Genomic DNA, 543,278 nt, shown 5'->3' on the forward strand with positions numbered 1-543,278 from the left:
GTAGAGCCATTGTGGAAAATGATTTGGCGCTCTCTTTAAAAAGTTAAAAAAAAAACTTGTCAGACACAAGTTTCACTCCTTGGAAACTACCCAAGAAAAATTAAAACATATATCCACACAAAGACATATATGTGAATGCTCACTGTGTGTTATTCATGTCGGCCCCACATGGAGGCATCCAGGTGTCATCGCCTGGTGAGTGCATAAACAAAAGGGCCACGTAAGGGACAGTATTCTGCGGCATGAATGCACAAGCCACTGCTCCGTGCAACATGGGGGCCCCTCGAAGATTATGCTCAGTGAGAAGCCAGATGCAAAGAATACATCTTGTGTGATTCTGTTCATATGGAATGTCAAAAAAGTGGTGATGGAAATATTCTAAAACTGGATTGTGGTGATGGTGGGGCACAACTCGGTAAACTTATGAAAAAACTATTGAATTTTAACTTACAATGGATGGATGCTATAGCATTTAATTATACCTCAATATGTTTAAAAGTTATTTTCTCTTGCAGATATTTCAAGTCCTTATCTCTCCTTCTCCATCCTTCTGAACGATGGACTGGATAAAAGCAAGTTCTTAAGGGCTCCTTTAAATAAGTAATAGATGGCTCTTGTTTTTACTTTTTATTAACCTTTAAAAAATTGACAAAACTTGCAGTTTTCATCTTTTAAATTAGGAAATACTTAAAATTTGTAGAAAATTCAGTCAGTGAACGTAGCAGACACTCATATACCCTCACCCTCAACTCAGCGGCGCGAGCATTTGTCACTTGAGACCTGGCCTCGGCGGCGAGTCGCTGCCGGCCGCCCGCCCCGTCGGGAGTTAGCTGAGAATGGGAAACGGGGCCCCGTCCTTGGGGAGCCCGGTGAGAACACGGAGGAAGGACTTCAGGCAACGCTGCGGACCCTGCGGGCAGCGAGGCTGCAGGCAGTCAGGACAAAAAAAGAAGCCGACCGTAAGAAAAGATTTTCCCCCAGAGCAACACCACCTCGGGGAGTTTCCTGCTGAAGACCTCCAGGTGCTGAAGGAAGAAGGAATAATTGCACTGAAGCCTCCCATTTTTGCAAACCCCGAAGGGAATAATGGATCTGGAAATGATCGCGGGACTGATAACATTACAAAGGAGAGGCGACCTGGCACAGGTGCACCTGCGGGAGCACACGCCTGGTCCAGGTGTCACCTCTGCCTCCTGATGTGACCTTGTCTCTCGTCGGGAGACTTGTGGTCTCCTCTGGGTGAAGGTGGGTCTGCTTACTTTTCCACCAAACTTTCAGGTTTCCTTTCTCGTCGTGCCCACTCTGTGGGAGGACTCTACCCCCGTTTGCTTTCGAAGTAAGGAGACGGGCAGGACTTGCTCCAGGCAATGAAATGTGGGCACAGGGCTTTGCCCGCCTCTTGGGCAGATGCTCGCAGGTGCCCCGGCCGACACGGGGTTCCTGGGCTCCCCAGAGCAGCGGCCCACCTGGTCACAGGCCGTGGGCACCCGGCGGGGAGCCAAGGTCCCCGAGCACCACGCGGGCCTGGCGGGGCCTGGCAGGGCCGAGCGCCACAGCCCCTGCAGGGACCTGTACCCTTTCCAGCACTTTGCTTGGCAGGCGTCGTTTCCAAGGCCCAGAATGCTCAAAATCCTGTCACTCTTTAATTCCCAACTGGAAATCTTTCCTTTATTTCATGTTAGAATTAAGTTTTCTGTGCTCTCTGTTCCTAATGCAATTTTACAAACAGTTCGTCTATATACTCACTGTGCCAGTTTGGATGTATTATGTCCTCCAAAACACCATTATATTTGATGCAGTCTTGTGGGGGCCGACACATTAGTGTTGAGTAGGTTGGAACTTTCTGATTGAGTGTTTCCATGGAGATGTGACTCAATCAAATGTGGGCAGGACCTTTGATTAGATAGTTTCCATGGAGGTGTTACCCCACCCTAAATTAAATATGTTTTATGCTGTTATGTGGCACCATATAACAGCAGCCATGAGTGACATTTTAGAGCTGCAGCTGAGACAGACATTTTGAAGATGGCCATTGGAAACTGACACTGACATTTTGGAGAAGCCATTTTGAAAGGCAACCTGGGAGCAGGCAGACAGCAGCCACATGCCTTCCCAACTAACAGAGTTTTTTTGGATGCCAATGGCCCTTCTCCAGTGAAGGTATCCTGTTGTTGATGCCTTACCTTGGACATTTTATGGCCTTCAGACTGTAACTTTGTAACCAAATAAACCCCCTTTATAAAAGCCAGTCCACTTCCAGTATTTTGCTTAACGGCAGCATTAGCAAACCAGAACACTCACCAACATTTGATATTGTCAGACTTTTTAATTTTAGGTATTCTAATAAGTGCCACATCGTATTGCATTGTGGTTTTAATTTGTACTTCCCAAAAGTCTAATGCTGTTGAACATCTTTCCATGTGCTTCTTTGTCATCTGTATGTCTTTTTTGGTCAAATGTCTAATCAATTATTTCCCCATTTATTTATTGGATAGATTCCAAATACAAGTCCTTTATCAGATGCATGTTTTGCAAATATTTTTTCTTGGTCTGTGGCTTGTCTATTAATTCCCCTAACGAAGATGACTTTTGAAGTGAAAAGGTTTTTAATTTTGATGAAGTCCAATTTGTCACTTGTTTCCTTTGGTAGAAAATGTTTTTGCTTAACCGAATGTCACAACCATTTTTCCCTATGTTTTCTTCTAGCAGATTTATAGTTTTAGGTTTTACATTTAAGCCTGGATCTTGTTCCTGATCTTTTCTCATTACTGATCTTAGAGGGAAAACAATCGGGTTCAGGAAGGTTGCCTTCTATTCCCAGTTTGCTAGGAGTTTTAAATCAGGAATATCTGTCAGATTTTGTCAAATGCTTTTTCCTGTGTCTGTTGAGATTATCATATGATTTTTCTTTTAATTTGTTAATATAGTGAATTATATTGAGGTTAAACCAAACTTGCCTTTCTTCAAAGAGTAAATATGCTTTGTCATGATGCATTTCCTTTTGATATATTGTTGGATTTAAATTGCTAAAATTTTGCTAGAAATTTGCGTCTATGTTCATGAAGATTTGTCCTGTAATTTATCTTTGCTTATAACGTCTTTGTCAGGTTTTGTGATCAAGTAAGAGTGGTTTTCTAGAATGAGCTTGAAGATATTCTCCCCTCTTCAGTTTTCTGGAAGGGTTCATGTAGAACTGGTGTTACTTTTTTAAGTGTTGGTAGAATTTACCAGTTAACCCATCTGGACATGGAATTTTTCTTTGGAAATTTTCTTAAACTACAGATTCAATTTATTTAACACTATAGGGCCATAAAGGTTATCCATTTCTTCTTAAAGAAACATTAATTTGTGTCTTTCAGGGAATTTTCCATTTCCTCCAAGTTGTCAAATTTATAGGTATTAAGTTGCTTATACTATTGCCTTATTTTCACTTTAATATTTATAGACTCTTCAGTGGGGTCACCTCTCTCTTTCCTGATGTAGATAAATCACATCTTCTCTCTTTTTTTCCTGATCAGTCTGGCTGATCATCTCAAAGAATCATTCCACTGATTTTTCTCTATTAGTTTTTCTGCTTTCTATTTCATTTATTTCTGCATTAATCTTTATTATTCTTTTTTTCCTGCTTCATTTGAGTTTAATTTGCTCTTTTCCTAATTTCTTATGGTGAAAATTGAGATCTTGATTTGAGAACTTTCTTCTTGAAAAATGTAGGCAGTTAGTGCCATGAAGTGTCCCCTAAGTGCTGCCTCACTGGAATCTCAAAAATACGCTACTCTGTGCTTTCATTTTCAGTCAGTTATAAATACTTTCTAAATTCCATTTTATTTCATCCTTGATCCTTGGGTTATTTAGAAGCATGTTATATAGCTTCCAGATATTGGGGGATTTTACAGAGATCCTTCTGCTATTCATTTCTAATTTGATTCTGTCATGATGTGAGAACATATGTTGTACTAACTGAATTGTTTTAAATTTCCTGGGGCCCATTGTACGGTCAGAGCATGGTCCGAGCACGTTCTGACTTGGTGAATGCTCCTGTGCGCTTGTAAAGAATCTGTGTTCTGTCTGGGGTGGTGTTTGGTAGACATTAATCAGGTCCAGTTGGTGGAGTGTTGTTCAAATCTACTGTATCCTTACTGATTTTTTATCTACCTTTTCTATCAATTATTCTGGGAAGGATATTGAAATGTTTTATTATATCTTTAGATTTTTTATTTCTTCTAACAGATTTGCATAATTCGTTTAAGTAGGTGGATAAATGTATAGGAATGTTAAGTTCTTCTGATGAACTGACCTCTCTATCATTATGAAATCATATTCTTTACCCCTGATAATATTCTTTTCTCTGCTCTGAAATCTACCCTGTCTGATGTCAATTTAGTCACTCTAGCTTTCCTTTTTTATGGTGTCACCATGTGTTCCATTTTGCTAACGCTGCGTTATGCAAAATACCAGAAATGGATTGGCTTTTATACAGAGGATTTATTAGGTCACAAATTTACAGTTCTAAGACCATAGAAGTGTCCAAACTAAGGCATCAACAAAAGGACACCGTCACTGAGGAAAGGCCGCTGGCATCTGGAACACCTCTGTCAGCTGGGAAGGCACGTGGCTGGCATCTGCTGGTCCTTTTCTCCCGGGTTCTGGTTTCAAAATGGCTTTCTCCAAAATGTCTCTGGGCTTCTGTCTCTCTTAGCTGCTCTCTATCAGCTCCTGTGCTTTCTTTCTTGTTCTCCCAGGGCATTTCTTTCTAATTGTCTGGGGGTCTTCTCTTACCTTCCCCGGGGCAAACTCTGGGCTTCATCTCTTAGCTTCTCCAAATGTCCTTCTGTCTGCATCTCTCAGCCTCTCCAAGCATCTGGGTCTGTGTTGGCTCTTAGCTTCTCCCTGGGGCAAACTCTGGATTACATATTTTAGCTTCTCTCCAGGATGTCTCTCTCAGCTTCTCTGAGCTCGTTCTCTCTATGAGTTCTCTTAAAATACTCCAGTGAACTAATCACTGGATGGGTGGGGTCAGACCTCCATGGAAATTATCTAATCCAAAGGTCTCATGCATAGTTGGGTGGGCCACATCTCCATGGAAACAACCTAATCAAAAGGTGCCACCCTAACCGAAAGACCAATAAGTCTGCCGCCACAAGATTGCATTAAGGAACATGGCTTTTGCGTGGGACATAATAGATTCAAACCAGCACACCATGGCATATAAATTTTTCATTGTTCTACTTTTAACCTTATTGAGTCATTATATTTAAAGTGCCTTTATTGTGGGCAGCGTGTAGTTAAGTATTGATTTTTCAGCCAATCTGGGACATGCCTTTTAATTGGATGGATTAGATCATTTACATTTAATGTGATTGTTGATAAGGCTGGGTTTGGTTCAATCATCTTGCTATTTGTTTTCTATTTGTCTCATCTGGTCTTTGTTCATTTTATCCACTTTTTCTGCCTTCTTTTGGAATTATCAAGTTTTTTATGATTCATTTAATCTAATTTGTTGATTTCTTAACTATAACTCTTTGTTTTGTTCTCTCAGTAGTTGCTTTAGGATCGTAGCATACAAGTTTAACTTATCAGAGTCTACCTTCATGTGATATATACAATTTCAAATATAGTATAAAAACTTTACAATAGCCCTTATGCTATTGTTGCCACATTTATACTTTTACATATGTTATGAACCCCAAAATAATGTTGTTATTTTTGTTTAAACAATAAATTATTTTAAAGGGATTTCAATAATAAGAAGAGATCTTATATACTTGTATGCTGCTAGCATTTCTGGTGGTCTTGTTTCCTTTCTGTAGCACCTGCTTCGATCTGGTATCATTTCTTGAGCCAAACTTGTGAAAGGCAGGTTTTATGGTAATGAATTCTTTCAGATTTTATATACCTGAAAATATCTTTGTTTCACCTTTATTTTTAAAAGATTAGTTCTGCCAAGTGTAGAATTCTAAGATGAAAGATTTTTTCTTTTCAGTACTTGTGCCAGTTTGAATGTATTATGTCTCCCAAAACGCCATTATCTTTGAGGTAATCTTGTGTGGGCAGCCGTATCAGGGTTGATTAGACTGTAATTCTTTGAGTGTTTCCATGGAGATGTGCCCCACCCAACTGTGGGTGATGACTCTGATTGGATAATTTCCATGGAGGTGTTACCCCACCCATTCAGGGTGGGTCTAAATTAAATCACTGGAGCCATATAAATGAGCTGACAAACAGAAGGAACTCAGTGCAGCTGAGAGTGACATTTTGTAGAGGAGCTACAGCCAAGAGAGACACTTTGAAGAAAGCTGTGCCAGTTTGAATGTATTATGTCCCCCAAACGCCATTATCTTTGATGCAAGCTTGTGGGGCAGACATTTTGGTGCTGATTAGATTGGAATTCTGTGAGTGTTTCTTTGGAATGTGCCCCACCCAGCTGTGGGTGATGACTCTGATTGGATAATTTCCATGGAGGTGTTGCTCCGCCCATTCAGGGTGGGTCTAAGTTGATCAGTGGAGCCATATAAATGAGCTGACGGACAGGGGGAACTCAGTGCAGCTGAGAGTGATGTTTTGAAGAGGAGCTACAGCCAAGAGGGACACTTTGAAGAAAGCACAGGAGCTGCAGATGAGAGACAGTTTGAAGACGGCCGTTGAAAGCAGACTCTTGCTCCGGAGAAGCTAAGAGAAGACAAATGCCCCAAGAGCAACTAAAAGTGACGTTTTTGAGGAACTGCGGCCTAGAGAGGAATGTCCTGGGAGAAAGCCATTTTGAACCCAGAACTTTGGAGCAGGTGCCAGCCACGTGCCTTCTCAGCTAACAGAGGTTTTCGGGACGCCATTGGCCATCCTCCAGTGAAGGTACCCGATTGCTGATGTGTTACCTTGGACACTTTATGGCCTTAAGACTGTAGCTGTGTAACCAAATAAACCCCCTTTTATAAAAGCCAATCCTTCTCTGGTGTTTTGCATTCCAGCAGCATTAGCAAACTAGAACAGTACTTTAAATAATTTTTCCATTTATTCTCACATACATTGTTTCTGACAAGAAATCTCATGCCATCCTTATCTTTTACACTTGGTATGTAACAATGTCTTTTTTTCTCTGGCAGCTTTTAAGATTTTCTTTTTCTCACTGATTTTAGACAATTTGTTTCTGCTGTGTCTTGGTGTGTTTTCTTCATGTTTCTTTTGTTTGGGTTTCATTAAACTTCTTGGATCTGTGAGTTCATAGTTTTCACATTTGGGAGTTTTGGGTCATCATTTCTTGCAATATCTTTTCTATCCCTCCCCTCCTGTGGGGATTCCAATTACATGACTATTAGACTCCTTGAAGATTCACAGATGTTCTGTTAATTTTTAAAAATTATTTTTTCTGTCTGATATTTTGGTTGGTTTCTATTCCTCTGCCTTCAAGCTCACTAATCTCTTCTGCAATAGCCAATCTGCTTTTAATCCCATCCAGTGTATTTTTTATCTCAGGCATTGTTTTTTTTTTTTTTTTTTCCTAAAATTTTTATTTAGACTTTTTACTATTTCCCATGCCTCTACTTAACTTTTTGAACATATGGAATACAGTGGTAATAACTTTTCTTCTAATTCTAACATATGTATCAGTTCTGGGTAGGTTCTGATTGACTAATTTTTCTCCTTATGATTAGTGTTTTCCTGCTTCTTTGCCTGCCTGGTGTTTTAGTTGAATAGTGTCCACCAGGAACCCCAGAATGTGACTTTTTGATTTCCAGCTTTAACACAAACAGAATAGAATAGATTGGCTTAACATCAGGAATTTATTGGCTCACAGTTTCAGATACTAGACAACTTGCTTCCTCCCAGAGTCAGGGTCTTCTGGCTGCCGGTGCAGTCTGGGGTGCTTGGCTTTTCCATCACGTGGCAGCGCTCGGGGCCATGTCCTCTCCTTTCCCTTCTGGGTTCTGTTGACTTCCAGCGTCTGGCCATTCCTTGTGGCTTCTTCTTCCATGTCCAGTATCCTTTGCTTATGCAGACTTCAGCCGTGTTGGATCAAGCCCCCAGCCCCATTCGGTTTGGGTGCCTTGAACTAATAACATCTTCAAAGCTCCTGTTTACAAATGGGCTCACACCCCTGGGACCAGGGTCGAGACCCAAACACGCCTTTTGTCAGGGTGGGATTCAATCCCCAACAGGGATCTTATTTGGAAATAGGTTGGATATAATTAGTTAAGATGAGGTTACACTAAATCCAACGACTCGTGTCCTTGTTAGAAGCCTGTGCCGACCACAGCAGGGTTAGAGTGGTGCATCGCCAAGCCAAGGAATGTAAGGTTGCCGGCGCCCACGAGAAGCTCGGAAGAGGCAAGGAAGGGTCTTCCCATTGAGACTCCAGAGAATGCGGCCCTGCTAACACCTCAACTTCAGACTTGCAGCCTGCAGAACTGTGTGACAATCCGTCTCAGCTGCCTTAAGCTACCCAACTTGTCATTTGTTATGGCAGCCAAGGAGACTAATACACCTGGGAACCCCTGATTGGCTACGAGACACTGACTTTACCTTATGAGGTGCTGGAGAATTTTGTCTTCCTATAAATATTCCTGATCTTTATCCCAGGACACGGCTCAGGTTCCTGGAACCATTGGGCCCTTTTGGGTCTTGCTTTTCAGAATTGCTAGTTGAGACCAGAGCCCTGTTTGGTCTCAGGTTAATCATTCCCCATATTCAATCAAGAGCCTTTCGAGACTCTACCTGACACTTGTGAATTACGAAGTCTTCTGGGGTCGCTGGTGGGAACAGGCACCCTTCTCAGTTCCTTCTTGTTTCTCGGGTACTGGCGGGTCCTCTTCTCACTCTCGAGTGATCCTTTCCTGGGCCTTGGGGAGTTTCTTCATGTGCTGTGGCTGGTCTGAAATGCTGAGGACACAGGGGACCTTCTGCAGATCTCAGGATTTCTCTCTCTGGGCAGCTCTCTCCTTTCCGTATTCTGTCCTGCAAACTGCAGCTGCCTCGTTCCTGGGCTCCCAGCTCTGTCTCAACTCGGGGCCCCGTCCACGTTCTGCTTGCACCCCCTCTTTGTACCATGGCCTGTAAGTTGGGGCAAACACGGGGCTCATGAATTTCTGTTTTCTTTGTCTCAGGGGCAATTGTCCTTCATTTCCTGATGCCCTGTGTCTTTCATGTATTTGGTCTCTTTAGGCAGGAGGGTAAATCTAGTCACTATTATTGCATCTGGGTTGGTTGCAGGTGTCCCTAATGCATATCTCGCAAACTTTTTATTGTGGAAAATTTCAAATTTGTGCAAAATTGGCAGAATGGCCGCAGGACCGCGCAAGCGTGCATCTCCGCACTTTAAACGTGCAGCTCGCAGCCAGCCCCGTTTCCTCTGTGCCTTCGCTCACTCCTCCCCCTCTCGTGATTCTGAGCAAATCCAGGCGTCGTGAGAACGTCTGTGCACCTTTCAGGGTGAGCTTCTGCAGCGGCCTGGTCAGCCCGTCAGAGCCCGCGCCTTCCGCCGACCCCCGCTGGGCGTCTCCCTGCTTGAGGGCTGTCCCCGGAGCCTGGGAGAGCCACGCTGCCTGCTCGTGGCGGGCGGAGCCGCTGGTGGCCTCGACGCCAGCCCAGGACGTTCCCCGGCCGGCGGGCAGCAGGTGCGCTGGTGGACCAGCCAGCCCCGTCCCCGGGCGGGCGGCTCTGAGTCCCGCTGGGTGCTGCGCTCCAGCTGACCCCGTGGGCGCTTCCTCGGCTGCGCTCCGTCCACGTCCCGTGTGCTGAGTCACCTGCTGGTTTCCCGCGCCTCCCAGATAAACTACCTCCACTAACATCCTTACCTCACGGCCTGCTTCTGGGGGAACCCAAATGACAGGAATCTCTAAAAGGTAAGCTCTTCAAAAATGACCAGATTACCAAAAGAACTCTCCGTATCCACCACCGAGGACCTTCCCATCTGCCTGGCGTCCCTGTCTCTGTTGGGCCATCTCTGCACAGCCATGGCAGGGGCTGGGTCTCGCCTTCCTTCTTAACCCTGTGTCCAGCCTTGCCTTAGGTGTAGACGATATCAACTGCTGCCTGGCTTGCTTAAGTAAAAGACTTTAGTTCTCATCTCCCTAGAAAACTAGGTTATAATCGAATGGTGAAAAAAAATCTAAATAACCAATAAAATGTTACTGCTCTTTCATGATCTAGAACCCCTGCTGAGCCCATTGCCAGCAATCTGTATATATGGGCAATACCAAACACTTGGTAAGGTACGTGACATTTGTTGAAAAAATTAATTCTTCAGTGATTCAAATTAGATGTGTATATGGCATAACTGATTGAAGTTAGAAACTGTAAATTTGGGATTACAAAGATCCTTAGGGTAGACCCTCTAGTTTACAGAAAATATCTTTATGGTGGCTGTGTGTGTACCTAAAAAAACATGTTCCTGAAGTTAATCCATTCCTGGGGGTGAGAACCATTGTAAGAAGGAAGTTTGCCTGAGTCTGCCTCATTCAGGGCGGGTCTTAATCCCATTGCTGGATAATAATCCTATTACTGGAGTCTCGTATAAATGGAGTGAATATAGAAAGAGAGAAAGAAAGACAGTCAGGGAAGCAAGAAGCTGAAAGCAACAGCACCCGGACGAGAAGGGAGAGCCCAGCAGATGCCGCCCCATGCCCGGCCGGTTGGCCGAGGAGCCAGGACTGCTGGCTGCCGGTCTTCACTGAGAAAGCATTGCCTTGATGACACCTGGATCTGGACATTTTCCTGACCTCAAAACTGTGAGTCAATAAATTCCCATCCTTTAAGCCCACCCATTTCATGGTGTTTGCTTTGAGCATCCAAGGAAACTGAAACAGTCTTCCACCTGCTAGTGTCGCCTACTGGTAAAGACTGGCTACTGTTTTAGAAATAACTACCCTGTTTCCTACTGCTCATTAATTTTGACAGTTATGTAACAAATGTTTTTTTGTGAAGCATTTAAGTAAACAATAAAAATTTGACACAATGGAAAAATGTATGGTATATAATTACAAGTTGCATGCAAAGAGGAAATATCAGAAATAGAATCTTCAAGTTTACATATGCATGAGGCTCAATTCAAAACTAAAATCAGAGTTGACATTTTAAAGCCAAAGGAAGCAACTGCAGGTATGTGGAAAGGGGTATTAAACAATCATTGCTTAAAATTTCTCGGATAATTCCAACAATTTAAGTAAAAATAATAAATGTTCAGCCTTTTATGCAAAATAGCACCTGTTCGTTTTTTGTTATACATCTGGAAATCTCTAATTACCAGTATTGAAATCCAGGGTCTCATGATATTCGGTGTTCTCAGCTCTTCTTCACTGCACCCAGCAGCCTCTGCACGGTGATTCCGTTTCCTCAGTTGCAGCCAACTGTACTCGAGGAAGCAGCTCTGGGATTGCTGATCTTCTGTTCTAGCCCAGTGGGCTGTTAACAAATATTTATCTGTCATTCCTTGGACAATCTTCATTTGTCCCAGGATCTAATTTTATAAATTAAAAATTATATTCTGGCCGTTTTTTTTTAATCCCATAAAACTAGGCAGAGATTGGGTAAAGCGCTCTGTTTATTCTGAAATGATTTCCGGGAGAGAAGGAGGAGCTCCGTGTAGTCTCCACCCGGATTCCCCATCGCACCTGGGTGCTGAGAGGGTTTGGCGAGGGACGGTGGTGTCCGTGAACGTGATGAAGCTCACTGAACCGTACACGAGAGTGGTTAAAACGGGAATTTTGTGTGTGCGTGTTACCGCAATAAAAAACAAACCGAATAAAAAGCCCGCGACTTCCTCTGGATGTTCTGACGACGGCTGGCTCCGGCGTTTCCGGGTGCGTACTCGCGGCCCCTCCTGGGCACGGAGAGGGTCTCTACTTCCGACACGGACCCCGGCCCCAGAACCGCGACGGGCGACCCGCGCCCCCCGCAGCCGGGCAGCGCCGCCGGCCCCGGGACCCGCACCCGTCGGCCGTCGCGGCGCCCCCAGCGCGGGCCCCACTCACGCTCCGGCACGTACGGAACGATTTGTTCCCGCGGCGCGAGAGGCAGCGGCAGGCGCAGAGCAGAACCGCGGGCTGCAGCCCATCCCGCACCCTGCACGGACAGGACCACCACCGCCCACCGCCCGCCGCTCCGGGCCCCGCGCGGCGGGTCTCCGCCGACCCCGCCTCCCAGGCCCAGGCCACGCCCCGACCCGACCCCAGGCCCCCCCCACGCCCCGCTCCACCTCCCAGGACCAGGCCCCGCCTCCACGCCCCGGCCGCCGAGCCCCGCCTCCCAGGCCCAGGCCACGCCCCCAGACCCAGGCGCCTCCCCCCCACGCCCCGCTCCACCTCCCAGGACAAGGCCCCGCCCCCTCGCCCTGCCCGCCGAGCCCCGCCTCCCAGGCCAAGTCCCCGCCCCCACGCCCCGCTCCACCTCCCAGGCCCAGGCCACGCCCCCACGCCCCGCCCCCACGCCCCGCTCCACCTCCCAGGACCAGGCCCCGGCCGCCGAGCCCCGCCTCCCAGACCCACGCTCCGCCCCCAGGCCCCGCCCCCAGGCCCCGGCCGCCGAGCCCCGCCTCCCAGACCCAGGCCCCGCCTTCCCAGGCCGGCTCCGCCTCCCAGGCCCCGCCCCCGCCCTCCCCTCCCAGGTGCGGGGCTCCGGACGGACCCGCGTCTCGCTGCGCCAGGTGCGCCTCGGCGTCAAGATGGCCGCCGTCCGCCGCCTCCGCGCCGGGGACCCGCGGCTGCGCGCCGTCCTGTGCCTCCTGTGCTGGGCCCCGGCGGCCGTGGGCGCCGTCCCCGAGCCCGGGCTCTGGGCAGTCACGGCCAGCGACGTGAGTGGGCGCGGCGGGGCGGGGTCCCGGGCCCCTCGGCACCCCCGGGCCTGCCCCGGCGCCCCCGCGGCCTGGTCTCTGCGGCGGGCTCCTGTCCCGAGCGCCGCGTTCCCGGGGCCGCCCCTTGGCTCTCGGGCCTCCTCCTGCGGGCCCCGGGCTGCGGGGGGCGTGGGGCCGGCGCCCCTCCACGCGGCGGGGGCCTGTGCTCGCGGGGGCTCACCGTGCCGGGCGGGGCGAGCGGGCGGGGAGCCGGGAGCTGAGTCACCGCTCGCGGGCGGGGCGGGGTGTTCGTCCCGCGCGCTGAGGTGATGTCCCAGGTCCTAAAGATGGGGTGTGCACGCTGACTTCCTCACCCAGCGGAAAGCCGTACCCCGGGCTACGGCACTACCCGCAGCACAGAACCGCGCGGACGACTCGCCCGGAGCCGGCCTGTCAGCATCTCCACGGCTCGGTGCGGCCACTGCCTCCGGGAAGTCCTCTGGGTCAGCCCAGCCATAAGGCTCCGTTGCTGAATTCCTCTGCAGGCGCAGAAGCAGAGCTCAGTGACCCACAGTTTCCATCTGCTTCTTAGCAAACGGGCCGAGCCGTAAACTAGGCCAAGTAAATAGTACAGGGAGTGAGGCAGCGTGTCGGACCCCTTTGCACGTCTGTACAAAAAGCCAGGGGTCCTGGGGAAGGATGACTTGGCTTCGGGTATGTGAGGAATCGTTTTTCTCTTGGGTCCGTCTAATTTACCCTTATTCGTAAGGCCCCTCTTTGCAAAGAGTGGGCTCAATTTCTCCCACTTCAAGTTGTCAGAACTTATTGGCAGAGCAGGAAGGACTTGGGGCTTTCCTTCACTTGAACTCCAAATCCACTAAAAATGGTTGTGTTGTTAGTGAGGTTGGGCAGACCGTTGGGGCCCCTCAGGTGTGCCCTCAGCAGCCTGGTGGTTGGGGTGGCCCAGACGAACCTTAGGCGCGGTCCCTTCTCGGGAAGGCCTCACGGCGCCAGGGGTAGTGGGTCCACAGGTCACCGCTTGCCAGCCACCTGGGGATGTCAGACACGGGTCACCGCGTGCCGGCTGCCTGGGGATGTCGGACACGAGGGGCCCCCTAACCCCACCTTCTGGAGCAGGCGTCTGGCTGGGTGTTACAAGGCGGGGGAGGAGACAGCCCTCCACGGAGTGCAGGAAGCTCCGGTGCTCCTGCTGGATGAGGTCCACCCTCCGTGCCAAGCCTGGCCTTGCGGAGGCCAGAAGTGGGCACCAGCAGTCCCATCGGTGGGCTGGGTCCAGAGGGTGGGCTCCTGCCATGAGACATGTAGGCACAGAACCATCAGTTCTGGATTTTTAAAGTGGAGCCAGAATCCACATTTTTAACTATATGAAATCCAGATTTTATGATGTCAACGAATTTGGAACTTAAAAAAAAAGTTTCCTTGTGGGCCAGAACCTCCAGGTTGGATTAGGCCCCCAGCAGGGGACCCTTGAGGGGTTTAGACAGAAATGTCAGCCACTTTGGCTGCTAAGGTCTGGGGGCCGCGGGGCCAGTTAGGGATCACAGGAGTCCCAGCAGTAAATGTCGAGCCAGCCATGGTGTCAGGGGCAAGACCAAGGCCCAGGTGGCGGGATGGCCCTGCCCTCACCTGGTGCCAGGCAGATGGTGTTGGGCAGCGAGGGAAAGCCTGCGCTGGGGCCGGTGGGGTGCGCTTGTGGGACCTGCCCGTGGACGTGTCCTCCGGGCAGTCGGGTTGTTGGACCTGGAGCTCAGGGGAGGGATCTGGGTTGGGTCTGCACTTCAAATTGTAGACCCAAATTCTTATCTCCCCTTCTAGGCCTGCCCACTTCTCTTATTGTTATTGAAATGGGGAGGGGCAGCGCAGGGGGGGTGACTGATCCTGTCCTCTGTTTTTTTTCAGTTCCCAGTCACATACCCCTTCTTATAGAATTTTTATTCTTGAAGTTATTTCCCTTGTGGCAGGGGCTGCAAGGGAGAGTGGGCGCTGGAGGCCACGTGGGGAGGGCCTGGGCTGGCAGGGGCCCCCGGGGGCCTGCTGGGGAAGGGGCTTTACAGGGGGAGGACTTCACTGGCTGAAGAAGGGGGAGAGGAAAGGGTTTGACGGTAATTTCCCAGGCGCCACCAGGGCCTGGGAGCAGGAAGGAGGCGCTTTGCAGGGCTGGAAAGGAAGTTGCTGGCGGGCGGGGCCGGGCTTGGCCGCTCAGGTCCCGCGGGAATTTTGATCTAAACTTTAAGTGCAGTGCTGAACGGAAACTCGGGGGAGTGGGGAAGTTGTTTTATCAAAAGTACATTCATGATGATCCCTGGAGAGGAGGTGGGCACGGCACAGGTGGTGGTGTCCCCCCCCCACCCCCCAGACCACGCACTGCTGCCTCCGTGGTGGGGGCTGCGGGGTTGCGGAGGCAGGACCACCCCTGGCCCACACCTGCAGGGCGCACGGAGCAGGCCGACGAGCCCCTCAGCAAGTGAGCCCCGGCTTGGGTCTGCGTTTTTAGAAAACCACCACTCTGCTTGTAGGGAGCACTGCAAGGATTAGAACTGCATTTTCTGGGTAAAGTTATACTTTTAAATAGTAGAGAAAAAAATTTTAACAAGGGCTTTCTACATTTGGTTTTCCTTTTAGAAATCAGGACCTTTGGTATTTAGGAAAACCATGTTTAACTCTACTGAGATCAAGTTTTCTGGTAAGTATAATAAGCTGATATAGTACTATCGTTATAAACTAGTATCATGTAGTATGACATTAAAAACCAATATGTTAACTTAATGTAAATTAATATATGTAATAAACTAAGCAAATGCTTTGTTTTTAAGTGCTTCTAACAGTTTCAGGTTTTCTTTGTTTCAGTCAAGGCTTGGTTTTTTGCAAGAATTGATTTTTATGATCATGTCTCAGAAAATATAATATGAATCAATGTTTTAGAATTATAATTAAAGTTTAATAAAGCAGACTTAAGCAAAGATTTTAAAAGCAGATAAATTCCTTTGAAGAATGTATGGAATGTCACAATTGCGATGTCATTTGTACCGATTGTTTTCTGACCGTGTGTATCCTGGCATGACGCAGGGATTGCTGGCCGTTCCTGCTCCGGTGGGGACTTCAGAGCCCCGAGGTGGCACCTCGTCAGGCAGGCCTGTCTCTTCAGCACAGGGCTGGTGGACCAGAATTACTGTATCACGATCTTGAGCCTTTTCAGCACTTCTCATAGGTTCATGTGGGGTCACGGGCACGGCTCTCTAACTCGTATCGTTTCCAGTAGAGCTGGGAAAGTGTGTTGCCAGGTTAAAGTCGGGGATAAAGGGCAGTTTTCCCTGGTGTAGAGCACGTTGGCCTCTCTGGGCTCCGAAGCCCCTTTCCCGCGCTCAGTGTCCTCTGGTTGTCTGTCTGGGAGATTCTGCGCCAGGTGGTCTCTCCTGAGGAAGGTGGAGCAGCCACCACCTGGAAGGTAGTGATGGTTTAGAACAACCCTGGGATACCATAGACCATCAGAGGGGTGAGGGCTTGGTTGGAGGAAATCAAAGGCCAACGTGGGCCAGGAAGAAGTTTCGGCAGCTGGCAACTTTAATGAATTCGTGTCTCAAAGTCTAGACAAATTGGATTTAAAAGGACCTCAGACTGGTGCAGACAAAAATGTTATGTGGGAAAAAAGAAATTGGGACCACTGAAGCCTGGAATTTGATTTTTAAAATTCAGAACCCAATGCTTAAGATCAGCTAAGAGTAGATTAGAATCAAAACAGTGATATCAGCATGTCTGAAGCAAGAAAGGAGCGGCAGAAGGGAGTTGGGGGCAAGAGCATGAGAAGACGAGCATCCAGTCGGGCCGAGCTGGCCATGTCCACTAGCACGGTGGCGGGGAACCTCGACCCGAGTTGGCAGCCGTGCTGGGCCGCGGGTGCGGGCAGCATGTGCTGAGGCTCCTGCTCTACTGCCATGTTTGCCGGGACATTCTCCCAGGGGGGCTGGAGGGGTAGCACGGCGGCCGCAGGCTGGCTTGTGCATCCGGACTGTGGAGAGGGCCCAGAGCCAGACCCTCGTGCCTCTGGCACTGAGGACTGTTCCAGATGTGCGATGGCTCAGGCACCTGGCTCCCCGTCGGGAATGCGGTCACAAGGAACCTCTGGAAGCTCCTGGGGTCGTCAGGGTGGGGATCCTTTAGAAGAACAGAAGTCGACACATCCTGTATGGTACACAAGGAAGAAAATAGTGCTTTCTGGAAACCAAGGAGCAATGAATCTGAGGTTGATCTGTGACCAAATCTGAAGGTTTGTTCTTGGTTAGATCTGGGTTTCACATCCAGGTCCTCACTGACCGACTGTGTGACCTTGAGTGGGTAACCCAGCCTCTCTGAGCCGCGCTTTCCACATCTGTAGAATAGTTGACGACTACAGAGCGGTGGTGAGAATAGAAGGAGAGTCGGCTTGTAGCTCAGCGCTTGCTGTGTTTTAAGTGCTCATCTGTTAAACGTGACCCGTTAAGTTGTCGAGGTAGCTTTTGTTGGATAGAATTGTTATTAGAGTGGCATATCAGGGATTTTAATTATAGCCATGCATTTGATAGGATTTCTTATGATAGAGAATAGGATGAAGGGATGTGGGTTGTGGGTTTAATAAATTCAGAGTGAGTACTCATCTTGGTTGAGGTATCCTTTGGCATGTCATAAAATCCTGCATGTATCCCTTTCATCTTAATCAAAATATTTACTTATGACTAGTTTGAAGAAAGAGGGACAAAAGTAATCAGGAGCCTGTAGCAGCTGGAGCTGGCAGTTAAGCTGGCAGGAATACCTCAGGGTGGCCCTGGAACGGGGCTGGTGGCATGGCCACACAGCCCAAGATCTCAGCCCTTAGCCCAGCTCTCTGCCTGGTACTATTTGGATATTCTTTTTTTTCCCAACTCTGTTGAGGTGAAATTTATATCTGTAAAATGTGCACGTGTTAAGAATCAAGATCATTCTGGAAGTCAGTTGCCCTTTGTCAGTCAAGCCTCCACCATCTCCTGACTCCAGCTAACCACCGGTCTGCTTTTTTTCACAATCAGTTTTTTTCTCAAGTTTCAAACAAATGAAGTCGTATAGTATGCACACTTTTGTGTCTGACTTGTTTTGCTCAGAATAAAGTTTTAGTTTATCTGAGTCATTGCTTCTGCTAGTGGTTTATTTCTTTTTGCTGAGTACAGTTATGCCACAATTTCTTTATTCATTTACCTGCTAATCAGCATGTTTAGATTCTTTCTATTTTGGGCTGTTAAGAATAAAGCTGCTACAAACATTGTCTTGCAAGTCTTTGTGTGGACGTAAGTTTTCATTTCTCTTGGGTTAATACCTAAGAGTGATGTTGCTGGGTTGTATGGTAAGTGTATGTTTAACTTTCTAAGAAACCACTAAGCTGTTTTATGGAGTCGTTATATCAATGTTAAGTCCCATCAGTAATGTTTGAGAGTTCCAGTTGCTCCAGATCCTTGGCAATTTGGAATTGTCTTGGTTTTGTCTTAATTTTGGCAATTCTATAGATGTGTAGTAGTAGCTTATTTTAGTTTTAATTTCTATTTTCCTGTTGACTGATTATGTTGCATGACTTTTCATGTTTGTCATCCGTATATATTTTTTTGTGAAGTGTCTGCTCAAATATTTTGTTCATTTTTATTATGTTTTTCTTCTCATTAATAAGTTGAAATAGCTCTGTATATTCTGGGTCTGAGTCCTTTGTTAGATTTATGTAATCCATATATTCTCTCCAATTCTGTTTGCTTGTTCATTTTTTTAATGTCTTTTGAAAGGCAGAAATTTTAAATTTTTATGAAGTTCAGTTTATCATTTTTTTCTTTTATTGTTTGTGCTTTTTGAATACTAAGAAATATTTACCTACCCCAGGGTTACAGAGATTTTTCTCCTTTATTTTCCTCTAGATCATAATCTATCAAGTTTTAGCCTTTATCATCTGAGATGAAGGTTGGGATTTATTTTTTTTCCATATGCAGTTGTTCCATATCATTGATGGAAAAGACGATCCCTTCCCCGATGAATTACTTTGACTCCTTTGTGAACATTTGATCTTGTCTCAGTTGGCTTTCCTGGGCTCTGTCGTCTGTTTCCTTGATCTGCATGTCTGTCCTTACCCCCGTACCCCAGGATCACTCTGTTATGAATACTGCAGCTTATGTTATGTTTTGAAATCAGATAGTATAAGCCCTCCAACTTTGTTCTTTTTTGAAACTGTTTGGCTATTCTAGGTCCTTTGTATTTTCATAAAAATTTTAGTAGCAGCTAGTCAATTTCTATGAAAAAAGCTGGCTTGGATTTTTAAAGAAATTTTTTAAAACTTTTTATTTTGAAATAATTTCAAATTTATAGGAAAATTGCAAAAATAACACAAAACCCACACATAGAACTCCAACACACCCCCTCCCAGATACCAGATCCAACAGTTTTAACATTCTGCCCCATATGCTGTGGCATTCCATCCATCCATCCATCCTTCCTTCCTTCCATCCATCCATCCATCCCTCCATCCATTCATCTGTCTGTCTACCTATCTGTCAGTTTCCTAAATTTGTGAGAGGTGGGTTGTATGCATCATGCTCCTTGAACACATAATATTTCACGTGCATTTCCTTAAGTACAGTTATTAAGTTCAAGAACGTTAACGTTGGCATAAAGCTTCCGGTGTGGCTTCCAGATCCCAATAATGTCCTTTTGGGCCTTTTCTCCCCCATTATTAGATCCAGTCCAGGATCATTGGATTTAACATAATCACACTTAATTGTCACTGTCTCTTTCATTGCTCTTTTTTTCTTTATTAAAAAATTATGGAAACATGTATACAACATAAACTTTCCCATCTCACCCGCTCCCAGACGTACCATCCAGTGGGACTGATCACATTTATAGTGTGCTGCCCTCACCATTGTCCGTTGTCAGGACTTTCCCATCACCCCAGACAGGAACCCAGCAGGTTGTCAGACTTTCCCAGGAGGCCTCTAGACTTGGAGCTCCCCGTCCTGCCCGGCAGATGGTGCTTGTCAGCCCACAGCTCCCCACTGGTCTAAAGAGGTGTGGTCCCTTTAATTTGCAGTGGATGCTGTCCTGGCCAGGGGCCGAGGGTGCAGAAGCCAAGCTTAAGCTGCTTCTGTCCACCCCACCCACACACACACAGGCCCTGGAGTCCCAGATTCTCTGAGGGAGGGCAGCCACTTGAGCTGGCGCCTGCCCCCATTTTCTTAGGGAAGATAAGTCCTTTAGGGAGTTACCTTCTCCACTTGAATTCCTCCTTTGTCTCTCTGACTGCTAACTCCACCCTTGCCTGGTTCAAGACAGAACTGAAAATGTCTGAGGCTTTCTGTAATGAGCGACTTAGGATGAGAGGAAAAAAGAAAGAAGTCCCCTTTCAGAGCCAGTCCGCAGCCCCCCAGTTACCAGTCAAGAACCAGAGTTGCTGCCCAGTTCTTTGTGCCCCTTTTCTTGGCACCCAGCCCTTTTTCAATATTCTGAACTCAGCTGATCCCAAAAGCCTCTGTTTTTATCTATTTATGTATTTTTTCTCCCCTCTGCCGGGAGAAACCTCTGGGTTCCTTTCCTGCTTGCTCTGGGTTTATCTGTACTTGTAGCTTGTATTCACTAGTCCAAATTTGTTAACCAAAACACAGCTGGAGCTTGGTTGAGCTACCTTCCTCCTAGTAGACTGCTTCTTTTGCCCACAGGGAAGTGTTCCAGCTCAGCCGGTGGGGGAGGGACACCAGCTCCACAGTTTGGGGAGCTTTCCTAACAGTTCTGTGCTGTGATCTCAGCCATTCCACCCGTTCCAGGCTGGTGTACGATGTGTGTCCAGTCAAGGATGTCCCCCAACAGTTGTTCCAGGCTATTTACTAGTTGTTCCTGGCTATATGCTAGTTGTTGCAGAGGACTAAATAGATTTCCCACCTCCCTATGCCACCATCTTTCCCCGCCTCCTTCATTCCTTTTTAAGGCTGAGAAATATGCCACTGCATGTACAGACCACATTTTTGTTTATCCTTTCATCTGCAAATGGGCATTTGGGTTGTTTACATCTTTTGGCTATTCTGAATAATACTGCTGTACAAATATCTTTTTGAGTCCCTGCTTTCAGTTTTTGGGGTATATACCTAGAAGTAGGATTGTCAGGTCATATGATAGTCCTATGTTTAACTTATTGAGGAACGGCCAAACTGTTTTCCACAGTGGCTGCACCATTTTACATTCCTGCCAACAGCGTACAAGCATTCCTATTTCTCCATTTCCTCTCCCAGACTTACGATGTTCTGTTGTTTGCTTTTGTTTTTTAAATAATATCCATTCTAGTGGGTGTCAGGTGGTATCTCATTGTGGTTTTGATTTGCATTTCCCTAACGGCTAATAATGTTGAGCATGTTTTCATGTGTTGTTGACCATTTATATATCTTCTTTGGAGAAATGTCAGGTCCTTTGCCGAGGTGATGGTTAAGTTCACCTGTCACCTTGGCTAGGTTATGGTGCCCAGTTGTCTGGTCAAGCAAGTGCTGGCCTGACAATTACTGTGAGGACGTTTCTTGGATAAATCTTTGGTAAGTCGATCGCCTCTATGGCTGATGACACCTGTAATCAACTGAGGAGACTGCCTTCAACAATGAGAGATGCATCATCCAATCAGGTGAAGGCCTTACAAGGAGAAGCGATGATGTCGGCAGTCGGGAGAATTTCCAGATCTACAGCCCGCTGCTCCTGGGGAGCTCATTGAAAACTTGCATCGGAGTTCCTGGCTTACAGCCTGCCCTACAGAATTTTTACTTGCCCGTCCCCACAGTTATGCAAGCCAATTCCTGTAGAAAAAAATCTCATAATATTTACATGTTTAAAATATTTATATATATAAATCTTCTGTTTCCCTAGAGAACCCTAATACAAATTTTGGTACTGGGAGTGGTTCTTGAGAAACAGAATCTTAAGGATGAGATTTCTGAGTTGGTTCTGGGGGTTTTGGAATTGGTTCTCTAACCTGATTGGATTCCAAGGCACCAGTGACTCTGTTTCAAATGATGAAGGTGGCACTAAGAGTCCATGGTGTGGATTGGCAATAGAGATATGCAAAATATCCCTGCTGGATACTGCTACTCATAATCCTAAAAGAGGCAAGGCTCTGGGTGAGAATGTTTTTGACATCTTCGCTGAGTTTTGTGGAATTACAAAGTATAATGATGATGGCTGGTTGTTCTTAAATATGCTGGATACACTTGTAAAAGAAAGGGATGAGCTCAAGGCTTCATATTTCCAGCTTAAGCACCACACAAAGGACATGGAAGTTTCTGTGTGTGCCCTGAAAGAAAATCTTATATTCTTTGTAGCTGCAGACTTGAGATTTCTGGATACCAGACCCAGAGGCTCATTTGTGTGAGTGGCTGAATTACAACATAAACTGAATTCCCATCCTTGCAGGGTATCTGCTGTTAAAGTGAGGGAGTTAATTGGTAAGGAACGGGATCCTGAAAATTGGAATGGGTACATTTGGGTTGATAATGATGGCAGTGGGGAAATTGGAACTCTGCATTCTTCTGAGTCTTTGCCACCGATACCTGTAATGGAAAAAGCCCCCCGACCTCCAGCCTGCTCGGAGGAAACAGCCCCACCACCTCTAGTCTGCCCAGAGGAGCCTACCATCCAACCTCCACCTAAAGAGATTAACCCTTCAGTGCCTGCTAAACCTGTAATCACCTCCCCTGAGAAAGCAGTCCTCACTCCTTTGGAGAGGTTAATCCTGTTTCACCGGAGGAAACTGCAGGGGGATGCCAGGAAGTTATTGGCTTGAGGGATACTTCTAATTCTTTTTATGACCTGCCCCCACCACCAGTCTTTGCTTCAAGAAATATATTCCGGTTTGCTAATGCTGCCTTTTTGCAAAACACCAGAAATGGATTGGCTTTTATAAAAGGGGGCTTATTTGGTTACACAGTTACAGTCTTAAGGCCGTAAAGCGTCCAAGGTAATGCATCAACAATCGGGTACCTTCACTGGAGGATGGCCAATGGCATCCACAAAACCTCTATTAGCTGGGAAGGCACGTAGCTGGCATCTGTTCCAGAGTTCTGATTTCAAAATGGCTTTCTCCCAGGACGTCCCTCTCTTAGCTCCTGTGCATTCTTCTAAGAGTCCCTCTTAGCTATAGCAAGCTCATTCCTTCTGTCCGAGCTTATATAGTGCTCTAGTAAACTAATCAAGGCCCATGCTGAATGGGCAGGGCCACACCTTCATGGAAATTATCTAATCAGAGTTATCACCTACATTTGGGTGGGTCACATCTCCATGGAAACACTCAAAGAATTACAATCTAATCAACACCAAACATCTGCCCACACAAGATTGCATCAAAGATAATGGCGTTTGGGGGGACATAATACATTCAAACTGGCACAATATATAACTAGACTAAAGTTCCAGTAGGCCCCAAAGGATGAGGTACAAAGAACTGCATGAGTTTTCCAATTTTTATAGACAGAATCAGGAATATGTGGGAATGGATATTAAGGGTATGGGAGAATGGTTGAAGGAATATATAGTTGGATCAGGCTGAATTTATTGATATAGGCCCACTAAGCAGAGATTCTGCATTCACTGTGGCTTGAGGGGTTAGAAAGGGTGCTAACAGTTTGGGTGGTTGGCTGAAACATGCATCAAAAGGTGGCCAACATTACCTGAGGTCGAAATGCCAGAACTGCTCTGGTATAATGTAGAGGAGGGGGTTCAAAGGCTTAGAGAGATTGGAACATTAGAGTGGATTTATCATGGAAGACCTGCTCACACACCCCGGGACTATCCAGAGGACACACCTTTCATCAGGACCGTGAGGAATAAATTTGTGAAACTAGCTCCATCATCCCTGAAGAGCTCTGTAGTTGCCTTTCTCTGAAGGTCAGGTATTACTGTGGGAACTGCTGTCACTGAGCTGGAATCCTTAACACAATGGGGATAATCAGATCCCAAGTGGGCAAAAGCCACGTGGCAGCAGTTAATCGTCAAAGACAAGGTGGGTGTGGCTACCATAATGGAAAACAGGCTCAAAGCAGCAGTCAAAATACTCTGATTCGCAGAGACTTACAGTGTTGGCTAGTAGATCATGGAGTACTTAGAAGTTAAATCTATGGGAAGTCAATTTCTTCTTTGATCTGTATAAGCAGAAGAATTCTAGGTAAACAAAAGTCTAATGTGAATCACAGAAACAGAGTGTCATGGTCCCTTAATCAATTCCCAGACTTGAGACAGTTTACAGACCCAGAGCTCCTTGAATAAGGGGAAGGACCCTGTTACACAACCAAAAATTTATACTGTTACTCTTCCTCCCAGCCTTCCCCAGGGGGACCTACGGCCTTCTACCAGGGTAACTGTGCATTGGGAAAAAGGAAATGATCAGGTATTTTGTAGATTATTAGACACTGGTTCAGAAGTGACATTAATTCCAGGAGACCCAAAACTTCACTGTGGTCCATGAGTCAGAGTTGGGGCTTATGGAGATCAGGTGATCAGTGGAGTTTTATCTCAGGTCCATGTCACAGTGGCCCAGTGGGTCTCCAGACCCATTCTGTGGTTATGTCCCCAGTTCTGGAATGCATACCTGGCATAGACATACTCAGCAACTGGCAGAATCCCCATGTTGGTTCCCTGACTTGTGGAGTGAGGGCTATTATGGTGGGAAAGGCCAAGTGGAAGCCACTAGAACTGCCCCTGTGGAGCAAAATAGTAAACCAGAAGCAATACTGGATTCCTAGAGGGATTGTAGAGATTACTGCCACTCTTTAGGATTTGAAGGATGCAGGGGGGTGATTCCCACCACATCCCCATTCAGCTCTCCCATTTGGCCTGTGCAGAAAACAGATGAGTCTTGGAGGATGGCTATCATAGATAGATTATCGTAAGCTTAACCAGGTGGTGACTCCAATTGCAGCTGCTGTTCCAGATGTGGTGTCATTACTTGAGCAAACCGACACATCCCATGGTAACTGGCATGCAGCTTTTGGTGTGGCAAACACTTTTTTCTCAATAGCTGTTAGTAAGGACCACCAGAAACAGTTTGCCTTCATCTGGCAAGGCCAGCAGTAAACATTCATTGTGCTTCCTCAGAGGTATATCAACTCTCCAGCCCTATGTCATAACATTGTCCACAGAGATCTTGATCTTTCTCCCTCCCACAAGGCATCATGCTAATCCATTATATTGATGATATATTGGGCCTAGTGAGAGGATGGGAGATAAATCCAACAAAAATACAGGGGCCTTCCTCCTCACTAAAATTTCTAGGTGTCCAGTGGTGTGGGGCATGTTGAGATATTCCTTCTAAGGTGAAGGATAAGCTGTCGCATCTGGCCCCTTCTACGACCAAAAAAGAGGCACAATGCTTAGTTGGCCTCTTCGGATTTTGGAGACAACATATTCCTCATTTAGGTGTGCTATTCCAGCCCATTTACCAAGTGACCAGAAAAGCTTCTAGTTTTGAGTTGGGGCCAGAACAAGATGGGGCTCTGCGACAGGTCCAGGCTACTGTGCAAGCTGCTCTGCCACTTGGACCATATGATCCAGCTGACCCAGTGGTGCTGGAAGTGTCAGTGGCAAATTGAGATGCTGTTTGGAGCCTTTGGCAGGCTCCTATAGGAGGATCACAATGCAGGCCCTTAGGATTTTGGAGCAAAGCCCTTCCATCCTCTGCAGATAAGTACTCTCCTTTTGAGAAATAGCTTTTGGCCTGCTACTGGGCCTTAATAGAGACTGAACACTTAACTATGGGCCACTAAGTTACAATGAGACCTGAGTTGCTGATCATGAACCAGGTGTTGTCTGACCCACCAAGTCCTAAAGTTGGGCATTCACAGCAGCACTCCATCATGAAATGGAAATGATACAAATGAGATAAAGTTCAAGTGGTTTCTGAAGGCACAAGTAAGTTATGTGAGGAAGTGGCCCAAATGCCCATGGCCCCCAGTCCTGTGACATTACCTTCTCTTTCCCAGCCCACAGCTATGGCATCTTGGGGAGTTCCTTACAGTCAGTTGACTGAGGAAGAGAAAACTAAGGCCTGGTTTACAGATGATTCTTCGTGATATGCAGCCACCACCCGAAAGTGGACAGCTGCAGCACTGCAGCCCCTTTCTGGGATGTCCCTGAAGGACAGTGGTGAGGGGAAATCCTCCTAGTGGGCAGAACTTTCAGCAGTGCACCTGGTTGTTCATTTTGCTTGGAAGGAGAACTGGCCAGAGGTGCGTTTGTATACTGATTCCTGGGCTGTTGCTAATGGTTTGGCTGGATGGTCAGGGACTTGGAAGGAACATGGTTGGAAAATTGGTGACAAGTCTGGGGAAGGTGTGTGGATAGACCTTTCTGAGTGGGCAAAAAACATGCAGATATCAATGTCCCATGTGAATGTTCACCAAAGGGTGACTGCAGCAGAGGAAAGTTTTAATAATCAAGTGGATAAGATGACCCCTTCTTTGGATACTGTTCAGCCTCTTTCCCCAGCTACTGTTGTCATTGCCCAGTGGGCTCATGAACAAAGTGGTCATGGCGGTAGGGATGGAGGTTACGCATGGGCTCAGCAACATGGACTTCCACTCACCAAGGCTGACCTGGCCACAGCCACTGCTGAGTGTCCAGTCTGCCAGCAGCAGAGATCCACACTCAGTCCCCGATATGGCACCATTCCCTGAGGTGACCAGCCTGCTACCTGGTGGCAGGTTGATTGCATTGGACCACTTCCATCATGGAAGGGGCAGCGATTTGTTCTTACTGGAATAGGCATGTAGTCTGGATATGGGTTTGCCTTCCCTGCACGAAGTGCTTCTGCCAAAACTACCATCTGTGGACTTACAGAATGCCTTATGCACCATCGTGGTATTCCACACAGCATTGCTTCTGACCAAGGAACCCACTTCACAGCAAATGAAGTGAGGGGATGGGCACATGCTCATGGAATTCTCTGGTCTTACCATGTTCCCCATCATCCAGAGGCAGCTGGGTTGATAGAACAGTGGAATGGCCTGTTGAAGATTCAGTTACAGCGCCAACTAGATGGCAATACCTTGCAGGGCTGGGGCGGTGTTCTCCAGGAGGCTGTGTGTGCTCTGAATCAGCGTCCACTCTGTGGTGCTGTTTCTCCCATAGCCAGGATTCATGGGTCCAGGAATCAAGGGGTGGAGATGGGAGTGGCACCACTCACATCACCCCTAGTGATCCATTAGGAAAATTTTTGCTTGTCCTGCAACCTTAAGCTCTGCTTCTCTACAGATTGTAGTTCCAAAAGGAGGAGTGCTCCCACCAGGAGATGCAGCAGTGATTCCTTTGAACTGGAAGTTAAGACTGCCACCTGCCCACTTTGGGCTTCTCATGCCTCTGAATCAACAGGCAAGGAAGGAGATTACTGTTCTGGCTGGAGTGATTAATCCTGACTAACAAGGGGAAATAGCACTGCAGCTACAATGGAGATGATGAAGAGTTTTCCTGGAATAAGGAGATCCCCTAGGGCGTCTCTTAGTATTACCATGCCCCGTGATTCAAGTCAATGGAAAACTGCAACAACCCAATCCAGGCAGGACTACCAATGACCAGGAAACCAGGAATGAAGATTTGGGTCACGCCACCAGGCAAAGAACCATGGCCAGCTGAAGTGCTTGCTGAGGGTAAAGGGAACACGGAATTGAGTAGTAGAAGAAAATAATGGTAAATATGAACTATGATCACGTGAACAGTTTCAGAAACGAGGAGTGTGATGATATGAATATTTCTTCCTTGTTTTGTTATGAGTATGTTGGTATTAGTACATAAAGCAAATATCTTTGTTTTCTTCCCTATCTTATCCTCTTATCATATGACATAAATTGTATTAGCTTCATGTCATTGTATTTAAGTTATAGGGTATCAAGTTTAAGAGTAAATATTACCCAATGACTTGCACCCTATTCTGGGGAGATTAGTGCGTTTTCAGCTGGACGCAGGACGGTTGGGTGTTGTTAGGTCAAAATATGTCTGTGACTGTTTTTATTTAGAGATTAAGAATGGTTTAAGGAGATGTGTATGACTGCCAAGTTGACAAGGGGTGGGCTATGATGCTTAAGTTCATGTGTTAGCTTGGCCAGGTTGTGCTGTCCAGTTGTTTGGTCAAGCAAGCACTGACCTGTTTGTTTCTGTAAGGATATTCCATGTACGCAAATCGCCAGTAAGCCAATTACATCCATGGCTGATGACATCTACAATCAACTGAGGAAATTGCCTTCAACAGTGAGAGAAGCCTCATCCAATCAGTTGAAGACTTTAAAAGGAGAAGTGATGATGTTAGCAGTCAGAAGAGAGAATTTCCATCACTGCTTCAGCCAGCCAGCTTTTCCTGCAGAGTTCATCAAAAAGCTTCACCCTGTTTCCCAGCTTGCAGCCTGCCCTATGGAATTTGGACTTGCCCATCCCCATAGTCATGCAAGCCAATTCCCATTAAAAAAAACAAAAAAAAGAAAACAAAAAAAAACACCACATTACACACACACACACACACACACAGACATCCCCTGTCAGTTCTGTTTTTACCTCAAGGACCTGACTCATACAGCCCATTTTAAAATTGGGTTGTATATCTTTTTGTTTTTGGATTGTTATGATTGGGATGATTGAATTTATAGATCAAGCTGGGGAGAATTGTTACCCTGATGTTAGCTGTAGATAATTCATAAGTGCCCTTGAATTTCTTACCATTTCTAGTTTGCTGAGAGTGTTTATCATGAATGGGTAGTGAGTTTTTTTTTTCAAATGATTTTTCTGTATATATTGTGATGATCACATAGTTTATTTCTTTTATTCTGTTAATATGGTAAATTACATTGATTTCTTAAATTTAAACCTACCTTGCATTACTTGGATAAACCCCATTTGGTAATGATGTATTATTCTTTTTACATATTGCTGAATTTTATTCTCTTAATATTTTTGCTAAGAATCATTGTGTCTATGTTCATGAGGAATATTGGTAGTTTTCTTATAATATCTTAGTCTGGTTGTGGTATCATGGTAATTCTGATCTCATAAAAAAGTAGGGAAGTATTTCCTGTTCTGTTTTCTGAATGTATTTGTGTAGGTTTGGTGTTTCTTCCTTAAAAGTTTGAAAAAATTCACAGATGAAGCCAACTGGATCTGGAATTTTCTTTGAGAGATGTTTTTTAATTAGACATTCAGTTTCTTTAATTGATGTAGGGCTATTTAGGTGTTCTGTTTTTTCTTGAGTCACTTTTTTTAATAGGTGTGTTTCAAGGAATTAGTCAATGATATCTAAGTTGTCTAATTTCTTGGCATTAAGTTCACAATATTTCCTTGTCCTTTCACTGTTTCTGATTTGTTGTGATGTCCCCTCTTTAATTTCTGATATTGATAATTTGTGTCTTCTCTTTTTTTCTGGATCATCTTTTCTTGATCAGATTATCATCTTTTATAATCTTTGGTTTCATTGATTTCCCCCTATTGTTTTACTGCTCTCTGTTTGATTTATTTCCACTTGTATCATCATTTTCTTTCCCCTACCTACTTTGTTTTAATTTTCTTTTTCTGTCTTCTTAAAATTTCAGATTAGATCATTGATTTTAAATCTTTTCTCCCCTAATTTTAATGTATCTAAAGCTATGATTTCCCTCTGAGAACTGCATTAGCCACATCTCATGAAGCTTAATACATTGTGTTTTCATTTTCGTTTGGTTCAATGTGATTTCTTCTTTGACCCACTGGTTATTTAGAGGTATATTGTTTTATTCTCAAGTCTTGTGGGATTTTCCAGTAGTTTTTTAAATTTGTAGTTTAATTCCACTATGATCAGAGAACATGTTTTGTATAATTTCAGTTTTTTTTAATTTTTGGAAACTCTTTATGTCTATATTATATCCCCCTTGGTGAGCGTTCACCACCATGTTGGAGAGAATGTGTTTGGTAGTTGTTGGTGGAGTGTCTGTAGATTCCACTTAGGTCAAGGTTGATAGTGAGTGGCATTGCGGTCGCAGCTAGGTAGGGGCGGGCACCCACGAAACCCTCTGCTGTCAGGTTTGCTTTGTGGGTACCGGCGGAGGCTCTTCCCGGAGGCGAGGGCGAGGCGGGGGACTTGGCCGAGTCCCCGGCGGAGGCTTGCAAGGTGTGGAGGGCGGCGAGGGAGAAAAACGAGACACTCTCCTTACAGAGGGGTAGAACAAAAAGCCTTTATTCAGGGGTGAGCACAAGTTATATAGGCTGGCATAGAGGGTGGGGTTGGTGAAGGGGTGAAAGGGCCTTAAATGGTAATGCTGAGGGGAGAAAGGCTAGGATTGGTTCTGAGAGGACGCGGAAGCTGTTGCAGCGGGCGGGAGTTGCTCTGGCAACGGTGCATGCGCACTGGCGGTGGGGGAGTTGCTCTGGCAACGGGGAGTGTGCGGGCAAGATAAGGGGGGCGGTTTTCTCCGGCAAGCTTCCCCTAACGGTTGTATTTTGGGTGAGGAAATGGGGTCTGCCTCCGGCTCCACTTTCTCAGGCCCGGGGGGCTGTGGAGGGCGCTACCGCCCGTGCCCACCACCCTCCCCAGGGGCTGATCAGGTCCCCCAGCCCAGGCCCGCCAAGTTGAAGCACGTAATCAGTATCCCGCAGGCATGTCTTCATTATCTGTGCTTATTTTCTGCTTATTCTTTACCAGTTACTGAGAGAGCAGTGATAAAGTCTGATTTGCCCATTTTTCCTTTTAGTTTGTCAGTTTTTGCTTCCTATATTTTGAAGCTCTGTTTTTAGATGCATACAGATTTAGGATCGTTAGTTTCCTTGATGAGTTGACCTTTTATCATTATGTAGTACCCTAGGGTGATCTATCAGTGTTTTCATACTAAAGGTGGTCTTGTAGACAGCTTGTAGTTTTTTTTAATCCAGTATGACAAGCTCTAGCTTTGCTGTTTTCTGTTTCTTTTGTCTGTTTTTCTTGTTTTGTTTTCCAGTTTTTCTCAGAGGTAATTTTGTGTGTTTTTTAGGATTTCATTTATCAGTACTATTGACTAATTAACTATACTTCTTAGGTAAGTTTTTTTTTTTGATGGCTGAATTAGAGATTATAATAAGCACCATATAATTTCTCTTCAAATATTATTGTATCAGTTCACATGCAATATATGAACCTTATAACAGTGTACTTCTTTTCTTACTCCTATTCTCTGTACTATTGTTTTCATATATTTTACTTCTACATATGTTATAAATCTTAGAATGTTTTACCATTTTGTCTTTAACCTATCAAATAGCTTTTACAAAAATTTTAAATGAGAATAACAGGTCTTTTATTTACCCGTACACTTAACATTTCTGATGTTCTACATTCCTTGTGTAGATCCAAGTTTCTATGTATTGTCATTTTCTTTGTGTGTGAAAAACTTCCTTTAACAATTTCTTGTAGTGTGTGTGTGCTGAAGACAGATTCTTTCAGCTTTTGTTTCTCTCACAAAGCCTTTATTTTGCCTTCCAGTTTTACTAGATACTCTTACTGGGTTCAGAGTTTTAGGTTGACGGTGGTTTACCTCTCAGCACTTTAAAGCTGTCTTCTGGTGGCATAGCGTCTCTTTAAGAGAAGTCTCTGGGCATTCTTGTCTTTGATGCTCTGTACACAATGGTCCTTTTTCCCTCTGGCGGTTCTTAAGATTTCTTCTCTTAATTCACGGTTCTTGGTTTGGCTTTCCTTATGTTTACCCTCTTTGGGTTCATTGAGCTCCTGGAATTGTGTGTTTTTAGTTTGCAACATATTTGGAAAAGTTGGGCTGTTTTTTCCTCAAATAATTTTTCTGTTCCCACCTTCCTCACCTCTCTTTCTGGGACTCCAGTTACACATGTCACTTGATCCTGTCTCACAGGTCACTAAGGCGCTGTTAAGGTTTTTCAGTCTCTTTTCTTGCCGGGCTTCATTTTGTATATTTCTGTTGCTGTCTTCAAGTTCACTGATGTTTTCTTCTGCAAAATCTAATCTGCTATTAATTCCATCCACTGAAATTTTTATTTCAGATGTATTTTTTTAAAATGTCTTGAAGTTTGGTTTTTTTTTTTTTTTTAATCTTTCATCTCTTTCTTCAGTATTTTCATGTTTTCCTCTACATTTTTGAGCATATGGAACTCATTTATAGTCTCTGTTTTCACATTCTTGTCTACTAATTCCTTCATCTTTGTCATTTCTGGATTTGTTTTTTGTTTGCTTGTTTGTTTTAAACAGCAGATTATTTTTTCTATTGTGATTGTTCACATACCATACAATTATCCAAAGATCCAAAGTGTACAATCAGTTGCCCCTGGTACCATCATACAGCTGTGCATCCATCACCAGAATTAAATTTTTTTTTCAATTTTTAGAACATTTTCATTATTCCAGAAAAGAAATAAAGACAAAAAAAAGGAAACTCAAATCCTCCCATATCCCTAATCACTCCCTCTCCATTGTTGACTCATAGTATTGGTATAGTACATTTGTTACTGTTGATGAAAGAATGTTGAAATACTACTAACTGCAGTATATAGTTTGCATTAGGTACATTTTTTTCCCTATATGCTCCTCTATTATTAACTTCTAGTTATAATGTCATACATTTGTTCTGGCTCATGAAAGAGATTTCTAATATTTATACAATTAATCATGGACATTGCCTACCACAAGGTTTACTGTTTTATACATTCCCACCTTTTAACCTACAACTTTCCTTCTGGTGACATACGTGACTCTGAGCTTACCTTTTCCTCCCCATTCATGCACCATTCAGCACTGTTAGTTAATCTCACAACGTGCTACTGTCACCTCTGTTCATTTCCACACGTTTAAGTTCACCCTAGTTGAACATTCTGCTCATAATAAGCAACCACTCCCCATTCGTTAGCCTCGTTCTATATCCTGGTAACTTACATTTCATGTCTGTGAGTTTACATATTATAACTAGTTCATATCAGTGAGACCCTGCAATATTTGTCCTTATGTGTCTGACTGATTTCACTCAATATAGTGCCCTCAAGGTTTCTTTGTCAACCCATTTTTTTTTAGGATGGTTTTGTTCACACACCATACTTTCCATCCTAAGTAAATAATCGATGGTTCCCTGTATAGCCACATATTTATGTATTCACTACTCTCACCACTATCTATATAAGGACATCTCCATTTCTTCCACAAAGAAGAAGGAAGAGTCAAAGAAGGTAGAGGTACAAAAGAAAAAGAAAGAGAAAAAAACTACCGTGACAGCTAGGAAGCAATAAAAGGAAAGATAACATTAAACTAAAGTAGAATACTCAGACAACATTACCAATACCAAGAGTCCCATACCCCTCCCTTATGCCCCCCTCTTATATGCATTTATCCTTGGTCTGTTGCCTTTGTTACATTAAAGGAAGCATAATACAATGTTTCTGTTAATTGTAATTTCTAGTTTACATTTTATTTTTCCCTAGTACGTCCCTATTTTTAACACCTTGCAAGGTTGACATTCATTTGTTCTTCCTCATGAAAATACATATTTGTACATTTTATCACAATTGAACACTCTAGGTTTCACTGAGTTATACAGTCCCAGTCTTTATCTTTCCTCTTTCCATCTGGTGTCCCACATGGTCCTAACCTTCCTCTTTCAACCATAATCATAGTTATCTCAAAATTGTGTTCCAAACCTCTCACTCCTGTCTCTTCCTATCTGTCTGCAGCGCTTCCTTTAGTATTTCCTGTAGAGCAGGTGTCTTGTTCACAAACTCTGTCATTGTCTGTTTGTCAGAGAATATTTTGAACTCTCCCTCATATTTGAAGGACAGATTTGCTGGATATAGGACTCTTGGTTGGCTGTTTTTCTCTTTCAGTATCTTAACTATATCACACCACTTCCTTCTTGCCTCCATGGTTTCTGCTGAGAGATCCGCACATAGTCTTATTAAGCTTCCTTTGAATGTGATGGATCGCTTTTCTCTTGCTGCTTTCAGTATTCTCTCTTTGTCTTTGACGTTTGATAATCTGATTATTAAGTTTCTTGATGTAGGCCTATTCAGACCAATTCTGTTTGGGGTACGCTGTGCTTCTTGGATCTGTAATTTTATGTCTTGAGAGATGGGAGATTTTCATTGATTATTTCCTCTGTTATTGCTTCTTCCTCTTTTCCCTTCTCTTCTCCTTCTGGAACACCCATGACATGTACATTCCTGCATTTTGTTTTGTCCTTCAGTTCCCAGAGACGTCGCTCATATTTTCCATTCTTTTCTCTGTCTGTTCTTTGGTGTGTAGGCTTTCAGGTGTCTTGTTATCCAGTTCCTGAGTGTTTTCTTCTGTCTCTTGAGATCTGCTGTTGTATGTTTCCATTGTGTTTTTCGTCTCTTGTGTTGTGCCTTCCATTTCCAAAGATTCTGCCAGTTTTTTTGAACTTTCAATTTCAACCTTATGTATGCCCAGTGTTTTCTTTATAGCCTCTATCTCTTTTGCCATATGTTCCCTAAACTTTTTGAATTGATTTAGCATTAGTTGTTTCAATTCCTGTATCTCAGTTGAAGTGTAAGTTTGTTCCTTTTACTGGGCCATAACTTCGTTTTTAGTGTAAGCTGTAGTTTTTCTGTTGTCTAGGCATCTGGTTTCCTTGGTTAACCCGATCAGGTTTTCCCAGACCAGAACAGGCTCAGGTCCCAGAAGTAAGAAATATTCAGTATCCAGTTTCCCTGATGGTGTGTCTTAAAGGATTGACACACCCTATGCTTTTCTGCCCAGCAGGTGGTGCCTCTCAGCCTGTAGCTCCAGACTGGTGTAAGGAGGTGTGGCCCTTGGCTGTTTTCCCCCAGGCCCTGGGGTCTGGTTCTGAATGGAAGGCAGGTAGTAGAGCTTGGCACCACCTTCTTCCTCTTAGGGAAGATATGCCCCCTAGGGAGTTTTCATTTGCATATAAATAGGTTCTTTGTTCCTCTGACTCTGCTATCTCCACCTTTTTCTGGGTCAGAGCACTGCAAGCTGAAAATTGCTGAGGCTTTCTCTACTGCAGAGCACTGCGAGCTGAAAACAGTTGAGGCTTTCTCCACTGAGCTGCCCAGGTTGAGAGAGAGAAAAAAAGGGACAGAAAGCCCTCTTTCAGGGTCAGTCCATGGTCCCCAGTTTCACCCTCTGCCAGAGATAGCACCCGGTCCTCTAGGCTCCCCCTCTAAAGACAGAGAAGTCCCCTGGCTCTTCAAGGTCAGTTGTCACTAAAACCCTCTGTCTGCTTGTTGAGGATTTGCAGCTTGCACTGAGCAGTCCTCATTTGCCAATTACAACCCCAGTTGGAGCTGGCCTGAGGTATATTCGCTTGTTCATCAAGTGCTGCTCTCTATCTCAGCCAGGCTTTGCTGTTCGGGCTGCTGTGGGTGCAGGGGGCTCCCGGCTCAGGTCCGCAGTTTCTACTCACAGATTCCATGCTGCGATCTCAGGCATTTCTCCCAATCCAGGTTGGTGCACGATGTGTGGACAGTCATGCTTGTCCCCCAGCAGTCATTCCAGATCATTTGCTAGTTGTTCCTGGTTGTTTGTTAGTTGCTCCGGGGGGACTAACTTCCACTCCTCTCTATGCTGCTATCCAAACAGCAGATTTTTCTCTGGATTTGTTTTTATTGGCTCACTTATATCATGGTTAGGGTAAAATTTTCCTGCTAGTAATTTTTTTTGTTTGGAATGTACATGTTGTGAATTTTATGTCCGGTGTGCCAGCTAACGTTGTATTCCTTTAACAGCTTTGTTCTGGCAGATAATTAAATATCTCGTGAATCAATTTGATCCTTCCAAATTTTGTTTTTCAGTTCTTTTAGGTTGGATCTGGAGTGGCCTTTACTCTAGAGCTAACTTAGCACCACTTCTAAGGTTGGCCCCTCCGCCTCTTTCCGGAATGCTTGGTGTGTGTGGTGAGGCACTCCTCTCTGGCTGGTGGGAACTCAGGTGGCTCTTGCCCTGTGTGAGCTCTGGGAATTGTTGGGTTTCTCCCTGCGCCTGTGGACATTAGTATTCAGCCAGAGACCAGTGGGATCCCATGCATATTTCTCTTACTCTTTTTCACTGCGGCTCCCATCTCTTGGGTACTCTGCTCCCAAATTTCTGCTAGCCTCGGCATTGGGAATTGGTCTCTGGGCTCGGTTTGGGTTCTCTGTGTGGCTAACATCCTCTGCGAAAGCCCTGGTGATCTGTGCCATGTGTTCTTTCTGTGATGTTACAGCATGTTGTCTGCATGACCTGGAGGACAGGGTAGAGGTCACAGTGTGTCACTCCTGAGCTCGGCCGTAGAAGGCTGATCTCAGTCATGGAGTCTAATCATGTCGAAACATTCGCCATAAGGGTCAGATTCCTGAAGCCCCTCGTGAGTTGCCCCAGACTTTTGTTCGGCTTCCTTCTTCCTGCTTCCTCCTGCCTGTGCTGTAACCATCGCAGACCCTCGTTTCCAGTGACCTCCCTGGGCCTCTGTATTCACTGTGCCCCCCACTTTGCGGGGCTGACTCCTGCTCTTCCCTCAGTACAGGTGGCCGCCTCCGGAGCCTGCCCATACCCCGTTCTTCGTGCTCTCCTGGTCTGTTAGCCGCCCCGCCCACCTGTACTCAGCCCCCACCAGGACTCCACACCACCCCCAGGGCCCCTCTGTTCCCCTGGTACCGTTGTGGTCGACCGTCCGTCATTCCTAGCACCCAGCAGGCACGCGCTCAGGATTTCCTTAGTGAACAGAGTGGAGAGAGCATCTTAGAGTCAAGTGAATAGTGACTTGGCATTTAAGCCTGCTCCCTAGTTGATTTTAGCATTGGACTTAACATACGGTATCACAGCAACTTTTGATTGACCATAATAATTTAATTTAATGAATCTGTCTCATTTTGCAATGACTTTTTGGAGAGAATATGTAATATTTTACTCATATTATATTACAGTAGCCTACTTTAAATTGTATTCTTGAAACCTTAAGCTTACACCACAATATATGTATTATTAATATAAAGTGAGACTTTCTTTTTCTAAACAGTTAATTCTTTCCATTGTTCTGGGCCTGTGAAGTTTACCATAGAGTGGCATTTGAAGTATCATACCTGTCACAATGAACATGCTGAACTGGAAGTAAGTAAAACACAAATCTTAAATGTATGTAAAGCTATGAAGTAACAATTGTAAGTGTAAAGATTTATTTGCCTACCAGGTGAGGAAGTGAGAAATGAAGACTATAGTTTTAGAAATGTCACTGATTTATCTGGGGACTTAAAGCAGTAAGTCAATGTATATTCTTGGAAGAATGCCAGCCTTTTAGTTTCCTTGTATCTTATGAAAAATATTAGTAAATACTTAAATCAGACATGTAGGAGTCATGGATAAAGGCACTGTGTGTCACATACAAAACAAATTCAACTTAATTTTAAAAAGAAATTTAATTTTAAAAAGGTTCACTTCATTCATAAAATTAACAATAGAGAACAGAAATTGAGTTAGTACAAGTGCGTTTGGGGAGAATGGGGGACTTCTGAAGACGAAGGAGAAGGAAGGAGCCTCCTAGGGAGGAAAGCGAGTGGGGCGGGGTGAGGGAGAGGGGGAAACAGGCCGTGCAGACCCTCTCCTGCCCTGGCTTCTTCCTCTGGGGTGTGTGCCAGGCTGCCCCTCTCCCGTCTCCCTCATGCGGTGTGTGCCGGGCTGCTGGTGTCACTCTCTGCAAGTTCTTTCTTTTGATGATCTTTTGATGGTGCTGGGAATCATTTCATCTTCAGCCTCTCTCTTATCTGTTGATCTCCTGGCTTGAATAATAGACGGGTGTCCTTATTTTTATTTGTATTATCTTTCCACTTGGAGTGAAGGATGTGATTTTTTTGGAATACTCTTTTGTCATTTTATTTTATCCCTAAATGTTTTACTCCTTCACACTCAATACTTCAGTGTGTGTTAATTAAGAATACGGATATTCACTTAGATGACACAGTACAGTTACCAAATTCTGGAAATTTAACATTTGATATAATTGTCTAATTTACAGACCTTATTAAAATTTCACCAATTGTCCCAATATGTTCTTTATAGCAGGTTGTCTTATTTTTAATTGCCTTTAACCTGAAATGATTCTTCAGACTTTTTTTGGTGGGGGGAGGGGGTCTTTTTTGACATTGGTGTTTTTGAATCATCAGACCATTTTTTAGCAAACTGTCCCTCAGCTTGAGTATTTCTGATGTTCTGTTATGATTAGGTTCATATTACACATTTTTGGCAGAAGTTTTATCGCATTTTTGATGATGTCAGCTTTGTCCTGCTGGTTAAGAAGGGTTTGCCAGGTTTCTGTATGGTAAAGTTACTACTTTTCTCTTAGTTATTAGTAACAATTTTTGAGGAGATACTTTTGATACTCTATACCTATCCTGTGTTTTTCATCAAACCTTCACCCACTTGTTTTAACATCCTTTGATGATTCTTGCCCTGTGAATCAGCTCTCACTATGAAGATTGCTAACTGGTGATTTTCTAAGTCTCTGTTTTCCTATGTTTATTAGCATTTCACCATAAGGATGTGCTTTCACTTTTCCTCACCCTAACTTATCTGTTAGTCAATCAGTCAACATAAAAATGGACTTACTGAATTTTACTAGTTGTAACGGTTATAATCTGTTACTATTTTTATTTGTTTTTCTCAAATTATACATTTGGCTAGTGGGACACAAGATAACCTTTCCTTGATGCCAGAGAGCTGCTGTTGGGGCCGTGACTTATCCGTCGGGTCTAGGATGTCAGGAATCCTTGACAGAGGCTTATGTTGATAGATAAAGGAGTGTTTGCTCTCAGCCAGGTCAGACCCATTAGCTATACATTACTGCGGGGTTTATCTCAGTGTTTGGTTTATCTTTCTATGCAGGCAAATACTCCTTTCTTTCTCTTGAAATCTCTTGCACATGAAATAAAATAGAAATAGCCCCATTTCCTCATGATAGTATTGTAGCCACTTGTTTTACTGTAAGGTGATGTTTGTACTATGTGTTACTCTTTGGTATTTTGTTCTACTGCATATATTTAAGTTTTCCAAACTGAATGGTATTATTTAGATACTAAGTTATATTTATCTTCCTGGATAAGAAGTGTAGAAATGAATTATAATATACAGTTTTGCCTTGATGGTAGGATCTGTTACAAAAGCACAAACTCAGTGTTGATGAAGACTTTTGTGGTCATTATTTCAAGAACATTGAGTGTTGGACAACAAAGATTGAAAACCTAAATTGCAACAGTGACACACAAGTGTTTCCCTCATTGACTGTGAGTATGTGTCTTGCCATGTTAAAGTAGTTTATTTTATTCCCTATGAATACAAATATCAACTTAAATTCTATTTTTTCAGTATTTTGATAAAGAAAGGTGCTTACTTTGTTAATTTTTAGGTGAATTTAGTTCTATTTTGCATGTTGTAGTACACAACCAGTAAGATATTGGCACTATTGCCCCACTTCTTTGCACCCTTTTGCAGCAAAATCCTTGAAAAGATGGCGTTACGGTCTGCTGTCTCCACATCCTCTCCTTTCCCCTCTGAGGCCCACATCTCGTGTGCATGCCGGCGACCTCCAGATTTACCCCTCAGCGCAGGCGCCTTTTACCTGGCTGTCCGCTTGGCTCCTCGGTCCGGGTCTGGCAGGCGCGTGGCAGCAGAGCTCCTGGTCGCCTCAACCTGTTGCAGGCAGAGCCTTCCCCATTTGATGGACGGTAACTCCTGTCCCACAATGGCTCAGGCCAAACCCTTCGGGGTTTTCTTTGATTCCCTTCTTTTCCTAACCCCCAGTGCAGCAGGAAATCCTTCTGAGTCTGTCATGTGGGCCCACCTTGGTCTGGCCACTGGCGCCTCGGCTGTGGTTGTCTCCATGGCCTTCGGGCTGGTCTTGGCGTTGCTTCCCCTGCCCCTGCCAACCATGGCCAGCAGCCAAGCGGCTCCATTCACATGTGCTCAGATGATGTTTCTCTGCTCGGTCCTCGCCGTGGCTCTGTGTTCTCCTGGGCGGTCAGCCAAGTCCCTGCAGTGACCCTGCAGGGTCCTGCGTCCCCACTGACTTCCTCCCCAGTCTCTGCCTGACTCGGCCCGCTCCAGGCCCCCCATCCCTGCTGCTCCTCAGACACGGAGGGGAGTTCTCACGTGGACCCCTGAGGCCGCTCCCCGGCCGGGCCGCCCCTCCTCGTCCAGCCTTCACGTGGACCTTATGTCCAGGCATCCCCAGCCGCAGGCTCATCTGTCTGCTCCCCCTCCAGGGGCACACTCTTAGTTAGTACCATTTCTTACTGTGTTTTGACAGCCACAAGGCAAGCCGCCTCATTCTTTTTCAAAAAGTTGTTGATTGTTCTTATTTATTCTCCCAAATGAACATTAATGCTAGTATTTTTATTATATTGAAAGATCCTTTGGAATTCTGATAGGAATTGCATTGTATTTTATATCTCAACTTGGAGAGTTGACATCTTCAGACCTTCAAGTCTTTGCAGCCAGGAAAAAGATACGTCTCTCCTTCCATTACATTTTTTTTTTTGTCTTTCCATAATGTTTTATAGTTTTTTGTAAATGCCTTATATATATTTCTTACATTAACTTCAAGCTTCTTTCCTGTTGTATTCAATCAACAAATTCAACTATTTTAAAAATAATAAAGATTTAGCTGCAAGTACATTCTTTAGTCTTAAGACTATCAAAGTTTCAAAACACAACTAAATGATGGTGCATCCGTATAATTAAAATATGCTGGTAGTTAAAAATTACATAGACAACTTGTAAAGACATGAAGGGTGTTTAAATACTTGGTCAATGGAAAAATCGTTTTAAAATAGATTTTGCTTCCACTCATTTTTAATTATTGATGGGAAAAAGCATAGAAGATTATATTCTGAGATGTTGACAGCAGTCATCCCTGAGTAGTGAGGTTATTGGCTGTTTTATTTTTGTTCTTCTGTGAATTCTGAAATGAAATTATGTCTTCAGTAAAAACTTTAAAGGAGTTATTTTAAAAATATGTGTTGAAGTATACTAAATATACGGAAAAGCACTCACATCCTAAGTGTACAGCTCAGTGAATTTCAGACACTGGCGCATGCTGTGACCCCCCCCACCGCCCCCCGATGGAGAGGCAGGGGTCGGGGCCTCTGAGAAGCAGCGCTCCTTTCGACCCCTGACCCCCGCCCCCCAACCCCAGTTAGGGGTGAAATTTTTAAAAAGCAAGATTTTGTTTCTCCTGTTCGGGATCCAGTGAGATTTGTTCTCTCATATTCAGCTTTCAATCTGTATTTTTTTAAACATATTTTTAATTTATTGTTAAAGTTGTTTCTCCCAATAGAAATGCAGCAGTATAAAATGAAATTATTATTTTTTTTTCCCCAGGGTAAAGAACTAATGTCAAATATCAGAAATGTTTCAAACCAGGAAGGATCAATGGTAAGTCATTTTATTTGTTTTCAAATCAAATAAATACACCTACATAGAGGTAGGATTGAAAATAATCTGCTGATGGATAGTTGCTTGGAGGGTAATAAAAAATAGGGTTATTAGAAATGAAAAGAAAAAGAGAATGTCTTTATGAATTTCGTGTATATTTATTTCTCTCTTTATTTAAAAAAATCTCTTTAAAATTGTCATTTAAGATTAACTTCTGTGCATTTCTTTTTTCCAAAAAGTAAAATTCTACTTTCACAGATCCCACAGAGCATGCCTGTGGGCTGGTGTTGCTGTTCAGGATGTGAAGGAGCAGATAGAAGCAGTGCGTGTGGCACAGGGAGGGAAAGCGTGGACCCCGGGAGTCGCTGGGGGCTGGGAGATTGGGTGGGACACCAGGAGGGTCCGAGCGGCTTCGAGTGGGGCTGAAGGCAGGTTGAGCCAAGCTCGACACCTTCTCTCACGCGGTGACTGTGCTTCCAGCTCTCCTCACCCGTCCAGGTGCAGGCGGGGAAGGTCCAGCAGGGGGACCACGTGAGGTCCGGGGCAGTTAACTGGGCATCGGAGGCCTCACGGTAACACGGTGGGCGCCACCGGGGAGACGGCACCCAGGGGTGGGGTCGCTGAACCCAAACGCTCCACGCGAGCCCTTTCCAACACTGTTAGCCGGCTTCCTCCCCTGATTCAGTTTGTAACAACACACATTTAATTAAAGCTGGCTGCTTGATGATATCAGGATAAAATATGAGAAGGGAAATATTAGCACAAATACTTGGATAGTAAGTGAAATGCAGAATGGTAATGTTGGGGGGAGCCCTGTAGAAATGTAAAGGTAGCAAAGCCTTTTCCTTCCCACCCCCCTCTCCTGCCACAGCCTGCCACTCCTTTTCTGTTTTTCTGTTTGTTTTTAAAAAGTAACCTAATTCAACCCAATTTTTTTTTTATTATTAAATTCAGTTTTATTGAAATACATTCACACACCATACAATCATCCATGATATACAATCCACTGTCCACAGTATGATAACATAGTTATGCGTTCATCACCACAATCTTATCTCTGAACATTTTCCTTACATCAGAAAGAACCAGAACAAGAATAAAAAATAAAAGTGAAAAAAAACACCCAAATCATCCCCCCATCCCACCCCATTTGTCCTTTAGTTTTTATCCCCATTCCTCCACTCATCCATACACTAGATAAAGGGGGTGTGATCCACAAGGTCTTCACAATCACACTGTCACCCCTTGTAATCTACATTATTATGTAATTGTCTTCAGGAGTCCAGACTGCTGGGTTGGAGTTTGGTAGTTTCAGGTATTTACTTCTAGCTATTCCAATACATTAAAGCCTAAGAGGTGTTATCTATATAGTGCATAAGAATGTCCACCAGAGTCACCTCTCGACTCCATTTGGAATCTCTCAGCCACTGAAACTATTTTGTCTCATTTTGCATCTCCCTTTTGGTCAAGAAGATACTCTCAGTCCCACGATGCCGTGTCCACACTCATCCCTGGGAGTCATACTCTGCGTTGCCAGGGAGATTCAACCCAATTTTAAAACTTGTTTGTGGTGAACAATTGTTTAGCTATCCCTTACATGGTAATTTTAAAAAATAACATCAAGGTTTTGTTTCCTGTTTCAGAATGTTGTAGCCAGAACACAGAGGGCTGGGTTTCATGTCTTTATTGTTTCCATTAAAACAGAAGGGACAGCTGCCGGCTGGGACTTGAACGGTACAGTTCAACTGCATCCGTATTTGTTGTCTGCACTTACTGTAGTGTATGTTTTTGTCATTGGCCTGAATTTACATTCTTTCTTAAAAACACATCATGCAAAAATGAATCTCCGTTAATCGCACTTTTATTCAGGGCACGTAAAACCCTGCTTGTTTTAGCTGCAATATTTATTTTTAAAAAAACATTGAAAATGTTATTCTGTCATTTGAGGTAAATTTTTTAAATTTCATACTTTATAGTGGGTATAAAATTTTCTGTCCATTCAGATTTTAAATTATTTTTAACATGTAGAAATGGGTAGGCAATATAATTATATTTGGAGTAGATATACTCCATTTCTTGAAAATGGCCATCATCGGGTATAAAAGCTTTGTTCTTTTAGTGGTTTTATTTTAAAGGATTGTCTGCAGCCTGGGATTGAAGTTATGCATCTGGCCACTGTGGCTCCCCAGGAGGCTGGGTGCACTGGGTCCATGCAGCCGTGGCTCCTGGCACCTGTTTCAGTGAGCAGTTTCCAGGGAAATGACGGCTTTCCCGTTTTCTGGAACTGCCGTGGCCCCTGGCCTCCAGAGAGGGTGCCTGCTGGGCCGACCGCAGCCAGGCAGCCTGCCTCTCAAACCCTCTGTGCAGACACACTGGGGATGCGTCCAGGGGTTCACAGGCTGCTCTGATTCATCCTCGGGAGACACAGTGATGCAGCCAGGTGTGGCCTTGGAAGTGCCCGGTCCAGGGGGCGGCAGAAAGCCACGAGGCCAGGCAGCATCGCCGCAGGGGCACGCAGAGGCGGAAGAAGGGCTTCCCGTGGGAGACGGCTCCCTGCACCTGAGGGTGCTGGCAGTTCCAGACCGTGCAACCAGCAGGGGACAGCCATGGGGCCCTCCACCGCCTTCTGGGCTTGTTGCCGCTTCCCTTGGCACCAGCAGGCTCCTTGAGAACTGGAGAAACTCTGAGCCATGTGTCTGCCGTTGCGCTTGGTGCTCGTGCAGATGCGCAAGCTGAGTAATTTATCCACATTACATTAAGAAAGAAAAGTCCGTGGCATGTGAGGGAATCGGCAAGGGGGCTGGTCTCAGGCCACAGGACAGCCAGTGCTGCTTTACTTGGCACAGGTTTTGACAACAGCCTGTGGACAGGTGGAGAAGCTTGGTGAGGTTACACAGCAACTAGGGATTGTTCAAATCCCTGCGTGTGATAGAGGAACCTCCCACAGTTGTCAGTTTGGTTTGTGTTCTTGGAACTTTCTGGTAAATGAGCTTATATTTACAAACTTAGGAGGAGCCTGGCTGTTATTTAACTTGCTTATTTCTTCTTCCTGTCTGTCCCTCCCCTTCCCCAGTTTCCCTTTCTGCGATGGGGCCTCATGGATATATCTCTGCGTCAGATTGGCCTCTGATGATTGTGAGTATCACTTGTAGTGTTTTTCCTTTTGTAAAATGGCTTTTGTGTCCTAATTGGCAAATTCTTAACTTTTACAGTCTTGACAGAGGTAATCCCTATGTAGCTAATGCTGCGAAATACCCTTTATTCTTGGTTCTTGAGTCCCCGGAAAATAAAGGATTTGATACTTAAATGTAGGAACACCAACTTTTAAATGATCAAAGGATTGACTGACTAAATTGCTTCTCTTCCCACAGTTTTACATGGTGATGTGTGTTATTTATATTTTCTATGGCGTACTCTGGCTGGCATGGTCCGCCTGTTACTGGAAAGATATATTAAGAATCCAGTTCTGGATTGCAGCTGTCATTTTCTTGGGGATGCTTGAACAGGCGGTGTTTTATGCTGAGTACCAGAGCATCAACAGCACCGGACTGTCAAGTAAGTTGCGACTGTAGGTTCCAAGGGGCTTGGGTTGGGGGCAGACGTGTGGGAGACCCTTTGTGTGGTCAGGACAGCCACCTTGTGGTCGGAGCAGGAGGAGGCCGAGAAGAGAGGGCTGGAGGACGGCTGCGATCTGCACTGGTGTGTTCTGCTTTCCTTCGTGCTGGCTCTCCCTCACCTTCCTCCTGAAGGAGGGAGAACTTCCATTCCCACAGCTCAGCTGCCAGTGATTTTGTTAGAACAACAGAGTTCTGGCTGGGGCCTTCCGGCGCTGCCAACCCTTTTATCAGGTTTCTCCATTTTTCCCCATCCTCCTCTTGCTTCTCCTCCAAAAAGGAAAGAAAGGACATTTAGCCTCAGGGAGTTAAATCTGTGGTGTGGGATGGATGGGCACGCAGCCTTCCTGCAGCCTTCCTGCACCCTCCCAGCCCCTTTTTTTCTTTATTACAGAAGTTATGGGTTTACAGAACGATGATGTAAAATACAGGATTCCCGTATACCACCCTATTATTAACCCCTTGCATTGGTGTGCATCGTTGGTTACAATTGATGAAGGCACACTTTTATAATTATACCATTTCCTATAGCCCATGGTTTAACTTAGGGATCACTGCTTCTGTAGTGCAGTTCCATGGATTCTTTTTTTAATTCTTTTACCATATATACAATCTAATGCTTCCCCTTTTAATCACCTTCAGATATATATTTCAGTGCTGTTTATTGCATTCAGAATGTTGTGCTAAATTACTACCATCCATTACCAAAACATTTCCATCATTTGAAACAGGAACCCTGCATTTTTTTAATTCAATTTTATTGAGATATATTCACAGACCATACAGTCACCCATGGTGTATAATCAGTTGTTCACAGTATCATTATATAGTTGTACATTCATCACCAGAATCAATTTTTGAACATTTTCATAACCATTTTCCTAAAAGTTAAAGTAAAAAAAGAACACCCAAAACATCCCATACCCCCCATCCTCCCTATTATTCATTTACTTTTTGTCCTCATTTTTCTATTCATATCTGTCCATCCACTGTGTAAAGGGGGTGGGAGCCACAAAGTTTTCACAGTCACAGGGTCACACAATATTGGCTATATAGTTATATAATTGTCTTCAAGAATAAAGGCTACTGGGTTACAGTTCAACAGTTTCAGTTATTTCCTTCTAGCTATTCCAATACACTAAAAACTAAAAAGGGATATCTATATATTGCATAAAAATAAACCCCAGAGTGACCTCTCAACTCTATTTGAGACCTCTCAACCACTGAAACTTTATTTCAATTCATTTCTCTCTTCCCTTTTTGGTCCAAGAAGGATTTCTCAATCCCATGATGCCAAGGCCAAGCTTTTCCCCGAGTCATATCTGACATTGCCAGGGAGTCATGTCCTACATAGCAGGGAGGACAGTAGGTTTACCTTCAGAGTTGACTTAGAGAGACCACATCTGAGCAATAAAAGAGGTTCTCTAGGGGTGACTCTAAGGCACAATTGTAAGTAGGCTTAGCCTCTCCTTTGTAGCAACAAGTTTCATAACTGCAAGCCCCACAATTGAGGGCTGGGCCTTCTAAATTGGTAGACCCTACCCCCCCACCCCCCAGAGGAGGCAGGGCAAGATGGTGTAGAATTAGTTAGCCCTCTAAAGCAACTAGTAAATAACCAGGAACAACTAGTAAATGATCTGGAACAACTGTTGAGACATCTGTAACTAGGCACACATTGTAAATTGGTAGTCCCCAATGCTTGTGAGAATATCATTCATTCCCCAGATGGGGGAATTTAATATTTCCACATTTCCCCCAGTCCCTCAAGGGGGCTTTGAAAATACATGTTTATTCTCTGCCCAAATTACTCTGGGATATATCAGGGCTTCACACTTACCTGTACAAGCCAACCAGATCTCACATCCTATTCAAAGTTCCATGTAGTTATGGTGTTTGAATAAACTGAACATACAAGTTAAATTAGTGTGCTACAAAAACTATAGATTTTACACCTAATAAAATAAACATCTCTTTCTTTGGTCTCACACAGAATTTGAAGTTTTTAATCACTGTCACTGTTGTCCTTTACCCTTTAGGCTGATTTACCTTAGTCCTAACTAAGTCCATTTCATTAATATCTCTAATTGAAGTCTGATCTCTCTTTTCAGACTCTTTAACATTTGCTGTATTGGGTAATGCTGACATTCATAGCTGCCAGACTCTAGCTCTGAGTCTCACGTGTCACACAGATACCCAAGGTTCTAGGGACTGACGAGTTATACACAAAGGAATCAGCTTCGCAAAATTTGGAGATAGACATTGCTTTTTTGAAGGACAGTTTTGCCGGATATAGGATTCTTGGTTGGCAGTTTTTTCTCTTTCAGTATCTTAAATGTATCATACCACTTCCTTCTTGCCTCTATGATTTCTGCAGAGAAATCCGCACATAGTCTTATCAAGCTTCTCTTGTGTGTGATGGATTGCTTTTCTCTTTCTGCTTTCAGAATTTTCTGTTTGTCTTTGACATTGGGCAGTCTGATCAGTAAGTGTCTTGGAGTATGTCTGTTTGGATCTATTCTGTTTGGGGTACACTGCACTTCTTGGATCTGTAATTTTATGTCTTTCATAAGAGATGGGAAATTTTCAGTGATTATTTCCTCCATATTGTTTCTGCCCCCTTTCCCTTCTCTTCTCCTTCTGGGACACCCATGACACGTATATTCATACGCTTCTTGTTGTCATTCAATTCCCTGAGACACTGCTCATATTTTTCCATTCTTTTCCCTGTCTGTTGTGTGTGTGTGTGTGTGAGATTTCAGATGTCCCAGCCTCCAGTTCATGAATCTTTTCTTCTGCCTCTTCAAATCTGCTGTAGTATGTCTCCATTGTTTTTCTTCTCTTGTGTTGTGCCTTTCAGTCCCATAAGTTCTGCCAGTTGTTTTTTCAAACTTTCGAGTTCTTCCTTATGTTTTCCCAGTGTCTTCTTTATATCCTTCATCTCTTTTGCCGTATCGTCTCTCAATTTGTTTATTTAATTGATTTAGGAGATTTGTTTGATTAATAATTAGTTGTTTCAATCCCTGTATCTCAGTTGATGTGTAAGTTTGTTCCTTTGACTGGGCCATATCTTCGTTTTCCTAAGGTGACTCAAGATCTTTTGTTGTCTAGGCTTCTGGTTTCTTAATTGCCCCATCAGATTTTCCCAGACCAGATGGGCCCAGGTCTCAGGAGGCAACTGTATTCAGTATCAGGCTTCCTAAGGGTGAGTCCCAGCAGATTGTCAGACTTCCCCATGAGGCCTCTAGACTCCCTGCTTTTCCTATCCTGCCCAGAAGGTGGTGCTCATCAGCCCACAGCTCCCCACTGATGTAAAGAGGTGTGGTCCCTTTAATTCTAAGGGGACGCTGTCCTGGCCAGGGGCTGGCAGTGTGAGAGGCCAAGCTTAAGCTGTTTCTGTTTTTTTTTAACCCCCAGGCCCTGGGGTCTCAGTTCCCTGAGGGAGGGCCCCCACTTGAGCTGGGCCCCACCCACCTTTCCTTAGGGAAGATACACCCTTTGGGGAGTTATCTTCTACACTTGAATTCGTCCTTTGTCTCTCTGACTCTTTTAACTCTACTCTTGCCTGGGTCAGTGCTGACAATTAAAACTGCATGACATTTCCCCTAATGAGCTACTTAGAATCAGAGAAGAAAAAAAAAAAGGAAAAAGAGAGAAAGCCCTTTTCAGAGCCAGGCCTCAGCCCCCAGTTTTGCTGGTCAACCAGTGTTGGTACCAACAAAAATCAGTTGGCCATAAACACAGCCATTTTCCAGTATTCTGAGCTCAGCCGTCTTCAAAAGCCTCTGTTTTTGTGTGTGTGTTTTTTTAATTAATTAATTAATTAAATTGTTTATTTATTTATGTATTTTTTCTGTCAGCCCTGCCTCCTCTTTGCTGGAAGGAAGCTGTTTCCTTTCCTGCTTTGTCTGGATTATCTGTGCTTGTAGCTTGTATTCAGTAGTCCAAATTGTTAATTCAAACCACTGTTGGAGCTCTGTTGAGTTACTTTCCCTCGTTCCAGGTAACCTGCTTCTTTTTTCCGTGGGGAATGTTTCAGCCCAGCCTGCCGGGCCGGTGGAGGAGGGGCATCACTCTGTAGTTGAGGAGCTTTTTTTACAGTTCTATGCTGCAATCTCAGCTGCTCCACCCATTCCAGACTGGTGGACGATGTGTGTCCAGTCACAGATGTCCCCCAACAGTTATTCCAGACTATTTACTAGTTGTTCCTGGCTATTATCTAGTTGCTCTAGGGGACTAACTAAATTTCACACCTCTCTATGCCGCCATCTTGTGCCGCTTTCAATCCTGCACAGTTTAAGCCTTAATTTCCCATTCCCTATCCCCACCCTGGTAACCTCTATTCTAGATTCTGACTCTTAGGAATTTGCCTATTCTAATTATTTCAGATCAGTGAGATCATACAATATTTGTCCTTTTGTGTCTTGCTTCTTTCCCTCAACATGATGTCTTCAAGGTTCATCCATGTTGTCACATGCTTCAGGACTTCATTCCTTTTTACAGCTGAATAATATTCCATTGTTTGTATATAGCATGTTTTGTTTATCCAATCATCAGTTAGGGGGCAGTTGGGGTGCTTGCCATCGTTTGGCAATTGTGTACAGTGCTGCTATGAACATTGGTGTGCAAAGATCTGTTTGAGTCCCTGCTTTCAATTCTTTTGGGTATATTCTGAGTAGTGTCTTCCACAGTGGCTGTGCCAGTTTACACCACCACCAGGAATGAATGGGCGTTCCTATATCTCCACATCCTTTCCAGTGCTTATTTTCCATTCCTTTAGTAGCAGCCATTCTAATGGGTGTGAAATGGTATCTCATTGTGGTTTTGATTTGCATTTCCCTGATGGCTAATGATGTTGAACATCTTTTCATGTGCTTTCAAAGAGATAGCTATTCAAGTCTTTTGCCCATTTTTTAAAAGCAGTTTTTTTCTCATGTCATAGAGTCTGTCCAGTGTGTAAAGTCAGTGGTCCTCGGTATGTCACACAGTTTTGCTTTCATCACTACAATCAATTTCAGAACGTTTTCATTCTTTTTTGCCATTTTTTAATGAGGTAACTTATCTTTTTGTTGTTAAGTTGAAGGATTTTTTTATATTCTAGATATTAAACCTTTATCTGACATGTGGACTCCAAACATTTTCTTCCATTGTGTAGGTTGTGATTTTAGTTTCATGAAAAGTCCTTTGAGGTCCAAAAGTTTTTAATTTTGATGAGGTCCCAACTGTCTATTTTTTTTCTTCTTTTGCTTTTGCTTTGGGTGTAAAGTCTAAGAAACCAGTGCCTAACACAAGGTCCTGAAGATGTTTCCCTCCATTTTCTTCTAGGAGTTTGATAGTCGGGCTCTTATGTTTAGGTCTTTGATCCATTCTGAGTTGATTTTTGTATGAGGTCTGAGGTAGGGGAGGTTGTTCTCCCTTTTTTTTTTTTTTTAATTGCAAATGGAAATCAAGTTTCTCCAGCACCATTTGTTGAGAAGACTGTTCTTTCCCAATTGAGTGGTCTTTTCCCTCTCATCAAAAATCAGTTGGCCATAAATGTGAGGGTTGATATCTGTGCTCTCAGTTCAAGTCCATTGGTCTCTGTGTCTGTCCTTGTGCCAGTACCATTCTGTTTTGGTTACTTTGACTTGGTGATAAGTTTTCACATCAGTGTGAGTCCTCCAACTTCATTCTTCTTTTTCAAGATGGCTTTAGCTGTTTGGGGCTTTTATCCTTCCATTTGAATTTGATGACTGGCTTTTCCATTTCTGCAAAGAAGATTGTTGGAATTTTGATTGGATTGCATGGAATCTCTAAATTGCTTTGGGTGAGATTGACATCTTAACGATATTTAGTCTTCCAATCCATGAACACAGAATGTCTTTCCATTTATTTAGGTCTTTGATTTCTTTTAGCAGTGTTTTGTAGTTTTCTGTGTACAAGTCCTTCAGATCCTGGGTTAGATTTATTCCTAGCTGTTTGATTCCTTTCGTTGCTATTGTGAGTGGAATTCTTTTTGAGATTTCTTATTCCAACTGTTCATTGTTTGTGTGTAGAAGCCTGGCTGGTTTGGGGTGTTGCCCTTGTACCCTGTCGCTTTGCTGAACTCATGTATCAGCTCCAGGAGCTGTGCTGTGGATCTTCAGGATCTTCTCTATATGGGATCATGTCATTTACAAATAGGGAAAGTTTTACTTCTTTGTTTTCCAATTTGGATGCCTTTGATTTCTTTTTCTTGCCTGATTGCTCTGGCTAGAACTTCCAGTGCAAGGCTAAATAGCAGTGGTGACAGTGGGCGTCCTTGTCTTGTTCAAGGTGTTCAAAATCTGAGGCACCTACTCCTCAATTTTGTGGCTGTTGTAAGGCTGGCGGGAGTTAGAAATACTTGAGGGCACAGAAAATCATTTTAGATAGACCCTTCTCACCTGGAGATACATGATGGGATGCAAAGAGGTTTGACATCCTGAATAGAAAGGTGAAATTTCATGGCTAAGATCACGAACTTGGGGTTGAAGTACAAATTGCAAAAGTTTAGATGGGGAAGTTTCTAAAAGGACCTAATGGTTGAAGCTGAAGGAAAATAAGCCCAATATATTGCCTCCTTTTGCACAAACTCAGACGGCAGTAGGAGCAGTGGTGGGTTGAGAGCTGTGCTCTGCAGGTCAAGTTGTATTGGGAGGGCTGTATACACATTACTTCTAGAGGGATATGGAACGTCCGAACTGAGCCACTCATGTTGCCTCTACATTCTCTCTTGGAGAGCTCGTCCACTCTTTTCCTCCTCAAGCTGTATCTCCTTTCCAAATCTCTGTTCTGAACTGCAGCCCTCTCTTATCTGGTCACCCACTGAATGTTTTCCAAATGCCTTGCAGGCTTCTCGGGGTCTGCATGCCGGAAATGGACCTGGTCTTTCTGCCTCCCGCCGTTCACCTGCCTCCGGCCCACTGTCCCTCCAGGCTCTCCTCCCCGCGGGCCTGCTTCTGCTTCCTCTAGTGCCAGCTCTGTCTTCAAGGCCTCTGACTTCTCATGGACAAGGAGAAATGAGCGCTGACACCAGGACTAATTAGGCAGCTGCACAGCCGGCCACAGCCGTGTCCTCTTCCGAGTGTCCTTCTCTTCCCTCCGCCTACTCCGGCTGCTCCTGCCTGGCCTCTGGACGTCTCTGTTGCCTGCAAGCTGGTGCCACTCCCAGCCACTGCAGGTAGACCAGGCTTGTTACAGCACCAGGGGTCGGCAGACTCTTTCTGAAAGGAGCTAGATCATAAATGTTTTGGGCTTTGCGGCCATCTCTCTGTTGTGTCTATTCAGCTCTGCCGCTGGGGCACGAAAGCAGCCACAGACAACTTGGTAAACAAATGTTTCTAGAAAACTTGACCAAAACAGCTGTAGGACCAGATTTGGCCTGTGTGCCGCAGGGTGCCCATCCCCCAGCTCCTCTGTTTACCTCCAGTGCCTTCCCACTGCTCTTAGCTGCAAGGCCAAAAAGCCCTCGGTGACCGGCCCACCTCCATCACTCACCCCTCTTCTCTTACCCCCACCTCAAGTGCAGACATCCTGGGCTTCCTGCGACGTTTTGCTTTTCCCCTTTTCCTCTGAGGCTTTGAGTGTGCTGTTTCCTTTGCTTCTTCTCCACTCCCTGAATAGTTGAGTCCTCTGTAGCCCTCCAGTCCTCATCTATGTGTCACTTCCTCAAGGAACTTCTCTGACCCCAGCTGGGTTAGTCGGCACTTGTCCCACACCTCCAGGCACAGGGGAGGAGCACGGTGCACGCGTTTACAATGAGTGGTTGACAGAGGTGCCTGGGGCGAGAGGACTCAGGAGGTCTCTGTGGTTTCCAAGTGCCTAGAGCAGGAGGGGTGTCGTCCGTTCTGTGTGGCCTCGTGGGGAAGGACGCGGGGGAAGGTGAGGAAACAGAGTCCAGGTGGCCCGGTGGTCCTGCCCAGCCAGCAGTGACCCCTCAGGAGGTGGAGACCTCCCCCCCGGGGGAAACTTCGGGCACCGCCAGTCGGGTGACGTTTGGATCCGACGTGGCCAACTGGGCTGCAGGCTGTGGGCCTCCCAACAGGCCCAGGGTCAGCACTCTTGTCCCCCAGCGCAGGGTGTGCTGGTCCTCGCGGAGCTGGTGTCTGCGGTGAAGAGGACGCTGGCTCGCCTCCTGGTGATTGTCGTCAGCCTGGGCTACGGCATCGTGAAGTAAGTCAAACGGCCGCCCAGCAGCCTCCAGTCCGTGGGTCAGTCCGTTGGTCTGTCTGTGGCTCCGTCCTCTGAGCCGGGGCCTCTGTTCCTAAGCGTCACAGGTCATAGCACAAACCCCCTTTTCCTTAGAAAAGTCTGTGGGAATTTCCAGGTCCTGGCCATTTTACGATACCCTGAAATAAAAAGCATTTGAATTTGAATCCCAGTAACTTTTGATAGTTGGAGGAATGAAAAATCACCTCCAGGGATGTTGGAAAATCAGAAACGATTCTTGAAGTTGAAACCTTTTCCACTTCCTGGCCTGGGCAGTTAGGCCCTTAGGACCGTGTGAGTGTCGGGGAAGAGGCTGGGGCCGAGCACCCCGTCAGCAGAGCTCCAGTGAAAACCCGGGTGTCCGTGAGGACCTTGCTTCTGCTCGATCCTCGTCACCTCTTCGGTCCATTGTTCTTCCTTCTTCCCCAAAACCCCGAGTCCCAGAAGCTCAAGTCACCAGACCCCGTCGCCTGTCGCATCGCCTGTCAGCGGCAGCCTCTCCCGGCTCCCTGAGCGCTTGCGGTGCCCGCCGCCTCTGCCGCGGGTTCCCCGGGGTGTGGGAAGGTCCCTGCGCCCTCTGTCATCCAGTTTTCGGTTTCCACCTCCTGTCCTCCCTGTTTGCTTTCTCCGACGTTCTTGGACCCAGGGTGGCCTCCCAGGGCCTCACGTTCTTCCTTCCATGCAGAGTCTGTGGTCCGGCAGGATCCCAACCCCCTGTCAGCCTCCCAGGACAGAGTCCCGCTTTCCCCCTGCTTTGGGCTCACACCTGAGCACGGATTTTCCTGAGAAGCGCCTCCGGGCACCTCCCGGGCACACTTCCAGTTCTGACCTGCGCCCCAGGTGCTGCCGGCTCCGCCTGGACTCCTGTGCCGCTGGTTTTCACGCTCTCCCCTGCAGGAGACACTTCCACCTTCTCCCCTCCTCGTCTCCCACGCTCCACCCTCGTCCTCTTGGCTGCCCTTGGTACCCCCTTCACTGGGAGACAGAAGCCACCAGAGAGAGTTTTGGCACCTTCCTCATGCAGGCCTGGGCCGGCCTCCCATGTCTAGATGGGCACAGGGCAGGGACCCCCACTTCCGGGGTCTTGGGGCCACCTCTCGCCCATCCAAGTCGTGCCCCTGCAGCTGCTCCCATCTCCCCCCACATCATTGGTTTCTCTCCTGGGTCATTCTCAGCACGTGGTTACTTCCACCGTCTCCAAAAGGAGGCTTCTCCTCAACCCAGGTGCCCTCCTGCCTCGAGCACGTCTCCTGTCACCTTCTGCAGCAGGACTGCTCCCAAGCCCACTCTGTCCTCTCCCGGCACTCCGCGGGGACTGCTCGTCAAGGTCACCGTGACCTCTTCTGCCGGAGCACATGGCCCCTTGGCCCTCAGCCCAGTCCCCGTCAGCGGCTGCCCTGGCCCTGGCTGGCTGGGTTCCAGAGCTCACTTTGTGCTTACCCAGCTCAGGCCCAGAGACCTGATCCCCGTGTCCCCTCATTCTCCCACGTACCACTGGTCTCGGCTCCCGGCTTCTGCCTGGTTTCCAGCTCAGCTTTGTGCCCCTTCATGTTCTTGCTACGTGGCAGTGGCCAAAATGGTCTCCTGAGGCGTTTCAGACGTGGCGCCCAGCCGTCTCTCTGGCTGCACCTTCTGCCCTCCCTCTGAGCCCCCGCCCATCTGCGGACCATCTTGCCATCGCTGCTTCTCAAGCACAGCTGGCACCCCAGCGGGTCTGCCCACGGCCACCCCGAGCAGACATCCCCATCCTGACCCCAGCGTGGCAGTGTTCCTCGCACGTCCCTCTCCTTGAGATGCCACCAGACGCATTTGTTGGTGTTTGCCTCCGTGCCTCCCCAGAGCGTGACTCCGAGGATCAAGCCCGACTTGTGTCCCGCTGCACCCAAGGCCCCAGATCGCAGGCACGAAGTAAAAGGCGTCCTCACAGGGCTTTAGCAGGAAACCACCTCCCTCGGGCGGCCTTAGGCGTCTTCCATTGGCCTCGGTGCCGTGTGCAGCCGTGGGCAGGAGCCGCGGGAGGGGGACGGGGGCCGCTGTGCGGGCGCAGGCCCCCGGGTGCAGCTCCTCCGCGGCCGGCTTTCACGTGCAGTCCTCGCAGAGTGCAGGCAGCGAATCTGGTTAGCTGATTGTCATGAATCGGAGTTTAGATTAACGAAATTAGATACGAGCTATGTACTTTAGTTTTATTTTTAGTTAAATTTTGTTTTAAAGTGATTATCTTAGATATTTTTTCAAAATGTTTTTTTCGTCTGATTATTCTGAGAAGTGGTTTTCTGACTGTCCTAAAACATCTGTGTAAAAAATTGTGACTTGTGTCATGAAATATCAGTTCTGTTCTCAAATTAATTAATTGCAAAAATCACACTCTTTCTATTCTCCCAACTCATTCATATTTTGAAAGAAGCGGAGATGTCATTTTAACACTTCTCAATTGAAAGGCTAAGTCGGTTGTTCCTCCCACGTTTCGTCACTGAGAGGCAGGGGAGGAAGGGCCAAAAGAATGAGCTTCCCAGCGCCCTGCTCGTTCACAGCCCGGGCCAAAAATCCAGTGCACGTCTCCATCGAAACCCAGCACAGAACTGCTTTTAGTTCATGCCAGTGAAAGAATTGAATTATGATCCTTGCCAGTGACAGAATTGGCAGCCACCTTGCAGGTTCCGTCGATCTTTAGGAACGGTTCCTGGGCTTTGTTAATGGCTTTGCTTGAATTTCAGCTGCAAGGTCCTCTGGCTCCTGTGCAGCCTCGTGTGTGTTACGGGCGTCAGCACAGCTGCAGGTCCTGCACAGAGACCCACTCCCAGGCCTGCCTCTGCCCTGTCCCCAGAGCAGAGCTCCCCAGAGGCAGACACTGTGGGACGAGTCGTGCTCCAGGGTGGCCGTGCTCCAGGGTGGCCGTGCTCCAGGGTGGCCGTGCTTTGTGCACTCAGGCTTGCCATCTCCCCCTGCACCAGGCCTCATCCAGGAGCCTCGTGCACCGTGAGACAAGCCTGTGCTCTGGGGTGACCGTGCTCCAGGGTGGCCGTGCTCCAGGGTGGCCGTGCTCTGTGCACACAGGCTTCCCATCTACCCCTGCACCAGGCCTCATCCATGAGCCTTATGCACCGTGAGACAAGCCATGCTCCGGGGTGGCCATGCTCTGGGGTGGCCACGCTCTGGGGTGGCCCTGCTCAGGGTGGCCGCGCTCCAGGGTGGCCCTTCTCCAGGGTGGCCGTGCCCTGTGCACTTAGGCTTTCCTCTCCCCTGCACCAGGCCTGTCTAGGAGCCTTGTGCACCATGAGATGCAGCTGCGCTCCGGGGTGGCCGCGCTCCAGGGTGGCCATGCTCTGGGGTGGCCGTGCTCCAGGGTGACCTTGCCCCACGCACTCAGGCTTTCCTCTCCCCCGCACCAGGCCTCGTCTGGGAGCACTCGTGCACCGCGTGGTGGGACTGGGCGCACTTCACTTTGTCTTTGCAGCCGCCGCAGGCGTCATGAGAGTCACTGGGGTAAGGACGCCACCTTTCCACCTCCACCCCTGCTTATGGTTGCTGTGAAACAGGATTTTTCTTCTATTTCCAGAGATGAACTTTTAAAGATGGGAAGTATATGGAAAAGGGGACACTTTGGGCACTTTCCTATGAAATACGGCCCTTTTAAAAATGCTTCCTGAAAGGAAAAGGCTCGATAGAGCACTTCTGAAACTGGTTAGCTGGGTCGTGAGCTGCCCTGGAATAGCACCATCCCAGCAGTGCCCACGCTTATTCCTCAGAAAGTCACCATGCTCCTGTGCACGTTTACGTCTTCCCTACCCCTTGATTTAAAGCGTCACCTGAACAGGAAGCTTGCGCGTTCAAGCATACAGACATTGCATTTCGTCAGTCTTTTAAGTCTCGTTGGCTCTAAGTTTCTCATTATTTGGGGCCATAGCATACCCACTATGGGGAGACTTGGGAGGAGGGGTTTCCAGGGAAAAGGACGCTGTGATGCAGGCGGCCTCGCCTTTCTCTCCAGGCAGCCCTTCTGGGGGAGTCGGAATGCTTATGTCTGGTAAGACCCTTCAATTTTTAGGGTCTTTGATTTTTCTTAACAGTGATTGAGGACTGATGATGATGAAGTTTACTGCCCAGGCCACTGGGCAGCGAGGGGCAGTCTGTGCTGCCACACGTAGACCCCCGCCTGTGGTGTGTCCCTAGAGCAGGACGTTTCCCAGTGATGTGAGCAAGCCTCCTTCTGCGTCCTGCGCTCCCTGACACGTCACGCTCTGCATTAGACGCGCCTGCTCTTTTAATCTTTGCGTATGTTTATTTTCACCTTCACATGATAATGAAGATGTCTGCTTATATATATATATACTTCACAGGAAATTAATTTTTGCTAGAAAGGAAGTAGAAAAGATAGATATCCCACATGTAGATATAGCATATATCTTTGTAATTCTTTAAAGTTTTACCTAATCGGCCTCTTAGGTAGTAGCCATTTTAAATGTGGTTCTCTGAACTCTTGACTGGCCCCAGAGTAAGGTTGTTTTTCCCTTCTACACAGTCCCCTCCCTCATTTTACTTCTTATTTTACTTGCAGTAGGAAGAGCAGGAGCCCGTCCCATTACCCGGGAGCCATCCCAGCTGTGGGTTTGGAGCGGAGATCAAACTGGGTGACCTAAGTGGGGTTGGACATGGATGTTTGTCCTTTGACCTTCCGTAGTGCAGTGTACACACTGTCTTCCAGGGAGTGGATGACAAATTGACATTCGCTGCTGCCAGAACAGATAATGCCTCTGTATTTAAACACAATTCTGTAAAGAAATAAATCTCTTTTTTGTAGCTTTTGTAAACTGATGAGATAAGCTTAATGCTTTTTCTTCATCAGATGATAATTGTTATAATGAAACTTACTTTTTTTCCTATTTTTTTCTTTCAGGGTTCTAACCACCTAGCTGTTGTTCTGGGCGACATCATTTTGGCAGTTATTGACTCCATCATTGTGTGGTTCATATCCTTTACTTTGTCCTTTCAAAAAAGGCTGCTGTATCATAAAAATTAGATTATTTTTAATTTGTAATAAGAATAGAAAATAGTTTGTCATTTTTGATACTTCATTATGGAAGGCAAAAAAGTACAGTCCTCATAAACCCAGCCAGGAACCCCTTGTGTTTTCTGTTTGGCTCGGCAGATGCTCACAGGCTTGGCCCGGAGAAGAGGCCCCGTCCCTGCATGTCAGGCTCTCACAGTCTGACCGGTGACAAATGCCTGCATGGGAGCAGTTGTCAGAGAGAAATGCATTCCAGCCGGAAGCTCAGGAAGCACCTCCCAGAGATGGTGACATGTAAATTGAGGCTGGGGGAGACAGATGGGGGAAAGGGCATCGTGGAGGGCAAGGGGACCCACTGTGGGAGGCATGAAACCACAGGACAGGGCAAGAGCCAGGTGGGCTCCTGGGGTGACCAGGCTGCAGGAGAGCGTCGGGGGCGGAGCTTGGAGGGTGGGCTCAGGAGAGGAGAGAGGGGGATGTCCCAGACGCCGGCGGCGGGCAGGGATCGCAGCTGCGCGGGCGAGTAGCGCGTGAGTCGCCCTTCAGAAGAACTCGGGTGGCCCCAAGGGTGACTTGGAGGCATTTACAGTGGCCTGAGGAAGAGAGGGTGAGGGTCAGAAAAAGAAAGGCTGCTGGAGCGGCAGGCGGGGAAGGAGGGGCAGCTCCGAAGAGGTCTTGGCGTGTTCCGTTGCTTGGCTGGGGCAGTGCTGGCCTCCCAGGGTGGTGAGTGGGCCAAGGATGTCCTGCTGAGGTGCGAGCTGCCCAGCCTGTTAGCATGGAAGAGAGAGCTGGAAGTGCAAGCTTGGGTCTGGGGGATGTCTCAGAGCCGCAGGCGAAGATGGGGGCAGCCAGGGGAGGGCCCCAGTAAGGAGGGGTGACCACGCTGCTCGGATATGGGCTCGCAGGCTCTGGCCTCTGGGGCGCTGGAGAGTGGCTGGGGCAGTGGACCTGGGTTGAGGGCCCTGCTTCTGGGTTCTGAGACTCAGGCCAGGCCTGGGAATTTGCAACTTTTTCTCCTGCAGGCCAGGTAACGCACAGTGGAGGGAGGGAGAGGAATTTCGAGAAAGCCTGGTGAGGTGGTCAGAACTGAGCGCAGAGCTGTGCAACCCAGAGCAGCCGGCTCTGTCCAGAGAGCCTCTCCGAGCTCCATCCCGTGTCTGGTGGCTCAGGCGCCCCAGCCTTAGCCTCATGACTTCTCATTTTCCTTTTTCTCACCCATGCATCTTGCTGGGCCGGTTCTCCAAAGGAAGCCCCCTTGCCTGCTTTCCCAGGACCATGTAGCTGTTCTCTGAATTCCCTGTTCCAAACGTTAACAAAGGCAAGCCGCTGTGAGATCCTGTTCCCCTCCGAGCGAGGTCCGGAGCCCTCCTCGGGTCCAGGAGCAGAGATGACAGCCCGAGCCCGCCACGGAGCCCCAGCTCATGCCACGCCAGGAGTTCTGCGGTTTGTTCTTTGACGCTCATCTTTAGTTCAGACGATGGTGAGCTGTAAAGCAGCATCTCTGGTGAGTCAGTGTCATGATTGTACAGTACTGGCCAAGACAATGTTTCCTGTTTTTTATCTTCAATTTTTAGCAACTATTTAGCAGTAGTGCTAAATGTAGGAGAAGTAGAAGATTCTTATCTTGTTTTTTATTAATATGTTTAACATACTCTTTAAAATGTTTTTCCTTAACGTGTTTTACATTTTTGTAAGTTTGGCACAAACAATGAAGACTCTAAGGCTAAGAAAGAACACAGTAAAATTTTCCTTATACAGGCACTTTACAAACACTCTGATCTTTGCCGTACTGGGTAAGCTAATTACTTTTTCTTATTGTACTAAATTATTTTGGTGTTGCATGTTCCTCTGAAGGTGACTTTTTTGTGTTTCAGCTTCTGTAGTGTTTATGATATGGACAACTAAGACATTTAGAATTGCAAAATGCCAATCAGTAAGTATAATCTCCCTGCTGAAACATTTTTGTTTTTTATTTTGGGTACTTTTATTTTATTTTGTGTAATTTTGAAGAATTTAGTTTCTGTTTGTAAACAGAAGTAATTTTAGTAGAAGTTTTCTATTTTCTTTGAAATATTTTGCATAAATTACAAAAATTTTTTGCTTCCTTTAAATGAATCTGAAAAAGTTCCTTCTAAAATCTCATTTCCTATGTCCTTTTCACAACTTCTTTTTATATTTTTTTGAAAAAGAATTCTCTCTCTGTGTAATTTAAGGTAACAGGAAATCTTTTTCTTCTTTTTATTTCTGCAAACCATGAAATTAGATTCTTGCTGTTAAAAGAGAGTGGAAACCTTAAGTCTGATGTGTTTCTAGAGTGGAACGCCATGGACATTCGGGAGGTGTCTCGATGGGTTCTCTAGGGAAAAGGAGATGCGTTTCTTAGATGTGGGCCATGACAGGTCTCCTCCGGGCTTCTGGAGATTTGAAGCTAGTCTCTAGTTCTCTGTAAGCACTTACAAGGCCTCTGAAAGTTCTGCTGCCTTAGGGACAATTCAGTGGGAGAAGAGGCTGAACCTTCTGGAATTTCTTTTTTCTCCTCCCCCCAGCTGAGTATTTTTTCACTTGAAGTTACAAGTATGTCTTTGGATTTTTAGTTTTGTTTTCTAAAAACTTCTGTTAAACCTTAAAGTTTATGAAAGAGAATGTGTGTAAGGTAAAGAGCCCTTTAGAAGCATTTCAAACAATGAGAAAATCTCCTGTTCTTCTGCCTCCTGACTAGGTGAGGCCCTTAAGCTTTTTGTGCTGTAATGTGCTCCCGTGGAAAATAAGGAGGCAGGTTAAATGACCCTTTACACTCTAATTCTCGAATTCTTTTTATGATACTCTATCTTTTATGTTAGAATTTTAATCATCTGATTGGTTTTGAGGCTGAAGGAAGCATTAATTTTGATTATATAAAGATAGCATGAATTTTGAGTGAATTACTTAAGATTTCATAGTTTTTAGGTTCCTTGAAAAAATGTGTGCTTTGTTATTCGGAAGGCTTATTTATTGGTTGGAAAGATGTCATGAGTGCCTGTCATTGTATACTATTTGAGTAGAAAATCTGTATGTTTAGCAGAAAATTAACTTTCTGCATTTGAATTGCCTTTGCAGGATTGGATGGAACACTGGGTTGATGACGCCTTTTGGAGCTTCCTGTTTTCACTTATCCTTATTGTGATAATGTTTCTGTGGAGGCCATCAGCAAATAATCAGAGGTGCCTCCCCCGGGGGAAACCCAGGCGGGCACCTGTGACCCCCTCTCCTGGGTCAGCGACACACTGGAAGACACGGGGACACAGTCCCTGCTTTTAAGGCGGAGGCGAAAATAAGAGCAGGCAGTGAAGTTAGGGCTGTCCCAGCCGAGCCCAGGAGAGGAAAGGAGACAGACTGAGGTGGAGAGAACGTGATTTTCAGGGGTGATGGGAGAGGCGTGAGAGGCTCTGGGCTCAGTGAGGCTGCTGTTTGCTCACTGCTGCTTGTGTGGGGGGGAAATGCAGCTGGAAAGCAGAGGGGACCAGCTGGGGCAGGGCTGGAGTGCGCGTCCAGAGAGCTGGGCCTTAGACAGTGGCAGCGCGGGCCCTCCCCTCTTCCCAGAGGACAGCCCTGTTAGGTCTGCGGAGCACTTCCAGGAAGAAGTGGAGGTTACTTACCGATGTATGTGTTTCTCTCTTAAATCACACAAGAATGCATGCATTCGTACGCACACCCTGTCCTGCAGTGTTTAAATCGTTCCTCTCCATGTCACCGAGCTAAGTGGCTGTCCGGTATCCCACCGTCTGGCTGTAGCGTGATTTATGGGAGTCCTGGTTATGAGAAGCTCTGTTTCTAGTTCTCTGCTGGTGTGAACCGCCTCCCGCGTGCCGTCCGCGCCGTCGGTGAGCCGTGGCGAGTTAGCGCACGGCGAACGCGTCTCCACCTCGCAGATTGGCCAGAAGGCCTCCCGGAGAGGTGTGAACGTCCCACTCGGCAGCAGCGTTTGAGGCCTTCTCGCCTAGCAACTAGCAGCTCAACCCGCCTGTCATTTCTGCCAATCAGATTAGCAACCTCCCCTGTAGGGGAAGAGCTGAGACCAGTGGGCAGAGGGTGAACCTGACACGCAGGAAAAGTGCAGTGGAAGTTCCCTTCCCTCAACAGTGCATGTGACAGAATTGCTGTCCAGAAAGGTGCTGTGCGCTGTGCTTCCACCACGAGGGTGTGAGAGCGCCGGGTTCACGCGCGTCTGTGCAGCGCCGGGTTTAGGTCCAGGTGAACTGCATGTTGAACGGGGTGAAGCATACCAGTGAGCCTCTTGTCGTTCCTGTTGTAGATATGCCTTCATGCCCTTAATAGACGACCCCGATGATGAAATCGAAGAATTCATGGTCACATCCGAAAATTTAAGTGAGTGATACTTTTCTTTTAAAATTATCATTTCACACATTGTGACGTAATCTACGATGTACCTTAATCTATGATGCAAGGTCACGCACATTGTTTTCTTTTCCTGCAAATTGTTTTTAAAATGTTTTATCGTCATAAATCTCCTATGTGGACGATCACAAACAGAAAAGTCAGTTATGAAAAGTTCATGATTGTTAAAGTAGCTTAAGCTTCTGTGACTTACTGCTTTGAAGTCCAAGTGCTGAAGTAGGTTACTTTTTATCAAGGACAGTTTGTTGCGTGTGCTCAGCTCCTGGCCAGTGTCCGTCTCCTAATGGGATGGCTGCACATTTTGGAACTGCCTCTTCTTCCTCTTTAAAACTCTGCACATCTGTGTTTCCTGGTCAGGCCCAAAGCATTTCCAATTATGATTTAGTGCTCACTCATTCTTTCTATTATTTTCTAATTAACATTTTGTGGTATTATTATTTTTACCAAAACACTCTAATTCAACATTTGTCAAGGCCACAACAGAATATAAGTCAGTGAACATCTGAAGACAGATCAAAAGAAATTCTACGAACTGGAAAAGAGAGACAAAAGATTGGAAACAGAGTGAGCATAGCTTCAGTCACCTGGGGGACACTGTGAAACAATCCCACATGGGTATAATTGAACTCTAAAAGGAGGAGACAGAGAACAGGGCACAAAACATTTTTGAAAATACATTTTCCAAAAAATTTCCACAATTGATCAAGAATGGAAATCCACAGATGAAGGACACTCCGCAAACCCAAGCAAGATAAATTCAAAGAAAAGCACATCTAGGCATTGTAGCCAAACTGCTGAAAACCAAAGATAAAGAGTATCCTTAAAAACAGTCCAGGAGAGAAGATGCATTATATTCAGGAGACCAATGATAAAATTTAAAAAGCAGACTTTTCAGAAGAGGGAAGCTCAAGACATTTTTAACTGTTGAAACTTGTTAACTTAGAATTTTAAATTCAGCAAAAATTTATTTCATAATTGAAGATGAAACATCAACACTTTCGATTAATAAAAGCTGTGAGAATTGTTCACTATCAGACCTGGATAAATGCTGAAGGAAATTCTTCAGGCTGAAAAGATAATGATATCAGCCTGAAATTTGGCTCTGAAGGAAACAGAAGGAAGAAAGGAAGAAAAAAAGAGCTCTGAAAATGGCAAATCACAAATAAATATAAGAGGCTATTTTCCTTTCTTTCCTTTAATCTTTTAAAAGTTAATTAACCATTTACAGCAAAAATAATGAAAATGCAGAGTTTATAACATATACAGAAGTGGAACGCATGACCATAGCATTTTGATAACATTCATTGCCAGTGGACTGAATACTCTAATTAGCAGAGATATTCAGACTGTGTTAAAAAAGTAAACCCCAGCTGTGTGATGCCTGGAAGAGGTGCTTTGAAAATGATACCCAGGTTTAACGTAAAGGATGGAAAAAGATACACCTTGAAAACACGCAGCATGAGGAATTTAGGGGGCAACTTCTGGGGAAGATGGCGGAGTAGGGAGCTCCAGGACTTGGTCCCTCCCCAGAACAACCATTAAACCACAGGAGCCATCAGAAACAGCTGTTTTGAAATTCCAGAGGCCAGAAGAAGCCTGAACAGCATCCAGGGAAGAGCAGGAGGAAGAGGCTGGTAAATTACGGTAAAGAAATGTAAATTGCTCTCTGTCCGGCGGCTACTGGTGCCTGTGCCCCATTCTCGTGGCAGGCCACCTCGGGGTCCACCTTCTGGCTAGCAGCCGGTGACAGAAACAGACATGAAAGTCCTTTTCCCCAAGAATGGGTGTGCGAGGCTGATCACTGATAACAGCTTCTGATTGGTGAATTCAGATCGCTGGGGCTCCGGATCTGAGGACAGCTGTCGTTCCAGCCCTCCCTGCACAGGGGCGGAGGCCATAGAGATATAAAGGCGCTCCCTCAGGGCTGCAGGACCACTTAGCTGGGGCTGCATTCGATGGGCAGGCCAGGAAATGTCAGCGTTGGGGAGCCGTTTGAGAGTGTTTGGCGCCCTTCCTGACTCTCCAGGGTACCCTGGAGCTGGTCTGTACCCCCTTTGTGTGTCCCTGGCCCTGTTTTGGCTGGGACGACTGACTTGGGCAAGTCCTTTCCGGTGTGCTCCTCCTCCCAGAATCAGCCCTCCAGGCAAAGGCAGTGTGGGACAAGGAAAGGAGTGTTAAAAATATAGAGGCTGACAGTCTGGGACAAAGGCCTGCTGGCATCGGCTAGCCAGGCGAAGGAGGTTTGTCTCCTGGGAAACAGGACAACCCAACTCCTGTAATAGGGGACTCCAAAACAACTAACAAGCAAAAGCCCAGGACAATACAGAGGCCCAGAAAGACAGCAAACACCCTGCACACTTCATTCACCCTGGGCGGACCTTCCTGACAGGAGGGCTGCAGCTCAAGAGGATCTCTGACTTGTCACCAGTGGTTACACACTAAGAAACAGATATCCCAGGAAGTAAATCCCAGTATGCAACACAAGAGTACAAGACGAAAGGAACAGGAAATGATCGCTCATCCAAAGGAAGAGGACAAAAATACAGAAAACACCAATGACAGAGACAAGAACATGGACATATCAAACTAAGCCTTTAAAATATGATCTTTAAAATACACAAGGAAATGAAGGAAAGTACAGAAAAAGAACCAACAGCTATCAGGAAAAGTGAATGAGCAATATGAGAGTCAAGTAAAGAGAAGAAAATTTAAAGAGGAACCAAACAGAGCTGCTGGAGTTGAAGACCACAATAACTGAAAAGAAAATGCCCAGGAGGTTTTCAGGAGCAGATTGGAGCTGGTGGAAGAATCAGTGAATTTGAACACAAGACACTTGAAATGAGATAGTTTGAGGAGCAGAAAGAATAAAGAAATATTAAAAGCAAAAATAGCCTAAGACAGCTATGGGGCACCGTAATGTGCACCAGTATGTGCATTATGGGAGTCCTAGAAGCAGAAGAGAGAGAGAAAAGGGGAGAAGGAACAGTCAAAGAAATGACGACAGAGAACTTCCCAAACATAGCAAAAGACATTAATATGTACATCCAAGAAGCTCAGAGAGCACCAAACAGGATAAACATGAGAAAAATATACCCTACCAAATACTGATTACACTGTTAAATGCAGAGGACAAAGAGAGTTCTGAAAGCTTCAAGGAAAAGCAGCTTGTTGTGTGCAATGAAGTCCCATTAGATTGGGTGTCGACATCGCATCAGAAACCATGGAGGCAAGAAGGCAGTGGGTTGAAAGACTGAAAGTGCTGAAGGGAAACCAACTGCCAGCCAAGAATTTTATATCCACCAAGACTCTCTTTCAGAAATGAGGGAGAGATGAAGACATTCCAAGAAAGGCAGAAGCTGAGGGAGGTCATCACGAGACCAGCCCTACAAGCAGTGCTAAAGGGAGTTCTTCAGATGGAAGGGAAAGGACACTGGACAGTGGTTCAAAGCAGCAGGAAGAAATAAAGACCTGCGGTAAGGTCACCATTTGGGTAATTCAAATGCCAGTATTACTGTATTGTATGTAACTCCACTTCTTACTTCCTACAGCTGCTAAAATGCAAATGCTTAAAAAGTGATATTTTTGAGATGCGGTGTACAAAGAGAAGTGCTAACAAATAGAAAAAAAAAGTGGGGAGACAGAGGTGTGTAGGAAAAGTATATGTGCATGCTATCGAAGTTAAGTTGGTATCAAGCCAAATGTGATTGTTATATATTTAGGATGTTAAATTTTAACACCATGGTAACCAGAAGGAAAACAGACGAAAAATATATCCAGATAGAATTGAGAAGACAAATAAATATAAAAGTAGGCATTATATCAGGATATTTGTTTTTCCTGTTTCTTTGTTTTATTTTATTTGTAAATGTTTTTTTTTAATTATTTTTTAAAATTTTTTGGTAAAGGTAAATTAAAAAATAAGTAGGCATTAACAGCAGGAGGGGCAGAAAAGGTATAAGACTTAATTAGGCCAAGTGGCAAAATGGCAGAAGAAATTGCGGTATTATCAGTAGTGTTTTAAATGCAAATGGATTAAATTTTCCAGTCAAAAGGCAGAGACCTGCATCAGAATGGATAAAAAAGCATGACCCAACCATATGCTGTCTGCAAGGGACTCACCTTAAAGTAAAAGATTTAAGTAGCTTGAGGCTGAAAAGATAGAAGAATAAATACCATGCAAATAGTAACCAAAAGACAGCTGGGGTGGCTAAACTAATTAACAGATAAAATAGAATTTCAGTCAAAAACAGTTTCAAGGGACAAAGATGGTCATTATATAAAGGGGGCAATTCAATAAGAAGATTTAACAATTATAAATATATATGCACCAAGTAGCAGAGCCCCAGAATATATGAAGCAAATACTATAGACTTGAAGGGAGAAATTGACAGTTCTACATTAATAGCTTTACTTTAACACAGCACTCTCAATAATGGATAGAACATCTATTCAGAAGATCAAAAAGGAAATAAAAGACTTGAATGATATACTAAAACAACTAGACCTAAAAGACATATATAGAATATTGGACCAAATAACAACACATTCTTCACGAGTGCTCACAGATCATTCTCCAGAATAGACCATATGTTGGGTGACAAAACAAGTCTCAGTAAATTCAAAAATATTGAAATCATGCAGTGTATCTTCTCCAACCACAATGGAATGAACTTAGAAATCAATAACAGAGGAAGAAATGGAAAATTCTCAGATATGTGAAAATTAAACAACATTTTCTTTAACAACTAATGGATATATGTTGAAGTGAATGAAAATGAAAATACATCTTAACAAAACTTATGGGAAGCAGCAAAGGCAGTGCTGAGAGGGAAAGATATTGCTCTAAATGCTTACATTGAAAAAGAAGAAAGACTTCAGATCAGAGAGCTAACCTCAAAACCAGAAGAACTAGAAAAAGAAGAGCAAACTAAACCCAAAGTGAGCAGAAGGAAGGAAATAAATATTAAAGTAGAGAGAAATGAAATAGAATAATAATAACAACAAGAAGAAACAGTAGAAAGTATCAATAAAACCAAAAGTTGGTTCTTTGAAAACATGAATAAAATTGACAAACCTTTAGCTAGAATGACAAAGAAAAAAAAGAAAGGATGCAAATAACAAAAATCAGAAATGAAAAGGGGGACATTATTACCGACTCCACTGGAAAAAAAGAACTATGAACAGCTATATGTGAATAAATTAGATAACATAGATGAAATGGACAAATTCTTAGAAATACAGCCACTACCTACGTGGACTCAAGAAGAAATAGAAGATCTCAATAAACCAGTTACTAGTAAAGAGATGGAGTCAGTCATCAAAAACCTCCCAACAAAGAGAATATGGCTTCACAGGGGAAGCCATTCCAAGACCTAACTCCAGTTCTAGTCAAACTCTTCCAAATATTGAAAAGTTTGGAACACTCTCTAACTAGTTCTGTGAGGCCAGCATCACCCTTATACCAAAGCTAGATAAAGACATCAAAAGAAAGAAACTGCAGACCAGTATGTCTTACGAATATAAATGCAAAAATTCTCAACAAAAACTAGCAAACTGAGTCCAACAGCTTATTAAAAAAATTATATGCCATGATCAGGTGGAATTTATCCCTGGTATGTAAGGGTGGTTCAATATAGGAAAATCAATTAAATGTAATGCAACACATTAACACAATGAAGGAAAAAAAACCACTTGATCATTTCAATTGAGACAGGAAAGACATTTGACAAAGTACAGCACCCTTTCATGGTAAAAACACTTAGAACACTAGGAAGAGAAGAAGACTCCCTCAACATGATAAAGGGCATATATGAAAAGCCCACAGCTAGCATCCTACTCAATGGTTTAATGTGAAAGCCTTCCCTCCGAGATCAGGAACAAGACAAGGACGCCCACTGTCACCACTGTTATTCAGCCTTGCACTGGAAGTTCTTGCCAGATCAATTAGGCAAGAAAAAGAAATAAAGGGCATCTAAATTGGAAAGGAAGTAGTAAAACTTTCCCGGTTTGCAGATGATAGGATCCTGTATACTGAAAATCCTGACAAATCCACAGCAAAGCTCCTGGAGCTAATAAATGAATTCATCAGAGTCACAGGGTGCAAGATCAACACTCAAAATTCAGTAGTTTCCATACAAGCAATGGACAATCGGAAGAAGAAATCAAGAAAAAAATTCCATTCACAACAGCAACTAAAAGAATCAAGTATCTACGAATAAATCTAACCAAAGCTGTAAACAACTTATACACAGAAAACTACAAAACATTGCTAAAAAAACAAAGACCGAAATCTATGGAAGGACCATCTGTTTTCATGGATTAGAAGACTAAGTATCATTAAGATATCAGTCCTACCCAAAGCAATTTATAGATTCCATGCACTCCCAATAAAAATTCCAACAACCTTCTTTGCAGAAATGTAAAAGCCAATCATCAAATTTATATGGACAAGGGGTCCCAAATAGCCAAAGACATCTTGAAAAAAGAAAAAGGACATTGGAGGACTCACCCTTCCTGATCTTAAAATGTATTATGAAGCCACAGGAATCAAAACAGCATGGTGCTGGCAAAGGACAAACATAAACAATGGAATAGGCAATGGGAAATTAGGGTTTAAAATGTGCAGGGTTCCTGTTTCAAATGATGGAAGTGTTTTGGTAATGGATGGATGGTGGTGATGGTGGCAGAACACTGTAAACATAGTTAACAGCACTGAAACATATCTGAAAATGATTAAAAGGAGAAATGTTTGAGTGTATATATGGTAACAATAAAAATGTTAAAAGAATCCATGGAACTACACTACACAAACAGTGGAACCCCAAGTTAAGCCATGGTCTTTAATTAATAGTACAGTTATAAAAATTGGCTATCATTAATTATAACAAACATTCCACAACAATGCAAGGTGTTGGAGGTGGGGTGGTATTATTCCGTAAACCTACAACTTCGCTAATAAAGAAAAAGAGAGAAAGAAAAAAATGAAAAGGGATCCTGAGACCAAAAATGTTTGAGATCCTTGGCGTGAGGCATTGGGTCCTGAGTGACCACCCAGAGCAGAGCTGTATGGCCAAAGCATGAATGAGCAGCGGTGGTTGTATCAGAGCAATGAACATCCTCCCTGGCGAGGAAAAGAGACAGCTAGTGTGAGTGTGTTCGTTTTGGACAAAGCATCTAGACAAAGAGCATTACTGTGCTTTTTAGAAGACGGGGTCATTTCATAATGATAAAAGGGTTGATTTATCAAGAAGACTTAATAATCCTAATTGTGTATATAACTAATAGCAATTATGTCAAATTTTCTTTGTGTATTTTGAATCTCTAAAGAAAGATACAGACAGATAAATCATAGTTGGATATTTTCATAGCCCTTTTTTGGTAATGAATAAAACAAGTAGACAAATCAGTAGCGATGAACAAGAGTTGGGCAAAACTGTCATCCTAATTGATATGGTTAATATTTGTAGAGCACTATATTCAGCACATGCTCAATAAATTTTTTCAAGTCCTCATTGAACAAGATAACTATATGTGTGGACATTAAAAAGTCTCCATGTCAGATATGTAACAGTTACTTGTCCAAATTATTCTTTCAGTCAATTGAATTTTTGAATCTCTCTAACCAGATCTTTAATATTTTAAGAATACTACCCTTTATTATCTGTGAATATATAAACTAATATAAATACAGATGATATATTTTATTCTTTTGCCAAAGAAATTACTATGTATGGATGTTATACTTCCAAAGAAAGTTTTTCCATAGATATTAGCCTTTGTATGATTTAACTATATCATGTCATTAAAAAGCTGATGATGCTAAATTAAAATATTTTTCGATAAGAACATTTCTCCAAAGGATTACTACCCCACTTCCTTCACTTACATCCACAAAAGGGGGGAAAAAAAAATGTCTCTATGTATTTCTCAGAGGATTACAGTCACACAGAGTATGTTCTCTGGCCACAGTGCAGCTAAACTAGAAACCAGTAACAGTAAGATAGCTACACAGTAGCCACACATTTGGAAATTAAGCAACACATTTCTGAGTAACCCATTTTATTAGTTAGGGTTCTCTAGCGAAACAGAATCAACAAGAGATATTTATAAAAGTGTCTCACGACTGTGGGGATGCACGAGTCCAAATTCTGTAGGGCAGGCAGCAGACTGGCAAATCCAATGAAGACGTTCGATGAACTTCTCAGGCAATGAACTGGCAACTTCGATGAACTCCTCAGGAAACGCTTCACTGGTCAGCTGAAGAAGAAGTGAAGATCCTCTGTGTGTCTCGTTTAAAAGTCTTCAACTGATTGGATTAAATCCGGCTAATTGCTTTCTGTCGTTGTGGAAGACACGCCCTTTGTTAACGTAATCAGTCACAGCTGCATCCAGTTGGCTGATGATTTAATAAACCAGCCTTCTGGTTTATTAACCGGCCACAAATGTCCTTGCAGTACCTGTTAGGCCAGTGCTTGTTTGACCAGACACCTGGGCACCATCACCTGGCCCAGTTGACACATAAACCAACCATCACACCCATGAATTGAAGAAATCACAAGGGAAATTAGAAAATGTTTCAAAGTAAGTGATAAGAGCACAGCTTATTACAATTTGTGGGATGCAGCTAAAGTAGTCTTTAGGGGAAAATGTATAGCTTTAAATGCCTACCTCACAAAAGGGAGGTAGAGTGGGAAGGGGGCAAAACCAGTCAAGCTAGAAAAGGAAGGGCAAATTAATACATAGGTAGGAGCCTAAATCAATGAAAAAAATAAATAAGTCTAGAAGTAGTTTCTTTGAAACAAGTTTAATAAAAATGGGTAAACCTCTAGCTAGTGTAAGCAAGAGAAAAGATAAAATATTATGCTAAGGCAAAATTTCCAATATTGGTAATGAAGGTGGGCATCACTATAGATACTAAAAGGAAGATAATGAACAAGTTTATGCTAGTACATCAGACAACATGGATGAGATGGACAAATTCCTTAAAAATTATAGTTTAACTAAACTACCCTAATCTTAATTCTAACCCTCTACCACAAAATCTGAATAATCCTATATCTATTATAGAAATTGGATTCATAATTTTAAATCTTCCCATAGAGTACCAGACCCAAATGGCCTCACTAGTGAATTCTTTTAAATAGTTAAGGAAGTTATGTTAACAATCTTCCATGAACTCTCCAGATTGGGGGGAGTTGGCAGTACAGATGCCAAAACCTAACAAAGACGGTTACACGAAAAACTGAGAGACCAACACCAATCATGAGTGGAGATAAAAAAAATCATCAGAAAGTATTAGGACATCAAATCTAGCACAATATAAAAAGGATAATACATCAGGATCCAGTGAGCTTGATTCCAGGGTTCAGGGCTGTTGAAATGAGTCAAATTTATTTAATTCATCATATTAAAAGAAGGAAGAAGTACATACATATTTCAGTAGATGCAGAAGAAAGACTTCAAAAATTTTAAGACCTAGTCATGGTAAACACACTCAGGAAACTAATTATAGAATGCTATGAAAAAATTCTGCAGCTAAAATCCTAGTGAACTGTTGAAGGCTTTCCTCCCGTGGCTGGGATATGCGAGGACCCTGCTCGCGCTCCTGTGCAGTATAATGCGGACAGACTACCAGTGCAGAAAGGCAAAAGAGAAAAGAAAGGTAAACTGGAATTTAACAGAATTTAAAACTTTTGCTCATCAAAAGAAACTTTAAAAAATGAAAAGTCCAGCCATAGACTGGAATAAAATATCCCCATTCAAATAAATAGCTGACAGAGAACTTGTACCTAGAATGTAAATGGAATTTATATAAATCAGTAAAAGATGAAGGACCCAATTTACGAAAATGGAAGACTTGAATAGATACTCCACAAAGACGACGTAAGAATGGCTGTGTGAGCACATGTGAATGTGCTCAGTGTACCTGGACATCAGCGAAATGCACCTTGAACCCGTGGTGCATTGAACACACTTGAACCCTGCACACACCTGACAGCAGGACATGTTGGAGAGGATGTGAAACCGCCAGATCGCCAGTCCACTGCCCAAAGGCATGTAAGAGTAAGAGCCCCGTGGAAAGTGGTTTGACGGTTTCTTAAAAGGTCGAACGGACACCAACTGTACAACTCGGCCATTCCACTCCAAAGTATTTACCTGGAAGAAATGTAAACATATGTCCACAGAAAGACTTGTACTCTGAGGCCAACAACAGCTTCATTCTGAATAGTCCAAAGCTGGAAATTGACCACATGTTAACAGGTGTATGCATAAACAAATAGTGGTGTACCCATACCGGGTATCTATTCAGTAATAATGGATACTGAATGGATCCTACGGCATGAATAAATGTCAGAAACTTCAAACTAAAAAGAATGTAGAGTCCTATGTAAATGACATCGTGACTTTTTAAAAAAAAAATCAACGTATTCCTCTAAGAGATTAGACCTCAAATGTTGAGATTTCAGATACTCCATGGAAACATTTTTAGATTGAGGAACCTCATTTTGGTTCATTATATCAATTTACACTGTTGTTCTCAACATAATGTACCAATTGTCCTAGTTTGTGGAAAAGTACTATTTGCAAATTATTTTAATATTTACTGGGCCCAGATGATAATATCAGCACTTTTTTTTAGCATGTACTTGACATGCCCTGCCTTCTTTAAAGCTCACTGGAACTTTCTGAGGCAGGCACTGTGGGCCCCATTTTACAGTCGGGGACACTGAGTTGGCTGCTTTGCCAAGGTGACCCAGGCAGTCAGAATTCCAAGTGTGGTTCGGAGCCCACGCTCCTGGCCCGCTGCCCCACGGAAACGGGCCAGATACGGTGAGTCTGTTTCTTCCAGACCTTACGGACACCGTGAGCGCAGTCAGGAATGTTCAAGCATTGCCACCGTGTGTTTATCCTTGAGCATGCTGTGAATCCTACAGGCTCTTTAGCCCATAGACTTCAAAATTTATTGAAACCTTATCTGAGGAAATATGTATATATGTTTGTATATTGTGTTTATTTAAACTCTAAAACTAGTATTCAAACTAGCAACCTGAATTCCTGGTGGAATTGGAAACAGTTGCCAAAATCTGTTAACTTTTCCATGTCTCTTTCCCACGTTTCCAAATGGTGTTATTAAGCCAGAACCGGCCCACAGTTTCACCATTTGCTCTCCTTCGAAAGAGAATGTAGTATTTTTCCTTACTGAGTGATTAAATGTGAGGCTATAAAAGATTATTTTATAATTTATATATAATGTTTCTCATTACAGCTGAAGGAATAAAATTAAGAGTCTCAAAAACGATTTCCAATGGAACAGCTAAGCCTGCTACTTCTGATAATTTTGTAAGTATACTATATATTTAAAAGAAGCTAAGCATTTAATTCCTTAGAAATCTGTGGTGTGAGTGTTAAATTTTGGACTGTCGGGGAAACGTGTTTTACTGAGGTTTTTTTCATGACAGTTAGTGTTACCAAGTAGCCACACCAGGTAAATACCAACACTGCAGTGTCCTTCTTGTCCTCACTTCTCGGGCGCCGCAGCCACTGAGCCTCCCCTGGGAGCTGCCTGGAAATGCAGAGCCTCAGGCCCGACCTCCCAGGTGGGAACCTGCTTCCTAACGAGGCCCACGGGCGGTTCCTGCAAGCCTTAGAGATCGGAAGGTGGTGTTTATAGCCCAAGCTAATGTTGATTTTTAAACATTTTCAAGTGATTTTTAAAGCCGTTTTAGACATTTGTTATCTGTTGAGGGAAGGACTTTTTGCCTTACCTGTGCAGTTACCAAAATTAGCACAAGTTATGTGGGTTTTTTTTAACAATGGAGGCTTAAGTGGCTGGACTCTTGGCCAGAAGTTGGGGTGGGGGTGCCTTATCTGACTATTTCAGTCCAAGACCCCCCCAGAAAACCAGGGTTCCTGTTCATACTGGCTCAGGTGATCTGTGTCTCTCTGAGGAAACAAAATGTAATTACTGCTAGAGCCAGAGAATTCCACGTGACCAGGTAGATCCCAAAGAAAAATGTCGATTTGTTTTACAATATAAGCCAAATACTCAGTATAACTTTTATTTTTCCTTCTCAAGGTGAGATAATTAGAAGCAAGTTTCTGTTTAAAAAAAAAGTCTAGATTCCGCAGCTGACCTTCTGCGGAGGGATGAGCATAAATGCAAATGATACAAATAAATAGGGTTTTCCAAATTAGTTATTTGTACCATCATCTTGAGATAACATTTCTCTTGAAAAAATTGTTAACTCATGGTATAAAAACTTGAAAAAATCATAATGAGGGCTGGGAATCAAGAAATCAAGGCAAATTGTATTCTTGCTCTTTTCTATGTTATAATCAACTCGCATGTTTACTGTGGGTTCTCAGGGGAAAAAAATAGCACCTGTGTATCTAACTAAAACCAAGAAGAGCAAAAATGTGAAATCTAATTTTTGATCATTTGCGTAAGAAGATGTACGCTGTGTAAGTGCTAATGTCTTAGGGCATATGTAGAGACTAAAGGAATGTCACGCGTTTGAATTTAAATACTCGAATTTTACTTACATTCTGTTAAAAATTCTGCTTCTAGGTATTATTAAGCAAATGCTTATGTAGAAATATTTATTTCTGCAGGATGAAGATTTGAAGTGGGTGGAAGAAAATATCCCCTCTTCATTCACAGACGTGTAAGTATCCTCTGTTTGGGTTTGCGTCTTGGGTTTAGACTTTCGATGAAAAGGGTGAGTCTCAGTCTGCCACGTGCCTTTCAAACCTCAGTCTCAGAGGATGTGACAGGCGGACCTCATGGGGACTGCGGAGAAAGCAGCAGAGCCCTGGCTCGGGCTCCCTCGCTCCTCCTCGTCCCCGACCACCCCAGCTCTTTAGGGTCTGAGGGTACGAGGAACAGTTTACTCCGCTCTGACTTGCTGTCATGTAAAAGCCTGGGCATGTTTAAGGTATCTCTGAACACACACACACACACACACACACACACACACACACACACACACAGCCACAACAGCATTCATGGTAGGAAACTTCCGGAGGAAAAACGTGAGCAAGGGAAAATAGAGTGTGTAGGAAGCCCCTCTGGGAACTGTGTTCTGTTTGACACAGTATTCCAGGTAGGTGTTTCCACAGAAGAAAACAGTCAGAATATCCAAGTATGATGACATTTTCACAGTGTTCTCTCCTTTCTCTATCCCCACCCAATTCCTGTTTACACAGTTTCTGTCAAGAATGATACCCCTTTTGTCTGAGGAATTTCCTTCGCATTTATTTCCTTTACTACAGGTACGCTGGTAATGAATATCTCAGGGTTTGTTTGTCTGGAAAGGTCTTCAGTTCACCTTCCCTTTTGGATGAGATTTTTGCTGGGTATAGAATTATTGGTTGATAGTTTGTTTTCTTTCAACACTTCCAAGATTGTCACTTCATTGTCTTCTGACTTCGTTTTTGGAAGAAGTCTCCTTTAGTTCTTACCTCTGTTCCTCCATGTGTTGTGTGGTTTTGTTTGTTTTGTTTTCTTGCTGCCTTCAGATTTTTCCTTTATCATTGGTTTTCATCCTGATGCTGATTCTAGTGTGGGTGGGTGGGTGGGGAGTGGGAGAGGTTGGAATCCATCCTGCTTGGGATTTTTTCTGAGCTGCTTCAATTTGTGGTTTGATCTCTTTCATTATTTTTGGAAAATTCTTGGCCATTGTTGCTTCAGATATTTGTTCTCCCTCTTACTTTCTCTGTCTTCCTCTGGGATACCTGCTAAACGTGGCAGGCCTGTGGTCTTGTTCCACAGCTCTCAGCTGCGCTCTTCTTTTCGCCCACTGCACCCCACCCCTGCACCCCCATACCCCTGCACACACACATTCTTTTTTCTCTCCTATTTCAGTTTGAGTAATTTCTATTGACTGATCTTCAAGTTCACTTTTTCTCAGCTGCATCAAGTCTACTGATAGCCCATCAAAGGCATTCTTCAACTGTTTTTTAAAATTTCTAGCATTTTTTTTTTTAATTCTAGCATTTCCATTTGGTCCTCTGGTTTCCATCTCAGCTGAAATTTGTCATCTGTTCATGCATGTTATCCACTTTTTTGATGAGAGCCTTTAACATATTAATCATGGTTATTTTAAATTCTCTCTCTCTCATAGCTCTAACATTGGAGTATATGTGAGTCTGGTTCTCTTGTTTGCTTTCTGTCTTCACAGTGTCTACTTTCTTTTTTTTTCTTTAATTAATTAATTAATTTTTTTATTAGAGAAGTTGTGGATTTACCTGGAAATCATGCAGGAAGTGTGGAGTACTCATATATACCTGTGGGCACACACACACAGACACACACAGTTTTCCCTGTTACTAACACTTTGCATTAGTGTGCTACTTTTGTTCAGGTTGATGAAATATTGCTGTAATTGTAATATTAATATATTTCATAGTTTATAAGGTTCAAAGTGTTTTATAATTCTATGTTTTTTATAAAATTTTTTCTAGTAGCATATTTACGATCTAATATTTCCCATTTAACCACTTTCAAATATATAATTCAGTGGTATTAAGTAAATTCACAATGTGCTGCCATCACCACCATCCATTACCAAAACTTCTCTATCACCGCAACATAACTTCTGTACAAATTAAGCATTAATGTTCCATTCCCTGTACCACTCTGCCCCAGGTAACCTGTCTTCTAGTGTCCAACTCTATAAATTTGCTTATTCTAATTACTTCATATCCATGAGATCATGCAATGTTTGTTCTTTTTTGTCTGGCTTATTTCACTGAATGTCTTCAAGGTTCATCCACAAGTATCAGCACTTCATTCCTTTTTATGGCAGCATAATAGTCCATTGTGTATATATATACCACCGTTTGTTTATTCATTCCTTTGTTGATGGACTCGTGGGTTTCTTCATCTTCAGGCAGTTGTGAATAATGTGGCTGTGAACATCAGTGTGCACATACCTGTTCAGGACCCTGCTTTTGATTCTTTTGTGTATATACCTAGAAGTGGAATTTCTGGGTCTTACAATAATTCTGCATCTAACTTTCTGAGGAACCGCCAAACTGTTTTCCACCATTTTACATTCCCACCGTTGGTGAACGAGTGTTCCTATTTCTCCACTTCTTCTCAAACAATTATTTTCTATTTTTTTTTCAATAGTAGCCATTCTAGGGGATGTGAAATGGTTGAGCATATTTCCACGTGATGGTTGTCCATTTGTATATCTTCTTTGGAGAAATGTCTTTTCAGGTCTTTTGCCCATTTTAAATTGGATTGTTTTGTTGTTGAGTTGTAGGATTTCTTTATTCTGGATATTAAACTTTTATCAGATATATGGTTTCCAAATGTTTCCTCTCATTCTATAGGTTGTCATTTTATGTTGATGATGAAGTCCTTTATGCACAAAAGTTTTAAATTTTGATGAAGTTCCTTTTATATCTGTTTTTTCTTTTGTTGTTGGTGCTTTTGGTATAAAATCTAATACTTTATTATTGCCTGACACAAGGTCTGAAGATGCTTCCCTGTGTTTTCTTCTAAGAGTTTTATAGCCCTGGTTCTTACATTTAGGTTTTTGATCCATTTTGAATTAATTCTGTATGTGGTATGAGGTAGGGGTGCTCCTTCATTCTTTTGCAAATAGATACCCAGTTTTCCCAGCACCGTTTGTTGACAAGATGGTTCTTTCCCCGTTGAGGGGACTTGGGAACCTTGTCAGAAATAACTTGTCCAAAAATGTGAGGTTCTGTTTCTGAGCTCTCAATTTGATTCCATTGGTGTAAATGTCTGTACTTATGCCAGTACCATGCTAACTAACTTTGTGATTAGTTTTAAAATTGGGAAGTGTGAATGTTCCAACTTTATTATTCTTTTTCAGGATGGTTTTGCCTATTCAGGGCTCCTTACCCTTCCATATAAATTTGGTGATTGGCTTTTCCATTTCTGTAAAGAAGGCTGTTGGAATTTGATTTGTGTTGAAACTGTAAATCACTTTGAATAGAGTTGACATCTTAATGATGTTTAGCCTAATGATTCATGAACATGAAATGTCCTTCCATTTATTTAGGTCATCTTTGATTTCCTTTAGCAAAGTTTTATAGTTTTTTATGTATAAGTCCTTTACATCCTTAGTTAAATTTATTCCTAGATACTTGATTCTTTGGGTTGCTATTGTGAATGGAATTTTTTCTTTGTTCATTTCCTCTTCAGTTTGTTCATTACTAGGGTATAGAAACACTACTGATTTTTGCATGTTGATCTTGTACCCCACTGCTTTGCTGAATTATTTATTAGCTCTAGTGGCTTTGCTGTGTATTTTTCACATCCTCCTCTATACAAAGGATCATGCCATCTGCAAATAGGGATAGTTTTACTTCTCTCTTTCCAATTTGAGTGCCATTTATTTCTCTTTCTTGCCTAATTGCTCTGGCAAGAACGTCCATATAATATTGAATAACAGTGGTGACAGTGGGCATCCTTGTCTTGTTCCAGATCCTAGAGGGAAAGCTTTCAGTCTTTCACCATTGGGTATGATATTTGCTATGGCTTTTTCATCAGTGCTCTTAATCATATTGAGGAAGTTTCCTTCTATTTCTAGTTTTCTGAGTGTTTTTATCAAAAATGGGTGCTGGATTTTGTCAAACATCTCTACTGTGACAATTAAGATGATCATGTGTGTTTTTTTCCCCTCAATCTATTAATGTGGTACATTGCATTAATTGGTTTTCTTGTTTTTGAACCATCCTTGCAGACCTTGGATAAATCCCACTTGATTATGGTGTATAATTCTTTTAATGTGCTTTTAGATTAAGTTTGCTTTCATTTCTTTGAGGATTTTTGCATCTGTATTCATAACAAGTATTGGTCTATGATTTTCTTGTGGTGTCTTTATTTGGCTTTGGTGTTAGTGTTATGTTAACTTCATAGAACTAATCAGAGAATGTTCCCTCCTCTTCAATTTTTGGAAGAGTTTGAGCAGGAATGGTATTAATTCTTGGAATGTTTGGTAAAATTCACCTGTGAAACTAGCTGGTTCTGGGCTTTTCCCTGCTGGGAGGTTTTTGATGACTAATTCACTCTTTAGTTGTTATTGGTTTGTTGAGACTTCTATTTCTCTTGAGTCAGTTTATGAGTAGTTTGTGTGTTTCTAGGAATTTGTCCATTTCATCTGTGTTGTCTAATTTGTTGGCGTTCAGATATTCCGTGTCCTCATACAATCCTGTTTATTTCTGTGGGGTTGGTAGTAATGTCTCCCTTTACATTTCTGATTTTAGTTATTTGTGTCCTCTTTTTTTCTTTGTCAGTATAGCTAAAGGTTTGTCCATTTTATTGATCTTTTAAAAGAACCAATTTTGGTTTCTCTATTTTTTTATTCTGTATTTCATTTATTTAGACTCTAATCTTTGTTATTTCCTTGCTTCTGCTCGCTTTTTGTTTAATTTGCTCTTCTTTTTCAGGATCCTCAAGGTATGAGGTTAGATGTCTGATTGAGATTTTTTTTCTTTTTTATGTAAGCATTTAAAGCTATAAATTTCCTTCTTAGCACTGCCTTTGCTGCACCCACTAAGTTCTGATATGCTGTGTTCATTTTCATTCACCTCAAGATATTTCCTAATATTCCTTTTGATTTCTTCTTTGACCCACTGAGTATTTAAGAGTTTGTTGTCTAATTTCCATATATATGGGGATTTTTTCCAGTTTTCCTTTTGTTAATGATTTCTGACTTCAAAGATATTTGGTATGATTTCAACATTTGAAAATTTATTGAGACTTGACCTGTGTCATAATATGTGTTCTGTCCTGGAAAATGTCCCACGTGCCCTTGAGAAGAATGTGTTCTGTAGTTATTGTGTGTAGTGTTCTGTAATTGTTAGGTCTAGTTGGTTTATAATGTTCAAATTCTCTATTCCCTTATTGAGCTGTCTAGATGGTCCATCCATTATTGACAGTGGGGTATTGAAGTCTCCAACTATTATTGTAGAGCTATTTCTCCCTTCAATTTGCATATGCATTTATGATTATATCTTCTTACTGAATTGTCCCTTTTACGTGTATGTAATCTCTATTGTCTGAAATCAGTATGGCTGGCTACCCTGGCTCTCTTTTGGTTACTGTTTGCATGGAATATTTTTCCGTCCTTTACTTTCATCCTGTTTGGGTCTTTGGATCTAAAGTGCGTGTCTTGTAGGCAGTGTATGGTTGGATTGTGCTTTGTTTTGTTTTTAATCTGTTTCTGATTGTAAAGGTGAGCTCTCATGTCCCACTGAGGACAGTGACTCTTGGAGGCTGCTGCTTTGGGTCTTGCTTGTTCTGAGCCCTTTCCCTGGGGCGGTTGCCCTGAACGCGAGGTTGCCAACTGCTCCGTAGTTTGGCACTTCATGTTGCCCTTTGGGGGATGAGGTGTGATTTGTTCTCCCGTAGCGCAAGTCCTACTCCTCAACTCTCCACAGTTTTTAAGCCTTGTTTCCCTGCTCTCTACACCCACGAGCTTGTAATGGCAGTGGGAAAGCTGCTGGAGTTTGGCATTTATTTCTCTACTTCCAGGTAATTTCAGTTTTCTGTTCTCCTGGTAATGCCAAACACGGGGGTGTGTGTGGTTTTGTTTGCCATCTTTAGTGAATTCTTGGTTTCTATAGGTGAGGCCACGTGAAGAGATTCCGATTAGGCAGCCACCATCGCCTTCTGGGCTTGGGAACCTCCTAGGAGGCCTCTGGAAGGAGGTCAGTGTGCAGATTGCCCTCCACCGTGCCCACGTCCTGGCGGAGGGCAGCGTGGCTCCTGGTGCTTCTTACGTCTCCGACAGGCATCCTCACGCTATCTGTCACTGGAAATGGCTTTTGATTCTAAAAGTTCCCTTGGAATATAAAGGATTAGAATGTCTTATTTGACCTCTCATGAAACATTTATGTGAGATGAGTGGGGTTGTATAATACAGGATGGTTTCCAATATTTGGGGTTTTGCGGAACCCTTCCTTATTCACTTCTGAAAATTTTAACGTGAGAAATTCAGCATAAATCCACATTTAATGTACACTTTGCTTAGCAAGTTTAGTATGTAGACTTCATACACAGAGAATCTTTTTTATGCATGTGTGGAAATTGAACAAAAATTTTGCAAGTCCTGTGCTATGATGCGATGTTATTAGTATTCCGTGCAGTCTCTCCTCGTCTCTGGGAAGTCGGCGGGTGTGGCTCGCCTCCCCCTTTCACACACTGCAGGAGTATTAGCAAGTCTAGGAAGTCACTGGCCTCACTGAGGAGCCCATTTGGCCATCAGTGTCCATCCCTGCAGCGGATGCCAAGTGCCCCCCAGGCCGTGCCCTGGCCTCTGTGGTTCCAGCTCAAGCTCCCTGGAAGTGTCCTCTCCCCTAGGTTCTCCAGCTCCCCGCAATGGCCGTGTCCCCACAGTCTCCCAGTTCCCCTTCCTGCAGAGCACGCTGTGGGGGCAGCCTCTGGAGCTGCAGCCCTCGGTGACTGTGGCCCAGACTCGTCTTCCAGGCTCTTCTCAGCGCTCTGCCCACGTTGAGTGGCGTAGAGCTCCCTGCACGGTCCACACACTTGTCTTTGCTTTTTATCCAGTTTTCTTTCCTGGACCAAGGTTACGATGTGTGCGTCTTTCTCTCTCCAGTACCCTTCCCGGGTAGACGTCCAGTCAGTGCAGATCTAGATGCTTGATTACGTACACATCATCTTTCGGGACGTGTTTTTTCCTTTCTCTCACGTTCCCGCTGAAGCACATGATGTGGGTGGTTTCCAAATGAGATGGCAGGTTAATTCAGAGCTTGTGTAACTATTCAAAGAAAGCGTATCAGGGAATTAAGCATAAATACGTAGGTTGAGGTCAGACCTCATGCTGGAATCACTCCTTTGTGTGTGGTTTGGTCATTGATATTCCTCCAGCCTGTTGGGCTCCAGGGTTGCTCATCTTGCCTCATTTTTTTCCATTTTAAAGTTAGGATTTTTTTACTATTTCAATTCATTTTTAATTGAACATCTTTGAAGTAACACGTTCTAAAAAGTACACAAACCCTAAGAAAGTGTATGCCTCAGCAAACTTTCAAAATGATTACGCTTGTGTTATGCAACACCCAGATCAAAAAGTAGAATGCCCTAAAAATCCAATTTCTGTCCTAAATCCCGGCACCCCATACACGTAAAGTATTAGATGACTATAGATTAGTTGAGCCAGATTTAAAAATTTAATCCTTCAGTAATTTATTCATTTCTTCTCTGGCTTCCAGTGTAGTAATATGCCACAGTTTACACAATTGGTTATTTTCAGTTTTGGGGTATTAAAAACTGCTGCCATGGAAGTTCTTGCCTGTGTCTGTTGGTGAGCCTCGGTGTTCTCTTCTGTTGCCTGCTGTTCTAGTTTGCTAATGCTGGAATGCAAAACACCAGAGATGGATCGGCTTTTATAAAAGGGGGTTTATTTGGTCACGTAGTTACAGTCTTAAGGCCATAAAGTGTCCGAGGTAACACATCAGCAATCGGGTACCTTCACTGGAGGATGGCCAATGGTGTCCGGAAAACCTCTGTTAGCTGGGAAGGCACGTGGCTGGCTTCTGCGCCAAAGTTCTGGTTTCAAAATGACTTTCTCCCAGGACGTTCCTCTCTAGGCTGCAGTTCCTCAAAAATGTCACTCTTAATTGCACTTGGGATATTTGTCCTCTCTCAGCTTCTCCGAAGCAAGAGTCTGCTTTCAACGGCCATCTTCAAACTGTCTCTCATCTGCAGCTCCTGTGCTTTCTTCAAAGTGTCCCTCTTGGCTGTACTAGCTTGCTCCTTCTGTCTGATCTTATATAGTGCTCCAGTAATTTAATTCAGACCCACCCTGAATGGGCGGGCCAGCACCTCCATGGAAATTATCCAATCAGAGTCATCACCCACAGTTGGGTGGGGTGCATCTCCATGGAAACACTCAAAGAATTACAATCTAATTAACACTGATAGGTCTGCCCACACAAGATTACATCAAGGATAATGGTGTTTGGGGGACATAATACATTCAAACTGGCACAGCTGTGTTTATCCAGAAGTGAATGGCTGGGCAGTAGGGTGTGCCTGCATTCGGCTTAGTAGGTACACTGGACTTTTTTTTTTTTGAAATAAATTCAAAGTTATAGGAACAGTTGTAAAAACAATACAAACCCCATATACAGAACTCCAGCATACTCTGACCCCCCTCCCCTGATACCCCAATCCGCCAACTTAAACATCCTGTCACACTGCTATTTCTTTCCCTCCCTCCCTATCATCCATCATCTATTGCTCTGTCTTCTGAACATATGAGAGCTAGCTGCACAGATCCTTGAACATACACTGTAATTCACATATACAATTCCCATGAACAAGAACATTCTTTTATGCAGTCCCATTAAACGCAGCTAAGAAGTACAAGAGATTCAACACTGATACAAAGCTTACATTCTATATTTCTTTTATTTTTTTTTCCTAATGTCTCAACTGTGTCCCTTTGAGCCTCCTCTCCTCCATCCTCAGATCCCATCCAGGGTCATCCTTGGCATCCAATTATCATCTATTTAGACTGCCTTTTTTTTTTTTTTCCGTCAATTGTGGAAACATATATACAGCCTAAATCTTCCCATTCCACCCCCTCCCTAGCATTCCATTAGTGGGATTAATCACATTTAGAATGTTGTGATGCTATCTCCTTTCCACCATCCATTACTAGAAATTTCCCTTCACCTCAAACAGCAACCCTACACTCATTTTTTCAGTCCTCATTGCCCCTTCCCCCATTTCTCTTGACCCACACTCTACTTTTCATCTCTATGGTTATATTCTCTGATAATTACTTTGTGTTTACTGTGAGGCTTAAAATTAAACTCTTAAATCCTTATCAATCTTGTTTTTCTTTGATACCAACTTAACTTTAATAGGACACATAAACTATGTTCCTATACTCCTCCATTCCCCCACCTTTATATAGTTCTTGTCGAAAATTACATATTTTACTTTGAGTTCATTAGAGTTTGTGTATTTCATATCATGTAGGAAGTAAATAGTGGAGTTACAGTTCAAAAATTATTGACTTCTATTTGTATTCCATTGTGGTCAAAGATTGTGCTTTGAATATATTCAATTTTTTTTTTTTTTATTTATTGAGGCTTGTTTTATGTCCCAGCATATGGTCCATTCTGGAGAAAGATCCGTGATCACTAGAAAAAAATGAGTTTCCTGGTGATTTGGGATGTAAGGTTCTATATATGTCTGTTAAAATTCTCTATATCTCTTTCTCCTTTGTTTCTCTGTTGGTAGGGCTCCCTTCAGTATCTGAAGTAGGGCAGGTCTTTTATTGGCAAACTCTCTCAGCATTTGTTTGTGAAAAATTTAAGCTCTCCCTCAAATTTGAAGGAGAATTTTGCTGGATAAAGTATTCTTGGTTGGAAATTTTTCTCTCTCAGAATTTTAAATATGTCATGCTGCTGCCTTCTCGTCGCCATGGTGGCCACTGAGTAGACACAACTTAGTCTTATGTTGTTTCCTTTGTATGCGGTGAATTGCTTTTCTCTTGCTGCTTTCAGAACTTGCTCCTTCTCTTCAGTATTTGAGAGTCTGATCAGAGTATGTCTTGGAGTGGGTTTATTTGGATTTATTCTATTTGTAGTTCACTGGGCATTTAGGCTTTGTGTATTTATATTGTGTAGAAGGTTTGGGAAGTTTTCCCCAACAATTTCTTTGAATACTCTTTCTAGACCTTTACCCTTCTCGTCCCCTTCTGGGACACCAGTGAGTCTTAAGTTTGGATGTTTTATTTTATCTGTCGTATCCCTGAGATCCATTTCGATTTTTTCTATTTTTTTCTCCATTCTTTCTTTTGTTCTTTCATTTTCTGTTCTGTGGTCCTCTAGGACACTGAATTGTTGTTCAACTTCCTCTATTCTTGTATTATGAGCATCCAGAGTCTTTTTAATTTGGCTAACAGTTTCTTTTATTTCCATAAGATCTTCTATTTTTTTATTTACTCTAGCAATGTCGTCTTTATGCTCTTCTAGGGTCTTCTTTATGTCCCTTATATCCTGTGCCATGCTCTTCTTCATGTCCTTTATATCCTGTGCCGTGTTTCGTTCCTCAATTGTAGTTCTTTGATTAATTGTGCCAAGTACTGTGTCTCTTCTGATATTTTGATTTGGGTGTTTGAGATTGGGTTCTCCATATCGTCTGGTTTTATCATATGCATTAAGATTTTTTGTTGTTTTTGGCCTCTTGGCATTTGTTTTGCTTGATAGGGTTCTTTCAAGTTGTAAAAAAAATACCAATCTAATTTTTCAGAAATACAAGTTGGTGGCGTACACTTTCTTCAACTAAGCAGCAGATGGCGTCTGCTAGTCATTTCTCCTCAACTCTGTCTCTGCAGTGTGTGGGGAAATGATTCCTGTGGGGTTCAGTTGGTGAGCTCAGTTTGGGTTTGTTGTTGGTGCTGTCCGCCCTGAATGTGGGGCATGTGTCCAGGTAGCTAGGGAGTCAGGGCAGCTTTAGTATTCAAACCCCCCAGGTGTTCCTGGAGATTCAAGGCTGTTGCAAGAGTCTAGCCTTCATTTTAGTTCTGCCCCAGACCCTCTCTGTCGCTGACCCACAAACTACCGGCATTGACGTAGCGTCCCTGGGTTTTCCAAGTGGGCCCCTTTCTCAGCTGTGATCTTCCAGGACCTCTGCTGAGGGAAGGCTGTGCTACGTCATTAGTGCGCATCGTCCCTCAAGGGAAGCCCCGGGCCGCTGGGCCGTGCAGGGGCGCTCCCAGCCTGATGCAAAGATGGCTGAATGGGGCGTCTCAACTCCCCCCCTCTGCTCGCACATTTCCTCCTTCCCAGCTCTGGGACAACTGGCGCGTCTCTGGGCTGTGGGCACGGCCCTGGGCAGGAGTGTCTCCAGCCCTCCAGGGAGCCAGCTGCTAGCCACAGGGTTTCTTTCTCCTTCCAGCTTTCCTCTCTGCTCCCCTGGCCTTGAGGGAATCTGCAACAGGCTGTCCTCCACGCCAGACACCGAGAGGCCGGCTCAGCCCTCTCCTGCCGTGCTTCACTGCACGGTTCCCACCGTCGCAACTGCAGCTGCTCCTGGGCTCTTCCCTTTTTTTTTTAAAAAGAACCAGTCCATCTCCAAACGCCAACCCCCGGCTTCCCCACATGCTGTGCAGCCGCAGGTCTTTCACCCAACTTACTCACTCGTTTCAGAATGCAGACTCCCGGTTTCACCAAGTATACGGCCTCTGTGGTTCTAGCAGACCTTGTCCAGCTGATGCATCGCTGAAACCAGTATTCTGGGTCACCTTCTGGTTTTTATCTAGTATTTTTCACGGAGGTGTTTTTTTCCGTCTCACCTAGCCGCCATCTTAGGTTCTCTGGACCTACTTTTAATAACACTGTAACTGTTTCCTCATTTCATTTTAGAGCTCTTCCAGTGTTGGACGACTCAGATGAGGTAAAATATATTTTTGTTTATTTCCTCAGAGCTGTTACTTTCAGAAATAGAAATGTATTTCAGAAAGGAATTCTGAAAGTTAGTTTTTAAAATGACAAGTTGAGCAGATTGCAGACCCTGTGGATTGATTGGTGGGTGACGTTTAGAGGAGCGAGGTCCAAATTTAAGACGGGAGCAAGTTGAATGTGTGTTGGTGTGAAAGAAGTCAAGAATTATTTTATAAGATTTTGACTCTGATTTTTAAGGTTCTGTAAACATAGGTGGGTGCGTACAAGATTTCAAGTTGGCACTTTGTCTAAATTAATCTCTGATACTTGTAGATATCTTGCTGGCATATTGAATAGAATTCCCATTCACTAAACAGGACATTTGATTAGAGGATATGGATTTAGGAAAGTCTTTCAAAAAAACAGAAAAGTTGTCATGGGTCCGCTGGACACTGAAGGGAGCCCCAGTGGGAAGGAGTCTGAGGCGTGTGGATTAAAGTGGGGTGGGGGCTGGGGGGGCGTGACCACTGGGAATTGGGTGGTGGTTGTGGGCTGTGGAGGGCCCTGCAGCTCGGTGCACGGGGACGGAGGGAACGTGGTGTGGGCTAGTGTGTGGATTTGACAGCAGTGGGCTGGGAGGGCAGGGGAGGCTGCGGTTCCCATGTGTTCCAGGCTGTGTAGCTGCAGAAGGAGCACAGAATTACCTTTCAAGGGCTGTTTCAAGTATCCACGTGGTGCATCGAGTTACTTAAAGCGAAGCAGGGCCCTAGATGAGCTACTCCTCAGAAATCCACCCTGGCTGGTCCCTGCTTCTCCTGGGAGTCTGTACTCAGCACTTTCTGGCAGAAAGTGGAGATTTTCTGAACTTCTCAGCAGCTATTTGACTACATGTGATTAGAGAGTGTGGATTATACGGTTTTTATTTTCTGTACCTAATACTTAAGTGTATATCATGGAATAAATGCTTGGTTCCCCACAAAATTGTGGCCTTTGAAAGGCTGGAGAATTTTGTAAGGGTTCTGGAAGCCCCAGCCACATTTTGATGCACTTTTTTTTTTTTTTTTTTTAGGAAATCATGACCAGATCTGGAATGGCCGAAAAGATGTTCTCTTCTGAAAAGATCATGTGATTGGAGGCCCTTCCTGGAGACTGAGGAGAGCTTTATTTTGGTGCAGTGTAACAAGTTTGTTCTGTGGTATCTCGGCAGTGCGTGCTTTAAAAGGAGACTTTGGGTGGGGTGTGGTTTCGCACCCTTGCCGAGCTGCCTCCTGAATATCTGCTCAGTGCCCGTCACATTGCCTGGGTCTGGAAATACTCCAAGAAGAGTATTACAGTAACGACACGTGCACAGACACCCTTAGTGGACCAGGGGCAGGATGCAGTTTGGGGTTCTCTCTTTTTTCTCTGGAAAATACGACAATTCCATATTTTACAAAAAAAATTTAAGCACTCTGACACTTCTCCCTCTCATCTTTGAGACGGATGAAGTGGTTCTTGTGAGGTGCAGCAGATTGGGGGGGCCTGGATGCAGTAATCGTTGGCGTTATACTGAAGAGCTTTGGGGAGACGTAGAACCCAATCAGCTTTGTCATGTAAGCATGTTGGTCTGTTCAGGGCTTCTGCCCCTGCACAAAGCCCTCTGTAAACTTTGTAAACGTTATGGCGCACACGTCGTGGCGAGTCAGGGCCTCCCTGGCTCTGCACCGGGACCCCGGTGCGGAGGGGCTGGAGCTCTGCCTCGGGGTGTGTGCCCACGCTGCTGACCCCCCCAGGCCAGGCGGCCACTGCCCAGCCACTTCCCCCAACCCCCTGGACACCTCCTTCCCGGCCGGACAGGGAATCTTGTAGAAACTAGAACCTTGACTTGGACATAATCTTGACATACTCTGTTTCATAATAAAAAGTGTGTATTTAAGTGCACAGATCACTGTTAATCTCGTCATCAATTTCTTAAGTTTCAACCATGTTTTATTCCTTATTTTGTTATATATGTATATATGATATATGATTTGAAATTTTTTGTTTTAATAACTTTAGATGCAGAATGTTATAAACTTGAAAGAAAATCAAAGGTAGTGTGATGAAAATGTGAAGGTTTTGCTGCTTTCGAGACCAAAGATATGGGTCTGGTGGACATTTAGAATAGGAATTGACATTAGAATTGCGTGTCTTTGTTTGAAGGAGTCTAACCTGGTGAATTGAGAAGTGACTTCAGAGAAGTTTTATTGAGAAAGCATTAAAATCTTAATGAGCACAAACACTTTAAATACACACTTTAATTTTTTTTCACTGTGAAGCAGCAAAACATCCCTTTTTTCTTTCAAAAACCTGAATTTTTATTGTTCACTCATTCAGAGGAGTTAGTAAAGATTTATTTCTAGTAATGTCTCTTGAAAGACATTTTCAGCAGTGATCGTGTGGAAAGTAAACAGTGTTGGCGAACGGAGTGGAAAGGCTGGTTTCAAGGTGCAGTGGCTTTGGGGCGTCCATCCTGGGAGGGAACGTCTCATGTCCAGTCGTAGGTCCTGTTCCTTGTTTCAGTTCTGCCCGGTAGTGGCCTCCCCGCCGGCGAGGGCCCCGCGGCCGTGTCCGTCCTGGGTTTGGTGCACCTGTGCTCAGTGCAGCCGTCTGAGGGCTGGAGGTGACCGTGCAGCTCATGTGGCTCTCGTTCGATTTTGAAACGGCGGGAAGGTCTGTGTGTTCACTGGGGGGGGTTGGTGGCAAGTGTGGGAGCCGGCAAGACCTGGGTGATGTGGGGAAACCCTTCCCCTGCAGCCAGGAGAACTGGGCTCCCCTCCTTCCAGAAGCCAATTCCCTCCTAATAGCCACATCAGGAATCCTGGTTTTAGAGGTCATGCTGAGTCTGCCCCTTGGGGAATAATTGTGTCTTCTGCTGATATCTGCTGAGTGGTATGTGGGGGTCCCTGTGAGGGCTTCCTGGCCCCACGTATGAGCAGGTGAGGGCCTGCCCAAGCCACAGCTGGTTCCGAACGCCCTGGCCCAGCTCCAGGCCACCAAGGCCCTCGAGGCTCCGGATAGATGGACACTTAGGGTGCCGCCATGTCAGTCTTCCCAGTAATGGGGGGCCTGTGGGTAGGGGTACCTGTGACGGGCTCCTGGGCAAACTGCTTAAGAGTTCTTGTGAAACTTGCTTAAAAGGGAATTTTCATGATTTGAGTTAAATTAGTTTTTAAGTATCAGCTTTACAAGACAGTTCGTTTAGTTTATTTCAAAGATAAGGAAAAATAGGTGAATATGTGAACTTTTTTACCCTATGAGATGCTAGGATGTTTCCATACTTTTCCTGTAAAAAAAATATTTTTTTAAATCTTTCTTACCCTGTAGAGACCAACTTTCCCCCATGATACCACACAACATTTGCACTACTATGATGTCGAGACTGAAAGTATAAAAAATGTGCATTTAAGGTTGATTTTTATATCCTCTTTCCTAAGGGATGGAGTTTGTAGTACTGGTTCAACTTGCATGACTGGTTGCAAGTTGAAGATGGTGTGCTGGAGTTTTAGGTCCCTAGCACACACCATACAAGAAAACACCAGGCCTCACACCTGTGCAAAAGGAGCGTCACTGTGGTTATTAAAGTCCTGAACATATGTATGTGTACAAGTGATAAAAGTAGATTTTTGAAGGAGTGTACATCACTACATTAACTCATCTAGAACTAGAAAAGCATTCTTTTATTTGGGGGGAAAGTTTAGGAGTTTAAGAGGCTGTATTTTTCTATTTAAAAAGATTAAATTATAATTTGGTATAATTTGCTTTAAATGTAGAACATAACTATTTGAACGATTTTGTTTTAAAAAAAATGTATTTTGTACCTTAACATTTGTTCTGACTTTTAATAAAATGCTTTCTGAAATTTTGAATAAACAATTGTTGATAGTATTATTAGTGATTGTGTAAATCCACAGAAAATGTAACTCCAGCAGACGGCCGAAGGACATAAACAGAATTCTTAAAAGAGAAGGTACAACTAATTAACATATGTAGAAAGGTGTTCAACTTACTAGTGATCAAAGGAATACAAAATAAAAGATGGGAAGTTTTTAAAAATCAACATAAATTTATATATTCTTACATACTTATAAAAGTTCCTTTGATGTCCAAGTCTGATGAAAAACATACACTCAAATTACTTTTGGTAGAGATGGTGATACAATTCATACAGCCTTCGTGGAAAGAAGATGAGCAGGATGTTCGTCACCTTTGAGTAATGTCAATCCTAGTGATTTTTTTTAATGATCCAAAATAAAGAAGAGGGTTTTGCACAAAAATCTTTATTACTGCATGATTTAAAGTAGAGACACAATTAGGAGCATGTCAACGATAGAATAGTTAAGTGAATTGTTGGTTAAGCTAGTTGAACCAGCCAGTTCATGGACACTGTTCAGCCTTGCATCGATAGGGGGACTGTAACAGAGAGCAAGGAGCGCGGCCCGCCGGGGGCTGTGCCCTCCGCTCCATCCGACTCGGGGCTCCGGGCCGGGCCCTGGGCTCCCCCGAGTCCGCCCGGGAGGGGCTGGGGACGCGGGTGGTGGTTGAGCAGCGGACCCGGGAGGTTTAGAACCGCTTCCGCCTCTCCCTGCCTTCCTGGTTTCCTAAGGGAGACACGGAGACACGTGAGAGCGACAGCGCCCCAGCCGAGCCCCGGTGTTCGCTGGGGCTCCGGGCGCCCCGCGGCGGGAGGCGGGGTCCTGGGGGTCCCGGGGTCCCCTTCCACGCCCGGCCGCACCCGGAGCCCGGGATCGGGGCAGAGGTGTGGGCGCGGTCCCGGCCTTTCCTGCTGAGGGGGCGGCCGGTGTGCGGAGGAGCGCGGTCCCGGGCCCACCCCTGGGCGCAGCAGCAGGGCCGCCACCCCGGGCAGCCCGAGCCGAGGCGGGCGGGCGAGCGGCTCTCCGCGGCCTCGGAACTGGCAGGGCCCGCGGGGTCGGGGGGGACCCGCTGCTCAGAGGGGGGACCTGGGGGGGAAACCGCTGCTCAGAGAGTGGGGTCGGGGGGGGACCCGCTGCTCAGAGTGGGAGGACTGGGGGGACCCGCTGCTGGTGGGGGGGAACTGGGGGAGAGGACTCACTACCCAGAGGGCGGGGGCCTTGGGGGGGGACCCGCTGCTCAGAAGTCTGAATTCCTGCCGACGCGGGCTGCGTGGTGCTGAAGTCGGATGTAAACGGTTTTGACGTTTCCTTTAAATCATTTTGGGGAAGTAATTAGAGGCTGGACGGAAAAACTGTAAAGGCTGTGTCCAGCAGGTGGTGCCCAAGTGACGCGTCTGAAGAGCTTTAATGCAGAATTGTTAGTTTCTAATTCTTGCCTTTAAAAATTCTGTAAACTTACTAACTAAATGCCATTAAATCTGAGGATAAAAGAAAAAAAATTTAATTCACACAGAGAGTGCCACCATCCTAGCGAAACAAGCATCCTTTTGGTATATTTCGTATCCCCTCAGAATTAGACTGTTGAAGGTGGAAGGGGCCCTGTGATTGTTTACAGATGAGAAAGTAGGGGCCGAGGAAGCTTCAGCCTCGGGCCCTCCTGAAGACCAAGCAGATCCCGGGCTGCACCTGTCCCCAGGATGGCTTCTCCCAGCACTGGGTCCTCAAGGCCAGGGCAGGTGCCGTGGAGGGAGGGCTGCACATCTACATTTAACACAGTCAGATGCTCCAGGGACCCCTTGTTTACCCCATTTTCTATGACTTTGTCTTTCCTTGCAGCCTACAGATTCTTCTCTCTATGTAAATAGCCATAATTTTCATTCTCTATGTGCCAGTTTGAATGTATTGTGTCCCCCAAACGCCATTATCTTTGATGTAGTCTTGTGGGGCAGACGTTTTGGTGCTGATTAGATTTGCTTGGAATGTGCCCCACCCAGCTGTGGGTGATGACTCTGATGAGATGTTCCCATGGAGGGATGGCCCCACCCATTCAGGGTGGGCCTTGATCAGTGGAGCCACATAAATGAGCTGACTCAAAGAGAAGGGACTCAGTGCAGCTGTGAGTGACGTTTTGAAGAGGAGCTACAGCTAAGAGGGACACTTTGAAGAAAGCACAGGAGCTGCAGATGAGAGACAGTTTGAAGATGGCCGTTGAAAGCAGACTCTTGCTCTGGAGAAGCTGAGAGAGGGCAAATAGCCCAACTGCAACTAAGAGTGACATTTTTGAGGAACTACTGCCTAGAGAGGAACATTCTGGGAGAAAGTCATTTTGAAACCAGAACTTTGGAGCAGACGCCAGCCACGTGCCTTCCCAGCTAACAGAGGTTTTCCGGACACCACTGGCCATCCTCCAGTGAAGGTACCCGATTGCTGATGTGTTACCTTGGACACTTTATGGCCTTAAGACTGTAACTGTGTAACCAAATAAACCCCCTTTTATAAAAGCCAATCCATCTCTGGTGTTTTGCATTCCAGCAGCAATAGCAAACTAGAACACTCTACTTCTTAATTTGATAACTGGAGATTCCCATAAGACTTGGTGAGAGCTCCTATTTTATTTTCAGCACTGCTGAAAATAAAATATTCTATTCCATAAATGTTATCTTCCTTTTAAAAAATGGGGGGGGGGGTTGCAGCATTGAAGTGTCTACTTCCAAAGAATCATTTTAGACATTTATTTGAAGCAGAGAACTAACAAGTTGGCCTTTTCACTATGAAACTGCTTTCTAAAACTGGGTTTTAAGTTCTGATAATGGAGAATTCACTTCTATTGGACCAACCTCTCCTACAGATACAACTCTAAACAAAATGAAAAAAACTGCCTGAAGAAAGTGGACAGAGACGAAAGGCAGTGAGGCACTAGAGGACTCAACACGTTGGAGGAGGAAACCACACGTGTTGTGGCTATGCACCGAAAGCAGACCCCAGTTTGTGCCAAGTGGGGAAACTAATCCCCAGATAGAAGAGCTGCTGTCTTACTGGTTTGAAGAGCTAGACGCAGACACCAGGAGAAGCACTGCACTTGGAAAGTAAAAGAAACACTGAAGGAGAGAGCCAGAGTTAGGTGAGCACCAAATTCTGTATCTAAGTTTCCCAAATCACTGGGTCACCCTTAATCACTGCACATACGGGCCAGACTCCATGCAACCAAGCTAAAGCTAAAAAACAGAACTGAGATTTCTGTTAAAATCCACAGGAGACAAAGTTTGGGGCTTGAATCCAGCCAAGTAAACTGCCTGCTTCAAAATACTGAAGCAGCCACATCAGCAAAAATGGCAGAGTAAGAGCTCTGAAAGTTCGCCCCTCTATGAAAGCAGTGAAAAAACTAACAAATATTTCAGGATCAACTTTTTCAGAACTCTGGACTTTAGACATCAATCAAAGCCTTGCAGCAAATGGAGGGGCATTTACTAAAAAAAAAAACAGCTTAATCTTGGTAAGAACAGATGAGCTTTGGGGTGTTTTTAGCCATCCCAGGCTCCTGGACTTAGCAGTAGACTTGAGAAGCTGCAGTCCATCTCCTGACACTGGAGGGGGCTGGACAGAGCCGGTCGTTCAGAGCCTCATTCCCGAAGAGTCGTCACGATGTGACCCGTCTGCTGGTTTCTGGAAGACCCCACTGGGAACCCTCACCTTTACTTGACCTGGGTGGCAGCTTGCCCAGCACTGAAAGCTCTCCACAGGGAACGTCTGCAGACATTTACAGGCAACTGTTTTGCTTTGCTTTTTTAAGTTTTTAAATTTTATTACAGTAACATGTACAACTCAAAATTTCCCATTGTAGCCACTTTGAAGTGTACAATTCAGTGGTGTTAACTACGTTCACAAAATTGTGCTGCGCCACCAACATCCATCCCCCAACTTTTTCATCATCTCAAATGGGAACTCTGCACCTATTAAGCAAAAATTCCCTCTCCCCTCCTCCCCCCCACCCCTGATAACACATAATTTACTATTATCTGTATCTATGAAACTTGCTTCTACTAGGTATTTTATATAAGCAAGATCATACATTACTTGTCTCTGTGTCTGTCTTATTTCACTCAACAGGATGTCTTAAAGGTTTGTGCTGTTACAAGTATCAGAAAGAACTTCATTCCTTTTTACAGCTGAATAATATTTCATTGCATGTATATACCACATTTTGTTTTTCCATTAATCTGTTGCTGGACACTTGGGTTGCTTCCACCTTTTGGAAATTGTGAGTAATGCTGCTATAAACATTGGTGTACAGAAATCTGTTAAGACTCTGCTTTCAGTTCTTTGGGATATATACCAAGAAGTGGGATTGCCAGGTGTGATGGTTGGTTCATGTGTCAACCTGGCCAGGTGATGATACCCAGGTGTCTAGTCAAGCAAGCACTGGCCTAACTGTTACTGAAAGGACATTTATGGCTGGTTAATAAACCAGAAGGCTGATTTATTAAATCATCAGTCAATTGGATGCAGCTGTGACTGATTACGTTAACAAAGGGCGTGTCTTCCACAATGAGAGAAAGCAATTAGCTGGATTTAAGTCAATCAGTTGAAGACTTTTTATTATATATATAGAGAGAGAGCTTGTTCACATACCATACAACTATCAAAAGATCCAAAGTGTACCATCAGTTGCCCAAGATACCATCATACAGCTGAGCTGTGCATTCATCACCACAATAAATTTTTCAAGTTTTAGAACATTTTCATTACTCCAGAAAAGAAATAAAGACAAAAAAAGGAAACTCAAATCCTCCCATACCCCTAAGCAACCACCCTTCCATTATTGATTCATAGTTTTGGTATAGTACATTTGTTACTGTTGATGAAAGAATGTTAAAATACTACTAAATGTAGTATATAGTTTGCAATAGATATATATTTTTTCCTATATTCCTAACTACTAGTTATAGTATCATATATTTGTTCTAGTTCGTGAGAGAGATTTCTAATATTTGTACAGTTAATCACGGACATTGTCCACCACAAGATTCACTGTTTTATACATTCCCATCTTTTAACCTCCAACTTTCCTTCTGGTGACATACATGACTCTGAGCTTCCCCTTTCCACCTCATCCACACACCTTTCAGCACTGTTAGTTATTTTCACAACATGCTACCATCACCCCTGCCCATTTCCAAACACTTAAGTTCACCCTAGTTGAACATTCTGCTCATAATAAGCAACCACTCCCCATTCTTTAGCCTCATTCTATATCCTGGTAACTTATATTTCATGTCTATGAGTTTACATATTATAATCAGTTCATATCAGTGAGACCCTGCAATATTTGTCTTTAGGTGTCTCTTATTTCATTCAATATAGTGCCTCAAGTTTTCTTCATCAACTCATTTAAGATGGTTTTGTTCACACACCACACATTCCATCCTGAGTAAACGACTGTTCCCTGTATAGTCACGTATTTATGTACTCAGCACCATCGCCACTATCTATATAAGGACATCTCCATTTCTTCCACAAAGAAGGAGGAAGAGTCAAAAAAGGCAGAGACAAAAGAAAAAGAGAGAGAGAAAAAAAAGCAACAACAACATGACAGATAGAAAGTAACAAAAGGAAACATAGCATTAACCTCAAGTAGAATAAAGAGTGAGACAACATCACCAGTGCCAGGAGTCCCATAGCCTTCCCCTATTCCCTGTGCTCCCCCCATATGCATTTAGCTTTGTTATGTTAAAGGAAGCATAATACAATATTTCTGTTATAGTCTCTAGTTTGCATTGATTGTATCTGCTCCCCAATCCCACCCTATTTTTAACACCTTGCAATGTTGACATTCATTTGTTCTACCTCATGTAAAAACATGTTTGTACCTTTTATTGCAATCATTGAGCACCCTAGGTTTCCCTGAGTTACACAGTCCCAGTCTTTATCTTTCCTCTTTTCTTCTGATGTCCCACATGGTCCTAACCTTCCTCCTTCAACCATATCACAGTCATCTTTGTTCAGTGTACTTACACTGCTGTGCTACTATCTCCCAAAATTGTGTTCCAAACCTCTTACTCCTGTCTTTTCCTTTCTGTCTGCAGTGCTTCCTTAAGTGCTTCCTGTAGAGCAGGTATCTTGTTCACAGACTGTCATTGTTTGAGAATATTTTAAGCTCTCCCTCATATTTTGAAGGACAGTTTTGCCGGATATAGGATTCTTGGTTAGTGTTTTCTCTCTTTCAGTATCTTACTGAGTATACCCCACTTCCTTCTTGCCTCCATGGTTTCTAGTGAGAAATCAGCAGATAGTCTTATCAAGCTTCCTTTGTATGTGATGGATCACTTTTCTCTTGCTGCTTTCAGGATTCTCTCGTTATCTTTGACATTTGATAATCTGATTATTAAGTGTTTTGGTGTAGGCCTATTCAGATCTATTCTGTTTGGGGTATGCTGCACTTCTTGAATCCATAATTTTATGTCTTTCATAAGAGAAGGGAAATTTTCATTGATTATTTCCTCTGTTATTGTTTCTGCCCCTTTTCTCTTCTCTTCTCCTTCTGGGACACAAATGATACGTACATTCCTGATTTTCATTTTCTCAAGTTCCTGGAGACATTGCTCATATTTTTCCATTCTTTTCTCTTTCTGTTCTTTTGTGTGTAGGCTTTCAGGTACCTCGTTCTCCAGTTTCTGAGTGTTTTCTTCTGCCTCTTGAGATCTGCTGTTGTATGTTTCCATCATGTCTTTCATCTCTTGTGTTGTGCCTTTTATTTCCATAGATTCTGCCAGTGGTTTTTTGAACTTTCAATTTCTACCATATGCATGCCCAGTGTTTTCGTTATATGGTTCATCTTTTTTGCCATATCTTCCCTAAACTTTTGGAACTGACTTAGTATTAGTTGTTTAAATTCCTGTATCTCAGTTGAAGTGTAAGTTTGTTCCTTTGGGCCATAACTTCGTTTTTCTTAGTGTAGGTTGAAGTTTTTCTGTTGTCTAGGCATGGTTTCCTTGGTTACCCCAATCAGGTTTTCCCAGACCAAAACGGGCTCTGGTCCCAGAAGGAAGAACTATTCAGTATCCAGTTTCCCTGAGGGTGTGTCTTAGAAAATTGGTGCACCCTGTGAGGCCTCAGGTCACTGTGCTTTTCTGCCCAGCAGGTGGCACCTGTCAGCCTGTAGCTCCAGACTGGTGTAAGGAGGTGTGGCCCGTGGCTGTTTTCCCCCAGGCTCTGGAGTCTGGTTCTGAATGGAAGGCGGGTAGTAGAGCTGATCCCACCCCTTTTCTCTTAGGAAGATAACCCCCCTAAGGAGAGGTCATTAGCATTTGAATGGACTCTGCCTGTGCTATCTCCACCCTTGTCTGGGTCAGAGCACTGGGAACTGAAAATAGTTGAGGCTTTCTCCACTGAGCCAAAACAGGGACAGAAAGCCCCTTCAGGGCCAGGCTGCTGCCACCCTGCTCCAACATCAGTCTTCACCCAAAGCCTCTGCCTGCTTGTTGGGGATTCATATCGAGTAGTCAGTGCTTGTTAATTAAAACCCCAGTTGGAGCTCAGCTGAGCTGTATTTGCTTGCTCAGAGAGAGCTGCTCTCTAGCTCCATGACGCTTTGCAGCTCAGGCTGTGGGGGGAGGGGGCTCCCAGCTTGGATCCACAGTTTTTAGTTACAGATTTTATGCCATGATCTCTGGTATTCCTCCCAATTCAGGTTGGTCTATGATGAGTGGACGGTCACGTTTGTCCCCCTGCAGTTATTCCAGACTTACTAGTTGTTCCTGGTTGTTTATTAGTTGCTCCAGGGGGACCAACTAGCTTCCACTCCTCTCTATGCTGCCATCTTAGATCTCTCCTAGTTGAAGACTTTTAAGCGAGACAGATAGAGGACCTTCACTTCTTCTTTGGCTGGCCAGTGAAGCATTTCCTGAGGAGTTCATCAAAGTTGCCTTTTTGTTGCCTGAGGGTTCATTGAACACATTCATCAAAGTTGCCAGTTCACTGCCTGAGGAGTCATCAGACATCTTCATTGGAGTTGCCAGTCTGCTGTCTGCCCTACGGAATTTGGACTCGTGCATACCCACAGTTGCATGAGACACTTTTATAAATCTGATATTTATAAATATCTCTTGTTGATTCTGTTTCCCTAGAGAACCCTAACTAATACACCAGGTCATATGGTAATTTTATTTTGGACTTCTCTGAGGAACCGCCAAATTGATTTCCACAGTGGCTACACCATTTTACATTCTATGTAAATGTCTATTCGAGTCCTTTGCCCATCTTTTGATTGGGTTGTCTTTTTGTTGTTGAGTTGTAACAGTTCTTTTTATGTTCTAGATATTAAATCCTTGTCCAATATATGGTTAGCAATTGTTTCTCCTGGTCTTTATATAGATTATCACATCCTTGATAGTTTTTCCCTTGAAGCATAAAAGTTTTTAATGTTGGTGAAGTCCATTTTACCTATTTTTTCTTTTGTTGCTCATGCTTTAGTGTCATGTCTAAGAAGTCACCACCAAATCCAAGGTTATGAATGTGCGTCCCTGGGTTTTCTTCCAGGAGTTTTATAATTTTAGCTCTTATGTTTAGGTCCTCAGTCCATTGAGACTTAAATTTTTTATGGTATGAGGTAGGGGTCCAACTTAGGCAAGTATTTCAGTGTTGCAGCTGCCTGAGGCAATAGATGACAGCTGAGTCAACAACAGATGAGCAAAAAGGTTTGAAAAAAAGACTAAAGAATGAGATGACCATAGGGGCATTGAAAAAGCTCTGACATATTTCTGGAAATCTAAAGTGCCGTGTGTGCGCACAGGCTTCGGCACACGGTCAGCAAAGGCCTGAGAAGGCCGTACACTCTGACTGACCTTGAGGGGCTGCAGAACAGGAAGTGATGGCAAACACAGAGTTGTAAACTGCCCAGATGAGCGCTGGAGGCCAAGAGTTGAAGGGAATCTCCACCCCATCTCTTGTTGACCACTGGCTAACTGTGTAGCTACTTCAGTGGCACATACAACAAAGAATACAGACTTTACAGCATAAGTATGAGAATGATGTGTTACCAAGTAGAGGATATCAGTACGGTTTCTGATGAGAAGTCTCCTGTAATTTTGTCTTTCTTCCTCTATATATAATGTGTCTTTTTTTCCCTGTGGGAGCCTCCAAGATTTTCCTTTTCTGTTTTGATGTCAACAGTTTCAATATGACACATTAGTGTCATTTGTTGTTTGTTGAGTTATCCTGCCTCGTGTTCTCAGAGCTTGTTGGATTCATGATTTGGTGTCTGTTCTACCTCTACAGTGACAGTTCCAGGTCTTCTTTCTCCCATTTTTTTTTTTTTGGAAATCTTTAACATTTTATCAACAATTATAAATTAGCTTGTTTTAAACTTTTCTAAGACTTTGTAAAAGTACTTCTAAATTTTGCCCAATCACTTAGTTTAGCACACCGCATTAAAAATAAATGGGCAAAAAGACAAATAACCTAATTAAAAAATGGACAAAAGACTTAAATAGAAAGATTTAAATAGAAAGACTATAAAGAAGGTATACAAATGCCCAATAAGCACATGAAAAGCTGGTTAACATCATTAGCCATTAGAAAAATGCAACTCAAAACCACAACGACATACTACTTCACACCACCTACATTGGTTATTATTTAAAAAAAAGCAAAATAACAAGGAAGTGGAGAAATTGGAACTCTCATGCATTGCTTGTAGGAATATAAAATGATGCAGCCACTGTGGAAATGAGCTTGGCAGTTCCTCAACAAGTTAAACATAGAATTACCATATGCCCTGGAAATTCCACTCATAGATATCCAAGAGAAGTGAAAACAGTGACCCAAACAGATAACTTGCACACCACTGTCCATAGCAGCATTACTCTCAGTAGTCAAAAGGTGGAAACAGCCCAAGTGTCCATCAATAGATGGATGCAAAAACAGAATGTGATATATCCATACAACGGAATATGATTCAGCCATGAAAAGGAATGAAGTTCTGACGCCACAACATGGATGAACCTTGAAACATTATGCTGAGTGAAATAAGCCAGTCACAAAAGGACAAATACTGAATGATTCCACTTATATGAAAAATCTAAAATAAGCAAATTCATAGATACAGAAAGTAGGTTACAGGTTACCGTGGGCTGGGGGGAGAGAGAATGAGGAGTTATTGCCCAGTGGGTAAAGAGTTTCTATTTTGGGTGACGAAAAACTTTTGTGATGGAAGGTGGTGATGGTAGCATGAAATTGTAAAGGTAATTAATGCCACTCGGTTGCACACTTAAAAATGGTTAAAATGGCAAAGTTTATGGTATCTGTGTATGTTACCACAATAAAAGGGGCAATTTCTGGTGCAGACCTAAGATAGAACAGGCCTGTTAAAAGCTATTTCTCCCATTAAACAGGACAAAATACAAGGTGCATCTGCCTGTATCCACTGAAGAGTAAAGAAAGGCAGGTGGATTGGGGAGGGGAGTCAAAACTGGGAGATGAGGCCACTAAGGGGTGAGTGGCCTGAGTTTTCCCCTTTTCTGCAGCAGCCTGTGCTGAGGATGGGCTCCTCGTGGCGGCATGCTGGTGCTGCTGCCAGAACTCTCAGACAAAAGCCAAATTTCTGGCCAGGAGTCCCTGTGAGCCAGAGGATGCAGAGGTCTCCACTCATCTCCTCTCTTTCTTTCTCCTGGCGCTTGCCAGGGAAGGCTCCCAGGGGCCAGCAGCTAAAACTCCGGTTTCCAAGTGGAGCCCCTGGAAAGGGAGTTCCCGTGCTCCATTTTCTTCTCTTTTTTCCCTCTCTCTGCTTTGCCCGAGCATGGCCCCCATCCTGGGGGCTGGGCAGCAGCACAGGCAGGTAAAAATGAAGGAAGCCCCAGCTTCTGCCCGGGGCAACCACGACAGAGACCCCCATGAGTGGGGAGTTTGGAGAAATCAGAAGAGAGGAATTCCCCAGATCTGTGCACAAACTGCCTGGCAGCCTAGCCTCACCCTTGAGCTGTGTGCTCAGGGCCATTTCAGAGCAGCAGAGCTCCGGAAACGGAACTGATGTTGCAATCACTGTCCAGTGAGGGTGATAAAGAATTTGCCATCTAAGCTTAACCAGGCTAAATACCTTCTAGAAAATAGTCAGCAGTCTCCAGAGAATTTTAATAGGACTCAAAGTCAAAACAACATAATACTCGAGACATCTAGGATACAATATAAAATATATTGTATATAAATATAAAAGACATAGAAAGAATAAGGGAAATATGACTGTTTTTGAAGGGAGAAGGCAGATGCCTGTTCTGAGATGACCGTTCTGAGATGACCCAGATGTTGGAAGTATCAGTCAAAAATTTTAAGAACTTAAAAATACAGTATCTGCTATAAAATTTCACCAGACAGGTTCAATAATGGAATGGAGCTGATAGAGGAAACAGTGAGTGAACTTGCAGATAGATCATTAGAAATTATCCAATCATAAAAATAGAGAATAAAGACTGGGGAAAATTGAGCAGAGATTCAGTGACCTGTGGACAATGTTAAAAAATCAAACATTTGTGTCATTGGAATCCCAAAATGAGAGAAGAAAGAGATTAGTGTGTGTGGGGGGGAGGTATTTGAGGAAATTATGGCTGAAAATTTCCAAGTTTGTTGAAAAATATAAATTTATAGATTCAAAAAGCAGAGAAAACCTCAAACACATCAACATTGTAGGAAGCCACATCCAGAGATATCATAATCAAAATTATCAATCTGCTTAAAACCAAAGGTAGAGAAAAACATCTTGAAAGTAGGTAGAAAAATAACATATTAAGGAATGACGACACAGATGCCAGCAAATTTCTCCTCAGAAACCATGGTGGTCAGAAGACAGTGGAACAGCACGTGCCGGAAGGAAAGAACTGTCAACACAGAAAGAAACCTTTTAGGAATGAAGGTGACATGAAAAAAATATTCTTGATTAAGGAAAATTAAGAACCTCTGTCACCAGCAGACCTGCTGTAAAAGAGATTCAAAAAGAAGTTCTTCAGGCTGAAGAGAAATTATGCAAAGGGAACCTGAAAACTCAGGAATGAAGGAAGATAAGTAGAAATGGTAAATATTTGGATGGATGTAACTAATTTTCTTCTTGTAGCTTCTTTGAAGTATGCTGAGGATTGAAAGCAGACATTCCGACACTGACTTGCGGGGAGATGTAAACACACATCAGCCATAACATAAACGGGATGAAGATGCCCATGTGGTCGGCAGAACTTCACAGATGATTTGAAATTGTAAAATACTGTAACCCTGAAATGTTAGGTGTGCATAATATAATTCCTAAAGTAACTGCGCAGAAGTCTACAGAAAGAGACAATACTGGACTGTCCAAAGATGAACTGAAGTTGAATATAAGTTTTTTTACTGGGTCAGATAACTGGGGATGGGGGAGACACAAAACGAGGACCCGAGTTGCAGACGCGGGAGAAGGAAAACGGAAAGGCTGAGGCCGGGGCGCGCCCAATCATCGGCTGGTATGCAAATGCGCCGAGCGGGCGGCCAAGACCAGGGCGGGCGCGGCCCCGCGGGGAGGGGTTCCGCCCCGCCCAGCGCGCTCCGTGCGCGCGCGCCCGTGCCGTGACCGCGGGCCCGGGCGGGCGGCGGGGGCGCGCGCGGCAAGATGGCGGCGGGCGGCGCGCGCGCGCTCCTGGTGCTGCTGCTGCTCTCCGGCGCCGCGCCGCGGGCCTCGCAGGTCAGCGCAGTCTCGGGCCGGGCCGCGCGGGGCGCTCGGGAGGCCCAGGAGGGCCGGGTCGCGGGCGCGGGGCCCCCGGGGCAGAGGGGTCCCGGAACAGAGGGGTCCTGGGGTAGAGGGGGACCCCCGGGGCAGAGGGGTTTCCGGGTCAGAGGGTTTCCGGGGCAGAGGGGGCCCCGGGGCAGAGGGGTTTCCGGGGCAGAGGGGTCCTGGGGTAGAGGGTTTCCGGGGCAGAGGGGATCCCAGGGCACAGGGGGTCCCTGGGAAGAGGGAGACCCGGGCAGAGGGAGACCCGGGCAGAGGGGGTCCCGGGGCAGAGGGGGTTCCGGGATAGAGGGGGACCCCCAGGGCACAGAAGGCCCCAGGGCAAAGGGGGTCCCGGGTTAGAGGGTTCCCGGGGCAGAGGGGGACCCCAGGGCTGAGGCCTGAGGCTGCCGCAGCCGCCCCCTCCCTGTGTGAGTCCAGGGAGCCGGCACTGGGCTCCTTCCGCGCACAGGAACGGGCAGCTTGCTTTTTGCTTTTTCCCTTCTTGCTGTTTTTATGTGTTCAGCAAGTCCCCCTGGGTTTATTTACTTGGACAGAGTCCCTTTTCTTAAAAAATTGTGGAATATAACATACATAGAAGTGATAACTTTCCAAGTGCAATTTAACAAGTGGTTAGAGAGCAAATTTCAAAGAATGTTATGTTACAGTTCCACAGTTTCAGTTTTTTTCCTATTATGAAATATAACATATATGCAAAAAGGTAATAACTTTCAAAGTACAATTTAGCAAGTAGTTATATAGGAAATTTCCAAAAATGTTATGAGTTACAGTACCACAGTTTCAGTTATTTCCTTATTGTGAGATATAACTTACATACAAAAGGGTGATAACTTTCAAATTACAATTTAACAAGTGGCTATAGAGCAAATTTCAAAGAATGGTATGGGTTACAGTTCCACTTTCAGTTTCCTTCTAGCTAGTCTAATGCCCCAGCAACTAAGAAAAAGAAAATTATATAGAGTTTCAGTATTCATAATCCTTTGTTAAATTCCGTCTTGTCTGTTGCTTCCCCTTCCTCTCGTTTAATCACTTTCCCGATCTTCAGGGATGTCTAGGCAGTGACCACCCTAACCTGTTCATATTGAAAAGGGGTGTCAATATAATGGGAAAAGGGGACACATCTGGTTGATGTTCTTGAAGAGGCTATTGCCTCTGGGGTTTGGGCCTTAGCTGGCATAGGAGCTCTCTGGAGGATTTAAGTTTCTGAAGAATAAACTTAGTGAGTGAAACTTTTATAGAGTCTCAGATAGGGATCCAGGTATTCTTTAGGATTTTCGGGACTACTATTGACTTGGGCTTATCATACTGTGGCCATTTGGCATATCTAGCTGAAGCTTGCATAGGAGTAACCTCCAGGACAGCCTCTCAACTCTTTTTGAAATCTCAGCCCCTGAAACCTTACTTTGTTGCCTTTCTTTTTCTGCTTTTGATCAAAAAGGCATTCTCAACCCCTCGATGTCAGGGTCAGACTCATTCCCAGAATTCATGTCCCACATTGACAGGAAAGCATCTTGGGGGTCCTGTCCCACATTGGATGGAAAGTGATTAATTTATTTGCAGAGTTGGGCTTAGAGAAAGTCCACATTTGAGCCACAAAAAGGCTCTCTGGAGGTGCCTATTAGGCATAATTATAGGAGGGCTCAACCTCCCATTTACAGCCCTAAGCTTTTGCTTTAGGTGTAAGATCTAAGAAGCTACCCCTTATTACTAGGTCTTGAAGATATTTCCCTATATTTTCTTCTAAGAGTTTAAAGGTGTTGTCTCTTATATTGAGGTCTTTGATCCACTTTGAGTTATTTCTTTATAGGGTGTGAGGTAGGGGTCCTCTTTCATTTATTTGGTTATGGCTATCCAGTTCTCCCAGCTCCAGTTGTTGAAGAGACTGTTCTGACCCAGTTCAATGGCTTTGAGGGCCTTACCAAAAATTAGTCAACCGTAGATCTGGAGGTCTATTTCCAAACTCTCAATTTGATTCCATTGATCAATATGTCTGTTTCTGTGTCAGTACCGTGCTGTCTTGACAACTGTGGCTTTATAGTAGACTTCAAAGTCTGAAAGTGTAAGTCCTCCCTCTTTGTGCTTTTTAAGGATGTTTTTGGCTATTCGAGGCCCCTTTCCCTCCCAAATAAATTTGATAACTAGCTAGCTTTTCCATATCTGCAAAGTAGGTTGTTGGAATTTTGATTAGAATTGCATTGAATCTGTAGATCAGTTTGGGTAGAATTGACATCTTAACAACATTTAGCCTTCCTATCCATGAGCACAGAATATCCTTCCACCTATTTAGGTCCTTTTCTATTTCTTTTAGTAAGGTTTGGTAATTTTCTGTGTAGAGGTTTTTACATCCTTTGGTTAAGTTTATTCCTAGGTACTTGATTTTTATGTTGCTATTGTGAATGGAATTTTTTTTTTATTGCCTCTTCAGTTAGGTCATTACTAGTGTATAAGAACATTACTGACTTATGTGCATTAATCTTGTATCCCACCACTCTGCTGAATTTATTAGCTCAAGTAGCTTTTCATCAATTTCTCAGGATTTTCCAAATATAAGATCATATTATCTGCAAATAATGACAGTTTTACTTCTTCCTTCCCAATTTGGATGCCTTTTATTTCTTTGTCTTGCCGGATTGCCCTGGTTAGCACTTCCAGCACAATGTTGAATAACAGTGGTGACAGCGGGCATCTTTGTCTCATTCCCAATCTTAGGGGGAAGGCTTTCAGCTAGTCATTGTTGAGTACTATGCTCGCTGTAGGTTTTCCATATATGCCCTTTATCATATTGAGGAAGTTCCCTTCAATTCCTAACCTTTTGAAGTGTTTTTATCAAAAAAGGATGTTGAATTTTGTCAAATGCTTTTTCAGCATATATTGAGATGATCATTTCATTTTTCCCTTTTGATTTGTTAATATGTTGTATTACATTGATTGATTTTCTTATTTTAAGCCACCCTTGCATGCTAGGAATGAACCCCACTTGGTCGAGGTGTGTAATTCTTTTAATGTGTCTTTGGATTCGATTTGCAAGTATTTTGTTGAGAATTTCTACGTCTATATTCATTAGGGAGATTGGCCTGTAGTTTTCCTTTTTTGCAGTATCTTTATCTGGTTTTGGTATCAGAGTGATATTAGCTTCATAAAATGAGTTGGGTAGTGTTCCTTTTCCTCAATTTTTTTGGAAGAGTTTGAGCAGGAATGGTGTCAATTCTTTTTGGAAATTTTAGTAAAATTGTCCTGTGAAGCCATCTGGCCCTGGGCTTTTATTTGTAGGTAATTTTTGATGACTACTGGATCTCTTTGCTTGTGACTGATTTGTTGAAGTCTTCTGTTTCTTCTAGGGTGAGTCTAGGTTGTTCATGTGTTTCCAGGATATTGTCCATTTCCTCTAAATTGTCTAGCTTGTTGGCATACAGTTGTTCATCGTATCCTCTTATGATGTTTTTCATTTCTTCAGGATCCATAGAATTATCCCACTCTCATTTCTGATTCTGTTTATTTGGGTCTTCTCTCTTTTTTACTTTGTCAGTCTAGTTCAGGGTCTGTCTGTCTTTTTGATCTTCTCAAAGAACCAACTTTTGGTTTTATTTATTCTTTTTTTTTTTTTTTTTTTTTTTTGTTCTCCAGCTCATTTATTTCTGCTTTGATCTTTGTTATTTCTTTTCTTCTACTTGCTTTAGAGTTAGTTTGCTGATCATTGTCTAGCCTCTTCAGTTGTTCAGTTAGGTCTTTGGTTTTAGCTCTTTCTTGCTTTTTGATACATGCGTTTAGAGCTATAAATTTCCCCTTTAGCACTGCCTTCGCTGCCTCCCACAGGTTTTGATATGTTGTGTTCCCATTTTCATTCATCTCTAGGTCTTCACCTATTTCTCTTGCAAATTCTTCTTTGACCCACTGGTTGTTTAGGAGTCTGTTGTTTAACCTCCATATATTTGTGAAAGATCTGGTTCTTTGGTGGTTGCTGATTTCTAGTTGCATTCCGTTATGGTCAGAGAATGTGCGTTGAATAATTTCAATCTTTTTAAATGTATTAAAACTTGTTTTGTGCCCCAGCATATGATCTATTCTGGAGAACATTCCATGGGCACTAGAAAAGAATGTGTATCCTGTTACTTTGGGAAATAACAATCTATATACGTCTGTTGAGTCTAATTCACTTATCATATTGTTTAGGTTCTCTATTTCCTTACTGGTCCTCTGTCTAGTTGTTCTATCTGTAGAAGAGAGTGGTGTATCGAAATCTCCCACTATTATTGTAGACATGTCTATTGCTCCCTTCAGTTTAGCCAATGTTTGTCTCATGTACTTTGGAGCTCCTTGACTGGGTGCATAAACATGTATGATTCTTATTTCTTCTTGGTGAATTATCCCTTTCATTAATATATATAGTGTCCTTCTTTGTCTCTTATGACATCTTTGCATTTAAAGTCTTTTTTGTCTGATATTAGTATAGCTACCCCTGCTTTCTTTTGGTTGCAGATTGTGTAGAATATTTTTTTTTCCATCCTTTTACTTTCAGTCTCTTTGTGTCACAGGATCTAAGATGAGTCTCTTGTAAACAGCATATCGCTGGGCCGTACTTTTTAATCCATTCTACCAGTCTGTATCTTTTAATTGGAGAGTCTAATCCATTCTCATTCAAAGTTATTACTGTGAAGGGAGTTATTGAATCAGCCATCTTAATCTTTGGTTTCTAGATGTTAGATCTATTTATTTTCCTCTCTCTCTTTATTTCCTTTAAGTTACCCTTACTAATACTCTTCAGTTCTGTGCCCTTCTCCAGATCTCTATCTCTTTTTTTTTTTCTCAGCCAGTAGGGTTCCCTTTACTATTTCTTGGAAGGCAGGTTTCTCAGTGTTTGTCTGTCTGTGAAAATTTTAAACTCTCCCTCAATTTTGAAGGAGAGCTTTGCTGGATAAAGAATTCCTTGCTGGCAATTTTTCTCTTTCAGGCTCTTAAATGTGTCATACCACTGCCTTCTCACCTCCATGGTGCCCGCTGAGTAGTCAGTACTTAGTGTTATGTTGTTTCTCTTTTATGTAGTGAATCACTTCTCCCTTGCTGCTTTCAGAACTTTTTCCTTCTCTTCGACATTTGACGATCTGATCAGTATATGTCTCGGAGTGGGTTTATTTGAGTTTATTCTATTTGGAGTTTGTTGGGCATCTTTACTATGCATATTTATGTTGTTTATAGGGTTGGGAAGTTTTTCCCAACTATGTCTCACCTTTTACTCTTCTCTTCTCCTTCTGGGACACCAGTGATTCTTATATTCATGCACTTCATGTTGTCCATCATTTCCCTAAGAGCCATTTCAAAATTTTCAGTTTTTTTCACCATTTGTTCTTTTGTCCATTCACATTCGATTACCCTGTTTTCTAGTTCACCTATTCTTTCTTCTGCCTCTTCAAATCTGCTGTTTTGTGTCTCTAGTTTATTTTTAATTTGATCCACAGTGTCTTTTTTCCCCATAAGATCTGCTATTTTTTTTTTACTCTTTCAAGTTCTTATTTAAGCTCTTCTAGAGTCTTCCCTCCTTTGTCCCCTCTACTTTTCTAACTTTTCTCTCTTCTGTATTCACAGAGAGTTAAATCCTGAGTGGAAGTGAGCAGAGTGCCACCATTTCTGTGGTGCAGGAATAAGAGGGGAGCCTCATGCATTGGGGGTGTCTGGCAAGGGCTGACCACATGTGTGGGACTGAGCTCCCCAGTGGGCTGGGCACTGAGGGGAATCAGTCACTGAAGATAAAGCCACTGCTGTTAAAGGCAGATCTCAGTCTACAAGGACCACGGCAACTGGACAAAAGTTAGCCAGATAGCAGGTAGAAAAGTGTATGGTGAGATTGGATAGTAAGAAAAAGAGATTGCTCCGGGCTCATGCTTACTTCACTCCTTCATTCCTCAGTTTCTCATGCATTCATTTGTTCCTTTCTTAATTCAAATGAGCATCCAGAGTGTGCTCAGATCCTGGACTCAGTGACAAAGATGCAAAGTTTTCTAAGGCTTCCTTCCCGCCCTCCAGGACGCAGAGGGGCCATGGGAGAGGTGGTCTGGGAGTTCTCGGGGTGGGCACTGAGGCCAGAAAGGGGGCTGTGAGATGAGATGGGAGGGGCAGGAGATGGGCCAAGGCGGGCTCGCGCAGGCCTCCAAGGACACCTGTCCTGGCACATCGGGCTCAGGAGAAGGCACCTGGGTTTATGTCCTCACTTTGTCATCGCGGCCGAGAGGCTATCTTCCTTGGCTTCCTTGGCATCTGCAGCCTGGGGTGGTCGTGACCAACTAATGAGTTACTGGGGTGAGACGAGAGGGGGACCTGAGTGTAAATCCAGAAGGATGGTGAGCAGCCAGTGTGGATAAACCCAAGACACAGACCCCAGTGCTGGGGAGTTGAGGTGGGCTGTGCCTCCCCCAGCCCCTGAACCTGCAAAGGGGAGGCTCAGGCTGTAGGGCCCCAGGGGGTGCTCGGCTCCCCCCAGAAGCTTCTGCCTCCTCTCCTCTTGCCTGTGGGTGCCGGTGAGGGTCAGGGGATGGAGAGAAGCCGAGGGGGTTGCCACTTGCCTCTGACTTGGTCTGAAATGAAAACACGCAGGAGTTCAGCCTGACTCGGGCGTGGAGGGTGGCGTTGAGCCTTGGCCGGAAGGCAGTGTTGAGTGAGTGTGCAGTGTGCTTTAACAGATCCAGGGGCGTCAGTATGTCTGTGTTCGCATTAGCACAGTGCCGGCATGAGCCCAGCCCCGGGAGAGGGGACCCTCTGAGGTCCGTGGGGCCAAACCCTACTCCTGTGGTCTCGGAGGACCTCGAGGATGTCCCGACCCCGCAGCTTCTCCTAGGCACCCGGTTCCCTGAGAGTGGGCTCTGGGTCTTAATCTTCACCCACAGAGCAGCAGGTCCCGGATGCGGCTGGGGCTCAGCGGGCCCGTGTCCACTGGGCCCCCTTGATGGGCATGGGTTGTTCTCAGAGAAGGGAGGGTCGGCTGCTCTGCGGAGGCTCCAAGCTGACCTTCCAGCGTGAACGCTGTGGGGACAGGCTGCAGAAGAGATGGACGAGCTCTTCCCCGAGGTGTGAGGGGGACGGAGGCCTGTTCTGTGGGGTCCTTGTTCCTAGAGCCCAAGAACCAGCCCCCTTGGGCGGCCTCGGCCACCGCGAGTTCCAGGGCCACTGCAGGCCTGCCGAGGGGATGGTCAGAGGGGAGCTTGAGCAGAAGTGACCAGTCTCGAGCTTTCCTCCTCAGCTGTGTAGGAATGGCCCCGATGTCCTTTCTGGGTTCAATAAATTATTAACTCACAGAAATTGAGTTTACTGTTGGTGGCATCAGCCAGGAGTGGGGTCAGGCTATGGTGAAGCTTTTGCCAGGTGAGAGACCTCTTAAAAGCCCTAAAAACAAGGGGCCTGAGGGGTCAGCGGGACCTAAGGAGCAGCTTCTTGGCCTCGGGTGGCAGCATCTGGGCGACGGGCTCCCAGGTTTCCAGCCCCATCCAGATGTGACTTTTGCCCAGTGGGACCCTTGTGGGTTCCCACCCGGGGGGGGCCCGAGGGGAAGGGACAACCCGAGGTCAGCTGAAATGTGGGTGGACATGCCTGGCGGCCCGGCCTGATCCCAGCGGGGACCCCGGGGCCCTCACAGCCCCCTGGGGCAGCCGCACTGAGGCGTGTGCAAAGCGGAGACTGGCTTGTGCAAGGCCTGTCGCCCCAGGCCTCTGAGGAGCCCATCATGCCCTTCTCCCTGAAAAGGTTGTTTTGTGAGGGGCTGAGGGGCTGGCACCTGGGTTGGGGCCCTGCAGAGTGAGCCGGGCCAGGAACTAAGCACATGGGGGTGCCTGTCTCTCTCCCCAGGACTGCCTCAGTGAGCAGCAGCTCCTCGCGGCCATCGGCCAGCTGCAGCAGCTGCTCAAGGGCCAGGAGGCCCGCTTCACCGAGGGCATCCGTGGCCTAAGGAACCGACTGGCCGTGCTGCAGCGCTCCGTCAGCCAGGCGGCCCCCACGCTGCCAGGTGGGCGCCCGGGGGTGCCCAGGGGGTGCCCAGGTGGGTGGCCACGGGGGCCACATGACACCAAGTCCTCTGTTGGGGGTGGCACTGAGGACGCCTTCCATTTGAGGTGCCAGTGGGCACCCCCAGACCCACTGCCCTGAGGCTGGGGCTCTCACAGACACGGGGGCCTTTTCCTGGTGGTCCCATAAGGGCGTCCCCACAGTCAAGACCCCGAGATGGTGGCTGGTGTCCCCTGGCCTCTGCGTGGGTGATGGGGGCAGGGGAGCCCTGGGACCCAGTAAGGCACATTCACCTCGGGCTGCCACTGCCTGTGGCTTGGAGCTGGCTGGGGTGCGCTGGATTGCGGGCGCGAGCCCACAGAGTCTCCACTGCATGGCTGGACCCCGTGCCCTCGGCCCCCCTCATGCTTCTTCTTGGGGTCGTCTGCTGGGCTAGGCACCCCGGGCTCCCTGCGCAGAGGCTGATGGGTGACGGCCCTGCAGGTGGGGACGGCCCCTGGGGAGCTAGAAACCGGCCCCAGGTCAAACTGTGTTGCTTTTTAGGTCATTTGCTGCTGGGAGTCAGAAAGCATAACTTGCAGTCCTGGAAAACTGGTCCTCATTCTGGCTTCTGGGCCCGTTGGGGTCCTGAGGGAACCCAGTCTGCAGAGCTCTGCAAAGGCAGAGGAAGGGGGAAGCAGTGACTGGGGACCAGCCCCCCGGGGTGCCCCAGCTCACCCCGCACACGCTGTGTGGCCTGGACAGAGCCCTCAGCATCTCCCCCCCTCACCCAGCGGGGAGTGGACGCCCAGCAGAGGGGCTCACGAGGGGAGGTGAGGACGAGGAGACCAGCAGGGGCCTCTGCATCCTGCTCTCTGTCCTAACAGTCTCCTGCCCTGAGCTGAGCGCCCCTCCGGATGGCAGAAAGTTTGGAAGCAAGTACTTGGTGGATCACGAAGTCCACTTTACCTGCAACCCCGGCTTCCGGCTGGTGGGGCCCAGCAGCGTGGCATGTCTGCCCAACGGCACCTGGACAGGGGAGCCACCCCGCTGCACAGGTAGCGTCCCTCCCGCAACCCGTGGTCGGAGCCACTCGGACACCCCAACCGCCCCAGGCAGCTCCGTCCGCATGAGCTTGCTGAACCCTCGCAGCAGTTTATAGTCTTGCTTTACATGTGGGGAAACTGAGGCACAGGGAGTTTAGGAGCTGGGAGGGGCCGTGCTGGGACTCGACCCCAGAGCCTGCACCCGGCGCCTCGCTCTGCTCCGATGCTTGTGATGGGTCTTGTAGACTCTGGGGCAGGAAAGCTTTTCCGGGATGGGATGGATGTGAGCAAGGGGCAGCAGGGAAGCGCCTCTCGCGGCTGCTGTGTGTGTGAGGCTGTTGGCGTCGCGGGTGGTGCGGGGCCTCGGTGTCCTTGCCGTCTGCAGCGTGAACAAGCTTCAGGAGAGACCCCGGTGAGGTGCGGGAGAAGCATCATGTTCCAGATTCCTGCTGCCAAAGCAGATACCGCGCAACGGGTCGGCTTAAACAACGGGGATTCTTTGGCCCACGGTTCTGAGGCTACAAGTTCAAACAAGCGCCTGCGAGGAGATGTCCTCTCCCAGAAGACCATGGCGCTTGGGGCCGGCGGCCGGCGCTCCTGGGTCCGTGGCTTTTCCGCCACGTGGTGATGGACTTGGCAGCCTCCCCCGCCCCTCTGGGCTCCACGGACTTCGGCTTTTTCTCGAGTTTTCTCTCTCCGTCCCACTGTCCCTCTGTTAAAGCCCAGGCCGACTCCCTGGGCCTCCCTTCTCTGGGTGGATCTTGAAGACCCTGCTGATGGTGGGCCCACACCCCCAGGAAGGAAGGAGTAGTTTAAGAACCTGCTTTTCTGGGGATCGGAGCCCCCGGCCACCACACGGGCTCGGAAGACGATCAGTCCTTGATGTGGAGGAAAGTCAGACTTGGCACACGGGACATGTTCACTTTTCAAAGTTCTGGCTGCCATGGAGACCCGTCACTGCGGCGCCTGGTTCCAGCCAGACAGAGCGTTGGGAGAGGGGCACGCGGGGCCCAAGCAGGCACAGGGCGGGGAGCAGCACAGGGAGGGCTCCGGATGCGTAAAAACCCTGAAAATGTAGAGGCACAACGCAAACGTGCCTGATGGCACAATGTTCACTGTGGAGAGTGGGAGGCTACGAAAGAGTATAAACAAGCAAACACCCTGTGATCCAGACTCAGAAAAAACCTACTGAACTTTTAAATGCCCCTCCCTCTCTGTCTGCACACGTATGTGGTGAACCTTCTCCCAGGACTGCTGCTTCCAGAAGCAAGGAGCACCTCCTTTTCCAGCATTAAGGAAATCTCCAGGCGAAGAGAAACCCTACCTGGCTGTCAGGAGGGCGAGCAGGGGAGACCTCTGGCAGGGCGTGGAAGGAGTTTTCATTGTCCCCACTCCCACCCCGTGAACCTCCCTGAACCGTGTTCCTGCCCAGCAGGTGCCCGGGTGCTGGCAGGAAGCCAGGCGGTGCGTTGGGAAGTGGTGCCCTTGCTGGGATGGGCAAGGTGAGGGCACAGCATGTCCCGGGCACGCGGCCTGCTGAGCGGAGGGGGCTGTGCTTCGGCCCCGGTGGACCCTCCCACACATAGCAGCCAGGCACCCCCAGTTCAGAGCCGATGGGCTTGTGCAGTGGAAAGGGTGGCAAAGCAGGGTGGGGAGAGCCGGCAGTGCCCTTGCTTGCCCGGCTGCTCTGACAGATACCACTGGGGTGGCTCACGGTTTCAGAAGCCAACGTCCAAAACTTCAGCATCTGCTGCTGGCTTGCGGTGGTTCCCTGATGACCACGCTCTCCCGGGCTGCCCTCCCGGTCTCGGTTGGCTTCTGGCTTCTCTGTGTAAGGCCTCAGGTACCATGGACTGAGCCCCTGTTCAGTTGGCCGCACTTAGCTGAACGCGTTACCTTCCGGTTTACAGAGGATCACACCCCAGCAATGTGGGTTGAGATTAAAAACGCATCCCTGTCGGGCACGTTATTCAACCTTCCACACTCATCCTTTTCTTTTCAGAACCAGAGTTCACACGCTTGTGTTTGAAACTTTCCCCCAGACACCCACGAATGCTCCAGCCAGCCGTGTCAGGACGATGGGACATGTGTGGAAGGAGCCGACCAGCACAGCTGCATGTGCCCCCTGGGGAGGATCGGGAGCCACTGCCAGCTCCAGGGCCAGACCGGTACGTGGGCTCGGGGTGGGGGCCCTGCTCATGCCCCCCCACTCCGCCCGGGCTCTCTCCATCTCACCTCGCTCTACTCCGCTGGTCCCGAGGTGGTTGTTGGGACAGAGCATGGCTCTTTTGTGTAACCAGTTTTGATCCTTCCCACAGAAGGACACACAGGTGGCAGGTCTGGCTCCCAACCTGAAAACCACCCAGGTCAGGAGTCAGGCCCGAGACGTGCCCCTGGTGCCCGCAGCAGCCCCTCCGGCAAGACAAGGAGTTACGGAGACAGGCCAATGTATTTCTCTATTGTGAGAGTTGGGTAGCAAGACATATGGCTGGCGATGTGGTTTTCACTCACATCTCGAGGCCCCGGCATAACCCCGGCCACGAGGCCTGAGAGGCTACGTGTGGCCGGTTTGGCACATGGCAAGAAAACCCAGTGAGTGCGTCTGTGAAGCAGACAGGCATAAAAAGCGTCAGATCTGAAGGATGCCCTGTGGCTTTGCCAGGGAAGTTGGGGATGTCTGTTTCTACGTGGAATTCTAGGGGGTGGGGGGTGCTGGTGGTTAGTAACGGGGTGGGCAGGCCCCCACCGGCCAGTGCCTCCTGTGGTCTGGTGGGCTTCACCCCGGGCGTCTGCACAGGGCCCGCTGCTCCCTGGGGTTTGATTGGGCCTAGCTGGGCCCGCCTCGGGACTGCTGGGACCGGGGTCGCCACCTGTCCCCGGGGGCTGCTCTCTGTGGCAGCAGTGGCCCAAGGGGCCTTCTCGGCAGCCCCTGCCTCCGGCTACCAACAGGCACCAAGGAAGAAGAAAAGGCCCCACCCCGAGCGCTCAAAACCGCCCCGTCCGGGTTTTCCTGCTGGCAGGGGCAGGAGGGAGTGGGTGGGACGGGACGTCCAAGGCCAGCTCCTGTCCCTGTCCCTGACCTTAGGTGTGCACTCACCGCCCAAATGGCCCGGCCCGGGCGCCAGCAGCCCCCTCCTCACCTGTGCGCCCCTGTGTCCCCCCAAGCACATGAGCTCTCTTAAGTCCTGCGAAAACTTTCAAAACTGATTACACTCATTTTCTCCGTAGAAAAGTAATTTGTCCTCATTAATGATACGTGAACACTTCAGAAATGTACCCCAAAAAAGTACAGAAAAAGAACCAAAAGTGGTGGCCTCTGGTTCTGACCCCAGGGGCCTGCGCTGAGCTGGTCGGCCCTGCTCCAGCTCCCGGGCGCGCTCCTGGCGCCCCCCGCCCCGGGCCCCCGGCCGGCCCCGCACCCAGAGCGTGTCCTCCCGCAGCCGCCCCCGAGGCCCGCGACCCCGGCGACCCCGGCGACCCCGGCTTCAGGCGCGCGCCCCGCTGTGCGCAGGAGGAGCGGGCGCAGCGCTGCAGCTGCGAGGCTGGTTTCCAGCTGAGCGCGGCCGCCAGCGTCTGCCAGGGTAGGCGGGGGGCGGGGCGGGGCCTGGAGGGGCGGGGCCTCGATGGCGGGGCGGGGCCTGGAGGGGCGGGGGCCGGGCCGGAGGCGGGGACTGAGGGGCGGGCCGGGGCCTGCGGGCGGGCCGGGGGCTCAGGGCAGGCGGAGGGGAGCGGCCGCGCCCGGGTTCGACCCGAAGGCGGCTGCCGAGCCCCGACCCCTTCGCGGCTGGGGGCGGGGGTGGCCTCCCCCAGGCTCCGCAGACCCCGCGTCTCCCGCCGACCCTCCCGACGCACCCGGGTTCCCTCCAAATCGCTCACCCGGAGAGTTCACATCCGAGAGGCGGCCGCGGCCTCGTTTTCCAGCAGGAGACACGGGGCCCGCTCGGTGCAGCCCGGGGCACAGGGAGGAGCGCGAGGGCGGGCTGCGTCCCCACCCTCCCGGGCCCCGCGGACTGTCCCGTCCCCCGCGGCTCCCCCGTCCCCCGCGGCTCTCCCGTCCCCCGCGGGCTCTCCCTGACCCGTCGCGATTCCGCACCCCTCTCCTTCTGGGCCCTTGAAGATGGGGAGCGGCTTCCTTCCTTCCCGGTGTTGGGGGGCTGGGGGGGCCACTTGGCCGCAGCGGCAGCCGATCTTCTGTCCGCAGATGTGGACGAGTGCGCGCTCTCCGCGCGGGAGGGCGCCCGCCTCTGCGTGCACGCCTGCGTGAACATCCCCGGCTCCTACCGCTGCGCCTGCCCCGCCGGGTACCGGCCCTCGGCTGGCGGCGAGAGCTGCGAGGGTGAGTGGGAGGCGGCAGGCGGGAAGGCCCCCGCACCGGCCGCTTGGCCTGCCAGCACCTCGCAGCCAGGCAGAGGGGCTCGGGCTCAGGCGCGTCGGGTCTTTAGAAAGCTGCCCGCGAAGGCGCCTCTGAGGATCAGGCTGTGCGCAAAAATAGGAGACTGAGTTCTTGGACGTCCGGCAGAGCGTCCCCGCCGCCCTCTCCGAGCGCCTGTCCCGCAGGCAGCTCTGTCTGAGGCCAGAGCAGGGCAGCCCCTGCTCCGTGCCCTCGGCTGGGGACCACGCGGCTCCTCTGGCACAGGGCCCCTTCCCCGTGGCCCCCTGTGGGTGCCTCGGAGGGCAGACCTGCTCCTGAGTGTCCCTCCAGCCTCGGGAAGGAGGCGGCTGAGTGACAGCTGAGCACAAGCGAGGGCAGCACCCGGGGCCCGGAGTACAGCCATCCCCGAACCGCATCGGGCCGGAGGGTGCAGGGGGACACGTGCGCAGCCTCCGCCCCCCCAGCGGCCAGACCCAGCGGGAAACCGGAGGGCAAATCCCCACCGAAAGCCCAGAGTGAGAATACCATCCCAGGCCTCGGGCTCCGTGGGGTCTCCTGCTGCTCGTCCCAGGCCCCGGCCCTGGAACCCCAGTGCTGCAGCAGGAGACCCCACTCTTGCAGTCAGCAGGCTGGAAGCAGACCCCAGGCCTGTGTCACACTAGGGAGGTGACAGGCCCACGTCCCCACGGAGACGGGACTTGGAGAAGACCCGCTGGCTCCACAGATGCCTGAGAACCACTGGAGAAGGGGGAGGAGAGAGGGCAGAGCCCCCGCACGGCTCATCTGTGGGACACCACAGAAGCTGAGGGGGCGGGAGGAGGCCCAGATGTGCAGCCACCATCCCTCCACCTGTCCCTCCCTGTTGTTGCATGTGGGGTTGGGGAGAAGGTGTCACAGCCTCCACCCGGAGGGCCTCGTGGGTGCCTGTGAAGGGGCCAAGGAACAGCCCTGGGCTCGGGGTCTGGGCAGAAGGGCGTGGGGTGGCCTTAGGGGGAGACAGAGGGCCGTGGGCTGTGCTCTCTGGCACCCGGCACCTGTGGCACCCCGGGGAGGGCAGGTGAGCCCCACAGGGAGCGCCTCGGGGGCTCTGCTGTGTGGAGGCCGCCCACCCGCACATCCTGTGTTGCAGATGTTGATGAGTGTGTGAGCCCGCAGCAGGTGTGCCCCCCGGGAACCACGTGCATCAACACCGGCGGGGGCTTCCAGTGCGTGAACCCCGAGTGCCCGCAGGCGGGGAAGGCCAGCTACGTGAAGACATCCCCATTGTGAGTGGCCCCGTGCGGCTGGCCGGACCCTTCCTGGGGGTCTGGGGAGGAGGCGCAGCGTGTCGCGGGGAGGCGGGGGCCTCCCTGAGCTCCCACCCCGGGTGCTACCACCCAGCCCCTGGTGACGTCCCAGTGTCCCTGCGGATGCCAAGGGTGGCGGGATCGCAGCCCCCCAGGGAGGGCCCCTGAAGAGGAGAGCAGCCTGGGTGCAGCCTGGGGCAGGCAGCCCCTCGATTTGGGACGGGGGTTCTCGTGTTCACCCGGCTGGTAACTGGCAGGCTCTGGCAGGTGCGTGTGCTGCTCTCGGTGTGCCTCCGGAGGTGCCAGGGGTCTCCGCTGTTTTCCAAAGGTGGGAGACGGCCTCAGCCCCCACAGGGCACCACACTGTCTCCGGACAGGGAGCTCGCAGGAGCCCCCGGGGCTGTCCAAAACTGGAGGCTCGACCCCGCCGGCCACTTGACCTGCCTTCCGGGCTGCGTCCAGCGGGCAGTGGCGCCTGGCTGGCAGCTTAGTGAGCCCGAGGACGCCAGGACCTTCTCGGGGGCCCTCAGTGGAGGGGCAGAGGCCTGGCTGTCACAGCCTCGGGGTCCCGGGTGGACAGCAATTCTGATTCCACCCGCCTGGTTTTGATACCGTCACTGAGCATGCTGCGGTGCGTTTGTCTTTGATGTCTGAAAAGGCACAGACATATCAAAGGCATTTCCATGAAGTCCTGCTTCCAGATTCCTTAGCAGACAGGGTTTCTTGCTTTGGGAAGGAGCACTGGCTCTTGGGGAAGCACCATTCCCGGATGTTGCCCGTTGACTGCCGGGCCCCCAGTTACTAAGGGGCCTCGGCACAGGGAGGCCCCTGGTTTGAGGGTCAGCATCACCCCTGCTCTTTAATCTTCCTGGGCTCTGATTCTCTGTGAGAGCCACAGTGACAGCACGTGGACGCAGCCACACATGCTTACACGCTGGCAGTGAGTCTCCACGCACACCTGAAAGTGATGGGAGCCAGGCGGGCCCCTTCCCTGGCCACGCTCGCTGGTCCCTGCTCGCCGCCCCCGTGGTGAGGGGCTCCCTGGCTGGGGAAGGCCACGTCGGGGTGGGGGGGGGAAATCTCTGCAGGAGGGCGGGTGGGGCAGGCAGGGCCCCAGGCTCACTCGCCCCGTTTCGCCTCTGCCCTAGCCAGTGTGAGCGAAACCCCTGCCCGGTGGAGAGCAGACCCTGCCGCCAGATGCCCAAGACCGTCTCCTTCCACTACCTCTCCCTGCCCTCCAACCCGAGGCCGCCCCTCACGCTCTTCCGCATGGCCACCGCCTCCGCCCCAGGCCGGCCTGGGCCCAGCAGCCTACGGTTTGGGATCGTGGGTGGCGACAGCCGCGGCCGCTTCGTGATGCAGCGCTCGGGCCGGCAGACAGGCGAACTGGTCCTCATCCAGACGCTGGAGGGGCCGCAGACGCTGGAGGTGGACGTCGACATGTCGGAGTACCTGGGCGGCATCTTCCAGGCGAACCACCTGTCCAAGGTCACCGTCTTCGTGTCCCCCTATGACTTCTAAGGCTGCCCTGGCTCGTTTCTCGTCCCCACACCTGTGGTGCTGCCCGCTGTAGACATTTCTCCTCTCCTGGCCCTGCGCCTGCCCCTGCCCCACCTGCCAGCCTCTCGGGCACAGAGAGGCAGTGTGAGCCCCAGGCTGCTGCCTTCACCCCTTTGCTACCTTAAGGCCTTGGGATAGGCACTGACTTTTCCAAATGCTCCTTGGCACCACATCGCTGCGGAGGGTAAGCTCGGGGTCTGCCCTGTAAGGAGCCGCTCGGCTGAAGTCCTGGGGCAGATCAGGGTTCTCGCGCCACTGGGCCAGGCTGTGCCCCTGGGCCCGGGCGGTCCCTTCTGCGCGCCCCCCTGCGTGTCGTGTCGCCTGGGACCTGGGACCCCGGCCGGTTCTTCCCGGCGAGAGCACAGATCCTGCGCGAGTGGCTGCCCGTGTGAGCGGTCCCAGCGCAGGCCGGGCCTGTGTCGTAATCGACTAAATAAAGCCTGTCCCGCCCCGCCCTCTGGTCTCCCGCCTAGCGTGATGGCCAGTTCTCCCCGGAGGGGCCGTGGGCTCTCTTCTCGTCTGGGCGGAACACTCTGGAATAAATCGGCGGGGGAGGAGAGACGGAGGGCTGCCCCGCCGGTGGGACCCGGCCTGGCCAGGTGGGAGACCGGGTGGGAGACGGAAGGAAAAGCTCTGCCGGCCCTGGCCCGGGCGCCGCTTCTGCCGGAGGCCGAGCGCTCCAGGTGAGCGGAGGAAAGACGCCGGCGAGAGGGCCCGGGACCCCTCGCGCTGGAACTCAAAAGCTTGCTGAGCCCCGAGGAAGTTTCGTGTGGATCTACTGGACAGATTTCACCGCACACTTTACTTTAAATGTTTTCCTTGCGGGAGGCGGCCGGGGCAGCACGGGGCGCGCTCAGCACCCGGCCGCGCCCTCCTGGGCCGTGGGGAGACCCGACGCGGGGACCAGCCACAGCCGCCTTTCCGCGCGTGCCGACGGTCAGCCCCTGCCGGACTGGTCCCCGCGGGAGACCGGTGGGCCCAGGTTCCCGGGAGTCGGGCGTCACCCCGCGCCCTGCGCCTGCCCAGGGATGGCGTGGTCAGACGGGCGGGCTCTCACCCCAGCAGGCGACCCGGGCCCGGAACAGGGGCGACAGCTCAGCTGCTGCCTGGTGCCCGATGGCAGATAGGCCCCGTCCCCGGCGGCGGCTGCACCCCAGGCCTGCGCCAACAGCGGTCCCCGCACTTACCGACTCGCCGCTGAACCCCGGTCCCCGTCGGACCCCCTGGTGGGCTGTGGTGGGGCCCTTTCCCCTGCGTCCTATTTTCCTCCCCTCACCATCTCTCCTCACTGCCCCCCGTGGAAGCCAACCTCTGCGTCCTCTCACAGCCCCATCAGAGCAGCTAGTAGTTAACGGCTATTAATTTGTGCCCCATTTCCAGGTAATATAGTTTTATGGGGGGGGGGAGCTCTTAAAACTTTTTATAATGCAGGTTGCAAACATACAGAGAAGTAGAGAGACTAGGGTCAGCAGCCCCGGGTCCCTGTCGCCAGCTTGGGCAGCTAATGTGGCCGACACGGGCTCGTTTCCACTCGCACCCACCTCCTGGGGACTTTGGAGCAGACCCCAGACTCGGTGAGATCTGCTTTGGCAAGTCTGGAGGCGACGGGCACGTCCACCAGGGGCCTTGCTCTCAGGTCGTCTCTCTCGGGGGACGTTAGCCCCCGCGGATGGTTATCGCACAGATCCCTTCCTTGTTTAGCGTTGTAAATAAGGTTCTAATGCTATTTTTTCTTCTTCCTTTATTAGCTGGCATACGTCTATAAAAAGAAACTTCTTTTCATCAACTATTTGGTTACCTGCAGGTTTTGCTTCTGTGGAAAAGGCAGGATAAATTCTTTACTTTCTCCTCTTAGTTTTCAAAATGAGGTGGTTCTCTAGCATCTTTCAAAGCCGTCGAGTGAGCGCTGCTTGTTTCCCTGGGGACCGCAGGGACGCATGATTTACAGGTCTGTCGATGCTCACGTCACCCACCTTTGGCCCTTGGGAGCGGCTTCATGTTGGCGATTCCTTGAGACGTTATACCTTTCCTAGTTGCCGTCTGTGCAGCGTGTTCCGAGCTCATCTTGTTTGTTTCCTGCCCCAGCCCTGACCTCGCCGTTCTCCGCACGAGTCCTGGTTCCTCCCATGGGAACGGTAAGGCAAGCCCAGTAGCTGGTTTTAGGTGTGCTCGTTTGGAGTAGTTGGTCACTGTTTCTTGGTTTTAGTGGCTAGAGCTAGGAAAGATGTATTGTTAGTATTTTTTAAAAGATAAAACACTGCATGTGTTTATGTTATACTTACAATTTAATTTATGATCACAGGTTTTTTTTTTCCACATAACCTCAGTGATCTTACATTGTTCTCCTTTCATTCTGAAAACCTCAACCCTACCAAAATAATTACACATTTTAATCATCAGAATAACAATGCAATCTCTACTGCAAAGATGTGATTATTGAAAACAGTTAAGATTTTCTTTTGCAATTATTCTCAAGGTTTATGCCATTAGGAATGTACACTCAAATTTTTGTTTTAAAATCACTTGGAATAGTTCCACTTCTCTGTAGTTGTGCCCCAAACTGAATCGGGATTATGTTTACTTCCTTTTGCTTACATATTTAGAGATTGCTTTTTTATTTTAATTTTGTTTTATAACTATGTAGATTGATTATATGAATCCAAAGTCAAAGTTGCAAAACAAGGCATATTCAGAGATGACTGTCTTGTAACTCAGTCCTCTCCACCCTGTTCTCTCCTGATATCATAGGCAATCAAGTTTTTTTTCATTTTACCCTCCCTTTAAAAAAATATATAAAGAAAGGATCAATAAATGATAGTTACTATTTCACACTTTTTTTTTTTTGCTTAACAATATATTGGACATCGTTCCATAGAACTATACAGAACATTCTCTATTATAAAATTCTTCACTGAGGAGATAACATTGTTTTCTCAACCAGACACCTCTTGACTGACATTAGGGCTGCTTCCAGTCCTTTGCTCTTAAAAATATTGCAGCAATATGCATGTGTCTTTTCGTATTTTTGCCTTTGTAGCTCTGGGATAGACTGCTAGGTCAAAAGTAAATGCACATGTACTTTTGCTAGATAGTAACCAAATCTTCCTCGGTAAGGATTCAACTGCTTTCCATCCCCAACGGGAGGGCCTGTGAGCTTCTGTTCCCGAATCAAAGAAGACACTGATATTTCTGCCAACCCTCCAGTGGGGGTGCCCTGGGTCCCCTGTTGGCCTCCGCTGCCAGCCCCTCCTGGGAAGGGCAGCGGCTCCTCCAGCCCTCCTGGCGGCCCTTGGGCTTCTGCGTAGCAACAACAGCCTCCAGGAAGAGATGAGAGGCAGGTTAGCTGAACCACCGCTCCTGAGTCAGGTTTTCAGACAGCTTTTAAAATCATTTTATTTTTGCAGTGTGGCCCCTCCAACACCAGCAAAAAAAGAAAAAAGTAAAATAAACGTAAAACAGAATCTCACTGCGAGGTTCCATAAACTTGGCGAGTGTGTTGGGAGTGTGAGCCTGTGCTCTAAGGGGAGGTGTGAGACAGACCTGAGGGGGTCCTTTCCACCAGCTGCTGCTTCAGCTTTTACCAGGCTCTCACTGCAGGGACGGACAGACAGACCTTAGCTTGCGCACATGGAAGCCCACAGGGGTTGTGCTGCACAAATGTTGCTGGTGTTTCCAGGCCCCTGAGGGTGCTTGTGGCTGAGGATCCTGATGGCGGCAGGAGCTGACATCTTACCAGGGGAGACAATTAACACGTGCCGGCAAGAAAGGTGTGTGATGTCACAGGTAAGTGCCAGACCAGTAAAAGCAAGACGGCGTGCCGGGGCAGCATATACTAAACGCATGTTGAACACGGGTCTTTGCAACTTGCCTGCGGTAGACGCTGGACTGCGTGTGGGGACAGGAGCTGCCTGTCCCGCGTTCGCGGCCGCCCTGGAGCGTCCGGATGGGGAAGTGACTCGAGGCCAGGTCTGGGTTGACCATTTCGGGCTCCTGCACACCAGGCCGGACGTCCACCCACGGAGAGGATGAGTTCGCAACCTGAGGAGAGAGAAAACGGGGGCCACGTGCTCCGGTTGCCACTGCCGCATTAAACAGGCCCACACTAGGATGACACCTGTCGCTGCTTTGCTCGTGGGCTCGGGGTCCGGAATGGTTTCAGCTTGCCCAGGCCGGGGGCTCCCCCGGTGCCTCTCGCAGTGGCTTCGCAGCCCGGGGGCTGCCCAGCGTGAGCCGAGGGACGGCGGGGACCAGCTGCGCGGCTCCGAGGGCCCAGCCCGGGGCGCACGGTCCCGGCGGCCACGGAGAGGGGGGGAGGGGCGGGTCCTGGGGGAGGGGCGCGGGGCGCGGGGCGGGGCTGTGGCCGGGCCCTGGGGGCGGGGCGGGGGCGGGCGCCGCTCGGGGTCCGGGGTCCGCGCTCGCCTGGGGGCCGCGCTTCCTGTCGCCGTGCTTGGGCGCGCCCTGCGGGAGGACGCGGCGCCGTCGCTACTATTACAAAGTTAACCACCTTCAAACGCAGACGAAGCGCAGAGGCCCGCGGCCGGGACGCAGCCCCTCCACCGGCGCCCACCCCGAGGCGGCCCGGGTCGAGGCCCAGGGACAGGGCGGCGAGCGGTGAGTGCTGCGCTGGGCCGGGGCGGGGATTGGCCGTCAGGCCCCCCAAATGCCAGTTTAGCAATTTAAGACATTGATGTTTTTCCTTCGTCAAGCGGAGGGAAAGGGCTGAGCTCCCTCCGTTCCTCCTGCCGGAGCGCGTTTCGTCCGCGGAAGCCGGGTCCCGCCGCTGTTTCTCCCTTGCAGCCCCGAATCGGGATGTGAGGCCCAAAGGACGAGGGTCTGCGTTTGGCTCCTGCGTCTGGGCCTCCCCGGTGGGGGGCAGCCTCGGGGCTGGGACCCCATATGTCCCCGGCACTGCTGGAGGCACAGCCCACAGCCACACCAACCACAGGGGCTGCAAAAGTTTGGCCCAAAGCCAACTGTTTTATTTGGGGGAACTTATTAGAAATGCAAATTTTCAGCCCCCCGCAGACTGAGACCAAAACTCTGGGCTGGGGCCCAGGGAGCCGTGCTTGCCGAAGCCCTCCAGGTGATTGGGGCACCTGCCCACGCCTGGGAGGCCCTGCTAGGCACCTGGGCTGGTTTCTCACTCCGCCCTCCTGGATGGGAATCCGCGTGTCCCACCCCGTTCCCACAGCCGGCCCTGCCCGTGTCCCCTCACGGGTCGTGGCGCTGGGTTGAGCCGGGCAGGTGCCTCCCTGGAGGACAGGCCCCGGGGACACCGAGCGGCTCCAGCCTGTGGTCCCAGCCATGCCCCGTGTGGTTTGTGGCTGCTGCCAACGGTTCCAAGGTTGGGAAATAAGGAGGGAGCACAGCTTGCTCAGGGGGACTCGCAAGAGCCCGGGATGCCCACGTGTGCAAGCGCACGTCTGCGTGGCAGGGTGGCGTGTCTGGGACACGCACACACGCACAGGCGCACCTCTCTGGGGAATTCTTTAATGGCTCCAGCATCCCCACTTGGGTGGTTTCACAGACTGACTTCACCCCTTAAAAGCGCAAACATTTAAAAAAAATCTTTTTTTATTCTTTCACCAAGATGTCTACCAATTTTCATATGATTAGGAAAAAATACAAACAAAAAACAATTTTTTTTTTGTCAACTGTGAAATAAACAACTGCAAGACAACAAGGGCATTTATTTGGGGTATCTGAATTGCAGTTTGGGGAGCACAGATTCAGGCAGCAACCCAAAGCCTGTCTGTCTTGGCACTTCCAGGCAAGGGTTTTCAAATGAAAAGCAGCAGCTTAGGTGAGTTGTTTGTGGTTGGTGGACGTGTGGGGTGCTCTAACTGTCCTTCAGGTTGGTTAGTTACCTGGGTTCTCTATCTTGTGGTTGTGTTTGGTTCAGATGTCCTTGGGTTTCAGGAATATTGTCGCTTGAGGCTGCACAGACCTTCCCAGGTTGTGATCTCCGGCTGCAACCTGCCTACGAGTCACCTCCACAGTGACCTCCCCAATCCATTTTCAGTCTCTCAGCCACAGAAACGCCTTTGTTTCATTTCTTTGCACCTTTCCCCTTGTTGGTCAAGATCTTTCTCCAAAAGCATCACTGATCAACATTTGGTGTTAACCCCTCGGTGCCAGGGCAGCTCACCCTGGGGGTCAAGGCCCACATGGGGGGAGGTGGTTGATACCAAGCAAATGCAGAGTTCTCTGCCCAATGCACATGATAGCTAACCCAAGACACCGGAGTTTCAGAGAACAAGTTTACTGCTAGTCATGCAGCAGGAGATCAGATGGCCTATCAGCCCCCAAATCTGTCTCTGAGTGTTTGGGTTTGCTCAAGTTGCCGGAATGCAATATACCAGAAATGGGTTGACTTTTACAATAGAGATTTATTAGTTTACAAATTTACAGTTTTAAGGCCAGAAAAATGTCCCAATTAAGGCTCCAACAGGAGGATACCTTCTCTGAAGAGAGGCTGCCGGCACCCAGGGCTCCTCTGTCATGTGGAAAGGCGTGTGGCAGTGTCTATGGGTCCTCTGCTCCCGGGTCTCCTTGCTCTCAGCCTCTGTTCCCGTGGCCGCCTTTTGGAGGTTCTGTGGGTCCTCTCTGCATTCCTGGGGTTTTTCTCTCCAAGCTCTCTGGGTGTTTCCCGCTCTGAGGTCTGTTGCTCTGTTGGTACTTTCTGCCTCTTATCCTCGCATGGAGGACTCCAGTAAAGGATTAAGACCCACCTGCAACAGGGTGGGTCACATCTGAATTGAAATAACTTAATAAAAAAGTCCCACCAACAACAGGTCTGCACCCACAGAAACGGATTAAAAGAACATGGCCTTTTCTGGGGTGCATAACAGCTTCAAGCACTGCACTGAGTCTAAGGATTTCAGGGTTTTCATGGATTCAAGCAAGGGGAGGTGGCATTGATATCATTACAATATCAAGAATAAGCAAGGCTGGGATAAGAATCAAGTGACCATCACAACAGTGAGTGCACAGAAGGCTGCGGCCAGGCTAGCGTTACTGTCACGCTAGTAAGTACACACCAGGCTTGGGCCAGGTTGCAGTGACCATCACAATAGTGAGGACACACCGGGCTGGGACTAGTTAAGTTTCAGTAATTTCAGGTATTCTGTCTCTTCTACAATACAGAAAGAAAAGACATATATAGTGATTTATATTCGTAATCTTTTGTTAATTCTTAATTTCTTGGTTGCGATTAGGTATTGAGTCTATTTGCAGAGTTTGGCTTAGAGAGGGGCCACCTTTGAGCAACAAGAGTTCACTGGGGGCTTATGTAGCTGCTACAATTGGAAACTCATGGTTTGTGTTTGCAATATTTTAGTTTGAAAGGATTTCTTTTTCTCAGTCTTTTAAAAGAGTCACCAAATCATCTGGTTCCATTGTGGCCCAATTTAGTTTTTGTGTTTTAGAGTGGAACTTAGTTCTTCTGAAAGGCAGCTAACAAAAATAGAATCAAATAGGGAAGAAGTTTCATAAAACGGTCAAGACTAAGAATTGTTTAAAGGTTTTTTCCAAGCCTGTTATCATATATGGACTCATCAGGTTTCTGGGTACATTGCTGGATTTTTCTCCCATCAGTAATTTGGGGGGAAACTTCATATATGACCATATGAGGTTCCTTAGCTAGCTTAAATACTTCAGTTTTGTCGGTAGCTGTTCCTTTTGAAAAGTCTTTTAAGGGATTTTCCAATAAGCTTTGTCTATCCAGATTTTGGCATGACCTTCCCCAGCAGTCATGTGACTTAATTGGGAAAGGTCTGAGCATCCAGCCTCTTAAGTCTGAATGATAAGATTGAATTCTTTTGCAAAACCTATTGGGTCTTCTGTAGGATTTGGGAAACCTTATCACTATGGAAGGGGAGTTCCGCTAAGCTGGGACGTGCAGGAAGAGGACAGGAGGGGTTTAAGGAGGGTTAGAACAGTCAGCATCAGGAGTTCTAGATAATTTTTCAAGCTTGATAATGCACTTAGATAAGTCTGTTAATTTAGTATTTGTTTCTTGGAGGGGAGGGGGCAATTTTAGAATTAGTTACACCTTTGGAAGCTCCCAGTTACCAATTAAAACAAGCTTCTCAATCAGGCGCTGCGTTTTAGAGCCTCTATTTTCTGGTTGAGTGTACCAATACACCCATTTAGGCATATCAAAATATCCCCACTGAGACCACTAGAACTCAAGATTTTCTCTTATGTGCCAGATCCAGTGGGATATGAATTCATCTGAGGCCGGTCTGGATTTCTTGTACATGAAACCGGCTTCTGAGCTGGATGGTTGTGCACCCTTAGAGTTCCTGGATGATGGGAACCCATTCTTTTAGTGGGTTCTGATGGCAATTAGCCCTAAAGCCTAAGCCAGAGGGGAACTGTCTGGGTTTGGGACAAGTGTGACATTTCACAGTGGGCCTTTCACGGGATACTTGTCTTACTTGGAGGACAGCCTGCACTTTAGCTGCCCAACCCGTGACCAGGCGTCCCTAGGTGCACAGACATTGTCTCGAGGGTGGCAGGCGGCCCTGTGTCAGTCTGTCCCATCCATGACCGCCTGACCCTTTCACAGGAGTCTTGGTCTCAGGAAGCTGAGACTTCTCCTCAAAAGGAGGCAGGCGCTCTAGTAGCATTAAATGCCCGTCCCATGCCCACCAGAGCAATTACTTGATTGCTCACAGTCAGAGCAGAGGCCACATTGCTTGTTGGGGGGGTGTCCCTCCACCGGAAGAGCTCAGCACACAGCCCCATTCGAGGACCCACCGGACGAGGAGAGGCTCCTTGTCTCCAACAAGGGCAAACAAAGGGCCTGCCCCAGCCCAGACCAGGAGAACCCAGGTTCAGGTGCCTCTAACAGAGGACACCCAAAGACAGGCCGAACCACAGCCGCAAAAGGGAGGTTCGGGGCGAGAGGACTCACCGCAGGAACCCGGGTCCGCCGGGCACTCGACAGGGCACAGGGCGCTCTCCCCGCGGGCGCTGCTCGAATCCGGGCGGCTCTGGGGTCACGGCGGCGGCTTCACAACCCGTTCCTGACGCCAGGGAGTGTCGACCGAGAATAACACACTGAGCTGCGAAGCAGCAAAGGCGTTTATTTGGGGTCTGTGAACTGCAATTCGAGGAGCACAGACTCAGGTGGTTCCCCAGGTCGTGCTGTCTTGGCACTTCCAGGCCGGGGTTTCGAAAGGAAAGAAGAGGAGATGAGCTGCTTGTGGTCGGCGGGTTCTCGGGGTCCTCCGGGTGTCCTGAGGTTGGATGGTTGGCTGAGTTCTCCGTCTCGTGGTTTGCGTTTGGCGTCCCGATGTCCTTGGGTTTCAGGAACATTGTCACTTGGGGCTGCGCAAATTCTCAGTTTATGAGCTCTGGTGAAACCTGCCTAAGAGTCGCCTCCGGAATCACCTCCTGAAGTCCTTTTACATCGCTCAGCCTTAGGAACTCTGTTTTGTTTCTTTCCACACTCCCGTGTTCTGATAATTTTGATGATGTGAGGAGCACTGAGTGAGGGCCCTGGACGTGCCTGATCTTGCAGGGGATTCAGCCTTGGGTGAGACCGTGCGCGCGCGGCTGTGCTGCTTCCAGAACACCATCCAAGGCCAGAGCTGTGCCGGCCTCTGGGGCCTGCAGTCGCTGAGGAAGCGTGGGGAGGCCGTGGAGGAGGAGGGGCGGCCGCGCTGCTGCCCTGAGCCCCCTGCCCACTCCCAGGTGCTGACTGGGGGTCCTGGGGGTCCGCGGCACCCTGGGCGTCACCTGAGCAGATCCCAAGCACCGCGGCTGAGGAGCTGCCGACACACGGGCACTGGCAGAGCCCTTCTAACTGCTACCTCCCGGCCTCCCCATTTGTTCCGGGGTGCCCCTTCTGACACGCATCCCATTAAGAAAAGTTGGGGTCACTTTTCCCTCCGTTCCTTTTCCTGGTGCTGCTTGAGCTGTGGGGCCCGGGTCTGGCAGCAGAGGCTGCAGCTGCCCCCCGAGGAGCCCATGTCATCTGGGTCCTGGGAGAGCACGAGGACACACAGTCAGGCTCGGGGACAATCAGGAATTCCCAGGCACAGTCTCTCCCTCCTTGACGGAAACGGCCTCAGTGCGTCTGGCTGACGTGCAGCCTCTCTCTGGACTCCAGGTTTGCCCAAGTGAGCTCGGCTCAGCAGGAGGTTTGCATCGGTTGCAAAGGCCCGGCCTGCACAGGAGGCCCAGCCGGAAGCTCAGTGTGTGACCATGTGCCAGGCCTGCCGAGCAGCACATCCCGGCAGGCACGTTTGGATTACTTTCCATGGGATCAAAGCTTGTACCTGTTTAAGACTCCTGGCCACCTCTGTAGAATCCCTTCAAATGGTAGCTGAAAAGTGTGGAGCCAGAGCCGGAGCCCCCGGAGCTCAGGAAGTGGGAGCCCCGGGTGGCAGCCACACGCCCTGTATCTGGGAGCCACTGACGTCCCACCTCAGGGCGCAGCTGCCTTTTCCAGGAAAACGTGCCCGGGCACAGATGCAGACGAGGGTGTCTGAAATGGAAGGCCTGGAAGATGGGCCAGGTTTGGTGTTTGTAGCAGTCACAGATATGTAAGCGTGTGTGTGTGTGTCCCCGAGTGCAGGTGAAACAAAGGAAGAAGGTGTTGTGGTGTTAGACGGCGACTTGATTTAAAAATGAACCAGGGCTTCTTCTGGAATGGCAGGAAGGGCCTCGGAAAACCTCCAGAAAGGGAACAGGGCCACTGGCAAAAACAAAGTCAACTTTGTCAGACCCCTGGGAATCAGCTGCAGGCTGTTGGCAACCTGAGGAGATTTATTCAAGAGAAACGGGACTGGTGGTGCCATGACGAGCCTCGATGTGACTTGCCCTGACTCCTGCCCTCCCCACTGCGCATCGCCCGGTGGAGCAGCCCCTTGGCAGGCAGGCTGGGGGACCGGGAGCCCCCCGCCCCTGGAGGCCCCACCTGGCCTGCTTTGCCACGGGCTGCGTGGCCCGACAGTGGGGCTTTCTGCTGGTGCCGGCCTGAGGTCCGAAAGGACGGCGTGGGCAAGCAGGGCCACGGCCTCTCTGGGCCTGCAGGGGCTGGCAGTGCCCGGCCACCCGGACCCCGGTCTCCACCCTGATGCAGACCACCTCCTCGGCCTGCTTTCCCTGCCCGTGAAGACCCCAGGCCCTTCGGATGCAGGCCCCGCATTCAGCTCGGCCTCACCCTAACTCACAACGTCCCCTGGGCCCTGGCAGTGCCGTGCCCGCACCAGGTGCCAGGCGTTAGGGCTTGCATCTGCCTCCTCGGCAATTCATCCGCATCTGGGCTGTCCTGAGGGTTTGTGGCTTGGTGACTGTCCAAGGCTCCTGTTCTCCGGCTGTTCGGATCCCTCCCCTGATCTGTGCCCACCAGGAGGAGCGCGTTCTGAGCCGCCGGCTCCCTGTGCCATGCCCAGCCCTGCCTCGGGCAGGGGAGCGAGAGATGGGAGGGTGAGCTCCCGCGATGCCGTCTGTCCGGGTTGCTAGAGCTGCCCTTATGCAGAACACAGAAATGGACTGGCTTCTATAAAGGGGGTTATTGGGTTACAGAGTCACAGTTCTAAGCCCATAAAAGTGTCCCAACGAAGGCATCTCCAAGGGGAGGCCACCCTCACTGAAGGAAGGCCGATGGCGTCCGGGGCACTGTCAGCCGGGAAGGTGCGTGGCCGGCGTCTGCTCCGCGGTTCTGCTTCCGAAACGGCTTTGTCCCAGGACGCTCCTCTCCAGGCGTCTGGGGTGCTCTCCCGGTCACCCCCAGGCAACTCGGGGCAGCAAAAGGACTTCCAGCCGCCATCTCCAAAATGCCTCTCTCAGCCGCGGCGCGTCCTTGGTTCTTTCTCCCAGGTGGTTTGTCTCTGAGCACCTGGGGGCCCTGTCTTGGCACACCCGGGGCAAACGCTGGGCTTCGGCTCGTGGCTGAACGTCCTTCTGTCTGCGTCTCCAAGCACTTCTGAGAGCCAGGGCCGGGAGCGCTCTCAGGTAGTCCAGTGAGCTGATCAAGACCTGCCCTAAGTAGGTGGGGTCAAATCTCCATGGAAACATTCAATCAAAAGGTCACACCCTAATCAAAAAGATTAATCAATCTGCCCCCACAAGACTGCATTAAAGAATATGGCTTTTTCTGGGTGACATAATATATCCAAACCGGCACACCATCCAGTGTGGGGAACACCCCTGTTCCTCTCAGCCAAGCATCCCTTAATCAGGAATGAATTATTTACTTTCTTATCTAAATTCCAAACCTTTTAAAAAATTATTTTATTGGAGAAGTTGTGGATTTACAGAACAATCATGCATAAAATACAGGATTCCCTTACCCCGCCTCACCCTAACCCCTTGCACTGATGAGGAACATTTTTACAACTGATGAGAGCACTTTTTTTTGCAATTGTACTATTTTTTTAACAGTAGCTACATTTGCTACAATTGATGACATTATTAAACTGCTACTATTAATGCAGTCCATAGTTTATATTATGTGTATTTTTTCCCATATACCACCCTATTAGTGTCATATATTTGTTATAATTCATGAAAGAACATTCTTATACTTGTACTATGAACTATGGTCCACCATCTACAATAGGGCTCATTGTGTTACACAGTCCTATGCTTTATCTTTTAATTTTTATTCTAGTAACATATATGACCTAAGGTTTCCCTTTTAACCACATTCACCTATAGAATTCAGGACTGTTAATTACACTTACAATAATGTGCAACCCTCACCACCGTCCATTTCCACATCTTTACAATCCACCTAAATGGAAATTCTATATAAATTAAGCAACCATTCCCCATTCTCAAACCTCAGTCTATCTTTTGTAATCTATAGTCTACATTCTAACTCTATGAGTTTTCTTATTATAACTAGTTCATATCAGTGAGATCACACAGTATCTGTCCTTTTGTATCTGGCTTATTTCCCTCAACATAATGTCCTCAAGGTTCATCCATGTTGTCACGTGCTTCAGGACTTCATTCCTTCTTACAGTTGACTAATACTCCGTCGTATGTATACACCACATTTTGTTTATCCATTCATCAGTTGATGGACACTTGGGTTGTTTCCATCTCTTGGCAATTGTGAATAATGCTGCTGTAAACATCAGTGTGCAAATGCCTGTGCATGTCCCTGCTTTCAGCTCTTCTGGGTACATCCCGAGTAGCAGGATTGCCGGGTTGTAGGGCAGCTCTGTACTTAGCTTCCTGAGGAGCCACCAAACCATTCCCCACAGCGGCTGCACCATTTCACATCCCACCGGCAGTGAACAAGTGTTCCTATTTCTCCAACACTTGTAGTGTCCTGTTTGTTTAAAAGCAGCCATTCTAGTAGGTGTGAGATGATATCTCACTCTGGTTTTGATTTACATTTCCCTAAAAGCTAGTGAAGGTGAGCATCTTTTCATGTACTTCATAACCATCTGTGTTTCCTCTTTGGAAAAATGTCTATTCATGTCTTTTGCCCATTTTTAAATTGGGTTGTTTGTCTTTTTATTGTTGATCTGTAGTATTTCTTTATATATTCTGGATATCAACCTCCTATCAGATATGTGGTTTCCAAATATTTTCTCCTACTGAGTCGGCTGCCTTTTCACCCTTTTGACAAAGTCCTTTAAAGCACAGAAGTCTTTAGTTTTGAGGAGTTCCCATTTATCTACTTTTTCTTTTGTTGCTTGTGTTTTGGGTGTAAGGTCTAGGAAACTACCGCCTATCACTAGATCTTGAAGATGTTTCCCTATCTTTTCTTCTAGTAGTTTTATGGTACTGGTCTTATATTCAGGTTTTGATGCATTTTGAATTAATTTTTGTATAGGGTGTGAGGTAGGGGTCTTCTTTTATTCTTTTGGATATGGATATCCATTTCTCCCAACACCATTTATTGAAGAGACTGTTCTGTCCCAGTTGAGCAGACTTGGGGGCATTGTCAAAAATGCCACCAAGAATGCCAGCAATAATGTCCACCAGAGTGACCTCTCGACTCCATTTGAAATCTCTCAGCCATTGAAACTTTATTTCATTTCGTTTCACATCACCCTTTTGGTCAAGAAGATGTTCTCAATCCCATGCTGCCAGGTCCAGATTCATCCCCGGCAGTCATATCCTGCATTGCCAGAGAGATTTACACCCCTGGGAGTCAGATCCCACGTAGAGGGGAGGGCAGTGAGTTCACCTGCTGAGGTGGCTTAGCTAGACAGAGAGAGAGAGAGGCCACATCTTAGCAACAACGAGGCACTCGGGGAGACTCTTAGGCACAACTATAAGCAGGTTTAGCCTCTCCTTTGCAGTGACTAGCTTCATAAGGGCAAGTCCCATGATAGAGGGCTCGGCACATCAATCGTCAGTCCCCAGTGTTTGTGAGAACATCAGCATCAGTCCAGGTGAGGAAGCCCAACACCTCCACATTTTCCCCTGGCTCCTCGGGAATATTTTTATTCTCTGCCCAAATTACTTTGGGTTGTGTTGCCATTTCACTCTAAGCTATACAAACCTACCATATCTCATTTCCTATTCAAAGTTCCATGTAATTGTGGTGTTTGAACAAATTGACTGAAGAAGTTACATTGTTTAGAAAATATAGATCCTACATCTAATAAACATCTCTTCCCTTGGTCCACATGGAAGTTGAAGTTTTAACACACAGTCAGTTTCAACCTTTACCCTTTGGACCGCTTTGCCCTACTCTCTCTCTCTCTTTTTTTTTTTTTCCTTCATTTCATCATTTATTTTTATTTATTTTTATTTTTAATTTTTTTTTACATTTTATTTTGAAGTAAATTCAAAGTTACAGGAACAGTTGCAAAAACAATACAAACCCCGTACACAGAATTCCATCATACCCTGACCCCCCCGATACCCCAATCCACTAACTTTAACATGTCATCAGACCGCTATTTCTTTCCCTCCCTCCCTATCATCCATCATCTATTGCTCTGTCTTCTGAACATATGAAAGCTAGCTGCACACATCCTTGAACAAACACTATAATTCACATACACTTCCCATGAACAAGAACATTCTTTTATGCAAGTCCATTAAGCACAGCTAAGAAGTACAAGAGATTCAACACTGATACAAAGCTCACATTCTGTATTTCCTTTTCCTTATGTCTCAACTGTGTCCCTTTGAGCCTCCTCTTCTCCATCCTCAGATCCCATCCAGGGTCATCCTTGGCATTCAATTATCATCTATTTAGACTGTCTTTTTTTTTTTTTTTTTCTCAATTGTGGAAACATATATACAGCCTAAATCTTCCCATTCCACCCCCTCCCTAGCATTCCATTAGTGGGATTAATCACATTTAGAATGTTGTAATGCTATCACCTTCCCACCATCCATTACTAGAAATTTCCCTTCACCTCAAACAGCAACCCTACACTCATTTCTTAACTCCCCATTGCCCCTTCCCCATTTCTCTTAACCCAAACTCTACTTTTCATCTCTATGGTCATATTCTCTGATAATTTCTTTGTGTTTACTGTGGGGCTTAAAATTAAACTCTGAAATCCATAACAATCTTGCTTTTCTTTGATACCAACTTAATTTCAATAGGACACATAAACTATGTATCTCTACTCTTCCATTCCCCCACCTTTGTATAGTTCTTGTAAAAAATTACATATTTTACTTTGAGTTCAAAACCACTGATTTGTCATTAGAGTTTGTGTATTTCATATCATGTAGGAAGTAAATAGTGGAGTTACAATTCAAAAATTAATTGACTTCTATTTGTATTCCATTGTGGTCAGAGATTGTGCTTTGAATATGTTCAAATTTTTTGTTTGTTTGTTTGTTTTTTAATTTACTGAAGCTTGTTTTATGTCCCAGCATATGGTCCATTCTGGAGAAAGATCCATGATCACTAGAGAAAAATGAGTGTCCTGGTGATTTGGGATGTAAGGTTCTATATATGTCTGTTAAAATTCTCTATATCTCTCTTGCCTTTCTTTGTTTCTCTGTTGGTAGGGCTCCCTTTAGTATCTGAAGTAGGGCAGGTCTTTTATTGGCAAACTCTCTCAGCATTTGTTTGTCTGTGAAAAATTTAAGCTCTCCCTCAACTTTGAAGGAGAGTTTCGCTGGATAAAGTATTCTTGGTTGGAAATTTTTCTCTCTCAGAATTTTAAATATGTCATGGCACTGCCTTCTTGCCTCCATGGTGGCCGCTGAGTAGTCACAACTTAGCCTTATGTTGTTTCCTTTGTATGTGGTGAATTGCTTTTCTCTTGCTGCTTTCAGAACTTGCTCCTTCTCTTCAGTATTTGAGAGTCTGAGCAGAATATGTCTTGGAGTGGATTTATTTGGATTTATTCTATTTGGAGTTCGCTGGGCATTTATGCTTTGTGTATTTATATTGTGTAGAAGGTTTGGGAAGTTTTCCTCAACAATTTCTTTGAATATTCTTTCTAGACCTTTACCCTTCTCTTCCCCTTCTGGGACACCAATGAGTCTCAAATTGGGATGTTTTATTTTATCTATCGTATCCCTGAGATCCTTTTCAATTTTTTTGATTTTTTTTCTCCATTCTTTCTTTTGTTCTTTCATCTTCTGTCCTGTGGATCTCTAGGAGACTGAGTTGTTGTTCAGCTTCCTCTAATCTTGTATTACGAGTATCCAGAGTCTTTTTAATTTGGCCAACAATTTCTTTTATTTCCATAAGATCTATTTTTTTATTTAATCTTGCAATTTCTTCCTTATGCTCTTCTAGGGTCTTCTTTATGTCCCTTTTATCCTGTTTCATGGTCTTCTTCATGTCTTTTATATCCTGTGCCATGTTTTCATTCCTCAATTGTGATTGTTTGATTAATTGTGCCAAGTACTGTGTCTCTTCTGATATTCTGATTTGGGTGTTTGGGATCGGGTTCTCCATATCGTCTGGTTTTATCATAGGCTTTAAGATTTTCTGTTGTTTTGGCCTCTTGGCATTTGCTTTGCTTGATAGGATTCCTTCAAGTTGTAAAAAAAAAAAATAATAATCTAATTTTTCAGAAATACAAATTGGTGGCGTACACTTTCTCCAACTAACCAGCAGATGGTGTCTGGAAGTCACCTATACCCCTCAAGTTAGTTCTCCCCAACTCTGTCTCTGTGGTGTGTGGGGAAATGATTTTTGTGGGGTTCAGTTGGTGAACTCAGTTTGGGTGTGTTGTTGGAGCCATCCGCCCTGAACGTGGGGCGTGTGTTTGGGTGGTCAGGGAGGCAGGGCAGCTTTAATATTTAAACCTCCCAGGTGTTCCTGGAGATTCAAGGCCGCTGCAAGAGTCTAAGTCTTCATTTCAGTTTTGCCCCAGATTTTCTCTGTCACTGACCCACAAACCACCGGCATTGACGTAGCATCCCTGGGTTTTCCAAGTGGGCCCCTTTCTCAGCTGTGATCTTCCAGGACCTCTGCTGAGGGAAGGCTGTGCTACATCACTAGTGCGCGTCGTCCCTCAAGGGAAGCCCCGGGCCACTGGGCCATGCAGGGGAGCTCTCAGCCTGATGCAAAGATTAGCCTATAATTCTTGACTGGTGTAAGTTCTGAATGAAAGGCAGGTAGTAGAGCTGGGCCCCACCCCTTTCCTCTTAGAGAAGATAGATGCCTTAGGGGGAGGTTATTAGCATTTCAACAGTCTCTCTCTGCCTGTGCTATATCCTTGTCTGGGTCACAGAACTGGGAACTGAAAATGGCTGAGGCTTTCCCCACTGAGTCGAAAAAGGAACGGAGCTAGTCCAAGGCGGCCCTCTGGCTCTCCAAGGTCAGTCATCACCCAAAGCCTCTGTCTACTTGTTGGGGATTCATACCTCGTAGTGAGCAGTTCACACTCACTAATTAAAACCCCTGTTGGAGCTCAGCTGAGCTATATTTGCTTGCTGGGAGAAAGCTTCTCTCTGGCACCACGAGGCTTTGCAGCTTGGGCTGTGGGGAAGGGGTCTCCAGATTTGGATCTGCAGTTCTTACTTACAGGTTTTATGCTGTGATCTCAGGCATTCCTCCCAATTCAGGTTAGTGTATGATGAGTGGATGGTCACCTTTGTCCCCCTGCAGTTATGCCAGATTATTTACTAGTTGTTTCTGTTTTTTTTTTTCAGTTGTTCCAGGGGGACTACTTAGCTTCCACTTCTCTCTATGCTACCATCTTAGATCTGCCCTAGTCTTAATCAGATCTGCTTCATTCATATCTCTAATTTAAGTCTGGGCTCTTTTTCAGCTTTTTTTTTTTTTTTTAACAGTTGCTGTATGCGCTAATACTGACATTCATATCTGCTGAGCTCTAGCTCTGAGTTTCAAGTGTCACACAGATACCCAATGTTCCAGAGACCAATCAGGTTATACATTAGGATATCAACATCTGAGTTTGGAGACAGCCATTACAATTCAAGAGTAGATTTGACTGTTGTAGGAGCTTACAATCTAGGGACCATTACAACAATCATTTCCCTGTTAGGCTGTGCTCTAAGATTCAATTCTGAATTTACACATTGTAGTTAGTCCATAATGGTGAGGCATTATAGTGTTTGCCTTTGTTTCTGGCATACTTCACTCAAAATGCTGTATACAGGATCCATTTACCTCGTTGCACGTCTCACAGCTTCACTCCTCGTAGGTGCTCAGTATTCCATTGCATGCACACACCACAGTTCACCATTCTGTTTCTCTGTCTATGTACCGTTCGGCCACCTCCACCCACTGCAAATCATGAACACTGCCTCCATGAACACCAGTGTGCAAATGTCCATTCATGTCTCTGCTCTCAGATCTTCCAAGTACATACCCCTTAATGAGGGTGCAGGACCTTATGGCCCCCACATACTTAGCTTCTTGTGGAACCACCACACTGACCTCCAGAAAGGCCACACCATTCTGCCTCTTCATCAACAGTAAATAGTTACATCCCTCTCTCCATGTTTTCTCCAGTACTTTTACCCCTATTTTTATTTTTCCTACAATTTTATAGAGATATATTCACATACTACACAATTATCCACAATGTACAGTCAGTTGTTCACAGTATCATCATATAGTTGTACACTTATCACCATAATCAGCACCTGAACATACTGATTACTATGAAAAAGTTTTTTTTTTAGCGAGTAATAAAAAAGATAAAAAGAAAAATAAAATGTACAATACAATGTAATAGTATGGACAGAAAACAACACCACTACCAAGAATACCATATCCCTTCCATATATCCCCCTCTCATACACATTCAACTTTGGTATATTGCCTTTGTTACACTTAATGGAAGCATATTACGATGTTACTGTTGACCATAGACTCCAGTTTGCTTTGATTATGTTTTTTCCCAATACCATCCCTTTTTCAACACTCTGCATGGTTGACATTCATTTATTTGCCCACATGTAAAAACATTTTTATGTTTGTACATTTAGCAACAGTCATTGGCCACTCCAACTTTTGCCAGGTTATCCAGTCCCAGTCTTTATCATCTATCTTTGCCTCTGGTCTCATACATTCTCCTATCCCACCTCTTTCAGCTTTACTCACGGACATCTTTCTTCAGTGTACTTACAATATTGTGCTACCATCACACAGTATTTATGCTGTCTATTTCTGGATCTATACAATCAAGCCTGCTGAACATTCTGTAGTCCTTCAGCATCAAATGCCCGATCTCTACCCTCTTTCTATCTCCTGGTAGCCTGTGTTATCAGCTTTTAACTCTCAAAGTTTGCTCATTAATGTTAGTTCTTATTAGTGAGATCATACAGTATTTGTCCTTTTGTTTCTGGCTAACTTCACTCAACATAATGTCCTCAAGGTTCATCCAGGTTGTTATATGTTCCATGTCTTTGTTCTGTTTTACAACTGCATAATATTCCATCATGTGTATGTACCACAGTTTGTTTATCCACTCGTCTGTTGATGGACATTTGGGTTGCTTCCATCTCTTGGCAGTCATGAATAATGCTGAAATAAACATTGGTTTATAAATGTCCGTTTGTGTCTTAACTTTCAGTTCCTCTGAGTGTATACCTAGCAAAGGAATAGCTGGGTCATATGGCAGATCTATATTTAGCTTCCTGAGGAACCTCCACACTGCCTTCCAGAGTGGTTGCACCATTCTACATTCCCATCAACAATGAATAAGTGTGCCTCTTTCTCCACATCCTCTCCAGCACTTGCAATTTTTTGTTTTTTGGATGATGGCCATTCTGGTAGGTGTGAGTTGATATCTCATTGTGGTTTTGATTTGAATTTCTCTAATAGCCAGTGAAGTTCAGCATTTTCTCATATGTTTTTGAGCCATTTGTATTTCCTGTTCAGAAAAGTGTCTGTCCATGTCTTTTGCCCATTTTTTAATTGGGTTGTTTGTCTTTCTGTTCTTGAGTTGTAGGGTCGCTTTATATATTTGGGATATTAAACCCTTATCTTATTTGTGGTTTCCAAATATTGTCTCCCATTGTGTAGGCTGCCTTTTTACTTTTTTAACAAAGTCCTTTGATGTACAAAAGAGTTTGATTTTGAGGAGATCCCGTTTGTCTATTGTTCTTTGGTTGTTCATGCTTTGGGTGTAAGGTCTAAGAAGCCACCTCCTATCACAAGATCTTTAAGATATTGCCCTACATTTTCTTCTAAGAGTTTTAAGGTCTTAGCATTATTGCTTAGTCTTTGATCCATTTCAAGTTAATTTTTGTATAACATGTGAGATAGGGGTCCTCTTTCATTCTTTTGGAAATGGATATCCAGTTCTCCAAACACCATTTATTGAAGAAGCTGCTCTGTCCCAGTTGCTTTGGCTTGACTGCCTTATCAAAGATCAACTGTCCATAGATGTCTGAATACTCACTTCAATTCCATTGGTTGGTATTTCTGTCCTTATGCCAGTACCATGCTGTTTGGAGAACTGTAGCTTTGTAATATGCTTCAAAGTCAGGTAGTGTGAGACCTCCCACTTCGTTTCTCTTTCTCAAGATATTTTTGGCTATTTGGGGCACCTTGCCCTTCCAAATAAATTTGGTTATTGGTTTTTCTGTTTCTGCTAACAAGTTGTTTGGATTTTAATTAGTATTGCATTGAATCTATAAATCAGTTTAGGTAGAATTGACATCTTAGCTATATTTAGTCTTTCAATCCATGAACATGGTATGTTCTTCCATTTTTTTAGGTCCTGTTCAATTTCTTTTAGCAGTTTCTTGTAGTTTTCTTTGTATAGGTCTTTTGTGGCCTTTGCTAAGTTTATTCCTAAATACTTGATTCTTTTGGTTGCTATTGTAAATGGAATTTTTTTTTAAAATTTCTTCCTCTTGTTGCACATTACTTGTGTATAAGAACAGTACAGATTTTTGCATGTTGATCTTGTTGCCTGCCACTTTGCTGTATTCATTGCTTAGCTCTAATAGCTTTGCTGTAGATTTTTCTGGATTTTTTACATATACCATTTAATCTGCAAACAGTGAAAGTTTTACTTCTTCCTCTCCAGTTGAATGCCCTTTATTTCTTTTTCTTGCCTAATTGCTTTAGCACAATGTTGAATAACAATGGTGACAAGTGGGCATCCCTGTCTTGTTCTTGATCTTAGAGGGAAAGCTTTCAGTCTCTCCCCATTAAGTACTATGTTAGCTGTGGGTTTTTCATATATTGCCTTTATCATATTGAGAAAATTCCCTTCTATTCCTATCCTTTGAAGAGTTTCATCAAGAAAGGATATTGAATTTTGTCAAATGCCTTTTTTGCATCGATCAATTGATTGATGTGGTGTATTACATTAATTGATTTTCTTGTGTTGAACCAGCCTTGCATACCTGGAAAAAACCCCACTTGGTCATGGTGTATAATTCTTTTAATGTGCCACTGGATTCGATTTGCAAGTGTTTTGTTGAGAATTTTTGCATCTATATTCATTAAAGAGATTGCTCTATAATTTTCTTTTTTTGTAGTATCTTTGTCTGATTTTGGCATTGGGGGATGTCGGATTCACAGAATGAGTTGGGTAGCTCTCCCTCCTCTTCAATTTTTTTGAGTTTGAGCAGGATTGGTATTAATTCTTTCTTGAATGCTTGGTAGAATTCACACATGAAGCCATCTGTTTCTGGGCTTTTCTTTTTTGGGAGCTTTTTGATGACTGACTCAATCTCTTTACTTGTGATTGGTTTGTTTAGGTTGTCTGTTTCTTCTCAGGTCAATGTTGGTTGTTTATGCTTTTCTAGGAAGTTGTCCATTTCGTGAAGTTGTCCAGTTTATTATCATATAGTTGCTGATAGTATCTTCTCATTATCTCCTTTATTTCTGCAGGGTCATTAGTTGTGTTTCCTTTCCCATTTCTGATTGCATTTATTTGCATTCATTCTCTCTCTCTCTCTCTCTCTCTCTCTCTCTCTCTCTCTCTCTCTCGTTAGCCTAGCTAGGGGTCAATCAATTTGGTTGATTTTCTCAAAGAACCAGCTTCTAGTTTTGTTGATCTCTATTTCTTTTCCTGTTCTCAGTTTCATTTATTTCTGCTCTAATCTTTATTTCTTCCCTTCTGTTTGCTTTGGGGTTAGTTTGCTTTCTTTCTCTAGTTCCTCCAGGTGAACAGTTAATTCCTCAATTTTTGCTCTCTTCTCTGTTAATATAGGTGTTTAGGGCAATAAATTTCCCTCTCAGCACTGCCTTTGCTGCATTCCGTAAGTTTTGATATGCTGTGTTTTTGTTTTCATCCATCCCAAGATATTTACTGATTTCACTTGCAATTTCTTCTTTGACCCATTGATTGTTTAAGACCATGTTGTTTGATCTCCATATATTTGTGAAATTTCTAGTTCTCCAGCTGTTGTTGATTCCCAGCTTCATCCCATTTTGATCAGAAAAAGTGATTGCATAATTTCAATCTTTTAAAATTTATTAAAACCTGTTTTGTACCCCAGCATCTGATCTATCCTGGAGAATGCTCCATGAGCATGTGAGAAAAATGTATATCCTGCTGTTTTGGGTGAAATGTTCTATATATATCTGTTAGATCTATCTAATTTATCTTATCATTTAGGTTCTCCTTTTCTTTATTTATTCTCTGTTGAGATGGTCTATCTATTAAAGAGAATGGAGTGTTGAAGTCTCCCACTATTATTGTAGAGACAACTACTACATCCTTCAGTTTTGCCAGTGTTTGCCTCATGTACTTTAGGGCACCTTGATTAGGTGCCATAAACATTTACGATTGTTATGTCTTCTTGGTTAATTGCCCCTTTTGTTACTATATAACACATTCTTTGTCTCTTATAACATTTTTGCATTAAAAGTCTATTTTGTCTGATATTAGTATTGCTATTCCAGCTTTTTGTTGTTGTTCTTGTTACTTCTTGAGTGGAATATATTTTCTAGCCGTTCACTTTCAACCTATTTGCATATTTGGGTCTAAGATGAATCTCTTCTAAACACCATATAGATGGATAATATTCTTTTAATTGAAATTGTTCACATAGCACACAATTATCCAAAGATCCAAAGTATACAATAAATTGCCCATGGTACCATCATACAGCTGTGCATCCATCACCACAGTTAATTTTTTTTCACTTTTTAGAACATATTCACTACTTTAGAAAAGAAATAAAGACAAAAAAAAGGAAACTCAAATCCTCCCATACCACCCCTCCTCCATTATTGATTCATAGTTTTAGTATAGTACATTTGTTACTGTTGATGAAGGAATGTTAAAATACTTCTAACTGTAGTATATAGTTTATAATAGATATATATTTTTTCCTATATGCCCCTCTATTATTAACTTCTAGTTATAGTGTCACACATTTGTTCTAGTTCATGAGAGAGATTTCTAATATTTGTACAGTTAATCATGGACATTGTCCAATACAAGATTCACTGTTTTATACATTCCCATCTTTTAACCTCCAACTTTTCTTCTGGTGACATGCATGACTCTGAGCTTCCCCTTTCCATCACCTTCACACACCTTTCAGCACTGTTAGTTATTCTCACAATATTGTGCTACCATCACCTCTGTCCATTTCCAAATGTTTAAGTTCACCTTAGTTGAACATTCTGCTCATAATGAGGAACCGCTCCCCATTCTTTAGCCTCATTCTGTATCTGGTAACTTATATTTCATGTCTATGAGTTTACATATTATAATTAGTTCATATCAGTGAGACCCTGCAATATTTGTCTTTATGTGTCTGTCTTATTTCACTCAATATAGTGCCCTCAAGGTTTCTTCTTCAACCCATTTTTTTAAGTCTGTTTTGTTCACAAACCATACATTCTGTCCTAAGTAAACAATCATTGGTTCCCTGTATAGTCATGTATTTATGTATTCAGCATCATTGCCACTATCTATATAAGGACATCTCCACTTCTTCCACAAAGAAGGAGAAAGAGTCAAAGAAGGTAGAGGGACAAAAGAAAAAGATAAAAGAAAGAGAAAAAAAAACATGACAGCTAGATAGCAACAAAAGGAAAAATAGCATTAAAGTGAAGTAGAATAAAGAGTCAGACAACATCACCAATGCCAGGAGTCCCATACCCTTCCCCTGTGTTCCCCCCACCCCCGATATGCATTTCGCTTTGGTATATTGCCTTTGTTATGTTAAAGGAAGCATAATACAATATTTCTGTTATAGTCTCTAGTTTGCATTGATTGTATTTTTCCCCCAATCCCACCCTATTTTTAACACCTTGCAATGTTGACATTCATTTGTTCTACCTCATGTAAAAACATATTTGTACCTTTTATTACAATCATTGAGCACCCTAGGTTTCCCTGAGTTACACAGTCCCAGTCTTTATCTTTCCTCTTTTCTTCTGATGTCCCACATGGTCCTAACCTTCCTCCTTCAACCATATCACAGTCATCTTTGTTCAGTGTACTTACACTGCTGTGCTACTATCTCCCAAAATTGTGTTCCAAACCTCTTACTCCTGTCTTTTCCTTTCTGTCTGCAGTGCTTCCTTAAGTGCTTCCTGTAGAGCAGGTATCTTGTTCACAGACTGTCATTGTTTGAGAATATTTTAAGCTCTCCCTCATATTTTGAAGGACTGTTTTGCTGGATATAGGATTCTTGGTTAGTGTTTTCTCTCTTTCAGTATCTTACTGAGTATACCCCACTTCCTTCTTGCCTCCATGGTTTCTAGTGAGAAATCCGCACATAGTCTTATAAAGCTTCCTTTATATGTGATGGATCGCTTTTCTCTTGCTGCTTTCAGGATTCTCTCTTTATCCCTGACATTTGATAATGTGATTATTAAGTGTCTTGGCATAGGCCTATTCAGATCTATTCTGTTTGGGGTATGCTGCGCTTCTTCGATCCGTAATTTCATGTCTTTCATGAGATGGGAAATATTCATTGATTATTTCCTCTATTATTGCTTCTGCCCCTTTTCCTTTCTCTTCTCCTTCTGGGACAACAATGACATGTACGTTCCTGCATTTTCTTTTGTTCTTAAGTCCCCGAAGACATTGCTCATATTTTTCCATTCTTTTCTCTATCTGTTCTTTTGTGTATAGGCTTTCAGGTGCCTTGTTCTCCAGTCCTGAGTGTTTTCTTCTGCTTCTTGATATCTGCTGTTGTATATTTCCATTGTGTCTTTCATCTCTTGTGTTGTGCCTTTCATTTCCTTAGATTCTGTCTGTTTTTGTCTCTACCTTATCTACTCCCAATGTTTTCATTATAAACTTCATTTTCATTATAAACTTCATTTCTTTTGCCTTATCTTCTCTAAACTTTCTGAATTGATTTGGTATTAGTTCTTTCAGTTCCTGTATCTCAGTTGAAGTGTAAGTTTGTTCCTTTGACTGGGCCATAACTTTGTTTTTCTTAGTGTAGGTTGTAGTTTTCTGTTGTCTAGGCATCTGGTTTCCTTGGTTACCCCAATCAGGTTTTCCCAAACAAGAACAGGCTCAGGTCTCAGAAGGAAGCAATAGTATCTCATCCTCCTGAGGGTGTGTCTTAGAAAATTAGTACACCCTGTGAGGCCTCAAGTCACTGTACTTTTCTGACAGTGCCTGTCAGCCTGTACCTCCAGACTGTTGTAAGGAGGTGTGGCCAGTGGCTGTTTTTCCCCAGGCTCTGGGGTCTAATTCTGAATGGAAGGTGGGTAGTAGAGCTGGGCCCAACCGCTTTGCTCTTAGGGAAGATATATGCTCCCCCCAGGGAGAGATCATTAGCATTTGAATGGACTCTGCCTGTGCTATCTCCACCCTTGTCTGGGTCAGAGTGCTGGGAACTGAAAATGTCCGAGGCTTTCTCCACTGAGCCGAAACAGGGACAGAAACTCCCCCTTCAGGGCCAGTCTGCAGCCACCTTCCGGCCCTCCAAGGTCAGTTGTCACCAAAAGCCTGTCTGCTTGTTGGGGATTCATATCTTGTATTGAGCAGTCCCAGTTTTAAAATTAAAACCCTAGTTGAGGCTCAGCTGGGCAGTATTTGCTTACTTGGAGAGTGCTGCTCTCTAGCACCATGAGGCTTTGCAGTTTGGGCCATGGGGGGTGGGGGCTCCTGGCTTGGATCCACAGTTTTTACTTACAGATTTTATGCTGTGGTCTTGGGCAGTCTTCCCAATTCAGGTTGGTGTATGATGAGTGGATGGTCACATTTGTACCCCCACAGTTATTCTAGATTATTTACTAGCTGTTCCTGGTTGTTTATTGGTTGTTCCAGGGGGACATACTAGCTTCCACTCCTCTCTAAGCTGCTATCTTCTTCCATCTCTGATGGATAATATTTTTTCATCCATTCTGCAAATTTGTCTTTTGATTGGGGAGTTTAATGCACTAATATTCAATGTTATTACAGTACTTAATTCACCCATTTTATCCTTTGGCTTTCATTTGTTAGATGTATTTTTTTTTCTTTTTATCATTTTAGTTACTCTTACTAATAATCTTCATTTCTATACTCTCCACCACGCCTCTCTCCTGTGTTTTCTTTTCAGCTGGCAGAACTCCCTTTAGTATTTCTGTAGCATGGGTCTCTTATTAATGAACCCCTCAGTTTCTGTTTATCTGTGAATATTTTTTCTCTCCTTCATTTTGAAGAACAGCTTTGCTGGATAGAGGATTCTTGGCTGGTAATTTTTTCTCTTTCAGTATCTTAAGTATATCATACCTGTGCCTTCTCACTTCCATTGTGTCTGATGAGAAATCAGCAATGAGTCATATTTGGCTTCCCTTGTATGTGGTGAATCACTTTTCTCTTGTTGCCTCAGTATTTTCTCCTTCTCTTGGGCATTTTACAGTCTGATTAGTATGTGTCTTGGAATGGGTCTGTTCAGATTTATCCTGTTTGGAGTACATTGGGCTTCTTGGATTTGCATATTGATGCCTTTTATAAGGGTTGGGAATCTTTCAGGCATTATTTCCTCAGGTATTCTTCCTGGCCCTTTTCCCTTCTCTTCTCCTTCTGGAACACCTATGATGCGTGATTTTCTGGCTCATTTTTTTCAGTTATTTCCCTGAGACCCTCGTTCTGGTTTGCTAAAGCTGCTGGAATGCAATATGCCAGAAATGGATTGGCTTTTACAATGGGGGTTTATTAGTTCATAAATTTACAGTTCTAAGGCCATGAAAATGTCCCAATTAAGGCATCAATAGGATGATACCTTCTCTGAAAAAAGGCTGATGGCATCTGGGGTTCCTCTGTCACATGGGAAGGGCACATAGCTGGAGTCTGCTGGGCCTCTTCTGGGGTTAGTTTCTGGTTTCCATGACTTTCTCCATAATGTCTCTGTACTTCTGTCTTAGCTGTTCTTTCTCAGCTCCTGTGTGTTCTTGCTTGTTTCTCCCAGGGCATTTCTCTCTAAGTATCTGGGGGTCCTCTCTCAGCTTCTCTGGGGAAACTTTTGATTTTATCTCTTAGCCTCTCTCCTGGTTCTGGTTTCAATAGCTGTCTCCAAAATATTTCTGGGTGTTTTCTCTCGAGTTGTCTCTGAGCTCTTTACAAAATGTCTCTGCCTTTTATTCTCTCATAGAGGATGCCAGTAAACTTATTAAGACCTGCCTCGAAAAGGTGGGGTCACACCTCCATGGAAATAATCTAATCAAAAGGTCCCATCCACTATAGATCTGCCCCCACAAGATTGGATTAAAAGAACATGTCTTTCCTGGGGTACATAACAGATCCAAACCAGCACAACCCTCCTCAAATTTTTCCATTCATTTCTACATCTGTTCTTTTTTCTTTTCCAATTTGGTTGTTCTGTCTTCAAACTTGCTGATCCTTTATTCTGTCTCTTCAAATCTGCTGTTTTTTGCCTCTTAGCATATTTTTAATTTCACATACAGTGTCTTTCATTTCCATAAGGTGTTATTTTTCTATGTATTCTTCAAATTTTTCATGTTCACCTAGTGTCTTCTTAATATCCTTTATCTCTCTATCCACCTCGTTGAATTTGTTTAGACTTTTTTTTTAACATCTTTGATTACTTCTGTGTCTCTTCTGACTTTTGAATTTATTCCTTTGACTGGACCAACCTTCCGGTGTTTTAGTGTGCCTTGTAATTTTTTTGCTGGCATCTGGTCATCTGATTATCTTGATGGGTCTATTCTGAAGGTCAGTTTCTCTATTTCAGGATTTCGTTGTTGTTCAGATTTGTATCTTGTGCCTCATTACTATGCTGAATTCATAATTAGCTCTGGTAGCTTTGTTGTGGATTTTTCAGGATTTCCTTTTTAAAGGATCATGTCTTCTGTAAATAGGGATAGTTTTACTTTTCCTTTCTAATTTGGGGGTCTTTTATTTCTCTGTATACAAGTACTCTACATCCTTGGTTAGAGTTATTCCTAGATATTTTACTCTTTTAGTTGCTGTCCAGAACAGAATTCTTCTAGATTTCTTTTTCCAATTGTTCTTTGTACATAAAAAACACTACTGATTTTTGGGTGTTTATCTTGTACCCCACAACTTTGTGGAATTCATTTATTAACTTTAGGAGCTTTGTTGGAGAATTTTCAGCATTTTCTATATATAGGATCATATCATCTGCAAATAGGGATAGTTTTATTTCTTCCTTTCCAATTTGGATGGCTTTTATTTTTTTTTCTTGCCTAATTAGTCTGGCAAGAACTTCCACTACAATGTTGAAAACAATGATGACAGTGGACATCCTTCTCTTGTTCCTTTATGATGTTGAGGAAGTTTCCTTCTAGTCCTAGTGATATAAGTGTTCTTATCAAGAAGGGGTTCTGGATTTTGTCAAATGCCTTTACTGCATCAATTGAGATGATCATGTGTTAATGTGTTTCATGTTAATGTGTTTGTTTTGTTTACTATTTCATTTATCTCCACTTTAATCTTTGTTATATCCTTCCTTCTGCTCACTTTGGGTTTAGTTTGCTCTTCTCTTTCCAGTTCTTCCAGTTTTGAGGTTAAGTCTCTGATTTGAAGTCTTTCTTCTTTTTCAACGTAAGCATTTAGAGCTATATAATTTTTTTCTCAGCACTGCTTTTGCTGCCTCCCATCACTTTTAGTATGTTGTAATTTTATTTTCATTCATCTCAAGATATTTCCTAATTTTGCTTTTGATTTCTTCTAACCCATTGGTTAAGACTATGTTGTTTAATTTTCACATGCTTGTGAATTTTCCATTTCTCCCTCTGTTATTGATTTCTAGGTTCATTCCATTGTGATTGGAGGAGACAGATTGCATGATTTCAGTATTTTTCAATTTATTAAGACTTGTTTTGTCACCCAACATATGGTCTGTTCTGGAGAATGATCCATGTGCACTCGAGAAGAATGTGTATGCTGTTGTTACTCAGTCCAGTGTTCTGTATGTTTGGTCTGGTTGGTTTCATGTATCATTCATGCTCTCTATTTCCTACTGATCTTCTGACTAGATGTCCCGTCCATTAAGTGTGGTGTGATAAAGTCTTCCACTATCAATATTGAAGCTTCAATTTCTCCCTTCAGATCTATCAGTATTTGCTTCATATATTTTGGGGCTCTGCTATTAGGTGCTTATGTATTTACAATTGTTACATCTTTCTGTTGAATTGCCCCCTTTATACAATGACCATCTTTGTCACTCAAAACTTTTTTTATGTAAATTCTATTTTATCTGATATTTGTATAGCCACCCCTGGTCTGTTTTGGTTACTACTTGCATGGTGTGTATTTTTCCATTCTTTCACCCTCCACCTACTTGTATCTTTGGTGTTAAGGTAAGTCTCTTGCAGACAGCGTATAGTTGGGTTGTGCTCTTTTATCAGTTCTGACATTCTCTGCCTTTTGCCTGGAGAATTTAATCTATTTACACTTAAAAACACTACTGATAATATAGGACTTTGTTCTGCCATTTTGCTATGTAGTTATTGTAAGTCTTATACCTTTTTTGTCCCTCGCTTCCATAAATGCCCTCATTTACATTTATTTGCCATTTTGTACCATAATTAGAGCCTTCTCATTTCTATCTGGATATATTTTTTCATTGGTTTTTCTTGTGGTTACCATGGAGTTAATTTTAACATCTTCAATATATAAAAATCACAATTAGCTTGATACCAACTTAATTTCAGTAGCATGAACATACATTTTTCCTATACTCCTCTGTCCCTCCACCTTTTTTGTACTCACTACCATTTCTATCTTTGTACATGGTATCTCCAAAAACATAGATTCATCATTACTTTTTATATATTTGCATTTTAGCACCTGTAGGAAGTAAGAAGTGGAGTTATATACAATACAGTAATACTGGCATTTGTAATTACCCAAATAGTGACCTTACTGCAGGTCTTTATTTCTTCCTGCTGCTTTGAATCACTGTCCAGTGTCCTTCCCCTCAGTCTGAGAACTACCTTTAGCACTGCTTGTAGCACGGGTCTAATGGTGATGACCTCCCTCAGTTTTTGTTTATCTGGGAATGTCTTCATCTCTCCCTTGTTTTTGAAAGAGTCTTGGTGGATATAAAATTCTTGGCTGGCAGTTGTTTTCCTTCAGCATTTTCAGTATTTCAACCCACTGCCTTCTTGCCTCCATAGTTTCTGATGAGATATTGACACCCAAACTTATGGGGCTCCATTGCACACAAGCTGCTTTTCCTTAAGCTTTCAGAACTCTCCTTGTCCTCTGCATTTAATAGTGTAATCAGTATATGGCAGGCTATATTTTTTTCATGTTCATCCTGCTTGGTGTCCTCTGAGCTGCTTGGATGTGCATATTAATGCCTTTGCTAAATTTGGGAAGTTCTCTGTCATTATTTCTTTAGCTATTCCTTCTGCCCCTTCTCTCTTCTCCTTCTAGGACTCCATAATGTGCATATTAGCATGCTTCAAGGTATCCTACAGTTGTCTTAGGCTATTTTTGCTTTTTATATTTCTTTTTTTTTTTCTGTTCCTCAGCCTGACTCATTTCAAGTGTCCTGTCTTCAAGTTCACTGATTCTTCTGCCAGCTCCAGTCTGCTCCTGAAAGTCTCCTGGGCATTTTGCATTTCAGTTCTTGTGATCTTCAACTCCAGTAGTTCTTTTGGTTCCTTTTAAAAATTTCTCTCCTTACTTGACTTTCATAATGCTCACTGTTTTCTTAATATCCTTTGGTTCTTTCTCTGCACTTTTCTTCATCTCCTTGAGCAGTTTTAAGATCATTTTTTAAAGGCTTTGTTGAATATGCCCACATTTTCATCTTCTTCATTGATGTTTTCTGTATTTTTATCCTCTTCCTTTGGACGGGCCATCATTTCTTGTTTCGTTGTCCTTTTTTTGCACACTGTACATTTTAATATTTTAAAATGTTAACTCGGGGATTTACTCCCTGGGATGTTTGTTTCTTGGTTTTGTAACCAGCTGATAAGATTTTGTTGAACTTCAGCTTCCTATCAGGAGGCAAATGCAGTGTTCATGGTTTGCCCTGTCTTTCTGGGCCTGTGTCTTGTCCTGGGCTCTTGCTTGTTAGTTGATTCGAAGTCCCCAGTTAATAGGAGTTTGGTTGTCTTCCCTGTTTCCTAGCAGACAGACCTCCTTCTCCCAGGCATTTGATGCCAGCAGGCCTTTGTCCCGGACTCTTCACCTCTACAGTTTTTACACTCCTCTTGTTATCTCGTGCTGCTTTTGCCTGGAAGGCAGATTCTGGGAGGATGTTCCCCCACTGAGGACTTTCCCAAGTCAGTATTTCCCAGTCAAACAGAGCCCGGGACCCCTGAAAGGAGTGCTAACTATCCTCAAAGTGCCCTGGGGGAGGGGATCAGGAAGGGCTCCACAGTCTTCTCTGCTGACCTCCCAAAGTTGAGTGTTCTAGTTTGCTAATGCTGCCATAATGCAAAACACCAGAGATGGATTGGCTTTCATAAAGGGGGTTTATTTGGTTACACAGTTAAAGTCTTAAGGCCATAAAATGTCCAAAGTAATGCATCAACAATCGGGTACCTTCACTGGAGATGGCCAATGGTGTGTGGAAAACCTCTGTTAGCTGGGAAGGCACATGGCTGGTGTCTGCTCCAGAGTTCTGGGTTCAAAATGGCTTTCTCCCCGGACATTTCTCTCTAGCTTCAGCTTCTCTCCAAAATGTCACTCTCAGTTGCTCTTGGGATATTTGTCCTCTCTTAGCTTCTCTGGAGCAAAAGTCTGCTTTCAGAGGCCGTCTCCAAAATGTCTCTGTAACCTGCAGTTCCTCTCTCAGCTCCTGTGGGTTCTTCAAAGTGTCCCTCCTGGCTGTAGCAAGCTCGCTCCTGTCTGGGCTTATATCATGCTCTAGTAAACTAATCAAGGCCCAAGCTGAATGGGCGGGCCAACACCTCCATGGAAATCATTCAGCCAGAGTTATCACCACAGCTGGGTGGGTCGCATCTCCATGGAAGCACTCAAAGAATTACAATCCAATCAACACTAATACGTCCACCCACACAAGACTGCATCAAAAATAATGGCATTTGGGGGACATAATACATCCAAACCAGCATAGTCCACCCCCTGGACCCCAAAATGACATGATCTTTCCATATGCAAAATACATTCACCCCATCACAATATCACAGAAACTTGAATCATTTCAGTAAAAACTGTTAAGTACAAAATCCCATCAAAATCAATTACAGGTGTGGTCTGTCTGAAAGCAAACTTCCCCTCTAACTGTGAACCTGTGAAACTTAGAACAAGTTATGTACTTCCAGTATACAAGGAGGGACCGTCATAGGGTAAACATTCCCATTGCCATAAGGAGAAATTGAAAGGAAACAGGGTTTAAGCAACCAAAACAATTCCTAAAACCTGCAGGGCAAACTCCATTAGATTTCAAAGTCTGAGAGTCATTTACAGAATGATGTTTTATCCTAGGGGCTTGAGAGAGTGGGAGTCTAACCCTTCCTAAGGGCCTTTGTGGCAGCCCTTTCCTCTCCAAATGCCAGGGTGAGTGCTCCAACATACCACACACTGGGGAGACCACCTTCTCGGCCCCACCATCCTCAAACATCGGGGCAGCACCTGGATTCTCTTCCATCTCTGCGGCATGTGCTCAACCCCTTCAGAACAGTAGGGTGGCAGCCAGGCTCTCCCCAATTCCCTGGGAACGTGCTCCACCCTCTTTGGGGCCTGGGGTGGTAAAATTCTTCCTGGGCATCGAGGCAGAAGGCCCACCCTCAACCTCTGGAGCAAACTCACCCTTTCCACGTGTGTGGGCCACTCCACTCTCCCAGCCTGAGACCTCTGGACTCCAGACCTCAACCTCCATGGCTCTGTTTTTAAGAACATTTTTCCTTCAATTTGTTCCTTGTCTGTCTCTTCCAGTCTAGACTGGCAGCCTCTCAGTCTGTAAAGATCTTGCAAAAATTCTACTGGCTTCACATGAAGCACACAGGGGTCAGAGCCATCAGACAACAGGACTTTCCACAAATACTTTGTTTAACTCCTTCTCCAATCTTGGCTTGTACTGAAATGGCAGCTGGGTTCCATGTTTGGTTACATCCTCACATTGGGCTGTAGCTTCTGGGGTTCACCCACTGGAAGCCCAGAGTTTTTGAGGCCATCAATTTATGGGTTCTTTGAAACCAAGAGTTCATTTCTCAGTTTATCTCTGTCCTCTTGCATTTTATTATAAGCTGCAAGTAAAAGCCAGGCTGCTACTTCTACATTTTGCTTGGAGATCTCATTAGCTAAATATTCCAGGTCGTTGCTCTCAAATTCTGCCTTCCATCCAACAACAGGACTCAATTTTGCCAAATTCTCTGCCACTTTAAAACAAGGATCACCTTCCTTCCAGTTGGCAAAAACACATTTCATCATTTCTGCTCAAGGCCTCATCAGAAGTATCTTTATAGTCCGTATTTCCACAAACAATCTCTTCAAAGCAGTTCAGGCCTTTTCTATCAAGCTCCTCACAATTCTTCCAGAATCTTCCCCTTGTCCATTTAAAAAGCCGTTCCAACATGCCTGGTATTTGTAAACGCAGCAGCACCCCACTCTCAGTACCAAAGTCTGTTCTAGTTTGCTAATGCTGCCAGAATGCACAACACCAGAGATGGATTGGCTTTTATAAAGGGGGTTTATTTGGTTACACAGTTAGTCTTAAGGCCATAAAGTGTCCAAGGTAACACATGAACAATAGGGTACCTTCACTAGAGGATGGACAATGGCATCTGGAAAACCTTTGTTAGCTGGGAAGGCACATGGCTGGCATCTGCTCCAAGTTCTGGTTTCAAAATGGCTTTCTCCCTGGACGTTCCTCTCTAGGCTGCAGTTCCTCAAAAATGTCACTCTCAGTTGCTCTTGGGGTATTTCCTCTCTTAGCTTCTCCAGAACAAAAGTCTGCTTTCAAAGGCAGACTTTGACTTGGCTTCTACTGAAATGGCAGCTGGGTTCCATGTTTGGTTACAAAATGTCTCTGTAAACCGCAGTTCCTCTCTCAGCTCCTGTGCATTCTTCAGTGTCCCTCTTGGCTGTAGCAAGTTCACTTCTTCCATCTGAGCTTATATAGTGCTCTGGTAAACTAATCAAGGCCCATGCTGAATGGGTGGGGTCACATGTCCATGGAAATTATCCAACCAGAGTCATCACCCACAGCTGGGCAGGTCGCATCTCCACGGAAACACTCAAAGAATTACAATCCAGTCAACACTAATACGTCTGCCCACACAAGGCTGCATCAAAGATAATGGCATTTTGGGGGACATAATATATCCAAACCAGCACACTGAGCTTTCCTGGGCTGCCCAGCAAATGAAACCCCTCAGCTGCCTGTTGGCTGACTGAGGAAGTACCACATCCTGAAATCTCCACCACCTACACCCCTCTCCAGGGGGGATTAAAACAACGGTTACCACCACCACTGTCATGGTGGGGTTGAAGCAATGGCTGCCCTCAGAGCCGGCAACCGTGACCCAAATTTGCTAATCAGAAGCTGTGATCAGCGGTTGGCCACACCCACCCGTTCTTGAAAAGGATTTTTATGTCCCTTTGTTATCAACAGCCTGCTGCAAGAATGGGAGATAGATGCTGGTACATGCCACATGAAGAGAGCAATTTCCAGTTCTTTACCATTATTTATCAGCCTCTTCCTCCTGCTCTTCCCTGGATGCTGTACAGGCTTCTTGTGGCCTCTGGAATTTCAAAATAGTTGATTCAGACAGTTTGGGCCTGTTTAATAGCTGTTTTGGTGGAAGGACTGACTCCTGGAGCTCCCTACTCTACCATCTTCTTTTTACCATTTTCTTTTTATGTAGATTAAATTAACTTTTTACGTTCTCATAGTTCTATGAGTTTTAATATATATATGGATTTGTGTAACTATCACAAGGATACCCAAGTTCCATCACCCCCAAAACTTCCTTCTGCTGCTCTATAATTAGGTGCACACACACACACACACACACACACACCAACTAACCACTGGCAACCACTGATCTTTGTTGCTGTAGTTTTGTCTTTTCCAGAATATAGAAGGGGAATCAAAGAATAGGTAGCCGTGCAAGTCTGGCTTCTTTTGTTCAGCATAATACTTTTGAGACTCATCCAAGTTTGCATGTGTCAACAATTTGTTCCTTTTTATTGCTGAGTAGGCTTGTATCCATTCACCCACTGAAGAGCATGCAAGCAGTTCCCAGTTCTGATTATAAATAGGGCTGCTATCAACATCATGGACATTTTTTGTGTGTGTGGACATAACTTCAGTTCTTTTAGGAAAATACCTACAAGTGGGATTCCTGGGTAATGTGATAAGTGTACATTTGACCTTATAAAAAATTGCCAAACAGTTTTCCCAAGCCGTTGCCTCATTTCCTCCCCCATCCAGAGTGTGTGAGAATTCCAGATGCCTTCCATTATCACTGACACTTGCTTTTCTAATTGTTTTGGATTTTAGTCATGATAGGTATGTAGTGGACTCTCACAGTGGTTTTTGTTTTGACAGCTTTATTAAGATATAATTCACAAGCCATACAATTTGCCCATTTAGTGTACGATTCAGTGCTTTTTAGCATATTCACAGACATGTGCAACCATCACCACAGTCAATTTTTGACACTCTTGTCAAAAATCAGTTGACCATATATATATACATGAGTTTATTTATGGACTTAATTCTTTTTTTTTTAATCTTCATTTTATTGAGATATATTCACATACCACGCAGTCATACAAAACAAATCGTACATTCGATTGTTCACAGTACCATTACATAGTTGTACATTCATCACCTAAATCAATCCCTGACACCTTCATTAGCACACACACAAAAATAACAAGAATAATTAAAGTGAAAAAGAGCAATTGAAGTAAAAAAGAACACAGGGTACCTTTGTCTGTTTGTTTCCTTCCCCTATTTTTCTACTCATCCATCCATAAACTAGACAAAGTGGAGTGTGGTCCTTATGGCTTTCCCAATCCCACTGTCACCCCTCATAAGCTACATTTTTGTACAGTTGTCTTCGAGATTCATGGGTTCTGGGTTGTAGCTTGATAGTTTCAGGTATCCACCACCAGCTACCCCAATTCTTTAGAACCTAAAAAGGGTTGTAAAAAGTGTGCGTAAGAGTGCCCACCAGAGTGACCTCTTGGCTCCTTTTGGAATCTCTCTGCCACTGAAGCTTATTTCACTTCCTTTCACATCCCCCTTTTGGTCAAGAAGATGTTCTCCGTCCCATGATGCCAGGTCTACATTCCTCCCCGGGAGTCATATGGACTTAATTCTGTGTCTCTCTTTGGGCCAAGACCACGCTGTCTTGATTACCATTTGCTCGTAGTAAGTTTTAAAGCCAATAAATGAGTCCTTATACTTTGTTCTTATTTCTCGAGGTTGTTTTGGCTATTAGGTATTCCTTGCAAATCTATATGACTTTTAGAATCAGCTTGTTAATTTCTGCAAAGTCAGCTGTGATTGTGACAATGATTGCCATGAGTCTGCGCTGTTTGGGGAGGACTGCCGTCTTGACACTATTACGTCTTCCAGTCCATGAAGATGGATGTTTTTCCAATTATTTAGATCTTCTAATTTCTCTCAGCAATTAAAAAAAAATTTTCATTGTGTAAGTTTTGCACTTCATTTAAAAAAATCTATTCCTACTTATTGTATTCTTTTTTATGGTATTGGAAATGGAATTGTTTTCTTAATTTCATTTTGAGTTGCTCTATGCAAGTGAACAAAAATGAAATTTATTTTAGTGTATTTATCTTGTGTTCTCTAAGCTTGCTCAACTTTCTTTTTAGTTCTAATAGTTTTTTAGTGGATTCCTTAGGACCTTCTATACACAAGAACATTTCATATTCTGATAGAGATAGTTTTCCTTCTTCTTTTGCATCTTGCTCTGGCTAGAATCTGCAGTACAATATGGAATAGAAGCGGTGAGAATAGACATCCTTGTCTTGTTACTGTCTGTAAGTGGAAATCATTCGTCTTTCACCATTAAGCGTGATGTTAGTCGTGGGTTTTTCACAAATGGCCTTCATGAGTTTGGGAACGTTCTCTGTGACTCCTCATTGTAGTGATTCCAAATTGGACGATCTCAGAACTCCTGATCAAGATGTGGTCCCCAGATGGTGGTAACAGACAAGCTGCTTATTGGGGGTGATGCTTTGATGGGTTTCTGGTGGAGAGGAAGTCCTGGCAGGAGACCTTCCAGAGTCTGTGGTTAGAGAGAGTTACTAGCAAGGGATGCAGGGCCAGGGAACACTCCGGTGGAGGAGGAAAGTGGGAAGGGGAGGGGAGGCTTATGGGTCCAGGTGATGTTGCAGAGTCAGCACACAAGAGTTTTGGGGCCACAGAACCCCAAAAGCTCAGAGCAGCTTGGGGCCTTACTTGCAACTGCAGTTTCATCTTATCTGTGCTGAACAGACTTTGGGTACAGTTTTGCAGGGTATGCAAAGCTAGTCAGCTCCAGATAACTAAAAACTGCTTATTTGGGCTATTTTTAAAACAATCTGATGTGTAAGAATTTGAGTTTGGTGTTGGCGGGTTTTTCTAACAGACCCAGGCTGCTGTAAAAAGTAAACGACATGCGGGCCAATACACTGAGGCCTCTCCCTGCCCACAGGGTCAGCCGAAGCTAAGCAGGCACCCTGACCCTCCACCTGCACCCCCTCCCCCCAAAAAACGAAGTTTTTCAAATAGGAAGGATATGATAAAAAGAAAACTTTGAATCTGAGGAATGAAGAGGGAACAACAGAAAAGATAAAAATAATAAGTACATGTAACAGGCTATCCTTAAGTTTTCAGAATTATGTTTGGCCATTAAAGCAAAAATCATGTCTCACAAGGTTCTTCTTTTTTTTTTTTTTTTTTTAATGCCCAACTTTGCCATTTATTAGCTGAGAAGTCTTGAGAGAATTTCTTAACTACACTGAGCCCCAGTTTCCTCATCTAAGTAGACCTAGTAATAACTGCCATGCTTGGTTAATATGAGGATTGAAAAAAGACATATATTCTCATATAGCCCAGAACCCAGGACATGTAGGCACTCAATAAATGCCACCTGACAGGATAAAAGAAGGTCTCATAAGGTTCTTAATGTAGGTAGAGGAAATATTTAAAACACTTATTAAGGGGGAAGGGCAAAGGGACTTAAAGGGAGATAAAGATCCTATACATTACTAGAACTGGTAAAATGTCGACACTAGTAGACCATAATAAGTTGTGTATGCAAAGAGCAGCCTCTAAAAAACCTAAACAAAGAGATAACACTCAAAAAACATCATAGATAAATCAAAATGGAATTCTAAAAAATGCTTAACCCACAGAAGGCAAGAAAAGGGAAACAGGGAACAGAAAATAATAAAATGGAAAACGTAAGCCCTGCCCTACTAACAATTATATTAAATGTAAGTGGACTAAATGTCAACTACATACCAAATGTCCATATCTGTGTGGACCTATGTCTGAAATCTCTAGTCAGTACCACTGATGTGTGTGTCTGTTGCTTTACCAAAACCATGGTGTCTCGACTACTGTCGTTCATGGTAAGTCTGAAATACAGGCAGCACGAGTCTCCCCCGTCCCCAAATTGTCTTGGCTGTTCTATACCCTCTGCCCTTCCATATGTATTTTAAAATGAGCTTGTCTATATCCGTATAAAAAAAATCCTGTTGGAATTCTTACTGGAATTGTGTTGACCTGTAGATTGATTTAGGAAGAACTGACATCTCCTAATATTGAGATTGTGTTATTTCTTCTTTTAAGTGGTAGAATTTGCAGTGAAACCATATGGGCCTGGAGATTTCTTTTGTGGAAACTAAGAATTTGGTATCTTCCATAGTTAGAGAACTATTCAGGTTATTTCATCTTGCATGAGTCTTGGTGATTTTTGGTTTTAGAGGTATTTGTCTATTTCATCTTTGGTCTCAAATTTGTATGCATGGATGTTTGTACAATATGTAGCATGTGATTTAGACACACACACACCCACCTTGAGAACCTTTCTTATTACCTTAAAAACTCATATTTGACAACTCACGCTTGAATAGCTCTTTAAATTTTTCAGTGTTTTCATATCATCTCATTTGAATCTCAAATCAAAACTGTAATGTACATGTGACAGATATTATTTCTAGTCCCATTTTCCTAATGAAGAAACTGTTTCAAGAAAGTTAACTGTCAGATGTCACGCAGCTTGTAAATGATGGAGATGGGATTCAAACCCAAGTCTTCATCATTGAAACACTGTGTTCTTTCTGCTGGATCAGGCTGCCTTCCTTTCTCCCTGTATCTACACCAGCAGCTGCTTCCTTGGAGGTGCTGCGGTATGAAGAGTGCATTGGAACTTGAGTTAGGCAGACCTGGGTTCAAATCCCAGTTCTATCACTTATTTGCTGATTACCTTGGGAAAAGCTCCTCAACAATTTCACTTTTCTGATGTACAATGACAGCAGCATCATCTACCTCACAGATGTTTACAATTAGGAATAACAAAAAAAGACAAAAACCATACATTTCTAGAAGAAGAAAGAAATTAATGGACCCAGGAAAATAAGTGTCTTCGGAGCGGGACACACACAAACACACACACACACTAACCCAGAGTAGGGTGTCTGAACCTGACCATGTCAGAAAGTGTCTGCAGCTAAGTAAAATGTGGTATTGTATCAATTGTAAAATACACTCCAATTTCATAAATGTTATTAATGACACATAGTAACTAAAACTGGCAGGGCAAGGAGCTGGACTAAGTCAATAACACCATGCAAGGGAGGTGGCAGTGTGACCCGGGCTGCTGGACCTCTGATGGCTAGCAGGGGAGCCCACGGGAGGGGGCCCCAGCAGGGAGAGGGGGGTGTTTTGCCTGGAAGAGAGGCCCAGCGCAAATGTGAGAGCCAAAAGTGGGTGAAGAGGACATCTGCAGAGGAGGCATCGTCAGAACGTCCCGTACATGATGGGCCCACACCCACTGGGATGTGGACTAAGGAGACATCTGAACAGGGTGCGTAATTCTGGTCAGTAATCCACATGGGAGAGGGGTGTTGGCATGGACTGCGGGAGGGACAGGAGGGCACAGGAGGAGCCAGCACACATCAGCCCGAGCACTCACACAGGAGGTGGGTGGCAGGCGATGGAGATGGTGTGCTGGTTTGAATGTATTATGTCCCCCAAAACTCCATTATCTTTGATGTAATCTTGTGTGGGCAGAGGCATCAGTGTTGATTAGATTGTAATTCTTCGAGTGTTTCCGTGGAGATGTGCCCCACCCATGCAGGGTGGGTCTAAATCAAATCACTGGAGCCATATAAATAAGCTGACAAACAGAAGGAACTCAGTGCAGCTGAGAGTGACATTTTGAAGAGAAACTACAGCCAAGAGGGACACTTTGCAGAATGCACATGAGCTGAGAGAGGAGCTGCAGATGAGAGGCAGTTGAAGACAGCCTTTGAAAGCAGACTTTTGCTCAAATAAGTAAATATGTTAAGGATGCTGGGAGCCAGGATTCTCATTGTTGGAAAAGGAAGTTCAAATATGAAAAGGAAGAAAACTTGACTAGAATGAAGCGATGCTGGTGTGAAAGCGTGGTTTCATCCAGATGTAGATGTGTGTGCGTTCCCCAGCTCTGTCTTCAGAAGAGTGACTCCCGGGAGCAGTGAGCACATCTCGTACCTAGATCTTGGGCTCCCTGGAGATTTGGCAGAGTGGAGGGCTGGATGGAAACGCAAGACATGACCCTGGAGCATTCCTTTCAAGCTCATTCAGCTTGTTGGCAGAACTCAGTTTCTTACGGTTTTAAGACGGCAATAACCATTTCTTCTCCAGTCATCCTGTTCTCATTTGGGAGTTGCTCTCAGCACCCAGGGCTCCCCTCGAGTTCTAGACACGCAGCCCTTTCATAATCTGGCAGCTCACTTTAAGGCTGCCTGGAAAATCTCTATAGTGCCTCAAATCTTTGACCTCAGGAAGGGCCCATTCCTTTTTTTTTTTTTTTTTTAATCTTCATTTTATTGAGATATATTCACATACCACGCAGTCATACAAAACAAATCGTACTTTCGATTGTTTACAGTACCATTACATAGTGGTACATTCATCACCCAAATCAATCCCTGACACCTTCATTAGCACACACACAAAAATAACAAGAATAATAATTAGAGTGAAAAAGAGCAATTGAAGTAAAAAAGAACACTGGGTACCTTTGTCTGTTTGTTTGTTTGTTTCCTTCCCCTATTTTTCTACTCATCCATCCATAAACTAGACAAAGTGGAGTGTGGTCCTTATGGCTTTCCCAATCCCATTGTCACCCCTCATAAGCTACATTTTTATACAACTGTCTTCGAGATTCATGGGTTCTGGGTTGTAGTTTGATAGTTTCAGGTATCCACCACCAGCTACCCCAATTCTTTAGAACCTAAAACGGGTTGTCTAAAGTGTGCATAAGAGTGCCCACCAGAGTGACCTCTCAGCTCCTTTTGGAATCTCTCTGCCACTGAAGCTTATTTCATTTCCTTTCGCATCCCCCTTTTGGTCAAGAAGATGTTCTCCGTCCCACGATGCCGGGTCTACATTCCTCCCCGGGAGTCATATTCCACGTTGCCAGGGAGATTCACTCCCCTGGGTGTCTGATCCCACGTAGGGGGGAGGGCAGTGATTTCACCTTTCAAGTTGGCTTAGCCAGAGAGAGAGGGCCACATCTGAGCAACAAAGAGGCATTCGGGAGGAGGCTCTTAGGCACAACCATAGGGAGTCCTAGCCTCTCCTTTGCAGCAACCGTCTTCCCAAGGGTAAAACCTGTGGTAGAGGGCTCAACCCATCAAACCACCAGTCCCCTATGTCTGTGGTCATGTTAGCAACCATGGAGGTAGGGTAGGCGAATACCCCTGCATTCTCCACAGGCTCCTTAAGGGGGCACTACATCTTTTTTTTTTCCCTTGTTTTTCTTTTTTTTTTTTTAACTTTCCCTTCTTTTTTAAATCAACTGTATGAAAAAAAAAAGTTAAAAAGAAAACAAACATACAATAAAAGAACATTTCAAAGAGACCATAACAAGGGAGTAAGAAAAAGACAACTAACCTAAGATAACTGCTTAACTTCCAACATGTTCCTACTTTACCCCAAGAAAGTTACCTAATATAGCAACATTTCTGTGAACTTGTTCCTACTATATCCATCAGAAATTAACAGACCATAGTCATTCCTGGGCATCCCCAGAACGTTAAATAGCTTATCTGTTCTTCTTGGATTATTGTTCCCCTTTCCTTAATTGCTCTCTATTGCTAGTTCCCCTACATTCTACATTATAAACCGTTTGTTTTACACTTTTCAAAGTTCACATTAGTGGTAGCATATAATATTTCTATTTTTGTGCCTGGCTTATTTCACTCAGCATTATGTCTTCAAGGTTCATCCATGTTGTCATATGTTTCACGAGATCGTTCCTTCTTACTGCTGCGTAGTATTCCATCGTGTGTATATACCACATTTTATTTATCCACTCATCTGTTGAAGGACATTTGGGTTGTTTACATCTCTTGGCAATTGTGAATAATGCTGCTATGAACATTGGCGTGCAGATATCTGTTCGTGTCACTGCTTTCCGACCTTCCGGGTATATACCGAGAAGTGCAATCGCTGGATCGAATGGTAACTCTATATCTAGTTTTCTAAGGAACTGCCAGACTGACTTCCAGAGTAGCTGAACCATTATACAGTCCCACCAACAATGAATAAGAGTTCCAATTTCTCCACATCCCCTCCAGCATTTGTAGTTTCCTGTTTGTTTAATGGCAGCCATTCTAACCGGTGTTAGATGGTATCTCATTGTGGTCTTAATATCCATCTCTCTAATAGCTAGTGAAGCTGAACATTTTTTCATGTGTTTCTTGGCCATTTGTATTTCCTCTTCAGAGAAATGTCTTTTCATATCTTTTGCCCATTTTATAATTGGGCCGACTGTACTATTGTCATTGAGTTGTAGGATTTCTTTATATATGCAAGATATCAGTCTTTTGTCAGATACATGGTTTCCAAAAATTTTTTCCCATTGAGTTGGCTGCCTCTTTACCTTTCTGAGAAATTCCTTTGAGGTGCAGAAACTTCTAAGCTTGAGGAATTCCCATTTATCTATTATCTCTTTTGTTGCTTGTGCTTTGGGTGTAAAGTCTAGGAAATGGCCACCTAATACAAGGTCTTGAAGATGTTTTCCTACATTATCTTCTAGGAGTTTTATGGTACTTTCTTTTATATTGAGATCTTTGGTCCATTTTGAGTTAATTTTTGTGTAGGGGGTGAGGTAGGGGTCCTCTTTCATTCTTTTGGATATGGATATCCAACTCTCCCAGCCCCATTTGTTGAAAAGACCATTATGATTCAGTTCAGTGACTTTGGGGGCTTTATCAAAGATCAGTCGGCCATAGATCTGAGGGTCTATCTCTGAATTCTCAATTCGATTCCATTGATCTATATGTCTATCTTTGTGCCAGTACCATGCTCTTTTGGCAACTGTGGCTTTATAATAAGCTTCAAAGTCAGGGAGTGTAAGTCCTCCCACTTCGTTTTTCTTTTTTAGAGTGTCTTTAGCAATTCGAGGCATCTTCCCTTTCCAAATAAATTTGATAACTAGCTTTTCCAAGTCTGCAAAGTAGGTTGTTGGAATTTTGATTGGGATTGCATTGAATCTCTAGATGAGTTTGGGTAGAATTGACATCTTAATGACATTTATTCTTCCTATCCATGAACATGGAATATTTTTCCATCTTTTAAGGTCCGCTTCTATTTCTTTTAGTAGAGTTATGTAGTTTTCTTTGTATAGGTCTTTTACATCTTTGGTTAAGTTTATTCCTAGGTACTTGATTTTTTTAGTTGCTATTGAAAATGGTATCTTTTTCTTGAGTGTCTCTTCAGTTTGTTCATTTCTAGCATATAGAAACATTACTGACTTATGTGCATTAATCTTGTATCCCGCTACTTTGCTAAATTTGTTTATTAGCTCTAGTAGCTGTATCGTCGATTTCTCAGGGTTTTCCAGATATAAGATCATATCATCTGCAAACAATGACAGTTTTACTTCTTCTTTTCCAATTTGGATGCCTTTTATTTCTTTGTCTTGCCGGATTGCCCTGGCTAGCACTTCCAGCACAATGTTGAATAACAGTGGTGACAGCGGGCATCCTTGTTTTGTTCCTGATCTTAGAGGGAAGGCTTTCAGTCTCTCACCATTGAGTACTATGCTGGCTGTGGGTTTTTCATATATGCTCTTTATCATGTTGAGGAAGTTTCCTTCAATTCCTACCTTTTGAAGTGTTTTTATCAAAAAGGGATGTTGGATTTTGTCAAATGCTTTTTCAGCATCTATTGAGATGATCAATTGATTTTTCCCTTTTGACTTGTTAATGTGTTGTAATACATTGATTGATTTTCTTATGTTGAACCATCCTTGCATGCCTAGAATAAACCCCACTTGGTCATGGTGTATGATTTTTTTAATGTGTCTTTGGATTCGATTTGCAAGTATTTTGTTGAGGATTTCTGCATCTATATTCATTAGGAAGACTGGCCGGTAGTTTTCCTTTTTTGTAGCATCTTTGCCTGGTTTTGGTATTAGATTGATGTTAGCTTCATAAAATGAGTTAGGTAGTGTTCCATTTTCTTCAATGTTTTGAAAGAGTTTGAGTAAGATTGGTGTCAGTTCTTTCTGGAAAGTTTGGTAGAATTCCCCTGTGAAGCCATCTGGCCCTGGGCATTTATTTGTGGGAAGATTTTTGATGACTGATTGGATCTCTTGCTTGTGATGGGTTGGCTGAGGTCTTCTATTTCTTCTCTGGTCAGTCTAGGTTGTTCATATGTTTCCAGGAAATTGTCCATTTCCTCTACATTATCCAGTTTGTTGCCATACAGTTGTTCATAGTATCCTCTTATAATTTTTTTAATTTCTTCAGGATCTGCAGTTATGTCACCTTTTTCATTCATTATTTTGTTTATATGGGTCTTCTCTCTTTTTGATTTTGTCAGTCTAGCTAGGGGGTTGTCAATCTTGTTGATCTTCTCAAAGAACCAACTTTTGGTGATATTTATCCTCTCTATTCTTTTTTTGTTCTCTATGTCATTTATTTCTGCTTTAATCCTTGTTATTTCTTTTCTTGTACTTGGTTTAGGATTGGTTTGCTGTTCATTTTCTAGCTTCTTCAGTTGATCCATTAGTTCTTTGATTTTGGCTCTTTCTTCCTTTTTAATATATGCATTTAGTGCTATAAATTTCCCCCTTAGCACTGCTTTTGCTGCATCCCATAGGTTTTGGTATGTTGTGTTCTCATTTTCATTCGTCTCTATATATTTAGCAATTCCTCTTGCTATTTCTTCGTTAACCCACTAATTGTTTAGGAGTGTGTTGTTTAACCTCCAGGTATTTGTGAATTTTCTAAGTCTCTGATGGTTATTGACTTCTAATTGTATTCCATTGTGGTCAGAGAATGTGCTTTGAATAATTTCAATCTTTTTAAATTTATTGAGGCTTGTTTTATGTCCCAGCATATGATCTATTCTGGAGAAAGTTCCGTGAGCACTAGAAAAGTATGTGTATCCTGGTGATTTGGGATGTAATGTCCTGTAGATGTCTGTTAAATCTAATTCATTTATCAGATTGTTTAGGTTTTCAATTTCCTTATTGGTCTTCTGTCTGGTTGATCTATCTATAGGAGAGAGTGATGTGTTGAAGTCTCCCACAATTATTGTGTTAACATCAACTGCTTCCTTTAGTTTTGCCAGTGTTTCTCTCATGTATTTTGTGGCACCTTGATTGGGTGCATAGACATTTACGATTGTTATTTCTTCTTGCTGAATTGCCCCTTTTATTAGTATGTAGTGGCCTTCTTTGTCTCTCAAAACATCCCTGCATTTGAAGTCTATTTTATCTGAGATTAATATTGCTACACCTGCTTTCTTTTGGCTGTAGCTTGCATGAAATATTTTTTCCATCCTTTCACTTTCAGTTTCTTTGTGTCCCTGTGTCTAAGATGAGTCTCTTGTATGCAGCATATTGATGGTTCATTTTTTTTAATCCATTCTGCGAATCTATATCTTTTAATTGGGGAGTTTAATCCATTTACATTCAACGTTATAACCGTGAAGGCATTTCTTGAATCAGCCATCTTATCCTTTGGTTTATGTTTGTCATATTTTTCCCCTCTGTCTATTAATATCCTTTATTGTACCCATACCGAATCTCTTTAGTACTGAACCTTTCTTCAAGTCTCTCTGTCCTTTCTTTGTTTCTCTGTCTGTAGGGCTCCCTTTAGTATCTCCAGTAGGGCAGGTCTGTTGTTAGCAAATTCTCTCAGCATTTGTTTGTCTGTGAAAAATTTAAGCTCTCCCTCAAATTTGAAGGAGAGCTTTGCTGGATAAAGTATTCTTGGCTGGAAATTTTTATCACTCAGAATTTTAAATATATCGTGCCACTGCCTTCTCGCCTCCATGGTGGCTGCTGAGTAGTCACTACTTAGTCTTATGCTGTTTCCTTTGTATGTGGTGAATTGCTTTTCTCTTGCTGCTTTCAGAACTTGCTCCTTCTCTTCTGTGTTTGACAGTGTGATCAGTATATGTCTCGGAGTGGGTTTATTTGGATTTATTCTATTTGGAGTTCGCTGAGCATTTATGATTTGTGTATTTATGTTGTTTAGAAGATTTGGGAAGTTTTCCCCAACAATTTCTTTGAATACTCTTCCTAGACCTTTACCCTTTTCTTCCCCTTCTGGGACACCAATGAGTCTTATGTTCGGACGTTTCATATTATCTATCATATCCCTGAGGTCCATTTCGATTTTTTCAATTTTTTTTCCCCATTCTTTCTTTTATGCTTTCATTTTCCATTCTGTCATCTTCCAGGTCACTGATTCGTTGTTCAACTTCCTCTAGTCTTGTACTATGAGTGTCCAGAATCTTTTTAATTTGGTCAACAGTTTCTTTAATTTCCATAAGATCATCCATTTTTTTATTTAGTCTTGCAATGTCTTCTTTATGCTCTTCTAGGGTCTTCTTGATCTCCTTTGTATCCCGTACTATGGTCTCATTGTTCATCTTTAGTTCTTTGAGTAGCTGCTCTAGGTGCTATGTCTCTTCTGATCTTTTGATTTGGGTGCTTGGGCTTGGGTTATCCATATCGTCTGGTTTTTTTATATGCTTTATAATTTTCTGTTGTTTTTGGCTTCGTGGCATTTGCTGAACTTGATAGGGTTCTTTTAGGATTTGTAGACCAATTGAAGTCCTTATCTCTAATTTATCAGATCTACAGCTTCGTGGAGTACAGTTTCTCTAACTAACCAGCAGGTGGCGTCCACGAGCCACCTGTTCTCCACAAGCCAGTTCTCCCGTTTATCCTTTTTGGTGAGTGGGGGAGTGAGTCTTGTGGGGTCCAATTGGTGTACCAAGCTTGCATGTGTAGTTGGTGTTGCCTGCCCTGTATATGGGGTGTGTTTCTGGGCAGTCAGGGAGGGGGGGTGGCTCTAACAAGCAAATCTCCCTGGTGATCCTAGAGTTTTAAAGCTGCTGCAATAGTCTAATCCTTCAGTTCAGTCCTGCCACAGTTTGTCTCTGCCACTGACCCACAAGTCCTTGGTATTGGCGTTATGGCTCCTGAGACTTGCAAGTGGGCCCCTCTTCCAGGCCGTGCACCCTGGGTCCTCTGTTGAGGGATGACTGTGCTATGTCACAGGTGAGTGCTGTCCCCCCAGGGCAGTTCTGGGCTGCTGGGCTGTGTAGGGAGGCTCCCAGTCTGCTGAAATGATGGCTGAATGGGGCTTTGTTAATTCACACTGCTCTACCTTCCCAACTCTGGGACAATCAGCTGAGGTTGCAGGGAAGGCTAATGTCCACGCCCAGTTTTGTGGTGTGTGCCTGTTATTTGAAGCACTTCCGTCACACTGGGTTGTCTGGGGCAGCTCTGGGCTATGGGGCTGGCGATGGGCAGGAGTGTTTCCTGTCCACCAGGATGATGGCTGTGAGCGGACACCCCCCTTTTCTTGGGAAGTTGTGGTGTTTAGTGAATTTTCTCAGCCACTGGATTATTGCCTTTTGTCTCAGAGCTCCCTTAGTTCTGCTCTTGACTTGACCTGCCCAAATTGCAAGTCTTTGAAGCTTTCTGTATTGGGCTTCTTAGAGTAATTGTTTTAGAAAAACAAAAAAGGATTAAAAAAAAAAAAAAAAAAAAAAAAAGGGCCCTCCTCAGACATCTAATGGGTTATTGAAATGCTAAGAGACAAAGCAACCAGGGCCATTAAGGAAAGGTCCACAGGGCAGAGAGATCAGCTTTTCTTCGGGATTTGCATATGCGCCTCAGGGCCTGAGCTGGGGCTGAGCTCTGCCCTTCCCCTTTCTATGTTCACCAGAACTCCAAAAATCCTCCGCTTTTATTTTGGAGTTTTTCGTGTTGTTTTTTTTCTCTATGCCTGTCTCCTCTCTGCTGGGCTGGCTGCTCTCAGATTCTCTGGTGTCTGGTCTCAGTCTGTCTATGGTTGGAGTTTGGATCAGTAGAATGAGTTTCCGATAAGGGCTGCCACTGCAGTTCTCCCTTCTCCTTCCTGGAGCTGACAGCCCCTCCTCCCATGGGACTGAGCCTGGCAGGGAGGGGCGCGGGTCCCCTGGCCGCAAAAACTTACAGATTTCGCTGATCTCAGCAGTTCCACGTTTTCATGAGTGTTGTATGAAGTATGCCCAAAGTCAGATTGCTCTGTGGTGTCCAGTCCACACAGTTCCTGGCTTTCTACCTACTTTCCTGGAGGAGTAACTAAAACATACAGCTCACCAGTCTGCCATCTTGCCCCGCCTCCCCCATTCCCTTTTAAGGGCTCACCTGATCAGGTCAGACCCACCCAGGATAATCTCTTCCTTTTAATTATCCTTTTGAAAAGCAACTGATTTGAGACCTTAATTACATTAAAAGGTGGAATCCCTTCAGTTTACCACGTTATGTAAATCAACGCTGGGCGTGAAGGCCACGCGTGCACAGTAACGCCCCCGCTCAGTGGGGAGACAGGAAGCCAGGAGCCGCCACAGGGAGACAGGGAGCCACTCTTTAAAAACAAAAAACCCACCTTTATTATGCTTCCATGACTCAGTAATCCTTAGTAAATTTCGTAACAAATTCCACTTCACAGTAAACTTTTATTTTACTATGTGTGTGTATATAACTTCAGTTAAAAATTATATTCGATGAAATTTAACTACACTGACAGTAAGATCTACCATTTAGGCATCATTAAGCAAAAAACCTGCTAGTTAAATGTGATAGTCTACCAATTGTTAAATGCTTCTAATTTCATAGTTAAATGTGAAAATAAATGTGGACCTTAGTGACATACAGTAACTTAAAAGTCTACACTCTCATTTTTAAAATAACATGAATAAGTATTATCAATTTCTCAGAAATCAGTAGCACTTCACAGTTCTAGATGAGTTGGGCCTCTTTCTCCCCCTACCGAGACACACACCCAGTTCTCCGTTCCCCAGCCCTCCTGACGTCCTGTTTGTGTCGTTTTCTACCTTGCTGTCTCTCCCTCGTCCTGCTTTCTTACATGAGTTTCTGGGCTGTGCTCTCGGCAGAAGCAGAGCACAGTGAACAGTCTCAGCTGAAGAATTTGGTGACGGGAAGGAACACGAAATCGGGAGAGAGAGATGCAGGTTTAATCTCGGCTCACATTTATTAGCTGGCCTTTTGCTACAGGTAACAGAAAACTCAAGACAAGACAGCATAAGCAATAAACTTTTAAAATGTGTTTCACATGAAAGAAATCTGAAGTTTGAGCATCTATTCTCAAAGGCTGGTTCCTTGTGTCTTGGTTGTTATCAAGGACCCAGCTTCTTTCCAGCATTCTCCTGTCATCCTTGCCAGCTGAGCCAGCTCCTCCTGAGGTCCTAGGACAGCTGCAACATTTCCAGGTGTAATGTATAGACATGGCAACATCCAGCCTCTCCTCCGGCATCTTAAGACAAAAGGTAACTTTCCCAGAAGTGACCCCAGGGGGTGAGTCTTCAGCCTACACCAGTTACAGGCAGGAAGGGTGCACCTCCATTGTTTGTTGGAACCAGTGGTTTCCACATTACGCTGGCTGAGCTTTAGCATCACTCTGGGAACTACTGAAAACCTGATCTTAATATCAGAGAAAAGAAAAGAAAAATCAGAATCTCAAGGAGCAGGCCCAGGCACCAGCATTTTAAAGTAAAGCTGCCCACGTGATTCAAAAACGCAGACTGTGAGTCCCAAGTTTATCCTCCCACCCGCAATGAGCCAACCTAGGGCTGGGGTCAGAGTCCACCACCTGCACAGCACAGGTGACACCACTGAGGAAGGAGGGACCTTACCTACAACTGAGATGTTTGGGGGTGGCAAGCATGCGATTGTACACAACTAACAATGTGGCTATGGAGACCAAGGGCAGGCAACGCTTTTTGCAAACTGGGTTTCCTCACCAATAACTAGTGATAACTATTATTACGTCAGTGATCCCCACTGAGGACTGAAGCCCAGATTAAAGGGGCTCCATACACAGGGCCCTAGCACTTACCAGGTACTCAACCTAAAACATTCTGATCTCATCAAATCTCAAGTGTGTTTGTGACACTAACTGGCAGGGGCCCCATCCATGAAGACCCGTCATGCTGACTTAATTATTCCTGAAACTCATTTTTTTTTTCAAAATAAGTAACATTTTAATGCAGTATTTCTAAAAATCAAAATATACGTAAAAATCTATTTAGGAACAAATATAAAAAATGTAACTGAAGACCTGCCTGGTGCAGAGCCAAATTGGAATTTGAGGCCAGAAGAAAAGTGTGTGCCACCTATTCAGTTTTTTTTTTTTTTTTTACATACATCTGTATTACTTAAGATCATTTTGACCAGAATATTAAAGTTGTTGAAAAATAGTGAAACTCAATTACAAAGCTCACAGCATTAAGTATAAATATTTTATTTATGCTCAAATCGGTATTTATTATTATACTTTTACTTTCCTGGCTTTGAGGAAAGCTATCCCATGAATAATAGTTTCAAATTCAGTTTTGCTTATCTCATGTTCAACCGAATTGCCAACTTTGGCAGTTCTCCTGAACGGGGGCTGCCCTCAAATAAAACTGGCTTCAGGGCACGTTTTTCCTTTGCCTCAAGCTCTAACAGGCTCACCAGAAGCTCGCGCCTGACCTCCACCCAGGTTTCAAGTAAGGGCACCTTTGTTTTACCTGTGGTACATTTTCATATTTTGAGGTTCTTTCTAATTATTTTCTACTTCTAATATTTATTTTATTTCAGATACATAATAATACATAATTGTTGGAATAATCTAACTTGGAAACATCATCCTTCCATCCACGTTTTGACAGTTCCTGCAAACCCTTCACTTGCATTCTTGCCACTCACTGTCACCCCCAGTGTCTCCTGAGCTCCCCAAGGCAGTTTCCTCAAATGTGTTCTTGTCACTGCTTTCATTTAAGACAAGTTGTGGGCTCACAAAATAATCATGCATAAAATGAGCATTTCCATACACACCCCTCCCAATACCTTACACTGGTATGGAACATTTGTTACAATTGATAACTTTTAAAAAAATAATTGTAGTATTTATTTAACAGTAGTTATCTTTGTTATAATTGGTAAAAAAATTATTAACAATATATTATTATAAGGAATTAACTAAAATTGTGGAACTGTAACCTATGTTATTATAAGGAATTAACTGAATTGTGGAACTGTAACCTATAACATTCTTTGAAATTTGCTCTCTACTTGTTAAATCATACTTTGAAAGTTATCACTGTTCTGTATATGTCCAACTTCAGAATTAAAAATGTCTTTAAAAAACCATCATCCAGGAGATCTAAGATGGCGGCACAGAGAGGAGTGGAAGCTAGTTTGTCCTCCTGGAACAATAAGCAACCAGGAACAACTAGTAAATAATCTAGAATAACTGCACGGGGACAAACGTGACCATCCACTCACCATACACCAACCTGAATTGGAAGGAATGCTTGAGATTGTAGCATAAAATCTGTAAGCAGAAACTGCGGATCCAAGCTGGGAGCCCCCTCCCTGAATGGCCCAAGTCGCAAAGCTTCATGGAGCCAGAGAGCTCCTCTCTCTGAGTAAGCAAACATAGCTCAGCTGAGCTCCAACTGGGGTTTTAATTAACAAGTATGGACTATTCGATACGAATCCCCAACAAGCAGGCAGAGGCTTTGGGTGAAGACTGACGTTGGAGAACGTGAGAGTGGCAGTGGACTGGCCCTGAAGGGGGCTTTCTGTCCCTGTCTTGGCTCAGTGGAGAAAGCCTCAACCATTTTCAGTTCCCAGCGCTCTGACCCAGACAAGGGTGGAGACGGCAGAGTCAGAGGGACTATTCAAATGCAAATGGTATCTCCCTAGGGGGGGTGTATCTTCCCTAAGAGGAAAAGGGTGGGGATCAGCTCTACTACCCGCCTTCCATTCAGAACCAGACCCCAGAGCCTGGGGGAAAACAGCCACGGGCCACACCTTCTGACACCAGTCTGCAGCTACAGGCTGACAGGTGCCACCTGCTTGGCAGAAAAGCACAGTGACCTGAGGCCTCACAGGGTGTACTAATTTTCTAAGACACACCCTCAGGGAAACTGGATACTGAATAGTTCTTCCTTCTGGGACCAGAGCCCATTTTGGTCTGGGAAAACCTGATTGGGGTAACCAAGGAAACCATGCCTAGACAACAGAAAAACTACAACCTACACTAAGAAAAATGAAGTTATGGCCCAAAGGAACAAACTTACACTTCAACTGAGATACAGGAATTTAAACAACTAATACTAAGTCAATTCCAAAAGTTTAGGGAAGATATGGCAAAAAAGATGAACCATATAATGAAAACACTGGGCATACATACGGTAGAAATTCAAAGATCGAAAAACCACTGGCAGAATCTATGGAAATGCACAACACGAGATGAAAGAGACAATGGAAACATACAACAGCAGATCTCAAGAGGCAGAAGAAAACACTCAGGAACTGGAGAACAAGCCAACTGAAAGCCCACACACAAAACAACAGATAGAGAAAAGAATGGAAAAATACGAGCAACGTCTCCGGGAACTTAAGGACAAAACGAAAATCAGGAATGTACATATCATTCGTATCCCAGAAGGAGAAGAGAAGGGAAGAGGGGCAGAAACAATAATAGAGGAAATAATCAATGAAAATTTCCCATCTCTTATGAAAGACATAAAATTACAGATCCAAAAAGTTCACTTTACCCCAAATAGAATAGCTCTGAATAGGCCTAAGCCAAAACACTAAATATCATCTTATCAAACATCAAAGTTGAAGAGAGAATCCCGAAAGCAGTGAGAAAAGCGATCCATCACATACAAAGGAAGCTTGATAAAACTATGTGCTCATTTCTCAATAGAAACCATGGAAGCAAGAAGGAAGTGGGGGGATATATTTAAGACACTGAAAGAGAAAAACCACCAACCAAGAATCCTATATCCGACAAAACTGTCCTTCAAATATGAGGGAGAGCTTAAAATATTCTCAGATAAACAGACAATGACAGAGTTTGTGAACAAGATACCTGCTCTACAGGAAACACTAAAGAAAGCACTGTAGACAGAAAGGAAAAGACAGGAGTGAGAGCTATGGAACACAATTTTGGGAGACAGCAGAGCAATTGTAAGTACACTGAACAAAGACTGACTGTGAGCATGGTTGAAAGAGGAAGGGTAGGACCATGTGGGACACCAGAACAAAAGATGAAGGATAAAGACTGGGACTGTGTAACTCAGGGAAATCTAAGGTGCTCAACCATTGTAATAAAAGGTACAAATGTTTTTACATGAGGTAGAACAAATGAATGCCAACATTGCAAGATGTTAAAAATAGGGTGAGATTGAAGGGAAAGTATAATCAATGCAAACTGGAGACTATAAATGGAAACATTGTATTATGCTTCCTTTAATGTAACAAAGGCAATATACCAAAGCTAAATGCATTGGGGGGGGGGCAGGGAATAGGGGAAGGATATGGGACTCCTGGCATTGGTTGTCTGACTATTCTACTTTACTTTTGTTGCTTCCTAGCTGTCATGTTTTGTTTTTTCTCTCTCTCTCTCTCTTTCCTTTTCCTTTTGTCTCTCTGCCTTCCTCCTCTTTGGGGAAGAAATGGAGATGTCCTTATATAGATAGTGGCAATGGTGCTGAGTACATAAATACATGACCATGCAGGGAACAAATGATTATTTACTTAGGATGGAATGTATGGTGTGTGAACAAACCATCTTTAAAAATGGGTTGATTAAGAAACCTTGAGAGCACTATATTGAGTGAAATAAGACAGACACATAAAGACAAATATTGCATGATCTTCAGTGATATAAACTAATTATAATATGTAAACTCATAGACATGAAATGAAAGTTACCAGGATATAGAATGAGGCTAAAGAAGGGGGAGTGTTTGCTTATTATGAGCAGAATGTTCAACTAGGGTGAACTTAAACGTGTGGAAATGGACAGAGGTGATGGTAGCACATTGTGAGAATAACTAAGTGCTGAAAGGTGTGTGAAGGTGGTGGAAAGAGTATCCGCAGAGTCACGTTATGTCACCAGAAGGAAAGCTGGAGATTAAAAGATGGGAATGTATAAAACACTGAATCTTGTGTTGGACAATGTCCACGATTAACTGTACAAATATTTGAAATCTCTCTCATGTACTAGAACAAATGTTAACTAGAAGTTAATAATAGAGAGGCATATAGGAAAAAAATAAATACCTATTGCAAACTATATACTACAGTTAGCAGTATTTTAACATTCTTTCATCAACAGTAACAAATGTACTATACCAAAACTATCAATCAATAATGGAAGGGGGGGGTGGTTAGGAGTATGGGAGGATTTGAGTCTCCCTTCTTTGTCTTTATTTCTTTTCTGGAGTAATGAAAATGTTCTAAAATTGAAAAAAAAATTGTGGTGATGGATGCACAGCTGTATGATGGTATCATAGGCAACTGATTGTACACTTTGGATCTTTGGATAGTTGTATGGTATGTGGACAATCTCAATAAAATATGTGTATTATTAAAAAAAACCTATCACACATAATTTACATTAGCCATTTTACCCATATACCACCCTGCTGTTAACACCTGGTATTAGTGTCATACATTTGCTATAATTTATCAAAGAACATTCCTATACTTGTACTATAAATTATAGCCCACTGTCGAAGACAAGATTCACTGTATATGGTCCTATATTTTACCTTAATTTTTATTCAAGTAACGTACAGGGCCTAAAGGTTCCCCATTCAGCCACATGCACCTCTGTAGCTCAGCGTTGTTATTCTCTCAGTAATGTGCAACCATCACTACCACCCATTTCCACATCTTTACCATCAACCTAAGTAGAAATTCTGTGCAAATTAAGCATCCACTCCCCATTCTCGAACTCCTATCTATCTCTTGTAACCTAGATTCTAACTCTGAGTTTGCTTATTTTAATTAGTTCATATCAGTGAGACCATACAACATTTGTCCTTTTGTATCTGGCTCAATTCAGTCAATATAATGCCGTCAAGGTTCATCCATGTTGTCACATGCACCAGGACTCCATTCCTTCCTACAGTTGAATACTATTCCATCACGTGTATACATCACATTTTATTTGTTCATTGGTTGATGGACACTTGAGTTGCTTCCATCTTTTGGCAATTGTGAATAATACAGCATCAACACTGGTGAGCAAATATCTGTTTGAGTCCCTGCTTTCAATACTTCTGGGCGTATACTGAGTAAAGGGATTGCCAGGTCAGGTGGTAGTTCTATATTTAACTTCCTTGAATAACTTGACAAACTGTCACACGACCTTCCACAACAGATGCACCATTTTACATTCCCTCCAGCAATGAATGAGGGTTCCTGTTTCTCCACACCCTCTCCAACACTTGCAGTTTTCTGGGTTTTTTTAATAGTGCCATTCTAATTGGGGTGAGATGGTATCTCATTGCGGTCTTAATTTGCAACTCTCTAATAGCTAGAGAAGCTGAACATTTTTCACGTGTTTCTTGGCCATTTGTATTTCCTCTTCAGAGAACTGTCTTTTCATATCTTTTGCCCATTTTATAATTTGGCTGTCTGTACTATTGTCATTGAGTTGTAGGATTTCTTTATATATGCAAGATATCAGCCTTTTGTCAAATACATGGTTTCCAAAATATTTTTCCCATTGAGTTGGCTGCCTCTTTACCTTTTTGAGAAATTCCTTTGAGGTGCAGAAACTTCTAAGCTTGAGGAGTTCCCATTTATCTATTTTTTCTTTTGTTGCTTGTGTTTTGGGTGTAAGGTCTAGGAAGTGGCCGCCTCATACAAGGTCTTGAAGATGTTTTCCTACATTATCTTCTAGGAGTTTTATGGTACTTTCTTTTATATTGAGATCTTTGGTCCATTTTGAGTTAATTTTTGTGTAGGGGGTGAGGTAGGGGTCCTCTTTCATTCTTTTGGATATGGATATCCAACTCTCCCAGCCCCATTTGTTGAAAAGACCATTATGATTCAGTTCAGTGACTTTGGGGGCCTTATCAAAGATCAGTCGGCCATAGATCTGAGGGTCTATCTCTGAATTCTCAATTCGATTCCATTGATCAATATGTCTATCTTTGTGCCAGTACCATGCTATTTTGACAACTGTGGCTTTATAATAAGCTTCAAAGTCAGGGAGTGTAAGTCTTCCCACTTCATTTTTCTTTTTTAGGGTGTTTTTAGCAATTCGAGGCATCTTCCCTTTCCAAATAAATTTGATTACTAGCTTTTCCAAGTCTGCAAAGTAGGTTGTTGGAGATTTGATTGGGATTGCATTGAATCTGTAGATGAGTTTGGGTAGAACTGACATCTTCATGACATTTAGCCTTCCTATCCATGAACATGGAATATTTTTCCATCTTTTAAGGTCCCCTTCTACTTCTTTCAGTAGAGTTATGTCGTTTTCTTTGTATAGGTCTTTTACATCTTTGGTTAAGTTTATTCCTAGGTACTTGATTTTTTAGGTGCTATTGAAAATGGTATCTTTTTCTTGAGTGTCTCTACAGTTTGTTCATTTCTAGCAGATAAAAACATTACTGACTTACGTGCATTAATCTTATATCCCACTGCTTTCCTAATTTGTTTATTAGCTCTAGTAGCTGTATCATCGATTTCTCAGGGTTTTCCAGATGTAAGATCATATCATCTGCAAACAATGACAGTTTTACTTCTTCCTTTCCAATTTGGGTGCCTTTTATTTCTTTGTCTTGCCGGATTGCCCTGGCTAGCACTTCCAGCACAATGATGAATAACAGTGGTGACAGCGGGCATCCTTGTCTTGTTCCTGATCTTAGAGAAAAGGCTTTCAGTCTCTCACCATTGAGTACTGTGCTCACTGTGGGCTTTCATATAAGCTCTTTATCATATTGAGGAAGTGTCCTTCAATTCTTACCTTTTGAAGTGTTTTTATCAAAAAGGGATGTTGGATTTTGTCAAATGCTTTTTCAGCATCTATTGAGATGATCATTTGATTTTTCTCTTTTGATTTGTTAATGTGTTGTAATACAATGATTGATTTTCTTATGTTGAACCATCCTTGCCTGCCTGGAATGAACCCCACTTGGTCATGGTGTATGATTTTTTTAATGTGTCTTTGGATTCGATTTGCAAGTATTTTGTTGAGAATTTTTGCATCTATATTCGTTATATACCTTAGAGAGATTGGCCTGCAGTTTTCCTTTTTTGTAGCATCTTTGCCTGGTTTTCGTATTAGATTGATATTCGCTTCATAAAATGAGTTAGGTAGTGTTCCATTTTCTTCGATGTTTTGAAAGAGTTTAAGAAAGATTGGTGTCAGTTCTTTTTGGAAAGTTTGGTAGAATTCCCCTGTGAAGCCATCTAGCCCTGGGCATTTATTTGTGGGGAGCTTTTTGATGACTGATTGGATCTCTTTGCTTGTGATTGGTTGGTTTAGGTCTTCCATTTCTTCTCTAGTCAGTCTAGGTTGTTCATATGTTTCCAGGAAATTGGCCATTTCCTCTACATTATCCAGTTTGTTGGCATACAGTTGTTCATAGTATCCTCTTAGAATTTTTTAAATTTCTTCAGAATCCACAGTAATGTCACCTTTCTCATTCATTATTTTGTTTATATGGGTCTTCTCTCTTTTTGATTTTGTCAGTCTAGCTAGGGGCTTGTCAATCTTGTGATCTCAAAGAACCACCTTTTGGTGTTATTTATCCTCTCTATTGTTTTTTTTTTTTGTTCTCTATGTCATTTATTTCTGCTTTAATCCTTGTTGTATCTTTTCTTCTACTTGGTTTAGGATTGGTTTGTTGTTCATTTTATAGCTTCTTCAGTTGATCTATTACTTCTTTGATTTTGGTCTTTCTTCCTTTTTAATATACGCGTTTAGTGCTATAAATTTCCCCCTCAGTACCACTTTTGCTGCATCCCATAGGTTTTGATATGTTGTGTTCTCATTTTCATTCGTCTCTATATATTTAGCAATTTCTCTTGCTATTTCTTCTTTAACCCACTGATTGTTTAGGAGTGTGTTGTTTAACCTCCAGGTATTTGTGAATTTTCTAAGTCTCTGATGGTTATTGACTTCTAATTGTATTCCACTGTGGTCAGAGAATGTGCTTTGAATAATTTCAATTTTTTTAAAATTTACTGAGGCTTGTTTTATGTCCCAGCATATGATCTACTTTGGAGAAAGTTCTGTGAGCACTAGAGAAGAATGTGTATACTGGTGATTTGGGATGTAATGTTCTGTATATGTCTGTTAAATCTAATTCATTTATCAGGTTGTTTAGGTTTTCAATTTCCTTATTGGTCTTCTGTCTGGTTGATCTATCTATAGGAGAGAGTGATGTGTTGAAGTCTCCCACAATTATTGTGTTAACATCAACTGCTTCCTTTAGTTTTGCCAGTGTTTTTCTCATGTATTTTGTGGCACCTTGACTGGGTGCATAAACATTTATGATTGTTATTTCTTCTTGTTGAATTGCCCGTTTTATTAGTATGTAGTGGCCTTCTTTGTCTCTCATAACATCCTTGCATTTAAAGTCTATTTTATCTGAGATTAATATTGCTACTCCTCCTTTCTTTTGGCTGTAGCTTGCATGAAATATTTTTTTCCATCCTTTCACTTTCAATTTCTTTGTGTCCCTGTGTCTAAGATGAGTCTCTTGTATGCAACATATTGATGGTTCAGTTTTTTTGTTCCATTCTGCGAATCTACATCTTTTAATTGGGGAGTTTAATACATTTACATTCTGCATTATAACCGTGAAGGCATTTCTTGAATCAGCCATCTTATCCTTTGGTTTATGTTTGTCATACATATTTTTCCCCTTTCTCTATTAATATCCTTTAACATACCCATACTGAATCTCTTTAGTTCTGAACCTTTCTCCATGTCTCTCTCTCCTTTCTTTGTTTCTCGGTAGGACTCCCTTTAGTATCTGAAGTAGGGCAGTCTGTTGTTAGGAAATTCTCTCAGCATTTGTTTGTCTGTGAAAAATTAAGCTCTCCCTCAAATCTGAAGGAGAGCTTTGCTGGATAAAGAATTTTTGGTTGGCAATTTTTCTTAGAATTTTAAATATGTCAGGCCACTGTCTTCTCGCCTCCATGGTGGCTACTGAGTAGTCACTACTTAGTCTTATGCTGTTTCCTTTTTATGTGGTGAATTGCTTTTCTCTTGCTGCTTTCAGAACTTGCTCCTTCTCTTCCATATTTGACAGTGTGACAGAATATGTCTTGGGAGTGGGTTTATTTGGGTTTATTCTATTTGGAGTTCACTGGGTATTTATGATTTGTGTATTTATGTTTTTTAGAAGATTTGGGAAGATTTCCCCAACAATTTCCTTGAATACTCTTCCTAGACCTTTACCCTTCTCTTCCCCTTCTGGAACACCAATGAGTCTTATATTTGGACACTTCTCCACCTTCCCAACTCTGGGACAAACAGCTAAGGGTGCAGGGAAGGCTAATATCCACGCCTGATTTTGTGGTGTGTACGTGTGTTATTGGAAGCACTCCCATCACACTGGGTTGTCTGGGACAGCTCTGGGGCTGGCGATGGGCAGGAGTGTTCCCTGTCCACCAGGATGATGGCTGTGAGTGGACACCCCCCCTTTCTTGGGAAGTTGTGGTGTCTGGTGAATTTTCTCAGCCACTGGATTTACTGCCTTGTGTCTCAGAGCTCTCTTTGTTCTTCTCTTGTCTTGCCTTGCCCAAATTGTAAGTCTTTGAGGCTTTCTTTATTGGGCTTCTTAGAGTAATTGTTTTACAGAAGGAGAAGGAAGAAAACAAAAAAGGAAAGGCCCTCCTTGCAGATCTAATGGGTTATTGAAATGCTAAGAGACAAGGCAATTAGGGCCAGTAAGAATCAGTCCAGGGGGGCAGAGAAACTGGTTTTTCTTCTGGATTTGCATAAGAGCGTGACTCTGCCTGAGCTCTGCCCTTTCTATGTTTACCAGAACTCCAAAAAGCCTCTGCTTTTATTTTTGGGTTTTTCTTGCTGTTTTTGCTAACCCTATCACCTCTCCGCCGGGCTGGCTGCTCCAGGATTCCCCAGTGTCTGGTCTCAGTGTGTCTATGATTGGAGTTTGGATCAGTAGAATGAGTTTCAGATAAGACCCGCAACTGCAGTTCTCCCTCCTCGTTCCCAGCACTGATGGCCCCTCCTGCCACAGGACTGAGCCTAGCAGGGAGGGGCGCAGGTCCCCTGGCCATGAAAACTTAGATTTCGCTGAACTCAGCAGTTCCACTTGTTCATGAGTGTTGTATGAAGTATGTCCAAAGTCAAATTGCTCTGCGATGTCTAGTGCATGCAGTTCCTGGCTTTCTACCTACTGCCCGGAAGGAGTAACTAAAACGTACACCTCACCACTCCGCCATCTTGCCCCGGCTCCCAGAAGTTTACTTTTATCACTATTTTTCAAAGTGTTTTAATCAAGAAAGGATGCTAGATTTTGTAAAATGGTTTTCTGCATCAATCAAGATGATCATATGGTTTGTCCCCTTGAATTTGTAAATGTGATGTATTACATTAGTTTTATTTTCTTTTGTTGAACCTCCCTTGCATACCTGACTTAATAAAACCCATTTGATCGTGATATTTAATTCTTTTAATGTGCTGCTGGATTTGGTTTGCAAGTATTTCGTTGAGGATTTTTGCATCTGTATTCATTAGAAATTGATTTGTAATTTTCTTTTCTTGTATCTTTATCTGGCTTTGGTATTAGGGTGATGTTGGCCTCATAGAACGAATTAGGGAGTTGTACTGGTTTGAATCTGTTATGTACCCCAGCAAAGACCATGTTTTTTTAATCCATTCCTGTGGGTGCAGACCTGTTGTGGGTGGGATCTTTGGGTTAAGCTATTCCAATTGAGATGTGACGTAGCCCATTCAAGGTGGGACTTAATCCTTTACTGGATTCCTCTATAAAGAGGATAAAAGACAGTAAAAGCCTAGAGAGCTCAGAGAGAAATGCCCAGAGACATTTGGAGACAGCCATTGAAACCAGAACCAGGAGAGAAGGGCAAGCAGATGTTGCCAGGTGCCTTCCCATGTGACAGAGGAGCCCGGATGCCAGCAGCCTTTCCTCAGAGGAGGTATCTTTCTCTTAAGGCCTTAATCAGGACACTTTCATGGCCTTTTAGGTATAAACTTGTAACCTAATAAAACCCCATTGAAAGAGCCCACCCGTTTCTGGTATCCTGCATTCCAGCAGTTTAGCAAACTGAATCAGTATTGTTCCCTCTTCTTCAGTTTTTTGGAAGACTCTGAGCAAGATAAGTATTGATTCTTCTTGGAATGATTGGTAGAATTCTCTGAAGCCACCTGGTCCTGGACTTTACCTTGTTGGGAAGCTTTTGATAACAGATTCGATCTCTTTACTTGTAACTGGTTTGTTCAAGTCTTCAATTTGGTCTTGAGTCAGTGTAGGCTGTTCATGTGTTTCATCCATTTCACCTAAGTTGTCTAATTTGTTGACTTACAGTTCATAGTATCCTCTTATGATCTTTTAAATTTCTATGAGGTCATGTGTAATGACCCCCCCCTCATTTTTAAATTTATCTACACACATCTTTTCTTTTTGTTTTTGTCTGTCTAGCTAAGGGTTTGTTGATTTTATTGATCTTCTCAAAGAACCAACTTTTGGTTTTATTGACTCAATATATTGTTTTTTCTGTGTTCTGAACTACATTTACTTCTGCTCCAATCTTTCTTTTTTCTTCTGCTCACTTTGGGATTAATCTGATGTTCTTTCTTTACTTTCCCCAGCTGTTCAGTTAGGTCATTGATTTTAACTCTTTCTTCCTTTTTAAAGTAAGCAATTTAGGGTTATAAATCTCGGCTCAGCACTGCCTTTGCCATAGCTTTTGATACACTGTGGTCTCTCTTTTGTCCATCTCAAGATATTTACTGATTTCTCTTGCAATTTCTTCTTTGACCCACTGATTAAGAGCCTGTTGTTTAATCTCCATGCATTTCTGAATTTTCCAGTTCTCCCACATTACTGATTTCCAGCTTCATTCTATTATGATCAGAGAAAGTGCTTAGTATGATTTCAACCTTTTCAAATTTACTGAAACCTGTTTTGTGCCCTAGGCTGTGATCTATCGGGAGAATGAGCCATGAGCACTTAAGAAGACTGTACATCCTGTTGTTTTGGGGCGCATTATTTTGTATAGGTCTGTTAGGTCTAGCTCATGTATCATATTATTTAGGTTCTCCATTTCCTAATTGATCCTCTGTTTAGATGTTCTATCTATTAAAGAGAATGGTGTCTTGAAGTCTCCCAGTATTACTGTAGAGACGTCAGTTTTGCCAGTGTTCATCTCATGCACTTTGGGGCACCTTGCTTAGGTGCATATTTATGATTATTAAATCTTGGTGAACTGCCCATTCTATTAATATATGTTTATCATTGTCTCTCATAGCAGTTTTGCATTTAAAGTCTATTTTGTCTGATACTAGTATAGCTACCCAAACTTTTTTGTTGTTGTTGTTACTCCTTGAGTGGACTATCTTTTCCCATCCTTTCACTTTCATCCTATTTATATCTTTGGGTCTAAAATGAGTTCTTGTAAACAGCATATAAGTAGATCATACTGTTTAATCAATTCTGCCAATCTGCTGCTCTCCAGAAAAGTGTGCCAATTGTCTATCATTTTATATTTTTAATTCTTTAACTCTCTGATTGATTTAGGATGTTAAAAAGAGCACATGGGAACTAGTCAGAGCTTCAATCCTTTAAGGGTATCTTACACACATTTTTCTGCGAAGTCCTATCCATTAGTGAAAATTTCTTGATACTTAGGACACCTGATTTTATTACATCCACCCACCACATGCTCTAAAAAGCCTGAAGTAACAGGAAAGCCAGCTGCCTCATACATACCCTGGGTCTCAGGTGAGGGTGGGAAAACTCGCAGGATTAGTAACTGGATGATCTGCCTGGTTCCTTTGTTGAAGAGTCGCACAAGTGAGACTTTTGGTTGGGGAGTTTAATCCATTAACAATCAATGTTATTACTGTAAAGTCAATACTTATGCCACACACTTTATCCTTTGGCCTTTGTCAGGTCTATTTAGAAATCCCCTTAAAGGGTGTTTCTTGTAGCGCAGGACTCTTTCTTAACAAACTCTCCTTTATTTCTGTGGGATCAATAGTTATGTCCCTGTTCTCATTTCTGATTGTATTGATTTGCATCCTCCCCCACTCCCCCCTCCCTCCCCCTTTCCCTCTCCCAGGTAGGGTCCATTGATCTTCTCAAAGAACCAACTTCTGATTTTGTTGAGTCTCTCTACTGTTTTCCGGTTCTCAATTTCATTTATTTCTGCTCCAATCTTTGTTATTTCTTTCCTTCTGTTTGCTTTGGGTTTAGTTTGCTCTTCTTTCTCTAGTTCCTCCAGGTGAACAGTTACTCAGCTCTGCTTTTGCTGCATCCCATAAGTTTTGATAGGTTGTTTTTTTCATTTTCATTTATCTTGAGGTATTTACTAATTTCTCTTGTAATTTCTTCAAGAGTGTGTCGTTTAGCCTCCAAATACTTGTGAATTTTCTGACTTCTGCCTATTACTGATTTCCAAGTTCACTCCATTATGATCCAAGAAAGTGTTCTGTATAATATCAGTATTTTTTAATTTGCTGAGAATTGCTTTGTGACCCAAGATGTGGTCTATCCTAGAGAATGATCCATGAGCAGTTGAGAAAAAAGTCTAGTTCATTTATTGTACAATTCAACATCTCTGTTTCTTTATTGATCCTCTCCCTCATTTTTGCTTTGCTGGATAGAGAATTCTTGGCTGGCAATTTTTCTTTCAGTAGCTTAAATATATCATACCACTGCCTTCTCACATCCATGGTGTCTGATGAGAAATCTGCAATGAGTTATATTTGGCTTCCCTTGTATGTGGTGTACTGCTTTTCTCTGTTGTCTCAGAATTTTCTTTCTCTTCGGCATTTAACAGTCTGATTACTATGTGTCTTGGAATGGGTCTGTTCAGATTTATTCTGTTTGGAGTACACTGGGCTTCTTGGATTTGCATATTTATATGTTTTATAAGGGCTGGGAAATTTTCAGCCATTATTTCCTCTAATATTCTTTCTGGCTCTTTTCCCTTCTCTTCTCCTTCTGGGATACCCATGATGTGTATGTTTGTGCACTTTGTGTTGGAGCATTTCGTTTTAAGAAAAATGCCAGATTAACCATTTAATATTGATTTAGTATAATTTTTCCTTAGAGCTGATGAAACCAGAATTCACTTCTAGTCTGTTAGCTACTTGTATAAATTCTTGTCAGCTTGGCTGAATGAAATGTGTTGAACTGAGGACATGCAGTCTGAAGCCCTGGGTCATACAGACTGGCTGGTTACCTGGTGATGATTTTTGATTTGTGAATTCTGTTCTATTTCCTTTGCTTTTCAAATGCTGAAGTAACTCCATGCTCTCCAGAGCCCTGGCTCAGGGTATAAAGACAGCAGTGTTCATGTCATAACAAGCTTTGGGCCATCTGCTCCTGAATGAACTACTGTTTTTCAGGAATTTAAATTAGTAACTGTGGCAAATCAACTTTTATTGAATTAACTTAGAGGTAAGGCCAAATTTCATTATTTTTAAAAAATTACAAACTGTAGTTACAAAAAATCACATATTCATTGGAGGAAATTAGGATAAACTGAAAGAAACACACACAAAAAAGTCCATAGTCTCAATACTAGGGAATTTATCATTCAGAAAATTTTCCCATGTAAGTATGTGTACGTATATGTGTCCTGTTTTATAAATGTTCACTGTGAACATTCCTGACTGTATCCTTCACAGCAACCACAGAGTGTGACTAAAGTAGTTACATACCAGTCCTGCACTATTTCACATTTAGGGCCCATCACCCGGAAGGTTTTTTCCTGTAATAAACAGATGCCACTATAAACATCTTATATACACAATTTTCCTAAAAGGAAAATTGCTAAGCCAAAGGTAATGCATAGCTTTAGGATTTTTGAGACATATTCTAAAGCTGCTCTCCAGAAAAGTGTGCCAATTGTCTATCATTTTATATTTTTAATTCTTTAACTCTCTGATTGATTTAGGATGTTAAAAAGAGCACATGGGAACTAGTCAGAGCTTCAATCCTTTAAGGGTATCTTACACACATTTTTCTGCGAAGTCCTATCCATTAGTGAAAATTTCTTGATACTTAGGACACCTGATTTTATTACATCCACCCACCACATGCTCTAAAAAGCCTGAAGTAACAGGAAAGCCAGCTGCCTCATACATACCCTGGGTCTCAGGTGAGGGTGGGAAAACTCGCAGGATTAGTAACTGGATGATCTGCCTGGTTCCTTTGTTGAAGAGTCGCACAAGTGAGAAAGATCCTCGAGTGTTCCCACTCCCACCCAGAGTCTGCCTCTAGCACCTACCAGCCATGCGCTGCTGGAGACGGGGTTTCAAGTAACCTTACTCAGGCATGTGACAGATGCCCATCAGGGGGCTGGTGAAGGCTCTGATGAAGATTACAAGGACTAGGACTTCAGAGTAAGCTTAACGTGACTACTAATGCAAACAAAACTGCTGCCTGTTTATTAAAAGTAGGATGATGTACAACATCTGCAGGTTTAATGCCATATAAACAAAGCTGAAAAAGCCACTCCAGCTTTGTAGCCACTTGCGGGCTACCTGGATGCATTAAGGGATTATCTCCCAATAATAAACTTGGCTAATGCTGTATTTATGAATGGGCATCTTGTTTCTCCTACATGACAATGGACAAGGTTAGTCTGTCTCTCTGTTTGCACCTGCTTCTGTCCTCTGTAAAATGCACAAGATAAAAGTTATCCTCACAGGACTGAGAATTACATGAATAATGCAGAAAGTTACTAAAAAGCTTGGCATAGAATAGGTGTTCCATGAAAGTTAGCTTCAAAATTTCCTGAAGCAGGATACAGGAGCAGACTTCTAAATAAATGTGTGGGAAAATAAAGATTCTAAAACAGAATCAACATCAAAAGATGAATGTGCACTGCAAACTATTTTTTTAAAAGACCAATATAAATAGCAGCATTCCTGAAAGACTAAGACAAAACATTATATTCTTCACCACCGAACAGGACTATATTCTTAACCCCAGAATGCATACATTCCATCTCTGGAGGTCAGGACACCATTCATCTCGTACCTTGACTGTAACTCCCAATGGTGACAGCTATCAGATACTAGCCAGTGAACCGAGACAATGTGCAGGAAGTCAGGAAACCTGTTAAGAAGGGGTGATCCCATTTACCATCTCTGGGCCTGAAGTCTATGATTGGATCAAGTCAAAACATCAAAGATTATATCCTTGATCTATATTATCATAGCAACTGACCCAAAATCAGTTATACTGCCATGCTACTTTAAATCAATCCGAAAAAACTGGGACACGAAACCTGTCACACACAATTTTAGTAATTGGAATAATTAACAATGGTTTCATCCATTGCAACAAAGATACTGCACTAAAGCAAAGCATGGGAGGTATGTGGGAACTCTGGCACTCCGTACTTCCTGCATGATTTTTCTGTAAAACTAACTACTCTAAAAAAAAAAAAAAAGTTGACTGACCCCAGAAAAGATACAAGAAAAACCAAAATCATATAAAAAATGAAGACATGGTACCCAAGAAAGAACAGATTTGAATGAAAACTTAAGTGGTAATGGACAAAGAAGGAAACAAAAGAATGAAAATGAGATGAAGAAAGAAAAATTTGAACAAAAAAATCATTAGGAAAAACATGCAAATATAACATCATAAACTATGATATAAAATTAAAGAAGTAAAACCAATCATATCGGTCCTACTTCAATAGCTATGAGTGGGATTAACTCATTTATCAAAGGAAAAAGTTTTCCGGTGTGGCTCAAACAGCAACTATATGGTCCATACAAGAGACAAATCTAAAACAAACCTATCCAGAAAAGCTTAAAATAAAGTGATAGGCAAATGAAAACAAATTTCAAGTTGCAATGTAGAATCTGAAGCCATTATCAATGAACTTCTGTACTATTACATTAAAATCAATTTATAATGTACGTTGAATGGATGCATAATTTTGTAATATCATACATTGTTCATTTGGAAAATCATTTACTAATTTATGCAGATCTTCCAAAAGTTTCATCATTCAATCTTTTTAAAAAATCACATTCTTTAGTATCACTACCCATCTTGCCAGAAAAGTCTTTAAGTATCAGGAAACTTTCAAGTTCAGAGGTAGATTGAATTTTCTTCCCAAAGTTGTAACTTTCACTTAAAATTCTGAATTTTATCATTGATAACAAATATTTTCAGTTGTCTTCCCTGATTACGTCTGAAAAGGTGCCCACCAAACAGTCAAGTCTGAAAAAAAAGTTTCCCCTCAGTCATTCTTTCAAATAAAAATGGTATTCAGGGAAAAAAAAACAAAAACAAAAAAAGCAGCAACTTCAGTTCACAAGTCAAGTAACAGCACAAGTGCTTTGGATCACTTCAATACACAGAATACTTTATGCATTTTCCCATGTTGTCAGAGATAATTTGAGAAAATGTATACTCAGAACAGTGTAACATGAATAACTTTTACTGCTTCGTCAAGGACACTGTTAAGTAAAACGGGCCACTGGCAGATGTGCCACGTGAAGCAGAGCCAGCCCAGCCAAGGCCAGCCAATCTGCAGGTGCATGAAAGCCAATTCCTTGCTGTGGTGTGCTACACAGTCTTTAAGCTGTTCGTTAAGCACCAAAATAGTGGCAGTAGTTAACTGATACAATGTCCAATGGGGTAAAATGTAAAAAGCAAAACTCTAAATTACTTCATGGCCTCACATTTGGTAAATCTAAAAAGAAACACAAGAGGAGAATAAGAATACAAACTAGAGGGATGAGCCCATCAGACCCCCCTGAGGTCTTAGCTGGCACAGCTGGTTCACAGGCGTTGGTCTTACTAAGTTCACTTCCCAACTTACTTATACACCTAAGGGAGCTCTACCTTATAAGATTTTCATAGTTAAGGAGGAGAGAGTTGTACTTCTATTTGAGAAAATGGAAAAAGACCCACTGAGGTTGCAAACACCAACTGCTAGAGATATTTCAGAAAAAAAAAGGAGCATGCTAAGTTGTAATTTTACCTCTTGATGTCTTCTTATTTACATGATGACTTTTTTTCAGTATCCAAAACCTAATTTGAAAAAGAATCACATAATCATTTTTATGCATTAATGTCTTACTAAGGTATGATGTTTACTCCTACAATTTTTACTTCTACAAGGGGAACTATATATATTTCATACTAATAAATGACAAAACAGTTGGTGCAACTTCTAATACCAGAGTAACCCTTCACATTTACAACCTAACAGTGTCTGGAAATAAGCACCTTTGACTGTCTAATGTTTGCATATGCTTAAGGGAATGTCTGACACAAGATAGTAAGGTTTGGTTTTAAAAGAATCTTTTATTTTCACCTGTATTTCATTTTAACTTTGAAGAGAATACCTCCAATAATATGGGAAATGAAAGAATAAAAAGCAAACGACTACTTTTGAAGAAACTTTCGAAGAAACACTCTGAAACAACTATGTGAATACTTTTTGATGTAACTCTAAAAATATTTACCAGCCAGCAATCCTTAACTTTCCTCTAAGGGTTTTAGCCTAAGAAGCACTATTTCTCCTATTTGCTCTGCTTTCCGTGGTTTAGCTCAGCTATTGAGGTTGCTAAGTCTACTGAGGGTTTAAGATGAGTCAAATTACTTCCAGCTACAAGAAAAATACACAGCTGAAAATCTGCTGCCTGAGTGGAGGAAAATGCCTCACATCAGCCCTAGCTCATCCCACGAGCTGACGCAGGAGACTTCTCCCAGGCCAGCGTCATTACAGACCGGCAGTCTTGGTCAGACACACCCTTAAAACAAAGGGAAACAGGGGCCGCTAGGACCATACTCACTCTCTCCAGCAGTTCTTGTGTTTCAGCGGTCAGTGGGGCATGAGAAAACTTGCAGTATTCTCCCTGATAGCATTTTGTTCCTGTATGGTAAAACTTGCATGGATATTCATGTAACCCGAATGTTAAGGAAGAGAACTATTTTAATCCAAGTACGATAACTTACGTTGTTAATTTAATGACTATATTTTTCCTATAAAAAGCCCTTTCCTAGTGGTAGTAACGCTGAAGTTCTATGAGAAATAAGATGTTAATAGGGTTACACAAAAAATATAACTTGGATGACAACTGTGTAAATCAAGTTTACCGACCCTCCCAGGATGCCATCTTTACCTCCCTTCTTGAAACAGACCACTGCTCTGCTTCCCCGACTTAAGGTAGGGATAGCACTTCAAGTACCTTGGGAAATAATTTTCAAAGCATTCTTTTGGGGTAGGGGAATCAAAGTCAATTCCTTCTTTCTTTCAAATCGGAACCTGCCATACATTAAGCTGGTTTAAAATGGGATAAATTTATCCAACTTCAATATGATTATTTTTTAGGGAAAAAAAATCCTCGTGTTAGAATTTGAGACTCCCCATGTTGAATAACTCAAGGAAACAATTTTTGTAGTGACAAAGGTGCTATCACCCTAAAATGTTTATTTTCATGTTTATACAAGTCTGTACCATATGCACTGAATAGCCAAGGTTATTCTTCAGATTAAGAGAGAATTAATCTCTATACAGTACAGAATACACAGAAAACAAGGACCCCCAGACTATGCAATCCTTCCTCTTTTTATGAAGTCATTTATATGAATATGGATGAAATTAGGCCATGTCACAAGAGAAATTCTGACAAAGTCTTTCTGGGATTTAAACAAGTTACATGAACCTGCTATTTACTATCCTGGCTGAGCAGAGAGGATCTTCATTTGAGGGGTTTTCTAAAGGTAATTTTCTTCAGGAAAAAAAAATTAAGTACAATTAAACACTTTGATGCTGAATTGGGGTTGGATAATATAAATTTGCATATATAAAATGTTCATGTAAATGTCAATGAAGAGTAAAGTTACAGAATTGTGGGATAAAGGATATTATGCAAATACAGACAGTTTTCACCTCTGGTACAATATCCCTGTACATAAAACTTACACATTTCCTTTTTCTTCTCTATCTCTGCATCATGATCAAATTTACACTGGTCACCCTGGGCAAAAAGAACAAGGAAAAGTCATTATGTTTCATTATTTTACAGTTAAATCATTACATTTTAATTCCTACTAAACTTTAGATTAGCAAATGATTCTAGAAAGAAACAAAGTCTTAGAGGCAGTACAGTATGATTCTTAATCATATATTACTGCCTAAAATTTTATTAAGTCCTAAATGTTCTTAACACAAAGCATTAAAAATTTTTTTTGTCTACTTTCTAAAACGTAGAAGAATACTGTGGAAAGGGCTGCAGGAAGAGGTGAGTAGGACGCTCTAGGATTCATGTCTTCTGCAAGAACTGTGTGAAAAATAGCTTGGCCCTCTGCAGGGAAGAATGCGCTGTAAGTGGCCACAGGAGAGCAGGAGGCCCAGGCAAAGGGAGTGGAGACAGTGAAAGGAGTGTAAGAAATTAGAGTCAAACAGCCTGGGGCAAAGGCCTGAAAATCTGGAGGGAGAGGTCTGTCTCCCGGGACATAGAAGGAGCATTTAAATTCCAAAATAACTAACAAGCAAAAGCCCAGGACAAGACACAGGCCAAGGAAAACAGGGAAGACGCTGCACACCGCATTCGCCTGGGGCAGACCTTCCTGATAGGAGGGCTGAAACTCAGGAAAATCTGCCTATCACTAGGACATTACAAAATCGAGAAACAAACATCTCAGGGAATAAATTCCAGAGTTAACATTTTAAAATATTAAAATGATCGGTGTGGAAGAGTATAGGGCAAAGAAATAGGAAATAATAGCCTGTCCAAAGGAAGGGGATAAAACTCCAGAAAACACCTAGACTGTGGACATACCCAACAAAGCCCTTAATCACATGATCTTAAAAATGCTCAAGGAGATGAAGGAAAACACAGAGAAAGAACAGGATCTCAGGAAAGCAATGAACGAGCAATACGAAAATCTTAGTAAATGACAGAAATTTTAAAAAGGAACAACAGAAAACCACTGGAGTTGAAGACACAATAACTGAAATGAAAAATGTCCAGGAGGGTTTCAAGAGCAGATTGATGTTGGCAGAAGAGAGAATCAGCAAATTTGAACACAAGATGATTGAAATGAGTCAAGCTGAGGAGCAGGAAGAAAGAATTGTAAAAAGAAAATAACCTGTGACACCTCTGGGACACCATCAAACGCACTAATATATGAATAATGGGATCCCAGAAAAAGAAAAAGAGAAAGGGGAAGAAGGAATATTCAAAGAAGTAATGACAGAGAAGTTCCCAAACTTAGCGAAAGATGTGAATATGCACATCCAAGAAGCCCAGAGAATACTAAACGGAATAAACATGAATAAAAATATGTCCAGTCATGCTAAGGACAAGGAGAGAGTTCTGAAAGCTACAAGAAAAAAGCAACATGTTATGTATAGTTAGATGGAGTGCCAATTTCTCATCAGAAACCATGAAGGCAGGAAGGCAATGGGCTGAAATACTTACAGTGCTGAAGGAAAACTGCCAGCCAAGAATTTTATATGTGGCAAGACTCTCTTTCAACAATGAGGGAGAGATGAAGACACTCCCAGATAAACAAAGCTGGGGAGGTCATCACCACGAGACCTGTGCTACAAACAGTGCTAAAGGGAGTTCTTCAGACTGAGGGAAAGGACACTGGACAGTGGTTCAAAGCAGCAGGAAGAAATAAAGACCTGTGGTAAAGGTGACCACTGGGTAATTATAAATGCCTGTAATATTGTAGCGTATTGTTTGGTATGTAATTCCACCTTTTACTGAAAACAGGTGCTAAAATGCAAATGCATACAAAATAACAATAAAACCATGGTTTTGGACATACAGTGTACAAAGATATATGTGGTAAAAAGAACAAAAAATGGTGAGAGGACAGAGGTATATAGGAAAAAGTATATGGGTATGCCATTGAAGTCAAGTTGGAAACAAACCTAATATGGTTAGTATACATGTAGGATATTACATTTAACCCCACAGTAACCACAAGGAAAACAGATGAAAAATATATCCAGGTAGAAAAGAGAAGGCACTCAATATGGTACAATACACATAAAAAGAATCAAACATAAAAGTAGGCATTAAAGGAAAAACAGAAAAACTGAGGGAAAGAAACAGGTAAGACATACAAAGGCTAACTTGCAAAACGACAAATGAAAGTCCTGAATTATCAGTAGTGACTTTAAATTTAAATGTATTAAATTCTCCAGTCAAAGGCAGAGATTGGCAGAATGAATAAAAAAGCATGACCCAACTATATGATATCTGCAAGAGACTCATCTTCAATTCAAAGATACAAGTGATCGAAGTGAAAGGATAGAAAATAATATACCATGTACACAGCAACTGAAGGAGAGCTGGGGTAGCAATACTAACAGCAGATTAAAAATACCTAGAGTCAAAAACTGTTAAGAGGAACAATGATGGTCAATATATAGTGATAAAGGGGGCAATTCAAAAGAAGATTTAACAATGATAAACATATATATATATATATAATAGCAAAGCCTCAAAATGCATGCAGCAAATAATGAAAGATCTGAAGGGGGAAATTTATGGTTATACATTAATAGCAGGAGACTTTAGTACACTACATTCAGTAATGGATAGAACATCTAGTCACAAGGATCGATAAGGAAATACATGACTCTTAACAACACTCTAAACAAACTGGAACTAAAAATCATATAGAGAACACTTCACCCAACAATAGAACATACATTCTTCTTCAGTGCCCAAGGATCATTCTCCAGGATAGACCATATATTAGATCACAAAACAAGTCTAAATAAGTTTAAAAACACTGAAATCCTACAGTGTATCTTCCCTAACCACAACAGAATGAAACTGAAAATCATTAACAGGAGAAATGGAAAATTCACAAATACGTGGAAATTAAACAACATACTCTTAAACAACAAATAGGTTAAGAGGAAACCAGAAGTGAAATTAAGAAATATCTTGAGGCAAAAGAAAATGAAAATAGAACACACCAAAAGTTATGGGATGCAGCACAGGCAGTGCTGAGAGGCAAATTTATAGTTCTAAATACTCATATTAAGAAAGAAGAAAATTAGACTTCAACTCAGAGACCTAACTTCAAAAAATAAGGAAAAACTAGAAAAAGAGCAAACTAAACCCAAAGTGAGCAGAAGGAAGGAAATAACAAAGATTAAAGAGTTAAATGAAATAGAAAACAAAAAACAGACTCAACAAAACCAAAAATTAATTTTTTGGAAAAAAATCAGAAATTTTACCAAACATTCCAAGAAGAATTAACTACAATTCTGCTCAATCGCATCTAAAAAAAATTGAAGAGGAGGGAACACCCAGTAAATTCAGTCTATGAGGCTCAAATCACTCTCATACCAAAGCCAGATAAAGATACCACAAGAGAACTACAGACCTATATCTCTTAAGAATATAAATGCAAAAATCCTCAACAAAATACTAGCAAACCAAATCCAACAGCATATTAAAAGAATTACATGCCATGCTTAAGTAGTATTTATCCCTAGTATGCAAGGGTGGTTCAAGATAAGAAAATCAATTTTAACACATTAACTCAATGAAGGAAAAAAAAACACATGATCATCTCAATTGATGCAGGAAAGTCACTTGACAAAATCTAGCACCCCTTCTTGATAAAAATGCTTAGATTACTAGGAATAGAAGGAAAATTCTTCAAGAGCATAAAGGGCACATATAAAAAGCCCACAGGTAACATCCTACTTACTGGTGAAAGACAGAATGCTTTCCCCCTAAGCACCAGCAATAAGATAAAGATGCCCACTGTCACCACTGTCATTCAGCATTGTACTGGAAGTTCTTGCCAGAGCTATTAGGCAAGAAAAAGAAATAATTTGCAGATGATATGATACTGTATAAAGAAAATACAGAAAATCCTGAAAATTCCACAACAAAGTTCCTCAAGCTAAATAAACGAATTCAACAAAGTAGCAGGGTATAAGATTAACATCCAAGAATCAGTAGTGATTCTATACATAAACAATGAAGAATCAGAAGAAATCAAGAAAAAATTCAGTTTATAATAGGAACTAAAATCATCAAATACCTAGGAATAAATCTAACCAAAGATGTAAAGGATTTGTACACAGAAAACTAGAATACATTGCTAAAAGAAATGAAACCTAAATAAATGTAAGGATATTCCATGTTCATGGATAGGAAGGCTAATTATTCTTAAGATGAAAAGTCTACTCAAAGTGATTTAAAGATTGATCGCAATTCCAATCAAAATTCCAACAACTTTCTTTGCAGAAATGAAAAAACCAATCATCAAATTTTTACGAAAGGGTCCCCACATAGCCACAGGCATCTCGAAGAAGAATGATGTTGGAGGACTCACATTTCCCAATCTTATTACAAAGCCACAGTAACCAAAATAGCTTGGTACTGGCACAAGAACAGACATACAAACCAATATAATCAAACTGAGAGCTCAGAAATTAACCCTCACATTTATGGCCAACGGATTTTTGACAAGGGGCAAAGACCACTCAATTTGGAAAGAACAGTCTCCTCAACAAATGGTACTGGGGAAACTGGATCACCATTTGCAAATAAGGAGGACCCCTACCTGAAACCTTATCCAAAACGGATCAAAAACCTAAATGTAAGAGCTAGAACTATCAAACTCCTAGAAGAAAATTTAAAGAAGTATCTTCAGGGCCTTCTGTTAGGTAATGTTTTCTTAGACTTTACACCCAAATCACAAGAAAAAAAGGAAAAAGAGACAATTTAATTTTGACCTCATCAAAATTAAAAACGTTTGTGTCTCAAAGGACTTTATCAGGAAAGTAAAACGACATCCTACACAATGGGAGAAAACATTTGGAAACCACATATCTGATTAAGTTTTAAAATACAGAATATATAAAGAAATCCTTCAGCTTAACAAAAAGACAACCCAATTAAAAAATGGGTGAGAGACTTGTAAAGACATCTTTCCACAGACGATCTATAAATGGCCAGAAAGCACATAAGATGTTCAACATCATTAGCCATCAGGGAAATGCACATTGAAACCACAATGAGATATCATTTCACACCCATTAGAATGGCTGCTATTAAAGAAAAAAAAGGAAGTAAGTATTGGGGAAGATGTGAAGAAACAGGAACACTCATTCACTGCTGGTGGAAAGTAAAATGTTGCAGCCATGGTTGGAAGACAGTTTGGCAGTTCCTCAGAAAGTTAAGTACATAATAACCATATGACCCGGAATCCCATTACTAGGTATATACCCAAAAGAATTGAAAGTAGGAACTCAAACAGATATTTGCACACCAATTTCAAAGAGGCATTTTTCACAGTTGCTAAAAGATGGAAGCAACCTAAGTACCCATAAACTGATGAATGGATAAACAAAATGTGGTATACACACACAATGGAATATTATTCAACCATAAAAACGAAATGAGTTCTGATACTTGTGACAACATAGATGAACCTTGAAAACATCATGTTGAGTGAATCAAGCCAGACAGAAAGGGACAAATATATGATTTCATTGATTTGAAATAATTAGAATAAGCAAACTCAGAGAGTCAGAATCTAGAACAGAGGTTAGCAGAGGATGGTGTAGAATGGGAAATGAGAAATTATGACCTAAAGTGTACAGGTTCCTATTTGGAACGAAGGAAATGTTTTGGTAATGGATGGTGGTGACGGTAGCACAACATTGTGAATGCAATCAAGAGCAGTGAAATATATATTTGAATGTGGTTAAAAGGGGAAATGTTAGGTTGTATATATGATAACAGAATAAAAAAAAAAAAAATTCCATGGACCTGCACTACACAATGAACCTGAAGTTAAACCTGAACAACAGTTAACAATGTAATTATTAAAATATGATTCCATCAATTGAAACAAATGCACCAATGCAACAGGATGGGAATTCCGTATTTTATGCATGGCTGTTGCATAAACCCACAATTTCTCTAATACTTTAAAAATATATATATTGCATTAAAATGGTCCAAATAACTATTTCCAGAAGGAAGTAATTTTATAAACTTATTACTGTGATTTGACAGTGGCAAACGGAAAGAATTTGTTTTAGTATATTTTTGCTATATCTCACATTTTAGTACATTTTTACTTAAACTATTTACCTTAATACATTTCCTTTCAAGAAAATATTTACAAATTTGTTTTCCTTTGCGTTCTACTGTATGTTGGTTGATGAATCCCTGGCTCATTTTCACACCTTGCTCCTTAGGTTTATCATCCTTTAAAAACAAAAATACCAAATGTGAGAAATAAATATTTTATTCTGTTGTATAAAATCATTGTAAACCACCTTTAAAACATTAAAAAGTGACTCCTCTAAATTGGTCTTAGTATATAAGAGTTAAACTTTTGTACATCAGTTGAAAAATGTTCATTTCAACAGCATTCCACCATTCAACAATTGTTTGTGCAGTCTGAATATTTTATTATACTTTGCCCTTCGTTTTGCAAAAATGAATGAAAAATTTATAATCTAAGTGCTACCACTTGTGATAAAAAGCAAAGTTTGCAGGACTTTTGCAATGCAGATAAAGCTGAAAATCATAAATGACCCAAAAGCCATGAAATCTCTAGCTTCAATGCAATATTCATTGGGTATGAGCTGAGTCTACAGTTGACCACCTCAAAACGAACACACAAGACTAGAAATATAACCTCAAAGATGGTAATTAAGGTATAAATACAAAAGTATAATTGGAGTCTGTCATATATTTTAGCCTTCCAGAAATATAAACCACTTTCAATGAGTTAACTTATAGTCCAGCTGACCGCTTACATACCCATTTTTAAAATACAGCTTTAGGAATGCAGTATGTGCAAAGAAGGGAGCCAAATGAACAACCATTTATGTGATCTGCTTCTCAGAAATATCAAATTTTCACTTCCCGTCATCAAAATTATGTCTTTTAAATATGAGTTAGTGTAAATCTTCAGTTTCATTTGATTATGTTATTAAATTCCAACGTACATTTAGCCTTCAGAATCTGCTCCTCCTTTGGAACAGTTATCAGCTTTGGCTAAAGTTATTTGAGTCCGTGTAAACGAAATGAAAGGGAGCCCTGGCTGGGGGCGGGGCGTGTCACGAAACCATGTCCTGTCCCTGGCTCGGCCCTGTGTCCCTGTATAGCTACAACCCTAGGGCTTCAGGTGCCTTTCTGTAAAATCTGGAAGTGGGGCTAGTCTTTATATAGATTTGTTTCCATCTGTAATATTTGTTACTTCTAGGCCTTTGTCCAGTGTGACCAAGCCTAATGGGAACTTTGGAGGACCCTGAAGCAGCCAGCGGTCCACGGTGTCCTGTCCTGCTCTGATTACACCTGCTGACCTGGAAGGGGAGCGTACGCAAAGCAAAATCAAAATGCCAGGGGGGTGGGGAGGGGTCTGGTAAGGCCCACGCTTGGAAACTCACTCCCTATTTCCAGAGGAGACAGGAGCTAACAGACCAGGGTCTGCTACAGCAAGCTCCGTGAGCCTCTGTGGCCTCTGGAAGTCCTCATAGTTTTTCATCTACTCTGCTTCCCGTTTTCCCCAGTCACGGACAGTGTGATGCTCACAACGGGAGGGCTCAGGAGCACGCATCGGGCCTCCAGGGCAGCTGGCGGCCAGCAAGGGAGAGGAGGCAGCGGAGTGCCGCAGACAGACGGCCGCCGGGAGCCCGCCGAGGCTCGGAGGCGCTCTGCCAGCGAGTAACTTCAATTCTGGGGGACGCCCCCTCTGCCCCCAGCACTGCATGGCCTGCCACTGAGTCATGAGATAAAATCAAACCGTGTGTAGGTGGCCTCCCACAGGCATGTTCTTCTACCTGGTTCCCTAAGCCGGTTTTCCTTGGGAGAGCACTTGATCCTTTGTTTCCAGTGCCAGACCATTTTCGCTTCGTTTTCTTCTGTTTACCATTTTTGTGAGCAGCTTTATGATTTTTACTCTTTTGTTTACCAGCTAAAAAGAAGAAAGACAATTTTTCAAATGATATAAAAATACAACAGCAGTTTACTCTTAAGAATAATGTCCTATAATCCAGGAAGTTTTCCCAGCCCAATGAGTGAGCACTGGGAAGATGTTGACTTGTCTTTCTGGCAGCGCTGGGATTAAGAGACCAGAAGGAAATCTCATCAGACAATCTGGATTCCCAATTCATTCTTTTTTAAAATGTTTACGTTACTGTCAGGCAAAAAAATCACAAAAAATTAGTGGAGCCAATCTTGCTGCCATGGTTCCTTTCGAGTGTTTGGAGCAGGATTTCTAAGCTGAGGGACCCCAGCAGGAACTGCCGCAGCTCTGTAACGGTGTGCTTCCAACATTTAAGGTGACTTCATACTACCGACAGATTTTCCATTGAGAAACATTTTATATAGATTATGTTCAGCTACAGACCCATTAGTTGAATGGCAGAAATATGTTATGTGAGGGGAAAAAGTAGTAAAATGAGGGGATTAAGAATTTCATTTACAAATGTGATTTCAGTTGCCACTAGAATATACTCCTGAGTTATGGTCTCCTGACGTTAATGAGATCAACCCCCTCTAAAGGACAGTGAACGCATGGGCATTTGCTGACCTGCACCTCCCATTAGCAGTGGGCCTGGCCTCTGCGGCGCCTCCTGTAGGGTGGGCGTCTGTACACCCCATGGCCAGCTCTCAGGTGGGGTGCCATGCTGGGCAAGCACGCACTCGGGATCACGCTCCGTAAAAACGGTGACGTTATTAGGAGACACCGCGCAGGAAAGCCCCCTGGCCCACATGGACAACTCTGACAGCTTCTCCAGAAGGACTGTAAAGAATGCAGCGGTGGGACACTCACCCTGCTGTGTGTTTCTCACCCCCTCTTTCTTCACAGATCCTTCAGGAAGCGGTAAGGGCTGAGTAGTATTTGCCATTTCTTTAGCTTGTATATACTGCTTAAGTTCCTCAGCAAAAGTATCCTCTGATTCCCGACTGCAGAGATCATCATCGCTGTATATGTCATAGTCCCTACTTCTTGACTTTCTGTGGAGCAAACTCTTCCTTAATGTTGCAGAGTTTCTCGAGTGCCTAAACTAAATAAAAATTAAAATTTCAACTTATGAAAAACCAGCATGATTCAAAAGAAAGAGGGAAGGGAGAGCAGATGGTTGTAGAGAAGAAACAAGATTGGCCAAGAACTGATCACTGTTGAAGCTGAGGGTGCATATGGGGGTTCATACGCTATTTTCTCTACTCTTAAGTATCTGGGGAAAAAAAAAACATCAAAAATCAGCATGACATATTCATCCTTAAGGACAATTTTAGGGAAACTCTGAATTTGTACATTGTATGCACTTTACTGAAGTAAAAGTCTAACCTTCCAAGTTTTAATAATTTGATATATGGGGACTATAATTCTCACATTTTATTTCTCTTTGCATCTACTTTACTTTTAAATAGTTTAATTCAATGACTCATCGTTTCATAAAAGAGCGAGTAAAACAAATGGCCCAACTGAAAATCCACTTATACTTAAGATGCATCACAAACACCTCTCAGCAGTGGTGGCAGAGGAGGAGGTAGTGATGTGAGAGAAAAAGGACCCGCCCTGTCCCTTGTAATCAAGGTCACTTCAGTTTCAAATGCAGCTTCCTAACTGCTGTAGCTGCCCCAAGGTGACTGCTGGGAGCCAGGCGCCTGCAAGAGACCCCGGTAAGGGGCAGCCCTGGAGGAGGGCACACTGACCATGGCAGGTGCCTTACAGCCATTTCTGTATAAGCTTCCAAGCACTGGCCACTTGGGTGTGCCCATGCTGGGATGATGCATCAAGCTGGGTAACTACAACCTGCGTGCAGATTATGGTTCCACCAAAACACGTGTCTGTACGAGCTGGCTCACCACGGGGCATCAGAGGCACGAACGGCCGCTCGGCTGTGCCCAGTCCTGGTCTCGTCTCCACTTCTGCACAGTAACTGACCAAGGAAGCAATCATACACGACAACAGAAAGAGTCGCTGTTGCTGTAAAACATACTGCGCTCCAATTTAATGGTTCACCTCTGACAGGAACCTCAAAGCTAGGAGTTGTACTAACAGAGAATTGAAAATAAGCCTAAAAATGAACTTACTCCCTACTTGAAGAATCCAAAAAAGCTGAGGAAGATTTTAATCTGACAGTGGCTTCAATGTGCATCTTCATTACACCAGACAAGAACACAAACCAATCCAATCATCTTCACACCACTATTCCATGTCTCCAAGTCCTCAAGTCCTCTTCCCAACTAACACCATAGAGCAAACTTGCAAATGTCACTTCTGGACTGACACATCAGGGGTTGGCAAACTTAGGCCTGCCTCTTGTTTCTGCAAATCAAGACCCACTGGCACACCGTCACGCCCATTTTTTACCTGTCACCTCCAGGTGATTAGTTATGATGAGGACCACATGGTCCACAAGGAGAAAAACAGCATCTGGCCCTTTAAGAAAAAGTTTGCCAATCCCTGTGATAGATCATATTTACCTTGGTTTTAGCCCTTAATTTTATTTAGTGGCAATAGGGGGAATAAAAACAAGGCTCAACGTGCAGCAGCTCCCATGAAGTGTAGCTTAGTGGCATGTAAGAAGGAGATTCTGTTCCATGCATTACCGTGTTCCAAACAAGCGCCTGAGAGCCCTGCTGGACACAACACAGAGGCCCACGATGCTGAGCGAGGACGCGCGGTGTCTCGGCAAAACAAGGCACCGACCGCCTTGCTTTTACTGCGCAGCAGACAGCAAAGCCACTGGCTCAGTACTTTCCAGAGAGCACTGGAATCACAAGCTAGCTGTAAACCCACCATTCTGATGTCTGCCCTTTGTAGAATTTAGGAAGTGCAAACAAGATATTGCAACCTGTTGTCCCTTCTGTAGAGGAGTCTAAATAGTGTTTTTAAAATAAAAAACGTTCTTGCTTTTGATTCAGAGTGGTTTATTAAACTTGTGACAGAAATAAAAGTTCAGGAATGTAAAAATTAATAATTCCATAATGGTGTGGGGGCACAAAGTGCATCCATCAGTAACTAAGAGGATTCAATAAATTCTTGGCAAATTTTTGGCAAACAAAAAGGAAGTCATGCTCTGGAGCTTGGGCTTAGGTTGGAGTTTGACAAACGGGGCTATAAATGAGGACAGACATAGCTACAGTAATTTCTCTCTGCCCCACCCTTCACCGAACACAGCCAACCAGGAATTTGGCATGGGCAAAGAGTAAAACACGGGCAAATGAATAAAGCACCGACAAAAGCGGTGGCTTCTCATGCACGGACTCAGACCCGAAGTCCTCCTGGCTCTGGCCCTGGGGGTGACCCGCAAGCCACCTGTCCACCCACCCCACAGCAGCCTGCTGTCCAGAGGCCCCCACGGCCTGACGAGAATGCAGCAGAGTGCAGAGAATGCAGGGAACGTCAACATTTAGCATCACCAACACCTGAACTGACTCTTAGCATTTGCTTCCATTTTGAACACAGGCAACGAACTACAGTGTTATCAGCAAACCATTACTAATAAAAATCAGGTATCTTCAAGTGACATGATAGTTACAGATTTCAAAGTGATCTTTTTGTTCATTCCTACTTCAAAATAAGAATTAGACCCACCAACAGATCTTCTTTAGTTAAGTAATAAAAACAAATTACGGTTACCACATTTGTTTTGTAATTGATAACTGTACTTCAACAAAATCAGTTTCCGCTGTAATCTAACACATCCTATATACCGAAAACATCCTTTTGAGAAGGAGCCCAGGGGAGGCTGGAACTGCTGCAGGGAAACCGACCCATCCGCACAGCCCACCACACGCTGACCGCCCGCTCGGCCTTCCCGCTCAGACACAGCCCACCTGGCACCACAGAGGACACCCACCACCTCCCCAAGCCTTTCTCCAGGGGTCAAGAGAGCAGAAAGGACAGCTCGGGGCTGCACCCCATGGAAGCTCTGAGCAACCAGCAAGAACTGGCAGAAACCCCTCTCTCAGGGCTGCAGGGAAGAGGGCTGCAGAAACAGGACTAACAGTGAGTCAAGAACAAGGCATCTTCAGGAAGTAGGTCTGGGGGCACCCTGGCTGGCTCAGTGAGGACCCTGGCCCCGGTTCTGGAGGCAGCAGAGGACCCTCGTGCACACACCAGGGCATGTACGTGTGGGTGGCCCTTCTGTCTGATGGTGACCAGGGGAATCACCATCCCAGAAGGTCCCCTGCCTGTGGAAGGTCCAGTCCTGCTGCCTGGAGAGAGGGACTGCAGCCGTAGGACACAGCACAGTGCCCAGGACCACGAGGAAGATGTTTCCCAGAAAGAGGGGACATTCAGGATGGGGGAACTCCTAGGGATGTCCCCAAACAAGAACACGTGCAGAAAGGATCAGGGAGCCGCCTACGCTTCAGCCTGAAGCTGTTCTCCAAACTCAGTGCACCGATAAGCCCTCTGAGCACTTACAGGGCAATCTGCAAAGACAGGAAAGGTGTTTTCTTCCCCCCCCCCCCTTTTTTTTTTGTTAACTCCACGTATTCAAGGAAAGCTCTTGTCATGACACTAGCTGGATATAAGCTTAAGAAAGAGATGCCTCAGAATCTACACTCAATTATCAAAACATCCAAGGTATTAAAACCTACAAAGAAACAGAAAGCCATGGCCCAGCAGAGATTAAAGCATTACATACCATCAATGAGGAGGACCATTCCTGGGACATTCCAAAGGCTTTAAATGAAGGGATAAGGATGGAACTTAAAAGATGTGACAACAATCTAGAGCAGGGGTCAGCAAACTATGACCCAAGGACCAAACCCAGCCCGTGACCAATGTTTGTAACAGCTCATGGTAAAAGAAATTACACAGGGTTCCTGTGGCAGAGAGATTTACACTGGAGTCGGGAGGTCACTCTGGAGGGGACCCTTAGGCGGGTTTCAGCCAGAGATCACGGACACCACAGAGCGCAAAGCCTCAAACAAGGATGTTCCTCAAAACCCCAAGGACATCCCAACACCATAAACAAACACAAGAAAAAGAACTCAGTTAACTAACCTGAAAGACAACTAGAGTAACCCGAATACCCACCAACCAAAAACTGGTGTAATATTTTTCTTTAAAAACCTTTGCCTGGAAGCACCAATATGGGACACAATTTGGGGTGACTACCTGAATCTTTGCTCCCCAAACTGCAATTATAAGACCCCAAATAAATGCCTTTGTTGCCCTGCAGCCTACCTGGGTCCTCAGTGGACATCACAGGTGACAGAAGTGGGCTACGGGGCGCCTGGCAGCTGCCACTGGCTCAGCACCGGCTATGAGCAACAGCCCCTGGAGCTCAGCCGTCTCTCCATCGGCCCCAGGCTCTCATCAGGGCTCTCTCGGCTCTGAACCTCCCGACCGTCGGCCGCGGTTTAACCTTTCTTTGGGTGACTGATGGAAAAAGGCATTGTGAACTTCGGTTCTTTTGATCTGGGCTGGTAACATGTGTATTTGAATTTATGCTCTTCGGGTTTCGGCTTCTGGCCAATGTCCTTTTCAGTATGCCCTTTTTTGGTATACAAAGAAAATTTCCTTATCTGGTAGCACTCAAATAGGACTTTAAAAATTCCCAGTTTTATAATGAGCTCTTTTGAATGGAGGGGCACCTCTTGAACAATTATTCAATTATTAATTAATAATAATCAAATAATTGCTCTGGTGGGCATGGGACGGGCATTTAATGCTACTAGAGCGCCTGCCCCCTTTTGAGAAGAAGCCTCAGCTTCTGAAGACCAAGACTCCTGTGAAAGGGTCAGGCGGTCATGGATGGGACAGACTGACACAGGGCCGCCTGCCACCCTCGAGACAATGTCCGTGCACCTAGGGACACCTGGTCACAGGTCGGGCAGGTAAGACAAGTATCCTGTGAAAGGTCCACTGTGAAATGTCACACTGGTACCAAACCCAGACAGTTCCCCTCTGGCTTAGGCTTTAGGGCTACTCCCCATCAGAACCCACTAAAAGAATGGGTTCCCATCATCCAGGAACTCTTAAGGGTGCACAACCATCCAGCTCAGAAGCCGGTTTCATGTACAAGAAATCCAGACTGGCCTCAGGTGAATTCATATCCCACTGGATCTGGCACATAAGAGAAAATCTTGAATTCTAGTGGTCTCAATGGGGATATTTTGATATGCCTAAATGGGTATATTGGTACACTCAACCAGAAAATAGAGGCTCTAAAACGCAGCGCCTGATTGAGAAGCTTGTTTTAACTGGTAGCTGGGAGCTTCCAAAGGTATAACTAATTCTAAAATTGCCCCCTCCCCTCCAAGAAACAAATACTAAGTAAGTGCATTATCAAGCTTGAAAAATTATCTAGAACTCCTGATGCTGACTGTTCTAACCCTCCTTAAACCCCTCCTGTCCTCTTCCTGCACGTCCCAGCTTAGCGGAACTCCCCTTCCATAGTGATAAGGTTTCCCAAATCCTACAGAAAACCCAATAGGTTTTGCAAAAGAATTCAATCTTATCATTCAGACTTAAGAGGCTGGATGCTCAGACCTTTCCCAATTAAGTCACATGACTGCTGGGGAAGGTCATGCCAAAATCTGGATAGACAAAGCTTATTGGAAAATCCCTTAAAAGACTTTTCAAAAGGAAGAGCTACCGACAAAACTGAAGCATTTAAGCTAGCTAAGGAACCTCATACGGTCATATATGAAGTTTCCCCCCAAATTAGAGGAGCCAATATATAAATATCCTAACAGGTTCAAAAACAAACTTTTAAACAATTCTCAGGTCTTGCCTATATTAACCCCGAAACCTCTACACCATTAAATTCTACTTTAGAAAAAAGGCTTTCAGAAGAACTAAGCACCACTCTAAAATGTAAACAATTAACTGAACCACAGTAGAACTTAATAATTTAGTAAATCTGTAAGGTCAATTAAATCACACCTTTAAAAAGAATGAGAGAAAAGCCAATCCATTTTGGTATTTTGTGTAACGGCAGCATTAGCAAACTGGAACAGGGCTGAAGCTAATACTTCAGTAAGTAATTAAGTAATGTAACAAGGCTAAATACAGTTTTAATCAAATGTATGCTTATCAACATGATATATGGCCAAACTAATTATGGAACGAAATAAGAAAATTATATTAATAAGTTAGAGGTAAGTAATAGTAATCTCTTCTAATTTTTAGTTTTTATATGAGTAAAAAGTATGTTATATTGCTCTTACAGAAGTAATAGCTTAATTAATAGAAATATTTTCAGTAGAATTTTGCAGACATTCAAGGCTAAGTCTCTGGTAACACTGTGGACACCATCCTTTGATTTACTACCTGTGGTCCACGACACATCATGTACTACTCCTGGTTCAAGTGTAAAAGTAGAATACCATTTGATTGAATATATTCTAAATCAAGATGCTATAAATTTTCTATAACTGAAACAAGGGGGAGCTCTCTGATCTCATGTCCAGCTGTGTCTGGAGGAGTGGGGGCTCCCAGGCTTGGTAATGCATCAATTTATTTTTACATTGTAAACTTGTTCCTTTTACCTTAAGTGCTCCTTTAGTAAAAATGTGTTAAAGGTGAATTCCTGTCTTGAGTGCTCTTTACTTTTGAACTACTGTCTGTTCCTATACTCTTATTTGAGTGGGAGGTTACTTGATGAAGCTCAAACAGACTGAATCTCAACCTGATAAGGCTCAAGCCTTTTCTAATGGAGATCACAGGTTAGAGCTGTAAGAGATGAACCATGACACTGGTGTCCCAGAAGGAGAAGACTAAAAAGACTTGGAAGGTTATTTGAGGAGATAATTGGGGAAAACTTCCCAACCCTTATAAAAGACATAAATATGCACATCAAAGAAGCCATGATTTGCAATCAACAGGCATCATGGAGGTAAGAAGGCAGTGGTTTGACATATTTAGGATTCTGAAAGAGAAAAATTGCCAGCCAAGAATTCTTTATCCAGCAAAGCTGTCCTTCAACAGTGAGGGAGAGTTTAAAACTTTCACAGACAAACAAATGCTTAGAGAATTTGTTAACAAGAGACCTGCAGGAAATACTAAAGGGACCTCTACTGGGTGAGGAAAAAAAAAAAAAAGGAGAGAGAGGTCAGAGAAGGGCACAGAACTAAAGAGTACTAGTAAGGGTAACTTAAAGAATAAAAAGAGAGAAAGGGAAAAATAGATGACAAATAAAAACCAAAGGATAAGATGGATGGCTCAATACTGCCTTTACAGTAATAACTTTAAATGTGAAAGGATAAAACTCCCCAATTAAAAAATACAGACTGGCAGAATGGATTAAAAGTATGATCCATCGATATGCTGTTTACAATAGACTAATCTTAGAACCAAGGATACAAATAAATTGAATGTGAAAGGATGGAAAAGAAATATTCCAGGCAAGCTGTAACCGAAAGAAAGCAGGAGCAGCTATACTATGAGACAAAATAGACTTCAAATGCAAAGATGTCATAAGAGACAAGGAAGGACATTATATATTAATAAAAGGGACAAGTTACCAAGAAAGAAATAATAATCATAAATATTTAGGTACCCAATCAGGAGGTGCCAAAGTACATGAGGCAAGCTTTGGCAAAACTGAAGGGAGCAATAGACACGTCTACAGTAACAGTGGGAGATTTCAATACACCACTCTCTTCAATAGCTAGTACAACCAGAGAGAAAACCAATAAGGAAATAGGAAATCTAAAAAATCTGATAAACGAATTAGACCTAATAGACATATATAGATCATTGCATCCCAAATGACCAGGACATTAATTCTTCTCTAGTGCTCATAGAACGTTCTCCAGGATAGATCATATGCTGGGGCACAAAACAGGTCCAAATAAATTTTAAAAGATTAAAAGAATTCAAAATACTTTCTCTGACCATAATGGATTGAAGCTGGAAATCAAAAATCACCAAAAAACCAGAATGTTCACAAATATATGGAGGTTAAATAACACACTCTTAAACAATCAGTGGGTCAAAGAAATCACAGGAGAAATGGGTAAATGTCGGGAGACGAATGCAAACAAGAATACAACATATCAAAACCTATGGGATGTGGCAAAGGCGGTGCTGAGAGGGAAATTTATAGCTCTAAACACATATATTAAAGAGGAAGAAAGAGCTAAAACCTAAAATGTAACTGAACAACTGAAGAAGCTAGAAAAAGAACAGCAAACTAACCCTAATGCAAGTAGAAGAAAAGAAATAACAAAGATGAAAGCAAAAATAAATGAACTGAAGAACAAAATAACAAGAAAATCAATAAAAGTAAAAGTTGGGTCTTTGAGAAAATCAACAAAATTGACAAACCCTTACCGAAACTGACAAAGTCAAAAAGAGAGAAGACCCAAATAAACAATATCAGATATGAGAGGGGGGTCATTACCATGGATCCCAGGGAAATTAAATAAAAAGTCTAAGAGGATACTAAGAACAACTGTACACCAAAAATCTAGATAATTTAGAGTAAATGGGCAACTTCCTGCAAACACATCATCAACTTATAATGGATCAAGAAGAAACAGAAGACCTCAACAAACCAATCACAAGGCAAGAGATGCAGTCATCAAAAACTTTCCTACAAAGAAAAGTCCAGGAGCAGATGGCTTCACTGGGGAATTTTACAAAACATCCCAATAAAAACTAACACCATTCCTGCTGAAACGCTTCCAAAAGTTTGAAGAAAAAGGAACACTACCTAATTTTATGAAGCTAACATCACTCTAATACCAAAACCAAAGATACTACAAGAAAGGAAACTACAGGCCAATCTCCCTAATGAATATAGATGCAAAAGTTCTCAACAAAATACTTGCTAATCAAATCTAAAAGCACATTAAAAGAATTATACACCATGATGAAGTGGTGTTTATTCCAGGCAGGCTTATGGTTCAACATAAGAAAATCAATCAATGTAATATAACACATTAACAAATCAAAAGGGAAAAATCAAATGATCATCTGAATAAATGCTGAAAAGCATTAGACAAAATTCAGCAACCCTTTTAGATAAAAACACTTCAAAAGGTAGGAATTGAAGGAGACTTCCTCAATATGATAAAGGGCATATATGAAAAACCTACAGCCAGCATAGTACTCAACAATCAGAGACTGAAAGCCTTCCCCTTAAGATTGGGAATGAGACAAGGATGCCCACTGTCACCACTATTATTCAACACTGTGCTACAAGTTCTAACAGAGCAATTAGGGAAGAAAAAGAAATAAATGGCATCAAAATTGGAAAGGAAGAAGTAAAACTTACATTATTTGCCGACAACAGGATACTATATTTGGAAAATCCCAAGAAATCTACAACAAAGCTACACGAGCTAATAAATTCAGCAAAGTGGTGGGATACAAGATTAATGCACAAAAATCAGTAAAGGAGGCAATTAAGAAAAAAATTACATTCACAATAGCAACTAAAAGAATCAAGTATCTAGGAATAAACATAACCATGGATATAAAGGACCTGTACACAGATAACTACAAAACTTTGCTAAAAGAAACCAAAGAAGACCTAAAGAGGTGGAAAGATATTCTGTGTTCATGGATAGAAAGGCTAAATGTTGTTAAGATGTCATGTCTAACCAGATTGAACACAACTCCAATCAAAATTCCAACAACCTACTATACAGACTTGGAAAAGCTACTTATCAAATTTATTTGGAAGGGAAAGGGCCTCAAACAGCCAACAACATCCTAAAAAGGAAAAATAAAGTGGCATTACACTTCCTGACTTTAAAGCTTATTATAAAGCCACCGTGGACAAAACAGCATGGTACTGGCACAAAGTTAGACATACTGATCAATGGAATTGAATTGAGAGTTCATAAATTGACACCTAGATCTATAATCAATTGATTTTTGACAAGGCCCCCAAATCCACTGAACTGGGATAGAACAGTCTCTTCAACAAATGGGGATGGGAGAACTGAATATCCATATCCAAAGGAATGAAAGAGGACCCCTACCTCACACCCTATTCATAAATTAACTCAAAGTGGATAAAAGACCTAAATATTACAGCCAGTAACATAAAACTCATAGAAGAAAATATATGGAAACCTCTCCAAGACCTAGTAATAGGTTACTTCCCAGACCTTACACCCAAAGCACAAGCAATGAAAGAAAAAAATAGATAAATGGAAACATCACAAAATCAAATGCTCCTGTGCCTCAAAGGACTTTGTCAGAAAGGTGAAGAGGCAGCCAATTCAATGGGAGGAAATATTTGGGAACCATAAATCTGATAAAGGTTTGATATCAAATATATACAAAGAAATACTACAACTCAACACAAAAGGACAAACAACCCATTTATAAAATGGGCAAAAGATAAGAATAGACATTTTTCCCAAGAGGAAATACAAATGGCTAAAAAACACATGAAAAGTGGTGATTAATGGACAACTGTATGATGATACTGTGAACAACTGATTATACACTTTGGATGACTGTAGGGTATGTGAACATATCTCAATAAAATTGAATAAAAAGAAAAAAAAACACATGAAAAGATGTTCATCTTCATTAGCTATTAGGGAAATGCATATCAAAACCACACTGAGATATCTCACAACTATAAGAATGGCTGCTATTAAACCATCAGGAAATCACAAATGTTGGAAAGGACATGGGAAAAATGGAACTGTTATTCAGTGCTGGTGGGACTGTAAAATGGTATAGCCGCTGTGGAAGACAGTTTGGCAGGTTCTCAGAAAACTATTTATCAAGTTGCCCTATGACCTGACAATTCCACTACTCAGTATAAACCCAGAAGATCTGAAAGCAAGGACATGAACAGACATTTGCACACTGTTGTTTGTAACAGCATTATTCCCAATTGCCAAAAGACAGAAACAACCCAAGGGTCCATCAACAGAGGAGTGATTAAACAAATGTGGTATATACATATCATGTAATATATGGAAAATTATTCAGCAATAGGAAGGAATGAGGTCCTGAAACATGTGAAAACATGGATGAAACATGAAGACATAATGCCAAGTGAAATAAGCCAGACACAGAAGGATGGATATTGTATAATTTCTCTAATATGAACCACCTAGAAAATGTAAACTCAGAGTCTTAAAATGTAGAATATAGAGAACCTAGACATAGAAGCTAGAGAAGGGGAAGCAGTTACTAATATGCATAGATTTGTTAATGAGGTTCATCTTAAATGTTTGGGCATAGAGGTGATGGTAGTTCATTATTGGGATTATAAGTAATGACTATTGAAGGTGAATATGATTGAAAGGGGTTGTCTAAAGTCATATATCGCACCGATTAATACTACAAACACAAGTAAGTTCTTGCATGAACTACTTTAAATGTATGACGTTTGTACAAAGAGTCAATAATAGGGTGGTATATGAGAAATATTATTGTGTGCTATGGACTATATTTAACAGCAATACCTTACTAGTACCACACCACTACCAGGGGTAAATAATTGGGGGGAATAAGGGAAATGAGGTGTTTTGGGTTTTCTTTTATATGTGGCTTTGTATATCTATTATTTTTCTGTAATGGTGAAGCTAAGCCTACTTATAAACACACCCAAGAGACACCTCCACAGAACGTCTTTTGTTGCTCAGATACAGCCTCTCTCTCTAAGACAATTCTGCAGGTAAACTCACTGCCCTCCCCCCTACATGGGACATGACTTTCAGAGATGTATATCTTCCTGGTGATGTGATGAGCCTGGTCTTGGCACTGTGGGATTGACAATGCCTTCTTGATCAAAAGGGGGAAAAGAAATGTTAACAAAATAAGGTTTCAGTGGCTATGAGATTTCAAATAGAGTTGAGAGGTCATTCTGGAGGTTACTCTTATGCAAGCTTCAGCCAGATATCGTAAATTGCCACAGTATGCCAAGCTGCAATCAACAGTATTCCAGGAAACCCAGGGCTCTACCTAAGACTCTACAAAAGTTTTACTTATTATTTCCCAGAAACATAAACCCTCCAGATTGTTCCTATGCCAGATAAGCCCTGAACATCAACCAGTTGCATTCCCCTACCCCATAATGTCGACACCCTTTTTAACATGATACCCCTGAAGACCGAGAAAATTATCAAATGAGAGGGAGTAGACAGGATTTAACAAACGATTATGACTACTGAATCATTATAGATATTTCTTTTTAGTTTCTAGTGTATTAGAACAGTAAAAAGGAAATAACTGAAATTTTAGAACTGTAACCCACACTATACTTTGAAATATGCTACCTATTAAACTGTGTTTTGAAATTTATCACTTTTCTGCATATATATTTCACAATAAAAACTTTTTTTTAATGTAGCTATAATTCTAATCCTATTCCTGTTTCTATAATGAATTTTAAACCAAATAACTCTATTGGAAACATAAAAAATTACTCCTTGAGGCTCAACGAAGTACTCTTCCCCAGCAGACAGAAAACGGAAAAATGCCAGCTGCTTTTATGAGCCTGCAATTAAATTGTGGTTGGGCCTCAGCGGTAAACCAGTCCTCCCTAATTTCCACCATAAAACAGTTTGGGAAATTATTCATAAAATAACTCACTGGGATCCTGATAAAATGGTAAGCTGGGGAAAGCAGTATTTCTGGAAACCATCCACTGAAATACTATGAAAATGTATCACAATTGTTTAATTTGTCCCAAACATAATCCAGGAAAACCTTTCCATAGCTCTCAAGGACATTTTCCTTTATGTACTGGACCTTTTGAAATCTGAAGATTAGACTTTATTCAATTACCCCAGCCCAAGACTATAAATATGTTTTAATAATGATTTGTATGTATTGCCATTGGGCTGATGCCTTTCCTTATAGACAAGCTACTGCAGCTCCTGTTGAAAAGGTATCATTAGGAAAAAAATATCCAAATTGTGGAATTCCCTTGGAACAGTATAGTGACCCAGGAACCTACTATACAAGACAAATTTCTGAAAACAATAAAAACACATGACCTATTTTGCAGCATTTTCATTGCACCTATCACTCCTAATCCTAAAGCTTAATAGAACAAATGGTGTAATTAAAAACTCAGCTATATTCATGGACTCCCTCTATCATGGCCAAAAAATCTTATCTATGGTGTTATTAAATCTAAGATCTACTCATTTTACAAAATGTTAAGTTATCCCCATTTGAAATTATAACAGTGAACTATGACATTAAATTATGGAATATATGACCCCTGCATCATAAAAGGAAATATGTTAACCTACTATCAGGAACTAATCAAAACTTGAAGAAAAAAAAAAAAGAAACCTTAGTGAAACAATCTTTTTACACTGTTTTATCAGGAGACAAGGATATTCAGAACCACAATCTTCAGCCTAGCGACTTTATATATTGGAAAAGACATCTCCATAAAGCTGCATTCCAACCTTGCTGGACAGGACCCTATCAGGTACTTACAGTTCACCCATGTGCAGCTACATTAGAAGATGCTGATTCCTATTTGTCATTTAAAGAAAACTCCCAGCTCTGCTTGGAAATCCATTCCTACTGGAGACCTACAGCTCAAAATTACCAAGGACCAGGAGTGGATGGCTTCTGATGTAGACAGCTAACCCAAGACTCAAGACCAGGCCTGAATAATTAATACTTACTGGTGATCCTAGGCTTACATCACCCCGAAGTAGAAGACATCTGATATCAACAGCTAATACAAGAACCAGGATTAAATTTGATTTTCATCAGGTTGGAATGAACTCAAGGATGCAGCTATAATCTTCATTATTACCCTATTAGCTCTCATTTGCATTTTTATTCCTCCCTCACCCCTTCTTTGTACCCTATTCCATCTCTGTCCCTCTTGCTGAATGCTGCCCCCTTTTAAACTCCTCTTTGTTACCCTTACCCACTCTTCCTGCTCCCTTGCCATTCATCATCTTTTTTCTCAGCCACACTGAGGATGGTTGACCGAGGCCCTCTATCAAATTGTTGCATCTGCACTAATTTAGGCTCCCCAGAAATATCACAGGATAATATCTCTACTGAGGAATTTGCTAATGAGAACGCTGATTCCTTCTCTCTATGCTGCTCTCACAGACCACCTGAGGCTTTCTGTTCTGATAGTGAAGAACCAGTTATTACTTCTGATATAGAAGCATATTTAACAGAACTTTTAGCTAAAAACACTCAAGTACAATTTCCAAATGATAAAAAGTGGAAAGGGATTACTATAATAACTGGGACAGATGTTTCATACTCTTGAAGTCGCATATTAAAAGATTATACTGAAGGGGAAGCTAACCAGTTAAAAGAACTGTGAATATTTTCAAGAAAGCAGAAAGGCCCTCTCAACCTTCTTAGATACAGGTAACATAATCACCTGGTCCTCTGTGAAAACAGGATGGGCTGCAGCTGTTACTTTAATCATAAATTAAGGTTGAATACAGTCCTAATCAAATGTATGCTTATCAATATGATATAATGACTAAACTAATCAATAAAGTTAAAGATAAGTGTACCAGTTTGAAAGTATTATGTCCCCCAAAATGCCATTATCTTTAATGCAATCTCATTTGGGTAGGCGCATTAGTGTTGATTAGATTGTAATTCTTTGCTTGAGTGTTTCCATGGAGATACGACCCACCCAACTGTAGGTGATAACTCTGACTGGATAATTTCCATGGAGGTGTGGCCACACCCATTCAGCATGGGCCTTGATTAGTTCACTGGAGCTCTATAAAAGCTCAGACAGAGGAGCGAGCTTGCTACAGCCAAGAGGGACACTTTGAAGAATGCACAGGAGCTGAGAGAGGAGCTGCAGATGAGAGACAGTTTGAAGACAGCCACTGAAAGCAAACTTTTCCTCCAGAGAAGCTGAGAGGAAAAATTCCCCAAGAGCAACTAGGAGTGACATTTTTGAGGAACTGAAGGCTAGAGAAGAACACCCTGGGAGAAAGCCATTTTGAAATCAGAACTCTGGAGCAGATGCCAGCCATGTGCCTTCCCAGCTAACAGAGGTTTTCTGGACACCATCGGCCATCCTCCAGTGAAGGCACCCAGTTGTTGATGACTTACCTTGGACGCTTTATGTCCTTAAGACTGTAACTTTGTAACCAAATAAACCCCCTTTATAAAAGCTGATCCATTTCTGGTGTTTTGCAATCTGGCAACATTGGCAAACTGGAACAAGTAATCTCTTTTCTAATTTTTATAGAAGTAAAAGTATGTTACATTACTCTTAAGAAATCATAGCTTATTTAGTAAAAATACTATCAGTAGAGTTTTACAGGCATTCAAGGCTAAGTCTCTGATAACGTGATCTTGAACCACTCATGGAATGAGATGCTTCACTTTGTAAGACATTTGTGTTCATGAAGCATCATTTGATGTAAAAATAGAATGACTTAATTAAAGTTGTTATAAACCAAGTGCTATAAATTTTCTATAAGTGAGACAAAGGGGAGCTCTCTCTGATCTCAGTCAAGTCCAGCTGCATCTGGAGCAACAGGGGCTCCCAGACTTGGTGATGTAATATCAATTAATTTTTAAATTGTAAACTTGTTCCTTTTACCTTAAGTGCTCCTTTAGTAAAAATGTGTTAAAAGGTGAATTCTTGTCTTGAGTGCTCTTTACTTTTAAACTACTGTCTGTTCTCTATACTCCTAATTGAGTGGGAAGTTACTTGATGAAGCCCAAACCCATTGAATCACAACATGATTAGGCTCAGGCCTTTTCTAATGGAGATCAGAGGGGTGAGCTGTAAAGAGACGAGCCCATGACAGAAGGGCCCCAGTTACTGGCTACACCATAGGCACTTATTTAATTGGCTACATCTTGGATTCTGGGGAGACTAGATTTGCAATAAATTTCAAACCTTGCTAACCCCTTTTCTATTTTTAGCGACGATAGTCTCGCTTATTTGTTGTCTCATCCACAGAATAACAGCCTCTACCTCCCATGCCATGCCAATGCGTTAAGCACTGGGTATGTTTATGAAACTTATTTCTGTCATGACGAAACTAAGCTAATTATAATTAATGCCTAAGAGTTACCACCTGAAAACCTTGTTGCTCAGATATGGCCCCTCTAAGTCAAACTCTGCAAATAAACTCAGTACCCTCCCCTCCTGCTTATTTGAGAAGTCAATGCCACATCTGAAAATGACATAGAAAAATTAGCTTGTATGGATGTGCTTGTGTAACAATTACAGGCTTGCATAGTTTCAAACTTGAGAAAACACTAATTCAGTACAATCAGGAAAGGAAACTGATAAAATGTGGCAAAAATGTGTGGAGGCTTAGGTTGGACAAGTGTACAAAGTTTGTGAAAAGGTATGGTGTTTAAAGCCTATGGCTACATTTATTGCAATAGTCTTCAGTGGTACTCTGTGGAAATTATTTGAATCTATCGTGTAATTGAACCAGCAGTGTCAACGGTGAACTTGACTTGCTTGTGTACCGAACCATCATCATGTCCATGAAATTTTGTCAAAAATAGATGCTAAAACCTCTAACTTTTCCAACTACATAGAAGTTCGATGCCTTGGCAGTGGTAAAGTTCTACTGCAATTTTTTGAGTTCAGGGCTGAGACTGACAGTTTTCTGAGCCAGAAAAACTACCTTTATCCACTATTTTTGAAAAACAAATGGGTGGGAATTTAGTTACTCCTCTGGGGCAGCTGGTAGATAGCCAGGAACTGTGTGGAACAGCTACTTCAGGGATGTATGTGATCAGTCATATATTGTACAACAGTCTGGAATGGGTGGAATGGCTGAGATTGCAGTGAAACCTGTAAGTTTCCCTGGTCAGGGGGCTGGCACCCCTTCCCCCACAGGCATGGCGGACTGTCTTGGAGCTGGTTCCCCAAGGGAAAAAGAAACAATCTGTGCTGGGAGCAGAGAGGGGGGTTCAACCCAGCCCCAACTGCAGAACTGATTAAGAAACTTGGACTGCTGAATAAAAGCTCCAAGCACAGATAAGCTGAGAGCAGACAGGAAGGAATCCGGGAACAATCAACCTGGCAAAGAGGAAGCAGGGCTAGCAAGAACAGCAAGAAAAAAAGAGACTTTTGGAGTTGGGGGTGTTTAGAATACTGGAGAAGGGCTGGGCTCCAACAGAAAGGCACACACAGAAATGGGTACAAACTTCCATATGCAAACCTGGGAAGCTGGGGCCCTGCTCTGAAAAGCAGGTTTTTCTGGTTTTTTTTTTTCCTCCTCTCTTGCTCTCTGACTCTTCAGCTTTTTGCATTTCAACAGCCCAGGACTCAGAGTAACTATTCAGATGAAAGAGATAATAGTCTAATGGGCTTATCTGTAAATAGTCTATACCAGGACTGAGACAACTTGGGGGCTGTGGAAAGGCCTTTTTTCCTTCCTTCTTTTTTTTTAATAACTATTCTAAATAGCTCATTACAGAAAGGCTCAAATATTTGCAACTGGCCTCTGGGCCCAGGCAAGAGTAAGAACTAAGATAGCTGTGAGAGACAAAGCAATGAGTCTGGTGGGGGAGACAAGCCCCTGAAGGGCATAACTTCCCAAAGAAAAGGGAGGGTGTGGCCCAGCTCAGGTGGTGGCCCTCCTTCAGAGAACTGAGACTCCAGGGGCTGGAAAACAGAAACCAGCTTGAGTCAGCCACGGCCCAGACATGGACAGGGTCTGCACAGAATTAAAGGCACCTGTGGCACCTCTTTATTCTGGTGGGGAGCTGCGGGCTAATGGGTGCTACCTGCTGGAGAGGTTAGGAAAACACAGAGTCTAGGGGCTTCACAGGACAGTCTGGAAACTTGAGATTCTTATTCTCAGGGAAACTCCATACCCTCCTCCTGAGACCTGGGTCTTTCTGGATTGGGAAAATCTGATTGGGTTCAACCATATAAAGGTTACATAGAGGCATGGCAAGAACCAGAAAAACAAGAGGTGAAAAACTCTGAACAACTGAACAGAAGCTACAGTAGAGGTCCAGAACAAGTTGAACTGAACACCAAAGAACAGAGAAAAAGCCAACCAACAAGAAAACCCTAGGTAAAGAGTGAAAACAAGCTCCAGAATAAACTAAACAAGAAAATCAGATGCCAAGACAGCTGAAGATAACGGGCCATACTAGGCAACACAAAAATATGGACCAAAGGAACAAACTAACACTTCAAGTGAGATACAGGAATTGGAACAACTAATTAATAATCAAACAGCTCTCCTAAACCAATTAAAAAACCAAATCAATGAGCTGAGGAAAGATATGGCAAAAGAGATGAAGGATATAAAGAAGACATTGGGTGAACACAAGGATGAACTCGCAAGTATGAAAAACAAATGGCAGAATTTATGCGAATGAAAGGCACGATAGAAGAGATGAAAAACACAATGGAGAGTTACAACACAAGATTTGAAGAGGTAGAAGAAAACATAAGTGAACTAGAAGATAGAATATCTGAAAGCCTACACAAAAAAGAAGATAGGAGAAAGTATGGAAAAATATGAGCAGGTTCTTAGACAACTGAATGACAACATGAAGCTTACGAATATACACGTTATGGGTGTCCCAGAAGGAAAAGGGAAGGGAAAGGGGGCAGAAAGAATAATAGAAGAAATAATCACTGAAAATTTCCCAACTCTTATGAAAGACATAAAATTACAGACTGATGATGTGCAGAGTACCCCAAAGAGAACAGATCCCAATAGACCTACTCCAAGACACTTACTGATCGGACTGTCTAATTTCAAATACAAAAAGAGAATTCTGAAAGCAGCAAGAGAAAAGCAATCCATCACATACAAGAGAAGCTTCTTTTCTCAGCAGAAACCATGGAGGTGAGAAGGCAGTGGTATGACATATTAAGATACAGAAAGAGAAAAACTGCCAACCAAGAATTCTATATCCAGCAAAACTGTCTTTCAAAAATGAGGGAGAAATAAAAGTATTTTCAGACTGACAGACAATGAGAGAGTTTGTGAATAGGTAACCCGTGCTTCAAGAAATACTAAAGGGAGTGCTGCAGGCTGACAGGAAAAGACAGAAGAGAGAGGTATGGAGAAGAGTATAGAAACTAAGACTATCAGAAAAGAGTAAAAGGAGAGAGAGAGAGAAAAAAATAAGATATGACATAAAATCCAAAAATCAAAAAGGCAGAAGAAAATACTGCCCTTCCAGTAATAACACTAAATGTTAATGGATTAAACTCCCGAAATAAAAAGAATGGATTAAAAAACAAGACCCATCTATATGCTATCTACAAGAAACTCACTTTAGACACAAGGACAAAAATAGGCTCAAAGTGAAAGGTTGGAAAAAGATATATCAAAAACCAGAAAAAAGCAGGAATAGCTATACTAATATAAGACAAATTAGACTTAAAATGTAAAACAGTTAACAGAAACAAAGAAGGAGACTATATATTAATAAAAGGGACAATTCATCAAAACGTAACAATCAAACATTTATGCACAGAGTCAGAGTACCCCGAAATACATGAGGCAAACACTGTCAACAATGAGGAGAAGCAGATACTTCTACAGTAATAGTTGGAGACATCAATACACCACTCTCATCAATGGAAAGAACATCTAGACAGAGGATTAATAAGAAAACAGAGATGCTGAATTGTACGATAAATCATCTACACTTGACAGGCATTTATAGAACACTACACCGCACAACAGCAGGATACACATTTTTCTCTAGTGTTCATGGATCATTCTCTAGGATAGACCACATATTGGGTCAAAAAGCAAGTCTCAACAAATTTAAAAGAATTGGTATTACACAAAACACCTTCTCAGATCATAATGGAATGAAGCTGGAAATCAATAACGGCTGAAGGTTGGAAAATTCACAAATATATGGAGGCTAAATAACACACTCTTAGACACTATCAGTGGGTAAAGGAAGACATTACAAGAGAAATCACTAAAATCCCTGAGGCAAATGAAAATGAAAACACAACATATTAAAACTTATGGGATGCAGCAAAGGCAGTGCTGAGAGGGAAATTTATTGCACTAAATGCCCATATTAAAATAGAAGAAAGAGAAAAAAATTGAGGAATTAACGGCTCACCTGGAGGAACTAGAGAAAGAACAGCAAACTAATCCTAAAGCAAACAGAAGAAATAACAAAGGATAGAGCAGAAATTAATGACATTTAGAACAGGAAAACAATAGAGAGAATCTACAAAACCAGAAGTTGGATCAATAAAATCAATGGACCCTTAGCTAGGCTAACAACAACAACAACAAGAACAAAAAAGCACAGATACAAATAGACACAATTAGAAATGGGGAAAAGGATTAACTACTGACCCTGGAGAAAAAAAGAGATAGAGGATACTATGAGCAACTATATGCTAATAAATTAGCCAACTTAGATAAAATGGACAACTTCCTAGAAAAGCCTGACCAACCAACATTGACTCAAGAAGAAACAGACAACCTCAACAAATCAATCACAAGTAAAGAGATTGAGTCAGTCATCAAAAAGCTCCCAAAAAATAAAAGCCCAGGACCAGATGGCGTCACATGTGAATTCTACCAAACATTCAAGAAAGAATTAGTACCAGTCCTGCTCAAAAAGCTACCTAACTCATTCTATGAAGCCAACATCACCCTAATATCAAAGTCAGACAAAGATACTACAAAAAAGAAAACTATAGACCAATCTCTTTAATGAACCTAGATGCAAAAATCCTCAATAAAATACTTGCAAACCGAATCCAGAAGCACATTAAAAGAATTATATACCATGTTCAAGCAGGGTTTATTCAAAGTATACAAGGCTGGTTCAACATAAGAAAATCAATTAATGTAATAAACCACATCAGTAAATCAAAACGGAAAAACCACATGATCATCTCAATTCACGCAAAAAAGGCATTTGAGAAAACTCAACATCCTTTCTTGATGAAAATACTTCAAAGGATAGGAATAGAAGGGAATTTTCTTAACATGATAAAGGCAATATATGAAAACCCCACAACTAACATCATACTCAATGGGGAAAGACTGAAAGCTTTCCCTCTAAGATCAGGAACAAGACAGGGATGCCCACTCTCACCACTGTTATTCAACACTGTGCTTTATGTTCTAACTAGAGCAATCAGGGAAGAAAAGAAATAAAAGGCATCAAAATTGGAGAAGTAGTAAAACTTTCAGTTTGCAGATGATATGATCCTCTATGTAGAAAATCCAGAAAAATTTACAGCAAAGTTACTAGCTCTAATCAATGAATACAGCAAAGTGGCAGGCTACAAGATCAACACGCAAAAATCAGTTTTCTTATACACAAGTAATAACCAATAGGAAATCAAGAAAAAAATTCCATGTACAATAGCAACCAAAGAATCAAGTATTTAGGAATAAACTTAACCAAGGCCATAAAAGACCTTTACATAGAAAACTACAAGAAACTGCTGAAAGAAATAGAACAGGACCCAAAAAAATGGAAGAGCATACCGTGTTCATGGATTGGAAGACTAAATATAATTAAGATGTCAACTCTAACTAAACTGATTTATAGATTCAATACAATACCAATTAAAATACCAACAACCTGCTTTGCAGAAATAGAAAAACAAATAACCAAATTTATTTGGAAGGGCAAGGTGCCCCAAATAGCCAAAAATATCTTGAGAAAGAGGAATGAAGTGAGAGGTCTCACACTACCAGATTTTGAAGCATATTACAAAGCAAAAGTGGTCAAAACAGCATGGTACTGGCATAAAGATAGAAATACTGACCAATGGAATTGAATTGAGTGCTCAGAAATAGACCCTCTCATCTACAGACATCTCTTGATAAGGCAGTCAAGCCAAAGCAGCTGGGACAGAGCAGCCTCTTCAATAAATGGTGTCTGGAGAAATGGCTATCCATATCCAAAAGAATTAAAGAGGACTCGTGTCTCACACCTTATGCAAAAATTAACTCAAAATGCATCAAGGATCTAAACATTAGCACTAAGACCACAGACTTTTAGAAGAAAATGTAAGGAAATATCTTAAAGATCTAGTAATAGGAGGTGGTTTTCTGAACCAAAGCATGAGCAGTCAAAGAAGAAATAAGATAAATGGGATCGCCTCAAAATTAAACACTTTTGTAAATCAAAGGACTTTGTCAGAAAAGTAAAAAGGCAGCCTATGCAATGAGACACAATATTTGGAAACCACGTATCTGATAGGGTTTCATATCCAGAATATATAAAGAGATCCTACAGCTCAACAAGAGAAAGACAAACAACCCAATTAAAAAATGGGCAAAAGACATGGATAGACACTTTTCTGAACAGGAAATACAAATGGCTCAAAAACATATGAAATGATGCTCAATTTCACTGGCTATCAGGGAAGTGCAAATCAAAACCACAGTGAGATATCATCTCACACCTACCAGAACGGCCATTATCCAAAAAACAGAAAATTACAAGTGCTAGAGAGGATGTGGAGAAAGAGGCACACTTATTCACTGTTGGTGGGAATGTAGAATGGTGCAGCCTCTCTGGAAGGCAGTGTGGTGGTTCCTCAGGAAGCTAAGTATAGAACTGCCATATGATCCAACAATTCCATTATTAGGTATATATTCAGAGGAACTGAAACCTAAGATATGAACGAACATTTGTAAACTGATGTTTATAGTGGCATTATTCACTATTGCCAAGAGATGGAAATAGCCCAGATGTCCATCAATGGATGAGTGGATATACAAAATATGGTATATACACACCATGGAATATTACACAGCTGTAAGACAGAACAAAGTCACGAAACACATGATAACGTGGATGAACCTTGAGGACGTAATGTTGAGTGAAGTTAGCCAGAAACAAAAGGACAAATACTGTATGGTCTCACTAATATGAACTAACATTAATGAACAGGCTTTGAGGGTTAAAGCTAAGAACACAGGTTATCAGGAGATAGAAAGAGGGCAGAAATCAGGCACTTGATGCTGAAGGATTACAGAACTCTGAGTATCTGTGTGACACCTGAGACTCAGAGCTAGAGTTTGGAAGCTATGAATGTCAGTATCACCCCATATAGCAACTGTTGAAAGATCTGAAAAAGAATTCAGACTTCAATTAGAGATACGAATGAAGTGGATATGGTTAGGACTAAGGCAAATCAGGTCCAAGGGTAAAGAATGATACTGACTGGGTTTTAAAACTACAAGTTTTGTGCGAGACCAAGGGAAGAGATGTTTATTTGGTGCAGGATCTATACTTCCTGTAGCACACTAGATAATTTAACTTGTACAATCAGTTTGTTTGAACACCATAGGTACATGGAGCTGTAAATGGGAAGTGGGATTTGGTGAGTTTATACAGGCTGGGGTGAAATCCCGATATATCCCAGAGAGATATGGACAGAGAGTAAAAGTGTATTTGCCAGGCCCCCTGAGGAACTGGGGAGAAATGCTGAAACATTGAACTTCCCTTCCTGGGTTATTGCTGATTTTCCCACAAATATTGAGGACTGCCAATTTAGTGGGCTGAGCCCTCAATCTGGGTGCTTTCCCCTGTGAGGCTAGTTGCTGTAAGGGAGAGGCTAAGCCCACCTGTAATTGTTCCTAGGAGACCCCCAGAGTGCCTCTTTGTTGCTCAGATGTGGCCCCCTCTCTCTCCAAGCCCACTCAGCAAGTGAACTCACTACCTACCCTCCTTCATGGGACATGACACCCAGGGGTCTAAAGCCCCCTGACAATGTGGCAAACGACTCCTGGGGATAAGCCTGGACCCAGCATGGTGGGACTGAGGATCTTCTTGACCAAAAGAGGCAAGAGAGATGAAACAAAATAAGGTTCCAGTGGCTGAAAGATTTCAAATGGGAGTCGAAAGGTCACTCTAGAAGGTGTTCTTAGGTGGTATACAGATAATACTTTTTAGTTTTTAGTGTGTTGGAATGGCTAGAGAGAAATACCTGAAGCTGTCGAACTGCAACCCAGTGACCCTCATGTTTGAAGAAGACTGTATAACTATATAGCTTGCAAAGTGTGACTGTGTGATTGTGGAAACTTTGTGGCTTTCACTCCCTTTATCCAGTGTATGAACAAATGAATGGAAAAATGGGGACAAAAATTATATGAAGAATAGGGTGGAATGGAGGGGATGGAAAGCTTTAGGTGTTCTTTTTTGCTTTTATTTTTATTTTGGAGTAAGGAAAAGGTTCAAAAATTGATTCTGGTGATGAATGCACAAATGTATGATGGTGGTGTGAATAACTGTACACTGTGGATGACTGTAGGGTGTGTGGATATATCTCAATAAAACTGTATTTAAAAGAAGTAAATGAACAATGGGGGGGGAGCAGGGGAATGGGATGTTTGGGATGTTCTTTTTTATTTTAATTTTTATTTTATTATTTGGAGTAATGAAAATGTTCAAAGATTGATTGTGGTGATGAATGCACAACTATATGACAATACTGTGACCAACTGTACACTTTGAATGACTGTATGTTATGTGAATAAATCTTAATAAAATTGCATTTAAAAAACCTAGTTTAAGAAGTAAATACCTGAAACTACCAAACTCCAACCCAGTAGCCTTGACTCTTGAAGACAACTGTATTACAATGTAGATTACAAGGGGTGACAGTGTGATTGTGAAAATCTTGTGGATCGCACTCCCCTTATCCAGTGCATGGATGGATGAGTAGAAAAATGGGATGGGGACAAAAACTAAATGAAAAATAGGGTGGGATGGGGGGGATGATTTGCGTGTTCTTTTTTGTTTTTATTTTTTATTCTCATTCTGATTCTTCCTCGTATAAGGAAAATGTTCACAAATAGATTGGGGTGATGAATACACAACATAGATGGTACTGTGAACAGCTGATTGTACACCATGGATGACTGTATGCTATGTGAATATATCTCAATAAAACTAAATTAAAAAAAAAACAAAAAACAAACCCAGTTTATGGAACTTAGTAAAAGACAAAAGAAAAATGGCTCTGGAAATTAACTTTTGCTGCTTGATAATATTTCTTAATGAATTCAACTAAAAATTACAACACAAACCAATGCTTACCTTGTTACTACAAAGGAGAGGCTAAGCTGACTTATTGTACCTAAGCGTCACCCCCAGAGAACCTCTTTTCTTGCTCAGATGTGGCGTCTCTCTAATCCTACTTGCCAGGTAAACTCACTACCTTGCCGCCATGTGGGACATGACTCCCAGGGGTGTAAATCTCCCTGGCAAAGTGAGACACGACTCCTAGGGATGAGCCTGGACCCAGCATCATGAGATTGAGAAAGTCTCCTTGACCAAAAGGGGAAGAGAAATTAAACAAAATAAAGTTTCAGTGGCTGAGAGACTTAAAATGGAGTCAAGAGGTCATTCTGGAGGCCATTCTTATGCGCTGTATAGTTTTTAGTGCATTGGAATAGCTAGAAGGAAACATCTAAAACTGTTGAACTGCAGCCCAGTAGCTTTGCTTCTTGAAGACAACCATGTAACTATGTAGCTTACTCTGTGTGACTGTGATTGTGAAAACCTCGTGGCTCACACTCCCTTTATCCAGTATATGGACAGATGATTAGCAAAATGAGGACAAACATTAAATGAAAAACAGGATGTTTTAGGTGTTCTTTTTTTTACTTTTATTTTTCTATGTTTTGGAGTAACGAAAATGTTCACAACTATATGAATCCACAACTATATGATGGTGATGAATCTACAACTATATGATGGTACTGTGAACAACTGATTGCACACCTGTGGATGACTGTATGGTATGTGAATATCTCAATAAAACTGAATTTCAAAAAAAAACAATGCTTATGTGAGAAACTCATCCTATGATAAAGTCATTTCAAAGATGACTAACACTGCTGGAATTACAAATAACATCAAGCTGCTTTACGAAGTCAGTTCTGCTGTAACACAACATCTGCATTCCTAAAAAAAGTCACTATGCTATGCAAAATAAAACTCTAATAAAAACCAGAGGACTTATGGGGAAAATGGGTAAGAGTACAAAAACTTTGTCAGTAACATTAAAAAAAGGTAAGAGCTCAAAAACCTAATCCAAATGGTAACAGCACCATTTACACATTACATGTTACAATATTGCACTTTACTTTAGAAAAAGCTTCAAGTTTCCTTGTGTTAGTGGCCCTGAAGGGTTGCAGCTTGTGAGCTACTGTAAAGTGATGGAAGAAGGGTTATCTGAAATTGGGCAGAAGTCTGTAGCACCAGATGTGGACGGGTGTGACTTGAACCGAGACAGGTGGTAATGTTCAAGGTGTGGACTGTGTGATTTTTTGTGTAGTCCAACATCCACAGTTAAGATGGGTGCACTGTTCTGTGTTCACTTACTGTTTCTCGTGGACAAAATCTTACATAAGCAAATACAAAGTTTGTATTATGTCAAAACGTCTCCTACTTTTTCAAGTGCAATGAAACAAATTCATGTTTTCTAAACAAGCATTATAGCAGAACTGACTGTACACTTCCTAAGCTGCCCAAAGTTAAAACAAGAAGCAAGATCTATTACCACATAAATCTGCACAAATACATTGTCAAAGCTCAAACTACAGTTCCATCAGCGTTGTTCAGCTCTTGATGCCAGAGCAAGGGAAACTGCTATTTCAGAATCTACTTAACTGTGCAGTTGAAGAGCTGCCACCTGCCTTTAATTTGAAAGTAAGTATTCTGCAATGTAATGACATACGAAAAGACAAATCTCAAAAGAAGAATCTAACAGAATTCTAAAAATGCCTTCCAAGGAATGAATTTACTCAATTAAAATCACATGCTTGTGGACCAGTATCAGTATTTCATAGTACCTGTCTGAGGTGAGAAGACATTTCCAAAACGAAATACACAAAATCTCAACACAGATCAGCATTAACACATGAACTTGGGCAGTTAATTTTGATGAAACAGTAGCTCTGAACCCCAAAGAATCCATTCTTCTCGCAAGGAGACCTATATTTAAAAACCTCAATTATATGTTGAATTTCTTCAATAAAAAGAGTTGTACAAATCTGTTTTCTCTCATTACATAAGTATAGTTGATCCTCAGTATTCACAGATTCCATATTTATGAATTTGCTACTTGCTAAAATTTATTTGTAAACCCAAAACCAATGCTCCCAGCAATTTCACTGCCCTACGCAGACATGAAGAGTGGCAAAACAGAAGTTCCCAGCTGAGGCAGCATGAGGCTCTGCCTTCTTGTTTCAGTTCTCACACTGCAAACAAGCATCCTTTTTGTGGTATATATATATTCAGTGTCACTTTTTTTTCCCCGCATTTTTGTGGTTTTTGTTGGTGAATTCGCTGTTTAAAATGGCCCCTAAGCATAGTGGTGAGATGCTGTTGCGTGTTCCTAAATGCAAGAGGCTGTGACGTGCCTTAGGGAAAAGGTGTGTGTAACAAATGACCTTCATTCAGCATGAGTTATGGTGCAGCTGGCAATGGGTTCAATGCCGATGAATCAACTATATATTAAATCAGGTATCTTTAAACAGAAACACACATAAAACAAGAGCATGTAGTGACTGGTTGATTAACACGCTGTGAGCGGAGCCTTGCAGAATCTAACTGTATCCACCCTAGGAGCAATGGTTCAGCAATCACTAATCTGGTGTTTGACACCATAGGATAACACCACAAATAACAGGAAATCGACTGAGCCTACACAATCTGCTCCACGTTGCTTCTTGGCTTGCAAAGCCTACAGTGCTGATGAACCAGTCCTTTACAGAAAGTCTGCTAACCCCCGATCGAGATACTAAAACCAAAGAGGTAGAAAAACAGACCCAGAAGAAGATTCAAAGAAAACACAAAAAATTTAAAATTAATATGCAAAAATATTTAAAATGAGTATATTTTTTAAAATGTTAGAAAGCTATAATAAAACAGAGAACAAGAAAGAGCTTTTAAATAGTTAAATATGATTAATGTAATAAAGATAACTAGAAACATGAGATTTCTTGGAAATTCTAGAAGACATGCCTCATTTGAAGGATCTGAGGGAATGAGCTCAGTGAGCACTAAGCACAGAGAATGAAAAATGGTCGACAACCTCTTGAAGAACCAAATTCATCCAGAGAACAGGACATTCAATGGAGCAATACCTTCAAACTCGTGAGGCAGTTATTTCCAATCTAAAACTGTTTCAGCCAACTATCCACAACTTTGATGATAAATTCAAGATACCTTAATGTAAACAAGAACTTACCAAGTTTAACTCCCATGCATTCCTACATAAGGATGTATTCTAGTCAAATGAGAATCCTACAGTTGGAAAATGATACTTTAAGAAAAAGATATAGTTTACAATAGTCTCGAAAACATCAAACACCTAGCAAGGAATACAACAAAAGACATTTAAGAGATATAAAAAGAAAATTATAAAGCACAATTGAGAGAAATTAAAGGGGAACTAAAGATTAGACAACTCAGTATTCACCCCCCAAATGATCCATAGATCTAATGCATTCCCAGTGAAAATCCCACCAGGATTTTCAGTGGAACTTGACTAATTCTAAAATGTACATGGAAATGCAGACGGCTAAGAACAGCCTAGATATTTAAAGAAGAAAAACAAGGTGAGAGAACTTGCTTCCCTGACATGAAGCTGAGTGACTAACACAGTGAGTCCTGAGGTGGGAATGGATGAGCAGATCAATGTAGAAGAACAGAGCCCAGAAACAGACCCACGCGAACATGGACACTTGAGTCCTGACAAAGCTGACATACAGATCTGTAAGAAAAGACAGTCCTTTTCCCTTCAATGAATGGTGCTGGAACAACTCTGTGTATGCCTAACAACAAAGGAAAACAAAACCAGCCCCATACCTCACAGTACACAGAAAAATCAATTCCAAGTGAATTACAAACTTAGATGTACAAAGTGAAACAGTAAACATTTTAGAAGATAATGTAAACAAATACCTTCATTATCCCAGAATATTTAAGAAAACACCTAAAGCACTAACTATAAAGGAAAAGATTAGTAAATGTGACTATATTAAAATGATGAGCTTTTCATCAAAAACTTCCAGAATGGAAAGAAAGCCATAAAATAAGCGAACACTTGCAACATATAACCCGAAACAATGGGGGGAACCTCATAAACAGAACAAATAAAGAGAACTACAAATCAAGGAAAAAAACAAACAACCCAAGGTGGGGGAAGAAAAGGGCAGAGAGACCTGAACAGATAGAAGAAAGGAAATCCAAATGGCCAAATATTTCAAAAGAGCTCCATCTCATCAGCAATCAGGAAAATGCAAACTAAATTGTAACACAGTACCTCCGCACCCTAATTCCACAGCAGAAGTAAAATGCCACAATACCAAGGTGGACCATCTGCGGTGCAGCAGAACAGTCTCCATGCGCTGCCTGGGAGATAAATGCTGGCCCAAGCACTTTGGAGCAGCTCAGCGTTCAAAGATGCTCCCACTCCAGGGCCCAGCATCCCACCCCCAGGAAAACGCAGAGTACGTGAGCAGCAGGTACAAGAGACAAATGTGGCAACAGTGTCCATAATCCCCAAACAGGAAACAGAACAAATGTCTATCAGCAACAGAATTCTGTAGATTCAAATAATGAAATATTATGCAGCATCCCTAAGAATGATAGCTGGATAAGTAGAAAATACTCAAAACAATTCTTTAGCTGGAAAATGCTTAGTATAGTCTTCAAAAGCCAATAGAAAAAAAAAAAAAACTGCTTATCAAGATCACGTCATTCAAGCAGCCTTGAGTTATTCTGACCATGAAAAGCCCTTGTTAAAATAATTTGCTGTTGCTCTAATCTCAACAACAAAAAACTTGCTCTCTGCTCCCAGGAACTTTCCCAGCATTGCCCACAGCAGAAAACCACTATATGGTCTGATAAAGAACTGGCTTTTTGAAAAACAAGCCTGAATAAAGGAAGGACTTCAAGATAACAAGGAGATGCTGACAGAAGAGCTTTCTATTTGTCTTTTCCTTTCTGCTTTCTTCTGGCTTCTGGTCATTTCTTTGTCTGTTTGGGGTTATAAAAGCCCAAACAACTCTTCTCACTCAGAACTGGGCTTGAAAGTTTTTTTTCCCCCCAGTTCCTTGTTGATGCATCTTCAATAAACTCACCTCACCAAAGCAAAGAGACCTGTTTCTCTGTGTGATGTGGGGTCAGGCGGGCCTGGCTACCTAGGACCCTGTTTTCTAACGGTAACAAGGACAGACCTTTTTCTTGCCTGTTTTCAGGTTTGTAAAAATAAAACAGTATTGTAAGTATTCTTTCCATCTTGCTTCTTTCACTCAACTTTTTGTGTTAAGATTCATGAATAGTGTGTTTTTTGTTCATTTTCATAGCTGCATAATATTTCATTATTTGAATCTACAAAATTCTGTCACTGATGGACATCTGTTCTGTTTGGGGTTTTACATGGATTGGGAAGTTGAAGTTGGCAGGCAGGACTGGGGCCTATAGGACAAAAGCGGTGTAAAAAATCTGTTGGAAACTGAAGTTGCCATTTCTCGATATAAAGGTGACTGACCACACAACAACTCCTGGCACTTGTCCGAGACCACATGCACGCCCTAAAGGGCAAACAAAGTGGTACACGCAGGTACTGACTAGGTCTCCTGAGAAGAAGATGCTATACCTGCTGGATTTCCTGTCCCATATCACCCCATACAGTTAAGTAAAATAGTATCATACTGAAGCCCTTTTCAGTCGCATGAGTCTCACTGTCAATTTGAACCCACTCTCTGTAGATTTGTTAAAATTCACAGTTAAAAAACATTCAGAAAAAGAAACAGTAGGGAAGAGAGGAGCAGACATTGATTTCAAGCTATAAATCAGTAAGGTTCACTAAGTTAGCAAATCAAAACACTTAATGTTAATCTAATTCGAAAGGAAAGAAGTTTTTGAAATAGTTTAAAACTCATTTCAAAAACAGGGAAAACCAAAATAAAAGCAATTCCCTAAAAACAGTTAATGTTAAATGACACAAAGTTCTTTAATGATAATTTTTTTTTTTTTTTTTTAATTTGGCCAAGTTTCCTTTAGGTAAGTGGCTTGGGTCCAAATGTTAACTAAAACGACACAAACACAATCTCTAATTAATTTCTCATATCCATTCCTGTCTGCTTTTCTAATGTGTCAAATTAATCTTACCTTTTTGGGAATTTGCTCACATTCCACATTTACTTCCCATATTTTGTTCTCTTGTGTTTCTTCAACTTCTGTGTCATCTATTTCATCATCAATTCTGCAGCAAAAACATCAAATAACACAAGCATTTGTTCAACATGAAAAGGGCTCATACCACAACATTAAAATTCACTGCTTCAGTTTCTCTTCAATGTTCCCTCAAAGTCAAATTCAAATTCCACCACAAATACACCAGAGAAATAATATAAAAAACGAACAGTAAATGTCAATATATGTTTATAGGTAACCCGTAAAGATGAAATTTCATATTGTATAACTTTAATGTTCAAGTATTAGTGGCTATAAAAATCATCCATTCATCCTTCATTCCATTCATTCAACAAATACTCAGTATCTACCATAAACCAGCTTCTGTGCCTTAAATCATGAAAAAGATACACCCTGTCCCTGCCCTCTGGGAGCTTTCCATCTGCCTGAGAGAAAGAAATAAAGCAATTTCAAAATGGTGCAATAAGTACAGGTTCACATTTGATTTGGGGGCCAGAGTCTGAATAACACTAGGCCTGGCAGACATACATGGGACACTTCACCCAACAGCAGCAGAATGTACTGTTCTTCTCTGGTGCACAGGGGTCATTCCCCAGGACAGACCATGGATGAGGTCACAAAACAAGTCCTAATACATTTTTTTTTTCAGTGTGGGAAGGGTGATCTTGAGCCTGTGGGGAACAAGCTGGCTCCAGACTTCTCTAAGTCCATATAACTTTTCCTCCAATTCTCACTTGTCCAAGGGCAGGGAACCACAGACACATCTTTCTAGGAAGATTCAATACATTTAAAAATACTGAAATCACACAGTGTATCTTTTCTGACTGCAAAGGAATGAAACGAGAAATCAATTACAAAGGGAGAACTGGAAAATTCGCAAATACGTGGAAATTAAACAATACAGTCTTAAAGAACCAATGGGTCAAAGAAGAGATTACCAGAAGAAATTATGAAAAATCTTGAGGCAAATGAAAACTAAAACACAAAACTCAAACTTATGGGAGGCAGCAAGGGCACTGCTGAGAGGGAAATTTACAGATCTCAACTCAGTGACCTAACCTCACACCTGGAGGAACCAGAAAAAGAGCAAACTAAACCTAAAGTGAGCAGAAGAAGGAAATAAAGATTGACGCAGAGACAAATGAAATAAAGAACCAAAAAAAAAAGACAATCAATTAAATGAAAAGATCAATAAAACTGACAAACCTTTAGCTAGACTGACAAAGAAAAAGAGAAGATGCAAATAACTAAAATCAGAAATGAGGGGGAACATTACTACTGACCTACAGAAATAAAACAGAACATAAGAGGATACTATGAACGACTGCATGCCAACAAATTAAATAACCTAGATCAAATGAACAAATTCCCAGAAACCCACAAATTACCTAAAATGAATCCAGAAGGAATAGAAGACTTCAACAGACCAATAACAAGTAAAGAGATTCAGTCAGTTATCAAAAACCTCCCAACAGAGAAAAGCCCAGATGGCTTGTCAGATGAATTCTCCCAAACATTCCAGGAAAAATCAATACCAGTCTTGCTCCAACTCTAGAAAAACACTGAAGAAGACAGAATACTTCACAACTCATCCTACAAGGCCAGCGTCACCCTCATACCAACGCCAGATAAAGACACAAGAAAAAAAAATTACACACCAGTATCTTTTATGAATATAGATTTTTAAATCCACAACAAATACTAGCAAACCAAATCCAACAGCATATTAAAAGAATTAGACATCATGATCAAGTGGGATTTATCCCATGAATGCAAGGATAGTTCAACATAAGGAAATCAACTAATGTAATACACCACATTAATAGAATGAAGGGGAAAAAACCACGAGCATCTCAATTGAGCAGAAAAGGCATCTGACAAAATCCAGCACCCTTTCTTAATAAATACATTCAGAGAACTAGGAACTGAAGGAAATATCCTCAACTTGGTAAAGGGCATCTATGAAAAGCCTGAAAGCTTTCCCCCGAGATTAGAGCCAAAGCAAGGACATCGTAAGAGAAATGGAAATTGAAAACACCAGACAGTGCCTCACGCCCTGTAGAATGGCTATTTTAAAAAAAGAGGGGTGGGGTTTAATAAGGATACAGAGAAACAGGTTTCTTTGTACGCTGTTGGTGGGAATGCTAACTTGGTGCAGTCACTGTGGAAAACAGTTGGGCAGTTCCTCAAAAAGTTAAAACATCTTCTAGGATAGAAGATATGTTAGGTCACAAAATAAGTCTCAATAAGTCTAAAAATATTGAAATCATGAATTACTATATTACCCCTCAATTCCACTTCCAGGTATATACAGAAAAGAACTGAAAGATAGCTACATCAATGTTCATGGCAGCATTATTCACAACAGCCAAAAACATGGAAGCAATCCAAGTTCCATCAACAGGTAAATGTGGTCTATACACACAGTGGACTACCGTTCAGCCATAACAAGGAATGGCGTTCTGATACATGCTACTACACGGACGACTCTCGAAGCCATCATGTCGAGTCAAATAAGCCAGATATGAAATGACGGGAATTGCATGACTTCACTTCTGTGAAATAACTAAAATAGGCAAATGCATAGTTGAAAAGGTTGCCAGGGTGGGGGAGAGGGAATAGGGAGCCAGAGCATCATGGGTTACCGATGTTTGGGGCACCTGACTGTGGTGAGGACAGCATGGCACCGAGAGTGTGATTACTGCCACTGACCTGCACGCTTGAGTGGGGATAAGGTGGGAAATTTTATGTTGTATATGTTACCATAGTTTTTTAAAAGGAGGAGGAACTAAAAAGATGCAATACATTATGGTGGATTAGATATAATAATGGAGCAGAAAGTACCCAAAATGGCATTATGGAACAAGTGAAAGAATGAGAATTCAGACTGCATGCTTTCCATAAATATTAACGATCTTGTACTTGATAAAGGTACCTAAGACGGTTACATAAAGGAACAGCTTCGTTCTTAGGGAATGTATATGAAAGTATTCAATGGAAAAGAATCATGACATGGCAAATCAAACACGGCAAAATTTGAAAGTTGACAAATCTGGGTATCTGAGTTGAGGGTATATTGGAGTTCTCTGTATTATTTTTGTATTGTGTTTAACTTTCCTTTAAGTTTGAAATTATTAATGAAAAAAAAGACAAATGACAAACTGGAGAAAATATTCACAGACAAGAGGTTAATCTACCTAACATAACTCCCAAAATTTGAAAGAGAAAGACCAACAGTCAAAGAAAACAATGGGCAAACGATATGGACAATGAACAGACAGTTCACAGATGTTCACCATACTTCAAAACCATCAATCACTATCATTTTAGCAAAAATCCAAGTTTTACCACATTATCTGTTAGGGAGGCGGTGAGAAAACAGGCATATACTGCTGGTGAAAACCTCCTGTCATTATACTCGCACGTAAGGTGGGTAGCAAGAGCTTGACAGCAACCCGGCCGGACGATCTGAGATGGGGAGGCGAGCGGACGTGCTCTCCAGAAGCAGGACCGAGCACGACGGAAGGCAGACCCGGTTCCGACCCTTTAGCCCTTCAGACTCCACAAAAGGGAATGGCTATCCCGACGTAAACAGACTGACCCGCCTCTCCAAGGAGCCGGGCCCATTCCTCTCCCGACCTAAAGGCAGCCTCGACTCCCCGACGCCGAGGGCGGCTCCCCCACGTCTCGAGGGTCTGTGGCAGAGCAGGAGCCGGCGAGCCCGCACGCGGCCGGGAGATGCGCGCGGCCCGGGCAGCGCCCGAGTCCCAGGAGCCAGCGGCGGGGGGGCGGGGGCGGAGGGGGCACCGGGGACGCTGGGGGCGCGGGGAGAGGGAGGCGGGGGCGCAGCACACCCGGGCGGGAGGAGAGCGGACAGGGCGCTGGGGGCGCGGGGAGAGGGAGGCGGGGGCGCAGCACACCCGGGCGGGAGGAGAGCGGACAGGGCGCTGGGGGCGCGGGGAGAGGGAGGCGGGGGCGCAGCACACCCGGGCGGGAGGAGAGCGGACAGGGCGCAGGGCACCGGGGACGCTGGGGGCGCGGGGAGCGGGAGGGAGGGGGGAGCGGGGAGAGAGAGACGCGGGCGCAGCACACCGGGGCGAGCGGAGAGCGGACAGGGCGCAGGGCACCGGGGACGCTGGGGGCGCGGGGAGGGGCGAGGGGGGCGCGGAGCAAGGAGAGGCGGGAAGAGCAGGGCGCGGGCCGCGCGGGGGTCCCCGGGCCTCTCCCCGCCCGGAGACCTCCCCGCGGTCGCGCCCCACGCGCCGGGCCCACGCGGGAGCTCACGGCGAGACTGGGAGGAGGCTCGGGTCCCCGCGCTCAAAGGAAAAAAAGATGAAGGTCACCTTTCCTCAGGGTCCGTGGCCGGTTTTTTGCCGAGGGCCGGGTTGGGCGGTTTGGAGAAAAGATTCTCAAAATCCATCACCCAGACGAGGACCCCTAAGACGCCAGGAAACGCCGCCCCCGCCCACCCTGCGCACGCGCCACGCCACCGCTCTGCGCACGCGCTCTCCCGGCCCTGCCCCGCCGTGCGCACGCGCTGCCCCGCCTCAATTCTGCGCAGGCGCCGTGTGGTGCGGCTTTGCTGAGGCACTTCTCCGTGGTTCACTTCTCCAAGCGCTTGTTGTGCATCTTTTCAAATACTTAGTAGAATTGTTTTAACTTACTCCCTAGAATTTCTTTTCGTCACTTTATTGGAAATGGTTCAGTTGAAATCACAATGTTTCTAAGGAATGAGAGCAATAACTATAATTTATTTGGGCACTCAGTATATGCCAGGCTTCCGTTAAAAGAAAGAAAAGAAGATAAAGTTTCTACGGCTGAGAGATTTCAAATAGAGCTGGGAGGTCATTCTGGAGGTTCCTCTTAGGCGTTCTCAGCCAGATACCACAAACTGCCAGGGTCTGCAAAGCCTCACGCAACAGTGCTCCTGAGACTCGACGGACCTCGGGACCCCAGCGACAAACCAGGTGAAGGGCTCAGGTAGCTGCCCCACCTGGAGGACAGTTAGAGCACCCCGTATGCACCAACCACAACTTACCCAATCTTCTGCTTCTCCTTTGAGAACCCTCGACTGCAGGCGCCAAGACAGACAGGGTTTGGGTTGCTGCCTGAATCTGTGCTCCTCGAATTGCAATTCTGAGACCCCCAATAGTTTGTTACATCTCCATTAACACCATTTACATACATTAGCTCACTTAATTCTCACAACCCATAAAACATGTAATATTATTCTACACATTTTCAGATGGGGAAACAGGTGTAGACAGGCTACCTAACTGTAGTGTCTCTCCAATCTGAGATTAAAATAAATATGCAAGTAACCTAAAAGCGGAAAACACCATTAAAAAGTGCCAAGCGCTAAGAAGATTCGAAAGAGAAAGCACACGTGGTTGAGAAGGCTTCTTGAAAGGGGTGGATATGAGCTAGGTCTGGAGATACTCTCCATGGGAAGAGATGAAACTAAAGGTAAACGTGTATCCCGAGTGGAGAAACTTGTAACTGAGGCAGGTTAGACTTGGAAAAACGTCTTGCAGACCCTGAGGCACCTTTGGGTCCCGTGCAAGGAGTCGGGGTGTCTGGTGAGAACCTCCTGAAACCCCAAGAGTTACCAAGTAGGATGCACTGTTCAACCGCACAGCATGGACCAATCACAGTAACCTGTTCACAATCCTTGGTTTGAATGTGTAGTCAGCGTATCGCAATAGCTTACTTACAAACCTTGGCATGCATGTTTATTAACTAATCACAAAAATGTATAGAAACCAGTCGCAATAGCTTACTTACACTACTTAATTTGAATGATCACTCACCAATCACAATGTGCCAATGGACCAATGTCTAAAACCCTACCTCCCTGTTTGATTTTTTTAATTAAATTCTGTTTTATTGAGATATATTCACATACCATATAATCATCCATGGTGTACAATCAACTGTTCACAGTACCATCCTATAGTTGTGCATTCATCACCCCAATCTATTTTTGAACATTTTCCTTACATCAGAAAGAATCAGAATAAGAATTTTAAAAAAGTAAAAACACCCAAATCATCCCTATTTTTCATTCTGTTTTTGTTCGCATTTTTCTACTCGTCCATCCATACACTAGATAAAGGGAGTGCAATCCACAAGGTTTTCAGAATCACACTCCTGTTTGATTTTGATAAAAAGCCCTCATGCCCAATCACATGCCCTTCACCTCTCTCTAGAGCAGCTCTGCACTCGCCCCTTACAGTGTGTGCTTGCACTTTTCTCAATAAACTTTTCTCACTTGCTTATACCTCCTTGTCTCATCCTTGAATTCCTTCTTGCAGCGAGCCTCAGACAGAGCTCCAGTCACATCTTTCTCAGCAAAAGGGAGCTCTGCTGGCAGTATCAAGGTGGGAAAAACAGAGCACATGTGGGAAACAGGGACTTGTCCAGTTAGTCTTAATGTAAAACCAGTACACATGCGAGATTAGTAGAAAGTGATAAAATTGCAGAGAGGAAGCCTGGGGTCCCCATCAGAGCCAAAACAACAACAAAAAAAAACATGCCCTCTTAAGTTGCCTCTTGATCTTTTGAAATTTGAAATCCCCACCAAGGCAGTTGACCCTAGTTCATTAGCTTTGACCCCATAGAAAATAAGGCCCACCTGCCCTAAACCTGCCCCTGTAAGATGGGCAAACCCTGGTCCAATCAGTAGGAGTCAAGCTAGTTTCTTTCCATGTATATAAAAATCCATTGTCATCCCTATAGCCCCGAAGCTACTTTGTTCTGACTTCCTTTGCTACAGCAAAACTTTGGTGTCCAGAATAAAATGCCATAGTCTGCACAGTTGACTCTGATTTGTCTTTCACAAAAGGAAGATTCAAACTGTAGGTTGGGTCTGTGACAAGAACCTGACTTGTTTCAATAAGTGCAGGGACTGTGGTTCCTGGCAGGTGTCCCAGACCACCTCACCAAGAAGTGAGGGAAGTTCTGTGGAGCCAGATGTCTTTCCCAGGGCAGTTTTGCTTTCCCCTGTTATTTAAATCATATTCAGTCACTCTCCTGTTCTTAAGTCATTACTAAAAAATGGGAGGAAATTTTAATTGAATTAAGGAGATAAAAAATATATTGGTGCTCTCTCTTGGAAGGAAAGTACTCAATTAATAGAACTCAAATTATTACCATTCAAAATTTTTCATATACAATGTCCAGCATACAGCAAGTCAACGAGGCACAAAAGAAAATTAGATTGGTAAGTGAAAAACAACAAAAATGTCAAACAAGGAAAACTGATGTGCAAAGGCATTGGTATTGGCATTTTCAGACACTCTATAAAAGGACACGTGTTGTGGAAGGTAGATTTCAAAAACGACCCCTATTCTCCACCCTTCTCTGTATTCACATCTTTGCGGTATGGCTTTGCCTCCTCCCATCGAGAGATGTAGTCTCCTTCCCCTCTGCTTTCGTGGGACTCGACCCTCTGGCTTGCTTTGGCCAGCTGAAAGCATGAACTCTCCAGGTTTTGCCCCGAGGTACCTGCACAGCCCCCCGACCTGTCGCCGGAGGGTGGCAGCTGATCAGGCAGGAAGGAAAAGCCACCAAATGTTGCTGTTTCCTATACTGATGATATCACGCTCACTTCTGAGAGTATGACGTCTCTAGGAACGGTGGCCCCGCCATTACTGAGCCTTTTAACGAGCCCGGGTGGCCACCAGCAGTGCCGAGATCCAGGACCCCAGACAGTCTGTGAAGTCCTAGGGGGGATTTGGTCGAGTCAGACAGGTCGTTCGGACTGCAGTCACAGACAACGTACAGATGTGTCCGAACCCCTGCACCGTAAAGGAGCAGCGAGCCTGTGCCAACCCAGCTCGGCCCTGGGACCAGGAACACGCCAGGCCCGGAGCCAGACGTGAGTTAATAGGACTGACTTACAGGGGTGATTTGCTCCATGGTGGCGGCGGGATGGGAAAGATGGAAGTCAGTGCTCCGCAAAAGCAGGGGGTGCCGCGGGTGGTTTATAAGGGTTAGGACAAGGGGGGTATGAGAACAGAATTTCAGCTGGATCTTGTGACACGAGGGTGTGGAGACCATTATCAACAGTGATCAGGGGAGGGGAGTTTCGATGCTTTGTTCACAATACATGTTTTCCTCCCTGGGGAGGTCTGATGACTTTAATGTCTGTCCGGGTCAAGTAGGCGGCTGCGGGCAATCACTATGGAGAGAGGGGGCCTGGGCCCTGGGTCCCCACAAAGCCTTTATAGGCTTAATAAATTACTGGAGACCCTTTATACCCCACCTAGCTCAAATACTTTGACCTTTATGTAGATTAAGAAGGGGGCTCAGTGGCATTGGGACATGCGGCCAAGCAAGCATTCCAACGGGTGAAAATAGCTGTAAAACAGATCCAGTCTCCAGGTGCCTCAACAGCAGGGCAAGCTTGTGAACTGGGTGCTGCCAGCTACCCGGAGGGTTCGGGTGGGGACTGCAGCAAAAACAAATCGGGAAGCGAGTACCACTCGGGTTCTGGTCCCAGCTGCGAAAAGGAACGGAATGGCGAGGTAGTCCTGCTGAAACCCAGCTGTTAGCAGTATATCCTGCTCTCAGGCGAATCGCGCCTATAACGACTTTGCCTGTAAGTGGACGGGCCACCTGCGTTCAGCCTAGACGTGCTTGTGCACAGGCTGGCACACACAAAAGTGGCATGCTTATTTACAACACAATGGCGTTCTCTCCGTACGAGCCCACTATCTAAACGTACATAAGTTACTGGGGCGAGTTCCGCGGGTGGAGAATCCAAACTCCCCCGCACCACCCCTGCCAGCGACGGAGCACGTAGCACCAATAACGGAGGGTGCAGGAGCCGCCTGACGCCGCCCGGTGAACCGAGGGCTCCTGCGGAGGACACTGCTCCCCCGATGGCAGGAGCCGCTCAGATAGCCTGGTACGCCCCGTGGATGGACGAGGGAGCGCGTCAGAGCAGACAGGGCTGCGCTGCGAGCCGGCGGGACAGCTGCGTCCCTGAGCCTGTGCCGCTCTCCACCGGCACCGAGAGCTGCCGCGGCGTGGTCCGGCTGGACGGGACAGGAGGAACGGCCACAGCCGGTAAGGACCCACGGGGTGAAGCCCTGTGGGAAGGTATCTGGTTAGGGCGCAAAGCCCCGATGCCAGCATGACAGTCAGGCACGCTTCCAGGAAATCTGGAAGCCGACACATCAGCCGAAATTACAGGGACTGATGAAAGCCATGACCGAGCAGATTGGCTACACCGCAAGTCGGGACAAAGGGTCCATGATTCCTGATGTGGGGATGACGTAGAGGGTCCCACCTGCCTGTGCAGTGCAGCCCGTGCTTGCGGCCTGTGAGTCCTGCCGACGCGCGCCCCAGGGAGGCGCCGGGACCCCAGAAGCCGGCCCACGCGGCGGGGCACGCGGGCCTGGGGAGGCGCCCTCCTGCGCCCGGCGGGCGAGCGCGCACTGCCCGTGCAGCTGCTTCCGGACGGCAGCGCGGGGCCGGACAGACCTCCCCGGTGTGCGGGTGCCCGCGACACGCCGGGTCCAGGGCCGGGGCGGGAAGGAGAGATGGCCGCGGCCTGGCGGAGGGCGAGGGCGGGGTTCCCAACCGCAGCTGCGCGGCTTTCTCCCGAGCGCTCACTGCACGGTGGGCGCCTCGTTCGCAGGGACGGGGGCGGACAGACCCAGCCGTGAGCGTCCCGGGAGCCGACGTCCAGACGTCCACTCCGCCAGTGAGAACAGGAGGAGGCCAGCACAAGGCGTCCCCCCAGTTGTGGCAGGGCAGGGCTCGCGCTGAGATGGGCTTAGCTGTGCCCTGAGTCAGGGCAAGGACTGGCAGCCCCGGGGCCCCAGCTGACGGTCGGACTCCCCCGCGGGCGCCGGGCGGAGGTGCTCTCCGGACACAGCTCGGGGCAGCTCACTGACACCGTCCCTCCCCCGCCCAGGGCTCCGGAGCTCGAGTCAGATCGCCTCCCGGAACCTCCTGGTCAGGGGCCGCCTGCAGCCTGTGTGGGACCCAGCGGTGACGACCCCCGGTGCTAGTTCCCACCAAGCCCGCGCATTCCGCCCCCAGGTCACAGCAGGGGGAGATGAGCTCCGGATGAAGTGTGAGCTCTGCGCTCCGGGACGGTGGGCCGCGGCTCCTTCCCCAGTTGGAGGCCTTGGTCAGCTTTGTCTTTTAACCCTCACTGTGGGGGTCCGTCTCCCCCTGGATCTGACAAGCAGTCTCACGATGACCGGAACTTACAGTTAACTAACCTAACTATCCTTAATCGCACACAGCCACCCAAGAGCTAAAGCTGTGCCTACCAAGGGAAACAAGCTGAACACCAGGCGCTCCCCATTAGGGCCCGCGACACGAGACGGACTCGGAGGGGACACAGCTGAACAAGTGTCTGGGGGAGACAGCACCCCTAGGTTTGGCATGAGATGAAACTAAACATAGGGCCTCTCCTTCACACTCAGAATGGGTGCCCACACAGCATGCACAGGAACACACACAGGACACAGGTACAAATCTCTACTCGTGGTGCTTTCCCAGCCCCTGGTCAAGGTACATGGGCATGGGGAGACCATCCACAGCCATATTTACCCCATGGCTGGACAGGGTGATGCCACGAGGATATGCTCTCTTGCCGGGCCAAATACGAAAAACTTTGCCAGAAACACCCCATAACTTTCCAGCCCTGAAGTCCACTGGACACATGGTACAGCTTGGTGGGAATATCCTCTGGCGTGTCCCTCCCATCAGCGGGACCCCGAGATGCTCGTTACACGTAGATGCCCTTGCACATCATCCTGCTAAAGCTTTAAATGACAGTAAGCAAAGTATTCAATTATTAACAGAAGAAACCACCCAGATGCACAGAGTCGTCCTCCCAAATGGCGTGGCCTTGGGTATTCTCACAGCAGCACAGGCAGGAACTTGTGCCTTAAGGAAAATGACTTGATAGCAAAGCTTTTTCACTGATCTTTTGTCACATATGAGAAATGAAGTATTGGCTGTCACCAGTAAGGGGTCCGGGTGCTCTCACCTCTTGGCTGCATCAGTTACCAGGGGCTTGGGATCTGCTTTACAGACTTTCCTCTTGGCATCAGGAGGCCTAGGTATTACTATCTTGTATACTAATATGTTAGCATATTGTATGGTATATTAGTGTACGTGTCTTAGATAGCTGTTGTGGATTCCTCCAGATGTACCCCTCAATTGCCACTCAGGGATATTCACGGAAGGGGCGAGTGCAGAATGTAAGAGTGGGTTTTCTGAGGGGTGGAATGTAAGAAGCCATAAATTCCTTGAGGCAAACAAAACAAAACAAAACAAAAACCTTCCTGGTAAGTGCATCTTAAAGCTCTTCTGTACATTCCTAAGCATGACAGCTCTCTGTACTAAACTGCTTCGTATCAGTGACGTCAAAGAAACATGCTCATGATTTTGCAGATCCTAACTTGGCCCTGTGCCTTCCTTGTTTTTGCCCATAAAACTCCCGGCAACCCACTGGGCAGCGTGGAGGTGACTCTGAACGTCCTGCAGCTGCCAGGACCAGCTCCCAGTTGGTAAGTTCCCTAGTAACTATGTTGCTATATGGAGAGGCCGGCTTCATTTTTCAGTCTTAAGTGCCCATCAAACTTTGGCAGAACCTATTCTGTAGGTTCATGGCCAGACAGTATTTCATCCTTAATTTGATATAAATATATTTATGTACGTGTGTGTGTGTATAAATATATTACAATCCCCTTTCCCATACCCCAACCATATAACATGTGTTAATAGCAGTTAACTTTAAATCTCATTATTTAAGTTACAGGATATAAAATGAGTGAGAATTAAATATATATAAGTATGCAGAGAGAGAGACGGAGAGAGAGAGGAAGAAATTAAGAGAACAATTAAATGCAATATATGATCCTAGACTGGCTCTAATAATGGAGGAGAAAACGCCCAAAAAGACATTTGAAAAAATTGGAACATGGACTCTATGCTTCAAGTCAATGTTAAATTTCTTGAATTTGATAGCCGTAGTTGGGGAGGGGGGGGTACATAAGTTGAATGTCCTTACTTTCAAGAAATATACGTGAAAGTGTTAAATGTTAGAGAGGCATGTTGAATGAACCTACTCTCAAATGTTCAGAAAATAGATAGGTGGAGAGACTGATGATAGAAAGATGATAGGTAGGTAGGTGGGCAGGTAGGTAGACAGATGACAGCTAGAAATAGATGACAGATAGACAGAGATAGATAGACAGACAGATGGAATGACACAACAAATGTAGCAAAATGTTAATAGTATGCAATCTGGGTATCTAGGTGGGGGGTACTTGGAGTTCTATGTATTGTTTCTCTGTTATTGTTGCAACTGTCCTGTATATTTGAAATTATTTCAAGACGAAAAATGAAAATAAAGGTGAGGAGTGTGATGCACCTAGAAAAAGAATGAACATCACCCAAAGGTGATGTTCCTTTTGGGGGAAGCATTAGCATGTTTTTAGTGGATTGTGGGACAGTTACATTATGTTAGGCAGAGACATGGCTTTGCCGTGGTCTTTTGTCTTTTTTCTGGATATCAGTTATGGTTTAAAGTGCCATCTGTGGGCACCAGGTTGACAAGCATGTACTTGGTGGTTTGGAACATGTGACGACTTGGCTAGGCTGCACTGTTTCCCAGAACTCCCATCCTTCTGCACAAAATTTGGAAGGTGGGTGTGAAACAGTAGCCACATTGTTTTTATACCTGGGAAACTGGTGAACAGGCAGCAGACGGCTGTGACAATTCATGCACGTTGTGATTTATCTGCTGATTCATCTTGTTGGCATGGCCACAGCCAGGCCTGCAGTGACACTTTCTCCCAGATCCTCCTTGTTTTCCAGATTCTGGGCCAGGTATGTGTTTAGCTCCAGGATAAAGAACACGAGATTCTCCAGCGAAACAACTACAGCACCACATCATAGTGGAACTTCAGAAAAACAGAGAACAATTTCAAGGCAGTAACAAAAAATAAAATTAAAATAACTAACTTCAAAAGAGTGACAATTAGACATCCAGCTTCTTTAACAAAGTAACAAAGGAATCCAGAAGACAATCAAATGATATCTTCAACAAATTGAAAGAAAATGAAAGTTCCAAACTAGAATTCTATACTCTGACACAATATTATTTTTAAAAGGAGGTGAATTTAAAATCTTTTTAAGAAGCAAAAACAGAGAGGTCAGTATGAGCAAATTATTTAGGAAATTCTAAAGAATGAATCCAATAGGAGAAATTCCAAGATGGAAAGTTTGAGTTGCAAGAAAGAATGGAGTGTGAAGAAAGTAGTAACTGTAAGTGAATAAAACAATATTACTGGTACAAGATCAACACATCAAAATCAGTTGTGTTTCTGTACACCAAGAATGAAATATCTAAAAAGAAAATTAAGAAAACAATTCCATTTACTATAACCTCTAAAGAATAAAACACCCAGGAATAAATTTAACCAAGGAGTGAAATACTTGTTTACTAAAGACTGCAAAACACTGCTAAATGAAATTAAAGACCTAAATAAACATAAAGATATCCGATGTTCATGGATTTGAAGACTTAATATTGTTAAGATGTCAATACTACTTAAATAGATCTACAGATTCATTGCATTACTTATCAAAATTCCAGTAGCCTTTTTTTTTTTTTTCTTAAAGATGAAAAAGTCAATCCTAAAATTCATACAGAATGGCAAGGTGGCGGGGGGGGGGGGGCAAAAATCTTGAAAAAGATCAAAGTTGGAAAACTCACATTTCCTAATTTCAAAACTTATTACACAGTTATAGTAATTAAACCAGTGTGCTACAGGCATAAGGAGAGACATATAGACCAATGGAACAGAATTGAGAGCCCAGAAATAAAGTCACACGTGTATGGCCAGTTGATTTTTGACAAGGGCATCGAGTCCATTCAACAGTGAAAGAATAGCCTCTTCAACAACTGGTGCTGGATAAGCGGAAATCCACCTACAAAATATGAATTTGGATGCCTAGCTCTTACAAAAATTAATTCAAAATGGATCAAAGATCTAAATGTAAGAGCTAATGCTATAAAACTCTTAAAAAACATAGAGGAAAATCATGATTTTGTATCAGAGAGTGGATTCTTAGATTTTAAACCAAAAGCACAAGCAATAAAAGAAAAAAACAGATAAATGGGACTTCATCAAAATTTAAAAATCTTGTACATCAAAGGACTTTATCAAGAAAATGAAATGACAACCTACAGAATGGGAGAAAACATTTGGAAATCATATATCTGATAATAATATCCAGAATATATAAAGAACTCTTACAACTCAACAATAAAAAGCCCAATTTTAAAAATGGGGAAAGAAACTTGAATCTTGAATAGACATTTCTCCAAATAAAATACACAAATGGCCAAAATACACATGAAAAGATGCTGAGTGTCACTAGCAATCAGGGAAATACAAATCAAAACCACAATGAGATACCTCATCACACCCATTAGGTTGGCTATTGTTAAAAAATAAAATGACAACTAAGAAGTGCTGGGAAGGATGTGCCAAAATAAGAATGCTTGCACATTGTTGGTGGGAATGTAAAATGGTGCAGCCACTGTGGAAAACAATTTGGCAGTTCCTGAAAAGCCATACAACCTTGAAATCCCAATTCTAGGTATACACCCAAAAGAACTGGTATCAGGGACTCAAAGAGATACACCAGTGTTCATAGCAGCATTATTTACAGCAGCCAGTAGATGGCAGCACACAATGGAACATTATTCAGCTGTCAAAAGGAATGAAGCTCTGCTATAACATGGATGAACCTTGAAGACTCATGTTGAGTGAAAAAGCCAGACATAAAAGGACAAATATTGTATGATTTCTCTCACATGAAATAAACAGAATAGCAAATTCAAAGAGTCAGAAACCAGAATAAAGGTTACCAGGTCCTGGGTGGGGCTGGGGAAGGGAGAGTTAAAGTTTAATTGGCACAGAGTTTTGTTTGGTGTGATGGAAAGGTTCTGGCAGTGGACAATTGTGCTGGAGGCACAACTTTGCAAATGTCATGAACACCAGTGAACTGTGTATTTGCAAGTGGATAAAATTGGAAATTCTAGGTTGTATATAAGTTACCAGAAAAAAAAATCCCATAGAACTGTAAAACACAAAGAGTGAACCCTAATGTAAACAACGGGCTATACTTGAGTATAATCATAGTAATATTGTTTTACCTGTTAATGGTAGGGACAGCTGTGTGTGTGAGGCAGGTATATGGAAACTGGGTACTTTCTCATTGATTTTTCTGTAAACCTACAACTGCTCTAATTAAAAAAAAGAACTCTGAAGTGGCAATATTAATATCAAACAAAGTAGACTTCGGAGTAAAAAATTACCAGAGATAAAGACGAATATTATATAATAACTTAAAGTTAAATTTACTATTGAGGCAAAACAATCCTAAATAAATGTGCATAAAACATACAAAGCACATTTAACATTCACCAAGATTAACCAAATCATGGGCTACAACATAAACCTTAACAAATATAATAGAATTGAAATCATATAAAGCATGTTCTTTTAACCTAATGAATCAAACAAGAACTCAATAATAGAAAGAGAACAGAAAAATCTCCAAATACTTGGAAATTAAACAAGACACCTATAAATAATCTATGGGTCACAGAAGAATCATCAAAGGGAGTTAGAAAACATTTTTAACTGAATGAAAATGAATATGCAACATAAAATTTGTGTGACACTGCTAAAAAAGTGGTGGGAATTTTAGAGTCCTAAATGCTTATGTTAGAAAAAAATAAAGATCTCAAAGCAATAATCCAAGTTTCCTCCTTAAAAAATTAGAGAAAACAAGCAGAAAGAAGGAAATATTAAACATAGGAGCAGAGATCAATGAATGAGAAAACCACAAAAACAGTAACGGTAATCAGTCAAATGAACAGCCATCCTTGAGAACATAATGAAGTTGATCAATCTGTAGCATAAATGAAAATGAATAAGGAGAGAGAATGCAAATTAAAAATCAAAATGAAGGGATTTTACCACAGGCAATTCCAAGGACAATAAGGCAAAATTATGAAAATCTCTATGCATATAAATTCAACAATTTAGATGAAGTAGACAAAGTCCTCAAGAAACACTCTGAAAACTCACCAGAGTTGAAATAGATAATCTTACTAGAACACTAACTATTAAAGAAATTAAATTCATAGCTTAAAACCTTCCAAAAAAGAAATCTCAAGGCCCATGTCATTTTTCTGGTGAATTCTACCAAAAATTTAAGGAAGAAATAACATCAATTCTACATTATCTCTTACAGAAAATAGAGTAAGAGACACTTCCCAAATTATTTTATGAGGACAGCCTTGACCCAATACCAAAACTAGTCAAAGACAGTACAAAGAAAGAAAACTAAAGAACTTCAGGACATAGATGTAAACATTCTCAAAAAAAAATTAGCACATCACATCCAATAATATAAAAAGGATAATATACAATAATCAGGTGGGACTTACCCCTAAAATGCAAGTCTGGTCTTTGACAGAATGAAAGATTCAACAATGGAGGTGTCAGTTCTCTCCAAACTGATCCATAGTGTCAACTGACTGCTGGATTAATATTGCAACAAGGCTTTTTTTTTTTTTAATGGAACTCGATCATTCTAAATTAGCTATTCTTAGCTGCATATTAAAATTTAAGAGTAGACAGCTAAAAGTAGCCAGGATACTATTGAAGAAAAAGAACAGGAAAGGGAGACTTTCCCTAACAGGTATCAGAAATTTCAGAAGAGCTATAGCAATTAACACAGTGGTGCTGGGGCAGGGACAAGTAAACTAATCAATGGAACAGAACCAAACCCAGAGAAAGGGCCACACATCCATGGAGCTTGGCATATATAAGCAGGGCATGTCAGATTAGTGGGGAAAAGATGGGAGTGGAAAAACAAAAATAAAAAAATATTTCCATATGGGGAAAAAAAGCTCTTGGAACCATACCTCAAACCATATTAAAAATCCAATTTCAGTGCAATTAGGATTTAAATGTAAAAAAAAACAATTTAAAAATTCTTAGTAGAAAATATAGGTAGCTACCTTGAGGTAGGGAAAGATTTCTTAAACAAGACACTAAAAGCATTGGTTTTTCTAAATGTTGTATATATTAAAATAAAGTTTTGTTCATCAAAATGGAATGTGAAAAGAATGATAGAGACTGGGAGAAGATACTGAGATAACTATAACTGAAAGTAGATTGGTATGAAGAATATATAATGAACTCCTGTAAAACATAAGAAAACTTCAGACAATTCAGCAGAAAAGAAATGGGCAATTAATAGGCATTTCACAGAAAACAAAATACACACAGACAATAAACATTAATGATGTTCAACATCATTAATGTCAGGTAATGACAAAATAGTATCACAGTAAATGATTGGCAAATATCTGGCAATTATTAAGAAGTCTGACTATACCTAGTATTGGAGAGGATTTGTATTGCTGATGAGCATGTAAATGGGTGCAACTAATTCAGAAAGCAGTTTACATTATCTTCTAAAGTTAAAAACTCACATATCCAACAATTTTACTACTGATCTTGTTCCCATGAGAAACTCTTGCACACGTATAGTAGGATTTTCATAATGTTCAAAGATTACTGTTCTCAGTAACAAACACCTGGAAACAACCCACATGTTCACCAGTGAGAGAGAGGATGAAATAACCATAGGAAATTCGTATGGTGGAATATCACACACTAGTTAAAACAAGTGTTCTACAGCAACACACACCAGTATGCATTAAAGAACATGGCTTTTTCTGGGGGACATAACATATCCAAACTGGCACAGACACCTGAGGGGATCTCCTGTATTCCAGGAAAACTCTTCTTTGCCTCCATTTTATAGTTGCTGTGCTATTTCCCCTTGATAGTCAGGATTAATCACCCCAGCCAGTACAGTAATCCCCTTCCTCACCTGTTGATTCAGAGGCATGTGTTCTAGTTTGCTAATGCTGCCGGAATGCAAAACACCAAAAATGGATTGGCTTTTATAAAGGGGGTTTATTTGGTTACACAGTTACAGTCTTAAGGCCATAAAGTGTCCAAGGTAACACATCAGCAATCGGGTACTTTCACTGGAGGATGGCCAATGGTGTCCAGAAAACCTCTGTTAGCTGGGAAGGCATGTGGCTGGCGTCTGCTCCAAAGTTCTGGTTTCAAAATGGCTTTCTCCAAGGATGTTCCTCTCTAGGCTTCAGCTCCTCAAAAATGTCACTTTTAGTTGCTCTTGGGGTATTTGTCCTCTCTTAGCTTCTCCAAAGCAAGAGTCAGCTTTCAACAGCCATATTCAAACTGTCCCTCAGCTGCAGCTACTCTCAGCTTCTGTGTGTCTTCAGTGTGTTCCTCTTGGCTGTGGCTCCTCTTCAAAATGTCACTCTCAGCTGCACTGAATTCCTTCTGTTTGTCAGCTCATTTATATAGCTCCAGTGATTTAATTTAGACCCACCCTCAATGGGTGGGGTAACATCTCCATGGATATTATCCATTCAGAGTCATCACCCACAACTGGATGGGGCGCATCTCCACAAAAACACTCAAAAGTGTTTTTTACTAAATATACAAATATAAAAATGTTTTTGCATGTGGGAAAGCAAATTAATGTCAACCATGTAGAAATTTGAAAAAGGGATGGTATTCAGGAAAAAACATAATCAAAGCAAATTGGAGTCTATGGTCAACAGTAACATTGTAATATACCTCCATTAAATGTAACAAAGGCAATATGCCAATGCTAAATGTATATGAGAGGGGGATATAGGGGAGTAATATGGGATTCTTGGTAGTGGTGTTATTTGCTGTCCTTAGTAGTATATTGTATTGTATGACGTTATTTTTCTTTTTATCATTTTTTCTTATTGCTAAAAAAAAAAAAAACACTTTTTCTTGTAGTAATCAGTATGTTCAAGTGCTGATTGTGGTGATAAATGTACAACTTTATGATGATACCATGAACAACTGATTGTACACTGTGGATAAATGTATGGTATGTGAATATAACTCTATCAAATTGTAGGAAAATATATATATAGGAGTAAAAGTGTTGGAGAAAACATGGTGAGAGGGATGATGCCTCACCAATATGGACTAACTACAATGTGTAAACTCAGAATTGAATCTTAGAACATAGCCTAACGTGGACACAATAATTGTAATAGTCCCTAGATTGTAAGCTCTTACAGCAGTTAACTCTATCCCTGAATTGTAAGGCCTATCTCTAAACTTTGAGATGCTGATCCCCTAGCGTATAACCTGATTGGTCTCTGGAACAATGCATATCTCTGAGACACCTGAAACTCAGAGCTAGAGCTCGGCAGATATGAATGTCAGTATTAGTGCATACAGCCACTGTCAAAAAAAAAAAAAAAAAAAAAGCTGAAAAAGAGCCCAGACTTCAATTAGTGATATGAATGAAGCAGGTCTGGTTAAGACCAGGGCAAGCCAGGCCAAAGGGTAAAGGTTGAAACTGATTGTGTTTTAAAACTTCAACTTTCATATGAGACCAAGGGAATAGATATCTATTTGGTACAGGATCTAAATTTTCTAAATGGTACAACTCTACAGTCGATTTGTTCAAACACCACAATTGCATGGAACTTTGAATAGGAAGTGAGATACGGTAGGTTAGTATAGGCTGGAGTGAAATAGTGACACATCCTAGAGTAATTTGGGCAGATAATAAAAAATATATTTACAGCCTCCCCCTCCCCAGCCCCGAGGATCTGGGGGAAGGTGCGGATGTGTTGGACATCCTCACCTGGACTGGTGTTGATGTTGTCACAAACATTGGGACTGGTGGTTTGCTGTGCTGAGCCCTCGAGCATGGGACTTGCCCTTATGAAGCTCATTACCACAAAGGAGAATCTAAACTTGTATGTAATGGTGCCTAAGAGTCTCCCCCTGAGTACCTCTTTGTTGCTCAGATGTGGCCCTCTCTCTCTCTAACTGAGCCATCTCGACAGGTGAACTCGCTGCCCTCCCCCCTACATGGGATCTGACTCCCAGGGGTGTAAATCTCCTGGGCAACGCAGAGTATGACTCCCGGGGATGAATGTGGACCCGGCATCGTGGGACTGAGAGTATCTTCTTGACCAAAAGGGGGATGCAAAATGAGACGAAATAGTTTCAGTGGCTGAGAGATTCCAAATGGAGTCGAGAGGTCACTCTGGTGGACATTCTTATGCACTATATAGATAACACCTCTTAGGCTTTAATGTATTGGAATAGCTAGAAGTAAACACCTGAAACTACCAAACTCCAACCCAGCAGTCTGGACTCCTGAAGACAATTATATAATAATGTACATTACAAGGGGTGACAGTGTGATTGTGAAGACCTTGTGGATCACACCCCCTTTATCTAGTGTATGGATGAGTGGAGGAATGGGGATAAAAACTGAAGGACAAATGGGGTGGGATGGGGGGATGATTTGGGTGTTCTTTTTTCACTTTTATTTTTTATTCTTGTTCTGGTTCTTTCTGATGTAAGTAAAATGTTCAGAGATAGATTGTGGTGATGAACGCATAACTATGTTATCATACTGTAGACAGTGGATTGTGTATCATGGATGATTGTATGGTGTGTGAATGTATTTCAATAAAACTGAATTTAATAAAAAAAATAGAAAAAAAAACACTCAAAAGTATTACAATCTAATCAACACTGGTACATCTGCCACACAAGATTACATCAAAGATAATGGCATTTTGGGGGACATAACACATTTAAACTGTCACAGCATGAGAAGCTCAAAGTGGGCAGGTGGCAGTCTTAACTTCCAATTTAATGGAATCACTGTTGCGTCTCCTTGTGGGAGCACTCCTCCTTTTAGAATTATGACCTGTAGACCAGCAGAGCTTAAAGTTGCAGGACCAGAAGCAAAAATTTGCCTAATGGATCACCAGGAGTGATAGTGAGTGGTGCCACTCACATCTCCACCCCTTGATTCTTGGAACCATGAATCCTGGCTATGGGAGAAACAGCACCATAAACCAGACGCTGTTTCAGAGCATATACAGCCTCCTGGAGAACACTGCCCAACCCCTGCAAGGTATTGCCACCTAGTTGGTGCCGTAAATGAGTCTTCAACAGGCCATTTCACCGTTCAATCAACCCAGCTGCCTCTGGATGATGGGGAACATGGTAAGACCAGAGAATTCCATTAGCATGTACCCATTCCCTCACTTCATTTGCTGTGAAGTGGGTTCCTTGGTCAGAAGCAATGCTGTGTGGAATACCATGATGGTGCATAAGGCATTCTGTAAGTCCACAGATGGTAGTTTTGGCAGAAGCACTTCGTGCAGGGAAGGCAAACCCATATCCAGACTACGTGCCTATTCCAGTAAGAACAAATCGCTGCCCCTTCCATGATGGAAGTGGTCCAATGCAATCAACCTGCCACCAGGTAGCAGGCTGGTCACCTCAGGGAATGGTGCCATATCGGGGACTGAGTGTGGATCTCTGCTGCTGGCAGACTGGACACTCAGCAGTGGCTGTGGCCAGGTGGGCCTTGGTGAGTAGAATCCATGTTGCTGAGCCCATGCGTAACCTCCATCCCTACCACCATGACCACTTTGTTCATGAGCCCACTGGGCAATGACAAGAGTGGCTGGGGAAAGAGGTTGATTGGTATCCACCAAACAGGTCATCTTATCCATTTGATTATTAAAATTTTCTGCTCAGGTCACCCTCTGGTGAGCATTCACATGGGACACAAATGTCTTCATGTTTTTTCTCCACTCAGGTCTATCCACATACCTCTTCAGCCAAGACTTCTTCATCACCAATTTTCCAATCATGTTCCTACCAAGTCCCTGACCATCCAGCCAAACCATTAGCAACAGCCCAGGAATCAGTATACAAACGCACCTCTGGCCAGTTCTCCTTCCAAGCAAAGTGAACAACCAGGTGCACTGCTCAAAGTTCTGCCCACTGGGAGGATTTCCCCTCACCACTGTCCTTTAGGAACATCCCATACAGGGGCTGCAGTGCTGCAGCTGTCCACTTTAGGGTGGTGCCTGCATATCATGCAGAGCCATCTGTAAACCAGGCCTGAGTTTTCTCTTCCTTAGTCAACTGATTGTAAGGAACTCCCCAAGATGCCACAGCTGTGGGCTGGGAAGGAGAAGGTAAGGTGGAAGGAGTGGGGGCCATGGGCATTTGGGCCACTTCCTCATGTAACTTACTTGTCCCTTCAGGACCTGCTCGAGCTCTATCTCATATATACCATTTCCATTTTATGATGGAGTGCTGCCATGCACACCCAACTTTATGACTTGGTGGGTCAGACAACACCCAGCTCATGATAGGCAACTCAGATCTCATGGTGACTTGGTGGCCTATGGTTGAGCATTCTGTCTCTACTAAGGCCCAATAGCAGGTCAAAAACTGTTTCTCAAAAGAAGAGTAGCTACCTGCAGAGGATGTCAAGGCTTTGCTCCAAAATTCTAGGGGCCTGCATTGTGATCCTCCTATAGGAGCCTGCCAAAGGCTCCAAACAGCATCTCTATTTGCCACTGACACTTCCAGCACCATTGGGTCAGCTGGATCATATGGTCCAAATGGCAGAGCAGCTTGCACAGCAGCCTGGACTTGTCACAGAGCCTCATCTTGTTCCGGTCCCCACTCAAAACTAAAAGCTTTTCTGGTCATTTGATAAATGGGCTGGAGTAGCACACGCAAATGAGGAATATGTTGTCTCCAAAATCCAAAGAGGCCAACTAGGCATTATGCCTCTTTTTTGGCTGTAGGAGAGGCCAGATGCAACAGCTTATCCTTCACCTTAGAAGGGATATCTCAACATGCCCCACACTATGGGATACCTAGAAATTTTACTGAGGTGGAAGGCCCCTGTATTTTTGTTGGATTTATCTCCCATCCTCTCACTTGGTCCAATCAACATGATATCATCAATATAATAGACCAGTGTGATGTCTTGTGGGAGGGAAAAACAATCAAGGTCCCTGGGGACAAGTTTATGACATAGGGCTGGAGAGTTCATATACCCCTGAGGTAGGACAGTGAAGGGTTACTGCTGGCCTCCAGCTGAATGCAAACTGTTTCTGGTGGTCCTTACTAACAGCTATTGAGAAACAGTGTTTGCCAAATCGAGAGCTGCACACCAGTCACCATGGGATGTGTTGATTTGCTCAAGCAATGATACCACATCTGGAATAACAGCTGCAATTGGAGTCACCACCTGGTTAAGCTTATGATAATCCACTGTCATCCTTCAAGACTCATCTGTTTTCTGCACAGGCCAAATAAGAGAGCTGAATGAGGATGTGGTGGGAATCACCCCCCTGCATCCTTCAAATCCTAAAGAGTGGCACTAATTTCTGCAATCCCTCCAGGAATCCGGTGTTGCTTCTGGTTTACTATTTTGCTAGGGAGAGGCAGTTCCAGTGGCTTCCACTTGGCCTTTCCCACCATAACAGCCCTCACTCCACAAGTCAGGTAACCATTGTGGGGATTCTGCCAGTTGCTGAGTACGTCTACTCCAATTATGCATTCTGGAACTAGGGAAGTAACTGCAGAATGGGTCCGGGGACCCGTTGGACCCACTGTGAGACAGACCTGAGTTAAAATTCCATCCATCACCTGACCTCCATAAGCCCCTACTCTGATTGTGGACCAGAGTGACATTTTGGGTCTCCTGGAATTAATGTCACTTCTGAGCCAGTGTCTAATAATTCCTGAAATATCTGATTATTTCCTTTTCCCCAATGCACAGTTACCCTGGTAGAAGGCCGTAGGTCCCCCTGGGGAAGGCTGGGAGGAAGAGTAACAGTATAAATTTTTGGTTGTGTAACGGTCCTTCTCCTTATTCAAGGAGCTCTGGGTCTGTAAACTGTCTCAAGTCTGGGAATTGATTAAGGGACCATGACTGTCTGTTTCTGTGATTCACATTAGACTTTTGTTTACCTAGAATTCTTCTGCTTATACAGATCAAAGAAGAAATTGACTGCCCATAGATTTAACTTCTAAGTACTCCATGATCTACTAGCCAACACTATAAGTCTCTGCAAATCAGAGTATTTTGACTGCTGCTTTGAGCCTGTTTTCCATTATGGTAGCCACACCCACCTTGTCTTTGATGATTAAGTGCTGCCACGTGGCTTTTGCCCACTTGGGATCCGATTATCCCCATTGTGTTAAGGATTCCAGCTCAGTGACAGCAGTTCCCACAGTAATACCTGACCTTCAGAGAAAGGCAACTACAGAGCTCTTCAGGGATGATGGAGCTAGTCTCACAAATTTATTCATCACGGTCCTGATGAAAGGTGTGTCCTCTGGATAGTCCTGGGGTGTGTGAGCAGGTCTTCCATGATAAATCCACTCAAACATTCAATCTCTCTAAGCCTTTGAATCCCTCCTCTACATTACATCAGGGCAGTTCTGGCATTTTGATCTCAGGTAACGTCGGCCACCTTTTGATCCATGTTTCAGCCAGCCACCAAAACTCTTAGCGCCATTTCTAACCCCTCAAGCTATAACACTGAATGCAGAATCTCTGCTTAGTGGGCCCGTACCAATCAATTCAGCCTGATCCAACTTTATATTCCTTCCACCATTATCCCACACCCTTAATATCCATTCCCACATATATTCCCCTGATTTGTCTATATAAATTGGAAAAGTCATAGAGCTCTTTTGGAGTACAGTGTACTTCCTCATGGGTCACACTTTGTACCTCACCTTTCAGGGCCTGTTGGGACTTTAATCTAGTTACAGACCTGGAAGAAAAGAGGGGTATAGCTGTATCCACTGTATCTAAAAACAGCGAGCCAACATCGTTATACCTTTTAACTCCCCAAAACTCTATTAAGGTGTCAAAAACACTGTCACCCAGAGCCTTGTTTCTTATAAGTATATAAGCAGAATCAAATAGTGATATTTTGTATCTCTCTATTGCCAACTCAGCCATGGACTGTCAGTGCCATCTTGATTATTGGAAATAGTTATTATTGCCTTTGAATCTAATCAGGGAAGAAAACCAATTGCAAAAGCCATTTTTAAGATTCTGTTTCTCAAGAAGCACTCCTGGTATCAAGATGTATTAGTCAAGTTTCTCTAGGGAAACAGAACCAACAGGAAATACCTGTAAAATATGAGATTTTATAAAAGTGTCTCATGCAACTGTGGGGGTGCATGAGCCCAAATTCCTTAGGGCAGGCCGTGGGCTGGCAACTCCGATGAAGGTCTTCGATGAATTCCCCAGGAGAGGCTGCCTGGCCGAAGTAGAGATGAAAGTTCTCTCTTCTGCCCACTGAAGCTATCACCTTCCCCTCAGAAGCCTTCCATTGATTAGACTAAAGGGCTCTCACTGCAGAAGACACTGCCCTTGGCCGACTGTGGATGTCATCAGCCACAGATGCATCAACATACTGATGACTTAAGTCCATGAAATGTCCTCACAGCAACAGATAGGCCAGTGCTTGTGTGACCAGACAACCGGGTACCATCACCTGGCCAAGTTGACACATGAACCCAACCATCACACCCCCATTATACCTTTTAGAAATACAAAGAAATGAAATTAGATTATATGGAAAAAGCAAGGACATGAACGCAGCATTCAGAATTATGGTTACGTCAATTACGGGGGCAGCCTTTGGATAGAATTGGGGGCATTAGACAAAGCTTATTTTCAAGGGCCTACCTTTTCTTTTGGGTGATTGTGTTTGTGATTACTACGTTATTAAAAATAACGAACTAAATAAATAAATACCGTGGAACAGGAAACGATGGAAAAAATACCTGTGTGCCTGCCATCCAAATTAAAATATAAAGATGGCAACAGAATTAAATCTCTTTGTCCTTCCCCTATTGCCTCCCAGCTCTCACCCTCCCTCCCTCCAGAGGTAACCGCTAGGCTGGATTCATCATTTCCATGCATTTTTATATATTCAGTCTGTTTACTGTAAGCATATTTTAAATTTTATTTAAAACAAAGTGGCTTTTTAAAATTTTAAAAGCACTTGTGGGTGAAAAAAGCTAAATGAAAACAAAGTATCTATGGGATCTCACTTTTTATACAAGAAAGAAGGGAAAAAAGAAAAAAGTACATATATGTATAAAAAGAAAATATACACGATTCTGTTCTTTCGGCAAAAAAAGGAACATGGGATAAATCAGAAACTACCGAGACTGTCCACAGGGCTGGCGGGCATGGGGGGAAGGAATGGAGGACATTTCTCTGGGTCCACATTTCGTAGTTTTGACTTTTAGAGTCATGTTATGCTGCATATACTCAAAATAAAATCAATAAGGATGGGGGAAACAAAATATAATATAAACAGAAGCAAACAGATGCATTTCAAATAACTACCCTGAAGGGGGCTGGGTGGGCAACAACTAAGACAAATAAGGACACGTATTTCAACTCTAAACACTCACACCAAAGCCTTAAAAACTAAACAAGTATTAAAATCCAGTGACTGGGCTTTTTCCAGGTGTCATGAATTAGCAATTCTGAAGTGAGTAAAGGCAGGCTGAGCAAATAAGCATCACGAAGCTCAGGGGCGCCGAGCTCCCCCCAGCGGCAGGATGGGTTATGAGCACGGATACTGAGAAGGAGAGCACGAACCTCATGGTTTGGGCTAGAATTAGAGGTATTGGTATAAATTCAAGATCTTTAATAGACAGAAAGGTGGCAGATACAGAGAGAGAGCTGAATGTGTCTGCACATTCATGCACAGGTATGCATACGTACCTGCACAGGTGTATTTCTCGGCTCTCTCCGGAGACAGGACCTGGGAGCAGTGATGCCCAAGGCAAAGGGCGCCCCCAGCACCAGGTCCTGGTCTCCGAGCAGCATCTCCGCAGATACGACTGATGCCAGAGCAGGGACAAGATGAGCCGGGAACATCTTACTGCCCTGGGAAATCAGGAGGTGCTCAAAGAAAGACAGGGGCGTGTCAGGAACCAGCACAAAGAGGCTCCCAACTGGCCAAATTTGGGCAATCCGAATGTCAATACAGAGACAGTGATTAATCATAATCCATAGAATAAAATAAGAACCCATGAGTACAAACATATGTACAGACACAAAGAGGAGCAATGGATGCAAAGATGGAAATCCCTACATTTCCAAATAAGATATAAATGGAAGTGTAAGACAAAGACATTTTCTTTTCCAGATAAGACAGGAATTGACCCAGGTGGCACTTGTCTTTAGCTTTACACGTCCCCCTTGCTCTTTCCTGGAGCTTGGAAAGGAGGCCTGGTGAAGCGGCGCTTTAACAACCGTTAAGGAAAAGGATGGCAGAGCAGGAAGTGAGTCTGAGAGCAGCTGCAGCAGGCTTGGACTCCCACCTCTAGATTTCCAGTTATTAGAGAAAATTAAAACCTTTACTTAGTTAAGTCATATAGTTGGGTTTCTATTGCATGAAGTCAAGTTCCGTTTTAACTAAGTAAACATCCTTGATCCGAATCATCATTGTGATAAATGCAAGCTGCACAAAATCTAATACAAATTATTAGCCTCTAAACTCCCAAGTACTATATGCACAACCCTATACTCAGAGACTAGTACAGTAACTGACAGTAGTGCATGATCGACAAATGTCTGCTGAGTAAACAAATGAACAGATCAATGCTACTGATATTAAGGAGGGAGAGGCAAAAAAGTATGTAAAGTTCAGCACTCATCCCTCCCAGGGCTGCAGCTGTTTACACGTGATAACTTAAAGTGAAGGCTACCGTGTTTTACTGGTATCAGAAAAGGCTTTCACAACTGCTGAGATCTGCCTTGAGTTCACTGCCTTGGGGAGGAATCATAAAGAAAGCATTTGGAGGAAACCATTTTCTTAGAATTCTGATATAACATAATTATCTGTGCATTCTCCCTTTGGGACAGGTCCCTACAGGGGACTCGGTCCTGACCTTTTCTGTTCCAAGGTCATGAGGTGTGAGAACCACACACGGGGCCGCCCCAGTCTTTCCTGCAGATGGAGCCCGCCAATTGCATAAGTGCCTTAATTTTGTTTGGAGCCAACATTTGAAAACTACTTTTGTAACAGCAAAGGACCTGATGCTTGTATTGTTTGCTGAAACTTTCCAATGAATGCAGATAAAGCCAGGTATTAATTTGTAACCTCAAATGATACTGTGCATGATTTTTTTCCCAGATTACAACCAACTCTAGGCCCCTGTCCAGTAGGCAGGCAGAAAATTCAATTGCAAGTGGGGCTCCCTCCTCCGCCTGTAGCCCCACAATATTCAGGAAGTTTACAAGCTTCTAATCCTCCATCTAGCCTGATCACTGAGGTCCTCTTTGTCCATGCCTGGCTGGCCCGTTTGTTGTCCTGTGGCTCGCTGCTCCTGTGCCACACTGGGAACCCCAGGATGACAGGGCTTATTCTCACTGGTCTGGAACAAAATGAGAAAAACAGGACAATGAAATGAATTTTTCTTAAATCTAAACATATTCGATTTAAAGGAATTGGCTTTCTATAGGTATACCCTTTCTATTTTCTTGGTGTTAAAATGTCCCCTCCTTTAGGAAATAACTATGATACTAGATGATAAGGTTTTAAAAAGATCCTTATTTGACAAAAAAATTTTAGCATTTTTATATCAGTTACAATTTCTGTGTACATTGGTAGAGGGGGGAGAGTTGCTATTTCATTGTTAGGTAAAATCTCTTAGGTTAAAAACTCCTGATCTAGTTTAATCTCTGTGTGATGCATGTATTTCTTCTACACGAGGCAAAGACAAGGGGAGACATGTTGGGTTTTGCCATTGTTTTAGTCTCCTGGATTGCTCAAGAAAATACCATGCAATGTTTTGGTTTAAACAGTGGGAGTTTAAGCTCGTGGTTTTGAGGATAAGAGAAAGCCCAAGGCGTCACTCATCGAGGCGATGCTTTCTTCCTGAAGCCTGGCATTCTGGGACTTGCTGGCAGCGATCCTGGGTCCTCGGCTCTTCGTCTCATGGTGGCCTCTTCCAGCCTCCCTATTCTCTTCTGGGTTCTGTTGAATTTTAGCTTCTTGCTCCTATGGCTCTCTCTCTCTCCACTTATAAAGGACTCCAGTAAGAGGATTAAGAACTATCCTAAATGAGGTGGGCCACACCTTAACTGAAGTAACCTCATCAAAAGGTTACTTTTACAATGAGTTCATACACATAGGAATGGATTAGATTTAAGAATATAGTTTCCTGGGGTACATACAACTTCAAATTACCACACTCCTCCCTCTGGACCTTCAAAAGACATGTTCTTTCTACATGCAAAATGCATTCATTCCATCACAACATCAATTTTGGATAGGTAAAGCTGACAAAATGCAATACACCAGTAATAGCTTTTATGATGGGGATTTATTAACTTACAAGTTTATAACTCTGAGGCCAGGAAAAATGTCCAAATTAAGGTATCAACAAGATGATACCTTCTTCCTGAAGACTGGCTACTGGCGAGCTTGGGCTTCTGTCAGGTGACACCTGCGGGTCCTTCTCTTCCAGGTTTCAGCGGCTCCCTCTCTCAGCTTCTCTGGCTTTCAACTTCTCTGGGGCCTTTTTCTCTTTTTTATCCTCTTATAAAGAGCCCCAGTAAGAGGATTAAGACCCACCTGGAGCATGCCTTAACTGAAACAACCTAGTCTAAAGGTCCTATCCACAGTAAGTCTAGCCTGCAGGAAAGGATTAAAAGAACATGATCTTTTCTCGGGTGCATAGAGCTTCAAATCATCATAACATCCTCAAAGCCTTAAGTCATTTCAGAAACAATGTTAAGTTCAAAATTTCATCAAAATTTGTTATGGGTGTGGTCTGTCCTGGGGTACAGTTCCCCTCCATCTGTGGAACTGTGAATTCTAGAAAACAAGTTATCTGCTTCTGGTATATTACGGAGGGGCAAGTATAGGATAAACACTCCCACTCCAATAGGAGAAACTGGAAGGAAAAGTGGGGTTACAGGTCTCAAACAATTCCAAAACCCAACAGGACAAACTCCATTAGATTTCAAGGTCTGAGAGTCATCTATGGATCAATGTTTTGTCCTCTGGACCTGATGGAGTGGCCATCCTACCCCTTCCAAGCGCTTGCCCAGTGGCCATGCTCACTGCGGTGAAGGCCTCAGCCTCTCTGAGCATCGGGGTGGCAGCGCTTTCCCTGAACAATGGTGTGGAAAGCCCTTTCCATGCACAGGGGTGGACCCACTCCTTGGCTCGAGGAGGTATCTTCAGTCCAGCGCTTGGTTTCCATGGTTCTGCCCTTGAAGTGATTCTTCCTCAACTTCGTCCCATCTCTGTTCCTTTCTGCCCAGGTTGGCAGTGGTTCTGTTCAGACAAATTTCAGAAAAAACTTGTCGGCTTTGCGTGCAGTACACAGGGATCCAAACCATCAGATGGAAAGTCTTTCCACAGATCCTTCTTGCATAACTGCATTTCCAATCCATACTTCCCCTGAAATGGCCGACTGGTCCCACGTTCAGTTAACCCTCACGTGGAGCCCTGTTCCCTGGGGGCTCTCTGCTTTCCAGAAGCTCAGGGAGGTCCCTGACAGAGCTGTTTCTGGTCCTGGTCCCAGAGCACACTATCTGGATAGGCTGAGGATTTTCTAAACCCTCAATTTCTGGTTTATTTGTGCTCAAGGGTTCAGTTTTCAGATTATCCCTTTCTTCTTGCATTTCACTACAAGTTGCAAGGGAAACCAGGCTGCATCCTCCACACTTAGCTTAGTGTTCTGGTTTGCTAATGCTACCATTATGCAAAATACCAGAAATGGATTGGCTTTTATAAAGGGGGTTTATTAGATTATCAGAACTTTCAAGTTCTGTCTTCTATCTGGCATCAGAACTCAATTTCACAAAGTTTTCTGTCACTTTAAAATAAGGAACACCCTTTTTCTGGTTTCCAAGAACATATTAATCATTTTCCTTTTAAGGCCTCATTGGAAATACCATTAACGTCCATATTTCTACCAACAATTTCTCAAAACAACCTAGAGCTTTTCGATCAAGTGCCTCACAATTCTTCCAGGCTGTACTCATTACCCAATTCCAAAGCCGTTTCCATATTTTTAGGTACTTGCAATAGCAGCACCCCACTGTCTTGGGACAAGAATCTGTTTTAGTTTTCCTGGGCTACCCAAGCAAATACCAGGCAATGGGTTGGTTTAAATAGTGGGAATTTATTAGCTCATGGTTTTGAGAAAGTCCAAATCAAGGTGTCATCAAGGTGATGCTTGTTTCTCGAAGACTCGCCTTCTGGGGCTTCCTCCAGAGATCCTGGTCCTTAGCGTGTCACATGGCAAAGCACATGGTGGGTAAAAAGAAACAAAGCAAAATAGAGTTCCTAAAATGGAGTCAGGCAGTCACTCTGGAGGGGACTCTCATGCATATCGCAGTCAGAGATCTCCAACTGCCCAAATATACACAGCCACAGGCAACTGTCCCTCAAAACCCTAAGGACATCGGGACACCAGAAACAAAGCAGAGAGCTCAGTCAACTACGGAACCGAAGGACATAACGGAGTGCCCCGAACAGCCAGCAACAAACGTACACAAACGTTTACGTAACCTTATTCTTTTCGTTTAGAAACCCTTGCCTGGAAGCACCAAAATGGAGACAATTTGGGCTGCTACCTGAATCTGGGCTCCCCAAATTACACTTCCAAGATCCCAAATAAGCCTTTGTTGCCTTGCAACTCAGTGTGTTATTTCTGGGTCAACACATGTCATTGGACTTGGAATAGACAGTGATTTATAGTTGTGTTGGCTTTTCTGACATATCACTGGTCATATTTACAATAAGACAAAGTCCAGAGACTCTAATGTAACTCCAAATTCTAATATTGTTCCATCAGACAAAATAGATATGTTTTTGAAAGTTTCCTAGAAACACATTACGGTGAATTGCGGCAACTGCCCGCAGAATTATCTGTCAGCATACAGGTCCTGCCAATGGTCATGTTCAGCTTGGAAAAAAAAAAAAAAAAGTGACCATTTCTTTTCTCCTTTTCGAGGTACATACTGAAAGGGCCACTTGCCACTTACCACTTACCAACCCCCTTTCCTCTCTTACGGGTTCGAAAACGTTTCCGGTTCTTTTGTTTGAGCTCCCACCTCCTCATGTTTATTCAGAAGACACTTGCTCCGCTGCAAGAAAAGTCACCGTTTCCGGTCGGCCGCACCTGCTGAGCCGGTTCTGGCCAGGTGAAGCCCGTGGCGCAGGCGCAGTCGGAAGCCCGGGCCTGTCACCGCGGCCCCCCCCCGGCCACGCCCCTCAGCCCACCTGGCCCACCCGGGGAACCCCCAGCGCCCCCTCGCCCCGGAGACCCCCTGGCTGGCCCCCGCGCAGTACACCCCAACTTCCCGGGATGCTGCTGTCGGGCGTCGCTTCCCTCGGCTCACGGCCACTGCTTCTCAGCGCACGATGTTTACGCGTTAGCGAAACGCATTCATCACACAGAGCCAAGATAAAGGAGTGAGATATTCGGGAGGATTAACCGTTACACGAATCATTTAAATGAAACGCAAGGAGCTTTCCGTCAGAACGGAGTAACATTAAATAGGCAAAAAAAAAAAGATTAACTTGCCATTAAAAATTATTTCTAAAGTTCGCATTACTAAGTGTAAAACTTACACATTTTACATATGGCATTAATATTCTTACAAAATCCTTTTCATTGTTTACATATTTAACAGCTGTTTTAAATTTATTATCCACTAACTCGGGTATGCAAATTTAGCATTAAATATCAGAAAGCGTTGCAGGCCAAGCTACCATTTTCCTTCAGAAAGGACCCGAGCGCGAAGCATTATCAACCTCGAGGACATGCCCCGCTACGGAAGAGGCAAACGGCTTTCTGATTTTTAAAGGCTCCACGGGCCCCTCTCGGCAACCGGGCCGCGGTTCTCGGGCGCCGCGGGCTCGCGGTCGTCTTCGACCCCAGGGCCTGCGGCCTCGCGGGCCCGGGCCCGCCCCCGGCGACTGACGGCGGCCGCCTCCAATGGCCGCGCGCGCGGCGCCCGCCATCTTGCCGCGCCCCGAGCGCGGCGCCCGCCATCTTGTCGCGCCCGGAGCGCGGCGCCGCCATGTTGGCGCGGAGAAGGCGCCGGCCCCGGCCCCGGTCCCCGCGTCGCCGCGCCGCCCGCCCGCTCCCAAGCCTCAGCCTCCCGCGGCGGACCGAGACTCGAGCGGCGCGCCGGTGGCGCGGGCCGCGGCCCAGTGTGTGCAGTGAGAGCCCCGTCTCCCTGCGTGGTTGTTAATAGACTGGAAAGTCTGTGTCTTGTCGCTCACTAGTAACCGTGAGTCTTTACCACCTCGTCGCCTCGCGGCGGCGGCCGGGAGCAGGTGCCCGCAGGCGGCGCAGCGGCCTCCTCGCGTCCTGCCCGCCGGCCCCGCCCCGTTCTTGACCAAACATGACAGACTCTGAACACGCAGGGCACGACAGGTCGGGAACCCTTCTTGTCTGTCTTTCTGTCGGAAGAGAGGAGGGTCTGGGCGGCGGGGGCGGGCCGGGCGCCTCCTGCATGACTCGGACATGTCCCCGGCGCGGCCCGGGGTCGGGGTCGCCGCGCGCGAGCCCCCGCCCCCTCCGCGAGCCGCCGGCCCCGCCCCCCGGGGACCCCCCGGGAGCCCCCGGCCCACTGCGAGACCCCCGCCCGCCTCTGAGGCCCCCGCACCCCCGCTCCCCTCCCGGGAGCCCCCTGCCCCCTCTCTGGAGCCCCCTGCACACTGCGAGACCCCCGCCCCTCTCTCTGGAGCCCCCGGCCCACTGCGAGACCCCCGCCCGCCTCTGAGGCCCCCGCACCCCCGCTCCCCTCCCAGGAGCCCCCCGCCCCCTCTCTGGAGCCCCCTGCACACTGCGAGACCCCCGCCCGCCTCTGAGGCCCCCGCACCCCCGCTCCCCTCCCGGGAGCCCCCCGCCCCCTCTCTGGAGCCCCCTGCCCACTGCGAGACCCCCGCCCGCCTCTGAGGCCCCCGCACCCCCGCTCCCCTCCCGGGAGCCCCCCGCCCCCTCTCTGGAGCCCCCTGCCCACTGCGAGACCCCCGGCCCCCTGTGAGGCCCCTGCTCCTTTGAGGCCCCCGCTCCTCTTTCTGAAGCCCCCTGCCCACTGCGAGACCCCCGCCCGCCTCTGAGGCCCCCGCACCCCCGCTCCCCTCCCAGGAGCCCCCCGCCCCCTCTCTGGAGCCCCCTGCCCACTGCGAGACCCCCGCCCGCCTCTGAGGCCCCCGCACCCCCGCTCCCCTCCCGGAAGCCCCCCGCCCCGGCCCCGCTCTCTTGGGGGCGCCCTGGGCCACGGGTCCCCCCGGACTTCGTGAAGGGTCGCCCGGCCCTAAACCTTAGTCACCGGGGACTTGAGATCGGACCACTGCCCTAGGACATAGAAAGAAACACATTCGGTTTTTAGGAAATTTCCGAGCCACCCACCCCAAAGGGCCGTGACTACGGTCGGATCCCTTGGAATTTCAATGGCAAGTTTCAAGTTTTAAACACAGAATACTTAATGCTTTGCAGAACTTTGTGTAGCAAAATTTTCTCCTAAAGTAAAAACACTGTGATTATTTAACCCCCGATTTTCAAAATACTGTATATCATTTGAACATTTAACTGCGATTCTGAGTTTTCATTTTTTTGCCATGCCTTAAGAGGTACATTCTTGGTTCCGTGTAATGGCTTGGGAGTGTTTACTTATCTTAAACAGCGCAAATAGCACACTTAAGTTTGGATTCCACTTTAAATTTACATTCATGTATAGTTTAATCATTTTTCAAAAAGGGCTTTCAAGGATTAAAATTACGGAAACAAAATCAGTTGCACCTGATTCTAATTTAGAATATTAATTTCAAACCCTAGAACCTTGCATTACACCTTTGTAAATAGAAGTACTCAAAAGCATACATTATACTCGATTCCTGAAGTTTTCCACCTATGGAATAATGTGATCTACTTTTAGTAAAGCATTCCAAACACTTTTATTTTACCCAGGGGCAGAAATCACAAACATCACTGAAATTTGAAATATTTAAATATCTGGCAATCTTGAAAGGGATAAAAATGCTATTTCAACAGATGTTGGTACTGTAATAATAAAAGTAGATCCCCAGAAGGCTATTCAGTTAAATGTGTCGTAATTTTTAGAAAGCAAAATGCAGTCTTAAAATGAAAAACTATTTACATAAGCTTGCACTTGACAGATTTTTCTTTCTTTTTTTTTTTTTTTTTACATTATCTTGTTATTAAAATGAGAATATTCTTGCAATGGGTTAATGAATATCTTGAGAATGTTCCCATGCTGAATATCTGTGATCAAACCAATGACAAAATTTTGCTAATGTGGCCTAAAATTCATTCTTTATATGGAAGAAGGAAATCCGTTGTTGCCTGTTGGTTCTCAGAGCAGCTGAATTCTACACGAAGAATATTAAGAGCAGGTCACCAAATTCAGGAATCCAAATAATTTTAGAGTAAGAAACTTTGATGTGAGTCTTTAAAAAGAATCTGAGATTTTAAAATACTGAGTTAGAAGTTAGAAAAGCAAACATTTTTTAAAAGAATTATTTGTAAGATATATTAACAGCTTAGTACTAGGAACTTCAGAATGAGTAGTAGTGATCTGTTTTTGTTTTGTAGTAGGTCTAAGAAAATATTTTTGAGTGATTTCTGAAACAGAAAGATTAGCTCAGTTTTCACTTATCCAGTTGTGAAGTGGCAGTATTCTGAGGCAAAAAGAGGCGTTTTATCTTTTTCACAAGTATATTGTCAACTTGAATGAAAAACAGCAAATCAAAAAACCAAAGTGAATCGGGAGATAGGAGAATTGGTTCTAGTTCCAGCTTTCCTACTCCTTGGCTTTGTGAATTTGAGCAAGTCTGGTTTCTTAATAAGAGGGTTCTACAAAAGTTTTTCAAGTTCTCTGTGATAGGTGGTTCTCAATCTTTGAGAAGCTTTACAAAAATACTGATGCCGTTTCCGTTGGTTTGGCCACAGGGCAGGCTTCAGGAGTTACAGAAACTCCCCAGATGGTTGTAAATGTGCTAAATCATGGACCTTTTTACCAGGCCAGTGCTTCCAAGTCTGAGCTAACCATCAGAATCAGAACCACCTGGAGGAATAAAGACGGCTCCCCAAGTGATTCTTAAGAAATTTGGAAAAAATGGACTAATCTGTGGAATCCCCAAATACTCTGTGTTTCCATATTATAGTTATTTTATACTGTAATAAAAATTCCTGTGAATGAGGTGGAGGGGAGTATTTGAACTAGACATTGTCTTCTGACATTTTTGAAAATTATATAATATATACATGATGAGTGCTGGAAAAAATTGAATCTATGATTTGTATGTCTAATCTTTGATTTTATACAAATGAAAATATTACTATTATAATTTACTTGAGAATGAGATCCTAAATGGAAATGGAAATTCACAGAATGAGTAATTTTTTTTCCTTTGAGAAAAATATCGTTTTCTTTTATGTTTTATATGGTGAACTCATTTCGTACTAGATTTGATTGTCAAATGAATTAGCTTAAAAAAAAATACCCATAAGTTTCCTTCAAATATTTCCATGTCTGGAGCTAAAACATTGTTACTAATATAAAAATACCTATACATAAATATGTGGCTGTGTAGAGTGCTAGTAGAAGACTTCTATAAAAGTTGCTGGAAGTCTTTATGAATAAATAATGGAGATGGAGAGGAAGGAGGTGGGGGGAGTTATCAGGAGATATAATTCTTGTCTCTTTTCATTCTTTTCTTCCACTCCAGCTAGCTAGAGGTTGGCCAATTAAAACAATTCACAAACAAGTAAAGGCTAAATAGTATGAGCTTTGGACAAATTTACAGTAGAATAGGAAAGATAAATAAACACCCAGTAACTACTACAGAATCTCTGAAGTGTGCTAAAGGTTTACAGGGCTCACATGGGAAAAAAGATCTTTTCACGTGAAAAGCAGTAGAAGAGCTTATGCTTCTCAGTCTAATTGGTAGGGGTATGGATAATACTTTCCTTTGGGAAGAGGTTATTCTTTGCCAATTGTAAACAGTTGTCCCACGGTCTTTCCCTCCTCGGATAAAACAAGAACAACACTCCAACTAGTTAGGCTGGTGACCTCCCCAGCCCCTCCATACGACTGAGGCCAGGAGGCCGCTAGGGAGTCTGCCGGCAGAGGGTAGAGACGGGGTGGGACTTCCCATCTGGTTCCCTCGTGAATCCTACGAGGTGTGTGATCGAGGGAGTCTCACCAGGGTCAGGGACACGTCCCAGGTCCCACGGGCAGAGCCGACGCCTGTCGCAGCCTTATTTTCGCTCCTCACTAAGTCGGCACAGGGAAATTGCAGAACACGTTCTAGTCTTCAGTTCTTGGGATTGTCAGGAGGTGCATTTGCAGGGCCCTGCATTCCGAATCAGACCTCGGCCCCAACCCGGCCCTTCCCCTTAGGTAATGTCTCATTTGTGAAATAAGGTAGTTGAACTCGAGTATATAAAGTTTCCCTTCCCACTTTTAAAAGTCAGTAATTTTAATTTAAAAAATCGCAGATGCCTTTCTTCAGGTCAGAGTATACCTTATGCCCCACTCAATTTGTTTGTAAATTAGTGGAGTAAATGCCTTCCCTCGCTAGGTCGTTATTTTATTTCCAAATTCACTTACTTAGTTGAGGGTTGACACTGTCAAAGTGAAGTTTTCTTTAGTAAATGTGAAAAACTTGAGTCATACATCTTGATGTTGGAAGACACTTTGACTCTTAGGAAGGCATTTGCTTTTCCCAACCTCTCATAAACGTTCTTTCATTCATTATAAAATTTTATTCATTAAATTTCCATTCAAATGTTGTATAGTTTCCCTTCTGTGCCAAGTGTAGTATGGAGGGCTGGGGAGACATCGGAGTGCAGCATCACTGACCTAGCGCTCCAGGGACAGATTGGTAAATACAGTGTCACAGCACAAGTGCCCCAATGGAGGGGTGAGCTGGGTGCAGGATGGCACGGATGGGGGCTTCAGGAAGGCGTCACAGAATCGCCCAGTCCGGAGGGTGAATACAAGTTCGACCAAGCAGAGAGAGAAGTGAGTGGAAAATGTGGAGAAATGAAATGGCGCGGTAGGTTCAGGGTCGTTAAGTGTTAGTATGTGGACAGGTACAATGTATTTTGGGGAATGGGGAATAAGGCTTAACTGAATTTGGGGTCTGACCTTGAAGGCTATGGGGAGCCCATAAAAGAGTGTTAAGCAGGAGAATGACCACGTGTTTAAGGGAAGCAGTTACTGAAAAAGCCCTGAAATAAAAGGGCAGTCGGGAAGAGCATTCCAGAAAGACAGACGAGGAGGAGGTAAAAAAAAAACAAAACTTGGAGCCAGGAATGAGACTGACGTGATTAAGGAAAAACGAGAGCATTGTGGCTAGAGAAAAGAGTGGGCGGGAGGAGGGCAGTGAGAGATGAAGCTGGAGATAACCAGGTGCCGTGCGATGGGGGCGACTGGCGTGTGAAGAAGGGCAGGATCACTGGGCTCTTGCACAAGGTGGTGAAAGGAAGCTGCTGCGGTAATCTAAGTGAGAAGTGATGATGCCTTAGGCCAGGGGGATGAAGAGTGTTGAATGTTGGATATGGTTTGGAGGTAGAAACAATAGGATTTGTTGATGGGTGGATATGGAGCACAAGAGAAAAGAATGAGCCAGAGCTACTGTAAATGTCTATAAATGGAATGATCAGAAACATTGGCAATGAGGAAGCAGACAAAGGCAAACTTCATGAGCTGTTTTTTAGAGTTGCTAGAACTAGGGGTAAAGATGTTAGTTGAAATGAATGCGAGACCACCCAGCTGTGTGTATAGGAGACCATGAAGAAGAGGACAGAAGTTTGCTGGAAGCCAAGGGAGAAGAAAGTTTCATGGAAGGAAGGGTTACCGAGCAGATAAGGGAATAAGGGTTGAAAACAGGCCACAGGATATCTTAAAATTTGAATGAAAGGGAGCTGCAGGATTTGCAAACTAGTGGCCTTCAGGCCTGAAATCTGCTCAGACTCTTGTTTGCCCAACAGGAGCTTTGAAATATTTGTGTTTGAGTGCTTTTAGGCTTGATGTGCATCCTCCACTTGCACAGTCCCCATCACTCATACTTTCTTTGCAAACTCACCACCTGAGTTCTGCGCCCTTCATTAGGTGACCTGCCTGACCACTCCAGGCATCTCGAGTTTGTGACCCCTTGTTACTGGTGAAGTCAGGTTTCAACTGTCAGCCTGGCAGTTTGGCTACTACAAAACCCTGCAGGGGGTATCGAGCTTGAATTCACCAGGCCAAGCCTTCGGTTCAGGATGTTTGGAACAGTCTTCCATGCATCAGTGTCCGCTGAAGTGTGCAATGCAAACCGATCAGTGTCAAAGCTGATCAGACTCAGGAATGCCAAATTCATGCCTAAAAATAGTAATAGGACTAGGATCTATTTGGCACTTACAATATGTCAGGGATTGTGTTAAGTGCTTTACATGAATTTATTCCATTTAATCCTCACAGCAACCTTAGGAAGTAGGTCCTCTTATTAGTCCCCGTTTTCACAAATGAGACAGACACTAAGAGACTGGTAAATTTCCCAAGGTCACAGAGTAAATCAGTGGGAACTCAAGTAATTTGACTCCAGAGCCCACTTTTATTCAAGGCTATATATCCACATCACAAGAGAATATATATGCAACAGAATGACAGTTTGTTTACTTAAAATGCTTAGATGTTTGCATCAGGGAGTGTACTGTTTCCATGTAAAACGTTATATGGAAAACCAAATTATTAAACGTTGCTTAATGAATAAGAGGTTGGGATTAGAACAAAGGAGTTGATTACGAATGACTGAAGTTCAAAGAGCATCAGGCTCTACAAAGTAATATTCTCGTCTGTCTGGTAGATGCTTGCATCTGTCTTCCTCACAGAAGAGCCTCCCTCCTGGGCAGTGCTTCAGTGGATATTGCATATGTGTTTCCCCACCGCTCCTTTTGACTCTTCCATTGCCCACAAGTGTATCTGATAGCTGCTTCTTTTTTTGTTGCATGTTAATATCTTGAATTTAGTTAACAGCCGTCTTTTTTTCCTCCCTTTGTGCCTGCGTTTCTCTTCTCTATCCTGGTTCACCTTGTTTGGGTTTCATGGTTGAAGTTGCTGAGGGCCTTCTTATGTTTAGTATCTTTTTTGAGACGGTTGAGTTCTGGGCTGTTATTTGACTGCTAATGCCATGCACCAAATGAGACTATAGTCATTTCACCACTTTAGCAAGAACATTTTCAGCAGATAGTTATTACTCTTGGCAAAGAGCACATTTTCTCTGTTGTAAAATGATGTTATATTTGCTTTCTTTTGCTTAGCTTAGTTTTTTTTTTTAACTTTTTTAATGCATTTTTTTATTGTGAACTTTAACATATACATAACAGTGATAACTTTCAAAGTATGATTTAAGAAGTAGTTAGAGAGCAAATTTCAAAGAATGTCATGGGTCACAGTTCCACAACTTCAGCCATTTCCATTATTGTAAAATATACATAAAGGTGTGAACTCTCAATGTACAGCTCAACAAGCAGTTATATAGGTAATTTCAAAAATTGTCATGGGTCACAGTTCCACAGTTTCCGTTGTTTCCTCATTATGAAATACACAGAAAGGTGAAGACTTTTAGGAGCACAATTCAATGAGTAGCTATAGAGCAAATTTCAAAGAATGCTATAGGCCACAGTTCCACCATGTCACTTACCTCCCTCCAGCCATTCTAATACCCCAGCATCCAAATATATATATATTTATATATAGTTTCAGTATTCATAGACCCTTGTTAAATCTTATCTTGTTTGTTGCTACCCCTTCCTCTCCTTCTCTGTCTTCAGGGGTGTCTAGGCAGTGAGCACCCTAACTTGTTCTCGACAGTGTGAGGAAGGGGGCTGCATCTGATGTTCTTACAGAGGCTGTTGCCTCTGGGTTTTAGGACTTATCTGGCATAGGAACACTCTGGTGGATTTAAGTTCTGAGAGAGAAAACTTAGTGAATGAATCTCAGGTAGGGACTTAGGTATTTGGGGACTACTTTTGGAAAGGTCATGGCATACTGTGGCCATTTGGGATGTCAAGCTGGAGCTTGCATAAGACAAACCTCTGGGATAGACTCTTGACTCTATTTGGGATCTCTCAGCCACTGTAGCCTCAGCTTGTTACCTTTCTTTTTCCCCCTTTTGGTCAAATAGGCATTTTAATCCCTCACTGTCAGGGCCACACTCACTCCTGGGCATCATGTCCCACATCGCCAGGGAGATTCATTCCCCTGGGAGACATGTCCCTTGGAGGGGAGTTAACGATTTATTTTGAAATACTTTTTTTTAAACTTACAGAACACTTAAAAAAAAATACAGTCCCATGCAGAGAACACCAACATACCCTATCCCCCACCTCCCAGATATCCAGATCCAACAATTTTAACATTTTGCTACATTTTGCCATATGATTCTATCTATCCATCAGTTCATCTAACTATCTCTCTGTCAATCAATCTATTTTCTGAACCCTTGATTGTGGGTTGTATGCATCATGCAGCATCATGTATTGCATTTAATTGAAATGCTCTCCTTAGTTGCTTTTTTTTTTTTTTTTAATTGTGGGAACATATATAAAACACTTTTCCACTTCAGCCTCTCCCAAGCATATGATTCAGGGGGATTAATTACATTCATGATATTGTGATACCCTCACCACCTTCTGTTACTGAAACTTTTCCTTCTCCCCAAACAGAAACCCTACACCTATTATGTTTTAACTTTCCATTTCCCTTACTCCCTGCCCCTGGCAACCTGTGCTCTACTTTGTGTCTCGATGAGCTTGCATATTCTATATTTGGTTGTAGTTACCTTGAGATTTAAATTTAACATCATAAATCTATAGCAATCTTGTTTGCATTGATACCAATTTAACTTCGATAATATATACACAATATGTTCCTATACCCCACCTGCCCCCCCACCTTTATGTCATTCTTGTTGCAAATTACATGTTTATATGTTATGAATCTAAAACTACTGATTTATCTTTACATTTTATGCATTTGCCTTTTAGATCCTGTAGGAGGTAAAAAGTGGGGTTACAAATCAAAAATACAATAGTACTGGCATTTATATTTACCCATGTCTTTTCCCTTACCAGGAATCTTTAAAACTTCATGTTGCTTCAGTGTATCATCTATTGTCCCTTCCTTTCAACATGCAGAACTATCTTTAGCATTTCTTGTCGGGCTAGTCTAGTGGTGACAAAGTCCCTCAGCTTTTGTTTATCTGGGATGTTTTACTCTATCCCTCAGTTTTGAAAGACAGTTTTGCTGGATATAGAATTCTTGCTTGCCATTTTTTTTGTTTGTTTTCAGCACTTCAAATATGTCATCCCACTGTCTTCTTGCCTCCGTGGTTTCCCGTGAGAAGCCAGCATTTAATCTTATTGAGACTCCCTTATATGTGACATGTTGCTTCTCTCTTGCAGCTTTCAGAATAATCTTTATCTTCAGCATTCGACAATTGATTATAATGTGCCCCAGTGTGGATCTACTTGGATTTATCCCGTTCGGCATTCACTGGGCATCCTGGATGTATATATTTGTGTCTTTTGCTATATTGGGTAGGTTTTCAGCCATTATTTCTTTGCATATTCTCTCTGTCCCTTTCTCTCTTCTCCTTCTAGGGTGCCTATGGTGTGTATATTGGTACACTTGGCTGTGCACCTTGGGTTCCTCAGGCTCTGTTCACTTTTCATTCTTTCTTCTTTCTGCTCCTCACACTGGATGATTTCAGTGGCCTTATCTTAAAGTTCACTGGTTCTTTCTTCTGTCAGCTCCAATCTGCTTTTGAACCCTTTAAGGGAATTTCAAATTTCTGTTACTGTGGCCTTCAGCTCTATTTGGTTCCTTTTCATGATTTCCATCTCTCTATTGATATTTGTTTGTGTCCATCCTATCATATTCCTGATTTCCTTTGATCCTTTGTCCATGTTTTCCTTTAAGTCTTTGAGCATATTTAAGACCATTTAAAAAAAATCCTTGTGCAGTGTGTCCCAGGTCTGGCCCTCATTGATGGTTTCTAGTGCTTTAATCTTCTCCTTTGCCTGGGCCATCACTTCCCGTTTCTTTTTTATGTTTTGTAATCTTTTGTAGAAACCTGGATATTTTGATATTTTAATATGTTACTTCTGGAATATAGACTCTGAGGTATCTGTTCCTTAAACTTGTATCCTGCTAATGTCATGACAACACTTTCCTTGAATCCCATGAGCTTAAAAAAGAAAAAAAAAACAAAAAGGAAAAAAAGGAACTGCAGACACTTTGCCCAGTCTTTGCAGATTGACCTGTTATTAGTACTTCCCTTCAGAACTTATGCATACAGTGAGTTTCCATAACAGCTCAAGGCCTCCCTGATCCTTTCTGCACATTGCCTCTTGTCTTGTGTGTGGGCGTGTGACCCTGGGAACTCCCCTCTTTACAGTTAGGAATGTCCTGTCTTCTCTCTCACAGCATATTCTGTAGGAGAACTCGGCGAGTTGCCTTCCACAAACAGGGTAAGTTTTGGCTTGATGAGCCTGCAGCAAGTGTCCTGCTTCAGTGTCCTGGTTCAGTCTCTCAGGCTGCACCAGTGATACTGGGCCACACACACACACACATTCACAGGATGTGTGCAAGGATTACTGTGCTCCTTCCAGAACTGGACCAAGGACCACACAGGGTGCTGCGAGAGCCATCTGCCTTTGAGTGGCTTTCTTCTTGATTTGGTGCTCACCCTGTTACTGCAGTCCTTTAACTGGATTTCCGGAGCTTTGAGAAAGAGGGTTCTGCCACTTCTCGCTGGAGTTTCAAAGCTTCTGTGGGGGAACAGAGTACTGAAGCTTCTCTGCTGTCTTGAAGGGGGCAGGCCTTTGCTTTATTTTCAATGGGAGGTCATGGCTCGACATTAACACATCTGGTGAGCTGTTCTGATACTTAAGCTTTCATCAGTCATCCCCGTATTCTTGAATGGCAAGTAGATGACCAAAGCAAGATCCTAATTGTTTTTGAAGACAGTCTGAAGTTAATTATCATTAAAATTAGAACATAAAACCACATAAAAATCCATCACAATCTATTTATAAATTTAGTACAAAAATAAGAAACCTAGATTTGTAACTCTTTCAAATAATATTTTACATATATTGCAGTGTATAATTCACATATATTATTTCATTTGGCACACACAGAGCAGATAATGTCTTCATTTTACAGTTTAGGAGGCAGATGCAGAGGGTAGATTACTTGTGCAAGATGACTGAGCAGCTGAGTGAGACCACAACCTGCGTCTATGGCATTCTGTTTCAGTGCTCTTTCTGTTGCCTGATAACGGCGGCTAATCTGGTATCAGATGCTGCATTGTGACATTCGACCCTGACAGAGGGTCCTTTTTGGATATTACTGGATCACAGGCAGTTTCATCCTAGTTCATAATAAATACGTCTTATGACAAAGGGGTTTGCTAAATCTTGAAATATTAAAACTAAATTTACAAAGAATATTTTCATGTTATGTATTAAGAGAATGTGAAATCAATTAAATCTAGCTAACTTAGATCTGTGTTTTTTAGTTATAGAAAAATAGGAATTTTTCTACCGTGTACAAGTTTTGACCTGTTAGGAAATTCATTGAACATGCGTAGAGGAACCAGCACCTCTTCTGCCTGGATTAGTCTCTAACCGCTGGCAGTTGACAGAGCAGTGTTGCTGGAGCACTGGTTCTTGTTTGTGGGGTCGAGTTCTTTATAACTGCTATGCTTAGACCCTGAAGGAGATAGTGTATCAATTTCTACATCCTTGAAGTATATAAGGTTTTGTTTAAAAACTCTGTTTTATATATGCAAATGAAAATGGAAGTGTATAATTCATTGACATAAGAAATACCTACATATTTTGTTTGTATATATTTGCCCCAAATATACTTTTTTTTTTTTTTCAATGCCAAATGGCCAGGCATTTGAAATATTGTGAAATATTGTGAAAACCAGTATTTGGCCAAAGCCAATACTGTCATTATAGAGTAAACTTCTGGTATATGTGACTAAATCCTAAATGTTATCCCTGAAGTTATTACCACTTACTGTTAACATTTTTGGTCGTCTCGTTTTAAAAGTAGGGCATTTCAGTGCAGTAAGTAGTTTTTCAGCACTGCAGGCTAGACTGCCCCTGTGTTCAGTGTCATGCCCGTGACAGATCCTGACCAGGGGCCACTTTCACCTGAGGGTAGTGGAAAAGCAAGGTAGTTGGGGAGAACTTGTTTCCTCTCAACATTTTTTTTTTTTTAATAATTCAATTTTATTGAGACATAGTCACATACCATGCAGTCATACAAAGCGTACAATCAATTGCTCACAGTACTACCATGTAGCTGTGTCCATCACCAACATTAATTTTTGAACAATTTCATTATCACACACACAAAAGTAATAAGAATAAAAATTAAAGTAAAAAAGAACAATTAAAGTGAAAAAGAACACTGGATTTGTTTGTTTGTTTGTTTGTTTTGCCTCCGTTTTTTTACTCATCCATCCATACACTGGACAAAGGGGAGTGTGGTCCACATGGCTTTCCCAGTCACATTGTCACCCCTCATAAGCTACATTGTTGTACAATCGTCTTCAAGATTCAAGGGTTCTGGGTTGTAATTTGGTAGTTTCGGGTATTTACTGCTAGCTATTCCAAGTCATTAGCACCTAAAAAGGGTTATGTATATTGTGTGTAAGAGTGCCCACCGGAGTGACCTCTTGGCTCCTTTTGGAATCTCTCAGCCCCTGAAACCTATTACATTTCATTTCACATCCCCCTCCTCTCAACATTTTAAAATATTCTTTTAAAATATCTGGATCAAAGATGATTGAAAAGAAAGAAAAAAAAAAAAGATGATTGATTATGTTGCACATAACTTTGGAGATTTTTCTCCTCTTGAAATCTTGAGGTGGCAAAGCTAACACTCAGGTTTTAATTCATCCACAAAAGATGTGAAGATTTCCCGAGGACTTTTCCTTGGAAGATTCATGGAATTAAATAATTAAAAATTAAACGTGGTCCCTTAGGAGTTATTTTGTTTAATATTATAATTACAAGTATGCCAAACAATTGAGCAAAGTTACGATTACAATGCATAATCTCTGTTATTCAGCTTTGTATTTTTCATTTACATTTTTATAATCTTTTGTCAGCTCAAAAAAGGATATATTCTTCCTAAAGTTATTGGTTAACTCACTCTTAACATTATTACTCTACCTTTTTATTTGACTGTTTGAAGATTCTTAATTTCTTTTATACATTAGTAGTTTTTATAATCAATTGCAGCATTTTTCTCTTGAAATAAATGTACACTTGTACTTCATCTAATTGATAAATTTCAACATATAAAGCAAACAGATTTTTATATCAAGTTGTACCTAGAACACCTTCTTAACTTAGAAAATTGAATATTCAGATGCTAACAGTAAACCCACGTGACATGCTTTTTCATATATGACCTTGTTACACTGATCGTGCAATCCCTAATCATACCATGTTCTGGGGATACCAGAAATGACTTGAAGGAGGCCAGGACAGAATCAGAGAAGCCTACTTTGGCTCAATATTTAGGGCAAAGCCTAACTTTGTAACATATTTTTTTAAAAATTGATTTCCATCACACCCTCTCAAGCCCTGGAGCCCCAGTGCCTCACAGTGATGTTACTGTGGTGTCAGAGGCTGGGTTGAGGTACTGGATTCTCACAGACCAGGTGTCCTTTTTGGGTATTACTGGGTCATAGGCAGTTTCACCCTATTCACTGTAAATTCATCCAACAAGCATTTCTAGAGAACGGCTGTATAAATAATGTTATGGAAAGAAATGACATTTTCAACTTCTGTTTTGGTATCAAAAAAAATTATTCTCTGGCATTCATAGTCTCAGTTAATTTTATCTTCTGAGATTTGTTACTGTTGACTTTCTAGCTTCTCTAGTCCACATTGGAGAGCCTCAATCAAGAGGATAAATGGAAAGGGAAGGAAAGTAAATGCATTCTAGGTTATTTAGATATCCCAGATAGTAAATGAAATGTAGGAAAGAATAAATTTTTAATATAGTCTCAAAAATACCATGGCAAGCTAATTCACAGTTTTGGTTTATTCTCATAATAGTTTGCTTATGGCATAAAGGATATTTGGGGAATGGTATGGTTTTTTATCATGATGTGAAATATACATGTTTAAGGATATATTAAAAGATTCTTTTATTTCCTAGGTTAGTGTACAGCCATACCTATTCTATCTGGCATTGGATAGGGGCAGGAAATTAGGCATAACAGATATTTTATTACCAGAAACCAGTGTTATAGTAAACCTTTTTAAAGGAATTCTTATGTCTTCCTAGCCTACTAAGCAGACAATTGTGGATTTGTCCTTTTCTTGGTGACTTTGGGTCATCATGAGCACCCACGTCGCCATAATCTCTGGGAACGCTAGGTATTATTATACTCCTCTTTGGGTTTATTGTTGCATCAGGAGGCCCTGATGCAGACAGCTGCTAGGCATTACTGAAAGAAATACCTTCAGGAACAGATCCAAACTTGGTCTTCCCCAGGTCATTTCTGTTTTTCCTTCTGCCAGATAGTTTTTCACTGATATTTTCAAAAAGAAAAATCAGAGAAATTTCCCTTTCAAAAGTCCATGCTCCTTGGATCTATAACATTTCCCAATATTTTTCTGTGAAAGTGCCTGTGGTCTAGCATACTGCTTCTATTCACTACTTACTATTTCAAGTAAATCACCAGGGGAAAGGAAACTTTAGTTGGGGGCTACAGTGCTAGGTAATTACCTAAATTTATCTCACTTAATCCTTAAGCAACTCTGTGATGGTCGAGGCGTCTGATTAATCCCATTTTGTAGACGAGGAAATGGAGTGTTAGAGAGGGGTGAGGTCAGGTCGGTGGCGTATGCTCAGGAGGCAGAATTTGAACCCGGGTATTCCTGAATCGAGAGCTTTCGTTCTGCCTGCTCTGCAATGCTGCCGTTTTAAGCGATGTCCTTTAACAAGCCACCAGGTTAAAGCATTATGTGTTCCTTCCAAGGATTCTATTAGTGCAGTTGTTGTTCTTGTTTACTCTTCTACTTGATTTTCGGTTCAGGTGACTTTATCTGAATCCTGTGTCCTCGTTAAGTAAGGGGCAGTTTTTGTTGTTTGTTTGGTTCAGACTTAGGTGGAAATTGCTGTTCTGGCAGCCCCTCCCTCCTTGGTGGTCTACTCTCTCTTCTGGGTGTGGGCCCCTTGCTCCTCTTTGTTTTAATAGAATTGCAAACCTTATCATTGACAGCAGTTTCCATCTCTTCCAGCATTCCTGTTTTCTTTCTCTCTCTGATTTTAATGTGGAGGCTGTCTCCTAGACTGTGCAACGAAATAGGGGTCCCATTTCCCAGCTCTGCATGACTTGGTTAAGTCTTTTCACCTCTGTTTTTAAATTTTACCTATACAATTAAAAGGTTGGATTCATTTCCTTTGTGCACTTAAAAAAATAATGCTTAACAAAAAGAAAACCTTATAGCATCTCATCACTCCAAATCTCAAACCATCAGCCCACCTGCATTAGCCTCGTAGCCATGATTTCCTGACGAGCATCAAAACAACTCCTTAGGAACTCAAGTATCTCATATTTACTTTTGCATGTCAGAACAACAATTTTAGGGCCTTAAAAGTTTTTCTGTATCATCTCTTAAATTACCACTTGAATAGTATATTATTTTATTATGGAAAATTTATTGTGGAAAATTTCAAGCATACAGAAAAGTTTAAAGAATTTTACAGTTAACACCTCCATATCCACCAGTTGTTGAGGTTCTTAATTGTTACATTAGCTGACATTCTTAATTGATTTGACGATTTTCAATTTCCTCCAAAGACCAAACAGGTGTGCGGCAGCTGCTGGGACGTGGGCAGGAACCACGCCCGGGGTCACTGCCACTGTGGGCAGAGCTGGCCTAGCTGTGTCCCTCTTGCCAGCTGTAAGGTGGCGAAGGGCAAGCACTTCACAGGGTGTGTGTGGAGGTGAAACCAGCTGAGCCCTCGTGCCTGGGAGCCTGGTTTGTGCTCAGTAACTGTTAGCTGTTATCATCATCATCACCTGCTGTTATACTGCACATCCAACTTGGTGTGTTAATATACTTCAGAATTAGTTACTTTATATTAACACACTAGCTGGGAATTGACAATAGATTTAAAGAGTGAAACAGTTAGAAAATGTACACTAAAAGTTGCTCAGAATTACTTTTTGGAGCCAAATGTCCCTACTCCTCTAAAGTCCCCATGCATTTTAAAGAGTTTGTGTTAGGTAGTATTTAGCCTTATGAAGAGACCGACAGTTGGCTTACCTTCTTTCAGAAAAGGGACAGCTAAAATTTCATCATTTACATTTTCTACTTGGTCATATCTCGATTTGAATGAATGCAAGACAACTGAGGCAAACTGACACTATAGGAAATGACAAATGGTAATTCTCCTTTTAAAAATAGCCTTCAGTTTTATCTTCTCTAATGTTTTTGTTCTTTATTTTATTGGTTTCTGCCTTTATGTTTATTGTTTTCTTTCTGCTTGTTCCTTTGGGTTTGCTCATTTCCACATTCTTTAGTTGAATGCATAGCTCATTTGTTTTTAACCTTTCTTATTTCCTGAAAAATATGTTTAAATGCATAAACTTCCCTCTGAGGACCCCTTTGGTTAAGAAGGGCTTTTGGTTTATGACTTCATGGTACACTCGACACCAGATTTATACTGGGAAGTTCACCCAGATGTTACATCACTTGACTTTAGGTCTTGTGTTAAAGTGTTGCCGATATATTCATTACCTGCCTCAGGTAATTGTAATGCCTGTTTTGAAGATTTTGTAGGCTGGAATGACTGGGAACAAGTAATCTGATCTATGATTAATGCCTTAGTCATTCATGTCCCTTACTACTTTTTCTAAAATCTTGACCCTGTTCAAAAGCATGGTCTTAACAATAAGGTAACATTTTAAAGTTATAAATCATGGGTATGTCTCTAATATTCATTGGGGGAGGGTAGACGTCCAATTTTTGGTATTAGTCATTTTTAACTAATTTTTTTTCTGGCTCAAAATGGTTGAGAGAAGACATTCCCATCATTGACAGTGTGTCTGTTTTCAGGGGGAGCATCTGGGCCAGAACCCCCATGTGTTCCATTCTTCCTTTGGACTCTGCTGGATTAGTGCAGTGGCGTCCTGCTTTCCCTGCATCTCTTTTGTTTCCTCTTTAGATCTGTGTTTTGCTCTCAACCAAAGTTCTCTTTCAGAATGCAAGTCTGATCACATTACCTCCTTTCCTGGAGATCCTGCAGGACTTTCTCACTTCTCCTAGGATTAAGGCCAAACATGGCCTGAGCTTTGCATGATGTGGTTTGACTCACCACTCCAGCATAACATAGAGTCAGCGTCCTCTTTTCCTTTGTGATCTGGTGGAGTTGGTCTTGTCTCAGTTCCTGCACTGTGCCACGCGGTCTCCTTCCATCGAGATTTTCTCCGTCTGCCGGAAGACCTCCCTCCCCCTCTTCCTCAGGCTCCTCGGGGAGGCCTTCCCACACTTCCTGCTCTCGTAGCACTATTTGCCCCCTTCATTGGCTTAGTCGAGTTGTTATTTTTATTTATTCATGTGCTTCTTTGAATGATGCCTGTCTCCCCTCCCACTAGATTGAAAAGCTCGTGAAAGCAGTTACTTGCTGCCTTCGTTGTTGCTCGCCGTTGTGTCCCACCTAGAAGGCAGGGAATAAACATATGCTCAATGAGTAAATGCCTTTTTTTTTTTTTTTGTTGGGAGGGGGGACATAAAATTCTTCTACACTTAGAGTTTTTGAGAATTTCCACTCTAGATGTTACATATTTCATCCCTGGATTAAGTCAGAATATCAAGTGGTTGTGTAGTTGGACAACATTACTTTGTTCCCGCACATAATTATCTTTTCTCAGTTGAACTTGGGCACCATGCCCTTGGCTGAAATTGGGGTATGCTGTGAGCAATTAACTATTTTACTGGTTGTTTGGATTCAACTGAGGACAGAGTCCATTGTGTCAAGAAATGCCCATTGTATCAGGTAATCTCTACGAAGACTCAGAGGAGAATTTTTTCTCTGGTGTCACTCCCAGAAAAAAAAACAATGCTTCTCTTTAGCAGCCAGTCTGTTTTTGTCTTGGAAGCACTGTTGTCTTATACCTAATCCTTGTTTCCTTCTTTGCTTTGCACACTTGGAAGCTCAGAGCCAAACTTGAATCTCATATCTAAAAATTAGGGGTTTCTGGCATATCTCTGTGTAAACTCAATCTTAGCACCCTCTTAATCTTTAGAATTTTAACTGATTTATTTACATATTTTATGGGTTGTCCACAAAAAAAAACCTCTCTAAAGACCTGACAAAGAATAATACAAACTCCACCAGAGCTTTTTTTAAAAAGGCTAATTTTATCTGCTTGCTATGTAAGAAACAGTTTTATGTGTGTCTCCCCATGCTGAAATTGGAAGGGAGAGATGAGAGGAAAGTTAGTTTGTTACATGTCGGAAGGAATTCTAGGTATTAAGTTTTGATTGGCTTATTTTGTGTTTGGAAATTCTTTCTTCTCATTTTATTCTGCTTTTGTCACAAAAGCACAGGTATTGCTTTACCAAGGGACCTGAGCGGGTTGTGAAAAAGTCAGTTAGCTTCAGTGTCATCCTGTCAGGACTTCTGTACACACATGCTGGGAACTTGGCAGTTTGGTTTTCTTGTAGATAGAGAACAGCAGGTTGCATGTTCACTATTATATGAGTTATCTTGGTAGGAATTCTTACTGGAGGCCCTGGTATTTAGCCTGACCAAATATCAGAGTCACTTTATTTTCCTTCTGTTGCAAAATACATTTTTGTACCACCTGATGAAATTACAGCTGGAGACCATGAGACAAATAAGAATCCCCGTGGCTTATAAAGAAAGACTGGCAGGCACTCTGGAGTCACGACTAGAGACTCCCTCGCTGTGACCAGGAGCCCAGGTCTCCGCATCCTCCTGAGCCCGCTTCGGGCAGCTGACGGTCTTTTCTTTTAGCTGGAATGTGGATTGCCTAACCTTCTCTGTGGTAGCACTCTGTGTGCGGCAGGAAGTATTAGCGGTACTTCATATTTTTTCTTGGCTTGCCAACAGGAAATCTAGGGCTATGCTGTCATCCATGACCACTTCCATCGATGACTTTAGGTTTGTTTGTTGTACTTCTAGGGCTTTGCAGTATTATTTATATTCTCAGTCAGTGTAGAAACAAATTAACAGTTGAGCTCAGGGAGATCACTGTCCTTTCAGATACTTTCAGAGGAGATGGGGAGGAAATATCTAAAACTGTCTCTGACATTGTTACTACATTGTTACATAAATTTATTACCTGTATAGTCAAGTTAGGTTTTGATGAGGCAGACATGAGTGAGCATGCTGTTGATTCAGAAAGTAAAGATAAAGAAGGCCACATATAGTTTCAGAAATAAAAGAGGAATTACTTGTAACAAAAGTGAATAAGGAAGGAATTCTCAGTTGTCTATGGGGGACAGACACTTTACATAGAGTTAAACAAAATTTATAAAGGTTGTAATAGGTCTAAAGAGGATGTTAGGCTAATTAAAATTCATAAAATCACCCATATATGTGCCAGGTCCCATTCCTGAAGGGATTTGTCTTGGTTTGAGGCTTTGACAAATGCTAAGGTTGGCTTAAGAAATAAAACAAACCAAGTAAAAATTGCAATGGCCAAAGACAGTCAAGAGGGATAAACTGAGTTTCTGCAAACTGAATCTATTCCAGGAGGCATAAGAATGTATTGGATAAAGGATAAGGATGAAAGTACTTTGAGGGATATAGGCATCCATCAGATTTTCCAACTGGTAATTTGTAGAGGGAAGCTATTATGAAATAGGATAAGCCATCCAGGAGGTAAATGTCCAAGGCCCATTTGTTGGAGTGAACATTAGATCACAGAAACTCAAGCCAGGTAGCTCTTCCATGGCCCCAGTGTGATCAGACAGTGTTTTCCTTGAGAGGAAATAACTGGTTTGGGGGATGGAAGGTCTGAAGTTAAGTCGAGGCTTGGTCAGGAGGACCGTGCACAAGCTTTTGTAGGTTGAGGAAGAGATGAGAGGAGGCTTAGGCAAGGCCTTAGCCCAGCAGGTTGCCCGTCAGCATGCAGGCAGATTCAGCAGTAAGGGGCAGTTTGTGCTTACCGAGCAACAGAGGGGGATGAGCATGGCGTCCGCTCGCCGTGTGCCTTGTCCCCCACAGTGCTGAAGCCGAAGGGGCCCGATGACAGGCCACCGCCGTGGTGGGAGCATCTTGCTAGGTGGGTTCCGTTCTCAGCTCAGGGTTTTAGCCTGCAGCAGCCCCTCGCTCACAAGGCTGCCGTCTTTTCACATTCTGTAGACTCGCAGGGCCGCTGCCAAGGCCCCCGTCAGCCCGTGGCTGAGCCCTGCCTTCGTGCCCGACGTGGAGACGTGCACAGTGTCTGGGGCGCAGGTGTGGAGAAGGCCCCCTATGCTGTCACCCGCTGTAAGAGAGCAAGGACAGGGTGAATCAGAAGAAAAGCACAAAAGCTGAGTGCTAGAGGCAATAGCTTCAGCCGTCTAGGGTCATCTTGTCCCACTGGTCTTGGGATGAGTCGTGTGCTTCTGGGCTGTGACGCGGTCCCTTGGCACATTCTGAAAACTGCCTTTTTTGTGGTGATATCAGCTTATCCCAAGAAATGTGTACCTATGGGTAATGGTTTTATAATACCATCCCTCAGCTGTACTTAAATAGTCTTTTATTGAGGCTTTTGTGTTTCTTCTAGAAGATTCGATTTCTGATCTGTAGCTTGTAACAGGAGCCTTTAGGCAAGCGTAAAGAAAAAGCAGAAACTACCTGTGGAGGTGAGACTGAATGATTCAGGTTAATTTATATTAATAGCCAACAATGTCAATATATAGAATTCTCTATTGAGGTATAAAACATAAACAATTTATAAGGTTTTAGTGAATAATTACCCTGGGATAAGAACTCAATAGGGACAGTGAGGACACTGACCATTTTCACAGTCTTTATACCATAGTGTGTTAGGACTTTCTCCAGTTATCTCCAATCAAGATATTTAAATCTAAACGTAAAATATTTATTTTATAATAAAAAAACATAACAGCTTTATTGAGAGAAAAGTTACCCTTTTAAAGTATACAAGTTATTGGTTTTTAGTATATTCATAGAGTTGTGTAAGTATCAACACTATCTAGTTTTAGAATATTTTCATTACCCCAAAAAGAAACCCTGTGCCCACTGGCCGTCACCCTCATTCCTCCTTCTAATCTGCCTGGCAACCGCTAATCAACGTTCTATCTTTGGAATTGCCTAAGATAAAATCATTTAAAAATAAATGTATTTATTAACTGGACAGTTATTGAACCAGTCTTTAGTACATGAACATGAATATGCCTCTTATTCCAAAAAGCATATAATTATTATATTAATGACAAGTCACCCATATTTAATTAACCTAGGAACTTCTCTTTTTGAATTATCAAGTTTTAAAAAAATATCTTGTGTGTAGTAAACAAAAGAGTTTTCTGAACATTGTTGAGCTAATTCCAAATCTAGAGAATGCCAAATATTCTTATTCTATTATCCCTTCTGAGGTTGATTTTCTCATGACCACAGAGCTAGATTAATATCTGATATGTTAGTAGGTGCCCAGTCAAGAAAACTTTATTTTGGTGAGAGAGCTGGATCAGATCCAAGCTTTCCTCACCATTAAGTCTATTTTTCTTTCCATTATGCCACAAACACATTTCCAAAGCTGACATTTTTTTTTTTTTAACCATTTGGAAGCTATTCAAAGAACTGTGGATCATTATTCTTTCTTTATTTCCTCCTACTGTCCCTTCCATTTTTTTAATAACCAAATATAAATTCATACATTTAAGCGTGTTATTGTATGAATGCTGAAATGATTAATTGGCTAAGGGAGAAGAAATAAGTTTTAAAAACTTGCAGTGTTGTACGTCTAATAAATGTAAATGTCCCATATTACACATTTAAAGAATTTATGTAAAGTAGGACATAAATTTATATACAGCATTTTTAGCTTGAGTACTTTATGTATTTAGTCAAAATGCTAAATATGAATTTGCAACATCAAGATGTAAAATTTTGACAATTGGGGTGGGAAGTTGGCAGAGTAGGGAAAGACTCAGTCCTTCCACCAAAACAGCTATTAAACAGGCCTGAACTGTCTGAAACAACTATTTTGAAACCCCAAAGGCCAGAAGAACCCTGTACAGCATCCAGGGACGAGCAGGAGGAAGAGGCTGATCAGTTACAGTGAAGAATGGTGAATTGCCCTCTCTGTGCGGCGGCTACCAGCGCCCATCCCCCACTCTCGTGGCACCCCACTATTGGGTCCAGGCCCTGGCTAGCTTGCTGGTGACAGAAAGGACATAAAAATCCCATTCCCAAAATCAGAGGTGGTGTGCCTGATCACTGATCACAGCTTTTGATGAGCAAATTCAGATCGCTGGGGTCCTGGCTCTTGGGGAAGCCATTGTTTCAGCCTGTCTGGATGGAGACAGTGGCAGCCATTGTTTTTACCCACCCCGGTCAAGGGCTGCAGTGATGGCGATGTAAAGACGCTGCACTTCCTCAGGGCTGCAGGCAACAGTTAAAGGGCTGCACTTGCTGGGCAAGCCAAGAAAGCTCAGCTGTGGGGTGCTGTTGGGGAAGCTCTTGGCGGCCTTCCTGACCCCTCCGCAGGGCACTTTGGAGCTGGTCTGCACACCCCTTGTGGGCTCCTGGCCCTGCTTTGGCTGGGACGACTGACTTGGGAAAGTCCTCTCCGGTGTGCTCCTCCTCCCAGAATTTTCCCTCCAGGCAAAGGCAGCGTGGGACAGGGAAAGAAGTATAAGAAACTATAGGTCAGACAGTCTGGGACAAAGGCCTGCCAGCATCAGATAGCTGGGAGAAGGAGGTCTGTCTCCTGGGAAACAGAGGGGACAAAAGCCCAGGAAAGACAGCAAACACCCTGCACACTGCATTCACCCTGGGCGGACCTTCCTGATAGGAGGGCTGCAGCTCAAGAGGATCTTTGACTTATCACCAGCTGGTTACACAATCAGGAAAGAGACATCTCAGGGAATAAATCCCAGAGTTAACATTTGAAAATATTAAAATGTACAGTGTGCAACAGAGTTCAAGAGAAACAAAGAAACAGGATATGATGGCCCATCCAAAGGAAGATGATACAAGTACAGAAAACACCAGTGAAGAAGATGGGAATGTGGCCACACTGAACAAAGCCTTCAAAAAAAATGATCTTAAAAACATTCAAGGAGAGAAAGGCAAGTTCAGAGAAAGAACTAAAGGACATTAGGAAAACAATGAATGAGTAATGTGAGAGTCTTAGTAAAGAGATAGAAATTTTAAAAAAGAACCAAACAGAACTACTAGGGTTGTAGATCACAATAAAAGAAAAATGCCCAAGAGGGTTTCAAGAGAAGCTGGGAGCTGGCAGAAGAAAGAATCAGTGAACTCGAAGATGTTACTTGAACTGAGTCAGGCAAAGGAGCAAAAATTAAAAAGAATTATTAAAAACAAAAACAGCCTAAGACACCTTTGGGACACCATCAGATGCACCAATATACGTATTATGGGAGTCCCAGAAGAAAGAGAAAAAGGGGCAGAAGGAATAAACAAAGAAATAATGACAGAAAACTTCCCAAACTTAGCAGAAGATGTGAATATGCACATCCAAGAAGTCCAGAGAACACCAAACAGAATAAACTTGAAGAAAAGTACACCCTGTCATATATTGATCACACAATGGAATGCAAAGGACAAGGAGTTCTGAAAGTTGCAAGAGAAAATCAGCCTGTTAAGTACAAGGGAGTTCTAATTAGACTGAGTGCAGATTTATCATCAGAAATGGGTTGAAATACTTAAGGGACTTCCAAAAAAAAAAAAAACCAACAAAAACACTGTCATCCAAGAATTTTGTATCAGGTGAGACTATCTTTCAAAAATGAGGGAGAGATTAAGACATTCTCAGATAAACAAAAGCTGAGGGAGGTCGTCACCACGAGACCTGCCCGAGAAGCAGTGCTGAAGGGAGTACTTCAGGCTGAAGGGAAGGGACACTAGACAGTGGATCAAAGCAGCACAAAGAAAGACATCAAGACCTGCAGTAAAGAGAACCATTTGGGTCATTACAGTTGCCATTATCATCTTAGTGTATTGTTTGGTATGTAACTCCACTTCTTCCAACAGGTACTAAAATGTAAATGCATAAAAAGTAATGATAAATCTGTATTTTTTGACATACGATGTACAAAGATAAAGTGGTAACAAGTACCAAAAAAATGGAGGGGATAGAGGGGTATAGGAAAAGTATACATGTATGCTACTGAAGTTGAGTTGGTATCAAACCAGATATGATTATTTTATATATAGGGTGTTAAAATTTTAATCCCATAATAATCACAAGAAAAACAGGTGAGAAATATGTCCAGATAGAAGTGAGAAGGCACTCACTATGGTGCAGTGCAAAAAATCAAATAAATACAAAAGTAGGCAGTAACAGAAGTGAGGGACAAAAAAGATATAAGGCATATAAAGGCTAAATAGCAAATGACAGAAGAAAGTCCTATATTAGCAGGAGTGACTTTAAATGTGAATGGATTGCAGAGTTTGGCAGAATGGATAAAAAAGTATGACCCAGTTATATGCTGTTTGCAAGATGCTCATCTTAAATTAAAAGATACAAGTAGGTTAAAAGTGAAAGGATGGAGAAAAATATGCCATGCAAATAGGACGCAAAAGAGAGCTGGGGTAGTTACACTAATATCAGATAAAATAGACTGCAAAGTCAAAAACAGTTATAAGGGACAAAGATGTCATTATAAACTGATAAAGAGGACAATTCCATAAGAAGAATTTACAATAATATATATGTATGCACTAACAGCAGAACCCCAAACTACATGCAGCAAATGCTGACAGATTTTAAGGGAGAAAATGATGGTTCTACATTAATAGTAGGAGACTTTAATACAGCACTTTCAGTAATGGATAGAACATCTAGTCAGAAGATCAGTAAGGAAGTAAAAGACTTGAATAATACACTAAACCAATTATACCTAAAAGATACGTAGAGAACACCTTACCCAACATAAAGGGAATACACATTCTTTTTTTTTTAAATTCATTTTTATTGAAATACATTCACATACTTTGTAGTCAAACAAAACAAAGCATACATTTAATTGTTTACAATATCATTATATAGTTGTGCATTAATCACCAAAATTAATTTTTGACATTTTCATTACCACACACACAAAAATAATAAGAATAAAAATTAAAGTGAAAAAGAAAAATTGAAGTAAAAAAAGAACACTGGGTGCCTTTTTTTTCTTTTTTTTCTTCCCCTGTTTTTCTACTCATCCATCCATAAACTAGACAAAGGGGAGTGTGGTCCATATGGCTTTCTCAATCACATTGTCATCCCTCATAAGCTACATTTTTATATAATCGTCTTCAAGATTCATGGGTTCTGGGTTGCAGTTTGATAGTTTCAGGTATTTACTGCTAGCTATTCGAATTCATTAGAACCTAAAAAGGGTTGTCTATATTGTGCATAAGAGTGCCCACCAGAGTGACCTCTCGGCTCCTTTTGAAATCTCTCTGCCACTGAAGCTTATTTCATTTCCTTTCACATCCCCCTTTTGGTCAAGAAGATGTTCTTCATCCCATGATGGTGGGTCCAGATTCCTCCCCGGGAGTCATATTCAACATTGTCAGGGAGATTCACTCCCCTGGGTGTCAGATCCCACGTAGCGAGGAGGGCAGTGATTTCACCTGCCAAGTTGGCTTAGCTAGAGAGAGGGGGCCACATCTGAGCAACAAAGAGGCATTCGGGAGGAGGCTCTTAGGCACAATTATAGGGAGGCCTAGCCTCTCCTTTGCAGCAACCGTCTTCCCAAGGGTAAAACCTATGGTAGAGGGCTCAGCCCATCGAACCACCAGTCGCACATCAGCAACCATCGAGGTGGGGAAGCCCAACACCCCTGCATTCTCCACCAGCTCCTCAGGGGGGCTCTGCATATTTTTTTCATTTTTTTTTAATTAACTTTTTTTAAATCAACTATATCCAAAAAAAATTAAAAAAAAAACAACCCACGTACAATAAAAAAAAAATTTCAAACAAACCGTAACAAGGGAGTAAGAAAAAGACAACTAACCTGAGATAACTACTTTACTTCCAACATGTTCCTACTCTATCCCAAGAAAATAATCTAATATAGCAACATTTCTGTGAACTTGTTCCTACCATAGCCATCAGAAATTAACAGACCATAGTCATTCCTGGGCATTCCCAGAACGTTAAATTTACCCACAATAGCTTATCTGTTTTTATTGGGTTATCATTTCCCCTTCCTTAATTGCTCTCTATTGCTAGTTCCCTACATTCTACATTATAAACCATTTGTTTTACATTTTTCAATGTTCACATTAATTGTAGCATATAATATTTCTCTTTTTGTGCCTGGCTTATTTCACTCAGCATTATGTCTTCAAGGTTCATCCATGTTGTCATGTTTCACTACATCGTTCCTTCTTACAGCCACGTAGTATTCCATCGTGTATATATACCACATTTTATTTATCCACTCATCTGTTGAAGGACATTTGGGTTGATTCCATCTCTTGGCAATTGTGAATAAGGCTGCTATGAACATTGGCGTACAGATATCTGTTCGTGTCACTACTTTCAGATCTTCCGGGTATATACTGAGAAGTGAAATAGCTGGATCAAAGGGTAACTCTGTATCTAGTTTTCTAAGGAAGTGCCAGACTGACTTCCAGAGTGGCTGAACCATTATACAGTCCCACCAACAATGAATAAGAGTTCCAATTTCTCCACACCCTCTCCAGCATTTGTAGTTTCCTGTTTGTTTAATGGCAGCCATTCTAAATTGGTGTGAGATGGTATCTCATTGTGGTCTTAATTTGCATCTCTCTAATAGCTAGTGAGGCTGAACATTTTTTCATGTGTTTCTTGGCCATTTGTATTTCCTCTTCAGAGAACTGTATTTTCATATCTTTTGCCCATTTTATAATTGGGCTGTCTGTACTATTGCCATTGAGTTGTAGGATTTCTTTATATATGCAAGATATCAGTCTTTTGTCAGATACATGGTTTCCAAATATTTTTTCCCATTGATTTGGCTGCCTCTTCACCTTTTTGACAAATTCCTTGGAAGTACAGAAACTTGTAAGCTTGAGGAGTTCCCATTTATCTATTTTTTCTTCTGTTGCTTGTACTTTGGGTGTAAAGTCTAGGAAGTGGCAGCCTAATACAAGGTCTTGAAGATGTTTCCCTACATTATCTTCTAGGAGTTTTATGGTACTGTCTTTTATATTGAGATCTTTGATCGACTTCGAGTTAATTTTTGTGTAGGCTGTGAGGTAGGGGTCCTCTTTCATTCTTTTCGAAATGTATATCCAACTCTCCCAGCCTCATTTGCTAAAAAGACTGTTAGGTCCCAGTTCAGTGGCTTTGGGGGCCTTATCAAAGATCAGTTGGCTGTAGATCTGGGGGTCTATCTCTGAATTCTCAATTCGATTCCATTGATAAATATGTCTATCTTTGTGCCAGTACCATGCTGTTTTGACAGCTGTGGCTTTATAATAAGCTTCAAAGTCAGGGAGAGTAAGTCCTCCCACTTCATTTTTCTTTTTTAGGGTGTTTTTAGCAATTTGAGACATATTCCCTTTCCAAATAAATTTGATAACTAGCTTTTCCAAGTCTGCAAATTAGGTTGTTGGAGTTTTGATTGGGATTGCATTGAATCTGTAGATGAATTTGGGTAGAATTGACATCTTAATGACATTTAGCCTTCCTATCCATGAGCATGGAATATTTTTCCATCTTTTAAGGTCCCCTTCTATTTCTTTTAGTAGAGTTATGTAGTTTTCTCTGTATAGGTCCTTTACATCTTTGGTTAAGTTTATTCCTAGGTACTTGGTTTTTTTAGTTGCTATTGAAAATGGTATCTTTTTCTTGAGTGTCTCTTCAATTTGTTCATTTCTAGCGTATAGAAACATTACTGACTTACATTCATTAGTCTTCTATCCTGCTACTTTGCTATGTTTGTTTATTAGCTCTAGTAGCTGTATCATCAATTTCTCAGGGTTTTCTAGATATAAGCTCATATCATCTGCAAACAATGACAGTTTTACTTCTTGCTTTCCAATTTGGATGCTTTTTATTTCTTTGTCTTGCCGGATTGCCCTGGTTAGCACTTCCAGCACAATGTTGAGTAACAGTGGTGACAGCGGGCATCCTTGTCTTGTTCCTGATCTTAGAGGGAAGGCTTCTAATCTCTCACCATTGAGTACTATGCTGGCTGCGGGTTTTTCATATATGCTCTTTATCATATTGAGGAAGTTTCCTTCAATTCCTGCCTTTTGAAGTGTTTTTATCAAAGAGGAATGTTGGATTTTGTTGAATGCTTTTTCAGCATCTATTGAGATGATCATTTAATTTTTCTCTTTTGGTTTGTTAATGTGTTATAATACATTGATTGATTTTCTTATGTTGAACCATCCTTGCATGCCTGGAATGAACCCCACTTGGTCATGGTATATGATTTTCTTAATGTGTCTTTGGATTTGATTTGCAAGTATTTCGTTGAGAATTTTTGCATCTATATTCATTAGGGAGATAGGCCTGTAATTTTCCTTTTTTGTAACATCTTTGCCTGGTTTTGGTATTAGATTGATGTTAGCTTCATAAAATGAGTTAGGTAGTGTTCCGTTTTCTTCACTGTTTTGAAAGAGTTGGAGTAAGATTGGTGTCAGTTCTTTTTGGAAAGTTTGGTAGAATTCCCCTATGAAGCCGTCTGGCCCTGGGCATTTATTTGTGGGAAACTTTTTGATGCCTAATTGGATCTCCTTGCTTGTGGTTGGTTGGTTGAGGTCTTCTATTTCTTCTCTGGTCAGTCTAGGTTGTTCATATGTTTCCAGGAAATTGTCCATTTCCTCTACATTATCCAGTTTGTTGGCATACAGTTGTTCATAGTATCCTCTTATAATTTTTTTAATTTATTCAGGATCCTCAGTAATGTCACCTTTCTCATTCATTATTTTGTTTATATGCATCTTCTCTTTTTGATTTTGTCAGTCTAGCTAGGGGCTTGTCAATCTTGTTGATCTTAAAGAACCAACTTTTGGTGTTATTTATTCTCTCTATTGTTTTTTTGTTCTCTATGTCATTTATTCTGCTTTAATCCTTGTTATTTCTTTTCTTCTACTTGGTTTAGGATTGGTTTGCTGTTCATTTTCTAGCTTCTTCAGTTGATCCATTGGTTCTTTGATTTTAGCTCTTTCTTCCTTTTTAATGTATGCATTTAGTGCTATAATTTCCCCCTCAGTACTGCTTTTGCTGCATCCCATAGGTTTTGATATGTTGTGTTCTCATTTTCATTCGTCTCTATGTATTTAGCAATTTCTCTTGCTATTTCTTCTTTAACCCACTGACTCTTTATGAGCGTGTTGTTTAACCTCCAGGTATTTGTGAATTTTCTAAATCTCTGATGGTTATTGACTTCTAATTCTATTCCATTGTGGTCAGAGAATGTGTTTTGAATAATTTCAAATTTTTTAAATTTACTGAGGCTTGTTTTATGTCCCAGCATATGATCTATTCTGGATAAAGTTCCGTGAGCACTAGAGAAGAATGTGTATCCTGGTGATTTGGGATGTAGTGTTCTGTATATGTCTGTTAAATCCAATTCATTTATCAGATTGTTTAGGTTTTCAGTTTCCTTATTGGTCTTCTGTCTGGTTGATCTATCTATAAGAGAGAGTGATGTGTTGCAGTTTCCCACAATTGTGGAAACATCAATTGCTTCCTTTAGTTTTGCCAGTGTTTGTCTCATGTATTTTATGGTACCATGATTGGGTGCATAAATATTTATGATTCTTATTGTTTCTTGTTGAATTGCCTCTTTTATTAGTATTAGTGGCCTTTTTTGTCTCTCATAAAATCCTTGCATTTAAAGTCTATTTGATCTGAGATTAATATTGCTACTCCTGCTTTCTTTTGGCTGTAGCTTGTATGAAAGATTTTTTTCCATCCTTTCACTTTCAATTTCTTTGTGTCCCTGTGTCTAAGATGAGTCTCTTGTATGCAACATATTGATGGTTCATTTTTTCTAATCCATTCGGCCAATCTATATCTTTTGATTGGGGATTTTAATCTATTTACATTCAGTGTTATTACTGTGAAGGCATTTCTTGAAACAGCCATCTTATCCTTTGGCTTATGTTTATCAGATATATTTTTTCCCTCTCTCTCTTAATGTCCTTTGACGTACCCATACTGAATCTCTTTAGTACTAAACCTTTCTCCATATCTCTCTCTCCTTTCTTTGTTTCTCTGTCTGTAGGGCTCCCTTTAGTATCTGAAGTAGGGCAGGTCTCTGGTTAGCAAATTCTCTCAGCATTTGTTTGTCTGTGAAAAATTTAAGCTCTCCCTCAAATTTGAAGGAGAGCTTTGCTGGATAAAATATTCTTGGTTGGCAATTTTTCTCTCTCAGAGTTTTAAATACGTCATGCCACTGCCTTCTTGCCTCCATGGTGGCTGCTGAGTAATCACTATTAGTCTTATGCTGTTTCCTTTGGATGTGGTGAATTGCTTTTCTCTTGCTGCTTTCAGAACTTGCTCCTTCTCTTTAGTGTTTGAGAGTCTGATCAGAATATGTCTTGGAGTGGGTTTATTTGGATTTATTCTATTTGGAGTTTGCTGAGCATTTACAATTTATGTATGTATGGTGTTAATAGGATTTGGGAAGTTTTCCCCGACAATTTCTTTGAATCCTCTTCCTAGACCTTTACCCTTCTCTTCGCCTTTTGGGACACCAATGAGTCTTATATTTGGACATTTTATATTATCTATCATATCCCTGAGGTCCATTTTGAGTTTTTCGATTTTTTCCCCGTTCTTTCTTTTGTTCTTTCATTTTCCGTTCTGTCATCCTCCAGGTCACTGATTGCTCATCTTCCTCTAGTCTTGTTCTATGAGTATCCAGAATCTTTTTAATTTGGTCAACAGTTTCTTTTATTTCAATAAGATCATCTGTATTTTTATTTACTTTTGAAATTTCTTCTGTATGCTCTTCTAGGGTCTTCTTCATGTCCTTTATATCCTGTGCCATGCTCTTCTTCATGTCCTTTATATCCTGTGCCATGCTCTCATTGTTCATCCTTAGTTCTTTGATTAATTGCTCCAAGTATTGTGTCTCCTCTGATCTTTTGATTTTGGTGTTTGGATTTGGGTTATCCATATCGTCTGGTTTTTTCATATGCTTTAAAATTTTCTGTTGTTTTTGGCCTCTTGGCATTTGCTTAACTTGATAGGATTCTTTTAGGATATGCAGACTGATTCAAACCCTTATCTCTAATTTGTCAGATCTACAGCTTCGTGGAGTACACTTTCTCTAACTAATGAGCAGGTGGCATCCACAAGCCACCTATTCCCCTCAAGCCAGTTCTCCCCCACTGTTCTAGTTTGCTAATGCTGCAGAATGCAAAACACCAGAGATGGACTGGCTTTTATAAAAAGGGGGTTTATTTGGCTACACAGTTACAGTCTTAAGGCCATAAAGTGTCCAAGGTAACACATCAGTAATCAGGTACCTTCACTGGAGGATGGCAAATGGCGTCCGGAAAACCTCTGTTAGCTGGGAAGGCACGTGGCTGGCATCTGCTCCAAAGTTCTGGTTTCAAAATGGCTTTCTCCCAGGACATGCCTCTCTAGCAAGCTTGCTCTTCTTCAAAACGTCACTCACAGCTGCACTCCCTTTCCTCTCCTTGAGCCAGCTCATTTATATGGCTCCACTGATCAAGGCCCACCCCGAATGGGTGGGGCCACGCCTCCACAGAAATATCCCATCAGTTATCTTCCACAGTTGGGTGGGGCGCATCTCCATGCAAACAACCTAATTCAAACGTTCCAACTTAATCCCCACTATTATGTCTGCCCCACAAGATTGCACCAAAGAATATGGCTTTTTTCTGGGGGACATAATACATTCAAACCGGCACACCCACTTTGTCTTTGTGGTGAGTGGGGGTCTGAGTGTTGTGGGGTCCAGTTGGTGCACTAAGCTTGCATGTGTAGTTGGTGTTGCCCGTCCTGCATATGGGGCATGTGTCTGAGCGGTTAGGGAAGGGGGCGGCTTTAATCATCATATCTCCCAGGTGGTCCTGGAGATTGAAAGCTGCTGCAATAGTCTAATCCTTCAGTTGAGTCTTGCCACAGTTTGTCTCTGCTGCTGACCCACAAGTCCTTGGTATTGGCGTATGGTCCCTGGGACTTGTGAGTAGGTCCCTCTTCCAGGCCATGCACTCCCAGGTCCTCTGCTGAGGGACGACTGTGCTACGTCACAGGTGAGCGCCGTCCCCCCAGGGCAGTTCTGGGCTGCAGGGCTGCGTAGGGGCGTTCCCAGTCTGCTGAAAGGATGGCTGAATGGGGTGTGTTAATTTCCCCCTTTACACACAGCTCCGCCTTCCCAGCTCCAGGACAATTAGCTGAGGGTGTGGGAAAGGCTAATGTCCATGCCCGATATTGTGTTGTGTGTGTGTGTTGTTGGAAACACTTCCTGTCACACTGGGTTGTTTGGGCAGCTCTGGGCTGTGGTGCTGGCGTTGGGCAGGAGTGTTCCCAGCCCACTGGGAAGATGGCTGTAAGGGGACGACCCCCTTTTCTTGGGAAGTTGTGGTGTTTAGCGAATTTTCTCAGTCACTGGACTTATTGCCTTGTGTCTCAGAGCTCTTTTAGCTCTGATCTTGTCTGGGCCCAAATTGCAAGTCTTTTAGGCTTTCTGTAATGGGCTTCTTAGAGTAATTGTTTTAGAAAAAGATAAAAAAAAAAAAAAAAACAAAGGCCCTCCTTGCAGATCTAATGGGCTATTGAAATGCTAAGAGACAAGGAGATTAGGGCAATTAAGGAACAATCAAGAAAGCAGAGAAACTGGCTCTTCAGACAAGGAAACTCACCCTCTGGATTTGCATATGAGCCTGACTCTGTTTGAGCCCTGCCCTTCTCCGTTCTATGTTCACCAGAACTCCAAAAAGTCTCTGTTTTTATTTTTGGGTTTGTTTTTTTTTTTTGTTTTGTTTTGTTTTTGCTGTTTTTTCTAGCCCTATCTCCTCTCTGCCGGCTGGCTGCACCCAGATTCTCCGGTGTCTGGTCTCAGTCTATCTACATTTGGAGTTTGGATCAGCAGTCTCAAGTTTTCAATAAGAGCCGCAACTGCAGTTCTCCCTCCTCGTTCCCAGCACCAATGGCCCCTCCTCACACGGGACTGAGACTGGCAGGGAGGGGCACAGGTCCCCTGGCCGCAAGAACAACAGATTTCGTTGATCTCAGCTGCTCCACGCGTTTGTGAGTGTTGTATGAAGTATGCCTAAAGTCAAATTGCTCTTCAGTGTCTGGTCCACGCAGTTCCTGGTCCTACCTACTGCCCTGGAGGAGTAACTAAAACCTACACCTCACCACTCCGCCATCTTGCCCCGCCCCGTCCGCATTATTCTTGAGTGAACATAGATTATTCACCACATAGACATATGCTAGATCAAAAAACAAGTCTCAATAAATTCAAAAATGTTGAAATTGTATAATGTATCTTCTCCAGCACAATGGAATGAAGCTAGAAATCCGTAACAGAGGGAGAAATGGAAGATTCACAAATAGTTGGAAATTAAACAACATACATGTAAACAACCAGTGGGTTAAATAGGAATTCAGAAGCAAAATTAGGAAATATCTGGAGGTGAATGAAAATGAAAATAATGAAAACTTATCGGATGCAGCAAAAGTAGTGCTGAGAGGGAAATTTATAGCTCTAAATGCTTATGTTACAAAAGAAGAAAGATTTCAAATCAGAAATCTAGACTCAAAATGTGAAAAACTAGAGAAAGTGAGCAGAAGAAGGAAACAGCAAAGTTTAGAGTAGAGATAAATGAAACTGAAAATAACAACAACAACAAAAAAACAATAAAATCATCAAAACCAAAAGTGAGTTCTTAGAGAAGTTCGATAAAATTGACAAATCACTAACTAGACTGGCAAAGAAAAAAAGAGACAGGATACACAGAATGAAAATCAGAAATGAAAAGGGGGACATTACTACCAACCCACTAAATAAAAATGACTGCAAGAGGATACTATGAGAGAGAACCTAAGGTGGCGGCTAGGTGAGACAGGGCAGAAAAACACCTCTGTAAAAAATACTGGATAAAAGCCAGAGAGTGGCCCAGAACATCAGTTCCAGTGATGCACCAGCCAGACAAGGTCTGCTGTATCCACAGGGACCGTGCATTTGGTGAAACCAGGAGTCTGCATTCTGAAACGAGTGAGTGAGCTGGCTGAAAGTCCGGCGGCTGCACTGCGGTGTGGGGAACCATGGGTTGGCGTTTTGAGATGGACTGGTTCTTTTAAAAAAAAAAAAAAAAACCTGGGAGTGGCTGCAGATACGGCAGCAAGAACCGCATGGTGGGGCATGGCAGGAACAGGCTGTGCCAACACCTCGGTATCTGGCATAGAAGATAGCCCTTCCCACACCCGCTGCTGATTGCCCTGGAGCCAGGAGGGCAGAGGGGAGCCAAAAGGGGAAGCCATCTCCCTGGTGGGCTGGGGACGCTCCTGCCCGGGGACGGAGCCACAGCCCAGAGCCGCGCCAGGGGTCCCAGTGTGATGGGGAGTGTTTCCCACAGCACCGTGCACAAGCCACAATATTGGCCATGGACAGTGGCCTTTAGTGCACCCACAGCTAATTGTCCTGGAGCTGGGAAGGCAGAGCTGTGCAAAAAGGGGGAAATTAACACGCTCCATTCAACCATCTTTGTAGCAGGCTGGGAATGCCCCTGCACGGCCTGGCGGCCCAGGGCTTCCCTGGAGGGCCGGCGCACACTTGTGACGTGGCACAGCTTTCCCTCAGCAGAGGTCCTGGAAGAGCACAGCTGAGAAGGGGGACCCGCTCGGAAATCCCAGGGACCCTACACCAATACCAAGGACTTGTGGGTCAGCGCTAGAGACAATCAGTGGAAAGACTGAAATGAAGGCTTAGACTCTTGAAACAGCCTTAAATCTCTGGGAACACCTGGGAGGTTTAATTATTAAAGTTGCCCTGCCTCCCTAACTGCTCAGACACACGCCCCACATTCAGGGCAGGCAGCACCAACAGCACACCCAAGCTTGGTGCACCAGTTGAACCCCACAAGAACCAGACCTCCACACACCACAAAGACAAAGTTGGGGAGAACTGACTTGAGGGGAATAGGTGACTCATGGACGCCATCTGCTGGTTAGTTAAAGTGTACACCACCAAGCTGTAGATATGACAAATTAGAGATTGGTGTTTTTCATATTCTGAAAGAACCCTATCAAGTAAAGCAAATGCCAAGAGGCCAAAAACAACAGAGAATTTTAAAGTATATGATAAAACCAGATGATATGGGGAACCCAAACCCAAACACCCAAATCAAAAAATCAGAGGAGACACAGTACTTGGAGCAATTTATCAAACAACTAAAGAAAAACAACGAGAGCGTGGTACAGGATATAAAGGACATGAAGAAGACCCTGGAAGAGCATAAAGAAAAACTTGCAAGAGTAAATTAAAAAAAAGATGATCTTATGGAAATAAAAGAAACTGTTGACCAAATTAAAAAGATTCTGGATACTCATAGTACAATACTAGAGGAAGCTGAACAATGACTCAGCATCCTCGAGGACCATAGAATGGAAAATGAAAGAAGAAAAGAAAGAATGGGGAAAAAAATGAAAAAATTGAAATGGATCTCAGGGATATGATAGATAAAATAAAACATCCAAATTTAAGAGTCATTGGTGTCCCAGAAAGGGAAGAGAAGGGTAAAGGTCTAGAAAGAATATTCAAAGAAATTGTTGGGGAAAACTTCCCAAACCTTCTACACAATATAAATACACAAAGCATAAATGCCCAGCGAACTCCAAATAGAATAAATCCAAATAAACCCACTCTGAGACATATTCTGATCAGACTCTCAAATACTGAAGAGAAGGAGCAAGTTCTGAAAGCAGCAAGAGAAAAGCAATTCACCACATACAAAGGAAACAACATAAGACTAAGTTGTGACTACTCAGCAGCCACCATGGAGGCAAAAAGGCAGTGGCATGACATATTTAAAATTCTGTGAGAGAAAAGTTTCCAACCAAGAATATTTTATCCAGTAATACTCTCCTTCAAATTTGAGGGAGAGCTTAAATTTTTCACAGACAAATTGTGAGAGATTTTACTAATAAAAGACCTGCCCTACTTCAGATACTAAAGGGAGCCCTACCAACAAAGAAATAAAGAAAGGAGAGAGAGAGATTAAATTTCACAGACATGTATAGAACATTACATCCCAAATCACCAGGACACACATTCTTCTCTAGTGATCACAGATCTTTCTCAGAATAGACCATATGCTGGGACATAAAACAAGCCTCAATAAATTTAAAAAAATTGAATTTATTCAAAGCCATTCTCTGATCACAATGGAATACAATTAGAAGTCAATAACCATCAGAGATTTAGAAAATTCACAAACACCTGGAGGGTAAAAATGAGGGGGAGAGGAAAACATTCCCATATAATAAAAGCTGAGGGACTTCATCACCAGTAGATCAGTCCTGTAAGAAATGCTAAAAGGAATTGTGCAGGCTGCAAGGAAGGGACACTAAACAATTGACTGAAACCACATGAAGAAATAAAGATTTCCAGTAAAGATCACATGGTAAATATAAATACCAATACTACTGTATTTTTGATTTGTAACTCCACTATTTACTTCCCACAGGATCTAAAATACATAAAGTGTAATGTTAAACCAGTGGTTTTGGACTCAATATAAAATATGTAATTTTTGACAAGAACTACATAAAGGTGGGTGAATGGAGGAGTATAGGAACATAATTTATGTGTCCTATTGAAGTTAAGTTGGTATCAAAGAAAAACAAGATTGTTATAGATTTAAGATGTTAAATTTAAGCCCCACGGTAAACACAAAGAAAGTATCAGAGAATTTGACCATAGAGATGAAAAGTAGAGTATGAGTTACGAGAAGTGGGGGAAGGGGCAATGGGGAGTTAAGAAATGAGTGTAGGGTTGCTGTTGGGTTGAAGAGAAATTTCTAGTAATGGATGGTGGGAAGGTGATGGCATTGCAACATTCTAAATGTGATTAATCCCACTAATGGAATGCTAGGGAGGGGGTGGAATGGGAAGATTTAGGCTGTATATATGTTTCCACAATTGGAAAGAAAAAAAAAAAAAGACAGTCTAAATAGATAATGACAATTAAATGCCAAGGATGATCCTGGATAGGGTCTGAGGATGGAGGACAGGAGGCTCAAAGGGACACAGTTGGGACATAAGAAAAAAAAAATGAAATATAGAATGTAAGCTTTGTATCAATGTTGAATTTCTTGAACTTCTTAGGTGTGCTTAATGGAATTGCATAAAAGAATGTTCTTGTTCATGGGAAATGTATATGTGAATTATATTGTTTGTTCAAGGATGTGTGCAGCTTGCTCTCATATGTTCAGTAAACAGAGCAATAGATGATGGATGATAGATTGGGAGGGAGGGAGGGAGGGAAAGAAAGAAATAGTGGTGTGACAGGATATTAAAGTTAGTGGATCGGGGTATCGGGAGAGGGGGGTCAGGGTATGCTGGTGTTCTGTGTATGGGGTTTGTATTGTTTCTGCAACTGTTCCTGTAAGTTTGAATTTATTTCAAAATAAAATTTAAAAAAAAACACAAGAGGATACTCTGAACAACTGTGTGCCAATAAATTAGAACACCTAGAAGAAATGGACAAATTCTTAGAAACACACAAACTACCTACATTGACTTAAGACATAGAAGGTCTCAGCAAACCAATTATTAGTAGAGATTAATTGAGTTATCAAAAACCTGCCATGAAAGAAAAGCCCAGGACCAGATGGCTTCACAGTGGAATTCTACCAAACATTCCAAGAAGACCTAACTCCAGTTCTGCTCAAACTCTTCCAAAAAGTTGAAGAGGAGGAAAGACTCCCTTCTTCTTTCTGCGTGGCCAATCTCACCCTCATACCAAAGCCAAATAAAGATAATACAAGAAAAGAAAACTATGGACCAGTATCTCTTATCAATATGGATGCAAAAATTCCCAATTAAATACTAGAAACTGAATCTAACAGCATATTAAAAGAATTATACCCCGTGATCAAGTGGGATTTATCCCTGGTATGCAAAGGTGGTTCAACATAAGAAAATCAACTGATGTAATACACATTAACAAAATGAATGAAAAACACCACATGATCATCTCAATTGAGCAGAAAAGTCATTTGACAAAATCCAGCACCCTTTTTTGATAAAAACACTTTGATCATTAGAAATAGAAGGAAACTTCCTCATCATGATAAGGACATGCATGAAAAGCCCTCAGCTAACATTATACTCAACAGTGAAAGACTGGAAGCTTTCTTTCTAAGTCCAGGAACAAGACAAGGAAGCCCATTGTCACCACTGTTATTCAACCTTGTACTAGAAGAACAATTAGGCAAGAAACAGAAATAAAAGGCACCAAAACTGGAAAGGAATTAGTAAAACTTTCTCTATTTGCAAATGATATGATCCCTTATACAGAAAATCCACAGCAAAGCTCCTTGAGCTAAAAAGTGAATTCAGCAAAGTGGTGGGGTACAAGGTCAACACCCAAAAATCAGTAGTGTTTTTATATACAAACAATGAACAATGGGAATAAGAAATCAAGAAAAAAGTACATTCAAAACAGCAACTTAAAGGAATCAAATACCTAGGAATAAAACTAATGAAGGATGTAAAGGATTTGTACATAGACAATTACAATACATTGCTAAAAGAAGTCAAAGACAACTTAAATAAATGGAAGAACATTCCGTGTTCATGGATTGGAGGACTAAATATTGTGAAGATACCAATCCTACCCAAAGCAATTTATAGATTCCATGCAATTCCAGTTAAAATTCCAACAAGTTTCTTTGAAGAAATAGAAAAGCCAATCATCAAATTTATATGGATGGGTAAAAGGCCCCAAATAGCTGAAACCATCTTGAAAAAGTAGAATGAAGTTGGAGGACTTAATACTGACACTTTCCAATCTTAAAACTGATTACCAAGCATGGGAATAAAACAACATGGAACTGGCACAAGGACAGACATACAGACCAATGGAATCCAATTGAGAGCTCAGAAATCAACCCTCACATTTATAGCCAGCTGATTTCTGACAAGGGGGCAAAGATGACTCATTTGGGAAAGAATAGTCTCCTCAACAAATGCTTCTGGGGTAACTGGATCTCCATTTGCAAAAAAAAATGGGGGGGGGGCTAACTTACACCATATACAAAATCAATTCAAAGTGGATCAGAGACCTAAAGATAAGAATTAGAACTATTTAACTCCCAAAAGAAAACATAGGGAAACTTTTCAGGATCTTGTGTTAGGCAGTGGTTTCTTAGACTTTACACCCAAAGCACAAGCAACAAAAGAAAAATAGACAGTTGGGACCTCATCAAAATTAAAAACTTCTATTCCTCAAAGGACTTTATCATGAAAGTTACATCACAGCCTACACCATGGGAGAAAATATTTGGGAACCATACCTGATAAGGGTTTACTATCCAGAATATAGAAAGAAATCTTTCAACTTAAAAACAAAAAGACAAACCACCAGTTAAACAATGGGCAAAAGACTTGAATAGACATCTCTCCAGAGAAGATCTTCAAGTGGCCAGAAAGCACATGAAAACATACTCAACATTATTAGCCATCAGGTTTTGATGCAAATCAAAACCACCATGAGATAACTATTTCATGCCCATTAGAATGGCTGCTTTTAAAAGAAGAGAAAATAACAAGCGTTGGATAGGATGCGGAGAAATAGGAATGCCCATTCATTCCTGGTGGCAGTGCAAAGTGATGCAGCCATTGTGGAAGACACTAGCCAGAATATACCCAAAAGAATTGAAAGCAGAGACTTGAAAAGATATTTGCAGACCGATGTTCACAGCAGCATTGCGCACAATTACCAAACGATGGAAGCAACCCAAGTGTCTATCAGTGGATGGATAGATAAATAAAATATGGTATATACATACAATGGGATATTATTCAGCCATAAAAACAATGAAGTCTTGATACGTGCGACAACATGGATGAATCTTGAAGATACCAAGTTGAGTGAAATAAGCAAGACACAAAAGGACGAATAGTGTATGATCTCACTGATTTGAAACAATTAGAATAAGCAAACTCAGGAGACTCAGAATCTAGAATAGAGGTTAGCAGGGGTGTGGGATAGGGAATGTGATGTTAGGCTTACAGTGGACAGGCTTCTTGTTTCGAGTGGGAGAAATGTTCTGGTAATGCATGGAGGTGATGGCAGCACAACGTGAACGCAGTTAACAGACTGAAATGTATATCTGAATGCAATTAGAAGGGGAAATGTTGGATTGTATATATATATATGTATATATAGTTAAATATATATATATATATAGTTACAGAATTTAAAAAAGAATCCATGGAACTACACTCCACAAACAGTGAACCTTAAGTTAAACCATGGACTATAGTTAATAGTACAATTATAAAAATGTTTTTTCATCAACTGTAACAAATGTTCCACACCAATGCAAATTGTTGGTGGTGGGGTGGTGTATGAGAATCCTGTCTTTCATGCATGATGGCTCTCTAAACCCACAACTTCTCTAAAATAGAAAAAAAAAAACATATAACAATTTTTATGCTTTAAAGAGCATAAAAAGTTGGAGGAAAGAGGTGGTACAAGAGAAGATAAAAGCCCGTAAGTTTTGTTTTTTTTTTTAAATGTTATCATGGTATAAATATACACAGTAAAGTTCACAATTCTTAAGTGTACAGTGTGATTACTTTTATATCCATATATATGTGTATATAGTTTCACTATCAGGCATATCAATATACAGAATATTTCAGCACTACAGAGGATGCCTTAGTAGCTCCTTTTAGTTGCATACCCCTCACCTCTCGCCCCCAGAGATAATCACTATCCTGATTTCTGTACCATGGGTTAGTTTTGCCTGTTTTTGAAATGCACAGAAATGAAATCATACAGTATTTTCTTGTGTTTGGCTTCTTTTGCTATCATTATGTCTCTAAGACCATATTGTTATATGCAGCAGTGGCTACTTCTTATATATCTATATACACACACCACAACTAATCTGTCCCTTTACCTGTTGATGGAGATCTGGATTGTTTCCAAGTTTTTAGTCTTATGGCTAAAGCTGCTATGAACATTCTTATACTTGTCTTTTGGTGAATATCTGCACTAATTTCTCTTGGGCCATGAGATTTTATAGTTCTATAAAAGCTCAGAACTTTTCATTAAAGTGCTGTGGTGGTGTGAAGCTGTATGCACTTCAGAAAAACATATTCTTAAATGGAATCCATTCCTGTGGGTGTGGACCCATTGAAAGTAGGACTTTTGATGAGACTACTTCAGTTAAGGTGTGGCCCACTTCATTCAGGATGGGTCTTAATGCTATTACTGTAGTCCTTTATAAGTGGAATGAGTAGAGAGAGAGAGAGAGAGGCCCCAGAGCAAGAAGCTGAACTCAACAAAACCCAGACATATCATCACTGAGGATTTTTAGTAAGAGAGTGACATGATCAGTTTTGCATTTTAGAAATGAAACATTCCTATTAATTTTAAATTATCTAAAAAATGCACACACCATAGTTTGGTTGTCTTGTTTGCTATTGGTCATACAAAGACATTTGTCTTTCTGCACCACAGTGTGCCTACTATTTTTAGTATGTATTTTTTCAAACTGTAGTGTTACTGAAGGATGATTAAATGTTAAACTTATTTTATATATATCAGGTGGTTAATTTGCATTTATAATACTATTAATGAATATTTTTGCCTTCTATAACTATGTATGAAACTGGCATAATCAATAGAAAGTCAGTCTGTTTCTAGAATTCAGCCTCCATAATAGTAAAGATACTAGTATTTGTAAAGTGGAATTAGATTTATGGTTTTATTAAGAATATTTTTTACAGGTTCAGTTGAGGAATCTACTATTTTCCTTTTGTGGCTGGAGTTTTGTTAAATATCTACATATTGAAATTTGTTTACCTGTTTAAGTTTACTTTGTTGCTGAGAATTAACAATAGATTTGTTCTATTTTAAAGCTATTCATAACTGTCTATGGGCCATTAAGTTAAAAATCCCTTTCAGTAGTTAGAGTGTTTATGTCCTGAAGTATTTTAGTTTAACTTCCGTTTTGAAGGTACTTTTGTAGATGGTAACTATTGCAGTACTTTGGGATGACACTGGATGCATGCATTCATTCATTTTGTGAGAGTGATCTTTATCTAAATCACAGTTCAGCAAACTTTGGCTGCTGAGAATGGTTCTTATATTTTTAAAAGATTGTAAGAATAAAAAAAGAAGAAGAATTTGCAACACAAACCTAAGATATTTACTATCTTGCTCTTACAGAAAAAGTTTACCAATCCCTGACCTAAATGAATCTAACTTAAATTCTTGGTATGGGCTTTTTTCTTTTGAAAATGTTTTTTTTATAAGATTTATTTTAGAATTTACATTTGAAAATTAAAGTTGTCATTATCTTCTGCAGAGAAGATGGGGAATTAGAAGATGGTGAAATAGATGATGGAGGATATGAAGAAACACAAGAAAAGGAAACAAAAGAGGATGAAAAGCAGAAAAGTGAGAAAGCCTACCGAAAATCAAGAAAAAAACATAAGAAAGAAAGAGAGAAGAAAAAATCCAAAAGGAGAAAACGTGAGAAACACAAGGTTAGTTAGAATCTACATTTTATTCTTGGTAAATTTCTGTGAAATGTAAGATTCTGAAAACTAGAACGTATAAATCATTTCCTAGTTTCTTATAAAAATCTGTGAATTAGATTTTTATTAATATGATTAATAGATTTTCTGAACATAAAGATTAAATGAATTATTCTAAAATAAAGATTTAAAAATAATCCAGGTAACTTTTAATGCAGATTAAAATAATCTTTTTAGTTTAGGGAAGATCATTTGCAAGGACATTGAGAGGTCCAGGAGGGAAAGCTTTCTTCTCTGCAGATCCGATCAGCAGCAGTGTCGCTGTCCCTGGGTCTGTGCTTTTTTCACTCCTCTATACTACAGGGCCTTGCTGCGGAAGCCTCCCCACCAGAGGCGAGGCCCATACGGTGAGGGGCACAAAGCCTCTGCCCTTACTGGAGATTACATCCAAATGGGAAGGAGGGAGACAATAAATAAAAAACAAATGCATCACGGAAACAATAGGGTAGAGAAGGGGGACCTGTGCTGACAGATTAATCAGGGAGAGGTTAGCAGCAGGGTTGGGGTCATTTGAAGCTTCCTGAATTCCCCCTATGAAAACAGAGTAACTAGGATAGCAAAGCCAAAACCCACTGACAACATCTATAAAAAAACGAAGTAGCAAGTTATCCCTACAAGCCTCAAAAATACAAATGGATACGGCCAAACTGCAGAAAACAAGACCAGCGTCGAGTAAGCAGCTGTGCAGGAAGAAGCAGAGGGAAGGCCAAGGGGCTTCCAGAAAACAAGTTGCCAACAGATACTCATCCCAGAGGGAGGGGTCCCCACTCAAAATGGAAAGCGCATGGGCCAATCAGAGAAAAGCAGCAGAAACTGGGAGGGGCTTCACCAGCCCGGGTTCACAGGTGAGAACAAAGGGACCCAGGATAACGGGGATGTTGGGGCTCTCCGGGCCCATGCACAGCGAACCCTGACCAACCAGGGTCCCTCTTCCAGGGCAGAGTCCGGCAGTGAGGAGGTGGCTTCTGGGAATACAGTCCAAGTTGAGAGGGCAGACATACTAGGGGACAAGGAAAGCAGTGGTCAGGACAAAAAGCAGTGGTCAGGGTAAGGGAGAAGAGGAGCGTGTCTCAGAAAGTCCACTTCATGAAACTACAGGAGCAGTAATCCTAGAGACTGAAGCCAGCAGAGCTGTCCTGGCCCCCTCCCCTCTCACACGTGAGCAGCAGGATAGGATCATAGTCACATCCCATATAAATTATTATAATGGAGAGAGTAATATTCTTTCAGAAAAGAAGGAATGCTTACAAAACATGGGAAAAATTTAACCTAATATTTTAAAGTGATAAAAATTAAACATACGATACAAGCTGTGACCAAACAGCATATATAGAATTGGGAGTGGGGATCCTGTGATCACCCAGGCAAAAAGACCAGGTACCTTATTAAGAAAGGAAAATCAGATTTATATAAAAAATTTTTGACATCAAAACTTTATGCCATTGTGGTAAAAATTGACTGTTTTACAGAAATCCTTTTCACAGCAATTTTAAAGGGAAAAAAAATGTTATGCAAGGAGATAATGAAGTAACATATTTAAATAAGATACTCAAGGAAATAAACAATATGCCATGGATTTTATATCCATTTAAATACTGATCTTCAAATAAAAAGACCTCAGACAAACAGTACATATGAGAACTAAGGAAATATTGTTCCCATGAGCCTTCCTATAGAATATACTAGAAAACCAATTAGATAACCAAAGTGATTGGAATGAGTGAGTGAGAGAGAGGGAAAGATCTATGTACATACAGATGTGTTACTTGTAAAAGACTAAATGGTTAACGTAAAGGGGGCCTTGTGTTATGTACTGGAACATTACAACTGTAAAAAAATTTCAGGAAGAGAAAGAGTATATGGTAAGCAGAATAGGCTTGCTGATTGTCTTATAGTTATTAACTGAGAGTAAAAGGATATTCAAATTATCATGGAAATGACAGAGAGGAAGGAAAAGAGGTTACTACTTAAATTCACCATTGCTCCTGTCAGCAAACAAATAGTAGGTGAAAAAGGGAAGAGGACTAGATTATTGGATAAAGGTAGTATCATTGAAAAGGAAATTACTGAACCAAAAATACAAGCTTTCCTAAATATAAAAAGTACTCTCCAACAATTCAAAATACAACCCTAAGCTATGTTCAAGAGAAAGATTAAAAAAAAAAAGTGGATAAAGCTATACCAGCCAAATGCAAAGAAAGAAAAGTGAAAGTCACAGTGTTGATATCTGAAAAAGTCAAATTCAGCTCAAAAAGGCATTGAAAGCAACCAAGAAGGGCGTTTATAATGTTAACGGTTACAATTCACAATGAAGATGTCATTGATATTGTATACCCCCAAACACAGCAAGTTTCATAGAGCAGAAGCAACAGGTGCTAGAAGAAACAGGTAAGAGCACACTAATAATAGGAGAAATGTCTTATTCCAAAGAGCTCAGTCAAGTGAATAGAAAGGGAGTAAGGATATTGTGGAGATACTGTAAATATATATTAAACTCTGAATCCTGAGAATACAGAGTCCTCTCAAATATAGCTGGAATATGAACACTGACCATATCAGAGCCCACAAAGAAATACCCAATTAATTCAATACAATAGAAATAGAAGAAAGAACCATCTCAAACTACAATGCAATAAAATTAGACATTAATAACAAAGTCAGGAAACAAAAAGGCCTTTCTGTTGGAGCAGCCTGTTGAACATAGGGGAAATACAGGTTAAAACTGCAGAATATCATGAAGATGATGATGATAAAATCTTGACATACCAGTATGTATAGAATATAGCTAAAGTAATTGTCAGAGAAATATGTATAGTATTATAGTATTAAATATCCATAGCAACAAAAATGAAAAAAAGTGAATTACTCATCCAACTTGAAAAGATAGAAAAACAATAAAGCAAAACAAAAGAAAAAAAGGGAAAAGGGAATTAATAAAGTTACAAAGCAGAGCTAATGAGTTAGAATGGAAAACTGGTGGTAATTAAAAAAAAATCAATAGCATATACAAATCATTGGCCAACCTAGTCAAGAAAACAGGGAAAGCATAAATAAGATTAGAGATGGGGTGTGTGTGCAATAACTATTAAAACTATTAAAGGCTTAATTGTAGAATTCTATGAAAGTGAGTATGAAGACCAAGATGAAATGGGTAATTTTGTTGAAAATTGCTACTTAACAAAATCTGTTGCAAAGAATCAACGAGTCTGTTGGAGAAGGTAGTGTAAAACGTCCCCTACTAAGAAGCGCAGAGGCAGATGTTTCACAGAACTTTTCCAAGTCGAGTAATGGCTCACCAGCGGGGCCTCTCCTGCGGCTGGCTCCGGGCTAGCCTCCCGGGCACGGGGACACGACCAGGGCTCTTGGCCGCACCCTCGGGGCTCTGGGTTCTGCCCTGTGAGTCTCCTTTTCTCATGAAAGGCAGCACAGATTCGCAGCTAAGTGGTTTTCTCAGTCTGCTTCCTGCCACTAGAATTTTAGTGGGGGAGGGTTAGTGGCTTCTTTTCATTTTGTACTTTCCCTGCCCCTTGCTGTCCAGTATGGCCATGTTTCTACTGATAATGGTTTTCAAACCCTTTGTGGGCCTCCTGTGACTCACTGTGGGCCACCCCCAGGTAACAGCCACACACTGATTGCTTCAGTATAAGCCCTTTGGCTTGGCGGTGTCCCCACTGTTCCTTGGCGAGGCCTGGGAGGCACAGCTGTCATCTCCTGCAAGGCCGCCGTTTCTGGCTGAGGAGCGCCCTGCGGCAGCACCCGGGGTCTCTCCCTCAGTGGCATCCTCAGACCACCTTTCCCGACAGAGCGTTGAATGTGCATTGTTAGCCACTTGGAGAGGCTGAGAACTTTCCAAACCCTCAAGTCCTGGCTCCTTTTTGTCTAACAGTCCTTTTAATTCATCTCTCTCTGCTCACATTTTACCATGAGCAGCAAGAAGTCAGCGTGCCTGAGGCACTGTGAGCATTTCATTGGAGCCCTTAGCCGGCACCCACTTCCTCAGGCACAGTTTCTGTTTTCCACCACTGCAGGCACCGGGGTTGCTCATTTTTTTGCAACTTCATAACAAGGATTTCTCTTCTTCCAATTCTGTTATTAGTTCAAATTTCTAATAACAGTAATTCAAGACAATTTAGGCTTTCACGAAGGCTCTTCTTAAAGTCCTTCTGGTTCCCAAACTCCTCCCACATTTTAGATACTTTTTATAGCAGCACACCACTTCCAAATACCAAAATCTCTATTAGTTATCTATTGTGGTACAACAGATTATCCCAAACTTAGAAACTTAAAACAATAAAAATTTATTATCTCCCAGTTTCAGTGCGTCGGGAATCTGGGAGGTTCTGGCCCAGCGTCTCTCGGGAGGTCACTGTATAGCCATCTCCAGGCCCAACGGGACAGGACCCTCTCTCAGGCTCACGTCTGGGCTGCTGTGGGTCTCAGCTCCTCACCAGGTGGACCTGGCTATGGCCGCCTGGGGTCCCCGTGGTATGTCAGCCGGCTCCCCCCAGGCGAGTGGTCCAAGAGCAAGCGAGGGCCAGAGACTGCACCTGAGAGGGAAGCCACAGGTGACGTGACCTCACCTCTCACGCATTCTGGTTGCTAGGAGTCACTGAGTCCAGCTCACAGGGCAGACGGGTTAAAGAATTTGTGGACATAACTTTGAAAACACCACCCGAGAATAGATAGGAAAATCTGAAAGAGAAGAATATGTGGAGTGACCCTAACAGGTATGAAAGCAAAATAAAGCCTCTGTAATTAAAATGGTGTGAGGTTGGCACTTGGAAAAATAGACAGTGGAGCAGAACACAGACCCAGAAATAGACCCAGAGTGTGTGGGAGTTTCCATCACGACAGAGGGGCATCTTAGACAGAAGCTCTGCACTCACTAAGCAAGAACTACCCATTCCCCCTCCTCTCCGCCTCTGCTAACCTCTAATCTACTTTCTCTCTCTGATTTTGCTTCTTCTAGATGTTTCAAACAAGTTGAATCATACAATAGTTGTCCTTTTGTGACTGGCTTGTTTCACTCACATAATGTTTTCATGTTCAGCCGTGTCATCACATGTATCAGAACTTTTCCTCTTTATGGATACACCACATTTTGTTGCTCCTTTATCTGTTGGTGGTCACTTGGGTTGTTCACACCCTTTGGCTCTTGTGAATATTGTCGCTGTGAATGTGGGTGTGTAAGTGTCTGTTTGAGCCCGTTTTTAGTTCTTTGGGTGTGTACCTAGAAGTGGAATTGACAGTCATATGGTAATTATGCTTAACTTTTTGAGGAATGTTTGTTTTTTTAATTGGCCATGGAAGTACATTTATGTATTATTTGTTTGTGATTACCAAAGTAATATAAAGTTAATTATTTAAAAAATTCAATCATGAGAGAAATAAATAAAAAGAGAAGGCTCCCTGTCATTTCATCCCCCAGATAATAGTTGGTATGTAGTCTTCCAGAGATTTTTCTCATGTATGTACCAACATAGAAGATTATCATTTGTATGGTACAGGATTTGTTTTAGAAAGACTATTGAAATTTGATGTTTTGGAGGATGAGAGGCTGATCCAAGTTTGTGGCATTAAGAGTGGTGAGAAATAGATAAATCTAAGAAATGCCATAAAAGGATACTTGGAGAAGAGTGAAAGGGAGTAATCAAATATGATTCCCACATTTTTAGCCATGGAGAATGGTGCTGTTAGTAATAGCTGTCAGAAGGTAGGTAGAGCTAGTTTAGGAAAAAAGATAGTGAATTTAAATTCAGATCTAATGAAGTTGAGGCAAAAATGAAATATCTGGAGGGAGCTATACTGAATACATGGGAAGCCAAAGAGTTAAGAGTTTCCACTGGAAAAGTAGTCTAGGGTGTAGCTGTTAACAGCCCCTGAGAGCTGCAGCTTTAGGAGAGTGCTTTATCAAGAGAATATATGTTTAGGGCAAAGTAGTATACACAGAAGTAGGAGAAGCCTCTTCCTCTTTGTAAACATCCCAAATAGCATGCAGAATGCCTCTGAAAACCACTTGTTGAGTTTTTGTGATTGAGGGAGTCAGAAAAAAATTCCAAGAGGAGGAAATTTTTGAATTTGGTCTTAAAAATAATTAAGTCTTTTTTAATGATAAAAGCTACATATTCAAAGAAAATTAAACAATGTAGACATATTTAAAAAGAAAAAAATTATCAAAAATTAAACTAGCAACAGTAACCACAGTAGTATTTTACTGCATTTCCTTTATCTTTTTTTCTATGCTTCTTTCTATGCTTTAATATTAGAGATAATACTGTTTAATTGATTTTATATTTTCCATTTCTTACTTACTGTAACAAGAAAAATATTTGTATGTTGCTATAAAATCTTCCAAAATGTCATTGTAATTGATGCCATTACTGTACTTTAGTAAGTCATTCTCTTCCTGCTGGGAATGTAGAGGGGCTAAATCTTGGAGGACAGGAGGAATTGGCTAGTTAGCCACAGAGAAAGAATATTTCAGATTCCGAGAACACAAAAGCAAAAGAGGCGAAAAAGGATAGTGTGTTGGGGGAACTCACCTAAGTCCCTAAATTCTTTCTGTCACAATGTGAATATTTAAGGCATTCACAAAGTGGCTTTCCGGCTGGCTAATTACTCGTTGAGCTATGTGTCATTGCCCTCTTTACCCACCGTCAGGAAAGCTGATGCTACTTGTTAAGAGTTCTGTAGTAGACATACGAATTTAGACTTGAACTTTAGTACTTACCAATCAAGTATATTGAAGAAAATAATCCACCAATGTATTATAGGTAAAATAACAAAAAACAAAGAAACACTTTGAAGCAACAAACAATTTGAGTTTTTGTTTGTATTTTTAAAATAGAGGGAAAAAAGGAAACACAAATTCTCGAATAAATAAGTGTGCCATCTTTTAAAAAAAGTACCATTTCTTTTTAATTTTTAAATAACTTTTAATTACACTTGACTATTTCCTAGTATTTCTAATGTAGTTCAATTGTTAATTTCAGGTCAGTGGTTACTTCTTATCATTATATGTGAACCACAAAGTCCGTATGTTGTAGTCTTATTTATTTATTTTCGGAATAGCCTGAAGAGCCTTCTCCCTTAAACAGAACCTTCTCTTCTCTGAATGAAGTGTCTTCATTTGAGCTTCTTGAGCAATTCTTATCCCTTTAGTGAAAAGTTTCCTTAGAACTGAGCAAACTTGGCTTTTTAAAGGGATAATATTTTCTTCAAAGCCTGACCAACAATGATTAGGTACAGTTAAAGTGAAACATTTCAACAGCATATTTATAAAAAGATTTCTTCATATCACCTACCAAATCAACAAAAACAAAATTAATATCAACATCACCACAAAAACAAACCCCAGTGGAATTAAAAACAAAGTACAGGAAAACAGTTTGTCTTCCTGCACAAAAGACCATTTAAGAATGAGGTAGAGTAAAGCAATCTTCCCTTTAAAAGCATCAGAGTTCAACTGAGTTCAGGAAATTTTACTGACTTGGCACTATACCTAGATACTGGGATTACAAGCATGATAAAATTGCAGCGTCAGCAACTTCATTAGAGAACTCTTTAGAGAAGGTATACAACCTGGGAAGGTAATTATTCTGACCAGTTGTAGGAGATTGTTGATATTTCTTTGAAAACTGCTCTCCTACATGAAAAAGCTTACTCTTGATATTTGTCAATCATTATCAATTACTTGTGGTTTTCATTTCACTTTTGTTCTATTTTTGGGGGCTGGGTCTATTTCATACTTGTAATTTGGAGTGCTTTGGTAAATAGAATAAGAACTCTAAAGCCATTTTAGGTAAATATAAACTTAATTTTACATGCTCTATTCATGTTCTAGAACCCTTTTTGGTGATGAACCAATTTTTATTTTCTGTAAGATTAGCTTAAATCTAACATAATTTGTAGCATAGAGATGCATTATTTCTATTTGAAGTCCTGGGGCTTCATAAATACTGACGTAAAGTCCCTGAGCCCAGAAGATATGCTTTCTCCCCGAAAACCCTAGAGAAGTGGTGGCCTTTGGAGCAAGAATTTTCTAGTTAATATTTCAAGGTCTACTAGGATGATATAATCTGATGGTTAGAACCTCTGACTGAAACAAGCTTATCTAGTTATCAGTTAAAATTTCTTCCTTCTGTAAATGTTCCTTTTTTGTCTTTTCCCTCCTTTCAGCACAATTCGCCATCTAGTGACGGCGGTTCAGACTACAGTCTTGGTTCAGATGTTGACCGGACAGAAAGTTCCCGTAAAAAAAGAACTGGTTTCTACAGGGATTATGACATTCCGTTTCCTCAGGTATTGCCTTTTAAAGGGAAAAATCGAATTTTCAGTTTTATTTCTTTGCTTTTGGGTATTTTGAAAAAAATGTTTTATAAAATGTATGCCACAAATCTCAAATATTTGAAAATAAAGAGTATGTAAGAACACTGGTTATCTAGCATGGTTAGAAAATGAGGTATAAGTGAATTTTGACAATAGGCAGTTTTTACCTCTTTAAATGCAAAATTATTTGAAGCATTTTGAACAATTTTTAAAACAACATGACATCTTACAACTTTCTTAACAAGTTGCACTGTATAAACAAAGTATTTGTTGTGAATGTGAGTTATTACTACTGCTGGGAAAACAATGATGCGCTCGGAGCGCCGTGCAGGCCCGCGGCACCTCGAGGCTTATTGCCAGCCCCCTGTGCTCAGTTCCGTCTACCTCCTCCCAGCCTGCAGACTCAGCTGCTGCATTTGTTGGAGTTATTTCCAAATTCTGACTGTTGTTTCCTTTATAGCTAAGGTTGCTCCCCAAGTGACCATTGAATAAATGAGGTTTTATTAAAATGTCTTCTTTTAAAATTTGAAAAGGAATTACCCTCTAGTTAGTAATTTTGTCCAGTTAAGTGACTATTGGAACGTGTGTGTCTTCAGCATGTCTGAGGATTGTGGGGTCGGTGGTGCAGCTGCCTTTAGAACGTGTTAGACCAGCCCAGTTCAGCAGGCGTTGGTGTGGCACCTGAATTTCATCACCGGTGACTGGATTTCCTTTTAGAGCTCGTCAGCAGTCATTTGAATATAAGATGCTCAGGCTGAGCCTCGCTGTTTCAGATAAAAAGGCATTTGAGAAGATGAGGTAACGAGATTTATGAGCTCTGAGTGACTCCGACAGAGGAGGTCCAGAGTATGGACGCAGTGGCCGCATTACTGTAATAATACCCAGCCTTCTATAGGCTACTCCAGAGCTCAGGATTAATTTGTGTGTATAAACAATAGTGCAGTTTTAAGTCTCTCATATATTTTTAAAACATTATGCAGTTATTGATTGTCATCACATATTGACTATTATGTATCCCTCAAAATACAATGTTACTATTTTTGCTTTAAAAATCTGTTAAAGAAGTTAAGAAAGGAAAAAAAGACGGTGTGTTATATTTTGGGATTCTGTACCTACCCACGTTTTCATGCCTGTGCTCTTCCTTCCTTCCTGAGTTCCAGTCAGGTGTCGTTTGCTTTTTTCTTTTTTTTTAATTAACTTTATAAAAAAAAACAGATAATAAAAAAACATTTCAAACAAAACCAAAACAAAGGAATAAGAAAAAACAATCTAGAATAACTACATTACTTCCAACATGTTCCTGTTCTACCCCAAGAAAATATACAGACTATAACCCAGGAAAGGAATAAGAAAAACAGATAACCTAAGGTAACTGCATTTCTGTGGACTTTCCTACCATACCCACCAGAAATTAACAAGCATAGTCACTCCTGAGCATTCCCAGAACGTTAAATTTATCATTCCCCCTTCACTAATTGCTCTGTATCTCTAGGCCCCCTACATTCTACATTATAAACCATTTATTTTACATTTTTCAGTGTTCACATTAGTGGTAGCATATAATATTTCTCTTTTTGTGCCTGGCTTATTTCGCTCAGCATTATGTCAAGGTTCATCCATGTTGTCATATATTTCATGACATTGTTCCTTCTTACTGCCGCGCAGTATTCCATCGTGTGTATATACCACATTTTATTTACCCACTCATCTGTTGAAGGACATTTGGGTTGTTTCCATCTCTTGGCAATTGTGAATAATGCTGCTGTGAACATTGGCATGCAGATATCTGTTCGTGTCACTGCTTTCCGATCTTCCAGGTATATACCGAGAAGTGCAATCGCTGGATCTAAGGGTAGCTCTGTATCTAGTTTTCTAAGGAACCACCAGATTGTCTTCCAGAGTGGCTGAACCATTACACAGGCCCACCAACAATGAATACGAGTTCCAATTTCTCCACACCCTCTCCAGCATTTGTAGTTTCCTGTTTGTTTAATGGCAGCCATTCTAATTGGTGTGAGATGGTATCTCACTGTGGTCTTAATTTGCATCTCCCTAATAGCTAGTGAAGCTGAATATTTTTTCATGTGTTTCTTGGCCATTTGTATTTCCTCTTCAGAGAACTGTCTTTCATATCTTTTGCCCATTTTATAATTGGGCTGTCTGTACTATTGTCACTGAGTTGTAGAATTTCTTAATATATGCAAGATATCAGTCTTTTGTCAGATACATGGTTTCCAAATATTTTTTCCCATTGATTTGGCTGCCTCTTCACCTTTTTAACAAATTCCTTAGAGGTACAGAAACTCCTAATTTTGAGGAGTTCCCATTTATCTATTTTTTCTTTTGTTGTTTGTGCTTTGGGTATAAGGTCTAGGAAGTGATCACCTAATACAAGGTCTTGAAGATGTTTTCCTACATTATCTTGTAGGAGTTTTATGGTGCTGTCTCTTATGTTGAGGTCTTTAACCCATTTTGAGTTGATTTTTGTGTAGGGTGTGAGGTAGGGGTCCTCTTTCATTCTTTTGGATATGGATATCCAAGGTATCATTTGCTTTTAACCCAAAATACTTTATTTAGCATTTCTTGTAGTTTAGGTTTGCTATCAGTAAATGCTCTCAGCTTTTGCTCATTGGGAAATGTGTTAATCTCACACTGAGTTTTATAACTTTTTATTTTGTCATAATTTCAGATTTACAGAAAAGTTGCAAAGAATATATATCTGTGTATCTTTCACTCACTTCCCCAGTTGTTAACATTTTACCACATGTGCTTTACTTTATCTTTTCTCTCTCTTCTCTTCTCTTCTCTTCTGGATCAAATTTGTTGTTAAACCCATCTATTAAGTTCTTAAGTTCAGTACTTGTTTTTTTAAGTCTAGAAATTTATTTGATTCTCTTTCAAATCTGCTAAGTCATTTTTATAGTTTCCAGTTCTCTATTGAAATCCTAGTATTGTCTTTTACTTGAAAATAGTAAACACAGATGTTTTGAAATCTGTGCCACATAATTCCAGTCTCTGGAACCTGTATTTCTATTACTTGTTGTCTTTTCTGGGTTCTTTCATGTGGTCTGATCTCCTCATATGCCTGCCTAGTTGTGTTTTTTCCCATTGTAAAATATAGTTCATTTTGTAGAAATGATTTGAGGCCTCTTTTCCTCCAGAGAGGATTTTCACTTGTTCCTGCCAGATGCCTGGGGACCCTTACAAACTTTATTCCTCTTTCAGGATCTGAGACTTTTCTGAGCCACCCAGATGACTTAGGTTGGGCTGCAGACCCTGATTCATGCTTTGAGATCCCCTCAAAATTGGGGAGCAGGGTTCCACCCTTACCAGACTCTAAACTCCACCCTTTGTTTTCATAGATTAAAAAGAGAGTCAAAAACACTATTCAGCCTTCCAGCTGATTCTTCGTGGTGGGCCAATGGTCTCAAAGCAAAAGCAGTTCCAAACTCTGCTTACTTTGGGGATTTTCATCTACTCCATGGATGTAATCCTGCATGAGATTTTTAGCTTTCTGATATATGCAAGTGGATTTCTTAAGAATTTTTTTCATCTGTCTTTTCTACTTTTTACAGGGTGTTTCAGTTTGCTAAATCTGCCGGAATGCAGTATACCAGAAATGGGTTGGCTTTCTCCAATGGGAGTTTATCAGTTCACAGATTTACAGTTCTGAGGCCTGACAATGTCCCCATTAAGGCATCAACAGGATGATACCTTCTCTGAAGAAAGGCTGATGGCATCTGGGGCTCCTCTGTCACACGGGAAGGCACATGGCCGGAGTCTGCTGGTCCTTCTCTCCCAGGTTTAGCTTCTGGTTTCTGTGGTTTTCTCTAAAATGTCCCTGCCTTTTATCCTCTCAAAAAGGACTCCAGTGAAGGATTAAGACGCACCTTGAATGGGCAGGGTCACATCTCAATTGGAATAGCCTAACCGAAAGGTCCCACCCACAACAGGTCTGCCCCCACAAGAATGGATTAAAAGGAAATGGTCTTTTCTGGGGTACATAACATTCAAACCAGCACACAGGGGGACGATTGGTTTGAATTACCTAGTTTGCCATCATAAGAAGAGAATGTTCAATGCTATATCCTCCAAATTATTTTTAGAGTTGACTTACCAAGAATTAGAAAATACCCTAATTAAAACCTAAAAATCCCATTTTCTTGGATAGCAGATATGTGCTTTATAACTATACAATTACAGGTCAAAAATAGGATAGCGTTAACATCCAGCAGCTAGATTAAAGGACTTGATGTAACTTCCCTTGTCCTCACCATTGTCCGGGGTCTCCTGGCTCCTTATTTCGTATGTGCCAGTGATCGCTGTGGGCCTGCGTTTTGTTTTATGGAAACCAGTTGTGCCCCACACACAGTCTTGCAGTGTTAAATATATGCCTAATAATCAGCAAAACCACCAGAGAAACCATCTCTTTTGGTAGAATTTATAGTCAATTTCATTTCTTGTATGTTCTCTCAGTAAGGATTGGAAAAGTGCTTGCTAGACCTTGCTGGTGAGTTCTTTTGTTCACACAGTGATGAGTAAAGGCTGCGAGGAATCAGAGAACTGAATTAATGTGGAGAATTAAAATGTTTATGACAAGCATCTAATAAGCAGAGAAAAATTCCTGCTTATCCATTAACAAAGTATATCATGAAGCATTAATATAATCACATTTTAAATAAATCGAAGTGTGAGCACTATTTATTAATTTATCTTCACTTAACCTAAGTGATTATTTTTTGTTTTGCTTTTATTTTCCCTAGCGACTTGTAAAGAAATGTCAGAAACAATGCCTTTGGGCTACAATTGTAATTCCCTCCTGAATTTCGGAAGCGCCAGACTCAGAAGGGATTTTATAAACTTTGAAAAGTATTATTTAAAACAAGGCTAAAGCAGTATATTTAAATTGAAGATTGATGAGCTGATTGATTTTTTCATTACCTGTGCCGGTTTGAATGTATTGTGTCCCCCAAATGCCATTATCTTTGTGGTCTTGGGAGAAAGACGTTTTGGCTCTGGTTAGATTTGCTTGGAATGTGCCCCACCCAGCTGTGGGTGATGACTCTGATGAGATATTCCCATGGAGGCGTGGCGCCACCCATTTAGGGTGGGCCTTGATCGGTGGAGCCATATAAATGAGCTGACTCGGGGGGGGGGGGGAGGAAACGGAGTGCAGCTGTGAGTGACATTTTGAAGAGGAGCAAGCTTGCTAGAGAGGAACGTCCTGGGAGAAGCCATTTTGAAACTGGAACTTTGGAGCAGACGCCAGCCACATGCCTTCCCAGCTAACAGAGGTTTTCCAGAGGCTATTTGCCATCCTCCAGTGAAGGTACCTGATTACTGATGTGTTACCTTGGGCACTTTATGGCCTTAAGACTGTAACTGTGTAGCCAAATAAACCCCCTTTTTATAAAAGCCAATCCATCTCTGGTGTTTTGCATTCCACAGCATTAGCAAACTAGAACATTACCTAATATATTTTTCTCTATTTTATAATTAATGCAAAGTTCTTCATATTTTTCTGCATTTGTAAAAACAAATAGTCTTAGGTAGGTGTTCTGCCAGGGCTGTATTTTTACATTGCATTTAAAATGTGTGAAACTGAAGATGAGTCATAGTCTGGGCCTGTTTAGATCCTCGGGTTGTATTATATGCACTTTTTTTTTGCTTTGTTATATACTAAAAGCTGACAGAGAATATGATAGACCTAACAGAAATATTTCAGTGACTGGATAGATGTGAATAACATCATTAATAAAGCTCTAGTACTACAGTGTATTCTTCATTTCACATACTTTAGTAAAGAAGAAATAAAATTAGCAACGTATACTGTAATGAACGGTTCCTAATGAGCAGTTTGTTCACCAGAGGCTTTTCACTATGAGGGGAAGCTCTACTTTTTCTATTAGACATTAGACAGAAACATTTTATTTTTATATTAATTTCTACAAATACAGTTTTTTATTAAACATAATAGACTTAAACATGTCATTTGGGAATTTTCAAAGTTAGTAGAATATATATGTTTTTCTACTCCACCCAAAGCTATTCTGCTATCTTTTCCTTCCTTATCTTCAAAAAGACGTTTTCTTTTTTTTTTTTTAAAGAAGGAATTAATCCTTGCCCATTAATTATTTTCCCTTTTTTATTTTTAATAATAGCCATCCCAGTGGGTGTGAAGTGGTATCTCACTGTGGTTTTGCTATACATTTCCCTTATGACTAGTAGCCATTTTTATATCTTTGGAGAAATGTCTGTTAAACTCCTTTGCCCATTTTTAAATTGGATTGTTTGTGTTTTGTTGTTATTGTTGAATTATAGGATTTCTTTATATATTCTAGATATTAATCACTTTTTGAATGTATAATTTGCAAATTTTTTCTCCCATTCTATGGTTTATCTTTTCACTTTTTTGATGGTGTGCTTCTGTTTTTGTTTTTTTATTCGATTTCATTGAGATATATTTACATACCATACGGCCATCCAAAGTATACAATCAGTTGTTCACAGTACCATCATATAGTTGTGCATTCATCACCCCAATCTATTTTTTGAACATTTTCCTTGTACCAGAAAAAGTGAAAATAAGAATAAAAAATAAAAGTAAAGAACACCCAAAACATCCTCCCACCCTATTTTTCATTTAGTTTTTTTGTCACCATTTTTCTACTCATCCATCCATACACTGGATAAAGGGATTGTGAACCATAAGGCTTTCACAATCACACTGTCACCCCTTGTAAGCTACATTGCTGTACAATTGTCTTCAAGATTCAAGGCTACTGGGTTGCAGTTTGATAGTTTCAGATATTTACTTCTAGCTATTCCAGTGCATTAAAACCTAGAAAGGGTTATCTATATAGTGCATAAGAATGTCCACTAGAGTGACCTCTCCACTCCATTTGGAATCTCTCAGCCACTGAAACTTTATTTCGTTTCATTTCGCATCCCCCTTTTCATCAAGAAGATGTTCTCAATCCCATGATGTCAGGTCCACATTCATCCTCGGGAATCATATCCTGCATTGCCAGGGAGATTTACACCCCTGGGAGTCAGATCCTATGTAGGGGGGGAGGGCAGCGAGTTTACCTGCTGAGGGGGCCCAGCTAGAGAGAGAGAGAGAGAGAGAGAGAGGGCCACATCCGAGCACAAAGAGGCACTCGGGGGGAGACTCTTTGGCACAATTATAAGCAGGTTTAGCCTCTCCTTTGCAGTGACAAGCTTCATAAGGGCAAGTCCTGTGATGGAGGGCTCGGTGTATCAAACTGCTTCAGTGTTTGTGAGAACATCAACAACAATCCAGGTGAGGAAGCCCAACAGCTCTGCATTTTCCAATAGTGTGCTCTTAATACACAAAAGGTTTTTTTATTTTGATGAGGAACAGTTTATCTGTTTTTCCTTTTGTTGCCTGTGCTTGTGGTGCACACCTGAGGCTACTGCCAAATCCAAGGTTGTGAGAATTTTCTCCTTTGTTTCCTTCTGAAGGTTTTATCATTTTAGCTCTTAAATTCAGATCTTTGATCCACTGTGAGTTAATTTTTGTATATGGTATAGGGTAAGGGCCCAACTTATTCTTTTGCATATGGATATCTAGTTTTACTGGCACTTTTTTTTGAAAAGACTGTCTTGTCTCCAGTGAATGATCTTGATGTCCTTGTTGAAAATCAATTGACCATGTATGTGTGAGTTTATTTCTGGGCTCTCAATTCTATTCCACTGGTCTATATGTCTATCTGTGTACCAGTACCACACTATTTTCATTACCGTGGCTTTGTAATAAGTTGTGAAATTGGGAAGTGTGAGTCCTCCAGCTTTATTCTTCTTCAAGTTTCTTTTGTCTATTCAGGATCCCTTAAAATTCTCCTTCTGCAAAAAACACCACCAAGATTTTGATCGGGGTTGCCTTGTGTGGTGTACATTGCTTTGTGTAGTACAGTCACTGTAACAATACCAAGTCTTCTGATCCGTGAACATGAGATGTCTTTCCATTTATTACATCTTAATTTCTTTCAGCAATTTTTATAGTTTTCTTTTTTTTTTTTTTTAATGGAGAAAGCTTTGTTCTGTTTTATTCTGAAATGTGTCACACAAACTAAGTGGTATATAAATTGATGTGTACAGCTTAAATTTTTTTTTTTTTTTAGAATTTTATGATAATTGTATATTCACATGCAATTGTAAGAAATAATACAGAGAGGATCTTTGGGCCCTTTACTCAGTTTCCCCCAGTGGTAACATCTCCTTTCCTTCTCGATGTTTCAAGAATCTTTTATTATTATTTTTTTCTTTCTGATTAATGAACTTCCTGTAGCCATTCTTTTAGGGCAGGTCTGCTGGCAACAAATTCTCTGTTTTCCTTAATCTGAGAATGTCTTGATTTCCCTTCTTTCCTGAAGGACATTTTCTTTGGGTGCAGGATTCCAGGTTGATAGTTCTTTTCTTTCAGCACTTCAAAAATGTGCCACTTCCTTCTGGCCTCCATGGTTTCTTTTTTTTTTTTTTAATTAAATTCAGTTTTATTGAAATACATTCACACATCATACAATCATCCATGATATGCAATCCACTGTCCACAGTATGATAACATAGTTATGCATTCATCACCACAATCTATCTCTGAACATTTTCCTTACATCAGAAAGAACCAGAACAAGAATAAAAAATAAAAGTGAAAAAAGAACACCCAAATCATCCCCCCATCCCACCCCATTTGTCCTTTAGTTTTTATCCCCATTCCTCCACTCATCCATACACTAGATAAAGGGAGTGTGATCCACAAGGTCTTCACAATCACACTGTCACCCCTTGTAACCTACATTATTATGTAATTGTCTTCAGGAGTCCAGACTGCTGGGTTGGAGTTTGGTAGTTTCAGGTGTTTACTTCTAGCTATTCCAATACATTAAAGCCTAAGAGGTGTTATCTATATAGTGCATAAGAATGTCCACCAGAGTCACCTCTCGACTCCATTTGGAATCTCTCAGCCACTGAAACTATTTCATCTCATTTTGCATCCCCCTTTTGGTCAAGAAGATACTCTCAGTCCCACGATGCCGGGTCCACATTCATCCCCGGGAGTCATACTCTGCGTTGCCAGGGAGATTTACACCCCTGGGAGTCGGGTCCCATGTAGGGGGGAGGGCAGCGACTTCACCTGTCGAGATGGCTCAGAGAGAGGGCCACATCTGAGCAACAAAGAGGTACTCAGGGGGAGACTCTTAGGCACCATTACATACAACTTTAGACTCTCCTTTGTGGTAATGAGCTTCATAAGGGCAAGTCCCATGCTCGAGGGCTCAGCACATCAAACCGCCAGTCCCAATGTTTGTGACAACATCAACACCAGTCCAGGTGAGGATGTCCAGCACATCCGCACCTTCTCCCAGATCCTTGGGGCTGGGGAGGGGGAGGCTGTAAATATATTTTTTATTATCTGCCCAAATTACTCTAGGATGTGTCACTATTTCACTCCAGCCTATACTAACCTACCATATCTCACTTCCTATTCAAAGTTCCATGCAACTGTGGTGTTTGAACAAATCGACTGTAGAGTTGTACCGTTTAGAAAATTTAGATCCTGTACCAAATAGATATCTGTTCCCTTGGTCTCATATGAAAGTTGAAGTTTTAATATACAATCAGTTTCCACCTTTATCCTTTGGCCTGGCTTGCCCTGGTCTTAACCAGACCTGCTTCATTCATATCACTAATTGAAGTCTGGGCTCTTTTTCAGCTTTTTTTTTTTTTTTTTGACAGTGGCTGTATGCACTAATACTGACATTCATATCTGCCGAGCTCTAGCTCTGAGTTTCAGGTGTCTCAGAGATATGCATTGTTCCAGAGACCAATCAGGTTATACACTAGGGGATCAGCATCTCAAAGTTTAGAGATAGGCCTTACAATTCAGGGATAGAGTTAACTGCTGTAAGAGCTTACAATCTAGGGACTATTATAATTATTGTGTCCACGTTAGGCTATGTTCTAAGATTCAATTCTGAGTTTACACATTGTAGTTAGTCCATATTGGTGAGGCATCATCCCTCTCACCATGTTTTCTCCAGCACTTTTCCTCCTCTCTATATATTTTCCTACAATTTTATGGAGTTATATTCACATACCATACATTTATCCACAGTGTACAATCAGTTGTTCATGGTATCATCATAAAGTTGTACATTTATCACCACAATCAGCACTTGAACATACTGATTACTACAAGAAAAAGTGTTTTTTTTTTTAGCAATAAGAAAAAATGATAAAAAGAAAAATAACATGTCATACAATACAATATACTACTAAGGACAGCAAATAACACCACTACCAAGAATCCCATATTACTCCCCTATATCCCCCTCTCATATACATTTAGCATTGGCATATTGCCTTTGTTACATTTAATGGAGGTATATTACAATGTTACTGTTGACCATAGACTCCAGTTTGCTTTGATTATGTCTTTTCTTGAATACCATCCCTTTTTCAAATTTCTACATGGTTGACATTCATTTGCTTTCCTTGATAAGTATTTTGTACTTTTTGATGTTTTTGTAAATGGCATTGTTTCCTTAACTTCAGTTTGTTCATTGCTGATGTGAAGAAATACAACTGATTTTTGTGCACTGATATTGTATTCTGCAACTTCACTGAAATTGTGGATTAGCTCTAACAGTTTTTTGGTGGATTCATTTCTATGTATGAATCATGTCATCAGTGAACAGAGGTAATCTTAGGTCTCTCTTTCCAATTTGGATGCCTCTTGTTTCTTTCTCTTGCCTAACTGCTTTGGCTAGAACTTCCAGTACTGTGTGAAAGAGAAGTGGCAGCAGCAGGCATCTTTGTCTTGTTCTTGATCTCAGAGGTAGAAGTTTCAGTCTTTCACCACTGAATGTAGTGTTAGCTGTGGGTTTTCACATATAGCCTTTATCATACTAAGGAAATCCCCTTCTATTTCTAGTTTATTGACTGCTTTTATTATGAAAGGGTGTGCTGGTTTGGAGCTGTTGTGTGCCCCAGAGAAGGCCTTGTTCTTTAATCCATTCCTGTGGGTGCTGACCTGTTTGGGGGGGACTTTTGTTTAGGTTATTTCAATTGAGATGTGCCCCACCCCATTCAAAGTGGGTCTTGATCCTCTCGCTGGATCTCTGTGAGAGGATAAAGGACAGAAAAAGCCTTGAGGGCTTAGAAAGAGAAACACCCAGAGAAGTTTGGAGAGAGCTGAGAGAGAGAACCCCAGAGATGCTAAGAGAAGACCCACAGAAGCTCAGAGAGGAGGCCCCTGGAACTAGGAGCTGAAAGCAACAAAACCCAGGAGTGAAGGACCAGCAGACGCAGGCCATGTGCCTTCCCATGTGACAGAGGAGCCCCGGATGCCAGCAGCCTTTCTTCAGAGAAGATATCCCCCGTTGATGCCTTAATTTGGACATTTTCATGGCCTTAGAATGGTAAATTGTAAGTTAATAAATCACCATTGTAAAAGCCAACCCATTTCTGATATTGCATTCTGGCAGCTTTAGCAACTGAAACAGATTTTGGTACTGAGAAGTGGGATACTGCTGTGATTTGCAAATACCAAAAATTCTGGAACGACTTTATAAGTGGATAAGGGGAAGATTTTGGAAGAATTGTGAGATGCAAGTAGAAAAGGCCTAGATTGCTTTGAAGAGACTGCTGGTATAAATACTGACACTAAAGGTACTTCCAATGAGGCTTTAGACAGAAATGATGAACGTGTCATTGCGAACTGGAAGAAAGGCGATCTTTGTTTTAGAGTGGCAGAGAATTTGGCAAAATTGAGCCCTGGTGTCAGTGGAAGGCAGAATTTGAAGATGATGAGCTTGGATACTTAGTTGAAGAGATTTCTAAATTAAATGTGGAAATGCGGCCTGGCTTCTCCTTGCAGCTTATAGTAAAATGCGAGAGGAAGGGGACAAATTGACAACTGAATTCTTGGATACAAAGAAACCAAAAATTATCATTTGGAAAATTTTGAGCTTTCTGAAAACAAGTCCCCAGACAGTAGGGCCCCGTGTGAGGATTTATTCAAACATGGAACCAGCCAGCCATTTCAGTACAAGTCAGGACTGGAAATGCAGCTATACAGAGGATTTATGAAAAGTCCTGTTGTCTGACAGTTGGGACCCCTGTGTGCTGCATGTGAAATCAATGAGTTTTTTTTTTTTGCAAGATCCATATGAACAGAACCACTGCCAGCCTGGGCTAAAAGAGACAGAAAAAGGACAGATTGAAGGAAAAATGACTTCAAAGGCAGAACCATGGAAGCCAAGGTCTAGACCCAAGAAGCCTCAGACCAGGAGCTTAGACCTAGCCATGCACGTGGAAAGAGAGAGTTTGCCCCAGAGTTTGCCAAGGGTGGGCCTCACTCTGCGTTGCTCAGGAAGAGTGCTGCTGCCCCCAGGCTTCAGGAGCACATTCCCCAGGGATTGGGGAGAGCCTGGCCGCCACCCCGCTGTTCTGAGGGGGTCGATCCTATGCCACTGACCCCTGTTTTCCTTCCAATTTCTCCCTATGGAAATGGAAATGTTCAGTCTGTGACTTTCCCTCCTTTGTATATTGGAAGCAGATAACTTGTTCTAAGTTTCACAGGTTCACAGCCAGAGGGGAATTTTGCCTTAGGACAGATCATGCCTATACTGGTTTGAAGCTGTTATGTACCCCAGAAAATGCCATGTTCTTTTAATCCATTCCTGTGGGTGCAGAATCCATATTGTGGGTGGGCCCTCTAGGTTAGGTTATGTCAATTTAGATTGACCCATCCAATTCAAGGTGAGTCTTAATCCTTTATGGAAGTACTATATGAGAGGATAAAAGGCAGAAAAAGCTAAGAGAGCTCAGAGATAGTAACACCCAGAGAAGGCTGGAGAGAGCTGAGAGAGAAAAGCCCCATAGGAGCCAGGAGAAGGACCCACAGAAGCTCAGAGAGGAGGCCACTGGAACCAGAAACTAAAGTAACGAAACACAGGAGTGAAGGACCAGCAGACGCTGTCCATGTGCCTTCCCATGTGACAGAGGAGCCCCGGATGCCAGCAGCCTTTCTTCAGAGTCCAGGTATCATCCTGTTGATGCCTCGAGTTGGACATTTTCATGGCCCAAGAACCATAAATTGTAAGTTAATCCCCTTTGTAAAAGCCAACCCAGTTCTGGTATATTGCATTCCAGCAACTTTAGCAAATTGAAACAAAGGGTATTAGATTTTGTCAAATGCTTTTTCTCTATCTAATGAAATGATTGTGGTGTTTTTTCTTTCATTTTATTAATGTGGTGTATTACACCAATTGATTTTCCTGTATTGAACCATCCTTGCATTCTGCTGTTAAATCCCACTTTGTCAGGTGATAATCCTTTAATATGCTGCTGATTTCAGTTTGCTGGGTTTTGTTAAGGAATTTTCATTTATATTCATAAATATATTGGCCTGTAGTTTCCTTGCAATATCTTTGTCTGGTTTTGGTATTAAGGTAATTCTGGCATCATAGAATGAGATGGGGTGTTCCCTCATTTTCAAATTTTTGGAAGAGTTTGGAAAGGAAGAATGTTATTTTTCCTTTGAATGTCTGATAGAATTCACTAGTGAAGCCATCTGGTCCTGTAATTTTCTTTGATGGGAAGTTTTGTTTTGTTTTGTTTTGTTTTTAAATCTTCATTTTATTGAGATATATTCACATACCACACAGTCATACAAAACAAATCGTACTTTCGAATGTTCACAGTACCATTACATAGTTGTACATTCATCACCTAAATCAATCCCTGACACCTTCATTAGCACACACACAAAAATAACAAGAATAGTAATTAAAGTGAAAAAGAGCAATTAAAGTAAAAAAGAACACTGGGTGCCTTTGTTTGTTTGTTTCCTTCCCCTATTTTTCTACTCATTCATCCATAAACTAGACAAAGGGGAGTGTGGTCCTTATGGCTTTCCCAATCCCACTGTCACCTCTCATAAGCTACATTTTTATACAATTGTCTTCGAGATTCATGGGTTCTGGGTTGTAGTTTGATAGTTTCAGGTATCTACCATCAGCTACCCCAATTCTTTTTTTTTTTTTTTATCTTCATTTTATTGAGATATATTCACATGCCACACAGTCATACAAAACAAATCGTACATTTGATTGTTCACAGTACCATTACATAGTTGTACATTCATCACCTAAATCAATCCCTGACACCTTCATTAGCACACACACAAAAATAAGAATAATAATTAAAGTGAAAAAGAGCAATTGAAGTAAAAAAGAACACTGGGTACCTTTGTCTGTTTGTTTGTTTGTTTCCTTCCCCTATTTTTCTACTCATCCATCCATAAACTAGACAAAGTGGAGTGTGGTCCTTATGGCTTTCCCACTCCCATTGTCACCCCTCATAGGCTACATTTTTATACAATTGTCTTCGAGATTCATGGGTTCTGGGTTGTAGTTTGATAGTTTCAGGTATCCACCACCAGCTACCCCAATTCTTTAGAACCTAAAAAGGGTTGTCTAAAGTGTGCGTAAGAGTGCCCACCAGAGTGACCTCTCGGCTCCTTTTGGAATCTCTCTGCCACTGAAGCTTATTTCATTTCCTTCCACATCCCCCTTTTGGTCAAGAAGATGTTCTCCGTCCCACGATGCCAGGTCTACATTCCTCCCCGGGAGTCATATTCCACGTTGCCAGGGAGATTCACTCCCTTGGGTGTCTGATCCCACGTTGGGGGGAGGGCAGTGATTTCACCTTTCAAGTTGGCTTAGCTAGAGAGAGAGGGCCACATCTGAGCAACAAAGAGGCATTCGGGAGGAGGCTCTTAGGCACAACCATAGGGAGGCCTAGCCTCTCCTTTGCAGCAACCGTCTTCCCAAGGGTAAAACCTATGGTAGAGGGCTCAACCCATCAAACATTCTTTTGAATTCTATCAGACATTCCTTTGAATGTCTGATAGAATTCACTAGTGAAGCCATCTGGTCCTGTAATTTTCTTTGATGGGAAGTTTTGTTTTGTTTTGTTTTGTTTTAATTTTTATTTTGAAATAATTAATAGGACAGTTGCAAATACAATACAAACCCCATACAGAGAACACCAACACCCCCACCCCCAGATATCCGTATCTACAGTTTTACATTTTGCTACCTTTCCAGTACCTTTCTTTCTCTTTCCTTCCTTCCCTTCCTCCTTCCTTCCTTCCTTCCTTCCTCTCTCCCTCCCTTCCCCCTGCTTCTTTCACCAATATCTGTTATCTTTCTATCAGTTTTCTATCTAACCATTTATCATCTTCTGAACATTAGAGAGCAGGCTGCATAACACTTTCAGGTACATTTCCTACGAACAAGGATATTCACTTATGTCATTAACTTAACTGCAGTTAATTCAAGAAAATTAATATGGATATAAAGCTTAAATTCTATGTTCCAATTTTTCCTTATGCCCCCTTTGAGCTTTTCTCCTCCATTCTTAGATCCACACCAGTATCATATATTGCATTGATTGTCATTAACTCTTAATTAGCTCTTTTTTTAATTAACTGTATCAAAAAAATTTTTTTTAAATATATACAATAAAAAAACATTTCAAACAGACCATAACAAGGGAGTAAGAAAAAGACAGCTAACCTAAAATAACTGCTTTACTTCCAACATGTTCCTACTCTACCCCAAGAAAATAACCTAATATAGCAACATTTCTGTGTACTTGTTCGTACCATTCTGATGGGAAGTTTTTGATTACTGAATCAGTCTCCTTGCTTGTTATAGGTCTATTCAGATTTTCTATTTTTTCTCGAGCCAGTTCAGTAGTTTGTGTGTTTCTAGGAATTGGTCTGTTTCATTTAGGTTATCCAATTTTTTTGGTGTATAATTGTTCATAGTATTCTCTTATAATCCTTTTTATTTCTAAAGACTCTGTAGTAAAGTTCTCACATTCATTTCTGATTTTAGTAATTTGCATCTTCTTACTCTAGCTAAATGTTTGTCAATTTTGTCGATCTTTCCAAAGATACCCTTTGGTTTCATTGATTATTTCTACTGCTTTTCTAGTCTCTATTTCATTTATCTCTTCTTTATTCTTTATTATTTCCTTTCTTCTTTGGGTTTAGTTTGTTCTTTTTCTCTTTCCTTAAGGTATAGAGGTAGGTTATTAATTTGAGATCTTTCTTCTTTTTTAATATAGGCATTTCCAGCTATCAATTTCCCTCTTAGAACTACTTTCACTGCACCCCATAAGTTTTCTTATGTTGTGTTTTCAATGTCATTCACCTCAAGTTACTTTCTAATTTCTCTCGTGATTTTTCCTTTGTCCCACTGGTTGTTAAAACTGTTGTTTTGTTTCTGCATATATGTGAATTTTCCAGTTTTCTTTTTGCTATCGATTTATGGTTTCAGTTCATTGTGGTCAGAGAAAATACTTTGTATAAAGATTTTGGTATTTTTGAATCTATTAATCCTATTTTGTGGGTAACTTATGATCTATCCCGGAGAACAATCCATGTTCTTGAGATGAATGTGTATTCTGCTGTTGCTGGGTGGAGTGTTGTATATTTGCCTATTAGGTCTATAGTTTAGTTCGGTTCCTCTGTTTCCTTGTTGATACTCTGTCTGGTTGTTCCATCCATTATTGAAAGTGGGGGTATTAAAGTGTCCAGCTATTATTGTGGAGCTATTTCACCCTTCTATTCTGTCGATTTCAGCTTCACATATTTTGGTGCTCTGTTGTTAGATGTGTATATGTTTTATCAATATAGAATGTCTTTCACTGTCTCTTAAAAACTTCTTTTGACTTACATTCTATTTTGTCTGACAATAATGTAGCCACCCCAGCTGTCCTTTGTTACTATTTGTATGGAATATCTTTTTTTCATCCTTTTATTTGCAACATCTTTGTGCTTTTTTTTCCTATCTAAAATAATATCTAAAGTCTTGTAGACAGCATATAGATAGACCCTGTTTTTTTCATCCAAACTGCAAATCTCTGCCATTTAATAGGAGAGTTTAATCCATTTACATTTAAAGTAATAACTGATAAGGAAGGATTTAATTCTGTCATTGTAGCTATTTGTTTTTTGTGTATCTTATGTGTTTTTTGTTCCTCAGTTTTTCCCTTACTGCCTTTTTTGGTATTTAGATTTTTTGCAGTGTGCCATTTTAAACTTAGTTTTAAGTAGTGTTGTACATAAGTATTAATAAAGAGGCGGAAATACTATGTTTTCCTTTTCATTCTCCCAACTTCCCTGTGTTACTGTCAATTGCTGTACATAAATGAAAAGTCCTCTAATTGATTTTCCATTTTCACTTAGCATGGGCATATATCAGGAAGCTACATGTCATCACAGAAAGGTCAACATAACAAAAAATTTAAAAATAAGGAATATGATGACTACAGTACCTACAGTGATGACACCTTCGGTCACTACAGTCAAGAAATAGAGGAAGATTTTGCTAATCAGCTGAAACAGTACAGACGATCTAAAGAAATCTCGAATACTGCTTTAGGATCATCATTTTCTAAAGAACCAGGGAAAAAGCAGAGAATGAAAGGAGTTCAGCAAGGTAAGCTTGAAATCAGTAATCTGTTTTAGAATATGGGACACTTCTTAAAACAGGTAGCTGTGAGTAAAAACTCAGAAATTTCTTAGCTCCTTCTCAGGATCAGCTTATTTTTGTGGCACATGAATTTTTTCCCTTTAATTTGTAGACCTTGAGGCCAAAAGTCTACACATACTTCAATCTGCATGATATCTTGATATTCCAATTAGAAAGATATTATATTTCTAAAGTGTATCAAAATGTACTACAACTTCCCTGTTATGAAGCAACTTTCTTTTTCAGTTACTGCTACACTGTGAGCTCGTGTATGTTTTAGAGCTGTAAGGACAGAGTTCTGGGAATCCGTGGTTACTGGGTTCTCACCTGCGGTGGTCGCTGGCGGCGGAGGCGGGCCGGGGCTGCTGGGCCGAGGTGCCGCGGGGGAGGTCTCCTGGACGGGGCGGCGTGCGGGAACCTGAGACAGATCCCGGGACACGGACGGGGGCGGTCTGCGGTGGGCCAGCCTCAGCCTCGCCCCGTGCGCTGGCTCCGGCCTCCGAACCGCCTCCTGAGCCCCGGCCGGCGCAGCGGAGAGGGGGCGGCTTCACCGCCCTGCCCGTGCGGGGCCCTCGGGAAGCAAAGCGGACGCTCCTCCCTCAAGCAGCTGCATTTGCCGAAAACGCAGCGGATCGCCCTCAGATAAAACATTTTGTTATTCGCCAGCTATGCATTTCATTTTGAAGAATTACTGTTAAATAGACCCAGTTTTTAAAATTATCAGTGATAATTTTAAGTTTTATTCAAGCCACTATTTTTTGTTTCAGTCCAGCCTGAAAGTATAAAAAGTATAGGGCTTCTCTTACTTTTCTAGTATTTCTACTTCTCTGATATTTTGGGTAATATTGGTAAGAGTGGCGGTATGCCATTTTTGTAATTATTAATCTTTCTGTTCTAATACTTTAAAACCAGTTGGTTTAAGGAACCCTAATTTTGATTGTGTATATCTCTATTCTAAAATCTTTTGGATCAGATTTCCTTTTGTACCAAAAATAGTCCTTATAGTAAAGTCCTCTTTACATAGAATTCAATCAAGAAGAAAGAAAATAACCAGATCCCTTCCCCTAAAATACTGCATAGTAGTTTATTGTTATGATGATAGCAAAGTTTTCTAAGTGCATTTTGAATCATCAAAAAAAGGATGGTGTAGTCTGTATTGAATGGATTGTTTTCTTCTACTTTTGTAATTTCTAAGTATCTTGAATGATTTTTGAGTGTTTTCAACCACTCAAAGCATCCCATTTCCTAGACATACTATTTAAAAAGACATTTGGCTTCTTAAAAAGAAAAATCAGCGCTGATCACCGTTGCTGTGGAAATGTACATAGGAGTAGGAACATCGCTCTTTCAAGGCTGGAGATGACTTAATCTCATGAAATTTCTGGCTTCCATTCACCTGCCATTGTGAGGCACGTGGGCCCGGGAGAGACAGGCCGACATGCCAGCGAGTGACCGTGGTGAGGAGACTGGGGTCCTGTGGCTCAGGCCAGCCCTCATCACGGGCCGTCCCCGAGGCTGCTGCGGGCAGCGGGGCCACACGGAGGCCGCAGCCCAGGAGGGGGCAGCGAGCCTGATGTAATGGCCTCTAACAAGCTTTGAATAAAGGAATCAGGTAGCAGTCCCTTTGGTTGTTTCTATGGCTTCATTTTTTCTTGATTTCCTATGAAAATCCCTTTGAAAATGTGAATTTGGGCTTAGCTGAGCTAAGGGAAAAGGAGCTGACCTCTGGGTGTGCACTTGTGATTAGTGAGCCTGTTCCTGGGGCAGGCTGTGCTGGTGGCAGGGGTCATCCCCCTCGGAGAGTAGCCCCTGCCCACCTGGGTTTCCCTTCATGCCTTTCCTTGTTTGTACTTTTAAAGAATCAGGTGCCGCTTTTCGTTTTTGACATTCATTTTCCCCTCAGATTATGAAAATAGTATGTGATCAATGCAGAAAACTGGGAGAACACTCAGCAAAGATCAAAGATAAAACAAAAATAACTTGGAACCTTAGCACCAAAGATAATTACTATTAACATTTTCAGTGTATATTCCAGAATTTTTCCGACCATTATTTTTTAACAAAAAAGCTGTATGTAATGTTATAACTTGTTTTTCCCCTTAACTATGAATTTATCTCATGCTTATGTTAATGAATAGTTTTTTTAATAATTACATATTTTTATTTGACATACAGATTTCAATCTCACATCTGTTTGCATACAATTAATTTTTTTCTAATGAGTAACTTTAGAATTGCATGCTAGTGCCACTGATCCCCTTTCATTTTCTCTTTACAATCTGAGCCTCACCCTGTCCTTTCATAATCTAAGTTGTCAGCACCAAGAAGAAAACAGCTGCTAGCCCCTTTCCTTACAGCCACAGAGGGATTATATGTACATAAAACATGTTGGGCAGGTTCACATTTCTATGGCAACATTTGGTTTATTAAATATATATAATGAAAAGGGTCCCATTATAAAAGGAACTTGAATATATTCAGTGAGCCAGGTTGTTTAAGCAGGCTCTGTCAGTAACCAGGTGCACTATCTGCCTTACAACTGCAAAGTGCAGGAATTTACAGTTTGAGAGTGGGAAGGCACCTCAGATACCTCAGTCCCACCCCTTCCCTTCCACGTTACGGATGGGGAAAGGGGGTCAGGGAACAGAGCTGCATGGCAGGACTGACTGGGGCAAAAACACAGGCTCTCAGCTCTAGGCTCTTTATTACACTATGCTCCTTTATCCCCATAGACTGTCTAACTGTATTTGAATAAAATTGTGCTCTATGAGTCAATTTGTTTTTCAGCCTGAGGTGCCAGAAAAAATGAATTTTTATGCTTAAGTTTCTTCTGCACAACTTTTTCAGTATAGGTTTTAACTAAGATGGGGACAATTTTGATCTATAATTCTGCTAAATTTTTTCAAACTTATTTTGTGAGAGTTTACTCCTTCCTCTTTCCCCACAACTACTCCATGTAGTTATAACAGTACTAAGTCAGTCTACACATTTTTAAAGTAAAAAAATAGATTCTTATCAACAGCTTTTAAAGTTAAAGACATTGTACAGATTTACCTTTCTTTACATACTAATGTAATCCAGGAAAGCTTGGGTTAGTCAAGTTTTCTTAGTTTTAAGGGCATTAGAAGTTTTACTAGTTCAGTATTACTTTGGTAAAATGAGAAATCATCTTGTATTATGAATTGTTATCCTAACCTATTTTTTGTAATTTGGGTATCTTTTTATTTTATTTTAGTTTTTGAGGGGAGATGTCTTTTAGATACTTTTAAATACAAGTTTTTCAAAAACAAAAGACATGTATATATCTTGGAGATATTTGTGTATAATTACTCAAAGTTATCAATGGAAACTTGTTTGCTACAAATTAATCACTGATACCTGTAATGTCTTCCTTAAGAATATATATAATATTTAATCAGGAGGGATGTTATTAATTATCTTATTCTAAGAAGTACTTAAAAGAATAGAACTAGGAGACTGACTTCTCCAGCCATATGTATCCTTGTCCTTTGCTTTCTGTGTGTTGTTAGCATCCCTTAGAAACAAAGGCACAAGAAGCAGTCCCCAGGAAGTGAAATGCAAAGATTTACTTAGGTTTTCTTCATTGAATCTAGAGGGAAGAAATATGCTATACATTATAGACTATTTAAAAAATGCTGTACCTTGTAAACTGGTCAGTTGTCAGGTGTGCTGTTTCTCTGTGATATCTGATATGTTTTTAACATTTTTAGGTATTGAACAGAGGGTTAAAAGTTTTGTTGGTCGTGGACGTGGTTTGCCGAAGAAAATCAAGCGCAGAGACCGTGCGGGGAGAGCCCACAAAGGCCCTGATGGTTTTTCGGGAGTGGATGACTTTCAAGAGGTACTGAGATCCCATCCCATAGATGAGGAAGAGAAGAGCTTCCTCGCAGACAAAGTATTGCGGGTTTAATGCCACCTGCCTAGTCAATTCAGCATTTCCAGCTCAGATCAAATGCATATAAACTCCAGAAAAAGAATTTCATTTTAAATAGTCATGATGCTGGTACAGAGGAGTAAATTTAGGTGACCCCAAAATAAAATCAATATCTTTGAAGGCAAAAAACGTGCTCCCTAGTACTGTGCTGTGTTTTCTTCTCCTAGGCATCATCTTCCCCAGTTGCAAATGGCAGTAAAATCTAACTCAGTGTGTAGCAGGGCTGAGAAGGGAGTTGGTGGCCAATTAGCTTACTATTAGAGTTGAAGTTACTGAAAGCGAAGAAAAGTGGGTACAGATATTTGGAAAGATTAATGTAGATGCCTAGCCTATAGTAGATATTGAATAAGTGTACACCACATGGAGCTGAATTCTGAGCATGTACATGACAACCTTGCAGCAACTCGGGTTACAGCTGCCCAGTGCCTGTGTTCTGCCACCACTCCAGGGGGCTTTGATTGAGTTACGCACAGCAAGAGTGGGTTACAGAAGCTGCAGCCCTGAGTGAGAGCTAAAGGATGGCTCTACACTATAATTGAAAATGCTTGTTTTCCAATCTCTGCTTAAAGAGAATAGACATAGATTCTTCATGTGTGCTCCTTAGTACACTATTTAGGGAGATGTTTTGGGTGTGACCTAAATAAAGAGTTTCAGGATCTGGTAAGTTTGTGAAACCCAGCACATGCTGTTCTTCTCTTAAAGGCTCTCGCTTGACGTCGATGCATTAAGGGCTCTGAGCAGGTTAGGCAGGAAAAAACCTGCTCTATTCCCATTCAGCCCATGATTTTCCAGATTTACTTGGCCAGGAACTTTTTCCACACACCTCCTGAAATTCCCTGAGACCCCCACTGTTCCATAGAGCAACAGCTTTGGAAACATAGGCTTGGGGGTCCTGGACAACTGTCCCCTGCCTGTCCCTCTTCCCAGCCCCCAGGAGGGCCCCTGAATGCTTTGCTTTCCCCAGCCCAGACCAATGTGAGTGCTTTCTAATAAGCCTCCTCTTACTAGAAAAGCTTACCCAATACTTAATGCCTTCACCTGAAAAAAATTAGCTTCCAGTAAAGTGTAACTTTGAACAAGTTACTACCTGTTTCTGAGCCTGTTTGCTTTGTCCATAAAATGAGGATATTGTATTAAATTAATTCAAAGGGTACCTTAAAGCACTAACGTTTTCAATGTCTACAAATGTGTCTGCAACTAAAAGATTCTTTATCATGTACTAGAGAATCAAAATGAAATTCTCCCTTTTGCATTCATCAGATTCAGTATGTTTTTCCTTTCATTCATCAAGATTAAAATATATTTTTCATTAGGTCAGTTTACTGGCTGTCGTGAGAGGTATTTCTTCTGAGGTTCCAGGAACAACCAAGAGAGGGCAAGAGCCAGGGCAGCAGCTCATGCTGCACAGGGGAGCGACGGGCGTGCACGCGAGAGCGGCCCGCGTGGTCCACAGCCGTCCCGGCCTTTCAGGGACTGGATGGTCCTAAAAGGTGACTTCAGGGACACCCTCCTGTCCCTGCAGATTTTCTTGGAAACTCAAGAGTAGTCCAGAACAAACAAACATTTGCTGGATTTTAAAGACATACTCATTTTGTTGCACACAAAACTCTTAAATTTCTTTGTAGTAGCCGTTAAATTTCCTGTAAATATGTATCCTTTTCCTGGAAGATCCTTTCATTTCCTTTTCCTTATATGTTTAAACTATAGTATTCTCTTGGCCCGTTTTTCAATAGACTGCATCCTCTGAGGTAAATGAATTTTAAAATGACCGAGTGGCAGCTTGGCTCCCCTCCCTCCCCGGCTCTCTGTCTCGCTGGCCCAGTGTGGAGAGCACCGAGCTGCTGGCGCAGTGCCGGACCCTGTCCTGACTCTGCCGGTCCTGTCGCCCGCGGAGCCTGTCCCTGGCTTCCGTGTCCACCCAGGGAGGGCCACGCAGCTCTCCCAGCGCTTCCCCTGCAAGAGCTCTTAGGGCAGAGGGAGTGTGGTCCCTCCTTAGGCTCACACCTGAAGGTCCTCACCTTGTCCTGGAGCATCTGTGGACGCTGCTCTAGATTCTCCATCCTCCCTCAGTTGCTGCCAGATTCCCCACGGTTATGAGCACTGAGAAACTTTCTACTTGTGAAACATAGCACAACTTCATGCATTTTCTTTTCTTTTTCTGTGATTATCTGTTTTTTTGCTTTTTAATTTCAGAGTTACATCCCTGAAGGTGGCTCCTTTGCTTTGCGTAACTACCCTCTCTGGCTGCCGTTTTGTTACAGCCATGATTCCTCCACCAGTCCACAGCACAGAGGCCAGACTGAGCTGGCCACGAGCCTCCAGACATGCAATGGCTGTGAATCAAATTTACACAGATTTAAAACATTTCAGATGGTTGTATCAGAGTATATTATAAGTAATTGCATTGTGTTCTCCTGGGGCAAGTCTGGTACACTTATATTTTAAAGGAACCTCTAGGATTGTCTGTTTGCCTCATATTCTTGTACTATTTTTCTGAATTCTTATGGTAAAATATATTATTTCACCTGTGAGTGCTGAAGATCAGATTTAAAGTTTAACCATCTATTGCCTCAAGTACTTGTGAGGCAATTTCTTGATTTCAGTAAATTGTGCTTTATGCTGCATTCCTAGCAAATTAAGGGAAAGGAAAAACATAAAATCAGAAGAGTAAATGGATATAGCACTCCTACTGTATGCGGGTCACAGCACTTGCTAGGTGCTCGAGAAACAGTGTTGTTTTGTCGAGTCCACGCATGTAGCCCTCGCATGTCTAAGCATCCAACGCTGTCTTGACTGAATCTTCCATACTGAGGCGATCTAAGGAACACACAGGGCCATGAGACTTCCTACCATGGACTTCTTAGTTTTAAACTTAAAAGTTGAAGGTAATACATGCTCTCTGTGGTTGTTGTTCAATGAAAGTAAAAAATAACCTAAAAAAATATTTCTAATCCACCATCTCAGAGACAAGCACTGTTAAAATTTGAAGGTTTATTCCTCTAGTGTTTTTTTATTTGTACTTATTTATTATAAAACTGGCATCTGTTTTTCACTTAGTAAACTACTGTGAACATTTTCTTATGTCCGCAAATAGTCTTTCCACCACATATCTTTTTAATAAGCACATAAATTTCCAGCACTTCAACGTATCATGGTGTATTTGACCAGTCTCCTATTTGGGTATGTTTAGAGTGTTTCTCAGTTTTTTCTTGTGTGTTTGCTTAGCCATATAAGTACTTCTGTAGTAATTATTTTTGTGAATAAATCTTTGTGTGCCTCCCTGATAATTCCTTCAGAATAATCCTGAAAAGTACAAATTCTATGTCAAAAGATATGGTCATTTTAAAGTCTTTTGTAACATACCAACGATATATGAGAGGCAGGCATATTTTATTGCCCCTTTGTCAAAACAGAGTACTAGTGTTAATTTTTAAGATTTTAATCATTTCATTTTAAAACTGTGTCTTCATTAAAATAGAAAGAAATATTGTTCTTTACAACCACTAATAGCAATAAGCACATTTCTAGAAGCATATCTCTCTACAAATAAATAGGATCAGAATGTCCAAGCTCAATCATTTTTAATAGTCAATTTGTACTGCTTTCCAGATTTATGTGACTATACATTTTAATATCTATTAATATCTCATATATATAGCATTCAAATGAAATTTTTTTTCTTGCAGAATAATAAACCAGGGAAAAAATGGAAAGTTATGACTCAGGAATTTATTAATCAGCACACAGTGGAACACAAAGGAAAACAAATCTGTAAATACTTTCTGGAAGGGAGATGTATTAAGGTAAATTTATTAGAGGTCCATAAAATCAACTTCCAAAAGAGTCATTAAAATTTAAAGTCTTGTATGGGTCAGGGTGGGGGGTGGGGGATTTTCTTTCTCGTATAGTTGTAGTGAAACTGGTTCTTCAACATATATCTTGCATGGAAATACTGTATATTGGGGCTCATTTAATTATATTCTGGGACAACAGCATAATTTTTGAAACTGGATTTTATCTAAAGAATGCTTGATGCTGACTGTGTGGCAGGCCCTGTTTTTAGTGGATCACTAATATGAGAGGATTTAACCCTTGTAGTAACCCTTTGAGGCACTTAGTGTTATTGTTCCATTTTATGCCTGGCACCAAGAGTTAAGTATGGTTCCCACGTAGCTCAGTGAGAATGGTGAGGGCAGGGGCCCGGCGGCCTCCTCAGGGGCCGAGCTCCCAGCCACCCCCGGCGGCCTCCTTGCACACGCACCCTTAGCCATGGCCAATCCCTTGGGCAAGAATCCTGGGGGATTGGTAAATTATTATGAATCATTATTTAAAAATTGAAGGTGTGACCCTAATTCCACCATGAAATACCACGGAGAATATCCAACTCAATTGTTTACTTTTTTTTTTTTTCTGTCTTTTTGTTTCTGAATAGGGCGATCAGTGTAAATTTGATCATGATGCAGAGTTGGAGAAGAGAAAAGAGATCTGCAAATTTTATTTACAAGGTTATTGTAGCAAAGGAGAGAACTGCATTTATATGCATAATATCCTTTTAAAAATACGTTAAACAGAATGTTGAGGTTATTAAACATCATTGATGTTTTTTTAAAAAATCATATATACAATCTAGAAAGTCTAGTATGGTTTTAAGTTTAAAATATCACATTACATCCACCCAGCCTAGTTAACCTGTGTACTTCAGAAGGGTCAAACTGAGTTTTATTCTTTAGGGAAAATGAAATAACTTCCTTTTAGAAAAAAAAATCTAAGAAATAAAAGTACTTTACATATTTTAAAGTATTCCAAGAAACTGTGCTTCCTGAGGGAGCAGTTGGCAAAATATTTATTCTATGATTTAATTATTTTATTTAGGTTTATAAGTAATAAATGATCATTGTCAAAAATATAAAATCAAAGTATCATCAAAGCTTAAGACTCAAGGGTAAACACTGTCTACTCTTCCATACTTTTCTCCTTGGAGATCCGTACATTTTAATTGTACCCCTGCCCCCATCCCAAATTGGGATTTCACTATATATGGTATTCTGGTCCTTTTTAAAATAATTATATGTATATGTGTGTATATATATATATTGAATCTTACCATGTTATTTTTTTTCCCCAAATATCAAAACTGGTTGTTCACTACCATTTAGGAGTAATGGAGTCTTTCTTCACAGATTTGAAAATTTACCTTTATATACACTAGAAGTGTATGTATGTGTAGTTTTTTCTAGACCTCTGGTCTGGCTTCATGGGTCTGTCTGTCCTCACATCTGTGCTGTTTGGCTGTGATTCTTTCTAGTTCAGCAGCGCTCGGTGGTATTCAGTAGAGCAACTTTGCCATTCGTCTCTCTTTTTTAATATCTTGGCTATTTTCTCACAAATAAAAACAAAAATTTTTAAATAATTTTGTTAAGTTCACAAAAATAATGCAAAAAGAAGGAGGTGAATAATCCTTGTTGTCGATCTAAATGTAAAAGAGTGAAGCCATACAAATGGTAGAAGAATACAGGAATGAATTCCTTTATAACCCAGGGGAACAGAAAACTTCCCCAACCATGTCTTAAAATCCAGAAGCAGTAAGGAAAAAGACAGAATATTTGGCTGTATAAAAGTTTTAAAATTTGTATAACAAAAATATATGACTTAAGCAAAGTAAAAGACTAAAAAAAGGAGGAAAATTGTTTTCCACTTAATATCACTTACAAAACGATAATATTTTTTAGTATACGAGTTTCTAAAAATTGAGAAGAAAAATGGGGCAAGAGATATAGATATTTAACAGAGAAAGAAATGCATATGGCCCCTGTGCTGGTTTGAATGTATTATGTCCCCCAGAAAAGGCCATATTCTTTGATGCAAACTTGTGTGGGCAGAGGTATCAGTGTTGATTAGATTGTAATTCTTTTGAGTATTTCTGTGGAGATGTGCCCCACCCAGTTGTGCCTGATGACTCTAATTGGATAATTTCCATGGAGGTGTTACCCCACCCATTCAGGGTGGGTCTAAATTAAATCAGTGGAGCCATATAAATGAGCTGACAAACAGAAGGAACTCAGTGCAGCTGAGAGTGACATTTTGAAGAGGAGCCACAGCCAAGAGGGACACACTGAAGACACACAGAAGCTGAGAGAGGAGCTGCAGCTGAGGGACAGTTTGAAGATGGCTGTTCAAAGCAGACTCTTGCTCCAGAGAAGCTAAGAGAGGACAGACCCCCCAAGAGCAACTGAGAGTGACATTTTTGAGGAACTGCAGCCTAGAGAGGAACGTCCTGGGAGAAAGCCATTTTGAACCCAGAACTTTGTAGCAGACACCAGCCACGTGCCTTCCCAGCTAACAGAGGTTTTCTGGACACCATTGGCCATCCTCCAGTGAAGGTACCCGATTGTTGATGTATTACCTTGGACACTTTATGGCCTTAAGATTGTAACTGTGTAACCAAATAAACCCCCTTTTATAAAAGCCAATCCATTTCTGGTGTTTTGCATTCCAGCAGCATTAGCAAACTAGAACAGCCCCAAAACATGAAAAGTTGCTCCATCTTGTTCCCATAAGAGGGATGCAAATTAAGCTACACTGAGATACCATTTACAACTATCAGATTTGCAAAAATCCAAAATTTGTGACAGTGAAGTTTGTTGGCAAGGCTCTGAGAAAACAGACACATATACCTTGTTGGTGGGAATGCAAAAATAGTGTCCCCTTATGGAGGGAAATTTGGCAGGATTTAGCAAAGTTACAATGCGTGTACCTTTTGACCTAGCAGTTCCACTATTTTGCAAATTCTAATGAATTAATGGATCTGAGCAGTGATTACTGATGACTGCTAAAATCATTAGGTGAAAAGTCGATGAGGAACTTGCTGTGATGGATGGATCAGGCAGACACCACCTGGCAAGACAACAGGTAAGTCTTAACATCCCTACAAGAGAGACGAGACATTAAGTGACTATTGATAGGGTGCAGTAGGGAGTAAACACCTTCTGTGAAGTATTGTTGTCAGAAACGTGAATGTCAATCTGATCGAGCTCCCAGATCTAATGACCACTGTGTAGGAAATACAGGAGATACAGGACATCACAGTAATGACAAAGATACGTTAACCAAATTCTGGCCAAATTTGTCAAGAGGACAAATGATGTGGTATTTGTATCAAATAAATGATACATGGGAATTTCTAGAGATCAATAAAAGAAACTTGTGGCTCATGCTTAGATTCTGATTTGAGTAAAGCAATTATAAAAAGACATCTTTTGAAACAGTCTGAAAAATTTGTATATTGACTGGATAGTAGGTTAAATTAATGCATTAATTTTGTCAAGTTGATAGGTTATCATTGTAAGAAGAAATATTCCTTATCTGTTGAGAATAGATAACTGAAATATTTATGGATGAAATGTATTTCAAATATGCTTTAAAATACTCCTGTTTGGAGGGAGAGTCATGGAGGGCGTGTAGGGCAGTAATAGGGAACAGATCTCACACATTTGCTCACATGATGAAGACTGTTGGACCTGTGTGATCTGCGTGAGGGAGTGCTTGCTTTTTTTCTATTAGAGAAGTTGGGGGTTTACAGACAAATCATGCATGAATGCAGGATTCCCAACACCACCCCACCACCACCACCTAGCATTGGTGTGCAACATTTGTTAAATTGATGACAGCACGTTTCTATACTTGTACTGTTACTTAAAGTCCATGGTTTAACTTAGGGGCACTGTATGTGTGGTGTAGTTCCATGGATTCATTTTTAAAATTTTTATTCTGTTATCATATATACAATCTAACATCTCCCCTTTGAACCACATTCAAATATTTATTTCAGTGCTGTTAATTGCATTCACAATGTTGTGCTATCATTACCACCATCCATTACCAAAACTGTTCCATTATTCCAAACAGGAACCCTGCTCATTTTCAGCCCTAACTTCCCATCCCCTACCCCCACCCCATCCTCTGGTAACTTATATTCTAGATTCTGACTCTATGAATTTGCTTATTCTAATTCTTTCAAATCAGTGATATAATACAATATTTGTCCTTTTGTGTCTGGCTTATTTCACGTAGCATGTTGTCTTCATGGTTCATCCACATTGTCACATATATCAGGACTTCATTCCTTTTATGGCTGAATAATATTCCATTGTATGTATGTACCACATTTTATTTATCCATTCATTGGTTGATGGACACTTGGGTTGCTTCCATCTTTTGGCAATTGTGATTAATGCTGCTATGAACATCGGTGTGCAAATATCTATTCAAGTCCCTGCTTTCAGTTCTTTTGGGTATATGCTGAGTAGTGTCTTCCACAGTGGCTGAACCAGTTTACACCACCACCAGGAATGAATGGGTGTTCCTGTTTGTCCACATCCTTTCCAACGCTTATTTTCCATTTTTTAAATAGCAGCCATACTAATGGGTGTGAAATGGTATCACATTATGGCTTTGAGTTGCATCAAAACCTGATGACTAATGATGTTGAGCATCTTTTCATGTGCTTTCTGGCCATTTGTAGATCTTCTCTGGAGAGATGCCTATTCAAGTTGTTTACCCAGTTTTTAATTGGGTGGTTTGTTTTTTAAGTCAAAGGATTTCTTTCTATATTATGGCTATTAAACCTTTATCAGATATGTGGTTTCCAAATATTTTCTCCCATGGTATAGGTTGTCATTTTACTTTCATGATAAATTCCTTTGAGGAGAAGTTTTTAACTTTGGTGATGTCCCAATTGTCTATTTTTTCTTTTGTTTCTTTTGCCTTGGGTGTAAAATCTAAGAAATCACTGCCTAACACAAGATCCTGAAGATGTTTCCCTATATTTTCTATTAGGAGTTTGAGAGTTCTAGCTCTTATATTTTGGTCTTTGATCCACTTTGAGTTGATTTTTGTATATGGAATATGTTAGGAGTCCTACCCCTATTTTTTTTTTGAAAATGGAGATCCAGTTTTCTCAGTGCTATTGTTGAAGAGACTGTTCTTTCCCTATTGAGGGGTCTTGGCCGCCCTGTCAGAAATCAGTTGGCTATAAATGTGAGGGTTGATTTCTGAGCTCTCAGTTGGGTTCCATTGGTCTGTATGTCTGTCCTTGTGCCAGTACCGTGTTGTTTTATTACTGTGGCTTGGTAATAAGATTTAAGCTCAGAAATTGTGAATCCTCCAACTTTATTCTCCTTTTTGAAGATGGCTTTAGCTATTCATGGTCTTTTAACCTTCCATATAAATTTGATGATTGGTTTTTTCATTTCTGCAAAGAAGCTTGTTGGGCTTTTGATTGGGATTACATGGAATCTATAAATTGCTTTGTTGCTTTGGGTAGGATTGACATCTTAACAATATTTAGTCTTCCAATCCATGAACACGGAATGTACTTCCATTTATTTAGGCTTTCTTTGATTTCTTTTAGCAACATTTTGTAGTTTTCTGTGTACAAGCCCTTTACATCCTTGGTTAGATTTATTCATAGATATTTGATTCTTTTAATGGTTGTTCTGAATGGAATTTTTTCTTGATTTTGTCTTCCAACTGTTCATTGTTTGTTTATAGAAACACTACTGGTTTTTGGGTGTTGACCTTGTACCCTGCCACTTTGCTGAATTCATTTATTAGCTCCAGGAGCTTTGCTGTGGAATTTTCTGTATATAGGATCATATAATCTGCAAAAAGGGAAAGTTTTCCCTCTCTGTTTCCAGTTTGGATGCTTTTTATTTCTTTTTCTTGCCTAAGTGCTCTGGCAAGAACTTCCAGTACAAGGTTGAATAACAGTGGTGACAGTGGGCGTCCTTGACTTGTTCCTGATCTTTGAAGGAAAGATGCCATCTGCCACCACTGAGTATGATGCTAGCTGTGGGCTTTTCATATATGCCCTTTATCGTGTTGAGGAAGTTTCCTCCTATTCTTAGTGATCTAAGTGTTTTTGTCAGAAAAGGGTGCTGGATTTTGTTAAATGCCTTTTCTGCTCAATTGAGATGATCTTGTGGTATTTTTACTTCATTCTGTTAATAATTCTGTTAATGTGGTGAATTACATTAATTGATTTTCTTATGTTGAACCACCTTTGCATACCAGGGATAAATCCCACTTGATCGCGGGGTATAATTCTTTTAATGTGCTGTTGGATTCAGTTTCTAGTATTTAATTGGGGATTTTTGCATCCATATTGAGAAGAGATACTGGTCCATAGTTTTCTTTTCTTGTGTTACCTTTATTTGGCTTTGGTATGAGGGTGAGATTGGCCACGCAGAATGAAGAAGGGAGTGTTCCCTCCTCTTCAACTTTTTGGAAGAGTTTGAGCAGAACTGGAGTTAGGTCTTCTTGGAATGTTTGGGAGAATTCCACTGTGGAGCCATCTGGTCCTGGGCTTTTCTTTGCTGGGAGGTTTTTGAAAACTGAATCAGTCTCTACTAATAATTGGTTTGTTGAGATCTTCTGTGTCTTCTTGAGTCTGTGTTGGTAGTTTGTGTGTTTCTAAGAATTTGTCCATTTCTTCTAGGTGATCTGATTTATTGCTGTACAGTTGTCCATAGTATCTTCTTATACTCCTTTTTATTTCATTGGGGTTGCTAGTAATGTCCTCCTTTTCATTTCTTTGATTTTCATTCCTTGTATCCTCTCTCTTTTTATCTTTGACAGTGTCGCTCACAGTCTGTGAATTTTATTTATTTATTTTTTCAAAGAACCGACTTTTATCGATTCTATTGATTTTTGGTTTTCAATTTCATTTATCTCTGCTCTAATCTGTTATATCCTTCTTTCTGCTTGCTTTGGGTTGAATTTTCTCTTCTTTTTATAGATCTTCCAGTTTTGAAATTAGGGCTCTTATTTGAAGTCTTTCTTCTTTTTTAATATAAGCATTTGGAGCTATAAATTTCTTTCTCAGCACTGCCTTTTCTGCATTCCATAAGTTTTGATATGTTGTGTTTTCATTTTCACTCACATCAGGATATTTGCAGGTTTCGCTTTAGAGGTCCTCTTTAACACACTGGTTGTTTAAGAGTGTGGTGTTTCAGTTCCACGTTTGTGAATTTTGCATTTCTCCATTATTCCGAGCTTCATTCAGTTGTTGCTGGAGAATATTATATACATGTGTGATTTCAGTATTTTTTAATTTTTTGAGACTTGTTTTTTTTTGACCCAGCATATGGTCTATCCTGGAGAATGATCCCTGTGCACTGGAGAAGAATGTGTATTCTGTTGTTGTTGGGTGAGGTGTTCTATATCTGTTAGGATAGAGTGCATTTTACTGTTCTATTTAGTTTGTCATATGTTTGAAAATTTTCAAAGTAACTTTAAGAAATCCTAAATAATCTTACCCTTCAGAGATAACCACACTAGCAATAAAGACAGCATAAAATCTTGCAGACTTTGTTTCTATGCTAAGGCATATGTGTGGGAGTAGATGCATATGTGTGTGTGTGTATAGATATATATATCTATACACACAATTTTTTACATAAATGTGATCTATTTGTAGTAATTGTGAAGCTTGTATTTTTTTTTTTTTTTACTTAGCATTTTTATCTTTAATTCATATGGATTCAATTTTAATGTGTGATATACGGGAAAGACTTATTTTTTTCCAAATGGAAACTTTCTATTTCTACCTTATTTCTACCTTAATTCTACCTTATGTTCGCCCAGTGTTTTCTTTATAGCCTTCATCTCCCTGAACTCATTGATTTGGTTTTTTATTTGATTTAGCATATTTCTTTGAAAATCATTAATAGATTGTTTCAGTAAAATGAAACAATATCTCAACTGTATCTTGATTTAGGTGTAAGTTTGTTCCTTTGACTGGGCCATGTCTCTGCCCTTCCCAGTGTAGTTTGTAGTCCTTTGTTATCTGGGCATCTGGTTTCCTTGGTTACCCCAATCAGATTTTCCCAGACCAGACTGGGTTCAGATCTCTGGAGTGGGGCTATATTCAGAGTCAAGTCTTCCTGTAGATGTGTCTTAGAGATTGACAGACTTTCCTGTGAGGTCTCTAGCCGCTGTGGTTTTCCTAACCTGCTCAGCAGGTGGTGCCTGTCAGCCTGTTGCTCCCCACTGATGTAAGGGGGTGTGGCCCCTTTAGCTTCCGTTTTGGCTGTTTTCCCCCAGGCTCTGGGGTCTGGTTCTGAAGGAAAAGCTGAGCCCCACCTCCTTCCTCTTAGGGAAGATACACCCCCTAGGGAGTTACCATCTGCCTTTGAATAGCTTCTTTGTCTCTCTTGCTCTGTTATCTCCACTCCTGTCTGGGTCAGAGTGCTGCAAACTGAAAATGGCTGAGGCTCTCCCCTCTGAGCCCCGCAGGTTGAGAGAGAGAAAAAGGGAAAGAAAGCCCCCTTTCAGAGCCAGTCCATGGCCCCCCAGTTTCATTCATCTGCCAGAGATAGCACATGGTCCTTTGGGCTCCCCCTCCCAGGAAAGATGAGTCTTCTGGTTCTTTAAGGTCAGTTGTCACTAACAGCCTCTGTCTGCTTGTTGGGGGGTTGTAGCTTGTATTCAGCAGTCCACGTGTGTTCATGAAAACCCCAGTTGGAGCTGGGCTGAGCTGTATGCTTGCTCAGAGAGTGCTGCTCTGTAGCACCTTGAGGTTTTGCAGCTCAGCCTAACATTGGGGGAGGGGCTCCCGGCTCGGGTCCACAGTCTTCACTTACAGATTCCATGCTGTGATCTCAGGCATTCCTCCCAATCCAGGTTGGGGTACAATGTGTGGACAGTCACAGTTGTCGCCCAGCAGTTAATCCAAATTATTTACTACTTGTTGCTGGTAGTTTATTAGTTCTTTCAGGGGATTAACTAAATTCCACTCCTCTCTATGCCACCATCTTGCCCCCTCACCAAGAGTTGTTTTTAAAATCAAAAAGGGATTTTGAATTTTATCGGGTGCCTTTTGCATCTGCCAAGATGATCATATGATTTTTCTCCCTGACTTTATCAATATGATGTTTACAGTAATAAATTTCCTAAATTTATTTTTCCAGGAGAAATTCCTGGAAAAAAAATAACAAAAAACCACCATCTGAAAATGGCGTCTCTTTCACTGTTCTCCCAGAGTTAATATTTCCTTTCGAAGTTTGTCTCTTAGAAATCTTAAGATGGATCTATAGTTTTCAGTTTTTGGATATCTGACTTTAACGTTACACATCAAACCCCTTTATTTTTTTTCATAGATATAAGTAAGTTCTTGCTACAAAATTTATTTGTTCTATATAAGATTTTATTTCATTGTGGAAAGTAATAGGGTTCACATAATGAAAATGCTATTACATTTGCTTTAAACATTATAAATATTTTCCCTTTAAAAAGTAGTTTTCTAGTCTTAATAGAGTAAGTAAGATAGATTTTTAAAACTTTCAGAATGTTTTGTTGCATAGTTAAATATTTAGTCTTAGTAAAATAAAAAATAATTTTATTTAATATATACTATAAAATTCAATATAATATGTAATAAAATGATCTTGCTAATTCAGCACAACTTTTTTTTGTTCAAAGATATTATAGTGTGATTTTACTTGGTCTGTTCCTTAATATGTTTATTTACATGAATTTCCATGCAAGTTCTATCACACTGGAGCAAAATGTTACCAAGGAGACAACTGTAAATTTTCCCATGATCTTCTGACTAAGGAAACAAAGAAACTTTTGGACAAAGTGAGTAATATTTTTATACCTTGGTTATTTGTTAGATCTCTCTATAGGTTTATTTGACTTGAATAGCCGACTTTCAGATGTTAGTGCATAATAAATACTTGATATATCATTTTATAAAACTCTGCTGAGAGACCAAGGATTTGTTATTTTATGTTTTATCCTATTAATATAGTGTGTTGGAAAAATAGAAATATTGGAGTAGGAATTAGGAATCTTGTGTTCTTATCCCTGTTCTGCTACTTAAAAAGCTAATTTACTTTGGGCATATCCTCTTTGACTCTATTTGTCAAAATGAAGAGTTAGCTATCTATAGTCAACTTTAGTTTCATATTTTCTATTAACAACTAATTTACTGAAGCCTTCAAAGTTTTAAATGTGACAAGTGCTGGTTTTGAAATTCATCGTTTCCAATTATTTTTAGGTGTTAAATACTGATGAAGAGCCCACAAATGAAGATGAAAGAGAGCTAGAAGAACTTAAGAAGCGTGGCATAACGCCTCTTCCCAAACCACCCCCAGGGGTTGGACTTCTGCCAACCCCACCAGAGCCCTTTCCCTTTTCTGATCCTGAAGACGATTTTCAGACAGATCTCTCTGATGATTTTAAGAAAATTCCATCTCTTTTTGAAATAGTTGTAAAACCTACTGTGGATTTAGCACAAAAGATTGGGAAGAAGTAAGTTAGTTTTTCCAAAATGGCAGCAATTTTATTTTCCTAAAAATTCCCACTAAGAAACCAGCTTGCATTCCATGATCACATAATTAAGGTTAGAGCGAGTGGCCATCTGCACACACAGATTGCCACCCCATCCTCTGGCCCTGCCTGCTGCTGCCTGCCCCCAGGCTTTCCAGAAGCCTCCCCACACAGCAGTCCTGAAGGCACTGCCCGGTGCATGGAGCTGGTGTTCCCTCTGCCTGGTTAAGAGACCGTGTGTAGTTGGCCATTTCTTCCGAGTGGGTAGTATGTCTCCAGCACACTTGGTCCTTGCAGAGAAGCATTTCCTTAGGCTGCTGGAGGAAAGCCCCTGGAGGCAGGGCCCAGAGCTGCGTGTTCTGATGCCACCGCTCCAGCTCTGCTGCCCACGGCCAGGGTCTGTGCAGTTGGGCCCCAAGTCTTATTGTGGACTCATCCTTTCACCTGGACACTCGAGGAAGTGGTGGGGTCTCAGCAAATGAGGACCAAGACAGCAACAGTGAACATCAGAGCTCACGTGAGCTGTCAAAGCATTTTTGTCAGAGACAGGAAGAAGACAGGTTTGGCCACGGTGTCGCTAATACAACACATCAGAGCCTAGTCAATGCAATAAGAGAAAAATAAGAGGTATAACGATTAGAAGTGGATGGGCAGGCTCATTATTTGGGAAATTTTCCCTCAGTAACCCACAGAAATCTACTAACAAAAATATTACAAGTAGGAACTGAGTTAGCAAGATGTCCAGAGAGAAGAGCCATAGTATATTTAGTATTTTCAATAACTGAAAACCTTTTAGATTGCCAGCAATAACCAATTGGAAATTACAATTAAAAAAAAAAGGTCTGTGTATGCCTGGGAAAAGGACTAGAAGAATCATTTTTAAAGGCTGATCTCTCGGTGATAGAAATAGATGTGATTATTATTTATCTTTATTTTCTGCAGTTTTCAAAATGTAATAAGTAAGTTTTAGAATAGAATAAGCGGTAGTTAAGAAAACCATGGGCTAAAACGAAGGCAGGGTGCACTGTGTGGTCTTTCCACATGTAGATGATAATGTAACATTCTATTCTGAAATAGAAAGACATACTTAACTGGTATCTGTTTGGAAACATAACATTCTTTTTTATCTCTTTTCTTTGAACAGGCCACCAGCGTTTTATAACAGTGCCTCGCCCCCCGGACCCCAGTTTCAGGGGAGCAGCCCCCACCCTCAGCCCATCTATGGCTCTGGGTGCAGTCCAGGCCCTGGGCCTCACCCATCCCCGGGACTCAGCCCCGCAGTGTGTGCAGCTTCCCCGGGTCCCCCGAGGCTGCCGAGCCCACCTCTGCCCCCGGGTCCCCCTGCACCTGTCCCGGCAGGCCCACCTCTGGCTCCACCTAACCCAAGTGGGGCCTACCACCCCCCAGACTTTCAGGGACCCCTGGTGAATGCATCCAGAGAGAACCACTGCCCCCCAGGCGCCTCCCACCTGCCGAGCCCCGGGGAAATGCAGCTCAGCGGCTACGAGTCCCTGCAGGAGCCGGCTGAGTTCTATGAGTCTTACTATTCTCATCATGCCGTCCACAACTTCCCGCCCCCCGGTAACTCTGGAGGTAAGTTTACCTTTTGAAATATCTCATTTCTTATTTTTTTAAAAATTATCAATCCCTATTTTTCATTAAAGAAAGGTGTGGTAGGAATGTATGTTTTAAATAAAACTAAGTAAGATGTGATGAAATTGAAACCAAAAAATGTTTTAAATTAAATCAAAATTTTGAAACAATAGAACTTTAGAGAAGTTTTTAAAATAATTAAAAATACAATTGGTTTGATAATCAAATGTGGTTAATGTTGGAGCTTCGATTTCTGTTCACCCACGGCAGTATCGTCTGGTACAGTTTTGTGCCAAACGCTGTCGGTTTCTCTGTGTCACGTGTGCAGATGGGATGTGGCGTGGCGAGCTGGCCCAGCATCAGCCTCCCACCCTTCATGACTCGTGTGACCCTGGGGCTGGCTCTGATGGCAGCAGCGGGGCAGGCCACGGCCTTCGGCCTGCCCCTGCTCTCCTCCCGGCCGTGCGGAGGGCCCTTTTCGTGAGACTTACTCAGAAATACCAAGAAGATGAAGAATCAAGCAGCACCCAGCTTCACAGGGCACCAAGCAAGGAAGAAGGTTTGTCAGGTATCATGCTAGCATTTTACCTATTTGGATCACGCAGATCCCAGAATGATCTTGAATAGGTTAAAATCTGGTAAATGCGTTTCCCTGAACTGTCCCGTTTTATTTCCAGTGTGCCTCGTAGCCCTGTCGCCATGGGCTGGTTGTGGTTCCATTTCCACTGGCACACTAATAGTTAACTGTGCAAAGACTTGACTTGAAGCTGTGAATAGATATGGGCCGGCAGGCCTCCTGTCACAGGCGGTTTTTGCTTGCTTGCTTGTTTTTTTTTTTAATGGCTTTTTTTTTTTAATATTCATTTTGCTGAGATATATTCACATACCACGCAGTCATACAAAACAAATCGTACATTTGATTGTTCACAGTACCATTACATAGTTGTACATTCATCACCAAAATCAATCCCCGACACCCTCATTACCACACAACGAAAATAACCAGAATAATAATTAAAGTGAAAAAGAGCAACTAAAGTAAAAAAGAACACTGGGCGCCCTTGTCTGTCTGTTTGTTTGTTTGTTTCCTTCCCCTATTTTTCTACTCATCCATCCATAAACTAGACAAAGTGGAGTGTGGTCCACATGGCTTTCCCACTCACATTGTCACCCCTCATAAGCTACATTTTTTTACAATTGTCTTCAAGATTCATGGGTTCTGGGTTGTAGTTTGATAGTTTTAGATATCTACCACCAGCTACCCCAATTCTTTAGAACCTAAAAAGGGTTGTCTTAATTGTGCGTAAGAGTGCCCACCAGAGTGACCTCTCGGCTCCTTTTGGAATCTCTCTGCCGCTGAAGCTTATTTCATTTCCTTTCACATCCCCCTTTTGGTCAAGATGTTCTGCATCCCACGATGCCGGATCTACATTCCTCCCCGGGAGTCATATTCCACATTGCCAGGGAGATTCACTCCCCTGGGTGTCTGATCCCACGTGGTGGGGAGGGCAGTGATTTCACCTTTCAAGTTGGCTTAGCTAGAGAGACAGGGCCACATCTGAGCAACAAAGAGGCATTCGGGAGGAGGCTCTTAGGCACAATTATAGGGAGGCCTAGCCTCTCCTTTGTTTGCTTGTTTTTGAGGAAGAAAAGAAATAGAACAAGAACAGGACACCTTTCAGTTCAGAGATTTTGGCCTTCTAAGTGTCCAAGTTAAAAATGATTTAGTTATTAAAGAAATTTCTGTGAGCATAGACTGTGTACTTGAGGTTCTGTTCTATTATCATTAAGAAATATCTTTAATATAAAGATTATATGGAGAGAGTAAGTCTACCTTAGTATTTTTGATATTGATAAATGTGCAACAGCTAGTTATCTCAGTTAAGCATTTTCTTATTATGAATTACAAAATTGATATGTTTGGCCCCTCTTAGACATGAAGTTTAAGAATAACTACATAAAACTGGATAGCACTAGGTAGCTACAAACTATTAGTTAACATTTTTTGTTACATTTTAAAAGAAGGTAACATAAACTCTGTGTATCTAACATCATAGGAGAATGAGGGATTCCTAAGTGAATTTCCTATACAATTTAAATTTATTCTTTTGCGTGCTAAAGATTAATTAAGATTAATTTTTTTTTAAAAAAACAACCTTTTTAAGGTAGTCTTTGAAGTCTTATAGAGATTTATGTTTTCATAAACAAATAAAAATTTTTATAAATGATATAAAATTTATACTGTAATATATAGTTGATGTTCTTTGAGGGTTGTTTGCTTTGTATACAGAAATAATCTTGTATAGCTAGGTTTTTCTGTGTTTATTTTTATAAATTTTAATGCCTTTATGATTTTTATCTCTTTTGCTAAAAAGCTGCTCTCATTTCGTCTCTAATATCTGCTTTCCATTGGCTTAGCACCACTGTTCTACTCTCCTTCTGTTACTATATCCACTCTCATTTCAAAAACTATTTGACTGCTTATAAAACAAATTGATATGAAAGTGGAAAGAAAATAAGGGTAGACACATCAGATAATGTGGAGGAATGAAATTACTGCAGATACATTTAAATGACTGCAGCAGGCAAAAGTGAAGCACAAGTTCACTCTCAGCTTCCTGGAGATCAAAGAAAAGAGAAAAAAGAGGAAAATCTAGTGTCTAGAAGTAGTTTTTTCAGACACTGAGATCTGAGTAAAACTTCCTGCCATTGTGATATGTTCTTTGGAACTACAAACCCATCCTCAATACCAGTGCTTGGTTTGTAAACTCTGCTCTGTTCAAACTAAGCACCTATCACCAAAGTGATGGGAGAAGCACATTCATGAGCAATGAGATGAGATAAAAATTAGAATATCTGGGATAGTCTACGGATCCATGGTATTCCAGGATACATATATGTGTATGTGTGTGTGTATACATATATATACCTCCCTCAACAGTTTACTGTCCCTTCTACTCTACTTCAGAAGACTCCTGACAGCCAAATTTCTTAAAATTGTGTCTAACACACCAGGGCTAAATAGACTTTAGAAGCAGGGCCCACAACTTGAAAGGTGAAATCACTGCCCTCCCCCCTACGTGGGATCGGACACCCAGGGGAGTGAATCTCCCTGGCAACGTGGAATATGACTCCTGGGGAGGAATGTAGATCCGGCATCATGGGATGCAGAACATCTTCTTGACCAAAAGGGGGATGTGAAAGGAAATGAAATAAGCTTCAGTAGCAGAGAGATTCCAAAAGGAGCCGAGAGGTCACTCTGGTGGGCACTCTTACGCACAATTAAGACAACCCTTTTTAGGTTCTAAAGAATTGGGGTAGCTGGTGGTGGATACCTGAAACTATCAAACTACAACCCAGAACCCATGAATCTCGAAGACAATTGTATAAAAATGTAGCTTATGAGGGGTGACAATGGGATTGGGAAAACCATAAGGACCACACTCCACTTTGTCTAGTTTATGGATGGATGAGTAGAAAAATAGGGGAAGGAAACAAACAAACAAACAGACAAAGGTACCCAGTGTTCTTTTTTACTTCAATTGCTCTTTTTCACTTAATTATTATTCTTATTATTTTTGTGTGTGTGCTAATGAAGGTGTCAGGGATTGATTTAGGTGATGAATGTACAACTATGTAATGGTACCGTGAACAATCAAATGTACAATTTGTTTTGTATGACTGCGTGGTATGTGAATATATCTCAGTAAAATGAAGATTAAAAAAAAAAAAAAAAGAAGAAGAAGCAGGGCCCAAAGTATTCTCGTAAAGTTAAAGTATATAAATTTTAGGACATTAGTTTTATTATTTTTTTAATTTAACATTTGAATAGCTGATATGTTCACGTAGACCAAACACCCAGAAGTTTTAATAAAGTATAAATGGAAAGCCTGTACCCTGTCCCTCATTTACCCAGTTTCCATTCTCCCTTAACTATCATTATTAGTGTTCTGTTTTCTTTCCAGATATATTTTTTTTACTCTTCCTTGTTATCCTGATAAATCCAGAGTGATGAAGCTTAAGGATTGCTGGAACTAAAGAGATCCAGAACATTTTTGGATTCCTTTCCAAGAGTATTTCCCTTTCACCCCCAACCCACCATCCTACCACACATGCTTCCGTGTTCCCCTTGGTCATTCGGGATGAAGACCACCGGAAGAACGTTTCACGTGTCCGGTGTCACACCTCTTCCTTGTAGAGTACAGTCGCTGGATTGATCATTGTCCCACTGTATCTTATCTTGTTCCTGTGTTAAAACTCTGGAATTTCTATCGTGCACTAACTTGAAGTTTGACTATACATATTTAGTGTGTATGTTTTTTAGTATAGTCTTTTTTTTTTAATCTTAATTAAGGCCAAATATGAATGCTTCCCTCTTGACATTAAGTTCTCATCTGCTTTTAGATGATACTGTTAACTGGTATTCCAGTAGTGAAGAGGAAGAAGGAAGCAGTGTCAAGTCAATACTGAAAACATTACAAAAACAAACAGAAACTTTAAGGAATCAACAACAGCCTTCCGCAGAAGTCAACACTGACCCAAGGCTTGCTACGGAGAGAAGTAAAGTAAGCCAGGTGGTTGACCCCAGACTGAGGACCATCCCGAGGCCGGGCGTGAGGAAGCCTCCGGAATCTGTGCAGATGGGTCTTAGGCTCGCCTGGGACCCCAGGAAAGTAAGAGATGGCGGAAGTGGCCACATAGGCTCTTCTGTTGGTGGAGCAAAATTTGACTTGCGCCATTCAAGTGCTGGTGCTAATGCCAAACGTAAAAGAGGAGATGATGATGATGAAGATGCAGGCAGAGAGCTGAGAGGGAAAGCTTTCCCGATACCCCTGGATGCTGCGCCTGGCCTGGTGCTCCAGGACCCACGGTCACAGCTGAGCCAGTGCAGTCACATTAAGATGCACATCACCCTGAGCAGACCCAACTTCGCGAAGCATGTTGTGTGGGCTCCGGAAGACTTACTTCCAGTACCCCTCCCTAAACCTGACCCGGTGTCCTCCATCAGTTTGCCTCTGCCCCCCCTCATAGCTGACCAGCGGCTTGGCAGGTCTTGGAGTACGAAAGGTGACCCTCATTCCAACACGGTGCCCCTCGACGTGAAATCGGCAGCCAGAGCCAGAAACAGCACAGCAAACAGAGATGGCCGCCCGGAGCGATCTGGAGACGCTCATGGTTCAGGAAGTAAATTAGGAGATCCCAGGCTGCAAAAACATTTTGATCCTAGACTTCACAGACTGCCTAGTTCGGAGCCTCATCAGGTGGTTGCAGTGGACTCACGCACCTCCACAAGTGCCCCTCAGGTGGCCACACCAAACCCTGGCTCATCGCAGCCCTCAGCAGCCGTTCCTAGCAATTCTGGTTCCAGGGCTCTGCCCCCCTATGCCCCTAAACTGTCATCTTCAGCTGGCCTTCCCCTGGGAACCCCAAGTTCAGTGCTTAGTGGTATTAGCTTGTATGACCTGAGGGAGCCTGGCTCTTCAACTCCATCCGAGCTAGCAACAGTTTCTTTAGGAGAAAATGCAGAGAACCAGAAAAAAAGTGGAGGTTTCAAAAGTAGTGGCACGAACACATCTTCCCCCAGAGAAGCCGTCCTGCCACAGAAAACCGCTCCTGACGCTGGCGCTCCAGGCGACGGGCCCGCCGAGCCCCCGGCACCCGCCATGCACAGCCTCCCTGTGCAGGCGCTGGCCGGCCTGGTCAGGCCCCAGTACAGCGAGCGGCAGGCCAGGCCCCCGGGGAGCCCGAGCCCGGGCGACGGTCCTGGCGGAGAGCCGGATGGCACACGGCTGCGAGAGGTCTTCAAGGCCTTCGACCCCACTGCGTCCCCGTTCCGCTAGCGGTGGGCTGCAGGCAGGGGTGCGCTCCTGGGAAACACCTGCAGCCCTCTGCTGCTTCCTAACTGTTTACCTCTGTAGTTTATTTATTTTTAAATTATAAACATTTTTCAGCTGCTAGTGTCAGAACCACATGAAGTTATAGCCTCTAAAGCCTGTGGCATTTTATAGAATATTTTTATAACTTTCCGAGACTGTAGTGATTGACATAGAAACCTGTATATCATGTCAGCATCCGTAAAAGTACTTTTGTAAATAAACCATCATGAACTCAACACGTTGCCTGAATTATATAGATGCCAGTTGTCTTTCTTAATCAATGTTTAGATGAACGATGACCACTTTTATATGGTTGTGTAGTTTCAAGCTATATGATGCACATTACTTTTGAGAAACAGCATTTTGTCTAGCTTCTTCTCTATTTGATATGATACGATAACTGCCAACTAGAATGTAAAACAAAGTAATAAAAACATTTTTAGTCACAATTAGCAGAGCATTTCATGTTGAGGGCATCACTTTTATTAGTATTATTTGTGTAAAGGAAGTATTTGAATGTCACCTCTTCTCAAAGTATTTTATTTTATATGTATAATAGAAGATGGAGCTATATAGACTGTTTTGCTAAAGTTACAAATTCTCAAGTTGTCTAACAAATTTTTATTTAATTTTTCATATTAAATAGTTATGAGTTACTGCTATTGCATTGTGATGTTAACATATTCCAATGTGTTTTTATCTTTAGCATAGTTTATATTACTTTTTCAAATGATGTAGCTGCAATAATTGTAACCATCATGACTTTGGCAATTTTTAACAAAATTTTAAAAGATCTAGTGCATCTGTAGTGATTGTTACATTGATAATGTTTTAAATGTCCTTTAAATGTCCAGGTACCATATGTTTACTGAAATAGCAAGAAAACGTGAGACCGCAGTAGAGTTACCTGAATATGGCTACTAATGAAGAATCTCTTTCGGCTGTGGCCACACTGGCATTCCATAGCAGGGGATGACCTGGGGTTTTAAGTATTTAGTGTCCTCATCATTTGTAAATTCCTAAACTTTAGAAATTGTATTTTTATGAAAAATTACTTGTATTAATTCTTGTCTATTTATTGCAGTCTATAAATAATGGCAACTTTGTTTTATACATATATTGTTTGTAACAGAAGCTAAGTATTACACTGATACTCATATCTTGAACTAGAGGCATATGACAATATTTGCAAGTAACAACGCCAATAAGTAACTCAAAAAAGGAGCATATTATTATAAAAGGTAGGAAAAGTAGAGGAGAGTTAAGATTTTGCATTTAGCCCAGTCAGTCCTTCAATGAAAACAGCTACGCTTGAGAAGTGATTTTAAAAAATATCCAGGAAAATATTTCTGTGGGCACCTAACACTCAGAGAGCGTATGGCTTAAATAATCCACATCCTCTCTGTTCATTCTTCTCTTTCTGTTCCTTGTTTTTGCTCTGATTTCAGGCAGTTAAGGGGGTGCAGTTAAGCGAGCAAGAATGAGAAAAGCTTGTGCTGGAAGTGGAGGGACAGCTGTTCAAGGGAATGTAAATTCCTGCTTATACTTTGGTGACATTGTTGCCCAAAATAGCCATGGATGGCATTGGGGGGGAGGGGGTAAAAAAGATGAGTTTATAAGCCACATAGAAAGTGTTTCCTGATTTACTGTCCTAACATTCTGTTTTACAAATTTTCTACTTACAAATTGAATGAATTTTCTATTGTTAATAGAAGGCCAATAAAATGGATAAAACTGACAGAAAAAAATAGACCCATTTATATTTATACACACATACACTTTATATTCCATAAAATTGCTGAATTTTAATAATTGAATTTTTTAGCAAAGCTTTAATTCATTCTTAAATTTTATTTTATTGTGTTAAGTAATGGTATCCATATTTTAAATATCATACAAAAAAGATAATAATTTGGTTTATTAAAGGTAAAAATGGGATCCAAACTCTAAACAGATCTTTTTTTTGCTACCAAAAGAGATTTTAAACAATTAATTAAAAAGTAAGGTTCAAAAGTCATTGCAAATTATGTAATGTTCATTTGCTTAGTATTCTTGAGTCCCTATTATTATATCAGCTACCATCCTAGAGGTTATTTTACAAGAAAGTTTGGGCTTACTTTCAAATTTAAGAATATATTTTATAAGAAAATTGTTTATGTTTAAAATGATGGCTACTTATGATAAATACTTTTTTTATTGAGATAACTTAGCTCAGGGGGTATTCTGTCCCATCTGTCAGCATAGATTATTTTAATATTCTTCTTTTTTCCTTTCTCATGAAAATTTAATAAGTAGCCATTTTCCCCACTGAAGAAGTTCCTCTCTAAAGTGAGCTGGGGTCCGTAGAGCCATGGGATTGATTTACACCCATGCACGGAAAAGTAAGCATGTCTGTCTTTACCGGTCACACATTTAACACAGAAATAACTCGTGTCTTTAAAGAGTCTGGATAAACTCATCGATTTAGATGTAATTTAACTATTTCTAGTTTCTGACAGACGTTCTACACCTGCTCCCTGACGGCGACTAGTGGGATGTGGTCGGGTGTTGAGTTGGTACCAGGCGATCATGATTCAGGCTGCGCAGCTGCTTTCCTTATCTCCTTTCGATTTTGCTCCAGACTTCTCTATCTGTGGAGCTTTCCCAGTTGGGACCTCATCCCGATCCTTGAAAATGAATCAGATGCGGGAGTGTTTGGAAACCCATCTGGGAATTGGTCAGTTTCTGTGTGGACCAACGTTGGCCCCAGGCCCCGGCTCAGGCTGCGGCGGGAGCAGACTGATGGTGAAATGGTTCGCGAGGTCCGCGAGGTCTTCTGCTTGTCCTTTACCTGCTGTGGGGTTTTAACTGCAGTTTTCCTTACTAGTCCTGCTTATTTAAGAGTGGAAGAATACTCACTAGTAAAGAAATCCTGAAGGAGCTTTCATCTGAGCCACTTGCTGGATTAATTAGAAAGAGGGAAAGGGAGAGAGAACTTGTGAGGCCTCGTTTGAAATAAGGATTTTATATTCTTGTTGCAAGCAGATTTACAGGCAGCTTACCTCAGTGTCTTGTTCTTCATCTGTGAAATGGGGATAATCACGACTACTCACAGGTTTGATGCAAGGAGTTAATGGATTCTTATTGTAAAATATGTGTAAATATCAGACTACTTATGACTTTCATGAACATAATCATCACACTCCCATTGAGGTCCATTAGGTTGTACAAACTCCAGAATAACAGTGCGGTTTGTATGGCTCCCCAGTTCTGTGAAGATTCAGAGGATGTGCACTGAAGAGACTATTGCCTGAGAAGTTGTTTCAGAGAATACTAACTCAGCAAGTTAGCAATTTCCTTAAATATTTTCTGTGTCAGAAAGACACAGGCCTTTCCTTCTTTAGAGCTACATAGACTTACGGTGTCGGTTTAGGACCCCCCAGCCCCCACCATTGCATCCGGATTGGGTAGCGAGGGGGAGTGGGAACGCACGGTGCGCTCGCGCGGTCACGGCCGCGGGCTCCTGGCGACAACAGGTGTCTTTCCTCCTCCTCCTCACTGCTCAGGCCCGTGGCCACTTGGCTTAGTAAAGGTATCATTTCCTTTGGCTAATGGCAACGAAACACATTTATTGTTAGAAGTTGGAAGTTCCTAGGGACCAACATGTGGCTGTCAACATGTTTCCATTTGCGTGGCACAGAGCCCTCGGGTGGAGCTGTTTTCCCCGAGCTCACCCTTCTGCGCCCAAGGCTGCGCCTGGGAGGGGTGGGCTGCAGTCAGGCAGTCTGCTGATCAGCCCTTGCAACCTTCAATAATTGAGTTTTCTGTTAATTTCTAAAATGAAGAGTTTCAATTTCTTTCCGAAATGGTTTGGCAGTACTTTGTATTGGGTTCAAAATTAAGTCCAATAACTGTATAAACCATTAATAAACTATTATTAGTCCAAATATGGCTCAATTTAGGAACTGCAAGCCTTGACCGAGTGTGACCAAGCAGGGCCCGAGTGTCCACAGCTTGTCTCCCGGACGGGCGGTGGCTGTGCAGGTGCTTTCCCAGGGAGCTCGACGTCATGGGCAGAGCCAGGTTCTGCAGAGGCGGAAGTTTGGGGCCCGAGAAGCCATTTCTCGGCAGGATCCAGTCACCATGAGGCCAAGTTAAGCTGCCCTTCTTGGAAGGGGCACAGCCGAGAAAGGATGGGAGGTCCCCGCCCACACAGTGCAGCCATTTCTAATTTTAGTTAAGTGTGAAGCACGCTGTAACGGCCCCGTGCGCTTCTGGGGCAGAGCCCATGTGTGCATCATCCTCGCCCTCACGGCCACAAGCCTCCTTCTCGCCTGCGGGCCCCCCGTTACCTGCTGTGACCGGGTGGCAGGTGTGTGACTTACAGACCATGCCTCGGTCGGCAGAAACAGGGCCCCCACCTTCTCCTTGCTTCCCGCACCCGACAACGTGAAGGTGGGGTCATGGCCGCCTCGCTTAGGAGCTGAATGTCTCTGCGGTGACTTGTAACTGAGAACCCTCTGGGCTTGTAAGACGACTTCACTGACTCCGTGATGGGAATTTGAATAGCTCAATAATTTATTCCTACAGATCTATGGAGGATTCTTTCTGTAACCAGGACAAGAACTGCATAACCAGAGTCATATTTTTATTGAAAAATGTATTTATCTAAATCTCCCCCTTCCTTTTCTCAATACAGCAACCAAAATTATGAAGATAAGCCTATCCTAATGAATTACCAACAGCATTTAAAATTCTTTTTATCCTGATGCTCTGAACAGTAACTCGGCTTTTCAAACGACGACTGGACTCTAGTTTGGGTCTGTGTCCAGGCTTTGCACACCCGTCCCTGCCCTTGGGAACAGCGCAGTCAGGTGTGGCAGCTCGACCGCCCCGTGGGCACGAAGGACTGTTTGTTCAGACGAGATTGTGAATTCTGGAATAGTATTTTATCACTGTTGATCTCTTGTGTTTTAAACTTAGGCGTTCATAAGGAAAAAGTGACTGAATATATGGCATATCATAGCATTTTAGAAACCAGCTCTGAGTCCCCAGGCCCTGCTCGGTGCTCGCCTATCTTCACGTGCCTCCGTGAGGAGATGAAGGCTGGGAGGTGAGACCTGTGCTCACCGGCTCGATTTTGTCAGGGGCCTGAGAGTTTTGTTGTAAAGGAGTTAAATACGGAGAGGCCAAATTTTTCTTAATTAACCATGTTTTCTCAAACCTCCATTACCAGCAAAATCTTGGAGTTATTTGTCAATGATAGATGCTCATTTTATATGCTTTTTGAAATACAGAAAGTGAAGTATAATAAACTTACCATTATCACTAATATCACTGAAAGGTTTTGCTCCACCTCTGTTTTACAGGAGTTTGCCCTCCAGATGTTTGGGAGGGAAGTCAATTAAGGTAGGAGAATACCTTTTCAAGAGATGGAATATATCCTTGTAAGAGTGACAATCAAAAAATAGTCATTTGTATATTTTCTTGCCAAAGTTTTAAAAACGTGTATGTTGATTACCCTAAGCCCCCTGCCCCACCCGCCCCGCACTCAGAAGGGTCCGAGTGACCCCGGGGCTCTGGGGGGGTCGACGTGGTTTGGGCAGGGCCTTCCGTGCGCGCCCAGCCAGCGCCCCAGGGGGCCTGTGGGTGAAGGCGAGGGCTGGGGAGCGGGGCTGGACTGCGGGCCCCCGTCCTGTGTCAGACCCCCAAGCACCGTCCGGAGGCTGGGTCCAGACCCCACCTGCTCAGTATGAGACTTCTTCCTTTACCTTTTTAGGGTTCCTGTTTCCATCCCCCAAGTTATAGCTCACATTTGGGGAAATGCTGCCCTGACTATTTCTCTTAACAATTGCGTAGAATAACAACTTCCGTCTGTTAAAAAAATACCAGTGAGGGGCACTTTGGTAAATTGATAAATTATTCTACCTAAGGACTAACAAATCACTTGGTAAAATTGCGAATATCTTCTCTTCTCATTTACTAATAACTTTCCAAGTTGCATTCGGTTCTGTTGTGAGTTTCTGTAACTTTTTTCTGTGACATTTTTCTGTTGTCTTACTTTAAATTAAAATATTTCTAATTGCATCTGTCTGGCAGTGTGTGCTTTGCTTTAATAAATCTTTAGCATTTAAAAGCAGGATTAGAGGAGCCCTGTACACAGGTAAGATCTTGTGAGTGGAACCCATCCAAGGCCTCCTTGGGAGAAGGGACGAGGGGCGCCAGCAGGCTGTTGGCCGTCTCCTGTCCTCTGGGCGCATTGAAGGCCCTGTTCCCCGATACTGTCTTCGTTCCGGGAAGAACCTCTTACTTGGGCTTAAGTTCATTTTCTGTGCAAAGTTCTGCATCTCAGCGGCTGCTGCCGATGCGCTGCTGGGAGCACAGCAGGGACTCAGGGCCAGAGAGGCTCCCGACAGCTGGTCACGCTTCCCCAAGCTCGGGAGCCTTCCGCCAAATGTCTTCTGGCTTCTGCTTCGGAGCGTTCAGTGGCCAAGAGCACACCGTTAGATTACGGGATTCAATTGTCGAGCAACTCTGATTTTTAGCAGCTTCCTCCTTGGAAGCTAGCACAGTCTCGGCTGGGGGCCCTCCCCTCACGAGCGTGACAGCGGACAAGCCACTGGTCACTGCTTTGCTCGTCTTCACGGGAAAGGATTGTTCGAGCGCGTAGCACGTGCTGCAGGGCAGGTGGGCTGCTTACTGCAAAGTGAGTTCGCACGGCTTCGTAGTGAATACCCGGTGACCCAGGACATGAGGATCATTTTAGAAACTATAAGGAACAAAATAAAGTGTGGGGGAGGGAGCGTCATGTTCTTCCAAATCAGACGCTCCCCACTCCAACAGCCCGCGTGGGGGCAGCCGGCCCACGGTTAGTAATTCCCAACCCTGGCTGCAACTCTAACGATCCCAGTCCATTTTCTGCCTTTTGGCAGATATTTATATTTATATCATCAGTTAGTTCAAAATGAATTTCATTTTGCTAATCCAACAACTTCTCAAATAATGGTGTTCTGAGGTTTCACACAGGAGAACTGGGTTTCACCATTTCGATGTTCTCAGGGCTCCTTTCTGTGGCTGCAGTGAATGGTAAATAGACCCCTTGGCAGCTCATGACTTGAAAATGGGATAAACAGATCTCTGCTTGACACCCTTTGGGACTAGTTGGGATCACTCTTGGCTGACGTCACAGATGGATTTTAGCTTTCCAAAGGTGGTTTATGGTCATAGACAGCCAGGCTTCCTGTCCATTCAAGATGAAGTGTTTACAAGGCAGCAAAAACTTTAACTTCATCTAGAGAAGAATTAAATTCATAGAGTTTTTAAGCCTTGAAAGGGACTTAAGACTAGATAATCTCCAGTTCTTCTCTGTCTGATAATGGAAAGTTTAGAAAGGATAAAGAATTCAATGTATGCAAGTGGTTACAGTTTCACTTTAAGCTGAAGTAGGGGACCAGCCAGAATTAAATAATACAGCCCAGCAGAGAACATTCACCAAATACTCGTCGTGAAATTACATGCAAGTTATTTTTTTCTTCCACTGCAAGAAATTCTTGGAGATGCCATCAATAAAATGGTCTATAAATATTTATTGACTGAATAAATTTCAACTCAGAAAAGCTTTTGAAAGACACACACTTGCAATTACCTTCTACTGAACAAAGAACATGATGAGTAAGAAAATAATGCTTATTCATCTTCCTCTGGAATTCCCAAGACAATCAGCTGCTGAAATTGGAATCAGAGCAGTGGAATAAGGGCACCAGCATCACATTGGTGGCATCCGAGAAAGGGGAAACATCCTGAGTATTCCTATTTAGCACAGCAAAATTCCAATATAAGATGTATAAGCCATAACCCAAGATAAGTGAGTGTTCCCACTGATCCTGTGTGCAGGCCTGTCCAGGAACCCAAGGGGTCTCTAATGACCCTTGGAAGCCCTTTTCCCAAAAGTAACCCAGCATCGCTCCACCTCCCCCCTCAGCAGCATCAGAAACGATCATTAAAGGTGAGTTATTTTAAAAATTGTTAGTGTTCTTTCTCTTTTGTCTAACTGAATTTTCAAATTACGGCATCATTGGCTCGTGGCATGCACCCAGCTGGGATGGTGGGAGAGGGGAGGAAGAGGCTATTATGGTCTGTTACAAGGAGTACAGGGAGGATGTAGGTCGTATTCAGATCTGACGTTCAAGAATGGGATTTTGCAGCAATATCATAGCCTGGCTTGAAATGATTGTTTCGATTCCTTTATCTTCTCTTCAGTATCTCAATGACCAGAATTTTACTTAAAGGAGGAAAAAACAAGAGGAACAGGCTGGGGAACGGAGTGGATGAAGGGAGCGTTCTTCTTTCTGTCCTGGGGGATTCTGAGAAAAAGAAGGGAGAGGAGGAGAGGCGGCTGGTCGGAGCTGTGCCGATGAGTCGGGGATTCCGGGCGGGGCCTGCAGCGGGGACCCCATCCCTGACGTGGGGCTGACCGGCCTCTGCAGAGGCCCCGGGTCCTCTCGGTTCCGGCGGTGCTGGTGCCGGAGGAGGGGCCCAGTTGGTGCCGGCGGTTACTGGTGCTCCCTGGGAGCGTGGCCTAAGCCCCTTCCCCCCAGAATGGGGTCGTGGTTACCCCAGGTGCAGACGCAGTGGCAGAGGTCAGCAGAGGCCGGGACCAGCGGCTGGAGCCCCCAGAACCAGCACGGCCAGGACCCTTCCCCGGGCCGGCACCGTGAGGTGCACAAGCGCCCACCCCAAGGAGCAACTGAGGACACCAAGCGTTTAAACCATTTGGACATTTGAGTTTTTGCTGTTAGTCAAGGCGTGGCCCTGGTGAAAGGCCAGGCTGGTTCCGGACGGAATTCAGAAACCCACGTCTGAGCAGAGGCTGCTGCCCGGTGTGCGTGAGCCCACAGGTGGGCCCGCTGGTGATTGGGGCTCAGTCTCAGGACGCTGCTGAGTCCATGACCACCTTAAGCGATGCGGAAGGAAATAGTGTTTTCCTTGTCCTCAACATACAGGTTTTCCCAGTGTTAGAGTTTCAGAGAGTGAGCCCCACTGACCCCACAACCATCGGGGGGGGAGGGGAGGGGAACAGGGTGAGGGAGGGGCGCAGGTGTCTCCTCCGCTCCCCGGCTCCGCTGGGTCCCCCGGGTCCGGGGAAGGCCGCCGGCCCTGCAGGGAGAGTGGCGGTGATGCGAGGGCAGGGGTCCCGCTCTGCCTGCTTGGCCGGGGCTGGGTCCTCCGAGGTCCCGAGTGAAGGTCTCGTGTGGGGCGCCCTTTGGTTGGAGCCGTTCATTCCGCAAGGGGAGGCACAGGGGCCCTGCGGGGTCCCCCGACTTGGCACAGTGGGAGCCCCCACGCCAAGCCCACCCCGCTCGGCTCAAAGTGAGAAAAGTGGGTGTGATTTAGTTCAGACACCGTGGAGTGCTCCATCCCTTCTGAGGAAGTGAGGTGCAGTTGCGCTGACCTGGTGAGGAGTCATCCTGGGGAAACGTGGCCGATCTGGAGAGCACAGAGGGGCACCTCCCGGGGGGTCAGCGCCACAAAGACCCTGGGCAGGGTCTCCAACATCTCCCACATCCAGCTGCCACTTAGGGTGCAGGAAGCTGGGAAGGGTGTTGCTCCCCTCCCAACAACAAGAAAAGCTAGACAGTCCACAGTCACCACTTTTCCTGAGCATTAGAGAGCTGGGGCTGAAGGGCAACTAGCCTGCCTGAAACACAAGGAAAGAGAATCCTCCAGGGGGAACAGGTACATGGTCATGTCCTTGGGACCCAGCGTGGGAGTAAGACAGGCAACCCTACAGGCCCACAGGGTTTCAGCTAAAATGTGTCATGAAGGGTCAAAGGCCAGGTGTGTGCTAGAATGAGGTGTAGAACCCAGGGGGCCAGGGACCCGAGAAGAGCCCACACCAGCTGGCAGGCTCTTCTCTAGCACCTCACCTGGGAGAGCCTGGGAGAGGCTTGGTGGAAATGCCTCCCTTAGGAGCAGGGTTTGGGGCAAGGAGCAGCTACCACGTCTCCAAAGGCAGGACGCCCTGCCAGATCTGCCTCTTTGTAGAACAAAGCCTTAAGCAAGTGGGGGAAGGGCCACCAATTCTGGTACCCCAAAGCACATGTTCAGATCCATTGCAAGAGGGGTACAAGAACAGAATGAAGCCATCTACGTTTGGGGAAGCAGATTCAGATGTAAACCAGACAAGGAATTAAAAGGTCTATGATGAATTAAAATGTCTATGACTCTAGTGGGAAAAGTAGAGGAAATGCAGGTTAATTTAGGAGAGAGAGAAATCTATCCAAAATAATTAAATGTAAATGCTAGAGATGAAAACAAACCTAGTAACAGAGATTAAGAATGCTTTGAGAGGCTCATCAGCAGACTGGACATGGCTAAACAAAGAATCAGTGAAATTGAAGGTAGGTTGATAGAAATTAGCAAACGGAAGCACAAACGGAGAAAAAAAGCTAAAAACAAATAACAACAACAAAACAAAACAAAAACAGAGCATCCAAGAGCTAATACATATTATTCTAGTTTGCTAATGCTGCCGGAATGCAAAACACCAGAGATGGATTGGCTTTTATAAAAGGGGGTTTATTTGGTTACACAGTTACAGTCTTAAGGCCTTAAAGTGTCCATGGTAACACATCAGCAATCGGGTACCTTCACTGGAGGATGGCCAATGGTGTCCGGAAAACCACTGTTAGCTGGGAAGGCACATGGCTGGTGTCTGCTCCAAAGTTCTGGTTTCAAAATGGCTTTCTCCCAGGACGTTCCTCTCTAGGCTGCAGTTCCTCAAAAATGTCACTCTTTTTTTTTTTTTTTATTAAATTCAGTTTTACTGAAATACATTCACACACCATACAATCATCCATGATATACAATCCACTGTCCACAGTATGATAACATAGTTATGTGTTCATCACCACAATCTATCTCTGAACAAAAAATGTCACTCTTAGTTGCACTTGGGGTATTTGTCCTCTCTCAGCTTCTCCAGAGCAAGAGTCTGCCTTCAACGGCCATCTTCAAAATGTCTCCTGTGCTTTCTTCAAAGTGTCCCTCTTGGCTGTAGCAAGCTCACTCCTTCTGTCTGCTCTCATATAGTGCGCCAATAATTTAATTCAGACCCACCCAATGGGCGGGCCAACACCTCCATGGAAATTATCCAGTCAGAGTCACCACCCACAGTTGGGTGGGGCGCATCTCCATGGAAACACTCAAAGAATTACAATCTAATCAACACTGATACATCTGCCCACACAAGATTACATCAAAGATAGTGGCGTTTGGGGGGACACAACACATCCAAACTGGCACACTGCCCTAAGAGGCTGGAGGAATTTTTAGAAGATTGAAAAGCAAAACAACCACGTGCACCTGGTAGGCCAAGTAAGGAGATGAGGAGGCCGCTTAGCAAGTGAGCAGAGCTGGGTCAGGACTCCGAGTCCAGGGAGAGCGTGAGTGGGAAGCCCCGGATGTCAGGTGTCCATTAAAATGAGGATCAGGTCTTTGTGAAAAGTCCAGGGCAACAGGTGACACCTGGAGAACTGTGCAAGGACAGCAGACAGGCCACTACGCCATGCAGATGGTTAGGGCAGTGTACGCCTGCCAGGAATTGCTAACGGAGCCTCAGCAGAACACGTTGGGCAAGCGGCGGGCAGAGCGTGCTGACTGCGGGAGAACCTGGCAAATGAGCCAGGCTGACTGGACTGGAGGTGACCCCCGGGAAATGCTGCCCTTGAGCTCAGATCTGCTTGTACATGTTTCTGTCAACATGCAGTGGGCACGATGGAGATGTAATTTCAAGGTTCATCAGCAGTTTTAGATTACCTTACAGGCCTGTGGCACGGAACTGGACTTTCTGAATTACTTTAATATACACTTCACTTTACACCTTTCACAAGATTCCTTCTTTGTTCTTACTTGAAATCAGTGGCCCTGGGAGTATTTTAAAGCATCATTCCTGAATCCCAAACTCAGAAGTTCCGACTGGGTGGATCTGGGCGGACCCTGAGGTTTGGGTCCCTTTCGTTGGCCCCAGGGGGCTCAGACCCTGGATCCGTTGCCCACACACTGCGCTGGATGTTGTGAAGGATTGAAGGAGACTGAGACCTGCTGCCCTATTTTCCCTAAAGGAATCATTTAACATTTTAAAATTAAAATTTTAAAGTATGACACGTAAATCAACAAGAAGTATTCCTTTAATGAAAATAACTGCAGAGAAATAGCAGAACAAATGCTAACATCCATATACAATGAGAGGGAGCTAGAAATGTGTAGAATTGCATCCACGGCTTAGATTAAAAGTTCTCATCAAAAGATCAGGTCGGAGCTTACAAATTTAATTACAAACCTCAGTGCTCAATTTTAAATTTAAATTTAAAATTTTATGTATCTGAATTTAATTAGGCAAGTTGCTTTCTACAATTTAAAACTAAGTGCTATGAAACTGTTTAAGTGACTTTAACTTTGGTAATGTTTTGGGGCCACCATGCCCTTTAGAAGATTGAGAACTCAATAACACCCATGACTGCGATGTGAAGCTTAATTTCTGTCCTTGTATTTTAGGTACAAATAATCTTGAGATGACTATCTACCTGAAATACTTCCTGGAGAACAGTAACTATGATTTATCTTTTAATTTAGAAACTTAATTCAACATCCTGGTTTTGGTGATGTTATTTTTATGCCTCGCAACAGCTGACAATAGTCTCAACTTTCCAGTGTTTCCGTGATACGGGAATACCATGCGCTTACTGTTCTCGTGTGCCGCTGCCGGCGTAATGGGCGCCGAAAGGAAAGAAGCAGCCCCGTGGCCACCCTAAATGTCTCTATTACCAACGTGAAAGCTGTTACATGAAGACAGTCAGCTATAAAGCTGCTCACTTCCAAAGCTGGGACATGTTCAGCGAATTACCGTGACATGAGCCCTGTGCTGACATTAGGTTTTCTTGGGCAGAGGATGTGAAAATTTCGTCCTTTTGCAGTGAAAGCATTTTTACAGGTAACTGGTTTTTCCTTTTGGAGATGATCGGTCCATAGACGAATAGAGTGCCAACAGACGAGATCAGCTGCTCGAGCTCATTAGTGCGGCCTTGTGAGGACAGCAGCCTCCTTGGAGGAAGTTCCTGGCATTTCGAAGAGGGACCAATGCCCACGGGTTCTAATGTGTTTGATTAAAACAATTCCTTAGGTACTTAATGATCACCCCTACCCAGGAGGCAGTTTCCATGGTAAATCCACCCCCACTTTGTTACATAAGTTACCAGACATAACACATTTGTGATAAAATGAGAAATGGCACCAGCTTAACTGTGTTTTTTATACTTTGTGATAATCTCAATATGTTTAACCTTCCTAAAATACACATCGACTCTTGGAGGATAAAAAATCAAAAGAAGCAAAAAATCATCACACACACACACCCCCCAGCCCCCGCCTCAGGGTCCTGGTGGGGCGGAGGACGCGGCTTTCTCCGCAGCCCTTCTCACCTGCAGATGATGTGGGGCTGGCTGCTCATCGTCCGAACCGGCTCCACTGCAGGCAGAAGTTCCTGGGAGCATCTGTGATCGGTGCAGTTCCTGGCAATGGTCTGGAGAAGTTTGACGAAGTTTTGCCCAGAAGATGCGATTTTCTTGGCAGAGGTGATGAGCTGGCCTCCGCTCTACGTGAGAGGAAATGAGGGCGTTGGGGGCAGTAGCTGGTGCTGCCGAGGCTCCCCCAGGAAGTCTGTCTGGCACGACTTACTCCTGCCCCAGAGGGAACGTAATCTAGCTCAGGTTCTGACCCGCCATCTCCCGGGCCACCTTCGGAAGTGCCAACCCGCCTCCCAGTCAGTGAGCAGCAGACCCTGCGGGGCAGCAGGGGAGCAGGGGGTTGCCTGCCCAGGAGGGGCTGTGAAGGGCAGGAGCCGGCCCCCCCAGGGTGACCCAGGACCCCCAGACTGACCTAGGACCCCCAGGCTGACCTGGCCCCCCAGGCTGACCCGGCCCCCAGGCTGACCCGGCCCCCAGGCTGACCCAGGGCCCCCCAGGCTGACCCACGACCCCCAGGCTGACCCGGCCCCCACAGCTGACCCAGGACCCCCAGGCTGACCCAGGACCCCCAGGCTGACCCAGGACCCCCAGGCTGACCCAAGTCCTCCAGGCTGACCCAGGGCCCCCGGCTGACCCAGGGCCCCCAGCTGACCCAGGAACCCCGAGCTGACTGGCCCCCCGGGCTCCATCCTCCTCAGGGTCCACCCCAGCAGGCCCGTGGCAGAGACCCCTGAAGAGGACCAGGCCTGGAGAACAAGCAGGCGGTGGTGGCCTCGGCTGGGGCGAAGACGCGAAGGTCACGGCTGCAGAGTGTCCCGCCGGGCACTGCTGGCCGCTGGGGACGCTCCCATTTGATTTGCACTTTTTCAGCTGATCTGACCTCCCGGGGCCTCTGCTCCATTTGAAAAGAGGGATTTGGCCTGGACTTCGTCCTCCTCCTCTCCCCCGCCCCATTTTCTCTTTTAAATCCACGGAGCCTTCATTCAAGTAACATTTTACACATGACGGGGAAGGCTGCGGAAACCGACACGGCGGGGAGGCGGCTGCCCCGCTGGTGTGGAGCCCGCGGGGTGCAGGGGTGGAGATGGGACGGGACCCCCTTACACCTGCCTGTTCCCTGCCGAGGGTCTCCTCAATGCCGTGGAGGGTGAGCGTCTGAGAGAAACCAAACTTCCCCCCGTAATTTCATCCTGGCTGGCCCCGGTGGGGAGCCTTCGGGGTCACTTCCTGGCGCTCTCTTCTCCAGTCCGGAGGAAAGCATCTCGACAGCCTTAGTGTTGGCGGCTCGGTTCATCGGGGGTCCGTGATCCCACGTTGGCCAGGACCGAGGCCGGCGAGTCTGGTGCCCAATTTGAAGCTCAAGGCGCCTGGCAGAGCGGGAGGCCCGTCCAAGCAGGACACAGGCCACCGCCGCCCAAACTATCCAGACCTGCTCGTGTGGCTCATTTTTCACAGACCAGTGTGGCAACCACAAACCACGACCCACCCGAGGCATCCTCGGCCGCACTTCCGGCCTCCCGGGGAATACACAGGTCCTTGGAGCCTTGGGAATTTGTTCTGTGACACGGCACCCAGTTGGCAAGTGAGCCCTGAAATACACTCACGGCTTCTCGGAAAAGGCTGGGGTCCGGGCACTAAGGGTGGGCGTGAGTGCCCAAATTCCATCATCGGTCTTCAGGATAAGAAGGAAAAGGAACACTGAAGGATGGGAGGGAGGTGGGAGAGAAAGACCCCTTCCTTCCTGTGCAGTGTTTTCACTTCGGACATGTTTCTGTGATGTGCACTAACTGGGCAGAGAAAGTCCTGGAGGATGGGTTTTGTCCCCTGCGTAGCACACGGCCTGGCACACGGCAGAGAGCAACAAATACTCGTTGAACAAATGGACATCTGTGGTACCAGGGATCGTGGGGTTGGGATGGGAAGCCTTCAGCCAGCTCCCCCCATGCGGGAAGCAGAAGGCCACGCCACGGAAGGACGCTCGAATCACGCAAGAGGCTGGTGCAGACGTCGGACTCTGCACGGCAAACTTTTCCCATCTTCCCACTTCCTTCCTTGCTTCCTCTGACTCTCCCCCAGCCTCACGGGCCGACCCTCAGTTAGGGGCACAGAATCCGACCATCTGCTTCCAAAATCCCAGCTGCCAGGTGCCCCTCACTGGCCATTTTTAGCTCTGTCCTCTCTCACCAGAGAGTGCAGGCACTTGTGGCCCGGGAGGAGCTGACGACTGTGGGTGCACAGGGGTCGGCGGCAGGGACAGCGCGGTGAGGGCCGGCCTTGGGCATGGCGGTGACGCCGGGCGCCCGACACCCACCCCGCTCCTCCCGGGACAGGCAGTGGCCCCCATGGCCACTGGTGCCCACAGACCCCTCGGGGAGGCATGTGTTACCCGGCCGTGGTGCCACCGACACGCACAGCAAATGGACGTCTTGTTTTGATGTTGCTGTGCTGAGGTCAATGGAGTTTGTCTAATTTAACCAGGGAGAGGGCTGAAGAGAGTTAGGACAGACCACAGATGTCCCCAAAGCCGCGTGGCCGCTCCCTCCTGTCCAAGCCGTGCCGGCCTGGACGGCTGTCCTTCGGGGATGTGTGGCCTGGTCACCTCTATTTTGGGGAATTTTTAAAGGTGTAACTGGCTCCGAGCCCTCTGGGAACATGAACGAGTCCTTGATTTTACTAGGTTGCAGCTTCTGCTCAATTATCTTCCCTGGTGGAAAAAGACAAAGCCTTGGTCAGACCCGGACGAAGAGGGCACGGAGAGGTGCTGGGTGCCGAGTGGCCGCATCGGACCTTCCCGGGAGCTGCCCAGGCCGGGCGGCCCGGGAGGCCCCCAGAGGCCCCTTTCCCACTGCCCACAGAATTGGGTATCAGCACATGCCCTCGTCACCCCAGGCTCCGAGCCATCGGGAGCACATTCTCGGCCATCTCACGGGTCAGCTGGGCGACTGTCCCCACAGTGGACAGGCCGATCCTGCTCCGAGCAGGGCTGAGCCGAGCAGCCGGGGACGCTGCTGCTGGGGAAGAAGGCTCAGAAGTGAGACCCCTCGTGCCAGCAAGGAGACCCCGAACCAGAGACACCCCTGGCACGTCAGGCCCACGCGAGGCCCGGGCGGCAGAGGCTCCAACTACTGGAAAAGGGGCCTGGGCCATGGCCTGTGGTGCCCAGAGGACGGACAGCCCTGTCCACCCACCTCCTTCCACCCAGAGCCAGGGCACAGGCTGGTGCCCCTGGGAGCCCGGGCGCGGGAGAGTGGAGCCGACACACGCAGCGGGGGACGCACCCTTCCTGGTGGGGTCTTTGCCGATTAGCTTCAGCCTGGAGCCACGGGAAGGACGTGGCGCTGGCCTGGCCCCGAGGCCTTGCTGGGCCAGTCAACCTGCGCTCCACAGCTGACCAGAGAGGCTCCTGCCGGACGTTTGGATGAGGACACTGAAGAGGGGAGGGTCCGGTGAAATGAGAGAGAGAAGGGCTGCAAATTCAGCGGTGAGACGGCACGTCAGAGGTGAGGAAAGGGGGGCCCGCAGGCCGTGGAACTCCTGGGACCAGGAGACCTGAGTGAGAGGGGCCTAGAAGCAGGCGGAGGCTCAGCAGGGCCCGCACCGTCTCCACCCCGGCTGCTCGGGGGGCCCCGCTCTTGGTGAGAGAAAGGAAGTGGGGAGCAGGGACCTGGCTGGCTTCTTCCAGAGGGAGGCCGGGAAGGGGCCAGGAGGGTCCGTGCCGCCACCGAGGCTGCGTCAGTGAGTCAAACGTCTGGGGCCCTGCCTGTCTGCTGCGTGGAAGGAAGTGTCTATACTTGCAAAGGTTTGGTAAACCCGGGGCCTCCAACCGATGCGTCTTTCTGCCTGTGCTGGTTCGGGTTAGATTTCTCCCACGTGCAAACCAGAGAGCCCGACTGGAACGGGAGGGAAGGTCTGCAGGGCCCTGGCCGGGTGGGCAGCCTGGGGGCAGCCGGGGCGTCACTGCAGCTGGACATCCAGAAACCCCGGGGAGGGCCCTGGCGCTCAGAGCCCCTACGGCAGGACACAGGCGCCGAGCCAGGACAGACACTTCACCCGGGCGCTCTCACTACCCGGCAGGTGTCACTGCTCCCACTTCCCAGGTTAGGGCACTGACGTCCAGGACGGCCAACAAGCTTTCCTGACGCCTCAGAGCCAGGAAACGGCAGGGCCAGGGCCAGCCCGGGTGTCCGAGTCCCAGGCCCAGCCCGTGGAGGCTGTGCTGCGAGTTACCCTCGTGGGCACCGAGACAAGCCCTTCCTGGGACTTGGCCGGGGCTTTAGTCACTAGCAAGAGAGCCGAGAGGGGTGGAGGAAAGAGGCTGGGGTCTTACCTGGGCCAGGTGAGCTGCCAAGGCCAGGTGAGCTGCTGGGGCTGGACCTGCCGCCGAGGCCGGGTGAGCTGCTGTGCTCGCCACAGTCTGGGTGCTGGCTGACCACCGAGCCCCCTGGGGCACCCACGGGACAGCACCTTGGCCACCCGCTCCTGCCGCACCTTCTCCACAGCAGAGCTGAGGCCGGGCAGGGTCCAGTCCCGCAGCCCCTGCTGGCCCAGTGCTGGGCTCCAAGCACTGTGCCAGGAGCCTCCAGGCCGAGGTGTGCCCTCCCCCCCAGGCCTGGAGCTGGGCCACGGTGTGGTGGGCCCTGGCTGCCCACTCACACTGAAGCCAGCCTGGGACCTCCGGGCCTTCTTGGAGCACAGGGACCTGGTGGGCCACCTCCTCAGTGAGGATGAGGATGCTCTCCAGAGCCGCCAGGAGGCCTTCCCAGCCGGGCCCGGGCCCCTGACCTCCCGCCACAATTCCCTGCACAGCCTGGACGCCGGACACCGTCCTCTCCAGCAGGCTCCCCACCCCGGGCTGGGGCTCTTCACAGCCAGACGGCCGCGGGCGGACAGCCTCTCGGGGGGCACGGGCACAGTCTGCGTTGATGCAGCTGAGGTGGCTGGTCAGCGCCTTAGCGCGAAGGGTGAGCTCCCGGCAGAGCAGCTCGAAGCGCGTGCCCAGGCTGGGGGACGGGCCGGGGGCGGCTGCCAGGGGCGGGGCCACCTCCAGCAGCGCCTCCGTGAGCACCCGCACCTCCCCACGCAGAAAGGCCACCTCGCCCTTCACCTGCCCAGCCCCACACAGCAGACTGGACAGCCAGGCGGCCTCCTGCAGCCTCTCAGAAACTCGTGCTGCCTGAGCCAGCCCTTCCTGCTGCCCCTGCTGGTCCTTCACAGCCTGTCGCAGGGGCTCCAAGAACAAGGTTTGTCTTCCGCTGAGCCTGTCCATGCACTGGAGCAGGTCCTGGACAGCCCCCGACCACAGGAGGCAAGTGTCCCTGGTGCTCCCCTCCCACGACTTGGGGGTCTGGAGGCCATCAGAGCCCAGGACCTTGTTCAGCACCTATTTAGCAAGGGTCTCCACCTCCTCCAGTTTGCCTTGCGTTTGTAAGAGCGCTGCTGGATTCCCGGTAGGGACAGTGGCCTTCTCTCCCAAGTCCGTGGGTCCACTGTTGGCTGCCAGTTGAACCACTGCAGCTAAATTCTGCTGAAGCTCCACGAACACCGCCGCGTTCCCCGGAAGATCGACTGCTTGGTCGCAGCAAAACATGGCACAGCATGAACCAGTCCCCAGCGCGGTCTGCCGAGGCCTGCCTGGCTTCCCTGGGCCTTCTGGGCAGGGGGGGAGCCTCCCCGGCCAGGGCCTGCCAAGGTGCACTCACAGCTACACCCTGCCCCAGCCGGGCGGCGTGAGCTGAGGCCACTGTGAGCTCGACGGCAGGGAGAGGACAGGCCCTGCTCTGTGGAAGGGGGTCAGGAATCAAGCTGCGTGGCCCAGGCCCCCGCTGCTGTCTCCATGCTGGAGCCGTGGCGCCCTGGAGGCTCGGGAGAGCCGGGGCAGACTGTCCTGGGCCAAGGTCAGCCTTTTGGATGTGGTTCCGAAGGGGGCTGAGGATATCGGGGTGGCTGTTTCCACTCAGCCCTTCTCAGACAGTCTGAGCCGACTCGACCAGGTGCTTGGCCATGGTGAAAGCTGTGTCCTTGTCCTGGGGGCTGTGTCCACGGCCCCACGAGCACCCCGCAGCTGCCCCCAGGACCAGGCAGGACTGCTCCAGCTGCCGAATCAACACTCTCGGGCCATTCCTGAAAATGGGATCTGGCTCCTGGCTCACTTACCTGCTCATCACCTGCGCCACGTGCCTGGCTCGGCCCTGTAAACACGCCACGTGTCGGGAAAACTCTCCGCCGTCCCCGCTCCTCAGAGCCCCGGCAGAGTCCAAGCGCTCCTCCATGTCCTGAACCGACACACGCAGGAACTCGGGAATGTCGAGGATGTCGTCGAAACAGGCCAGCAGGCGCACGGGTCCAGGCCGGGAGCAGGGCCTGCAGGGCGGCGGGGTCCGGGGCGAGGCCAGGCTGGGAGCAGCACTCCTGCTCCCGGCCCACAAGCCCCCACAGGCCGGCGGAGGCGGCCTCCAGGTCGCGGGCAGCCTGCGGCCGGGACAGCACACCCAGGCCAGGTGAGCCACCGGAGCATGTGCCGGGCCTGCTGGCGGAAGGCGGCCAGGAGAAGCGGGAGGCGCCCGGACACGTCCTCGCCACCGCCCGGGGAGCCCGCGGCGGCCTGGACCAGCCTCTGCAGGGGCCCCGCGGGTCGGCGAACGCGTCCAGGACCTCCACCCCGCGCGAGACGGCCTCGGCCGCGGCCCACAGCGCCGCGCGCCCCGCCCCGGGCTCCCCGCGCCGCAGCCCCAGCAGCCGGCAGCACCCGGCCACCAGGCAGAGCCGCTCGCGCGGCGCCGAGCCGCCCGCCAGCCGCATGCCGAGGCCCACGAGGGCCGCCAGCGCCGCGTCCAGCGGGCCCCGGGGCAGTTGCTCGGGCCCGGGCGGCGCCAGCAGGACACGCAGCTGCCGCAGGAGCCGGGCGAGCGCTCCGGGCCGTGCCGGGACCCCCGGGGCCGCGGCGCCCGGCTCCAGCCGCTCCAGCAGCTCCTCGAGGCGCCTCCTGGTCTCGGCGAGGACGCGGCGCCGGGTGGCGGCCAGCTGCGGGTCGCGGGGACGCCGGAGGTGGCCGCGGGTGGCCGCGAGCAGCGCGGGGACGCAGCCCCGCAGGAGGCGGCCGGTGTGTCGCCCGCGCGCCCCGGGTCCTCCCGAGGCCGGGCGGCCCAGGCGCAGCAGCGCGGCGGCCAGGGGGGCCCAGGCGGTGGGCGGCGAGCCCGCGTCCCCCGCCGCCTCCAGCGCGTCCGGGCGGCTCAGGCAGCAGCCGGCCGCCCGCACCGTCCTCCTGGCCGCGGCGGCGTCTTCCAGGAGCAGGACCTGCGGGCGGCGGGGGGAGGAGAGGCTGGAGGGGCCCGGCCAAGGGAGGGCGAGTCTGCGGCTGCCGTCGGCTGCTCCCCGTTTGACAAGGACACTCAGGAGCGCTTTTACCAGAGCCGTCTGGCGTGGCTGGGCGGGAAAGTTCTCCCAGACGCCAACCAAACTGACTGCGGCCCGCGGGGGTCCAGGTTCGGGCGGTGCTGGGCCCCGTGCTGAGGCTTAGGGGGGACTTGGTGTCCAAATGCAGGTGCTGGGGCCGGGGCGGCCTGTCCCTGATGCCTCCAAAACCCTTCCTGGCCTGACCCCACCCCGCTGTGCGCCCCGACCTGCCCAGGGGCCCCTCTGCCCGCAGCCCTCGGACGGCCTCTCGCCTCTCCCCATTTCCAGCCCTCCTCTAATGAGGTCCTGTTAAACCACAAAAGCTCCTCCTCCAAACCCAACCAAACAAAAATCCCTACACCACTGACGGTTTGACCCTGAGCAATAATGTGTAACACGGCTCGAGGCATGTAGTTTCTAGCCAGAGCGTTGTCCTAACCCAGGAGTTGGGCCAGAACGGTGGCTGTGCGGCTGGATGGCAGCCAGCACCTGGAGGCCTAGGGCTTACCCTGGCCCCGCAGCTCCCTCCAGGTGGTCTCTGCTCTTCACTGCAGCAGCCAGTGCCCCAGCGCTTTCATACAGGGCCCGATTTGTCAGATAGGCTGAGAGTTGCAGACGTGCACAGCTGCTCCCCACAGCTGCCAGCCACGGGCAAGGGGGCAAGGACCCCTTTGGTCACACCTCATTGCTAGGGTTGGTGGCCAAGTGTGGGGGCCAAGGGGCCAGCACGTGGGTTTAAGATCACAGACCCTAACTCAGTATGTCTACCCAGCCCCACATTTACACATTAAGTGGGCAATGAGCTCTATGCCCAAGAGCTTGGCAGAAACTTGGGCAGTTTTCTCTCTGGGGCTTTCTGGGTTTCTCTCTTTCTCCACTGCTGGAGTTGCCCGCGCATCCGCCCTCACCGGCTGGATTTGCCCACCTGTCCACCCTCTCTGGCTGGAGCACGCTCCCTGCTAGACCAGCCAGCACCGACGTGGCCTCACCTTTGTGGTCTCCACCAGGATCTGCTGGGCTGCAGTGACCAGCTCCTCCCTGTGGCTCTGTCTTCATGGCTGACGGTGGAGCTTCTGAGCCGCCAGCCTGATGTCCCTCCCAGACAGGAGCAGAGATTCCGTGGGGGGCCCCATCTCCTCCTGGAGCTAGTCCTCCTTGGATGCTCTGGCCAGCCTGGACAGATGGGCTCCATCAGCATTGCCAGCCGACATGACGGTACAGAAAAGAAACAAACCCTGACTCCCGCTCTTGCCACCACGCCCCCATGTAATGTCACCAAGGCAGAGCCCCAGGTGACAGGTAGTTGCCACTCCCTGCCTGTCTGGTTGAGCCCACGTCCCGACATGCCTCCTGGGGGCCCCGGGGTGTACTGTTCTCGCAGATGTCTCTCGCGTCACTTCCCTGTGGAAATAAGATGCGGTCTCTGCTGGGAACAAGGGAAGGTAGCTCAACCAAGCCCCAATTGTGGTTTTAATTAACAAATTTGGACTACTGAATACAAGCTATGAGTACAGATAAACCTGGAGCAAGCAGGAAAGGAACCCTGAGGCCTCTCCCAGCAGAGAGGAAGTGCGACTGATGGAAAATAAATAAATAAATAAAAATAGGCTTTTGGAAATGGCTGAGCTCAGAATACTGGAAAAGGGCTGAGTCCCAAGAAAAAGGGCACATAGAACTGGGTACTAACTAGTCAACCAGTGAAACTCAGGGGCCAGGGACTGGCTCTGAAAAGGGAATTTCTTTCTTTTTTCTTTTTTTTTTTTCCCCTCTCATTCTAAGTAGCTCATTACAGAAAACCTCATGCATTTACAATTATCAGCCCTGACCCAGGCAAGAGTGGAGTTAACAGGGTCAGAGAGACAAAGAAGGAATTCAAGTGGAGAAGATAACTCTCTGTGCCAGTTTGATGTATTATGTCCCCCAAATGCCATGTTCTTTGAAGCAATCTTGTGGGGAACATGTATTAGTGTTGATTAGATTGGAATTCTTTGAGTGTTTCCATGGAGATGTGACTCAATCAACTGTGAGTGAAACACTTGATTGTATAATTTCCATGGAGGTGTTACCCTGCCCACTCAGGGTGGGCGTTAATTGAATCACTGGATTTGTATAAAGGAGTTTACAGACAGAAGGACCTCAGAGCAATTGAGAGTGACATTTTGAAGAGGAGCTGCAACTGAGAGACACATTTTGAAGATGGCCATTGGAAACTGACACTGACATTTTGGAGAACACCATTTTGAAACGCAACTTTGGATCAAGCGGATACAGCCACGTGCCTTCCCAGCTAACAGAGGTTTTCTGGATGCCAATGGCCTTTCTCCAGTGAAGGTACCCGATTATTGATGCCTTACCTTGGACATTTTATGACCTTAAGACTGTAACTTTGTGACCAAATAAACCCCCTTTATAAAAGCCAATCCATTTCTGGTGTTTTGCAAAACAGCATTACCAAACCACAACACCTCCCCAAAGAGCTTATCCTCCCTAAGAAAAGGGGGGTGGGGCCCAGCTCAACTGGGTGCCCTCCCTCAGAGAATTCAGACTCCAGGGACTGGGGGGGAAAAAAAACAAAACAGCTTAAGCTTGGCTTCTGACACCCTCAGTCCCTGGCAGGGACAGGGTCCCCTGAGAATTAAAGGGACCACACCTCTTTTCACCAGTGGGGAGCTGTGTGCTGACAATCGCCACCTGCTGGGCAGAAAAGGAAAAGCACCTCATCTAGAGGCCTCACAGGAAAGTCTGACAACCTGCTGGGTCTCGTCCTCAAGGAAACTTGATCCTGAACACAGCCTGCTCCTAAGACCTGAGCCCACCTGGTCTGGGAAAATATGATTGGGGTAATCAAGGAAACCAGATGCCTAGACAACAAAAAATTATGAGTCACACTAGGAAAAATGAAGATATGGTTCAGTCAAAGGAACAAACTTACACTTCAAATGAGATACAGGAGTTGAAACAACTAATTAAAGATGTTCAAACAAATCTTCTAAACTAACTCAATGAGCTGAAGGAAACTGTGGTAAAAGAAATTAAAGATACAAAGACACTGGATAACCATAAGCTTGAAAAAACAAATGGCGGAACTTATGGGAATGAAAGGCACAATACAAGAGATAAAAAACCACAATGGAGACCTACAACAGCAGATTTGAAGAGGCAGAAGAAAGGATTCATGAACTGTTTGACAAGACATCAAAAATCCTACACACAAAAGAACATATAGGGAAAGGAATGGAAAAATATGGGTAGGGTCTCAGGGAATTGAAGGACAATATGAAGTGCACAAATGTATGTGTCATGGGTGTCTCAGAAGGAGAAGAGAAGGGAAAGGGGACAGAAAGAATAATGGAGGAGATTATCACTGAAAATATCTCATTTCTTATGAAAGACATAAAATTACATATCCAAGAAGTGCAGCATACACCAAACAGAATAGACCCAAATAGACCTACATCAAGACACTTAATATCAGATTATTGAATGTCAAAGACAAAGAGAATTCTGAAAGCAGCAAGAGAAAAGTGATCCACCACATACAAGGGAAGCTCAATAAGACTATGTGTGGATTTCTCAGTAGAAACCATGGAGGTGAGAAGGCAGTGGTATGATATATTTAAGATATTGAAAGGGAGAAACTACCAACCAAGAATTCTATATCCAGCAAAACTATCCTTCAAAAATCAGGGAAAGTTTAAAATATTTTCAGACAAACAGACACTGAGAGAGTTTGTGAATAAGAGATCTGCTCTATAAGAAATACTAAAGGGAGCCCTACAGGCAGATAGGAAAATACAGGAGAGAGAGGTTTGGAGAAGAGTGTAGAAATGAAGAGTATCAGTAAGGGTAAAGAGAGAGAGAGAGGAAAAAAAATACATAAAAAATCCAAAAGACAAAATGGTAGATAGTAGACATTACTTTCAGTGAAATTAGCCAGAAACAAAAGGACAGATACTGTATGGTCTCACTAATATGAACTAACATTGATGAGCAAATTTAGAGAATTAAAGTTGAGAACACAGGTTATCGGGAGATTAAAAGAGGTTCAGCATCTGATGCTGAAGGCGTACAGAAAGTTCAACATGACTGACTGTGTAGAAATGCATGACACATTATTGTGTGATGATAGCACAATATGTTAAGTACTCTGAACAAAGATGACTGTGAGTACAGTTGAAAGAGGAAAGCTAAGGGCATGTATGACACCAGAAGGAAAGACAGAAGATAAAGACTGAGATTGTATAACTTAGAGAAATCTAGAGTGGTCAATGATGTTGATTAAATGTACAAATATAAGAATGTTTTTAAATGGGGGAGAGCAAATGAATGTCAACATTGCAAGGTGTTGAAAATTGGGTGGTATAGGGGAAAAATGTAATCAATGCAAACTAGGGTCTATAGTTAACAGTAACATTGTAAGATGCTTCCATTAATTTTAACAAAGGCAATATAACAAAGCTAAATGTCTGTAAGAGGGGGATACAAGGGAGTGGTATGGGATTCTTCTTGTTGTTGTCTGACCTTTTCATTGTATTTTATTTTATTTTTATTTTCCTTCTTTCTTTTATTTTTTTAGTCTTCATTTTTGTCTCCTTTGCCTCTTTCTTTGCAGAAGAAATAGGAAAATACAAGATGAACCTGGAAAATAAGGAAGTACATGTAAAAAGGGCACAGGAGCCAGTAGGAAAGAGCTGGCAATGTCCAAAGCTGGAACAAATCAGAAAATAAAATAAAAGTATTGGATTAAAACCTGTAGAGTAAATTTCCATGAGTCCACAGTGACATAAATAATTGAATGAATAAATAAATGGGAGAGAAGGAATAGTATATTTGTACAGAAGCATTCTAATTAACAACTGTAGAAGGAATGAGAGAAATAAAAAATCATGAGGCAAATGTCACAGTTACAGTTCTTTCAGGCAAGATACACTGATGGATGCGGAGTCAGTGGGCAGATCTGAAACAACAGTTACAGAAATAACTCCTTCGAGATGCTCCTCCATTACGAAGGGAAAACAGTGACGGAACCTGGCAGTCTCCACCGTGACCGAGGCCGATGCTCCAGATCCCTGGTGGTGAGAGGCCGACAGCCCACACAGAAGGACCTTCTGGGGCCTGGGCTAATGGTGGAGGAGACCTTGGGGACAGGCACACGTTGACAGATGTGCTAGAAAACACCTGCCGGGCTTGTCATGGGTCGGGGCGAAGACAGACGAGGAGGAACGAGGCCCCATCGCCCCCAGCCCCACCTGCGGCCTGGCCCAGCCTCCATCCTGCAGCGGGAGTGAGGGGAGCTGGAGGAGTGTGGCACGGCCTGGGCTTATGGATCCGACCACTGCCCTTGTCCCCGGGAACGTAAGTTGTTAACCTTAGAGAAGTCTGGGGGCGCGTGTACCTCAGCACTGCATTATTTCTAACGGTTTTCGTGAGGTACAACTGGCACGCACATGCATAGAGTGTAAAGCCTCACTCACGGGCATCACCTGTGAACGTACTTGTCGCCCCCATGTTTCCTCAAGCCCCTTTGTTCTCCCCCACCCAGGTGCCCACTGCTCTGCTTTCCGTCACCGCAGGTTCACCTGTTTTATCTAGATGACAAGTGCAGTATTTGTCCTTCTTTCTTTGCTGACTTCGTTGATTCAGCACAGTTATTTTGAGATTCAGCCACATCATTTATAGATCAATATTCATTTCTTTTTACTGCTGAGTATTATTCTATTTCAAACAGAAACCAAAATGTGTTTATCCACTTCTCGGTTGATGGGAATTTTGGGTTGTGTCCAGCTTCTGGCCATTTCGGGTGAAGCTGCTTTGAATATTTACGGTCAGGGCTCCGTGCGGACATAAGCTTTCAGTCCAACTGGATAAATGCCTCAGAGTGGCGGCTGTACGTCGAACTTTTAAACTACAAACTGTTTTCCAAAGCAGCTGTACCATGTTACGTTTTCCTGAGTGTGAGAGTTCCAGCTCCTGTGTATCCACCGAAACCCGGTAGAGAGAGTCTTTAGTTTCAGCCATCCGAATAGGTACGTAATGGTATCTTGTTGTGCTTTCTGTGTGCTTTTCCCTAATGACCAGTAATATTGAACATTTTTTATATACTTATTTGTCATCCACACATCTTCTTTGCTAAAGTGTCATGTCAAATCTTTTGACATTTTTTATTGGTGTTTCTTTTTTATTATTGAGACTTGATGGCTCTTTGCATATTTTGTATATAAATTCATTATTAGTTGTATACTTTGAAAAATATTTTCTCCTGGTCTGTGACTTGTCTCTTGGTTCTCTTAATACTGTCTTTTGAAGAGCCAAAGGTTTTTATTTTAATGAAGTCCAATGTGTTCTTTTATGCTCATACTTTTGGTGTTGTATCTAAGAAAACTGTGTATCTAAAGTCACAAAGATTTTTTTCCCCATGTTTCCTTCTAAAACTTTTATTGGTCTAGGATTTACATTTAGGTCTGTGATCTATTTGGGGTTAATTTTTATATGATTCAAGATATGGATCAAAGTTCATTTTTCTGCAGATGAATACCCAGTTGTTCCTGCGTTATTTGTTGAAAGACTTTCTCTCCTCCATTGGATTGCCTTTCACCTGGCAAATGCAGCTGCCCGAATGTATGAGTCTGTTTCTGGATCTCTTGTTTCATACTCCTGGGTCAGAAGGCTCAGTACTGTTCCTCCCAGACTGATTTGTAATCAACACACTACCAATTAAAATACCAACAGCCTTTGTGTTTTTTTATAGACATTGGCAAGCTTACACTAAAATTCACATGAAACTGCAGAGGACCTAGAGCAACCAACTTTGGGAAGCTTTATCTACCAGACTTCGTGACATTATAAAGCCACTGTGTCCAGGATGGTGTGGGAATGGCACAGGACAGAGCTGCAGACTAAAGGGCCAGAAACAGACACACACTTAGGGCAACGGATCGTCAGCAAAGGTGCAAATGCAACTCAGCACTGGAACAATAAGAGATTCATATTTTAAAAAAAGAGAGAAAGCAGCAGTCCATACCTCAAATCCTATTTTAAATTTTACTCAAAATGGATCACAGACCTAAATAAGAAATGTAAAACTACAAAATTTCTGGACAGAAACATAGGAGAAAACCTTTGTGATCTTGATTTAGGCAAAGTTTCTTAGCTACAACAGCAAAAACACAATCTGTGAGCAAAAATGTTGATAAACTGGGTTTCATCAAAATTAAGAGTTTCTGGCCTTTGAAAGACACTATTAGATGAATAAAAAGGCAAGCCACAGACTGGGAGCAAATATTTACAAAGCAATATCTGATAAAGGAGTGGCATCCAAAAAATGTAAAGAACACTCAAAATTTTAAAATAAGACAACAAACAACCCAATAATTAGAGTAGAAGAGATTTGAGCAGACACTTGAGTCACCGAAGAAAATGCGTGAGTGGCAAGTTAGCACATGGAAGGTGTTCAACACGACGTTTCTTAGGGAACTTCAAGCTGAAATCACTGTGGAACACCTAGTAGAGTGGCTAAAATTAAAAAGACATTATTTTGAGGAGAGAAACTAAGGTGGCAGCTAGGTGAGACAGGGCAAAAATACACCTCCATGAAAAACACTAGATAAAAACCAGAGGGTGACCCAGAATACCGGTTACAGCGATGTGCCAGCTGGACCAGGTCTGCTAGTTCCACAGGGGCCGTATACTTGGTGAAACCAGGAGTCTGCACTCTCAAACGAGTGAGTAAGCTGGCTGGAAGACCCGCAGCCACGCGGTGGGCTGGGGAAGCCAGGGTTTGGCGTTTGGAGACTGACGGGCTCTTTTGAAAAAAAAAAAAAAAAGGGAAAAACCCAGGAGTGGCTTCAGCTGCGATACTGGGAACCACACAGTAAAACACAGGAAGACGGGGCTGGGCCGGCCTCTCGGTGTCTGGCCTGGAAGATAGCCCGCTGCAGATACCCTTGGGGCTGGGGGAATGGAGGGGAGAGCTGGAAGCAGAAAGAAACCCCGTGGCTAGCAGCAGTTTCTTTTATTTCCATAAGATCTTCTATTTTTTTATTTACTCTTGCAATGTCTTCTTTATGCTCTTCTAGGGTCTTCTTTATGTTGCTTATATCCTGGGCCATGGTCTTCATGATGTCCTTTAAATACTTTGCCATGTTTTCGTTCCTTGATTATAGTTCTTTGATTACTTGTGCGAGGTACTTTGTCTCTTCCTGGAGAGCTGGATAAACTCCTGCCCGGGGCCGTGCCCAAAACCCAGAGCCCTGCCTGTTGTCCCGGAGCTGGGAAGGAGGAACTGTGCGAGGAGGGGTGTGTGGAGACACCCCATTCACCCATCTTTGCATCAGGCTGAGAGTGCCGCTGCATGGCCCAGCGGCCTTGGGCTTCCCTTGAGGGACGGCGCACACTGGTGATGTAGCACAGCATTCCCTCGGCAGAGGTCCTGGAGGATTGCGGCTGAGAGGGGGAACCTGGTTGGAGAACCCAGGGACGCTACGCCAAGTCCAGTGGTTTGTGGGTCAGTGAGAGAGAGGGTCTGGGGCTGAAATGAAATGAAGGCTTAGACTCTTGCGGTGGCCTTGAATCTCCAGGAACCTGGGGGATTTGAATGTTAAAGTTGCCCTTCCTCCCTGGCCACCCGTACACATGCCCCATATTCAGGGCGGACGGCTCCAGCAACACACCCAAACTGAGTTCTCCAACTGAACCCCACAAGAATCATTTCCCCACACACCACGGGGACAAGGTGGAAAACTGACTTGGGGGTATAGGTGACTCACAGACGCCATCTGCTGGTTAGTTGGAGAAAGTATACGCCACCAAACTGTTTCTGAAAAATTAGATAGAAATTTTTTTTTTACAACTTGAAAGAACCCTATCAAGCAAAGCAAATGCCAAGAGGCCAAAAACAACAGAAAACCTTTAAAGCATATGATGAAACCAGACGATATGGAGAATCCAATTCCAAACACACAAATCAAGACATTGGAAGAGACAAAGTACCTAGCACAAGTAATCAAAGAACTATAATCGAGGAACGAAAACATGGCAAAGTATTTAAAGGACATCAAGAAGACCATGGCCCAGGATATAAGCAACATAAAGAAGACTCTAGAAGAGCATAAGGAAGACATTGCAAGAGTAAATAAAAAAATAGAAGATCTTATGAAAATAAAAGAAACTGTTGGCCAAATTAAAAAGATTGGATATTCACAATACAAGACTACAGGAAGCTGAACAACATCTCAGTGTCCTAGAAATCCACAGAACAGAAAATGAAAGAACAAAAGAAAGAATGGAGAAAAAAATTGAAAAAATCGCAATGGATCTCAGGGATACAACAGATGAAATAAAACATCCAAACTTAAGACTCATTGGTGTCCCAGAAGGGGAAGAGAAGGGTAAAGGTCTAGAAAGAGTATTCAAAGAAATTGTTGGGGAAAACTTCCCCAACCTTCTACACAATATAAATACACAAAGCATAAATGCCCAGCGAACTACAAATAGAATAAATCCAAATAAACCCACTCTGAGACATATTCTGATCAGACTGGCAAATACTGAAGAGAAGGAGCAAGTTCTGAAAGCAGCAAGAGAAAAGCAATTCACCACATACAAAGGAAACAACATAAGACTAAGTTGTCACTACTCAGTGGCCACCATGGAGGTGAGAAGACAGCGGCATGACATATTTAAAATTCTGAGAGAGAAAAATTTCCAGCCAAGAATACTTTATCCAGCAAAACTCTCCTTCACATTTGAGGGAGAGCTTAAATTTTTCACAAACAAATGCTGAGAGACTTTGCCAATAAAAGACCTGCCCTACTTCAGATTCTAAAGGGAGCCCTACCAACAGAGAAACAAAGAAAGGAGAAAGAGATACAGAGAATTTTAACAGACATACATAGTACCTTACATCCAAAATCACCAGGACACTCATTTTTCTCCAGTGATCATGGATCTTTCTCCAGAAGGGACCATAAGCTGGGACATAAAACAAGCCTCAATAAATTAAAAAAAAAATTGAATATATTCAAAGCACAATCTTTGATCACAATGGAATACAAATAGAAGTCAGTAATTTTTGAATTGTAACTCCACTATTTACTTCCTACATGATATAAAATACACAAACTCTAATGACAAATCAGTGGTTTTGAACTCAATGTAAAATATGTAATTTTAGACAGCTATATAAAGGTGGGGGAATGGAGGAGTATAGGAACATAGTTTAAGTGTCCTATTGAAGTGAAGGTGGTACCAAAGATAAACAAGATTGATAGGATTTAAGAGTTTAATTTTAAGCCCCACAGTAAACACAAAGAAATTATCAGAGAATATAACCATAGAGATGAAAAGTAGAGTTTGGGTTAAGAGAAATGGGGGAAGGGGCAATGGAGAGTTAAGAAAGGAGTGTAGGGTTGCTGTTTGAGGTGAAGGGAAATTTCTAGTAATGGATGGTGGGAAAGAGCATAACATCATTCTAAAGGTGATTAATCCCACTAATGGAAGGCTAGGGAGGGAGTGGAATGGGAAGATTTAGGCTGTATATATGTTTCCACAATTGAGGAAAAAAAAAAAAGACAGTCTAAATAGATGACAATTGAATGCCAAGGATGACCCTGGATGGGATTGGAGGACGGAGGACAGGGGGCTCAAAGGGACACAGCTGAGACATAAGGAAAAGGGAATATAGTATGTAAGCTTCGTATCATTGTTGAATCTCTTGTACTTCTTAGCTGTGCTTAATGGGATTGCATAAAAGAATGTTCTTGTTCATGGGAAATGTATATGTGAATTATAGTGTTTGTTCAAGGATGTGTGCAGCTAGCTCTCATGTTCGGAAGACAGAGCAATAGATGATGGATGATAGATAGGGAGGGAGGGAGGGAGGGAAAGAAATAGCGATGTGACAGCATGTTAAGGTTGATGGATTGAGCTATTGGGGGAGAGGGGTCAGGGTATGATGGAATTCTGTGTATGGGGTTAATATTGTTTTTGCAACTGTTCCTATAACTTTGAATTTATTTCAAAACAAAAAAAAATATTTTGAGCGTTGGTGGGATGTACAGGAACTGAAGCTCTCTCACACTGCTGGGGGAATATAACGTGGTTCACCCACTTTGAAAAATAGTTTGTCAGTTTCTTAAATGGTTAAGCATTCACCGACCACCAGACCACACCTTCGCTTCTAGGTTTTCATCCAGAGGAAATGAAAACAAGTGCCCATGCGAAGATGTGTGCACGGACGTTCACAGCAGGTTGACGGACAGCCCCAAACTGGAGACAACGAGACGCCCGTCGACGGGTGAGTGGACAAGGTGTTTTGGTTTATCCCACAAAATGGAATGTCCGCTGCCATGAGAAGAAGTGGTGAATGCAGAGATGAGTGTCAAATAATCATGCCAAGTAAAGAGGCCAGAGAGAAAGGGATGCCATGTATGATTTCATTCACCCGAAATGTTAGAGAAGGAAACTTACCTGCAGCCACGGGCAGTGAGTAGTGGCTGCCTGGGCAGGGGGCAGAGGGCTGGGGAGCTTGACTGAACCCCCACAGAACTTGGGGTGACAGATCCACTCACTATTTTGATTGTGATGTGGGTTCCATGGTACAGATGTCAAAATGTATCAAGTTGTGAAGTTTACATGCAGGTCGTATGTTAATTATATCTTAATAAAGCTGTTAGAAGCAAAACAATTGTTTTCTGATCCAAAACTGAGGTAATTCCTGCACTAAAAGAAACACTACAAGAAACGCGTCAGACCGACGGGAAGCGCTCCCAGAAATGGAAGGAATGGAGGGTGGGAAAGGGCAAGTGGAGTGGACATTAACAGGGAACAACAGCGTCGATGTCCTGTGGGGTTTGAAGTGTCCCAGAGTTAAAATCCCAGCCCACGCAGCACAGGTGGAGAAGGAAGGACAAACGGAGGCCGAGTGTTCTGGGTCCTGGCATTATCCGCGGAGCAATGAATGCTCCACTGATTCGAGCTGAGTCGAAGAGACGAGGGTCCAGCACGAGCTGTCCCGTGTGGTGTAAAGCACTAGAAGAATAACAAAAGAAGGCAGAACTGCCAAGGCAGTAGAAAAATAAATGCACTTGAGGAATCCAAAAGAAGGCAAGTGTGCTGGTTTGATTATATTATGTTCCCCAAAACTCCATTATCTTTGATGTAATCTTGTTTGGGCAGACAGATCAGTGTTGATTAGATTGTAATTCTTTGAGTGTTTCCATGGAGATGTGCCCCACCCACCTGTGGGTGATGACTCTGATTGGATAGTTTCCATGGAGGTGCTGGCCCGCCCATTCAGGGTGGGTCTAAATTAAATCACTGGAGCCATATAAATGAGCTGACAAACAGAAGGAACTCAGTGCAGCTGAGAGTGACATTTTGAAGAGGAGCTACAGCCAAGAGGGACACTTTGAAGAATGCACAGGAGCTGAGAGAGTAGCTGCAGCTGAGAGACAGCTTGAAGATGGCCATCGAAAGCAGACTTTTGCTCCAGAGAAGCCAAGAGAGGAAAAATACCCCAAGAGCAACTAAGAGTGACATTTTGGAGGAACTACTGCCTAGAAAGGAACATCCTGGGAGAAAGCCATTTTGAAGCCAGAACTTTGGAGCAGACACCAGCCACATGCCTTTCCAGCTAACAGAGGTTTTCTGGATGCCATTGGCCATCCTCCAGTGAAGGTACCCGACTGCTGATGTGTTACCTTGGACACTTTATGGTCTTAAGACTGTAACTGTGTAACCAAATAAACCCCCTTTTATAAAAGCCAATCCATTTCTGGTGTTTTGCAGTCCAGCAGCATTAGCAAACTAGAACAGCAAGAAAGAAGAAAACATTTACAGAGAAGATGACACAATTAGAAAACAAATTGTAGTCAGATGGATTTATACACACATATTTTAGTAATTACATTAAATGCAATTATAATATAAAGATTGTCAGACTTGGGGAAAAATCCCAACTATATGCTGCTTACAAGAACACACCTTAAATATCAGAACCCAGACAAATGGAAAGCCAAAGGATAGAGACGATATACCCCACAAACTCTAATGCCCCCCAAATCTGAAGCAGCCATGGCAATATTAGACAAAGTAGACTTTAAGGCAAGAAACATTGTTTGATATGAAAGGGGCACATTTCATAATGATAAATGCCACTTGATTAGGAATATAGAACAATTATAAATTTGAATGCACTTTATCTTACAACCTCAATATTCAGAAGGAAATAGTAACAAAACTAAAGGCAAAAATAGATCCACAATCATAGTGAGAAATTTTTAGGATACCCCTCTCAGCCAAAAAAAGAAAACAATCCATAGGGATAGAGATTTGAACATGTAGAACCTAAATGACATGCTACATTTTAGGCAAAAGAAAACCTTGGTTCGTGTCGGCCTCTTTGTGCAGCCCTGGTCCAGGACCCCCTGGGGCAAGTCCCTGCTGGCCCCGGGAGCTCCCCAGGCAGTGAGGGAGCTGGAGCCTGCCAGCCAGACATTTAGCACACTCTGTGTCTCCATTTGCCTCCCTGAGAACTGCCCCGGGGGAGTCTCTAAAAACCAATGGAGCCGAGCCCAAGCAGAATTCAAACTATTTGCACTATTACCCTGCCATATGGGCTGGACAGTTTCCATGGTCTTGAACACAGATAATTTCCTTTTTAAATAATTTACCTGCTAGGAACAGACAATGAAGCAAGGCATTTATGCCTAAACAGTCAAAAATATGATTAACTTCTCTTAAAATTTATTGTGACTTTTTTGTGATTATAAAATGTATTTCATTAGAAAACTTAGAATGCACAAAAAAATAGTAAGTAACAAATCACTCTGTTCCTGCAATCCTAAGTAAAATATTATAAATATTTTGGTAATTTTTTTCCTTTTTACATAATTGGGGATCACATCATGTATAGATTTGAATCCTTTTTTTTTCTAATTCACTTAACCTTAAAGCATGAGTATATTTTGTTATTTTTTATTTTTATATAATAACAAACTTCCAAAAAGCTGCAAGAATAGTCCTCTAGTGATACTTTCCTTCTTCTGAAAATCTGTCAGAGTAAAGGATTTGAGTTCTTTGAAATTATTACCTTTTGGCAACTTGTACAAACTCTTTACTAGCTTTAGCCAGTTCCTCTGCCGTCTTTGCCAAAGACGCAAATACTTCATCCTCCAAATCTTTCCTCTCCATTGAGATGATCAGATGGCAAAGCTGAACAGTCATTTGTGAGATTATTCTCTCAATGGCTTTGTTTCGTATCACGGAGCCAATGTCCTCCAAAAGGAACATCTCCATCTCCTCCGGCCTGTGGACAGAAGCTATGACATGGTGTAACCCATGCTGAGCCACATGGGAAAGCACTTCCCCTTGACTTGGAGTTCAACTAATTATTCTTCTATGATGAAAAAGAAATCCACAACATATTAAAGAGATAAATGGTGATTATCTTCAGAACCTTATGGATATGGAATATATTGGCTTAGCAGCAACATGAGGAAAAGTGGGATAAAGACATAATGAAGTAGGTTCAGAGGGAGGTAAACAGAGGGAAATGGACTCACAAAGTATGAAACAGAGGCTACTTACGAAGTGGGTATGCCAGAGATGAAGCCATGGTTGAGGTCTTTGAATGTTTGCAGCACTACCATACAGTAGAAAAAACAGATTTTGCCCAACTTCTACCCTATGCATCTAAGAACAGGGAGAGAAAGTCAGGTACCGACAGAAAGAGCCTCCGATCGAACAGGGTCTCACAAGCAAAACCCTCGACAGACCCTGGGAGCAGGACGGCCGAGGCGGAGGAACCCTCTCTCCCTGGCTGTGTGCAGCAGGCACGGCCACTAGAGGATGTGATGCTCACATCTCAAGCGTTTCATGGGTGGATGAGCAGAACGCCAATGCTTCAGTTCTGTGATTTCATCCATTTTATTCTTACATTCAAAGGCTCCCAAAAACAGGGATTAAAAGAGGAGGGCTCAGGTGTTGTCTTCGGTTAGGACACAGTAGATTACGACAGGTCAAAGCCTCTGCGGCAACATCCAGAAGTTATAAGACTGTATTTTAAGAGGCACCCGAGAGCTGTGGCAGCAGGATCACAGGGGACCCCAACTTCCAGAGGGGAGAATCTTTCAGAAATGAGCCGGGAATCAGGCCCTTCCTCGGGGCGTTTGCGGGCCCCGGGCACAGACTGAAGGCTGGGGCCCGCGCCAAGCAAGGTCCAATGCTGGGGGAAGTGGAAATCGGGAAAGCTTCTGGAAGTTACGGGGACTAGGACAAGAAAAGGAAACCAGGCTGCTGGAAATGAAATAACAAAGAGAAAACCCTAAGCATCCGGAGGAAAACAAGACAGGCTATCTTTAAAGGAGCAGCACTAAGTCTGACAGCAACTGGGCGGCCTCTCTAACGGGATGGAAGAAAGTAATCGCCAGCCTAGAACTAAATACCCAGTGAAAATATGCTCCGGGGAACTGATTGTGTTGGGGTGACGGAACAGCTATAAACCTAGAGTGCTGTGCCTGCAGGACGGCACACATTTGTCAAAGCTCACAGCACACTCAGAAAACAATAAATTTTCCTGTATATAAATTATAACTTAATATTTAAAATGAAAAAAAAGGTGAAACAAACTCATCTCAGGCAAACAAAAATTGAGTGGATTCACTGCCAGTAGGACTGCACTGAAAGTAAAAAAGCAGAAAGCAAGAGGATATGAACCAAGAAGGAACAAATGCAGAAGGAAAAGAAGACAGAATGCAAGAGTGCGAGAGAGGGTAACACATGGGGAACTACAGAAGAGTACTGCTTGTGCAAACTATGACAGAAATGTCTCGTGGAGTTTAAAATGCATGCACTGAAATGCATGGCAGCCCTAACCCAGCAGGCAGGAGAGGGGGGATGTGAGAGTCCCAGGGTGGTAGCAGCATCAGGAAAGTGGTAAAAATAATCGTCTGTGTTGGACTGTAACATGGCAAGGACACATAACCTCCAGGCTAACTGCTTTAAAAAGAGAAAGAATGTGTAACACAAAAGAAAAATTTTATTACACAAAATAAAAGTTTTGGTTAATTTTAAAGGCAAAAAAAAAAAAGGAGAAAAATGGGCATAAAACAGATGGCACAATTAGAAAATAACAGTATTGGAGTATGTATAAAGCCAAATATACCAGTAATTACATTAAGTGTAAACAGACTAGATTCATCAGTGATGCACTGGTCAGCCTAGATAAAGCAAACAAATTCTGAATATATATGATGCTTACACGAGACACAGTTAAGGGGAAGAGAGGTTGAAAGTGAACTTAAAGAACACACCTGAGAGGCTTCCGGGGAGACGGCTGAGAGGTGAGGCGGACGGGCTTCTCCTCCACCAGAGCAGCTAGAGAGGGGCCGGAGGACGTCAGGACTGTGGTTCCAGGGTGTGACCACAACAGAGGGTCCCCACAGCACGTGGAGGGGACACCGACATAAACCCAGGAGAGACGGCGGCTGGAGGAAGCGGTGAGTGTGTTCCCGTCCGGACCAACCCCCACCAGGCCGGCAGCAGCGAGACCCCCGCCGGCAAGGGAGTGGGCAGTGGCTCTCCGCTCCCGTGCCCCCGCCTTGAGGTTTGCTGGGGGTGACCCTCCACGGCCAGAAGGCGGGGAGCTCCGGCGAGGGAACGCGGCAGGGGGACACTGCTCTCCCCCCATGGAAGCTGGAGGAGGGCTCGACAGTGAGAAGCGGGGAAGGGAGCGCCCACACCGGGGATCGGGAGCCCCTCCCACTGCAGGCACACGGCAGGCAGGACCCACGACCCACCTGCTCAGGGCCCACGGAGCAGCCCCAGGACAGGATTCCCCAGAGCACAGGAGAGCCGGCGCACTGATGGCTCCCTACCGGGTTTCTCCGCCCACCACACAGGAGAGGTTCAGGGAAGACCTACTTGAGGGCACCACCTGCTGGTGGACTTGGGAAGCTGCACCACAGCAAGCAGTGCCTCAAGATCGGCACCTGCTGGTAGGTGAGGGAAACCGCACTCCAGCTAGCTGTACCTCAGGAGCACCACCTGCTGGTAGGTAGGGAACCTGCACTCCAGCAAGCTGTACCTCAGGAGCACCACCTGCTGGTAGGTAGGGAAACTGCACTCCAGCAAGCTCTACCTCAGGAGCACCACCTGCTGGTAGGTAGGGAAACTGCACTCCAGCTAGCTGTACCTCAGGAGAACCACCTGCTGGTGAGTTAGGGAAATGTCACTCCAGCTAGCTGTGCCTCAAGAGCACCACCTGCTGGTCAGTTGGGGAAACTGCACTCCAGAAAGCTGTGCCTCAGGATCGCCACCTACTGGTAGGATTGGGAAACTATGCCCCAGCAAGCTGTACCTCAAGAGCGCCACCTGTTGGTAGGATTGAAAAACCGCACTCCAGCAGGCTGTGCCTCAAGAGTGTCACCTGATGGTAGAATTTGGAAACTGCACTCCATCAAGCTGTAGTTTTACCAAGTTATATATAAATGCTCAAATAATCCTGCACTTCCCAAAGTAACCTTATTAAGACAAGAAAATGCTCCAAAGCCAACAGAGAATCACAAAGCACTTTAAGAATCTAGAAGATATGGACAAACCAAATGAACAAATTAAAAAGCTAGAAGAGACACAAAATTTGGAGCAATTAATTAAAGAAATACAAACAGATCTCCAAAACAACTTCAACAAGATGGCTAAAGACATAAAGGAAATCAAGAAGACTCTAAAAGGACATAAAGAAGAATTTGGAAAAGTAAAAAATAGTAGATCTTATGGAAATAAAAGACACTGTGGATCAAATTAAAAATATATAGAGACATACAACAGCAGATTTGAAGAGGCAGAAGAAAGAACAGGTGAACAAGAAGACAGAGCAATCAAATGAGAACACACAAAAGAACAAATAGTGAAAAAAAACAAAAAATTTGAAATAGATCTCAGAGAAATGATGGACAACAGGAAGCAAACAAATATAAGAATCACTGGTGTCCAGAAGAAGAAGAGAAGGGTGAAGGGCTAGGAACAGTGTTTCAAGACATAGCTGGGGACACATCCCAACCCTTCTAAATGACATAAATATGCCAATCAAAGATGCCCAGTGAAGTCCAAATAGAATAGATCCAAATAAACCCACCCTGAGACATATACTGATTAGATTGTCAAATGCTGAAGAGAAGGAGAAAGTTCTGAAAGCAGCAAGAGAAATAGTTTTTCAATAAAAAGTTTTGAGACTTTCTGAAAAAAAAAAAGCACACAATGGAAACACTAGCTGACAGAAGGCTGATGTATTGCTACACGTATGTTAGACTAGCAGACTTATGGGAAGAGATATTACTAGGGGTGAGGAGCGTTACTTCACAGAGATGACAGAGCCAGACTCAGTTATTTAAGCTTCTATCCCCAAAGCTAAAAACTGAACCTACAGAAGGTAGAAGGAAGGAATTAAAGAGCAGAAATCAATGAAATGGGGGTGGTGGTGAAGGTATCATAGAAAAAAGTTGACAGAACTAAAAGTTTGGTTTTGGAAAAGATTAATAAATTGGATAAACCCCTGGCAATACTGGTCAATAACACATAGAATCAATCTGTAGTGATTGGACGTAGTGTATAAGGAATGAAAATGAGATCCTCATTACAGATTTCACAGATATAAAAAATATATTAAGAAGATATTATGAACAAGTTTGTGTCTACAAATTTGAAAAATTATACAAAAGGGACAAAGTTCTTTAAAAATACAAATTATCATATCTTGCATAAGGAATGATAGTGAATCTGAATAGTCTGATATCTGCCAAAGGAATGTAATCTATGGCTTCACTGTTGTGTTCTCCCAAACATTTAAGGAAGGAAAAATATCAACCTTATGCAAATTCTTCCAATAACAGAAAAAGAAGGACCACACTTCAACTCATTTTGGGAGACCAACATAACCCCAATAGAAAAATCAGAAGCTGGAAAAATCATGTACAAGTCTCTCTTGTGAACACAGATGCAAAAAATCCTAAATGAAATATTATCAAATTCAATCCAGCAATAAATAAAAATGATAATGCATCACAACAAAATGACATTATGATATTATTCAGGAATATAAGTTTTACTTCACATTATAAATGCAAGCAGTGTAATCAATCACATTAAAAGGATAAAGGAGAAAAAACACCTGTAATCAATTAATATATCCAGGAAAAGCATTTGATGAAATTAACACCCATTAATGTTTTTCAAAAAAAACTCTTATCAAATAAGAAATAGAACATAATTTCCTTAATCTGATATATAATATCCCTCTTCCAAAATAATTAAGAGCAAACATCATACCAAATGATGAAATACTGAAGGTGTCCCCCTGGAACTAGGAAGGAGATGAAGATGTATGAAACTATAACTAGTTACAGATGACATAACTGTATATACAGAATATCCACAAGAATCTACAGACAACTAAATCAATAAGTGAATTTAGCAAGGGCACTGGATGTAAGGTCAATATACAAAAGTACATTGTACTTTTAGGTAATGGCAGAAAGCCAATGGAAAATGAAATTTAAAAATACTCTTTATGGTACCATCAAAAAAACAAATACCAAGGAATAAGTCTAATAAAACTATGCAAGACCACTACACTAAAAACTATAAAACATTATTTAGAAATTTCAGAAGATCTAAGTCTTCATTTGCAAAACTTCATATTGTAAATATAAAAAGTCTTCCCAAATAATCTGTAAATTCTATGCAAGTTCATTCTAAATCCTATTAAGCTTTTGTGTAAATTGACAGGTTATTCTTAAGTATACATGGAAATACCAAGGGCCACGAATAGCCAACATGATCTTGAGGAGGAACAAAGCCGGCTGATTTACGGGAGCAGAAGTCAAGACCTTATTGGGCTGCAGTAATTGAACAGAAAAACAGGAGCCAGCAGGACAGCAGAAAGAGGCAAGAAACAGCTCAGAGCCTAAGTGACCCCTGGTTTATAACCAAGATGCTACTGCAGTGCAACAGTGGAAAGATGGTCTTTTTGACAAATGTTACTAGGTTGGTTGGTTATCACAGAAAGAAAACATATTTATCTTGACACCTAACTTTTCACTTTGTACAAGAAATCAACTACAAATGGATTAAAGACCCAAGGGTTATGAAATAATAACTTTTCCAAGGGACAACTTAGGAGAAACGCTCTGTGGCCTTTGCAGAAGATGAATATTTCTTAATCAGCACCCCAAAGTACTGATCATAAAAAGGTGTTAAACTGCACTGCATTAGAATTAAGAGTTCTGTTCCTCCAAAGACAACATCAACTGAGTGCAGGACAATCCCACCTCCTGAAACAGAAACCCTCCACCCATTAGGCATTGACTCCCCATCCCACTGCCCTGCAGCCCCTGAAACCTGTACTCCAATTTCTGTCTCTAAGAGTTTGCATGTTCTCTGATATTTTCTTTGTAGTTACCGTAGGGCTGAAAGTCAACATTGTACATCTACAACAATCTCGTTTGCTTTTATACTGACTTAACTTCAATATGTTCCTATACACCTCTGTCCTCCCAGTTTTGTGTAGTTATTATAACCAATTACATGTTTATACATCATGAGTCCAAAACCACTGATTTATCTTTGCATTTTGTGCATTTGCCTTTTAGAGTCTGTAGGAAATAAAAAGTGGAGTTATAAACCAAAAATACAATAGTACTGGCATTAATATTTACCCATGCTATTACCCTCACCAGAGATCTTTATTTCTTGTCTAGCATCCTTCCCTTTCAACATGCAGAACTCTCTTTAGAATCTCTTGTAGGGCTAGTGACAAACTCTCTCTGCTTTGTTTATCCAGGAATGTCTTAATCTCGTCCTCATTTTTAGAACACAGTTTTGCTGGATATAGAATTCTTGGATGGCAATTTTTTTTTGCTTTTAGCACTTCAAATATGTCATCTAACTGCCTTCTTGCTTCCACGGTTTCTGATGAGAAATTAGCACTTAATCTCATTGAGCCTCCCTTGTATTTGACATGTTGCATCTCTCCTACGGTTTTCAGAATTCTCTTCTGTTTGGCACTCTACCATCTGATTATAATATGCTGTGGCATGGTTCTATTTGGGTTCATCCTGTTTGGAGTTTGTTGATTGTCTTGGATGTGTATATTCATGTCTCCTGTGAAATTTGGGAAATTTGCAGCCATTATTTCTTTGAATATCCTCTCTGCCCCTTTCTTGTTTTCTTCTCTGGGTTTCTCACAGTGTGTATGTCGGTAAAACTTGATGGTTTCCCATGGGTTCCTTGGGCTCTGTTCACTTTTCTTCATTCTTCTTTCAGCTCCTCAGACTGGATGATTTCAACTACTTATCTTCAAATTCACTGATCCTTTCTTCTGCTGGCTACAATCTTCTGTTGAACCTTTCAAGGGAATTTTTAATTTCTCTCGCTATGGTCTTCAGCTCTCTTTGGTTCTTTCTCATAATTTCCATCTCTCTATTCATATTCTCTTTGTGTTTGTCTATCATTTTCCTTATTTTCTTTAGTTCTTTGTCCATGTTTTCCTTTAGCTCTTTTGGCATATTTAGGACCAATTTTTTCAAGTCTTTGTCTGGTACATCCCAGGTCTCATACGCCTCGCTGATGGTTTCTAACACTTTAATTTTCTCCTTTGCCTGGGCTGTCATTTTCTGTTTCTTTGTAAGTTTTGTATTCTTTTGTTGAAGCCTGGATATTTTGATATTCAATGTGTTGTTGCTGGAATTTAGACTCTTATGCATCTGTTGTGTAAACTTGAATCCAGCTAGTGTTATGACAGAGCTTTCCTTGAATGCCAGGCACTAACCATAAATAAATAAATAAACACCTTAGCCAGTCTTTGCAGATGGACCTGTGCAAGTTCTCTTCTTCAGAGCTTATTCATACAATGAGTTTAGAGAATAGCTCCAGTCCAAAGCATAGGGGCCTCCCTGGTGCCTCTCTGTGCATGTGTCTCTTCTTGGGAATAGGAATTCCCCCATTTACTTGGACACAAATGTTGCCTCTTCCCTAGGAAAGAGTTTCCTCATAGCCCCAGCCTCTGCACTGTGTGTCCAAAGCCAACAATCCCATGCCCCAGGCAGCATGAGTTGACAGCTCTCCCACAGTGTTCCATACAAGAGCTTGGTGAGCTGCCTTTGGCAGGCCAGGCACATTCCTGAGGCCGCCGCCAGGCAGACTGGGCCAGACATACATACTCCGAGGATGTGCACAAGGGATGAGGACCAGGAATCCACACTGGGAGCCTGTGCTGGCACCAAGCCAGTGAGGGGTGGGCAGCCAGGGCACCATGAGATCCTGCTTCTTTTAAGTAGAATTTTTCTTGAATCTGTGCTCCCCTCGTTACCACACTCCTTTAACTGTTTCCTGAAGCTTCGAGAAAGATGATTCTGCCAGTCCTTGCTGGTTGTTCAAAGCTTCTGTGGGGGGCAGAAACTTGAAGTATCTCACACTCCATCTTAATTGGCAAAAGGCCCCTGATATATAAAGAACTTCTACAACTCAACATCAAAAAGACAAACAACCAAATTTTAAAATGGGCCAAGGACTTGAATAGACATTTCTCCAAAGAAGATGTGCAAGTGGTCAATAAACACATGAATAGATGCTCTACATCATTAGCCATTAGGGAAATGCAAAAGATATCATTTCATACCCACTAGAATAGCTACTAGTAAAGAATCAGAAAATAACAAGTGCTGGTGAGGATGTGGAGAAATAGGTACATTCATTCCTTGTTGGTGGGGATGTAAACTGGTGCAGCCACTGAGGAAAAAGTTTGGCAGTTCCTCTGAAAGTTAAGTATAGAATTACCATCCCACTTCTAAGTATATACCCAAAATAATTGAAAGCAGGGATCTGAACATATATTTGCACACTGATGCTCATGGCAGCATTATTCTCAATTGTCAAAAGATAGAGGCAAACCAAGTGTTCATTAGCAGCTGAATAGAGGAACAAAATGTGGTACATACATACAATGGAATATTATTCAGCAGTAAAAAGGAATGAAGTTCTGATGCATGCTACAACAATGGATAAATGTTGAATGCATCATATTAAGTAAAATAAGCCAGACACCAAAGGACAATCATTGTATAATCTCTCTTATATGCTTTGCCAGTTTGGATGTATTATGTCCCCCAAAATGCCATGATTTTTGATGCAATCTTGAGAGGCCAGACTCATTAGTGTCGATTAGATTGGAATCCTTTGATTGAGTGTTTCTATGGAGATGTGACTCAATCAACTGTGAGTGAAATGTTTGGTTGGATAATTTCCATGATGGTGTTACCCAGCCCATTCAGGGTGGGTGTTAATTCAATCACTGGAGTCATATAAAGGAGTTCACAGACAGAAGGACCTCAGAGCAACTGAGAGTGACATTTTGAAGAGGAGCTGCAGCTAACAGAGACATTTTGAAGACGGCTATTGAAAGCTGACATTTTGGAGAAAGCCATTTTGAAACACAACCTGGTAGCAAAGGAAGAAGACACCAGCCATGTGCCTTCCCAGACAACAGAGATATTCCAGAGGTCATTGGCCATTCTTCTGTGAAGGTACTCTGTTGTTGACACCTTAGCTTGGACACTTTATGGCCTTAAGACTGTAACTTTGTAACCAAATAAACCCCCTTTATAAAAGCCAGTCCATTTCTGGTGTTTTGCAAAACAGCAACATTAGCAAACTGGAACATAAGCAATAACTGGAATTTGAAAATTCATTGAGTAAGACATTAGAATACAGGACACCAGGTACAGGACTGGGGGTAGGGAATACGGAGTTAATGCTTAATTGGTGCAGGGTTTCTATTTGTGATGATGGATAAGTTTTGGTAATTTATGGTGGTGATGGAGGTACAATGCTGTGGATGTATCTAACACCACTGAATTTCATCCTCAATAATGGCAAAAATAATTAATTTTAGGTTGTATATATATTTACAGCATAGAATATATGATACAAAGAATGAACCATAATGTTAACTATAGACAATAGTTAATAACATAATTATAATAATAACATATCATCAATGATAACAAAGTTTCAGTAACAATGCAAAGTGATAATAATAGGGAAAACTGTGTATGTTTGTGTGTTGTGGGAAACCTGTACTTTCTGCATTTTTCTGTAAACTACAACTGCTCTAATAAAAAGATTTTTTAAAAAGTTGTCCTCCAACACTACTTTTTTTTTTTCTTAAACATTTTGATTGTGTCTGGGAGCCCTAACTCGCTCACCTGTACAGCCCACCCCTCTGAGACTCGGCCCTTCTGCACAGGTGACCTAGTGCTCATACAGCCACGAGAGGAGCTGCCAGTCCTGGCACCTTCTAATTATTGCAAAGGCAAAAAAAGAGGCGGTTGTATCCAGTATGCTTTTTTTTTTCACTTTAGTAGTTTTTGTATTCTCATTTAAAAATTGTTAACCAGCATAATGTTTTTAGTATTGGCTCTGTTAATGAAAAGTTTAACAGACCAAAATTACTATAAACTATCCCAGAGAACGGAGAGTTTTCCACATAAGGAGAAGGGGAATTAGTTACTTGGGCTACTGAAAACGTCTGCAGATCAGTCACAACCATCTCCTTCAGAGCAGAAGCTGTAAAAATCCTCTGATCCATCTTTTGATTGACAGTCATGAGTTTGGCCACCCACGGAGAACCAACAGGCGGGAAACATGGACATTTTTCCTTACCTTGATGGGAAGATAGGTTCCATTCTCCAAGCCAAAAGAGCAAATAGTTGGATTCACTCTAAATGTAAGAAATCCAGTTTGTTTACCAGCAACAGGCGTTTTACATCCACATGACAACCCAAGACTGTGGTGTCTCCGGCAACTGTTAGCTGACTCTGCTTCTGACGTCAGGTCACACTGAACTGCTAACAAGCAAACATCATAATTTATGCATCGAGTTGTTGAGGTTCTGCTGCTGGATTAGAGTCTGAGAAAGAAGTCAGTCACAAAAATAAGACTTGACCATAGTTCTTCAAAAAATTGTATTGCGGGAGCTGAAAGGAAATTAGATACTGGGATGAATGAAAGCCACATGATGTCACTGAGCAGTTAAGTTTATTTGGCTTCTTCTTCCTGGTTCCCTCAGGTGTGGATTTCACAAGAATTTGGTTTTCCAGTGGATCTTCAGGCTGCTGTTTTGCTGTTTCTTGGGAACAACAGAAGGAAGGGTAGGGGTTAACTGGAGGGAAAAGAGATTAAATATGTACTATGGGTACACCATGTGCCGGGGCAGTCTGTTCATCTTACCACTTATTCTCTAGAGAAATTTCTTAAGGGAAGTATTACTAAGTTCACTTTATAGAAAAGGAAGCTGAAGCTCACCAAGGTTCAACGTTTTCCCCACAATCTCAGAGCTAAAAAAGTGGGTGGAGATTGGATTCAACTATAGATCTTGGTGATACAGAGGAATTGTCCCTTGCTTTATGTGACAACTCTGAGGACTGAGAAGATTGGAGCATGTTAATTGTGCTTAATCTTTGAGAATTATTTCCTATTCAAATTATCTCACATTCCTTGACTTCCAATAAGTTCTGAAGACTACAGAGTATGAGTTGTTTTGGATCAGGAAAACAGAAACCACTCTAGGTATTTTAAACAGGGGAAAATAAATTAAGGAATTAATTATAAAAGTGATGGAAGGGATAGTATTTGGATGGGTGGGTGGCTTCTGGCTGTGGCTGATTGAGGAGATAGGCAAATCCTCTTCCCTAAAAGCAACTATAAAGGTGGACAAAACTGACAAAACAAACATACATTTCGGCCCTAAAGAAACTGGTCAAAGACAAACACAATCCTAGAAGGATCTATGCTTGAGCAACTGTTGGATTTTGGGTAAGATCAGTGAAGATTGGGTGGTCTGGTTTGCAGGTTATGCCAACTCCTTGTCCCACCAGCTTGATCTGCATGGTGGTTGGGCCAGGGTCGGCGAGCCGGGAGGACCAGGGGCTTCTCAGCCACCCCTGGTGAGGGGTCACTCACGGCGGGGCAGACTGGGGGCTCACACCCAGGGTCGCTGTCAGGAAAGTGACTTCCCAGAGGCAGGAGCCGGGAGAGCCAAGGACGCCTCTGGACGAGCCTGCAGAGCCCCTGCGGAGCAACGAAGCTATGTTCACACTCCTGGTCAACCGCGAAGCTTTGTTCACGAGCACAGAAGGTCAAAAGGGCCCACAGGGCCTGAGCACAGCCAGACACCTCCACACAGATGCCTGGGCAGAGGGCGGAAGCCGGACAAAACGAGCCTTTCTGCTCCGCTGAGGTAGAAAAGTCCCCGGGAGAGCCGGACGGGCCTGGTTTGGATCGTTTCCCCATCTTTGACAGCTCATCATGGCACGAGGGATGGAGGGGTTCGGCCCAGAGTGTGTCCCACTGGAGAAACGTAAAATGAGTTCGGAGGGAAGAAAGATGAACTCTCTTGTCAGGAAAAGGGGGGAGGGCAGCGAAGTACAAAACAACAACAACGACGACAAAACAAAACAAAACAAAACAAAAAACAAGGAGTTCACTACAAAACTCAAGTGAGAAAAACGAGAAAGAAGAGAACAGCAATTTGGATTCGGGCTTTCGGATGCTGACGGTGCCGGTACCGAGATCCGCGGTGGTGGGGAGGCAGCGACGGAGCCACTCGCGGGGCGCAGCGGGCGGTGCGGGGCGGGGAGGGCCGCGGCGAGCGTGGGAAGCCCTCCAGGGCCGTGGGCTGTAAGAGGCCGAGTGCCTTGGCCCGGGTTACGCAGAAAGGTGGCCCTGAAACAGGGATGTGAATGCACGCAGTTTATTTGGGAGGCGACCCCAAGAACCAGCTCAGAGGGCTGCGGCCGCGAGGCGGGGGGGGGGGGGGGGGGGGGGGGCCGCGGAGGGCGCGGGGCAGCAGGTGCCGCCGCCGCAGCTGGAGCCCGATGCCGCGGAGCCTGAGAGCAGCTGGCGCACGTGCCCGCCGGGGGCAGGGGGCAGGGGGCAGGGGCCCGGGCGCTCTCCTCCACGCCTGCCCGCCCTGGGGGACTGTGGGCCCTTCGGCGCCTGCCCCACCGCCGCGCTGGGCGAGCTCCCCGCAGCCAGCGAAGGCCCTCCAGCGCGGGCGGGGAGGGGGCGGTTAGGGTGGGCGGGGGAGGCGGCCCAGGGTGCTCGCCCTCTGCGCGAGAGGGAAGGACTCGGGCGCGAGGCGGGGGTGATCCGTGAGCGCGTGCGGGAAGTTTACAGGAAATCCGACAGCCGTCCTCTCTCTGTCCCTCCAACGCGCCAGGAACTTTAACGACCCGCTTCCTCACCACTCAGCAGGGGAAATCGAGGTCAACGGGGGCAGCGCGGGCCCCAGCACCCGGACACGGCAGGCAGGGAGCGGGGTCCGGGGCTCCCCGAGGGTACGGGGCAGTTTCCAGCAGCCGGGTCAGGAGGCGGCCCGGGCGGAGACTCCGCCACGAAGGGCGCGCTCCCCCCGCGCCACAACCACGCCCGCGCCCTCGCCCGCGCGCTCCTCCCGCGCGCTCCGCCCTCGCCCTAACCCGCGCCCGCGCCCACTCCCCTGCCTGCTCCCCGGGAGCGCCCCGGGGTCTGCGGACACAGCCTGAGGGCTTCTTGCTTTTCATCTAGGAAAGGTCCTGAAATTCCAGCCGGGGACCCCACCGGCCCCGCCCCGGCTCCACCCCGCCCCGGCGCGCCGCGCGGCATCACGGGGAGGGGGCGGACCCGGCGCCGGGGCGCGCGGCGGGGTCGGTCGGGGCCGGGGTCGGCGGGCTCCGGGGTCCGCGCCGAGCGCCTCCTCGCCCCGCCGCCCGCCATGTACACCTTTGTGGTGCGCGACGAGAACAGCAGCGTCTACGCCGAGGTGTCCCGGCTGCTCGTCGCCAGCGGCCACTGGCGGCGGCTGAGGCGCGACAACCCGCGCTTCAACCTGATGCTGGGCGAGCGGAACCGGCTGCCCTTCGGGAGGCTGGGTGAGCGCGCACCGCCGGCACTGGCCCTCCCGCATCCGAGTCGGGCTCCGGCCGGAGTCGCGGCGCGGCCGCCAGGGCCTGCGGCAGTGGCCGGTCCCTGCAGCCCGGGCCGCGCCTGCCGCCTCGGGCCTCCTTGGCCGGTCGCGGCGCGCGGAGCCCCCGGTGGCACCAGCGGGGGTTCCGCTCCGCGGGCCCTGGCGGGGGAGGCCCGCATAAGCGGCCCGGGTGCGGGAGGAGGAGGTGCAGACGCGCGCCTGGCCCGGGGAGGGAGGCAGGGGGCGGCTGCCGAGGACCTGCCCCGGGCGGCGCCGGGAGCGTGGCTTCCCCACTGTCGGGGCGGGCGGTTTCCCGGAGGCTGGGCGCGCCGCCCCTGCGCCGCATTGCCGAGGGCTCCCCTCGGCACCCCGCACCCATCACACCAGCCTGTTGGAAGGGGGCGGCGGGAGGCGGAGAGCCGCGGCCTCCTTGTGTGATGGCGTGATCCGGAGGTTGTCCAGATCCCTGCAGTTCCCGCCGACCCCAACGAGCCTCCTGGGCTCGCCCGCCTCGCGGAGAGGCCGACATGCAGCCCGGGTGGGCCGAGCTCTTTACCAAAGAAAGGAGGCACCGGGGGTCCCAGGACCGCGCTCCCTGCTTGGAGGCAACCACGAGGGCAGGGCGCCGCCCGGAGAGGAGACGATCCCCAGAGGCAGATGTGGGGGAGGCTGGAGAGGCGCAGGGCCAAGACGGAAAATAGGCCGCCAGGGACCGGCCGGCCACGGGGAGGTGACCGCGTGAAACCCGGGTGGACTGAGCAGCAGGGGGTTAAATGGTCCACCCTAAGGGGCCTCCTCAGGAAGCCCCCAGCACAGAGGACACCTTCCTGGAGGAAAGAGGAAGGAAAAACTGCTTAAAGAGAGAACATTTATTTTCTCCCTCCTCTGTCCTCTTCCCTTCCTGACCCACCCCCTCTCTCTTTGGACTGTGGGGGCTCCGCCGGGGCCTCCTGTGCTCAAGGGACGAGAACGGCTCGGGAGCTGAAGCCCACAAAAAGCAGGGCATCCCCTAACCAAAACGGCGGCATGCCTTCGGTGTCAGGGACGTTTACCTTTGGCTACAAGCTGCCCGCTTGTCGCGGCGGGAAAGGCTCAGGCTTGGGAATGCAGGGGGGACAGTGGTGCCCAGCCCTGGGACAGCAAGGGCCGGTTAGTGCCTGAACTGGATTCTGTGCTGTTCTCCACGAATTATTCTCACCTCTGGCATCTGCCATTCACACTCCCATTGTTTGGTGTTACTTTTGTTAGGATTCTAAGCAAGAATTTTAAACTTTTGTTGTTATTTGTATCTTTTCTGCTTTAGTTTTAGAGTGGAGGAGACATGCAGCAGGATCTGTTGAGAATAGGTTTCCCTGTGGGGTGATGCAGGGAAGAAAGTTCTCATGGCTTCAGATTTTATAGACGCCCCTCTCCACTCCCCTCTTTTGCCTGCTAGTGGCTCCCCAGGAGCTCACAGGGGCAGATGTGCTGGAGGACAGTAGCATCTTGTTCCACTGCCGCCTGTGATTGCCGGGAAGCAAGGCCCAGGGGTGTGGAAAGCCTGGCTGTGCAGGGATCACTAGCAAGCGCGTATGTTTTCAGCTAAGTATGCTTGGGATCAGGGAGTGGTGAGATAGAAAAGACCCCTAGACCACGCCTTAACGAGAAGAAAAGGCAGCAGAGGTTCTTGGTGGAGCTGCGAGGTTGGTATAAGATACCCTGTGGGGAGAGCGAGAGAAAGGGCCCACCGGGTCCGCCGGGGCTGTCGCTGACTCCCGCCTTGTCCTGTCCTCTGAGCCTTCTCGTTCCTTCGCAGGGCACGAGCCGGGGCTGGTGCAGCTGGTGAATTACTACAGAGGGGCCGACAGACTGTGCCGCAAAGCTTCTCTGGTGAGGTGAGGGTCCTCTCAGACCTGCTCTTTCAGCGTTTTACATGAATGAATTTTGTTTTCTTCCTGAAAAACAGAAGCAAAACTCTGGGATGATTGATGATTTCTAAAGGGCAAAAATTTCCTTTACTGAAAAAGCCAGCAAGTAGCTCTTCTGGGGCTTCTTCGAGCTACTTGATGACTGAAACTTTGCAGTTCGCTGCTTGATAAAGAAAGCGGTGCCTCCTGGGTCCCCCCCGGGAGCAGAGCCTGGGACAGGTGTCTGGGGGAGGGCTCTCTGCAGAGACCTGACCCAAGGGGAGGGAAGCAGGCGTCCCGGCGGGGGCTGCCGCTGCAGGCTCGCCTCAGCCCCGACCCCCGGCTCCCGGTGAAGGCGCCTCCGAGTTGGCCCTCTTGAGTTGGGGGCCCGGCTGTCGTGCTCCAGGTGGTCGGCATCCGCCCTGGGGGGACTCTCGGGCAGTGGTGACACTCTGCTCCGGCTCGTCCTCTGCTCCCCGGGGCTCATGTCCTCACTCTGGGAGCCCCGGGCCCTCCCGGGTCGGGAGCCGTGAGGCCCAGCTGAGGCCCGGTGGACGTTTGACTCTGTGGCTAAGTTTCCTTCTCCGTGGCAAGGATTGATTGAGGTAACTTATGAGAAGGCTTTGAATGACGCCTGCCTTCTAGTTCGCTGTAGGTGGGAGCCCCCCTTACCACTGCTCCTGTTTGTCACGGCTCTAGTGGACCCTCGGCCCCAGCAGGGCGCCGGTGCTCTTTCCGCAGTGGCTGGTGGAACGCGTGTGCAGCCAAGTACATCGTTCACATCCTTTTTTCATTCTGGGTCTTCAAAATCTGGGGCGTCCTTTACATTTATAGTACATTTTACATCGGAATTAAATTTTCATTGGAAATACCTGATCTGTATTTAGAGTTCCTAAAGTTTATGCTTGAAAAAGTAGATTTACATACCTAAGTATTCCTACATACATAAGAGTTTTTCAGTGACTGGATTGAGTACCAGAAAATAATTTTCCTTTAATATTTGCATCCATGTGGACAAAACTTGTTCACCTTTCTTAGAAGAATTGATTTGACTTACAAGTCAAAGCATACCAATTTTTAAACTATGTCTGTACAAGTTAATTCACCAACTCTTGTGTCAACACATTATTAATATCGAATTCAAAGGGGTATTGCATAAATTGAAAAGCGACTCTAAGTGCGTCAACCAAGTGAGTGTTCTTCAGACTTTTCTTTAGTTTTTGCAGTTAGTTTGCCTCATGCTATATATTACAATGAAAATCTCTGTATACGGAGTCACATTAAAAAATGTGTAGCATCATGACTCCTGATTTGTATTATGAAGTTACAACATAAATTTTCATACCTGTCTAGCCAGATCAAAAATAAACTTTTCTCTTCCTTATGTTACTGTCAAAAACCACAGTCTTCAATAGTTAGGCCCACCTGATTCTGCATCAAACAGAGAAATGGGTCTCTTTGCATTGGCAGAAGCCAGGTTTGTTAAGAATGCATCCACAAGGAAATGGAGGAAAAATCTTTCCAAGACCAGTTCAAAGTGAGAAGGGTGATTTGGGCTTTTATAGCCCAAACAGACAAAGGAATGGCAGAGGTCCAGAGGAAAGCAGGAAAAAAAAAGAAAAGAAGAGAAAAACTAAGTAAAAGTCACAAGATTCGTTAAAGTGAGTAATGGTCTCCTGCTTTCTTAGTGCTGGTCAGCGTATTTTGTTATCTTCTAGTCCTCTTTTTCTTTTGCTGACCATTCAGGCTTTGATCCTGTTCTTCACAGAGAGGAAGGCACTGATTTATTAGTCCATCTGGTGTCTCGGGCTTTGTCCCATCTGCTTTGGTCTCTAATCTTATCTCTGCAGGCAAAGCTGGGAAAGTCTCATTAATACAACTAGGATCAGAGAGTAAACTTTTGACATTAGGCCACAGCAAGCCAAGCTTGCAAGGGCTTTTAGGCCTAAAATGAATCAAAGCTGCTTGAGGGATATGTTTATGGTAAACATTTTCTAGCTACTAAAGGCTATACCAAGCATTTTCCAGCTAAAGGATTCTATTGATCATCTCTCCAACCACCCAGCTGTCACTTAGAAATTTAAATTTAGCTTGATCACATACAGTGTGACACATTAAGTCACACTGCCATTTTTTATCTTCATTGAATGAAATAATAAATTATTGAAAGAAAATAATGATTTGGAAAGTGTTCCTTTTATCTCAAGAAAGTCTGAATCGGAGGTAACAATACGGTGTATCTTGATAAAACCCTTCCCTGACTCAGTCAGTCCTGACAGGGAACACTGTATCCTTAAATTCACTGTCTTCTGTTTCTTTCTGCAGTGCATGAACTGTGAATCACTGTAGCATTCTGCAGTGTAGAGTGAGCCCTTTTAACAATTGTATCCGTGACGCTTTCCACAGAGTCTCCTTCGGGAAACGGAGCACAAGTGTTTTCAACATGTATCATACAGTGTAACGAAACCTCGGCACTCTTAAAATTCCAGTAAATCCAAATTTTAAGCTAACCTTGCTTGCAGTGCTTTCTGTCATGATAGAAACTGATTTTTCATATGTAGATGAAATTCTTTGTTGGGTGTAGAAGATTTTAAAATATTTACACCATGAGTTTGATTTTTTTTAGACAATTTGACAATGTTTCTTCATATATTTGGAAATCCTTTGAGATAAAACATTCCCAAAGTATTCATTAGGTGGCATCTCTGATGTCACATGACTACCTAAAGCTAAAGAAAAGTATTTGTGATTTTTCATATTTTGAATCATGTAAGCTTTAATATTGTTACAGTGGCTTTGTACTCATGGGCAGTTGTTTGTAGCTTAATTGGAGATCTTTTCACTGTTTATAAAATATCTTTTTAAATCTTTTCCCCCAAATTATTTCATTCACCATCTTTCCATCCAAAATGGTTTTCTTTGTGCAAAAATCCAAGCCATTTTATAGCTGACTATGTTTACAAGCTCAGATCCTGTTAAAAAATTGTTTTAAAATTTTTTGTTGGATACTTAATTCTGGTTTCACGTTACTGATTTCATCATTTCTTTTTTGACTGTTAAGAGGAAACTGCTTATCAAATCACTATGTATTTGCTAAAAATGTCTCTTTCACACAACAAACAAGCAGCTTTTTCTTTTTGCTCTGCCATGGCAAATTATAATTGTCCTTCATTGTGAAATTTGTGTCTCACCTTCTTTCACCTTTTTCCCTTTCAGTTCTGATCGTAGCACTAGCTTCCGCATCTCTGCTTGATTCTTCATTGGTAATTAGCCTTTAAGTTTACAAGCATCCATATTTATTTTTTTAAGTAGATAATTATGTTTCACCTTAGTTACCATTCTTAGTTTACACAGCCTTCTTTGTAACGTGTGCTGCCTGCGTAATAAATGCATTAAAACGTGATCCTGGGTCTCAGCCACGGTAATGCTGTTTTGTTTTATTGATTTTAACAGTGTCGCGCAGGGGCCTGGCGGGCCGCTGAAACGCAGCCATGACTCTCCCTTGCAGTGATTGGGGGAAACGTCACCCGAGGAAACAAGCACGCTGTGCTTCATGGGAACGGGGTTTTTACATGAATTTAGATACAGCGTTCAGTGCAGTTTTTTGGTCACACCGGCCACACCATGTGGGCACAGGGTTTAACGTTTGCTGAGTTGGAAATGAGTATGTACGTGTACATTTCCTTTGAGGCCAGGTACTTTGAATTGTTGCCTTTGACTCTGAAGGAACTCGGTCTCTAATCTCAGTTTGAACGCCGTTTCCTCCTCTCTGCGTTGGCTCTGCCGGGCCTGCAGGTGGACCTCGAGCAGGCTGATGGTGCCCCTTCTGGCCCGGGTGGGAGCCCTGGGGTGGGGGCCTCGGTGCAGGACCCCTTGAGCCCGGGCTCGCCCCCCAGCCGTGTCGTGTACCACCTCGTGGTCTTGAAGTTTACCCGACTCCCTGTGACCACTCTGCGTTTGTGAAATGGGCAGCTAGAGCCTCCTCTCCCTGCGAGTGATCGGACGGTCCATGCAGGGGAGACCCCGGGGAAGCTGAGGCTACGTCCGCCCCAGGCCTGGCTGCGCCTGTTGAGTTGTGTTCTCTCGGGGGTGAGGGGTGGGGTTTAGTTAGGGCCCTGGCGTCCCGTGTCCCATTGGAAAGGTTCGCTCTTTGTTCGTCACCCAAGCCAGGCCGACCTAAAGGAAAGGAGGAAAGAACTGAATTAAGCCATTAGGTAATTTCGGTTCCCAGGCGGCCTTTCTCCCCTGAGGGTTGGGACCAAGATAGAACTTCTGCTGGCCATCCTAATGATTTCTTCAGTTCTTCTCTTTGTTTTTTTACTGTGGATCTGGCTCAAGCACAGCATCTGCTGAAGGGACGTTGGTTCAGGATTCCTGCCAGTTAGGTTACCTTCGGGATGCATTGGAAGGGAGCTAGTTGCGGGCATCCAGCCTCCTGTTGAATTGACGGGGCCGGCGTTCCGGCGGATGCGCAGGGGACCGAGAGCAAGTGGTGGACCAGAAGGGAACCAGCTCGGCCTGGCTGGCCCCTCCCTGAGGAGCCCCTGGGGCGGGACTGGCCCTTCCGAGTCGAGCTGACTCCTGACGGGGCACCGGGAAGGACTGACCCTCTGTGTCCTCCAGGCTGATCAAGACGAGCCCCGAGCTGGCTGATGCCTGCACCTGGTTCCCCGAGTCCTTCGTGATCTACCCGACCAGCCTCGGGACTCCGGTGGCTGCAGCGCAGGATGGCCCCTACCCTCCCGTCAGAAACTCACGGACCGATGAAAGGGAGTTCTTTCTGGCTTCTTACGACAGCAGGAGGGAGAGTGGAGAGGGCAGTGTTTGGATTGCAAAGTCATCAGCTGGTGCCAAAGGTGAGTTGGCATTACAGCCTCGCGTCCTTCCCCGCAGGCTCCATTCGCTCTTTGTGCAGTTCCCTGAGCTCGTAACGACGTGTGTAAACGAAGGGCCCTGTGCTAACCTGAGCCCCTGAGGGTAGAGACCATGTTGAGTTATATAGTTTAAAAACCCCTCTGTAGACTGATGACTTTATATCTCCAGGCTGGATCTGTCTGCTTGAGCACCTGATCCATTTGGTACCTCGACACCCCTAAAAAGCATCTCAAACTTAACAGGTCCCATGTGGGCCTCTTCATTTCCTTCCCAGCTGTACCCACCCCCAGCCTGCCCCATTTCAGCCCTCCCTGCTAGTCTCCCAGTCTTCACAGCCCAAAACCGAGTTGGCTGGTCTTTTCCTTGCCGTCTCTACCTCAGGCATCAGCAGTCTTGCTTGCCCCACCTTCAGAATACATTCTGAATGGACTGCATCCTGCCACTTCTGCTCCCATGCGAACTCAAAGCCACCATTCTCTAGTCTACGTGGTGGCCTGGCCTCATCCCTGGTTCTCGTCACAGCCAGTTCTTCTCTCAGCCAGGGTGACGTTAAAAAGGTAAATCTGATCTTGTTACTCCCTGCTGAAGACTTAACAGCTGGCTTCCCAGTGCAACTGGAGGAGGTTCTGGATTCCTGGTGGTGGCTGCCCAGCAGCCATGTGCTCAGATCTCCGGCTCGTCTCCTTCGGTCCCGGCCTGGCTCACCCTCCGCAGCGCGAGGGCTGCCCGGCCGCCCCTCCCACACTTACACCTGTCTCTGTGCCTAGAATCGGCTTTCCTGACTCATTTTCTACTTTTCCCATCTCAAATGTTGCCATGTCAGAGAAGGCTTTTCCAGCCTTAAATAGCCTCTGTGCCCCTTCCTTCCTGCCTTCTTGCTCTTGTGTCCTCCTGGCTTGAACCCTCATAGCACGAGAATCTGTACTTGTTCATCCGAGTCTCCCCCAGAAGGACGTAGCTCCGTGTAAACTAGACTCTCTGCCTTGTTCACCCCCATATCCCGCTTCTCTGCCCCATGGCACTGACTACGTATGTGTTGAGTGACGCTTGGAGAGGGTGAGGTTTATCATACTCATGACACAGTTCCAGCTAACGAGCATACGAGCGTAGTCTCTGTAACTGCTGTCGTACGCTTTTAAAAACCATGCCAGTGTGAACGTTCTTTTATTTCCTGGAAGACCAACTGGCCATTGGGACTTATTTCTCACCCTGGTCCAGTGCCCTCGCCTTCTTTTCCACCAACCATGAGATAGGAGGTTATCACCTGGAATCTCCAAGCGAGACCCTCCCCTGCTCTCCTTCCCCGCTGTGACCCTCTCGGGGGCTGCCCCTGGCTTAGGTCTGATGGTAAATGGGGAAGCGGAGGCCACAGCCCTCTGTGGATCTGGGTGTGGCGTCAGGTGGCTGCTAAGACGGCGCCTTCGGGAGAGCGTTTCCTCCCGGGATGCACTGGACGAGCTCCTGTCCTGATTCCATCCCGTCAGGTGAAGGCATTCTCATCTCCTCGGAGGCTGCCGAGCTGCTGGATTACATCGACAGCCAGGGCCAGGTGCACGTGATCCAGAAGTATCTCGAGCGCCCTTTACTTCTGGAGCCAGGTCACCGCAAGTTTGACATTCGGTAATCCTCCGAGAAAAAATGAGTGTGTGCATGCCGGGGAGGGACGGGAAGTGTGGTGAAGTGTTGGAGTGTTTAATGTGCCCCAACGTGTAGCACAGCTGAATGGAACTGAGCTCCTGTACCTAACTTTATATTTTTCTTTTAATGTTTATTTTTTCTTTATTATTTCTTCCTAGAAAATGTTACTAAGACTATGGTTTTTCTTTTTTAATATTCCCTCTCAAAAAAATGACTTATGAGTCCAAAGAGAAGAGTATAAATGTATGGGGCTTGCTTATGGAACACATATTTCAGACACAACAGATTGTGCAACCCTGCCAAATAATATGTCCTCACTACTTTATGTGGGTTTCGCAAACACATGACTGCGTTTGTTCACAGTTTTATGTTTGTTCCGGATTTCTCCACTAGAACCTCAGGTATATGAACTTTTTAAGTTTCTGAGCAAAGGGCCTGGTGTGTACAAAGAGGTCATGTGGAGCTTTCTGAGCTAAAACAGCCTGTCTCCGGCTTGCCCCTGACCTGCTCATCCCCCTTCCTCTTGGACTCTGATGAGTCCTGCTGCATGATGACTTGCTGCTTCTTAAATATCAATCCTATGTCACATCAGCTTCAGAACGAACAGTCTTCCTCGTAAGATTATTAAAAAGGCAAGATTGCAAATGCATGTGTCACAGGTTGGTTTTAAAATCAACCATCCAAATCTCTTCAAAATGCTGCATCTTTCGAATGGATCAGAGTCTCCTTGTCATTGTACTGATGTCCCCCCGTCTTGGCCAAGTGTCATAGTTTTCCTTATGTAGTCGCAGAACTGACCTCCTTCCCCTGTTGCCCTCAAAAACGTCAAGGTGTGGGGACTGACGTGCACAGTCTAGAGGAACTGGATGAGTTGCTAACACGGAGCTCCTGTTGACTTGCAGGAGCTGGGTCTTGGTGGACCACCAGTACAACATCTACCTCTACAGAGAGGGCGTGCTGCGGACCGCCTCGGAGCCGTATCACGCTGACGACTTCCAAGACAAAACCTGCCACCTGACCAATCACTGCATTCAGAAAGAGTACTCAGAGAACTACGGGAAGTACGAGGAGGGGAACGAGATGTTCTTTGAGGAGTTCAACCAGTACCTGACGAGCGCTTTGAACACCAACCTGGAAAGCAGTATCTTACTACAAATCAAGCATATAATAAGGTAAAGGAATTGCATCCTTTTAGGTTATCTGTTTCTTCTTGAAGTTGCTTGGGAGTTTGTGCCTTTTAAGAAATTGGTTTACTTAAGTTGTCAAAATTTATGGGTAAAAGTTATTTGTCATATTCCCTTATCATTTTAATGTCTGTAATCACTTCTTTCTTTCGTGGTATTGGTAATTTGTGCCTTCTTTATATTTTACTTGGGCAGATGGATGGTAGGTTTATCAATTTTTACTATTTTCAAAAACTTTTTTCATCTTTTGGTTTTATTGATTTTTCTCTGTTGCTTTTGTTTTCAGTTTCTTTGACTTGTGCTCTTTGTTATTTCCTTCCTTCTGCTTTTTTGGGAGCTTCAATTTGCCCTTCTTTTTCTAGTTTCTTAAACTGAAAGTTTGGGTCATTGACTTGAGATGTTTCTTTTTTAAAAAAAAAAAAAGCATTTAATGCTATCAGTTTCCCTCTAAGCACTTCCTTAGCTACACTGCACTGATTTTGATATTGTTTTTATTTTCATTTTATTAAAAGATTTCCAAATTTCCCTTTTATCTTTATTTTTGACTCATGGTATTTAGAAATTTGTTATTTAATTTCCACATTCTTGGGGATTTTCCAGATCTCTTTGTGGTATCGATTTCTGTTTTGAGTCTGTTATGCTCAGAGAACCTACTTTGTATGGTTTTGTTTTTTTAATATCTATCAAGGTTTGTTTTATGGCCCAGAATATAAAGTATCTTAGTGAATGTTCCACATACACTGAAAAGAATGTGTATCCTGCTGTTGTTGGGCAGAACGTTCTATAAATGTCAGATCAAAGTGGTTGCTAATCTTGTTCAAATGTTCTACACCCTTGGCTGATTTTCTATTGTGTTTATTCTACCCATTACTGACAGAGAAATATTGATGTCTCCAACTGTAATTATGGATTTGTCTATTTCTCCTCGCAATTTTATCAGTTTTTGCTTCATATGTTTTGAAGCTCTGTTGTTAGATGCATACACATTTAGAATTATCTTTTCTTGGGGAATTGATCCTTTTATCATGGTGTAATTTCTGAGTTTATCTTGGGTATATTCCTTATTTTAAAGTCTACCTTGTCTGACTTAATATAGCCTCTCCAGTTTTCTTTTGATTAGTGTTTGCATGATATGTCTTTACTATCCCTTTACTGTTATTGTCTTCTGTTCATGGTATTTAAAGTGGGCTTCTTGAAGACAGCATGTAGTTGAGTTTTGTTTTATTTTTTAATCCAATATGACAATCTTTCTTTTAATTGGTGTGTTTATACCATCAGCATTTAATGTAATTACTGATATGGTTGGATTTACATCCACTGTATTATTATTTGTTGTCTATCTGTCCCCTTTTTTTTTTTTTTATTCTTCAATTCCCCTTTACTGCCTTCTTTTGAATTATTGGAAAGTTTTTTAGAGTTCCACTTTAATATGTATGTTGAATACTTGGTTCTGTCTCTTTGTATTATATTTTTAGTAGTTTCTCTGTGGATTACAACATACTATCTAATGTTTCACAGTTTTCTGAGAGTTAATAATTTACTACTTCAAATAACATGTAGAAGCCTAACAACCATATAGTTCAGTTAACCCTCCCTCCTCTTTGTTATAAGTTGTCATATATAGTACGTTGAAATCTCCACCACGTTTTATAGTTTTTGCTGTCAGTGGTCATATATATTTTTGTATGTACACCAGAGATTGTCAGGTTAGATTAAAAACAAAAGCAAAAACCACAAGATCCAACCGTATGTCACCTATGAGAAACCTGCTTTAAACAGAAAAGGAGAACAGTCTTGTATTGACCTACATACTTACCATTTCTGCAGTTCACGTTCTAAGTTTCGCCCCCTGGAGGCTCAAGGCTCTCCTTTGGCATTTCTTTAGAGCAGCTCTGCTGGCGAGAAAGCCTCTTCGTTTTCCATCATCTGAGAATGTCTGTATTTTGCCTCATTCCTGAAGGATGTTTTTCCCTGGATTTAGAATTCTGGGTTAGCTGTTCTTTTTTTGGGAGGTGGGGGCAGTTTTAAAGATGTTCCACTGACTCCAGAGTTTCTGATGAGAAATCTGCAGTCATTTGCATTGTTGTTCTCCTACAAATAATGTGACATTTTTTCTCTACCTGCTTTCAAGATTATTTTCATTGATTTGCTTTTTAGCAGTTTGATTATGATGCCTCTGGGCAGGATATTCTCTGACCAAGTTTATCCTTTGAGGTTTGCTGAACTTCTGTAATCTGTAATTTATGTCTCTTGCCAAATTGGGAAGTTTTGGTCATCATTTCTTCAAAAATTTTTTTTTTTCTGCACCAATTTCTTTCTCCTCACCTAGGACTTCAGTTACACAAATGTTAAACCTTTTGCTGTTGTCCCATAGGTCCCTGTGTTTCTTTTCATTTTTTTTTCCAGTCTTTTTTCTCTCTGTTCTTATACTAGATAATTTCTATCTTCAGGTTCTCTTGCTCTCTGCTGTATTGTCCACTTGTCTCCTTCTCTTTACTTTGTCCTCAGTAGCTTCCTCTGGCTTATCTGCAGTTCACAATTCTCTCTTCAGTGGTATCTAATCTGCTGCGAAGCCTATTCCATTTTTAATTATGAATATTCAGTTTTTTAGTCCTAGCAATTCCATTTGACTCCTTTTCACCTCTTTGGTGTCACTTATTTTTAGTTCCCAGTTCCTGTCAACACTAATTGTAGCTGTTTTACAGTCTGTTTCTAATAATTCCAGTATTGCTATTTATGTTATCTGGTTCCTTGCTACTTCTGCTCCATGTTGTCCTGTCATCTTGGACATTGTGGGCTGTTACACATTTTATTATTGTTTTATTGGTTATCCTAGAGATTTAACTTATTGGGCAAAACTTAGTACTTTTATCAGTTCTCGTTCAATGCAAACATTTATAACTACATTTACCCCTCCCCCTTTTGGGTTGTGATTGTTTTGGATATTAATACTACATATATTTTTGAATACAGTGATTTATTTATTTTACATTCAATGAAGAACTTTTTTAGGCAAGAACAAAACAAAACAAAAAAACATAGTGGAGAGAAAAGCCAAGCCACAAATTGAGAGAAAACATTTGCCCTTGTATATCAACAGGATTAGCATCCAAACCATACAAAGAATTCCACTCCCTGCCCTCCCCAAAAATCAGTGAGAGAAAGAAAGAAAAATGAACAAAGGGCATGAATAGCTGAATAGTAGGTGGGAGTATTCAGCAAACATATAAAAATGCTCAGTTCATTGGCTATCGGGGAAATGTAAATCAGTACTTCCATGATATGTTTTATTCCCCTGAGGTTGGCAGAAATTAAGAAATCTGACAATATCAAGTGCAGGGAAAGGTACAGGTTGAGAATTCTCATACCCTGTTGGTAGGAATATAAATTGGGACAGTCTCTTTGGAAAACAATCTGGCATTACCTATTGAATTTTCACATGCTCATTTCTTATACACCCAAAATTCCATTACCAGGTATATTCCCAAGAAATTTCTGACACAGGTAAACCAAGAGGTATGGGAACACTGTGTTAATAGAAGAAAACTGGAGACAAACCAAATCCCTATCCACAGGAAAACAGATAAATAATTTGTGGAGCAGTCCTGCAAAGAAACACTGTACAGCAAGCAAAAAGAATAAATGGCAGTTCCATCATAGATGTATCACACTGACATGTTAAGCAAAAACACAAGCTGTAGAGGATGTGTATGGATCAATCCCACTTACATAAATGGAAAAACAAACAAAACGAAATAAAAAGTACGTAAGGAAATGTGCATGTGTAGTAATGAGAAGTAAAGGAATGAGGAACATAAAACTCAGAGTAGCCCTTCTCTGTGGGGAGGGTGCAGGTGCAGCTCAGAGGTGGTGCAGAGGTGCTCGACTTGGGATCTGGGTGGTCACGAATGCCCCATGTCTCTAAAACTCCACAGCACGTTTTTACTCGGTACGGTTGACATTCATTTAAATTTACATATAGCATAAATACACATATTAGAGAAGTTGTGGGCTTACAGAACAATCATGCCCAAAATACAGGATTCCCCATACACCACCCCACCGCCAACACTTTGCATTGGTGTGTAAATTTACCCATATATTTTAACCCTTTCGGTTCCTTCTCTTTCTTTCCTACATTTCCTTGCTTTTCTCTGGGGTCATTTTCTTTATTCTCAAAAAAACTAATTTTTACTACTTTTTAAATGAGATCTGCTGGTTATGAGTTCTCTGTTTTTGTTCTTCTACTAATATATTTATTTTGTCTTCATTTTTAAAGGATATTTGCTTTGGAAATAGATTAGCTTATATATCAGCATTTAATTTCTTTTTGCATTTTGAAGGTGGCATACCATTGTCTTCTGGCTATCTATTCTGTTGAGAAGTCAGTTGAAATATTAGTGTTGCTCTTTTTTTCATTAGAGAAGTTGTAGGTTTTTGGAAACAGCGTGCGGAAAGTATAGAGTTCCAATATATGCCCCTTTCACACACACAGTTTTCCCTATATTAACATTGTGCATTTGTGTAGTACATTTGTTACATACATAAAACTATTATTAAAATTATGCTTTTGCATTTGTGTGGTACGTTTGTTACAATACATAAAACAATATATTATAGTTATGCTATCAGTATTTCTCTTAATGTATTTTTCTCTGTTTTTAAGATTCTCTTTCATTGGTTTTTATGGATTTATTATGAGATGCATGTAGTTCTGTTTGAATTTTCCTACATAGGGTTCATAATGCTTCTTGCGTCTATAGCTTAGTGTCTGTCGTTACTTTCAGAATATTCATGGCCATTATCTTTTCTAATATAGCTTCTGCCCCATTCTCCTCTCCTTCTGGGTTTCTAATTACATGAATGTTAATCCTTTTTACTGTCTTGCAGTTCCCCTATAGTTTTTGTGTATCCTTTTCTCTCTTTCTATGCTTCTGCTCATTTTTCTTCTGAACTTTGTTTGCTGATCCTTGCTTCAGCCATTAAAACCTGTTAAAATGTTAGTTTTTGAAAAGTTAAAAATCTGTTGTTAAGCCCGTCTATTGATTTGTTAATTTCAGTTATTGTACTTTTCAGTTCTGGAATTTCCATTTGACTCTTATATTAGATTATACTTCTCTTGTGAAATTCTCCCACTAGTCTCATGTTTTCTGGAACACAGTACCCACAGTTCTTTAACGTACCTGTCTGATAAATCTGAAACCTGATTGCATGTGTCAGGGGTCAGCACACTATATCCTGCTTGCCAAATCTGGTCTCCATTCTGCATTTAAAAGGGCCATGTGCTAAGAATGCTTTTTATATTTTAAAGTGTTCTAAAAAAATTTAAAAGAAGAATTTGTGATAGAGGCTTTATGTAGCCTGAAAAACCTAAATATTTACTATCTTTCCCTTATTGGGAAAGCTTGGCAACCCCTGACGTTGACTCTTTTTCTATTGTCCTTTTTCTCATGGTCCCGTTTCTTAATGTGCCTGGAAATAATTTTTTTAATTCATTTACCAATTTTTGCTAAATCCAGTAGAGATGTGTTTTTTAAAAATCGAGGTATAACATGTATATAGTAAAATCGTAAACCTTTAGTGTTCAACTTAGTGAATTTTTAATTATGGTCACACCCACCTAGCCATGGTACAAATCAAGATATACATTTACAGTCCCTCAGAAGACTCCCATGAACTCTCTCAAAGTATATCCTTGTCAAAGATGTCCTCTCTTCCCCAGCTCAAGGCATCCTCTCCCCCTGCGTGTATCGGGTGGCTGTTTTGTGGGGCCTGAGCCTGGGGTCTCGGTGCTCCCGCCACGTCATTGCCCCCAGGTGAGGACGCACCTTTTTCCTTGGTGAATTCTCACCCAGGGGAACAGAACAACTGCAGGTGTCAGGCTTGTTGCTTCAGGGATTGTAGGTGATCAGGATTTGATGCCAGATAAGCCAAGGGTCCTGGGCAGGGACTTCTGCTCTAGGCTTTGGGGATCTGCTGGGCTCCTTGCCAGTGCTCTGTGCAGGAGAGAGAGCACTGCTGTTTGATGCTGTAACCACTTCCATTTTTGGGGGATTTCTTTCCACCAGCCTCCCTCTAACTTCCCACTCCAGCTGAAACAAGATGTACTGATGATGATGTACTCTCTGATGATACAAAAAAAAAAAAAAAAAAAAAAAACCCTGAAAAGTGAACTATGCTAATCTTGAGCTTTCTGCAGATAAAAAATAACGTTTGGTTTTGTTTTGTTCTGGCTCTCAGTTCTCCATTTACATGTTGGGCGTGTGATGCTCCTGTCACTTGCTGTCCTTCAGTTCTGGGGGTTTGTCTTTTTCTTTTTTAACTATGAGCATTAAAATTTTAAACTTTTCTTAATTACAATATTTTAAAGGGTATTTTAATTTTGAAAAAGTTCAGGATATTCTCCCATAGAATAGAGATAAGATGTAGGAAAGAATATGATATTGTGACTTGGTAGTGCAGATTAAAAGTCTGACTTGGTAGTGCAGATTAAAAGTCTGAATTAAAAATGTCTGGGACAAGACATTTTTATTCCAAAGGATTCTTAAGTGGATGATATGTCCAAAATTTATTTTTGAAGCTTTAAACATATCTATAGAAATATTTTCCTTTTTAGAAGAAAAGAAAAGGAGAGGAGTGTTGGGGAAACAGGGTCCTGGCTCCAAGTTCACAGAGATGTAGTTTCTTTAAAGTCACAAGTTAAAAATCTCCCTAAAAGGTACGTCTCGGAGTTAGCCCGCAGAAGCCGGTTCCCTCCGCCCTCTCAGCAGGCAGCTGTTAGAAGGACAGTCACCTCCAGTAACGCTGGAATCACCGCAGTCTATGTATTAAGATAGATTCCTATTTGGTCCTAACATTCAGTCACGAGAGGAACCAGGGAAGATCTCCATAAAGCAAAAATGCCATAATTTTCAGGATGGTAGCATTAGATAACAGTTGTTTATTATTCCTAAATGATAGATTTGTGGTTACCATAATTAATGATACATTAATAAAATATACTAGTTTATACAGTGCTAAATTTATTAAATGCTTCACAGATGCCAGGAGTTACCCACGTTCCGTATGTAACCATCTCATTGAACTGTCCCAGCAATCCTGAGAGTGGGGACTATTTGTGCCCTCATTGTGTAGATAAGGAAATCAAAGCTTGACTTCAAAAGGTTAAAAAACTCGTCCAAGATTCTGACCTTACAGCCCGACCTCAGAGCTCACATAATTATTCATCGTTATTTCTGAAATTCAATTTCAGCTTTCTTCTGAGTCACTAAAATTCCTCAATGTTTTCAAACAGTAGTTGATGCTAATAATTCTATTCTAGATTTCAGTATTTAGTTTCAATATTTGTAGCTCTTAAATCCTTTAATTAGCAAAAGTTGGCAAGAACTGGAGCTGGTGAAAGAACTGCGTGAGTCCGTCGTTCTTTCTGCACGTTCTGCTCCTCGCCAACGAGAGTCTGTTTTTCCCATGGTGAGTGGCTTGGAAGTGTTTTATTCCTGACGGACGTGGCGGCAGCACCCGCGATGGAGGCGGCCACGGTGGCCCCGCTGCCGTGTGCCATGCAGGCGAGCAGCCCCTCCCTGCGAGAACATGGGTGGCGCAGGGTCTTTGAAACGAGCCCTTGTGCGTGGCGTTTTCTTTGTGATCATCTTTGTCTGGTAGTAACCGTAAAAGAGGGGGCTGGGCCGGGCCGGGCTCTGCGCACGGTGGCTGGGGCGTCCTGGCCCTGCCCCTCACTGCGCTGTCCCCGCAGGAGCTGCCTCCTGAGCGTGGAACCCGCCATCAGCACCCGGCACCTCCCCTACCAAAGCTTCCAGCTCTTCGGATTCGACTTCATGGTGGACGAGCAGCTGGCGGTCTGGCTCATCGAGGTCAATGGTGCCCCTGCCTGTGCTCAGTAAGCCTTGACGCCCCGTGCTGCAGCGAGCGGGGAGCTGGTTTGGCAGCACCGGCCTTGGGGAGGGGGAGCTCCCACCATGGAGGGTGCCCCTCGTGGACCTTGGCTGCCAGGGAGGGCAGGCAGGGAAGCCGTCTGGGAGGACGTGGCCGGGCCGTTTCTTCCCCGGGTCCCCGCTCCTGTCGAGCAGCGAGTCTGTGCCCAGGTGGGGAGGCACGGTGAGGACTGCGAGGGAGCTGGTAACTGCCAGGGAGACCCTCTCCCGGGACGAGTTGGGTGAGCAGGGTCCTCCGGTGGGAAGGCGGCGATGCCGAGGTTCAGCAGGCAGCGGTCTGAGCAGGCCTCGGAGACGGTGGGACGGGAGCTGGGATGCAGGAGAGGAGTGCTTGCAGGCAGGCCGTGGGCCGGTGGGGACAGCCCCTCAGGAAGGGGCGCAGCATCCGGGTCCACTGGGTGTGCTCCACGCCAGCTCCAGGCAAGCCCGGGGGGTGACGGATGAACGGAGCCTGCCCCCCGGGAACTTCCGGTTCTCCTGGGTGGACGCGTGGAATAAGGAGATGGGGGTGAAGAGGTGAGCTGGGACCCACGTGGAAGGCCTTGGAGGTCTGGGGAGCCTCTTGGACTTGGTCCCACTGTCATCTTATCGTTCACCTGTGCAGGAGCCTTCCGTAGCTCCCCGCCGGCATCCTGGGGAAGTTGAGGTGGTTGTTCTAAAGGAGCGCAAGAGTCCTCCGTCCACCAGGTGCAGCCCCCACCACCACGCCGGCCTCCGAGCAGCCCCTGCCATGGGCCCGGTGCCGTCACCCCGCACTGTGGCTCCGTTTCATCCCCAGGCCCTGCAGCTGTCCCGGCCCATCTGGCCCCGTCCGGGCTGGATTCACCGTGCAGCCGTGTCCCCCTTTGACTCCTCAGGCCCCGTCCCCAGCGGAGAGAGACTGAGCAAGACAGAGGACAAAGTGAACCCTGACTGCAAACTGGGGCTAGTGCTTCAGTGGAGAGGGAAGGGTGTTAGGAGAGAATGTGCTCGAGCAGGTCTCCATTCGGAGCTGTGGCCGGGGATGGACTAGGAGGCTGAGGCGGCGGCCAGCAGGGGAGAGAGCGTGTCTGGGTGTTCCTGCACCCGATCCTGCTCCCGTCCCTCTGCCTGTCCCTCCGCCGTGCTCTGGACCCTCCACCTCCGTCTCCTGCACCTCCTGCCCTTGTGCTGCCCTCCTTTGCACGGTTGCCTTCTCCCTTCCCCGTCGGCGTGTACCCACACACCGATTTTCCCATCGATTTTAGAAAGCAGAGCCCCTCCCTGATTGTGCCTGCTCCAGCGACCACTCCCTCTGCCTGCTTCCTCCCTCGACTCCTGTCCAGCCCCGGTCCCATCTGCTGGTGTCTGTCCTGATCTTTGACGGTCACCACCACGTCCATCTTGCCAAGGCCAGTGGCCCCTTTGCGGCCTGACGCACTGGCCCTCTCGGCCGTGCCGCAGCAGTGGAAACGCCCGGGACGCCGTGCTCCCCGGGCAGTGGTGGGCCTGGCTGGGCATCCTCATCTGCAGAGCGCGTCGGGGCCTCAGGCCTCGGCCGGGGTGCTCGTCTTCTGTCTACGACACTCTGTCGGTGACCTTATCCAGCCACCAAACTCTGTCGCAGCCCAGGGTTCCAGACTCGCACCTGCGAGGTCGTCTGTGGGTGCCTGTCGGGCTTGCTCGTCTCAGTGGACGTGTCTGCCCATCCAGAGACTCCACCAGAATCCCGCCCCGGATCCCACCTCTCCCGCCCCCTCGTCCTCGGGTCTGTCCACTGGGGTCCGGGAGCTCTGCCTCCACCTTCCGCCCTCTACACCCACTTGCGTGTCGCTGTCGCCCGTCTGCCCTTCTGCCACCGTGACCTGTTCTCTCCAGGGCAGCCCGTGGTAGAAGGGAAACCAGACCCGGCCACGGCCAGGCTCCCCGGGCACCGCCCTCCACCTGCAAGCCCACCGCCTCCCCCCTCCAGCTGCCCCAAGCCCCCGTTTCCCTCGACTGCCCTGTCTGCTGTGGGGTCTTGCACTTGCCTCGGTCTGCAGCTCCGCCACCCCCTAATCTACCAAAACGGCCCCGCAGGGCAGCTTCCCCCAACGGTCTGGCTGGAGCCGTACTGTTTCCCTCCCTGCACTAATCGCCATCGAATTAGCTGATTTTTGGTTGTCACCTTGCTAGGGTGTGGCTGTGAGGCCTCTTACCCTCCTTCGAGTCCCGGAGCCTGGTTCTCCGTGAGGTTAATTGCAGACCAAGTGTATATTCCTGCTTTATACTTTTCCCACCTGATTCAGTATTTACCTGGGTGTCATTAAATACAGACACCTCTGTATCTTCCCTCTGCCCCCCATGGGGTTTGTGTTTAAATGCAATGTGTGTATCCTGAGCACGCCCTGATGTGACACCCAGGCTGCTTCCTGGAATGCACTCTGCGGAGGTTTAAACGGAGACTTCGATTGTCACAGTCTTTGTATTAAAGGCCAGGATGAGCTCATGTCTCGACGGGGGATCAAGGAGCAGAGTAGAAAACGCAGCCAGGGGCACAAGTATGAAATGTAAGGACGGCATGGACACGCCTGCTGTCCCGTGTGGGAAAGCCACGCTGTTTCCGCGGACTTCTGCAGCTGCGTCGTTTGCCAGGGCTGCTGGGCCAAGGCCCACACAGCACACTGGGGTAACAATGGGGATTCACCGGCTCACAGTGTAGAGGCCACAAGCCCAGGGCCCAGGCACGGCCAGGCTGCGCTCTCCCTGACGTCTCAACCCTAGAAGTCCAGGGCCCAGGCACGGCCAGGCCGCGCTCTCCCTGACGTCTCAACCCTAGAAGTCCAGGGCCCGGGCACGGCCAGGCTGCGCTCTCCCTGACATCTCAACCCTAGAAGTCTGAGACCCAGGCACGGCCAGGCCGCGCTCTCCCTGACGTCTCAACCCTAGAAGTCCAGGGCCCGGGCACGGCCAGGCCGCGCTCTCCCTGACGTCTCAACCCTAGAAGTCTGAGACCCAGGCACGGCCAGGCCGCGCTCTCCCTGACGTCTCAACCCTAGAAGTCCAGGGCCCAGGCACGGCCAGGCCGCGCTCTCCCTGACGTCTCAACCCTAGAAGTCTGAGGTCCAGGCACGGCCAGGCCGCGCTCTCCCTGACGTCTCAACCCTAGAAGTCTGAGGCCCAGGCACGGCCAGGCCGCGCTCTCCCTGACGTCTCAACCCTAGAAGCCCAGGGCCCAGGCACGGCCAGGCCGCGCTCTCCCTGACGTCTCAACCCTAGAAGCCCAGGGCCCAGGCACGGCCAGGCCGCGCTCTCCCTGACGTCTCAACCCTAGAAGTCCAGGGCCCAGGCACGGCCAGGCCGCGCTCTCCCTGACGTCCCAATTCTAGAAGTCCAGGGCCCGGGCACGGCCAGGCTGCGCTCTCCCTGACGTCTCCAGCACTCCACCATGGGCCTGCCGCCGTCCTCAGCTCCTCCATCCACAGCCGTGCCAAGGCCTCCAGGCGTGCGGATTGGGACCACCCTGACCAGTCTGACCACAGCTAAGTAGGATGTTAGGGGATGCAGTTCACAAAGGAGGCCACACCTCCACACCTGCACTGGATTGCATCTTCAAAGTGCCCCCACTTACACGTGGGAATGCAGGAATGCAGACTGAGGTTAAGCTCGCACCTTTTGTTGGGGGTGTGATTGGGTCCACCACAGAAGCTTACTCAGTTGTTCAGCAAGCGTTTTCCTCCAGAGTAGCTGTTTGATTCTAAGTATAAACAATCCTGTCAAGGTAATCTGATCAATTCCTGTTTTGAGGGGACAATTTTGGTAGCGAGTGACCTGTTATTTAGCATAGCCCCAGGTGTACTGGAAAGGGTAGATGGGCTCTTTTATTCCACCTGAGTGTTGAAGGAGTCACGTGGGGAGGCAGCATTGGAGAAACAGCAGCTGGAGGGTGTTAGAGGTGTGGCTTCCCCTTCCTGGCTCACCTCTGGTGCCAGGTGTGCATGAGCTTTGCAGGAGCAGGTCTGGGGCCGGTGCCGACTGAACCCCACGATCGTGCGTCATCGGGCTCCCTCTCGCTGGCTTCCACGCGCTGGCTCCCACATGGCCACCCATCCGCTGCTGGATTCCCAGACGCCTCATGGAGCTGTGGGGTGGGGGGACAGGTCAAGGGGAGTGTCCTTGAGAAGTGCAGAATGAGGAGGCAGACCCTGCAGGAAACTAACAGAAGCCAGGTGCTGCAGGTGCTGTAAGAGAGAAGGAAGGGGGCCCTGTCTTTGAGGCAGACGGGTTTTGGTGGGAAGGACTCTTGGGTTGGGGCTGGGCCTGGAAGGCTCCGAGGGGCCCGACCACGTTGGGAGGCGAGAGGCAGAGGGCCGACCTGGGCCTGCGGGCCCTTCTGTGGTAAAGAAGCCAGCGCGCCACTGCTGTTCTGCTTGTTTTGTAGAGGAAAGGGGAGAAGGGTCGGTAGGGATAGCGAAGTGGTGGGGCATTTATTCATGAACCAAGGTTTCCGTGTTTTTGTGCATGTTAAGATCTTACTCATTCTGTCCCATGAAGGGGGGGGTATGTCAGCAGGCACACTGTCCAGTTTCCCGGCTGTGAGACGAATGCCATACGACGGTGGGCTTACTCACGGGAACTGATAGGCTTTCGGTGTCAGAGGCTGGCCGGCTGGCTCCCACCTGGGGTCGGTGGCGTCCTGGCTGGCGGCAGTCCTTGGGTTCCTTGGTTTTCCCGCCCCGTGCCCGTGTCCTCTCCTTTCTCTGCTGACTTCCCTTGACCTCAGGCTTTCGGCTCCTCCCTGTGGCTCTCTGTTCCTGTGAATTTCTTCTGCCTATTAAGGACAGCAGTACTCGGACGCAGGCCCTCCTCGCACACTCAGGCCACACCCCAACTAAAGCGACACCTTCAAGAGATCCCGCTCCCCTGGGCTCCCGCCCACAGGAATGTGCACTAGGGCCCAGAGCACGTGTTTTGGGGAGTGTAACCCCACCCACCACACACACCATTGCCGCGTAGGTTGTTCTCCCTGCACCAGAAATGCCACCAAGGTGTGAGCCAGCTTGACCTGTGAAGCTGTTCTGCGTTCTCTCCTCCCCGCAGTGTCCCCTTTGGAAAGTGCCTTCAGAGGCGGCTCCTGCCGAACGTCGGGGAGCCCTGGCCTGGTGCTGTTTGAAAGCTCGCGGCCTGGGTGACGTGCTGCTCCAGGCTCTGGGCTCTACGCTTGTGTTGTTGAGAAGCCCCCGCCACTCCCTCGAGAGCCTCCTTGTCCTTTCCCTTCAGAAGGGGAGGTGGAGGGTTTGACCACATTGAACTTAAAAGCGGGATTTGATCTGTGCAGACACACTGGCCTGGGCTCCTGTCCTCAGCTCAAGACACCTGGATTCCAAATGAGTCCTGAGCAGGCTGGGTGGGTGGGCACCATCTCAGATGTGGGTCCCCATGTCCTGCCCCATGAAATGGGCAGAGGTCTTCCAGGGCATAAGTGGCCAAGGAGTTAGAGGGCCCCATGGCCACAGCTTTTCTGCTCTGGTGGCTCCACTGCCGTGAGATGAGGCCAGGCCCCTGAGCGTGGCACCAAGGGCCCTGCATGGCCTGGCCTCTGCCTTCGTCTCCCGCCTCACCTGGCCCCTTGCTCCACCTGCAACCCCAAGTACCCCGAGTCCTCTCTCCCTCTGTGCAGGCCGCTCCTTCTGCTTGCGCCCCCTGTTCTCCCCGAGCCCAGCACATGCGCACGGGCGCCTGCTCTCTCACCAGTTCTTTCTGTCCCTGTCTTCTCTCCCCTCTCCTTCTCCTCTTTTTCACCCTGTCACCTTTTTCCTGCCTGACCTCCACTTATTCTCCAGATCTCAGCTGGAGACTCTGTCCTGGTGGCGCCTCCCCTTTCTGAGTTGGTGCTATTCCCGGGTCACGCCACATGCCACACGCACCCACCACGGCAGGTAAAACGCCTCGTTGTACACGGTGGAAACTGCCCCTGCCCCACCAGCCAGGTTCGCCTGCGAGGCCTTCAGTAGGTGTTTGTCGAGGGAATGCTCTAGCCTCTGCCGTGCCTCCTGCGGTATTTATATGCACCGAGGAGACCAGTTTTGTACATGGAGTCATGAGATGTAGTTTCTGGGGCAGGTCCTGGTGAAGAAAACCTGCGTCTGCACTTTGATGAACATTGTCAATGGTATTTCTTTTAAACACTTTTCAGGAAACTCTATGCAGAGCTTTGCCAGGGCATCGTGGACATAGCTATATCCAGTGTCTTCCCGCCCCCAGACGTGGAGCAGCCACAGACCCAGCAGGCCGCGTTCATCAGGCTTTGATGGTGGAAGCACGCGGAGCTACCCTGGAGAAGCTCGGTCGCTCCGGAGCAAGGAGACGTCACCAGCTGGCTTGTTTCAGAGCCAGATCGGATGGAATTGAGGCAGCTCTGCCAGGCACAACGGGAGAGCACAAGAAGGAAGGGGACCTCCCCACAAGCGGGCTGCTGGGGTGCTGCTCAAGTTGAGCGCGCCATGCTGCTGTGGGACATTGGAAACCGGAGCCAGCATCTCTGAGGGGAGAGCAAAATAGTCTTCTAGGGGGAAACAGGGCTCTGACTGTTCGTGGTCTCATCCTTTTAAAAGTCTTTTTTCCCTCTGAGACGGCACTGTGCGCAGTGCCTGCCCGCAGCTCGGGGACCCGGTCAGCGCCTCCCCCTGCTGCAGGTGCCCCTGCTCTGTGCCCGGCAGCCGCCCCCGCCTCAGGTGTGCAGTGGACACCAGCACTCACCCCCACGGCCCTCCTTTCTGCAGGACAAGCATGTGCCCACGGCCCTGGTTTGTGCCCTCACCGCATGCACTGGGGAGCTTCTTGTCGCGTTCCTGATGGCGTCTGCTCAGTCATCTGCCAGGGCTGGTGTCAGCCAGCACCAAACGGCAAACACTGCGCTCATCCTGCCCTCCGCATGTTTTAGGAACAGAGCAGCACGTCTGCCCCAACCCGTGAGCATCAACTAAATATGAGAGAAAAAAACATATCTTACTTTACTTACCAGATAGAGTGGTAGGTCTTTGAAAAATGACTCTCGATCTTTGTTTTAACCAGAGTTCTTAATGCACTTTTGCAGAGTTCCCTCTTTTCATTTTTTCCCCCAAACCCTTGTAAAAATCTCTCTGGGAGTCAGGTAGCCTCCACCTGTCCACCGTCCCCCGCCCCAGGTAGCTTTCCCTTTCTGTTCTTGCTGCCAAGCACCTTCCACAGGAGCTGGGGGTGGGGGTCTGCTGCAGGGAGGTGTCCGCGTCCGCCCCCAGGGAGAAGGTCTGCATAAGGGCCTGTCCTCCGTCCGTGGGAGGGTCTCCTAAAGCAGGACAGAAGTGGCTTCAGAGCTCCACACAGCGTCTCACAGGTCTCATAAATGTTTACTGTTGGATGTAGATCCCATTTACTGGACTGACTAATAGTTTGTCGGCTTTTCAGGAGGCTGATCCTGGCCCTGGGATAACAAGATCCCATTTGCACTGCATGTGAGCTGAATAAACCGGCCCTTTTTATAGCGCACTGAAAGTCAGAGCAGACCTTTGAAAGCTGCCCTCTCCTCTCCAGAGTACGGTCTCCCTTCACGGATGTCTGCTCCATATGCATTCCTAGCTGACACCAGGAAACAGATCTGCAGTCAGGTGTGATTTTTTTTTTTTAAAAGAAAAGAAAAAGCAGTGCCTCTTCAAGCATAACGAGATGTGGGAGCTACTTACAGTGAAAAAAGGAATAATGAAAAGGTATTTAATAGATGCAGCAATGGGTGATGAGATGTCAGAATTCACTGGAGAAGGGCCCAACTGGGTTAGCTTCTCATGAGAATTTAGAATTAAGAAATAAAAGTCCAGGTGTTTGCTCAGATTAAGGATAATGCAGGTTTGCACCCAGAGCAAAATAAGGAAGTCACTGATAAAAGTCAAACGCAGAGGTCCCAGTGCAGCAGGTTGGGGTGAGAGCTTCTGAGAAGGAAATGAAATCTAAGCAGATCTTGGAAAGCCACAAACTCATCTAAAATGTGTAAGATGCTGGGTCCCTGACAAGTTCTTGTGGGCTGGTCATGGAGAAAGGCATGGAGCTATCAAATGCTAACACAGATTTGTAATTATCTTTTGGACCCAAAGTACAGGGACATTTGAAAATTTTCTAGTAGAGCTGAGCATTCAGATGCTAGGAAATTTGTCAATCTTGATGGTTTTCTTAAGACACCGAGTCAGCCGTATATATGTGTGGACAGTAAGGCTGAAAACAAACAACTACATCCTCACATGGCCTCAAACAAGCGTCTGTCTTACACATTCTCTTCCAGGCAGGCCGGATGTTGGCTCAGAACCGTTCGTACCCTTCTGTGTTGTCCTTGGCTCTCCCGGTCAGTCTTCTACGTCTGGTCTGCTCAAGTGCCCCCCGTTGCTGAGAGGAGGTGTTATTTATTTGGAGATGTTGAGTCCAATCTTGACTCTGTTGTTAGAGTGCAGAGCACCAGCAGAGCCATCTCACCTCTCTGTGCCTTAGTTTCTTATCTCCTGGAAGAGACCTTTTCCTGCCCAGGGACTACCTCGAGAACTTCTAGGGAGGACAGATAAGATTAGGAAGATCTTTAAGTTCTCAACACCGACTATGTGCTAGAATTACTTGAGAAGCTTTGAAAAAGGTTGATGTCTGTCTCCCCACTTCCCCCACCCTGACCAGTTAAACCTGAAGTGCAGGCATCAGTGTCTTTGAGATGCCTGAGACACTGCTGGAGAAGCAAAGAGAAACACAGAAGGCCTCGGGCTTTTTGAAAAATCCTTTTTAGATGGACAGGCCTCTCTAAGAATGACCAGATGTTGACATTTGCGTTCATGGTATAGGCAAGTGTCGTCTAAGCAGGTTCTCTGTTGGAAAATTTATTTGGTTCTCATCACAGTGTTTGGGAGCTCAAACTTGCTTTAATTTACATAGATAAACAGTTTAGAAGCACTGGCAGCAGATGTAAACACATGAATTTTTAATCTGCTAAATATGGGTTAAGGCTATTAATTAATGAGAGAAAAGCCCTTCCCTCACGCTTAATATCTGTGGTTATTAGAAACTCCGTTTTACTAAAAATACTGAGTGTCAGTGTCTGCAGGATATGCGGCAGGTGCTGCATGGTAACCAGCCGATGTGACGACCCCCAAGCTCCTCGGGATGGTTATCCCGTAAAGGAACATCTGTGGTGCTGGAAACGAGCTGGATCAACACAACCAGCCACTGGCAGTGGAACTGAAAACGTTTTCATTTGCAGTCGAGGGCACACCAAGCAGGCGGATCCGGCCCTGTCGTGGGTGCGGTGGGGGCTCCACTGGAGAGGATGGGGTGCCACAGTGGGTCTCCCGCAGCACCTGAGAGTGGAGAGAAAGTTCAGTGACATGAGTGACTGTACCCAAGGGGACCTGACTTCTGAAATAAATCAATATTATGGATGTTATAAATGCATTAAAGTGAAGGAATGAGATTTCAGGTGTTTGTCCCTTTGGTTCTGTCATCTCACTGTGAGTGTTGACCACGCTAGGATATCACTGATTTAAATCCGTGCTCTTGTTACCCAGGGATCAGCAAGCTTTCTCAGTAAAGGGCAAAAATAGGAAATATCTTAGACTTTGCAAGCCATGCAGGGTCTCTTATATATCTTTGGGTTTTTTGTTTGGTTGGTTGTTGTTGTTATTGCTATAACTCATAAAAAGTGTAAAAAGCATTATTAGCATATAGGCCATATTAAAACTGGCTGGATTTGGCTGTAGTTTGCAAACTCCTGCACATCACCCAGTACATGAGCCAACAGATAGTCCTTCCAAACTGTGATGAGCTGCTCAAGGGTGAAACATTGAAACACTGTTAGCTGTCAAAATCCAGCCTGTGGCTTCTCATGTGTCTTGTGTTTTGTGTGAATTGGGATGCAAATTGTGAGATGAGACCCATGGGTGTGAAGGAGCGATGTTTGCTTCAAACTCCGGAGGGGCCTTCTGAAATGAAGCTACTTCCATAATTAGCCAGAAGGCCAAGAAATCTTTCTTAAGCATTTCCTGGGGGACAGGTGTGGAAATGCCTGTGCGTCAGACACCTCACGGACTCAGACTTACAGTCAGAAAGGGCTTTGTTTAGGTAAATGATTATTAACTTCTGACTTCTTGGGTGCTGACGCCAGGTGGATTGGACTTCCTTTCCAGTGTGTAGCTGGTCTGTCGTTCGTGGTTGCTTTGACACCATAAGCAAAACTGGCACAGAGAGGGGTCCTTCAGTTACCTCCTGGAGTCGAAGAGGAAAAGTAAAGGAGCCAGCATCGTGCTATTACCCCAAGGAACTCCACGGTGAAAATGGAGACGGAAGCATGCTAAAACACGGTTACGACTTTCAACCACATACTACTTGCTGGGAACACAGGAAAGCCAAAGAAAATCTCTGACCTCTGTTAACTCAGACTTGCATGATATTTTGGAAAATTGAACTTATCTTAGTTTTGCAGAAAAGATAACATTGTAATTTGCCTCCTTATCTACCACACCAAACATCATAAGCACGACCAGTGATACCAGTGGTTGGGGAGGCTCTGAGCATGATGCTTCAGCTTCCGCTGTGGTTCTCCAGTTTGGTCTTTCTGGCAGAGGCTGCTCTCAGTGACTCGCGCTTCTGTGCGATGGCGCATGCACAGATGACAAGCGAGCATCCTGGAGAGGGTCTGTTCTGTTAGGCCAGGCAGAGGCATAATGATCTGACTGACATTTGTTCAGATGGTATTCTGGTTTCCTAAAGCTGCCATTTTGCAAAACACCAGAAATGGATTGGCTTTTATAAAGGGGGTTTATTTGGTTACAAAGTTACAGTCTTAAGGCCATAAAGTGTCCAAGATAAGGCATCAACAATTGGGTACCTTCCCTGGAGAAAGGCCGTTGGCATCTGGAAAACCTCTGTTAGCTGGGAAGGCACGTGGCTGGCGTCTGTTCCCAGGTTGCGTTTCAAAATGGCTTTCTCCAAAATGTTGCTTTTGGGGCATTTTGTCCTCTCTTAGCTGCAGCTCCTCTTCAAAATGTCACTCTCAGTTGCTCTAAGGTCCCTCTGTTCGTGAGCCCTTTTTATAGGACTCCAGTGAACTAATCAAGACCCACCCTGAATGAGCTGGGCCATGTTTCCATAGAAACATTCAATCAAGAGGCCACACCCTAATCAAAGGTGTCACTCACAGTTGGGTGGGTCACATCTCCATGGAAACACTCAATCAGAAGGTTCCAACCTAATCAACACTAATACGTCTGCCCCCACAAGATTGCATTAAAGAATAGAGCTTTTTCTGGGGGACATAATATATACAAACCAGCACAGATGGTATTCAGAAATCTATACAGCCCTTTTGGATATTTTCTGTTTGTGTCTTTGCATCTTACCCAATGGGTCACTTTCTCTAAAGGTGTGGAGGAATAAGCTTCTCAAGGAAGAGGTTGTTAATTATTAATACAATGTTAGCCAGCATTTATCAATGTTAATTTCAGTCTTCAAAGTTAGCTACCATCTTGGATTATTGAGACAACAATTGAAACCTTGTGATCTTAGGAGCCACTGAGAAACATGTCTTCAGAAATTCAACTTGTGTAAATATAACAGACATGAACTCTAGATCCTGATGCACTTACACCTACCAGGTTTGATAAGGTTTCAGAAGACCAGCCTCCTTAGTTTTCAGCCCTTGGAGGCAGGCTCTGGGGAGGTGCCTTTGCTGTAGATGAGAGGACAGTGTGCATGGGCGGCTGCCAAGGTGTCCACTTTGGAACAGGCTTTCTGGACATATAAGGCAACAGAAAAGCCACATACATGCTCAAAAGCCCAGTAACTTCCAAAGAGCTACCTCTCTTTGCTTACCTCTGAAGCCTGGATACAGTCTGACGAGTCTCATTGCTGTGTGTAACACGAGGGTTAACTGAGATGCTTCTGTGACTCCACTGACTGTTTTGGGGATTTCCAGGTAAAAGCGGGATTTGCTTCGGTCACTTCCCACTGCCGTTTCCACCGGGAGTGGGTTTCAAACAGCTTCACAGTTGGCACGTTCTGCTGACAGCATCTGTAGTCAACGCACTTTAAATTGGTTCTCAGAACTGTTTTTTATAAAAATGGAACACCAATTAATAATGAAAATTAATATTTTATCAATTGACTAGAACTGTCGACTGTAGAAATGTTCCAAACTGAGCAAAACCTCCCAAACAATCACTGAATACACACCAAGTGCATAAAGTCTGTTTTTAAAACAAGAGCATGTGACTGTGTATAAGTGCCCATAGGATTGTTGCAACTAGAAGCAGTACATGCTTATCTGATATGAATCCTAACCACTCAACAATAATTAAAAGTGAGAAATGAAAACCTTTCTTCCTGTAGTCTCTGATGGAGAAAGATGCCAAGTATACATTCTATCTCGTGGAGAATTTCACTGTGTGCGCCATTCTTAGGTGACTTAAATGTGGCCTTGGGACCAGCAAGTAAGGAAATTCTCAAGAAACAAAAGGACAGGCACATCTCACAGATCACAGGAATCAACCTGTCAGAGCTCCCAGGGCCAAAGCTGGAACAATTTGAGCAAAAAACTAATGTAGTCTTGGATTATAAACCAAATGACAACACAAACATGAGTTGATCCTGATGTAGATGATTGAATAATGAAGAGGAAAGGAGACATATTTCTTACAGAATTCCAAATCTTATGTGTAGATATCCCTCTTACAGGAGATCGGGGTTAATTCCCACCCCACCCCTTAAAGAATGGGCTAGACCTAGTGCCGTGCTTCTGCAGGATAGAGTAGGGAAAGGGAAGTACTAACTGGATGGTGAAGAAACCAGGCAAACACGGCCTTGACCCGGTGATGCAGGTGAGTATCACCACGGCTGAGGCGGCCACATGCCCCGTGCGGTGAAGGCCACCTCACCTTGGCCTTCCCAACCCATGCCCTGGTGTCACCAAGAGAAACCCAGATGGGGTACCTAGGCAGTATGACACAGACAGCAGGGTCATGAGAAACAAGGGAGAGCTGAGAAACTAACAGACCAGAAGAGGCGGGAGACGTGACAACCAAACATAACATCTTGGACTGGATCCTGCAATGGAAGGAGGACATTAACAGAAAAAATAGTGCAATTCAAGTAAAATCTGGAGTTTGGTTAATAGCAGTGCACCAGTGTCCAGTTCTTAGTTTTGACAAATAGGCCATGGTACCACAATGAAGAATTATCTAACTCAAAATGTCAGTAATGCCAACATTGAAAAACTCTTGGGCTAAGGTGATAGCAGTAGAGGCGGTTAGAATTGGCCAAATTCAGCCCATGTTTTGAAGACGGAGCCCACAAGATATGTTGATATTTCAAAAGTAGAAGGTGAGGAAGAGAAAGCACTGCTTTAGACATCTGAAGTTTGAGATGTCTGCTTGATACCCAGGGAAGTTGTTAGGTGGAGAGCTAGATACAGACAGGTAGGGGGATGGATGATAGATGGGTGATTGATGGATGGATGATAAATGATGGATGGGATGGTAGATGGATGTATGATAGGTAGGTAGGTAGGTAGATAAATCGATTGATTGATCAAGGCAGAAGGTAAGTCTGGAAAATAGAAATGGGCCAGAACTGAGCTCTGAGACACTTTAGTATTCAGATATCAGAAGGCAATAGGAGAACTTCGGGGATAGAGTGCTGTTTTGCAAAAAAAGTGAAGAAGTGTCTCTAAAAGAAGGGCGTGGTGAGCCGAGCTGAATGCTGCTGAAAGGTCAAGCTGAGGGGCGAGATGCACCTGTAACAAGCAGTTCCCGTGGGATGGTGGGATGGAGTGGATCGAAGGGAAGGGGCAGTGGGGAGCCAGTAACGACGGACAACGCTTTTGAGACGTTTCTTTCAAAGAGAGCAGAGAATGGAACGGTGGCCTCAGAGGAACGAGGGAGCAAATGAGTTGTTGAAAGCGAGCGCTTCCACAGCCGGGCTGTGCGGTGGGGTGGCGGCTCCGCGCTCACGGCCTCGGCCTTCCAGGAGTGCCGGCGGGGCCGAGGGCGGGGAGCCGCGGGGAAGGCAGACAGGAGGGCCTGTGACACGGTGTCGAGATAAGACAGAAACAAACAAGATAGCGGGAAAAACAGTTTTTAGTGATCCGGGAATGAAAGTTCCCAGCTGGCCTAGGAAAAGGTGGCGTCGATGGGAGGATTGCCAGGGGCAGGGGGACGCCCAGCCCCGTGGCCGTCGGTGATACCGCAGTGAAGCTGTTACAGAGGCAGAAGGAGGGAGCCGACGGCACCTGCCGGCGCTCGGGTGCAGGTCCTGAGGCCAGAGGCCCCCGGGGCCCACCGCCCTCTCCTCCGCGGCCCTGACCCCGCCGGGACCTCGGCCCAGAGATGCGGAGCAGGGGGCGCGGGCCGTCCTAGAAATGGGCCCTCTCGGCTCCAGAACCGGCGGAGAGCGGTGAGCGGGCCGAGACCGCGCTGCTCCCGCCCCAGCTGAGCGCACCCGGCAGAATCGCGCGGGGTCGAGTCTCCCTTGGAGACCAGGGGCGGGCATGCCCCGGAGAGGCGCAGCTTGGGCCGGACCCTTCCTTTCGGGGCTTTGCTTCCAAGTCGACCCGGTAAACAAACGGGCAAGGCGGGCGGTGCGAGTGTGACGCACTTCCGGCGCGCAGGCCGCCCTGGCGTGCCGGCCGCCGCGTGCAATGGGTCCCGGCGACCGCTGGCGCGGAGCTCCGGGCGGGCCCAGCCTGAAGCACCTGACCGACCCCTGTTATGGGTCCCCGCGGGAGCAGCAGGAGCCCGCGCTGCAGGAGCTGACGCGGGCGCACGTGGAGTCTTTCAACTACGCGGTGCGCGAGGGGCTCGGCCACGCGGTGCAGGTGAGCGCGGCGCCCCGCAGGCTCGAGGCGGGCGAAGCTGGTGGGGAGGGCGCCGGAGCGCCGGCCGGCCGGGACGTCCCAGAGCGAGGCTGGGAGCTCACGGCACAGTCCCCGGCACTTGAGCTTCTCCGTCGCTCGAGGCGCGGTGGGTACGTCGGAAGCAAACGGACGCGAAAGCGCGGGTGTGAGCGACGGCTCTCGGCCTGGTGGGGCGTGCCGAGTCGCGAAGGGGGAGACCTACTTGTGATTTCTGGGTTTACATGTGGTTGCAAACCGTAGTGTTTGACGGGCGGATTCTGAGTCCTGTGAAAGTGAGGAAGCGGCCCGCGGCTGCTGTGCTTTCCAACCGTTCACAGCACACATCTTGTTATATCACTTGAAACTTTTCCTCGAAAGGTTTTGAACCTGTTCATAGGTAGACAGAGAAGTGCAGGGTCAACTTTCACGGTTTTCTTTTTTTTTTTCTCTTAGAGCTTTAAAGAGGAAAACTGCTCTGAATTAAGGAGATGTTGCAGAAGATATAAATGAGTTATAAAAGCAAGATTTCTTAGGGATGGCCGGGAAAGCAGGACTGACTTTTCAGTAGAAAAAGTGAAAGCATCCTTTGGTGGCCTGTGCTCAACACTGAGTGGTCCAGAGGGTAGTGTGCCAGAGTTCAGGAGAGGATGGTGGTGAGAGGCCCCTCATTGAGGAATCACCCCCAGTGTCTGCGACACTAGGCTGAAAGGGTGAGGAGGAGGCAGTTGTTTCTTTAAGGGCCGGTTTATGGGCGGGGGTGGGCCTGCACACAGGAATTCTCTTGAGGACTGGTCAGCCAGGGGTTTAGTTGGGTACTGCTGCGGCACATAGGAAATGCAACCGGGAGTTTGAGAAGGGGTAAGATTAGATGAATTGAAGCGAAGAAGAGATTTCATTCCCTCCAGTGAAAGTGAAGGAACAGAGCCACGTGCTCAGGGAACACTCTGCTACCTGATGTTTCTGTTGGGTAGAATTTGTGTTTTTAGCAAGAGAAATTGAGATAATGTGGGGGGCTTTGATTGTCAGTTTATGTTACTTGAATTCTGTTCTGCAAATAACGTGGGAGCCATTGGTGTTTATATTCCAAAGCATTGGCTGTAGCCCTAACTTTTTAGATTTGTTGTATCGCTGGCATTTTAGGCATCAGTGCATGTAGGACATGTGGGATCTCAGAGTCTTCAAGAAGTGCCCTGGACGTGCAAGCAGTTAATAGCGTGCATTGTATTTCAGGCTATACTTCCCTTCGAATTTGCTTTCCAAGATGAGCGTCTCTCTCTCACTATTGTGGATGCGGTCATCAGTCCACCCACAGTTCCAAAAGGGAGCATCTGCAAAGAGCTCAAAGTTTATCCAGCAGAATGCCGAGGCCGAAGGAGTACCTACCGGGGGAAGTTGACAGTGAGTACACGTGACATTTGCAGCTCTCGCACTTCACAACTTAGGGTGAAGGCTGTACCTTATGAGGTTTATACCAGAATGCTTTCTTAGTACTGTCATCTAAAAGAGCCCATCTTTGAAGTTCAAACCTTAAAATAATATAGTTTGTGGTCTTCTTCCTCACTGTTTTAAAGTTCTCATTTGTTCTCGAAGATCGAGATATTTTCTTTTTTATTTAAGTAATTTTTTTTCTCTTGTTTTTGTTGAGGCTGATATCAGCTGGGCAGTGAATGGAGTCTCAAAAGGAATTATTAAACAGTTTCTTGGCTATGTTCCCATCATGGTGAAATCTAAGCTTTGCAACTTGTACAATCTTCCTCCAAAAGCCCTCATCGAACACCACGAGGAAGCAGAGGTAATTGCTGGGTCCAGGGCACTGGAGACCATGTGACCGAGTGGAAGCAATTTGGGAGTGAGAAAACATGAGGCTTGTTGGTAGTCAGTTTTTCTTTCTCTGCTTCCATTTCTGGGTAGATAAAATGGGGTGTGGTGTCTTGTCTACATGCTGTGTAGGGCTTGTGATGTGAGGATCGAATGAGGCTGTACGACTCAGGAGTGGTTTTGCCATGGGGGAAGAATGGGCAGGTTTCCCCTTATTTTCTGAAAGATACATGTTTAAAGACATAATTCCAGGAAATTTGTGTGCGTGTGTATTTTTTTAAACTTTTTATTTTGAAATAATTACAAACTCAAAGGCAAATTGTAAAATTAAGACAAAATCAGTACAAAGAACTCTGAAATACCCCTACCCAGATACCCAGATTTATGATCTTTCAACATTTTGTCACATTTGTTATTTTATCTGTCTTAATCTGTTTTCTAAACATTTGAGAGTAAGTTACATACATCATGTTCCTTTGGCATTAATGCTTCTATATATATTTCTTGAGAACAAGGATATTTATGTAATCTCATTTAAGTACAGTTATCAAGTTCAAGAAACTTAACATTGATATTAAAGCCTACAATTTATATTCAGGTTTTTTTTCACTTTTTCCAATAATGTCCTTTGGGCGTTTTCTCCTCCATTATTAGAGCCAGTCTAGGATCATGTATTGCAATTAATTGTCATTGTCTCTATGGTCTCTTTTTAAAAATTATGGTGATTTATATACAGCATAAACTTTTCCATCTCAGCTTCTCCCAAGCATACAGTTCAGTGGAGTTGGTTACATGTACCACCATCAATTACCAAAATTTTCCCATCACCCTAAACAGAAACCCTGAATGCATTATGCATTGACTCTCCATCTGCTTTCCCCCACCCCTGGTAACTGTTTTTACTTTCTGTCTCTCTAAATTTGCATATTCCAGCTATTTCATGTGAGGGGAATCATATAATATCTGTCCTTTTGTGTCTGAGTTTTTTCACTCAACATGATGTCTTCAAGGTTCATGTTGTCATGTATCAGAACTTCATTTCTTTTTTCAGCTGGATAATATTCCCCTGTATGTATGTACCACTTTTTTATTAGTCCATTCATCAGCTGGTGGACATTTGGGTTGCTTCCATCTTTTGGCAGTAATGTATAATGCCGCCATGAACTTCAGTTGGTGTACAAATATCTGTTCGAGTCCTTGCTTTCAATTCTTTTGGGTATATACTGAACAGTGGAATTGGGAAAATGACCTGATTTCCTTTCATACTCCCTCCCGTGTCCCTGGACTTTTTTTTCTGTACTTGGGGAGACTCTTAATTCACATGCTGGCCATGTCGGCAAACTGTTTCAAGGGATCAGTGGTCTTTTCCCCCGTATGCACCTCTTCTGCATGTCCCACTGTACCTGGCCAGGAGCAAGGTCAACGTTTACAGTTAGTTTAATGTTTAGGTACCTACCTGTCATCATATTCCCTCTTTAACAGACTGCAATTCATTTTTTGGTAGGAAATGGGAGGCTATTTTATCATCAATGGCATTGAGAAAGTCATCCGAATGTTGGTTATGCCTCGGAGGAATTTCCCCATTGCAATGATAAGGCCAAAATGGAGAAATAGAGGGCCTGGCTACACTCAGTATGGTAGGTTCTGGTGATTGCTGTGATGTTCTTTTAGAAAATTTCAAAACCGTTTTTTAAAAAGTAGATGCATGTAAGTAGAATCTTTGATATTATTCCTGTGTATGTATTTTTTTGTTTTGTTTTTCTGTTAAGCGTTTTTAAAGATTTCACAGTAGGAAACCTACTTCCTATTATATTCCATATTTTTCCACACTGAAAGAGCATGTGTATTTATGTTACTGCTTGTGAAGATGAATGGTGGCCTGTCTTGGCCTGAGGGGGTCCTGGGCCTCAGAAGTTTTCTGGTTCAGGCCACTGTGTCACTGCCCTCGGGGTCTTGGCCGACAGCCGCCTGGCTCTGTTGGAGCCCTCTCTGTGACAGCGCCTGTCTCCACAGACAACATATTGCTTCTAGGACAGCCCCTACAGTTAAACAGTTTATCGTTATAACTGAGCTGAAAATCACCCTTTCATTGTGGCCATACTTATACGTAGAATAACAGCATCTCAGTAAGTCAAAATGTCTGTTCATTTATTCATTTGCATCAGTTGATGCAGTCTGTCTTTGTCATCTTTGTCTGAAACTGAAATTTTACTTTTCTCCATTTGAACTGTTGGATCAAACCACCATCTCTTGACCAGATTGCAGGGTGCTGGGGTTATGAAGTGCTGTAAGATGGGGTCTCTGTTCTTGAGGGAAACTTTGAAGTCTGGTGAAATTCTACGATTCATGGCTTCAGTTAATTGATATCAGCGGTTCTGGGGGGCACGGCAAGGGGACAGTTTTCGTTGTCAGTTTTAGCAAAACTTAATGATTTCGTTCTGATTATTTCTGAGAGTAAAACAATTCCAAATGATATAATGGTTGGAACAATTATATTGCTGATCTTCTGACTTTATGCTCCATTTGTTTCTGTAGGTGTTTCATTGCACAGTGTGAAGGAAGAGCATTCTGCTGTCAACATGAACCTCCACTACTTGGAGAACGGCACAGTTATGTTGAACTTTATTTACCGCAAAGAACTGTTTTTTCTTCCACTGGGATTTGCACTCAAGGTGTGACCTCATGAATGTTCCTTTTGTGGTGGAGAGGTTCGTTAGAGTCAGGATCCTGTGTAGATGGCCGGGTTCTCCTTATTGATGTACCTACTACTCCATAACAAACTACCTTGGGATTCAGTGGCTCCAAACATCAGCAAACTTGATCGCCCACAGTCTGAGAGTCAGGGGTTTGGGAGTGGGTTGGTGGGCACTTCTGGCTCAGGGTCTCGTGGTTGCAGTTAGATGGGAGTAGGCACTGCCTGGAGGCTTGCCCAGGGCTGGAGGAGACACTTTCCCGGTGACTTGCTCATGTGTCAGGCTGTTGACAGGAGGCCTTGCTCCCTCCACTTCTGCCCTTCGTGGGTTGCTTGAGGCAGCTGTCTTCTGCTGGAGTCATCCAGGAGAAAAAGGCAGAAGCCACAATGCTGTTATGACCTGGCCTTGGAAGTCACGCTCCGTCTTTTCCGGCACATTGTCCTGGTCCTGCCAGCCAACCCCGACTCAGTATGGGAGGGAAGGCTCACCAGAGCTTTGGTATGTGCTCTCTCACAAGGAGTACCTTACTTTGGAGAGTTCACTTTGATTCAGCAGTAGTGGACTGCTCATTTTTCTTGGGTATAAAAAAAATAGAGGAGAAATGTTCCTAAATGAATAAAATAGTTTATTTATTATTGGTGAGTGGTTTAAAAGAATTTTTTTTTCTCTTCTAGGCACTTGTCAGTTTTTCTGATTATCAGATTTTTCAGGAGCTCATCAAGGGAAAAGAGGACGACTCTTTTTTTAGGAACTCTGTCTCTCAGATGTTGAGGATTGTGGCGGAGGAGGGTTGCTTCACACAAAAGCAGGTTCTCAGCTATCTAGGTGAACGCTTCCGAGTCAAGCTCAGTCTTCCTGAGTGGTACCCGGACATGCAGGCTGCGGAGTTTCTGTTTAAGTACGTGTGCTTTTAGCCCACACTCCTTTGTGTTGGTTCCGTCTGGGGCCACAGTGAGTCGTCTGGGAGTCAGAATGACTGGGGGTGGGCTCTGGTCCTGGCCAGCGGGGGCTGGCTTTGTTTCTGTGGCCTTCCTTACCGTTCTCTTTTGTAGCACTTACATTTTATTGTACTTCTGGCTTTCATTGTTTTATTTAATTTCAAATTGAGTAGCCACTTGTTGCAAGTTGCCACTCTGTGGGACAGCACAGCGCTAGATCTTGTAGCTGTGTTCTGTTCTTCTGCTAATATTGCCGGTAAAGGTGAAAAGCCAGGTTTTAGAAAATGAATAAGGATTATTTTACGTAAATGTGGGTTTGAAAACCTTGGTTAGTAGCACATTGAGTATTATCAGCAGCTGAATTGATGTAGGCTTTTTTTCTATTCCGACAGCCAGTGCATCTGTATCCACTTAAAATCCAATACTGAAAAGTTCTATGTGCTTTGTCTCATGACCCGGAAGCTCTTTGCTTTAGCCAAAGGAGAGTGCATGGAGGAGAATCCTGATAGTTTAATGAACCAAGAAGTCCTCACACCTGGCCAGCTCTTCCTTATGTTTCTGAAGGTCAGCACAGGCAGCTGAGCCATGGTGCCACTTGGGGATGGCGACCATATCCAGCTGTGTTATTTTCTGCGTGCTCGTGACTTCCAGTTTTGGCATTTTATGTGATATCTTTTTTTCTGTGTTTTGTTTGTTTGGTAGTAAATGACTTAAAGATCCTAGCCTATACCAAGTTCACAAGTGTCTTTAATTTTTTTTACTAAGTAAAGATGTCAGAACTTGGTCATAATATTAATACTAGGGTGTTGATTGCCTGTGCGCATTGAGAGTTGGCATGGCACGAAATGATTGTATAAGAAAGTTGGTTGCATGGCATTAAAAATTGTTAATAGTAGCCCTATAAAAAGGTTTTATCTATGAGGTAACTAAGAGTGGGGTGGAAGATGAAGTAGAAATCTCATAATTCCTTACTTAGTCAGTAAATCCTATCTAAATCCTTACTGAAAAACTAATAACTTTTGTTTGTTTGCTCTCTCCATAAAATTAAATTAGAAAATTTCAGCAGCTTAGATTTCCCTGACAAAAATTATAGTCAGTCAACAGAGGCTTTCTGTTATTGGTAGATCTAGTAGCCTTTCGGGTAAAGGCTAATTTACATTTCCCTTCCACCTAAACTAGAGCATGGTGGGTTCTTGGGAGGCTGCATGTGTTAAAAACGGATCTTAAGTTGCAAGACATGACTAAAGTGGCCCGTTGGAGCATCAAGGGAAAGGAAGGGAAAATTGGGAATTTTCTAGAGAATTTAAGAGTGTCTGATTTCTTTACCTTTTCACCTGCTGTATTTAAGCTTCTGAACCTCTGAATGTGGGACCTTCAGATGATACTTGATAGTGACATATGACTCAGACTTGTTTGGCTGTTTCACGGAGTGTTGCTGTGGAGATGAGGCTGTCTGTGTGATTCGTGGGATTGGTTCCCAGGGCTGGGAGCTGCCGGCTGGGAGCTCTGTCCCTCAGTGTCCGCAGTGCCCTCTCTGTCACAGGCGTTCTGTTCATCTCTTCGGATTAGCACAGCTTTACACTCACTCCTTTTCCTAGAAAGACTGATGAACACCTGGAGTGCTGCTAAGGGGTCGTTTCTTCCCTGCTGCTTTTATTTCCCTGCATGCAGTTTGCACACATGTGTCCGATCACTAATCTGCAATTCCAGATCCAAGATGTGCTAGAACAAAAAAAAACTGAGTTGGCGGCAAAATCTGACCATTGACGGGCAGGAGGCTATTTGTAACTTGCATGTGTGTTTCCCTGTAGGGACTTGATTATAGACCGATGCCTCAGTCTCCATCAGGGATGTGAGTGATACATGGTGTATGTACCTGTGACCTTTCTAAAATCTGAAAAGGTCTTAATGCTGAAATGCATTTGGCCCAAGGTTTTTCAGTAGCCCTGTATGCAGTGAATCCTTTCACCCATTCTGACTTACACAGCCCTGCTGTCCCGTCCTGGTTGTGCTCCACGTGCTCCCTTTGGCGCTTTGTTCTCTGTCTCCCCTCCCTGCACGTGTACCCTTTCTGCCTTTCGGCCTTGAGAAGGTGTGATGTGTTGGGAGAAGCATGGGCTCTAGAGTCACACCGCTTCTATTCTCACCCTGCAGGTGAGTCGCTTACCTGTTCCAGCGGCTCTTTTCCCATTTGGCAGAGAAGTTTGAAGTTTAACTCATTCTTCCAGCTTCCTCCCGTCTCAGGTTACCGAGCTTTTGCCCATGTCTGCTCCTTATCTCTGCGGATCTCTTTCCTCTTTTCTCCCCCTCTTGTCCTCTCTTCCTGTTCCATTGTTTTTCAGATTTTATATGAGAAGAAAGTTACCAGTCTTTCCTACTAGTTTGTCAAGTGCCTTGTTTGCTGAGTGTATTTTGGGGACTTTGAGCTCCTGGGTATTTTTGTTCTTGGAAACAGACGTTGCTGCTTTGGTCTCGAAGCTTTGTCGTTGTCGCTTGTTTCTGAGGTTGAAGCAGCTCAAGATCATCTAAATTAAAAACTTGCCTGAGGCCAAAGCAAAAAAGTTTGGTTCTTCTCATTAGGGTGGATGGCCTGGAGCAGTGCTGCTCGGTGGGGCCCAGGGCTGCCCCCACCACAGACCCCCAACCCGGGTGTCTTCAGTGTCGAGGTTGGGGACCCTGGTCTAGAGCTAGCACTTCTGCCTTAAAAAAAAGATTAAAAAGCTCTCTTTTGGGCTTATGGTTTAGATATTTTCATGTCAAGTGGGCCTTGGTTATGAACTGTATGGATTACGTGGGGGTAAATAAGAAACTTGTAGTAATTATAACGCTTAAATTTTTACTTTTTTTTTTTGTTATTTCAGGAAAAAATGGAAGCTTGGTTAGTATCTGTTAGAATAGCTCTCGAAAAGAAAGCTCAGAAAACCAGTGTGTCCGTAAACACTGAAAATATGATGAAGATTTTTACTATGGGAACAGACCTTACAAAACCTTTTGAGTATCTTCTTGCTACTGGGAATCTGCGTTCTAAAACAGGTGAAATTAAATAGATAAGCTTCATTTTAGTTATGTTTTTCTGATTATTTACTCAATGTAGATTTCTGTGTCACTGAGGCTCTGTGTAAAATTAAACTTTTTGCTTTTAATGAAGACATTTCATATTGTAAATTTTGACAAGTGGGTATCAGGCTGAAGGGTTTAGACAACGTGTCTGTATCATCCAGTTCTAATGACCAAGTAGATTACTCATGCTGCCTTCCAGAAAACGAAAGGCATCTTAGACCTCAAAGGAGGTAAAGGCTTGTTCCAAGTGTCCTTCCCTAAACCATTTGCGTCAGGACCACCTGGAAATCTCCATTCTTTCACAGGTGATACTGCTGCAGGTTTGGGCCTACAGTGCTCGTATAATTATGTAGCTGTCTTGGCTATATCCCATTAAATTATTTGCTATTTTATTACTCATATAATCATCTCCCACAGAGTAGGTAGTGAACCAGGCAGGGAAAGGTAAGATTTGTGAAGAAGTTCAGCCTGATTTTGAGTTACTTTGTTTCATTCAGGTCTTGGCTTCCTGCAAGACTCTGGACTCTGTGTTGTGGCTGACAAGCTGAACTTCGTACGCTACCTCTCCCATTTCCGCTGTGTGCACAGAGGAGCTGACTTTGCCAAGATGAGGACCACCACGGTGCGCAGGCTGCTGCCAGAGTCCTGGGGTTTCCTCTGTCCCGTGCACACCCCAGACGGGGAGCCGTGCGGCCTCATGAACCACCTGACTGCTGTGTGTGAGGTCGTCACGCAGTTTGTGTACACAGCGGCCATTCCAGCCTTGCTCTGCAACTTGGGTATGTGTTGTACAGCTGTTTAGCAGACTAGTGTGGTTGTATGTTTTGTTTGTAACAGAAGCAAATGTAAGCTATGCTTCTTTTGGGGGCTCAGCGGAGAATTCCTGCAAGAATTCTGTTTTACTCTTTTATGCAAGCTGCTGTCTTGCCTTCTGTATAGAATGTCAAATGCATTCTTTGGAAATGAAAACAGGAGAGAGGAAATTAAGCATTGTAGGTGTTTGGGTTTTTTCTTTTAAGTTGATGCCACAGCACATGAAATAGGTCAGCAGTGGGTATTGGAAGTATTGGTGCTATCTTGTTGCTATCCTGGAGCCTTTTGGGTCATTCTCCCTGCATTTGTTGGGTGGACCTTTATATCACTAGTAGAAAGCAGTGTTGGTTTCCAGGTGGACAGTGGCCACAGGTGCGCAGCCCTTGTCCCAGTGACCTTGCTGCTGCCGCCTCTGCTCTGGCTACATGGCTCCCTTGTGCTGGTCTCCACATTCTGCTGCTTGGTTTGTGTTTCCTTTCATACTTAAAGATGCCAGCCTTTTCCTTGGGCACTTTGCGGTCCTCTCGTCCAGGGGTGCTCCTTGGGATTAATGTTTATTCGGTACAGCTTCCAGTTCACCAGGATCAGGTACTAGGTACTCTCAGGCACCCAGAGGGGCACTGAGTCAGGAGTCAAAAATGTCCATTTCTAAGCGCTTCTGCCAGTAGAGAGTGGCCTCTGAGACGGGAGCCCCAGAGAAAGCAATTAAGAAATAGGGTTCAGAGGACATAATCAGTGTAATTTGTAGGTTGGCCCTCCACAAGGAAAAGGATGATTTTGCCATCAGTGATTTTAAAATGCCAAAGTCAAAGAAGGGTAGCAAGGAGAAAAGAAAAAAGTGCAGAAATGGTAAAAATATCTACTGCAGAAGAGAGATGGGAAGGGCTGTTTTTTTTTTTGTTTTTTTTTTCCCTCTGGTGCTAGGGAAGAAGAGAGACTAGAAAACAGTGACCAACTTACGATAGGGATGGTCAGATTTCGAAGGTGCAGGCACTGGGTGATTAATGCACTCACTGTCTTCAGAAGGTATTTGTGGTTCATGAGAGAGTGTTTAATTAATTATGTTTTTGGGCAAAATTATTATATTTACATGGTTCATAAATAAAAATATAAAAGGTACAAAGTGAAAAGCCTACCTTTTAGCCATGTTGCCCAGCTACCCTTTTCCAGGCAGTCAGTATTACTAGTTTCTTGTGTATCCTTGTAGAAATGATTGAAGTTTATACAAGCAACACAGAAGCCTATTGTTGTAGAGACAAAGATCGTTAGGCGTCTTAAGATGATTAAGCAGATGCTGAACCCATCTGGGGGAAATTTAAAATGTTAGAAAACCCCCACAGAACTTTCTTCAGAATAGATCATACGCTGGGCCACAAAACAAGCCTCAGTAAACTTAAAAAGATTGAAATTATTGAAAGCACATTCTCTGATCACAATGGAATACAACTAGAAGTCAATAACCATCAAAGATTTAGAACATTCACAAATATCTGGAGGTTAAACAACCCATTCCTAAACAATCAGTGGGTTAAAGAAGAAATAGCAAGAGAAATTGCTAAATATCTAGAGACAAATGAAAACGAAAGCACAACATATCAAAACTTAGGGGATGCAGCGAAAGCAGTATTGAGGGGGAAATTTATAGCTCTAAATGCATACGTTGAAAAGGAAGAAAGAGCTGAAACCAAAGAACTAATGGAACAACTGAAGAAGCTAGAAAATGAATGCAAACTAATCCTAAACCCAGCAGAAGAGAAGAAATAACAAGGATTAAAACAGAAATAAATGACATAGAGAGAAAAAAAAAAAAAAAAAAGAGAATAAATAAAACCAAAAGTTGGTTCTTTGAGATGATCAACCAGATTGACAAGGCCTTAGCTAGACTGACAAAATCAAAAAGAGAAGACCCAAATAGACAAAATAATAAATGAGAGAGGGGTACTGCAGATCCTAAAGAAGTTTTAAAAATCATAAGAGGATACTATGAACAACTGTATGCCAACAAACAAGATAATGTAGAGGAAATGGACAATTTCTTGGAAACACATGAACAACCTAGACTGTCCAGAGAAGAAATAGAAGATCTCAGCAAACCAGGCACAAGCAAAGAGATCCAATCAGTCATCAAAAAGCTCCCCACAAATAAATGCCCAGGGCCAGATGGCTTCACAGGGGAATTCTACCAAACTTTCCAAAAAGAACTGACACCAATCTTACTTAAACTCTTTCAAAAAATTGAAGAAAATGGAACCCTACCTAACTCATTTTTTGAAGCTAACATTACTAATACGAAAACCAAGTAAAGATGCTACAAGAAAGGAGAACTACAGGCCAATCTTCCTCATGAATATAGACACAAAATTCTCAACAAAGTACTTGCAAATGAAATCCAAAGACACATTAGAAAAAAATCATACACCATGACCAAGTGGGTTCATTCCAGGCATGCAAGAATGGTTCAACATAAGAAAATCAATGTAATATGACACATTAACAAATCAAAAGGGAAAAATCAAATGATCATCTCAGTAGATGCTGAAAAGGCATTCGACAAATCCATCCTTTTTTGATAAAAACACTTCAAAAGGTAGGAATTGAAGGAAACTTCCTCAATATGATAAAGAGCATATATGAAAAACCCACAGCCAGCATAATACTCAATGGTGAGAGCCTGAAAGCCTTCTCTCGAAGATCAGGAACGAGACAAGGATGCCCGCTGTCACCACTGTTATTCGACATTATGCTAGAAGTGCTAGCCATAGCAGTCCGGCAAGACAAAGAAATAAAAGCCATCCAAATTGGATAGGAAGAAGTAAAACTGTCATTATTTGCAGATGATATGATCTTATATTTGGAAAACCCTGAGAAATCGACGACACAGCTACTTGAGCCAATAAGCAAATTTAGCAAAGTAGCAGGATACAAGATTAATGCACGTAAGTCAGTAATATTCCTATACACTAGAAATGACCTAACTGAAGAGACACTCAAGAAAGTCTCAATAGCAACTAAAAAAATCAGGTACCTAGGAATAAACTTAACCAAAGGTATAAAAGACCTATACATAGAAAATTAGGTAACTTTACTAAAAGAGATAGAAGGGGACTTAAAAAGATGGAAAAATATTCCATGGTTATGGATAGGAAGGCTAAATGTCGTTAAGATGTCAAGTCTACCCAAACTCATCTACAGATTCAATGCAATTCCAACCAAAATTCTAACAACCTACTTTGCAGACTTAGAAAAGCTAGTTATCACATTGATTTGGAAGGAAAAGATGCCTTGAATTGCTAAAAACATTCTACAAAAAGAAAAACAAAGCAGGAGGATTTACACTTCCTGACTTTGAAGCTTACTGTAAAGCCACAGTCATCAAAATAGCATGTTACTGGCACAAAGATAGACATATTGATCAATGGAATCGAATTGAGAATTCGGAGATAGACCTCCAGATCTACGGTTGACTGATCTTATATAAGGCCCCCAAAACCACTGAACTGGGGCATAACAGTCTCTTCAATAAAAGAGACTGGGAGCGCTGGATATCCATATCCAAAAGAATTAAAGAGGACCCCTACCTCACAGCCTACACAAAAATTAACTCAGAGTAGATTAAAGACCTCAGTATAAGAGACAGCACCATAGAACTCCTAGAAGATAATGTAGGTAATCGTCTTCAAGACCTTGCATTAGGAGGTTGCTTCTTGGACCTTACATCCAAAGCACAAACAATGAAGGAAAAAATAGATAAATGGGAATTCCTCAAAATTAAAAGCTTCTGTGCCTCAAAGGAATTTGTCAAAAGAGTGAAGAGATAGCCAAATCTATGGGAAAAAATACTTGGAAGCTATGTATCTGACAGAAGACTGATACCTTGCATGTATGAAGAAATTCTGCAACTCAACGACTATAGTACAAACAGCCCAATTATAAAATGGGCAAAAGATGAAAAGACATTATAAATCTCTAAAAAACATATGAAAAAAATGTTCGTCTTCACTGGCTATTAGGGAGATGCAAATTAAGACCACAATGAGATATCAGCTCATACAAATAGAATGGCTGCCATTAAACAAACAGGAAACTACACATGCTGGAGAGGATGTGGAGAAATTAGAACTCTTATTCATTGCTGGTGGGACTCTATAATGATACAGCCACTCTGGAGGACAGTCTGGTGATTCCTTATAAAACTAGATATCAGGTTACCCTTCGATCCCGTAATTTCACTTCTCAGTATATACCCAGAAGATCTGAAAGCAGTGACACAAGCAGATATTTGCACACTGATGTTCATAGTGGCATTATTCACAATTGCCAAGAAATGGAAACAATCCAAATGCCCTTCAACAGATGAGTGTATAAACAAATGTGGTATATACACACAATGGAATACTATGCAACAGTGAGAAGGAACGAGGTCGTGAAACATACGACAGCATGGATGAACCTTGAAGACATAATGCTGAGCAAAATAAGCCAGACACGGAAAGAGAGATAGTGTATGTTACCAGTAATGTAAACTCTGAAAAATGTAAAATAAATATTTTATATTGTAGAATGTAGGGGACCTAGAGATAGGCAGCAGTTAGTGAAGGGGGAACGATAATCTAATAAGAACAGATAAGCTGTTGAGGGTGATCTCAATGTTATGGAAATGCTGAGGAACAATTATTGTTTGCAAATTTTCTTAGGTATGGTGGGAACATATTGGAAGCAATGTAGTTATTTTAAGTTGTTTTTCTTATTCCTTTGTTTTGTTGTGAATTGTTTTTAGTTTTTTTGATAAAGTAAAATTTAAAAACTTACATTAAAAAATTAACTTCAGTGTAGTTTTAGGTTATTTGGTTTTTCTAATGCCTTTGATTATGGTTTGTAATTTTCTTGGGGTATGGTAGGAACAAGTTGGAAGCAAAGTAGTTATTTTAGGTTGTTTTTCTTAATCCTTTGCTTTGTTTTGTTTGAAATGTGTTTTTTGTTTCTTTAATTTTTCGATAAATGAAGTTAAAAATTTTTTTAAAAAAGAATGTTGGAAAAGTCACTCTGTGCTGGTTGTGTTCTCTGCACCAGGGGTCACCCCGGTGGACGGAGCCCCGCATCAGCCCTACGGCGACTGCTACCCTGTCCTGCTGGATGGCGCCCTGGTTGGCTGGGTGGAGAAGGAGCTCGCCCCTGGCCTTGCAGCGTCTCTCCGGCACTTTAAGGTGACATGGTGTACCTGGGACTTGTTCTGTCCCCTGGTCTAAGGTTTTCCCTCCTTCCTTAGTTGTTGAGATGGCCCCAGGGCAGTCTCGGATGGTCACGGGGTTGCGGTGTGGACGCGGATTCCGAAAGTACCTGTACGTTCCCTCTGGTGGCAGATCCTTGCCTGGCACTGGCCTCATTGGTTGGGGTAGTATCGTTGAAGTCCCAGTCTGCTTGTCTAACAAATTTCAGCTTTCTTTGCTTTGTAAATCTGGCAGCCTGCCTGAAATAAATGTTAGTGGCATACAAGGGCTGTCAAAATATGGACATTTCCAGTAATACTAAAGATATTCCAGATATAAATTGTACCTCTTGCCTTCTGGGTCTTGTCAAGTAGAATGGCATTCCTTGAATGACTTACCTTTGAGATTTCTTCCTAGTAAGGGTCTGTTGCTTAGGTAATGGCCATTAGACTTGTCCTTGGCACAGGATGAATTTGTAGTTCATACTCTGTTCTGTTAGTTTTGTTTTTTTTAGGTTGTTTTACTTGGGTATAATTTTATACTTACAGATGCTTGAACAGTACAGAGAACTCCCATATGCCCATTAGCCAGATCTGCCAATTGTTACCTTTTGCCCCATTTGCTTTATCGTTTGTATGCTCTATAAAATGGACATCTTTTTTTCTGAACCAGTTGACACTAGTGTACAGACAAGTCCCCCTTTCCATAAATATTTCAGTGTATTTTTTCTAAGAACAAGGACTTTGTCTTCAGCAGCCACAGGACACTCATCAGTCATGACAGGTCACTTGGTGGAATTCCCCGGTTCTCTCGGCTGACATCGTTCACACTGACGCTTTCCTCCTGGTCTGGGACCCGGTCCAGATTGGTGTCTCGTGACGTTATCAGATTCCTTCATTCTCCTTTAATCTGGAACAATTAGTTGCCTTTTCATTGCCTTTCCTGTCTTGACTTTGTAAGCGTGCAGGGCCGGTTATTGTGTAGACTGTGTTGTGCTTCCTGGGAATGAGATTCAGTGTCGAATCAGATTCGGAGGCACGTGGTGCTCGTCTGCCCCGTTGCTGGTGATGTCAACTTGGATCACTTCAAGGTTAATCCAAGTAGAGTTGCTGTTTTTCCCTTTGTAGTAACTAACTCATGGAGAGATCTTTGAAGGTTATGTGAATGTCCTGTTCCTCATCAAATTTTCACCCACTAATGGGATGAATTCTTTGCTGAATAGTTCATATTCCATTGATAGTTCTTTCCTAAATTATTACTGCCATGGTTACCAAATGGTTATGTTCTGATTCCATGTTTTGTTCTACTTTTATTAGTTGCTTTTCTTTAAGGAAGAGCTTTTCTTTCTCCTCCATTTATTTTGCTCATTTATTTACATTGGCATGGATTTATAGTTGCTTGTTTTTATGTGTATTCTGTTAATGTTGTTTCTTTCAAGGCTCGAATTGTATCAGAATTGGCCGGTGGGAACCCCTCTGGGCTTGCCCCAGTGTTCTTTGAGCACCAACTTGTTTCTGGCACAAGACGATACTCTGGGCTCATCCTTCCCCTGCTTCAGCCCTGAAATCAGCCACTTCCCCAAAGGAGCAGCCAGGTTCCTCTTCTGGGCGGCGTGCTGCTTGGAAACCAGGGTCTCGATGATGGGTTGTTGCTGCCGGCGTGTGTGTGTGCACACGTGTCCATGTGCACACACACACACATACAAAACCGTGGGCTCATGTTGATACCGTCACCTCCAGTCCAACACGAGAGTTATTCTCGTCTTTTCCCTTCCATGTTGGTAACTTCTTTTCCCAACAGTGAGAGTCTTGGGAGCATTCGTATGTTGACGTATTTGCTCGTGTCCTCGGTCCCTGGAAGCACAGGAGGTTAATACAGAATTGCTGGTCCAGGCCCATGTGGAACATAAATCTTCTAATTGAAGTTCAATATTTGTTTACAGACCTTTTTGTCTTTTTTACTTTAATCAAAGAACTGTGTTTATAAGTAACTTGAGTTAAATTTTTTTCTGTTTCAGGATGATTATGTTATTCATTTGAATACAGTTAGATTTGCATATTTCCATTCGTAATCCATTTTAAGCCCCCCCCCTTTTATTTCATTGTTATTTTTCATGACTTTGACAGTTTTCAGAAGTGCTGGTATTTTGTAGAAAGTCCATTAATTTGGCTTTGTCTGGTGTTTCTCCCATCATTTGACTGAGGTTGAGGGGTTAATACCACAGAGGCTAAGTGCACGTCTCATCACGTCCCATCCGGGGAACGTGGCAGCCACGTGATGGTGACATCAGCTGTCAGCCTCTGCCGCAGGGTTCCTCCCATGGGGAGTTCCTCTCTTCTCCTTTCTGTACTGTGTTTCTTGGAAGCACATTACTAGGTGCATTCCACCCTCACAGGGACTGGAGTGAGATTAAGCTCTACATCCTTGTGGGGGAGTATCTGCGTGCATGACCTGGAATGCTTGTTGGGAAGATTCGTTTCCTCTTTCCCATTTGTTTATTCATTCATTTTTATGTCATGGACTTGTGTATTTATTTTGTACTTCGTTCATATTGTTCCCACTTTGGCCATTGGAGTCCTTTCACGTTGGCTCTTGTGTCCTTTGGACATGTCCCATCCTTTTGTTTTTGAGCCCTTTCTTTCTGGGTCCAGACTCAGCTTGTATTTTCCCTGCCCCAGTCTCAGATCTCCCATTTCTGAAGGGACACTGGTTCCTTTATTGGAGCATGGCATTTAGGGACCGTGGAAACTGGGTGTGCTTCCTGCTAGGGGTCGTTACGTGGGTCCGAGCGGTGCCACGGGGGCCATCCTCACCTTCCCTAAGTGTGATCTGGTTCCGCCACCCACCGCCTGTCTGCTCTGTAAGGCTTACCCTCGCTTGTGTTCTCACCAGTAATCTGAGAGAGCTGTTTTCCTCAGCACAGGGTGTTGCGATGCTTTCTAATTTTTGACAATTTGATGGGTACTTCAGAGTAGTTCTGATTTGCATTTTTCTCTTCTTTTGAGTAAAATTGAACATTTTCTCAATTAAGAGCCATTTTTACTTCTTATTTGTGTGAATGGTTCATGCTTTTTGTTCATATTTCCGTCAAGTTTTGGTCTTTTCCCCTCAAATTTAAAGAGTCGTGTATATATTAGGGATGTTGGCCTTTTTTCTGTGATCTTTTTTCTTTGGAGTTTGCTATGTTTTTTGCTTGTTTGCCATACCGAAGTGTTGTGATACTGAGATTCATTTTCTTGCATCTGAATGTTGAGTTATGTTTGGCCTTTACCTGCCATGTGCTCAGAATTCTTCCGTGATCTGGTACTTTTGGTGTCATTTTTAGTTTTCAGATCTCTGATCCACTTCAGTTTTATTCTTGTGTGTGGGATGTGGTATGGATTTAATTTTATCTTTTTTGAAGTGTTTGTCCACTTGTCCCAGTGTCATTTATTTTACAAGTCCATCTCTGCCCCAGTGATTTGAAATACCACCTTTATCAAGTGTGTGTCTTGATGGACCTGGGTTTGTTCCTGCGCCCGTGGGTTTCCTGGAGTCTGTTTCTATCCTGCGGGCTGGCCCCTCTAGAAGGTTGACATTTTCAGTGATTTCCCAGCTGTTATTGGATCTTTGCTTTCCCACATGAATTTTAGTTTCAGCTCCATCAAAAGCTTATTGGCAGTTGTATTGGATTTGCTTTAAATTTATAAATTAACTTAGAGATAACTAAAAATTTATGTTGTGCTGTCAAAGAATAAGAGGTGCCTTTCCCTTTGTTCACGCCTAATTTTGTATCTTTCTGGAGTGCTTTGGTTTTGTGTATTTCTTGTTTATTCTTAAATATTTTATCCTTGATGCATATGTTAGTAAGGTTTCTCTACTGTTACATCTTCTGATTATTGTTTGTGTAGATGAAGCTATTGATTTCTGTATATTAATTTTGTCATCTATATCTTACTGAATTCTTTCATTGTTTGAGTCAATTTTCTTGCGTTTTCAGGTATATGTGTCATTATTTTCTGTTTCTCATGCCTCTAATTAATTTCTGTTTAATTACATTATTTTATGCTGCCAGTATGATGTTGAGTGATAGCACAGATGTTGGGCAAGGAATCCTTGTCTTATTCCAGACTTTAATGGAAATGTTTTTAGTGTTTAGTAGGTAGGTGCCTTCAGGATTGTATCTTGTTAAGGAATATCCATTAAACCCTTTTATTCTTAAACTTTTTTTTTTTTAATCAAAATGCGAATTTTGTTAATGACTTTTTTGACATCTTTGGGGGGAATCATACGATTTTTATTAAAGATTTTATTTTCAGTGGTGTATTATATTATTTCATTCCCTAATAATGAATCAGTCTTACATTCCTGGAATAAATCCCACTGGTTACAGTGTATTATTTTCTTAATACTTAAGAAAACAAGTGCTTTCTTAAATAGGAATATTTTAAGAATTTTTAATCAGCATTCATAGGAAAGTTTTGCTTTGTTTTCAGTGCCCTGGGACAGTTTATGGAGCATTGGCTATCTGGTTTTAGAAAGTCTGGTAAAATTCCCCTTTTTTGTGGGGTAGTTTTTTTGTGTGTTTTTGTTTTTGTTTTTTTTTTTAGAAGTTGTAGGTTTACATTAAAATCATGCAAAAAATACAGAATTCCATATACCCCCTTATTTAATACTTTGCATTAGTGTGGTACATTTGTTACAATTGAGGAAAGAATATTATTATAGTTGTTCTATTAACTATAGTCCATAGTTTACATTAGAGTTTCTTGTTTGTGTTGTAATGGGGTAGATTCTTATTTTTTTTTAATTCAATTTTATTGAGATGTATTAACACACCATACAGTCATCCATAACATACAGTCAGCTGTTATAGTACCATCATATAGTTGTGCATTCGTGACCACAATCTCCTTACTCCAAAAAAAAATAAAAATAAAAGTAAAAAAGAACACCCAAAGCATTCCATCCCCACCCTATTTTTTCATTTAATTTTTGTCCCCATTTTCTACTCATCTGTCCATACATTGGATAAAGGGAGTGTGACTCACGAGGTTTTCACAGTCACACAGTCACACCATGTAAGCTACATAGTTATATAATCATCTTCAGGAATCAAGGCTACTGGGTATAGTTTGACAGTTTCAGGTATTTCCTTCTAGCTATTTCAATACACTGAAAGCTAAAAAGGGGATATCTGTATAACACATAAGAATGTCCTCCAGAATGACCTCTCAACTCCATTTGAAATCTCTCAGCCACTGAAGCTTTATTTTGTTTCATTTCTCTTCCCCCTTTTGGTCAAGAAGATGTTCTCAATCCCATGATGCTGGGTCCAGGCTCATCCCTGGGAGTCATGTCCCACGTCGCCAGGGAGATTTATGCCCCTGGGAGTCATGTCGCATGTAGTGGGGAGGGCAGTGAGTTTACCTGCAGAGTTGGCTTGGGGGGAGGGGAGGGAGAGGGAGAGAGAGAGACCACTTCTGAGCAAGAAAAGAGGTTCTCTGGGGGAGACTCTTAGGCGCAATTATAAGTAGGCTTAGCCTCTCCTGTGCAGTAACAAGCTTCTTAAGGGCAAGCCCCAAGATTGAAGGCTTGGCCTACTAAATTGGTAGTCCTCAATGCTTGTGAGAATATCAGTAATAACCCAGGTGGGGAAGTCTAACATTTCCATATTTTTCAGTGGGGTAGATTCTTGAAAGCTTTATTTCTAATATGAAAATTGGATTTTTTTAAGCTTTCTGTTGCTTAAAACAGGTCTGTTTTGGTAACTTTCATTTTATCCATTTCATCAAAATCCGTTTTGATAGAGGCCTGCAAAGTAGACTCATGTTTTTTTTTTTAATTTCTGTTTTAATGTTTTTCACCCTTGTCATGTCTTACTTAGCATATTCGTGCCTCCCGCCCTTTTTTTCCTTGATTAAGTTAAGTAGTGGGTATTTTTTTTTTTTAAGAATCAAGAATTCTGATTTACTAATTTAATCCTTTTTCTCTACCTCATTAATTTCAGATTTTATCTTTATTCTTGTGCTTTTGTTTGGTTTGCTTTGTTCCTTTTTTAGTTTTTCAGTTAAGAGTTTAATTCATTTTCATTAGTAATTTGTTTAGCTGTAAATCCCAATAAGTTCTTTTATGAATGTTTTTGTTACCTTTTCAAAATTCTGTAAATTTTGTTTGTATTTCTCCTTTCACCCAGAAGTTGTTTAATAGGTTTTTTTTTTTTTTTAATTTCCAGGGAGAAGGGCCTTTTCATTTAATATGTTATAAAACAAAACCAGTAATCTGTATTTTGTGCACCAGAGAACATAACGTCACGTAACAAGTCTCCATGTGCATCCTTTCTTTGCCTTTTGCCCAGTCTCAGGCATCCCCAGTTACCTCGTGGGGGCTGAGCCCCCTGGTGGGGGCGAGTGGCTTCTGCCTGGGGATGGGACTGGCAGGGACAGCCATGGATTTGGAGCACTAAATTTGTTATCTGCATGACTGATTTAATTTCTTATGAAATTGTTTTTGGGGGCAGATTGGAAGCAGGTTATTGTTTATTGACTTCTCTTTTTGTTGAAAACAGGTGTTGAGAGAAAAAAGAATCCCTCCCTGGATGGAGGTGGTCCTTGTCCCCATAACAGGAAAACCCAGCTTGTACCCAGGGCTATTCCTTTTTACCACTCCCTGTAGACTGGTCCGGCCTGTGCAGAACTTGGAGTTGGGCAAGGAGGAACTGATTGGAAGCATGGAACAGGTGTGTGGCGTGAGTGTGAAACCGTCAGCACCGACGCTGCCCCCTGTGCGACGTCACCGAACAGCCCGTTGCGCTCCACTCGCACGCGAGCCTGGGGGAGGCTGGGGTCGCGCTCCCTCTCTTCCCGCTGCCCAGCTCCGGAGGCCTTCCTTCCTGATTCCGTTAGACTCACGCAGCCTCTGCCCTCATTTTTTCAGTTCTGAAGTTGTGGGTTTTATTTCTACCCTTAACAGCTGGACCAGAGTAGATTTAGAGTGAACCACGGAAGGCAAGTGGTATTTCTGACCGGAAGCCTCCCCGTGCCCCCCCCAGGCACCTTCAGTGCACATGAGCCAGCTGGGGCTTTGCGGGCTGAGCCCTGAGAGATAGTAAGAGTTAGTGCACCAGCAGCTGTAGTTATTTTGTGCCTCGAACTTCCTTCCCAGGTCTTCATGAACATAGCGATCTTTGAGGATGAGGTCGTGGCGGGGGTTTCGACACACCAGGAGCTCTTTCCTCACAGCTTGCTGAGTGTGATCGCCAACTTCATCCCTTTCTCGGACCACAACCAGAGCCCACGGAACATGTACCAGTGCCAGATGGGTAAGACAGGAGAAAACCACTTTTGTAGCTTTTTATTTTGTTATAATAGAGAAGTGTTGCAAGAATGAGAGAGAGAGCTCCCATAAGCCCTTCACTGAAATTTGCTGGTTGTTCGCGCTGCCCCATTGGCCCCTTGTTCTTGTATTTGAAGGTGAGCTGCAGCCTCCACCCCTCGGCCCAAGTGCTTCACTGTGCGTTCCCTGGGAGCAAGGGCGCCCACTGATAGACGCGGGCAGTCACCAGCCTCAGCACTGAACTTGGGGAGGTCATCCTCGTTCACAGTCCTGTTCACACGCTGACCGATGCCCGCACTGGGCTTTGTGGCGAGCCTTTTTCTGTGCAGCGTCCAGTCCAGGATCACACGTCGCATTTGTTAGTTGTCTTGTCCCTTTAATCTCCTTCAATTCTGAACAGTTCTTTACCTTTCTTTGTCTTTCCTGACACTGACTTTTTGAAGAATAAAGGTAATTTGTTTTGTAGTATGTTCATTGATTTGGGTCGTTCTGAGATCTCTTGATTTCGTTCTTGAGGAGTTGAAGCTGCCATCACTTCCAGTGCTCTTCATTCTTTCCGGCAGTGTTGGGCTTTCATCCGACGTAATTCACCTCCAGCCTGAAGAGCTTCCTTTAGTGCTTTTTATGGTGTGGGTGCTGGCCACAAATTCTTTGTTTTCATTTATATAAAAATGTTTTTATGTTACCTTCACCTGAAGGAAATTTTTGCTGGATTTACAATTCTGTATTGACAGTTATTTTTCTTTCAGTACTCAAAAGATGATGCTAGCCTACCTTCTGGTCTCCGTCATTTCTAATTTCAATCAGTGGTTATTCATAGTGTTCGTTCCCTATGTGCAATGTGTTGTTATCTTCTGTCCTTAAGACGTTTTCTTTGTTTTTTAGTAAATTTTCTGTGATATACTTAGGTATGATTGTCTTTGTATTTGGGTTTGCTGGTCTTCTTAAATTTGTAGTAAGTAAATAAAGAATGTTTTCTGCCATTATTTCTAAAAATACTGGCTTTGCTCCATTCCTTCCTCCCTCTCTCTGGGACTTCAGTTATGCATCTGTTGGTCCTTTTGAGATTGCCCCACAAGTCACTGAGTTCCTGTTCTTTCTTGAGTCTGATTTTCAGATTGGACAATTTTTCTTGATCTAGTCTTAGATTCAGTCTTTTTTTATTCAGTCATATAGTGAATTGTTTTATTCAGGTATTTTGTTTTTTTTTTCAGTCTAGAAGTTTTGTTAAATATAGGTTCTGTTTTCTCTGAGATTTATCTTCACTCATTGTGAAAATATTTTTTTAGCATATTTTTAATGAGTGTTTTAGAATCACTTATTAAAGTGATCTAATAAGTGTCTGCTTATTCCAGCAACTGGGTCGTTTGAGGGTCAATCTCCACTGACCACATTTTCTCTTGAATAGGGGTCATACCTGCCTGTTTCTTCATACGTCCAGTGGTTTGGGATTGTGTGGCGTACACTGTGAACACTGTAGACTGTGTTCTGTTCCCTTCCTCCAGAGAAGACTCATTTTTGGTTTTACTGGTAGATGACTTAGCTAACACAGGCCACCTTCCTGTAGCACACGGAGCAAGCGCCCCTGGCCTTGGGCAGCTGCCTGGGTCTGTCCCATGCATGCGGGTTCTCAGGCTCCACACAGATGCGCCACGAGCTCACACGCAGAGTTCAAGGCTCTTCCTCTGTGGTGTTCTCTTTCTGAGGCTCCCCTTTCCTTTCCAGTGCTCTTGCTTCTCCAAGCCCGTAAGGCTGTCGGTCTCCATCCAAGTTTTAGTAACTGCTGACTAGGCCTTCAGGTAAAAAAACATCAAAAACTGGAAACTCACCCAGTCCAGCTCTTTTGTCCAGGTGTAAATTTCTTCTCCGGTTTCTGGCTGCTTTTGGTTACCTTACAGTGCTTGCTTTCAGGTGGTAAGTGTGCATGTGTGTGTATAGACGTATTTTTTTCTCATTTTCCAGGTTTTAAACTTCTTTGTTGAAGGCGGTTTTGTAGGAGTAGCTCTCTATTGCTAGAATCTGGAAGTCTCCTTTCCTATATATTTATTTAAATTCCATTTTGTATATATATTTCCTTTAGTTTTTTTTTAATCATCTTTTATTTTGAAATGATTGTCGATACAGTTAAGTAGTATAGAGAAGAGTCTTTTTCTACACCCCTGCACCCCACTGCCCAGAATTAAGTGTTGACATTCTGCAGTGTGTATGTTTAGAAGGTAATCATCATAGGTAACAGTTAATGTCCCTTTTTCATCCCTTCTCCTCAGGAGTAATATCCTGAAGTGTGTGTGTGTGTGTGTGTGTGTGTGTGTGTGTGTGTGTGTGTGTGTATCCTTCACATCTGCTTTGTATGCTTTCAGTACATTATATGTGTGTTCATAAACCACAGGTGTAGAACTGTTTGGGGTATGTTATAAAGGGACATAACATTTGAGGTGTTATGTTAAATGTGTCGTTCTGCACTCTTCTCCATTCAGTGTTGTTTTTAAGGGTTGGCCGTGTTGGTGCCAAGGTCTGCTTTGTTTCCACAGGCGTGTCATCTTGTGCAGTCATGGCCACCATGGTGTGTCCATTTTTATTGTCAACACGGGTTCAGTAGTTGCAATTTACATGTCACCTTCATAACTCGGAAAATGCTAAGGTGTTTTTGCCCTCTGTAGGTAAACAAACTATGGGCTTTCCACTTCTTACCTTTCAAGACCGATCGGATAATAAGCTGTATCGTCTTCAGACACCACAGAGTCCCTTGGTCAGACCCTGCATGTATGATTATTACAGCATGGATAACTATCCAATTGGGACGAATGCCATCGTCGCCGTCATTTCCTACACTGGCTATGACATGGAGGATGCTATGGTACGTCTGACCAGGAGAGGGCGGTCGTTCTTTTCAGGTTAAGGTTTTCTGTGTGACGGGTGACAGGAATGTTTCTGTGCCCCTGCGGACCTGGTACTGGGTGTGTGTCCTGGCCTGAGCTGAAGGGGCCAGCCTTGCGGGGTGCTTGTGCCTGCATGTCTCACAGCATATATTTATATGATGAGACTCTAAGCCCTTTGCATGTGTCTGGGTTTTAACAGGAGAGGTGATTTGGGAAATGTGGGGAGAGTTGGAAACTTAAGTATTTTTATAACCCAAACCAGCTTTATTTTGGAAATTCCTGTATGGCCACAGTCAATTGAATTCATGGCCTTTTGGTGTTGCAGATTGTAAATAAGGCCTCTTGGGAGCGAGGCTTTGCCCACGGAAGTGTCTACAAGTCCGAGTTCATAGATCTTTCTGAAAAAATTAAACAAGGTGATGATAGCCTGGTGTTTGGAGCCAAACCTGGTGACCCACGGATTCTTCAGAAATTAGATGATGATGGATTGCCATTTATTGGCGCAAGACTGCAGTGTGGAGATCCATATTACAGCTACCTGAACCTCAACACCGGGGAGAGCTTTGTGGTGTACTACAAGTGAGTCTGGATATCCGTGCTGTTTGGTAAAGGCTGTTTCTGAGTGGCATTGCTGGAGTTCGGTAAAAGTTACCTTTTAAGAGGAGAACTTTTGGTGGAAAAAAAATAGTTATTTATGTCAGTTAATTGTCTCAGTCATAACTGAACTGGCATTGTTTAAACTTTACCAACTTTCTCGTGTTAGGAATATTTCCTAGGTAAAATGTTGAGTTTCTTTATGACTCTTTTTATTAAAAATAACTTTATTTTAGCTTATTTTACAGGAACAATGTTGGTTCCAATAATGGATCTCTGTAATAGTTTTTCAATTGCCTGTGTTGCTAGCTGTCTTTCAGGTGAACATAGTTCTGTAGTAAACTTGCAAGGAAGCCCTACTCATAAGTACTTTTAGGAAAGCCAGTTCTATTTGTGTTGGCGAATGGAGGCCAAGATTATGTTTTGCAAATATTCTCGTGAAGAACTAATTATAAGCTAAACAACTAATTTGACTTTTTGTGTGGTTTATTTTTTCCTAGGATTAAAGAAAATTGTGTTGTGGATAACATCAAAGTGTGTAGTAATGACACTGGAAGTGGAAAGTTCAAGTGTGTTTGCATTACAATGCGAATCCCTCGGAATCCAACCATTGGAGATAAATTTGCCAGCCGTCATGGTCAGAAGGGCATTTTGAGCAGGCTGTGGCCAGCTGAGGACATGCCTTTCACCGAGAGTGGGATGGTCCCAGACATCCTGTTCAATCCTCACGGTTTCCCGTCCCGGATGACCATCGGCATGTTAATCGAGAGCATGGCAGGGAAATCTGCAGCTTTGCATGGTCTCTGCCACGACGCCACACCCTTCATCTTTTCGGAAGAGAACTCGGCCTTAGAGTACTTTGGGGAGATGTTAAGGGCCGCTGGCTACAACTTCTACGGCACCGAGAGACTGTACAGTGGCATCAGCGGGCTGGAACTGACAGCAGACATTTTCATTGGTGTGGTTTATTACCAGCGCTTACGCCACATGGTCTCGGACAAATTCCAGGTTAGAACAACAGGAGCCAGAGACAAAGTCACCAACCAGCCCATTGGCGGAAGAAATGTGCAGGGGGGGATCCGTTTTGGGGAAATGGAGCGGGATGCTCTTTTAGCTCATGGCACGTCCTTCCTCCTTCACGACCGCCTCTTCAACTGCTCCGATCGCTCAGTTGCCCACGTTTGTGTGAAGTGCGGTAGTCTGCTCTCTCCACTGCTGGAGAAGCCTCCCCCTTCGTGGTCTGCCACGCGCAACAGAAAGTACAGCTGCGCTCTGTGTCATCGCAGTGACACAATTGACACCCTCTCTGTGCCTTATGTTTTTCGCTATTTTGTAGCAGAACTGGCAGCTATGAACATCAGAGTGAAACTGGATGTTGTCTAACTTGAGGCTGGCCTTTTGTTTAGGAAATCTCTTAGATTAAAACAAAGTAGTATCTTAGTTCTGTAAGGATACTATTACTGGGTTACTCTTGAGTTTTTTCAGGGATGTTAGAATTCTCAGGCAAGACGTGGCAATTCAGAATTCAGGGCTTTGGAGTCTCTGGTATAATAACTTCTGAAGCTCTGTTTGGAACTCCGTTTAAGTATCTTCTTTAAAAACGATAGATTGATAAGTAGCAGTGTCTGCAAGGAAGTCTTCTTCCAAGCATCTCCCCCCCTGCCCCCATTCTCTGTCCCTTCTTCAGCAGGAGGGGACTTGTCCATGTAGCACAGGGTGGCCCTGTACTAGGGCAAGGCAAGTGTGTAAGCTGTATATGCAGTTTCATATGTTCTTGTAGCCACGTTTAAGGTAAAAAACAACATTTATTTTGATATTTTATTTAATGCAATATATTCAAAATGTCATTTCACAATGTAATGGATATAACAAAAATTGAGATTTTTTACATCGATTTTTCATTCTAAATCTCAAATCCAGTGGGTATTCTGTAGTCAGCCTTTTTGGGCATTAACTTTTTTTTCTTTTTCCTTTGTTTTTGGTGTACGTTTCATTGTATGGAGATACTGTTATGTGTATACCATTTCTCTTTTGATGGATATTTGGGTTGTCCCATTCTTTGGCGAGTATAAACAATGTTGGTAGCAAAAAATGTTGTATACACATTAGCAAGTATAAGATGCTTTTTGGTGTTAAAAATCTTTCTAAGAAAATTTGTTACTGAGTCTAGCAGGTAGGGCTAGACTGAGAAAATTCTTTCCATTGAAGAAAAAGCCTGAGTTTCCTTCATGAAATTGCTTTAAAAAAACAAGGAAAAACACCTTGAATCTATTGGCTGCTATTTCCCCTGCCATCTGTAGAACCCCAATTCTAGACTTTCCCACCCCAGTCCATTCTCTGTCCACTTCACAATTCCACAGCTGGGGTCTGTTCAAGGCCCCCCCTTTTTTAAAGCAGCGATAAAAATGGCAATATTTGCGGGGTTTTTTAAAACTTTATTTTGGATTACAGATGTCACAACTAAGAAATTGAAATTGGTACAATGCACAGAGCTTATTTAAATTTCACTAGTTTCACATGCACTCATGTGTGTACATGCTTAGTTTTTGTGGATTGATATATCCACCAGCATAATCAAGTCACAGAACTCCTCCATCACCCAAGTTCTGTTGGGTTCTGTCTTCACAGCCATCCCTTGCCCAGCCTTCCCACCTCTTAACCCCTGGCAACCACTAATCTGGTCTCCATCTCTGTAATTCTGTTATTTCAGGAATGTTATATGTTTTGTTTTGAGATTGGCCTTATCTACTCAATAGAATTCCTTGAAGATCTGTCCAGGCTGTTGTATGTGTCAGTAGTTCATTGGTCTTTATTGCTTATTACTTAATGGTATCAATTTGCCACAGCTTCTTGAACCATTTTATGTATTGAAGGAAATTTTGGATTGTTTCCAGTTTGGGGAGATTACAAATAAAGCTCTCTGAACACAGTCGGACATTTTAGAGTTTTCATTTCTCTGGGATACAGTGTCCGCGAGTGCACTTGCTGGGTCCTACAGTATGCAGCTTTCACATTTCCACTAGCATGTGTACGTGATCTGTTTCTACACTTTCTCGCCAGCTTTCGGTATTGTCAGTCTTTTGTATTTCTGCCACCTGGATTGGTGCGTGGTGATAACCGTTTTAACGTGCATTTCTCTAAGGGCGGGTGGTGGTGACCACTGGCTGTCACCGGCCAGCCGGGCAGCTCAGTTACAGCCTCCTGGGGCCAGGCTCGTGCTCCTCCTGCACACTGGGGCGACCCGCTTTTCACGCTCGCTTCGGCTGCACGGCAGAAAAACAGGTAAGAGCCGAGGAGGGAGACGTTGCCAGGGCGAATCCCAGCATGTGGGAGGGAGGCGGCCGCCCCAAACCGCCATCTTCTTCGGGCCGCGCGGGCTGCCGGGCAAAGGCTCCGCCTGGCCCCGACCGCCCACTTCCGGCGGACGCCGGACGCCCCAGGGCCAGCCGGGACAGGATGGGGCCGGAAGTGGCTGTGCTGGGCGCCGCCATGACGGCCTGTGGGGAGATGGGCGCCGCCGTGACAGCGTGATACCGGAAGAGGAGGGTCGCTCCTCCCTGGGTTACCCCACGCCGGCGCCGGCTCGAGATGTGAGTAGGGGTCGCTCTCGCTCGGCCCTGGTCGGGGACCTGGGCCCGTCCCGCGACCCGGGGAGGAAGGGCGCGCCGCCCTGTGCTCTGCGATTGCGGTCTCGCCGGCCCCGACCCCTCCTCGCCCCCAGCCCCGGGACTCGAGCCCTCACCCCTGGGTTCCTCCAGCCCACCTGGCCTCCCTGACCCTGCGCCCCGAGGCCCCGAGAACTCACGGACGGGGCTGTCCGGGTCTAGCTCGCTGGGTTCCTGAGCGCGACCCCCTCGGGACCCCCACTCTGGGCCCTCCCCACCGCTGGGTTCCTGAGACCCGCCCGGGGCCCGCCCGCAGGCAGGCGGCCTTGGAGGTGACCGCGCGCCACTGCGGCCCGGAGCTGGAGCGCTACGGCCAGTGCGTGGCGGCCAGGCCCGAGTCGTGGCAGCGGGACTGCCACCACCTCAAGATGGACATGGCGCGCTGCACGTCCTCGCAGTGAGTGCGGGCGGCCCGGGGCGGAGGCGGGGGCGGGGGCGCCGGGGGGCCGGGGGACCGGGGCCGGGCCTGAACCGCCCTCCCCGCAGCCCGGTCATCCGCCGCATCCGCCAGGCCTGCGCCGAGCCCTTCCTGGCCTTCGAGGAGTGTCTGCGCCGCCACGAGGCGGCCGTGGGCAACTGCGCCGAGCACGTGCGCCGCTTCCTGCAGTGTGCCGAGCAGGTGCAGGTGAGGGCCGGCGGGTCAGGGGAGGGCCGGGCAGGTGCAGGTGCAGGTGCAGGGGAGGGCCGAACAGGTGCAGGGGAGGGCTGGCGGGTCAGGGGAGGGCCGAACAGGTGCAGGTGCAGGGGAGGGCCGGCGGGTCGGGGAGTGCCGGGCAGATGCAGGTGAGGGCCGGGCAGGTGCAGGTGAGGACCAGCGGGTCAGGGGAGGGCCGGGCGGGTGCAGGGGCTGAGCTGGGAGCTCTGTTAGCTGTTCAGGCCTCCTCAGGACTAGGGGCCCCAAAGGAGCCTACAGCTTTCACCAGCCTCCGGAGCTCTGCGTCATTCCAGGCCTTCTCGTTGGTGTTTCCAAAAAGCTCTTGTAGAGAAGCTCCTCACTGCCCCCAGGCTCCAGTCTCAACTTGCATGCAGTTCCGGAGACCTGGGGAAGCTGCCCCCGTCCCTGCAGCTGGCTGGTCCTGTTCCACTCCTCCATCCCAGGAGCGAGTCAGGGACTTTTCCCTGTGTGTGCACTGTGGGGTGCCCAGTTCCTGTAAATGCAGGGCGCACACAGCAGTGCGTGGTAAGAATGGAAGCCCACAGCCGACCTGCTCACAGGCAGATGGCCCACACCATCACCGACACCCTCTGCCCAGTGTGGGCTCTGTGAGGGCAACCTCCCTGGCGCTGACCCTGGGGCTGGGCCCAGGAGAGACTCTGGTCGACCCCGATGTGCTTTCACCACAGGCAGAGCCGCTTCCCGCCTCCTGAGGACTTGTGGCTGCAGGAAAGCTGGACGTGAGAGACTGACCACATGATGCCCTGTCCCTGCACCGAGTGCCACCTGGAGTCCTGGGGCAAAGCTGGACCCTGGACATCAGGGCTCCCAGTAAATAAAGACTATGTCCCGGGCTTTGATTCCTGCCTCCAGCACCTCAAGGGCCCTAGGAGGCACCTTTAAGCTGCGGAAGTGCCCGGAGGGGGCAGGATGTGCCAACGGTCCCTCTTCCATTTCCCGGCTGCTGCTCACGCAGGGGCAGGCCCGTCCCCCCCGCCACTCCTTCCACTCGGCATCCACCTCCATCGTGTTTACTTGGGCTGGGGCTGAGGGGTGAGGGGCCCACTATATAGCATACCTCTCCTTAGTTCAGAAAATACTGGCTTTGTAGTTGAAAACGTCTCCATTGAAGGACATAGCTTAGAGACGTGCTCTGCCAGGCTGCTGCCCTGTCGTGGTTTGTGTTCCTCAGAAGCAGCCCTGAGACTGCTGCAGGCGGTGCGTTTGGAAAGTGACTCCAGGGATGCTGGAGGGGTGTGCAGCAGTGGGTCAGAGAGGTTCTCAGGGGTGCACTGTCAGGCCAGCGAGACACAAAGGCCATGGTCAGGGCCACCCTGTGAGGACGCTCCCCTCGCCTGGCCTGAGGTCCTCGTCCAGCACTCTGGCCTCCCTGGGTGTGGGCCTGGGGTGGCCCCTCAGCAGTAGCCTTCAGCCTCCAGAAGGGCACTGAAGGGACCTGGGCGGGGGCCAAGAGCAGTGGCTGCAGCTTCTTGAAACAAATGCCTGGTCATGTGCTCCCAGCAGGGGGGACCTGAGGAGCAGAGGGCAGCCGGGCAGGTGGACGGGCAAGGGACACACCCGGAGCCACCATTCAGACAAGTTGCTTCTCCCAGGAGTTGGCCACAAATCCCTGGAGGTTGGAGGCTAGTGGCTGGACCGGGCTGGAGCAGCCATTCAAAACCCAAGGCTTGTGCTCTCTCCTGGGAACGTGAGCCTGGCCAATCCGAGCTTCCAGGGCACAGGAAGTCATCAGTTGGCTCCGGAGCAAGGGGGAAGCCACCTGGTGTCCATGGCCAAGAAAAGAGAGAACCTGGGCAGTGACAGGAAGGGATGAGCAGTTCCTGGGTGCCTGAGAGGGCTGGCTGGGTCCTGGAGACTCTGTACCCCAGCTCCGCCTTTGCTGGGCCATGGATTGAGCCCTCAGGTTTCTGTGTATGATTTTAGCCAAGCCCCTTGGCTCGAGTTAGTTTGCTTGGCTTTCTGCTCTGCACAACGAAAGGAAGCTTGATAGAAGTGGCCCTCTTGGCTCCAGATTAGACCTGGAGACTACATTTTAGAACATCTGAATGGCTTCTCCCAGCAGGCTGCCACCCTCCTTCTGTGGTGGCCTCAGAGTTCCAAGAGGGTGACAGTGGGAACCTGGAGGCTTCTTCCTTCCACATCACTCTCAGCCCGTTCTGTTGGTCAGAGTAGGGCCTGGGGCCAAACCGTCTTAGGGAGGCCGGGAGGGAGATTGCAGCCACTTGTCCCAAGGAGAAGCGACTGGGGGTGACGTGACAACCGGTGAGGAAAGTGAAGGGTGGGGCACCCTGAGGATGGACCCCAGCAGCAGGCGCCCCATGCCAGGCCCAGGGTCTAGGAGGCTTTGAAGGAATGTAATTGCAATAGGGCTACTTCAAGTAGATGTTACCTATATTAAGTATTTAAAAAAAAAAAAAAAAAGCAAAAAACACCATGTATCTCTCTGTGCCATGATATAGTGAGATATTTTTATGCTTTGTTTCCTTTTCCAGTTGTTTCCCCGGTCTGCCTGCAGCCTATAAGACATTTCATATAGTGTCAATGTGGAATTTGCTGTCTGGCAGCCGTCAAGCCTGCCTGGCATTTATTCCAGCTGCTCAGGATCCTCCCAGCAGGAGCATTTGAACACAAAGTACTGAGTTTTATTCACCAGTGACGGCAGTTTTTCTAGACTTACGGGAATTAGTTTCCAGCTTCTCCAAAACATCCATTCACTTTGTACCTATTTGGTAAAGTGGCCGTTTGTCAATCAGGTTCTCTGTGTCTGTAAGTTCATCCTACCAGGCTTACCATGTCCGACGTGTTCGTCTTCGTAAGCTAAGCCTCACGCTCTCAGGGAAAATGGTTTTTCCAGGACAGAGGTAATATGAAATCAAAGTTGATTCCAAATAAGTTACGGTTTCAGTAAAGACATTTGAGAAAGTCCTGTTAATTTGGCTACCCTTTTCTGGTGGCTTTTTTTTTTTTTTTTTTTTTTTTTGAGTTCTGAAGCTGAAGCTGTCCTTATTTCTAGAAAGTAGTCATCTTTTCTTTCCCTGTATGAGATTTTGTCGCAACCTACAAGTAACATTCAACAATGCGGGTCTCGTAGCCCTTTCATCAGCTCCTTACGGCTGATCAGCAAATAGTTTTGGAGAAAGCATATTCCTTTCTGTCTTACTGTCATTCTTTTCTCTGTCTCACCTTCAAGGTACTTCCTAATCAGAGGAGGACATTCTTCTAGCCCAGCCTTTGAAAGTACAATTTTATGGCAGGTCGGCGTTAGCATATTTTCTGCAACTGACCACAGTCGTAGCATCTTCATAGGTACACATCTAAGGAGTGTCTTTCTTTCGTTTCTACAAAGTCAAACATGTCCCTGAATGCATTTTAAGAAAATGGAAAAGTGACCAAAATGTTCTTTATGAAAGCCTCAATATCCCAGGGAAGCAAATCCCATCCCTTTTCAAAGTGGTGGTGTACACAAGGTGTGCAGGACACTTAGCAGGTAACAACTTTACACTCTTAGGTCAAAAATTTTATAGCTTGACTTGGAAACTACATTTTTCAAATTAAAGTACCTAAAAGTATGGGGAATGTTTGTCGTTGCCGTGATCGTGGGCAAGCCCTGATGGAATCAGCTCTACATGGTCAGGCCCCCCTTTTGGTTTTGCCCACAGGACATGAGTTGCAATCTCTGAATCATAGAGCAGTCAAGGGGGCCATATGATAATGCATGTTTGTCCGTGTGGGATGCCCACTCTAAGTCAGTGGCCACCATTTTCAACTGAACACTGGTGTTTGATGAGAAACTAAAGGGAAAAAATCCTTTGATTTAGAAGGGTGTCACGGCCCAAGAGGGCTTTTGTAGCTTACCTACAGGGTGGGGAAGTTGAGCCATGTTGCCCTGAAATCAGGAGCTTCTCTGAATGGTGGCAAGTTCAGAGCACAATGTAGAAATAGTTTGCACTTGGCAGGGGGTGGGGGGATGCTGAATAAGCTGTTTTTATCAGGGCTCGACATTCCAGTGGGTATGAACATAAGGCACGGAGCGGAGTCATGCAGCGTAGGGAGGGATTGATTGTAGGGAGGGATTGATTGTAATTAACGAGGAGGGGAGGACTATAGAGATAACAGTATCTCAGTCTCAGGAGGTAGTTTCCTGTATAGATTACATTTAGCATCTGATAATACAAGGAGAATAGGTCAAACCTCAGCGGTCCTAGGTCAAGCAAAAGGCTGTGTGCAGTTTTCAAGACACTTGGGGGCCAGGGGCTCCCACAAAGGCCTTGCCTGTCTCCACGTGTTTTCACTTCCCCTTTGCTGCCAGGCCCACTGCCAAATTCTTTTCTGCATGTACTCAGTTTATTTACCTCTTACCCAGTTGTAGATGTCCTTCCATCTGTCACTAAAATAACTTAATCATTTAGTCTTTATCAGTGATATCTGGGTCAGGCTTGTTTGCTCATATTCGTTACCTGAACTCTTAGAAAACCTGGTCACAATATGCACAAGTTAAAAATTAAGCCAGCACTATCCACACAAAGCACAATATTAATCCCAGCCAAAGAGAGGCTGGAAACACCGTTACAAGGACTGCTTCAGTCACGTCACTCGGCGGGAGGACGCGGATGACTCGTTGTGAGGGCAAATTGTGGTTGCCAGTGTCATCGGTCGGGGGAAGGCGGAAGGCGGCAGCTCCTGAAATCAGGCTGCTCTCCCACTCCTGCCCCAGCGTCCGCCTGCCTGGCTAACGCCTCTGTTCTGGTGCCTTAAGCCTCGGTGTCCCCCTGTGCCAAGCTGAGCCCCTGACCCTGCTCAAAACCCGCTCCCCTCAGCCCTCCCTGAGGAGGCCGCTGTCACCCTCCAGCCGCCCAGGTTAAGGCCGCAGAGGCCCTGTGACCCCTCTTGCCTTTCAGCCCAGGCCAAGGCCTCAGGGAATCCGGGTGGCTCCACCTTACAGCCGCATCCGGGGCCCTGAATGGGAAGGGTGTCATGGTAGGAATGCTTTCAGGGTTCCAGTTCCGCGTACCATCGGTGAGCCCTGCAGGCTGAAGGACGGAAGGGTCCGTTGTTCGTCAGCAAAGCTGCTCTGTGCGTGAGTGTGTGTGCGTGTGCGTGTGCGGGGCACGAGGTGCGGATCCGGCGCCCCGGCTCCCACGGCTGTGCGCGCTGCCCTCCGAGAGGAGCCCGGCCCTGCGGGGGTCACACACAGCACGGCCCGGGGGCGCGGCTCCCCTCGGCGGACCCGTGGCCCCTGGACCCCCGGCCCCTCGTAGCTGCCGACGGTGCCCATCGCGGTTGACGCTCCTCAGGCCTTGGCGCTGCTCGGTCCCCTCGGCCACGCCGGGCACCAGCGCCCCTGGCACGGTCCCGGTCCTGGATCTTGCAGCTCCCGGTGGCGCCCTTTGGTGGCCTTCCCAGCCCTGCGCCCGCAGCCGTCGGGGTCCTGCGCCGGGTCCGCTCCCGAGGGCCGCAGCCACCGCGGCCCCCTGCGGCCCGGCCCGCCCGCGACGCTGTCCCCCTTGCCCGTGGGCGCCTTGAGCGTCGGCGTCGCTCCGGGTCCGCTGGTGACACGCAGCTCAAGGGCGGGAGTGGCGGCCCCGCGCCGGCGCCCCTGTGCCCGGGGAGGGCTTCGGCCCGCGGAGGGGGCGGGCGGGGTCCCAGGCGCCGGCCCTCGGCCCCTCCCGCAACAGCCCTGCCCTTGGGGCCGGGGAGGGGGTGCAGAGCGGCGCGGACACGGTGGGTCTAGCCGGCCGGGCCCCCTGAGCGCCCCGCGGCCCCCAGCGGCCGAGCACAGCTCCGGGGACGGGGACAGTCCGGGTCCCACGGAGGGGCCGAGGCCCGGGCGCAGAGCTGCCGGCTGGGGTTGCCGAGCGCGCCGGCCCCGTGCGCCCCGCACCGTCTCCTCCACCAGCATCGCACAGCCCGAGCGCCGCAGCGCTTCTAACGTCTCTAATTGGCTCTCAGGTGTCCTACATTCGATCTGGCTTAAGTTCTATAGGAAGAAAGTTGAGCAGGTATGAACTCCTACTTGAAATTTTTAGACACCAAGGCCCCGGAGAATACAAATGATTTGCACCTTATTTTCAAATAATGACTATAAAACTTAAATTTCTAAACATATATTTAGAATATTCTAACCTAGTATTTAAATTAGCAATTTTTTTTTTTTTAATGTCGCTGAGGACGTAGGAAATTGTGTTCCAATCGTAGCTACTAGGAGTGTAAACTGGGAAAACATTTGTGGAGAGCAACATGGCAGGATTTAATAAGACCCAGAAAAATATTTATCTCTTTAACTTAGCAATTCACCATCTAGAAATTCATCATAAGGAAATAAGTTTTAAAATCAGCAAAGATTTAGCTACAGGGGTTTCATCACTTTGTTGTTTGCAATGTGAAAAGGAAGTGATGTAAGTATCTTTAAACATGGCATTGGTTCAATTAACTTGGGTTCACTTATGCAGTAGAATACAATCGTCCCAGCAATGAAAAGATATTACCAGTATATTGTTTAGTAATGAAGCACACCTATTCTCATTTTCATTTATATGAACAATGTGCAGGAATAGCCAAAACATTTTTGATAAGAAAATAAAAGAATAATGGAGAAATCAGAACATACTGTGGAGCATAATCATTAAATATGTGCTATCAACACATTAACAGAAAACAGGTCAATGGAATAGAAGGGACATCTGGGGAAGGGGCACCCACTTACAAATGTAAATTTAGTCTACAATGAAGAGACATTTTAAATCAATGGGGAAAGAGCTAACTTAATTATTCAATAATGGTGGTAGAAGACCAGAATATTTTTTTAAAAGAATGATCCAGATGGATTAAAGAGAAAAATATATAAAACAGTGAGATTTAAATATTCATTATATGTAAAGAACTTCTACAACTCAACAATAAAAGACAACCCAATTTAAAAATGGGGGAAGGGAATGAAAATGAAAACACAACATGCTAAAATTTATGGGTTGCAGCAAAGGCAATGCCAAGAGGGAAATTTATAGCTCTAAAGGCTTACATTTAAAAAGAAGATCTCAGATCAGAGAACTAACCTCACAATTGGAGGATCTAGAAAGAGAAGAGCAAATTAAACCCAAAGTGAGTAGAAGGGAGAAAATAAGAAAGACTAGATCAGAGATAAATGAAATATAGAATTAAAAAAAAAGAAAGAAAGAAACAGAGGGTGCTTTGGGCTTCTCCTACACTTCCAAAGCTGCATTTTCTTGATTTGGCACTTGCCCAGTTACTGCAGCCCTTTAACTGTTTTCTGTAGTTTTGAGGGAGATATCTCTGCCAATTTTTGCCAGGTCAAAGATTCTGTGGGAGAATGGCACTCGAGTGTCTTACGCCACCATCTTGGTCAACTGGCCGTCCATCCATTTCTTTAAATCTTTCTAGATTTTTAATGTCTGATCTAGTCTTTCTTATTTCCTCCCTTCTACTCACTTTGGGTTTAATTTGCTCTTCTCTTTCTAGATCCTCCAATTGTGAGGTTAGTTCTCTGATTTGAGATCTTTTTAAATTGGGTTGTCTTTTTATTGTTGAGTTGTAGAAGTTCTTTACATATGATGAATATTTAAATCTTACTGTTTTATATATTTTTCTCTTTAATCCATCTGGATCATTCTTTTAAAAAAATATTCTGGTCTTGGATGTTTCTTGCCAACAAGATAAAGATGTATTTTCTATAATCTGTTCTGACAGTCTTTGTTTTTTAAGTGAAAATTTTCAGTCATTATGTAGGTTTTATTACAATTTATATTATAATCAGTAATCTTCTGTTTAGATTATTTTTTGCTTGGTATTTGTCTTTTCTTCTATTTTTATTCCTCTCTGGCTTCCTTTGAATTGATTAAATACTTTTTAAATTCCACTTTTTTTCTTTGTACAAATGTGGAATTTATATTTGTAGCCTAATGATTTTTACTCTAGCTCTTTTGAAATTCATAATTAACTTACTAAGGTCTAAAATCAATAGTGTTACTGTCTTCAAGCCATACAGGGATACTTGAATGCAGTGACCGCACATCCTCTACCCTTACTTACTGTTTTCCAGTTCTTCCCCTCAGCTCGGCAGACACTTTATTGCTTTTTGCACCACAGTGTTCGTCCTTCTCTCTTTCCAGCACCACAGGTCTTCTTCCTGGAATTGTCTTCCTTCGTCGGGGACTGTTCTAGTTTGCTAATGCTGCCAGAATGCAAAACACCAGAGATGGACTGGCTTTTATAAAAGGGGGTTTATTTGGTTACACAGTTACAGTCTTAAGGCCATAAAGTGTCCAAGGTAACACATCAGCAGTCGGGTACCTTCCCTGGAGGATGGCCAATGGTGTCCAGAAAACCTCTGTTAGCTGGGAAGGCACGTGGCTGGTGTCTGCTCCAAAGTTCTGGTTTCAAAATGGCTTTCTCCCATTTCTCTAGGCTGCAGTTCCTCAAAAATGTCACTCTTAGTTGCACTTGGGGTATTTGTCCTCTCTTAGCTTCTCCAGAGCAAGAGTCTGCTTCCAACGGCCATCTTCAAAATGTCTCTCATCTGCAGCTCCTGTGCTTTCTTCAAAGTGTCCCTCTTGGCTGTAGCTTCTCTTCAAAACGTCACTCACAGCTGCACTGAGTTCCCTCTGTCCGTCAGCTCATTTATATGGCTCCAGTGACTCAACTCAGATCGACCTCGAATGGGCGGGCCAGCACCTCCATGGAAGTTATCCAATCAGAGTCATCACCCACAGCTGGGTGGGGTGCATTCCAAAGAAACACTCACAGAATTACAGTCTAATCAACACTGATAGGTCTGCCCACACAAGATTACAGCAAAGATAATGGTGTTTGGGGGGACATAATACATTCAAACTGGCACAGGGACAAACCCCCTGTTTTGTACCCTGAAAATGACTTTATTTTGCCCTTATTCCTTCTTTTTTTTTTGGTCATTTGGCACAGCTAGCTGAAGCTTGCATAGGACAGCCTCTCGACTCTATTTGAAATCTCAAAACCACTGAAACCTTATTTTGTTACCTTTCATTTCCCCCTTTTGGTCAAAAAGGCATTCTCAATCCCTCAGTATCAGGGTCAGGCTCATTTCTGGAATCTGTGTCCCATGTTGCCAGGACGACTCGTTCATCTGTGGGGTCCTGTCCCACGTCGGGGGGAGGGTGATGATTTTATTTGCAGAGTTGGGCTTAGAGAGAGAAAGTCCACATTTGAACAACAAATGAGGTTCTCTGGAGGTGACTCCTAGGCATAATTACAGGTGGGCCCATAAGTTTCACCCGAGCAAGCCTCAAGACCAAGGGCTTGACTTATAAAGTAGGGGGTTTCCTAAGTTCACATAGTGTTGGGGACGATTAAGGTAGCATGTATAAAATCCACCCTCAGCGATGCCGGAGATATGCAACATGGCCGCTGGGGCTGATGCAATAGCGGCTTAAGTTGCCCTCAGCCTTCTACGGAAGTGATAGCCGTTCGCGCCTAAGATTCGCACCTAGAGTGCTAGCTTTACTACCTGCCTTCTATCCCAGCAACAGTAGCCACCAATCCTGTGCTAGCCTTACATCTGCCATCCGCCCTAGCAACAGCAGCAGCCAATCCTAGGCCGCCACCTGTTCGTACTAGCCACTCCCTCTACCTTAGAGTATATATACCCTGCCTCTTCAATAAAGTTTTGCAGCTTGATCAGAAACCTGTCTTGCTGTCATTCCTCGCGTCTCTTGTCCCATACCATTCCTCCCTCACAGGATTTGGAGCTTCCGTTGAACGTCCCGCCGGCCGGGACAAACTGGCGCCCAACGTGGGGCTCGGAGTTCTGTGAGAGACGGAACGCCGCACTCAAGGAGAGAGGTACCTCACACTCACCGCACCCGGGATCGCCGCGAATAAACTCGGTCGCGAGACAGATCCGTTCAGCAGTCAAAGAAAGAAAGAAAACCACACCAGGGATCACCGCGGGGAAGCGCGCTCGCGAGACAGATCCGTTCACCAGTCGATCAGTGCCGGCGAAAGGAAAGAAGAAGAAGAAAAGAAAGCAACAAAAGGTAAGCCCCCCCACCCTTATCATGGGACAAGGAATTTCCCAACACGAATTATATGTTAGTCAAGTTAAGCAATCACTCAAGGCACGAGGAACACGAGTTAAGAAAAAAGATCTCACGCGCTTTTTTAATTTCCTGTTACAAACCTGCCCTTGGTTCCCTCAAGAAGGTACTATAGATCACCAGTGCTGGCTAAGAGTTGGAGATTGTTTAAAAGATTATTTTCGAACCTTTGGTCCTGAAAAGGTCCCGGTTACTGCCTTTTCTTATTGGAACCTAATTAATGAAATTCTAAAAGTCCACTCTTCAGCTCCAGACGTTCAAAACCTCTGTAAATTAGGAGAGGAAGCTTTGAGAGAGCACTCTCGCCCTGCTTCAGCATGCGGCTCAGTAATTATTAACATGCCTGAATATCCTTTAAACGAAAATTCTAACAGGGATAGGCCAAATACCCCAACCAGTCAAGTTAGTTTGTCACCCGATCAGTATGAAATCAAACCAAAGGCTAAAATTTCTCCCACTTTGGAGGGACCGGAGGTTAAAATTTCTCCCTCTTCAGAAAACAACTCCCTTCCTCCGTTTCGGCCACCCCCTTATGCACCCGATTTTTTCAAACCATATTCTCATTTTTATCCAGTCATGCCCTTATCTCAGTTTCATGCTTTAGAAGAAGCCACAGAAAATCTCCGGCTACACGCCGATAATTTTAGAGAAACTTTTAAACAGGAGCGGCAGCATACCGCCGATTTGCTCGCGGACCTCCGGTCGGCAACTCAAAGCATTGCAGCCCTTTCGCTTCCAGAAAATGCCCGCTCATCGCGCCTCCACTGTACTCGCCGCGCCTATGCTTTTCCGGTTACGCGTAGTCAGACTCGAGATTCTCAAAATGGCGCTGCCGGTTCTCAACATGGTGTCGCGGGCTCCAAAAATGGCGATTCTGGTAGCGATAGCGAGGAGAGTAATAAATCAGATTCCCCCGACTCTAGCGAAGGAGAGCAGGAGGAAGCTAGTTCCACCTCAACTGCTAGATATAAAAAACTTAGTCTAACATATCTAGAGAAATTAAAAAAGGCAGTGAGTGATTATGGCGCTACTGCTCCCTTCACGCTCGCCCTACTGGAGAGCCTTAGTGAAAAGGAACTTATTCCTAACGATTGGTTCCAGCTAGCCAGAGCTGCCTTGTCTGGCGGTGATTTCCTGTTATGGAAATCTGATTATGAGGAGCATTGTAAAAAATATGCCACCCGCAATGCCCGTAAGGCCACTTCTAAAACTTGGACCTTAAATAAATTTTTAGGTCAAAGTCCCTACCATCAAAGTGATAAGCAGGCTCAATTCCCCCCAGGTCTCTTAGCGCAAATACAAACGGCCGCGCTTAGAGCATGGAAAAAACTTCCGCAAAAGGGCGCCGCCACTGCCTCTCTCGCTAAATTAAGACAGGGGCCTGATGAGCCGTATACTGATTTCCTTAGCCGCCTGCAAAACATGGCTGAGCGTTTATTTGGGGCCAGTGAAAACGAAAGTGATTTTATCAAACACCTGGCCTATGAGAATGCTAACGCTGCCTGCCAAGCAGCAATCCGTCCCTTTCGTAATACTAGCCTTAATAATTATATAAAGCTCTGTTCTGGCATCGGGCCCACTCAAACCCTTGGAATAGCTATTGGCGCCGCTCTTCAAAATTTTGCAGCGCAGCATAAAAATTTTACGGCACAAGCAAAGCCTCCAACATGCTATAATTGTAAGCAACCTGGCCATTTCTCAAGCTAGCTTGCAAACAGGAGAAGCTTCGAAGCATGTTATTTCTCATTTACTACATTGCTTCGCTACTTTAGGCCAACCTAAAATCATTAAAACAGACAATGGGCCTGGATATACTGGAAAAAATTTTCAAACCTTCTGTCAACAATTACAAATTAAGCATATCACGGGAATACCGTATAACCCCCAGGGGCAAGGAATGGTAGAACGAGCACATCGCACCTTAAAAAATGCCCTGTGCCGTTTAGCCGAAAGTACTCTCAATCTCACCAAACAACGACCTCGAGACCTTTTACATCACGCTCTTTTTGTTCTTAACTTCCTAACTCTGGATGATGAAGGACAATCTGCAGCTGACAGACATTGGCATCCCAAAACGCAAACGCAACAAGCCACTGTTATGTGGCGTGACCCCTTAACGTCAGAATGGAATGGGCCTGACCCCGTGATTATTTGGGGACGAGGCTCTGCTTGCATATACGATCAACAGAGGGAAGGTCCTCGCTGGCTTCCAGAACGGCTGATAAAACACATTAATTCTTCATTGCCGAAACAAACCCCTGAGACACTTCCCTCCCCTCCTCTTAATAATAACCTTTCCAGGGTAGAAGCCTCTCCCTGAGAAAAATGTCTTTCTTTTCTCTTCCAGCGCATCAATAACTCCTGCTATAACCCATCCGGAGACGACCAGCCCGCACACAACCGGAAGTGGAAAGACATCCTGCTTACAGGTTTATTCCATCACTAATCACATGAATTACCACTTGAATTACTATTGGCTTTTCTTAATTGGTCTTCTGGCTTTGCTGTTTGCAGCTGGATTAGCAACCGTTGCCCCAAAAGATTGGAATCCGTTAGAAAGATCCCTGCTTGCTATAGCATATTTGTGCATTGTAGGGTGTATTACTTTGCTAGCTTGTCTCCCTTAACAGGGAAGAACCTATAGCCTCTATTAGTATGGCTTTGTTATGCCTACTGCCATTTAAAGTTGCCGCCTTATATTTTCTCCTGCAAAGTGTGCATGCCACCTTCGGCAACTCCAACCCCCATCAGCCTTGGAAATGGACCTTGGCACGATGGGAAGATTCCACAGTTATACAAACCCAAATTACAGCAGGACACCCTTCCTTCCTTGTTTATGCCAGTGATCTAATTAAATGTTCAGACGGCACACCATGCCTTAACAAAGCCCAATATTACATGTGCCCGGCCTCCAACCCCAGAAAACAATATTGCAATACTCCCAACCAGTACTATTGTGCATACTGGGGATGTGAAACATTAGCCACTAATTGGAAACCTTCCGCCCCTGATCACTACCTAACTTTAAAATGGTCCCCCCTTGGCTGCACACTCGGTAAACGCACCACCTTATCTACCTTTGGTGACTCAAACTGTGAAAAACTAAATCTCACCGTACGACTCCCCACTGATAACTCTTGGTTAAACGGTCGGACATGGGGCTTTAGAATCTACTTATTTTCATCAACCGACCCAGGAACTCTTATCGTAATAAAGAAGGAAGCAGTACAGCAAAAACCTTCTGCCATTGGACCAAATATAGTGCTCGCGCCTCCAGCTACCCCTCCTGTCCCGAGCACGCCCAGTACAAATCTCTCCAAAATTCACCCCACTACCCCCCCTTTTACTAACATTCCAATATTGTTGTCCTCAAGCCCGTCCATATCATTTGACAGCCCGCTTTGGCCACTACTCCAAGCCACCTTTCTCTCTCTAAACTCCTCCCAGCCTAATTTTACTCGTAGTTGTTGGCTGTGTTTCTCTGCCAAGCCTCCTTATTATGATGCTATAGCTCTTAATGTTACATTTAATACTTCTAATGAAGACAATCCTTCCCAGTGCCCTTGGAATGCAAGAAAAATCGGTCTCACCATGCAATCCGTTCTTCACTCTGGGCATTGTATTGCTAATATTTCTGCCTCCTTAAAAACAGTCTGTGCACAGTCGTCCTTTCCATCGCCTGGTAAATTCTATATCCCCCCAACAGGGGCAAAATGGCTGTGCTCTTCTACGGGGCTTACTCCTTGCGTATCAGCAAAAGCCCTAACTGAAACAGGGGAAATGTGCCTCTTAGTGGCTGTGTTACCCCATGTCCTCTTTCATACAGAGGAAGACCTTTATCACCACTTGGTCGCGCAGTCTCCAGCCATGCTAAGAAAGAAAAGAGAACTTGTTACGGTTGTTACTATTGCTTCTCTTTTAGGTATTACTGGCCTAGGCACCGGAATTGCCTCTATCGTTCTCCAAAACCAAGGCTTCTCCCACCTAAGAGCTGCTATAGACGAAGATTTAGCCCGCATTGAAACCTCCATTACCCATCTTGAAAAATCCCTTACGTCCCTATCGGAGGTTGTTCTCCAAAACAGGAGAGGCTTAGATCTGCTTTTCCTTAAGCAAGGAGGGCTTTGTGCTGCGCTAGGTGAGGAATGTTGCTTTTACGCTGACCATTCTGGCATAGTTAAGGATTCCATGACCAAACTTAGGGAAGGAATTGAAAATCGCAAATGTGAGCGAGAAACCCAAGGGGGTATCTCCTGGGGGCTTAATGGAGTCCTCCCCTACCTCCTCCCTATACTAGGCCCCTTAATAACCATAATCCTTATAATATCTTTTGCTCCTTGGGCCATAAAAAGAATAGTACAGCTAGTTAAGGACCAAATTGACTCTGCCCTAAGCAAGCCTATTCAAGTGCATTATCACCGGCTTCACCTCGCTGACCAGGGTTTGGATCCAGATCATTTGACTGCTACCCACCCTTACGGGTAAGAAACCCCCTCCTACGGGAGCAGCATATAACTCGAAAATATGCTTCTAGCGTATGCTATGACTGGTACCGCTGGGTGCGAGGCAAAGCACTGCAAAGGAGGGCCAAAGCAACTAAAGGCCATTTTCGAGCTCCTTGAGAAATATGCCTCATTTGCATAGGGGTTTTGCTCTGCCAAAAACTCCCCTCCCCAGAAAAACAGAGCCACAAACAACTTGGGGAATGAGGCCTCTATTTCCCCCAGCAGGTTAATGCCAAAAGAGTGCTCGATCAGCATTCTTCCTCCATCCTTTTGAAAAACAAAGGGAGGAGATGTTGGGGACGATTAAGGTAGCATGTATGAAATCCACCCTCGGCGATGCGGGAGATATGCAACATGGCCGCTGGGGCTGATGCAATAGCGGCTTAAGTTGCCCTCAGCCTTCTACGGAAGTGATAGCCGTTTGCGCCTAAGATTCACATCTAGAGTGCTAGCTTTACTATCCCAGCAACAGTAGCCACCAATCCTGTGCTAGCCTTACATCTGCCATCCGCCCTAGCAACAGCAGCAGCCAATCCTAGGCCGCCACCCGTTCGTACTAGCCACTCCCTCTACCTTAGGGCATATATACCCTGCCTCTTCAATAAAGTTTTGCAGCTTGATCAGAAACCTGTCTTGCTGTCATTCCTCGCGTCTCTTGTCCCATACCATTCCTCCCTCACAGGATTTGGAGCTTCCGTTGAACGTCCCGCCGGCCGGGACAACATAGCATATGTTATGTCTACAACAATCCATCCATATCTCACATTGTCATCATTTAGTTGTACAATCCTCATTACTCTCCATTTTAAACAATTCTCATGACCCAAAACATCTCATAGCTCTTGTCAGCCCTTAATTATTTGTCCCTAGAATTTGTGTAGAACTAGTATGGTATTCCTATTAATTATAGTGCTTAGTATGCAATATGTAGATTTTTCCCAAACACACTTCTGTTGTCAACTCTCTGTGCCAGTGTCATACCTTAGAAGTAGATCATGCAAGCACCTAGCTATATTTGTGGTGCTGATCTGTGGGAAACATGCCTTTAAACAACCCCTTTCATTCCTTTTTGCCCTCAGAACAGCTCGGATACTTACAATCCCATTAAAAAACAATCATCACCCCTATCCATTCCCTTACCTTTAAATTCACCATCATTAACATATCTGAACATATTAGATGATCATTCCCCCTCATTAGTTACTGTCTACCACTAGGTCCCCAATATCCTGTAAGACATTGATTTTACGTTGTTCGGGGTATTCATAGAGTATTCATCTGGTGTCCAGGAAGGGGGTTGGAGACGGTCCTGATGGGGACACATGCCTGTCTCAGGTGTTCAAGCAACGGGTGTGCTAATTGCTAACAAGGAGGAGAAGACTCCGGCGAATCGGGGGGTTTAAGATGTGGTGCACTGACCCATATCGTGGATCTCCGTCCGTCTCCTTCCCAGTCGTACCCCTGACCTCGGCATAACTGACTTGTCCGGAAGAAGAAGTCAGCCTTCTCTAGAGCTCTGTGACTAACTCCTGACCCTCTCTTCTCCTCGCCATCCGACTGGTGGAGATTCATTTCTTCACACGCCTCCCAGGACAGCCTCTGCAGCTCGCACTTTGCTGAAACCGAAGCCTTCCGTTGTCTCTTCCAGTGCCTCGGCAGCCCAGCCCAAGCAGCAGATTCCATGGGCCTCAGGTGCCTGAGATTTTGCTTTTCCAGTGCATCCTTCCTACTAGTTTCCCACCCAGTTCACCACCAGTGAGTTTTAACAAATGTACGACTGCTGCCTGGTAGGGGCTGTTAGTGCCCCACCGACTACCAGCGATGGGCCCTCCCTGCTGGCGGGCGGCACGTGATTCAGCCCCAAAAGTCCACTTACCGTCTGCTTCCTGGCACACTCCGGGCTTTGATGGTGCCAGGTTGACTTCTCCAGGAAGCAGATTCTGAGATGGAGGGTTGTGTGCAGGAGTTTTATTGGAGAATGCTGTCAAGAACCATATTTGTAAGGGAATGAAAAAGACGACTGAGCAGGGGAGACGTTGAACGTGACGCAGTTGTAAAAGGAGCCTCAGCCAATGCCACGAGTTGCTTCAGGGCTGTCCCGCACTGAGGCAGGCTGACCAGGCCACGTGGCCCCACACCGGGGAGGCCGATCCCGCTGGCCAAGGGAACGCCTGGGAGAGCACTCAGTTGTGGGCCATCGGCAGCCGACACCGAGCAGCTGGGTCTTGAGGAATTCTGGGAGGGGCCACAGACCACCACATACTAAAGTCAGATATTGACTCCACGGTGCCACCATAACTGAGACTTCAGACCCTTCCGCCATTCTGTGATGCCATCTGCTTCTGGGAGACATATCATGTAGCAAGACACGACCATGGCCAATTGCCCTACACTTTTTGTCGCAAAAATATGTCCCCTGGTCAAATCAGTTGTGGGACACTATTGCAATTAAATAAGTGTTTGTCCATCCACAAACGGTGGTCCTTGCAAAAGTGCTGAGGACAGGGTGAGCAGATCCATACCCAGAATATGTCTGGGCTAAACCACCTTGATTCCACACCACCATTTGCATTTTGCAGGGGCCAAAAAGGTGAGCTAAATGCCAATGTTGCAGAAGTCGCTAGCCTGGCATCTTTCAAGCCTCTATAGACATTTCTGCAATGTTCCTGGGGTACAGAGTTGTTTTTAGGATATTTATCTTGACTGTCCGAGCCCCTTTCAAGGACCCCAGTTGGCTGTTGCTCCTGTAATAGACCTTACTCCTCCAGCAAGGGAAGGCTGGTGAACAGGCCGTGCCGTGCCTCTGGGATCCCACTTGATTCACTTGGAGATGGACTTTGGCCAAGACGTCATCTGTCTCCTGACCTCCCTAAGCCCTCCTCTCTCCAACGTAACACAGAGAATCCAGGAACTAGCTCAGATCAGCACCAGGATCCACAGCTCTGGCTTCTGGCAGACTTTGAAGTTAAAGAGCCCACCACGATTCCCTCCCTCTCTTTTGTTGGTGCCTATCAGTCACGTTCCTTACGTTCCTTACACTCTCGGAGCCTTGTGCATCTGGTAAGTTGGAGCCTAAAAATGTTGTTTGTTCATTGTTAAGTTGTGATAACATTCCACATATCAGAGGTTTTCACATTGCCTGAAACACAGCCTAGTACCCTGCAACACTATCTGCTTCTTCTTTTGGAAAGAGCAAAGAGGAATAGAAATATGCGTTACTGGGAATGTAAATGGAGCAGCGCTGTGGAAGGCAGTTTGGCAGTTCTCCAGAAAGTTAACAATAGGATTAGCATATGACCTGGCAATCTCACTTTTAGGTAAATACCCAGAAGAACTGAGGTCAGGGACTCAAACAGGTACTTGCACACCAGTGCTCAGGGCAGTGTTTTTCACAGTTGCCACAAGATGGGAGCAACCCACGTGTCCATCAACCAATGAATGGTTAAATACAATGTGATATATCCACACAAAGGAATATTACTCGGCCATAAAAAGGAATGAAGTTCAGATACATGAAACAACATGGATGAACCTTGAAGACATCATGTTGAGTGAAATAAGCCAGACACAAAAGGACAAATAGTGTATGATCTCACAGATATGAAACGATTAGAATGAATTTGTAGAGTAGGAAACTAGAATATAGATTACCAGGGGCTGGGGTAAGGAATGGGGAGTTGATGCTTAAATCATACAGTTTCTATATGGACTGATGAAAAAGTCTTGGTAATGGATGGTGGTGGCAGTAGCACAACATTGTGAATGTAATTAACAGCATCAAATGATATATTTGAATGTGGTTCAAGGGGACATTTTATATTGTATAGTTATTACTAGACTAGAAATCAAAAAACAAAACAAAAAACACAGCACTGTTGTACAAAAACAGTGAACCCTAATGTAAATGGACTACAGTTAATTGCACAATTATAAAAATGTTCTTTCGTGAATTGTAACAAACGTACCACATTAAGGCAATGTGTTATTAATAAGATGGTCTATGGGATGTCTATTTCATGCATGATTTTTCTGTAAACCAGCAACTTCTCAACTAAAAAAAAAAGTTAAAAATTTAGGTAATTGCACACTACATAGAAAAAAAGAAAGAGAAAAAAATGCACCAAGTTGTAGCTATGTTTCATTAATTAAAAAAAAAGTTGGCGGATCTGGGTATCTTGGTAGTTGGTATGTTCGAGTTCTCTGTATTATTTTTTTGCAACTGCCCTGTAGGTTTGCAATTATTTCAAAATAAAAAATAAGAAATATATTCCAATTTATCAATATATTAATAACTTACATTTTATGCACTTTTAATTATTCACATGTATTTTCAAATGTTGTCATTTTAATAACACTTTTGGGACCAGATCAGCCTGATGTGACGTTGGGTTGTAAGGCCCAGAGAATCCAAATGACTCGATCCTTATTTTCAAATATGAGATTTATCTTTTACTTCTTAACATTTACTTTTTACCTAGTCTTGGATTTAGTTAGGAAAATTGGTAAGATTGTACGAAACGTGCCCACAGACGTGGCTGGCAGGAATGTGGATTGTGGTTTCCGTGGAGCAGAAGTTCTGAGGCTGAGCTGCGCCTCCGGCTGGGTGGGAATTTGCACTCTTAACTCCTGGAGTAGCATCTGGTAACGCTTGTTGAAGCCATAAAAACATCTGTGCACTTTGGCTCCGCGCGCAGTTTAAGCTGAGGCTGTGCCGTCCCCGACACTGCAGCTGGGGGGGGCTCTCCGGCTCGCCCCCGGCCACCGCCGCCCTGCTGGGTCACACGGGGCCCTTGTCCCTCTGTGGGGATCCCCCGGCAGCAGCTCCCCGGGGTGTGGGGGGTCAGCGCCCATCTCCACTGCGCTTGTCAACATCTGACCTACAGATGTGACCTACCCGTTTCTTCCCTGACTCCCCATCCCCCGTGAGAACATAAGTTCTCGAGGGCAAGGGAACATGTATGTTTGTGCCAGAACAGCGAACTCAAGAAGCGTCGACTGAGTGAGTGACAACACATATACAACGGTATATTCATTTACTGTTTCTGGAAGGATCCACAAGGAAACAGTAGCAGACTCCCTGTGGGCAAGCAGAGCCATTTCCTGAGTTTCTCCTACCTGGATATTTCACCTGGCTAACGAAAGCAAGTTAGGGAAAACAAGCTGTAAAAGTAATAGGCAATCTAGAAACGATCAGGAGCAAACACACATGGAAACCCCAAGTGCGGCCAGATTACTTCAGAGGGCTGTGGGGTTTACCGGGCACCCTGTGCCTCGAGGCCTCGCCCCACGCCAGGCTGACCCCTGGGGCCTCAGGTCCCCTGTAGAAATCAGAAGTTTCCAGCCCATGGCTGTGCTACCTCATTTCCATGTGTTAGTGACAGCAGCAGACTGGGACCTGGGCTGCTTCAGGAAGGAGAAACGTTCTCTAGAGTCCAATGGACCGAAGAGCCGAAGAGAATCCAGATGTCCAAAGTGGGGCAGAAGGACATATTTAAAAAGAGAGAAGCTGTGGGCTGGCTCTGGAGGGTTTGCAAGGATCCCAGCTGGCATCAGGAGCAGGTGAGGAGCTAGAGAGAGGCCTTCCCGAGCCGGAGAGGGGCTGGCTCAGGCCACCATAGGGGCAATTTGAACTGGAAGGCCAGAGGGAAGGACGCTGGGCTTGGAAATGAGCAGGTGCCGGGGGGTTTCAGAAAAGAAACAGTAAACTGCGACTGCCCGCTGAGCGAGGCCGGGGGCACATTCCAGCTTCCAGCCGGTTCCCTGATTCAGTCAATGTCTACACAGTGCGGAGCTGGGCCAGGCCCGGGTCAGAAAACTCGCCGGGAAACCCCCTGGCTGAGGACGCCTCCCTGGCGACCTTCTAGGAGGGGTTGGCAGAAACGCCGACGGCCACGCCAACCCCTCACCACCCCAGGGAGCAGCGAGTCCAGGTGGGCGTCTGCACTAGTTAGGGTTCTCTAGGGAAACAGAATCAACAAGAGTTGATTAGGTTTTGATTTATAGACGTGTCTCATGCAACTGTGGGTACAAGTCCAAATTCCATAGGGCAGGCAGCAAACTGGCGACTCTGATGAACGTGTTCAATGAACTCCTCAGGAAATGAACTGGCAACTTCAATGAACTCCTCAGGAAGCGCTTTGCTGGTCAGCCGGAGAAGAAGTGAAGGTCCTCTACGTGTCTCATTTCAAACCCTTCAACCAATTGGATTAAATCCAGCTGCCTGCATTCTCTCATGAGGACACACCCTTCATTGACGCCATCAGTCACAGCTGCAGCCAATTGACTGATGATTTAATAAACAAGCCTTCTGGTTTACTAACCAGCCACAAATGTCCTCGCAGTAACGGTTAGGCCAGTGCTTGCTTGAGCGGACACCTGGACACCGTCACCTGGCCAAGGTGACACATGAACCAGCCATCACAGTGTCCCTGTGCCCGAGCCCACAGGGGAAGAGGACAGGCAGGGGCCTGGCCCTGTGGTCCCCAGGGGGTCGCACGGTACTTGGGAAGCAGGTGCACCGGGCGGCCGGTTGAGTGCCCTGAGCTGCAGCTCCGCCTGGCAGGTGCCTGGCGCTGGCACTGGCTGCTCTCGGCCCTGTGGGCGCCGCTTTCCCGCCCAGCCCATGCAGGCTGCTTGCTGGCTTCTGCCCACTGCTCGGAACCTGCTTTCCTCACGCAGAGGATCCCGGAAGACGGGGGTGGCCGGGATGGCTGACCGGCCGGTCCAGGGGTTGTCATTTCCAGTAGCTTCAGGGGCCTTCGGTTTGGGAAGCAGACTTGGGGTAGGATGGCAGAGAAGGGCAGCAGTGGGGAACGGAGGGACAGGGCTTGTGGCAAAGCCTCCAGATTCGTGGTTTTTCAGGCTGTAAGTGGGGCTGGCTGCCGCACCCACCCTGCCAGGCCCACCCTTCGTGGTGTGGATGAGAAAACCAAGGTGCGGGGAGGGAAAGAGCCCACCCCCGCCAGGGCCCAGGCCCCCAGCCGAGTCCCGTGTCTTTGTGCCCAGCCGCAGACGGCCCTGGATGGCTCATTTCCTCCTTGGAGCAGAGCCCCTGTGTGGGGCGGCGTCCCCCAGAACACAGGGCTGTGCTGCTCTCCGGTGAGTCACCCGCCCCCAGACCTGCGGACCGAGCCCTCCTCCCACGGCTTTTTCCAGCGAGCGCCTCCAGCATCGGCGCCCAAACCTCCGGCCACGTCTCAGCCACTGGGAACTTTTATTTACCCAGTTTTTTCCCCCAAAAATGAAGGCCTGTGGAGAACGACTCAGGAGCTTCCAGCCTGAGACCTCACAAGGAAGGAAAGATTCAAGGCGTGAAGTGCTGCCCCCGACGTGTGACGGGATTGGGGTGCAGTGCCTGCTTGTGGGGGCTTTGCAAGGACTGAGGGCAGTTTTTCAAAATTCCATTCTTTACTATTATTTTCTATTGTGAGACCATACATATTACTTACAACTTGCCATTTTAACCATTTCTCAGTGCACAATTCAGTGGCATTAATTACTTCCACACTGCGGGTAGCTGAACTTGTACCTCGGCTTGCCAGGCCTGGGCCAGGGGACTTGATATCACCCCCTGGGGAGGGTAGTAGGTACGGGCGTGAGTGCCCTCTGCAGCCCCCCCGAGCCTGGGGAGCGAGGTCAAGGCAGCTCCCTTTTCCTCACCCAAAATGCCACTGGCAGGGGAGGCTTGCCGGAGGGGGCCGCCTTTCTCCCGGCTGCCCTTTCCCCAATTCCTTGTCTTGCCCACGTGCTCCCTTGTGCCGGGGCCGCTCCTGCCACCGCCAGTGCGCGTGCACCGTGGCCCGGGCGGCCCCCGCCCGCTGCGGCGGCTCCTGCGTCCTCTCGGGGCCGGTCCTGGCCCCTCTCCCTTCAGTGTTGCCATTTTGGGCTGCTTCGCCTCCTTTCCGGCCCTGCCCCTCTTGCCGGCCTATGTGGCCTGTGGTCACCCCTGAATGAATCTCTTTGGCGCATACTCCTACTGGATGAAGAGTGTTTTTGTCCTTATCGCCGCCCTCCACACCTTGCACGCCTCTCGCCGAGGACCCTGGCCACGTCCTCCGCCTCGCCCTCGCCTCCGGGAAAGAGCCCCCGCCGCCGGTACCCTTTAAGCAGCCCCGAGAGCTGAGGGCTCGGCTACCGGCCGCCACTCCCCCTAGAAGCAGTAACCCCGACCGCAACTGGTGCCCCGTGTGAGGAGCGTCTCCACACGACAGTTTGGCAGGTCACCCGCTCGCCCGGACGCCCCTCCAGCTTCCCATTTCCTCGCCTGCAAGGTAAGGGCCGCCTCTCCCTCGCCGCTTCCGGAGCCGTGGGAGGTTCCTTGCTCCGAAGCCGCTCCTCCCTTCCCCCACGCTCTCTTCATCCAGTAGGAACTCCTCCCTTCCCCCACGCTCTCTTCGTCCTCTTGTATGCGCACTTCTATGACCCCCGTTCCTCCTAACGCTCTCCCTCTTCCCCTCCGTTACTTTGCTGTAGTTCTTTGTATCTTTCTTTCCTCATTTGGTGCCGTGTGCCTCTTTGCAACTGCCCCCCCTGACTGCTCTCGTTGCCAAAGGGCACTGCTTTCTGCTCTCGCCGTCTCCTTCGGCCTTGCAGCCACAGTTTATCTCATTCTCTCTGCTCAGTAAACTACTCCTCCTTCTCCTCCCCGCCAGCCGGCCGGCCCGGCTCGGGAACAACTCCCCCTCCTCTCCCCTCAGCTATGGGTAATCGTATATCTACATGTCAGGCACCTCAAGTTCGTGCTCTGGCGGGTCTCCTAGACACGCATCGCTGTAAAGTGTCTGTCCGGCAGCTGCAAATATACTGGGACCTCCTGCTGCCCTTTAACCCATGGCTCACCACTTGCCATCTTTGGGACCCTGTTACTTATGATCGCCTTATTGATCGAGTCACTAATGCCATGGAACATGAGAGCAAGCGCTTCCCTCCCGGCTTGCTCCCCACCTTGATAACCATCCGCTCCTGCCTTCAAGGCTCCCTCCCCCCTGATCGAGGCCCCGTTAAATCCAAAGAGGCCCTATCAACCCAGCCAACAGACTCAGATAGCGATACTAATTCAAATCATGACTCGGACACGGAGTCCTTAGTCGAGCAGATTAACAACGCGCTCGAGGTGACTCCCAAAAAGCAAAATAACACTGCGCCACGCCAAGATGGCGAACTTCCTCCTTCTTCTTCCATCGAGGGGAGGAAATGCTCCGGTGATGACATCAGCCCTAAGTTGGGCCGGAAACCGCATATGCTTTACCCTGCCCTTCCACAGGGCGGAGCTAGTCCACCATCTTGTGCCTTGGGCCCCGCCCTTTCACAGGGCGGGGCTGATCCACCATCTTGTGTCTTAGCCACGCCTACCGCGCCGCCATCTTGCGACGCTTGGGGCCTCCCACTCCCGCCTCTCCCTCCGGCGAGCTCCCCCTCGGAGCCGCTACCGGCGGCTGCCGCCGCCCCTCCCACCCTGCCGACTAACAACCCCTGGCTGCCTTCTACACCTCAAGGCAACCCTTGGGGCAACGCTCCCCCTACCCCCACTCCCGCGCCAAGCCCTCTGCAAGCGCGTCCTCCTTTCTCTCGTGCTTTTCGCTGCTTTCCTCTTAACCTTGCCCCCACCCCACAGAGGCCGCATGACTGGTATCCCATTGACTTAGATACTATCAAGCAGCTTCGCAAGGCCGTCAAGGAGGACGGGTTAGGTAGCCCATATGCTTCCCAAATACTGCAGGATCTCGGCATGGACTATTGCATCCCCCAAGACTGGGCCTCGCTTGCCCGTTCAATTTTTAACCCCGGTCAGTTTGTTGACTGGCGTGCTCACTTCCAGGCAGAAGCAGCTAAGCAAAGTGAGCAAGATGCAGCCATTGGAGTCTATCATCCCCCCGAAGCCTATTTGGGCACTGGAGCGTTTCTAAATGCGTCTGCTTATATTAATGTCCCTGCCACCTTCTGGACTGTCCTCAGAGGCATCGCCTTGCGCGCGTTTGCCAACTGCTCTACCTGTTGGCCTAATAAATTCACCAAGCTCTTCCAGGAGCCGAGTAAGCCTTTCGCCACCTTTGTCTCCAGAGTCGAAGAAACCTGCGCTCAAAAGGTAAGTGATCCCCAGGCCCAATATTACATGTGCCCATCCTCAAATCCTGGAAAATCGTGCTGTAATTCCCCCAACAAGTACTACTGTGCATACTGGGGGTGTGAAACATTAGCCACTAATTGGAAGCCTCCTGTTCCTAATCATTACCTTACCTTAAAATGGACCCCTACAGGGTGCAAACTCCCTACTGTTAACTGGCTCGGCCAAGAAAGTAAAGGATCCTGCACACATCTTAATCTTACAGTGCAGCTCCCCACTGATCCCTCCTGGTTACTCGGTCAAACTTGAGGCTTCAGAATTAATAAAAAAGGAGGCGACCGAGGATCACTTATTCTCATAAAAAAGGAGGCTGTAAACCAACCAGGCCAAAATACTGCTTTAAAAACACCCTCTGACATTGGTCCCAATAAAGTCATTAACCCCCTTTTTCCACAGCCTTCCAGCCGCACCTCAAGTACAAGCAGCGCATCCGGAAACCGCACCTCAGCTACAAACAGCGCATCGCAAACCCCACCACCCCAGCTTCCTCTGCCCCCTTCTCGTTATTCCTCTCCCCTCCTCAGCCTCATCCAAGCCGCCTTTGCTTCAGTGAACTCCTCCAACCCCAATTTTACCTCCTCCTGCTGGCTCTGCCTCTCCACCTCTTCCTCACTGTACGAGCCCGTTGCCTCCAACCTCTCCTTTTCAGAAAGCACAGAAGACAGCCCCTCGGAATGCAGTTGGAATACCTCTGCCGTCCCCCTAACCTTTCATTCAGTCTCCTATACAGGAAAGTGCGTCCGCCCTCGCTCCAGTAACTCTCCCGACCTCACTGCCTGTGCCAGCTACTCATCTCCCAGTGGCTCGGCAAAATTTCTCATTCCTCATAACTCCTCCCAATGGCTCTGCTCCTCTACAGGACTTACCCCCTGTCTCAGCACGAATATCATCAGCGAATATAAAGAAACTTGCCTCCTAATTGTCCTTATCCCTAGGGTCTTATATCATAGCGAAGAAGACTTCTTCCTCCGTCTGGAAAGAACTGCAGCTCCTGCCCTTCTGCAAAAGCGAGAGCCCATCACCGTCCTTACAATTGCCTCCCTCCTAGGTCTTGCCGGCGCTGGCACCGGAATCGCTGCGTTAGCCAGTCAAGGCTCCGCCCTAACTCACCTCAGGGCGGCTGTTGACGAAGACATTCGTCACTTACAAAACGCTATTTACCATCTAAAAAATTCTGTCAATTCCCTCTCTGAAGTCGTACTCCAAAACCGCCGAGGTCTTGACCTTCTCCTCCTCAAAGGAGGAGGCCTCTGCGCCGCCCTAGGAGAAGAGTGCTGTGTATATGCCAATTCCACAGGTCTCGTCGAGGACAGCCTAAAAAGGGTCCGAGAGGGACTAGAAAAGCGTAAAAGAGATCGTGAAGCCACCAATTATTGGTCCAGTTTTTTCACTCCCATCCTCCCATACATCCTTCCTTTTCTTGGCCCCCTATTAATAATTATTCTAGCTCTCATCTTAGGACCCTGCCTCATCCGCAAAATTGTCCAGCTTGTAAGAAAACAAACAGATGCCATTTTTTCCTCGTTCGTGCAAATCCAGTATCGGCGACTCGCCACCTCTGACGCCCCCCACTCCAAGATGACAGCCAGCCCTCCGCGACCTCAACGCCACCGGTCGACCCGCCGACCGCGAGGCCCTTCTCAATCACCTGAACATCGCTCTCACCTCGAGTTCCAGCTTCTCTGAACCCCTGAACTTTAAACCCCTCACCTTCGCCCAGCCCGCTGCAGCGAAGCCATTGTCAAGCGCCCGGGCACCACACCAACACTGAGCTCCAGCCTCACCGAGCCACTGTCAACCCCTTTTTCCCTTCCCTGACCTCCCCCTTCCCTCACCCTTAGCGGGCCTCTCCGGTAAAGCCTCTTCCTCTAATTAGAAAAGAAAGGGGAATTGCGGGTAGCTGAACTTGTACCTCGGCTTGCCAGGCCTGGGCCAGGGGACTTGATATCACCCCCTGGGGAGGGTAGTAGGTACGGGCGTGAGTGCCCTCTGCAGCCCCCCCGAGCCTGGGGAGCGAGGTCAAGGCAGCTCCCTTTTCCTCACCCAAAATGCCACTGGCAGGGGAGGCTTGCCGGAGGGGGCCGCCTTTCTCCCGGCTGCCCTTTCCCCAATTCCTTGTCTTGCCCACGTGCTCCCTTGTGCCGGGGCCGCTCCTGCCACCGCCAGTGCGCGTGCACCGTGGCCCGGGCGGCCCCCGCCCGCTGCGGCGGCTCCTGCGTCCTCTCGGGGCCGGTCCTGGCCCCTCTCCCTTCAGTGTTGCCATTTTGGGCTGCTTCGCCTCCTTTCCGGCCCTGCCCCTCTTGCCGGCCTATGTGGCCTGTGGTCACCCCTGAATGAATCTCTTTGGCGCATACTCCTACTGGATGAAGAGTGTTTTTGTCCTTATCGCCGCCCTCCACACCTTGCACGCCTCTCGCCGAGGACTTTGGCCACGTCCTCCGCCTCGCCCTCGCCTCCGGGAAAGAGCCCCCGCCGCCGGTACCCTTTAAGCAGCCCCGAGAGCTGAGGGCTCGGCTACCGGCCGCCACTCCCCCTAGAAGCAGTAACCCCGACCGCACCACACAACGCTGTGCTCCCGTCACGGAGCCTCCACCCACCAGGTGGCCACCCGCGCCCTGCTCCTGTCTGCAGAATCGCTCGCTCCACGTCTGTCGTCCGGGCGGGGACGTTCACTCCTCCCCTGGTGTCTGGCGCTTCAGGGTCACCCGTGGCCGCGAGCATCAGGACCTCCCTCCCCCTCACGCCGACGCGGGCTCCATGCGGGCTGGACCAGGCGCAGCTCCTCCTGCCGTGTGCGGTGGGCACCTGCGCGTCGCCACCTCGGGCTGCTGCGAGGACGCCGCGGGGCACACGGGCGCAGCGTCTGTCTGGGTCCTCACCGCACTTCCTGGGGAACTGCCGCGTCGTTCGGTAATCCCACGTTTCGCTCCGCTCTCACCCCTCACCCGGGCAGGAAGAACCTGCTGCAGGCACAGAACCCCGGCCCGGGCCTCCCGAGCAGCTGGAGCCGGCGGCGGCCCCGCTCCCCGTCCTGGGGACACCCTGGGACCGGCGTGCACACCTACGACGCAGCCGGCCACGCGAAGATGGTCGGCTCATTCTCCCGGCTGACCCCGGGGACGAGGCCCGCACCGCACCCCAGCACCCCGGACTCCGGCTGGCCCCTCTCGGCCGGCAGGTGCACGGGACGCCCCGGCCCCGGAAGGCCGCGCAGCGTTGGCCCAAGAACCGGACAATGCGCGGAGGAAGCACGAACCTGCATTTTCCACTCACTCAAGCACAGCGATGCACAGGAGTCAGAACCCCGGCTCCCGAGGCCGGCTCTGGGGCGCAGTGGGAGCTCGGTGGAGGGACAAAGGGAGTGCGGCGGGCATCTGCTGAATGTCTGTTCTGGCTTCTGGAACCATTTAAATGTTCCGCATCTCAAAAATTAATAAAAATAAAATAAAACCCACAAGGAAGAGGGAACCCTACAACTGAATACAAACAAAAACAAACAAACCAGACTGCCCTTTGGCACCTGTCTCGCAAAAGCCGTGCCTCGGTGAAGGTAAAGCAACGCCCAAGGGCCCGGGGACGGAGCTCTTGTTTTGATCGGGCAGAGGCCAGCTCAGGAGCAGCGGCCACCCCGGGCTCTCCAAGCAGAAGAGGTCGATGCCGGGTTAATGATGGAAGAGCCTGACAGTGGGCCTGGGGCTGGGCCTCTAGGGGTGGCTCCAAGAATCCCCCAGAATGGCCGCTGTCAGGACGGCGGGGAACCTGGAAGTGGCCTTTCGAAGGGCTGCGTTGGAGCAGCTTCACCCTGGCTGCAGCCTGGCACCAGAAGCGCCGGCCCCACTGCCTCTCGGAAGCCGGAGGCTGGAGACTCGGCCCCGGGGCCTGGCTGCAGAGGAGTCCCCCAGCTCCAAGCTCCTGCCGGCCAGGAAAACCACAGCCAAGCGGTGGGAGGCAGCCTCCCCTCACTCCCCATCCGGGCGAGACCCTCTAGTGACCGTGGGGAAGTCTCCGGAAGGAGGTGGGAATGGGTGCTGAGCCCCAGGTCTGCTTCCTTAACCCACCTCTGTGGCCACCACGCGACCCAGGCGAGTACCGAGAATGGGAAAGAAGAGAGAAGAAAACAGGGACAGGTGGGACGGCCTGGTTGCAGCTGTCCCCCTCGCTGCCAGGATCGTGGGAGAACCAGCCCTGGTGCATCAGGAGCCGGGGGTGGTCTCTGGTGGATCCCAGCTTGTTGTCAACGGAGGCGAGGTCCTGGGTGGCAGGTTCTGAGATGCCACCGTATAGACTCAGCCCCGTGCCCGGACAGAGGCACGAGGTAAGGCCCCTGGGCCCCAGGAATCTCCGTGCTCGGTGATGAACCCGAGGAAGGGCATGGGTGAGCAGCACGGGCTCAGGCCATAAGGTCCGGGATTCTTAGCACTTCCTGGAGGACAAAGGACTCGGGGGCATCCGGGAACCCAGTGGGGCGAGTTGCGCAGGGAACCTTGGAGGAGACCACCTTGGCAAGGCAGGGGACGGTACCGAACGCACCCGTAGTTCTCCCAGGGACTTTGCGGACCCCAAAGCCAAAGCGGGCATCACAGGAGGCAGGTGCCCCAGGTGAGGCAGGCTGGGCTGCTGAGTGCCCTCTGACGGCCGCTCTGCGCCTGGCGCCTCCCGGGCCCCTCCAATCCCGCACGCGGGGCGCAGGGCATCACTGGGAAAGGGCAGGCGCTCTATTCTGGGTCTGCAGAAAAAACTGGCTTTCACATAGAGGGGAACTAAAATGCTAGCTCCTTTGGCTGCTTCTGCTTTTCTTCTGCATCTTCACCTCCTGAGCTGAGGTTCACTCCAGAAATGCCTCCAGGCTCGAGAGGCCACTCCTGTTTGCTGAGCTGGAAGTCAGGCAAGGGCCGACTGATTTCTCGAGCCAGCTTGCCTGCAGCCTCCGAGGGCACAGGGAGAGAACTGGGGAGGCTCTGCCCCCCTCTCTGGGTTTGGTGCTCAGAGGGCAGGAAGGCGTGGGGGGCGGAAGTGAGCCAGGAACACAAGGCCAGCCAGGCTGCCAGGCCCGTGGGCGGCACGACCGAGCCGCAGAGAGAGGACCGGTCACCCCGTCAGACAGCGGTTAGCTGCGCCACCCACGACAGACGCCCGGGAAGCCGTGAGCAAGGGACAAAGCAACCCTGGCTCCCGGGTCACTGTCCTCCACTGCCCCCCACTTTTGAACAACAAGAACAACTCCGCATCTGTGGGGAACTGAGTCTTCCATGTAGCCTGAGGCATATCTGGGGTGCTGGCTTAGAACGCTGAGCTGCAGGCCTGCACAGAATGCCATGCAGGCCCGCCCTGTAAAGATGCGTGTCTCGTGACTACCATTGTCTTAAACCTAGAGTGTATACACCTGATGTAAACACAGGTATCTGGTGGGCTCTCCCCCACCTGAGCACCTTTAGCATATACACCTGATCTTCTGAAATAAATAGCTGGAGCAAGGCTGCATTGTCGTCCACTTAGCACGAGATGCAAGTGGGCCCCCTGCTCCCGTAACTCTTAACTTTGTGTCCGTGTCTCATTCCTGCGTCGCCCTGGCAGCAATAAGTGGCGCCCGAACAGGGACTCAAGAACTGGACCTGGTTCCTGACAGAGGAATCGCTTGAACGAAGGAGGCACAGCGGCGCTGGAACTCGGGTGGAGGTGACGGCCGTGTTTGTATGTGTTCCTTGTAGAACGACCCCGAGCGTTATAAGCAGGGTAATGGGCAATGTTGAAGGACACAATAAATATGTTTCCTATATTTCCCTCTTACGGCAGCTGCTGCGGGCCAGCGGTGTCAAGGTGGGGGAGTCACAAATCTTAGAATTACTGCAGGTTATTGAAAAATACTGCTCTTGGTTCCCTACCCTTGGCTCCCTTGAACTGCATGACTGGGAGCGGGTAGGTGAGGAATTGAAACAAAAACATATGCAAGGAGCTGATTTACCTGTTACTATTTGGTCTACATGGTCTTCAATTAAGTCTGTTCTTGAGACTTTAAAAACTGATGATGATGAGGAAGAATATGAGTCTGATGACAATACTGGTCCCAATCCTCTTTCTGATGATGATAAGGGTAAAAAAGATCCAGTAAAATCCCAAGTTTTTTATTCTTGTCAATGCCCCAAACCTCCTTCTGCGCCTTGCTGGGAGGAATGGCCCCCGCCTCTTCCTGCACATAGCTGTGTCCCGGTAGTTAAACCTGCCCGCCTCTCTGGCATACAGCAGGGACTGGCAGAAGCCAGGCGGCAAGGAGATTTAGAGGCCGTATGTTGTCCTGTTGCCTTCCCTGTTAAGGTTCACGAGGAAGTGCCTCCTGGACAAGACGCTAATTATCCTGATGGAGTTTATACTTACTTCCATGAGCATGTCCCATTTGCAGTTCTTAAAGAATTGAAAAAAGCTGTACAAATGTATGGGGTTCATTCCCCCTTTTCAGCTGGCATATTGCAAAGTTTAGCTGAAGGTTCTCATCTAATTCCTATAGATTGGACCACATTAGCCCATACAGTCCTTAGCCCAGGAGAGTATCTACAATTTAGGACTTGGTGGACCGAGCATGCAGAACGACAGGCTGCACATAATCGGCAACAGAAAGTAAATATAAATCTGGATCAATTACTGGGCCAAGGAGCTTATTCCACTGTTGAAAATCAGTCTGTTTATAATGATCAGGCAACATGGAAGACGCAGTTCCCCACACACATCTCCCACAGGATGAAGTCAGTGTCCAGCCCCGGCCCTCGCCAGTCCCCTGGGCCCCGGCCAGCCCTCCAGGCCACAGCGGCTCCGCCCAGTGTCCCCCGTCCTCCCCTGCCACATGCTGGACTTACCCACCTCCCACCTCCTCCCGGAGCCCCCAGGCAAGCTGGGTTCGAGTCTGGGTCGGGGTCGGGCACGCTGGGGGCTCCCTCTCTGCGGTGGGCCCCTCATTCCGTCCTCAGGCTCTTTGTGTTTTCGTGTCCTTCCTCCCCCACCAGTGTCGGAGCTTCCCTAGGGCAGAAGCCAAGTCCGACTTCTCTACCCTGGAACAAGATACGGTTTCTGATGGTGCTTGTTTAATATTTGATGGATTTTTTCTCTTAAAGCAATGTTTCTTGGACGTTTGTAACCACAACTCACAGTAAGAAACGTGTTCCGTGTTACGACTCAGCTCAGACAGGTACACAGGTGCAGAACCGCCACTGAGCTTTCCTGAACCAGCACTTGCTGGCGTTTTCTCTTTTACTGCTTTTTAGGTGCTTGTTGGGACTTGGGGGTGGGCAGCCACGGTCCTGAAGCATGGGGGACGCTGTCACTGTTAAAGTGAGGTGGCCCCCCGGGGTCTGCCCCGGACACGAGGGGGTCCTCGGCCGCGTCGCCCTGCAGACATGGGGCTGGGCTTGTTGGGAAGTAGAGGCTGAAGCAGCGTGAGCTGCACCCTCTGGGCGAGGACCGGGCCGGCCTGCCCTTCGCCCTGCCCCTTGCCTTCCCTCCGCTTTCCCCACACCCCATCACCGCCCCCAAAGAGCCGTGTTTGGGCTCCCCTCCAGGAGAGCGGCGGGCAGCGCAATTCTCTCTCGTGTGCTGTGCCTGCTGCGAGCCCTGGGGGAGCCGGCCGGGGGCAGCCGCCGCGGGTCTGTGGCGTGGACGTGGCCTCGGCCTGGCAGGGGACGCCGCGGGCAGCCTGGTCTGGAGCAAGGTGGGGGCGTCCTCAGTGACGGGTCAAACTCAGTGTCCCTTCAGCTGGTGCAGGAGCCCTTCACGTCCCAAAAACAAACCCGGGCTCCCGAGGCGAGCGTCGGCCATGGCAGCAGCTCTCGGGACCGCGCGGCGGGAGAACGACTGGCGGTTCACGGGGAGTAAAGGTCCATCGGTGACCCGCGCACTCCCGGGCTGCCCTGGGACGCGGAGGGCGGATACGGGGTGCGTGTGTGGCCGTGCCCCACCTCCCATCACCACACTCCAACATTCCCGCTGTCGCACGTTTCCACTGTCAGACACGACGGGGGCACGAGACAGAGCGTTCACAGACCACGCCGTCATGCGGGCAGCACCCACGCCTCTTTCGGGAGGAAGGAAGGAGCCGTGGGAACCAGCGCTCCGTGGAGGCCACCGCGGGGACGCCCCGGCTCACCTGCAGGAGGAAAGGGAACTTGTAAAATGAATGAGCAAGTCTATGGATAAAAAAAACAACGAATGACGGGTCCTCTTAACTACGTAGACAATCTCGCTCTATCTTTTTACTTACTGCCGTTGCAACCCACCACCACGTGACGTTTGTCACCCACTAAAGGAGGAGTGGTCCCTGTTCCCGGGGCAGCCTCTGGGCCCCAGGTTCTCCCGTGCCCCCGTGTGCTGTGACGAGGGAAGGGAGGGCCTGCAGGGACCACCAACAGGGCCCAGGTGAGCAAGCAAGGCCAGGTGAGCACACAAAGCCTCAGGTGAGCACGAGGTCTCCAGGTGAACAAGCAAAGCCCCCAGGTGAGCACGCGAGGCCCCAGGTGAACAAGCAAAGCCAGGTAAGCACACAAGCTCCCAGGTGAGCAGGCAAGATCAGGTGAGCACATGAGGCCCCGGGGGAGCACAAGGCCCCAGGCGAGCACACGAGGCCCCAGGTGAGCATGAGGCCTCCAGGTGAACAAGCAAGGCCAGGTAAGCACACAAGCTCCCAGGTGAGCAGACAAGATCAGGCGAGCACGCGAGGCTCCAAGCTGCCAGGCAGGGAGGCCGGGTGGTTTTCCGGTTGTGGATTTTTCCTGTGGGAAATAAAGCTGGGCAGACAGAGGAGGCCCTGGCGTGGAAAACCGCCGTCAGCCCTGCCTGGATTTGTCCTGCAGGCCGTGGTGGTGGGGAAATGACCCTGCAGTGGTCTGGGCGCCTGTGCGGGTCTGAGGTGCAGGGAGGGTGGGAAGGGGCGCAGGGGCCTGGCGTCCACACCCTCTTCCTGTCTCCCTGTCTGCCCCCGATGGCCTCTGTCTCGCCCCCTCCCCACCTTGGCCCGTCCCCCCAGCACGTGGGCTTAGCAAATGTCTGTGTGTTCAGGAAGCAGCCTGCGGTGGACTGTCTGGCTGTGAGCCACCCCAGAGGGAGGAGGCCGCCCCCTTTCTTGTGAGTCTGGGAGTGAGAAGAGCTGCTGCTGGGTCAACCTCACAGGAGGCAGCACCTGACATCAGGTGAGAAGAGAAGGCGACACCTCTGGGCCAAGGAATCAGGTCACCCTGTCCCCCCTCCCCCGCAGATCCGAGGGGCCGTCGCTGCCCCGGGACCCGGTGAGGCGCGTGGGGGAGGGTCACAGACGGCGGCCAGGGGCAGTGCAACCCGGGGGGGTCTGGTCTGGCCGACACGGGCCTCCCCCCGCCCCGTGACCGCACCTCCCTCCCTGGCCCGGTGCCAGGACGCGGCCTGCCCTCACCAGCCGCGGGCCGTGGGCTCGGAGCCCGTTTCCCCGAGACGAGGCGAGGAAGTGCGTCCCGCCCACATCACCCGGTCCGAGGCTGAAATCACCAGGCCCTGCACGTACCTGGTGCTGGGGGTAGAAGCCCTACAGACGCAATTAATACCTGATACTTAGAATAATTAATAAATAGCAATTAATTTACAAACCATCATCATTAAGGATAAGCATTATCCAAGGTCACAGTTAAAAAGTTCAGTTCCTGGCAGCTGCTGGGTGTTGACCAGTTGAATAAATAAATAGCCCTGAAAAGGACTTATGTTGCGATAATAGCAAGATAGCCCCCAATAAATCCCTTCAGAAAAATCAAACTGGTAAGAATCTGCGGGTGGACAAGCCACGAGGAAGCGGCATTCCTTCCTAAAGACGCAAGTGCAGTGCACACCTGGGGGCACCCAAAGTGCTGCAATTCATTAGGTCCTTGCAAGCTGCCCAGCCCTGTGCTGACCACTTTACTTGTTTAATCTTATAGCAACCCTTTCATCTCCCGTTTACAAAGGAAGTCCCCGAGGCAGAGAGAAGCTGAATAACCAGCCAAGGTTGTAGGGAGTACAAGGTCGAGCCTGGACTCTAATAATACCCGGGGATCTGAGCCCAGAGCCTGTGGCTGAACAGCCCCTTGGCAGAGCAGACAAGGGCACCTGTGCAGACAGAGGACTCTGGATAGGAAAAGGGGGTTGTCAGCATTTGACCGAGAGAGAGAACGCGCCAACACATCCTCGCGGGTTTGTAGCTGTCACGTGCCCCCCCCCCCACAGGCCCTGGTCTTTAACCCCCCCTGGGGCACGCACCTGCTGTGGGTGGGGCCTTTGCGCTCGGTTGTCTCATGGACATGACCCCCCAATTCAAGGCAGATCTGGGTCCTTTCACTGGAGTCCTTCCTGAGAAAGTAAAGGGCAGAAAAAGCCCAGAGAGCTCAGAAAGAAAAGCCCCGGAGAAGCTGCGAGGCCCACAGGACGCCCCTGGACCCAGACGCTGGAGGCACCGAGACCCGGGGAGAAGGATGGGCGGATGTTATTAGAGTCCCGGATGCCAAGGCTGTCCTCAGGGAAGGCTGAGGCCTTAACTGGGGCATTTTCACAGCCCAAGGACTGTAGTGTAAGATATCAAGCCCCACTGTAAAGCCAGCCCCTTTCTGGTATACTGCTGTCGGCAGTGTCAGCAAACTCAGCAACGCTTTCCCCAAACCTACCGAAGGAGGATCGTTTTTCCCCCCAAATTGCACGGTGCCCGCGGGAGGGTGGCTGGGGTCTCGGCGGAATCCAGAGGCCGCAGGTAGGTCTCTGGGGCCCCCAGGGGATGCTCCCACTGCTGGTCCATGCCACAGCTTGAGGGGCAAGGCGGGGCTGGGGGAGGGCAGGAGGTCCCCTCCAGAATGGATCCCCCTGCTGAAAATGAAGGAACAGGGTCCCGCTCGGGACCAGCCGCAAGAGGCTTCTCGAGAGTCGGAGCCCCCGAGTTCCACACCCTGAACCGGACCTTGGCAGTGACTCCCCCAAGACAGTCGGCTCCGCCTGCAGTTCGAAGCCCCCTCCCCACGCGCCACCCCCAGCCCTGAGCCTGCGGTGGAGGGTGCACTGCGGGACGTGCTGCCCGCCTGGCCTCGTGTGCTCGGTGAGTCCTGAGTGGTGGACACAGGACGGGGCTGTGCGTGGCGGCAGGGTTGGTGGACGGGGAGGTCATGTTTGCTCCTTGGCCGTTGTGTCCCTGCTCAGTCCTCAGTTGAAATTCTCAGTGCAAGAGGGGTGTTTTGAGAGGGCAGGCACGGGTCAATCTTGACAGAATCCGCAGAAGGAAGGGACGGCTGGTTAGCGGGGGGCTGGGGAAGGGAGGCTGGTGCCACCACCCTCTGCCTCCCCCTCCCGATGACTCACTCTCCAGCCCAAACCACAGTCCTAGGGTGGGGACGGTGCTTCCTGGCTCCCAATCTGAGTCCCATGTGGCCTTTCTTCACCACTTTCCCAGGGGGAGGTGAGAAAGTTGGCCTTGGAGAAAATGGGGAGACCCCGCGTAAGCCTCCCGAGGGGTCTTTCCAGAGAAGCGCCCAGAAGCAGGGCTCTGGCCTGCAGCAGGCTCAGCCGAGGCAGCCTCCAGCTCTGGGCACCGAGCTCCTGCTCCCTCCACCCAGGCCCCAAGGTGTGAGCCCACCCCAGAGGGAGGCGGCCAGTGGGAGCCGCAGGGAGGGAGTGGGTGCTGGGCGGGACACTGGCCCGAGACCCATCCCCACCAGGGGTCACCACCGGGGCCCAGTCCGGTTGGATGGGGTGGGGGTGGGGGGCTGATAAGGCAACATTGGAAGACAGAGATCGGCCACATCCAGGGCAGGAGGGAAAGTGGTGGTGCTGTGTGGTCCTTTTGAAACTGTTACCTGTAGGAATTGACCACAGGTGAGTTTTTCTTACCTTGCAAGACAGGTTTTCCTTCCTGGGAAGTCTCAAGAAAACAGTTTTCCATAACTCTGGACACAATCTGGCCACTGCATCAGCTTCATTTCTGGAGAGAACATGTGCCCTGGCCCCCTACCTCTGCCTGCTCTGGGGAAACTTGGGGACAATCTCTGAGACGGGTCTCCTGGAAATGCCCTTTTCTATTCCCATGGGATTTGAAGGGGCTTCAAATACAGACCATGTAAGTGAAGGGTCAATAAAAGGAGGGAGGAGCACGGGGCAGTAAATGTGCCCACCTCAGCAGCCAGGGGAAAGACAAACACTTAAAAGCATCTTGGGTTCTTCACTGGTGCCTCAGTTTCTTCATCTGGGAAACGAGGTACCTCCCTGGAGTCTTCTTCAGAGTGTGGTGGGAGATGAGTCAAGCACAGCACCTGTCACCGAGCCTGGCACACCCAAACCCTCCGTGACTCCTGAGACAGGGTCACTCCCGCCTCGTGCAGCCGTGTCCATGGCAGCGGGCGGGCAGCCAGGGGCGGGTAGAGGAGGACACTTTCTTGGCTCGAAGGCCTCCGGGCTCTCCCAGCTGCGTCCTGACAGCCTCGGAACCTGCCTCTGCTCTGGGTCTGCCTCAGGGTGTTCCCGTCCCCACAGTATGTCTCCCGGATGCCCACGCCATGCTCAGGGGCGGAGACCTCAGACCTGTTTCCTCAACTGCCAGTCTCTGAGCTGGGCGAGCACAGGGCTTGTCCCCTCCTCTCGTCTGGACTTCCACAGTTCTGGAGGAGCTGGGGGTCTTGGCAGTGCCCCACCACCCGCTGTTAGAGAGATGGAAGCAGCTCCAAGAACCCTCCAAACCCACACCCCCAGCCTGGAGCAGTGGGTTGTCCTTTTGTGTCCCGCGTGGGGTGGGTGGGGCCTTCAGGAAGAGGGTCTCAGCCAGGCCCAGGTCCGGGCCCCTCCTCTGCGGGAAGCCTCGGTTTTGCATGGCCCCTCACGCTCTCAGCAGTGGAAGCAGTGGGGGACTGGGGACCCGGGGCCCAGGTGAATGGAGGGCCACCTAGCACACTTCATTTCAAACGCCGCTGAGCAGTCAGTCCTACTGCCGGCTGTAGGGCTCTCCTCGCCTTCACCACACCACTGGGAGGTGGGGGCTCCCAGCGCCCCTCTGCAGATGAGGGAACCGCAGCGTGGAGACCGCCCTTGCCCACGGCCACACCAAATGGCCTCTCCAAGGCCTGGAGAGATCCCGGCCCCCCATGCCCTGATTCCAACAGAAAAACATTATCCTTCGGAATCGTGGCTCCTTTCCCTGGGGTTCCCTGACAAGGTGAGAACCAGGCCGTCTGTGCAGACGGGTGTCCCAGCCTACTCGGCCTTTTTCAAGTCACTCTACTTCTGGGTCCCATTCCCACCCCCCTCTGGACGGCGAGGGTCTCCAGGCGGTGCCCCGGGCCACTCTCCCCCCAGGGGAGGCAAGGCCCACCCCAACCCTTGGCCAGGCACTGAGCGGACCCACCTGGGGCTGAAGGAAAAGAGAAGGGGCACAGCACTCATTTGCAAGTCAAGGGGTCCCCTTCAAATCCCCAGCCCAGCCTCAGGTCCCAGGGGGTCCACCCCAGGCCCCACACCCCACCCTGCCCCACCTCACAGTGGTTCTCCCCAAAGGGGTTGCAGGCTAGGGTCTGCCACGGGGGGAACACACCGGGGAAGCTCTGGGCAGCCCCTCACCCGTAATTCCCTAAACACTGCTGTTTTCAGTGGCAGAACGCTAAGGACCTTCAGCAGATCAGCGCGTTTATTCACGTTCTTCTCAGTCTTGAAGAGGAGGTGGGGAACAGAACGGTATTTTAAGCGCCAGAATTACGTCAGCGTTGCGCCCCTGGCCGGGTGCTCCCTGCACACGTGCTTGCTTTCTCCGACTGACCTTGGGCCCTGCGCTCCGCCGGGGAGCCCGGATGCGCTGACGCCCATGGGGCCCGGCCGGCGCCGCTCTCGGGGTCTCTAAAAACGCAGAGGAGGCGCCGAGCTTTCCGCAGCCGGGGGGGCCCGCGGCGTCATCCGGCTCTGATGCAAGGCCCCGGACGGGCGGAACAAATCTTAGCTTCGGAGCAGCCCCGCGTGTCAGCCGGGGACCAGCGGTCAGCCGGCCCCAGGAGGGCAGGAAAGCTTCCGGAGGTGCCGCCGGGCGGGCCCCGCGAGGGCGAACGGGGAAGCACCGTTTACTGGGCACCTCCCGCGTCCAGCCGCGGTCACACGTTAGCGCGCTGAGTTCCCGTCCGTGCCGCCGCGCCTGCGGGGCGCTGGAGTCCGAGGCGGCGTGGCCTCCCCGGTCCCCCCGGCCCGGCCCCTGCGCCCCCGGCCCCGGCCCCGCGCCTCCGCGCCCAGGTGCTCCGCGGCGGGACCCAGCCGCCCCGCGCGCCTTCCCCGCCCGCCCCGCGGAGCCCGAGGCGCACACAGGGGTGCGGCCGGCGCGGGGGACGGGGACTGCGCGCGCGGGGACCCGGGCCCCGCCCTCCCGCGTGGGCGCGCTCCCCGCGGGGGCGTGGCCGGTGGCACGGCCGTGGCCAATGAGCGCAGCCGCTGGGCTCGCCCGCTCGGCGCGCCGGGCCGGCGTGCGTGCGTCGCGGGGGCGGGGCTCGGGCCGGCGAGTCATGCGGGCGCGGCGCGCGCTATAAGAGGCGGCGGGAGGCGCGCGCTGCGGAGGGATAGTCGCCGGGGCGCGCTGCGGGAACCCCCTTGCCGGCCGCTGAGGAGACGCGGCGACTTCCTGGGCGCCGCGGTGCTGTCTCGTTGCTGTCCGCTCGCGCTCCGAGGGCTCTGCCGCGGCTCGGCCTCGTCGTCCCTGGTGAGCGGCGGCGCGTCCGGGAAAGGCTCGCTCTTTTGTCCGGGCCTGGCGCGCGGCGGCGGGGCGAGCGGGGGCGAAGCATTGCGGCCCTCCCGGCCGGGCTCGGCGGCCCCTCCCCTCCCCGCCCGCCCGCGCGCTTTTTTTGGCGGTCCCGGGAGGCGCGCGCGGGAACAGCGCTTTTCCGGTGCCAATGGGGAGGGCCTTGGAGCAGGGGTGGCGCGAGACCGAGGTGGGAGAGGGGGTCGTGGGGTGCCGGGGGCACCAGGGAGGGGCGTGGGACCGAGGTGGGAGAGGGGGTCGTGGGGTGCCGGGGGCACCAGGGAGGGGCGTGGGACCGAGGTGGGAGAGGGGGTCGTGGGGTGCCGGGGGCACCAGGGAGGGGCGTGGGACCGAGGTGGGAGAGGGGGTTGTGGGGTGCCGGGGGCACCAGGGAGGGGCGTGGGACCGAGGTGGGAGACGGGGTCGTGGGGTGCCGGGGGCACCAGGGAGGGGCGTGGGACCGAGGTGGGAGAGGGGGTCGTGGGGTGCCGGGGGCACCAGGGAGGGGCGCGGGACCGAGGTGGGAGACGGGGGTCGTGGGGTGCCGGGGGCACCAGGGAGGGGCGTGGGACCGAGGTGGGAGAGGGGGTTGTGGGGTGCCGGGGGCACCAGGGAGGGGCGTGGGACCGAGGTGGGAGACGGGGTCGTGGGGTGCCGGGGGCACCAGGGAGGGGCGCGGGACCGAGGTGGGAGAGGGGGTCGTGGGGGTGCCCGGGGCACCAGGGAGGGGCGTGGGACCGAGGTGGGAGAGGGGGTCGTGGGGTGCCGGGGGCACCAGGGAGGGCCGCGGGGACCAGGGGCGGCAGAACAGCCTTTTTCCGGCGCCGGCGGGGGCCGGGGCGCGCCACGTGCCGCACTGCCGGGCTCCGGGCGGCGGGCCCGCGCGTACGGGCGAGGGTGCGCGCCGCCACCGTGGTCTCCTCCGCCCCGCAGGGTGCGCCCGCGTCTTTTCTCGCCTGCGCCATGGAGCTCCCCGCGCGCTCGGCCCCGCAGAGCCTGAGAGCCCGCAGACGCCGGAGGCCCGCGGGCGGCCTATAGCGGCGACTGCAGCGGGTCCCGGCCCCCGCCCGGGTGTTGAACTGTACATAGCGCGTCTTATTTATTGGAGCATCTCCTTACCTCATGTTCCGCTTACGCGCCCCGGAGGCCGCGCACTGAGCCCCGTGGGCCGCAGTCCCGAGCATGGCGCCCACCGCGGCCGCGCTCCTGGAGCCCGCGGGGCCGCTGACCGGCTACCTGTGGATGCTGGTCCTGGGCTTCGTCATCGCCTTCGTGCTGGCCTTCTCGGTCGGCGCCAACGACGTGGCCAACTCCTTCGGCACCGCCGTGGGCTCCGGCGTGGTGACCCTGCGGCAGGCCTGCGTCCTCGCCAGCATCTTCGAGACGGTGGGTTCGGTTCTGCTGGGGGCCAAGGTGAGCGAGACCATCCGCAAGGGCCTGATCGACGTGGAGATGTACAATGCCACGCAGGAGCTGCTCATGGCGGGCTCCGTCAGCGCCATGTTCGGTGAGGCCGCGGGGGGCTGCGGAGAGGGCGGGGGGGGGGGCGAGGAGCGGGCGGGGGCTCCTGCATCGGGCTGGGGAACTCCCTGGAGCCGGCGGGGCCCCTTGCAGCGGATGGGAACCCCTGCAGCCGGAGGGGGAGCTCCCTGCAGCGAGGCGCGGACCCGGCCCGCAGGACGCACCTCTCACGCCAGCCCGGCTGTGTTGCAGGGTCCGCCGTGTGGCAGCTGGCGGCCTCCTTCCTGAAGCTCCCCATTTCTGGAACCCATTGCATTGTTGGGGCGACCATCGGGTTCTCCCTTGTGGCCAAGGGGCAGGAGGGCGTCAAGTGGTCCGAACTGATCAAAATTGGTGGGTTTAACTCTAAAGGTTTTCTTACTTTTATATTTGCTGGGTTGTTCTGGCCTCGTGTGTGGGAGTATGTGGTGTAAAAGAGAGGGGCAGGTTTAAGAGTTTGAAAATGGAATGTCGAAGTTTAAAGTCACGTTGGGTTCCTGACATTTTCTTAATGTGCTTTCTCCCAGTGATGTCTTGGTTCATCTCTCCGCTGCTTTCTGGTATCACGTCTGGAGTCTTATTCTTCCTTGTCCGCGCACTCATCCTCCGCAAGGTAACTTTTCTTGTGCGGCCGTGACCTTTAGTCGGTCACTCGGGCAGTGGGACGCGGCCTGTCGGTGTGTGGCTTGGCAAGACTGAAAGCATGCGTGTCCTGTACACCTCCCTGAAAATGAGTTCTCAGTACCCACAGAGGCATCCAGGAAGGAAAAACGAAGGAGTGTTAAGGTGTGCCAGGAAATGGGAAGGATGGGAGTGAAGAAACATCTATTTAGGACGACTTTGTGTAGCTGTGTACAGATGGTTACTTTAAGTTACTGTTCGGGCCAGTTTGCATTGTAAGCTTGGGGTTCATGGCCACAGTGTCCCTTGCAGCTCTGTCTAAGCTGCCAGTTAATGGCCTAGTTGGGGCCTCTGTAGTGGTGATTATCATAACCGGTTTATAATCTAGACAAAGGCTGCCTCCCACAGCAACTTGGGTAAGAGGAGCCGAGGCAGACACAAACCCAGGCAGCTATTTTGTTTCCTGTCCGTTTGAAAATCCTCTTTGAGGGACCAATAGTAGATCTTAACTTTATCAAGAAAGGCTTCTTGATGCTGGCTCAGATAAATGCAGACAAGGTGATATTGGCATTGGGTGACTTACAGTGGAATGAACCCAGGAGACAAAGTTGACCTTTTCTCAGGTGAGAAGCTCATAACAGACCATTGTGAGTTTAGAACTGCTCATGAACCATAGAAATCTGAGTGAAGGGAGAGATCCAAGGGCTCAGGGATGTGTTGAGGCCCACTTGTCTGTCCTGGTTCTCAGCTTCTCCAGGGAAGGATTCGTCACTTTCTCCATAGAAATTGAATGTTGACGGCGTTGTAGTCACAAGTCACTGTCTTCCATCTGTAGCTAAGTGTAGCTTGATGCAGAGTAAGCAAGCATAAGCAGTTTTCTGGTGTGAACTGTTTTATTTACAAGCCACAGTGATTAGCACCTACCCTTTCCGCCTCCCCCAAACGGGAGCCTCTAAGATGGTGATTGAAGTCTAGGCACACCAGACTTCACCATGTGGTTCCTTGCATGCTCGTGAACAGAACTGACGGGCTCCTCCGCGGGGACCCCTGTCTAGAAGGCTTGCCCTGGCTTCTGTGTGATTGTTGGGAAGCATCTTCTTGTGATTGTGGAGAGATGTTACATCTCACTCCTCGACATCTTGTGTCCTTTCCTAGTAGTAGACCCCTGAGGGGGCAAAAGGGGGCTTTCAGGTGCTGAGAACCTCTCATTTGTCTATGGATGGATGAGTAGAAAAATAGGGGAAAGAAACAAACAGACAGACAAAGTGTTCTTTTTTACTTCAATTGCTCTTTTTTCACTTTAATTGTTATTCTTATTTTTGTGTGTGTGCTAATGAAGGTGTCAGGGATTGATTTAGGTGATGAATGTACGACTATGTAATGGTACTGTGAACAATCGAAAGTACGATTTGTTTTGTATGACTGCGTGGTATGTGAATATATCTCAATAAAATGAAGATTAAAAAAAAAAAAAAGATGCATGCCAGCTTCTTTTAACCGCCCCACCGCATGATTGAGGACTTAAGTTAGACATTAATGTACACATACGAGGGGTGGTGTGAACAAGTATTAAAATGCTGCTGCTGAGTACCCCTCTCCATATACACATACTGCTGCCTGCCACTTCCTCAGTAACAGATGAGTTTTAGGTGATGAGTAAATGTGGCTACTATTGGGTTTTAAATCTCTAGAAAAGATCTATAGACTGGTAAGCTCTGGGGGTCTTGGTTGCCAAAATGATCATTAATATATTTTACAACTCTTCAGATTACATTTTGGAAATTAATTAAGATGGCTTCTTTGAAAATGTCTGTTCCATGCTGGATTATCCAGTAGAAAAAAGGATGAAGGTGAAGTGCTTCCATTGAGGATCATGCCCTTAAAAAGAGGGGAAGGGGACATTTTTCATTGAGTGCTTAAATTTCTAGTCAAAGAAGATGGGTCTTTGGGCGTTCTTCATTTGTTAGGAGTCACATTAACTGTATCTAGGACAGTTTTTCCAACTTGGCAGAGGAACCTTCAGGCAAAAACATACTGGAACATACAGTGTGTGAAGAGCACACTGTTCCGGGTGAAGGTGGGGGTAGAAGCCCCCTTTCCCGTCCACAGAAGGGGACATGGGGTGTATACATTTCCTGGTAAGGTTTTTAGTGTGTATTTAGGTCATACGGTATTAAAAATAATTTCATAGGAGTGGCCAGCCCTTTTTACCTCTTGGGAGGGACGGGGGGCTGGGGGGAGTGAAGGGGGACTTCCACAGCTTGTCTTTTTCCTAGACTCTTAGCAACCATTTGTTTTTGTTTTTTTTTTGTTTGTTTTTCCTTGATCACGAGCATGTGTTTCATAGTAAACTGTTGGCTAGTGTCATTTATTTTCCTACTGGCTGCTTCAGTGAATACTTAATTGGGCTATACAGAAAAATACATAAGCTAGTGTTCCTCAACTTTCACCAATCACAGTTTGGTTTGTAGCTACCATATTACTAAATGAGTCTTTGAAAATCTGTTAAGAGAAGTCCAAGGGTCTTACAGAATTTTCTTGAAGCCATATCCATAGCCTTAGAGGAAAAAAGCACGTGTGCCTCAGATGCAAACCTGGCTGTCCTCAGTGGTGGCGTCGGAGGCTCTGCGGGTGTTTTTGTTGGGCTGTTTCACTGGTGGTTAGTGCTCTCTTCTAGAGGCAGATAAGTGAGCTGGAATTCAGAGGGGTTTTCTTCAGTGACTTGGAATGTCGCCCTTCTGCACACATGGGTCTAGGTTTGCACTTTCGTTTCTGTGTCATTGATCTTAAACCACCACCTCCCTCTCCCAAGGCATTGATTACTATTGTCAGAGCTCTAGAATCATTTAGGGTCCTTCTGTCTCTTCTCTGCCCCCACGATTTTTCGTTGGAGTGTGATCCGGATTGTGTTAACCCTTGAGGCCAACACCTTTACAGTAAAGCCGTCCGATGTGTGTTCAGATCTGTGTTCTCATCCTTCAGGTGTTGGGCTGTGTTACTTCTCCCCTGCAGAGCTGAGCACGTTTGTCAGTGGAACTCACTGGCCTCCTTGTTGTCCCTTAAGCACTTCAGTTTTTTTCCTTGGGGCTTTTTCACTTTTGCTGATAGTTTTCTGGAACATTCTGCACCCAGATGACCAGGAGGCTTGCTCCTTCTCTACTCCTAGTTATGTATTTGGCTTGTTCAACTGACACTCATTCCCTGACTCCTGAACTAAAACGTGCTCCTTCTGTCAGTGTCCTGTAACACGTCTTTATTTTTCTTTACGGTGCTCATCAGTACTTGACTTTGTCCTGTGCTGGAAAGCAAATGTCAGTTCCTTGAAAGTAAGACTCTTGTCTCGTGCAGTCTGGTGTCCAGGATGCTCTTGGCACCTTCCTGATTTAGTGAACGGATGAGCCAGTTACGGGTTGATTTTTATCTCAGCACTTTGGTAAACAGTGATGGTGTATTTATCAGAAGCTTAATGAGGTGGCGGTTGCTTTTAAGAGCTCTTTTGAAGGGTTAAAGCCAGGTCATTAATTCCTTAACATCTCACGGTCTGTTTTTTGACATCTCTGCAAATGTGTGTGTATCTTCAGGTACTTGCGTAGACTGTTTAAGGAGGGTTTGGGGATTGCATCTGGGCTTCAGATACCCTGGGGATATGGGTGTTCCCAGGACATTGTTAGTTGCCTGATACTAGCGCCCCCCCCCCCAATAGGTTGTAGTAAGTTGAAACACAGTTATGTAAACCTAAACTTTAGATAGAGCCTCAGGGAGATTTCCAGGAGCATATGTAGGAGAAAGCCCAGTGGGACTTGGAAACTACCATGGAAAGAAAGAAACTGGCACTGTAATTCCGGAACCTGCCCTGTTCCATGGTTTTGTGGAAATGGTTGAACTTTTGCAGCGTTTAAGATGCCGGTCTTCCTGGTGTTTTTCACAGGCAGATCCAGTCCCTAATGGTTTGCGAGCTTTGCCAGTTTTCTACGCCTGCACAGTTGGAGTAAACTTCTTTTCCATCATGTATACTGGAGCACCTTGTAAGTAAATATTAAAATACCTAAATGTGCATTTAAAGTTGTTTACAAAACTTGCATTAAATGCCCAATTTGCCCCTTTTTGCTTTTCAGGGCTGAAATCTCCTAGAAGGTGGCCGGCCTGCGCCCGTTTCAGAAGGCTGCGGGCCAGGGTGTGCTGTTAGCCTAGATAGCTTTCCGGCAGAGAGCTGCTCGGGTTCTAAATCACTACAGACCTTTCCTCCTTAGTCTCCCCAGGACCCACCGAGAGCAGGGTCTTCTCCCTCCCTCTCTCCTCTCTGAGGTCGATGCTGAGGAGTCATTAGCTGTATGTGGTCATCAGTGATTGGTCATTTAGGACTGGTTTGCTGGATAGTCTCATTCTCCCAAATGGAGCTACTCTTGTACTAAATTTACTCCCCTGAATCTGCTTGAATGAGAAGAGCTGAGATGTTTAACAACGGGTCTAAGTGCACTTGGAAGACGAATTGATGCAGCTAAGAGGAAAAATAATTTTTGAGAATATAAAGATTGAAATGTTGATTACTTTTATGTCAGGACCAAGGCAAAGCATGCATTAAATTATAGCTATCCATGTTGAACTTGGCAACTACAAAAGATGGGTAATTTGTAACTTGTCGGTCAGAATGAAGCTTGTGCCTTGACCAGTTCCGTTTTGCTCTCTAGGCTCCTTTGGCTTGATCTTTGATAGTGGCTTTCCATCTTTTCACTGTGGCTCCCTAGAAGAAATAAGTTTTACGTTGCTGCTCAGGACATGAATCTCCTCAGCCTTACTTTGGGTGATGCACTCCTATTTTCAAACATTCTGGGTGTTTGTTTTTTTTTTAAGATTGATTGTAGTCCAGTAAATTTATTTTATTTCTCACTAATGCGTTGACTTATTTCTTAATCCTCACGTAAGTAATAAGTTACTGACCAAAAATGACGTTAGCTAAGTATTTTTCACTTTGCCTTTATTGGAATAATCAGGAAAGGAAGTGGAAAGCTGTAAGACTACCGAGCCTACCAAACGGTGCCCATGAAGGAAAGTATGTATGCTCCATTTCCAATTGTTCTGTTCTAAATTGGGTTCTTCATGCTAAGCTAAAAAAGGGTGTCCCATGAGGCTCTGAGTTCTCTGTGTTAGCAGCAAGGCTCAAGCATCAAGAGAAATTAGAAACTTTTAAATCTCAATTATTTTCAAAAATGGAAACTTGGATATTTTGTTCTGAATTTTGTGGATCATTTATCAGAAATAAAAACTCTGTTTCCCCTTTTTGACTTGTGGAACATAGACAAATTTAAATTGTGATAGAGATTGATTAAATTTCATGTGTATTTCACCTACATTGTCAAAATTGAAAGCAGAAATCAAGATGAAAAGATGTGTAGTCATCGTAGAACTTCAGTCTGGAAAGGGACCTCAAATTATCCGGTTTTTAAAGAGTAATCATTTCTTTGGACAATAGAATTTCCATTTTCCAATTAATTTAGCTCCTAGCAAGCAAAATAAAGCAGAACACCCACAGGTGACGACGGAGCTGTTCTTGGGTGTACTGCGGTGTAATGTCTCTTACCCTCACGTAGGGGTGTGTTTTCAGTCCAGGCCGGAGGGGACGGGCCTGTTGCCTCGTAAGTGGCAGCAGGTGATGGCTAATGGCTGATGGTGACGATCCCTGAGCCACACGGAAAACATTGGTGCGCCGGTCTCTGAGACCTGGCTTGTTAGTGACTTTACCAGGAAACCGTTTTCCTTTTGTGGAAGCTGATTCCCTAAACTATTCCTATCTGTTGATGGGTAGCACCCCAGTTTTCTGATCTTTCTTAGTTTGATAATGCTTCTGAGGAGATGGCCTTGTTCAGGGATTTGACCCTAGGCTAATATAATGGACATGATGACTTTTCCACAGAGAATTATCAGCATGACATGTGACTACTGAGCAGCTTCTTTCTTTGGCATTAAAATACACCCGGGAATGCAAATGTCATGCTTCACAGCTGGGTTGAGGGGCTGGTGAGGCTGGGATTGGGCCTTCTTCCAGACAGTTCCAGGTCCTTCGGGATGTTTTCTAAAGCAAACTGTGTAAGAGCATACTATATGAAGGAAATCGTAAGCCGGAGTGGTGTGGGTTTAAGATAACTATTGGATTTTCCTCACCAGTTGGAGCTGATGGATTTGTATAGCTGCCAGCGCAGTAAACCCCGCGGAAGGACAGCTGGTAGCAGCGTGGCGCAGGGCTGTCCTGGGGCCTTCTGGGCCCTCAGAGGAGGGTTTTTCACACATCATTCCAGGGGGCTGTGCCCTGGGGTTTTCAAGATGCACCGTTTTATCTCCTAGTGCTGGGCTTTGACAGACTTCCGCTGTGGGGTGCCACCCTCATCTCGGTGGGATGTGCGGTTTTCTGTGCCCTTATCGTCTGGTTCTTTGTGTGTCCCAGGATGAAGAGAAAAATCGAACGTAAGTAACAGCTTGTATTGGGAAAGTATAACTAGTAATGTTATGCTTATTTCTTTTTGTGTGTCCACCTGTATGTTTCTACTATTTGGGTAAATTGGCAAAGTAAAAAAAATTTGATAGGAAATTTGAGCATATGGGCTTCACGTTTTTATGGGCTTACCTGAGACCAAGTCATAAGGACTGTTTGATCTGTGCTACAGAGAAGAGCTGAACATTTAATGTGATTTTAAATATACCTTAATCAGCTGCCAGTGACATGGCAGATAAATACGGAGACGTAGCCTATATTAATTGAGAAGTACAAAAATACCTGAATGAAAAATAATGAGTAGCACTTGTTCAAAGAGGAAATATTTGCCTGAGTACTTCTGGAGTTTACAGTGAGGGCTTCAGACAAGCAAAGCTAAGTCTCTTGTGTGTATCTGACCTTAGATTGGTGAATTCTGAGAATTGCTCAGATTCTGGAGGTACACATTTTTAAGGAGCATGTGATGGAATCATTCAGGCTGTTACTACACATCATCGTAGTATAGTTTAATGTGTTTTGGTTAGTATGAGTTTTCTCATTTAAATCTTACTCATTTCTTCAGCAGCCAAGATCTCTTCAGATAATCTCTCTGTCCTTTTCATCTGTGCAAATGCAAAGCTAGTGATCGGAGCCTGTTCTCCGGGAGTGGAGTGGTGCAGAGCGCAGTGGGGCAGGAGTGCTGTGTCACTGCAGCTGCACCGGAGCCCGAGAGGCTGTGAGCTGGTCCGGCCTTGCCGGCAGTGCAATGGGGACAGGACCTTCGGGGCTTCCTGGCCTCGTTTTTCCTTCAGTGTGAGAGGAGGCGAGACAGTTCTTGCTAGATGTTTTGTAACACAGTCTGGAGCTTGGCTGGTGCCTGAATAAACAGTAAGCATGCTGAGCCTCCACATGTAGACAGAAAATACTCCACCTGGGCACGGATTACAGAACCCTGAGGCATCTCAGGTGTAAACACATGTTTTTGTTCTTTAGAGGTGAAAACTAAAGATGTCATCTGTAGGCTGCATCACTTTGCTTGAACTCTTGGGCTGAAATTCAGGAGTTTTTTTTTTTTTTTTTTTTTTTTTAAGAAAGAACATGAACAAGACATAGTACAGATTTTCAGTTACTTGCCTGCTCTGTCTATACTTAAGCCACCTTCCTTTGCTGAATAAGATGGCATGGAGCAAATGATGTTTTTTATATTTGTAAAGGGTTGTAAAAAGAAAAAAGAATAAGGGATTTTAGCAGGCCCTGCAAAGCCTGAAATATTCACTGTCTGGCCTTTTGCAGAAAATGTGTTTGCACCCCTGATACAGGGTGTTCTCCATTGCTAGCTGGTGAAAGATGAGCTGCTGACAAGTAGAAAATCATACAAGGAAATTATTCTTAATTTTTTTTTCTTACTCTGAGACGGGTGTTTTGGGTTTGGGGGAAAGGGGACCAAGTTCCTGTAGTCAAAACCTTACACCAAGAAATCCTTTCCTTTCTAGGAGAAATAAAGTCTAGTCCTTCTGAAAGTCCCTTAATGGAAAAAAAGAGGAGCTTGAAAGAAGACCATGAGGAAGCAAAGTTGTCTCTTGGTGATGTCGAAAGCCGGAATCCTGCATCCGAGGCAGGGCCTGTCGCGGGGCCTCTCCGGGCTGCCGTGGAGGAGAGAACCGTCTCGTTCCGGCTCGGAGACCTGGAGGAGGCTCCCGAGCGAGAGCGGCTTCCCAGCATGGGCCTGAAGGAGGAGACGAGCATCGACGGCGCCTTGGATGGTGCGTTGGGGCGCCCGGGGTGGGGTGGGGAGCGGGGCTTCTCCTTGGTGCCTCGGGGGGCTGGCTGTGGCCTTGGCGTGCTCCGTGCTTGAGTATTCCTTTCCTCGCTGGGCTAGGTGCAGTGCAGTTGCCGAATGGCAGCCTCGTGCAGTTCAATCAAGCAGTCAGCCACCAGATGAACTCGAGCGGCCACTATCAGTACCACACTGTGCACAAAGACTCCGGCTTGTACAAAGAGCTCCTCCACAAGCTTCACCTGGCCAAGGTGGGAGACTGCATGGGGGACTCGGGGGGCAAACCCCTGAGGCGCAACAACAGCTACACCTCTTACACCATGGCGATCTGTGGCATGCCCCTGGATTCGCTGCGTGCCCGGGAGGGCGAGCAGAAGGGCGAGGAGACGGAGAAGCTGGCGTGGCCTGGTGCGGACACCAAGAAGCGGATCCGCATGGACAGCTACACCAGCTACTGCAATGCCGTGGCCGACGTTCCCTCCGCGTCTGAGGTGGACGCGAGCTCCAAGGCAGACGTGGGCCTGGGCGACCGGAAAGGAAGCAGCAGTTCCCTGGAGGAGTGGAGTGACCAAGACAGGCCCGAGGTGTCCCTCCTCTTCCAGTTCCTGCAGATCCTCACCGCCTGCTTCGGGTCATTCGCTCACGGCGGCAACGACGTCAGGTCAGTCGGCTCGCCCTGCTTTCAGGGCCACGCCACGGCGGTCGTGCTTGAAGTCAGAGTGGTCAGATTTAGTCAAGCAGGTGGTGAATTTTTATTCCTTATAGAGATTACAAAGAATTTTTTAACATTTTTCATAGAAAAGGTTTTTTGTCTATTGAATGGATCCAGTTTTTTTTCTTTTTGTAATAGTGGGATATAAAACGGAGACTTAAAAGCAGTGTCTTGCAGGAAAGATTTGTGGGTTATTAGCCTTGGTCCTGTGGTTTGTAACCTGTTCATTAGAGACCAAGAGTTGCTTCGGGCCACCTGGAGACGGGAGGTGGGAGCAGACGCACGGCAGTCCCCTCCGTCAGGGCAGCTCCCGTTCCTCCTGCTGTGTGTTGGGGCTCCCTGTGTTTCCTTTGAAAGCTGTGCTCTGGGTGACCTGACAGGTCATTCAGCGAGTTCTGGCCCCGCCGGGGCTCATCGTTGTCCTGTTTCTCCCCTAGCAACGCCATTGGCCCTTTGGTGGCCTTGTACCTGGTTTATGACTCCGGAGATGTCTCCTCCAGAGCGGCGACCCCCGTCTGGCTGCTCCTCTACGGCGGCTTGGGCATCTGCATCGGCCTGTGGGTCTGGGGAAGGAGAGTCATCCAGACCATGGGGCGAGACCTGACGCCCATCACACCCTCCAGGTGCGGTGCTGGGGCAGCTGTTCCTCCTGGTCCAGTGCCGTGGTGCCAGCACTGCGTCGTGTTTCACTTCAAGTAACCAAATTTCTGTGAGCTCCTGACACTGTTTTTGGTGTTGGTGTAAACCGATTTTACTTTTTGATGGCCCCTAGACAAAATTTTGGTCAAACGTTTACCAGCTTCAGTGGTCTGTTAGTTAACCTAACTTTTCTCGGAAAGATGTGTGAATAGGTTTTTGTCTTTACTTAGGAGCTGAGACTGTTTACCACATTCTTCAAAGTAAAAGCGCAGACACATTTAACCATGGGGTTCAGGAAGAACTTGAGACCTTAAACGCTGGAGGAGAGGGAAAAGAGGAGTCTGGGGCCAGTTTAAAGTAGGTTTCAGGGGTTACAGCACACAGGTCCGTGGAGGTTTTGTCACTGATGAGAGCAAAGCAAGATGGCTTAACTTGAGGGCGGTGTTAGTGTATCAAAAAAATCAAGCAGAATTCCTGACGAGCAATCTTTGTGTCTGCAGTGGCTTCAGTATTGAATTGGCATCTGCCCTCACTGTGGTAATTGCGTCAAATATTGGCCTTCCCATCAGTACGACACATTGTAAAGTAAGTATGAAGTGAGTGTGATGTTCTGTTGGCTGGTTCAGCAATGTGTAGGTTTTATGCAGTAGGAGTCGTGAGGAGTCCACAAAGTACATGTTTTAGAATTTCTGTGTTTATTCTTGTCCTTTAATTTAAGCAGTTAATGTATTTTCTTCCCAATGGTGCAAGAGACCTTTTCCGTTATGTAGTGCTAGCTGTGACTTCTGGCTCCCGACCCTTCTCTGCTGCTTCGTCCTGGCTCGTTAGAGCCACTGTAATCTTTTTGACCCCAGGAGTCGATTCTGCTGCGCCCTGGTAGGCTGTTGTTTTCAGGAAGCCATTCAGAGTGGTTTGGCTTGTCCTAATCGTGTGCGTTGTTACCATTTGTGGTGGTTGAAGTCTGGGTCTTGCAAGTCTTGGCTGCTGTGGAAGGGCAATTTATTAACTAGAAAGCTCATTCAGAGCTCTCGGGATTGAAGTGCTGGGAAACTTACTGAATCCAGAAGTTGCTTGATGACCATGTGATATTTATAGGAAAAGGGGGGAGCTGATTTCCTTAAGGGAATTCAAATTTGGTCCACCCATGGAGCCTCCTGAGCCTTCCTGTTTCTACCTGGATATCTTTCCAGGGGATCAGATGTTAGGTTTAATATCATCTTCCCTCTTGAATGATTTGGAAAACCTAAAACTTAAAATAATTATATAAGTTTTAATTTAATTTGTTATTAAATCAGTACGTATTCATTAGAATGTTCCAGGAGCTCAGAAAGGACAATGCGTTTGTCTCATATTTTACCCCAGTTAGCACAGATTTAGTGATTAGTTTCTGGCTTTGCCTTTGTCTCCCCACGGGTGATCTGCTTCTGAGCCTGTTACAAACCACCTCCATGGAATGAGCCCCATCCAGGAGATGGGCTCCTCACCCGGGTCCCCGCTCGTGTCGTTCCCAGGCGCCATAGGCTCCTGAGCAGCCACTTTCCCTGATCTGTTTCTCCTTGTAGGTGGGCTCTGTGGTGTCCGTTGGCTGGCTCCGCTCCAAGAAGGCTGTTGACTGGCGGCTCTTCCGCAACATTTTCATGGCCTGGTTTGTGACGGTCCCCATCTCTGGCGTCATCAGTGCTGCCATCATGGCGGTCTTCAAGTATGCCATCCTCAGAGCGTGACGCTGCTGGTCATTGCTGAGACCCCGTACACCTCCCTGCTGCTCGGAGGATGGCTGCAGTGTTACAGAGGACCCACCGCGTCTTCTGGAGTCGGGGAGCTGTGGGAGGGAAGTGTTACTTGTGCTATATTTGCTTTTGTGCTAAATACAATTTGTCTCAAAATTAGCTATGTAAAATAGCCAGGTTTTCCTGATTGCTACTGAGGTTCCTACTCCTGGGCTGTGAATTCCTGTACATATTTCTCTCCCTTTTCTATCAGGCTTCAAATCCATTGTCTTTTAATTGTCTTTAAAAAAATATCACATTATCTTCAGAGACAACAACCATTCGGAGCCATCTGACGTAACGGGCTCTGCTTTGTTGGTGTCACCGGCTTCTGCCCCGACACGCACAGGGATTTAACAACAAACGTGTGACAGGCCTCCCTGGAGCCTCTGCTAGAAGTAGCCCTTGTGCTCTGCCCCGTCAGGGCACTTCACAGAGGGACTTGGCTCTTTGGATACTGAAAACTGAAGTTAGTAGCAACTTCTTTGTAAGCAGTTTACCGACTATTATTGCTAAAAGAAGTCGGAAGAAAAAGCCTCTGGCAACCTTGGTTATTTTTTTTAAGACTTCTAGCAGTGTGGGATGGATGAATGAAGTGGAATATGAATTTGGGGGAGTTAAGAACAGCCTTCCATGTTCATCTGTCTACCTCTTAACCGAATAAAGAAGCTTACAGTTTATAGAAAACTTGTTTCCATCTTTTTCTTATTTTGTATGTTGAATCATCTGGGCCATTGCTCGGAGGGTGACTGTCTTACCAGTGAGCCCCAGGCCAGCACCCGCCTCCGCTCGTGACCCCAGAGCTTTCCAGTGTTGCTCAAGCAGAACTTTCCGGTGCTGCTCCTCACGGACAGCCGCCGCGGTTGGCGTGTTCACATCCAGGAGCACCGTGTGGACGTTTTTTTGTTTGCGCATACAGATCTGCTCACTGTTTTAACAACTGCCAGGTTTTCTGTTTAGACTTTTATTTCACCAGAACTTTTCTTAGATTGTTAGCTTTTGCTATTACAAAGAACAGTAAAATGAGTGTCATTGGGTGTGGGTGTGTACAGCTTAGCCTCATTTAAGATTCTCATTAGGCTCGCTAATCTTCACCCACTGAGGTTTTTGCCCTTGATCAGGACAGTTAATGAAAGTGCATTTCTTCACCCTCTGGGCTGGTGGCTCCTGGCCTGAGGGGCCACAGGGATGTGGCTGTGTCCCCAAGGGGTCGGTCACTTCCGGGTGCACACTCGGTCCATGCACAGCGAGGCGTCTCAAGCCCTCCCTCCGGCTCACCATCTGATGTCAGGCATTGAATGAAGCTCTGCATTTGCATTTACTTCTCATGACCTTTTACAGGTGATGAAATGGGCCTTTTGTAACTTTTTCCGTACTACATGGTACAGAGTGGGCATCGGTGGCCTTTGGGGCTGGCTGAAGGTAACCCTGTGACTTGTTATCTGAGGAGGGAGGAGAAGGGGTTGTGGAAAAGGGCATCGTGCCCTGAGCCGAGGGTCCGGGGCAGACCCTCGAGTCCTGAGCTGGCTCTCCTTGCTGTGTGACCTCACGTGAGCCCCGTCAGCCCATGACGGAGAGAGGGTGGTGCCCTCCCGACATTCCCCTTTGGCTCAGGTGACAGCAGAGCGGGCAAAGAGAAGCCCTGGCTGGGAGAGGCCAGAGGAGCTCGTGTCCGAGGTGGCCTGTGGGGTCCCTTGGCTCCGGAGCAGAGGCTGGTGAGAACCCTGGCCTGTTCTTTGGCACAGATATTGCCTTAACAACAACAAAAAAATTGTGTAATCAAGGTTGTACAAATTGAAGTGTCAGAAGGTTCAACATGGCTTGGAAGGAAAACAGGTTTCCTTGCCACCGTTTCCCCCACTGGGGGCAACCGTTTTCAGTTCCTTTGGTATTTATCTCTACATCAAGTTTACAGGATGGTTGCAAAAATAATACAAACCCCATACAGAGAGCTCCAACATACCCCCACCTGCCTAGGCACAGACCTACCAGTTTTAACATTTTGCCCCATTTGCTATTTCTGTTTTTCTTTTCCTCCCTCCCTCCCTCTCTTCCCTTTGAACATTTAAGAGCAGATTGTACTCCTAATTAAACACATCCATGTACGTCAAGTTCAAGAAATTTAACATCGATAAAAAGCTTACATTCCATACTTGACTTTTTCTTAGTCACGGTAGTGTCCTTTTGAGCCTTTTCTCCATCCTAAGATCCCATCCAGTATCATATTTTACATTTAACTCTCATTATCTCTTTAGGTTTTCCTCTTTTTTTAAAAAACTGGCACATACACAACAAAAGTCTTCCCATCCCATTTCCTTCCTTCACCCCAAACAACCCGTCACCCGTCAGGCATTGACTCCCTGTTGCCACTGTCCTACCCGTGCACCACATCGTGCCTGTGAACTTGGAGACTGATGCTTTCTCTGCAGTTATCCTGGGCCTTAAATTTAACATCCTAAATCTGTGACAACCCAATTGCTTTGAAACCAGCTCAACTTCAGTTGTGTACAGAAACATGTTCCTGTGCCTGTCCCTGACCTTCACGTGGTTCTTGTTGCAGACAACATGGTTTTTCATTACAAGTCTCAGACCACTGACTTCTCATTACAATTTGTGCATTTGCCTTTTAGATTCTGCAGGAAATGAAAAGTGGGGTTACAAACCCACACTACAGCAGTGCTGGCATTTGTATTTACCCCTCTCGTCCTCCTTACCGGAGATGTAGATTTCTCATGCGGCTTTGATACGTTGTGTATTGTCCTTTTCCTTCAACCTGTAAAACTCTAACATCTTCGACGAACTCCTTCAGCTTTTGTATATCTGGGGATGTCTTAATCTCTCCCTCATTTTTAAAAGACAGTTTTGTCAGGCATAGAAGTCTTGGTTGGTAGTTTTTTGCTTTCACACTTTAAATATGTCATCCTCACCCCTGTGGTTTCCGGTGAGGAACTGGCATTTAATCTTATTGAGGCTCCTTGTCTGTGACACGTTGCTTCTCTTGTGGATTTCAGGACTCTCTTTATCTTTGGCAATCAACAGTCTTATTAATATGCCGTAGTGTGGGCCTGTTGGGGTTTATCCTGTTTGGAGATTTTTGCACATCTTGGATGTGTACATTCATGTCTTTTGTTAAATTTGGGAAATTTTCAGCTATTTCTCTGAATTTTCTCTCTTCCCCTTTCTTCTTCTGGGACTCCCACAGTGAGTGTGGTGATTTGCTCGGTGGTGTCGCACAGGCCCCCCGGGCTCTGTTCACTTTTCTTCATTGGTTCTCTGCCGAGACTGGGACAACGTCCCTTGTTTTGTCTCCAAGTTCACTGATTCTCCTGCCAGCTCCAATCTGCTATTGAACCTTCAAGGGGATTTTTAATTTCTGTCATTGTCGTCTTCAGCTATGTTTGGTTCCTTTTCATAATTGCCATCTCTATTGATACTTGATACCCTGTCATTTTCCTGATTTCCTTTAGTTCTTTGTTTTCCTCTAGCTCTTTGACCGTTTTTTAACCTATTTGGAATGTCCCAGGTCTGGCCCTTATTGATGGTTTCTAGCGCTTTAATCTTGTCCTTTGCTGGGCCATGGCTTCCGGTTTCCTTGTGTGTTTTGTAATCTTTTGTTGAAACCTGGACATTCTGACATTTTAGTGTGTTATTGGAACTTAGAGTCTGAGGCATCTGTTTGTTAAGCTTCTATCCAGCTAATGTTATGACAGCTTTCCTTGAATGCCAGGAGCTAATCTCGAAAAAATGTAAAAAGGAAAACACCTCTCCCAGTCTCTCTGCAGGTGGACGTGTGTGTGCCCTCCTTCGTGGCTTATCCACACGAGCTCAGACAGCAGCTCCGGGCCGACGGGGCCTCCCCAGTGATCTGCACACGTGCGCCTTGACTTGGCTTTGCACGTGGCCCCGGGAATCCCCCGTTCACGTTCCGAAGTCCCCACTTTCCTGGGGGCAGATTCTTCATGGCCCCAAGCGCTGCCTATCCAACAGCACATCCTTTGCCCCACTGCACCCCGACCTAGCTGCACCCCCCAGCATCCTGCAGCAGAGCTGGGAGACGCCGTCTCCGCACAGGGCCGGTCTGGGACAGCGCGTCCTGCAGGCTCCACCAGGCACAGCTCTGCCAAGTGCCGAGGCTGCTCTGCTCCCTCCGGGATCCGGTCCAGGGATCCCACTGGGGGGGGTGCCCAGGAGGTCCCACTGCTTTTCAGTGGCCTTGCTCTTGATGTGGTGCTTGCTTTTAGCAGTTTTCGGGAGCTTTGAGAAAGATGTCTCTGCTGGGTCTTGCTGGTTGTTCAAAGCTGCTTTGGGGAGTGGAGCCCTGAAGCTTCTCACGCTGCCGTTTTGTTCGGGGCTGAGACGCTGCACGTCTGAAAATTTCTACCTTCACGTTTAATTGGTAATTTGAGTGTAGATTTCTAGGGTGGGAGGACTCCCTTTAGGATGTGTCCTCCAGCTTCCCGAGTTCCTGACGCTCGGTTCCTCGTGACCGGGGCAGCCACTCGCTCTCTGGAAGCTTGTTGGGGTATTTGGTCTTCAGTGTTGAAACCTGACATTGAAGCCTTGGTTTATTTCCAAGGGACTGGGTTTTTCACTCCTTTTAAGTAAAGAAATTCACATCCTTTCCCTGAATTACTTTGACCCCTTTTTCATTTAAAGTGTCTTTTCTGAGCTACTGGCCTAGTCTTCTGCGGTCGCAGTTGATTTATCTGGGGGGGGGGGGCGGCCAGTTGCTGAACCCTCGGCTCTCGGCGTTGCTCGGAGGGTACCGGCGGGGGGGCTCTTTCCCGGAGGCGAGGGCGAGGCGGGGGACTGGGCCCAGTCCCCGGCGGAGGCGTGCAAGGTGTGGAGGGCGGCGAGAAGGAACAGGCAGGACACGGTTCTTTGAGGGTGAAGAAGCCAAGAGAGAGAGAGCTTTATTAGGGGAGAGCACGAGCTTATATTGGGCGATTAGAGGGCGGGGTAGTTGTAGAGGTCAAAGGCTTGGATTGGTTTAGAGAGGGCGCGGAAGTTGATAGACAAGGGGCGAAAGTAGTTCCGGTAACTGTGCATGCGCACTGGCGGTGGGGGAGTTGCTCTGGCAACGGGGAGTGTCCGGGCAAGATAAGGGGGTGGGGAAAAGGCGGTTCCCTCCGGCAAGCCTCCCCTAACAGTGTTATTTTGGGTGAGGAAATGGGGCCTGCCTCCGGCCTCACTTTCCCAGGCCCGGGGGGCTGTGAAGGGCGCTGTTCACCCGTACCCACTACCCTCCCCAGGGGTGGCCGATCCCCTGGCCCAGGCCCGCCAAGTCGAAGCACGTAATCAGTGTCCCGCAGTCTTCAAATTTCCTGGTGTTTGCTCTGTCCATTTTTCTGTTTCTCTTACTGTGTCTGTTTGGGGAGACGGCCTCAACTGCACCGTCTAATCCTTTTGTTAAGTTTTTATTTTCTGCCCATTTTTAATTTCCAAGAACTGAATATAAATAGCATCCTATTTCATGATGCAGTACTTCTCTTTGAGGATATTAATAATACTTCCAATTTTATTAAAATTTTTCTTTTTCTCCATTCAGTTTGACTTCCCTGTTTTGGTCTCTCACTCCCAAGGTTTTCCTCAGCTGCCTGGTGCTCTGCTGGGAAACGAGTGGAGCCCCAAAATGATGGGGCGCCCGGGTGTGTGTCTGGGCAGTAATTCCAGCCGGCCCGAGGCTATATGGCCGTATCCTGGGACAGCAGAACCAGGGTGCAGTGGTCCCCTTTGAGGAGGAGGCTGTGGAGCCGCTGGGACCGTCCTGCACCACAGCACAGCCTCCGCTTGACGGCGAGAAACCCCAACGGGGCCAGTGGCCGGCTCCTTCCTGGGGGGGCCTCGAGGAAGGAACAGAAGGGGGAAAGCCTGACCCCACAAGGTTCTGGGGCTCAGTGGGGTCAGGTTGGCGTGTAGCTGAGTCTCCCCGTTTTCGGTACAGGCAGGGCTTGTTTGGTGTGGTTCTGATCCGCAGTTTAGCTGAAGGACGCGGGTGCTGCCTGACGGCTCCGGTCTCAGCTGCCGTGGCCTGGCTCTGGGTGAGGCAGACGGTTCCCCCTTCCGTGCCGGCTCCTCGGCGTGCGTCTCTGCCCGGGGAACGGGTGTGCGTCCCAGGCAGTGCCCAATAGTGTCTCACCCGCCAGCCCATGCTGCTCCCCAGCTCCCTGGCCGCCTCACCCAGCGCGGAGGCTGTGGGCAGATTTGAGCTCTGCCTTGGACAAGGCTCAGTCATGCTGATTCACTCGCTTTTTAAACACCAAACTCAACTCCGTTAATCCAGTCAATGAACAGAGGGTTATTTCAACTTTCTAAAGCCTCCCAGACGGACTTCTGCAGATTGATGCTACAGCTGGAGATCTCGCAATTTCTTCACCTGAGGTTGGGAGGAAGCATAAAGTGTGCACCGGGCAGAAAGTAGCCTGAGTTACTCGGCAGAAGCTTACCACACTGCAGACGGCCCTGCAGAATTCAGACTGAGCACGAGTGGAGGTACAGAAGTAGCCAGCCCTGGGGTGTTGACACTTCTGCTGTTGGGAGATTCTAGAGAAGCAGCCGGAGGCCCCAGTGGTGTGAACTTAGCAGGAATGAGCAGAGTGCGGACAAGGATGCGAGTGTCCCCCAGGAAGTGGCTCTGACAAAAAGTTTCACGTTAAGGGCTGACACTTCACAGCATCAAAAGCAAAAAGGGCAAACATTGGAAGCTGAGCCCCAAGTACTGTAATCCTAGTATTTTTAATGGTTGCAGAAACAGAGTACTAAATAAATAACTAGTTTCACTATATTTTCATTTTTCTATGCATTTATAACTAGCAGTCTTGAATGTTTTGAGAAAAACTCAAAGTTTGTGGGCAACCATGTTTTTTCCCTTGATTATTAGGTTTTGCGGTTTCCGCTCACACGGTTGCTTTTATGGTGCTGTGTGTTATTTGCCCTCGACTCTGTCTACTGTTAACCAATTTGTGGGCCTACCCCTGACCCTTTATAAAACAAACCTACAGTCAAATGCCACGTGGAATTCAGGGACCTTCCTGCAAAGTTGGGAAAAGGATTTGAGGGCTTAGCTGCTGCTGCTTTTATTTTTTTCTAATTGTGCAACATTTGGAACATATGTGAAAATGGACCCATCACCAGCCCGTTGGACAGCCGTTCTGCCTTCTTGTTTCATCATTTCCCCCTCTTTGCACATTTAACAATGTTACTGGACTGTTTTAAAGCAAATCCCAGACATATCCTCTCTCCTATGAGTACCTCAGGATATATCTGAAAGATAAGGTTTGCTTTTTTTTTTCCTTCTGTCACTAAATTACTTTTATTATATCAAATAAAATTAATGGTAATTCTTTCATCTAACACCCCAATGGCCCTAGCTGTGTGTTAGACTCGGTTTTTCTGGTTCGGGCTCCTTCATTCCTCATAGCGTGCTCCCCTGGTCCTTGGCCCCTGTTCTCACGCTCCTGGTGCCCGGTGGGCTTCAGCCTCCTGCCCCCGGCCCGTTCCGTCTGCGTCCGCGGCTCCAGGGCCTCCTCCCCTGTGCTCTGCGCCCTCACAGCCTCCCTTCCTGCCCTCTCAGTGCAGTTCCCAGGCAGGGAAGGAATGTCCCAACGTCCCTACTTAGAAACCCTTGGCTACTTGACATTTCAGTAATTTTTCTTAAAAGTGAGAAATGTATTGGGTATTTAAGTTGAAAGTTTTCGAACAATTAAGTGTAGAAGTGAAGACTAAAAGCAGCTCCCTGGCTTTCCCCTTCCCGACACGGCACCCACGGCACCCACGGCACCCGCGGTCGACAGCGGCAGGCCTTAGCACTTCGCCAAGGCAGGTGTGTGCATCTGTGTGCCCACATGCGTCTTTTTAAGAGATGATGCTGTTTCCCTTAGTAAATTCTCCTTGGTGTCTAAAAGTTAAACCCTCTCCATAATGAGTCACCTGGTTAACTTACCATACAGCTGAGAACTAGATGGGTCCACAGCCCAGCATGTGTCCATCGGCTTTGCAAGCTGGGCTCAGCTGAGTGTTTTTAACAGTTCATCTTCAGATTGGCAGGAAATAAAAGGACTCGCTCTCACACTCTACCTCTTCTGCCCTCAGGCAGCGGCAAGACTAAAGGGGACAAGGTTGTGGCTCTTACTCATTAAAGGCTGAGTTCCAGCTCTCCCTGTAAAACCCTTTCTCCACTGTGACTTTGTGTGCGAGATTTGCCAGACTTAACTGCCAGTGGTTTTCTCTTGGCTCACACCGAAATCTTGTGCGGTGCCCCAGATTTTATTATACTTAGGAATATGGCGTGGAAGGCGTTTCTCCTTAACACCGTCCCTTGACTTTGTGTTCGCCTCTACTTGAGAGATGTGAATTCTTCAGCCTCATCCTGTGTCACCTGAGAAGGGTCAGGTAGCTAGAGGGTACTGAGGTGCTATCCCAAACTCTAAGCTCGTTAAGGCTTTCTTAGCAGGATTTAAAATAACCGCTGAAGTAAAACATGCGTCGGCCACGGCAGCACCCTTGCCTTTCTAATGCTCCTGTGCAAACGCATTTCGTTATGTCCAGCAGGGATGTGGGATCTCTTCCTTCTGAGCACAGTCCGGGGCTGAGCTGGATGCTACTTACCGAAAGCAGCTGGAGGGTATTCTCCGAGGCCTGCTGGGGCTGTAGCGCGGGTCCCCTCCCTGGATGGAGGCTCGACATGCGGTCCGTTATGGTTCTGGAAGCACATACTCTCCAACCGCAGACGTGGGCTGGGGCCTCAGCTGTGCTTCTCGTGCTAACTTGGAAAACGCTTTTCAACCAACTCTGTCCTGCTTCACCTAATAACAGTTGGCAGCCGATTTACCAGTTTGGTTCCTAAGTGAATTAGTACTTTTTAGTTGAGCACTAAAGATAATGGGCCCTTGGAAATCCCAGGGGAGCCTGTGCTGTGTGCAGGGTTAGGGTTAGAGACCTGACTTCACCTCCACGCACTGGGGGCCTACTAATCTCTTGTCTTTTTCTACAAAACTTTATTAAATTTAATTTCAATTAAAAAATGTGGGGCCAGGTTCTGGGGATGCTGGTCGACGTGCCCATTAGTTGCACAGTCCTCCGCGGGCCTCGTGTGCACCTTACTGCTTTGGAAGGGAACGGCTTTCTTTTAGCCGAGGCCACTGGATAAGAGCCTGGGCTTCTGGCAAGTTCCTCAGCCTGCGTGAGGAAGGCCTTGCCAGCTTTTGCAAACATGCAAACACTGTCAACTCGGGGGCATTGATTCGGCACGGCACTTCTCTTAGAATCTTTGGTTTTCCTTAGAATGGTTCTGTCGTGCTCCTCCTCAAGCACTTCTAGCGTAGAGAAAGGCTTTAATTCAGTTTCCATTGGAATCAGAGATTCTTAAAGCCGAGGATTATCACGAGCAGCACAGTGGAGTGACTAGGAGGTTAGCCTTGGATAAGCTCTGAATCTGGTTCTACCAGTTGCTGGCTGGGGGACCCGGGAGGTGATTTAGTCTCTAAGCCTCGGTTCCCTCGTCTAAAGATTGGCGATAACCACACTTCTCGTGTCACAGGATTTTCATGAGGACTGCATCACACTGTGCACGTGAAGTGGGCAGTGCCTGGCAGGTCTTAAGCAGCACTTCGTAAACGGTGTTTATTAGCTGATCTTGTAACTTTTTTTGACATGATGACATGCAACTTGGCAGTGGTTCCCTGGTTGCCTTTCCCTGACTGGTGTAATGAGCAGTTTTCCTAAACTGTAACTTCATTTTTTAAATCTGAAATGAATGATTTACTTGTGGGTACGGCCTTTGAAGAAAAGCATGTAAGACCCTGTCTCAGTTAGGATTGGTTAAAACCTCAAGAAGGGTGGCTTGAAGAAGAAAGGGGTTCGGTGCCCCCGTCGTCACCAGGGTGGAAGGGTGGACTCCTTGTCTTGCTCCCCCGTCCGCGAGGTGTGGTGCCACCCCGGCCCGCAGGACCAGCGGTGTCAGTTCTCACTGTTGATCACGCCACGTTTGGTCACTCGGAGTCCTGACGAGCGGGAAGTGGTCATTTGGAACCCGAGTAAGAGGCGCGGCCAGAGCAGGGGGTGCGCACCCCACTCCTGGTGCCATCTCTGCATCAGGATCGTCAGGAGACAGAAACCCCACTTGTTGTTTTACAGAGAATCTAATAAAAGGGGGTTTAACTAGACGTGGTGCGGGACACTGATTACGTGCTTTAACTTGGCGGGCCTGGGCTGGGGGACCGGATCCACCCCTGGGGAGGGTAGTGGGTACGGGTGAGTGCGCCCTCCACAGCCCCCTGTGCCTGGGAAAGTGAGGCCGGAGGCAGGCCCCATTTCCTCGCCCAAAATATACCAATGTTAGGGGAGGCTTGCCGGAGGGAACCGCCTTTTCCCCACCCCCTTATCTTGCCCGGACACTCCCCGTTGCCAGCGCAACTCCCATCACCACCGGTGCGCATACATTGTTGCCGGACACCGTTACGGGAGCAACTCTCGCCCCTTTTCAATCAACCTCCGCGCCCTCTCAGAACCAATCCAAGCCTTTAACCCTTACAGCTACCCCGCCCTCTAAACCGCCCAATATAAACTTGTACTCTCCCCTAATAAAGCTCTCTCTCTTGGTTTCTTCACCCTAAAAGAAGCGTGTCCCGCCTGTTCCTTTCTCGCCACCCTCCATACTTTGCGCGCCTCCCGCCGGGGACCTGGCCAAGTCCCCCGCCTCGCCCTCGCCTCCGGGAAAGAGCCCCCGCCGCCGGTACCCTCGGAGTAATCCTGGGAGCGTAGGATTTATCAACCGGCCGCCACCCTCCCCCAGACGAGTCAACTGAGACCGCAACGTGGACTGTTAACCAGGAGACTGAAATGACAACGCGAGCACTGACGTCTCACGGGGAGGCCACAGAGGCTGGGGGCACGGCGGGAAGTTTAGACGCCCCCGTGAAGCTGAGGTCCCTGCCCGGCACCGCTCCTGCCTCTGAGCTGGGAAGGGGCCCTGTGGCCTGGCCAGCCCCTGGGGAGGCTGCTGGGCTGGGGGCTGTAGGGGAAACGCCGACTGAGAGCTGAAAGCCACATCCAGGGGTCACCTGCTGTCTGGGAAGAAACCGCTGGCAGAGGGAAGGCGTGCTGTCAGGCACCTGTCCCAGGAACAGAGAGCAAACGACAGGCGGGCCCCTTCTCGCTCAGCCTTGAGGCTCCCCAGGCTCCCCGTCGGCTGAGTGTGGCAGGGGACAGTTGGCCAGCGGATCAGGTCGGGTGTCCCCGCACCAGCCCCACAGCAGAACGAAGAGCTCTGGGCTGGAAGCTGGGGCACGCAAGCTTCACAGCCCACACGGGTGGGTCTCGTTTGGAATCCATGTGTCATCTGTGGGGGCAATCCGTGGCGGCCGGGTGACCCTGTGCCTTCACCTGGTCGTCTTGGTGTCTGGTGTGCTCTCACCTGAGTCAGTTATCACTAAGATGGTTGTGAAATGGTGACACTCTGTTTTGCTCATTCCTCACATGTTTTTTAGTTGTTGGCATTCTTTGATGAAGAGGCGCTTTCCCTTCTCACTCACCCTGCTCTGGGAAATACTCCGCGGCAGGTCGGAGTTCTGCCACTGTGGCCTAGCCGGGGAACGGACGGTGTGGGTGGCCTCCGCACGGTGCCACGCCATGACTGAGGTGTAAAAGCCCAGGCAGCAGGGAGGAGCTGACTTGCTTTACTAACGGACGGTGGGGGAAGACGGCTGCTTCGTGGTGGGGCCTGGCGCTTCGGGCTGTGGCTCTCCGGAGGGGTCTTGGCTTTGACCTGCCCGGGCAGCCGGGGGCCTGTGGTTTGGGTGGTGAGCTGTGGCCTGGGCATCGGGGCTTTTAGAAGCTCCCCCGGGGGTTGCGATCCCTGAGGCAGGGAAATCAGGCTCCGGCGACTCCCCCCGGTAGGAGGGAAGGAACAGAGCCACACGCGGTGGCATTTCCTGCTTCCGCGTCACCGTCAGCGCTGGACCACGTGGCGTATTTGGAGATTTGACCTCCCACCCTTCAGAGAACAGAGCTGAGTGTTCCTGAAACCCGATGGGACCCTGCTGGTCCGGGTAACTAGACTGAGAATGCTGCCAGGGTCTTCAGTCAGTCGCTTGAGCTCCTGTAAAAATGAAAACAGAGTTTCCTTCTTGGGGACAGAGGGAAGGAGACAATCCCCAAGCTCAGTTACGAGGGTGGACTCTCCAAGTAAAATGGACAAGGGTTGCTCCTCCACAGTGAGTATTGCCCAGCTTTGTGCTTATTTAATATGAGGTAGGTCTTTATAATTGCAAAATGTGTTGTGAAATCTGTCAGACGTAGAACATGTACAAAGAGTGAAATGAGGGGACACCCTTGTACCTGCATCCTAGCAGAAGATTCCGGAGCCCGGACTGTTTTCCCCTGGGTCCCACCTTCTTCTAACTACAGACTGAATTTGGGGTTTATTATTTCTTTGTGTTTCTTTTTATTTTTACTACACGCTTTATGCCCCTAAACAACATATGAAATTGTTTTTCATGTTTTTAAGCTGCAAGTCACTACACACGCTTCTTCAGATTACGTGTTTTGCTTAGCATTGCAGTTGTGAGAGTCCTCTGTGTGTGACGCATGCACCACTGGCTCATTCACGGTCAAACCACAGTTTGTTATCTGTTCTCCTGGTCAACACTTAGGTGGTTTCCAGTGTTTTGCAGTGACAGTGACAAACTAGCACTGTTACGCAGGTTTTCTTGGGCACCTGTGCAAGAGTTTCTCTGGGGCCCTTATCTAGAGGTGGAATTGCTGAATTGTAATAGATGTGAACTTTACTCTTTTCCGATATTGCCGAAATGGTCTCCAACATTGAAGCAGTTGATACTCTTGTTAGCAGTTTATAAGCGTTCCATTTCTTCTCCTTTTCCAGTACTTGGTATGGTCAGACTTTAAGTTTTTGGCCAAATGCATTATTTCTTAATCTTCCAACAATCCTGTAGGGCAGTCCTCTTTCTAGGTGAGGAAATCGAGCGTCAGATGTTGCATAACTTGTTCATGGTCACAGCAAATAACTGAAAGGGTCGTTCTTCCTCAGATCTGCCAGATTCCGAACCTCTTGATTAACGCAGCGTCCTTGGCACGTGGGGGACTTCCGAGCATCTGCAGACGGGAGGAGGCGGGCGAAGGACCGGGGGTTGGGAAGGAGGAAGGTGGGGAGGACTGTCGGGGAGCACGCGGCCCAGAGAGGCCTGTGGCATCAGCAGGCAAGGCGGCAGTTCAAGGGGGGGCCACGAGCTCTCCAGCCGTCCTCCCGTCGCGGTGGGTTCTGCGTTGCCTCTTTCAGTCTGGGTGGGCTCTGCGCCTGCTTCATCCACAGAGTGTGGCAGGAGTGGTGCTGCCGGTTCCTGGGCCCAGGCCCTCAGAGACTGGCGGCCCCACTCCCGGCCTCTTGGTTCACTGGCTCCCGGGAAGGCGTTACCACACCTGACTCCAACCGTCTCAGCCGGGCTGTGCCATGAGGCGGCCCAGGCAGATCCGGGAGGAGGCCCCAAGGCGCCCGGGCCAATGTCTGGCTGTGCGGTTGGCCGCTGCAGCACCAACCTGCAGGCAGCATGGGGTGGGTTCTCCAGGCCCCAGCGAGACCCCCCAGCAGTGGAGCAGAGAGTGGCCACGGCAAGCCTGTCCAGGGCCCCGTCCCCTCAAACTGTTAGCAAAATGAAATGCTTGTTTTCAGCTACTAAGTTTTAGTTTTTGTAATGATGACTGGACCTATGCCCAGGGTAGAAGCTGAAGGGAAGATTTTTTTTTTTCCTTTATGACTTTTGCAAAATATGTATATTAAATGCATTTCAAAATTTTGAAGCCACACAGTATGACTATTTTGGATGGACTTTCCTTGACTCCTGACTCCCAATCTACTATTTTCATTTCCCACATTCTGGTCTAGTTTTTGCTTTACATGAATATTTAATATGTAATTAAACATGTAACTAAGGAATAGGTATGATTTAGATTTCCTGTTTCATGTAGTTTTTAGAGGGGGTTGGCCAAAGGGAAATCGGACAGTAGTTACGATGGTGCAATATTAGTCAAGCTCATGTTGATTTAATAATCACTTTGCTTTAACTCACTGAATCCTCACAATGACTCAGTGAGGAAGTTGTATCCTGCAGATGAGAAGACGGAGGCTGTACTAGTTAGGGTTCTCTAGGGAAACAGAATCAACAAGAGATATCCATAAATACAAGATTTTATAAAACTGTCTCATACAACTGTGGGGATGCACAAGTCCAAATTTCATAGGGCAGGCAGCAGACGAGCAACTCCAACAAAGATGGTCGATGAACTCCTCAGGAAACGAACTGGCAACTTCTACGAACTCCTCAGGAAATGCTTCACTGGTCAGCCGAAGAAGTGAAGGTCCTCTATCTGTCTTGCTTAAAAGTCTTCAACTGATTGGATTAAATCCAGCTGACTGCATCCTCTCATTGTGGAAGACACGCCCTTGTTGATGTTACAGCTGCAGCCAATTGATGATTATTAAACCCACCTGTTGGTTTCTTAAACAGCCACAAATGTCCTCGCAGCAACAGTTAAGCGAGTGCTTGCTTGACCAGACACCTGGGTGCCATCACCTGGCCAAGTGGACGTATGAACCTAACCATCACAGTCCACCCTTGTCAACTTGGCAGCTATACACATCATCTAAAACCATATGTTATCTCTATGTAGAGAATAATAACACATATATTTCGCCTAACAATACTCCGCTGTGCAGCGTACAACCGGAAATGCACTAAGTCTCTCCAGAATAGAGTGCAAGTCCTTGGGTGACATTGACTCTTAAACTTGATATCCTGTAACTTAAATACTATGAAATGAGCAATGCAACTTATGTCATATGATAAGGGAATAAGATAGAGAAAAAAGCAAAGACATTTGCTTTATGGTCAAATACAAACATCCTCATAACAAACCAAGGAGCAAATAGTCATGCTATCTGTGCCAGTTTGAATGTATTGTGTCCCCCAAATGCCATTATCTTTGGTGTAATCTTGTGTGGGCAGATGTTATCAGTGTTGATTAGATTTCTTTGAGTGTTTCCATGGAGATGCACCCCACCCAATTGTGGGTGATGACTCTGGATAATTTCCATGGAGATGTTGCTCTGCCCATTTGGGGTGGTTCTAAATTGAGTCATTGGAGCCATATAAATGAGCTGACGGACAGGGGGAACTCAGTGCAGCTGCAGCTGTGAGGGATGTTTTGAAGAGGAGCTACAGCCAAGAGGGACACTTTGAAGGAAGCACAGGAGCTGCCGAAGAGAGACATTTTGAAGGCTGCCGTTGAAAGCAGACTCTTGCTCTGGAGAGGCTGAGAGAGGACAAATATCCCAAGTACAACTAAGAGTGATATTTTTGAGCAACTGCAGCCTAGAGAGGAACGTCCTGGGAGAAAGCCATTTTGAAAGCAGAACTTTGGAGCAGATGCCAGCCACGTGCCTTCCCAGCTAATAGAGGTTTTCCAGACACCACTGGCCATCCTCCAGTGAAGGTACTCGATTGCTGATGTGTTACCTTGGACACTTTATGGCCTTAAGACTGTAACTGTGTAACCAAATAAACCCCCTTTATAAAAGCCAATCCATCTCTGGTGTTTTGCATTCCAGCAGCATTAGCAAACTAGAACACCATCACAGTCCTCGTTTCTGTAACTGGTCACGTGGCCGTAGTTCATATTTATCACGACCTTCTTCCACTACCCATTCCATGTTCCCTCTACCCTCATTAAGCACTTCAGCTGGCCATGGTTCTTTGCCTGGTGGGATGACCCAAACCTTCATTCCTGAAGTTTCTTGGCCATTGGTAGTCCTGCCTGGATTGGGTTGTTGCAGTTTTCCATTGACTTGAATCACAGGGCATCGTAGTACTAAGAGACGCCCTAGGGGATCTCCTGTATTCCAGGAAAACTCTTCTTTACCTCCATTGTGTAGTTGCAGTGCCATTTCCCCTTGATAGGATCAGTCACCCCAGCCAGTACAGTAATCCCCTTCCTTGCCTGTTGATTCAGAGGCATAAGAAGCCCAAAGTGGCCAAGTGGCAGCCTTAACTTCCAGTTCATTGGGATTATTGTTGTGTTTCCTGATGGAAGCACTCCTCCTTTTGGAACAAAGATTTGTAGGCTAGCACAGGTTACGCTTGCAGGGACAGGAAGCAAAAATTTCCCTAGTGGATCACTAGGAGTGATAGTGAGTGGTGCCACTCCTGTTTCCACCCCTTGATTCCTGGGCCCATGAATCCTGGCTATGGGTGAAACAGCACCATAGAGTGGACGCTGATTCAGAGCATACACAGCCTCCTGGAGAACACTGCCCCAGCCCTGTAAATTATTGCCACCTAGTTGGCACCGTAATTGAGTCTTCAACAGGCCATTCCACCGTTCTATCAACCCAGCTGCCTCTGGATGATGGGGAACATGGTAAGACCAGAGAATTCTGTTAGCATGTGCCCATCCCCTCACTTCATTTGCTGTGAAGTGGGTTTCTTGGTCCTCCAAGACCCATCTGTTTTCTGCACAGGCCAAATAGGAGAGTTGAATGGGGATGTGGTGGGAATCACCACCCCTGCATCCTTCAAGTCCTTAAGAGTGGCATTAATCTCTGCAATCCCTCCAGGAATCCAGTATTGTTTCTGGTTCACTATTTTGCTAGGCAGGGGCAGTTCTAATGGTTTCCACTTGGCCTTTCCCATCATAATAGCCCTCACTCCATGAGTTAGGGAACCAATGTGGGGATTCTGCCAGTTGCTGAGTATGTCTATTCCAATTATGCATTCCAGCACTGGGGAAATAACCACAGAATGGGTCCGGGGACCCACTGGACCCACTGTGAGACGGACCTGAGATAAATCTCCATCAATCACCCGACCTCCATAAGCCCCAACTCTGTGGACCAGAATGACATTTTGGGTCTCCTGGAATTAATGTCACTTCTGAACCAGTGTCTAATAATCCACAAAATATCTGATCATTTCCTTTTCCCCAAAAGTCCATAGGTCCCCCTGGGGAAGGCTGGGAGGAAGATTAACAGTATAAATTTTTGGTTGTGTAACAGGGTCCTTCCCCAAGGGTACCTGGCCTTCCCCTCATTCAAGGGGCTCTGGGTCTGGAAACTGTCTCAAGTCTGGGAATTGATTAAGGGGCTGTGACTCTCTGTTTTTGTAATTCAAGGAAGACTTTCATTCACTTGACCTAGAATTCTTCTGCCTATATAATTCAAACAAGAAGTTAGTCGATTGCCCATCTATTTTACTACTTGGTACTCCACGATCCAGTAGCCAACACCATAAGTCTCTGCGAGTCATATTATTTTGATTGCTGCTTTGAGCCTGTTTTCCATTATGGTAGCCACACCCACCTTGTCTGTGGCGATTAACTGCAGCCACTTGACTTCTGCCAACTCAGGACCCAATTGTCCCCATTGTGTTAAGGATCCCAGCTCAGTGACAGCAGTTCCTACAGTAATATCTGACCTACAGAGAAGGGCGACTACAGAGCTCTTCAGGGATGATGGAGCTAGTCTCATAAGTTTATTCCTCACAGTCCTGGTAAAAGGTGTGTCCTCTGGACATTCCAGGGCTGTGTGAGCAGGTCTTCCATGATAAATCCACTCTAACATTCCAATCTCTCCAAGCCTTTGAATCCCTCCTCTACATTGTACCAGGGCAGTTCTGGCATTTCAGCCTCTGGTAATGCCGGCCACCTTTTGATCCATGTTTCAGCCAAACACCCAAACAGACTGTTAATGTCCTTTCTAACCTCTCGAGCTACAACATTGAATGCAGAATCTCTGCTTAGTGGGCCCATATCAGTACATTCAGCCTGATCCAACCTTATCTTCCTTCCACCATTATCCCCACCCTTAATATCCATTCCCACACATATTCCCCTGGTTTCTGTCTGTATAAGTTGGAAAACTCATACAGCTCTTTTGGAGTATAGTGTACTTCCTCATGGGTCACACTTTGTACCTCACCGTTGGGGGTCTGTTGGGACTTTAGTTATAGGTCTTGAAGCAAAGACTGGTGGTGGGGGTGGGTCATGAAAAGAATTAGAATTATCTCTCAAGCCATTCACCTCAGGACATTCTGTTGCATTTTCATCTTGTAAAAGAGGATTAATCTCTCCAGACAGAGGAATGAGGGCTGCTTCCTCAGGGGAGGTGATTACAGGGTTAGCAGGCACTGAAGGGTTAATCTCCATAGGTGGCGGTTGGATGGCAGCCTCCTCGGGGCAGACTGGAGGTGGGGAAGCTGTTTCCCCAGGACAGCCCTCTACAGGTAAATCTAACAATGACCCAGCAGAATCCAGGGTTCCTATGTCCTCACTGCCATTATCATCAATCCATATGTCCCCATCCCAAGTTTCCGGATCCCATTCTTTTCCAATCAATGCCTTTACTTTAATAGCAGAGACTCCGAGAGGTTGAGATTTTGGCTTACGTTGTAAATCTGCTACTTGCACAATGAGACTCTGAGTCTGGCTTTCAGAAATCTTAAGTCTGCGGGCACAGAAAATAAGATTTTCTTTCAGGGCACACACAGAAACCTTTACATCTGTCATATGGCACTTAAGTTTTGAATTTGAAGACTTTAGCTCGTCCCTTTCTCTTATAACTTTATCCAGCGTATCTAAGAGCAGCCAGCCAACATTATTATACCTTTTAATTCTGCAAAACTCTGTGAAGGTGTCAAAAACAGTTACCCAGAGCCTTGCTTCGTACAAGAGATGATAAGGAGAACCAAACGGTGCTATTTTGCGTATCTCCATTGCCAACTCACGCCATGGACTGTCAGTGCTGTCTTGATTATTGGAAATAGTCATTAGTGCCTTTGAATCTAATCAGAGTAGAAAACAAATTGTAAAAGCCCATTTTAAGATTCTGTTTCTCAAGAATCACTCCCAGTAGCAAGTTGTATTAGTTAGGGTTTTTTTAGGGAAACAGAATCAATGAGAGATATCTATAAATATAAGATTTATAAAAGTGTCTCACACAACTGTGGGGATACACAAATCCAAATTCCGTAGGGCAGGCAGCAGACTAGCAACTCCAATGAAGTTGTTCAATGAACTCCTCAGGAAGTGAACTAGCAACTTTGATGAATTCCTCAGGAAACACTTCGCTGGTCAGCCGAAGAAGAAGTGAAGGTCCTCTCTCTCTGTCTCCCTCAAAAGTCTTCAACTGATTTGATTAAATCCAGATGACTGCATTCGCTCATTGTGGAAGACACGCCCTTCGTTGATGTCATCAGTCACAGCTGCAGGCAATTGACTGATGATTTAATAAACCAGCCTCTTGGTTTATTAACCAGCCACAAACGTCCCTGCAGCAATGGTTAGGCCAGTGCTTGCTTGACCAGACAGCTGGGTACCATCACCTGGCCAAGATGACACATGAACCAACCATCACAGAGGCGTTACAGAGGCTTGGAGAACAGCCCATACGGCCCACACCCCAGAGAGCTGCCATCACAGTAGTGGAAAGAGTTAAAGCACAGGGAGATTCAGTTACCCGGTGTCCATACACAGAGAAGACAGGACTTTCTCAGTTAGAAAATCAGGAGCATTTCCAAATCTGAGGTAAATGAGACTACCCTATGCCAACTGGACTGTCTCCCAAAGTGAGGGAGAGCCAGGAAAATTAAGAAGTAGTGAAACTCTCTTCAGCAAACGGTGCAGGAAAAGCAGGATCTCCATATGAAAAAGAATGAAGGTGGACCCCTACCTGACACCATATAAAAAAATCAACTCTAAATGGATCAAAGACCTAACTATGAGAACCAGGACCAAAGAACACCTAGAAAACGTAGGGACACATCTTCAGGACCTAGTGTTAGGCAGTGGTTTCTTAGACTTGACACCCAAAACCCGAGCAACAAAAGAAAAGATAGAAAATCAGACTTCTCAAAATTAAAAACTTTAGTGAATTAAAGGACTTCATCATGAAAGTAAAAAGACAACCTACAGAATGGGAGAAAACATTTGGAAACCACATATCCGATAAGGAATTACTATCCAGAAGACATGAAGAAATTCTACAACTCAACAAAAGACAAACAACCCAATTAAAGATAAGCAAAATACTTGTATAGACAGTTCTCCAAAGAATATATGCAAATGGCCAAAAAGCACATGAAAGGATGCTCAACATCGTTAGCCATTAGGGAAATGCAAATCAAACCACAATGAGACACCATTTCACACCTTTTAAATGGCTGCTATTAAAAAATGGAAAATAAGTGTTGGAGAGAATGTGGAGAAATGTGAACACCCATTCATTGCTCGTGGGAATATAAAGTGATGCTTCCACTGTGGAAGACAGTTTGGCAGTTCCTCAGAAGGATGAGTATAGAATTAGCACATGAGCCAGCAATCCCTCTTCTAGCTACATATCCCCAGAGAACTGAAAGCAAGGGCTCAGACAGATATTCACACACTGACGTTTATAGTGGCATTGCTAACAATTGTCAAAAGATGGAAGCAACCCAAGTGTCCGTCAACTGATAAATGTATAAACAAAATATAGTATACACATATAATGGAATATTATTCCATTGTGAAAAAGGAATGAAGTTCTGGAA

General features: G+C 44.7%; 8 protein-coding genes, 3 long non-coding RNA genes, 1 other non-coding gene and 1 pseudogene across 31 annotated transcripts; 7 read left to right on the plus strand and 6 right to left on the minus strand.

The window, feature by feature from the left end:
• Positions 1-12,602: 12,602 nt before the first annotated feature.
• Positions 12,603-88,702, plus strand: TMEM87B (transmembrane protein 87B). 2 transcript variants are annotated; one of them, XM_037807661.1, is made up of 19 exons: positions 12,603-12,781; positions 15,404-15,464; positions 36,757-36,848; positions 38,879-39,013; positions 41,109-41,162; positions 42,806-42,896; positions 44,236-44,297; positions 44,534-44,717; positions 52,846-52,945; positions 56,371-56,464; positions 57,876-57,947; positions 59,671-59,779; positions 59,861-59,919; positions 61,083-61,186; positions 62,278-62,351; positions 73,648-73,721; positions 74,994-75,046; positions 86,763-86,793; positions 87,850-88,702. In XM_037807661.1, the coding sequence occupies exons 1-19, from the start codon at positions 12,653-12,655 to the stop codon at positions 87,907-87,909; spliced, it is 1,638 nt and encodes a 545-aa protein (XP_037663589.1). In that variant the 5' UTR covers positions 12,603-12,652; the 3' UTR covers positions 87,910-88,702. The 2 variants fall into 2 exon arrangements, with proteins under 2 accessions (XP_037663589.1, XP_037663590.1); XM_037807662.1 differs by lacking the exon at positions 56,371-56,464 and having other exon boundaries at positions 52,851-52,945.
• A 14,573-nt stretch (positions 88,703-103,275) lies between these two features.
• FBLN7 (fibulin 7) lies at positions 103,276-120,096 on the plus strand. 6 transcript variants are annotated; one of them, XM_037807682.1, is made up of 8 exons: positions 103,276-103,367; positions 111,243-111,432; positions 112,265-112,435; positions 114,466-114,591; positions 115,864-116,004; positions 116,625-116,759; positions 117,925-118,060; positions 119,230-120,096. In XM_037807682.1, the coding sequence occupies exons 1-8, from the start codon at positions 103,296-103,298 to the stop codon at positions 119,600-119,602; spliced, it is 1,344 nt and encodes a 447-aa protein (XP_037663610.1). In that variant the 5' UTR covers positions 103,276-103,295; the 3' UTR covers positions 119,603-120,096. The 6 variants fall into 6 exon arrangements, with proteins under 6 accessions (XP_037663610.1, XP_037663609.1, XP_037663611.1 ...); XM_037807681.1 differs by having other exon boundaries at positions 111,243-111,399; positions 112,175-112,435; XM_037807683.1 differs by having other exon boundaries at positions 111,243-111,399.
• LOC119512917 lies at positions 112,512-115,524 on the minus strand. The gene is made up of 2 exons (XR_005212480.1): positions 113,244-115,524; positions 112,512-112,872 (listed from the first exon to the last, which is right to left on the minus strand). It is a non-coding gene; the product is annotated as an uncharacterized LOC119512917 (long non-coding RNA).
• Positions 120,097-126,039: 5,943 nt separating the features above from the next.
• Positions 126,040-235,659, minus strand: ZC3H8 (zinc finger CCCH-type containing 8). 3 transcript variants are annotated; one of them, XM_037807726.1, is made up of 9 exons: positions 235,504-235,659; positions 231,116-231,209; positions 199,904-200,138; positions 198,909-199,042; positions 197,209-197,325; positions 190,986-191,097; positions 189,910-190,019; positions 189,093-189,142; positions 126,040-126,372 (listed from the first exon to the last, which is right to left on the minus strand). In XM_037807726.1, exons 1-8 carry the CDS (start codon positions 235,578-235,580, stop codon positions 189,107-189,109), a joined length of 915 nt encoding a protein of 304 aa, XP_037663654.1. In that variant the 5' UTR covers positions 235,581-235,659; the 3' UTR covers positions 126,040-126,372; positions 189,093-189,106. The 3 variants fall into 3 exon arrangements, with proteins under 3 accessions (XP_037663654.1, XP_037663652.1, XP_037663653.1); XM_037807724.1 differs by lacking the exon at positions 126,040-126,372 and adding an exon at positions 170,069-170,540 and having other exon boundaries at positions 235,504-235,658; XM_037807725.1 differs by lacking the exon at positions 126,040-126,372 and adding an exon at positions 185,011-187,204.
• On the minus strand, positions 231,807-231,937 carry LOC119513025. The gene has a single exon (XR_005212532.1). It is a non-coding gene; the product is annotated as a small nucleolar RNA SNORA38 (small nucleolar RNA).
• A 26,656-nt stretch (positions 235,660-262,315) lies between the features above and the next one.
• LOC119512913 lies at positions 262,316-263,411 on the minus strand. The gene is made up of 2 exons (XR_005212477.1): positions 263,208-263,411; positions 262,316-262,438 (listed from the first exon to the last, which is right to left on the minus strand). It is a non-coding gene; the product is annotated as an uncharacterized LOC119512913 (long non-coding RNA).
• An 835-nt stretch (positions 263,412-264,246) lies between these two features.
• On the plus strand, positions 264,247-359,091 carry ZC3H6 (zinc finger CCCH-type containing 6). Of its 3 annotated transcripts, none has more exons than XM_037807646.1 (12): positions 264,247-264,600; positions 306,971-307,151; positions 315,381-315,503; positions 332,815-333,067; positions 336,832-336,962; positions 340,742-340,858; positions 341,488-341,599; positions 350,584-350,693; positions 351,115-351,368; positions 352,531-352,979; positions 353,308-353,547; positions 357,384-359,091. In XM_037807646.1, the coding sequence occupies exons 1-12, from the start codon at positions 264,569-264,571 to the stop codon at positions 358,817-358,819; spliced, it is 3,438 nt and encodes a 1,145-aa protein (XP_037663574.1). In that variant the 5' UTR covers positions 264,247-264,568; the 3' UTR covers positions 358,820-359,091. The 3 variants fall into 3 exon arrangements, with proteins under 3 accessions (XP_037663574.1, XP_037663575.1, XP_037663576.1); XM_037807647.1 differs by having other exon boundaries at positions 353,308-353,538; XM_037807648.1 differs by lacking the exons at positions 264,247-264,600; positions 306,971-307,151; positions 315,381-315,503; ... (2 more) ...; positions 340,742-340,858; positions 341,488-341,599 and adding exons at positions 343,391-343,435; positions 343,898-343,964 and having other exon boundaries at positions 350,601-350,693.
• A 10,928-nt stretch (positions 359,092-370,019) lies between these two features.
• On the minus strand, positions 370,020-397,319 carry LOC119512163 (annotated as a pseudogene).
• Positions 397,320-407,475: 10,156 nt separating this feature from the next.
• Positions 407,476-436,086, plus strand: TTL (tubulin tyrosine ligase). 6 transcript variants are annotated; one of them, XR_005212459.1, is made up of 8 exons: positions 407,476-407,711; positions 409,542-409,620; positions 414,256-414,488; positions 415,992-416,127; positions 417,048-417,317; positions 425,083-425,200; positions 431,415-432,189; positions 432,665-436,086. XR_005212459.1 is itself a non-coding variant. In XM_037807689.1 (8 exons), the coding sequence occupies exons 1-8, from the start codon at positions 407,555-407,557 to the stop codon at positions 426,163-426,165; spliced, it is 1,182 nt and encodes a 393-aa protein (XP_037663617.1). In that variant the 5' UTR covers positions 407,476-407,554; the 3' UTR covers positions 426,166-426,302. The 6 variants fall into 6 exon arrangements, 5 of the variants coding, with proteins under 5 accessions (XP_037663617.1, XP_037663616.1, XP_037663618.1 ...); XM_037807689.1 differs by lacking the exons at positions 431,415-432,189; positions 432,665-436,086 and adding exons at positions 425,886-425,968; positions 426,060-426,302; XM_037807688.1 differs by having other exon boundaries at positions 431,415-436,086.
• Positions 434,120-438,198, minus strand: LOC119512915. The gene is made up of 3 exons (XR_005212479.1): positions 437,093-438,198; positions 435,322-435,487; positions 434,120-434,583 (listed from the first exon to the last, which is right to left on the minus strand). It is a non-coding gene; the product is annotated as an uncharacterized LOC119512915 (long non-coding RNA).
• Positions 438,199-439,885: 1,687 nt separating this feature from the next.
• On the plus strand, positions 439,886-468,353 carry POLR1B (RNA polymerase I subunit B). Of its 3 annotated transcripts, none has more exons than XM_037807649.1 (15): positions 439,886-440,090; positions 441,339-441,506; positions 441,754-441,900; positions 443,431-443,563; positions 444,462-444,598; positions 445,294-445,517; positions 445,950-446,121; positions 448,419-448,590; positions 449,115-449,396; positions 454,501-454,634; positions 461,185-461,355; positions 461,781-461,937; positions 464,612-464,808; positions 465,156-465,409; positions 465,925-468,353. In XM_037807649.1, exons 1-15 carry the CDS (start codon positions 439,914-439,916, stop codon positions 466,805-466,807), a joined length of 3,408 nt encoding a protein of 1,135 aa, XP_037663577.1. In that variant the 5' UTR covers positions 439,886-439,913; the 3' UTR covers positions 466,808-468,353. The 3 variants fall into 3 exon arrangements, with proteins under 3 accessions (XP_037663577.1, XP_037663578.1, XP_037663579.1); XM_037807651.1 differs by lacking the exon at positions 439,886-440,090 and adding an exon at positions 440,596-440,818; XM_037807650.1 differs by lacking the exon at positions 461,185-461,355.
• A 511-nt stretch (positions 468,354-468,864) lies between these two features.
• Positions 468,865-472,519, plus strand: CHCHD5 (coiled-coil-helix-coiled-coil-helix domain containing 5). 2 transcript variants are annotated; one of them, XR_005212471.1, is made up of 5 exons: positions 468,865-469,014; positions 469,346-469,486; positions 469,576-469,714; positions 470,434-470,575; positions 472,258-472,519. XR_005212471.1 is itself a non-coding variant. In XM_037807738.1 (4 exons), coding segments are annotated over exons 1-4 (306 nt in total). In that variant the 5' UTR covers positions 468,865-469,012; the 3' UTR covers positions 470,458-472,517. The 2 variants fall into 2 exon arrangements, 1 of the variants encoding a protein (XP_037663666.1); XM_037807738.1 differs by having other exon boundaries at positions 470,434-472,517.
• Positions 472,520-508,960: 36,441 nt separating this feature from the next.
• SLC20A1 (solute carrier family 20 member 1) lies at positions 508,961-523,377 on the plus strand. 2 transcript variants are annotated; one of them, XM_037807659.1, is made up of 11 exons: positions 508,961-509,167; positions 510,140-510,713; positions 510,920-511,060; positions 511,234-511,319; positions 515,256-515,352; positions 517,667-517,786; positions 519,287-519,556; positions 519,673-520,231; positions 520,720-520,905; positions 521,422-521,506; positions 522,484-523,377. In XM_037807659.1, the coding sequence occupies exons 2-11, from the start codon at positions 510,389-510,391 to the stop codon at positions 522,643-522,645; spliced, it is 2,031 nt and encodes a 676-aa protein (XP_037663587.1). In that variant the 5' UTR covers positions 508,961-509,167; positions 510,140-510,388; the 3' UTR covers positions 522,646-523,377. The 2 variants fall into 2 exon arrangements, with proteins under 2 accessions (XP_037663587.1, XP_037663588.1); XM_037807660.1 differs by lacking the exon at positions 508,961-509,167 and adding an exon at positions 509,379-509,396.
• Positions 523,378-543,278: the final 19,901 nt, after the last annotated feature.

Source organism: Choloepus didactylus, chromosome 17 (assembly GCF_015220235.1).
Source record: "Choloepus didactylus isolate mChoDid1 chromosome 17, mChoDid1.pri, whole genome shotgun sequence".
NCBI classification, from domain to species: domain Eukaryota; kingdom Metazoa; phylum Chordata; class Mammalia; order Pilosa; family Megalonychidae; genus Choloepus; species Choloepus didactylus.

Bases quoted from the DNA above. Each gene is read 5' to 3' on its own strand.
- CHCHD5 (XM_037807738.1), top strand. The intron at 469,487-469,575 runs GTGAGTGCGGGC...CCCTCCCCGCAG, and splicing joins GCGCGCTGCACGTCCTCGCA to CCCGGTCATCCGCCGCATCC. The intron at 469,715-470,433 runs GTGAGGGCCGGC...CTTTCACCACAG, and splicing joins AGTGTGCCGAGCAGGTGCAG to GCAGAGCCGCTTCCCGCCTC.
- SLC20A1 (XM_037807659.1), top strand. From the start codon at position 510,389: ATGGCGCCCACCGCGGCCGCGCTCCTGGAGCCCGCGGGGCCGCTGACC. The intron at 517,787-519,286 runs GTAAGTAACAGC...TTTCCTTTCTAG, and splicing joins GATGAAGAGAAAAATCGAAC to GAGAAATAAAGTCTAGTCCT. The intron at 521,507-522,483 runs GTAAGTATGAAG...TTCTCCTTGTAG, and splicing joins TCAGTACGACACATTGTAAA to GTGGGCTCTGTGGTGTCCGT.
- POLR1B (XM_037807649.1), top strand. From the start codon at position 439,914: ATGGGTCCCGGCGACCGCTGGCGCGGAGCTCCGGGCGGGCCCAGCCTG. The intron at 449,397-454,500 runs GTATGTGTTGTA...TCTCTGCACCAG, and splicing joins AGCCTTGCTCTGCAACTTGG to GGGTCACCCCGGTGGACGGA. The intron at 454,635-461,184 runs GTGACATGGTGT...TGTTGAAAACAG, and splicing joins CGTCTCTCCGGCACTTTAAG to GTGTTGAGAGAAAAAAGAAT.
- ZC3H6 (XM_037807646.1), top strand. From the start codon at position 264,569: ATGACAGACTCTGAACACGCAGGGCACGACAG. The intron at 333,068-336,831 runs GTAAGCTTGAAA...TAACATTTTTAG, and splicing joins AATGAAAGGAGTTCAGCAAG to GTATTGAACAGAGGGTTAAA. The intron at 353,548-357,383 runs GTATCATGCTAG...ATCTGCTTTTAG, and splicing joins CAAGGAAGAAGGTTTGTCAG to ATGATACTGTTAACTGGTAT.
- TTL (XM_037807687.1), top strand. From the start codon at position 407,555: ATGTACACCTTTGTGGTGCGCGACGAGAACAGCAGCGTCTACGCCGAG. The intron at 407,712-409,541 runs GTGAGCGCGCAC...GTTCCTTCGCAG, and splicing joins GCTGCCCTTCGGGAGGCTGG to GGCACGAGCCGGGGCTGGTG. The intron at 416,128-417,047 runs GTAATCCTCCGA...GTTGACTTGCAG, and splicing joins CACCGCAAGTTTGACATTCG to GAGCTGGGTCTTGGTGGACC.
- ZC3H8 (XM_037807726.1), bottom strand. From the start codon at position 235,580: ATGGATTTTGAGAATCTTTTCTCCAAACCGCCCAACCCGGCCCTCGGC. The intron at 200,139-231,115 runs GTAAGATTAATT...ATTTTTATTTAG, and splicing joins GTGAGCAAATTCCCAAAAAG to TTTAGGCACTCGAGAAACTC. The intron at 197,326-198,908 runs GTAGAAGAACAT...TTGTTTTTAAAG, and splicing joins AAACCGGCTTAGGGAACCAG to GATGATAAACCTAAGGAGCA.
- TMEM87B (XM_037807661.1), top strand. From the start codon at position 12,653: ATGGCCGCCGTCCGCCGCCTCCGCGCCGGGGACCCGCGGCTGCGCGCC. The intron at 12,782-15,403 runs GTGAGTGGGCGC...TTTTCCTTTTAG, and splicing joins GGGCAGTCACGGCCAGCGAC to AAATCAGGACCTTTGGTATT. The intron at 86,794-87,849 runs GTAAAATATATT...TTTTTTTTTTAG, and splicing joins TGTTGGACGACTCAGATGAG to GAAATCATGACCAGATCTGG.
- FBLN7 (XM_037807681.1), top strand. From the start codon at position 103,296: ATGGCGGCGGGCGGCGCGCGCGCGCTCCTGGTGCTGCTGCTGCTCTCC. The intron at 103,368-111,242 runs GTCAGCGCAGTC...CTCTCTCCCCAG, and splicing joins CCGCGCCGCGGGCCTCGCAG to GACTGCCTCAGTGAGCAGCA. The intron at 112,436-114,465 runs GTAGCGTCCCTC...ACTTTCCCCCAG, and splicing joins GGAGCCACCCCGCTGCACAG to ACACCCACGAATGCTCCAGC.